A 451,852-nucleotide genomic window follows, 5' to 3' on the forward strand; every position below is an offset into this window, starting at 1 on the left:
TCCAGGATGCCTTGCTTATATATCTTAAGAACAAATAGATAGGTGATTTTTTGGGCGGGGCAGTATGCTCTTCTCCATGCTCGCTCGGCTCTCCGTGCGGCCAATTTCTTCTCCTTGAGGTCAGGAGTGAACCAACGGTTAGCAGCGTGGGCTCGATTGACCGTGATCCGCCTCAAGGGAGCAAAATCGTCGCCCGCTTGGGTCAACCAATTATTAATGGTGGCCAGTTGGACAGGGGCGGCGAGGCCGGAAAGGTCGGGGCTGGAAGACGAGCAGAGAGGTGTTCTTGGGGAGTGGAGGCTTAATGGCTGGGGCTAGGGCAAGGGAAAAAGAAATTAAAGAGTGGTCAGACCAGGAACAAGGGGAAATAAGGGGAGGTGTGATGGGGATGTTCAGGGTCCAGACCTGATCGAGCGAATGGCCTTGTATGTGAGTGGGGCTGTGGATGTGGGGGATAAAATTAAGACTGGTCATAAGATCTGTAAATTCTTTAGAGAGAGAGCTTTCAGCAGGGTCATTAGGCCAAAAGTTTAGGTCGCCTAAAACTAGCACTGACGAGTTGTTTACTACCAGTGTTCGGAGGATGTCTTGGAGGCTGGAAACAAAAGCGGGAGTGGGGTGGGGGGGACGGTAGATAAGAACGGAAGTTAGGGGAGCCAGATGAGAACTAGAGCGGATTATCAGGCAGTCAACTTCAGGAATAGGGGGGGGGGGTGGAGAATCTGGAAGTGAAGATCAGTGCGAGCTATCAAGGCCACTCCGCCGCCTCTTCTGCCCTCCGGTCGGTCCGCTCGGATGGTAGAGTATGAGGGGGGTAGTGCAGCTAGGACGTTGGGCAGGGAGTCGGCCTTGAACCAGGTCTCCGTTAAAAACAGGAGATCTGGTTCGTGAGTATCGATATAGTCGAATAGCTCATACTGATGGCTGACCGCTGATCTAGTGTTTAGGAGCGTGGCCATGGTATTAAAAGCCGGGATGTGGGGGGCAAAAGGAGGGGGGGGATGGACGGGAAAATGATAGGCATGGAGGTCGCTCCTGATATGATAGCGGGGGGAGTGGAAGGTGGATGGGAGAGTAGGCCTAGATGTGACAGGAGTTCGGTGACAGAGGATCTGATGGATCCGGGGGACCAATACAAAAGGAGGAGGGAAGGAGAATATGTGAGCGAGGGGACATATGGAGGTGCCCCTTGCCCCGGCCTGCCGCAGACGGGCTGGACTCTGGCGTGACTACGGCGCGCCTACGGCGCGCCCGCTGCGCTCGTCCGCTGCGCTGACACATGAGGGCCGTTTAAATGGAGGAGCAGCGTGGGGGGAGTGGCGTGGGTGGGGTTGGGCGATCCAGCCCAAGCCAAGATGGCGGCCACAGCCACTGAGAGCCCGCGATGTAGTCAGCTGACAAACAGCCACGCACAGCCCCTAAGAAGCAAGATAAGGATTGATTAATGACCTGTTGATTTTCAGTACAGGTTAGTCAGAATTAAAAAGTCACAATCTAACACAAGTAAAAGGGTGTCACCGCTCGCAATCAGCGTGACAAACGCGCAAGGTTTTAAAATAAGAACGCAGCCCTCAGCTCCTGCTAGCAAGCCCACTGCCACCGGGCTGCTCGCTAGATCTACATCTGATGCAGCTGAAAGTTCATCTTGAAGTTCAGGCCTGGGACATTGAGCCCGAAGGTGTTCTGTTATTGTTCTCTGGTGGTTTCCTTAGCCTCTGGCCAGGAATGACAAAACTGACACCGAAGGAGCCCATTCACCTGACTTTGGGTGTGTTATATCATCAGCATCGACCTGTGGGACCCTAAGGCGTCAATAGGCACTTCCGTAGGAGTAGTATTAGAGTTGCCTGTATCGTGTGGTGTTTGGGGGTCTCGAAGGTCGTCATTATTGAAATTTTCCAAATGGAGTACCCTTGAAGATACTGCATCTGAGTCCGAGGTCTGTTTAAGCAACAGTCTTTCCTACTTGACGTCAGAAAATGTATCTCCCAATAGATACATTTCCTTTGTGTCTTATACAGAATCTCATGTGACTAATGACATACTTCACCCCACTGAGATGTGTTTCCGAGCCTCCCATAGTACAGAATCAGCATTACTGGCAGTCACAGAGGAGCTAAAGGCGATACTAGATGAGGATGGATCTGCCCCTATCCTCCTACTGGATCTCAGCGCAGCATTTGACACCGTAGATCACACTATCTTAAAAGAGAGAGTACGGGAAATAGGAATTCAAGGCAAAACCATGGCCTGGCTTGCCTCTTTCTTGGAGAATAGATCCTTCCAAGTGATGGAAATGGACTGCTTCTCAGATCGCCTCCCAATCACATGTGGTGTCCCACATGGCTCATCCCTTAGCCCTACTTTATTTTATTAATATTATTATTATTTTTTTTATTTTTTTTATTAACACAGGACAAAACAGGTGGCAATCATCACATTCAAGCATTAATTCGGCTACATTTTAAGCGCAAGGAATCTCAGGACATATACTGTAAACACAGTGTGGAGGTATACAGAGGTACATCAAACAGAGTTCACAGTACAAGTGGTTCGTCATTTAGAGCGGTCTGGAGGGGTTCACAAATGTTCCCTCTGTATTCGTTCCAGGTGGACCATATCTGTGTCCACATCCGAGGGCATCCCCGTGCCTCATATACCGTCTTCTCCTGGAGCATGCACCAGTCCATATCGGACCTCCATTGTCCAATCTTAGGAGGTTGAACCGCTCCCCACAACCTTGCAATGTTCCTTTTAGCGACCATAAATCCTAGAGTGGCCCACACTTTCCCACTAAGGGACAGGTCCGTAGGTTCCCAGATGTTCAACAGGCATTTTTTGGCTTCAAGCCTAACCTCCACCTCCCACACCTCCTGCATACAGCGGGTCACTCGGGTCCAGTAGTGTGCAACCGCGGGTAGTCCCAAAGTATGTGGAAGAAGGTCCCCACCTCTCCACACCCTGGTCTACAAAGTCCATCTGCACTTCGGCCCATTCGCTGCAATGTAGTCCCTGAGAGGTAGACACGATGTAGGATTTTTAGTTGAATGAGCCGAAGTCTGGCCGAGATAGCCACCTCCTTAGGGGAGGCTGTGCAATTCTCCATTCCTCCTCATCTATCTCCAGTCCATCACCTTCCCATTTACCCTTGAGGGGGGACAGTAGGTCAGGGGACTGATTAATTATTTTTTTGTACGTGAGTGAGATTGCGTGTTCGGGGAGGTGACCATCAAGGAGCCTGTCCTCCAGCGGTGAGGAGACAGGGGGCTGTGTTCCCGCAGGAATGTTGGATTGGAGTGAATGTCTGACCTGCGTGTATCTGAAATATTCCGAGTGAGCTAGTTCGTATGTTTCCTGGAGTGATGCAAATGGTATCATCCCCTTCGGGTCCCACAGATCTCGGACGTGAGAGATGCCTATGAGGTCCCAGTTACGGAGCCCCTTAGTGCGGCCAAGCCCTCCGAGTCTCTCCGAGACCCACAGGGGGGTGGCCATCGTGAGGGTATCAGCCCAGCCTAGTGTGCGCTGTACAACATGCCACAGCTGTACCGAGTGGTGCGTAGGCCCCGTAAGCAGGTATTGTCCCGGTTTGGAGTAGAGTGCTGCTTCGAAGTTCCCGCCCTGTAGCAGCCATCGGTCCATACCGAAGGGTCGTTCCCATCGCTGTAGGTGCATTGGTTAATGGCAGCGAGATGCGCTGCCCAGTAGTATTTGCGGATGTCAGGAAGTGCTATACCACTGTCGAACCATCCCAGGGTCAATTTCTGTATGGAGATGCGGGGCATTCCAGACCATAACAGTTCCCTCTGTGTGGCCTCAATAGCGGCGAAGTATGCCTTCGGGACCAGGTCCGGGTGGTTTTGTAGGGCATACAAGAACCTAGGCAGTGTCATCATTTTAAAGAGTGCCGCCCGTACGAGGAGGGACATCGGGAGTCGCCGCCAGGAGGCAGTGTCTCTCTTGAACCGCTGGAGTGGCGGAAGGAGGTTCCTCTCATATCTCACCTCCGGATCTTTGGATTTGTATACCCCCAGGTAGCGGAACCCCTCAGTGGCCACCGTGATAGGGCAGTTCCGTGGGAGCACGGGAACCTCTCCCTGTAGTACGTAGAGAACGGATTTGCCCCAGTTGATGCTGTAGCCAGAGTTTTTCCCGAATTTGTTTATGATGTCCATGACCACTATTAGGGACTTGCGGGTTTAGTGAGGTATAGTAGGACGTCATCCGCGTAAAGCGAAATCCTGTCCTCCCAGCCATCAGTCCAGCGTATCCCCTTAAGGGATAGATTTTGCCTGATGCACGCGGCTAGGGGCTCTAGTGAGAGGGCAAAGAGGAGGGGCGAGAGGAGGCAGCCCTGTCTCGTTCCCCGTCCAAGTTCAAAAATCGCGGAAATTTTGTTGTTAACGGAGACTTGAGCTAAGGGCGCTGTGTACAAGAGGCGCACCCACCCTATAAAGCTAGGGCCAAATCCCAATTTGCGGAGGACCGCCATCATGTAGGACCACTCAAGCGTGTCAAACGCCATCGTAGCGTCAAGGGAGAGCAACAGCGCATCTTCTTGGAGAGTGTGGCAACGGCCCAGAACTCCATGCAACCTTCGGAGGTTGAGCGCAGTGTTCCGTGTGGCATAAAGCCAGACTGGTCCGGGTGGACTAGAGCGGGAATGACAGGTTTTGGTCTGTTGGCGAGGACTTTGGCCAATATTTTGGGCTCTGCATTCAGAAGGGATATGGGCCTGTAGGAGGCACAGGAGTCTCTGGGTTTCCCTTCTTTGTGGATGGCCACTATCGTGGCTATGCGCTGATCTCGCGGCAAAATACTTAGTTCCTTGCACTCCTCGAACATCTTTTTTAGGTGTGGGCCGAGGCCAGAGGGGTTTAGCTTATATAGTTCTATTGGTAAGCCATTGGGCCCTAAAGCCTTTCTAGATCGAATGTCTCCGATTGCTCGGGTCAATTCCTCAATGGTGATCGGCGCCTCTAAGTCCTCTCTCTCCAAGTCTGAGAGAGAGGGCATTCGAATATCTGTAAGTAAGGAGACCGAGTCCTCCTCTGGCCTGTCCGACCCTTTACTGTATATCTTTTGGTAATGTGACGCAAATTCCCTAACGATGTCTCGGAGTTCGGTAATTACGTCACTAGACTCCGTACGGAGTTCAGCGACTATTATATGTGCCTGTTGCTTTTTGTCTAGCCAGGCAATGAGCTTGCCCGCCTTGTCCCCTTGGTCGTACAGCCTACCCTCTTTGTCCCTGGCTATGGTCTTGGTCGCATCAGTGACTAGGGCTCTGTATTCCGCTGCCTTGAGTTCCATAAGATGAACTGCCGCGGGCTCACCCTCTGCGTTAGCCTCTGCTTCTCGCTGTAGAAGGTCTCTCTCCATACTTACAATTTGCTCTGCACGCTCCTTGCGGCGACCTGAGATTGCTGATAGGGCCTCTCCTCTAAGCACGGTTTTAAAGGCCTCCCAGAGCACCGCGGACGAGGCCACTGTATCATCGTTTTCTGCGAAGTAACGGTCTATAGAAAGTAGGAGACTTTGTCTGATGGGTTCGCAACGCAGGTATCACGCGTTAATCGGTGCCGTGCAGCCCTCTTGTTTTTCGTCCAGCCCTACTTTATTTAATATCTATGTACGAGAACTGGCCAATTTCATACAGGAATTTAGCTTCTCAGTGGTGTCATATGCTGATGACACCCAGCTGGTAGTGTCTCGAAAACATGGCTCAAACCCAAGTAACCATCAGCTGAGCCACTGTCTCGAGAGAGTGGTAAAATGGATGTCAAACAGTTGTTTAAAGCTAAATAGTGCAAAAACAGAACATATGATATTGGGAAATCTTACCATTCACGCACCCCTGACACAGTGGCCCCACTGCATGGGAAACCCACCTATCCCTAAACCAGCCATAATAAAACTGGGAGTCTGGCTGGAAGACACACTCTCAATGGACTGTCAGTCTAGGAAGGTATCAGGAATATGCTTCTCAAAATGTTAAGGAAAGATTATTGAAGTGATCCCTGTGCATTTAGAAAAAACTGTCATTCAGTCCCTTATAATTTCACGCTTGGACTATTTATTTTTATTTATTTTTATTTTAAAGTTTTATAGAGCGCAAACCAGACCCGTGAGGGCATCCGAGCGCTTTACAGGTTTGAGGGTGGCATACAAAGCATTTGGAAGGGAGGAACTATTGGGTAAGATGGGGGATACATTATGCAAGAAAAAGCATGCAGTCTAAGGTCCCGGCTACAAGAGGGATAAAAAGTTGAAATTAGGTAGATACTTCTAAAAGTAGGCACGCAGTCTCAACTCAAGGAAGGGAGGCCCAAGAGTGCCCAGGAGTGCAGTAATCGATATCCTCCGTAGAGCCGTGGATGATGTCAAAGTGCAGGGTGGAAACGTGTTGCTATGGTGATTGCGATATAATCATAAGGCAAGGTAACTGCCCATTAAGAGGGTTTTGGTTTCCTTTTTAAAGTGTGCCAAGGTCGGAAGTCTTCTGATGGCGGGTGGGAGGGAGTTCCAGATTCTTGGAGCAGCCCCAGAGAAGGCCAGCTCATAGGTTTTTTTCTTCCAGAAGCCGGCTGGTTGCAGCAATAGGTCTTTGGCAAATCTGGAGTTTATGACTCCTCCTGATATCACAAGTTTATGGGCGAGAAAAGCAGGGAAATTGGAGTAGAGAGCTTTGTGAGTAATGCAGGCCAGTTTAAATTGGATTCTAGCCTCTATGGGGAAGCCAGTTCAGAGTTTTGAGGTGGGGAGAAATGTGGTTGAAACTCGCTTTACATGGGCTCGCCTAAATATGTAACAAAGAGCCTCCAGGTGGTGCAGAATGCAGCAGCCAGACTTTTATTAAGAATTCCCAACCGTGTATCTATTAAAGAATCACTAAAACAGCTTCACTGATTGCCTATCGAAGCAAGAATCAAGTTTAAATCCCTCTGTATGACATATAGGGCCATGAACAGAAAAGGCCCACTAAAGCTCAGACAATTGATGTCCAGGTACACCCCGGCCAGACACTTAGGATCTTCCAGCAACAGCTCCTCAAGACAACCAGAGTCAAAAGGGCTAGATGAGGAGGCAGATCATTCGCCCATCTGGCACCAAAGCTATGGAATGCCCTTCCAATGACGTCAGAGTCCCACTAAATGAAACCTCCTTCAGGAAAAACTTAGTAAGTACCTGAAGGAACAGAGCTTTGCAAACAGTACTCTCCAGCGCTGGGAAGCCTTTGGGCAGCCGTGCACACTACAAATTCTAAACATAAACATGTGTCTCTTTGTAGCAAAGGAAGGGAAAGGGAGTATTGAGTTTGTGCATGAGACGCCTCTGCACATATCTTTTTCTTGAAAGGGTCTGTTTATGATGAAAGGATTTTTAAATGAGTCCCTGAGAGGAGTGATGTTCTTCTCTTGGACAAGTTCGTATATAATTTGTTAGCTTGTGGAATGATGCAGCAATGGATTGATTGCATTGAAGCCGTAACTGCGGATTGGATGACCTCTGTGACTCTCACAGCCAACCTACTGCTGTTTGTGCCTCTCTCGGCTGACCTATCCAACAGAGGAATCAAAGTTTTGAATCTCTAAACTCAAAGGAGGGGGAATAGAAAGCCTTTTTAAGAAGCATATTTGTAAAAATGACTTATCATTTGTCTTTGTACTTTTTGAAATCTCAATGTTTTTAATTACACCGTCTTAATTTTCAGAGCTTAATTCTAAGGCATCTGAAACTTGATGCTTTAAACATGATCCCCACTGCTTTTCTGCACTCTTTTACTGACTACATTTCGGTGGTGTTGCTGTTGTGTGTACATTTATAGCGGCCAAATGTCTCCATTCTCCAGTCCTGACCTTTTAACAGACATCCTATTGTATTTTGGGACTTTACATTTTTCTGTTAACATTGGAGCCTTGGGCTCAAACCCCCCTCAATCAGTAAAGTGCAGTTGGGTAAAAAGTCAGGCTTAGCTGAAGGTATCACACATAATAAGGGGACTTCTTACAGCTATGAATTTTATTCATATGTGGAAAATCTTGTCATGTTTTCATCAGTACCCCAAGTGCATGGTGACACCATTATTTTCACAGGGTCTATCACTACACCTTGCACTGACTGTTTAAAACCTGGGGTGTCAGGAAGCTATCAATGCTGAGTTGTTAGGAAAAGTTGCTGATGTATGGAAGAGTTTTCATTCTGTGTCTCTGGGTAAAGGTGATATTTCATCTTGAGCATGATTCTTATGAGCCAGTCATTTCAGCAATCAGTAAAAGAATTAAATATTGCCAAAAGATCAAATCTGACTTTAATATTTCCAGATTCTCTACAATAAATACAATAACTATTTCAGAACTAACACATGCTTCTAAACCCTGCACGTTTAATCCAACCACACAAAACTGAAAGAAACAAAAAGAAAAAAGAAACACTATTTTAGTGACATCCTTCAACAACAAAACTCTAGCAGAATAATTTTTGACTGGTCTTTCTTGCTGCTACCTTGTATAACCAAGTTACATTGCTGGATCCTTCGGCACGAAATAACAATCATTTGCATTGTAATAGGTCTCACATTACTGATGGTTTGAGGTATTGGCGTTGCAAATAACAATGCAACACCACTAGCTCATGCTTTCAGTAATTGGAGACCTAGTGCACTGCAAATGCTTGTGTAGGGAGCCAGGAACTAGCATTGTATGTCTAGGTACAGTACCGCAAGCTGCTCCTAGAGGTCCCTTGCGAGCAAGGCACCAGCACTGCATGTCTAGGTGCAGTACCGCAAGCTGCTCCTAGAGGTCCCTTGCGAGCAAGGCACCAGCACTGCATGTCTAGGGGCAGAATCCCAAGCTGCTCCCGGAGGTCCCTAGTGAGCAAGGCACCAGCACTGCATGTCTCGGTGCAATACCGCTAGCTGCTCCTAGAGGTCCCTAGTGAGCAAGGCATCAGCACTGCATGTCTCGGTGCAGTACCGCTAGCTGCTTCTAGAGGTCCCTAGTGAGCAAGGCATCAGCACTGCATGTCTCGGTGCAGTACCGCTAGCTGCTCCTAGAGGACCCTAGCGAGCAAGGCACCAGCACTGCATCTCTAGGTGCAGTACCACAAGCTGCAACTGAAGGTCCCTAGTGAGCAAGGCACCAGCACTGCATATGTAGGTGCAGTACCACAAGCTGCCCCTAGAGGTCCCTAGTGAGCAAGGCACCAGCACTGCTTGTCTACGTGTAGTACCACAAGCTGCTCCTAGAGGTTCCTAGTGAGCAAGGCACCAGCACTGCATGTCTAGGTGCAGTACCGCAAACTGCTCCCAGATGTCCCTTGAGCAAGGCACCAGCACTGCATGTCTCGGTGCAGTACCGCAAACTGCTCCTAGACGTCCCTAGGGAGCAAGGCACCAGCACTGTATGTCTAGGTGCAGTACCGCAAACTGCTCCCAGAGGTCCCTAGTGAGCAAGGCACCAGCACTGCATGTGTCGGTACAGTACCGCAAGCTGCTCCTAGAGGTCCCTAGTGAGCAAGGCACCAGCACTGCATGTCTCGGTGCAGTACCACAAGCTGCTCCTAGAGGTTCCTAGTGAGCACGGCACCAGCACTGCATGTCTAGGTGCAGTACCGCAAGTTGCTCCTAGAGGTCCCTTGCGAGCAAGGCACCAGCACTGCATGTCTAGGTGCAGTACCGCAAACTGCTCCTAGAGGTCCCTAGTGAGCAAGGCACCAGCACTGCATGTCTAGGTGCAGTACCGCAAGCTGCTCCTAGAAGTCCCTAGTGAGCAAGCCACCAGAACTGCATGTCTCGGTGCAGTACCGCAAACTGCTCCCAGATGTCCCTTGAACAAGGCACCAGCACTGCATGTCTAGGTGCAGAACCACAAGCTGCTCCTAGAGGTCCCTAGTGAGCAAGGCACCAGCACTGCATGTCTCGGTGCAGTACTGCACGCTGCTCCTAGAAGTCCCCAGTGAGTAAGGCACCAGCACTGCATATGTAGATGCAGTACCCCAAGCTGCTCCTAGAGGTCCCTAGTGAGCAAGGCACCAGCACTGCTTCTCTAGTTGCAGTACCGCAAGCTGCTCCTAAAGGTCCCTAGTGAGCAAGGCACCAGCACTGCTTGTCTAGGTGCAGTACCGCAAGCTGCTCCTAAGGTCCCTAGTGAGCAAGGCACCAGCACTGCTTGTCTAGGTGCAGTACCGCAAGCTGCTCCTAGAGGTCCCTAGTGAGCAAGGCACCAGCACTGCTTGTCTAGGTGCAGTACCGCAAGCTGGTCCTAGAGGCCCCTAGTGAGCAAGGCACCAGCACTGCTTGTCTAGGTGCAGTACCTCAAGCTGGTCCTAAGGTCCCTAGTGAGCAAGGCACCAGCACTGCATGTCTAGGTGCAGTACCGCAAGCTGCTCCTAGAGGGCCCTAGTGAGCAAGGCACCAGCACTGCATGTCTAGGTGCAGTACCGCAAGCTGCTCCTAGAGGTCCCTTGCGAGCAAGGCACCAGCACTGCATGTCTAGGTGCAGTACCGCAAGCTGCTCCTAGAGGTCCCTTGCGAGCAAGGCACCAGCACTGCATGTCTAGGTGCAGTACCGCAAGCTGGTCCTAGAGGTCCCTAGTGAGCATCATAAACTTTTGGTCTTATATGTTACTGCAACCTGCGGAAGATCTGGGAAATCCACCCTACCCATAATGCATTGCATGCAGGACAGTACTACTTGTACATTCAAATAGCTATGTCCATATATACAATTAGTAGCTTTGAAATGTGACAAAATAATTATTTTATCAATTCCGGATTAGGTTGTACTCTTTGTGGAGCTGATAAAGAGAAATGTATAGAAGGTCTAATATAAATTTGAAATGTGCTAGCAAGTAACCACTGCAAACCTAGTTTAGGGCCGAGTAAGAGTCCTGTCTGAAGGTCTTTAAGAAAATAGTGCCTTGAGGCTGTAATTAAAACTTAGGGCGTACCAACACATGTAGCAAGGAGTGTCCTCATGGGAGGTTACAAGAAGAGACAAGGCGGTACTAAGGAGGGACTACTAAGCTTAATGACCAATGAAAAGCCACCATTTACAAAGGACAGGGACAGGAGCCTATTAAAAAGATGGGCGGAAAGTAGGCGGAGCTTTATGCCCATATCCTGAATACAGCATGTCTCGAAGTCCCAGCACAAGCGCTGCCTAAGCGAGACCTAAAAATGACTCATTTTCCCTCACTGTTCGGGTGTGGCACCCGGCGCTGCAGCCTTCGGGACCAAGACCACTGGGCTGGCACAAGGACTGCTGGAGGACTCCATCATCCCTAGTGCAAGCATCTTTGAGACCTCCTCTTTGATGCAAGCCCTCACCCTGTCAGTTACCCTGTAAGTTTTATGCTTCACAGGTAAGCTGTCTCCTGTGTCCACATCACAGACGCACCAGTCTGTGACACCAGGAACCAGGGAGAACAGATCAGAAAACTGTCCCAGTAACTGGCGGCAGTCATTCTGTTGCTCATGGGTCAGGGTGGAAGATAGGTTAACACCTTCCACTGACCCATCTTGCTCTGAGGCTGACAGGAGGTCAATAAGAGGCTCAGTCTCCTCCTCCATCCCAGGATCTGTTGCCAAGAGCATGACCACTTCAGACCTCTCTAAGTGGGGCTTAAGGCAGTGGACATGTAGGACCCTCAAGGGGTTCAGAGGAGACTGCATTCTGGTCATACCATCACTCCATCTCCTCCTGGCTAGCTTCCAGATTCGCCTCAGCGAGTTGCCTGAAACGGCTAGTCTGGTTCCTAAAGGCCAGCATGTAGCTAAACACATCCTGGGGAGGTTTCCTGGGAGATTGCTCCCAGCCTTCTTTGACCAGACTCAGAGGTCCTCTGACTGGGTGTCCATAGAGAAGCTCAAAGGGACTGAACACTAGAGATTTCTGTGGCACCTCCCGGTATGCAAAGAGTTGGCAGGGTAGGAGGACATCCCACTTGTGCCTCATAGGTTCCTCAAGACCCATTATCATGCCCTTTATGGTACGGTTGAACCTTTCAACCAACCCGTTTCCTTGGGGGTGGTAAGGAGTGGTAAACTTGTAAGTTACACCACACTCCTGCCACAGGGACTTCATGTACTTGGAAATGAAGTTTGTTCCCCGGTCAGACACTACCTCGCGAAGGAATCCCACTCTGGAGAAAATTCCCATCAGTGCTTGTCCCATCACGGGGGCCGTCACTGTCCTTAGAGGTATGGCTTCCGGGTACCGGGTGGCATGGTCCACCAAGACCAGGATGAACCTGTTGCCCATGGCTGACTTGGGGTTCAGTGGCCCCACAATGTCAATCCCCACCCGCTCAAAGGGGATACTGACCACAGGGAATGGCTGGAGAGGAGCCTTGTGCTTCCTCCCACTCTTTCCACTTGCCTGGCAAGTCTGACAGGTCCTGCCATGAGTGTCTGAACTCTTGCACATTTGGGGTCAATGAAAGTGGGTGACCAGCCTCTCAAAGGTCTTGTTCTGCCCCAAATGTCCTGCCAAAGGCACGTCATGAGCCAGACCCAGTAGGAAGGTCCTGAAGCACTGGGGTACCAACAGCGCACAGGCTGACCCAGGTTCAGCAACCTTAGGCTCACTATACAGGAGACCATTCTCCCAGTAAATCAAGTGTGATCCTGACTGATCACCTGCTGCCTGGCTTGCAGTCTGTTGCTGCAAGCCCTCAAGAGAAGGGCATTCTCTCTGCTCCCTGCAGAATTCTTCCCTGGAGGGGCCTCTTCCTTGCTGCCAATGGGTCAGCTCAGGCAGGTCCCCCAGTTCAGCTACTTGCTCCCCAGTAGGCTCCAGGGCATCCCCCTCAGGGTCTACCTCCTCCTGGGCCGTGGGAACTTCGGGCCGGTTTCCCACTCCCCTCGCCAATTCTCTCTAAGGCAGGTTCCTGGGCCTCCCTCTCAGGCTCCAGGTCCTTTTGAGAACCCCTACTGGCTGACATTGACCGGGTGGTCACGCACCCCCAGCCAGGAAGTCCAACCATCTTCAAATGAGTAGTCTTCTCCACCTTTTCCCAAGGGGAGCTCTCCAAATCGTTTCCCAACAAACAGTCAACAATCATGGCTGGCCACATCTACCTGAAGAGTACCCAGAGACCCCCCTCCCCAAACACTCGAATGGAAACCTGAGCCATTGGACAAAGGCTCTCTGTGTTGTCGGCGGCAACAACTCGACAAAATGCAGGAGGGACAATCTGCTCTTGAGACACCAGGTGACACCTGACAGCTGTCACACTGGCTGCTGTATTTCTAAGAGCCTCAGCATTTTGGCCATTGATGGTCACCCACTGCCCATATTTATTAGTATTCCTGGCAAGCTGAGCTTCTGAGACCATCTCACAGTCTCCTAAAGAGACAAGGGTCATCTGTGCGGGACCCCACCCACCCTGGACATCAATCTCCCCCACCAAGGCTACACTAGTCATCTGCCGGGGCGGAGCACCAGTGGGTGTTGGTTTACCAAACAGGCGCCTTATGACCCAGGTCGCCACACTTGTAACATTTCAGGGCCCCTGGGGAACAGGACTACTTTTCGGGCCCCTTGCTTCTTCTCAGGGGGAGGCTGGGAACCTTTCCCTTGGGGACTACTTTGGGGCCATTTGCGGAACTCCTTGTGTTTACCCTTGTCCCCCCACTCTGATGCTGGGGACCCTGCGAGCCTTTGGCTGAGTCTCCCATGTGACCCTTGTGGGCCCGGGTGCTCACCCAGCGGTCCGCCTCCTCAGCAAGCTTCCTAGGGTTAGTCAGCTTGCTATCTATCAGATGCTGGCGTAGCTCTGGAAAACAATTATCAGACAAGTGCTCCCAAGCAATCAAATCAAAGAGACCTTGAGATTCATTAACCTTGCTGCCCTTCACCCAACCATCCAATTCTCTGCAAAAGAAAGTGACATATTCAACCCAGGTACTGTTTTCTAACTTTTTGCACTTCCTGAAACTCTGTCTATAGAGTTCTGGGGTCAAACCATATCTAGACATCAATGCATCTTTCATGTGGCTGTATGAATTGTGGACTTCAGAAGGCAAGTTTAACAGTGTGTCCCGCCCCTCACTAAGGAACCTTCCCCACATCTCCGCTCCCCAGTCTCTCTCAGTGACCCGGTGGGAAGACATGGCTACCTCATAGGCTCTGAACCACTGACCAATATCATCATTTTTATAAAACTCTTTCAACACACACTCTACTCTCCACAGATACTGAAGGTACGCTGCCACCAGAGGGAGTAACCTCCAAACATTTGGTTTTAAACTCCCACTCCCTCAAAACTTTTTCATGCTCTAACTGTATTTTCTTTTCCTCTATATCCAACCTCCTATTTTCTATTTCCAGTTGCCTATTCACCTTGAACTTGGTAATCTCCATTTCACGCCTTCTTGATCTCTCTCTCTGTCCTCCAACTCTTCTGGAGACAGACTTTTTTTTAGAAGCATTGCTACATGCAGGGGAAGGTACTGTCCTTCCCCCTAGGCCCAATGGCCCTTTCTGCTGTACCACTGCTTGGTCATCCCCCCTCCTCAATTTCAGGGGTTTTCCTAGCTTCTACCCAGGCCCTCAGCACCTTGTAGAAGTCTTACTTCACTCTGAACCCAGAGGTGGAAACTTTGAACTTTTTGCAAAAGTGCTTAAGCTGTGATACTTTGTAATTTTCCAATTTCTCTTCTTCCCATTCAAGATCAGCAGAGGCTATGTATTCTGCTCTCTCCACTACAACTGACTCAGGCATCTTTCAAAAATTGAAAATTCAAAAAGGATTCTTCCAAAATGTATGTGGTTACGTTATGGTCTGCACTCACTAAGTAGTGTTCACCAATCACTGCACGAGTCACAAATGCAAGTCCAGAATCCTCACCGCAGACCACCAATGTTAGATTTGGGGGTCTCTAGTTGGCACAGGTAGGTACTTGTGACAAATAGGGACCCTTGCCTCTAGTCAGTATAAGGGGATTACACTCCTAAATAACTCCTGCTCACCACCTTGGTAGCTTAGCACGAGCAGACAGGCTTATCTCAGAGGCAGTGTGTAAAGCATTTATGACCACATACAGTAACTCAGTGACAACACTACAAATGGACACCACACCAGGTTTTATATAAAAAATAAGTATACTTTATATAGAGTTACCACAAGACCATAAACGACAAAAATACACAATACTATTACTTTAAGATGGTAGATTAAGCTTAGTAAAGTTCAGTTCTTAAGATGCGACACTTTGCGTCAATGTACCTTACGATGCTTTGCTCTTCCACTACAAGCAATGTCGCAGCAAGGGAAATGCGGCAAAGTTCAAGTACAAAGAAATAAAGATGTGAAGATCTTCCAGATGCGGCACGCTTCTCTGGGGATGCGAGAAGTTCTCGGTTCGATGCTTGGACTGCAGCTAAGACAACCTGATTCAGCAATGTGACAGCAACAGCTCCAACTGCGACACTCTTCTCCCACGATGCGTGAACCTTCCGCGTAATGCGACAACTTCAGCGGTGACATCCATGATGTGACGGCAGCAGCTCCGATGGCGGCATGCTTCTCGGGGATGCGAGGTGCTTTTCTTCGATGCGGTGCAGTGCGACAGTTCCAGCGGCGACACCCTCCCTTGGAGTTGCGACGGCAGGCCCAGCGACGGCGACACGATCCAACCTCTTTGCGAGACCTTTCTCTCGATGTGATGCAATGCGACAGCTACAGCGGCGACACCCTCCTTCGGGTTGCGACGGCGACACGCTTCCTCTTCGTTGCGGGCCGCTTCTCTCGATGCGGTGCAGTGCGACAGTTCTAGCGGCGACACTCTCCTTTGGAGTTGCGACAGCAGGCACAGCGACAGCAACACGCTTCTTCCTCGATGAGTCGCGCTTTCAGCTCCTTGCGACAAGCACTCCCTCAGAAGGCCAAAAACAGCAGCAGGCACTTCCAAAGAACTCTGAGGAGCTGGGGGGTGAAGTCTGTTGTCCCTGAGACTCCAGCAGGAGTCAGGCTCTTTTCCAAACCCTTGGAGATCCTTCACAAGTTGAAAGCAAAGTACACAAAGTTCCTTTCTCCTTCCTTTGGCAGTAAGGCAACCACTGCAGGCCAATCCCTCTAGCAGCACTTCAGCTTGGGAATAGTCTCTCCTCAGTTTCTTCAGGTTTGTCTCCTCAGTAAAGGTTTCTTCTTGCAGCCCAAAGTGTTCTAATTTCTTGGAATCAGGGGCCCAATATTTATACCCCAAAATCCTTTGTTCTGTGAGGGGAGAGGGGCCTTTGCCCAGTCCAAACCAGTTCTGAAGCACTCTGTTTACCAGACTTCTCCTTTCCTTTCACAGTGCAGGACAGAAACATCAGATGCCCCACAGGAGGTGGGGCCAGCATTGTGGAAGGCAAGTACAGTCCTGGAGCACTTTGTTTACAGGACTCCTTGTCTTCTTTCAGTGTGCAGGGCAGAGACCTCAGCGGCACCCCAGGAGGTGGAGCCAGAATTGTGGAAGGCAGGCACAGCCCTATTTTTATTTATTTATTTATTTTATTTTTTATTTATTTAAAAAGTTTTATATAGCGCAAACAAGATCTTTACAGATATCAGAGCGCTTTACATAGACGGGTACATGAGGGAGCAAAGTCAAACAGGTAAACAGGCTTTACATAGAAGGGTGCATGGGGGAGCATATTCAAACAAGTAAATCGAAAAATCACAGTATAAATAGTACAACTAAGTGACAAAGCCAATCATGTGAATGATAAAACAACTCTTACAAATAAGTCAAGGGTCAAACATGTAATACAGATCGGTGCAGGGTGTTAACAGGGTTCGAGATAGTAGCTCAAGTGTATTTAGCCATGAGGATAGCTTTTACTTCTTTTTTAAAGAGTGTAGTGGAGGAGATAAGCCTGGTTTCGGGAGGGAGTGAGTTCCAGATCCTAGGCGCCATTCCTGAGAAGGAGCGCTTGCATGTTTTTTCCTTCCGGAATCTTCGAGGTTTCAGCAGGAGATTGTTTGTGCCTCTCGTGTTTCTACTTCCCCCAGAGATTGTCAACTTCTGAGCGAGGTAGCCGGGTGAGTTTAGGTGTACCGCCTTGTGTGTCATGCAGGCGATTTTCAGATGTATTCTGGCTTCAAAAGGCAGCCAGTTCAGGGATTTCAAGTCAGGGGTAATGTGGGAGTACTTTTTTGACCCAGTGATGAGTCTCGCTGCAGCATTTAGAGACGCTTTTAGTGGTGCGGTTGTAGTTAGGGGGAGTCCGCAGAGGGCGGTGCTGCCGTATTCAATTCGTGGGACGACTAGTGCTTGTACTGCAGTTTGGAAGTCTTTGGCTGGGAGGTAGGGTTTAAGTTTCCTCAGAGTATTGATCTGGAAGTTCGCTCCCTTTGTTGCCTTGCTGATATGTTGCTGCATGTTAAGATTAGTGTCGAGTGTTATGCCTAAAGATTTTGCTGATTCCACGATGGTGGGTTGGACATTAAGTGCGGTTAGGAGTTTAAGCCAGTGTTGAGTGGTGGATATCTTCGCTGGAAGTGAGATCAGAAGGAACTCTGTTTTCAGGGCATTGAGTTTGAGGTGATTATCGGCAAGCCAGGATTGGGTGCAACTGATCGTTGAGTTCAGGAGCAGGATGTCATTGGGTGATTGTAGCTTGAGGTAAAGTTGGGTGTCATCAGCGTACATGTGAAAGTGTACATTGGATGCTTGTAGCAAGGTGGTGAGAGGTTCCATGACTAGGTTGAACAAAGTTGGGGATAGAGAAGATCCTTGGGGGACGCCTAGCGTTACAGGTATTGGCGAGGACATCAGGTTGTTGCTCTTAAATTTTTGCGACCTGTTGTGAAGAAAGGAAGTGAACCACTTGAGGACAGTTCCAGATAAGCCCATTCTTGTGTTTAGTAGTTCTAGTAGATTCTCATGTTTAACGGTGTCGAATGCTGAGGAGAGATCAAGAAGGATGAGGAGGCAGGTGTCGTTTTGGTCTAGCATTTGAAGTGCGTCGTCAATTATGTGAGTCATAGCAGTTTCTGTGCTGTGTCCTGCTCGGAAGCCTGACTGGTGAGGGTTGAGGAGATCGAATTGCTCAATGTGTTTAGACAATTGTAGTTGTGCGCATTTTTCCAGCAGTTTGGCGAGAGTGGGGATATTGGTGATGGGACGGTAATTGTTGAGATCCGAGGGGTCGGCTGTAGGTTTCTTTAGCAGAGGTGTGACCTGGCCAACTTTGAGGGAGTCAGGTATGATGCCTTGTTGGAGAGAGCTGTTGATAATTTTAGTCCAGAGAGGGAGAAGAAAAGGGGTAAAGTCTTTTACTGCGGAGGCAGGGAGGGGGTCCGTGAGGTGATTGGATGGTTTCAGGGTGCTGAGCAGTTTGCCAATTTCTTTTTCCGAGTATATGCCGAAGGTTGACCATGTAGCATTGTTTTTTGGTTCAGTGGGCGCTAGGCATTGGGGTTTGGAGTAGAGGCTTGCGTCAATGAGGAGATCGCTTTTTATTTTGTCGGTTTTTTGGATAAAGAAAGCAGCGAAGTCTTCACAGGAGGGTGCCTCACGCCCAGTGTTTAGTGGTTGTGGTTGCTCCTTTGATTGTGACTTGATTAGCTCAAACAGTTTTCTCGGGCGGTTTTTTGCTTGGTCGAGTTGGAGGCTGAAGAAGTCCGATTTTGAGCGCTTTATTTTCCTGAAGTAGGCGTTTCTCTTTTTCTTCAGATCTTTTAGGTGCATTGCGGAGGGGGCTGATCTCCAGGTCCGTTCTGCCATTCGCATGTCTCGTCTGTCCTCGTTGAGACTCCCGTCGTACCATGGTTTGGAGATTTTAGTAGAGACTCTTTTTAGCTGCATAGGTGCGGCCTCATTAATTATCGAGGTCATAGCGTTGATATAGTGGTCAGTCAGAGTTTGGACGTCCGTGGCGCCTGTAGGTGGGAGTAGGAGATTGCAACTGTTAGGGGGCAAAGAGCCTGGTTTGAGTTTTTTCAAGTCTCTTTTCCAGACTTTGGGCTTGGAGAGTTGAGCCGGGATGATTTTGACTTTTTCATTGATAAAGAATGTGATAATATAATGATCTGACCAGTCACAGGGTTGGATGGATTCGAGTTGGATAGACTCCTCTTTGGAGATGATCAGGTCGAGGGTAGAGCCTTTCTTGTGGGTTGGGCTGTTGCATATTTGGGTGAGGTTAAGGGCAACAAGGAAATTTTTAAGACTATTTACCACTGCGTCGTTGCGGTCATTCCAGTGAAGGTTGAAGTCACCAAGGTATATTTGGGTGAGCTGCCGTCCGGAATTGGTTGAGATCATATCCATGATTTGTTGGGAAAAGGTGAGATTGTCCCTGGGTGGGTGGTAAATGCTGTGAAGAGAGCATATCGGTTTGCCCTCACTAATGATGTCGAGGCAGATGTATTCCCAGGATGTTGGGGATGGTAGGGATGTGGAATTGACTTTCTGAACAGAGAGGTTGTTCCTGTAGATGCATGCGATTCCACCACCTATTTGGCCTTTTCTGTCGAGCCTGATGATGTGATAGTTGGGAGGAACCAGAATGTCCATTATGGGTGTTGAAGATTCAGTTAGCCACGTTTCAGTCAGGATGATTAGGTCAAGGTCCTGCGATAAGAGTTGTTCAGCAATGGCGGCGGAATGTTTCGTGGCCGATCTGCAGTTGAGAAGAGTGCATTTGAGACGGGGTGTGTAGAGGGTGTTAGATGGTTCTAGGGAGAGAGGGATTTTTCTAAGGTTATTGGGGATAGAGGATCTGCTGTTTAGTGTGGGTGGTCTAAGGGGATTTGGGTGTATCGTGGGAATGTTGCGGTGTGGTGTGGTTGAGTGAAGTTCGGGGGCTGGGTCATAGGAGCGGAGAAGGGTGAGTGTGTCGAGGTCAGAAGAGGAATTGTGGGTGCGGCGAGGGCGGTTGTTGCGATTAAGAACTGGGATTGAGGTCTGATTGGGGTGGGATAGCTGAGCGCGAGAGTTGGTCGGGGGGTGGGTGTGTCGAGGTCAGAAGAAGAATTGTGGGTGCGGCGAGGGCGGTTGTTGCGATTAAGAACTGGGATTGAGGTCGGATTGGGGTGGGGTAGCTGAGCGCAAGAGTTAGTCGGAGGGGTGGGGGACAAGTTGGGCGGGGATGTGAAGATGTGTGAGGGGTTGCGGGGGCGATGCGGGGGACGAGGGCAGTTGATGTGCCTATGAGCCGGGATTGCCGCCTGGTGTGGGGCGTGATTAGGGTGGGAGTCAGCCGGCGGAGTAGGGGACAAGTTGGGAGGGGAGATGGAGGTGGGTGGGGGGTGTATGGAGTGTGTGGAGAGTAGTTCTTTGATGGCGTGTATCTCTTCTTTGATCTGAGTGAGGGTGGCCGTGATGTATTCCATCGAAGGGCAGGTGATGGGGGTGGGGGTGACCGTCAAGGGTGAATGGCTGACCAGGGAATTCGTGTGCATGTGGGAGAGAGGGCTGGTGTTAGAGCAGGTCTGCGTTGTGTTGGTGTGAGGGATGGAGTTAGGTGGGCAAGAGGTTTTGGGCGGTAGGGGTGTGGATGAGGTAGGGAGGAGGATGGTGTTATGGGTGAGGGCATTGGTGGTAGGCGGGGGGGTTTTTATGCAACTCTTCCCTCCCATCTAGATGCAGATCTCTCTATTCACCACTGGGCTGACTCATCCTGTCTCTTAGAATCCCCCAGCCCTGTCACTCACAAAACCAGACAAATGAATAAACAACCTAGCAGATGCAGGCTTGAAAGGTTAGACAAACACAGAATGTTAAAACCAACTTCAGTAAAATATGTGTTCGAGGCATGTGGGCTGCTGAATTCATATCTGTACATAGATCGCCGCCTAGTGTTGGGTCCGGATGATTGCACATTGTTGTCCTGGAAGAGTCTTCGAAGTATCACGAGATAGGTGACTCCTCCCCTGGACAACAGTGCGCATGGGCATCCCCTCAATCCTCAGATTGTTTTTTTCCGCCATTGGGTTCGGATGTTACTATCTTAGCTCAAGTTAGGAAAACTTTCTACAAAGCCAAAAGGCTTTCGACAGCGTCGGTATCGTTTCGTTCGGTACCGATAACTTTGCTTCGAGAGGACATTGAGGAATCAGACGGTTTTTTTTCCACACTTGACCCGATCTTCGATCTACGATGGAAAGAAGCCCATTCAAGAGGTGTCCACTTTGCAATGCAAAATACCCGCACATCGATGTCCACCCGGTGTGCAACAAGTGCCTGTTCCCGGATCACAACTAAGCCAACTGTATGGCCGATGCCCGGTTCAGGTCGAAGAAAACTCTTCGGATTCGACACGCGGCTCGATTAGAGTCGCAGAGATCAGCGCCTAATCTAGAAAACATCTTCGGGACCGAAGACGAAGAGGTCATTGATCTGGAGGATCGGGAAGAACACTCGGATCCTGTTTCGGAGCATGACTCCGAGTATGACGCCGAAGATGAAGAGATATTGGAAGAAGAAGAAAACGTTGTCGATTAGGTAGGAGACGACGCAGAGGCCCTTGGCGCCGTAGAAGATAGCTCGGGCGAGGAGCTAGGCCCAACCGTCGATACGGGGGCCGACGATGAAGCACTCGATAAGGCTCAGCTCGAGGGATCGCCACAAGGCCTTACCCAAGATCTATCGAATCGTTCTACAGCCCCGCATAAAGGCCCGGCTACGAACATATATAAAGAGCCATCGGTATCAAAAATGCCATCAGTCGATCCAAAGAAATCGATACCATCACTACCAAAAACGAAACCAAAAGTGCAGCTGACTCTAGTTGGTTCCAATGCCTCAAACCCCTCGGAGCCGAAGAAACAGAAGAAGGCCATCGATACCGAGAAGTTCAAAAAGGTCATCGAGCCGAAGGTTGGGGCACCGAAGACCAAGGTCAAGGCTGTTGAACCGACGAAGTCGGCGCCAAAGAGAGTCGACACAGACAACAGGCTCGAACTGAGAGAGGGGGTCGATCCTCGGACTAGGCCTGAGACCAAGACAAATACTGGCTCCAAGGACCCTGTCGAATTGACACAGCCGACCCCGTTCGTATCCAAACAGGTGTCGGAGTCACTCCAACGCATCAAAGAACAGGCTACGACGGTCGGACCGAAGAAGGCCCCAACCCCAAAGTTGGTCGGAAAAATTCAGACCGCATCGACACCAATCAAATTCGGATTGGCACCGATGGTGCGACCGAAGATGTTCGAACCGAAAAAGGGTATCGGAGCCGTTAAAGGAGTGTTGATGGGACTTGGGGCTACAGAGGAGCCTGAAGAACAGGAGTCGAGGCAGTTCATCGACTCGGACACTGGTAGACTATCCATGTATAAGAGGAAATTAATACCAGAAACACCCATGGAGTCATATAAGATTCCATTAAAGAAGAAGAGGGATTCAACCATATCACCAGTTCTTGTCTCAGTCTTTTTCACCCACATACTCAGATGTGGATGCAGGGGATGACGATAATGCCACTTATCATGTGGACACTGATCCCGACGATCAGAACCAACCATGGGCAGACCCAGCTGACCCAGGGGATCCACAGAATGCCCCTTTACAATGTAATAACATCTCCTACTGAGGACACTACTGCCTTTAACGCCCTTATTGAAAGAGCGGCGGGTAACCATGATGTGCAACTACATGCTGACCCTGTTGAGAAAGATTTTCTGGTTGACACCTTTTCCACTTCGGAAAGAACCGTCAAGACTCTGCCCATGCTAAGAGGGGTCCTTAAGCATGCTGATGACATTTTTAAGGAGACCACCAGAGCAAGGGTAATAAACCCTAGAATTGAAAAGAAATATAGACCGGCACCTGTGGACCCTACTTATATAAGAGGACAGTTGCCATTGGACTCATTAGTTGTTTCTAATGCACGTAAGAGAGCAAACTCCCAGACTACAGGTGATGCTCCCCCTCCTGACAAGGAGTCGAAAGTACTAGAAACTTCAGGAAAAAGGGTGGCAGCGCAGGCAGCTAACATCTGGCGCATTGCCAACACTCAGGCACTCTTAGCCAGATATGACAGGGCCCATTATGATACCCTTGAGACACTGTTGCAACACCTACCAGATCAGTACAAGGAGGGAGCGGAGCTGCTAATCCAAGAAGGGAAGCTTATAACCAATGCTTCCATCGAATGCGCGCTAGACGCAGCTGACACTGCAGCCAGAGCCATTAACACTAGCGTCATGTTAAGGCGACATGCCTGGCTAAGAATCTTGGGATTCAAACCAGAGATACAAACTACTATCCTCAATCAGCCAGTTAACCCGGACTACTTATTTGGACCTGAGGTTGACACCACCCTTGAAAAGATTAAAAAAGACACCGACACTGCAAAGTCTATGGGGGCTCTGCAGTCACAGCAGTTTCGGGGTGGCTTTTTTCGTCGCTTCAATAATAGAGGACCTTCAAGAGGCCAAAACACACAGCAGACACAGTATAATAAAGGAGGTACACAAACCACCTACAATAAACACAACAGGGGTGGATATCGTGGAAACAACATCAAGGGCAGAGGAAGAGGAAACAACAATTCCAGATCCTCTGCCAATAACAAACAGTGACGCCCTGTCACTGCCCCCCGACCATATAACACCTGTCGGGGGGAGACTGCAACAGTTCCTGCCGGTCTGGAAATCCATCACCACAGACAGGTGGGTGAGAGACATTGTCCAGTACGGGTACTGTCTAGAGCTGACATCCACTCCACCCAACATACCACCAAGACACCGTCCTATGTCCGCAGAGCACTTACACTTATTGCAGCAGGAGGTCGTCAGCATGCTGCAAAAAGGAGCCATAGAGCTCGTGCCTGTAGAAGACCAAGGCTCAGGGGTGTACTCTCTGTATTTCTTAATACCCAAAAAGGACGGGTCTCTCAGACCCATACTGGACCTAAGGCCTCTAAACGGATACATTCTGTCAGAGCATTTTCATATGCTCACCTTACAGCAGGTTCTACCGTTACTCAGTCAGGGAGACTTCCTCGCAACACTAGATCTGAAAGATGAGTATTTCCATATACCCATACACCCATCACACAGAAAGTATCTCAGGTTCACTATTCAAGATCAACATTATCAGTTCAAATTCCTCCCTTTCGGAGTAACGACGGCAGCCAGGGTGTTCACAAAGTGCCTGGCGACAGTAGCAGCACACCTAAGGAGACAGCACATACATGTCTACCCTTATCTGGACGACTGGCTTATTCAAGCAAAAACGGCCCAGCAGTGTGCCAGCCACATGTCCCACACCATTCATCTTCTTAACAGTCTGGGATTCTCGCTGAATTATCCAAAGTCACATCTTCAGCCCGCCCACGTGCGACAGTACCTGGGCGCGACAATAGACACTGTGGCAGCCAAAGCTCAGCCAAATTCAGTGAGGATCAACAGCATGCAATTGCTGATACAAAAATTCAGACCCCAACACTCGCTTCCAGCAAGAGTGTTCATGCAGTTGATAGGCATGATGGCCTCCTGCATCTTCATAGTTCCGCACGCGAGACTACATATGCGCCCGCTTCAGGAGTGCTTGGCACGTCAGTGGAATCAGGCTCAAGGACAATGGAAAGACCTAGTGTTGGTGAGCGGTCGGGCATACAACTCTCTGCATTGGTAGAACCCACAAAACCTTTGCAAGGGCCGACCGTTCCAAGAGCCTGTACCAGAGATAATGCTGACGACGGACGCATCTCTCCAAGGATGGGGAGCGCATGTACTCCATTACACGGTGCAGGGACTATGGACGACACAGCAGAAGAAGATGCACATCAACCTTCTGGAATTGATGGCAATCTTCATGGCAATGAAAGCTTTCAAAGTACACCTGTGCAACAAGGTCGTGTTGATCTGGACGGACAACATGACTGCTATGTACTACATCCAGAAGCAGGGAGGAACACACTCTCCACAGTTGTCTCATCTGGCTCAGAGCATGTGGAAGTAGGCCATTCAGAGGAACATCTTCCTCATGGCGGAGAACCTCCCGGGCAAGGACAACCAGATGGCGGATCTGCTCAGCAGACACAGCCACCAGATGCACGAGTGGGAGATACATCCATCAGTACTCCAACTGTACTTTCAGCAGTGGGGTCATCCAGAGATAGACCTATTCGCCACAAGGGAAAACGCAAAATGCCAAAGCTTCGCCGCCAGGTTCCCACATCCGCAGTCACAGGGCAATGCGATATGGATGAACTGGTTAGGCAGATTTGCGTACGCTTTTCCCCCAGCACCTCTAATACCGCTGGTGGCACGCAAGCTAAAGCAACACTCGATGACACTCATCCTAGTTGCTCCGACGTGGGCACGCCAGCCATGGTACACCACGCTAGTAGAACTTTCCGTGGTACCGCATCAGAGACTGCGGCTAACACCCAGACTTTTAACGCAGAGCCATGGCGAAATTCAGCACCCAGATCCGCAACAGCTCAACCTGGCGATCTGGCTCCTGAAATCTTAGAATTTGGCTACCTCAACTTGCCGCCAGAATGTATGAATATCATCAAGGAGGCAAGAAGACCCACAACCAGAGCATGTTATGCGGCTAAATGGAAAAGGTTTGTCATATATTGTAACAATAATGACATTCACCCACTGGATGCATCAATTCAAGACATTATCTGTTATGTTTGTTGCACTTATACAGATGTAATCTAGCGTACAGTTCCATTCGTATACATTTATCCGCAATAGCAGCTTATCTTCAGAACAGGCAGTACCTCTCACTATTCAGAGTGCCTGCCATTAAAGCTTTTCTGGAGGGACTCAAAAGAGTGATCCCTCCCAGACACCCACCTTCACCAGTCTGGAATCTGAATGTGATGTGGTCCTCACCAGACTAATGGGATCACCTTTTGAACCTCTACACTCTTGTGAGATTCAATTTCTGACCTGGAAAGTTGCTTTCCTAGTAGCCATTACCTCACTGAGAAGAGTTAGTGAACTCCAGGCACTAACCATTCAATAGCCATTCATACAGGTCCACGCAAATAGAGTTGTACTACGCACCAACCCTACATTCATGGCTAAGGTGATTTTGCAGTTTCACATAAACCAAACCATAGAACTGCCAGTTTTCTTTCCTAATCCGGAAAATGTCGCAGAGAGATCTCTACACACATTAGATGTCAAGAGGGCTCTCATGTACTATATAGACAGACAAAGGATTTCAGGAAAACAAAACAACTGTTTGTTGCGTTTTCTCCACAGCACAAAGGCAACCCCATTTCCAAAGCAGGAATAGCGAGATGGATCGTTAAGTGTATACAGATTTGCTATGCAAAGGCTAAACGCACACTAACCATTCCTCCAAGAGCACACTCCGCATGTAAGTTAGGAGCATCCATGGCTTTCCTGGGGAATATTCTTCTAGAAGAGATATGTAGAGCAGCCACATGGTCCACTATACATACATTTACGAAACACTACTGCGTAGATGTACATTCAAGACAGCAGGCAGCTGTAGGACAGGTTGTTCTCAAAATTCTTTTTCAGACTGCTGCAGCTGGCACGGGCAGCCGACGCTAGCAAGAGGGACTGCTATGTAATCTATGCACAGATATGAATTCAGCAGCCCACATGCCTCGAAACGAATATGCTACTCCCCAGTATGAATCTGTTCTTGGCATGTAGGGCTGCTGACATTCATATCGCCCACCCTCCTCCCCGGCGCCTGTAGCAGCTGTAGCATTCAGAATTACTATGTAGCATGGACATCACTCACTGTATTACACTCCATCTCTGCCACAATGGCGAAAAACAATCTGAGGATGGAGGGGATGCTCATGCGCACTGTAGTCCAGGGGAGGAGTCTCCTATCTCGTGATACTTCGAAGACTCTTCCAGGACAACAATGTGCAATCATCCGGACCCAACACTAGGCGGCGATCTATGCACAGACATGCATGTCAGCAGCCCTACATGCCAAGAACAGATGCATACTGGTAAGTAGCATATTCGATTTTATCATTCTGAGTTCAGGCATACTAAACTCAAATTTCTACCATGTTCTCTGAGTCAGTTAGGATTATAAAATGTCATAATTTTAACAGCCCGTTCTGGCCTATGCAGAACAGGTAGCCTTGCAATAGTGAATAACGAAAATGGCTGTAATTCACTATTAGGACATGCCACACACATCAGGGCATGTCCTAACTTATACTTACAATGCACCCTGCCCTTGGGCCTACTATAGGGGTTACTTATATGAAGAAAAGGGAAGGTTTAGGGACTGGCAAGGGGGTGCACTTGCCCAGTCAGCATGACAGTACCAGACTGCACGCAGGCTCTGCAATGGCAGACCTTAGACACATTTTACAAGGCTGCTTCTGTGGGTGGCACAACCAGTGCTGCAAGCTCACCAGCAGCATTTGGATTTACACGCCCTGGGCACAATCAGTGCACTAGACTAGGGTCTTACAAATAAACCAAATAGCCAAACATGGAACCACTGATTAATGCATCAATTTAGGGAGCACTTGCACTGTGGCACTGGACAGCAGTGGCACAGTGCCCAAAGCATCTATACACCAGCAAAAATACATGAGGCAACAGCAATAATGGAAGGGAGACCCAAGCCAGTGGTGCCAGGTCTAACACACATGCTATACACATTCCTGCCAGCTAGTGTTTGGCTCAGACTTTACAATTTGTTTTTCTCATGGAAGTGTTTGTTGCTTTCGTGATGGCGATACTCTTCTTCTTAAAGTGAATGTGCATGCTTAACGGCTCCATTGTTGGTATGATTTTTTCTGCAATCAGATTCGGACAGATAGCGCTGGAGCTCCATGCAACTTTGGTGCCCTGACGACTTAGGCAGAACGGAATCGAAACCATACAGAGATACTTGGCTCAGGACGTTGACGTTGTATCTGGTGATCTTCTTTGTATGGAGACAGCTGCTTCGAGCATGCTCCTTCCTCCGCACTGCCAAAAATGCTCGGCTCCAAGTAATGGAAGGTAAAAAAGACAGTCTTTCAAAATTGCACTCAGTGCAGGTCAAAGCACGCTTACTCAGACCATCAGAACTTCTCCAACCTTTGCCTGCTGCCGGAACATAACGAACAGGATTGCATGGTCTGTAACCTGTTCAAAAGCAAGAAAACTGTTTGCTCTCGATGTGACCGATGTCTAGCTCTCACCATGGAGATAGAGGCAGAATTGTCCCCAGAGGAAGAACACATTGGTGTAGGTGGTGAGGAAGAAGATAGTACCGAAGGTGGCACCATCTTGTCCAGTCGGCACTGTCGTGTCTGATTACTATCATCAGCGCAAGGAGGAGAAACAGAATGAACCATTGCCGCCACTGATGGAACTCCTAGACAAACCTACGAATATGAGGACTGGGTCCAGGATGAAGACCACTCCAAGAGCCATGAGTACCCAGGGTCACCAGGCCCACACAAAAGCAACACAATTACTACCAACACCGCTGTGATGCCCCACAGCTTCAGGATGTGGTTGATACTGAGAGCTCCCATTGGAGCCGGGACAGGACAATAGCATAGTCGATCCTAATTGGACTCAGGGCCAAAATGGGAGGGAATGCACAGTCCTTGAAGCCAAATCAGCACTCCTTGCCGACAAAGCCATCGACGCCTGCACAGCCCTCGACACCGGTCAAGCCATTGCGCTGCACACCTCCTCAGTGCTGGCAAAATTTAGAATTTTATAAGCGACAAACTGAACAGAGCATCACTGTGACATATTAGACATTTCAGCACATTCATTCAAACTTTCCCCATCTGGCCTAGGAACGGATACAATCTAGAGTCGTCCCCAGCCCTCCCAACCATCGTCTGTGACCGATCAGCTCAACAGGACCAAGTATTTGCCCCATATTCGTCCATGTCTGGCCGGGCAGCCTCGTGCCTCATAAACAGTTTTTTCTTGAATGGCACACTAGTCCACTCCCTTGCGCCATTTTTCTAGCGAGGGAGCTGCCGAGTCTTTCCACGCCGCTGCAATGTCTCTTTTGAGCCTTGAATGTGGCAGTCCCCAGGGGCAACTTGGCAGTACGGTAAATGTCCAACCCATCCATCAACACCAGGAGAAGGGCAAGAGAGTGACGGGGGCCATCCAACCCAGTGTTTCACTCAATTACGCTACAATCGACACCCAATATTTTGAAAGGATGGCGCCGGACCAGACCATATGGTAAAAATCAGCTGGTTCTACCTCACAGCGTGAGCATTTTGAGGATGGGAGGAAGCCCGCTTCATGAAGCCTCACAGAAGTAAGATAAGCGCAATGAAGATAGTAAATTTGAATGAGACAGAGCCTGGCCGATATGGTTAGTACTCCAGGGGCCTTCAATGCATCTCTCCAGTCTTCCACTTCTAAAGGGCCGACCCATTGTTCCCATTGGGTCCTAATGGATTCTAGTGTGGATAGGGTGTTATTTATCAGTGATCAGTAGATTTGTGATATTCCTCCCCTCCTTAGGTTCCCCATGAGGAGCTTAGCTTCCATAGGACCAAACTCCGGGAACTTCCGTGTGATCGAGAATGTGGAGTGCAAGGGCATGTCGCGTAGAATTGGGTGGGTTGCAGGGAATATGTTTGCTGCAGCTCCTATAAGGAGGACAAGCGCTCACCCCTCACCCCTCCACTCCAAGTGAGTGACACCAATTAGGTCCCATTTCTGAAAGCCCGCTAGTGTCGCAACCTCCCGCAGCCAGGAATCTTGAGTGTTGAGTAAACATACTGAGCACACATAATCGACTCCAGCACCCAAAAAAACATCGGCACTGAGGCCAGCAAGTGGACCGGCTGCACTGGAGCATCAGACAAAGAAAACCCCTACAGAATTGCCACATAAGAAAGCCCATGAGGCAGTCAACACTGATCCAGGGGGCAATGTCTGAAAACCTCCATGGACTGATTGTCAGAAAAAGACATCTGGAGTCGGAACATTTATCGTAAAAACCAAGCCATAAACTGACGAGGGAGGGCACTATTTAGTCTCCGCCTCCTCCAAAGAAAAATGGGATTGAACATAAGGCAACTAGCCCTGTGCTACTTCACACATCACCGCAATCATGTCAGCATTGTCCACACACTTAGGTGACATAGACACAGGGAGCCCTACACATCTCACTCACGATGATGACTTTCAGGGAGTGCCCCGAGGTAGTCCAGACCTTTGGGGTGCATATGTTGTTCCCCCAAACCCTGATACTGATATCCCCGCCCCAGTCTAGGCATCACCACCAGATGACACCACTTCATATCATAGTTTTTTCAGCGTGCAGCTAACTATCATAAAGTCCAAATGCGCACCATAGAGGAGGTGACGTGGTAGAAACGCTCTTCAAGACGGAGCCTGCGATAGGATGAATGCGCAGGATCTCTACTGAGATATTTAAAGAACCAGGTATGGGAAGGGTATTAACGACTCGAGTAGAACGCAAATACAAGCCTTCTTCCAGCTCTCCTCTCTACGTTACGGGACACTCTGTGACTGATTCTAGTGTTACAACAGCTAGGAAAAGGACAGTCTCCCAAAGTACAGGTGGCACTCCTGCTGCGGACAAGGAGAGTAAACGTATAGATGCGGCAGGAACATGCGTGGCGTAGGACATGCCAGTCATTGCTGCTGGCTCGTTTTAAAGGGCTACCTGGGATGACATGGAGGAGCTGGTTTAACATCTCCCAATGCAATATAAACAAAGAACTGAAGAGTTCTTTTCTGCGGGTAAACAAATCTTACTACTGGGTGCACCCAGGATACCACTCTTCGAGGAATTAATTCCTCCATTATGCTATGCAGACATGCTTGGCTGCACATCTCTGGATTTAAACACGAGGTTCAGCAACACCTCTTAAACGTAGCTTTTGATGGCGAACATCTCTTTGGCCCAGAGATGGATACTCTGGAAAAAATAGAAAAAAATTACAATTACTGCTAAATCTATGCGGGCACTGCAGTCCACAGCACATGGGCAGCCGTCCTTTTATAGGTTTCAGGGCAGGGATGCAGCCAAAAATTTCAACACTGACACTCACTTTTACCAAAAGCAAGAACAATCATACCACCAGCAGAGTGCTAGCGGCTACTTTAGAGGGAGATACATAGGGGATAGCCAGAAAGGTAGAGGTAATGGTACTCCTGGAAAGGGAACCTCTACCTCTAAACAACGACTCGCCACAAATTCTCCCCGATCACACAACACCCTTCGGGGGAAGCCTGCAGCAGTTCCACCCATGGCTGGAAATAGCATCCGACCAGTGCGTGCTCTCCATCTTTCCGCATGTATGCTGCTACGAACTCACTTCTCACCTCGCAGACCCTCATCATCCTCAGCTTCTTAAGGAGGAGGTAAAAGCCTAGCTGTCAAAGGTGCTGTAGAACCAGCTCCAAATGGAAACCTCTACAGCTGCATGTTCCCTATACTTCTTGATCCCCATAAAGGACAGTGCACGGAGACCAATGCTGGATCTCTGCCTCCTTAATCATTGCATATGTCTGAACGCTTCACCGCGGTAACACTGCAGGATGAGATACTTATGCTTCAAGAAGGTGTATCTGCTTCTTTTCACAGACCGAACAGCGCTGGGACACTCTTGCGTGCGCTCTATAAATCCCTTCACATTCACTTCACTCGAAGGATACTTACGTTCACATCCCCATTCATCCAGCACGCCGCCATTATCTCCAGTGTGTGGTAAGTGGACACCATTACCAGCTCAAGATGTTGTCTTTCAGGGTTACAGTACCTCGGGTCTTCGCCAAATTCCTGGCAGTTGTAGCAACCCACTTGAGACGGCACAACATCCATGTCTTCCCATACTTGGACGGTTGGCTGATAAAGAGTTCAAGCAGTCAGAAATGCCAGCAGGATTCACAGTCACACATCAATATATCACACAAATGGGGCTTCACGATCAGTGCCACCAAGTCCCATTTACAGCTGCTCAAGCTACAGTCATATCTAGGAGACATCCTCAATTTGATTACAGCCAAAGCATATCCCACTGCCCAAAGGGTTCTCAATCTCCAGAACCAACGGCTATAGTGCAAACCAGGCTCCACATGCGCCCCCTGCAGGAGTGTCTGTCATCTCAGTGGTCACAAACGGAGGGCGGTTTAGAGGATCTAGTGTCGGCTCTGCCCACAGTCCATCGATCATTGCTGGGCTGGAGCGCAGATAATATCCTCAAGGGCAAACCATTTTTGAACCCGAACCCGCAAGTGACATTCACCACAGATGCATCACTTATAGGGTGGGTGACGCATATGAAAGGCATGTTGATCCATGTTTCTTAGATTAATCCACAACTAGACACTACACGTAAACGTGCTAGAACTGATAGCGAGTCAGCTAGCTCTAAAAGCCTTCAAGATCAATGTAACTTGGAAAGTTGTCCTCCTAAGAACAAACATGACCGCAGTTTACTAGATACCAAACTGGAGGCACCCATTCGACACAACTGTCTTGCTTAGCTCAGGAGATTTGGCATTGGGCTCTTAGCCATAACTTCCACCTTCTAGCAGAATATCTTCCAGAAGTGGACAATTCTGTGACAAACCTGCTCAGCTGGATGCAGCAACAAGTCCACGAGTGGGAACTCCACCCACGAGTCCTTCAATGCTATTTCTAGAGTTGGGGATGTAGTTTGTGGTCCTGTTTACCACCGCAGAAAACTCAAAATGCCCAAATTTAACCTCTAGGCACTACCACCAACAGTCCCTGGGCAATGCACTGTGGATGAATTGGTCGGGATATTTACCTAAGCTTTGCCACCTCTCCCTCTCATTCCTTATCGTGTCAGGAAACTCAGACCGACATTTCTCAAGATGATCCTAGTTGCTCCCACCTGGGCGCCTCAACCCTGGTACGCCACACTTGTGGAACTATCCCTAGTACCTCACAAGAGGCTTCCCAACACACTAGACCTTCTCACTCACAGCAAGGCCAGGCTCAGGCATCCCAAACCTAAACAACTCCACCTCGCAATGTGTCTCCTAAAGTCATAGAGTTTGGATACTTACAGCTCCCTCCAGGGTGTATGGACATTCTTAAAGAGGCAAGGAGACAACAACTAGAGCTTGTTACGCCGCTAAATGGAAACCGTTTCAGCACATAGACACTTGTGCTCCCACAATACAACAAATAGTACGTTATTTGCTACACATGCAGCAATCAAGCCTAGCATGTACTTCCATGCGAGTGCACCTTGCTGCGACTGCCGCATACCTGCAAAATCGTAAGCACCAATCCCTTTGCCGCACACCGGTCATTAAGGCATAATAGAATAATACCTCCACGACCACCACTGGTCCCCTCGTGGAATTTAAATGTGGGACTCACACGACTAATGTTCACACCTTGTGTACCACTACACTCCTGTCCACTGCAGGACCCGTCGTGGAAGGTTGTTTTCCTAGTGGCTATCGCCTCTTTGAGAAGGGTTAGTGAGGTTCATGCTCATACCATAGAAGAACCTGACTTTAGGATCCAGCTGCGGACAAACCCCAAGTTCCTCCTAAACGTTGTCTCCCTATTTCAGTTACACCAGACACTTGACATCCCTGTGTGCTTTTTTTCCAAACCCAGAGACCGTTGCAGGAAAAGCACTTCCCACGCTGGATGTTAAAAGGGCTCTTTTGTATTACATTGATAGGACTAAACCCTTTAGGAAAACACAACAGTTGTTTGTTGCTTTCTCCAACCCTAGAAAGGGAAATGCAATTTCCAAAGCAGGAATTGCGCAATGGATAATAAAATGCATTCAAATGTGTTACATAAAAGCCGAAAGTGCATTGCCGTCGATTCCACGAGCACATTCTACTAGAAAGAAAGGAGCTTCTATTGCCTTTCTAGCAATTATTCCGGGAGCTGATATTTGCAAAGCAACTGAATGGAACAATCCACATCCCTCTACTAAGCGCTATTGTGCGGATGTCCGAGGGAGACAGCAGGCTCTTGTGGCCAAACACTGTTGGGGACTTTATCCCAGACATTTTCTCCATCTGATGCCTAGGGCCACCTCAAGGGGTCTATGCATAGCATGTGGATCTGCAACCAACACATGCTGCGAATGGAGTATGTTACTTACCCTGTAAGCATGTCTTTGTAGCATGTAGTGATGAAGACTCACATTTGCCCTCCCCCTCCGCGGCAGGCATTCACTGGTGTCAGATTCTCCTGTATATACATTATATATTCAGATATGATAGTGGTAGGACCTGAGTGTTTTACCCTGGTTCTTTAAGTGACCCTTTAATCAATACCCTGCTTCTTCCACTCATTTCAACCCGTTATCTATGCACCAGGACACTCTAGTTTGAGTAGCTGTGCGCTTTATCAAATACTAGATTTCATTTCATGAACATATTTATTTATTGCCGTTACACACATTATGTTTTACCCTTCCAATATCTTCGCTAGCTCCATCCTCACTCGCAATAATGGTAGGAAAAAATAAAGAATCTAAGAATGAGCCGTTGAGCATGCGCATTCACTCAAAGAAAAGGCATATCGAGGTCACGTCAGCAACGGAGAGTTTGTGGAGAAAAGCAAGTTGTAAAATGCGAGCCTAGCAGCAGAGGGCTGGAGTGTGCACAGCACGTGAATCTACAGCACTACACGCTACGAATAGATGCTTCCTGTACAAGTCGTGCACTCCTTCCCTGCTGGAACAGTGGGTTTTTTCAACTCGAGCCTATTAGTTCAGAATAAGAGTGAACCCTCTGTTGCGCCGCCCGGTTCTGGAAGGAAGAGGTGACCTTGTTACTGCCATTTGTACGGCTGTTCCCAGGACCTGGAACCTCTATTAACAGAGTCTATCGCATAACCCTAACATGAGAAAGGTGCTTCTCCTTTCTTCGGCCAGAGACATGCTCTGCAGCAGCAGCACTCGGTTTGCCTTTATTTCCTTATAAAATGCCACTCGGTGGCAGGTCAAGAGACTTCCTTTGGTCAGGAGGCTGCTGGGTTTATTCAGGTATTTTGAGTCTGATTTTTCATCTTGAAAGCAGCCTTTAACATACATAATGCGCTGTTTAACATGTACATGTGACCATCCACTGACGTGTTCACTGTGTAGAACCAAAGACTGAGGCTGGATGTGGGCGCACCTTCTCAGAGCAGCCTTTCTCTTGGCCCTCCTGGAGTACTCATTCAAGATGGCTGCTTCCACTTCCATTCTTGCAGGATGGCTCGATGCACAACACTGCCATATAACTAAAAGTTCATATTCCAAATGGCTTCCACCATCCTCCATTTGTCTCTCCCTTTTACTGACTTATGTGAAACTTCACAGCCAAGAACTGCTCACGACAAAAGCGGACAGGTTCAGCAGTGGACAGTTTGCAAGATGTTGGTGTAGATCACATGTTGTGAAGGGTGAGGTTTGGGGTGCTTCATAGAATCAGATTCCTGTAGCTAGGGTGGAGGGCGGGTTTCAGAAACAGTGAAAGTCATCTGCATTATAAGTTGCCACGATGTACAAAGAGGGAATAGTTTTGTTTACCCCTGCGTTCGCTCTAAGAATCTTCAACCTAAAACCCAGTGTCGTTTGGCATCTAGGGGCCAGGTGTAGGTGGCCAAATAGTGAGCACTAACATTCGCAGAATTTTAGCGTTTGCAATCGCTATTTGGCTGAGAGCAATGTAGGTGAGTTCAAACCTACTAGCAAAATAAGGAATCGCATAATCGCGATTCCCTTTTTTGCGATTGCGTTTAAGGAATCACAAATTGCGATTCCTTAAATGCAATGTAAGAAGCACAAAAGAAAGTGCACCCCCCCCTAATTGGAAAAGGGCCATAATCAGAGCGCTGCTGAAAAAATCCCATCTTGACCCCTTAGATCTTGCCAATTTTAGACCGATCTCACTTCTACCCGGCATCAGCAAGGTGGCTGAAAAGATTGTTAACCAACAACTTTCTACCTTTCTGGAGTCCAATGACGACCTGCGCCTCTCCCAGACAGGGTTTAGACCCGGGCAAGGCACAGATACCGCCCTCATAGCCGTGATCGAAGAAGCCAGAACCATCTTGGATGCAGGGGGATCAGTGGCAGTGATCCTCCTGGACTTGAGCGCTGCATTCGACACGGTGGACCATGCCATCCTCATCCACCAGCTTAACAGAGCGGGAGTCTCTGGCACCGCCCTGGCCTGGCTCAAATCTTTTTTGGAGCATAGAACTCAAAATGGATGAGCGACTCTCACCTTAAACTTAATGGGGAGAAAACAGGGATCTTACTACTTGGCGACCCATGCAAATTCCTTACCACATTCTCATGGCCACCCTGCATGGGAACATCCCCCACCCCCAAAAAAGAAATCAAGAGCCTTGGCATCTGGATTGACCAAGATCTTAACTTTAAACCCCAAGCGAGGAAAACCGCTGGAACATGCTTTGACCTCATGCGGACAGCACGGAAAATCCTCCCCCTAATCCCCCTCCAGTCCAGAAAACTCTTTATTCAGGGCCCAATCATCTCAAGGCTGGACTATGGAAATGGCCTGTACCTAGGGGCCCCAAAATTGGTCACTAATAAACTGCAACACGTCCAGAATGCAGCAGCCAGGCTCCTCACTGGGACAAAGCCCAGAAGCTCCGCTAAACCTGCTCTCTCATCACTACATTGGCTCCCAATTCAAGAAAGAATTATCTTCAAAACTCTCTGTATCTCGCACAAAATCCTTCACGGCAAAGGCCCCCCATTCTGACACCGCTCATCAAACCTCACAAAGCCAATAGACAGCTGAGATCAAGTACCCTCTCCCTGGCCGGCGTCCCGAGAATAAGAAGAGCACGCTCAGGGGGACGCCTCTTCTCATACAACGCCCCAAAGCTATGGAATGCCCTTCCCCTCAATATCCGAAGGGAAACCAACCTATTGGCCTTCCGCAGGTTACTGAAAACCTGGCTCTTCCCCTGAACATCCCTCCTTCCCTGGATCTAGCATGTTGAGCAACAGCGCTGGGACGCCCACGGGTAGCTAAGCGCTTTTCAAATTCATTCAAAGTGCACCTCAGCCTTAAGGAATCGCTAATTACCACCAACTTCAAGTTGGTGGTTATTAGCGATTTCCTTTAAAAAAACTCTTTTTTGCTTTTTTTAATGTGCCATGTGGAACACATTCATGCCCTTAGGGCATGTATGTGGGCCACATGTGCACACATGCACATTTCAGGGGTGCAACAGGGTGTCCTTTTGACACCCTGGCTCCCTTAAAATACCTCCGGCTATTTGCAATTCTTTCATAGCAAATAATAGTGAATATCTTCCCATTCATTCCTATGGGCCTACTAGCCCATATGAATGAATCGGTAGGTATTCCCTATTAGCGAATCTCAATTTGCGATTCATTATTAAGGAATAATAAGTAATCGCTAATATTTTTGCGATGCCTACCTACATTCAATTAGTCCTTAATAGCGAATCGGTAAAATTCGCTATTAAGGACTCGCAAATTTGATTTTACCTACATCTGGCCTTTAGCCTTTTGCCTCTGATCGAGATATGTTGTCTGAGAACCCTGCAGTACACACACCCTGCGCTGTACACATGGTCTGAGCCAGTCTTTTGCATTATGATTATGGGTTACTCAAAATCCCCAAAAAAGGCTGTAGCACTTGCCAGCCCGTTCTCTGCTGTAGCCACGGCGCCCCGACCGCCGCATAGTCTAGCACAGGAAGAAGCAGTGATGGCCCCTTATGCTTCTGCTGCTAGAGATGCCCTTCCTGCCATCTTGCTTACATTTGTGGCCACTGCATGGATGTGTTGCTCTAGATCCAGATGCTGGGCACACTCCTACCATCTAGTGTTGAGCTCTGATGCTTTTCAAGTTGTTTTTCTTCTAAGAAGTCTTTTGAATCAGGAGGCCCTTGGATAGCAGTACGCATGTGACTCCATGTTGGTTTGTTTTTAGATTATTGAACGTGGAGCGACTGGGCTCTGAGTTTAATGACTTATCTTGCTTTTTGTCGGGCCCATATGGTCATTTAAAATTTGATTTCAGTAGAAGAAAGTCTACTCTCCTACGCTCTCTGGACGTAACTTCTCAGACACCAACCAATCATCGGCGCCTAACCTACAGGGCCATACACTCTTCTCAAGGCTGTGCGCCCCTCTTCTCAGGACTTCTCAGTAGAAAATATACCAGGAGTGATTTAAAGAAGTCCTTTTCAGTAATCTGCTCAGGCCCCATCAAACCCCCGCGGAGAGGCCACCACAGGATGTGTAACCTCTCCTTATCCCCTGACCTTGACAACATCTCATGCAAGACCAGCCTTTTTTCAGTTCAAGGAAGACTTTTGATCAGCGGGAGAAAAGGTGGGCAGGTCAGAAGCTGTAGCAGCAGCCTCTGATGAGAGGACGCACCCCATACCCTGGGAGAACGTCACTCGCCCAATGTCCAGGGAGGTGATGGAGCAGATCCCTGGGCATGCCACTCTGGCAGCCGTCCCTAAGACTCAGACCCTGAGGACAAGAAGCTTCACCACCTCCTGTCCTTCCAGACCCCAGACTGAGACTCCGTCCAGAGCTGTGTGTATTGTCTGCACCAAAACCCTCACCGGGTGGATGGAGGTAGAGTACCACTGCGGAGGGGTCCAGTGTCAATCTCCCCAAAAAGCCTCAGCTCTCCAGGCCCAGCACCTTCTGGCTCTGGTGGGCTCCCGCCTAAGAATCCAGAGCCAGTAACGCTCGCACTCACGGGCGCCAACACTTCTCTGCTGACAAACCCAAAGATGCTGCTTAAACCTCGGTCCCTTCGGAGGCTGAGGCCTCTTCGAGGCCAGTTCCTAAACCAGCTCTGGCTCGGAAGCCACCGCCGCTGCTGACCATCCATCGGGTCTGAAAACTGCCATCTGCGCCCATGTCACTCTTGGATGCGAAGATTCAGGGAGCCCCAAAAATGCCCTCCACAGTGGGCTCCAATGACTCGGAGGAGCCTATGCTCCAGAGGCTCCAGGAGGAGTTGCAAGGGAGGGAGAAATGTCTCTTTAACCTGCTCATACTGGGAACATCTCCCCCAAGCTGCTTCCCAGCACCACAGAGACATTGCCTCAGAAAAGGAGACTGACTTTTGAGGAGCAGCTGGCTTTGGAGCCCCCCCCCCCCCCCCCCCACCCCCCCAGCGATCCTGCACAAGAGGCGCAAGAACAGGGTCTCAGCCCTCTCCCATCTTCACTTCCTCCTCCACTGCCACCACCTCCTACCACCCAAGAGACTTCCCCTCCTTTCTCTTATGGAGAGGGAGCCCCCCAGGATGCACCGCTTGATCTGGGGGTTCTCAGTTAGGTTACAGGTAAAGTCTATCCCAGGCCCCCCTAATTCTCAGCTTCCATCAGCTCATATCTCTCTTTCAGCCTCGCTGTCGTCTCACAGTTAGAACTGTCATGCGCCTCCTGGACATTATGGCTTCATGTGCGGCCATTGTGCCACACGCACAATGTGACGTGTCTGCAGCAGCAGTGATCCTGGGCACAGGGGTCAATTGGAGGATCAGTGTTGAAAAGCTAGCATGAACCGCGCTCTGCAGTGGTAGAACAACAATCTGTTGCAGGGCTGGCCTTTTAGGGCACCGTTACCACAGATGCTTGCTTCTCAAGTCCATTTGGGCACGACCACTGTACAGGGAGGGTGGATCTCACCAGCAGGCCACCACAAGCTTTCAGTGAGTCTCCCTGCTCTCAAAGCCTTCCTTACACTCATCTATGGAAAGGTAGTCTTAGTCCGGACTGACAACATGACCGCAATGTTATACCCACAAAATCCGGGCAGCACTTACTTTCCCTCCCTCTCGGTGCAAACCATTTGGCTCCACCACCGCATTCACTTGATGACGTACTACCTCCCGTGCTGGACAACGACCTGGCGGGTCTGCTGTGCACGGGTGGGAACTCCACCCACAAGTCCAGCTAGGGGGGCACTGCACACATAAAGCTCTTGATCACCCTCCAAGAACACAAAGTGACCAAGCTTCGCCTCCAGGAAGCCACAGTCCAAGGGCAGCCCACTATGGATGAACTCTTCAGGGAGGTTTGCTTAAACTTTCCACCTCTCGCGCTCCTTCCCTTTGTGGTGTGAAAGATATGCCAAACCTCTCAAATAGTTATTCTCGTAGCCCCCTCGAGGGCCAGTCAGGCCTTGTCTTCAGCCCTCCTCAGGATGTCAAGTAATTCCACATCAGAAGGTGCCCAACAGACCATAGCATCCCACCCGGAACCAAGGGCAGATCAGAGAACCAGACCCCCAGCAGCTCAATGACGGAGGTCCTAGATTTTGCGTACCGGTGTCTCCCGCAATAGTGAGCAGACATCTCACGAGAATCTCGCAAACCAACCACACAAGCCTGAAAAGTGGAAGTGTTTTGAGCATTACTGCATTCGCAATAAATGCATTTATTAAAACCTGCAGTCTAGGACATCCTCGTCTGCTTGTTACATCTCCAACAGTCAGGTCTAGCAGACACCTCCCTGCAGTCTCACCGTGCAGCCCTTGCAGTTTGCATGGTTATTTTCCTCCTTCTTCCGCATACACTTGGTTAAAGCCTTCATGGAGGATCTCAAAAGGGTCACTCACCCTAATATGTCATCTTAACATAGTCCTCACTAGACTTGTAGTTCCCCTTTTGAGCCACTGGACTGTTGCCCCCTCCAATCCCTCTCCTGGCAGGTGGTCCTAGACGCATCAGTGAGTTGCAAAGCCTCACAATACGAGAATCCTTCCGTCAGATTCACAAGGACATTGTAATGCTGAGGATCAACCCTAAGTTTGGCCCTAAGGTGGTTTACCCTTTCCACCTTAACAAAACAGCAGAGCTCCCAGCCTTCTTCCCTCAACCAGACGAGGCTGCAGAGACCTCTCCGACCAGACGAGGCTGCAGAGACCTCTCCAACCAGACGAGGCTGCAGACACCTCTCCAACCAGACGAGGCTGCAGAGTCCTCTCCAACCAGATGAGGCTGCAGAGTCCTCTCCGACCGGACGAGGCTGCAGAGTCCTCTCCGACAAGACGAGGCTGCAGAGACCTCTCCGACCAAGCGAGGCTGCAGAGACCTCTCCGACCAGACGAGGCTGCAGAGACCTCTCCAACCAGATGAGGCGGCAGAGACCTCTCTCCGACCAGACGAGGCTGCAGAGACCTCTCCGACCAGACGAGGCTGCAGAGACCTCTCCGACCAGACGAGGCTGCAGAGACCTCTCCGACCAGACGAGGCTGCAGACACCTCTCCAACCAGACGAGGCTGCAGAGTCCTCTCCAACCAGATGAGGCTGCAGAGACCTCTCCAACCAGACGAGGCTGCAGAGACTTCTCCGACCAGACGAGGCTGCAGAGACCTCTCCAACCAGACGAGGCTGCAGAGACCTCTCCGACCAGACGAGGCTGCAGAGACCTCTCCGACCAGACGAGGCTGCAGACACCTCTCCAACCAGACGAGGCTGCAGAGTCCTCTCCAACCAGATGAGGCTGCAGAGTCCTCTCCGACCGGACGAGGCTGCAGAGTCCTCTCCGACCGGACGAGGCTGCAGAGTCCTCTCCGACCGGACGAGGCTGCAGAGACCTCTCCAACCAGACGAGGCTGCAGAGACCTCTCCAACCAGACGAGGCTGCAGACACCTCTCCAACCAGACGAGGCTGCAGAGTCCTCTCCAACCAGATGAGGCTGCAGAGTCCTCTCCGACCGGACGAGGCTGCAGAGTCCTCTCCGACAAGACGAGGCTGCAGAGACCTCTCCGACCAAGCGAGGCTGCAGAGACCTCTCCGACCAGACGAGGCTGCAGAGACCTCTCCAACCAGATGAGGCGGCAGAGACCTCTCTCCGACCAGACGAGGCTGCAGAGACCTCTCCGACCAGACGAGGCTGCAGAGACCTCTCCAACCAGATGAGGCGGCAGAGACCTCTCTCCGACCAGACGAGGCTGCAGAGACCTCTCCGACCAGACGAGGCTGCAGACACCTCTCCAACCAGACGAGGCTGCAGAGTCCTCTCCAACCAGATGAGGCTGCAGAGACCTCTCCAACCAGACGAGGCTGCAGAGACTTCTCCGACCAGACGAGGCTGCAGAGACCTCTCCGACCGGACGAGGCTGCAGAGTCCTCTCCGACCAGACGAGGCTGCAGAGTCCTCTCCGACCAGACGAGGCTGCAGAGTCCTCTCCGACCAGACGAGGCTGCAGAGTCCTCTCCGACCAGACGAGGCTGCAGAGTCCTCTCCGACCAGACGAGGCTGCAGAGTCCTCTCCGACCAGACGAGGCTGCAGAGACCTCTCCAACCAGACGAGGCTGCAGAGACCTCTCCAACCAGACGAGGCTGCAGAGTCCTCTCCAACCAGATGAGGCTGCAGAGACCTCTCCAACCAGACGAGGCTGCAGAGACTTCTCCGACCAGACGAGGCTGCAGAGACCTCTCCGACCGGACGAGGCTGCAGAGACCTCTCCGATCAGACAAGGCTGCAGAGACCTCTCCGACCAGACAAGGCTGCATAGACCTCTCCAACCAGACGAGGCTGCAGAGACCTCTCCGACCAGACAAGGCTGCATAGACCTCTCCAACCAGACGAGGCTGCAGAGACCTCTCCGACCAGACGAGGCTGCAGAGACCTCTCCGACCAGACGAGGCTGCAGACACCTCTCCAACCAGACGAGGCTGCAGAGTCCTCTCCAACCAGATGAGGCTGCAGAGTCCTCTCCGACCGGACGAGGCTGCAGAGACCTCTCCGACCAAGCGAGGCTGCAGAGACCTCTCCGACCAGACGAGGCTGCAGAGACCTCTCCAACCAGATGAGGCGGCAGAGACCTCTCTCCGACCAGACGAGGCTGCAGAGACCTCTCCGACCAGACGAGGCTGCAGAGACCTCTCCGACCAGACGAGGCTGCAGAGACCTCTCCGACCAGACGAGGCTGCAGACACCTCTCCAACCAGACGAGGCTGCAGAGTCCTCTCCAACCAGATGAGGCTGCAGAGACCTCTCCAACCAGACGAGGCTGCAGAGACTTCTCCGACCAGACGAGGCTGCAGAGACCTCTCCAACCAGACGAGGCTGCAGAGACCTCTCCGACCAGACGAGGCTGCAGAGACCTCTCCGACCAGACGAGGCTGCAGACACCTCTCCAACCAGACGAGGCTGCAGAGTCCTCTCCGACCAGACGAGGCTGCAGACACCTCTCCAACCAGATGAGGCTGCAGAGTCCTCTCCGACCGGACGAGGCTGCAGAGTCCTCTCCGACCGGACGAGGCTGCAGAGTCCTCTCCGACCGGACGAGGCTGCAGAGACCTCTCCAACCAAGCGAGGCTGCAGAGACCTCTCCGACCAGACGAGGCTGCAGAGACCTCTACAACCAGACGAGGCTGCAGAGACCTCTCCAACCAGACGAGGCTGCAGAGTCCTCTCCGACCAGACGAGGCTGCAGAGTCCTCTCCGACCAGACGAGGCTGCAGAGACCTCTCCAACCAGACGAGGCTGCAGAGACCTCTCCGACCAGACGAGGCTGCAGAGACCTCTCCGACCAGACGAGGCTGCAGAGACCTCTCCAACCAGATGAGGCTGCAGAGACCTCTCCGACCAGACGAGGCTGCAGAGACCTCTCCAACCAGACGAGGCTGCAGAGACCTCTTCAACCAGACGAGGCTGCAGAGACCTCTCCAACTAGACGATGCTGCAGAGACCTCTCCAACCAGACGAGGCTGCAGAGTCCTCTCCAACCAGACGAGGCTGCAGAGACCTCTCCAACCAGACGAGGCTGCAGAGACCTCTCCGACCAGATGAGGCTGCAGAGACCTCTCCGACCAAACGAGGCTGCAAAGACCTCTCCGACCAGACGAGGCTGCAGAGACCTCTCCGACCAGACGAGGCTGCAGAGTCCTCTCCGACCAGACGAGGCTGCAGAGTCCTCTCCAACCAGACGAGGCTGCAGAGACATCTCCGACCAGACGAGGCTGCAGAGACCTCTCCGACCAGACAAGGCTGCAGAGACCTCTCCAACCAGACGAGGCTGCAAAGACCTCTCCAACCAGACGAGGCGGCAGAGTCCTCTCCGACCAGACGAGGCTGCCGAGACCTCTCCGACTAGACAAGGCTGCAGAGACCTCTCCAACCAGACGAGGCTGCAGAGTTCTCTCCGACCAGACGAGGCTGCAGAGACCTCTCCGACCAGACGAGGCTGCAGAGACCTCTCCGACTAGACGAGGCTGCAGAGACCTCTTCGACCAGACAAGGCTGCAGAGACCTCTCCAACCAGACGAGGCTGCAGAGTTCTCTCCGACCAGACGAGGCTGCAGAGACCTCTCCGACCAGACGAGGCTGCAGAGACCTCTCCGACCAAACGAGGCTGCAGAGACCTCTCCGACCAGACGAGGCTGCAGAGACCTCTCCAACCAGACGAGGCTGCAGAGACCTCTCTGACCAGACAAGGCTGCAGAGACCTCTCCAACCAGACGAGGCTGCAGAGACCTCTCCGATCAGACAAGGCTGCAGAGACCTCTCCGACCAGACAAGGCTGCATAGACCTCTCCAACCAGACGAGGCTGCAGAGACCTCTCCGACCAGACGAGGCTGCAGAGACCTCTCCGACCAGACGAGGCTGCAGAGACCTCTCCGACCAGACGAGGCTGCAGAGACCTCTCCGACCAGACGAGGCTGCAGAGACCTCTCCGACCAGACGAGGCTGCAGAGACCTTTCCGACCAGACGAGGCTGCAGAGACCTCCGACCAGACGAGGCTGCAGAGACCTCCGACCAGACGAGGCTGCAGAGACCTCTCCGACCAGACGAGGCTGCAGAGACCTCTCCGACCAGAGGAGGCTGCAGAGACCTCTCCGACCAGACGAGGCTGCAGAGACCTCTCCAACCAGACGAGGCTGCAGAGTTCTCTCCGACCAGACGAGGCTGCAGAGACGTCTCCGGCCAGACGAGGCTGCAGAGACCTCTCCGACCAGACGAGGCTGCAGAAACCTCTCCACACCTTAGATGTTAAATGTGCTCTCATTTATTCCATAGAGAGAACCAAGTCTTTCTGTAAAACAGACCATCAGCTTTCTGTAGCTTTTGGAAAACTGTATGAGGGCCACCCTACGTCTAAAGCGGACATTGCTAGATGGATGGTCAAGACGTGCTATCATTAAGCCAATACAACTCTCCCTGTCACACTCGGGGCGCATTCTACATGGAAGAATTTTCATCTATGTCCTTCTTGGGGAATATTCTCCTAGCTGACATATGTAAAGAAGCTACATGGTCAATCCCACACACATTCACTAAACACTATTGTGTGGGTATTCTAGCTAGACAACAGGCCCTTATGTCAGACATCAGCATCATCCTCACACCAGCCAGTGCTGGCAGGGGAACACTACTTTAGAGTCTGTGCAGAGCATGTGAATCTACAGCAACACAGGCTACCAACGGAAAATGTTACTTACCATGTAAGCATCTGTTTGTACCGTGTAGTGTAGATTCACATGCACCCGTGCTCCTCCCCAGAAGATTATGTCTCAAAGAAAGACAAGATATCTGTACTGAAGCAATGTAACCTGTGCTGAAGCAGTGTAACTTGTGCTGAAGCGGTGTAACATGTGCTGGATTAGTGTAACCTGTGCTAAAGCCGTGTAACCTGTGCTGGAGCAGTGTAACTTGTGCTGAAGCGGTGTAACCTGTGCTGAAGCGGTGTAACCTGTGCTGGAGCAGTGTAACCTGTGCTGAAGCGGTGTAACCTGTGCTGGAGCAGTGTAACCTGTGCTAAAACGGTGTAACCTGTGCTGGAGCAGTGTAACCTGTGCTGGAGCAGTGTAACCTGTGCTGGAGCAGTGTAACCTGTGCTGGAGCAGTGTAACCTGTGCTGAAGCAGTGTAACCTGTGCTGAAGCGGTGTAACCTGTGCTGGATTAGTGTAACCTGTGCTAAAGCCGTGTAACCTGTGCTGGAGCAGTGTAACCTGTGCTGAAGCGGTGTAACCTGTGCTGAAGCGGTGTAACCTGTGCTGAAGCGGTGTAACCTGTGCTGGAGCGCTGTAACCTGTGCTGGAGCAGTGTAACCTGTGCTAAAGCGGTGTAACCTGTGCTGGAGCAGTGTAACCTGTGCTAAAGCGGTGTAACCTGTGCTGGAGCAGTGTAACCTGTGCTGGAGCAGTGTAACCTGTGCTGGAGCAGTGTAACCTGTGCTGAAGCAGTGTAACCTGTGCTGAATCGGTGTAACCTGTGCTGGAGCAGTGTAACCTGTTCTGATGGATATATCTGGCTGTGGATTCCTCACCTCATGAAAATTCCCTGCGCCAGCATTCAATTAAACTCTTTCTTGCAGTACTCATGTGCACCGTAGACATGTCTGCCATTCCGAGTGTGGTGACAGACCATGGCGTCGGCACGCAATAGGATGCTCCTTTCCTAACGTAAATGAGGCCCGCAGCCTCCGCAGGGTGGTAACAGGTGAGGTGCCTAAGCAGCCTGGTCTCCCTGCCCTTGCAGAGGTCAGCCAAGTGGAAATGCAGCCTGAGCCGTGCAAGTCGCTCGAGCCCTGCTCTTGGGCCACGCTAACGCTGCACGTAGAGGCTGGGCCCGTCCCCCATGCTCCTTAACCATCAACCGGTGCTCCGTGCTCACTGATAATCAGCGAGCAGTGACTGACACAGCACAGCCCTGCCAAGTATCGACGTGGTTGGCGTTTGTGGAGAGCGCAGCTGGGGGGCATCGCACCCACCACAAGTGGACCCCTGAGCTAGCAATATGCTGCCACTGTGAGTGAAACTGCAGCATGCGACTAGGGCAGTGACATGAGGATGCATTGATGTTGTAAGTGTCGCTGAGCACAAGGTACATTACACACAATCCCAATAACATTAATTTTTTAAGCTATTTACCCAGTTTTTGGTCTTTCCAAGTTTCAGTTTCTGTCTTTCTGCACCGTGTTTATAATGGTCAGTGCCAATTCACCTATACCTTTATGCCCCATTTGTGTGTCCCTACGTTTTGGTGTGTGTTCCCTGTGTCTGTATTAAGTTGGAGTAGAGTTTCTCTTTCCACGAATGGTTGTAATTTGTAAAGTTTATATAGTTGCCTTGTCTTCAATGCTTCATTTTGCTCGCGAGAAAGTGCCACTCATACTCGTTGAAATGTCACTCATAATAACACTGAAATGATGAAAATGTCACACATGGCAATGTGAAACCATGGCAGCTATGCGCACTCTGACCACTCCAAGCTGCTCGCACCCACTGCAAGAAACAACGAAACAGGTAGTCTGTGCCGATGAGCATTCCTATCTGAGGGAGAAATCTCCCTATATCTTGTGGCTCGAAACACTTATTTGAAGAAAAACAATTATCAAACGTCCAAGTCAAACATTAGATTGCAGGAATTTGCAGATCCTGTGAATCTACAGTGCTACTTGCTAAGAGTAGATACTTACTTGGTAAGTAGTAGTATGCTTTTTATTTTTTACACATCTTACTGATTTGTAGGAGGAGAAGAAAAGGGAGCAGAAAGAGAAAGATAGCTAGGGTGCGAGATAGGAAAAAGTAAGAGAGATGCTGAGACTAAAACGGAGTGGGACGGAGAAGAGAATGAGTCTAAGATAGATAAAATAAACTATAAGACTGAAAATGGGTGAGTAAGAAAGAGTGGGTGAGAGAGCGTGTTGTTTCTACACAGATAATAGGGGACTGCATTATGGTGTCTTTGCGAGACCCTGGGACAGTATTACATATTTGCGCTGGGTCAAACAGATCACTGCATTCCACCATACAGACTCTGCCAGTCTCCATTTTCTTTCCCCCCATCCGCATGCACCAAGACCTGCCACAAGGCAACTGGACAAGGGTAGAACGGAGACCCAGATATAAGGGACATGCTGCACGTCCAGTGTACCGACCCCCGGAGACACCCTTTTTGTACTACAATCGTTTTAATTGTTTGAGTGGACTGGATGGGGTTGATTGACTGTCCCTAAACCTTGACCCCAATCTTGTGACCTCGGACAACGGCCCCAGTGAACTTTCTGATCCAACTGGATTTACCATTGACAATGTTCCTGACGCAGTAATTGGTGTAGCATCTGGCACTGGCTCCCCCAACACTTCCAACCCTGCAACGCCCCCTGCTGCTGCTACTGGGCGCCTGAGGCTAATCTGGTGGAACGTGGCCGGCCTAGCTAATAAGCTGGTCACTCAAGACTGGGTAACTTATATTGAGTCTGGGGATGTTTGCATGTTCCAGGAGACCTGGGCAAGGGAAGAACATAGGCACCAGGGCGACCTGTCATTTTCCATCCCGGCTAGGTGGGAGGGGAAGGGTCGCCCTTCAGGTGGACTCACAACCTGGGTGGCATCCCACCTAGGCTGCCAGGCTTCACGTTTACCGGTGCCATCTGATGATATCCTAGTGGTTCTATTGTCCTGGCCGAATCAAGCGAAACTTGCCCTGATAAACATCTACTCCAGGCCAGTGGGAGCTTCTAGGGAATCTTCCACCATAGATGAGCTTTCAGTTTACTTAGCTGAAATGCCAAGAGATCTACCCTATGTAGTGGGAGGGGATCTAAATTCCCATTTCGAGCCGCTGTCTGGCCTCCTAGAGGGATTCCCCATGGAAGAAGAGGCCAGGTGGTCAGTACCTTCGGTAGTAGCTCCTCCCCCGAAGGCATGGACCCCCGTAGCACTGCAGATCACTGCCCTCACCCTAAAGCATGGAATCAGAGCCTGCAATGGGCGCATCAAGTCTGATGTACCAAGCAAAACCACCTATAACAGAGCAGGAAGAGAATCTCGCTTGGATTCGCCTTGGTACAGATAGTGAATTGGCCATCTATTCTGGACTTTAGGGTCACTGAAAGACTAGATAGTGATCATAACGCCCTTGAACTTGATCTCATCCACCCCGGTCTAGAAGCCTCTATAACAACCGAGGAGGAGAACAAACCTGAACTTCTACTGGGTAACAACAGGAGAAGAATGAGGTGGGAAAAACTAGCCACGAGCCAAGTGAAACTCCCGAGGCTCTACGCAGGGCTAATCCCTATTTTGGAAAGAGTGGGAGACTTAGCTAATGGCGTGGGCAACAAAGATTCCCATGATAAACTATACCAGGCCCACGAGGACCTCATAAAGGGAGCGGCCCCCGAACTCTTTAGTAAGGTACAGAATCCGAGGAGGGGGCAGCAACACAAATCCTCATGGTATAATACAGCCTGCAGGAAGGCAAAGGGAGAACTTCTCAGAAGCATCAAGGAGGGCCAAGTTGGAGAGAAGCTAAGAGAAAGTAGACGGGCATACAAAAAACTAGTTGCCCACGCTAAAACTGAATGGGAGGAGAACCAATGGGAGGAGCTAACTAATTCCCTCGCAATAAGAGACCACTGAATGTTCTGGAGAGTAGTTAACGGGGGTCGGGGAGTCTCCACTCGGCATTAGAGCCTAATATTGCAGCAGGGGTGTGGCAGGCACACTTCCAGTCTCTTTATAGCTCTGAGCTGGGAGAAACCATGAATGACATCGGTAATGGACTGGCTGAGTACGACGGGGATATAATAACAGTGGGGGAGGTCAAGGCAGCAATAGCAGGACTGACACCAAGAAAGGCGCCAGGATTGGATGGCCTACCCGGGGACCTGTTTAAGCAGGAGCCCGACGTCTGGGCCCCCTACCTTGCCGTTCTGTGTAATGGAGTTCTGTGCGGCATGGAAATCCCGAGTACTTGGCTGGGGGCAGAGGTGGTTCCCATATTTAAAAAGGGCTCGCCCCTGCTCCCAGCCAATTACAGACCAATCAGTTTAATTGATGTGTCACAAAAGCTGTTTGGTAGGATACTGTTGAACCGGCTTCAGGACTGGGCAGAAGAGACGGGTGCCCTTAGTCCGTATCAGGCGGGCTTCAGAAAGGGAGTCTCTACAGTGGACCAGGTCTTTCGCTTGAACATTATTTACTGGAGGGCAGCGATATTCAAAGGTGGCAGCTTATACACAATATTTGTGGATCTGAGGGCCGCCTTCGACCTGGTGCCCAGAGGGAAACTTTGGAGTGTTTTGGCCGAGATGGGCGTCCCCCCGGACATCCTGATAATTTTACAGAGACTGCACCATAACAACTATGCCCGGGTCAGGTGCAGGAAATTTGGGGAACTGACGGACAGATTCCCCGTTGACAGGGGGGTTAGACAGGGTTGTGTATTGGCACCGACCCTGTTCTCCCTTTTTGTCAACGGGGTAATCGCTCACCTGAATGGCACTGAATATACTGACGCCCCAAGGTTGAACGGCAGCAGGGTGCCTGCAATCATGTTTGCAGATGACACCCTGCTGCTGTCCAAAACCCCAATGGGGATACAGAGGATCCTTGACTCATTTGTGGCCTTTTGCACAGATAGGGGCTTAGAAATCAATGCGGCTAAAACCAAGTTTATGGTCCTGAACCCAACCCAAAAATTGCGCCCGAATCCCTTATTGGGATCCTCAAGGCTAGAGAGAGTCTCCACCTTTGAATATCTTGGTGTAACTTTAAACGAAACCATGTCCTGGGGATCACACCAGACTAGGGCAAATCTTAAATTAGTACAGACCACTGGGGGCATTGCTCGGATGATGAAAAGCTCCACATACCATCCGTTGGGGCCGCTCATCCAGATCTACAAGGCACAGGCCAGGGGTGCCATTATGTATGGGGCGGAACTGTGGGGTCACACATCTTCCCGCAGACTGTCTATAACCGAGAACAACTTTATCAGACAGATAGTTGCACTTCCGCCTAGCACCCCGCTCCTTCCCCTGAGGATGGATCTGGGACTGAGACCAATAGCTGACGAACTAGGTCTCAGACCCATAGTCTTTTGGCGAAGGCTATGGAGTAGCGAAGAACTCTCTACTTATAGGGCGGAACTGAGGGAGTTTCTAACCCATCCCAAAGCTTTACAGATCCCCTGGATAAAATATATACAAAAATCCTGTGTGAGACTGGGGTTCCCCGACCTCTGGTCCGATCCAGCTAATGCCTCACTAAAGATCCCACGGAGAGCTCTGGTCAATGTTTACCATGAGCAGAAACTAGCCATGGCCTTGGACTGTCAGGGTGAGGGGTCATTAACATCTGTATTTGCGCAAAGCATGGACTCATACAGGCTGGAGAGGGTCCTGGACGCTATGTCCCCTGTGCTGGCCAGGAGATACGGCACACTGCCTCTGCGATCCTATACTAGCTCCTGGTCAACACCACCCTCTACCAAGCAATGCTCGGCATGCACTGGTGCTGAGGAAAGTGAGTTACATGTGGTCTTCTTTTGCCCAACTTACAAGGCAGCTAGGAAATACTGGCTCCTCCCACTTATTAGAAACCTTGGTTGTAGGGAGTATCTCCCGATGTATAGAATTTTAAAAACTGATGTTTCGAGTCCAATTGTGTTTGCACTAGCAAAATTTCTTACCAATGTCTGGCATACTCGCACCCGTATTCTAAAGTCGCAGGCTCCCTCCTAACTTTAAGTTCAACAAATTTTAACCGTACGGTTTTTTATCTGTGCTAACTCTAGTAGTACTTAATTCTTAGAATGGAACGATTTTACATTGTACAATGTGTATTTGTTGTTTACTCTTGATGATTTTATAATGGTTGTAATGTGTTCTTATTGTATATCTTTGATGGTCAAATCGGCCGAAATAAAGATTGATATAAATAAAAAACAGTGCTACTTGCTAAGAGTAGATACTTACTTGGTAAGTAGTAGTATGCTTTTTATTTTTTACACATCTTACTGATTTGTAGGAGGAGAAGAAAAGGGAGTAGAAAGAGAAAGATAGCTAGGGTGCGAGAAAGAAAAAGTAAGAGATGCTGAGACTAAAATGGAGTGGGACGGAGAAGAGAATGAGTCTAAGATAGATAAAGTAAACTATAAGACTGAAAATGGGTGAGTAAGAAAGAGTGGGTGAGAGAGCGTGTTGTTTCTACACAGATAAATGTGTGGGCTGTGAGTAAAAGGCAATCTTGGCGTATCAATAGGGTCTTAGAAAGTATCTTGGAAAACATTCTTCTTTTGTGGGATCGGCTTATGTTCACATGACTCCTGGCTCTGCTCTTGGACGTGGATTCTCAGGCTAGCCCGCCTCCAGGAGCTACGATCGTTGCTCGCAGAGCATTATACTACCAGTGCAATCTAGGACTGCTGCCTCGGCCGCAAATTCAATGTTCAGAACATGGTGGTGCTTGTCGTCCGTGCACTCTTTGCTAATTTTCTTGTTAGATTCCCTCTGCTAACTACTTCCAATTTGTGTTCTCCATTGCAGAAAACAAAAGTCACTTCGAGAAGCACCGCTGGCCCCCGGTCTGGTACTTGAAGGAGGAGGACCGCTACCTGCGCTCCAAGAAGGAGCGTGAGCGGGAGGAGGAGATCCTGCACAAGCAGCACACCAAGAGCAAGTGGTGCTTCTGGCGGCCATCTTCCTCCTCGCCCCACGTGTCGTGAGCGTGGATGTGGTGAAGATTCCCTGAATAAAGAGATGAATCAATGCTCAGCTTTGGCTTGTTCTGCCTTGAGAGTCGCTTGTGCCTTCGCTGACCTGTGGCGGAGATTCATCAGGCTCTACTGGCCAAGTCATGCGGCTGCACTGACAGTCAATGGTGAAGGTTTGGAAGTGATTTCACACCACCTTTTTTCAAAGTGTACTAATGTGACGCAGAGCGGATCCTGACACCCTGAGCGTCCACTCGCTGCTGTGATGTGATGCAAGAGTGGGAAAACGGCTGGATGATGAGAACGTTGCTCAACAATTGGTTGGATATGCCTGCCTTGTTAGCAGGGTGTTACCACAGTACACAGAACCAGGACGTGACCAGCATTTAATCTCCAAAAGGGCTGCTCGGAAGCTTCCAGTTAAAGCATGTCATTATTGAACTGGCTAATGGGGCGGTATGTGCACCGTTTGCCACACGTTAATAGCATTATGGTTCGCATCACTATGTTTAATCCACGGAAAGCACAATGTGAAGATGGGTGGGCAGAATGGCTGTCCTCTCTCACTAGCCCTGCACTTCAAGCTGTGAACACCACATCTAAGCGTTGCCTGCATTGCCCGTTCCAAGATGGCGCTCAAGTTTTACAGGGACAGGGACTCTTGTCCAATATGCTACATTGCCTCTAAAGAAAGGGGATACTTAACAGTGTTGAATGATTCCTTTCTCATGAAGTAAAAGGACTCTGAGGGATGTGAAGGTTGAGTAGGTGCTCCGAGTCTGGTCAACGGGCACCTGCTGAGATGCTTGAGTGCAGAGAACATACCCGGTGCTACGTTTCTAGCTCTACTCTCTGCACATCACACACGTTACTTGTAGCATGAGTGCTCTTTCCATGTTAGCTATCGGAGGGGGCTCTCTTATCAAAATGCCAAAACACAGACACAAACCACTGCAGGGCCCTACAGCAGATGAATGCATTCCTTGTGTGCGTTATGAGTGTGCTGGGGATGCTTGCGGGCTTCATTTGAGCCACTCGCTGCCTGCACCTTTCGCAAGGCAATCCTTAAATACTCCATCTTTGTATCTACCCGAGGTTTACAGTAATGTTCTCCAGTTTCAAGTTTACAAAACTAACCTTGGCTCCTCCGCTTTAACTCCTTGTTGACCTCACGGTGCCTTTTCAGCAGGTGGACAGTAAGCGAGAAGGGTCCTCCCTTATCCATTCCTTCCCTGTTGTTGTTCTTCAACTCACACAGGAGTGTAAGCTCCTCTGCCGTTTGAGTCTAAGGCGTGTGCGGAGTTATTCTGCACAGCGACAGGACCTAGATAAGCTGTGAATGGGTCTTGGCGGATGGGTGCCCGGGGTAAGTGCCCTCGGCCTGTCTCTCATGAGGAGCTATTTCGAGGCGCTCTTCTGTAATATGAGGGAGATAGAGACTGGGCTTGGACCTTCATGTTGAGCCTACGCAGAGGGATGTGAAGACATGTGGCACACAGTGTAGGGTCTGGTCTCAACGTGTATGATCTCTTAGACTATTCTTCCTCCCTTCAAGCTGTAGCAGGGGCTATTTGAACCACTTGCAGCGCCCTCTGTTGCTGATCAGGAGGGGGGTGATGTTGCCTGTACCAAGTAGTGCAGTATGTCCACTGTTTTTATGAATAAGCTGTGAACAGCTTCTGGTTTGGGATTCTGCGTTTCTAAAGATGGCGATGACTGGTTCTGAGCCAACAGACTATAGAGGTGATTGTTAACGTACAGAATCTTATTATTTGGGAATAAGAGAAGGATACATTTGTACAAAGATTAGGTTTAAGAGGCCTTTGGTTTCTGGGTGCATGGGATTATTTCTCTTCGTGTTCTGTTTATTTTGAGTTGTGCTCCTATATTCCTGCTAGATCGCAGTTACGGCTTGCTAAAAAGACCTTGTTCGATTTCATTTCAAAAGACTTTGCCCTTCTGATTCTAGATGCAGAAGACGGGTCACTAGCAGTTCCAGTTTCTGAAGTTGCTTTCTGCCTCTTCCTGTTCCACATTTCAGAGATATGCTGAATTTATTTGTAGGCTCAGACAATTTGTCTCTGTTCTGAGTTCATAAGGCAAGTCTCTGCTTTTCTGGATCTCGCGGAGATGTCTCTTTAGGTTTAGAATGGGGTCTGCTGAGGTTTACTTTGCAGGTTTGATGTTCGGGGGCTCGGATAGCATTAAGGAATCGCATACGGTTTTAGGATGGTTCTACTGGGGATTTAGCTTGCTGCTTCTATGATGAGAGGCTCCGACCTCCAATTGCATTAAGGAACCGCTTAAGATTTTGAGATGGTTCTGCTACGGTTTATCTTGTGTGTTCGATATTAGGAGGTTATGAGTGCACTGAGGGATCCCGTAAAGCTTTGGAAGGATCTGCTGTGGTTTGGGTTGTTGGTTGGACTTTGATTGGCTCAGCTTGTGGTTTTTGTATTTGTATTGTGGATGCAATGAGATACATTTTCCTGTCAGAATTTGCTGAATTGCGTTTTCCCGGATTGCATGCTGTTGAATGAGCTTGGTTTCTGGGTGCTGCTCTTGGAGTGTATTCATGCATCGATAGTTCATGGAGCTTGGTTTCTGGGTTCTGCTCTTTGGAGCGTATTCTTGCATCGATTGTTCATGGAGCTTGGTTTCTGGGTGCTGCTCTTTGGAGTGTATTCTTGCATCGATAGTTCATGGAGCTTGGTTTCTGGGTGCTGCTCTTTGGAGTGTATTCTTGCATCGATAGTTCATGGAGCTTGGTTTCTGGGTTCTGCTCTTTGGAGCGTATTCTTGCATCGATAGTTCATGGAGCTTAGTTTCTGGGTGCTGCTCTTTGGAGCGTATTCTTGCATCGATAGTTCATGGAGCTTGGTTTCTGGGTTCTGCTCTTTGGAGTGTATTCTTGCATCGATAGTTCATGGAGCTTGGTTTCTGGGTGCTGCTCTTTGGAGTGTATTCTTGCATCGATAGTTCATGGAGCTTGGTTTCTGGGTGCTGCTCTTTGGAGTGTTTTCTTGCATCGATAGTTCATGGAGCTTGGTTTCTGGGTTCTGCTCTTTGGAGTGTATTCTTGCATCGATAGTTCATGGAGCTTGGTTTCTGGCTGCTGCTCTTTGGAGTGTATTCTTGCATCGATAGTTCATGGAGGGTCTCTGTTTGGAGCATGGACTGTCTTTCACATTAAGTCATTGTTTCTAATCTACTGGAGTCGTTCGGACTCTGAGGTCACACCGTTGTCTAGTCCTCGTTTCGTAAATCTCTCTGTAGGTTTGACTGTGTCAGGCAATTACAATACCTAAGACTGTCCGGAGAACAGGGTTACCCAGCTGTCTTTCACTTCTCAAAATGTAAGATCATATTTAAACATCTCCTGATTAATCTGAATTTGTTTGCCTCACAATCTTCTTTCCACAGCGCATATTTATTACCATCACGTAGGAAGTGTCACACTGTTGTAGGGAGATGACGGGCTTCTCAGTGCACCAGTTCACCTGTTTTACCAACATTAGCCCTTTTACTCTGCCCACCAGATGTATCTCTTGCTTGGGTGCTCTTTGTATTCACTGCTGCTGGATTTGATGCTACAACCCTTTCAGTACGATCGCCCATAAGAGTTTTAGGCCTGGTGCCTTCTTGTGCACCCTAGTTGGTGAGCACAGAGTAAGGCAAAGCTCCAGTTTCTTTTGCATCCTAGCTGCTTGTACTCTCATCTCCCTTCCCTGAAGAATATTGGTCAACTAACCTACGGCACACTAATCTAGACGAGGGACCCATGGGAGACAATAGCTGTTCTCTGCAAAATTGACCACATCTGTGCAAATTTGGGTCGATATTTATCATTTAGGTGCAGTACCGCAAAGGAAACAGACTGCAATGTGTACAAAATCAGGGATGGGTGCTGTGAGAGATCTCTTTCTACCGTGGTCGTGCATGACATCAAACATTAAACAATTCAAAATATATACCAAAGAATTATCATCAGACAGGAATTCAATCCAATTTTTACTCAAGAACCTAAATTAAAATTTCCAGTTTAGGTGTGATTGCTATACAAAAAGTGCTACCAGTTTGATATATTTTTCCCAAAAAATCCATTTAAAAGCTACAGTAAAATGAGAGATGGAAAATTGGAGAAAGTGTAGTTTTAAAAAGAAACCTTCCTACTGTAAAAAAAACAACAGTAGCACGGTCCCTCTTCCCTGATTGAGGCAATATCACAGGTTGTAGCAAGAAAGGGTTCAAACGTGAGGGTGAGAGGAGTTCTCATAGTGCTAACAGAAGAAAGCACATTTAGGTTTGAGAAAAGGAGATTATGGTTGAAGGTCTTCAGGTCTGTCGTCTAGTCACCTGTCCATCTTTGAGCACATGCTTTCTGTGAAAGACACCCTCACCTTTTCAGATCTATGCTGTGTCAGCTACCTCTCAACCCTATCATATTACATCTTTACACCCTCACCGTTCCAGATCCATGCTGTGTCTGCTACCTCTCTCCGTTCACATTACATCTTTACACCCTCACCTTTCCAGATCCATGCTGTGTCAGCTACCTCTCAACCCTATCATATTACATCTTTACACCCTCACCGTTCCAGATCCATGCTGTGTCTGCTACCTCTCTCCGTTCACATTACATCCTTATACTCTAGCTTTCCAGATCCATGCTGTCTGCTACCTCTCGCCCTCTTCACATTACATCTTTACACCCTCACCTTTCCAGATCCATGCTGTGTCTGCTACCTCTCTCCGTTCACATTACATCTTTACACCCTCACCTTTCCAGATCCATGCTGTGTCTGCTACCTCTCGCCCTCTTCACATTACATCTTTACACCCTCACCTTTCCAGATCCATGCTGTGTCTGCTACCTCTCACCCGATCATATTACATCTTTACACCCTCACCTTTCCAGATCCATGCTGTGTCCGCCACCTCTCCCCGTTCACATTACCTTTCTAGATCCATGCTGTGTCTGCTACCTCTCACCCGATCATATTACATCTTTACACCCTTGCCTTTCCAGATCCATGCCATGTCCGCTACCTCTCTCCCTGTTTACATTACATCCTTACACCCTCACCTTTCCAGATCCATGCTGTGTCCACTACCTCTCTCCTTGTTCACATTACATCCTTATACTCTAGATTTCCAAAACGGATGGCTTCCTCTCTCGTGCCTTGGATGCTGAGCATCTTTTAGAAATGTTGTTTAGGGGTTCAGTGCTAGGTTAGCCGACACTCATCTTTATCTCAGTGTATAAGCCTTGTCGATTAACCCCAGCAGTCCCATGCAGCTCCAGACGTTAAGGGAGACCCTTTATCCTATCCGACTCTTTCAACTTGGATCTGTTTCGGATTCTCCTCCGTGGCAGGAATGTCAGGTTTACAATCTTGGTGAATTCTTCTAAAATATTAAGGCATGTCTGTTTTGAGGACATCTTAAGGGGTCTTGAAACATCTATGTATTTATTCATGATGTTATTGAAGGCACATTAGGCAAAGTGGCTAAAAGTCCCCCTTGTTCTAATGCGTGGGGAGAGGCCCGGCATCACCCCCCTACTGGAGGAGGTGAAGCGGTTGAGGCAGTCCAATGGTTCAGGTGCTTCTTCGTACCTCAGATCTCCTTAGTGCACCACTCCTTGGCGTGCCTCCACTGTCCTTTCTAATGCGGCATGCTCCGTGTGGTGACAGTGGTGTATGTGTGTTTGTGCGTATGTAGGCGTATTTGCAGTGTATATGGGGGGAGGGGAGGGAGCTATGGTAAACTGCACAGTTCTTTTACACTTTTATAGCGTGCTCTGTTGAGGACCTTGCCATGCACAACCTTTACTTACAACAACAGACTAAACCAATTCACTTTATAAACTTAAGGGCTTCTTGCAATCAGGATATGATACCCTGTTTGTATGGAACATTTCAAAACCACTGTGACCTGTAACAAGTCAAATGTATTATGTGTTAAACAATCACCCTTCAGTATTTCACCATCTAACCTTTAATAAACATATTTTGTAATGTGGTTTATGACTCCCTGTGTTTTCTTTGTAAAGTTTTTGAGGACCAGGAGGAGACGTAGAAGAGAAGGCTTTGATAATGGTTTCTTTTGATTCAAGTATTTCTGCTAGAGACTGCTACCTGCAGATTCCTCACCTTTCGACTGGATCCATAAACTTTTCGGAGTGTCTCTTGGTAGGTGGCACCGTTCCGCAAATAATGTGCGGGCCCTTAAGAGACGTCCCTCCCTCCTGCTGATATCAGGTCCTTTCTTTCTCTGCCACCATATATGGATACAGATCTGCCTCTCTTCTCTTTGAGCTCCTTACCTCGATCAAAAAATTGTTTTACGGTGTGAAAGGGACGTCATCTCCCAAAATGACAGGTTTTTATCCCTGTAAGGACTATTGCAAGCAAATGTCTGTGATTGAGCCTGTTCAGACCTGCCTGTGGTCGAGCTACAACTTTAAAGCCTACAGTGACTGCACCAAGCAAACCTGCAAGTCGAAACTATATGTTCGAGGCATATGAGCTGTAGCTCGTATACTTGTGCATTGATCGCCATCTGGTGTTGGGCTCGGATGTTTGCACTTTGTTTTTGTCTTGGAAGAAGTCTTTGTAGTCACGAGATAGGTTAGGGCATCGACTCCATCTTCAGATTGTGTTTTTTTCCGCCATCGGGTTCGGATGTGATTTGTTGCGTTCCGGGTCGGTGTTGTTTTCAAACCCCCTTCAACGCGCAATCCCACACCACTCAACGGTATTGTCTCGATCGCGTTCCCCTTTCGACTCGCATCTTTGGAAAATATCAATTTTCAACGCTGGCCGTTGGGCCTATCCGTGTCGACCACGCCAGCAGTCAACGGAAAGGACTCCTTTAAAAAATGGCCCGGGTGTGGTACTAAGTTACCACACACGGACTTACACGAGGTTTGTAATCTCTGCATAACCTTGGAGCCCGAAGACAAAAACTGCGAGGACTGTGCATCTTTCAGGTCAAAGAAAACCATCCATGACCTTCTGGCTCGACGTCACGCAATGTCTAACGGAAGCAGCTTGAGTCCAGCCATCTTCGGATCTGATCCCAATCTCCAGTCGGAGTAAAAAGCTTATGAAGGAGACCTCTCCGTCTCCGAGGCCGATGACTCTGACGTCGAAGACGAGACAGTCACCGAGGGTCAGCGGTCCTAAGGCCTCTGTAACACCTTTTCGCTCCGGCTCAGGTCGACACCGGCAACACTTTTCAGATGCCCCGCCCTCGGGCCTGGCTATGAAACTAAAAGAAAAGCCTTCCGGCTCGGGCTCGAGCCAACCCTATTCCGGTGCTGAAAACCAAAGAAGTGCCACACTCTTGTTCGCCGGCACTGAAAACAGCCTCGGTGCCGAAGCTTTCGACGTCGAAACAAACAAAGGAGAAGCATTCGGAGGCGAAATTCTTTCCGAGCCGAAATAGGTCTTGGAGCCACAAACTCCTATATCAAACGCGAAGGAGTCTAAGACCCCACAGAAAGCTTCAGAAACGCGGCCTAAAGAACATTCTGACCCTAAGTCTTCCACACCGAAAAAGGATATTGTACCCACGCAACAGCCTGTACCAGATATTTCGGATCCCCCAAAAAACTCTTTATATTGATCCAGAAACTGGCAAAGTTGTCGCCAAGCCTCCTAAAAAGAGAAAACTGGACACTTCAGAAGACTCTGAAATACTCATGAAACGGAAGGAGATAGGCACTAATATTTCTCCACCTCTCTCTCCTCCTCCAGCTGATCCAAATCTGCTAATTTCTCCAGCACACTCCTCACAACATACATTTTCACTTCAACCACAGAATGATGAAGATGACTATAGTGATGTGGGTGGGAATGGAGATCCATTTAAAGATAATGACGCAAATACCATTCCACACAACCCAGATCCTTAGGATGATTACAACACCGATTCAGACCCACACAATGACCCGGACCTCTATCCCTCTAGGCCTTCACCACCAGATGATAATATTGGGTTTGCACAACTTATTATAGGGCTGCTCAATATCACAGGGTACAATTACAATGTGATCCCTTAAAGGAAGACTTTTTACTGGAAACATTTGCACCCACACAAGTCGGCACTCACCCTGCCAATGTTAAAAGGCATGTTAAAATATGCACCAGAAGTTTTTAAGGACCCTGTCGGAGCCAGGATTCTTAACACCAGAACAGACAAAAAATACAAGGCAGCTTCCAATGACCTAGTGTACTTTAAAGGTCAGGTCCCTTTAGATTCTCTGGTGTCTAATGCACGCTAGAGGGCAAATTCACGAAGCGCAGGCGACACCCCGCCTGCTGATAAGGAATCCAGACTCATAGATGCATCTGGAAAACGTATCGCATCACAGGCCGCAAATCATTGGTGAATTGCTAATGCCCAAGCTTTGTTGGCCAGATATGACAGAGCTCACTATGATGAGCTTGAAAAGCCTATGCAACATCTTCCTGACCAATATAAAGACAAAGCTAATGACCTTCTACAGGAGAGAAAAATTAATAACAAATACATCTATCAAATGTGCCCTCGCATCTGATACGGCATCTCGAGCTATTAATGCCAGCGTTTTGCTACGCAGGCACGCTTGGCTCCGAATCCCTGGTTTCAAGCATGAAGTGCAATCCGCTATTCTTAATCAGCCTTTTGACCAAGAGCATCTTTTTGGGCCCACAGTCGATACAACATTAGAGAAGATGAAAAAGGATATCGACACTGCCAAGTCCATGGAGGCCTTGCAATTGCCTTCCCCTAGAGGTTCATTTTGTTGCCCTTTTACAGGGCTGGCTCCAAAACTATTGGCTCAGAACATCCCTCTTCCTCTAACAAGAGCCCCACTCAAACTAATTTCTCCACAGAATACTTTCACAGAGTACAAAGGCAACAGCGGTAAAGGAAGAGGTTGTGGTAATAATTCCCGCAACTCCCCTACCACCAAGCAGTGACTTCCCTTCACTTCCCCCCGATCATCCCACTCCTGTCGGGGGATGTCTCCATAGTTCCTACCTGTCTGGAATTCTATCACAACAGATAAGTGGGTAAGACAAATTATCCAGTATGGTTATTGCCTGGAACTCACCTCCACTCCCCCAAATATCCCTCCCAGACAACGTCCAGTGTAACTCTTCTCAAACAAGAGGTTCTCTCTATTACAAAACACACAATAGAACCAGTTCCCTTACCTCATCAAGGCACAGTTTACTCCCTCTACTTTCTAATCCCAAAAAAGGACGGCTGTCTCAGGCCAATACTGGACCTCAGACCGTTAAACCTCTACATTCAGTCAGACCACTTCCACATGGTCACTCTCCAACAGGTGCTCCCACTGCTTCAACAAGGCGACTTTCTCCCCACTTTAGATCTAAAAGACGCCTACTTCATATTCCCATTCAACCCGCTCACAGGAAATATCTCAGGTTCGTGGTGGACGGTCAACACTACCAATTCAAAGTCCTCCCGTTCGGGGTGAATACAGCACCCAGAGACTTCACCAAGTCCCTCGCAGTAGTGGCGGCCCACTTACGAAGACAACACATTCACATGTTTCCTTATCTGGACAACTGGCTCATAAAAGCCAAGTCACACAGCAGCTGTGTGCAACATACACACAAAACAATCGAGCTGCTTCACGACTTGGGATTCACAGTGAACTTCACCAAATCCCACCTCCAACTGTCCAGCACACAACAATATCTAGGAGCTACGATAAACACTTCAAAAGCTTTAGCATACCCCAACCCTCTCAGGGTAAGTACTATGCAAGCTCTAATATCAAAATTTCAGCCTCAACACTCATTGCCAGCTCGAGTATTCATGCAGCTAATCGGGATGATGGCCTCTTGCATTCTCATCGTCCCTTGTGTAAGACTCCAAATGCGTCCCTTACAGGAGTGTTTGGCACGTCAGTGGAACCAGGCTCAAGGTCAGCTAACAGATCTGGTGTTGGTGGACAGCTGCACACGTCGCTCTCTGCAGTGGTGGAATATGCAAAACCTTTCCAAAGGGGGGCTGTTCCTCGACTCGGTTCCACAGATAGTGCTAACAACAGACGCATCGATCTCCCGCTGGGGATCTCATCTTCAGAACCATACCATTCCGAGCATGTGAAACCCCATCGGCAAAACCACTTCCACATAAATTACCTGGAATTGTTGGCAATTTTTCTAGCGTTAAAATCCTTTCAACTCCATCTGGTAGGCAAAGCTGTCCTGGTCCGTACAGGTAACATGAAAGCAATGTACTACATACAGAAACAGGGAGGCACACACTCTCTGAAGCTTACACACCTAACTCAAAGCATATGGAGATGGGCCATTCCGGAAAAAAACATATATCTCCTTATGGAACACCTAGGAATACACAATTAATTCACAGATCTGCTAGGACGTCAAAGACAGCATATCCACAAATGGGAACTTCACCCTCAAGTTATTCTTCCATTCTTTTACATGTGGGGACATCCAGACAAAGATCTCTTCGTCACACACCAAAACGCAAAAGGCCACGCTTCGCGTCCAGGTATCCACACCCATTGTCCAAAGGCAATGCGCTATGGATGAACTGGTCAGGCAAATTTGCTTGTGCTTTTCCCCCTCTTCCGCTCATTCCGTTAGTGGTTCGGAAACTCAAACAGCACTCCCTCATAATGATCCTGGTTGCTCCAATAATGGCCTTACAACCATGGTTCACAACCCTTTTGGAACTATCAGTTGTTCCTCATCAAAAGCTACGCCTCTCACCTAAAGTCTTAAAGTTTGGCTACCTCAATCTCCCACCAGACTGCATGAACATCATTAAAGAACCTACCACCAGAGCATGCTACGCAGCAAAGTGGAAACGATTTGTGATTTACTGCACAAGTAACAAAATTAATCCACTAGGGGCCCGATGTAGGTAATATTGATTTACCGATTTTTAATTACCGAATTTTACTGATTCGGTAATTGAAAATAGGTAAATCAATGTGGTTGACATGTAGGTATTTCCAGATGTGGAAATACCGATTCTGTAACATTCGGTATTTATCGATTCTGTAAATACAGAATCGGTATTTCCCATTGATTCCTATGGGCATCAAAGCCCATAGGAATCAATGGGAAATACCGATTCTGTATTTACAGAATCGGTAAATACCGAATTTTGCAAGGGTGCAGGGAGTGTCACTTTGACACCCTCTGGCACCCCACAAATAGGCATGTGCGCCATGTGGCACACAGACATGCCCTAAGGGCATGTCTGTCTGTCACATGGCTAGGTGTGCATGCACACATGTGCATGCGCACCTGAAATCGGTATTTTACCACACAATAGGATTGTGTGGTAAAATACCGATTTTGTAGGGCCTTTGGGACTCTGAAGAGTCCCACCTAAATCTGAGATTTACCGAATCGGTAAAAATACCGATTCGGTATTTTACAGAATCGGTAACTTTACCGAATCGGTAAAGTTACTGATTCTGTAAAATTGTGCCCCTACATTTCAAATCATGTATACCGGTCGGTAACGGCCGAAAATACCGATTTTCGGCCGTTACCGACCGACCTACATCTGGCCCCTAGATGCTTCTATTCAGAACATTATCTGTTATCTCTTGCATCTACAACAATGTAACCTAGCATATATATCTATAAGACTACATCTCGCTGCAATAGCAGCTTACCTCCAAAACAGACAGCACTTGTCATTGTTTCGGGTGCCCACTATCAAAGCATTTATGAAGGGGTTTAAGAGAATAATTCCACCGAGTTCCAACCTCTCCGGTGTGGAATCTAAATGTTGTCCTTACCAGACTCATGGGTCCTCCATTTGAACCTCTACACAAATACGAATTACAGTTCCTTATTTGGAAAGTAGCCTTCCTAGTCGCTATCACAACTCTTATAAGAGTAAGTGAGCTCCAGTCATTAACCATACAAGAACCATTTTTGCAAATACATCATAACAAAGTGGTTCTTAAAACTAACCCAAAATTTCGACCTAATGTTGTTTCTGCCTTCCACCTTAACCAGTCTGTTGAACTCCCAGTTCTCATCCAGGGGATACTCATCAATAGTCATCGTCTATGAATAATCCCCGCCCATGTGCAGGATCCAGGAGCATATAGAAAATACATGTATATATGCATATGTGAAAAAATATACATCTAGCCTAAAATGTTTCCAACATGGCAAAAATGCTGAAATTACATAGGTTTGCATTGTAGTACCTCTTCCTTCCCATCCCATAAGGAAAAGAGGAAGCAGTAAACAATTGCCATACAACAATGCTTTATTGCCATAGAGAAAGCTTGTAATTGCAGGCATTTGCCAGTAGACTGCAGTAGAGTACTAAGAAACAAAGAAAAAACTGACACCTTGCCTTTAAGGCATTAGAGTAGGGGTACCGTGCCTTTAAGACCTGCAGGAGACCCCTTGCTCCCATGATGCACCACAGGTGACAGTTAGGTCAGTTCTTTATTCCGTCTCCTTCTATGAGGATCCTGGAACTTGAGCTCTTCAGTTTTTTGACTGAAAGTGATTTAATTGATATTTTTCTCAGAAAACTCAACATTTTCTGACTCCTAATGGCTTATTCTACTGGTTTTTTGGTTTTACCATAAATTGTTCCAGTCAGAATGCCTGCCTTATTCAGGAAATGCCCTTCCTGTTGCAAGAAGATGGCACTGGCAGATCCGCACTCTGTGAGTATTGTGTGTCTTCCATACTCACCCAATCCTGACCAGTGTTACTACTGCCAGAAGTTTTCCAGGCGGACTCTGCGTGACAGGGAACGCATAAAACTACATGCACAGCTGGAGAATGACAGAAGCCATCATGGAGATGACCATTGAGCCTTCAAACCACCTTCTTCAAGCAAACAACACCAAAAACGGCGACATACCACCTCTCCTGAATCCAGAAAGAAGAAGGTAACAGGAGATTCACCGTCGACGTCGAAGTGGCCGTCGAAGAGACACAGACACTCTTCAGCGTCGAGGGACAAATCACCATCTCAACGTTGAGATTCTCCGCCGCATGCAAGTAAGTCGGCGTCAAGGCACAGCACTTCGGGCTCGAAGGCTATGGGTCCTGAGAGACCTGAAAAGTCTCCGTCGACGTTGAGGCTTCCGTCGATGTCGAGACACTCTCCACCACCTTCGGGGTCGGCGTCAAGACGGCGAATATTTTGCCGCAAGTGGGCTTGCCGACGTTGAGACCTTCGTCAAAGTTCCATCACTCGACGTCGAGAAGATCAACGCCAACTCATCGTCATGGGAGATTGACGTCGAGGTCACCATAAAGCCGACGTCGAAGGTCAATGTTGAAGTCTCCACATCGCCGTGGGCGATCGACGTCGAGACCACCGTCGAGAGCGGGACGGCGTTCCCATAACAGATCCCCTTGATCAACGCCGATGGTGACTCAGACTTCGACGTCGAGGCATTCGACGTCGAGGGAAAAAAGTGCAGCGGCCACAGAGGAGACCTGGCGTAAGGTGATGTCCAGGTCCAGATTGTCATCTGGGGACCAGTCATCATCCCCAGGACTACTTATTGTGCAAATTTCACCGGAGAAATCCCCCAAAGCTGAAGGGAAGAGGGCCTACGGTCTGTTGCCTCGCTGGCTGCAAGATGTCGGGACAGGTGACCGCAGAAGTCCGGGCTCAGACTACTCTTGCAAGTACTCGCCTGTTAGGACCTCTCCTCAGAGAAACACTCCTGCTAGACCCTCCAAGTCTCCCCCCCCAGAAGACCAAGATCACCTTTCACGCTCCGATCACGGTCCAGGGGTCCTCAGTCTCCCACCAGAAGACCAAGATCGCCTTCCAGGCACCGATCACGGTCCAGGGGTCGTCGCAATTCTCATCACGACCGGCCCCATAAGAGAAGACGCACAAGATCACCCACATGGTCTTCCTCCACGAGATCCTCGGTCCGGGACTGCTCTCCGACCTTCTCCTCGACTCCTCCATCACGGGTGTCTCCCATAGATGACATCGTGACCTTCTCAGATGTCCTGGGTAGGGGTGCGCAGAAACTAAACATCACTTTGCATACCCCTGTAGTTCCCACATCTATCATCTTCGACAAGCTCCTAGACCGCTGCTTCCTTTGGTGCCAGGATTATTGGAACCAGCTATCGCCACATTCCTCACCCCTGCTACGGTGGGCTCCGTCCCATCCAGGATTGCTAAAAAGTAGGATTGCTAAAAAGTATAAGGCCCCAGCTAAGGATCCCTTATTTCTCAGAGCTGATCCACCAACGGACTCCGTCATTGTGGCAGCGACCATTAGGTTTCATTCGGCGTCTGCGTCATCTTCTGTCCCCCTGGAGAAGGACAGTAAGCAGATGGACTCCTATGGCGGGAAAATGTGCAATACTTTGGCTTCTTCCATGAAGATTGCAAGTGCCTCAGCCCTTCTCGGGCGATGGGCGATATGACAGGTCTCTTTGGGACTCCCTCACAAGGTTCACCAAAAAGCTCCCCAAAGAAGACCAGTAGGGCTTCAGCGAAATTCTGCTAGAAGGTGGGCTAGTAGCCAATCAAGTTATAAGTGCTGCAGGAGACGCTTCAAATCTCGCCGCTTATGGTTACTCCCATGGCGTCTGTTCACGGCGCTCCGCCTGGCTGCACCTCACAGGCCTCAAGCCTGATGCACAGAAAAAGATTCTGAGTCTTCCATTTAATGGCTCCTCCTTGTTCGGGGCTCACGCCGATGAGGAAATGAAGAAGATGAAGACAGAGCTGGATACTTTCAAGGCTGTTGGTCTGGAGAAGCGCAAAGAATTAAGGAAACGCTTTTGTCTGTGCTACTAACGTTCCTTCCGGCAAAGGGTTCAAACCCCTCAATGGTCCTCCCAGAACCAGCAGAGGTCCCAATCCCTTCAGAAGCGCCCTGGAAGAGGAAGAGGGAACAACAAGCAGCCTCCCAAACAGTTAGGCATTGCTTCCGCCGCACCCGTTCGCCATTCCGGTAGGAGGGAGTATCGTTTTTCACCTGGAAGAGTGGGAAACCATAACAAGAGACAAATGGGTGCTGAATATTGTGCAGCATGGTTACTTGCTACGGTTCAAGTCTCCCTCTCCGCAAGTGCCCCCGAAATTGAAGCGCCTTCGTCAAATTCAAAGTCGGCCGTTACAGGTCGAAGTGTCTATCCTCCTCTACAAGAGGGCCATAGAGGAGGTACCACCTCTCCAAAGAAACCAGGGGGTATACTCTTGCTACTTCCTAGTCCAAAAGCGAGGAGTGGCCAAAGAGTACAGACCAATCCTCGACCTGCGCCTGCTGAACAGTTTTATCAGAAAGGAGAAATTGCGAATGCTAGCCCTGCATCAAATCTTTCCGCACCTTCTCCAGGGAGACTGGATGTGTGCCATCGACCTGCAGGACGCCTACTTTTACATTCCTGTCTCAGTGAAACATCGCAAATTTCTCAGGTTTCAGGTCTCTCGTCACCACTACCAGTATCAAGTGCTTCAAATCCGCCCCGCTGACGTTCTCCAAGTGCATGGCGGTAGTGGCTGCCTTCCTCCACAGGCGGAAGATCTTCGTCTATCCATACCTAGACGACTGGCTCCTGAAAAGCTCCACACCTGTGCTACTCCAGAGCCATCTCTCATACTGCCTCAACCTGCTGCATTCCTTGGGGTTGCAAGTCAACTACAAGAAGTCGGTCCTCAACCCCACGCAACGCATACACTATCTGGGTGCCTCCCTGGACTCCGCAGAGGCAAGCGTGTGTCCTTCGGAGGAGAAGTTGTCATCAATGCTTCTCAAGTGCCACACCCTTCTCGACACTGCACGTCCCACAGCCAGGCAAGTGTCTTCACTACTGGGATCGATGGCCTTGTGCATCTACATTGTGCCCAATGCACGCCTTCACATGCAGCCTCTACAGCAGTCACTCAAAGATCAATGGTCTCAGAGGTCAGGTCGCTGGGAAGATCGTGTCTCTCTCCACCAAGCTGCCAGGGACTCCATCAGATGGTGGATGAAACATTCTCACCTGCTGCAAGGGGTCCTTTTTCATCAAACGCCTCCAACACAGACAGTGGTCACAGATGCCTCAATGCAGGCTGGGGAGCTCATATGGGCTAGCTTCAAGGACAAGGTCTCTGGTCCGAGACAGAAAGAAGTTATCATATCAACTTTTTGGAGCTACGGGCGGTCAATCCTGCGCTCAAGTCTCTGTATACGTCTCTTCAATCCAGCCACATTCAGATTCAGACAGACAACACAACAACGATGTTCTGTCTGAACAAGCAAGGAGGCACCAGGTCACGAGTCCTGTCTCTGGAAGCCAATCCATTTGGCAATGGCTGCTGGCGAGAGGTCTCTCAATTGTTGCAGTCCACCTTCCAGGAACCCTAAACATGCAGGCAGACGGCCTCAGCAGAGACTTCGTAGAACCGCACAAATGGGTGCTCATCAAAGACCTCGCTCAGGAGGTCTTTCGGCAATGAGGAGTGCCAGACATCGATCTGTTCGTAGACGCGGCAAACAGGAAATGCCCGTCTTCACGTCCAGATTCCCCCAGCAGGGATCACGGTGGAAAGCCCTTTTGATCAGCTGTTCGCAGACATTGCTGTACGCTTTTTCTCCGCCCCCTCTGATCTTGGCGGTCATACAGAAGTTCTACAGGACCAACACCAGAATTATCCTGATAGCGCCAGAGTGGCCACGCCAGTGGTGGTACCCGGATCTCCTTCAACTGTCGGAGGTTCCACACTGGAGGCTGCTCTGCCGCCCGGACTTACTGACCAAGAACGAGGGGAGAGTGTTTGATCCCAACCTCCCTTCCCTCCGGTTGACTGCATAGGTCCTGAAGTCATCCAGTACAGACATCTAGACCTTTCAGCTGACTGTATGAACATTCTTAGAGAAGCAAAGAGGCCCTCCACCAGAAAGTCTTATGCTTTCAAGTGGAAAGAGATTTTACCTTTGGTGTAAGGACAACGCTCTTGATCCGACTCATGGTCAGGAGCAGGTGATTCTTCCATACTTATTACACTTGGCGAGGTCAGGCCTGAAGTACCCCTCCATCAGGGTCCACCTAGCTGCTATCACAGCTTATAGAATTTCTTCTACCCAGACCTCATACTTCCAAGTGCCTGTGGTCAAAGATTTCCTAGAGGGGCTTAAGAAAGTGTTTCCACCAGTGAGGTCCCCCTTTCTTCACTGGGGAGCTTAACATTGTCCTCACAAAATTGATGGGTGCTCCTTTCGAGCCTATTCATAAGGCATCTTTGCAGCATTTGACCTGGAAGGCAGCTTTCTTAGTGCCCATCACTTCAGCCTGCAGGGTGAGTCCGATTCAGGCCTTGTGCTGCAAGGAGCCTTACCCTGTTTTCCACGCCAATAGAGTGGTGCTGCGGACTCATCCGAGCTTCCTGCCCAAGGTGGTCTTGGATTTCCACATCAATCAGATTATCACACTGCCCACAGGCTTTCCTCAGCCAACCAGTCCCCCAGAGAGATCTTTACAAGCGCCAGGACGCCCCTTGGCTGGGGCAGCCGCGCGCTATATAAGATCCCATAACATTAACATTAACATTAACATTCTCTAGACCTCCGGAGGGTATTGAAGTTTTACTTTGTTAAAACCCTTCCACTTAGGAAGTCTTACCGGCTCTGTGTCAATTATGGTTCAACAAATACCGGGCTGGCTGCTTCCAAAAGATCCATTTCTAGATGGATTGTCTCCTGAATAGCCTTGTCCTACCAACTAGCCAACAAGGTTCTGCAGGGCAGACCACAAGCACACTCTACCAGAGGGAAAGCTCCTACCACAGCTCTCCTTCGCAACATTCCTACATCTGAGATTCGCAAGGCGGCTAACAGGTTTCTGTACAGGCGCATCAGTTACTAATGGTCGCCGATAGACTCCAGCCCTTTCTAACTAAGTTCACAAGAGAGCATGACAGATTTTTGTTGACCCGTTTGAGATTGAACATTTTTCACAGGCTCGTATCTTTTCCCACTCAAAACAACTGGTCGAAGGAGCTATGTAAATGTCCATGTGATGATGTGTCTTCTCAATCGACTATTCATGTTCTATTTTTTTGTAAATTTTATTCTCATAATAGGCATAGGTGGATTTTGCCAATTTAAAAAAAAATAAGGGCCTAAGACAATGTTGTCCTGCTTTTCTGTTTCTACAAACATTAGGAAAAGAACAGTTGTCCTTATCAATTTTAATATTTTTAAAACTAGTTTTAAAATGTAGAAATTCAATCATGATGTAATTCACTTTTCTTAATCTCTTTTGGAACTGATCCGCACTGTTATTTTATGAAGTTATAAGCTCATATTTGCATATATTGTGTCCATAATTGTATTCTGCTTTTATGATTATTTCTTTTAATCGAATAAAGCTGATTGAATTGAATTGATTATGACTATTGATGAGTATCCCCTGGATAAGAAGGATTAGTTACTTACCTGTAATCCTAGTTCTCATCCAGGGGTATATTCATCAAAGTCATAAGCGACCGACCCACCTCCCCGGACGAGCATTCTATTGAAGTTATTGTTTATTGATTGCAGATCTACTCGGTGCATAGGTATCCACTTCAGTTCCCAGAGTTAACCCTACTACATCCTTCTGTTGAGAACCACCACTATTAGCTGTACTAGGGGGAACAGTTGCCTTAGGGCCAATGGTGACTGGAGCTGCCTCCTTCTTGGTGCAATCACTGGTCCAGTGAGTATTACTTTTACAAAAATTACACCATGGTTTCTTTTGACCATCTTTCTTTTTGTATTGCTTAGAACCCCCACCATTAGAAGCGTTTTGGGGTCCTGGTGAAGACTTCTGGTCTTTTGCTTTCTCCCCACCCTTTTGGTCTTGCTTCTTCTGATCACCACCTTGGTTCTGGACCTTCTGCTTCACCCTGGTTTTGACCCATTTGTCTGCCTTCTTTCCCAATTCTTGGGGAGAGGTCAGATCAGAGTCAATCAGGTGTTGATGCAATAACTGGTTCTGACAGTTGCTATGTATTTGTTATCTCATGATCAAATTATACAATCCTGTATAGTCCTTAACTTTACTGCCCCTTAACCAGCCTTAGTGCCACAATCTACAAAGTCAGTCCAGTCCTGAGTCTGTGTCTTTTGGGTGTCTCTGAACAGCATCCTATACTGCTCAGTGGTTAAGCCAAACCCATCTATCCGAGCACTCTTCAGGACAGTGTCGTTGTTAGCATCCTCATCACCAACTGTGAGGAGCTTGTATTTTCCTTTATCTGCAAAGGAGAGCCATAAGATTGCTGCCCACTGACTTTGGGGTACCTGCTGTACTTTGCAGGCCCTCTCCAAAGCAGTTATCCATTTGTGGATGTAATCCCCACTCTTGTAGGGAGGGACAATCTTATCTTATCTTATCTCTAGGAATTATGCTGCCACCAGTGGGTTCTAACCCACTCAACTTTTGCTCTCTTGCAAGAGCCAGTGTCTCGTTGGCAAGGGCAATTTTTTGCCTCTTAATCCTAAGATTTACTTCCTTCATCCTAGCTTCATGCTCTCTTCTCTGAGGGGATTTCATCCTCCTTAGAGCTGAGGCATTGGACCCTATTGAGTCACCAGAGTGGGTGGATTCACTGGATAGTGACCTTCCTCTCCTGTGCTCATGGTTAGGCATACTTGGGGGTCTGGATTGGATCCTTCCCTCTCCAGTCCCATGTAGTCCTAGGTTAACCAGATTCAGTTCCCTGACTTGCACCTGGTTCTCATCCACATCATCCTCAGTGTCCCATTGATGGTCATCAGTGGGATCCTCTGTTGAGGGATGGCCCGCCTCTTCACTACCTGTTTGATCTGGGTTTGATACTTTTTCCACATCATACTCAACTAAAATGTCTACCAGGTGATTAAAGGTTGGACTCTGTCCTTGTCTCAGCCTTCTAGCTGAACACAGACTTCTCAGCTCATGAAAAGTGAATGTGTCATATTTAGAAGGGATCCTGGGAGGATCCTCTTCTTGCAGAGGCACACTAGACCCTGCATTCAAGAACATTTTCTAGTGAGGTGTGGTGTGTGCACCTACCTACACTAAAATGTTTTCCTACTAGAACCTCTCTAGGAGTTGTAGTCAGGGTGTGCTAAGTCCTTTGCTCTACAACCACTAAGTTCAGTAGAACTTAAGTATTATAAGAGCTTGATTTAAATGTACCTTCAGGTACCTTAATGTGATCTTTCAAATGATATCTCAAGATTATATGGTAAAACAACAGCAAGCTCTTATCCCAACCGCTGCACACCAATGTGAGAAGTTAGCCTGGCATATGATGTCCACTATTCTAGTGGGCACCATGCACCAGTCTAAACGATCCTTTTTGATGGTGGTTTTAAAGTCAACCTTATTGGCGCAGCTATCCGAGTGGTAGCATGGACCAGCAGTCTTAGCCTAAAACCTCAGAGAGCATATGAAGCAAGCTGTTTTACCAATTATAATCCCTTGAATATCAAATGAAAGGACACCACACAAGGTATATATCAAATATATATATATTTATTTCTAACACAACCCCTCTGAACTCTTTATGAGGTCAGAGATCGAAATACATCACAAGTTACTCATTAAGCATACTATAAGTTGCACAAATACTGTTCTGCCCTAGGGGGCCTCACAAACCATATACTAAGTAAGTGGTATAAGAACCACTTCAGGAATTGGGAATAGGCCTAGGGAATCACTGGGGCTACACTAGACAACCAAAGGTTAGGAAGTATGAGACCCACGGGAGAAGCGTGCAGTGTCTATACACAGTCGCGAGTTACCATTGACTTACAATGGAGAACGTAGAAGTTACAAAGTTACAGTTTTAAGACTCTTCCGGATGGACTACGGTAAAACCCCCTTAAACTAGGACACTTCGAGAGTAAACACCCATGGGAGCACCAGAGTACTTGAGTTACTTCACCCAGGGAAGCCGGGTGCATAGGTGTCTTTTCGTGTCAGGTTTCGTCGATATTTTCTATGGAGATCTGCAAAGAAGTGCTGCAGGCACCAGAGGAAAAGTGTCCCGGTGGATCAAAGGGTGGATCAGAGACAAGAAAAACCTGAAAGCAGAGGGGACAGAGTCTGGGTCACTAGCCAGTGACCAGGAAGGAACCAGACGATGTCGAGTGATTTCAGGTGAAGATGCGAAGCTTGTCTCTGCAGCCACGAGGACCAGGAGGCGGCGTCGACGATGACCAGGAGCTGGATTCGAGCTGTCCCACGAAGGATCTAGTTGACTGCGGTGTCGGTATCCGGATTCGACCCAACAAACCTTGGTAAACGCAATCCACACAAGAAGTGAAGATTGGCTTCAAGTCAGACCAGCAAGGTCTGGGGAGCTTCTCCTTTGGAGGGATGCTGGAGCAAGCCCGGAGCAACCAGGAAAGCAGTTTAGTTTCAAAGGTTCGTTTTCAGAGGGCTCACTAGCCAACGGGCTAGCAGCCGGGAAGATGCGTCGAGCTGAAATACAGGAGCAGGCCCCACACAGCACTCATGGAGTGTGGAGGGCTGAGCTTCGGTGCAAATGGCGCTCGGGTCTGGGGCTTTTCAAACCCCAATGCACAACTTCGAGGGTGCCTCAGTACTTGCACTGTTAGCAAAGTGCAGGATGTCCAGGGTGTCCGGTCCCACGTCTCTCGTGTCCGCCACGGGTCTCAGCTTTGATGTGGATCGGAGTCGGAGAAGTCTGGAAGTCCAGTTCCTGAGTAGCTGAGTCTTCAGGTTCCTGCAGGAGCGTCAACAAAGCAAACCGGCAAGTTACTGGTGGTGCCTGTTTGCACAGTGTGGTCACTCCTTGACCACAAGTGAGATGTCTTCAGTCTTCTACTCGATATAGAACGTCGAAGGTCCAAGAGTTCGCATCAAAAGTTTCTTCCAGGATTAATCTAAAGTCTCTAGACACAGCTCCTATCTTTATACTGATTTTATGGGCTGGATTACCTGCTAGGTCCCTCCTATGGGTGGACCCTGAGAAGAGGGGGGTTACACCCTTTTCCCTTTGTCCAGTTTCGTGCCAGAGCGGGGCTGGAGTGCCCCAGCAACTGGTTTGAACCGGGTTATGCATGGAGCACCTTGTGTGCCCCAGGCAGTGTCTGGAAAAGCATCTTTCCTTTGAACCCACCCTGCCCCAATACACTATAGGTTGTCTTGGGAGGTGCTAGCACCTCCCCTGACAGGACACCTATTGTCGAGGCCTCCCTTGCCGGAGTTTCGTCCAGCAGCAGGAGGCCACACTCGTGTCTGTGGCAGCTGCATCCATTTTGTGATGCTGAGGCTCTGTTTAACTTTAACCGGGTAAAGCAGTAACTACATGTCTTCTCCCTCTAGAAGGGTGGAATGCTACCCCTGCCGCCAGGACTGGTGGGGGGGGGGGGGGGGGGGGGGGGTAGTATTCCAAAGTGTTTGACACCTTACACGACATGTTTTGATAAAGCCAAACCAAAGTTAGCATTGACCGCGAGGATTATAATGCACTTAAGAGTATATGGTATGGCTATATCATAGAACAGCTATGAGGAGATGGTTCCGAAAGCTGCAGAGGGGCTCAGCTCATGCTAGGGCACCCTCTCACATAAAACCAAGCACTCTGCCTCCAGGATTGTCAAGGCCTGCTATAGGAGTGACTTATAGGTATATATGTGTCTATATACAAGGGTAGATATAGGTATACTATATCTAAGCAAGGGGTGATTACAGCACCTTGCTCAAGCTGAGTGATCAGCCTGTGGTGTCAGTTTGGATGGCCAGTCAGGGGTGGCATAATACATCCTGCAGCCCCTGGTAGGCCTTGGATGCACCTATTCCCTGGGTACCTATAGTACACTATACAGGGGCTCACAAAGGTGACCCAATACCCAATCAGATATGTACCTAAAGTACATGGTATCAAATTAGAGAGAACAGCTGGGCTGTGGGTCTGATTAGCAGACCCACAGCCAGACTAAAGTCGAGAAACCAGTGAAACACAGCAAAAAGTGGGGGTGACCATAGGAAGCAGACCCTACTCTCCTACACGGAGCCCTCCACAGTTTTCAATAGAACTCCCAACATTTCAATGTTCTAATCTGCATTAAGATCTGCTGTGCCTTAACCATTGAAGAATGTGTAGTTACATGCTGTGCACACACTAACAGAGCCATGGCGGCTTCTACGGCCCTGACCAGAAATCCTGTGGCTGATATTTTTCCTGGCAGTCACGCCTTAAATGTATACATTTGCCAAGCGTCATTGCCAGGTGGGTCAGGCACTACTGCTTTGGAGCACATTTGTAGGGTGTGAAATAATGCAGGAAGAAGTATCTATCAGAAGAAACAGTTACCTACCTTCAAGAACTATAATTCTGGTGGATTACCCCTCCCCTCCACCCCCTGATCCCTCACCACACCCCATCCTACTTCTGAGATTGTGGCGTTCATGGTAAGGTTCCTAGGTATCCAACTTTTACTTTGTAGTATCATGGGCTGTCTTCAACCTCTTTCGGTCCCTCTCCGTCCACCACGGTTGAGCATGGAACGCCATGTTTATGCTGGTATTGTCTCTTCCTGAATGCAAGTGGAATCATTTGGCACTAACTGGCAGTGCTGGAGAGCTGTTGCCAGACGAAAAAGCCCCTGGACCTATCTGGGAACAAAAGTAACCTTTCTTTTAATAAAAACAATGTTTTCAATTGTGAATGCGGACAGCTAATTAATTGAGTTTGTTGCCTGAACTTTCGCATATAAGAACTTTCAGTTTTTTTCAGTGCCTGAGGGAATAGGTAAGATGCTGATCACAGCCCTGAATGCAGAAACATGTACGCCTCTCTTTTTAACTTTATGGTGGCAATGTAAATAAAATGCTGTAGAACCCACTCTAACAGAGTTTTAATGGAAATCTGATGGTTTACATTCAATATCTTTTAGATTTTGCAACACAATAAGCCACAGGATGTAATAGTAAAGATACTGCAACATCAGCACTTACAATGGGACCAACAAGAACAGCTAAACGAGCTCAATATCACCAGACTGGAGACAGCACTGCAAGAAGGTACAAGCCAGAGGCAAGCCTTCTCTCTTCATGCTCCCAGCATCTGGAACAGCATCCCTACTGACATCAGCACCATCTCTACAATTCAGAAAAAAAAGATGCAGGCCCACCTCTGACTTGGCAATCGCCCAGAACGTTCCCCCGAGGAGTGTATCTTGGGGGAGTCCATATCCCCCTGTTCAGCGCACCGCAGCGTTCGAGCTCCACAAACACCAATGCATACATACACTCGCGTCATCCATAAAATAGCGCATGTTCTGTCTACTCGTAATATTACCCGAAGACGATACTTCGGAGACAATGGAGGTAACCGACTAGTTCCTCTCTTGCTCCTCCGCTAAGGTGAGGGAGAGTTTCCTGAACAGGAAAGAGTGACCCTGGGGATTACTGAGATCATTCTGTGCTGAAGCTAGAACAGGCAGTAAGACCAGGGCATTGCTTGTACTGTTACCAGTCGTGGTTGCCCTTTTGAGATAGTGGTGATTGACGCTGTTGGAATCCGGCAGCCTCCTACAACCTCTGGCACCAAGAGTATTCAATAAGTATTTACCCCTATGGAAGCTAGGGAACTCATTGGAACATTCAGTTGGATTGTGTCTTGAATAAAGGGGCACAAACTTCCTGTCCTATGTGAAGGCCATGTGGGGTGTAGGGGCATGACATATCGGTTTTCAACTTCTTACCACCCCCGGATCAATGGTTTTATGGAAAACTTCACAAGACCCTGAAGACAATGAGGGCTTCTAAAGAACCCCTCACGAGGGAAGTGCTATGACACAGAGTGGGTTTGGCTCTTTTTGAACTGTGAAGGAAGTTTGGAAGGACAACCCTGGACACCTGCCCAAGAAGAGGCAGGCAATGTGCCCACCTCCATAGAAATATGGGCCACCTTACGGCAAAAGCAGGGATGGCCGTCCTGCCAGCCAGGAGGTGATGGATAAAGAAACAGTATTACCCTGAAGCCAGACTGCTCCTGGGCTCTGGGGGACAAATTGAACGGCACCGACAAAGTTCTAAAGAACATTTCAGACACCAGCGTCTGGCGGACGTGGGTTTCATCACGGATGCACTTAGGGGGTTCCCCTGCGTTTGGTTGAATCCATCAGAGAGGTCAGGGATAGCGGGGAGCCCTTCCCTGACTTGCTGCTCAGTAGAGCAGGTTAAACTCGCTTCAGATCCGACACCAGCCCCACAGCCAAAGCACAAGGAAGAGCGGGCCGCCGTGACCACGGACTCCTATGAACCCATCGTTGAATATGGTCAGTCCATAACCTTGATACTGGTCCCAGAACATCAGAAAATATTCAGATGAGCATACAAATGTGGTAGTTAGACGCTGGGCCCAAATCCTTGGCCTGGCCAGTGGTTCTGATGCCCAAGTAAGGATCGACTGACCTGCCCTTCTGTTGGGAATAACAAGGGCTCAACACCGTCACTAAGACCGATGCTCATCCCAGGTGCCCAGGAACCTTCAGCACCATCTGGGTGAAGGAGCCGGCCCATCGCCGTCCGACACTGAAGAGCTTGCTCTGCCCTCTATTCCCAGCTGCTGCCTGCACTCACCACTACAGCAGTCCTGGAGTCAAAGGAAATCTGGATTTGGTTTGGACTCATCTCAGTGGCTGGGAGAGGGAGGGTAAGCTATTCCCAGAACTGTTGGGGCTGCATTCCAAGCGGGCGCTTTTGTGGAAATGTACAGTTCATAGCTCTGGGTAAGACCCCCCAGACAAGGCCAGTAACCAATGATCCCCTACACCCTCTGGTGGGTTCCTCCAAGTGCCGTCACAGACTCTTGACATCAGTGGTGGAGACAGAGCCCCCACCTCACCTTCTGACCACAAACTAGGCATGTCGAGTGCACTAGCATACTAGGTAGCCGCTGTCCCCAACCCTGAGCCCAGTGTACGGACTGTGCCCCGCAACTGGGCATTAGTGACCAGAAACGGTGTCATCTCCTGGACACCAAAAAACCTTTCTGGACAAGGAACTATCAGGAACAGCAACCAACGCCTTTCTCGGGGTCCTGCACCCTTCTCTATGGCACCCTTGGGGACCCAGACGCAGATCCCCTCTGGCAGAATTCTCTTTCGAATTTCATTCTGGTGTGCATGCAGATGGGGCGGGAAGAAAGGGTAGTGTGCAGCCTGATTAAGCAACTCTGAAAGACCACACTCCAACAGTATATGGAGACCCTGACATATTGTAAAGCATGTGTGGTGAGAGAAAACATCCTGTAGGAGGTGCCTTGGGCCTTCAGTCGTTCCTGGATCAGACGCCGTGCCTTCGCTGTTAGATGAGAAGCCACAGGCTGCTCTTATGGAAACTGAAAGGATACCCCTGGCTTGTTTACAAGTGTCGTGACCCGCAAGGGAGTTTGAGATAAGTGGACGGCATGCAATATCTTCAGAGTGGGTCACTATTTGTTGTCATGCCTCTCACTGAGTGAAAGAGGGCCACAGCTGCCACCAGTTCTACTCCAGGCCACTGAAGAGATAGGATCTCGCGATGGCATCGCAGTTTAGGGCACAGGTGTGGCCTGGTTTCCGTGGAGTAAGACCGTCGGCTTTGCGACTCGTCCAACTTTTCTCATACTACAACCACCCAGTGTGAGCTTTGAGACACGATTTATAACAGCAGGAAGTACCAAACACTTTGAAATCCACTACCTGACAGGACAGTGCAGTTCACACCAGTATCAATAACATAACCAGAACTTGGGTTTTCAGACAACGCTAGGAATGGTCGCTCTTTCCCAGGAACTCTGGTACCGGGTGATGCCAGTACTCAATGCTACGTCAGGAGGATGAGCGCGACCACCAATAGTGGAGCCTGCAGCTCCATCGATAGAGCAGTGGATGATGCAAAGGACAAATGCTGAGTTTAGCTTGGGACAGTGCCAAGTTTCGGATGTGTGCTGCCACACGTCTCCCCATTGGGACCTGAGAAGGACAGCATGGAGGTGGGAGAGGGACACGTGAAGCAGCAGACTGTGGGGGTCATCAATGGAGAAGAACAAGTGGAGATCCACTTCAGATTCTTTGGTTTCACCAACAAATTCCATCTGTCCTGCTGGATCAATGGATTGTTGTGAGATGTACATATCTAGTTAAGCGCAGTGAGTACCGACGAAGGTCGAAGCACTATCTGAGGCAAAGTCCTGACCAGTTGGCATTATATTAGCTTTGGGGGCTGCAGGGAGGGAGGGAGCTGCCCCTCTAACATATTCTAACTTCATAAATATTACTGCTTGTATGACAGGTTAGGGGTTTGACAGAATGGGAGCCACAATTAAAAGTCACCAACTAGGTACCAATTCAAACACCACAAAAAAGCGATTCTGAATGCGATGGTGGGAGCGGGTTACCCAGAAACAAATACATCAGCACGCAGGTAACTGTGAGGAAGGGAAACCATCTGTGGTTGGGCACGCTCAATAAATATCACTCAAGGAAAGCAAGAGAGAAACACAAACAGAAGAACATGGGAAACACTTCACAAGCCACACCATTATGGCTGAGACTCTGACAGCAGCAGCAATGGACCCCGGTGCTCGCTCAAGGCTCCTCGCGGGACGGAACGAGGGGTCCCTCAGTCTCACTGAGCATCAGGAAACAATGCGCCACGCAGTTAGTCTTGGAGTGACCGCCTTTCTTGAGCTTCTAGACTTCGCTGCGGACCATGTGTGGAGGACGAGGACATGTTTCCCACTTTGCCTTGCAGGCTGCGTCCACTCATGGACATTCGTGGTGCCCTAAGAGTCATTCAGACCCTGTTAGTGGTGCCACAGACTTGCTGTTTTGTTGAGGTCGCCCCGCAGCTCTGACGTCCGCCTGCTAGAGATGCACAGTCACAAAGCTCCTTTTCCCTCCTAAAGCTGAACTCAATTGTGTTTCAAAGTCCTTTGTTCTTTGGAGAAAGTCTGCTGGAAGGCCCCTAAACCTGGATGTATCGGATGATTTCACTGAGGTCATATCCGGTCACAGCAAAGGCGTTTCCTTCCGGGTCACAGAAGCGAGAGCCGCTGATCTGAGCATCAGTTACACACTCCGAATGGCAGTGCTCAATCTAGAAAGAGAATGAGGGCAGGAGAGAAGGTTAATAGGCAGGACTGGATTTGGGAAAGCACTTATGTGACGTCAGAACACATACAAACTGCCTTAAGAACGAGACTTACCCCTTAACCCTCGCACTTAAGAACTGACTCCCATGCTGGACAGACCAAGTCCCACCTCTAAAAGAGTAACACAACCACGAGACAATATATATATATTGATCTGCAGCTGGACGTCTTAGCTGACAGCAGCACTCTCTCTGCACTGGCTGCAGCCGGAGCCCTGCGCCCACACAACTAGTGATGCAAGACTCTCTCTGCACTGGCACACTGGGCGCAGCCGGGGCACTGTGCCCACACAACTAGTGATGCAAGACTCTCTCTGCACTGGCTGCAGCCGGAGCCCGGTGCCCACACAACTAGTGACGCAAGACTCCCTGCACTGGCACACTGGGCGCAGCCGGGGCACTGTGCCCACACAACTAGTGAAGCAAGAGTTTCTGCACTGGCACACTGGGCACAGCCGGGGCACTGTGCCCACACAACTAGTGACGCAAGACTCCCTGCACTGGCACACTGGGCGCAGCCGGGGCACTGTGCCCACACAACTAGTGACGCAAGACTCCCTGCACTGGCACACTAGGCGCAGCCGGGGCACTGTGCCCACACAACTAGTGATGCAAGACTCTCCCTGCACTGGCACACTGGGCGCAGCCGGGGCACTGTGCCCACACAACTAGTGATGCAAGACTCTCCCTGCACTGGCACACTGGGCGCAGCCGGGGCACTGTGCCCACACAACTAGTGATGCAAGACTCTCCCTGCACTGGCACACTGGGCGCAGCCGGGGCACTGTGCCCACACAACTAGTGATGCAAGACTCTCCCTGCACTGGCACACTGGGCGCAGCCGGAGTACTGTGCCCACACAACTAGTGACGCAAGACTCCCTGCACTGGCACACTGGGCACAGCCGGGGCACTGTGCCCACACAACTAGTGATGCAAGACTCTCTCTGCACTGGCTGCAGCCGGAGCCCGGTGCCCACACAACTAGTGACGCAAGACTCCCTGCACTGGCACACTGGGCGCAGCCGGGGCACTGTGTCCACACAACTAGTGACGCAAGACTCCCTGCACTGGCACACTGGGCGCAGCCGGGGCACTGTGCCCACACAACTAGTGATGCAAGACTCTCTGCGCTGGCACACTGGGCGCAGCCGGGGCACTGTGCCCACACAACTGGTGATCCAAGACTCCCTGCACTGGCACACTGGGCGCAGCCGGGGCACTGTGCCCACACAACTAGTGATGCAAGACTCCCTGCACTGGCACACTGGGCGCAGCCGGGGCACTGTGCCCACACAACTAGTGATGCAAGACTCCCTGCACTGGCACACTGGGCGCAGCCGGGGCACTGTGCCCACACAACTAGTGATCCAAGACTCTCTCTGCACTGGCTGCAGCCGGAGCCCTGTGCCGACACAACTAGTGAAGCAAGAGTTTCTGCACTGGCACACTGGGCACAGCCAGGGCACTGTGCCCACACAACTAGTGATCCAAGACTCTCTCTACACTGGCTGCAGCCGGAGCCCGGCGCCCACACAACTAGTGAAGCAAGAGTTTCTGCACTGGCACACTGGGCACAGCCGGGGCACTGTGCCCAAACAACTAGTGACGCAAGACTCCCTGCACTGGCACACTGGGCACAGCCGGGGCACTGCCCACACAACTAGTGACGCAAGACTCCCTGCACAGGTACACTGGGCGCAGCCGGGGCACTGTGCCCAAACAACTAGTGACGCAAGACTCCCTGCACTGGCACACTGGGCGCAGCCGGGGCACTGTGCCCACACAACTAGTGACGCAAGACTCCCTGCACACTGGGCGCAGCCGGGGCACTGTGCCCACACAACTAGTGAAGCAAGATTCTCTGCACTGGCACACTGGACGCAGCCGGGGCACTGTGCCCACACAACTAGTGATCCAAGACTCTCTCTGCACTGGCACACTGGACGCAGCCGGGGCACTGTGCCCACACAACTAGTGACGCAAGACTCCCTGCACACTGGGCGCAGCCGGGGCACTGTGCCCACACAACTAGTGAAGCAAGATTCTCTGCACTGGCACAATGGACGCAGCCGGGGCACTGTGCCCACACAACTAGTGACGCAAGACTCCCTGCACTGGCACACTGGGCACAGCCGGGGCACTGCCCACACAACTAGTGACGCAAGACTCCCTGCACAGGTACACTGGGCGCAGCCGGGGCACTGTGCCCACACGAGTGATCCAAGACTCCCTGCACTGGCACACTGGGCGCAGCCGGAGCACTGTGCCCACACAACTAGTGACGCAAGACTCCCTGCACTGGCACACTGGGCGCAGCCGGGGCACTGTGCCCAAACAACTAGTGATGCAAGACTCCCTGCACAGGTACACTGGGCGCAGCCGGGGCACTGTGCCCACACAACTAGTGATGCAAGACTCCCTGCACTGGCACACTGGGCGCAGCCGGGGCACTGTGCCCACACAACTAGTGACGCAAGACTCCCTGCACTGGCACACTGGGCGCAGCCGGGGCACTGTGCCCACACAACTAGTGATGCAAGACTCTCTCTACACTGGCACACTGGGCGCAGCCGGAGCCCGGCGCCCACACAACTAGTGAAGCAAGAGTTTCTGCACTGGCACACTGGGCACAGCCGGGGCACTGTGCCCAAACAACTAGTGACGCAAGACTCCCTGCACAGGTACACTGGGCGCAGCCGGGGCACTGTGCCCACACAACTAGTGATGCAAGACTCCCTGCACTGGCACACTGGGCGCAGCCGGGGCACTGTGCCCACACAACTAGTGACGCAAGACTCCCTGCACTAGCACACTGGGCGCAGCCGGGGCACTGTGCCCACACAAGTAGTGATGCAAGACTCTCTCTACACTGGCTGCAGCCGGAGCCCGGCGCCCACACAACTAGTGAAGCAAGAGTTTCTGCACTGGCACACTGGGCACAGCCGGGGCACTGTGCCCAAACAACTAGTGACGCAAGACTCCCTGCACTGGCACACTGGGCGCAGCCGGGGCACTGTGCCCACACAACTAGTGACGCAAGACTCTCTGCACTGGCACACTGGGTGCAGCCGGGGCACTGTGCCCACACAACTAGTGACGCAAGACTCCCTGCACTGGCACACTGGGCGCAGCCGGGGCACTGTGCCCACACAACTAGTGACGCAAGACTCCCTGCACTGGCACACTGGGCGCAGCCGGGGCACTGTGCCCACACAACTAGTGACGCAAGACTCCCTGCACTGGCACACTGGGCGCAGCCGGGGCACTGTGCCCACACAACTAGTGACGCAAGACTCTCTCTGCACAGGCACACTGGGCGCAGCCGGGGCACTGTGCCCACACAACTAGTGATCCAAGACTCTCTCTGCACTGGCTGCAGCCGGGGCACTGTGCCCACACAACTAGTGACGCAAGACTTCCTGCACTGGCACACTGGGCGCAGCCGGGGCACTCTGCCCACACAACTAGTGACGCAAGACTCCCTGCACTGGCACACTGGGCGCAGCCGGGGCACTGTGCCCACACGAGTGATCCAAGACTCCCTGCACTGGCACACTGGGCGCAGCCGGGGCACTGTGCCCACACAACTAGTGATGCAAGACTCTCTCTGCACTGGCTGCAACCGGAGCCCGGCCCCCACACAACTAGTGACGCAAGACTCCCTGCACTGGCACACTGGGCGCAGCCGGGGCACTGTGCCCACACAACTAGTGATCCAAGACTCTCTCTGCACTGGCTGCAGCCGGAGCCCGGTGCCGACACAACTAGTGACGCAAGACTCCCTGCACACTGGGCGCAGCCGGGGCACTGTGCCCACACAACTAGTGACGCAAGACTCCCTGCACTGGCACACTGGGCGCAGCCGGGGCACTGTGCCCACACAACTAGTGACGCAAGACTCCCTGCACTGGCACACTGGGCGCAGCCGGGGCACTGTGCCCACACAACTAGTGACGCAAGACTCCCTGCACTGGGCGCAGCCGGGGCACTGTGCCCACACAACTAGTGAAGCAAGATTCTCTGCACTGGCACACTGGGCGCAGCCGGGGCACTGTGCCCACACAACTAGTGAAGCAAGATTCTCTGCACTGGCATACTGGACGCAGCCGGGGCACTGTGCCCACACAACTAGTGATCCAAGACTCTCTCTGCACTGGCACACTGGGCGCAGCCGGGGCACTGTGCCCACACAACTAGTGATGCAAGACTCCCTGCACTGGCACACTGGGCGCAGCCGGGGCACTGTGCCCACACAACTAGTGACGCAAGACTCCCTGCACTGGCTGCAACCGGAGCCCGGCGCCGACACAACTAGTGAAGCAAGACTCTCTGCACTGGCACACTGGGCGCAGCCGGGGCACTGTCCCCACACAACTAGTGACGCAAGACTCTCTCTGCACTGGCACACTGGGCACAGCCGGGGCACTGTGCCCAAACAACTAGTGACGCAAGACTCCCTGCACAGGTACACTGGGCGCAGCCGGGGCACTGTGCCCACACAACTAGTGATGCAAGACTCCCTGCACTGGCACACTGGGCGCAGCCGGGGCACTGTGCCCACACAACTAGTGACGCAAGACTCCCTGCACTGGCACACTGGGCGCAGCCGGGGCACTGTGCCCACACAACTAGTGATGCAAGACTCCCTGCCGGGGCACTGTGCCCACACAACTAGTGATGCAAGACTCCCTGCACTGGCACGCTGGGCACAGCCGGGGCACTGTGCCCACACAACTAGTGATGCAAGACTCCCTGCCGGGGCACTGTGCCCACACAACTAGTGATGCAAGACTCCCTGCACTGGCACACTGGGCGCAGCCGGGGCACTGTGCCCACACAACTAGTGACGCAAGACTCCCTGCACTGGCACACTGGGCACAGCCAGGACACTGTGCCCACACAACTAGTGATGCAAGACTCCCTGCACTGGCACACTGGGCGCAGCCGGGGCACTGTGCCCACACAACTAGTGACGCAAGACTCTCTCTGCACTGGCACACTGGGCACAGCCGGGGCACGGTGCCCAAACAACTAGTGACGCAAGACTCCCTGCACAGGTACACTGGGCGCAGCCGGGGCACTGTGCCCACACAACTAGTGACGCAAGACTCCCTGCACACTGGGCGCAGCCGGGGCACTGTGCCCACACAACTAGTGACGCAAGACTCCCTGCACTGGCACACTGGGCGCAGCCGGGGCACTGTGCCCACACAACTAGTGACGCAAGACTCCCTGCACTGGCACACTGGGCACAGCCGGGGCACTGTGCCCACACAACTAGTGATGCAAGACTCCCTGCACTGGCACACTGGGCGCAGCCGGGGCACTGTGCCCACACAACTAGTGACGCAAGACTCCCTGCACTGGCACACTGGGCGCAGCCGGGGCACTGTGCCCACACAACTAGTGACGCAAGACTCCCTGCACTGGCACACTGGGCGCAGCCGGGGCACTGTGCCCACACAACTAGTGACGCAAGACTCTCTCTGCACAGGCACACTGGGCGCAGCCGGGGCACTGTGCCCACACAACTAGTGAAGCAAGAGTTTCTGCACTGGCACACTGGGCACAGCCAGGGCACTGTGCCCACACAACTAGTGATCCAAGACTCTCTCTACACTGGCTGCAGCCGGAGCCCGGCGCCCACACAACTAGTGAAGGAAGAGTTTCTGCACTGGCACACTGGGCACAGCCGGGGCACTGTGCCCAAACAACTAGTGACGCAAGACTCCCTGCACTGGCACACTGGGCGCAGCCGGGGCACTGTGCCCACACAACTAGTGAAGCAAGACTCCCTGCACTGGCACACTGGGCACAGCCGGGGCACTGCCCACACAACTAGTGACGCAAGACTCTCTGCACTGGCACACTGGGCGCAGCCAGGGCACTGTGCCCAAACAACTAGTGACGCAAGACTCCCTGCACTGGCACACTGGGCACAGCCGGGGCACTGTGCCCACACAACTAGTGATGCAAGACTCCCTGCACTAGCACACTGGGCGCATCCGGGGCACTGTGCCCACACAACTAGTGACGTAAGACTCTCTCTGCACTGGCTGCAGCTGGGGCACTGTGCCCACACAACTAGTGATGCAAGACTCTCTCTGCACTGGCACACTGGGCGCAGCCGGAGCCCTGCGCCCACACAACTAGTGATGCAAGACTCCCTGCACTGGCACACTGGGCACAGCCGGGGCACTGCCCACACAACTAGTGACGCAAGACTCCCTGCACAGGTACACTGGGCGCAGCCGGGGCACTGTGCCCACACAACTAGTGATGCAAGACTCCCTGCACTGGCACACTGGGCACAGCCGGGGCACTGTGCCCACACAACTAGTGACGCAAGACTCTCCCTGCACTGGCACACTGGGCGCAGCCGGGGCACTGTGCCCACACAACTAGTGACGCAAGACTCTCTCTGCACTGGCACACTGGGCACAGCCGGGGCACTGTGCCCAAACAACTAGTGACGCAAGACTCTCTGCACTGGCACACTGGGCACAGCCAGGGCACTGTGCCCACACAACTAGTGATGCAAGACTCCCTGCACTGGCACACTGGGCGCAGCCGGGGCACTGTGCCCACACAACTAGTGACGCAAGACTCTCTCTGCACTGGCACACTGGGCACAGCCGGGGCACTGTGCCCAAACAACTAGTGACGCAAGACTCCCTGCACAGGTACACTGGGCGCAGCCGGGGCACTGTGCCCACACAACTAGTGACGCAAGACTCCCTGCACACTGGGCGCAGCCGGGGCACTGTGCCCACACAACTAGTGACGCAAGACTCCCTGCACTGGCACACTGGGCGCAGCCGGGGCACTGTGCCCACACAACTAGTGACGCAAGACTCCCTGCACTGGCACACTGGGCACAGCCGGGGCACTGTGCCCACACAACTAGTGATGCAAGACTCCCTGCACTGGCACACTGGGCACAGCCGGGGCACTGTGCCCACACAACTAGTGACGCAAGACTCCCTGCACTGGCACACTGGGCGCAGCCGGGGCACTGTGCCCACACAACTAGTGACGCAAGACTCCCTGCACTGGCACACTGGGCGCAGCCGGGGCACTGTGCCCACACAACTAGTGACGCAAGACTCCCTGCACTGGCACACTGGGCGCAGCCGGGGCACTGTGCCCACACAACTAGTGGCGCAAGACTCTCTCTGCACAGGCACACTGGGCGCAGCCGGGGCACTGTGCCCACACAACTAGTGAAGCAAGAGTTTCTGCACTGGCACACTGGGCACAGTCAGGGCACTGTGCCCACACAACTAGTGATCCAAGACTCTCTCTACACTGGCTGCAGCCGGAGCCCGGCGCCCACACAACTAGTGAAGGAAGAGTTTCTACACTGGCACACTGGGCACAGCCGGGGCACTGTGCCCAAACAACTAGTGACGCAAGACTCCCTGCACTGGCACACTGGGCGCAGCCGGGGCACTGTGCCCACACAACTAGTGAAGCAAGACTCCCTGCACTGGCACACTGGGCACAGCCGGGGCACTGCCCACACAACTAGTGACGCAAGACTCTCTGCACTGGCACACTGGGCGCAGCCAGGGCACTGTGCCCAAACAACTAGTGACGCAAGACTCCCTGCACTGGCACACTGGGCACAGCCGGGGCACTGTGCCCACACAACTAGTGATGCAAGACTCCCTGCACTAGCACACTGGGCGCAGCCGGGGCACTGTGCCCACACAACTAGTGACGTAAGACTCTCTCTGCACTGGCTGCAGCTGGGGCACTGTGCCCACACAACTAGTGATGCAAGACTCTCTCTGCACTGGCACACTGGGCGCAGCCGGAGCCCTGCGCCCACACAACTAGTGATGCAAGACTCCCTGCACTAGCACACTAGGCGCAGCCGGGGCACTGTGCCCACACAACTAGTGACGCAAGACTCCCTGCACAGGTACACTGGGCGCAGCCGGGGCACTGTGCCCACACAACTAGTGATGCAAGACTCCCTGCACTGGCACACTGGGCACAGCCGGGGCACTGTGCCCACACAACTAGTGACGCAAGACTCTCCCTGCACTGGCACACTGGGCGCAGCCGGGGCACTGTGCCCACACAACTAGTGACGCAAGACTCTCTCTGCACAGGCACACTGGGCGCAGCCGGGGCACTGTGCCCACACAACTAGTGATCCAAGACTCTCTCTGCACTGGCACACTGGGCGCAGCCGGGGCACTGTGCCCACACAACTAGTGATGCAAGACTCTCTCTGCACTGGCACACTGGGCGCAGCCGGGGCACTGTGCCCACACAACTAGTGATGCAAGACTCCCTGCACTGGCACACTGGGCACAGCCGGGGCACTGTGCCCACACAACTAGTGACGCAAGACTCTCTCTGCACTGGCACACTGGGCGCAGCCGGGGCACTGTGCCCACACAACTAGTGATGCAAGACTCCCTGCACTGGCGCACTGGGCACAGCCGGGGCACTGTGCCCACACAACTAGTGACGCAAGACTCTCCCTGCACTGGCACACTGGGCGCAGCCGGGGCACTGTGCCCACACAACTAGTGACGCAAGACTCTCTCTGCACAGGCACACTGGGCGCAGCCGGGGCACTGTGCCCACACAACTAGTGACGCAAGACTCTCTCTGCACAGGCACACTGGGCGCAGCCGGGGCACTGTGCCCACACAACTAGTGAAGCAAGACTCCCTGCACTGGCACACTGGGCGCAGCCGGGGCACTGTGCCCACACAACTAGTGACGCAAGACTCCCTGCACTGGCACACTGGGCGCAGCCGGGGCACTGTGCCCACACAACTAGTGACGCAAGACTCCCTGCACTGGCACACTGGGCACAGCCGGGGCACTGTGCCCAAACAACTAGTGACGCAAGACTCCCTAACCTGGCACACTGGGCGCAGCCGGGGCACTGTGCCCAAACAACTAGTGACGCAAGACTCCCTGCACTGGCACACTGGGCGCAGCCGGGGCACTGTGCCCACACAACTAGTGATGCAAGACTCTCTGCACTGGCACACTGGGCGCAGCCGGGGCACTGTGCCCACACACAACTAGTGACGCAAAAGTCCCTGCACTGGCACACTGGGCGCAGCCGGAGCACTGTGCCCACACAACTAGTGACGCAAGACTCCCTGTACTAGCACACTAGGCGCAGCCGGGGCACTGTGCCCACACAACTAGTGATCCAAGACTCTCTCTGCACTGGCACACTGGGCGCAGCCGGGGCACTGTGCCCACACAACTAGTGAAGCAAGAGTTTCTGCACTGGCACACTGGGCGCAGCCGGGGCACTGTGCCCACACAACTAGTGATGCAAGACTCCCTGCACTGGCACACTGGGCACAGCCGGGGCACTGTGCCCACACAACTAGTGATGCAAGACTCCCTGCACTGGCACACTGGGCGCAGCCGGGGCACTGCGCCCACACAACTAGTGATCCAAGACTCTCTCTACACTGGCTGCAGCCGGAGCCCGGCGCCCACACAACTAGTGAAGCAAGAGTTTCTGCACTGGCACACTGGGCACAGCCGGGGCACTGTGCATAAACAACTAGTGACGCAAGACTCCCTGCACTGGCACACTGGGCACAGCCGGGGCACTGCCCACACAACTAGTGACGCAAGACTCCCTGCACAGGTACACTGGGCGCAGCCGGGGCACTGTGCCCACACAACTAGTGACGCAAGACTCTCTGCACTGGCACACTGGGCGCAGCCGGGGCACTGTGCCCACACAACTAGTGACGCAAGACTCCCTGCACTGGCACACTGGGCGCAGCCGGGGCACTGTGCCCACACAACTAGTGACGCAAGACTCCCGGCACTGGCACACTGGGCGCAGCCGGGGCACTGTGCCCAGACAACTAGTGATGCAAGACTCCCTGCACTGGCACACTGGGCGCAGCCGGAGCACTGTGCCCACACAACTAGTGACGCAAAACTACCTGCACTGGCACACTGGGCGCAGCCGGGGCACTGTGCCCACACAACTAGTGAAGCAAGACTCCCTGCACAGGTACACTGGGCGCAGCCGGAGCCCAGTGCCCACACAACTAGTGACGCAAGACTCTCTGCACTGGCACACTGGGCGCAGCCGGGGCACTGTGCCCACACAACTAGTGATGCAAGACTCTCTCTGCACTGGCACACTGGGCGCAGCCCGGTGCCGACACAACTAGTGAAGCAAGACTCCCTGCACTGGCACACTGGGCACAGCCAGGGCACTGTGCCCACACAACTAGTGATCCAAGACTCTCTCTGCACTGGCTGCAGCCGGAGCCCGGTGCCGACACAACTAGTGAAGCAAGACTCCCTGCACTGGCACACTGGGCGCAGCCGGGGCACTGTGCCCACACAACTAGTGACGCAAGACTCTCTGCACACTGGGCGCAGCCGGGGCACTGTGCCCACACAACTAGTGACGCAAGACTCTCTGCACACTGGGCGCAGCCGGGGCACTGTGCCCACACAACTAGTGACGCAAGACTCTCTGCACACTGGGCGCAGCCGGGGCACTGTGCCCACACAACTAGTGACGCAAGACTCCCTGCACTGGCACACTGGGCGCAGCCGGGGCACTGTGCCCACACAACTAGTGACGTAAGACTCCCTGCACTGGCACACTGGGCGCAGCCGGGGCACTGTGCCCAAACAACTAGTGACGCAAGACTCCCTGCACTGGCACACTGGGCGCAGCCGGGGCACTGTGCCCACACAACTAGTGATGCAAGACTCCCTGCACTGGCACACTGGGCACAGCCAGGGCACTGTGCCCACACAACTAGTGATCCAAGACTCTCTCTGCACTGGCTGCAGCCGGGGCACTTTGCCCACACAACTAGTGACGCAAGACTTCCTGCACTGGCACACTGGGCGCAGCCGGGGAACTGTGCCCACACAACTAGTGACGCAAGACTCCCTGCACTGGCACACTGGGCGCACCCGGGGCACTGTGCCCACACAACTAGTGACGCAAGACTCCCTGCACTGGCACACTGGGCGCAGCCGGGGCACTGCCCACACAACTAGTGACGCAAGACTCCCTGCACAGGTACACTGGGCGCAGCCGGGGCACTGTGCCCACACAACTAGTGATGCAAGACTCTCTCTGCACTGGCTGCAACCGGAGCCCGGTGCCCACACAACTAGTGACGCAAGACTCCCTGCACAGGCACACTGGGCGCAGCCGGGGCACTGTGCCCACACAACTAGTGATCCAAGACTCTCTCTGCACTGGCTGCAGCCAGCGCCCTGTACCACACAACTAGTTAGTGATGCCAGTATGTCGCTTGACTCGATTGTCTGTAATGATGTGGTGGCATGTAAAGGAGGGTGCCACACAGAATGTTTCTTGTTCAATAGAACAGGTGTGGTACTAATAAAACAAGGGCGCCCGACACAATATGAATTGCGTTTTCTGTTTTCAGTGTCTATTTTTGGGAAATAAAGGGTATTGGTGTCTTATCAGTTTTTACGCATTATATTGATAGTTTTTTATGCATTTCAGCCGGTGAATATCTGTCAGAGATGGTGTTTTACCAATGTTTACAAAATGCATTCATATAATGCTTTTACAGATGGTGGTACCTATAGACACATCTGGGTGTCACAGACTGCCGCTCTTATATATTTTACCTGGTTTTCTAGAGAATGTGTTGTGTTACTGTAAAAACAGTCTCCTCCAACTTTGTTGTTCCAAAATATATGGCATAACCGCAAAATATTAAAAAAACTCTGATTAAAGACATTAATCTAAAATACATCATGTAAATATAAATGTAAATTTACAGGAATTTATATAGCGCAAATCACCGAGCGGTTTCTAAGCTCTTGCTTAGGGAACCCGTCGTGGTATTCCCCTGCGAGATATCTTTCCATACTCCAGAGGGAACGGTGCCTCGAATGTGAGTCACGTGGATGAAAAGGCAACAATCCGTTCTGAATCCCAATATAATAAATATTATCTAGCCAGATACTGAAATACCCAGGCCACAAAAAAATAAAATAAGCATTGACAGCACCTAATTTTAGCTTTTGAATAATGACAAGTTTTTTTTAAATATTTTGTTTACACACAAAGACATGCAGAGTGTAGTCTGAGTAGAGGGGAGGGCAGAGGTTGGCTGCAGGACAGCTGGGCAGTGAGGCAATTACACAATAAAATCTGTGTACCTTCATACAAAAGATAGAATTTTAGGCAGAAATGTGTGGCCTTGCAAATTATTTCCAGATGATGTTTTAGTGATACCAGATACTGATTTGGTGGGATCATTTACTGAGGTTACATCGTTTCCTCATTTACAGAGGCCAGCCTGCCTGTTTCCTTCCTGTAGTTTCTCCTGATTCTTCAGCACAACTAGAAGACCTTTGACCCTTGAGGGGTCATCCATGCGCTGCCATGGGGGGTGGAGACTCATCGACAGATGTTTGAAGTCTCACCCGCTGCCCAGGGAGGAATTTTGGTTAATCAACCTTCATGTCATGGCAGACAATCTGCTTGGAAGGGTGTAAAGCAAGGAGGAAGGTAGGAGCACAGAGAGATGCTTTCTGAAAAACATAGGAGGCATGGAGACGTCAGACTGCACAATCGAGGCATCTGAAAATGGGGCTCTTACACAAAATATTTGGGATACACAAACATCTGTGGCTGTGCTACTTTTGATTCAGAAAAGGGGGTGGTGATGAACAGAGTGTCTGAATTAAGCAGAACACTCTTACCCAGTCCAAAGATCAGGGCTTGATCCATCACCGTTTTTTAGCTCACTGCACCATCCCAGCTCAGAACCTGGCTACATGCAAATTAGTCTGTTCCTGTCCCAGTGCATGATGGGAACAGGGCAAACCAAACTACCAAGCCAATTCTTATACTGGGAAGGAAACAAGCTTCCGGGGACCGGTTTCTGGCATTTCAGCCGTCGTTGGCCCGGCTTGCTTGAATCCTGATGGTGCAATGAGCAAGGGACTCACATCTGAGTATACCCTTCCACGCTTATGGTGGACAAAATGATTCAGAAAAGGGAGTGGTGATGAACAGAGTGTCTGAATTAAGCAGACCACTCTTACCCAGTCCAAAGATCAGGGCTTGATCCATCACCGTTTTTTAGCTCACTGCACCATCCCAGCTCAGAACCTGGCTACATGCAAATTAGTCTGTTCCTGTCCCAGTGCATGATGGGAACAGGGCAAACCAAACTACCAAGCCAATTCTTATACTGGGAAGGAAACAAGCTTCCGGGGACCGGTTTCTGGCATTTCAGCCGTCGTCGGCCCGGCTTGCTTGAATCCGGATGGTGCAATGAGCAAGGGACTCACATCTGAGTATACCCTTCCACGCTTATGGTGGACAAAATGATTCAGAAAAGGGGGTGGTGATGAACAGAGTGTCTGAATTAAGCAGACCACTCTTACCCAGTCCAAAGATCAGGGCTTGATCCATCACCGTTTTTTAGCTCACTGCACCATCCCAGCTCAGAACCTGGCTACATGCACATTAGTCTGTTCCTGTCCCAGTGCATGATGGGAACAGGGCAAACCAAACTACCAAGCCAATGATGCACTGGGCCGGGGACAGACTGATTTGCATATAGCCAGGTTCTGAACTGGGATGGTGCAGTGAGATAAATAACGGTGATGGATCAAGCCCTGATCTTTGGACTGGGTAAGAGTGGTATGCTTAATTCAGACACTCTGTTCATCACCACCCCCTTTTCTGAATCGTTTTTGGCCACTATAGGTGTGGCAGGGTATACTCAGACATGAGTCCCTTTCTCACTGCACCATCAGGATTCAAGCAAGCCGGGCCGACGACGGCTGAAATGCCAGAAACCGGTCCCCGGTAGCTTGTCTCTTTTCTGGTGAAGAATTGGCTTGGTAGTTTAGTCTGCCCTGTTCCCATGATGCACTGGGCCAGGGACAGACTGATTTGCATATAGCCAGGTTCTGAACTGGGATGGTGCAGTGAGATAAATAACGGTGATGGATCAAGCCCTGATCTTTGGACTGGGTAAGAGTGGTATGCTTAATTCAGACACTCTGTTCATCACCACCCCCTTTTCTGAATCATTGTTGGCCACTATAGGTGTGGCAGGGTATACTCAGACATGAGTCCCTTTCTCACTGCACCATCAGAATTCAAGCAAGCCGGGCCGAAGAAGGCTGAAATGCCAGAAACCGGTCCCCGGTAGCTTGTCTCCTTTCTGGTGAAGAATTGGCTTGGTAGTTTAGTCTGCCCTGTTCCCATGATGCACTGGGCCAGGGACAGACTGATTTGCATATAGCCATGTTCTGAACTGGGATGGTGCAGTGATATAAATAACGGTGATGGATCAAGCCCTGATCTTTGGACTGGTTAAGAGTGGTCTGCTTAATTCAGACACTCTGTTCATCACCACCCCCTTTTCTGAATCGTTTTTGGCCACTATAGGTGTGGCAGGGTATACTCAGACATGAGTCCCTTTTTCACTGCACCATCAGGATTCAAGCAGGCCGGGCCGACGACGGCTGAAATGCCAGAAACCGGTCCCCGGTAGCTTGTCTCCTTTCTGGTGAAGAATTGGCTTGGTAGTTTAGTCTGCCCTGTTCCCATGATGCACTGGGCCAGGGACAGACTGATTTGCATATAGCCAGGTTCTGAACTGGGATGGTGCAGTGAGATAAATAACGGTGATGGATCAAGCCCTGATCTTTGGACTGGGTAAGAGTGGTCTGCTTAATTCAGACACTCTGTTCATCACCACCCCCTTTTCTGTGCTACTTTTGAAGCTGTTCTTAGAGGAAGCATATTTCTGGAGCGTCAATTCATATATTTCTGCAAAACCCATGGCTTTTTGGTCAACGCCCGTGGAAAATTCAATACTTGGCCTTTAAAAAAAATGTTTTTTAAACAAACCTTTTGATGTGAGAATGCTCCTTGAAGGTTGCTTTGAGAGTTTGAGCTTAGTTGCTCTGTTCTATTCCACACATGTTTGTAGGGTTTGCTGATTGGCTGTGGATGGAGCACTGCAACATGTCACTGGCAGTATAACTGGTATATTTCTTTACATCAACAGTGACGACCTTATGATGGCGGGCCGAGCACACGAGGGGCGCAGCGCCGCTAGCCATGAGCAAGAGACAGCTTCCCTCTTACTTTGAAGAGATCTATCAGTTTTAAACTGAGATCCAACCAATCATTCTAAAGACTGCGCTTCATCGGTTTGGGACGATGCTTGGGGGCCACCCAACCGCCTAGAGAGTGACCAGTCGGACCCTCTGGGACACCGAACAAACTGCAATGAAAGCTACGACCTCATGCTGGGCCAAACTCCTGAAGTGGCCAAGAAAAGTCCATCGATGTTGGAGAAGAGTTGGGGGGTCCGGGGAAGAACCAAGGAGACATCGTCAGGCTGCCTCGTCTGACCATGAAGCCACCCATTGTCCCAATTATAAGAGTTCTGTCCTACTCTGTTTTGTTTCATTTATGTGAATTAAATGACTAAAGGAACAATAAAAAATATTCACGGATCATATTGATATGGGACAGATGAGATATTCCGCGGATGCCCTATGAACCCTCCCTGGCGATGTAGTCCCCACGAGTTTGAAATGATAGGAAGAGGATGGACAAACATTGACATTTCAACCAGCCCCCCCATCCCCCCCCCACCCCCGCAGTGTGTGCGTGAAGCCTCAAGGTACCTCAATCGTGTTCGCCTCCGGGGTCCGGCTGAGCCTCCAGATCTGTACAAATGAGTCCTCGGCTCCAGACAGCAACTGCAGCAAGAAAAACAGAGAGGAACATCTTAATGAGAGGCAAGAGAGAAAAAAAACAACATTAGATATGTCATCGCGGACTGTTTCTCTCTCTCATGTAAATCCAGTATTTGTAAAACGCGAACAGCTACCTGAAGGCATCCCGGCGCTGGGGACCGTCGGGAAGATTAAGCAAGCTATTGCCCAGAGTCACATGGTGCTGAGCTGTCCTGCCACCGGTGCCGGGGATCGAACCATGAGCCACAGATTCCAGCATCAGTCGCCCTGGTCACTGCACCACATCTCTTCCCTCTCATGACATACTCCATAGTGTTACTGCCATCTTTAAAGGCAAAAACAACAATTGATGGACAGAATGCAGAACAAGTTCATATGTTCATCCCAGTACAGAGACCTGGGCCTAAATCCATCGTTTTTTTGCTCACCATGACATTCCAGTTTGAACCCAGCCATATGCAAATCAGCCTTGACGCTGTGCCCCATGGGAACAGCCCAGCCCGAACTGCCCGGCCAGGTCCTCCCTGGACTGGAAACAAGCATGGTGGTGGGGTGGTGGAGTGAGCTACAGAATGATGGATTTAACCCACATCTCTTGACGGGGGTGAATGTATGATTTATTCAGCAATCCGTTACTGCCATCTTTGAAGGGACTGGTCTCGGATGACAGATCCCCTGTTATTGCCATCTTTAAAGGGGCGGGTCTCTGATGACAGATCCCCTGTTACTGCCATCTTTAAAGGGGTGGGTCTCTGATGACAGATCCCCTGTTACTGCCATCTTTAAAGGGACTGGTCTCTGATGACAGATCCCCTGTTACTGCCATCTTTAAAGGGACGGGTCTCTGATGACAGATCCCCTGTTACTGCCATCTTTAAAGGGGCGGGTCTCTGATGACAGATCCCCTGTTACTGCCTGGTCTCTGATGACAGATCCCCTGTTACTGCCATCTTTAAAGGGGCGGGTCTCTGATGACAGATCCCCTGTTACTGCCATCTTTAAAGGGACTGGTCTCTGATGACAGATCCCCTGTTACTGCCATCTTTAAAGGGACGGGTCTCTGATGACAGATCCCCTGTTACTGCCATCTTTAAAGGGACGGGTCTCTGATGACAGATCCCCTGTTACTGCCATCTTTAAAGGGACTTGTCTCTGATGACAGATCCCCTGTTAGTGCCATCTTTAAAGGGACTGGTCTCTGATGACAGATCCCCTGTTACTGCCATCTTTAAAGGGACTGGTCTCGGATGACAGATCCCCTGTTACTGCCATCTTTAAAGGGGCGGGTCTCTGATGACAGATCCCCTGTTACTGCCTGGCCTCTGATGATAGATCCCCTGCTTCTACTGCCATCTTTAAAGGGACGGGTCTCTGATGACAGATCCCCTGTTATTGCCATCTTTAAAGGGACTGGTCTCTGATGACAGATCCCCTGTTAGTGCCATCTTTAAAGGGACTGGTCTCTGATGACAGATCCCCTGTTACTGCCATCTTTAAAGGGACTGGTCTCTGATGACAGATCCCCTGTTACTGCCATCTTTAAAGGGACTGGTCTCTGATGACAGATCCCCTGCTTCTACTGCCATCTTTAAAGGGACGGGTCTCTGATGACAGATTTTATGCTGCTACTGCCATCTTTAAAGGGACGGGTCTCTGATGACCGATCCCCTTTTACTGCCATCTTTAAAGGGACTGGTCTCTGATGACAGATCCCCTGCTTCTACTGCCATCTTTAAAGGGACGGGTCTCTGATGACAGATTTTATGCTGCTACTGCCATCTTTAAAGGGACGGGTCTCTGATGACCGATCCCCTTTTACTGCCATCTTTAAAGGGACTGGTCTCTGATGACAGATCCCCTGTTACTGCCATCTTTAAAGGGACTGGTCTCTGATGACAGATCTCTTTTACTGCCATCTTTAAAGGGGCGGGTCTCTGATGACAGATCCCCTGTTACTGCCATCTTTAAAGGGACTGGTCTCTGATGACAGATCCCCTGCTGTTACTGCCATCTTTAAAGGGACGGGTCTCTGATGACAGATCCCCTGTTGCTGCCATCTTTAAAGGGGCGGGTGTCTGATGACAGATCCCCTGTTGCTGCCATCTTTAAAGGGACGGGTCTCTGATGACAGATCCCCTGCTGTTACTGCCATCTTTAAAGGGGCGGGTCTCTGATGACAGATCCCCTGTTGCTGCCATCTTTAAAGGGGCGGGTGTCTGATGACAGATCCCCTGTTACTGCCATCTTTAAAGGGACTGGTCTCTGATGACAGATCCCCTGCTGTTACTGCCATCTTTAAAGGGACGGGTCTCTGATGACAGATCCCCTGTTGCTGCCATCTTTAAAGGGGCGGGAGTCTGATGACAGATCCCCTGTTACCGCCATCTTTAAAGGGACGGGTCTCTGATGACAGATCCCTGTTGCTGCCATCTTTAAAGGGGCGGGTCTCTGATGACAGATCCCTGTTGCTGCCATCTTTAAAGGGGCGGGTCTCTGATGACAGATCCCCTGTTGCTGCCATCTTTAAAGGGACTTGTCTCTGATGACAGATCCCCTGCTGTTACTGCCATCTTTAAAGGGGCGGGTCTCTGATGACAGATCCCCTGTTGCTGCCATCTTTAAAGGGACTTGTCTCTGATGACAGATCCCCTGCTGTTACTGCCATCTTTAAAGGGGCGGGTCTCTGATGACAGATCCCCTGTTGCTGCCATCTTTAAAGGGGCGGGTTTCTGATGACAGATCCCCTGTTACTGTCATCTTTAAAGGGGCGGGTCTCTGATGACAGATCCCCTGTTACTGCCATCTTTAAAGGGACGGGTCTCTGATGACAGATCCCCTGTTACTGCCATCTTTAAAGGGGCGGGTCTCTGATGACAGATCCCCTGTTACTGCGCTGGTCTCTGATGACAGATCCCCTGTTACTGACATCTTTAAAGGGGCTGGCCTCTGATGACAGATCCCCTGTTACTGCCATCTTTAAAGGGACTGGTCTCGGATGACAGATCCCCTGTTACTGCCATCTTTAAAAGGACTTGCCTCTGATGACAGATCCCCTGTTACTGCCATCTTTAAAAGGACTTGTCTCTGATGTCAGATCCCCTGTTACTGCCTGGTCTCTGATGACAGATCCCCTGCTGTTACTGCCATCTTTAAAGGGGCGGGTGTCTGATGACAGATCCCCTGTTACTGCCATCTTTAAAGGGACTGGTCTCTGATGACAGATCCCCTGCTGTTACTGCCATCTTTAAAGGGGCGGGTCTCTGATGACAGATCCCCTGTTACTGCCATCTTTAAAGGGGCGGGTCTCTGATGACAGATCCCCTGTTACTGCCATCTTTAAAGGGACGGGTCTCTGATGACAGATCCCCTGTTACTGCCATCTTTAAAGGGGCGGGTCTCTGATGACAGATCCCCTGTTACTGCCATCTTTAAAGGGACTGGTCTCTGATGACAGATCCCCCGTTACTGCCATCTTTAAAGGGACTGGTCTCTGATGACAGATTTCATGCTGTTACTGCCATCTTTAAAGGGACGGGTCTCTGATGACAGATCCCCTGTTGCTGCCATCTTTAAAGGGGCGGGTCTCTGATGACAGATCCCCTGTTACTGCCATCTTTAAAGGGACGGGTCTCTGATGACAGATCCCCTGTTACTGCCATCTTTAAAGGGGCGGGTCTCTGATGACAGATCCCCTGTTACTGCCATCTTTAAAGGGACTGGTCTCTGATGACAGATCCCCTGTTACTGCCATCTTTAAAGGGACTGGTCTCTGATGACAGATCCCCTGTTACTGAAATCTTTTAAGGGACGGGTCTCTGATGACAGATCCCCTGTTACTGCGATCTTTGAAGGGACGGGTCTCTGATGACAGATCCCCTGTTACTGCCCTCTTTAAAGGGACTGGTCTCTGATGACAGATCCCCCGTTACTGCCATCTTTAAAGGGACTGGTCTCTGATGACAGATTTCATGCTGTTACTGCCATCTTTAAAGGGACGGGTCTCTGATGACAGATCCCCTGTTGCTGCCATCTTTAAAGGGACTGGTCTCTGATGACAGATCCCCCGTTACTGCCATCTTTAAAGGGACTGGTCTCTGATGACAGATTTCATGCTGTTACTGCCATCTTTAAAGGGACGGGTCTCTGATGACAGATCCCCTGTTACTGCCATCTTTAAAGGGATGGGTCTCTGATGACAGATCCCCTGTTACTGCCATCTTTAAAGGGGCGGGTCTCTGATGACAGAATCCCTGTTACTGCCATCTTTAAAGGGACTGGTCTCTGATGACAGATCCCCTGTTACTGCCATCTTTGAAGGGACGGGTCTCTGATGACAGATCCCCTGTTACTGCCATCTTTAAAGGGACTGGTCTCTGATGACAGATCCCCTGTTACTGCCATCTTTAAAGGGACTGGTCTCTGATGACAGATCCCCTGTTACTGCCATCTTTGAAGGGACGGGTCTCTGATGACAGATCCCCTGTTACTGCCATCTTTGAAGGGACGGGTCTCTGATGACAGATCCCCTGTTACTGCCATCTTTAAAGGGACTGGTCTCTGATGACAGATCCCCTGTTACTGCCAACTTTAAAGGGACTGGTCTCTCATGACAGATCCCCTGTTACTGCCATCTTTAAAGGGACTGGTCTCTGATGACAGATCCCCTGTTACTGCCATCTTTAAAGGGACTGGTCTCTGATGACAGATCCCCTGTTACTGTGCTGGTCTCTGATGACAGATCCCCTGTTACTGCCATCTTTAAAGGGACTGGTCTCTGATGACAGATCCCCTGTTACTGCCATCTTTGAAGGGACGGGTCTCTGATGACAGATCCCCTGTTACTGCCATCTTTAAAGGGACTGGTCTCTGATGACAGATCCCCTGTTACTGTGCTGGTCTCTGATGACAGATCCCCTGTTACTGACATCTTTAAAGGGACTGGTCTCGGATGACAGATCCCCTGCTTTTACTGCCATCTTTAAAGGGACTGGTCTCTGATGACAGATCCCCTGCTTTTACTGCCATCTTTAAAGGGACGGGTCTCTGATGACATATCCCCTGTTACTGCCATCTTTAAAGGGACTGGTCTCTGATGACAGATCCCCTGTTACTGCCATCTTTAAAGGGGCTGGTCTCGGATGACAGATCCCCTGTTACTGCCATCTTTAAAGGGACTGGTCTCTGATGACAGATCCCCTGCTTTTACTGCCGTCTTTAAAGGGACTGGTCTCTGACGACAGATCCCCTGTTACTGCCATCTTTAAAGGGACTGGTCTCGGATGACAGATCCCCTGCTTTTACTGCCATCTTTAAAGGGACTGGTCTCTGATGACAGATCCCCTGCTTTTACTGCCATCTTTAAAGGGACGGGTCTCTGATGACAGATCCCCTGTTACTGCCATCTTTAAAGGGGCGGGTCTCTGATGACAGATCCCCTGTTACTGCCATCTTTAAAGGGGCTGGTCTCTGATGACAGATCCCCTGTTACTGCCATCTTTAAAGGGACTGGTCTCGGATGACAGATCCCCTGTTACTGCCATCTTTAAAGGGGCGGGTCTCGGATGACAGATCCCCTGTTACTGCCATCTTTAAAGGGACTGGTCTGATGACAGATCCCCTGTTACTGCCATCTTTAAAGGGACTGGTCTCGGATGACAGATCCCCTGTTACTGGCATCTTTAAAGGGACTGGTCTCTGATGACAGATCCCCTGCTTTTACTGCCGTCTTTAAAGGGACTGGTCTCTGACGACAGATCCCCTGTTACTGCCATCTTTAAAGGGACTGGTCTCGGATGACAGATCCCCTGTTACTGCCTGGCCTCTGATGATAGATCCCCTGCTTCTACTGCCATCTTTAAAGGGACGGGTCTCTGACGACAGACCCCCTGTTACTGCCATCTTTAAAGGGACTTGTCTCTGATGACAGATCCCCTGTTACTGCCATCTTTAAAGGGACGGGTCTCTGATGACAGATCCCCTGCTTTTACGGCCGTCTTTAAAGGGACTGGTCTCTGACGACAGATCCCCTGTTACTGCCATCTTTAAAGGGGCTTGTCTCTGACGACAGATCCCCTGTTACTGCCATCTTTAAAGGGACGGGTCTCGGATGACAGATCCCCTGTTACTGCCATCTTTAAAGGGGCTTGTCTCTGACGACAGATCCCCTGTTACTGCCATCTTTAAAGGGACTGGTCTCGGATGACAGATCCCCTGTTACTGCCATCTTTAAAAGGACTTGTCTCTGATGACAGATCCCCTGTTACTGCCTGGTCTCTGATGACAGATCCCCTGTTACTGCCTGGTCTCTGATGACAGATCCCCTGTTACTGCCATCTTTAAAGGGACGGGTCTCTGACGACAGATCCCCTGTTACTGCCATCTTTAAAGGGACGGGTCTCTGACGACAGATCCCCTGTTACTGCCATCTTTAAAGGGACTGGTCTAGGATGACAGATCCCCTGTTACTGCCTGGTCTCTGATGACAGATCCCCTGTTACTGCCTGGTCTCTGATGACAGATCCCCTGTTACTGCCTGGTCTCTGAGGACAGATCCCCTGTTACTGCCATCTTTAAAGGGACTGGTCTCTGACGACAGATCCCCTGTTACTGCCATCTTTAAAGGGACTGGTCTCGGATGACAGATCCCCTGTTACTGCCATCTTTAAAAGGACTTGTCTCCGATGACAGATCCCCTGTTACTGCCTGGTCTCTGATGACAGATCCCCTGTTACTGCAATCTTTAAAGGGACTGGTCTCTGATGACAGATCCCCTGTTACTGCCATCTTTAAAGGGACTGGTCTCTGACGACAGATCCCCTGTTACTGCCATCTTTAAAGGGACGGGTCTCTGACGACAGATCCCCTGTTACTGCCTGGCCTCTGATGATAGATCCCCTGCTTCTACTGCCATCTTTAAAGGGACGGGTCTCTGACGACAGACCCCCTGTTACTGCCATCTTTAAAGGGACTTGTCTCTGATGACAGATCCCCTGTTACTGCCATCTTTAAAGGGACGGGTCTCTGATGACAGATCCCCTGTTACTGCCATCTTTAAAGGGACTTGTCTCTGATGACAGATCCCCTGTTACTGCCATCTTTAAAAGGACTGGTCTCTGATGACAGATCCCCTGCTGTTACTGCCATCACTGAAGAAGTCAGTCTGTCATGCCAGACTCCATAATATTTTTACTGCCACCTCTAAGGGTGGTTCTATCTCACATGGGACAAAATACTATTTTCGGGATCCTAGTAAGGGGGCGTCCAGTTTGCTTAAGACTCTCTCATTGTAGCTAGGATGAAGGTGTTTTACGTGTTAGCTTCTACTGCACTGTCCTTTTTCTGGATTTTGGGGAGGCTGTTGGCTTCTAAATATGTCCTTATCGCAGCTGCCGCTCTTCTGGATATTAGGGAGGTTAGTCCCTCAAAAGCATGGGTCTCTCTTACAGATTCTCTTTTTTCTGGATTTTAGGGGAGGCTGGTGCCTCCAAAGCATGGGTTTCTCATACTCTCTCTAGTGTCTCATCGGATTGGGTAGTTTCACCGCCTCGCCTTTCTGGATTTTGAAGAGGGTGGAAACTCCTAGTCATGGGTTTCTCTTGCAGCTGCTCCTTTTCTGGATTGTGGGGGTTGTGAAGCTCCCAACGCATGGCTCTCTCCTGCAGCTGGTCTTTTTCTGGGTTTTAGGGAAGGCTGGTGTCTCACAGAATTGGTTCTTTCTCATAGCTCCCCCTTTTCTGGATTTTGGGGACACCTGTGCCTTTACGACACTGGACTCTGTAAGGAGACTCAATAACACTCCTCACTAAGCATTATTCAGCTCCTGTTTGCTGCAACTGACACTCCTGCTTCAATCAACCTGGTTTCTTGTACGGCTCGACTACTCTTACAGATGGCCCGTTTTCTGGATTTTCGAGATGGTGGAGCCTACTAGACCGTCTTCTATCTTATTACAGCTTCTTTCCTGGATTACACAAAGGGGGTGTCCTAGGCCTGCACCCATCTTATTACAGCTTCTTTCCTGGATTACACAAAAGGGAGTGTCCAAGGCCTGCGCCCATCTTATTACAGCTTCTTTCCTGGATTAAACAAAAGGGGGTGTCCTAGGCCTGCGCCTATCTTATTACAGCTTCTTTCCTGGATTACACAAAAGGGGGTGTCCAAGGCCTGCGCCTATTTTATTACAGCTTCTTTCCTGGATTAAACAAAAGGGGGTGTCCTAGGCCTGCGCCGATCTTATTACAGCTTCTTTCCTGGATTACACAAAAGGGGGTGTCCAAGGCCTGCGCCTATCTTATTACAGCTTCTTTCCTGGATTACACAAAAGGGGGTGTCCTAGGCCTGCTTCTATCTTATTACACCTTCTTTTCTGGATCTCACAAAAGGGGGTGTCCAAGGCCTGCGCCTATCTTATTACAGCTTCTTTCCTGGATTACACAAAAGGGGGTGTCCAAGGCCTGCGCCTATCTTATTACTGCTTCTTTCATGGATTACACAAAAGGGGATGTCCAAGGCCTGCGCCTATCTTATTACAGCATCTTTCCTGGATTGCACAAAAGGGGGGTCCAAGGCCTGCGCCTATCTTATTACAGCTTCTTTCCTGGATTACACAAAAGGGGGTGTCCTAGGCCTGCGCCTATCTTATTACAGCTTCTTTCCTGGATTACACAAAAGGGGGGTCCTAGGCCTGCGCCTATCTTATTACAGCTTCTTTTCTGGATCTCACAAAAGGGGGTGTCATAGGCCTGCGCCCATCTTATTACAGCTTCTTTCCTGGATTACACAAAAGGGAGTGTCCAAGGCCTGCGCCCATCTTATTACAGCTTCTTTCCTGGATTAAACAAAGGGGGTGTCCTAGGCCTGCGCCGATCTTATTACAGCTTCTTTCCTGGATTACACAAAAGGGGGTGTCCAAGGCCTGCGCCTATCTTATTACAGCTTCTTTCCTGGATTACACAAAAGGGGGTGTCCTAGGCCTGCTTCTATCTTATTACACCTTCTTTTCTGGATCTCACAAAAGGGGGTGTCCAAGGCCTGCGCCTATCTTATTACTGCTTCTTTCATGGATTACACAAAAGGGGATGTCCAAGGCCTGCGCCTATCTTATTACAGCATCTTTCCTGGATTGCACAAAAGGGGGGTCCAAGGCCTGCGCCTATCTTATTACAGCTTCTTTCCTGGATTACACAAAAGGGGGTGTCCTAGGCCTGCGCCTATCTTATTACAGCTTCTTTACTGGATTACACAAAAGGGGGTGTCCAAGGCCTGCGCCTATCTTATTACTGCTTCTTTCCTGGATTAAACAAAAGGGGGGTCCTAGGACTGCTCCTATCTTATTACAGCTTCTTTCCTGGATTACACAAAAGGGGGTGTCCTAGGCCTGCGCCTATCTTATTACTGCTTCTTTCCTGGATTACACAAAAGGGAGTGTCCAAGGCCTGCGCCCATTTTATTACAGCTTCTTTCCTGGATTACACAAAAGGGAGTGTCCAAGGCCTGCTCCCATCTTATTACAGCTTCTTTCCTGGATTACACAAAAGGGGGTGTCCTAGGCCTGCGCCTATCTTATTACAGCTTCTTTCCTGGAATACACAAAAGGGGGTGTCCTAGGCCTGCGCCTATCTTATTACAGCTTCTTTCCTGGATTACACAAAAGGGGGTGTCCTAGGCCTGCGCCTATCTTATTACAGCTTCTTTCCTGGATTACACAAAAGGGAGTGTCCAAGGCCTGCTCCCATCTTATTACAGCTTCTTTCCTGGATTACACAAAAGGGAGTGTCCAAGGCCTGCTCCCATCTTATTACAGCTTCTTTCCTGGATTACACAAAAGGGGGTGTCCAAGGCCTGCGCCTATCTTATTACAGCTTCTTTCCTGGATTAAACAAAAGGGGGTGTCCAAGGCCTGCTCCCATCTTATTACAGCTTCTTTCCTGGATTACACAAAAGGGGGTGTCCTAGGCCTGCGCCTATCTTATTACAGTTTCTTTCCTGGATTACACAAAAGGGAGTGTCCAAGGCCTGCGCCCATCTTATTACAGCTTCTTTCCTGGATTACACAAAAGGGAGTGTCCAAGGCCTGCTCCCATCTTATTACAGCTTCTTTCCTGGATTACACAAAAGGGGGTGTCCTAGGCCTGCGCCTATCTTATTACAGCTTCTTTCCTGGAATACACAAAAGGGGGTGTCCTAGGCCTGCGCCTATCTTATTACAGCTTCTTTCCTGGATTACACAAAAGGGGGTGTCCTAGGCCTGCGCCTATCTTATTACAGCTTCTTTCCTGGATTACACAAAAGGGAGTGTCCAAGGCCTGCTCCCATTTTATTACAGCTTCTTTCCTGGATTACACAAAAGGGAGTGTCCAAGGCCTGCGCCTATTTTATTACAGCTTCTTTCCTGGATTGCACAAAAGGGGGGTCCAAGGCCTGCGCCTATCTTATTACAGCTTCTTTCCTGGATTACACAAAAGGGAGTGTCCAAGGCCTGCGCCTATCTTATTACAGCGTCTTTCCTGGATTACACAAAAGGGGGTGTCCAAGGCCTGCGCCTATCTTATTACAGCTTCTTTCCTGGATTACACAAAAGGGGGTGTCCAAGGCCTGCGCCTATCTTATTACCGCCTCTTTCCTGGATTACACAAAAGGGGGTGTCCAAGGCCGGCGCCTATTTTATTACTGCTTCTTTCCTGGATTACACAAAAGGGGGTGTCCAAGGCCTGCGCCTATCTTATTACAGCTTCTTTCCTGGATTACACAAAAGGGGGTGTCCTAGGCCTGCGCCTATCTTATTACAGCTTCTTTCCTGGATTACACAAAAGGGGGTGTCCTAGGCATGCTCCCATCTTATTACAGATTCTTTCCTGGATTACACAAAAGGGGGTGTCCTAGGCCTGCGCCTATCTTATTACAGCTTCTTTTCTGGATCTCACAAAAGGGGGTGTCCAAGGCCTGCGCCTATCTTATTACAGCTTCTTTCCTGGATTACACAAAAGGGGGTGTCCAAGGCCTGCGCCCATCTTATTACAGCTTCTTTTCTGGATTACACAAAGGGGGGAGGTGTCCTAGGCCTGCTCCTATCTTATTACAGCTGCTTTCCTGGATTATACAAAAGGGGGTGTCCAAGGCCTGCGCCTATCTTATTACAGCCTCTTTGCTGGATTACACAAAAGGGGGTGTCCAAGGCCTGCGCCTATCTTATTACAGCTTCTTTCCTGGATTACACAAAAGGGGGTGTCCAAGGCCTGCGCCTATCTTATTACAGCTTCTTTCCTGGATTACACAAAAGGGGGTGTCCTAGGCCTGCGCCTATCTTATTACAGCTTCTTTCCTGGATTACACAAAAGGGGGTGTCCAAGGCCTGCGCCTATCTTATTACAGCTTCTTTCCTGGATTACACAAAAGGGAGTGTCCAAGGCCTGCGCCGATCTTATTACAGCTTCTTTTCTGGATTACACAAAAGGGGGTGTTCAAGGCCTGTGCCTATCTTATTACAGCTTCTTTCCTGGATTACACAAAAAGGGGTGTCCAAGGCCTGCGCCGATCTTATTACAGCTTCTTTTCTGGATTACACAAAAGGGGGTGTCCAAGGCCTGCGCCTATCTTATTACAGCTTTTTTCCTGGATTACACAAAAGGGGGTGTCCTAGGCCTGCGCCTATCTTATTACAGCTTCTTTCCTGGATTACACAAAAGGGGGTGTCCAAGGCCTGCGCCTATCTTATTACAACTGCTTTCCTGGATTAAACAAAAGGGGGTGTCCTAGGCCTGCGCCTATCTTATTACAGCTTCTTTCCTGGATTACACAAAAGGGGGTGTCCAGGGCCTGCGCCTATCTTATTACAGCTTCTTTTCTGGATCTCACAAAAGGGGGTGTCCAAGGCCTGCGCCTATCTTATTACAGCTTCTTTCCTGGATTACACAAAAGGGGGTGTCCAAGGCCTGCGCCTATCTTATTACAGCTTCTTTCCTGGATTACACAAAAGGGGGTGTCCAAGGCCTGCTCCTATCTTATTACAGCTTTTTTCCTGGATTACACAAAAGGGGGTGTCCAAGGCCTGCTCCTATCTTATTACAGCTTCTTTCCTGGATTACACAGAAGGGGGTGTCCAAGGCCTGCGCCTATCTTATTACAGCTGCTTTCCTGGATTACACAAAAGGGGGTGTCCAAGGCCTGCGCCGATCTTATTACAGCTTCTTTTCTGGATTACACAAAAGGGGGTGTCCAAGGCCTGCGCCTATCTTCTTACAGCTTCTTTCCTGGATTACACAAAAGGGGGTGTCCTAGGCATGCTCCCATCTTATTACAGATTCTTTCCTGGATTACACAAAAGGGGGTGTACAAGGCCTGCGCCGATCCTATTACAGCTTCTTTTCTGGATTACACAAAAGGGGGTGTCCAAGGCCTGCGCCTATCTCATTACAGCTTCTTTCCTGGATTACACAAAAGGGGGTGTCCAAGGCCTGCGCATATCTTATTACATCTTCTTTCCTGGATTACACAAAAGGGGGTGTCCAAGGCCTGCGCCTATCTTATTACAGCTTCTTTCCTGGATTACACAAAAGGGGGTGTCCAAGGCCTGCGCCTATCTTATTACAGCTTCTTTCCTGGATTACACAAAAGGGGTGTCCTAGGCCTGCGCCTATCTTATTACAGCTTCTTTCCTGGATTACACAAAAGGGGGTGTCCAAGGCCTGCGCCTATCTTATTACAGCTTCTTTCCTGGATTACACAAAAGGGGGTGTCCAAGGCCTGCGCCGATCTTATTAAAGCTTCTTTTCTGGATTACACAAAAGGGGGTGTCCAAGGCCTGCGCCTATCTTCTTACAGCTTCTTTCCTGGATTACACAAAAGGGGGTGTCCTAGGCATGCTCCCATCTTATTACAGATTCTTTCCTGGATTACACAAAAGGGAGTGTCCAAGGCCTGTGCCTATCTTATTACAGCTTCTTTCCTGGATTACACAAAAAGGGGTGTCCAAGGCCTGCGCCGATCTTATTACAGCTTCTTTTCTGGATTACACAAAAGGGGGTGTCCAAGGCCTGCGCCTATCTTATTACAGCTTTTTTCCTGGATTACACAAAAGGGGGTGTCCTAGGCCTGCGCCTATCTTATTACAGCTTCTTTCCTGGATTACACAAAAGGGGGTGTCCAAGGCCTGCGCCTATCTTATTACAACTGCTTTCCTGGATTAAACAAAAGGGGGTGTCCTAGGCCTGCGCCTATCTTATTACAGCTTCTTTCCTGGATTACACACAAGGGGGTGTCCAGGGCCTGCGCCTATCTTATTACAGCTTCTTTCCTGGATTACACAAAAGGGGGTGTCCAAGGCCTGCGCCTATCTTATTACAGCTTCTTTCCTGGATTACACAAAAGGGGGTGTCCAAGGCCTGCGCCTATCTTATTACAGCTTCTTTCCTGGATTACACAAAAGGGGGTGTCCAAGGCCTGCGCCTATCTTATTACAGCTTCTTTCCTGGATTACACAAAAGGGGGTGTCCAAGGCCTGCGCCTATCTTATTACAGCTTCTTTCCTGGATTACACAAGGGGGAGTTGGGGGGGGGGGGGTCCTAGGCATGTGCCCATCCTATTACAGCTCCTTTCCTGGATTACACAAAAGGGGGTGTCCTAGGCCTGCTCCTATCTTATTACACCTTCTTTTCTGGATCTCACAAAAGGGGGGGTCCAAGGCCTGCGCCTATCTTATTACAGCTTCTTTCCTGGATTACACAAAAGGGGGTGTCCTAGGCCTGCGCCTATCTTATTACAGCTTCTTTCCTGGATTACACAAAAGGGGGTGCCCAAGGCCTGCGCCTATCTTATTACTGCTTCTTTCATGGATTACACAAAAGGGGGTGTCCAAGGCCTGCGCCTATCTTATTACAACTTCTTTCCTGGATTACACAAAAGGGGGTGTCCAAGGCCTGCGCCTATCTTATTACAGCTTCTTTCCTGGATTACACAAAAGGGGGTGTCCAAGGCCTGCGCCTATCTTATTACAGCTTCTTTCCTAGATTACACAAAAGGGGGTGTCCAAGGCCTGCGCCTATCTTATTACAGCTTCTTTCCTGGATTACACAAAAGGGGGTGTCCAAGGCCTGCGCCTATCTTATTACAGCTTCTTTCCTGGATTACACAAAAGTGGGTGTCCTAGGCCTGCGCTTATCTTATTACAGCTTCTTCCTTGGATTAAACAAAAGGGGGTGTCCAAGGCCTGCTCCTATCTTATTACTGCTTCTTTCCTGGATTACACAAAAGGGGATGTCCAAGGCCTGCGCCTATCTTATTACAGCTTCTTTTCTGGATCTCACAAAAGGGGGTGTCCTAGGCCTGCGCCTATCTTATTACAGCTTCTTTCCTGGATTACACAAAAGGGGGTGTCCAAGGCCTGCGCCTATCTTATTACAGCTTCTTTCCTGGATTACACAAAAGGGGGTGTCCAAGGCCTGCGCCTATCTTATTACAGCTTCTTTCCTGGATTACACAAAAGGGGGTGTCCTAGGCCTGCGCCTATCTTATTACAGCTTCTTCCTTGGATTAAACAAAAGGGGGTGTCCAAGGCCTGCACCTATCTTATTACAGCTTCTTTCCTGGATTACACAAAAGGGGGTGTCCAAGGCCTGCGCCTATCTTATTACAGCTTCTTTCCTGGATTACACAAAAGGGGGTGTCCAAGGCCTGCGCCTATCTTATTACTGCTTCTTTCCTGGATTAAACAAAAGGGGGGTCCTAGGACTGCTCCTATCTTATTACAGCTTCTTTCCTGGATTACACAAGGGGGGGGGGGGGTCCTAGGCATGTGCCCATCTTATTACAGCTTCTTTCCTGGATTACACAAAAGGGGGTGTCCAAGGCCTGCGCCTATCTTATTACAGCTTCTTTCCTGGATTACACAAAAGGGGGTGTCCAAGGCCTGCGCCTATCTTATTACAGCTTCTTTCCTGGATTATACAAAAGGGGGTGTCCAAGGCCTGCGCCTATCTTATTACAGCTTCTTTCCTGGATTACACAAAAGGGGGTGTCCAAGGCCTGCGCCTATCTTACTCCAAGGACTTGTTCTGATGTTGGAACCGCGTCATCTCCTAACCGTACTCCCTTCGCGCTGTAGCACTGGGAAGCGTGGAGTCTCCTAGGCTTGGGCTTCTCTTACTGCTGAGCCCTTTCTGACTTGGAGTTTGGAGGTGTCTTCAAGCCCTCCTGCTGTCTCACTGCGGAATAGTGTCTGGATCGGAGAGGGAGACATCTCGTAAGTCTGGCTCGTTGATCTGCTGCCTGTCCCTGCCCTGGGGAGTGAATCTCTCGGGTGCCTGCCACATTGGTCTGCTGCACTGCATCTGGACCTTGGCGTTTTTGCTTTGCTGTGTGTTTGCTTCCATGATGTTGCAGTGATTCTCTTTGCTCCCTGGGAGGTGGGGGTTATCTTTTAGGTTAGCCTACAGTTTCCATCTAGTAATCAGCTCAGCGTGTGTTAAATATATGCCTGGATTCCTCCATGCTGACGCTTAGGCTAGTGTCTGCAGTGGGTACAGAATAGGCCTGGACAATGAACTCTGCTCGGTTCGCAGTGTTTGCAGCACTCCGCGGAGCTCGCTGAGTGGAGAAAACTCAACTCTGAATAGTGCAGCAGAGTTTTTTCCCCACTCAAGCTCGCAAACTGTAAGTTGGAGAGCCCGAGCCGCTGCTCGGGTAGAATTTCTACCCGAGCGACAGGAAGATCAGTGCAAACGGCAGTTTGCACCGCACTCTGCCACTTGCGGAACTCCACTGAGTTGTTTTGTCACTTCGCGGAGTTCAGCGTAGGGAAACTCCGCAAACAACGCCCAGGTCTGGTATAGAAGGCAGGTCAGAACACAGCATGAGCCCTTCATTGAAAGAGAGTATCATCGCCAAACCCATCCTCGCCTCCTACATCCCAACTTAATAAATAAGAACTGGCAAAGTCAATAGGTATTGTCTTTTAGCTTTGCCCAACCTTTAAGCAGGTATTCAACAGCATCAATAGAAATGAAAGATCTGCATCTGTAAAACATAACAATAAGACCCGCTGCATGATGATGCATGTTTGTGCAAGAGTCACAAAACATGCACAATTACATGTCATGATGCTAGAACAGCCCCAGCGTGATAAAGTATGCGCATGCATGTGTCATGACCAGGAGGTCATTTTTTTTGTCTTTTAATTTTCCATTCCAACACGGTGGATGCACATGTTGGAACAGTTCATTGAAAAAATACTTGAATAAAAGGTGTGTGAAAGCGCATTTAGGGCTAGAAGTGGCCTGGTAGCAAATGTTAGCTGTCAGTCCCTCCTAAAAGGTATGTAAAAAAATTAAATAAACGTTCGCGTCCTGAGTATGGAACACCAATGTTTACTGCTTTATGTGCGCGAACTCAGGAGTTCATCATATCTACCGCACTCACAGATTAGATCAGGACCCTGACATTCCCGATATCAGCCAATAATACGTGTGGTTTTTGGCTCGTCCTATAGCAGAGGCAACGTACTTCATGAAGACATTCCTGAGGGGCATGGCCAACGACCGCATAGAATTTCTATTGGAACTTTTGGAGATATTTCACAATAAGAGCCCTTAAGAGGTCATACATGTGACAAAACACATGTTGGCTATACCATATGATGCTGGATGTACCAAAGTGATTTTCTGGGAGGAACTTGACAATAAATAAGCTAAGATCTAACACTTGTTGAATGTGACTTATTAACTAAAATTGCAAAGAACATATAACTTATATGGAGTGCAGCGACAATTTTTGTAGTCCGTACAAAGAATAATGTTCACTGCGCAAATGTAATTTAGGTTATTGCCTGGTAGGTGACGAACCTATCGAACTAGAGTAAACAATTGTGGCCTGACTTGGGTTTCGACATGGTCAAACGGGTGCGGTTTATTATATATACAGAACCACTTCCTTGTTTAGCTCAGAGGAGCACTCAGCCGACTGAGCTCTACACCAAGACGGGCAGCCTGATGACACTTGCCCGCAGGTAATGGGGAAGTTACACCACCCAGCAGGGATTTGGCAGATCACCCGCTCTAGGCCAAACTAGGTTATAGAGTGCTAGGTCAGAGTACACTATTCACAGTATTCATTGATTCACCGCTTTAGCACATTGCTGGAATTGTTAATCTATTCCACTATTCTCATAATGCTAATTATGCTGCTCAATGTCACTCTTTTGATTATTGCAGCGTTTGTATTTTATACAAGAATCACAAGGCTTCAATAAATATTGATACGCAAACAAATGATGTACGGAATGCTGAAGGAATCAAACATTCACCCTCAGTCAAAAGATCTGGGTTAAATCCATTGTTCTTCTGGTCACTACTCTACCCCAGTTCAGACATGGCCACATGCAAATCAGGCTGGCCCTGTGCCTCATGGGAACAGTCCAGCCCGAACCGCCAAACCAGGTCCTCCCTTAACCAGAAACAAGCATCATGGGACCGGTTTCGGGGTAACACCCATCATCAGCCAGGCTACCTTGAATCCAGTGGCAAAGAGAGCAAGGGACCCACGTTTTGGCATACCCATCCCACTTAGGGTGAAAAGTGATACGCAGACAAATGATGGACGGAATGTTGAATAAATCATGCATTCACCTCCAGTCAAAAGATCTGGGTTAAATATTGAAAAGCCTGGCTGAGTACTTCCTGCATACATCTTTGGTTATGTAGAAGAGTGCAAACGAAAGGGTTCTAGATCTGTTACCACGATTTCCTTGGAGATCAGGGTTGTCATGTTCTGGTTTCACACACATTTGTTACCCTGTCAGGGTAGGGGTGCAGATGGTGCACTGTGAATTATCACGGATATAGGCCAACATATCTTGAGGGTGTGCATAGACAGTCTGTCTGGCAAAATCCTGACATTCATGTTGCAGAACAAACACACAGTTTTACCAAGCGGTACAAGCAGTAGAACAACAGGAAGGTGACCGGTCCTTGGCTTGTTGGTCGAAGTGAATGTTATAGGCGGCCTGGATACAATACTTAGAAACTCCTGGAAAGACAAGTTTTGGCAAAATCAAAGAAGGGATGAGAAGCAATGGATGAGCTGGAGGGAGGGAGGGCAACATAGAGAACAGGAAGGGCAGGACAATCAGCAGCACACGGGGGAAGAGGAGACATAAAAAAGCAGACAGTCCTAGAGAGTGCTGAAAGCAAAATAAAATAGTTGTTTCCCGAAACGAAGCAGCGGAAGGACACAATCATCCAATAAACAGGATGGTACAGAAACTATGCTCCAGAGGAGAGAGAATCACAAGAAGGGGAATGAGAGCCATCAAACAAACAGCAAACAAATGAGATTGACAAGAAAGCAAACCATGTTAAGTTATGGGCTGCCCAAACCAAGTTGTTATAAACAATAGGTCTTCGACAACAAAGAGCTAAAAGCTGCTTTTAGACCAGACCTCAAAAGAAAATCACAGCAGAGGAGATCATCACATCCTACCTTTCCAGAATCTGGTGCGATATCCAAAGCGTAAATCCAGCGTGCGTGGGCGTTGACTTCTGCGTGAACTGTCCCGGTGGCAGCATCGTAGACGCGGATCTGGCCACTGCCATACGCCGCCGCAATCACTCCATTCCACATCTTCACTGACGCACAGGTACCCCTAAAAAAGAAAACACATCTGTGAGGAGCCCCCACACCTCTGTAAAGATCACCTTCTGTGCTACTCCGATGCGAGCTGTGTGGGATCCAGTGTGGTGACCGGGGATCCACTCCTGCAGCGGTCACGGATCTACTACCATGAAACATACCAAATCCTCCAACCTCCAGCTCTCCGCGGCGAAGACATGCCCACCACCGTCTAGTACCTACACGAAGCTGAAACACACACAATCCGCTGCAGGAAGGAAAGGGCAGGGACTTGCCGGACATGACCTTCCCAGAGGAAAGTTTGTACCCGGAGGAGAAAGTGACATGGCAGGGAAGAAGGGGTTCAGAGGCGGCTGAAACTGGACAGAAGTTCCAAGTTCTGGCTCACCAGGGATTAGTTCAGTGCTTCCACTGGAATCTCAAGTCACTGGATGTTATGGTGTGAGGGTTCTAATGAAGGTAGTCACTGCTTGCCTGGGCAACTCATTGCCCGCCTATTTCTTTTCCATTAAATTGTCAGTATCCAAGAAAACACTTCTACACATATCTTTCCCCGGCTACGAGAGGCTCTTGGCATACAAGCAACCTTGAAGCCTGTCCATTATTGGCTAACTTTGGGCGGAATGGAGGTGGCTCAGGGGGATTGCTTTTACTCTCACACAGGTGTATCATAGCCATAGTTGGTGGTGGTCTGTGACGTGGAACATGCCGCCTCCTTGTTTGCATATACTGTCCTGCAGATTTTCAATACGCAGTCCTCCGATCCTGGCTGCTCACTTCCACAACACACACATGTAGACCTTGAATCTCTCTTGTCCAGGTGTTTGGTGCAAGCCTCCGGCATCTCAATAGCGCTTCCATGAGCGCCAATGACGGATCTTTAGGGTCTGACACCCCTCACTTGAGCCTTGTGCTGTGCACAGAGTGTAGGTTACTTTCACACTTCATTAATGTACCTACATGGCTCATTCAGACCTGCTGAGGACATTGTTTTTTGCCAGACTGTATTTGAATGAAATGACTCCTTGGGGTCTCTGAGCCAACCAAAATCACGAGTTAGAATACAATGGGCTACCAAGACAGTGTACGATAACTACAAGAGTACACTGCTATACTACATGTATGTGTCCGTCTGTCTGTCCCTCTCTAGCACCAATACCACCCTCCTCCCTACCTATGAGGAACGTTATCAATTCACAGACCACCTATAGTCTGGAATGTGACCGGTGAGAGATGCTAGCTTATCTACAATTGCCCTTCTTACTATTAGCTGTTCTTTCATCTTATAAAAACATAAACTACACGCCTGAATACTTTGACACTACTGTGCCCTCCTTCCATCTGACCTCATGCTTAGGTCATGCTCCAAGATGTTGTCAAGAGTGTGCAATTGGCCAAAGTTCAGCCACGCTATTGAGGCTCCCACCAGATTGGCAACCTAAGCATCTGTTGGCTCGAAAAACTAGAAACGAAACTAAAAGCATCTGACAGACTGGTGCAGAAAGGCCCCCTGCTGGTCTACCACATCCGCAGAGAGGCACACCTAGCACCCCCAGTACAAGACACTGATGCCAAGCGTCAGTCGCCGGCACAGAGATGAGTCAAAGAAATAGCAAAAACAGTGAAAGCTTCCTGGGGTCAACTACTTGATGAAAGACTAAGACGGGGAGTCAAAAGAGAGGCCTTGAGGAAAGGACCCGGCCCTTGGACGAGGAGCCTCACCCGTATGCGGAGATCTTGTTCAGTAATTTGAAATCTTCTCCCGACTTCCAGACGCACAGAACCCCGGAGTCGTCAGCAGTGACCAGGTCCGCTTCGCAATCCTGGAACAAGGATTGTAAGGGGTTAGTGACAGATGTCAGAGAAAAAACCCTCAGCGCCGTGTCTTAGTGACTCACTACATACAATAACTTAGGGTTTCCTGGAGTCATGTGGCCTAGAAAGCAACCTAAACATTCTTTCAACGCTGCATCTATGAAGAGCTTCACTGCTGTACATTTTGTGAAAAGAAACCAGGGTGGCCTCTTAGCTGGAAGGAAGCCATGCAAACTCAGGGGTATTTTGAAAAAGCCACTATCTTATGTCGAGGGAAAGATGTCTTCTTGAAGCACATCTAGAAGATGTTTACTTACTTAAGGGCCCAACATTTAACAATGATGTCTGTCATATAATATGCAGCCGTGGCTAGAAAGGTACCTCTTTCATTTCATTCTGTCAGCCTTGAAGGAGAGAGACCGACATATCTGAGGTAGGAAACATGGGTGGTGCTGGGGAGGGCCACCCTCTCCCACAAATAAGCAACCGTAAGAGGACTAGTCGACCTCTGCAGAAAGCGTTGCGGCTATGCAGCAACCTGATTAGCTATATTTTATGTAACACACGATCCGTCTGAGCTAGACACAACATTTGTGGGGTAAAAGCAGCAGATCCCGAAGACCAACCCACCCAACCATATGCGGAACATTCACCCCCCTTGAACACCCTTAACTACTGGAACCCAATCTCCACTGAGGACACCATCCGCCTGATGAACTCCATCCACTCAGGATCCCCCACAGACCCATGCCCTCACCACATCTTCAACAAAGCAGACTCCATCATAGCACCGCACCTCCGAGACGTCATCAACTGCTCCTTCAACTCCGCCACCTTCCCGGAAAGCTGGAAACACGCTGAACTCACCGCCCTTCTGAAAAAACCCACAGCGGACCCCACCGAACTCAAAAATTACCGTCCAATATCACTCCTTCCTTTCCCGGCCAAAGTCATCGAGAAAGCTGTCAACAACCAGCTTGCCGCTTTCCTCGAAGCCAACAAATCCCTCGACTCCTCACAATCTGGCTTCCGAGCAAAACACAGCACTGAGACCGCCCTCATCGCAGCAACAGACGACATTCGAACTCTACTGGACAATGGAGACACAGTCGCCCTCATCCTCCTCGACCTCTCTGCTGCCTTCGACACAGTCTGCCACAGCACCCTCTTACAACGCCTCAGAAACATCGGAATACAAGGAAAAGCACTTGAATGGATCACCTCGTTCCTCACCGAAAGAACCCAGAGAGTCCGCCTTCCACCATTCAAGCCCGAGGCCACTGAAGTCATCTGTGGCGTACCACAAGGATCCTCACTCAGTCCCACCCTCTTCAACGTATACATGAGCCCCCTCACACGCCAACACAACCTCAACATCATCTCTTACGCGGATGACACTCAACTGATCCTATCTCTCACCAATGACCCCAGCACCGCCAAAACTAACCTACACGAAGGAATGAAAGAAGTTGCCGAATGGATGAAACAGAGCCGTCTGAAACTGAACTCAGATAAAACAGAAGTCCTCATCTTAGGCACATCCCCCTCTGCATGGGACGACTCTTGGTGGCCGGAAGCCCTTGGAAAAGCACCCATCCCGACAGACCACGCACGGAACCTAGGCGTTATCCTGGATTCTTCACTTTCAATGAACAGACAAGTCAGCGCCGTATCCTCATCCTGCTTCAACATTCTTCGCATGCTCAAAAAAACATTTCGCTGGATCCCCACAGAAACCAGAAAAACAGTCACCCATGCTCTGGTCACGAGCCGACTGGACTAGGGAAACACCCTCTACGCAGGTACTACCGCTAAACTCCAGAAGAAACTCCAACGAATCCAAAACGCCTCAGCCAGAATCATATTAGACATCCCGCGTAACGAACACATCTCTGGTCACCTGAAAGACCTCCACTGGCTACCCGTCAACAAGAGGATCACGTTCCGACTGCTAACCCATGCACACAAATCACTCTACGACATCGGACCAGAATGCCTCAACTCACGACTGTCCTTCTACACCCCCTCCCGCCAACTACGTTCTTCCAGCCAAGCCCTCGCCACTGTACCTCGCATCAACAAGACAACCATGGGAGGCAGATCCTTCTCATACCTGGCTGCTAAAATATGGAACTCACTCCCCACTTACCTTCGCCTTACCCAGAACCACCTAGCATTCAGAAAGCAACTTAAAACGTGGATATTTGACAAGTAATCCTCTTCCCCTCCCTAAGCGCCTTGAGACCCTCTGGGTATGTAGTGCGCTATATAAATTCTTTGACTTGACTTGACTTGACTTGATTATGGAGTTAGTAGATTGTATGGGGAGGCCCAATAAGACCCAAAGCCACCCCATGGTATACACCTGCCCTCAAGACCATGAAATTAGCTTGTCGTAAACACGAGAGAGCCTGGAGACAGGACTACTCCCAACTCAGGAAGGCTGAATATAGAGCTGCCATCAAGCTCTACAAACAGGAGATAAAGGTGGCACAAGCTTCTTTTTACAGTGGCAAAATTAATGCAGCCGCTAATGCCCCAAGGGAAATCTTTAAAATTGTCAAATCCCTCGTCACACCCCCGGCCGAGTGTCCCTCTGCTGAAGGCGCCCAAAATCGCTGTAACGATTTGGCTGCTTTCTTTTCACAAAAAATCCAGACCATTTATTCCTCCTTTAGGGACGCTAATAATGACACGGAACCCCTCGTACCTACAACCTCCGACTCTTGTACGCTTGATACAATTCCAGTCTTGGACACTCCTGCCTTGGATAGACTCACCCCTAAAATTACCTCTGGCTCCCCCAATGATCCAGCACCCCCTCAGACCCTCATTAAGGTCATGGACGTGATTCGCCCGGTCATATTGGACGTTCTCAACACATCCATCACCTTCAAATCCGTACCTCCTTCATGGAAGTGCGCGATGGTGAGGGCTCTGTTGAAGAAGCCCAATCTCGACCAGAACAACTTGCCGAATTACCGTCCTATTTCCTTACTCCCTTGGCTGAGCAAACTGCTTGAGAGGCACGTAAATAACACCTTGATGAACTATTTGGAGTCAAATAGCTTTCTGCGTGCCTCTCAGACAGGGTTCCGTCCTCTGCATGGGACTGAAACCGCTCTCTTAGCGGTAACGGAAGAGGCAAGGGCCGTGTTGGACCGGGGTGGAAAAGTCGCCATCATCCTATTAGATCTCAGCGCCGCGTTCGACACGGTTAACCATGTCACGCTATTACAACGACTGGCGGACATGGGCGCGGCCCTGGAATGGCTGACATCCTTCCTGACTGACCGTTTCTTCCAGGTCTTTGAGGGTGAGACGGTGTCTCCCAATCACCCACTCAGGTGTGGGGTCCCTCAGGGCTCCTCCCTGAGCCCCACCCTGTTTAATGCCTACATGGAACCCCTAGACAGGATAGTCCATCCCTTCGGTGTGCGTATCGTCACCTACGCGGACGATACCCAACTGGTGGTCTCCTTAGACCACCCTGAGGGATCGTCCCACACCCTAGGCCCCTGTCTGGAGGCTGTTGCCAGATGGATGCACTCTTCCTGCTTAAAACTTAACGGGGAGAAGACAGATGTCATCCTATTGGGTAATCCTTCTCCCTCTGTCCTTGCATCCATCTGGCCACCATGTCTGGGCTCGCCCCCTGTCCCCAAGTCCCAAATAAAAAGCCTCGGGATCTGGTTTGATAAAGCTTTGGACTTCTCGGTCCAAGCCACAAAGACCGCCGCCACTTGCTTTGGGCTTATGAGGATGTTGCGCAAGGTGCTCCCTCTGCTCCCATTTCAGGCAAGGAGGATCCTGGTCCAGACCCTTATACTCTCCCGCCTGGATTACGGGAATGTCCTCTACATGGGAGCTCCGACCTTTGCCACCCAGAAGCTCCAAGTCACACAAAACAGTGCGGCCCGCCTACTCTATAACCTTCCTCGCTGGCAGTCAGCGAGGAACGCCCTAAGGGAGCTTCATTGGCTCCCTATAGTGGCAAGAGTACAATTTAAGGCTATGTGTATTTTACACAAAGCCTTTCATCGCACAGGTCCCGCAATCCTACATCCCTTGGCTACTCCCTACGTCCCGTCCCGTTCCCTCCGTTCCTGTACCCTCCAGCTGACCACCTCCATCAGAGTCAGGAAAGCCCGCTGGGGAGGCCGCTCTTTTTCCCATAATGCGGCTAAACTCTGGAACACCCTCCCTTTATCCCTGCGAGGAAACAGTAACCATCTGTCCTTCAGGAAAGCCCTGAAAACACACTTGTATACCAAATCCTGCTGATCTGCCCTGAGCCAGCGCAAAGCAAATTCAGTCACAAACGCTACGAGGCCTCCGGGTAGTTAGCGCTATACAAGTACAATTTTCAATTTTCATTTCATTCATATTTATGCAAAAATTGCCACAAAATTGCATAACTCTAGTGGCCCTGGGTATATGTAACAAAATCTAAAAGACTATGTGACAACTTGGTGAGAATTCTGGAGGTAAAAAAAACAGATGTGGTACACGGGAGACAGCTCCTGCTCTCCCTACTAGGCGCTGCTGCACTGCACACAATGATTCCAGTAACGTACACCTATACATGCTACAAAACACCCCTTATGAGGGTTCCAGATATCAACTTTTAGAGGGGGGACAGTGTGACAAAATGACTGTTGTGGGGTAGCGCTGCCCCCGTGGTCGCGTTATTGTCCCTGACCAGAAGACCACGCGAGGGTGAAGTTGCCCTTCCAGACCTGAGACTGTATTACTGGTCAGCTCAGCGGCTGGTGGGGTTTTGCCTCACAGAAGGAACCCACAGCTCCGGCTGACAGCGAGCGATGGAGCCAACGGGGCCCTCAACGGGTCTGAAGGTGGGAATAAACCAGGGTCACAGCCCCCCACCCTGAGAGCAACACTGACCGAAATATGGCAGAAGGCAAGTTAGGGGATGTGCGGGGAGGCTTCAGGAAGGGAAACCTCCTGAGCACCTCCAAGGTACAGGATGTGTGGGGGGGCTTCAGAAAGGGAGACCTCCTGAGCACCCCAAGGTATAGGATGTGTGGGGGGGCTTCAGAAAGGGAGACCTCCTGAGCACCTCCAAGGTATAGGATGTGCGGGGAGGCTTCAGGAAGGGAAACCTCCTGAGCACCTCCAAGGTATAGGATGTGTGGGGAGGCTTCAGGAAGGGAGACCTCCTGAGCACCTCCAAGATATAGGATGTGCGGGGAGGCTTCAGGAAGGGAGACCTCCTGAGCACCTCCAAGGTATAGGATGTGTGGGGAGGCTTCAGGAAGGGAGACCTCCTGAGCACCTCCAAGGTATAGGATGTGTGGGGAGGCTTCAGGAAGTGAGACCTCCTGAGCACCTCCAAGGTATAGGATGTGCGGGGAGGCTTCAGGAAGGGAGACCTCCTGAACACCGCCAAGATATAGGATGTGTGGGGAGGCTTCAGGAAGTGAGACCTCCTGAGCACCTCCAAGGTATAGGATGTGTGGGGAGACTTCAGCGAGGGAGACCTCCTGAGCACCTCCAAGGTATAGGATGTGCGGGGAGGCTTCAGGAAGGGAGACCTCCTGAGCACCTCCGAGGTATAGGATGTGCGGGGAGGCTTCAGGAAGTGAGACCTCCTGAGCACCTCCAAGGTATAGGATGTGTGGGGAGACTTCAGCGAGGGAGACCTCCTGAGCACCTCCAAGGTATAGGATGTGCGGGGAGGCTTCAGGAAGGGAGACCTCCTGAGCACCTCCGAGGTATAGGATGTGCGGGGAGGCTTCAGGAAGTGAGACCTCCTGAGCACCTCCAAGTTATACGATGTGTGGGGAGGCTTCAGGGAGGGAGACCTCCTGAGCACCTCCAAGGTACAGGATGTGTGGGGAGGCTTCACCGAGGGAGACCTCCTGGGCACCTCCAAGGTATAGGAAGTGTGGGGAGGCTTCAGGAAGGGAGACCTCCTGAGCACCTCCAAGGAATAGGATGTGTGGGGAGGCTTCAGGAAGGGAGACCCGCTGAGCACCTCCAAGGTATAGGATGTGTGGGGAGGCTTCAGGAAGGAAGACCTCCTGAGCACCTCCAAGGTATTAGATGTGTGGGGAGGCTTCAGGAAGGGAGACCTCCTGAGCACCTCCAAGGTATAGGATATGTGGGGAGGCTTCAGCGAGGGAGACCTCCGGAGCACCTCCAAGGTATAGGATGTGTGGGGAGGCTTCAGCGAGGGAGACCTCCTGAGCACCTCCAAGGTAGAGGATGTGTAGGGAGGCTTCAGGAAGTGAGACCTCCTGGGCACCTCCAAGGTATAGGATGTGCGGGGAGACTTCAGCGAGGGAGACCTCCTGAGCACCTCCAAGGTATAGGATGTGTAGGGAGGCTTCAGGAAGTGAGACCTCCTGGGCACCTCCAAGGTATAGGATGTGCGGGGAGACTTCAGCGAGGGAGACCTCCTGAGCACCTCCAAGGTATAGGATCTGTGGGGAGGCTTCACGAAGTGAGACCTCCTGAGCACCTCCAAGGTATAGGATGTGTGGGGAGGCTTCAGGAAGGGAGACCTCCTGAGCACCTCCAAGGTATAGGATGTGTGGGGAGGCTTCAGGAAGGGAGACCTCCTGAGCACCTCCAAGGTATAGGATGTGTGGGGAGGCTCCAGGAAGGGAGACCTCCTGAGCACCTCCAAGGTATAGGATGTGCGGGGAGGCTTCAGGAAGGGAGACCTCCTGAGCACCTCCGAGGTATAGGATGTGCGGGGAGGCTTCAGGAAGGGAGACCTCCTGAGCACCTCCAAGGTATAGGATCTGTGGGGAGGCTTCACGAAGTGAGACCTCCTGAGCACCTCCAAGGTATAGGATGTGTGGGGAGGCTTCAGGAAGGGAGACCTCCTGAGCACCTCCAAGGTATAGGATGTGTGGGGAGGCTTCAGGAAGGGAGACCTCCTGAGCACCTCCAAGGTATAGGATGTGTGGGGAGGCTCCAGGAAGGGAGACCTCCTGAGCACCTCCAAGGTATAGGATGTGCGGGGAGGCTTCAGGAAGGGAGACCTCCTGAGCACCTCCGAGGTATAGGATGTGCGGGGAGGCTTCAGGAAGGGAAACCTCCGGAGCACCTCCAAGGTATAGGATGTGTGGGGAGGCTTCAGCGAGGGAGACCTCCTGAGCACCTCCAAGGTATAGGATGTGTAGGGAGGCTTCAGGAAGTGAGACCTCCTGGGCACCTCCAAGGTATAGGATGTGCGGGGAGACTTCAGCGAGGGAGACCTCCTGAGCACCTCCAAGGTATAGGATGTGTAGGGAGGCTTCAGGAAGTGAGACCTCCTGGGCACCTCCAAGGTATAGGATGTGCGGGGAGACTTCAGCGAGGGAGACCTCCTGAGCACCTCCAAGGTATAGGATCTGTGGGGAGGCTTCACGAAGTGAGACCTCCTGAGCACCTCCAAGGTATAGGATGTGTGGGGAGGCTTCAGGAAGGGAGACCTCCTGAGCACCTCCAAGGTATAGGATGTGTGGGGAGGCTTCAGGAAGGGAGACCTCCTGAGCACCTCCAAGGTATAGGATGTGTGGGGAGGCTCCAGGAAGGGAGACCTCCTGAGCACCTCCAAGGTATAGGATGTGCGGGGAGGCTTCAGGAAGGGAGACCTCCTGAGCACCTCCGAGGTATAGGATGTGCGGGGAGGCTTCAGGAAGGGAAACCTCCTGAGCACCTCCAAGGTACAGGATGTGTGGGGGGGCTTCAGGAAGGGAAACCTCCAAGGTATAGGATGTGTGGGGAGGCTTCAGGAAGGGAGACCTCCTGAGCACCTCCAAGGTATTGGATGTGTGGGGAGGCTTCAGGAAGGGAGACCTCCTGAGCACCTCCAAGGTATAGGATGTGTGGGGAGGCTTCAGCGAGGGAGACCTCCTGAGCACCTCCAAGATATAGGATGTGTGGGGAGGCTTCAGGAAGTGAGACCTCCTGAGCACCTCCAAGGTATAGGATGTGTGGGGAGACTTCAGCGAGGGAGACCTCCTGAGCACCTCCAAGGTATAGGATGTGCGGGGAGGCTTCAGGAAGGGAGACCTCCTGAGCACCTCCGAGGTATAGGATGTGCGGGGAGGCTTCAGGAAGTGAGACCTCCTGAGCACCTCCAAGTTATACGATGTGTGGGGAGGCTTCAGGGAGGGAGACCTCCTGAGCACCTCCAAGGTACAGGATGTGTGGGGAGGCTTCACCGAGGGAGACCTCCTGGGCACCTCCAAGGTATAGGAAGTGTGGGGAGGCTTCAGGAAGGGAGACCTCCTGAGCACCTCCAAGGAATAGGATGTGTGGGGAGGCTTCAGGAAGGGAGACCCGCTGAGCACCTCCAAGGTATAGGATGTGTGGGGAGGCTTCAGGAAGGAAGACCTCCTGAGCACCTCCAAGGTATTAGATGTGTGGGGAGGCTTCAGGAAGGGAGACCTCCTGAGCACCTCCAAGGTATAGGATATGTGGGGAGGCTTCAGCGAGGGAGACCTCCGGAGCACCTCCAAGGTATAGGATGTGTGGGGAGGCTTCAGCGAGGGAGACCTCCTGAGCACCTCCAAGGTATAGGATGTGTAGGGAGGCTTCAGGAAGTGAGACCTCCTGGGCACCTCCAAGGTATAGGATGTGCGGGGAGACTTCAGCGAGGGAGACCTCCTGAGCACCTCCAAGGTAGAGGACGTGCGGGGAGGCTTCAGGAAGGGAGACCTCCTGAGCACCTCCAAGGTATAGGATGTGTGGGGAGGCTTCAGGAAGGGAGACCTCCTGGGCACCTCCAAGGTATAGGATGTGTGGGGAGGCTCCAGGAAGGGAGACCTCCTGAGCACCTCCAAGGTATAGGATGTGCGGGGAGGCTTCAGGAAGGGAGACCTCCTGAGCACCTCCGAGGTATAGGATGTGCGGGGAGGCTTCAGGAAGGGAAACCTCCTGAGCACCTCCAAGGTACAGGATGTGTGGGGGGGCTTCAGGAAGGGAAACCTCCAAGGTATAGGATGTGTGGGGAGGCTTCAGGAAGGGAGACCTCCTGAGCACCTCCAAGGTATTGGATGTGTGGGGAGGCTTCAGGAAGGGAGACCTCCTGAGCACCTCCAAGGTACAGGATGTGTGGGGAGGCTTCAGGAAGGGAGACCTCCTGAGCACGTCCAAGGTATAGGATGTGTGGGGAGGCTTCAGCAAGTGAGACCTCCTGAGCACCTCCAAGGTATAGGATGTGTGGGGAGGCTTCAGGGAGGGAGACCTCCTGAGCACCTCCAAGGTACAGGATGTGTGGGGAGGCTTCAGCGAGGGAGACCTCCTGGGCACCTCCAAGATATAGGATGTGTGGGGAGGCTTCAGGAAGGGAGACCTCCTGAGCACCCCCAAGGTATAGGATGTGTGGGGAGACTTCAGGAAGTGAGACCTCCTGAGCACCTCCAAGGTATAGGATGTGTGGGGAGGCTTCAGGAAGGGAGACCTCCTGAGCACCTCCAAGGTATAGGATTTGTGGGGAGGCTTCAGGAAGGGAGACCTCCGGAGCACCTCCAAGGTATAGGATGTGTGGGGAGACTTCAGGAAGTGAGACCTCCTGAGCACCTCCAAGGTATAGGATGTGTGGGGAGGCTTCAGGGAGGGAGACCTCCTGAGCACCTCCAAGGTACAGGATGTGTGGGGAGGCTTCAGCGAGGGAGACCTCCTAGGCACCTCCAAGGTATAGGATGTGTGGGGAGGCTTCAGGAAGGGAGACCTCCTGAGCACCTCCAAGGTATAGGATGTGTGGGGAGGTTTCAGGAAGGGAGACCTCCTGAGCACCTCCAAGGAATAGGATGTGTGGGGAGGCTTCAGGGAGGGAGACCTCCTGAGCACCTCCAAGGTACAGGATGTGTGGGGAGGCTTCAGGGAGGGAGACCTCCTGGGCACCTCCAAGGTATAGGATGTGTGGGGAGGCTTCAGGAAGGGAGACCTCCTGAGCACCTCCAAGGTATAGGATGTGTGGGGAGGCTTCAGGAAGGGAAACCTCCTGAGCACCTCCAAGGTATAGGATGTGTGGGGAGGCTTCAGGGAGGGAGACCTCCTGAGCACCTCCAAGGTACAGGATGTGTGGGGAGGCTTCAGCGAGGGAGACCTCCTAGGCACCTCCAAGGTATAGGATGTGTGGGGAGGCTTCAGGAAGGGAGACCTCCTGAGCACCTCCAAGGTATAGGATGTGTGGGGAGGTTTCAGGAAGGGAGACCTTCTGAGCACCTCCAAGGAATAGGATGTGTGGGGAGGCTTCAGGGAGGGAGACCTCCTGAGCACCTCCAAGGTACAGGATGTGTGGGGAGGCTTCAGGGAGGGAGACCTCCTGGGCACCTCCAAGGTATAGGATGTGTGGGGAGGCTTCAGGAAGGGAGACCTCCTGAGCACCTCCAAGGTACAGGATGTGTGGGGGGGCTTCAGAAAGGGAGACCTCCTGAGCACCCCCAAGGTATAGGATGTGCGGGGAGGCTTCAGGAAGTGAGACCTCCTGAGCACCTCCAAGGTATAGGATGTGTGGGGAGGCTTCAGCGAGGGAGACCTCCTGAGCACCTCCAAGGTATAGGATGTGTGGGAGGCTTCAGGAAGGGAGACCTCCTGAGCACCTCCAAGGTATAGGATGTGTGGGGAGGCTTCAGCGAGGGAGACCTCCTGAGCACTTCCAAGGTATAGGATGTGTGGGGAGGCTTCAGGAAGGGAGACCTCCTGAGCACCTCCAAGGTATAGGATGTGTGGGGAGGCTTCAGCGAGGGAGACCTCCTGAGCACCTCCAAGGTATAGGATGTGCGGGGAGGCTTTATGAAGGGAGACCTCCTGAGCACGTCCAAGGTATAGGATGTGTGGGGAGGCTTCAGCGAGGGAGACCTCCTGAGCACCTCCAAGGTATAGGATGTGCGGGGAGGCTTTATGAAGGGAGACCTCCTGAGCACGTCCAAGGTATAGGATGTGTGGGGAGGCTTCAGCGAGGGAGACCTCCTGAGCACCTCCAAGGTATAGGATGTGTGGGGAGGCTTCAGGAAGGGAGACCTCCTGAGCACCTCCAAGGTATAGGATGTGTGGGGAGGCTTCAGGAAGGGAGACTTCCTGGGCACCTCCAAGGTATAGGATGTGTGGGGAGGCTTCAGGAAGGGAGACCTCCTGAGCACCTCCAAGGTATAGGACATGCGGGGAGGCTTCAGGAAGTGAGACCTCCGGAGCACCTCCAAGGTATAGGATTCGTGGGGAGGCTTCAGGAAGGGAGACCTCCTGAGCACCTCCAAGGTATAGGATGTGTGGGGAGGCTTCAGGAAGGGAGACCTCCTGGGCACCTCCAAAGTATAGGATGTGTGGGGAGGCTTCAGGAAGTGAGACCTCCTGAGCACCTCCAAGGTATAGGATGTGTGGGGAGGCTTCAGGAAGGGAGACCTCCTGGGCACCTCCAAGGTATAGGATGTGTGGGGAGGCTTCAGGAAGTGAGACCTCCTGAGCACCTCCAAGGCATAGGATGTGTGGGGAGGCTTCAGGAAGGGAGACCTCCTGAGCACCTCCAAGGTATAGGATGTGCGGGGAGGCTTCAGGAAGTGAGACCTCCTGAGCACCTCCAAGGTATAGGATGTGTGGGGAGGCTTCAGGAAGGGAGACCTCCTGGGCACCTCCAAGGTATAGGATGTGTGGGGAGGCTTCAGGAAGTGAGACCTCCTGAGCACCTCCAAGGTATAGGATGTGCGGGGAGGCTTCAGGAAGTGAGACCTCCTGAGCACCTCCAAGGTATAGGATGTGTGGGGAGGCTTCAGGAAGGGAGACCTCCTGAGCACCTCCAAGGTATAGGATTTGTGGGGAGGCTTCAGCGAGGGAGACCTCCGGAGCACCTCCAAGGTACAGGATGTGTGGGGAGGCTTCAGCGAGGGAGACCTCCTGAGCACCTCCAAGGTATAGGATGTGTGGGGAGGCTTCAGGAAGTGAGACCTTTTGGGCACCTCCAAGGTATAGGATGTGCGGGGAGACTTCAGCGAAGGAGACCTCCTGAGCACCTCCAAGGTATAGGATGTGTGGGGAGGCTTCAGCGAGGGAGACCTCCTGGGCACCTCCAAGGTATAGGATGTGTGGGGAGGCTTCAGGAAGGGAAACCTCCTGAGCACCTCCAAGGTATAGGATGTGTGGGGAGGCTTCAGGAAGGGAGACCTCCTGGGCACCTCCAAGGTATAGGATGTGTGGGGAGGCTTCAGGAAGGGAGACCTCCTGAGCACCTCCAAGGTATAGGATGTGTGGGGAGGCTTCAGGAAGGGAGACCTCCTGAGCACCTCCAAGGTATAGGATTTGTGGGGAGGCTTCAGCGAGGGAGACCTCGGGAGCACCTCCAAGGTATAGGATGTGTGGGGAGGCTTCAGGAAGGGAGACCTCCTGAGCACCTCCAAGGTATAGGATGTGTGGGGAGGCTTCAGCAAGTGAGACCTCCTCGGCAACTCCAAATTAGGGGAAGTTCGGGGAGGGTTCAGGAAGTGAGACCTCCTGGGCACCTCCAAGTTAGGGGATGTGCGGGGAGGCTTTAGAAAGTGAGACCTCCTCGGCACCTCCAAGTTAGGGGACGTGCTGGGAGGCTTCAGCAAGTGAGACCTCCTCTGCACCTCCAAGATAGGGGACGTGCGGGGAGTCCCGGGACTCTCGGCAACGAAGAGCTACAAAGCCAGTTTGAATTAGCGGACAGTCAGAGACAGAAATACCTTTCGGTTAAACATGTACTAACAGACACACTTCAAGAGGTAACACCAATGGAAAACAGGGTGGTGTAAGCCCCCCTTCATAAGCTAGATATTACGCTCATATGCAGGACACTCATAAATAACTGCCTGGGGCCGCATGACACCCTCAAAATCAAATGGGAGCAAATGATTGGGATATTGGTGGAAGAAGCTGGGGAGATCAATCAATAAAAATGCTTTAAAAAGTGGTCTGAAATGTAGCGTTCCCTCGTCAGGTAAATTAAGAGGTGCGTCCACCTACCTTCATGTCGCAGACCTCAGAGGCGATGTCGGTGATGGGGTCCCGGTGCTCCGCCAGCACCTCGGCCAGGGTGATGTTGGTCCCCTTGTTGGGGATGTCAAAGACGAGCACCAGGCCCGAAGAGGTCCCTGCAAACCAAGGAGATGTAAGCGCTCAGCACCCAGCTTTAACATCCATCAGAGGCTTTCCAGAGGGACCATCCTGGCGGCCCAGGGTTCAACTATCCAGGCTCTTGCAGCCTCATATCTCTGGCAGCATGACATGGCCTCCCTTAGGCTCACTCCAGGGTCCCTCCACAGTCCAATTCCTATATTAACTCATTTACTAATGCACTAGTTTTAAAATATGAATTCCTTTCTAATTGAACTGTTCTTGAAGGTACAGCATTAGTTCAATGGACTTCTCATTTTTGAAACGTATGACGAGACTCCCGATTGATTAGTGACACCTGGAAAAATTAATAATCACCAAATGCTAAAGGTTTGTGTGCATAAAAGAGAATTCGGAAAAGCATCTGAAAATATTAATTGGTGATAAATAGCATTCCAGTACCTGTGGGTAAGGCCCCCGCTTCACACATTACTAGATACTATAACAATAGGATGTTAAATACCTTCCTCATACTGCCCTATAACAAGCCACATCGTCACACCACTGAGGCCCTTTGTACATGCTTCTAGTCAAGGAGAAAGGAGAAAGACAATCAGTTCATAGTGTTATGGAAACGCGCCAGAACGAGAGCTGCAAGCTGGAAGAGGCAAGTCAAGAATGTCGCAGGGAGCGGTCCAAAATCAGCAACATTCAAGGATACGCCCAAAAAACATGAAAAGACCCAGTCATGCACTGCGAGAGATCGCTGGCACTCTGCAGCAAACTAAAAGGCAGAAATGTCACTTCCACCTCTGTGAGGTTTACGTGTCCATCAAGGGAAGAACCCACATATTCCAGGAGTCATCTGATCTTGAGACAGGATCTCAGAGACACAAATGGCCATGTGAATCTACTGTCCCACCTAGTGAAGGAGGCCGGTCTCATTCATAATACTCAATACTATAGTTCTTAGCAAATGCAAGTTGTTTAGCACTTTTATGTGAACCTCTCTCTTCTGAGATACTGCAGAATGCTCTAATCCAAGCACTAGAGACATTAGTTGGCTAATGTCCTACAGTAATCTTCAGGTAAAGCTGATTTTGATTAATGGTATGTGCGGCACGCAGACAGTTATCAGAAGGAATACGCTACTTAACTTGTAATCATCTGTTCGCTGCACATGTGACTGTAGATTCACCTTCTGCATCCTCCTGCCACATAGTGTTGGGCCTGGGCATTCGCAACTGTGTTTTCTTCAAAGAAGTATTTTGAGTCACGAGGTATAATGACTCCTCTTACTTAGCGTTGCCCATGGGCACCGGCCAATGTTAGATTGTTTTTCGCATAGGAGAGAAGTGTGAAGATGTAACATTAGAAAGGAAAGTGTGCTTACCAGGCACAAAGTTATGCATACAGACTTTAAGTTTTTTTTAAAAGTACTTTGCAACAGCCAAAGTCTTCCGGGGAGGCAGGTGGGCATATCTGAATCTACAATACTACATGCTAAGAACAGATGCTTACAGGGTAAGTAACATATTCAGTTCATTGCATGTGTGGCTGTAGATACGCATGCTTAACAGAGGCGGTAAAGCAGCTCTCTCCTAACTGGTGGTTAGCTGGAGGATGTCACAGACGACTGAAGCAGAGTTCTTAGTACAGCTTAGCCACATCTTGTGTGTTGGTGTGCTAAGACATCCTCACAGTAGTGCCAAGTAAACGTGTGGAGAGGACCACGTAGTTGCCTTACAAATGTCAGCTATCAGTATGTTTCAAAGGAAAGCCATAGTGACTCCTTTTCTGTGAGTGGAATGAGTTCTGTTTGGGTCAGGCAAATGTTTTTTAGCTATAATCAAGCAGGTTTGAATAACATTTGGAAATCCATCTGCCTATTCCCAGGCCCCTTGTTTAGTTTGACGAAAGCAAGAAAAAGTTGCTGAGTTTTGCAAAATGGCCTGGTCCTATTGATGTAATATGTGACCGCATGCTTGACATCAGGGGTGTGAAAGGCCCTCGCTGCCAGAGACTCCGGCTGTGGGAAGAAGACCGGGAGCTCAATGGTTTGATTGACAAGGAAGGGAGAAACCACCTTAGGAAGGAACTTGAAAGAAAGACTTACAGGGCGAGGGCTTGCAATTTGCTAACACAATTTAAAGATGTTTGGCGACCAGGAAAACAGCCTTCCTGTAAAGGAATTGTAATGGGCATAAATGTAGGGGTTGAATAGGAGGCCGATGAGACTGGTAACGACGCTGAGGCTCCAGACCGGGACAGAGTTTACTCAGAATAGAAAATTGTTTGAGTCCTTCCATGAAAGCCTTGACTACAGGGATTTTGAATAAAGAAGAGTGTTCCCTCTTCTGCATGTGGCTGCAATAGAGGCTGCGTGGAGGCTTGTGGACTGTAGGCTAGTTTTGATTTCTGTAAGTGCAGAAGGTAGCAGATAATATCCTGAACTTCAAGTTGAAGCGGGTCTATGTGCTTAGGAATGCAGCAAACCTTTCCCACTTGGCAGGGTAGCAGGCCTGCGCAGTGAGCCTGACGGCCTCTTTGAGGATAGACGTACACTCTTGAGGGAGGTAAGATAGCAGAACTCTCGGACCTCAGGAAACAGATCGCTAGATTAGGTTGCCTGGGGTTGGGGAGCCCAGCTGTGTTCTGGTTCTGCATGAGAAGGTGCAGCCTGTTGGGGAGCTCTTCATGGAGATTGACTCCGCAAGGGCATCTCTGAGACTGGGAGGGATTGGGACCCGAAGCTACCCCTTATCCTATTCGCAATACGGACGCATGAGCAGAAATCAACAGGATATTCCCCGTTTGAGTTACTGTTCAGGAGAAAACCTCGAACACTGCTTGACATGGCAGCAGAACAATGGGGGAGGATGAGGAGGGACAACCAATACCCAAATATGCAACCGATTTAAAATCCGCTGTATTCAGGATCTGGGGGTTAGCGCATGAGCACATGGAAAAAGCCCAAGCCACCCAAAAGCTATATTATGATAGAAATAGCCAGTTAAGAGAATTTGGTCCCAGAGAGAAGGTCCTTCTCCTACTCCCAACAACAGAGAATAAACTGTTGTCCAAATGGCAGGGTTCCTATGTCATTGAAAAAATAATAACCCCAGTTACATACAGTGTTCTACAGCCCCTGAGGGCCGGGGGCAAACAGAATTACCATGTTAACCTTCTAAAAAAAATGGGAAGAGCACGCTTTGCACAATAACACAGGACACCCCGCTCTTATAGTGAGTACCGAAAGACCCCTTGAAATATCCACAGCAGGCTTACCAGAAGCCCTAGACGAGCGAGCACCTGTTGGAAACATAATGTCCCCCAACCAGCAGGCCCAATTATCTTCCATGCTAGATAACTTCCCTGGTCTCTTCTCTTCCATCCCTGGGTTGACCTCCCTGGTTCAACATGACATCTCCCTCGATAAAACGATCGTAAAACAGAAGCCATATCGCATTCCAGAAGCAAGGAGGGAGGCAGAGAAAGAGGTGACAGCCATGTTGCAGGCAAACATCATAGAACCCTCCACAAGTAATTGGTGTTCACCCATAGTGATAGTACCGAAACCAGACAGGAGACTGCGTTTCTGTATTGACTTTCGTCAGGTGAATAGTGTCACTAAATTAGACTCCTATCAGATGCCTCGCATCAATGAATTAATCGAGAAACTAGGGAATGCCAGGTATATGACAACCCTCGACCTTACCAAGGGTTATTGGCAACTCCCACTGACCCCTCAAGCCAAAGAGAAAACCGCCTTCTCAACCCCCTCTGGGCTCTATCAATTCCGGGTATTTTTATTTTCATTTATTTATTTTCAAAGTTTTATATAGCGCGAACAAGATCTTTGCAGATATCAGAGCGCTTTACAGAAAGAAGGGGTAAGGGAAACAAGAGGGTGATTGAGCAGACTTTTTGTTACAATAATGGTAATAAGTAGTACGTGAATAACAAAATAAGATCGCAGTCAGATAAAAGCATAATACATGTAGATAATCAAATAAACAGCTAATAGAGAGTCGGTGTAAAGTCTTAGGTAGGTACTCCCTTTTGGCCTCCATGGGGCACCAGCAACGTTTCAGTGCTTAATGGATCACTTGCTGATGCCTCACACGGATTATGCGGCCGCCTACCTAGACAACATAGTCGTTTTTAGCCCAACCTGGACAAACCATTTAAAACACTTAACTGCTGTATTTTCAGCCATCCAGGAGGCTGGTCTGAAAATAAACCCAAAAAAATCCTTGCTGGTCACAGATACCATACAATATCTTGGGTACACGATACAAGGGGTTCTGATAAAATCACAGCTGAACAAAATCAAAGCAATCAAGTCCCTTCTTAACCCCAAAACTAAACGCAACATACGCTCTTTTCTTGGGTTATTCGGATACTATAGGAGATTCATCCCGAACTTCTCTTCCTTGGCCAGTCCCCTGACAGACCTAACTAAAACCTATCCATCATGAATAAAAGCCTGGAGAAAGGAACACGAACACAGCTTTCAAGCACTAAAAGACGTCATATGTACAGCTCCTGTCTTACACTGCCCTGACTTCCATAAACACTTTGTCCTCCAAACCAATGCTTCAGGTCTGGGTCTGGGTGCCGTGCTACATCAGCCCGACTCGAGGGGTGATCTCAAACCTGTTCTATATATCAGTAGAAAGTTATTCCCTAGGGAAAACCATTACTCCACCATCGAGAAAGAGTGCCTGGCAATCAAATGGGCAGTTGAGGCACTTCAATATTACTTACTAGCACGCCACTTCACTATACTCACAGACCAGGCTCCCTTAACCTGGCTCGTGAAATAGAAGGATTCTAATCAACGCATGCTCAGGTGGGTCATGTTTCTGCAACCTTTCTAATTTCAGACCTTGCACATACTCGGTGCCAGACAAGACTGAGCGGAGTACCTGTCCCGAAAACCCTCTACTGAATGGCACGACGTTCATTCCTAGGGGGGGGAGATCTGTAAGGAGGAGGAAAGCGGGGCAGAGCGGAAGTGGATAGTAGCATGCCGTTTCAGTCCAACCCAATAGCAGGCGGCAGTCTATTTGTGGACCCGGCGAGAGGGGAAGATGTAAAGTAAGGAAGACCACGCGGGACGCATAAAGGATCTGCAGAAGACGCTGAGGGTTTGCGGTATTGGGATGAGATCGGTGCACCCTGGAGAGGACGAAAGCGGAGCGGAGGACGGCGGAGCAAGGACGGAGGAGGAAGAGAGCGGAGCGGAGGACGGCGGAACAAGGACGGAGGAGGCGAGGCAGAGCCAGGAGAGCAATATCTTAAAGGCGACCAATCCCGGTGGGCTGAAGGAAGGAGAAGACGGCCCGAGTCCCAACGCCACGGTCCGAGAGACAGGCTGTGGCTTAAGGCAAGTGCCTCCGAGGGGACCGTTTGGATGGGAGTGGTGGGGTGGGGACACAGGGAGACAGGGCACGTAAGTGGTGTTAACACTGCAAAAGCTCTCCAACAAACCCCTCCCGCACTGTATTTTCAGTAGTGGTAGCACAGCCAGAAGCAAACTAGTACCGGTACTGACTAGTACCGGTATTTTGTTTACTTTCCTCCCTTTCCCCACCTCACGAGCACATTTGCCGAAGACCAAGAACACAGAGATAGAAGATTTCTCAAAGTCAAGAAAGACCCAAAGCTGGAAGGATCTGGTTTCTGGCTGATTACTATTTTTTTTGTTTTGTTACTTTGGCCCAGGTCACATTTGAGAGACAAAATCCTGAAAAACAACCACTACACTATCTTGAAAGAAACACAATAAAAATAGTGGTTGTGCACTCCTAAACCTCGCGTTTTTGTGGCACGTTTTTTTTCTTTGACACCCCACATCCTACAAGTTCATTGTGAGTTCAGCAGAGCAGTATTCCCACCTGGGACGCCGCTCCGTCTGGCCTGGCCTCCGACAGGCCAGGTATCCCCGCAGCTGGTATTGTGAGGTGCCAGAACAATGGATGCAATTTTACAGGCCACAAATTCTATACGGTAAAAATTGCTCGAAACTTTAGCTGCAAAAGCAGTCAAGCCTCTGTCCCATTCCCTTCCTGAGCTTTTTTAGGCAAGGTGAGAGCATGTATTGCTCCCCCACAACAGGACACATTTTTACCCTTACCTCCCGTAACCCACCACCTGCCCCGAACTCACATTTACCACCTTCTCTAAAAGTAGGTGTTCATCCTTGAGAATAAAGAAAAATGATCCCACAAGGCACTCCCGCAGGACAAACTGTCCCGATATCACTATTATTTTAAACCCCTTCATGACCACGTGAGAAACACCTCTAAATACCAATTTCTCAAAAATGACTGAACGGATTTAAACCAAATAATAAAAACACATTTCCCGAGTAAAGTTCTTTCTACCTTTTTGCCAAAGTAGGTGTAATTCAGTTCAGCAAATATTTTGTATCACTTACCTTAGTTTCCTATGGGAATTAACTTGGGAAAATTAAGTATTGGGACCACACTTTTTTGTTGGGGCCCGCTTGATGGACCAGCCTGATACTTTCCTGGAAGGAACTGAGATTATATGAACCTTTGTTTTGGGAAGTTTTGAGAAGATTCTTTAAACAGCGATAAAAAGCTATTAGCTACACAAAAAAGCCTCTTTATATGGAAACTTGACCACCACTCTGGAATATATCCATTCCCCAGCAGCCGCCCTGGCACGGAATGCAGAAAAGGCGTTAGATAAAGTCTCATCTATTTTCCTATGCTTAGCACTAAAATATGTGATCTTGGCCAATCCTATCTACAAATGGTAATGGGCTTTAACGAACAACCTGTAGCCACAAGCGCAGTACATAACATCCCATCTAACAGTGTCCCGCTGAGCCAAGGCAGAGGACAAGGCTCTCCCCTCACCATCGTACTACTCTGCGAAGTCCATATGTATCTTAACATCGCGGGCATATCCGCACATCCTTCCACTCTGGTGCCGCCCTTACAACAGCAGCATATGCTGACAATGTTCTGCTTTAAGCTACCAATAAAGTTGTACAGAGTTCCCCAGGGAGAGCTAAAGAATTTTAGCTCAGCCTCTCTTCTCTCTCACTCAATAAAAAAGTGGGGGTTGAGTGCATGGTGTAGACCCTTTTCAGAATGTAAGGATACCTCACACAGGCTAACGGCAGGACCACAACTGTTGTCCCAGCCGATGACCGTCCAGCGTCATCATCGGTATCCTGCTCCTACGACAGGCTGGCGGTGCAATGCCCGTCGGGCAGCAAGAGAAGCTGCACTTTGGCGGAGATCTTCTATTCCGAGCCAACGGGTGTGTGGGTGTGAGGGGCCTATAAAAAATTTTCTGCTTTTTACCAGTGAAGTCCAAACTTCCATTCCAGCTCTAGTGCAGGTCATCGAGCCATACCCCGCAACAACTGGCGACACACTAAACTCTCAATAAGGACAAAACTGAGGTCTTACCTCTAAATAGACTATACCACTCAGCCAAGATTCCAGGGACAGACCCCATGAGCAAGCCTCTTACATAAAATATCTTGGTAACTGGTTCTCATCCAGCTTAAAAAAATAATAATGAAAATATTTCTCTATAGAACATTGAAAACCTGGTAGATGCCGGGTCCTTGAATGTTCTATCATGTTAGGGAAGAGGTGAAACAGTAAAAATGATGAATACTGCCAGAATTTACCTCTTATCAAGCATTTTCTACAATCTTTCCGGAATTCCTTTGGATTGGCAATGCAGAATTTCTCTGAAATAAAAACTAACTGGAGAAACACGAGGGAGGTTTTCAATACCAAAAACGCGTTCTCATCTTCCAGGGATCTCATTGGTTCCCTGGCATTCACTCCAAACCTGGTAATGATTAAAAAAGATTAAATCTCCCTACGCCATAGCCTCTCAACACCGACTAAGCATTGCTTCTAAACTGAACCCTTTAAGGCAATTATAGAAGACACGGTCAAGGTCTCTTAACACTAGATTAACACTTGAGAGCAAACTGATTAAATTCAACCTCATGTCTCTTTGAAAGCATAAAAAACAGAAATTTTAGTGCAAGACACTCTTCTGGAAGGGCTGGGCTTTAAAAACATCCAAAGTAGAGGGCCGAGAACAAAAGGAATCGCCTATGTTTATTTGCTGAAATACAGGCACCATACAAGCTCTTCAACAGTGATTCTACGATTCCTAAAACTAAAAACAGCCATCTACAAACTCGACTACAGCCTCCAGATCTTCCAACTGTAGAAAACATATTGTACAATTCTGGCCACCTTGCCTCTAAAGCATAAGGAGTTTGAGGACCACCACCAGCAGTGCCAGCCAGCGCCCCCTACAGGACAAATGGATCAACGATCTAAGGACACTAGGCAGACTTCCCTAACCCATGCAGCATGGCATGGAATATTTATCTCCCACTGTAAACATGATGCAGGGGCTATCCTGGTGCAGAGAATTGGTCTTCATCAGTCCTCCTGTACTCCGTCCAGCATTCTTCCAGAAACTAGGACTCATTTCAGAGAACGAATTTTGGAAATGTTCAGATTCTACAATAAATCTTCAACACACAGCAATCTGGAGTTCATCACAGCAACCGTGGGAATACCTGCAGCCAAAGTGTCCCCAAATTATCAAAGAATGACCTACTGATCGACCGAATGCAAACACATGCAATAAAGCACATTTTATCTGAACGAATACTAAGGCTCTAACTGCTTTTCCATCCACACTTAGGAGGCCTGGCTTAACTGAATGCGGTGTACTGACATTTTGCTAAGTAGCACAAGCTCTATACGGTATTCCAGCCCACTTGATGTGTACATGCAAAGAAGGTAAACGCTCATGAAATTAAACACCTGCACTCTCAACTCACCTATTTCAACTCTCGATTTACTCATTTCAACTCTCGATTTACTCATTTCAACTCTCGATTTACTCATTTCAACTCTCGATTTACTCATTTCAACTCTCGATTTACTCATTTCAACTTTCGATTTACTCATTTCAACTCTCGATTTACTCATTTCAACTAGCGACTCACTCATCTCACTCTCGACTCACTCATTTCAACTCTAGACTCACTCATTTCAACTCTAGACTCACTCATTTCAACTCTCGACTCACTCATTTCAACTCTCGACTCACTCATTTCAACTCTCGACTCACTCATTTCAACTCTCGACTCACTCATTTCAACTCTCGACTCACTCATTTCAACTCTCGACTCACTCATTTAACTCTCGACTCACTCATTTAACTCTCGACTCACTCATTTAACTCTCGACTCACTCATTTAACTCTAGACTCACTCATTTAACTCTAGACTCACTCATTTCACTCTCATTTAACTCTCGACTCACTCATTTAACTCTAGACTCACTCATTTAACTCTAGACTCACTCATTTCACTCTAGACTCACTCATTTCACTCTAGACTCACTCATTTCACTCTAGACTCACTCATTTCACTCTAGACTCACTCATTTCACTCTAGACTCACTCATTTCACTCTCGACTCACTCATCTCACTCTCGACTCACTCATCTCACTCTCGACTCACTCATCTCACTCTCGACTCACTCATCTCACTCTCGACTCACTCATCTCACTCTCGACTCACTCATCTCACTCTCGACTCACTCATCTCACTCTCGACTCACTCATCTCACTCTCGACTCACTCACTCTCGACTCACTCATCTCACTCTCGACTCACTCATCTCACTCTCGACTCACTCATCTCACTCTCGACTCACTCATCTCACTCTCGACTCACTCATCTCACTCTCGACTCACTCATCTCACTCTCGACTCACTCATCTCACTCTCGACTCACTCATCTCACTCTCGACTCACTCATCTCACTCTCGACTCACTCATCTCACTCTCGACTCACTCATCTCACTCTCGACTCACTCATCCCACTCTCGACTCACTCATCCCACTCTCGACTCACTCATCCCACTCTCGACTCACTCATCCCACTCTCGACTCACTCATCCCACACATGTCACTCGACTTACACATGTCACTCAACGCACTCATGTCACTCAACGCACTCATGTCACTCAACGCACTCATGTCACTCAACGCGCTCATGTCACTCAACGCGCTCATGTCACTCAACGCGCTCATGTCACTCAACGCGCTCATGTCACTCAACGCGCTCATGTCACTCAACGCACTCATGTCACTCAATGCACTCATGTCACTCAATGCGCTCATGTCACTCTCAACGCACTCATGTCACTCTCAACGCACTCAACGCACTCATGTCACTCAACGCACTCATGTCACTCAACGCACTCATGTCACTCAACGCACTCATGTCACTCAACGCACTCATGTCACTCAACGCACTCATGTCACTCAACGTACTCATGTCACTCTCAACGCACTCATGTCACTCTCAACGCACTCATGTCACTCTCAACGCACTCATGTCACTCTCAACGCACTCATGTCACTCTCAACGCACTCATGTCACTCTCAACGCACTCATGTCACTCTCAACGCACTCATGTCACTCTCAACGCACTCATGTCACTCTCAACTCACTCGTCTCACTCGACTCACTCATCTCAACTCTCTACTCACTTATGTCACTCTCGACTCATTCATCTCACTCTCAACTCATTCATCTCACTCTCAGCGTATTCATCTCACTCTCAACACATTGTAAAACAAGGCATATCAAACCCAATTACTCATAAAGTTGGCGCTTCGCTCCTGCTACAATGTTCTTTAACCCGTTTTGTTAACCTCTTTTTATGTTTACAGTTTTCTTTCCTCAGTTTATCTTCTGGTCTCAAATGCCAATTTCTCATTTCCGAATTTGCTGTACATCACTGATGTATGTGATTTAATGGAAAAAACGAAAAATGAGAAACCACATTGAAGGGAACAAAACCATAGAAAACTAATTTTAAGGAAAGAAATGTTAGAAAATACAAATAAATCAAATATTAAAGGAAACATTTTAAAGGTAAGATAATTTTAAGGAAAAATCAAAAATTACATCAAATATGGTTGAGTTTAGGAGGAGTAAGTGTTTTTGTGCTCAGCATTGAATGATGATTATAGGTTAGGAGTGGTTTTTAAGGGTTCAGGGATGGGTGGAGTTAAAGGGTGGTGAAAGTTTTTTAGTGGTCTGGAATAGGGGGAGTTTAAGGGTGGTGAAAGGATTTTAGAGCTGCGGGATTGGTGGAGTTTTGGGGTATTGAGGGGTTTTAGGATTCATGGAGGGGTGGAGTTTAGGTCTGGTGAAGATTTGTAAGGTATACTAATGGGTAACGTTTAGGGGGGCAAAGGGTTTTTAGGGTTCAGGAACTGGTGGAGTGGGGTTTTTAAGGGTGGTGTTTAGGAGTGGGAAGGTTTTTTTTTTAGGATTCCAAGTTCAAGTTCAAGAATTTATATAGCGCACTACTCACCCAGAGGGTCTCAAGGCGCTGGAGGGAGGGAGCATGAATTACTTATCAAAAAGCCAGGTTTTTAGCTGCTTTCTGAAGGAGAGGTGGTTCTGTGTAAGGCGGAGGTGAGTGGGGAGAGAGTTCCAGGTTTTGGCCGCTAAGTAGGAGAAGGATCTTCCTCCCATGGTGGATCTGTGGATGCGCGGAATTGCGGCGAGGGCTTGATTGGATGATCGTAGTTGGCGGGTGGGTGTGTAGAAGGACAGTCTTGTGTTGAGGCATTCGGGTCCTAGGTCGTAGAGGGCCTTGTGTGCGTGGGTGAGGAGACGGAACGTTATTCTCTTGTTGACGGGGAGCCAGTGGAGGTCTTTCAGGTGACCGGAAATGTGAGCTTGACGGGGGATGTCCAGTATGAGTCTGGCTGAGGAGTTTTGGATGCGTTGGAGTTTTTTCTGTAGTTTGGCAGTGGTTCCGGCGTAAAGGGTATTTCCATAATCCAGTCGGCTAGTGACCAGTGCGTAGGTGACTGTCTTTCTTGTTTCAGCGGGGATCCAACTGAAGATTTTTTTTGAGCATGCATAGGATGTTGAAGCATGAAGATGAGATGGCGTTGACTTGTCTGGTCATCGAGAGGGAGGAGTCCAGGATGAATCCCAGGTTACGTGCGTGATCTGTAGGAATGGGTGCTGTACCCAGGGCCGGTGGCCACCATGGGTCGTCCCAGGATGAGGGGGATGATCCTAAGATGAGGACTTCCGTTTTGTCTGAGTTTAGTTTTAAACGGCTGTTCTTCATCCATTCGGCTACTTCTTTCATTCCTTCGTTTAGATTGGTTTTGGCGGTGTTTGGGTCTTTGGTGAGGGAGAGGATCAGCTGGGTGTCGTCTGCGTATGAGATGATGTTGAGGTTGTGTTGTCGAGCGATGGATGTGAGGGGACTCATGTAAACGTTGAAGAGGGTGGGACTGAGTGATGATTCTTGTGGTACGCCGCAGATGACTTCGGTAGCCTCTGATTTGAATGGGGGGAGGCGGATTCTCTGGGTTCTTCCGGCGAGGAACGAGATGATCCAGTCCAAAGCTTTTCCTTGTATTCCGACGTTGTTGAGGCGTTGTATGAGGGTGCTATGACAGACTGTGTCGAAGGCGGCGAAGAGGTCGAGTAGGATGAGGGCGACTGTTTCTCCGTTGTCCAGTAGCGTTCGGATGTCGTCTGTAGCTGCGATGAGGGCGGTTTCTGTGCTGTGTTTGGCTCGGAAGCCAGACTGTGAGGGGTCGAGGGAATTGTTGGATTCAAGGAAGGCGGCGAGCTGACTATTGACGGCTTTCTCAATGACTTTGGCAGGGAATAGGAGGAGTGAGATGGGGCGGTAGTTCTTAAGTTCTGAGGGGTCTGCTGTGGGTTTCTTCAGCAGTGCGCTGAGTTCGGCATGTTTCCAGCTTTCCGAGAAGGTAGCAGAGTTGAGGGAACAGTTGATGACATCGCGGAGATGGGGTGCGATGATGGAGTCTGCTTTGTTGAAAATGTGGTGGGGACATGGGTCGGTTGGTGAACCTGAGTGGATGGAGTTCATCAGGCGGATGGTGTCTTTAGTGGTGATGGGGTTCCAGGCGCAAAGGTTGTGAGAGTGCTGATTTGGTTCTGAGGTGGGTGGAGTGGACTGTTCTTCGGATTGGTTTTCAAAGCTGTTATGTATGTCGGCGATTTTGTTGTGGAAGAAAGAGGATAAAGAGTCGCAGAGGTCTTGAGAGGGAGTGATGTCCTTGGTGCCGGCGGTGGGGTTGGTAAATTCTTTGACGATGTTGAATAGTTCCTTACTGTTGTGGGCGTTGTTGTCGAGTCGATCCTTGAATGCTGATTTCTTGGTGGATCGGATCAATTGGTGGTGTTTGCGGGTGGCGTCCTTGAAGGTGGTCAGGTTGTCAGTGGTTGGGTTTTTTTCTCCAGGTTTTCTCGAGAGTACGACATAACTTTTTGGATTTCTTGAGGTCATCGTTGAACCAGGGGGCCTTTTTGATACCTTGTTTGATCTGGTGGTTTTTCAAAGGTGCTAAGTCGTCAGCGCTGTGGGTGATCCATTGTGTGAGTTTGGTAGCAGCTTGGTTTGGGTTAAGCTATGTGAAGAGTTGGTCGGTGGTGATTTTGTTCCAGTTTCTTCGAGGAATGGGTTGTGGGTCGTGGTCTTTTTGTAGCTGAAGTGAACGCAGCTGTGGTCCGTCCAATGGAGAGCTGTGGTGTGATCGAAGGAGATGTGTTTGCTGGAGGTGAAGATAGGGTCGAGCGTGTGTCCGGCAAGGTGGGTGAGGGTGTCAACAAGTTGTTTGAGTCCGAGATTGTCCAGATTGTCCAGAAGGGTGGTGGTGTTGCTGTTGTTTTTCTTTTCCAGGTGGAAATTGAGGTCTCCCAGTAGAATGTAGTTCTCGGAGGTGAGGGCATGTGGGCTGATGAAGTCAGTGATGTCTTCGTTGAATTGTGTGCGGGTTCCTGGTGGTCTGTAGAGGAGGGTGCCTCTAAGTGTGGTCCTGGGGTCGGTGTGGATCTGGAAGTGAAGGTGTTCGGCGGTCGCGAGGTTATCGTCGGAGCTGGTCGTGATTCGGATGGTGTTCTTATGAACGATGGCGATGCCTCCTCCTGTTTGGTCGGCGCGGTCTTTGCGGATGATCTTGTAAGCGTCCGGGATGGCTATGGCGATGTCGGGGGCTGATGATGCGTTCATCCAGGTTTCTGTAATGAATGTGACGTCCGGCGATGCAGTGTCGAGTAGGTCCCAGAGTTCAGTGGCGTGTCTGTGGATCGAGCGGGTGTTCAGCAGGATGCACTTCAGGTGGTTAGAGTGGGAGCTGTGTTTGGAGTTCATGGATTTAGTGTGGGTCCTGACGAAGGCGAATTTGCAGGAGTGGCAGGCGAAGGGTCCATGGGTGTGTCCTGGGGCAGCTTCGCAGCATTGTGGTTTGCGTCCGGGGTTAAGGGCAAAGAGGGTAGCGGCGTCATACGTAATGCGGGAGGAGTCGGTTTTGCGAGGACCAGGGGGTCTGGCGCTGGGCAGGTCCAGGCGCGGACGGGCGCAGACGGGATAACCTTTGGCGCGCATTGGGCGCGATCGCTGTGCGCAAAAGCATCTGTCATAAGTGGATAGTGGAGGGGGGTGGGGCGTGGGAGGAGCAGCTGGGAGGCGGGAGCGGGGTGGAGAGACGGGCTGTGAGGCAACAACAACAACAAAATGGCAGCAACAAAAAGAAAGCAAAACAGGGCGAGACTGGGGCACAAACTAATCTGACTGTATGGGCAGATGCACAATCGGGCAAAGATTACTTCAAAAATTAATTTAATGCGAGCAGAGCAATGCAAGCGCTACAGTTACAATGCAGGCAATGGCGCACAATCACACTGAGATAGAGCTACAGGTACAGACAATGGCAGCAGAGCGAGCAGTGGTTTAAATTAGCCTGAAACCGCTACGATACCACGGAGCCTCGACAGCAGATTGGAGCGCTACGATGTCACAGTGCCTTGGGAGCAGCTTCAAGCGCTACGGAGCCTTGGGAGCGTGGGGAGCGACTTCTTCTGAGCGGGTCAGGAGAGTCACAACGCGGGGATAGGCGGGCCGGTGAGTAACTATCTGTGGGTGGGAGGAGCAGCTGGGAGGCGGGAGCGGGGTGCAGAGACGGGCTGTGAGGCAACAACAACAACAAAATGGCTGCAACAAAAAGAAAGCGAAACAGGGCGAGACTGGGGCACAAACTAAGGTGACTGTATGGGCAGATGCACAATCGGGCAAAGATTACTTTAAAATATAATTTAATGCGAGCAGAGCAATGCGAGCGCTACAGTTACAATGCAGGCAAAGGCAAACAATCACAATGAGGTAGCGCTACAGGTACAGACAATGGCAGCAGAGCGAGCAGTGGTTTAAATTAGCCTGAAAGCGCTACGAAACCAAAGAGCCTCGGGAGCAGATTGAAGCGCTACGATGCCACAGTGCCTTGGGAGCAGCTTCAAGTGCTACGATGCCACGGAGCCTTGGGAGTGTGGGGAGCGAGCGGGTTAGGAGAGTCACAGGATGGGCGGAGTTGTTGGGTGCTGACGTGTGAAGGCTTTAGGGTTTGCTGGGATTTAGTCGCACAGAGGGGTTTCTATCGTTCAGTAATTGGTGGAGTTTAGGGGTAAATATTTGTTTTACGGATCATGGATGGTTGGAGCTTAGTGCCCGGAAGGACTTTCAGGGTGAAGAGATGGGTGGAATTTAGAGGTAAAGGATGGGTGTAGCTTAGGTGCGCTGAGGGATTTTTATGGGGTTGAAATAGATAGTGTTTTGGGGATCTGAGGGGATCATGGATGGATGGATTTAGAGGTGGTAAGGGGTTAGTGAATTAAAAGCATCCAAAGTAATTGTTTGACAATGTAACGGATGTAAATCCAAAATTAATGATCAGTGAAGTAAAACACTAAAGTAAATACCTCTGACAAAAGATTTTCTGATGTAAAACCTGCACCCACTGTATTTACCATAAGAAATAAGCATGCAAAAGACAATTTCTTAAAAATAAAAAGGTATTCTATGAATTGGTTTCTACGAAATGGTAAATCCCATTCATCCTACAAATTTCCATTAAACAGTTTTGCTGAAATGGTTTCTTAGTAATGGTTTCCATGAAATCGTTTTTCTATGAACTCACGTTCTACCGTACATTACATACAACAAGTCACATATAACACCGCTTAAAGTAAGCCTCTGCTTTTTAACTCGCCTACCAGATATACAGGAAACTGTAGGGCTCCAACAATTGCATTGTATGACACAACTGTTTGTGCTCTGTTGGCACACAAGCTAAATAAAAGGTTTTACATTAAAAAATAAAAGCTACTATGATAAATGTTTAACAAGGTTAAGCCAGATTCTTGCTTATGGTATGTGTGGAAACTTAGTCCACCCACAACCCCACCCACATACACCAAGCTAGCATGGGCTAGGGACGTGTAGCTCGCGCAACAGAGCCTGGCTTATATTCAGTATTGAGGTGGTAACCAAAGTCATTTGAACAGAATGTGGGTGACTTCATGGTGTTTTCGCTCACCACCGCCAAACAATGAGCAAAATTGGAAACAACCTTCAAATGGCCTACGGTGGCTTGCATTAAAATGACAATGGCTTTATCTAGACTTGCAATACTTAGAAACTGTAGGGTGCTTCACAAATCTAGCTTAATATCTGGGTGGTGCCCGTTATTCTTTCTCCACTTACACGACTGTGCTCGGCTAGTGCAGCACATGAGGTTACACCTTCCCACCTGCCGGGGTCTTCATCTTGCTGCATGACATCCGTGCTCTCACTCAGATTTGAGGATCACAGTCCTGATACATGGAGAATGCAGAGGCTGACGAGGTTCATGCCCGCATCCTCGCATCCTCGGGGATCTAAAATTCAAGCTTCTGTTGGCACAGAGTCAACAAAGGGGCTGCTCTCAAGATGGCAGTCACCAGAAAGAGCTCTCCAGGACTGAACCGTCAGGCAAAGTCCATTCACAATGACGTTGCTACTTAAGTCTTCAGAGGCTCTCCGTATTATCAAGGCAACTATCCATTTATAAGTAAAGATTAAAAAGGATTTCCAGCCTTGTTTTATGAGCAGATGGCATTTCTTAAAAAGAATTACTAAAGAGCAAGGTGCAGTTGAAGATTAAAATTAAGATTTTACTGTAACACCATTGTTGGTTGAAGAAGCATTAAAAATGGAAGTAGAGTTATGCAACCAAAGCCCTTCCACCAGCACAGTAACATCTAAATGAATAAGAGGGTGGGAATGAAGCCTTGGCAGGGCCACTCAGTGAGCCAACTGGAAACACCGAAGAGAGATTTTTTTCTGTGGCCTTTACTCAAAATGTTCATGTTGAGGTAATTGAAATTTTTATGGTCAATTGTGTCCCCTAACGTAGACCCCAACGGCTCCATGTACACACTTCAAGTACATGTAATTTCCCTCCACAACCGAATCTGAAGACGCAAATACATTTGCGTCCAACGTTAACATGTCCTCTATCAGATCCACCATGAATGGATCGATAATTCAGTTCCTAAGTATACCGTGCCACCGTCTTTATGTGGTGCACTTTCACGTTTTCCTGGCTCTGCCAAGCTAGGCCCTGATTTCTGTCTTCAAGCCACTTCTGCCTCTGCCTCTGAAAGCTGCAGCATGGAGACGCATCCCTGACCTCTGCCTTACTTCCTGCCAACCGAGCGGTGCCCGGCTCGGCCTGGTCTGCCTGCCAAAAACAGTATTTTGCCTTCAAGTTATCAGTGTAGCCAGCTCAGCTCCTCGAAAACACATTCCTGTCTAGTGAAATACGAAAACATATCCCCGGCTGCGGAGCAAAGAGCAAGTCTCCCTGTCTTCGTGCAAGTAATTTACAGTTCCCATTACCATGGTAGGCCCCTGGCTCCGAGCATCCGCACGTAGACATACAGACACCTATACACGCACTAACATTCAGTATAGAGTAGCCTCTGCCCAAGAGACCTTTTCCTCTAGATTAAACATCCTCCAAATACTAGATATCAGATATGCTTAGGGACAGGTCGATCTGACATGCCAGACTACTGTCTCTTCTACTAGTGTTAAAAGTCAGACTCTTAGCTTCCTCCCGTTGCACGTCAATCACACGTCATATTAGCTGCGCGCGCATCCAGGCCTTAGGTTTCAGCTGACTCTGCAAGAATTCCCTAAGCATCCACCCACTTATGACACTTTTCTGTGACGTTTCTAGTTCACGCCTCTGTGCACACCCATGTTCACGCCTTTTTGCTACGCACATGTGTTCTTATCATATACATTTCACTTGTCACGCCTACTGTATTCAATACTATTGTGTCATTTTACTATATATGTCATGTACTGAGAATAAATCGTTGACATCTTTTCCTGCCATCATTGCATACCCGAACCCTTGTATTGATGGACGAGATCTCCATTGACTCGAGTCATTTAGTCATTTATGATTAAAGCCCTTAAGACTCAGACACCCCGGACTCTGCCTCTCATTTGATTGAGCTATTCTTATGTAAGTTATATGGCATAAAGAGTATACGGTAAAATATTTACCACATAATTTGGCGCCCGAACAGTACCCCTCCCCCACCCCACGCGCCGGTGATGCGTCGCGGACTCTGCCCCCGAGTACGGCTGTGACGGACCCCATGCGCATCTGCAGGATTTCCTGTGTCTCCCTCAGGCCTACGGAGGTGACGGAGACTGCGGTCGACATCCAGACGAGGCGGTGAGGAGTGCGGAGGATCCCGACCAGAGCCCAGCCGAGAGAGCAGTGTCCGAGGTATCGAGAGGCCCACCAGTAGAGTCGAGGCGCATGCGTAGTGCGCGGCAGAAGCAGTGACGTCAGTCCAGTCCAGTCCAGTCGAGTTTCCGAGGCCTTCCGTTCTGTGCTTCCCGGTGAGTACCGTTGCTGGGGACGCATCTAGACGGGTGCCTTAATTTGTGTCCGGTCAAGACGGGTTTGGGTACGCAGACCCGGTCTGCACTGTTTTAGCAGTGTATCTGTACTGTTTAGCAGTGCATCTAGTATTGAATTATCAAGTTATTGTTGTTCGTTTCATAATGTTTCAATGTGTTTTAATGTCGTGGTATGAGTGATTGTTCGCATTTTTCTTACTGTGTTTATTGAGTATAGTGTCTAGATCGAGGTAGCGATGCCTTTATTCTCTAAACTGAGACAGATAGGAACTAGGAAAGGGATACTTGAGGAAGCTGTTCCCATCCCACCCAGGGACACTCCCGGATATTTTATGTACCACAAGCACGGCTTAGATGCCATATTATTTCTCGACTTGTGGGTGGAATACACTAAAGACTTAGCAGAGAATCAGAGATGGCCCGTTACCGGGACATGGGATGCCGAGTGCATCATGAGAGTAGAGGAAGCGTTGTGGAAAAAGAAAGCCAGACAGTCACAGAAAGATGCCATTGAATTATGGCGTAAACAAGCACACAGACGGACAGAGAAAGCACTCAGAAAAGCAGAGAAAAGTAGAGAGGATTCTGAAAAAGCCAAAGAAAAGGAACTACTAGAAGAAGGAGAACGAGTTAGAATGGAACAACACGACAGACAGAGTAATGCTATTTTGACAGGACTGTATCCAGTCCTGGCCGAGGGCCTGCCCAAGGCGACCCCGGAAACACCGAAAAATCTGCCCCCTCCATTGGTTCCGACTAAATTACGTCATAAGACCGCAGCAGACATTTTCCTTTCTTCCTATTTAGACGATGTAGCTCCCGCATATACCAATGTACCTGCCCGTGTACCACCTGCTGACGTTAACCTACCCCAGGATCATCAGCCCCCAGGTCCGCAACAGCAGACCCCTCCCGGTCCGCTTCCTGCACCCTTACCTGTTGTTCCCCCTGGTATTCAACAACTACATCCACTTAATCCTTTTGGGACTGGCACGGTTCAGGTTCCAACCCAGTTACAGCAGATACCGACCCTACAGCCAGGTTATGCTCAAGCCTCCGCCTCAGGAGGTGCTACAGGAGGTTATCAAACCCCACCACCGTTACACCGAGTGACAATGAGAGAATTCGCTATGGCACGGACACCTAGAGGTGCCCCGGCAGAACAGCTTAGAGATCAGCTTACAGATTGCAGATATGACACAGTGCCTGGTACGACAGGACCCATGTTGTTAGCGTCCCTACGTTTAAGACGTGTTACAGATTATTTGCAATTACTACCAGAAATGCCAGACCATCTAGACAAATTGTATCATTTTATTAGAACAGGAGAAAGACCGGAGAGTGTTGGTGAAGCCATGTCACGTCAGAAAGTTGAGAACAAAGGTTTAATCATGCGATTTTTGGTTAATTGTTTGATAAGAGAACAAGATCAGGCAGGTTTTCCACAAAATGAGATGCATAGATTGATCAGATGGAGCCAGAATATTTCAGAGGGTAAACATGATAAAGAGAAATGTGTACATGCTATGGTTAGAAAGATCCGTAAAGAAATAATAGATATACATGCCCGTCGAGAATCTGATGAGCCACTCGAATCAGACGATCCAAACTCCTCGCAGGAGGAGGATGAATCAGAGAATCTAGCAGAAACCTCGCGACTGACAGATAAAAAAATGATAGCATATGTAGGTAGAGAGAAATTCCCTAGACCGTACCCTTCTGATAGGCCCTTCGATAGACCCATTCGTTTAGAAAACAAGAAACGTTACCTTTGCCCGATACCAGAGCGATGTACCCTTGAACATGTATTCCAAATTACTGACAAAGTACTAAAAGAAAGGATAGGTTATCAAGAACTCAATACCTTACGTGATCAGGAACTAGCCCGGTCCGCAGTACAGTGGGCTGGAGATGACAGCATATATAAAGACGATTCAGTAGTGCAAACATTTTTAAGTCTTACTCCAGAAGAACAGCGACTAGCTGGTATATACATGACACAACACCTCACCATACAGTATGAAAACCAAGCACCTGACCCAGGTCCGTTATATAATTTACTGCAAGACTTACTCCTAAGAAGATGGAGAGGTCTAGGTACCGATCTAATTGAAACGATTTTAGAACAACGCCACAAATATAGAACCTTCTTGACTCCACATCGTGTTTCTGTCCCACCCCCAGTCAGGAAACCATTTTATTTTGACTTTGACAAACAGAATCCTTTACGAGAAGTACATCCAGTCAGGAATACTGATGATACCCTTACACGTGTGTATGTATACACGCCTATAATTAAAATGGAATTATTGGAAATGAAGAAAATAGTGCCCAGTCATGATAAAGACCCTGCAGGTTTTCACCGTGAAATAAAAGACATGTTACTCATGGGAGATTACACCTATCCCGACATTATGAAAATATTGAAAGTGTTATTGCCTGCCGGTATTTACGAGAAACTCAAAGAGAAAGAATGGGAGGTGGGAGACCAAAAGATTGATTGGGCTGCATTAGAAACCGAAGAAACTGGTCGAACCCCAGGTTTGGGTCTTGGGGATAAAACTAAAGCATTACCAGGATTGTTAGTACAGGTTTTGCCAAGATTGTTAGCAACTAAAAAGGAGGACTGGGATGCAATCTCAGCCTGCAAACAGAAACCCGACGAAGACACTAGTGATTTTTATTCCCGATTTGAGAAATGTTTTATTATTAATAGTGGCCTGAAAGCAAGTAGCGAGTCATACCCACACCTTTTTGTATCCAAATTAGTCGAGAATTCATTGCCCCAGGTTAAGAACCGTGTACTGAAAGTCGAGAGCACATGGCAAGCTAATTCGCCTTCACAAATGTTACAAATGTTACAGTATCACCAGAACAGAATTAGGGAAGAACATGACCACGAACAGAGACGTATGAAAGACACAAAAATGAAAATGTTCGTTGCTCAGTCAGTTCCAACTGACGGTCATAAAAGGGGTACAACACAATCACAGTCCAATAATTCAGCAGCCCCTGTTAAAGGGACATGCAATTATTGTAAACAGCCAGGTCACTATGTAAACGATTGTGCAGTTTTGAAACATAATATAGCCACAGGTAAAACTAAAGAGAGACCGCGTCCTCCTAGACAGGACCAGGTCCAACAACACGTTCCACAGAATGTCCAGCCTATGCAGGTTCCACAACAGACTGTAGCGGTACCACAGCCACAGCCCATTGCCGCAACACAACATGTCACACAGCAGATGTACCAGTATGCACAATCCGACTACCCCGATTACCAGCAATACACATGAAACAGCCTAGAGAGGGAGGTTGGCTTGCCTCTTATTGAGGTTCCTGTAGATCAAGAGGGTCCTTATGTACATAGTCAGGTATTAGGGAAAGATAGAAAGTTTTTGATTGACACAGGGGCAGGCAGGACAACAATCAGTCACAACGAGGTTCCAGGGGCACCCCTCTCAGGCTCACAGAATGTTTCCCTTGGATTTTCAGGAAAGCCTATTGTTAATGAAGTATCGAAACCGGTTCCCCTTGCAGTTGGTCCATTGTCCCGCACTACAGATTTATTGCTCACGAAATCATGTCCAGAAAACTTACTTGGTATAAAGACCCTGAAAGCTCTAGGAGCTGTAATTTGTTGTTCTCCGGAAGGAGTAAGGTTGTTCCTTCGTGATTTCAAGGGACATTATGTATTGAGAGATTTTGACTCCAGGTTACAGAATGTTCCTGCACATTTATGGGCAAAAGGCCCCACTGATGTAGGTTGTATGCACATTACTCCATATCGTGTCACACTCAAGCCAGGAGTAGAACTACCACGCATTCGACAATACAAGTTACCACCAGATGCAGTAGTAGCTTTACTGGAAATCATTGACGAGCTCATTGCACAAGGAGTGGTTGTAGAAACCGACTCCAAAGTTTGTAATTCCCCTATCATTCCAATTCTTAAACGTACTGATCCAAATGCACCTCCAGTTTATCGATTAGTTATCGATTTACGAGAATTGAATAAATGCATTGTACCACAATATCCCGTGGTCCCAGACATTTCATCCCTATTGACCGCTATTGATTCCGAAGCGACGTTCTTTACTGTAATTGACCTCAAGAACGCCTTCTTTAGTGTTCCTATCGACCCGGAAAGCCAATATCTTTTCGGATTCTGTTTAAATGGCCGAAGCTTCAAATTTGCACGCGCACCTCAAGGATTCACAGAAAGCCCCAGCATCTACAGCCAAGCATTAAAACGACAACTTGACAGTATTCACATGCCTGCCAACACTGCCCTACTCCAGTACGTCGATGATCTATTGATCACCGCCCGTAGTGAACCAGAATGTGAACCAGCATCACTGACAGGGGTTACTTTTCCTGGCGGACAAGGGACACAAGGTGTCTCCTTCGAAGCTACAATTCTGTGCTCAGCAAGTGGTGTACCTTGGGCACTTGCTGACCAAGTGGGGTAGGCAGCTGACACCTGAACGAATTCAGTTAATTGCACATCTTCTGCAACCCAAGACACAGAAAGAAGTACGAGCCTTTATTGGACTCACTTCCTATTGCAGACAATGGATTCCACAATATGCATTTCTAGCTAAACCACTCATACAGTTGACAACACAGGAGGCAGCGTCTTCGTCTGTCCTCCCATGGACTCAGGAACATACACAAGCTTTTGACGAATTAAAGAAAGCCTTATGTCAAGCACCAGTTTTAGCGACACCTTGTTACAGCAAACCTTTTACACTTTTTGTTACAGAACGCGATGGCACAGCGTTGTCGGTTCTCACTCAGTTACAAGCAGACAAACACAGACCGTGTGCTTATTTTTCGAGCACATTGGATCCAGTAGCCCAGGCCTTGCCTGCATGCTTAAAGTCAGTTGCAGCTACAGCTCTAGCAATCAGACAAAGCGACTCCATTGTATTAGGACATCAATTGACGGTACAAGTTCCACATTCTGTAGAGGTTCTTTTAAACAGAACACAGACTCAACACTTGACTGTAGCACGACTGACAGGTTATGAATTGACGTTATTCCAGCCACACATAGAAATCAGACGCTGTAATACACTGAATCCTGCTACACTTTTACCATCGAGCACAGCAGATCCCACTCCACATGACTGCGTGGAGGTAGTTGACACAGTTACGAAACCCAGACAAGACTAGACAGATGTCGCATTACCCGATCCCGACCTGACACTTTATGTGGATGGTTCATGTTTAAGAACAAGTACAGGAGAGTTAGTGGCCGCGTATGCAGTGACCACTGAAACTGATGTCATAGAAACACATCGCATTGACACCCTGTCAGCCCAAGCGGCAGAGCTCATTGCTCTGACCCAAGCCTGTATTCGAGCCAAGAACTTGAAAGTAAACATATACACAGATTCACGTTATGCATTCGGAGTCGTTCACGACTTCGGTGTACTCTGGCAAGAAAGAGGTTTCTTGACCTCTCACGGAACCAAGATTCAGCATGGCCCCCTCATTCAAGCTCTGTTAGAAGCAATACATTTACCTACAGCTATAGCTATCATGAAGTGTAAGGCACATACAAAAGTCACAGACAAGATTTCTCAGGGTAACGACTTTGCAGATCGAATAGCGAAACATACAGCACTGACTCATACTCAAACGACGGACATAACCAAGACAGACGCGACTTCACAGACACATTGCATGACAGTCAGGGACCCCACACAAGATGTCATTGACATACAGACGCATGCCACTCCAGATGAAATAAAGAAATGGGCCGAACAAGGAGGGGTCCAGACAGACCAAGGATGGATGACGAGGGGAAAGACCACATGGTTTCTCCCCGACTCTATGGTTCAAGTTATTATTAACACAGCACATAGTCCAGCACATTTAGGAGAAAAAGCCATGTTAGACAGTGTACAGAACCTTTGGTTCAACAAGCATTTACGAGCAGCAGCGAAACAGAAAGTGCGTACCTGCATGATCTGTTGTCAGTTCAATCCAGGAAAAGGGATTCCCGTAGAGCAAGGTGGATTCCATCCTCCCGACTATCCTTTTGAAGTCCTCCAGATGGATTATATCCAGATGGACAGATGCCGAGGATTTAAGTATGTCCTCGTAGTTGTTTGTGCCCTATCCCGATGGACAGAAGCATATCCCGTCCCAGATTACACTGCCCCGACCACTGCCAGGCAGTTGGTTCGTGAGTTTTTCCCTCGATACGGTTTGCCCCGTGTCGTGTATTCAGATAACGGTCAGCCATTCTCATCTGAACTCATGAAGCAGGTCTCTCTTCTATTGGGATACCAGTGGAAGTTTCACTGTGTCCGGCATCCTGAGGCAGCTGGTCTCGTGGAGCGACACAATCAGACTCTGAAAACTCGCCTTGCAAAAGTGTGTAAAGAGAAGGGAGTGGATTGGATTGTAGCATTACCAGTTGCACTTTTTTATATGAGAATGGTAGCCCATTCTAGGACAGGGCTATCCCCGTATGAGGTGGTCTTCGGTAGACCTCCTAATATGTGGGGGACGCCTCTGCCGCAAAAGATTACTGATGTTGAAAGTACTATGTTGACAGATTACCTTGCTTCCTTGATGTCTGCACTACAATCATGTCGTTCGCAGGTCGCGGCAGCCTTCCCAGACAACACCGAGGTGAAGCCACACAAAATCGTCCCTGGTGATCTCGTATACATCCGCAACTTCGATCGGAAGAGCCCGTTGGAGCCCCGCTGGAAGGAGCCGAAGCTTGTTTTGTTAACTACAAGGACTGCCGTCAAGTTGGAGGGCCGTAAGGGCTGGCTCCACTCAAGTCACGTGAAAAGACATTATGGACTTCCGCCAAACTCTGAATCCCAGAGCTCCCACGTACCAGTGACTGATACCAAACTCCCCCTTCGAGAGAAAACTCCCCAAGAGGAGTACAGGCTAAAGTTGAGGTCTAGTAAGTCAGACAGTTTAATTGTTTAAGTCCCCCTCGGGTGAAGCGGTTAGGCAGTTCTGACAATGTACAAGTTAGACCCAAATAGAGAGAGAGATAGTCAGGAGACCAAGAAACGAAAATATTGTAAAAGTCTCCGGAGCAGATGCGTCTGCACATTACTTATTATGTTTTTTCTGAGTCTTACGATTATTGCTTTAAGTTGGATGCTTTATATGTATTTTCCTCTTGCACACTTTTCTAATAATACTGCAGAACACACGTTTAGTACTCTACCCCCACACGAATTGTCCTACCGACTTGCGCTGCGCAACAATACATTCATTCGTATGTTACATCATTCTCACCAGATCAACAATGCCACTAATTGTTGGATATGTGGCCGACTCCCTCCCTACCAGAATTATAAGGGAGCTCTGCCTCTTTTTCCTTACCCGTTTACACATAATGGTTCCTGTGGTGCCTGGTTTAGTTTAATATCTTCTATAGACACTGACTCTAAGGTTTCCCAAGGCAATTGGATATGGGGAAATCTGAACACAGTCATGAACAAAGCATGTTTCCCGAACGAAGAGGGTCTTCCACAAATGACAGGGACAGATCTAGAAAACGAAGTGTATGGATTAGGCAATTTTACACTTAACCTCATGATTCTAAATGTTCAGTCAGAAACCAGTCCAGACTTGCCATCCATATCAGTTCTACCAGCGAAAGGTGTATTATGTGTCAGAAAGAATGGTTCAGTACATCTAGGTCACAGTGACTGTACTACTGTGGTTGAATTCAGTGACCAAGGCAAGTCTACATTCAAAGCTTCCCGACATTCCTACTTTATTTGTGGTCAGACAGCTTATGTCCGTTTACCTCCAGACTGGGATGGTACCTGTTTCATTGCATTCTTATTACCACCAGTATTTCTAGCCCCATCTGACTATCACAGGAATTCCCGCCTTAATATTGTTAGACACAGAAGAGACCTCCCAATAGTTGATCAGACTGAAACCACATGGGAACAATATACAGATTTCAATAAAGGATTCTTTCCCTATCTAGGAACTGTCTCCAATAGTAAACTGATACGCAAATTAACCAGAATACTAGAAGCAGTAGTGAATGAGACTACTTCAGCTTTGGGCAACTTAACAGAGGAGCAGTCTGCTATGAGACTTGTTGTTCTTCAGAACCGCCTTGTCCTTGACGTCATCCTGGCCGATAGGGGCGGGGCTTGTAGAGTCATCGGATCCAGTTGCTGCGTATTTATTCCAAATAATGCGCCATCAGTCTATAAAGCCATTACCCGACTTCACGAAATTGCTCACCTGATACACCAGAATCCAGGCTCCTGGACTTGATCCGGTTGGCTCTGGAGTGTAGTAACAGCCTGGGGATGGAAGCTACTGTCATTCCTAGGAATCATATTGGCCATAGTATTCAGTTGTTGCTTATGTTTACAATGTGGGCCAGCGATTTGCGGCTTGTGCGCCACAGCTTGTGTTCCCCATTCAAGTGCACGTTCCCATTCCAGAAAAAAGAAAGAAGAGCAAATGATGTTATATGAACAGATTGATGGTCTCATGAAAATCGACATATCATGAAGGGTCCGTAGGGGACAAGGAGGGAATGAGGTAATTGAAATTTTTATGGTCAATTGTGTCCCCTAACGTAGACCCCAACGGCTCCATGTACACACTTCAAGTACATGTAATTTCCCTCCACAACCGAATCTGAAGACGCAAATACATTTGCGTCCAACGTTAATATGTCCTCTATCAGATCCACCATGAATGGATCGATAATTCAGTTCCTAAGTATACCGTGCCACCGTCTTTATGTGGTGCACTTTCACGTTTTCCTGGCTCTGCCGAGCTAGGCCCTGATTTCTGTCTTCAAGCCACTTCTGCCTCTGCCTCTGAAAGCTGCAGCATGGAGACGCATCCCTGACCTCTGCCTTACTTCCTGCCAACCGAGCGGTGCCCGGCTCGGCCTGGTCTGCCTCCCAAAAACAGTATTTTGCCTTCAAGTTATCAGTGTAGCCAGCTCAGCTCCTCGAAAACACATTCCTGTCTAGTGAAATACGAAAACATATCCCCGGCTGCGGAGCAAAGAGCAAGTCTCCCTGTCTTCGTGCAAGTAATTTACAGTTCCCGTTACCATGGTAGGCCCCTGGCTCCGAGCATCCGCACGTAGACACGCAGACACCTATACACGCACTAACATTCAGTATAGAGTAGCCTCTGCCCAAGAGACCTTTTCCTCTAGATTAAACATCCTCCAAATACTAGATATCAGATATGCTTAGTGACAGGTCGATCTGACATGCCAGACTACTGTCTCTTCTACTAGTGTTAAAAGTCAGACTCTTAGCTTCCTCCCGTTGCACGTCAATCACACGTCATATTAGCTGCGCGCGCATCCAGGCCTTAGGTTTCAGCTGACTCTGCAAGAATTCCCTAAGCATCCACCCACTTATGACACTTTTCTGTGACGTTTCTAGTTCACGCCTCTGTGCACACCCATGTTCACGCCTTTTTGCTACGCACATGTGTTCTTATCATATACATTTCACTTGTCACGCCTACTGTATTCAATACTATTGTGTCATTTTACTATATATGTCATGTACTGAGAATAAATCGTTGACATCTTTTCCTGCCATCATTGCATACCCGAACCCTTGTATTGATGGACGAGATCTCCATTGACTCGAGTCATTTAGTCATTTATGATTAAAGCCCTTAAGACTCAGACACCCCGGACTCTGCCTCTCATTTGATTGAGCTATTCTTATGTAAGTTATATGGCAAAAAGAGTATACGGTAAAATATTTACCACAATGTGACTGCTCGAACTAGATGCATAGTTTCTACTCAAAGGCAAGTGTGACGTCTTTGGCATGATTTGTGAATGTGATAAGCAGGACACAGCGGCCACCTGTTACCAATAAACAGTCCGCAAAGAGAGGAGCCCCTTCACGAGGCCTTCTCTCACCAGGGAAATGCACCAGTTGATCATGGGACAGACTGACCGTCAGGTGCACCCCAAACTCTTCGCACCCTGGATCTACGTTAACCCAATGGGAAGCGTTTGCAATGAAGATCTCTCACTGCCGATTGTGGCAAAGACCTCAGCGCCTCTTCCAATTTCATGACTAAGCTCCATGGAGAACTAACACGTGCTACTCACTTCCTGACACATGACAACAAACCAAATGACAAGTACTCACCAACACAGATGTATCGTCCCATGGCGGCAGCAATCCCTCGTGCGAATACTGCCTGGGCTGAAAAACAAGAGGCGGGAGGCTGAAGCAATACTGATGGGCACAGCGCAACACTGGACCTTCATGGACCTTCCACAACCACCTAAGCAGTCATGGGCTCAGCAACTTAGGCAAGATAAATATCACATCACACTAAGCAACCAAGACAACCTCTGTCAACTGAAGAAGGGATGTACAACACCCAACAAAATCCACCCCCCAGCATACACCGTCTGTCATCTACAGAACAGATCAGCACCTCAGCGCAGCACGCACCCCAACAGGCACCAACCGAAAAACAAGCCAAGATACCATCCACCCTCCCACGACCACAACAAAACTATCCAACAGAAGTGTTAAGTTCAGGGCAGAGTGTGAACTGTTCACTGAAGCTTCACATTCTCACACTCTATTCAGGTAACTAGAAATGTCTGTTTTCAATGCACACTTTCTGTGGCCACGAAATCTGGTAAGATCTGCTCCGTCCAAGACGTATTTTAGTTGTACTAACCTCCACTTGAGCCAGGATAAGACAGTCAAATGAACTCCAGCCAACACTGCTTTCTTTCAGGGGATCTCTTCCTTTACTCTAGAGGCAGTGTGCCTCTGCTGAGGGCTCAAAACAAGTAGCAGTAGAAAGACCAGCTTGTGTTGAAAGACAGCTGTCCCCATAAAGCCTTCAGGTTTTCAGCGTTGCTGCTGAACTGAAAACAGGGGGCAGATTGTGCAGGGCTCCATTTTGGACATTTCCTAGAGGATTTTCCAAACTCTATGACGCAAGGTGTTGATGGCAATTGGTATATCGGTGTACAATAGAAGGGTCTTAAGGTTTGTGGGATGGTCTTCCACAAAAGAGTCAGGAGCCGCTCTGGTAGAGGATGGTGCATTCTCTTTGTACTCCTTAGACCCTTGGGTACACGGTCACCTGTAAATGCCTGGTCAGGGTTTCATCCTCTCTCTAACTGGTCTAAGGCTTCCAAGGAGCACAAACACACCAACGTTCTACGACAGTGGGATACACAGGACACTACACAGACGTGCTCCATACTTCACTCATAAATCCACCATCCAACACTTTAGTTTGTATATTACTCCTTTCAGTAAGACGGTAGCTAATTCACACCTACCTGGCGGTGTCTCCAGAGCATCCAGCGCATGCCAGTAGACCATGATCGATCCATCGGACTCGTACATCTATGGAAGTTGAAAAACAAGTGCTTTTCAAGTAAGAACTGTACAAAAAGCAGAGGGGTCTTCAGGAGGGAACAGCTGAAAAGAAAGAGCAAGCAATCGCATTCTGCACCACTCGTACAAGTCGTACGTACGAACGACATTATTTTATTCTGTAACAGACCTACCTCCCTACCATCTAAACACAGTGCCAGGCAGTACTCCGCCCACAGCCTCAAGAAATGTATCAAGCAAAAGCCAAGAATACTGACATAATGTCTAGTCCAAGTACCACACTTGCCCACCGTGAAAAAACTTTAAATAGTAAAACACACTAAGATCAGCACTAAGAGCCCAGTCGGATCTTTCACAGTGTCAAGTTAAGAGTATCAGAGGCGGATAGGGACACAAGCCTTAGAGCATCACTCCAGAGCCTCTCCCCACGTTGGACCCGGTCCAACCAGGAAATGAGCCCCCAACAACACTCTCACTGGTGCCTAGTGTTGGCGGGCCGGACAGCAGAAAAACAAAACACGGATTGCCAGTCTTTGCCCACTCTGGGGCCCCTCCCTGCCGGTACTCCATCAGGAGAGTATCAGGACTCCGGGGCCCCTCTCTGCCGGCAATCAATCAGGAAAGTATCAGGACTCCGGGGCCCCTCTCTGCCGGTACTCCATCAGGAGAGTATCAGGACTCCGGGGCCCTCTCTGCCGGTACTCCATAAGGAGAGTATCAGGACTCCGGGCCCCTCTCTGCTGGCACTCCATCAGGAGAGTATCAGGACCCCGGGGCACTTCTCTGCCGACACTCCATCAGGAGAATATCATCAGGACTCCGGGGCCCCTCTCTGCCGGCACTCCATCAGGAGAGTATCAGGACTCCGGGCCCCTCTCTGCCGGCACTCCATCAGGAGAATATCATCAGGACTCCGGGGCCCCTCTCTGCCGGCACTCCATCAGGAGAGTATCAGGACTCCGGGCCCCTCTCTGCCGGCACTCCATCAGGAGAATATCATCAGGACTCCGGGGCCCCTCTCTGCCGGCACTCCATCAGGAGAGTATCAGGACTCCAGGGCCCCTCTCTGCCGGCACTCCATCATGAGAGTATCAGGACTCCGGACCCCTCTCTGCCGGCACTCCATCAGGAGTGTATCAGGACTTCGGGCCCCTCTCTGCCGGCACTCCATCAGGAGAGTATCAGGACTCCGGGGCCCCTCTCTGCCGGCACTCCATCAGGAGAGTATCAGGACTCCAGGGCCCCTCTCTGCCGGCACTCCATCATGAGAGTATCAGGACTCCGGACCCCTCTCTGCCGGCACTCCATCAGGAGTGTATCAGGACTTCGGGCCCCTCTCTGCCGGCACTCCATCAGGAGAGTATCAGGACTCCGGGGCCCCTCTCTGCCGGCACTCCATCATGAGAGTATCAGGACTTTGGGCCCCTCTCTGCCGGCACTCCATCAGGAGATTATCATCAGGACTCCGGGGCCCCTCTCTGCCGGCACTCCATCATGAGAGTATCAGGACACCGGGGCCCCTCCCTGCCGGCACTCCATTAGGAGAATATCATCAGGACTCCGGGGCCCCTCTCTGCCGGCACTCCATCAGGAGAGTATCAGGACTCCGGGCCCCTCTCTGCCGGCACTCCATCAGGAGAGTATCAGGACTCCGGGGCCCCTCTCTGCCGGCACTCCATCATGAGAGTATCAGGACTCCAGGGCCCCTCCCTGCCGGCACTCCATCAGGAGAATATCATCAGGACTCCGGGGCCCCTCTCTGCCGGCACTCCATCAGGAGAGTATCAGGACTCCGGCCCCTCTCTGCCGGCACTCCATCAGGAGAGTATCAGGACTCCGGGCCCCTCTCTGCCGGCACTCCATCAGGAGAGTATCAGGACTCTGGCCCCTCTCTGCCGGCACTCCATCAGGAGAGTATCAAGACTCCGGGGCCCCTCTCTGCCGGCACTCCATCAGGAGAGTATCAGGACTCCGGGACCCCTCTCTGCCGGTACTCAATCAGGAGAGTATCAGGACTCCGGGGGCCCCTCTGTGCCGGCACTCCATCAGGAGAGTATCAGGACTCCGGGCCCCTCCATGCCGGAACTCCATCAGGAGAGTATCAGGACTCCAGGACCCCTCTCTGCCGGTACTCAATCAGGAGAGTATAAGGACTCTGGGGCCCCTCTCTGCCGGTACTCCATCATTAGAGTATCAGGACTCCGGGCCCCTCTCTGCCGGCACTCCATCAGGAGAGTATCAGGACTCCGGGCCCCTCTCTGCTGGCACTCCATCAGGAGAGTACCAGGACTCTGGGGCCCCTCTCTGCCAGCATTCCATCAGGAGAGTATCAGGACTCCGGGCCCCTCTCTGCCAGCACTCCATCAGGAGAGTATCAGGACTCCGGGCCCCTCCCTGCCGGCACTCCATCAGGAGAGTATCAGGACTCCGGGCCCCTCCCTGCCGGTACATTTTCTCAGCTTCCCATCAGGGAGGAAATGCCTACTTCTACGGCCCCAAAATCATTGCTAACCATCCCTAGTCCGACCAGGGATGAGTTTTTAGCCCTGACAACAAAAGTTAAATCCGGCTCTCCGGATGATCCTTTGCGACCTGCTCAATTCCGGGAACTTGCTGAATGTTGCTATCCTGCCCTTCATGATCTTATCAACATATCTTTCAGCTCCGGCAGTGTTCCCAAGGCCTGGAAACAGGCTATGGTCATTCCGATCCTTAAGAAACCTACCCTCGATCCGACCAAACCAGAACACTACCGGCCCATTTCCCTTCTTCCTTGGCCAGCCAAGCTAGCGGAAGCTCATGCTAACCGCATTTTATCTGCTCACCTGCAAGAAACGAATCTACTGGATATTTCCCAGAATGGATTCCGTGCAGGTCATAGCACCGAAACAGCTCTCTTGGCTGTGGTGGAACACATAAGGAAGATGTTGGATCAGGGTCAGACGGCGGCACTGATCCTTTTAGATCTCAGTGCCGCTTTCGACACGGTGTCCCATCAGATTTTATTACATCGTCTGATGGAGGCTGGAGTCGGAGAGACGGCACTTGAGTGGTTTCGCTCTTTTCTTAAGGATCGAGGTTTTAAAGTGTCCACCCCCCCTTTTGTTTCTGCGTCACGTCCTATTCTTCAGGGTGTTCCCCAAGGTTCGGCTCTTAGTCCCACTTTATTTAATTTGTATGTTCAGCCTTTGGCGGAGGTTGCCCATAGTTTTGGTCTTTCCTTAGTGTCATACGCCGATGACACGCAGCTGGCGGTGGCACTGAATGGAGACTCCAGCATGGACGCCCCCACCTTCCAGTCAGCGTTAAAAGCTGTTGCTGGCTGGATGGCGGACAACCGATTACAACTAAATGCCTCTAAGACCGAGGTCATTATTTTCGGTAAGGAAAGTGGTCTATGGGGAGATCAATGGTGGCCTACTGATCTTGGCCCTGTGCCTACCCCTGTGAGTGAAGTCAGAAACCTTGGGGTGTGGTTTGACGACAAGCTTTCATTTATTTCCCATACCAAACGCGTGGCCGGCGTATGTTTTGGTACTTTGCATGGTCTGAGACCCATTTTTAAATTTTTCGATGCTGAGACAAGACAGATCATGGTCCAGGCTCTGGTTCTTACCAGACTGGACTATGCCAACTCTCTGTTTTTGGGCTTAAACCAGGCCGAACTGTCCCGTCTCCAGAGGGTTCAGAACGCGGCGGCCAGGATGCTTGTCGGCCTCCCGAAATTTGTCTCAGCTCGCCAAACCATCCACAATCTTCATTGGCTTCCGATTGAGCAAAGAGTTAAGTTTAAAGCCCTCTGCTTAACTTTTAAGATCCTCAACCTAGCCTCTCCCCCGATCCTTGCACAGACTATTCTGCACTATGCTCCTACCAGAGCTCTTCGCTCTGCTAGTCTTAACCTTGCCATAGTGCCTCGGTTTAAAAGGGCTAGAGTGGGTGGTCGCTCGTTTTCAGTGCTGGCGGCTGCTCTTTGGAATTCTCTTCCAGCTCCACTCCGCTCAATTTCAGATCTGCTTCTTTTTAGGAAGACCTTGAAGACTTTCCTTTTTTCCACAGTCTAGTTTGTTTCTTGTCCAGCTTTCTTAATCGTGTTGTGTTATTCAGATCTCCTAAGCGCCGGGACGCCTCTTGGCTGCGGCATCCGCGCGCTATATAAAAAATAGTTAACATAACATAACATAACATACTCCATCAGGAGAGTATCAGGACTCCGGTCCCTCTCTGCCGGCACTCCATCAGGAGAGTATCAGGACTCCGGGGACCCTCTCTCCCGGCACTCCATCAGAAGAGTATCAGGACTCCGGGGCCCCTCTCTGCCGGCACTCCATCAGGAGAGTATCAGGACTCCGGGGCCCCTCTCTGCCAGCACTCCATCAGGAGAGTATCAGGACTCCGGGCCCCTCTCTGCCGGCACTCCATCAGGAGAGTATCAGGACTCCGGGCGCCTCCCTGCCGGTACTCCATCAGGAGAGTATCAGGACTCAGGGTCCCTCCATGCCGGCACTCCATCAGGAGAGTATCAGGACTCCGGGCCCCTCTCTGCCGGCACTCCATCATTAGAGTATCAGGACTCCGGGGCCCCTCTCTGCCGGCACTCCATCAGGAGAGTATCAGGACTCCGGGGCCCCTCTCTTCCGGCACTCCATCAGGAGAGTATCAGGACTCCGGGCCCCTCTCGGACGGCACTCCATCAGGAGAGTATCAGGACTCGGGGCCCCTCCATGCCGGCACTCCATCAGGAGAGTATCAGGACTCCGGGCCCCTCTCTGCCAGCACTCCATCAGGAGAGTATGAGGACTCCGGGGCCCCTCTCTGCCGGCACTCCATCAGGAGAGTATCAGGACTCCGGGCCCCTCTCTGCTGGTACTCAATCAGGTTGATGGGGGCCAAAGAATGTAAGTGTTGCACAGATGGATAATAATGGTCTTAAGGCTTAGGTCCCAACCGCAAACTAGAACCGAGCCAAAGTGTGATTGAAGCCGCTGTTGCTGGTTATATACATTAAGGGCAGTTTGGGGCGCTGATGGCAATAAGAAGCTATTTATTTTGTGCGGGTGTCCTACGGATAAATATGTTTTCTAACAGAACAAGCTCTGCATTTGACATTATGAGTGATGTTCTTAAATGTGTGTGATTGCCTTTGTGTCTCTGGGTTATGTATAGAGAAAGATCGAACGCTGGTCAGAGTATCTCTACAGGGTGAATGCATGGACCGAGGGACACTGATAGGGAGCTGTTGCCTCAGGGGTTAAAGTTCAGCATCTGCTGGGTGCATTTCAAAGGAGAAAGAGAAAGGAGCTACATGAAGGAAATGAGCAACACAATCCCAAGGATGGAGTGGAGGAAAACGTTACCCAGTGAACCCCTGGACACAAGCAGAGTAGATACACAGTAACTGGGGATACACAGACGTGAAACTAGGTGGGGAGAGATGCACAGTAACGTATGGATACACAGACGTGAAGCGAGGTGGGGAGAGATGCACAGTAACTGGAGATACACAGACGTGAAACTAGGTGGGGAGAGATGCACAGTAACGTATGGATACACAGACGTGAAGCGAGGTGCGGAGAGATGCACAGTAACTGGGGATACACAGACGTGAAACTAGGTGGGGAGAGATGCACAATAACGTATGGATACACAGACATGAAGCGAGGGGAGGGGGGAAGACATCCACAGTAACGTATGGATACACAGACATGTAACGAGGTGGGGAGAGATGTACAGTAACATATGTATACACAGACGTGAAACGAGGCGGAGAGAGATGCACAGTAACGTATGGATACATAGCCTTAACGCCTGGAACCCAATCTCCACTGAGGAAACCATCCGCCTGATGAATTCCATCCACTCTGGATCCCCCACAGACCCTTGCCCTCACCACATCTTCAACAAAGCAGACTCCGTCATAGCACCGCACCTCCGAGACGTCATCAACTGCTCCTTCAACTCCGCTACCTTCCCAGAAGTCTGGAAACACGCTGAACTCACCGCCCTTCTGAAAAAACCAACAGCGGACCCCACCGAACTCAAAAATTACCGCCCCATCTCGCTTCTTCCATTCCCGGCCAAAGTCATTGAGAAAGCCGTCAACAACCAGCTCGCCGCCTTCCTCGAAGCCAACAAATCCCTCGACCCCTCACAATCTGGCTTCCGAGCAAAACACAGCACTGAGACCGCCCTCATCGCAGCAACAGACGACATTCAAACTCTACTGGACAATGGAGACACAGTCGCCCTCATCCTCCTCGACCTCTCTGCAGCATTCGACACAGTCTGCCACAGCACCCTTCTACAATGCCTCAATAACATCGGAATCCAAGGAAAAGCACTTGAATGGATCACCTCGTTCCTCACCGGAAGAACCCAGAGAGTCCGCCTTCCTCCATTCAAGTCCGAGGCCTCTGAAGTCATCTGCGGCGTACCTCAAGGATCCTCACTCAGTCCCACCCTCTTCAACGTATACATGAGCCCCCTCGCGGCCATCGCCCGCCAACACAACCTCAACATCATCTCTTACGCGGATGACACTCAACTGATCCTTTCTCTCACCAAGGACCCCAGCACCGCCAAAACTAACCTACACGAAGGAATGAAAGAAGTCGCCGAATGGATGAAACAAAGCCGTCTGAAACTGAACTCAGACAAAACAGAAGTCCTCATCTTAGGTACATCCCCCTCTGCTTGGGACGACTCCTGGTGGCCGGAAGCCCTCGGAAAAGCACCCATCCCGACAGACCACGCACGGAACCTTGGCGTCATCCTGGATTCTTCACTCTCAATGAACAGACAAGTCAGCGCCGTATCCTCTTCCTGCTTCAACATTCTTCGCATGCTCAGAAAAACATTTCGCTGGATCCCCTCCGAAACAAGGAAAACAGTCACCCACGCTCTGGTCACGAGCCGACTGGACTACGGAAACACCCTCTACGCAGGTACCACCGCGAAACTCCAGAAGAAACTCCAACGAATCCAAAACGCCTCAGCCAGGCTCATATTAGACATCCCACGCAACGAACACATCTCTGGTCACCTTAAAGACCTCCACTGGCTACCCATCAATAAGAGGATCACTTTCCGACTGCTTACCCACGCACACAAATCACTCTACGACATCGGACCAGACTGCCTCAACTCACGACTGTCCTTCTACACCCCCCCCCCCGCCAACTACGTTCTTCCAGCCAAGCCTTCGCCACTGTACCTCGCATCAACAAGACCACCATGGGAGGCAGGTCCTTTTCATATCTGGCTGCTAAAACATGGAACTCACTCCCCACTTACCTTCGCCTCACCCAGAACCACCTAGCGTTCAGAAAGCAGCTTAAAACGTGGATATTTGACAAATAATCCTCCTCCCCTTCCTAAGCGCCTTGAAACCCTCTGGGTATGTAGTGCGCTATACAAATTTTATGACTTGACTTGACTTGACTTGACATGAAAGAGGTGGGGAGAGATGCACAGTAACGTATGGATACATAGACATGAAAGAGGTGGGGAGAGATGCACAGTAACGTATGGATACACAGACGTGAAGCGAGGTGGAGAAAGATGCTCAGTAACATATGGATACACAGACGTGAAGCGAAGTGGGGAGAGATGCACAGTAGCGTATGGATACACAGATGTGAAACGAGGTGGTGAGAGATGCACAGTAAAGTATGGATACACAGACGTGAAACGAGGTGGAGAGAGATGCACAGTAAAGTATGGATACATAGACATGAAAGAGGTGGGGAGAGATGTACAGTAACGTATGGATACACAGACGTGAAACGAGGTGGGGAGAAATGCACAGTAACGTATGGATACATAGACATGAAAGAGGTGGGGAGAGATGCACAGTAACGTATGGATACATAGACATGAAAGAGGTGGGGAGAGATGCACAGTAACGTATGGATACACAGACATGAAGCGAGGTGGAGAGAGGTGCACAGTAACGTATGGCTATCCAGACGTGAAGCGAGGTAGGGAGAGATGCACAGTAACGTATGGATACACAGACGTGAAGCGAGGTGGAGAGAGATGCACAGGAAAGTATGGGTACACAGACGTGAAGCTAGGTGGGGGAGATGCACAGTAACGTATGGATACACAGACATGAAGCGAGGTGGGGAAAGATTCAAAGTAACATATGGATACGCAGACATGAAACGGGGGGATGGGGGGGGGGAGACATCCACAGTAACATATGGATACACAGACATGAAGCAAGGTGGGGAGAGATACACAGTAACAAATGGATACACAGACGTGAAGCGAAGTGGGGAGAGATGCGCAGTAACGTATGGATACACAGACGTGAAGCGAGGTGGAGAGAGATGCACAGTAACGTATGGATACACAGACATGAAGCGAGGTGGGGAGAGATGCACAGTAATGTATGGATACACAGACATGAAACGAGGTGGGGAGATATGCACAGTAATGTATGGATACACAGACATGAAACGAGGTGGAGAGAGATGCGGAGTAACGTATGGATACACAGACGTGAAGCGAGGTGGGGAGAGATGTACAGTAACGTATGGATACACAGACATGAAACGAGGTGGAGAGAGATGCACAGTAACGTATGGATACACAGACGTGAAGCGAGGTGGGGAGAGATGTACAGTAACGTATGGATACAGAGACATGAAACGAGGTGGAGAGAGATGCACAGTAACGTATGGATACCCAGACATGAAACAAGGCGGAGAGAGATGCACAGTATCGTATGGATACCCAGACGTGAAGCGAGGTGGAGAGAGATGCACAGTAACATTTGGATACCCAGACGTTAAGCGAGGTGGAGAGAGATGCACAGTAACGTATGGATACCCAGACATGAAACAAGGCGGAGAGAGATGCACAGTAACGTATGGATACCCAGACGTGAAGCGAGGTGGAGAGAGATGCACAGTAACATTTGGATACCCAGACGTTAAGCGAGGTGGAGAGAGATGCACAGTAACGTATGGATACACAGACGTAAAACGAGGCGAAGAGGGATGCACAGTAACGTATGGATACCCAGGCGTGAAGCAAGGTGGGGAGAGATGCACAGTAACGTATGGATCCTCAGAGGTGAAACAAGGTGGGGAGAGATGCGGAGTAATGTATGGATACCCAGACGTGAAACGAGGTGGGGAGAGATGCGGAGTAATGTATGGATACCCAGACGTGAAACGAGGTGGGGAGAGATGCGGAGTAACGTATGGATACCCAGGCGTGAAGCGAGGTGGAGAGAGATGCACAGTAACATATGGATACACAGACGTGAAACGAGGTGGAGAGAGATGCACAGTAACGTATGGATACACAGACGTGAAACGAGGTGGGGAGAGATGCGGAGTAACGTATGGATACACAGACGTGAAACGAGGTGGGGGGAGATGTACAGTAACGTATGGATACACAGATGTGAAGCGAGGTGGAGAGAGATGCACAGTAACGTATGGATACTCAGAGGTGAAACGAGGTGGGGAGAGATGCGGAGTAATGTATGGATACCCAGACGTGAAGCGAGGTGGGAGAGATGCACAGTAACGTATGGATACTCAGAGGTGAAACGAGGTGGGGAGAGATGCGGAGTAACGTATGGATACATAGACATGAAACAAGGCGGAGAGAGATGCGGAGTAACGTATGGATACCCAGACGTGAAGCGAGGTGGGAGAGATGCACAGTAACGTATGGATCCTCAGAGGTGAAACAAGGTGGGGAGAGATGCACATTAACGTATGGATCCTCAGAGGTGAAACAAGGTGGGGAGAGATGCGGAGTAATGTATGGATACCCAGACGTGAAGCGAGGTGGGGAGAGATGCGGAGTAACGTATGGATACCCAGGCGTGAAGCGAGGTGGAGAGAGATGCACAGAAACGTATGGATACACAGACATGAAACGAGGCGGAGAGAGATGCACAGTAACGTATGGATACACAGATGTGAAACGAGGTGGGGAGAGATGCGGAGTAACGTATGGATACACAGACGTGAAACGAGGTGGGGAGAGATGCGGAGTAATGTATGGATACCCAGACGTGAAGCGAGGTGGGGAGAGATGCGGAGTAACGTATGGATACCCAGGCGTGAAGCGAGGTGGAGAGAGATGCACAGTAACATATGGATACACAGACGTGAAACGAGGTGGAGAGAGATGCACAGTAACGTATGGATACACAGACGTGAAACGAGGTGGGGAGAGATGCGGAGTAACGTATGGATACACAGACGTGAAACGAGGTGGGGAGAGATGTACAGTAACGTATGGATACACAGACGTGAAGCGAGGTGGAGAGAGATGCACAGTAACGTATGGATACTCAGAGGTGTAACGAGGTGGGGAGAGATGCGGAGTAACGTAAGGATACATAGACATGAAACAAGGCGGAGAGAGATGCGGAGTAACGTATGGATACCCAGACGTGAAGGGAGGTGGGAGAGATGCACAGTAACGTATGGATCCTCAGAGGTGAAACAAGGTGGGGAGAGATGCACATTAACGTATGGATCCTCAGAGGTGAAACAAGGTGGGGAGAGATGCGGAGTAATGTATGGATACCCAGACGTGAAGCGAGGTGGGGAGAGATGCGGAGTAACGTATGGATACCCAGGTGTGAAGCGAGGTGGAGAGAGATGCACAGAAACGTATGGATACACAGACATGAAACGAGGCGGAGAGAGATGCACAGTAACGTATGGATACACAGACGTGAAACGAGGTGGAGAGAGATGCACAGTAACGTATGGATACTCAGAGGTGAAACGAGGTGGGGAGAGATGTGGAGTAACGTATGGATACATAGACATGAAACAAGGCGGAGAGAGATGCGGAGTAACGTATGGATACCCAGACGTGAAACGAGGTGGGGAGAGATGCGGAGTAACGTATGGATACATAGACATGAAACAAGGCGGAGAGAGATGCGGAGTAACGTATGGATACCCAGACGTGAAGCGAGGTGGGAGAGATGCACAGTAACATATGGATACTCAGAGGTGTAACGAGGTGGGGAGAGATGCGGAGTAACGTAAGGATACATAGACATGAAACAAGGCGGAGAGAGATGCGGAGTAACGTATGGATACCCAGACGTGAAGGGAGGTGGGAGAGATGCACAGTAACGTATGGATCCTCAGAGGTGAAACAAGGTGGGGAGAGATGCACATTAACGTATGGATCCTCAGAGGTGAAACAAGGTGGGGAGAGATGCGGAGTAATGTATGGATACCCAGACGTGAAGCGAGGTGGGGAGAGATGCGGAGTAACGTATGGATACCCAGGTGTGAAGCGAGGTGGAGAGAGATGCACAGAAACGTATGGATACACAGACATGAAACGAGGCGGAGAGAGATGCACAGTAACGTATGGATACACAGACGTGAAACGAGGTGGAGAGAGATGCACAGTAACGTATGGATACTCAGAGGTGAAACGAGGTGGGGAGAGATGTGGAGTAACGTATGGATACATAGACATGAAACAAGGCGGAGAGAGATGCGGAGTAACGTATGGATACCCAGACGTGAAACGAGGTGGGGAGAGATGCTCGGTAACGAATATAAACTTAGTGAAACAGTAAATACTGAATGCATTGAACAAATTCACTGTTGAACTATAGACTGGGAAACAGATAATGGTCGACACAGCCGAGAAACAGTACAACCCCCCCACCCCCACGCACCCCATCCAGCTTTTACTCCAACTAGCACTCGTCATTTGGTCTGTTATGCCCAAGATCAAACATGAGAAAGGCAGCTGATAGAGCAGGGTTTGTCGTTCCTCCCTTTTCATCCCATCAAGTCTTTCTTCCACTGCAGAGGGCAGACAGGCAGCAGGCCCTACCTGGATTCCCTTCTGGGAGGTGAGCACCAGCAGGACGCGATAGGGCAGGACGCACCAGGACGCCTGTAAGAGAAGGGAGAGGGTCAGCAGACTGAAGGGGAGACACCCACTCTGCATCAAGAGATAAACACAGTACGGGTGTAAGGCATGGAGATTTCACTCCGCCACGGCATTTAATCGAGGAATAATAAATTAACCCTTTTACAGTCCCATCAGGAGAAATAATATTAAGAATGATCCAATAATTCACCAGCAGCAGAAAGAGAACTGACATTTGGCTGCAGAGTCTTGATGGCATGGAAAGGATCTGCCCAACCCCATCTCCAGCCTCCCTTCTCTCTTTCTGATTAGTGAGTTCTTGGTCTGATGGCGCAAGCTCACAAGGGACCGATTCATATACCATGGACGTACCTACTACCGACAGCAGAGTGCTTTGAGGAGGACATGCCTATGCAGGAGAGAATGAAATGCAGGGCCTGGCTGAGGATATGACAGGGAGGAGGTGGGAACACGCAGCTGGCACTGGACTAGACAGCACAGTGGGTTTTGTACATTCCATCCCATTTAAAGCACATGGATGTGAAGCAATCAGATGCTGGTGCACATTACTTTTACTCAAGTCCTGAGGAGGGGGCTTGAACCCCTCCAGGTGAGCAGATCCGCCACTCGACCACTTCTTATTTCAATGGAAAGCAGGGAGTCCCTGCCTGTGGGACAGAGGGGTACCTGAAGGCCTGAGTCTGCCTGGCCAATGACAATGGAGAGGCGAAACCACCAGCAGCCACAGACCTCTTCTCCAAGCGTCTGTATCCTCCAGGAGACTCCAGTGCACCCACCCCGTGATCCTACCAGCCTCTGGGGCACCTACCCCGTGATTCTACCCGCCTCCAGTGCACTCACCCCGTGATCATACCAGCCTCCAGTGCACCCACCCCGTGATCCTACCAGCCTCCAGTGCACTCACCCCGTGATCCTACCAGCCTCTGGGGGCACCCACCCGGTGATCCTACCAGCCTCTGGGGGCACCCACCCGGTGATCCTACCAGCCTCTGGGGGCACCCACCCCGTGATCCTACCAGCCTCTGGGGGCACCCACCCCGTGATCCTACCAGCCTCTGGGGGCACCCACCCCGTGATCCTACCAGCCTCTGGGGGCACCCACCCTGTGATCCTACCAGCCTTTATGGCACCCACCTCGTGATCCTACCAACCTCTGGGGGCACCCACCCCGAGATCCTACCAGCCTCTGGGGGCACCCACCCCGTGATCCTACCAACCTCTGGGGGCACCCAGCCCGTGATCCTACCAGCCTCTGGGGGCACCCACCCCGTGATCCTACCAACCTCTGGGGGCACCCACCCTGTGATCCTAAAAGCCTTTGGGGCACCCACCTCGTGATCCTACCAACCTCTGGGGGCACCCACCCCGAGATCCTACCAGCCTCTGGGGGCACCCACCCCGTGATCCTACCAACCTCTGGGGGCACCCAGCCCGTGATCCTACCAGCCTCTGGGGGCACCCACCCCGTGATCCTACCAACGTCTGGGGGCACCCACCCCGTGATCCTACCAGCCTCTGGAGGCACCCACCCTGTGATCCTACCAGCCTTTGGGGCACCCACCCCAGCCTTTGGGGCACCCACCCCGTGATCCTACCCGCCTACAGTGCACCCACCCTGTGATCCTACCAGCCTTTGGGGCACCCACCCTGTGATCCTACCCGCCTACAGTGCACCCACCCTGTGATCCTACCAGCCTTTGGGGCACTCACCCCGTGATCGTACCAGCCTCCAGTGCACCCACCCGGTGATCCTACCAGCCTCCAGTGCACTCACCCCGTGATCCTACCAGCCTCTGGGGGCACCCACCCGGTTATCCTACCAGCCTCTGGGGGCACCCACCCCGTGATCCTACCAGCCTCTGGGGGCACCCACCCTGTGATCCTACCAGCCTTTGGGGCACCCACCTCGTGATCCTACCAACCTCTGGGGGCACCCACCCCGAGATCCTACCAGCCTCTGGGGGCACCCACCCCGTGATCCTACCAACCTCTGGGGGCACCCAGCTCGTGATCCTACCAGCCTCTGGGGGCACCCACCCCGTGATCCTACCAACCTCTGGGGGCACCCACCCTGTGATCCTACCGGCCTTTGGGGCACCCACCTCGTGATCCTACAAACCTCTGGGGGCACCCACCCTGAGATCCTACCAGCCTCTGGGGGCACCCACCCCGTGATCCTACCAACCTCTGGGGGCACCCAGCCCGTGATCCTACCAGCCTCTGGGGGCACCCACCCTGTGATCCTACCAACCTCTGGGGCACCCACCCCGTGATCCTACCAGCCTCTGGGGGCACCCACCCCGTGATCCTACCAGCCTTTGGGGCACCCACCCCGTGATCCTACCCGCCTACAGTGCACCCACCCTGTGATCCTACCAGCCTTTGGGGCACCCACCCCGTGATCCTACCCGCCTACAGTGCACCCACCCTGTGATCCTACCAGCCTCTGGAGCACCTACCCCGTGACGACTCTGGGTTACCCACCCCGTGATCCTACCAGCCTCTGGGGCACCCACCCTGTGATCCTACCAGCCTCTGGGGCACCCACCCTGTGATCCTACCAGCCTCTGGGGGCACCCACCCTGTGATCCTACCAGCCTCTGGAGCACCTACCCCGTGACGACTCTGGGTTACCGACCCCGTGATCCTACCAGCCTCTGGGGCACCCATCCCGTGATACTACCAGCCTCCAGTGCACCCACCCTGTGATCTACCAGCCTCCAGTGCAACCACCCCGTGATCCTACCAGCCTTTGGGCACCCACCCCGTGATCCTACCAGCCTCTCGGGCACCCACCCTGTGATCCTACCAGCCTTTGGGGCACCCATCCAGTGATCCTACCAGCCTCTGGGGGCACCCAACCCCGTGATCCTACCAGCCTTTGGGGCACCCACCCTGTGATCCTACCCGCCTCCAGTGCACCCACCCCGTGATCGTACCAGCCTCCAGTGCACCCACCCCGTGATCCTACCAGCCTCCAGTGCACTCACCCCGTGATCCTACCAGCCTCTGGGGCACCGACCCCGTGATCCTACCTGCCTCCAGTGCGCCCACCCTGTGTTCCTACCAGCCTCTGGGGGCACCCACCCTGTGATCCTACCAGCCTCTGGAGTACCCACCCTATGATCTTACCAGACTTTGGGGCACTCCTTGCCCCTGGAGCTGCACACGGCAGCTGCCGGTTTGGTCTTAGCATAGTAATGGGTAGCTTGTACATCTTTCATGTTTATTATGAAACCTCCATCATTTCTCACAGACAGAGGCCTTTCAGAGGCTCTCCCTGTTTGTGTTCATTACCCTGGCTGACATTGCTCCTGTAACATCTGAACTCTTTCCCTGGCACACTGCTTCACCTGTACTGCAAGAGGACCCCGAAACAGAGAGCTGGGACCATAACCCGGAGACGGATGCGACCCAAAGAAGCTGCTCAGTATCTCATGCTTCGTCAGTCGCAGCAAGACACGAGCACCGACTCTCCCAGATTCTACAAAGTTCCATAGCAAACCGGAGCTGGAGGTCTTAACCTGATCTCCTGCTGGAACGAGCCAGCCTTTGAGCCGCAAACCTGAACTGGTGTGCTGAGATCCTTGTCAAGAATCAGCATCCAGTGGTATTAGTGAGAAATGCTACAATCTCAGGACTGAAGGGCAAATGTGAAGCAGAACCCACTGGTGGAATCCCCTCCATGCCATTTTCTCTACGAGTACGGATATTTAGCCCATGGGGTCTCCTGTCAATGCAGTCCTTCCTCCATAAACCGAGGCGCAGACGAGCCTTCAGATAAATGTAGGCTTCACAAATAATGTAAAACAATACCTAGCCACCCATCTCCAAGCCAGGCTGTAGGAAGGTGGCTACCTGACTATGGTTACCCCAGATTTTTTGCCTTGTGTTTAGCTGGTTTTCGACTTAGTTGGCCTGGTTCCCTGCTAATCAGGGCCCCAGGCTATCTGCTCTCTCTGTAAAATGGATTCCATGTACCCTAGGTGCATAACTAGATTGGCTTGGGTCACCTTATCAGCCCCTGTACAGAGCACTATAGGTGCCCAGGGCATAGGTGCATCCAAGGCCTACCAGGGGCTGCAGCATATCTTTTGCCACCCCTGGCTGGCTATCTAAATTGACACAACTGGCTGATCACTCAGCTGGGGCAAGGTGGTGTAATCACCCCTTGCTTAGATATAGTATGCCTATATCTAAACCTATATCTGGACACATATATAGCCTGTAAGCCACTCCTATGGAAGGCCTCATCAATCCTGGAGGCAGAGTGCGTGGTTTCATGTGAGATGGAGCTCTGGCATGAGCTGAGCCTGTCTGCAGCTGTCGGGAACAACTCCCTAAGCTGATCCGGGATAATGCCATACCATATACTCTTAAGCGCCTTATAATCCTCGCGGTTATATAGCAACTTTGGTTTGGCTTTATCAAAACATGTCGTGTAAGGTGTCATACGAATTGGAATACTACCCCCTCGCCAGTTCTGGCGACGGGGGTAGCATTCCACCCTTCTAGAGGGATAAGACATGTTACTTTACTGAAACGCGGTTGATTTAAAATGAGCCTCAGATCCACAAAATGGATGCCCCTGCCACAGACACGGGTCTGGCCTCCTGCTGCTGACCGAAACTCAGCATATGGTGGCCTGGACAAAGGGTTTCCTGTCGCAGGGCGGTGTCAAACCCCCCCAGACAGGAGATAGTGGATTGTAGTAGGGAGGTTTCAAAGAAACCAGACACTGCCTGGGGAGCACAAGGCTGCCCCTTGCATAATCCGGCCAAACCGGTTCTGGGGCCTCCCAGCCCCTGTCCCAGCGCGGCCTGGATCAAAGGAAAGGGGTGTAACCACCCCCTTCCTGGGTCCCACCCATAGGAGGGGACCTAGCAGGATGTCCAGCCCACCAGATTCGAATAAGAGTGGGAGCAGTGCCAATGCAACTCAGATCATCCTGAAGAAACATAAGAAACGAATTCTGGACCCTTCGACTTTCTACTCAACGCAGAAGACTGAAGAATCTCCCTTGTGGTCAAGGAGTGACCACCCTGTGCAAACAGGCAACATCCAGCCCTCGACCCTTGCTTTGTTGCAGTTCCCGCCGGAACTCGAGCGACAGAGATAGACGAGATCAAGCTTGCCTGCCTTCTCCCTGCCCGATCCACAGTCCCTGCAGAGCTGAGACCAGTGGAGGCGACCGGAAGCGTGGGGCACGCCATCTTGAAAAGGCCACGAGACGCTGACCGTGCAGCCCACGAGTGATCCTCGAAGCTGTGCACCGGGGTTTGAGAAGCCCCCACCCCGAGCTACACTTGCACCCAAGCTCACCCCTCCACACTCGACGAGTGCTGCGTGGGGCCCTTCTGCTTGTTTTGGCTCGACGCGTTGGCCCGGTCACTTGCCAGCTGGCTTGTGGCCCCTGTGCCGACGAAACTTGAAATGCGACTTGCTTTTCTGGTTGCTCCAGATCTGCACCAGCTCCTGTGAAAAGGAGCCCCAACTCTGACCGTCCTGGTTCGAGTGATAAGCAATCTCCCGGTTCCGCGTGGATTGCTTTTGCCAAGTGCTGTTTGCTGCAATCTTGAAGCCGACGGTGCTGACGGCGAGAGCCTACGTGGGACAGATCGTGACCTGCTCCTGGACGTCGCAGATGCCCCAGAGCCCACGTGACAGCGGAGAGAAGCCTATCGACAACCACCTGATTGCGCCCGACATTGCCTGGTTCCGTCCTAGTTCCACCCTGGTCACTGCTGAGTGACCCAGACTCTGTCCCCTCTGCTTTCAGGTACTTTTCTACTTCGATCCACCCTTGGATCGCACCGGACACTTCTGCTTCACATCGCCTGCAGCTGCAACAGCTTCAAGCACCAAGAGCCTGCGTGTCAAAACCCGACGCCACTTCGACCCTGTGCACCCACGGCCTGTGGGTGAGGTAACATTGCAACGCCGGTGTACATACACTGGTACACACCTCTAGGGTCTGTGTCTAAAGTTTTGTTCCTCTAGGTTCAGCGGAAGTATCTTTTAATTCACTTTATCCAACTTTTACGCACCATTGACATTGCATTGGTGCGAGCCGCACTTTCCGTGCTGCACCCGTCTCCTGTGGGCTACTCCCGACTTCAGCATTGCTAGTCCTGACTGCTCCCAGCGAATCTCTAGGCCCTAGGCCTAACCACTGTTCGAGAAGTGTTACTTATACCACTTTTTTTAGTATATGGTCTGAGTGGCCACCCGCCCTCATCCATAATTGTGCAACTTTATATGTTTTACTGTGCTTTTGATTTAACGCTTGTGCCCCTTTCCTCATAAAGAGTACTGGGGAGTAATTTAGAAATAAATACATATATTTTTATAATATATACTTGTGTGGTGTCCTTTCATTTGATTACAGTATTGTATGTGGTAAAACAGCTCGCTTAACACGACCTCTTAAGTTAAGCCTTTAAGGCTGCTTAGTCCATGCTACCACTAGGATAGCTTGTCTAACAAGGTTGACTTACAACCTGACATCTTTGGGGTTTGTTTGGACTGATACCAAGTGGTTCCAGAATTGGAAACACTACATATCAGGCCAACTTCTCACATTGGTGTGCAGCGGTGCGGATTTGAGCTTGCTGTTTGTTTTACCATTGCAATCTTTACATCAAATTGAAAGATCACATCAAGTACCTTAGGTACATATAAATCAAAAGCTTAGCATATTAAGTTCTACTGAACTTAGTAGTTGTAGATTAAAGGGATTAGCACACCCTGACTACAACTCACTAGCAAGGTACAGTAGGAAAACACATAGTGTAGGTAAGTGCATCACTTACACCTCACTAGCAGTCATGTCTGATACAGGTAGAGCCTCAGGCTCTGCTCCTGTAATAGTTGATCCTATAGGGACAACATCCAGATATGACAACCTTAGCCACAAAGACCTGAGTGCCTTGTGCACAGCCAGGGGGCTAAAAAAGGGCAGAGGCCCTACCATTCCTTCCCTAGTAGCTCTCCTAGAAAAGGATGACTTAGATAAGGTGAGTCAGGCTCCCTTAGAATCAAGTGAAGGGATACACTCCCCTGAGAATGAGAATCTTCCAGAAGATGAAGAAGAGGAGGAGGAAGAGGAAGAGGAAGGCTCAGATTTAGAAGAGCCTGAAGATCAGGATCAGAGGGGAAACCAGGTATAGGTTGCCAGGCTTAACCAGGCCAACCTGGACCTACATGAGAATGGAGAGGGTCAGCACCACTCCAGATCTCATAACCAAATTCTCCCAGGTAACAGGAGGGTGAGATCTCAATCAAGGGACTCTCATCTTTCTAGTGCCTCAAGAGAATCTCAAAGAGGGATGACTCCCTCCCAGAGGAAAGAGCATAGGGCCAGAATGAGGGCTGTCCAACTCCAGATAGAGAGGTAAGAGGTAGCCTTGGCTCAAGCTAAACTTGCTTTAGCAAGAGAAAGAAAATTGTGTGGCTTAGATGCCACTGGTGGCAGCAAAGTTCCTAAAGAGAAACCCAGGTCCTATGATAGTAGAAACCTGACAAAGATTGTGCCCCCCTATCAGGAAGGAGATGACATCCACAAATGGATGACTGCTCTGGAGAGAGCCTGCATGGTACAGCAGGTTCCTGAGGAACAGTGGGCAGCAATCTTATGGTACTCCTTTTCAGAGAAAGGGAGAGATAGGCTCCTCACTGTCAGACATGAGGATGCCAGCAATTACAAAGTCCTGAAGAATGTCCTAATAGATGGGTTTGGCTTAACCACTGAACAGTACAGGTTAAAGTTCAGAGACACCCAGAAGACACAGACTCAGGACTGGACTGATTTTGTTGATTGTGCAACTAAGGCTCTGGAGGGTTGGCTAAATGGCAGCAAAGTACATGACTTCACAGGATTGTATAATTTGATTATGAGGGAGCAGATCCTAAGTAATTGTCAGAACCAGCTCTTACACCAGCACCTGGTGGACTCAGATTTGACCTCTCCCCAAGAATTGGGAAAGAGGGCAGATAAGTGGGTCAGAACCAGGATTAGGCCTAAGAATCAGGACAATAACCAGAAGAAGGAGTCTACCAAGCCTCAAGATAAGGGTGGGGATAAAAGTAAAGAAAACACTTCCCCAGGGCCCCAAAACTCCAAGAAGGGGGGTGGGTCCCAAGACACTTCATCAACTGAGAAAAAGCCTTATTGTCATGCCTGTAAACAGGTTGGGCATTACAAAACAGACAGCTGTTGTCCCAAGAATGGCAATAAAGAAAACATACCTCCAAAGCCAGCTCCAACACCTCCTGTTACTGTCAGCAGTAATCCCCCAGGAAGTGGGAACACACCCAGGAATCTGGGTGGGTTTACTTTTGGAGCCCAAGGGGACCCTGGCCTATCCAGGTCCCCATCCCCAAATGATCTTGTGTATGAGACTGGCATGGCGTTTGCCAACTTCTCTGTTTGCCCAAATACCTTGAGCAGATATAGACAAGAACCCATCATCAATGGTTTGAAAGTTGAAGCTTTTAGAGACACAGGGGCTAGCATCACCATGGTGGCTGACTGTATAGTCCCCTCTAAGCAACTTTTACCAGGTGCCACATACCAGGTAACAAACATTGATGGTATCCAAACAAATCATCCCATGGCAGTAGTAAGTCTCAGCTGGGGAGGTGTCACTGGCCCAAAGAGAGTGGCAGTGTCACCAAACTTGCCTGTAGACTGTCTACTGGGTAATGATTTGGAAATCTCAGCCTGGGCTGGGGTTGAACAAGAAATCCATTCTAGAATGGTAAATTCCAATGGAAAGGTTAGTGGGGCTGTACTGGCTATAGCCCCAATTCAAGATGTCCTTCCTGAAAAGGTTGGTAGGGCTGAGCAACTCTCTGCCCCATCTTTACCAGAAGCTCTTCCAAAACAGAGTAGCAAAGCTGTTAGGATAACAGCAGAAACCCAAACGGAGTCTCCTCCTGAAAAGGTTGGTGGGGCTGTGATGGCCACAGCCCAAACTCAAACAGATATGTGTGTGGTGAAGCCTGAAATGATGGATCACTCCACCCAAACTGAGAGCATGGAGGAGGAAGAGAAATCTCCCCCTCACCAGACATTAGGACAGGATCAGCCTCCTCAGGGAACTGATCTTACCCCTGATGAAGGAACTGCCCCAGAGGTTGTTAGGCCTGGCCTGACAGAGCCTCTGATGGCAGTGGACCCTTCTCAGGTGGGACCCAGTCTGGAGCAGGTAACCTGCCCCTCTCTACCTTGCCTCAGTCAGCCCAGGGCTGCAGAGGACAAGAAGGACAATGAGACCCAGAGGGCCCCCTGTCAAATAAAGCACCCCCATCAACAGATTAGGGGCACCAAAACTAGTAGGCCTAGTAAGGTGAAAACTTTAAAAACTCCTGAGGGAGCCCCCTTAAAAACAGTTAGGGACCTCCCACAGATGGATTCTGTTGGGCACAGCCAAACCTGGGACCCAAAGGGCCCAAACCTGAACTGTCCCTCCAGCAAGCCAAACAGAGGGACCCAGCCTCCAGCTTTAGGTAGCCAGAGGTTGACCCTGAGAGCTCAGTGCCACTCAGTTGAAGAAAGAAAGTCCCACATGGTGGAAGATAATTGGAGGAAGTTGAGCCCAAAATTAGTGGAGTCTCACTTCAATACTCCATATCCAAACCAGCCGTTAACTTTGCATAAACACACCCAAGGTAGTGATTCCCTATGGTGGAGACCCTCTAATACCCCTAGGGTGAGGGACTGCTTAGTGGACCATGAGACAGGGGGTACCCATGCTAGTGCAGGTACTTCTTTATATGGCCACTCAGGCAATAAAGGCTTACCTGGCCAAGGATAGCCTTATCTCCTTTCGTTTGGGGGGGGGGGTTATGTAGGAAGGTGGCTACCTGACTATGGTTACCCCAGATTTTTTGCCTTGTGTTTAGCTGGTTTTCGACTTAGTTGGCCTGGTTCCCTGCTAATCAGGGCCCCAGGCTATCTGCTCTCTCTGTAAAATGGATTCCATGTACCCTAGGTGCATAACTAGATTGGCTTGGGTCACCTTATCAGCCCCTGTACAGAGCACTATAGGTGCCCAGGGCATAGATGCATCCAAGGCCTACCAGGGGCTGCAGCATATCTTTTGCCACCCCTGGCTGGCTATCTAAATTGACACAACTGGCTGATCACTCAGCTGGGGCAAGGTGGTGTAATCACCCCTTGCTTAGATATAGTATGCCTATATCTAAACCTATATCTGGACACATATATAGCCTGTAAGCCACTCCTATGGAAGGCCTCATCAATCCTGGAGGCAGAGTGCGTGGTTTCATGTGAGATGGAGCTCTGGCATGAGCTGAGCCTGTCTGCAGCTGTCGGGAACAACTCCCTAAGCTGATCCGGGATAATGCCATACCATATACTCTTAAGCGCCTTATAATCCTCGCGGTTATATAGCAACTTTGGTTTGGCTTTATCAAAACATGTCGTGTAAGGTGTCATACGAATTGGAATACTACCCCCTCGCCAGTTCTGGCGACGGGGGTAGCATTCCACCCTTCTAGAGGGATAAGACATGTTACTTTACTGAAACGCGGTTGATTTAAAATGAGCCTCAGATCCACAAAATGGATGCCCCTGCCACAGACACGGGTCTGGCCTCCTGCTGCTGACCGAAACTCAGCATATGGCCGCCTGGACAAAGGGTTTCCTGTCGCAGGGCGGTGTCAAACCCCCCCAGACAGGAGATAGTGGATTGTAGTAGGGAGGTTTCAAAGAAACCAGACACTGCCTGGGGAGCACAAGGCTGCCCCTTGCATAATCCGGCCAAACCGGTTCTGGGGCCTCCCAGCCCCTGTCCCAGCGCGGCCTGGATCAAAGGAAAGGGGTGTAACCACCCCCTTCCTGGGTCCCACCCATAGGAGGGGACCTAGCAGGATGTCCAGCCCACCAGATTCGAATAAGAGTGGGAGCAGTGCCAATGCAACTCAGATCATCCTGAAGAAACATAAGAAACGAATTCTGGACCCTTCGACTTTCTACTCAACGCAGAAGACTGAAGAATCTCCCTTGTGGTCAAGGAGTGACCACCCTGTGCAAACAGGCAACATCCAGCCCTCGACCCTTGCTTTGTTGCAGTTCCCGCCGGAACTCGAGCGACAGAGATAGACGAGATCAAGCTTGCCTGCCTTCTCCCTGCCCGAGCCACAGTCCCTGCAGAGCTGAGACCAGTGGAGGCGACCGGAAGCGTGGGGCACGCCATCTTGAAAAGGCCACGAGACGCTGACCGTGCAGCCCACGAGTGATCCTCGAAGCTGTGCACCGGGGTTTGAGAAGCCCCCACCCCGAGCTACACTTGCACCCAAGCTCACCCCTCCACACTCGACGAGTACTGCGTGGGGCCCTTCTGCTTGTTTTGGCTCGACGCGTTAGCCCGGTCACTTGCCAGCTGGCTTGTGGCCCCTGTGCCGACGAAACTTGAAATGCGACTTGCTTTTCTGGTTGCTCCAGATCTGCACCAGCTCCTGTGAAAAGGAGCCCCCACTCTGACCCTCCTGGTTCGAGTGATAAGCAATCTCCCGGTTCCACGTGGATTGCTTTTGCCAAGTGCTGTTTGCTGCAATCTTGAAGCCGATGGTGCTGACGGCGAGAGCCTACGTGGGACAGATCGTGACCTGCTCCTGGACGTCGCAGATGCCCCAGAGCCCACGTGACAGCGGAGAGAAGCCTATCGACAACCACCTGATTGCGCCCGACATTGCCTGGTTCCGTCCTGGTTCCACCCTGGTCACTGCTGAGTGACCCAGACTCTGTCCCCTCTGCTTTCAGGTACTTTACTACTTCGATCCACCCTTGGATCGCACCGGACACTTCTGCTTCACATCGCCTGCAGCTGCAACAGCTTCAAGCACCAAGAGCCTGCATGTCAAAACCCGACGCCACTTCGACCCTGTGCACCCACGGCCTGTGGGTGAGGTAACATTGCAACGCCGGTGTACATACACTGGTACACACCTCTAGGGTCTGTGTCTAAAGTTTTGTTCCTCTAGGTTCAGCGGAAGTATCTTTTAATTCACTTTATCCAACTTTTACGCACCATTGACATTGCATTGGTGCGAGCCGCACTTTCCGTGCTGCACCCGTCTCCTGTGGGCTACTTCCGACTTCAGCATTGCTAGTCCTGACTGCTCCCAGCGAATCTCTAGGCCCTAGGCCTAACCACTGTTCGAGAAGTGTTACTTATACCACTTTTTTTAGTATATGGTCTGAGTGGCCACCCGCCCTCATCCATAATTGTGCAACTTTATATGTTTTACTGTGCTTTTGATTTAACGCTTGTGCCCCTTTCCTCATAAAGAGTACTGGGGAGTAATTTAGAAATAAATACATATATTTTTATAATATATACTTGTGTGGTGTCCTTTCATTTGATTACAGTATTGTATGTGGTAAAACAGCTCGCTTAACACGACCTCTTAAGTTAAGCCTTTAAGGCTGCTTAGTCCATGCTACCACTAGGATAGCTTGTCTAACAAGGTTGACTTACAACCTGACATCTTTGGGGTTTGTTTGGACTGATACCAAGTGGTTCCAGAATTGGAAACACTACATATCAGGCCAACTTCTCACACAGGCCCCTAGAGTTATTCTTCCACTCTGCACCTGGCAGTACCTGGCGCACCCTCATCAGAGATCTCTGGCCTTGGCAGTACCCGACACACCCTCACCAGGACTCCCTGGCTAAGGCAGTACTTGGCAAACCCTAGTCAGGGCTCCCGGCCATGGAAGTACCTGGCAAACCGTCAGAGGTCCCTGGCCATGGCAGTACCTGGCACACCCTCGCCAAGGCTCCCTGGACGGAGCAGTACCTGGCACACCCTCGCCATGGCAGTACCTGGCAAACAGTCGTCCTGGCTCCCTGGCCATGGTAGTACCTGGCACACCCTCGCCAGGGTTCCCTGGCCGAGCCTCCCCAAGCCCCCCGCCCCACCACCCCTAGCCGAAGCCTCACCTGGGTGATCATGGAGGCGCTGACCGCCACGCTGCCCTCCTTGGACTGCAGCTGGCGGTGAGAAAGGTTGAGGCCGTCCCCGGAGGCGCTCACCATGTTCACGGTGTTCCCGTGGACCACGCTGAAGTAGGTCAGGTTCTTGTCCAGGATGGGCAGCACGCTCAGGTTGTTGTACAGCGCAGAGGCGCTGCTCTTGATCTGGATACTCTTGTCCTTGCGGTACATCTTGGGATCAAACTGCAAGAAACAAACAAGCCATTCACTTCTACCAAGAGCCCCAGGCGCCTGGGCACCCCACCCCCCCACAAAAGAGTCTCACAATCTCAAAGGCCACAGCCACGAAGACCACTGCCACAAAGATCACAGCCGCAAAGATTACAGACACAGCCGCAAAGATCACAGACACAGCCGCAAAGATCACAGACACATCCCCAAAGATCACAGTCACAAAGATCACAGCCACAAAGATCACAGCCACAAAGATCACAGCCACAAAGATCACAGCTACAAAGATCACAGCTACAAAGATCACAACCACAAAGGTCACAGCCACAGCTACAAAGACCACAGCCACAAAGACCACAGCCACAAAGATCACAGCCACACAGCCGCAAAGATCACAGACACAGCCGCAAGGATCACAGCCACACAGCTGCAAAGATCACAGCCACACAGCTGCAAATATCACAGCCACACAGCTGCAAAGATCACAGCCACACAGCTGCAAAGATCACAGCCACACAGCTGCAAAGATCACAGCCACACAGCTGCAAAGATCACAGCCACACAGCTGCAAAGATCACAGCCACGCAGCTGCAAAGATCACAGCCACACAGCTGCAAAGATCACAGCCACACAGCTGCAAAGATCACAGCTACACAGCCGCAAAGATCACAGCCGCAAAGATCACAGCCGCAAAGATCACAGCCGCAAAGATCACAGCCGCAAAGATCACAGCCACAAAGATCACAGCCTCAAAGATCACAGCCTCAAAGATCACAGCCTCAAAGATCACAGCCACGAAGATCACAGCCACGAAGATCACAGCCACGAAGATCACAGCCACAAAGATCACATCCACAAATATCACAGCCACAAATATCACAGCCACAAATATCACAGCCACAAATATCACAGCCACAAATATCACAGCCACAAAGATCACAGCCACACAGCCGCAAAGCTCACAGCCACAAAGATCACAGTCACAAAAACCACAGCCACAAAGATCACAGCCACACAGCTGCAAAGATCACAGCCACACAGCTGCAAAGATCACAGCCACACAGCTGCAAAGATCACAGCCACACAGCTGCAAAGATCACAGCCACACAGCTGCAAAGATCACAGCCACACAGCTGCAAAGATCACAGCCACACAGCTGCAAAGATCACAGCCACACAGCTGCAAAGATCACAGCCACACAGCTGCAAAGATCACAGCCACACAGCTGCAAAGATCACAGCCACACAGCTGCAAAGATCACAGCCACACAGCTGCAAAGATCACAGCCACGCAGCTGCAAAGATCACAGCCACGCAGCTGCAAAGATCACAGCCACGCAGCTGCAAAGATCACAGCCACGCAGCTGCAAAGATCACAGCCACACAGCTGCAGAGATCACAGCCACACAGCTGCAAAGATCACAGCTACACAGCCGCAAAGATCACAGCCACAAAGATCACAGCCGCAAAGATCACAGCCGCAAAGATCACAGCCGCAAAGATCACAGCCGCAAAGATCACAGCCGCAAAGATCACAGCCGCAAAGATCACAGCCACAAAGATCACAGCCACAAAGATCACAGCCACAACACAAAGATCACAGCCACAACACAAAGATCACAGCCACACAGCTGCAAAGATCACAGCCACACTGCCTCAAACATCACAGCCACAAAGATCACAGCCAAAAACACCACAGCCACAAAGACCACAGCTGCAAAGATCACAACCACACAGCCTCAAAGACTACAGCCACGAAGACCACAGCCACAAAGACCACAGCCACAAAGACCACAGCCACAAAGACCACAGCCACAAAGACCACAGCCACAAAGACCACAGCCACAAAGACCACAGCCACAAAGACCACAGCCACAAAGACCACAGCCACAAAGACCACAGCCACAAAGACCACAGCCACAAAGACCACAGCCACAAAGACCACAGCCACAAAGACCACAGCCACAAAGACCATAGCCACAAAGACCACAGCCACAAAGACCACAGCCACAAAGACCACAGCCACAAAGACCACAGCCACAAAGACCACAGCCACAAAGACCACAGCCACAAAGACCACAGCCACAAAGACCACATCCACACAGCCGCAAAGATCACAGCCACATAGCCTCAAAGATCACAGCCTCAAAGATCACAGCCACAAAGACCACAGCCACAAAGACCACAGCCACAAAGACCACAGCCACAAAGACCACAGCCACAAAGACCACAGCCACAAAGACCACAGCCACAAAGACCACATCCACACAGCCGCAAAGATCACAGCCACACAGCCTCAAAGATCACAGCCACAAAGACCACAGCCACAAACACCACAGCCACAAACACCACAGCCACAAACACCACAGCCACAAACACCACAGCCACAAACACCACAGCCACAAACACCACAGCCACAAACACCACAGCCACAAACACCACAGCCACAAACACCACAGCCACAAACACCACAGCCACAAAGACCAAAGCCACAAAGACCACTGCCACAAACACCACTGCCACAAAGACCACAGCCACAAAGACCACAGCCACAAAGACCACATCCACAAAGACCACATCCACACAGCCGCAAAGATCACAGCCACATAGCCTCAAAGATCACGGCCTCAAAGATCACAGCCTCAAAGATCACAGCCTCAAAGATAACAGCCTCAAAGACCACAGCCACAAAGACCACAGCCACAAACACCACAGCCACAAACACCACAGCCACAAAGACCACAGCCACAAACACCACAGCCACAAACACCACAGCCACAAACACCACTGCCACAAACACCACTGCCACACAGATCACAGCCACACAGATCACAGCCACACAGCAGCAAAGACCACAGCCACAAAGACCACAGCCACAAAGACCAAAGCCACAAAGACCACAGCCACGAAGACCACTACCACGAAGACCACATCCACAAAGACCACATCCACACAGCCGCAAAGATCACAGCCACACAGCCTCAAAGATCACAGCCTCAAAGATCACAGCCACAAAGACCACAGCCACAAAGACCACAGCCACAAAGACCACAGCCACAAAGACCACAGCCACAAAGACCACAGCCAAAAAGACCACAGCCAAAAAGACCACAGCCAAAAAGACCACAGCCACAAAGACCACAGCCACAAAGACCACAGCCACAAAGACCACAGCCACAAAGACCACAGCCACAAAGACCACAGCCACAAAGACCACAGCCACAAAGACCACTGCCACGCAGATCACAGCCACACAGCTGCAAAGACCACAGCCACGAAGACCACAGCCACAAAGACCACAGCCACAAAGACCACAGCCACAAAGACCACAGCCACAAAGACCACAGCCACAAAGACCACAGCCACAAAGACCACAGCCACAAAGACCACAGCCACAAAGACCACAGCCACAAAGACCACAGCCACAAAGACCACTGCCACGCAGATCACAGCCACACAGCCACGAAGACCACAGCCACAAAGACCACAGCCACAAAGACCACAGCCACAAAGACCACAGCCACAAAGACCACAGCCACAAAGACCACAGCCACAAAGACCACAGCCACAAAGACCACAGCCACAAAGACCACAGCCACACAGCCGCAAAGATCACAGCCACATAGTCTCAAAGATCACAGCCTCAAAGATCACAGCCACAAAGACCACAGCCACAAAGACCACAGCCACAAAGACCACAGCCACAAAGACCACAGCCACAAAGACCACAGCCACAAAGACCACAGCCACAAAGACCACAGCCACAAAGACCACAGCCACAAAGACCACAGCCACAAAGACCACTGCCACAAACACCACTGCCACAAACACCACTGCCACAAACACCACTGCCACAAACACCACTGCCACAAACACCACTGCCACACAGATCACAGCCACACAGCCGCAAAGACCACAGCCACGAAGACCACAGCCACGAAGACCACAGCCACGAAGACCACAGCCACACAGCCGCAAAGATCACAGCCACACAGTCTCAAAGACCACAGCCACAAAGACCACAGCCACAAAGACCACAGCCACAAAGACCACAGCCACAAAGACCACAGCCACAAAGACCACAGCCACAAAGACCACAGCCACAAAGACCACAGCCACAAAGACCACAGCCAAAAAGACCACAGCCAAAAAGACCACAGCCAAAAAGACCACAGCCACAAAGTCCACAGCCACAAAGTCCACAGCCACAAAGTCCACAGCCACAAAGACCACAGCCACAAAGACCACAGCCACAAAGATCACAGCCACAAAGATCACAGCCGAAAGATCACAGCCACACAGCTGCAAAAATCACAGCCACACAGCCACAAAGACCACAGCCACAAAGACCACAGCCACAAAGACCACAGCCACAAAGACCACAGCCACAAAGACCACAGCCACAAAGACCACATCCGCAAAGATCACAGCCACATAGCCTCAAAGATCACAGCCTCAAAGATCACAGCCTCAAAGATCACAGCCTCAAAGATCACAGCCTCAAAGACCACAGCCACAAACACCACAGCCACAAACACCACAGCCACAAACACCACAGCCACAAAAACCACAGCCACAAACACCACAGCCACAAACACCACAGCCACAAACACCACCGCCACAAACACCACAGCCACTAACACCACTGCCACAAACACCACTGCCACAAACACCACTGCCACAAACACCACTGCCACAAACACCACTGCCACAAACACCACTGCCACAAACACCACTGCCACAAACACCACTGCCACAAACACCACTGCCACAAACACCACTGCCACAAACACCACTGCCACAAACACCACTGCCACACAGATCACAGCCACACAGCCACAAAGACCACAGCCACAAACACCACAGCCACAAACACCACATCCACAAACACCACATCCACACAGCCGCAAAGATCACAGCCTCAAAGATCACAGCCACGAAGACCACAGCCACAAAGACCACAGCCACAAAGACCACAGCCACAAAGACCACAGCCACAAAGACCACAGCCACAAAGACCACAGCCACAAAGACCACAGCCACAAAGACCACAGCCACAAAGACCACAGCCACAAAGACCACAGCCACAAAGACCACAGCCACAAAGACCACAGCCACAAAGACCACAGCCACAAAGACCACATCCACAAAGACCACATCCACACAGCCGCAAAGATCACAGCCACACAGCCTCAAAGATCACAGCCACAAAGACCACATCCACAAAGACCACATCCACACAGCCGCAAAGATCACAGCCACACAGCCTCAAAGATCACAGCCACAAAGACCACAGCCACAAAGACCACAGCCACAAAGACCACAGCCAAAAAGACCACAGCCAAAAAGACCACAGCCAAAAAGACCACAGCCACAAAGACCACAGCCACAAAGACCACAGCCACAAAGACCACAGCCACAAACCACAGCCACAAACCACAGCCACAAACACCACATCCACAAACACCACATCCACAAACACCACATCCACACAGCCGCAAAGATCACAGCCTCAAAGATCACAGCCACAAAGACCACAGCCACAAAGACCACAGCCACAAAGACCACAGCCACAAAGACCACAGCCACAAAGACCACATCCACAAAGACCACATCCACAAAGACCACATCCACAAAGACCACATCCACACAGCCGCAAAGATCACAGCCACACAGCCTCAAAGATCACAGCCACAAAGACCACAGCCACAAAGACCACAGCCACAAAGACCACAGCCACAAAGACCACAGCCACAAAGACCACAGCCACAAAGACCACAGCCACAAAGACCACAGCCACAAAGACCACAGCCACAAATATCACAGCCACAAAGATCACAGCCGAAAGATCACAGCCACACAGCTGCAAAAATCACAGCCACACAGCCGCAAAGACCACAGCCACAAAGACCACAGCCACAAAGACCACAGCCACAAAGACCACAGCCACAAAGACCACAGCCACAAAGACCACAGCCACAAAGACCACAGCCAAAAAGACCACAGCCACAAAGTCCACAGCCACAAAGTCCACAGCCACAAAGTCCACAGCCACAAATATCACAGCCACAAAGATCACAGCCGAAAGATCACAGCCACACAGCTGCAAAAATCACAGCCACACAGCCGCAAAGACCACAGCCGCAAAGACCACAGCCGCAAGGACCACAGCCACAAAGACCACAGCCACAAAGACCAAAGCCACAAAGACCACTGCCACAAACACCACTGCCACAAAGACCACAGCCACAAAGACCACAGCCACAAAGACCACAGCCACAAAGACCACAGCCACAAAGACCACAGCCACAAAGACCACATCCACAAAGACCACATCCACAAAGACCACATCCACACAGCCGCAAAGATCACAGCCACATAGCCTCAAAGATCACGGCCTCAAAGATCACAGCCTCAAAGATCACAGCCTCAAAGACCACAGCCACAAAGACCACAGCCACAAAGACCACAGCCACAAAGACCACAGCCACAAACACCACAGCCACAAACACCACAGCCACAAACACCACTGCCACAAACACCACTGCCACAAACACCACTGCCACAAACACCACTGCCACACAGATCACAGCCACACAGCCGCAAAGACCACAGCCACGAAGACCACTACCACGAAGACCACATCCACAAAGACCACATCCACAAAGACCACAGCCACAAAGACCACAGCCACAAAGACCACAGCCACAAAGACCACAGCCACAAAGACCACAGCCACAAAGACCACAGCCAAAAAGACCACAGCCAAAAAGACCACAGCCACAAAGACCACAGCCACAAAGACCACAGCCACAAAGACCACTGCCACGCAGATCACAGCCACACAGCTGCAAAGACCACAGCCACGAAGACCACAGCCACAAAGACCACAGCCACAAAGACCACAGCCACAAAGACCACAGCCACAAAGACCACAGCCACAAAGACCACAGCCACAAAGACCACAGCCACAAAGACCACTGCCACGCAGATCACAGCCACACAGCTGCAAAGACCACAGCCACGAAGACCACAGCCACAAAGACCACAGCCACAAAGACCACAGCCACAAAGACCACAGCCACAAAGACCACAGCCACAAAGACCACAGCCACACAGCCGCAAAGATCACAGCCACATAGCCTCAAAGATCACAGCCTCAAAGATCACAGCCACAAAGACCACAGCCACAAAGACCACAGCCACAAAGACCACAGCCACAAAGACCACAGCCACAAAGACCACAGCCACAAAGACCACAGCCACAAAGACCACAGCCACAAAGACCACAGCCACAAAGACCACAACCAAAAAGACCACAACCACAAAGACCACAACCACAAAGACCACAGCCACAAAGACCACAGCCACAAAGACCACTGCCACAAAGACCACAGCCACAAAGACCACAGCCACAAAGACCACAGCCACAAAGACCACAGCCCCAAAGACCACAGCCACAAACACCACAGCCACAAAGACCACAGCCACAAAGACCACAGCCACAAAGACCACAGCCACAAAGACCACAGCCACACAGCCGCAAAGATCACAGCCACATAGTCTCAAAGATCACAGCCTCAAAGATCACAGCCACAAAGACCACAGCCACAAAGACCACAGCCACAAAGACCACAGCCACAAAGACCACAGCCACAAAGACCACAACCACAAAGACCACAACCACAAAGACCACAGCCACAAAGACCACAGCCACAAAGACCACAGCCACAAAGACCACAGCCACAAAGACCACAGCCACAAAGACCACAGCCACAAAGACCACAGCCACAAAGACCACTGCCACAAACACCACTGCCACAAACACCACTGCCACAAACACCACTGCCACACAGATCACAGCCACACAGATCACAGCCACACAGCCGCAAAGACCACAGCCACGAAGACCACAGCCACGAAGACCACAGCCACGAAGACCACAGCCACAAAGCCGCAAAGATCACAGCCACACAGTCTCAAAGACCACAGCCACAAAGACCACAGCCACAAAGACCACAGCCACAAAGACCACAGCCACAAAGACCACAGCCACAAAGACCACAGCCACAAAGACCACAGCCACAAAGACCACAGCCACAAAGACCACAGCCACAAAGTCCACAGCCACAAAGTCCACAGCCACAAAGTCCACAACCACAAAGACCACAGCCACAAAGACCACAGCCACAAAGATCACAGCCACAAAGATCACAGCCGAAAGATCACAGCCACACAGCTGCAAAAATCACAGCCACACAGCCACAAAGACCACAGCCACAAAGACCACAGCCACAAAGACCACAGCCACAAAGACCACAGCCACAAAGACCACAGCCACAAAGACCACATCCGCAAAGATCACAGCCACATAGCCTCAAAGATCACAGCCTCAAAGATCACAGCCTCAAAGATCACAGCCTCAAAGACCACAGCCTCAAAGACCACAGCCACAAACACCACAGCCACAAACACCACAGCCACAAACACCACAGCCACAAACACCACAGCCACAAACACCACAGCCACAAACACCACCGCCACAAACACCACAGCCACAAACACCACAGCCACAAACACCACTGCCACAAACACCACTGCCACAAACACCACTGCCACAAACACCACTGCCACAAACACCACTGCCACACAGATCACAGCCACAAAGACCACAGCCACAAAGACCACAGCCACAAAGACCACAGCCACAAAGACCACAGCCACAAAGACCACAGCCACAAAGACCACAGCCACAAAGACCACAGCCACAAAGACCACATCCACAAAGACCACATCCACACAGCCGCAAAGATCACAGCCACACAGCCTCAAAGATCACAGCCACAAAGACCACATCCACAAAGACCACATCCACACAGCCGCAAAGATCACAGCCACACAGCCTCAAAGATCACAGCCACAAAGACCACAGCCACAAAGACCACAGCCACAAAGACCACAGCCAAAAAGACCACAGCCAAAAAGACCACAGCCACAAAGACCACAGCCACAAAGACCACAGCCACAAACCACAGCCACAAACACCACATCCACAAACACCACATCCACAAACACCACATCCACAAACACAACATCCACACAGCCGCAAAGATCACAGCCTCAAAGATCACAGCCACAAAGACCACAGCCACAAAGACCACAGCCACAAAGACCACATCCACAAAGACCACATCCACAAAGACCACATCCACAAAGACCACATCCACACAGCCGCAAAGATCACAGCCACACAGCCTCAAAGATCACAGCCACAAAGACCACAGCCACAAAGACCACAGCCACAAAGACCACAGCCACAAAGACCACAGCCACAAAGACCACAGCCACAAAGACCACAGCCACAAAGACCACAGCCACAAAGACCACAGCCACAAACACCACATCCACAAACACCACATCCACACAGCCGCAAAGATCACAGCCTCAAAGATCACAGCCACAAAGACCACAGCCACAAAGACCACAGCCACAAAGACCACAGCCACAAAGACCACAGCCACAAAGACCACAGCCACAAAGACCACAGCCACAAAGACCACAGCCACAAAGACCACAGCCACAAAGACCACAGCCACAAAGACCACAGCCACAAAGACCACAGCCACACAGCCGCAAAGATCACAGCCTCAAAGATCACAGCCACAAAGACCACAGCCACAAAGACCACAGCCACAAAGACCACAGCCACAAAGACCACAGCCACAAAGACCACAGCCACAAAGACCACAGCCACAAAGACCACTGCCACAAACACCACTGCCACAAACACCACTGCCACGCAGATCACAGCCACACAGCTGCAAAGACCACAGCCACGAAGACCACAGCCACAAAGACCACAGCCACAAAGACCACAGCCACAAAGACCACAGCCACAAAGACCACAGCCACAAAGACCACAGCCACAAAGACCACAGCCACAAAGACCACAGCCACAAAGACCACAGCCACAAAGACCACAGCCAAAAAGACCACAGCCAAAAAGACCACAGCCACAAAGTCCACAGCCACAAAGTCCACAGCCACAAAGACCACAGCCACAAAGACCACAGCCACAAATATCACAGCCACAAAGATCACAGCCGAAAGATCACAGCCACACAGCTGCAAAAATCACAGCCACACAGCCGCAAAGACCACAGCCACAAAGACCACAGCCACAAAGACCACAGCCACAAAGACCACAGCCACAAAGACCACAGCCACAAAGACCACAGCCAAAAAGACCACAGCCAAAAAGACCACAGCCACAAAGTCCACAGCCACAAAGTCCACAGCCACAAATATCACAGCCACAAAGATCACAGCCAAAAGATCACAGCCACACAGCTGCAAAAATCACAGCCACACAGCCGCAAAGACCACAGCCGCAAAGACCACAGCCGCAAAGACCACAGCCACAAAGACCACAGCCACAAAGACCACAGCCACAAAGACCACAGCCACAAAGACCACAGCCACAAAGACCACAGCCACAAAGTCCACAGCCACAAAGTCCACAGCCACAAAGTCCACAGCCACAAATATCACAGCCACAAAGATCACAGCCACAAAGATCACAGCCGAAAGATCACAGCCACACAGCTGCAAAAATCACAGCCACACAGCTGCAAAGATCACAGCCACACAGCTGCAAAGATCACAGCCACACAGCTGCAAAGATCACAGCCACACAGCTGCAAAGATCACAGCCTCAAAGATCACAGCCTCAAAGATCACAGCCTCAAAGATCACAGCCTCAAAGATCACAGCCACAAAGATCACGGCCACAAAGACCACAGCCACTAAGACCACAGCCACTAACACCACAGCCACTAAGACCACAGCCACAAAGACCACAGCCACAAAGACCACAGCCACAAAGACCACAGCCACAAAGACCACAGCCACAAAGACCACATCCACAAAGACCACATCCACACAGTCGCAAAGATCACAGCCACATAGCCTCAAAGATCACAGCCTCAAAGATCACAGCCACAAAGATCACAGCCACAAAGACCACAGCCACAAAGACCACAGCCACAAAGACCACAGCCACAAAGACCACAGCCACAAAGACCACAGCCACAAAGACCACAGCCACAAAGACCACAGCCACAAAGACCACATCCACAAAGACCACATCCACACAGCCGCAAAGATCACATCCACACAGCCGCAAAGATCACAGCCACATAGCCGCAAAGATCACAGCCTCAAAGATCACAGCCACAAAGACCACAGCCACAAAGACCACAGCCACAAAGACCACAGCCACAAAGACCACAGCCACAAAGACCACAGCCACAAAGACCACAGCCACAAAGACCACAGCCACAAAGACCACAGCCACAAAGACCACAGCCACAAAGACCACAGCCACAAAGACCACAGCCACAAAGACCACAGCCACAAAGACCACAGCCACAAAGACCACAGCCACAAAGACCACAGCCACAAAGACCACAGCCACAAAGACCACAGCCACAAACACCACAGCCACAAACACCACTGCCACAAACACCACTGCCACAAACACCACTGCCACAAACACCACTGCCACAAACACCACTGCCACACAGATCACAGCCACACAGCCGCAAAGACCACAGCCACGAAGACCACAGCCACGAAGACCACTACCACGAAGACCACAGCCACACAGCCGCAAAGATCACAGCCACACAGCCTCAAAGATCACAGCCTCAAAGATCACAGCCACAAAGACCTCAGCCACAAAGACCTCAGCCACAAAGACCTCAGCCACAAAGACCTCAGCCACAAAGACCTCAGCCACAAAGACCTCAGCCACAAAGACCTCAGCCACAAAGACCTCAGCCACAAAGACCACAGCCACAAAGACCACAGCCACAAAGACCACAGCCACAAAGACCACAGCCACAAAGACCACAGCCACAAAGACCACAGCCACAAAGACCACTGCCACAAAGACCACTGCCACGCAGATCACAGCCACACAGCTGCAAAGACCACAGCCTCAAAGATCACAGCCACAAAGACCTCAGCCACAAAGACCTCAGCCACAAAGACCTCAGCCACAAAGACCTCAGCCACAAAGACCACAGCCACAAAGACCACAGCCACAAAGACCACAGCCAAAAAGTCCACAGCCAAAAAGTCCACAGCCACAAAGTCCACAGCCACAAATATCACAGCCACAAAGATCACAGCCGAAAGATCACAGCCACACAGCTGCAAAAATCACAGCCACACAGCCACAAAGACCACAGCCGCAAAGACCACAGCCACAAAGACCACAGCCACAAAGACCACGCCACAAAGACCACAGCCACAAAGACCACAGCCACAAAGACCACAGCCACAAAGACCACAGCCAAAAAGACCACAGCCACAAAGACCACAGCCACAAAGACCACATCCACAAAGACCACATCCACAAAGACCACATCCACACAGCCGCAAAGATCACAGCCACACAGCCTCAAAGATCACAGCCACAAAGACCACAGCCACAAAGACCACAGCCAAAAAGACCACAGCCAAAAAGACCACAGCCAAAAAGACCACAGCCACAAAGACCACAGCCACAAAGACCACAGCCACAAACACCACAGCCACAAACACCACAGCCACAAACACCACAGCCACAAACACCACATCCACACAGCCGCAAAGATCACAGCCTCAAAGATCACAGCCACAAAGACCACAGCCACAAAGACCACAGCCACAAAGACCACAGCCACAAAGACCACAGCCACAAAGACCACAGCCACAAAGACCACAGCCACAAAGACCACAGCCAAAAAGACCACATCCACAAAGACCACATCCACACAGCCGCAAAGATCACAGCCACATAGCCTCAAAGATCACAGCCACAAAGACCACAGCCACAAAGACCACAGCCACAAACACCACAGCCACAAACACCACAGCCACAAACACCACAGCCACAAACACCACAGCCACAAACACCACAGCCACAAACACCACAGCCACAAACACCACAGCCGCAAAGATCACAGCCTCAAAGATCACAGCCACAAAGACCACAGCCACAAAGACCACAGCCACAAAGACCACAGCCACAAAGACCACAGCCACAGAGACCACAGCCACAAAGACCACATCCACACAGCCGCAAAGATCACAGCCACATAGCCTCAAAGATCACAGCCTCAAAGATCACAGCCACAAAGACCACAGCCACAAAGACCACAGCCACAAAGACCACAGCCACAAAGACCACAGCCACAAAGACCACAGCCACAAAGACCACAGCCACAAAGACCACAGCCACAAAGACCACAGCCACAAACACCACAGCCACAAACACCACAGCCACAAACACCACTGCCACAAACACCACTGCCACACAGATCACAGCCACACAGCCGCAAAGACCACAGCCACGAAGACCACAGCCACGAAGACCACTACCACGAAGACCACAGCCACAAAGACCACATCCACACAGCCGCAAAGATCACAGCCACACAGCCTCAAAGATCACAGCCTCAAAGATCACAGCCACAAAGACCTCAGCCACAAAGACCTCAGCCACACAGCCGCAAAGATCACAGCCACACAGCCTCAAAGATCACAGCCTCAAAGATCACAGCCACAAAGACCACATCCACACAGCCGCAAAGATCACAGCCACACAGCCTCAAAGATCACAGCCTCAAAGATCACAGCCACAAAGACCTCAGCCACAAAGACCTCAGCCACACAGCCGCAAAGATCACAGCCACACAGCCTCAAAGATCACAGCCTCAAAGATCACAGCCACAAAGACCTCAGCCACAAAGACCACAGCCACAAAGACCACAGCCACAAAGACCACAGCCACAAAGACCACAGCCACAAAGACCACAGCCACAAAGACCACAGCCACAAAGACCACAGCCACAAAGACCACTGCCACGCAGATCACAGCCACACAGCTGCAAAGATCACAGCCACAAAGACCTCAGCCACAAAGACCTCAGCCACAAAGACCTCAGCCACAAAGACCACAGCCACAAAGACCACAGCCACAAAGACCACAGCCACAAAGACCACAGCCAAAAAGACCACAGCCAAAAAGACCACAGCCACAAATATCACAGCCACAAAGATCACAGCCGAAAGATCACAGCCACACAGCTGCAAAAATCACAGCCACACAGCCACAAAGACCACAGCCGCAAAGACCACAGCCACAAAGACCACAGCCACAAAGACCACGCCACAAAGACCACAGCCACAAAGACCACAGCCACAAAGTCCAGCCACAAAGACCACAGCCACAAAGACCACAGCCACAAAGATCACAGCCGAAAGATCACAGCCACACAGCCACAAATATCACAGCCACAAAGATCACAGCCGAAAGATCACAGCCACACAGCTGCAAAAATCACAGCCACACAGCTGCAAAGATCACAGCCACAAAGACCTCAGCCGCGAAGACCACAGCCACGAAGACCACAGCCACGAAGACCACAGCCACGAAGACCACAGCCGCGAAGACCACAGCCGCGAAGACCACAGCCGCGAAGACCACAGCCGCGAAGACCACAGCCGCGAAGACCTCAGCCGCGAAGACCACAGCCGCGAAGACCACAGCCGCGAAGACCACAGCCGCGAAGACCACAGCCGCGAAGACCACAGCCTCGAAGACCACAGCCTCAAAGACCACAGCCTCAAAGACCACAGCCTCAAAGACCACAGCCTCAAAGATCACAGCCACAAAGATCACAGCCACAAAGATCACAGCCACAAAGATCACAGCCACAAAGATCACAGCCACAAAGATCACAGCCACAAAGATCACAGCCACAAAGATCACAGCCACACAGCTGCAAAGATCACAGCCACACAGCTGCAAAGATCACAGCCACACAGCTGCAAAGATCACAGCTGCAAAGATCACAGCCACAAAGACCACAGCCACAAAGACCACAGCCACAAACACCACTGCCACACAGATCACAGCCACACAGATCACAGCCACACAGATCACAGCCACACAGCCGCAAAGATCACAGCCGCAAAGATCACAGCCGCAAAGATCACAGCCGCAAAGATCACAGCCACAAAGATCACAGCCACAAAGATCACAGCCAAAAACACCACAGCCACAAAGACGACAGCTGCAAAGATCACAACCACACAGCCTCAAAGACCACAGCCACAAAGACCACAGCCACAAAGACCACAGCCACAAAGACCACAGCCACAAAGACCACAGCCACAAAGACCACAGCCACAAAGATCACAGCCTCAAAGATCACAGCCTCAAAGATCACAGCCTCAAAGATCACAGCCTCAAAATCACAGCCACAAAGATCACAGCCACAAACACCACTGCCACAAACACCACTGCCACAAACACCACTGCCACACAGATCACAGCCACACAGCCGCAAAGATCACAGCCACAAAGAACACATCCGCAAAGACCACAGCCACAAAGACCACAGCCACAAACACCACTGCCACAAACACCACTGCCACAAACACCACAGCCACAAACACCACAGCCACAAACACCACTGCCACAAACACCACTGCCACAAACACCACTGCCACAAACACCACTGCCACACAGATCACAGCCACACAGCCGCAAAGATCACAGCCGCAAAGATCACAGCCACAAAGATCACAGCCACAAAGCTGCAAAGATCACAGCCACACTGCCTCAAATAGCACAGCCACAAATATCACAGCCAAAAACACCACAGCCACAAAGACCACAGCCACAAAGACCACAGCCTCAAAGACCACAGCCACAAAGACCACAGCCACAAAGACCACAGCCACAAAGACCACAGCCACAAAGACCACAGCCACAAAGACCACAGCCTCGAAGATCATAGCCTCGAAGATCATAGCCTCGAAGATCACAGCCTCGAAGATCACAGCCACAAAGATCACAGCCACAAAGATCACAGCCACAAAGATCACAGCCACAAAGATCACAGCCACAAAGATCACAGCCACACAGCTGCAAAGATCACAGCTGCAAAGATCACAGCTGCAAAGATCACAGCCGCAAAGATCACAGCCGCAAAGATCACGCCGCAAAGATCACAGCCACAAAGATCACAGCCACAAAGATCACAGCCACAAAGATCACAGCCACAAAGATCACAGCCACAAAGATCACAGCCACAAAGATCACAGCTGTTCTTCATCCATTCGGCTACCTCTTTCATCCCTTCGTGGAGGTTGGCCCTGGCGGTGGCAGGGTCGTTGGTGAGGGAGAGGATCAGCTGGGTGTCGTCGGCGTAGGAGATGATGTTGAGGTTGTGCTGGCATGCAATGTCTGCGAGGGGGCTCATGTAGACATTGAAGAGGGTTGGACTGAGCGAGGAGCCTTGAGGAACGCCGCAGATGACTTCGGTGGCTTCAGATCTGAACGGGGGGAGGCGGACTCTCTGTGTCCTTCCGGCGAGGAAGGAGATGATCCACTCCAGTGCCTTCTCCTGGATTCTGACGTTGCTGAGTCGCTGCACTAGTGTACGGTGGCAGACAGTGTTGAAGGCCGCGGAGAGGTCTAGGAGGAGGAGGGCTGCTGTTTCTCCGTTGTCAAGCAGTACTCGGTGGCTGCGATCAGGGCGGTCTCGGTGCTGTGGTTGGCCCGGAAGCCAGACTGCGAGAGGTCCGTTCGTCTCGAGGAAGGCGGCCAGCTGCTTGTTGACAGTCTTCTCGATGACTTTTGCAGGGAACGGGAGCAGCGAGATGGGGCGGTAGTTCTTGAGGTTGGTGGGGTCGGCTGATGGCTTCTTTAGTAGAGCGCTGAGTTCGGCGTGCTTCCAGCTCTCCGGGAAGGTAGCGGTGTCGAAGGAGGTGTTGATGATGTCCTGCAGGTGGGGTGCGATGACAGCGTCGGCCTTGTTGAAGACGTGGTGAGGGCAGGGGTCGGTCGGAGATCCGGAGTGGATGGAGTTCATCGTGCGGACGGTGTCTTCGGTGCTGATCGGGGTCCAGGCGCGGAGGGTGGTGGGGGGGGGCGGTGGTTCGGTCGTGGCGTGCGTCGGTTGAGTGCTGAAGCTGTTGTGTATGTCCGCGATCATGTTGTGGAAGTAGGAGGCGAGGGAGTTGCAGAGGTCTTGCGAAGGGATGATGTCGTTGTTTCCGGCGTTGGGGTTGGAGAGCTCTTTAACGATGTTGAAGAGTTCCTTGCTGTTGTGTGCGTTGATGTCCAGTCGTTCCTTGAATGCAGTTTTCTTGGTGGCGTGGATGAGTTGGTGGTGTTTTCGGGTGGCGAGCTTGAGGGCAGTCATGTTGTCCGGTGTTGGGTCTCTGCGCCAGGTTCTCTCGAGGGCTCGGCAGTTCTTCTTGGAGCTCTTGAGTTCGTCGGTGAACCATGGGGCTTTCTTGCTACCGGGTCTGCTAGGCGGGGTCCTCAGGGAGGTGAGGTCGTCTGCGCAGTCGCTGATCCACTTCGTGAGGTTGGTGGCCGCTTGGCTGGGGTTCGTTGCGCTGGTGGGTGGGTTCTTGCTCAGGGAAGTCGCAAGCTGGTCGGCTGTGATCTTGTTCCAGCTTCTGCGTGCAACCTGTTGCTGGTGGTGGCGAGTCGTGGTCCTTCTGAAGCTGAAGTGGACACAGCTGTGGTCCGTCCAGTTGAGTCCGGCGGCGTGGCTGAAGGTGATGTCCTTGTTGGATGAGAAGACGGGGTCGAGTGTGTGTCCGGAGTAGTGGGTGGGGGTGGTCACCAGCTGCTTGAGTCCCAGGGTTGCGAGGTTATCCAGCAGGGTGGTGGTGTTGCGGTCGTTGTTGTTCTCCAGGTGGAAGTTGAGGTCCCCGAGGAGGATGTAGTCAGTGGAGGGGAGGGCATGCGGGCTGATGAAGTCGGCGATGTCTTCGCTGAATTGTGTGCGTGGTACCGGGGGTCTGTAGATGAGGGTGCCTCTGAGGGTGGTCTTGGGGTTGATGTGGACCTGGAAGTGCAGGTGCTCGGCGGGTGTGAGGGTGTCGTCGGTGTTGGTCGTGATGCGGATGGTGTTCTTGTGGATGATGGCGATGCCTCCTCCGGTCTAGTTGATGCGGTCCCTTCGGATGATCTTGTAGCCGTCTGGGATGGCGATGGCGGGCGCTGAAGAGGCGTTCATCCAGGTTTCCGTGAAAAAGGCGACGTCTGGTAAAGTTGTGTCGAGCAGGTTCCAGAGCTCGGCGGCGTGTCTGTGAACGGAGCGGGTGTTGAGCAGGATGCATTTCAGGTGGCTGCTGCTGTTGCTCGTCTTGGTCTTGGTCGGTGCTGGAGTAGTGCAGGTCCGGATGCAGGTGAACTTGCAGGAGTGGCAGCAGAAGGGTCCGTGGGTGCGTCTCGGGGTGGCTCGGTAGCAGCCCGGGATTCGGACGGCGTTGAGTGCGTAGAGTTCGGTGGGGTTGTAGGTCCGGCGGGTAGGCTGGTTTCTGCGGGGGCCAGGGGTCCTGGCGCTGGGCGCGGTCCAGGCGCGGACGGGCTTACCTTTGGCGCACCTTCGGCGCTCATTCTGTGCGTCCGCTGCGCGGTCGCTCTGGGGCGTCATAAGAAGGGGGACGGGAGGGCGGGTCAGCTGGGCGGCGGGAACGGGTCGGCCAATGGGCCGGTGGTGGGCGGGGCCTGTGGAGAGCAGCGGCGGGAAACTGGCGAGCGGGCGGCTCAGCTGTGGCTGGGCCGCTCGGGGGGGCAGGGGGGCGGCGGAAAAAGGCGGCAAAGGCTGGCTAGGCAGGAGCAGGAGGCGGCAGGAGGAGCAAGGGGGTGACCCGGCCTGGTGAGAGGCGCAGCAGTCACAGCCACAAAGACCACAGCCACACAGCAGCAAAGATCACAGCCACACAGACCACAGCAACACAGACCACAGCCACACAGACCACAGCCACACAGACCACAGCCACACAGACCACAGCAACACAGACCACAGCAACACAGACCACAGCCACACAGACCACAGCCACACAGCCTCAAAGATCACAGCCACAAAGACCACAGCCACAAAGACCACAGCCACAAAGACCACAGCCACAAAGACCACAGCCACAAAGACCACAGCCGCAAAGACCACAGCCGCAAAGACCACAGCCGCAAAGACCACAGCCGCAAAGACCACAGCCGCAAAGACCACAGCCGCAAAGACCACAGCCGCAAAGACCACAGCCGCAAAGACCACAGCCGCAAAGACCACAGAGTACAACCCCATGGTGCGGTGAAGGCCTCATGGCTTGACTAATCTACTACACAGATCATTAGCGCCAAGACACCTCCGGGTATACGTGCGCTTTACAAATTAAAATAACATAACATAACATCATGGGGTCCAACCCTCTCCTGCGGAGAACGACCTATCCCTTCTCTAATTTGATCCTGCCTGTACCCCCATGCCGTGCTCCTGCCTGTACCCCCATGCCGTGCTCCTGCCTGTACCCCCATGCCGTGCTCCTGTCTGCCCCCCCATGCTGTGCTCCTGTCTGCACCAAAATGCTGTGCCTCTGTCTGCAACCCCCATGCTGTGCTCCTGTCTGCAACCCCCATGCTGTGCTCCTGTCTGCACCCCCCTGCTGTGCTCCTGTCTGCACCCCATGCTGTGCTGCTGTCTGCACCCCCATGCTGTGCTGCTGTCTGCACCCCCCCTGCTGTGCTCCTGTCTGCACCCCCCCTGCTGTGCTCCTGTCTGCAACCCCCATGCTGTGCTCCTGTCTGCACCCCCCCTGCCGTGCTCCTGTCTGCACCCCATGCTGTGCTGCTGTCTGCACCCCCATGCTGTGCTCCTGTCTGCAACCCCCATGCTGTGCTCCTGTCTGCACCCCCCCTGCCGTGCTCCTGTCTGCACCCCATGCTGTGCTGCTGTCTGCACCCCCATGCTGTGCTCCTGTCTGCACCCCCCCTGCTGTGCTCCTGTCTGCACCCCCCCTGCTGTGCTCCTGTCTGCACCCCCCATGCAGTGCTACTGTCTGCATCCCCCATGCAGTGCTACTGTCTGCACCCCACCATGCTGTGCTCCTGTCTGCACCCCCATGGAGTGCTCCTGCCTGCACACATCCCCCCAGGCTGTGCCTCTCATACCCCAGTGATGGTGCCCATGGCTCACCTCCACCCTCCCCGTGCTCACCCCCATGCTGTGCACCTGTCTGCACCCCCCATGCTGTGCTCCTGTCTGCACCTCCCCATGCTGTGCTCCTGTCTGCACCCCCCATGCTGTGCTCCTGTCTGCACCTCCCATTCTGTGCTACTGTCTGAAGCCCCCCATCCTGTGCTCCTGTCTGCAGCCCCAATGCTGTGCCCCTGTCTGCACCCCCCCCATGCTGTGCTCCTGTCTGCACCCCAATGCTGTGCACCTGTCTGCACCCCCCCATGCTGTTCTCCTGTCTGCACCCCCCCATGCTGTGCTCCTGTCTGCACCCCCCTGCTGTGCTCCTGTCTGCACCCCCCTGCTGTGCTCCTGTCAGCACCCCCCATGCTGTGCTCCTGTCTGCACCCCCTGCTGTGCTCCTGCCTGCACCCCCATGCTGTGCTCCTGCCTGCACCCCCCATGCTGTGCTCCTGTCTGCACCCCCTGCTGTGCTCCTGTCTGCACCCCCCTGCTGTGCTCCTGTCTGCATCCCCTGCTGTGCTCCTGTCTGTACCCCCCATGATGTGCTCCTGTCTGCACCCCCCATGCTGTGCGCCTGTCTGCACCCCCCCATGCTGTGCGCCTGTCTGCACCCCCCATGCTGTGCGCCTGTCTGCACCCCCCCTGCTGTGCTCCTGTCTGCACCCCTGCTGTGCTCCTGTCTGCACCCCCCATGCTGTGCTCCTGTCTGCACCCCCCTGCTGTGCTCCTGTCTGCACCCCATGCTGTGCTCCTGTCTGCACCCCATGCTGTGCTCCTGTCTGCACCCCCTGCTGTGCTCCTGTCTGCACCCCCCTGCTGTGCTCCTGTCTGCACCCCCCTGCTGTGCTCCTGTCTGCACCCCTGCTGTGCTCCGGTCTGCACCCCATGCTGTGCTCCTGTCTGCACCCCCTGCTGTGCTCCTGCCTGCACCCCCCTGCTGTGCTCCTGCCTGCACCCCCCTGCTGTGCTCCTGCCTGCACCCCCCTGCTGTGCTCCTGTCTGCACCACCTGTGGTGTTGCGCTCAGTCTACGAGCGTGAACGCGATGACGCGTCACGCTATAGACGGGAGCGAGGCACGCGCGCAGGCGCAAGCGAATAAGAAGAAGGGCGCGAAAGCGAGAGAGGTGGGAGTTGGCGACCGGGGAAGCAGCTAGCGAGACGCTCGGCGCTCTATATGCATTTCATGTTGTACTTAAGTTCAATAAAGCTGTTTGAACTGCACCCTGTCTCAGAGCACTGTGTGGGGACACAGATACATCATTACAGTGGCGACGAGGACTGGGATCACCCCACCGTCCACACACAGCCAAACTGGGAGTCGATATCCAGAACAACAAAAGACCACCCCAGGCCAAGAGAACAGCGCACGTGAAGCAGCACCAACGTAGAAACATAGAGCGCGGCAGCAGCGCACCACTACAACTCGGCAGAGGACCAGTCGCAGGCCACATCCCAGGTCAGTGCTGTCCCGGAGGAGCGGGGTCCCTCAGCCAGCACACTGGCAACTAAAGGAACAGTCCAGAATCAAGAGGAGGGTGAGCAAGTCCCCAACCTACCTCGTGGTACAGGGGATAACACCCCAGGCAGCCCCAGAAGCCAAGGAGACACTGCAGGTGGAGCGGAAGCCCCCAGTGCGCCCAATAGCCCCAGGGCCCAATCAGAAGCACTGAAGGACGAACCCAAGATGGCAAACCAGTCCTCCGCATTGATGGCACCCATCCCCTTCTTGCCCAGGCCAGGCGAACCCCAAATGAAGTGGGAAGACTGGAGGGAATATTTCAGGAATTACATAGAAGCACTAGAAGACGAAAATGGAGAACCATACGCCCCAGCTCGGAAGAAGAGGTTGTTGCTCCACAACCTGGGCCCGGAAGGGGTGAGAGTGTTTGCCAACATAGTGCCCAAGGAACGCGACGCAACAGAGGACGACGTGTTCAAGAACGCGCTGGAAGATCTAGATAACCACTTTCGACCAGCTGTGTGTGTATCCATAGACCGTTACAATTTCCAGCAAAGGAAACAGGAAGCAGGGGAATCAATAGATGACTACGTAGCCGCTCTACGGCGTCTGGCCATCACGTGCAAGTATGAGACACTGCAAGATGAGTATATAAAGGACCAGATAGTTATGCATACCACCAATAAATCAGTCCAGGACAAACTATGGGCACAGAGCGAAACATCGCTTAAGGACGTCATAGCCATGGTGAAGAAAGCCGAGATGTCAAAGCGCTGCGCAGATGCAGCCAAACGAGAAAGCACGCAGAAACAAATGGTCAACAAGATCGATGAGGCCTCAACCATGCACAAACAAAAAGGATCATACGGAGACCAGAAGCAGGAACCTAGATGGGCAGGGAAGCAAATGGGACGACCGTCCACAGACAGCAAGTTTTCATGTTACAGGTGCGGGAGCACAGCCCACTCGGCACTGGACAAAAGTTGCCCGGCGTTTCGCGCCAGATGCGCGTTCTGCGGCCTGGTCGGCCATTTTGAGAAAGTATGCCGCAAAAAGGGAAAGGGGTCCACGTAAAGTGCGTTGAGTCAGCACCGTCAGAAGTCGGGACAGAGGATGATCTGGAAGACGGCGACTTGGTACTGTGCATAGAAGGTCAAGTACTCGATGTAACAGGAAAACGCAAGAACAAACCACGCACGGACATGTTCATCGGCGGAGTAAAAGTGCACGTGGCCGTGGACTCTGGATCTCCCTGGACGATAGTGCAACGGTCCATATGGGAAGGAGACTTTGTACCCGTAGTAGGGCCTGAGCTACACCCACCGGACATTCGTGCCATCTCATACACCGAAAACACTATTCCCATGATAGGCTTTCGACCATTGAAGTTCGAATTCAGAGGCAGATCGGCAACCTGCAAGTTGTATGTGGCAGAAAGAGGCCCCTCTGTTCTGGGGTGGAGAGATGCTGGATACTTAGGAATTAAATTGGATCCAGGTGGCAAGGAACAAATCCTCCTAACAGAAGAACAGCCCATCACAAACTGTGAAGAGTGGAAAGTAACCTACCCCAAGGTCTTCGATGGTACAGTAGGAAAATTGGACAAATTCGTCCACAAGATAATACTCAAGGAAGGGGCGACACCGGTGTCCCACAAGGTCAGGAACATCCCCATATCCACAATTGAGGCTGTGCAACTGGAACTCCAGAGGCTGGAGAGACAGGGCATCATAGAGCCCATAGACAGTTCAGAGTGGTTGGCCCCCCTGGTTGTAGCCAAGAAGCCCAACGGCAAAGTCCGTCTATGTGTGGACCTCCGCGAACTCAATAAGTGTCTCATTGTGGAAAAGTTCCCTCTGCCTAGAATTGAGGAAATGTTAGCGAGAACTAAAGGCGTCACCCATTTCTCCACCATTGGTCTCACGTCGGCGTACCACCAAATCGACCTGCACCCCACAAGCAGAAAATACACCTCCTTCATCACGCTCTTTGGGTGCTACCAATTCCGCCGTATGCCTTTTGGCCTGGCATCGGCTGCCGCGGTCTTCCAAAAATTAATGCATCGCTTGTTCAAAGATATACCAGGAGTTCAGTACTTCCAGGATGATATCCTGGTAATGGGATCCAACCGAGAAGATCACGATGGAAAGCTGACCAAGGTGCTCACCGTGCTACAAGACAAAGGCCTCACGGCGGAATGGAGCAAATGCAAAATAGGGATGTCCTCTGTAACCTACTTGGGACACGAGATAGGGAGTCACGGCATATCGCCCAAAGGACAGAACGTGAGAGCCATCAAAGAAGCCAGGGCCCCGAGAACCAAAGAAGAGGTACGGTCGTTTCTCGGAATGGCCGAATACTATAGTAGATTTGTGAGACACTTTGCGACAAAGACGTACAGGATGCGCCTGCTCATCAGAGACAAGTCAAAGTTCGAATGGGATACTGAAGCCCAAAGTGAGTTTGAAACCGTGAAGAAAGACATCAGCGAGGCCATCCCTTTGCAGGGCTACGACCCCTCAGGCAACACCATCCTAACCACGGACGCCAGTGACAAAGGCCTGGGAGCGGTGCTAGCACAGGAGAGGGAGGATGGCTCAGTAGAGACGGTCAGTTTTGCTTCACGAGCTCTGTCCCCCACGGAACAAAGATATAGCGTCATTGAGAAAGAGATGCTGGCGGTCACGTGGGCAATGAGCAAGTTCCGGCAATTCATCTGGGGCACCAGGTTCAAACTTCAAACAGATCACAAGCCTTTGGTCAAGGTCTTGACGTCCTCGGGCCATGACACCGCTACCCCGCGCATTGCAAAAATGACGCTCAAATTACTGGACTATACATATGATGTCGAATATCTACCTGGTACCCAGAACAGGGTGGCAGACTACCTCAGTAGAGCTTCCGCCATGGAGGATGCTCCGGCGACAGCACCGGACATGGACGAGATGGTAGCGAACATGGCAGACAATGAGATGACGATAAGCAGCCAAGAATGGGCAGCGGCTTATGAGCAAGACCTGGAGAAGTCTGAGGTCAAACAACACCTCACATAGGTGAATGGGGACTCCCTGTGATACTTTAAGGTCTAGAGGAGGGAGTGACAGTCTATAACAGACATCGGACAGGCATTTTTTAATTATATATACATATGTTACCATGTCATTGTTTTGTAACTTGGATAAAATGATCACTAGAAAATGAAAAAAATAATTTGTTATGCAAAAGATATAAAATAAATGAAAGAAATCAAATATACATTCCATGTCTTAATGAATTATCTCTTGTTCTTATGCAGCATCATAATTGTAACCTTGTAGAGACTTTAATGCTCAGATGTAAAGAAATATAGGTCAGTATAGAGGTTCCCCTCATTGGCAAACAACACCTCACATCAGGCTGGCCGGACAAAAGGAGGCTCAAAGCGGAGATGAGGAAGTTCTACGAAATTCGAGAGGAACTATCCCTGAGCGACTCGGGAGTCTTCCTGTACAGAGGTGAGAGAGTCATTCCACCCGAGACCCTCATACCGACATTGTTGAAACAACTGCATGAAGGACACCTAGGCATTGTGAAGACCAAAGCCCGGGTGAAGCAAATGTATTGGTGGCCTGGCATGGATACTCAAATAGAAAGGCAGGTGAGAGAATGTGAGCAATGCCAAGGAGCTGACAAAATACTCCGACCGCTCAGACCAGCGCTAGGGAAATTCGAGAACCCCCAGAACCCATGGGAAGACCTAGCCGTTGACCTCCTGGGACCAGTGCTGGACAACAGAGGAATAAATAAATTCTTGTGTGTGGTGATCGACAAATACTCTAAATGGCCGGAAGTGGACGTGCAGGAATCCATGGATACCGAGACAGTTTTGAGATTCTTAACTTCCCTGTTCTTAAGGGAAGGTATACCAAAGACAATACTTAGTGACAACAGACCTCAGTTCATCTCAGAAAAATGGACCAGATTCATGAAGAGGAATGGGATCAAATCGAAGCACACAGCAATCTACCACCCGGCGAGTAACGGCCAAGTGGAGCGGTTTAACCGCGTACTAATGGGCTCAATACAAGCGGCCATCATGCAAGGGAAGGACTGGGAAGCAGAAGTACATAGCATGTTGTGGGCGTACAGGATCATCCCCACTGTAGTAGGATACAGCCCATTCCAAATCCTGAGGGGCCGACTCCCGTTCACCCGGGACAATGTGGTGTGGAGAGAAAACACAGTGACCAGCAAATGGTCCCCAGCAGTGGTGCAGCACAACCTAGAAAAGGCCCAAAGGGTATATGCAGCTCATTACGACAGGCGACGCAACGCAAAAGAAACTGTGCTGGAGGAGGGAGAATGGGTCAGAGTCAAACTTCCCACCCTACAGAAGAAAGGAGAGAGCAAGTATAGCCAACCCTTACAAGTCAAGGAGGTTCGAGGTAGAGCTGCCCTACTCAGCGACAGCAAGGTGTGGTCCCAAGACCGCATGGCGAGAGTCAACAGGAATGTGAGGTGGCCCAAACCAGAGGAAGAGGAGATACGCATAGGAGGAGAAGAGGAAACACCCATAAGTGGGGAAGGCCAGAGAAGAAGGAAGAGAAGCGCAGACAGCAGAAGGAGCAGGTGGCCACTCCATCCCAGCTGCTGATGGGGAGAGAGAGAATCAGAGAGACACTGAGAGTCTTCCTGGAGGAAGCGGTGGTGAGGAGAGCAACCTGGTAAGGCGCACCCGCATGGGCAGCACTGTCACCTTGCCCTCAAGATATAGAGACTTTGACATGAGTGGACATTAGAGATGTGCCCCCAGAATTGCTTAAAATGTCGATGTGTTAAAGGGGGGAGATATGTGGTGTTGCGCTCTAGTCTACGAGCGTGAACGCGATGACGCGTCACGCTATAGACGGGAGCGAGGCGCAGGCGCAAGCGAATAAGAAGAAGGGCGCGAGAGAGGCGGGAGTTGGCGACCGGGGAAGCAGCTAGCGAGACGCTCGGCGCTCTATATGCATTTCATGTTGTACTTATGTTCAATAAAGCTGTTTGAACTGCACCCTGTCTCAGAGCACTGTGTGGGGACACAGATACATCATTACACCCCCCTGCTGTGCTCCTGTCTGCACCCCCTGCTGTGCTCCTGTCTGCAGCCCCCATGTTGTGCCTCTCACCACCCCCCCCCCAAGATGGTGAACGTCGCTCCCCCCTCCCCCTCTCCCTCTCCCTCCCCCTCTCCCTCTCCCTCTCCCCCTCTCTCCCTCTCCCCCTCTCCCCCGTGCTCACCCCGGGCTCCTCCTCTCCGCCGCTGCTGCTCCCGTCGTCGGTTCTTTGCTCAGTGTTCTACGGCGGGGGAGGGGGCGGGGCCGCATATCATAGACAGAGAGGAAGGACAGGGCTGAGGCCGGCGGGTCGCGGCCGCCATCTTAGAGTGAAGGGACGGCCGCTGGGAGCGGCCAGGCCGGGCCGGGGTTAGAGCCATAACAGCGACGCAGCGGGCGCAGATGGTGTCTAATTGTATTAGGAAAGCACCAAATTCCACACAGCATCTGTGCGCTAGCCAGTAGTGTAAACGTACATAAAAATGCAGATGTAACGGCCAGACTGAAAATGCTTCCAGACAGTCGTGTATGTCGAGCAGTGTCGTCGGAGCCGCCCGCTGTCCCTCTACTTTAGACGGGTTCAGCGCTTTCGAAGCTGCCGGGCCCGTGAGCTCCGCCTCAAGATGGCGGCCCCTGCGCGCGGCTCTGCCGCGGGAGGCGCGAGGTGTTGCTTGTCCGCTTTCTATGTCCACGCGCTCGCTTCGGCCGCTCGGCTTCACCTGCAGTCATAGAAACGGGTTGTGTGACGTCATCGCGTGGCGCGGTTGCTAAGGAACGGCGGAAACAGAGAGAGGGCGGGGCTATAGGAGGCGGGGGGAGGGCAGGGACAGGGCAGATCTGCACAGGGACAGGGAGCCCGGAGCACCCCCGCAGCCGCCGGTGAGACCCGAGGGGCTGGGGCAGAGAGCGTGGGACCAGAGGGGGTGGGTGGGACCAGAGGGGGTGGGCAGGACCAGGGGTGGAGTGGAGGCAGGCATGGGACAGGGGCATGGACAGGGGACAGGGGGCATGGATAGGGGACAGGGACAGGGGGCATGGACAGGGCCTTGGACATGGTCATGGACAGGGATAGGGACCGGGGCATGGACAGGGATAGGGACCGGGGCATGGACAGGGATAGGGACATGGACAGGGATAGGGGACATGGATAGGGACAGGGGGCATGGATAGGGACAGGGCCATGGACATGGGGCATGGACATGGGCTGGGGCATGGACAGGGGCAGGGACAGGGGGCAGGGACAGAGGGCAGGGGCATGGATAGGGACAGGGGACAGGGGCATGGACAGGGGACATGGATAGGGACAGAAGGCATGAACAGGGACAGGGGCATGGATAGGGACAGGGGACATGGATAGAGACAGGGGGTATGGATAGGGACAAGGGGCGTGGATAGGGACAGGGGACATAGATATGGACAGGGGGCATGGACAGGGTCATGGACAGGGATAGGGGGCTTGGACAGTGGCATGGACATGGGGAATGGGCAGGGACATGGGGCATGGACAGGGGGCAGGGGCCAGGGACAGAGACATGGTTCGAAACAGGGGGGCATGAATAGGGACAGGGACAACGGGCATGGATAGGGACAGGGGGCATGGATAGGGATAGGGACAGGGGGCATGGATAGGGACAGGGGGCATGGATAGGGACAGGGGGCATGGATAGGGACAGGGGGCATGGATAGGGACAGGGGGCGTGGGTAGAGACAGGGGGCGTGGATAGGGACAGGGGCGTGGATAGGGACAGGGGCTTGGATAGGGACAGGGGGCCTGGATAGGGACAGGGGGCCTGGATAGGGACAGGGGGCATGGATAGAGACATGGGCTGGATAGGGACAGTGGCATAGACATAGATAGGGACAGCAGGCATGGATAGGGACAGGGGATAGGAACAGGGGACATGGATAGGGACAGGGGGCATGGATAGGGACATGGACAGGGGACATTGACAAGGGGTCATGGGACGGGGGCATAGGCAGGGGGCATGGACAGTTGCCATGGGCATGGACAGGGGGCATGGTCAGGGACATGGGCAGAGGGCATGGATAGTTGGCATGGACAGGGACATGGTCATGGGCAGGGATAGGGGGCATGGACAGGGGTCAGGGACAGAGACATGGTTCAAAACGGGGGGCATGGATAGGGACAGCGGGCATGGATAAGGACAGGGGGCATGGGACGGGGGGCATAGATAGGGACAGGGGACATGGAAAGGGGGCATGGACGGGGACAGGAGCAGGGATCGGACAGGGTGCAGAGGGCATGGGGAGCAGGAGCTGAGGGAGTGAAGGGTGGATCAGGCGACAGAAGCACATGACGGGTACAGTGGGGATGGGACAAGAGCAGTGACTGGAGTAAGGGCATTTGATGGGGAGCGTGGCGGGGGGCAGGGGCTGAAGTCAGGGTCAGACAAGGAACACAGTAGGGCAGGGAGCATAGGGCTCATCAGAAGACAGGTGCAGGAGCCATGGCACACGACATGGGCTGGAGTAAGGGGAAAGTGAGGTAGGGACAGAAGCACTATATAGAATTGACAGGGAGTGGGTGGCTGATAGGGCAGTACGAGAGGGCAGGGAGAGAAGGGGCCTGGCAAAGGAGTAAAGGCATAGGACAGAGACTCTGGGGTAGACACCGGGGCAGGGGCTAGGAGAGGGAGTAAAGACAACTATGGGCCAAATAGCTGCAGAGCGGGCAGAGCTGGGGCACATATAGGGGACTTGGGGCAGGGGTAAAGAACACGGGGGGACTAATGACTGGGGCAGAAACAGAGGGGCCGACGGAGCACAAGGACAGGTAGAGTAAGGGAAGACGTATGGGGCTTGGGTAGGTGCCAGAAACACCATCGCTAAAGGTCTGAGGTAGAAATGCGAAGCTCAGGGCAGAAACTGAGCGGCTGACGGTCATCAGGGCAGTGGGGTCTAAGGTGGAAATGGATGGCATGGTACAAAAACATGGTTTGGGACAGGGATAGAAATGCATGGGCTATAGGAATGGGACATGGGCTAAACATGACCAGGAACAGAAATGGAAACGTTTGAGGAAGAAAGGAAAAGGGTCAGATAGAGGCTGCGGCAGGAATGGTTCAGAAAATGCTTAGGACAGTGGCATGAATGCTGAAGCCATAGGAATGGGACGTAAGAGGGCTAGGCATGAATAGAAATACACAGAACAGTTTTAAGATCTGCTGGCTTAAGGGACTAATGTGTGCATTGTAGCTGTCCATTGTAGGGGCCTGTGTTTGACCTCATGGTCACAGGTTCAAATCCAGGTGGGCCAACTCCATAAAATGAGTATCATTTAGTTGAGTTCCAGTAAGCATCTGTTATTCAGCGCAAAGATGCCCCAGTGGGTTAATGCGCATTATGAGGAAGAAAGGCCACAGGGTGGACAAAGGCTGAGGCAGGAATGGTACAGAAATCTTTAGGACAGTGGTAGAAATGCAGGGGGTATCGGAATGGGACATGAGAGCTAGACCTGAACAGAAACAGGGAAAGGTTTGAGGAACAAAGGCAGAGGGGCAGGTAGAGCCTGGAGCAGGGGATGGGTGGAGCCTGGAGCAGGGGATGGGTGGAGCCTGGAGCAGGGATGGGCAGAGCCTGGAGCAGGGGATGGGTAGAGCCTAAAGCAGGGGATGGGTAGAGCCTGGAGCAGGGGACGGGTAGAGCCTGGAGCAGGGGACGGGTAGAGCCTGGAGCAGGGGATGGATGGAGCCTGGAGCAGGGGATGGGTAGAGCCTGGAGCAGGGGATGGGTAGAGCCTGGAGCAGGGGATGGGTGGAGCCTGGAGCAGGGGACGGGTAGAGCCTGGAGCAGGGGATGGGTGGAGCCTGGAGCAGGGGATGGGTAGAGCCTGGAGCAGGGGACGGGTAGAGCCTGGAGCAGGGGATGGATGGAGCCTGGAGCAGGGGACGGGTAGAGCCTGGAGCAGGGGATGGGTAGAGCCTGGAGCAGGGGATGGGTAGAGCCTGGAGCAGGGGATGTGCAGAGCCTGGAGCAGGGGATGGGTGAAGCCTGGAGCAGGGGATGGGTAGAGCCTGGAGCAGGGGATGGGCAGAGCCTGGAGCAGGGGATGGGCAGAGCCTGGAGCAGGGGATGGATAGAGCCTGGAGCAGGGGATGGGTAGAGCCTGAAGCAGGGGATGGGTAGAGCCTGAAGCAGGGGATGGGTAGAGCCTGGAGCAGGGGATGGGTAGAGCCTGGAGCAGGGGATGGGTAGAGCCTGGAGCAGGCGATGGGTAGAGCCTGGAGCAGGGGATGGGTAGAGCCTAAAGCAGGGGATGGGTAGAGCCTGAAGCAGGGGATGGGTAGAGCCTGGAGCAGGGGATGGGTAGAGCCTGGAGCAGGGGATGGGTAGAGCCTGGAGCAGGGGATGGGGGGAGCCTGGAGCAGGGGATGGATAGAGCCTGGAGCAGGGGATGGGTAGAGCCTGAAGCAGGGGATGGGTAGAGCCTGGAGCAGGGGATGGGTAGAGCCTGGAGCAGGGGATGGGTGGAGCCTGGAGCAGGGGATGGGTAGAGCCTGGAGCAGGGATGGGTAGAGCCTGGAGCAGGGGATGGGCAGAGCCTGGAGCAGGGGATGGGCGGAGCCTGGAGCAGGGGATGGGTAGAGCCTGGAGCAGGGATGGGTAGAGCCTGGAGCAGGGGATGGGTAGAGCCCGGAGCAGGGGATGGGTAGACCTTGGAGCAGGGGATGGGTAGACCCTGGAGCAGGGGATGGGTAGAGCCTGGAGCAGGGGATGGGTAGAGCCTGGAGCAGGGGATGGGTAGAGCCTGGAGCAGGAGATGGGTAGAGCCTGGAGCAGGGGATGGGTAGAGCCTGGAGCAGGGGATGGATAGAGCCTGGAGCAGGGGATGGGTAGAGCCTAAAGCAGGGGATGGGTAGAGCCTAAAGCAGGGGATGGGTAGAGCTTGGAGCAGGGGATGGGTAGAGCCTGGAGCAGGGGATGGGTAGAGCCTGGAGCAGGGGATGGGTAGAGCCTGGAGCAGGGGATGGGTAGAGCCTGGAGCAGGGGATGGGTGGAGCCTGGAGCAGGGATGGGTAGAGCCTGGAGCAGGGATGGGTAGAGCCTGGAGCAGGGGATGGGTAGAGCTTGGAGCAGGGGATGGGTAGAGCTTGGAGCAGGGGATGGGTAGAGCCTGGAGCAGGGGATGGGTAGAGCCTGGAGCAGGGGATGGATAGAGCCTGGAGCAGGGGATGGGTGGAGCCTGGAGCAGGGGATGGGTGGAGCCTGGAGCAGGGGATGGGTAGAGCCTAAAGCAGGGGATGGGTAGAGCCTGGAGCAGGGGATGGGTAGAGCCTGGAGCAGGGGATGGGTAGAGCCTGGAGCAGGGGATGGGTAGAGCCTGGAGCAGGGGATGGGTAGAGCCTGGAGCAGGGGATGGGTAGAGCTTGGAGCAGGGGATGGGCAGAGCCTGGAGCAGGGGATGGGTAGAGCCTGGAGCAGGGGATGGGTAGAGCCTGGAGCAGGGGATGGGTAGAGCCTGGAGCAGGGGATGGGTAGAGCCTGGAGCAGGGGATGGGTAGAGCCTAAAGCAGGGGATGGGTAGAGCCTGGAGCAGGGGATGGGCAGAGCCTGGAGCAGGGGATGGGCAGAGCCTGGAGCAGGGGATGGGTAGAGCTTGGAGCAGGGGATGGGCAGAGCCTGGAGCAGGGGATGGGTAGAGCCTGGAGCAGGGGATTGGTAGAGCCTGGAGCAGGGGATGGGTAGAGCCTGGAGCAGGGGATGGGCAGAGCCTGGAGCAGGGGATGGGCAGAGCCTGGAGCAGGGGATGGGCAGAGCCTGGAGCAGGGGATGGGTAGAGCCTGGAGCAGGGGATGGGTAGAGCCCGGAGCAGGGGATGGGTAGAGCCCGGAGCAGGGGATGGGTAGAGCCCGGAGCAGGGGATGGGTAGAGCCTGGAGAAGGGGATGGGTAGAGCCTGGAGCAGGGGATGGGCAGAGCCTGGAGCAGGGGATGGGCAGAGCCTGGAGCAGGGGATGGGTAGAGCCTGGAGCAGGGGATGGGCGGAGCCTGGAGCAGGGGATGGGTGGAGCCCGGAGCAGGGGATGGGTAGAGCCCGGAGCAGGGGATGGGTAGAGCCCGGAGCAGGGGATGGGTAGAGCTTGGAGCAGGGGATGGGTAGACCCTGGAGCAGGGGATGGGTAGAGCCTGGAGCAGGGGATGGGTAGAGCCTGGAGCAGGGGATGGGTAGAGCCTGGAGCAGGGGATGGGTAGAGCTTGGAGCAGGGGATGGGTAGAGCCTGGAGCAGGCGATGGGTAGAGCCTAGAGCAGGGGATGGGTAGAGCCTGGAGCAGGGGATGGGTAGAGCCTGGAGCAGGGGATGGGTAGAGCCTGGAGCAGGGGATGGGTGGAGCCCGGAGCAGGGGATGGGTAGAGCCCGGAGCAGGGGATGGGTAGAGCCTGGAGCAGGGGATGGGTAGAGCCTGGAGCAGGGGATGGGCAGAGCCTGGAGCAGGGGATGGGTAGAGCCTGGAGCAGGGGATGGGTAGAGCCTGGAGCAGGGGATTGGTAGAGCCTGGATCAGGGGATGGGTAGAGCCTGGAGCAGGGGATGGGCAGAGCCTGGAGCAGGGGATGGGCAGAGCCTGGAGCAGGGGATGGGTAGAGCCCGGAGCAGGGGATGGGTAGAGCTTGGAGCAGGGGATGGGTAGAGCCTGGAGCAGGGGATGGGTAGAGCCTGGAGCAGGGGATGGGCAGAGCCTGGAGCAGGGGATGGGTAGAGCCTGGAGCAGGGGATGGGTAGAGCCTGGAGCAGGGGATGGGTAGAGCCTGGAGCAGGGGATGGGCGGAGCCTGGAGCAGGGGATGGGCGGAGCCTGGAGCAGGGGATGGGTGGAGCCTGGAGCAGGGGATGGGTAGAGCCTGGAGCAGGGGATGGGTAGAGCCCGGAGCAGGGGATGGGTAGAGCCCGGAGCAGGGGATGGGTAGAGCTTGGAGCAGGGGATGGGTAGACCCTGGAGTAGGGGATGGGTAGAGCCTGGAGCAGGGGATGGGTAGAGCCTGGAGCAGGGGATGGGTAGAGCTTGGAGCAGGGGATGGGTAGAGCCTGGAGCAGGCGATGGGTAGAGCCTGGAGCAGGGGATGGGTAGAGCCTGGAGCAGGGGATGGGTAGAGCCTGGAGCAGGGGATGGGTAGAGCCTGGAGCAGGGGATGGGTAGAGCCTGAAGCAGGGGATGGGTAGAGCCTGGAGCAGGGGATGGGTGGAGCCTGGAGCAGGGGATGGGCGGAGCCTGGAGCAGGGGATGGGCGGAGCCTGGAGCAGGGGATGGGTGGAGCCCGGAGCAGGGGATGGGTAGAGCTTGGAGCAGGGGATGGGTAGAGCCTGGAGCAGGGGATGGGTAGAGCCTGGAGCAGGGGATGGGCAGAGCCTGGAGCAGGGGATGGGCAGAGCCTGGAGCAGGGGATGGGCGGAGCCTGGAGCAGGGGATGGGCGGAGCCTGGAGCAGGGGATGGGTAGAGCCTGGAGCAGGGGATGGGTAGAGCCTGGAGCAGGGGATGGGTAGAGCCCGGAGCAGGGGATGGGTAGAGCTTGGAGCAGGGGATGGGTAGACCCTGGAGCAGGGGATGGGTAGAGCCTGGAGCAGGGGATGGGTAGAGCCTGGAGCAGGGGATGGGTAGAGCTTGGAGCAGGGGATGGGTAGAGCCTGGAGCAGGGGATGGGCGGAGCCTGGAGCAGGGGATGGGTGGAGCCTGGAGCAGGGGATGGGTAGAGCCTGGAGCAGGGGATGGGTAGAGCCTGGAGCAGGGGATGGGTAGAGCCCGGAGCAGGGGATGGGTAGAGCTTGGAGCAGGGGATGGGTAGACCCTGGAGTAGGGGATGGGTAGAGCCTGGAGCAGGGGATGGGTAGAGCCTGGAGCAGGGGATGGGCGGAGCCTGGAGCAGGGAATGGGTGGAGCCTGGAGCAGGGGATGGGTAGAGCCTGGAGCAGGGGATGGGTAGAGCCTGGAGCAGGGGACGGGTAGAGCCTGGAGCAGGGGACGGGTAGAGCCTGGAGCAGGGGACGGGTAGAGCCTGGAGCAGGGGACGGGTAGAGCCTGGAGCAGGGGATGGGTAGAGCCTGGAGCAGGGGATGGGTAGAGCTTGGAGCAGGGGATGGGTAGAGCCTGGAGCAGGAGATGGGTAGAGCCTGGAGCAGGGGATGGGTAGAGCCTGGAGCAGGGGACGGGTAGAGCCTGGAGCAGGGGACGGGTAGAGCCTGGAGCAGGGGACGGGTAGAGCCTGGAGCAGGGGATGGGTAGAGCCTGGAGCAGGGGATGGGTAGAGCCTGGAGCAGGGGATGGGTAGAGCCTGGAGCAGGGGATGGGTAGAGCCTGGAGCAGGGGACGGGTAGACCCTGGAGCAGGGGACGGGTAGAGCCTGGAGCAGGGGACGGGTAGAGCCTGGAGCAGGGGACGGGTAGAGCCTGGAGCAGGGGATGGGTAGAGCTTGGAGCAGGGGATGGGTAGAGCCTGGAGCAGGGGACGGGTAGAGCCTGGAGCAGGGGACGGGTAGAGCCTGGAGCAGGGGACGGGTAGAGCCTGGAGCAGGGGATGGGTAGAGCTTGGAGCAGGGGATGAGCAGAGCCTGGAGCAGGGGATGAGCAGAGCTTGGAGCAGGGGATGGGTAGAGCCTGGAGCAGGGGATGGGTAGAGCTTGGAGCAGGGGATGGGCAGAGCCTGGAGCAGGGGATGGGTAGAGCCTGGAGCAGGGGATGGGCAGAGCCTGGAGCAGGGGATGGGTAGAGCCTGGAGCAGGGGATCGGTAGAGCCTGGAGCAGTGGATGGGTAGAGCTTGGAGCAGGGGATGGGTAGAGCCTGGAGCAGGGGATGGGCGGAGCCTGGAGCAGGGGATGGGTGGAGCCTGGAGCAGGGGATGGGTAGAGCCTAAAGCAGGGGATGGGTAGAGCCTGGAGCAGGGGATGGGTAGAGCCTGGAGCAGGGGATGGGTAGAGCCTGGAGCAGGGGATGGGTAGAGCCTGGAGCAGGGGACGGATAGTGCCTGGAGCAGGGGACGGGTGGAGCCTGGAGCAGGGGACGGGTAGAGCCTGGAGCAGGGGACGGATAGAGCCTGGAGCAGGGGACGGGTAGAGCCTGGAGCAGGGGACGGATAGAGCCTGGAGCAGGGGATGGGTGGAGCCTGGAGCAGGGGATGGGTGGAGCCTGGAGCAGGGGATGGGTAGAGCCTGGAGCAGGGGATGGGTAGAGCCTGGAGCAGGGGATGGGTGGAGCCTGGAGCAGGGGATGGGTAGAGCCTGGAGCAGGAGATGGGTAGAGCTTGGAGCAGGGGATGGGTGGAGCCTGGAGCAGGGGATGGGTAGAGCCTGGAGCAGGGGATGGGTAGAGCCTGGAGCAGGGGATGGGTAGAGCGTGGAGCAGGAGATGGGTAGAGCGTGGAGCAGGGGATGGGTAGAGCCTGGAGCAGGAGATGGGTAGAGCCTGGAGCAGGGGATGGGTAGAGCCTGGAGCAGGGGATGGGCAGAGCCTGGAGCAGGGGACGGATAGAGCCTGGAGCAGGGGATGGGTAGAGCCTGGAGCAGGAGATGGGTAGAGCGTGGAGCAGGGGATGGGTAGAGCCTGGAGCAGGGGATGGGTAGAGCCTGGAGCAGGGGATGGGCGGAGCCTGGAGCAGGGGACGGATAGAGCCTGGAGCAGGGGATGGGTAGAGCCTGGAGCAGGGGATGGGTAGAGCCTGGAGCAGGGGATGGGCAGAGCCTGGAGCAGGGGATGGGTAGAGCCTGGAGAAGGGGATGGGTGGAGCCTGGAGCAGGGGATGGGTAGAGTCTGGAGCAGGGGATGGGTGGAGCCTGGAGCAGGGGATGGGTGGAGCCTGGAGCAGGGAATGGGTGGAGCCTGGAGCAGGGGATGGGTAGAGCCTGGAGCAGGGGATGGGTAGAGCCTGGAGCAGGGGATGGGTAGAGCCTGGAGCAGGGGACGGGTAGAGCCTGGAGCAGGGGACGGGTAGAGCCTGGAGCAGGGGACGGGTAGAGCCTGGAGCAGGGGATGGGTAGAGCCTGGAGCAGGGGATGGGTAGAGCTTGGAGCAGGGGATGGGTAGAGCCTGGAGCAGGGGATGGGTAGAGCCTGGAGCAGGGGATGGGTAGAGCCTGGAGCAGGGGATGGGTACAGCTTGGAGCAGGGGATGGGTAGAGCCTGGAGCAGGTGATGGGTAGAGCTTGGAGCAGGGGATGGGTAGAGCCTGGAGCAGGGGATGGGTAGAGCCTAAAGCAGGGGATGGGTAGAGCCTGGAGCAGGGGATGGGTAGAGCCTGGAGCAGGGGATGGGTAGAGCCTGGAGCAGGGGATGGGTAGAGCCTGGAGCAGGGGATGGGTAGAGCCTGGAGCAGGGGATGGGTAGAGTCTGGAGCAGGGGATGGGTAGAGCCTGGAGCAGGGGATTGGGTAGAGCCTGGAGCAGGGGATGGGTAGAGCCTAAAGCAGGGGATGGGTAGAGCTTGGAGCAGGGGATGGGTAGAGCCTGGAGCAGGGGATGGGTAGAGCCTGGAGCAGGGGATGGGTAGAGCCTGGAGCAGGGGATGGGTGGAGCCTGGAGCAGGGGACGGGCAGAGCCTGGAGCAGGGGACGGGCAGAGCCTAAAGCAGGGGATGGGTAGAGCTTGGAGCAGGGGATGGGTAGAGCCTGGAGCAGGGGATGGGTAGAGCCTAAAGCAGGGGATGGGTAGAGCTTGGAGCAGGGGATGGGTAGAGCCTGGAGCAGGGGATGGGTAGAGCCTGGAGCAGGGGATGGGTAGAGCCTGGAGCAGGGGATGGGTGGAGCCTGGAGCAGGGGACGGGCAGAGCCTGGAGCAGGGGACGGGCAGAGCCTAAAGCAGGGGATGGGTAGAGCTTGGAGCAGGGGATGGGTAGAGCCTGGAGCAGGGGATGGGTAGAGCCTGGAGCAGGGGATGGGTAGAGCTTGGAGCAGGGGATGGGTAGAGCTTGGAGCAGGGGATGGGTAGAGCCTGGAGCAGGGGATGGGTATGGCCTGGAGCAGGGGATGGGCGGAGCCTGGAGCAGGGGATGGGTGGAGCCTGGAGCAGGGGACGGGTGGAGCCTGGAGCAGGGGATGGGTAGAGCCTGGAGCAGGGGATGGGTAGAGCCTGGAGCAGGGGATGGGTAGAGCCTGGAGCAGGGGATGGGTGGAGCCTGGAGCAGGGGATGGGTAGAGCCTGGAGCAGGAGATGGGTAGAGCTTGGAGCAGGGGATGGGTGGAGCCTGGAGCAGGGGATGGGTGGAGCCTGGAGCAGGGGATGGGTAGAGCCTGGAGCAGGGGATGGGTAGAGCGTGGAGCAGGAGATGGGTGGAGCGTGGAGCAGGGGATGGGTAGAGCCTGGAGCAGGAGATGGGTAGAGCCTGGAGCAGGGGATGGGTAGAGCCTGGAGCAGGGGATGGGCAGAGCCTGGAGCAGGGGACGGGTAGAGCCTGGAGCAGGGGATGGGTAGAGCCTGGAGCAGGAGATGGGTAGAGCGTGGAGCAGGGGATGGGTGGAGCCTGGAGCAGGGGATGGGTAGAGCCTGGAGCAGGGGATGGGCGGAGCCTGGAGCAGGGGACGGATAGAGCCTGGAGCAGGGGATGGGTAGAGCCTGGAGCAGGGGATGGGTAGAGCCTGGAGCAGGGGATGGGCAGAGCCTGGAGCAGGGGATGGGTAGAGCCTGGAGAAGGGGATGGGTGGAGCCTGGAGCAGGGGATGGGTAGAGTCTGGAGCAGGGGATGGGTGGAGCCTGGAGCAGGGGATGGGTGGAGCCTGGAGCAGGGAATGGGTGGAGCCTGGAGCAGGGGATGGGTGGAGCCTGGAGCAGGGGATGGGTAGAGCCTGGAGCAGGGGATGGGTGGAGCCTGGAGCAGGGGACGGGTAGAGCCTGGAGCAGGGGACGGGTAGAGCCTGGAGCAGGGGACGGGTAGAGCCTGGAGCAGGGGATGGGCGGAGCCTGGAGCAGGGGATGGGTAGAGCCTGGAGCAGGGGATGGGTAGAGCCTGGAGCAGGGGATGGGTAGAGCCTGGAGCAGGGGATGGGTAGAGCCTGGAGCAGGGGATGGGTAGAGCCTGGAGCAGGGGATGGGTAGAGCCTGGAGCAGGGGATGGGTAGAGCCTGGAGCAGGGGATGGGTAGAGCCTGGAGCAGGGGATGGGTAGAGCCTGGAGCAGGGATGGGTAGAGCCTGGAGCAGGGGATGGGTAGAGCCTGGAGCAGGGGACGGATAGAGCCTGGAGCAGGGGATGGGTAGAGCCTGGAGCAGGAGATGGGTAGAGCGTGGAGCAGGGGATGGGTAGAGCCTGGAGCAGGGGATGGGTAGAGCCTGGAGCAGGGGATGGGTAGAGCCTGGAGCAGGGGATTGGCGGAGCCTGGAGCAGGGGACGGATAGAGCCTGGAGCAGGGGATGGGTAGAGCCTGGAGCAGGGGATGGGTAGAGCCTGGAGCAGGGGATGGGCAGAGCCTGGAGCAGGGGATGGGTAGAGCCTGGAGAAGGGGATGGGTGGAGCCTGGAGCAGGGGATGGGTAGAGTCTGGAGCAGGGGATGGGTGGAGCCTGGAGCAGGGGATGGGTGGAGCCTGGAGCAGGGAATGGGTGGAGCCTGGAGCAGGGGATGGGTGGAGCCTGGAGCAGGGGATGGGTAGAGCCTGGAGCAGGGGATGGGTAGAGCCTGGAGCAGGGGACGGGTAGAGCCTGGAGCAGGGGATGGGTAGAGCTTGGAGCAGGGGATGGGTAGAGCTTGGAGCAGGGGATGGGTAGAGCTTGGAGCAGGGGATGGGTAGAGCCTGGAGCAGGGGATGGGTAGAGCCTGGAGCAGGGGATGGGTGGAGCCTGGAGCAGGGGACGGGCAGAGCCTGGAGCAGGGATGGGTAGAGCCTGGAGCAGGGGATGGGTAGAGCTTGGAGCAGGGGATGGGTAGAGCCTGGAGCAGGGGATGGGTAGAGCCTGGAGCAGGGGATGGGTAGAGCCTGGAGCAGGGGATGGGTAGAGCCTGGAGCAGGGGATGGGTAGAGCCTGGAGCAGGGGATGGGTAGAGCCTGGAGCAGGGGATGGGTAGAGCCTGGAGCAGGGGATGGGTAGAGCCTGGAGCAGGGGATGGGTAGAGTCTGGAGCAGGGGATGGGTAGAGCCTGGAGCAGGGGATTGGGTAGAGCCTGGAGCAGGGGATGGGTAGAGCCTAAAGCAGGGGATGGGTAGAGCTTGGAGCAGGGGATGGGTAGAGCCTGGAGCAGGGGATGGGTAGAGCCTGGAGCAGGGGACGGGTAGAGCCTGGAGCAGGGGATGGGTGGAGCCTGGAGCAGGGGACGGGCAGAGCCTGGAGCAGGGGACGGGCAGAGCCTAAAGCAGGGGATGGGTAGAGCTTGGAGCAGGGGATGGGTAGAGCCTGGAGCAGGGGATGGGTAGAGCCTGGAGCAGGGGATGGGTAGAGCTTGGAGCAGGGGATGGGTAGAGCTTGGAGCAGGGGATGGGTAGAGCCTGGAGCAGGGGATGGGTAGAGCCTGGAGCAGGGGATGGGCGGAGCCTGGAGCAGGGGATGGGTGGAGTGAACGCCAAGAGGGCTGAGACGATAACTCAAGGTCTGGAGAAGAAGGACACACAGGAGGGAGAAGCCACAGGGATGGGCTGTCCGAGGGTGGGACAGAGACAGGCAGCGGTTGGAATATAGCTTATAGAGGGGGGACGAGCCGTGGACTGGGAGAGGAAGGGAAGGAAGGTAGAGCGTTGTATGGAGGTGGAGGGGGTGAAAGAGAGAGAGAGAGAGACGAGGCTGGACTGGAAACAGAAGGGCAGTCAGAGGATGGAATTGAGAGGAGAGATAGGCTGAGAGAGAGAGAGAGGCGGAATAGAGACAGAAACATGCAGAGGATGGAATGTGCAGAGAGAGAGAGATAGAGAGAGAGGCAGAGGCTGGACTATTGACATAAGACAGGCAGAGGTAGGAATATTTCTCTATAGAGAGGAGACAGACCAAGGCTGGGAGAGAGATGGAGGTTGCTCTAGCCCAACCTCTACAGACAGACAGGTTGGGAGAGAGATGGAGGTTGCTCTAGCCCAACCTCTACAGACAGACAGGCTGGGAGAGAGATGGGGGTTGGGCTAGAGACACAGGAAGGGAGAGGTTGGAAACTATCTCTATTGAGAGGCAGGAGACAGACTGAGGCTGGGAGAGGGAAGGACAGGGAGAGGTTTGTCCAGAGATAGAAGGGGTGAGGGAGAGAGAGCGAGCAATAGAGACGAGGATGTACTAGAGACAGGAGGGAAGACAATCATTGGAAGAGAGAGAGGAAGAGACAGGCTGGGGAAGAGAGAGAGCGGATGGCGATGCAAGAGAGGAAGAGAACCTGCAGTGTTTGGGTTTACCTTTCATTGATGCATTGCTGATAGAATAGCAGCCAATGGGGAGGGCCAGTGGATTATGTCACTTTGGCTGCAGCGTATTCCCTATAATTATGGACTTGCTAAATGGATACAAATACTAGTAGAGAATACTCTCATAATTTATCATTTTGTGCCGCATAAATTGGATAAACTTGCTGCATTGCATTTAGACCTAGTGCCCTGGGACCCCGCAGAGTGGTTTCGGTGGCATCATTGTGATTACAAAACCCATATTTCAGATGGAAAAATGAAATCGCATCTTTCATTGTTTCCAGTGAAATATGTTTTTTATACCACTGCATTTTGTGCAATAAAGGCTCCCAGATGTGTGCCTGAGGCTGGGGGAGAGACACACTTTAGGCATAGCTTTGACGAGAGAGAGACAGAGGCGGGCAGGGAAGAAGAAGGCCACACAAAGGTGGAGAGAGTTATTTATTTTTGTGCTGAGTACTTTACAAGGCTACAGTTGCCAACAATCATCACAAGAATATATATGAGATACAACTCCGGAAAAGAGACATTCAAGAGTGCGTGGAACATCACAGATGTAGCTGACGTGTCTTTCAAAGCGGAGAGTCTTCAGTTCCTTTTCAAAAGTAGTATGGCATGGGGCCGTGTATAGTATCAGAGGAAGGAAGTTGTTGATTCTCGCGCGCTTCCGGGAATGATTTGTTTATGTATCACTCTCATTTGAAAGTGGGCGTTTCTTGAACCCCATTTTACTTCTGAGGTTTTCATTTTTCCAGTTTGATGGGGGAAGAGGAATGCTGCGCCTTGTTTGTGGTGTTGCAGTTTTAAAAGGAAGGAGAGCAGATCAGGAGTGGTGTGGTCAACTTTCTTGTGTCCAAATTAACATGGCTCACAGAAAGTACAGCTGCTCTAAGCGGAGCTTTGTGTGCTTCGGGGATGCCCAATAGGTGCCAGTTTCCATATTTTAGTTTGATGGGAAGGGAAAGGCATGAGGGAAGCCGGCATTTACTGTCTACAACACAGGAACACTGACCTAGCACAACCCTATATCTGGAATTAGGAGCTCACGGCTGAGACTCCCTCTCCCGTTTGGATACTCAAGCCATCGCGCCTTCCCCTTCCTGTCACTGGATGGGTCTCATAATACAGCGCCATTACCTTTGACCCTCTAAGCGGTCTGGTTCCCCTACACCTCTGATTGTATTTTTCTTGGTCTGGCTGTTCCCCATTCATGCCCTCAGTTCCGTATTTGTTACTATCCATGCTGGAGTTGCCAACTTTTATTACAGGCAATTGCACAAAGGCATGCTTATTCTAAATGTCCTGATGATGATCCATTTATTGTATATATGGATCGAAACTCCGTCAACACCCGATACACCTTCTACACTGCTCTAAATTGTTATTTAATGTGTAAAGGTGTTGTCTTGCAATTTATTTGTTACATTGAAAATTGTGTGTTTAACAAACCTACAGCTTTGCCTGACCCTTTTGTGTTCTTCATATTTTGTCCCTCTTGGTTTAGTTGGATGCAGGCTTGTGTCCCACTTACAAATTGTTTTGTCTGTATTGTTCCTATTTGAATTTAAAATATTAAATATCTGACCTCTGTCCGGCTGGACAACTTATACAAATATAGTAATGACTGGGTCTATATTCATGTCCCCCCCTTTTTACTGCTGTTTCTCTAGGCACCACTGTTCTTAAAAATGGAGAGATGGCTAATGTCATCCTAGGATAAAAGCGTCAGGTCGATCTGAGTATTGCCAGCATTCAGGTCGGAGAGGAGCCAGAGTTCCTAAGGGTCTCACAGACCTTATTCAAACCCATCTAGGGTTTGAATAAGGTTGGTGAAAGGATCAAGTGTCAAGGAACCTTTTGTTGCAGGCTGACTTGGTTGTAGACGGAGCTCCCAATTTTCAATAGTTATAAGTGGTACGTCAGAGAGGAATTAACCTAGTCGAAAACTCCCACTTCGATGCCTATTTGACTCCTTAGGTGCTACTCACAGAACATTGATGAACTGTATCACAGGCAGTCTGGAGCTTGAGGAGAACAAGAAGACTTGAGTTTCCAGAGTCAAGGATTCCGAGTGAGCCATCAACGATCTATAGACTTGACATGTCGGTGCCGTACCCTGTCTGAAGCCAGACTGGAGCATCTCGCAGGTTATTTGCTACGCATCTTTCTCCGTACCAAAGAAGCGAAGGGTGGAGACTGGACGGAAGTTGTGTAGCACATCTGTGTCCAGTGATCAACTTTTGAAGAGGAGAGATTAGGCAAACGTTTGGGTAGGTACCTCGCTCAAGGGAAGAATTTACCAGGGTGAACCAATAGGGGAGGATCTTTACTGATAGATGCAGGGATAGCATCAGAAAGGTGGTTTGATGGTTTCACTTTAGTACTGGTCTCCAAATACTCTAAAATGGAGGAGAGAAAAAGACCAAGACCACTGTGTTTTTCAGATTAAATTATCCTCGGCTATATTGTCAAAGGTGGCTGACAGGGAAATGTTCCCTGCCTTTATTGTTTGTCAGAAAACTCTACAAAGTCTCAGAGGACATGGGTGTGGCTATAGAAGAAGGGTTGTTTGCCTGCTTGATCACTTGTTCTTTGCCGATTCCAGAAGAGATCTGTGTAAAGCGCTAAGATACCCGATGTCTCGGGTCTAGTTCGCGCTATACAAAACGCAAAAAAATTAACTGGAATGTGTTGCTTTAGCTCTGAAAATTCCATGCAGTTATTAAATTGGTCTGTGGCGGCGTTGAGAGATGAGATTCGAGTTAGCATTGTACGCAAGGGTCTTAATATTGATGTTCCTTTGTCCTTAAGCCAGCTTTTCTCCTTCTTTGGTTCACCAGAGGTTTTTATGTAAGTAAAGGTCACTGTGATTGGGTTCCTCCTGGCATGGGTTTATCAAAAAAGATTCCTTTCTGTGTATTTTTCTTTTAACTAGTGACCATGAGGTCTACACATTTAAATCAGTGACTTTCGGTCTGTAACTGTGACACACTAGACAAGTATTCGAGCTCCACCCTAAAGTATCATTTTTGTAACTCAAGGTTTATTTTCATAAAAACATTTGTATTCAATGAAATCCTATTTTTAAAAATTGCATTCAATATATACTTTGATTCGGTGCTCTGGTACAGTTTTATATAAACACTATCTAACAATTCCAATTACGGTGTCTATCTCAGAAGCACACACAATATTTAAAATCATGTACTTTCATAATTACAAGTTAACACTGAACAAATACATTTCATAAACATTAAAAGTCCCACTGTCGACGCGTTTCGGTGCGTTGGTTACAATTATGGCACCTTCCTCAGGACGGACGAAGATTAAAAGTTTTTATACTTCTTTCTAGAAAAGAGAATGCACATGATTAATATTTTTTATCCCTATGGAGAGTTACTTGTAGTTGTGGATTATTCTAGTAGTGTTCACTTATTACATAATGACTACCCTTACTTGAAGTATAGGGATTGGTGTCCTTCTCAGAATTTTCAGGACAACTGTATCTCCTTTTAATTTTTGATTTAAACCACTGGCGTCAGGTTTAGTGGAATCGTAGGATTCTACGGAGAAGAGTATGGAATTATTTACCTTACTTCTAAAACTCGCAACCTATTTTTATACTTATCGCAGAGTCACTTACTATTAGAAGTGTGGATGACACATATTCAATGGTGTCTTAAAGCAGGTACGTCTTTCGATGTGCACCGTCTGAAATTAGTTATCTTGCTGTGCCTGTAAAGTACACAGATGATGCTATGTATATTCTGGGTATGGATGTCTTGACTCTAATCTTTATTTTCAAGAATATAGTCTATGTACATACCAATTCGTTTTGCATCTGATGATGGCATTCAGGCTGTTCTTCCCTGCACCTCCTTAAGTGGTGTCTTGATACCTATGTCCAAAATATGGGGTAGTAAAATCATTTCAATATGCATTAGCAACTCTAAACGAGAGGATTTAATATAAATTACACCTAATATGACTTTCCACTGCACAGGTTGGGAGTAGATAGAAGTAAAAAGACCCCAAAACCTGAAACTGTGGCCAACAGCGCTTAAAGAAAAGAAGATAGCGTTTTCCTAATTCCAGGCTGCCAAGGAAAATTGCACCTCATAATCGGAATGTATGTAACCTCTCTATAGAATGCATGGGCAGGCAGATGAGATTTTCTTGATCCGTGCACACCCATACAGTAAAATAGAACGTCATGTTATTTTGGACATAGGTATCAAGACACCACTTAAGGAGGTGCAGGGAAGTACAGCCTGAATGCCATCATCAGATGCAAAACGAATTGGTATGTACATAGACTATATTCTTGAAAATAAAGATTAGAGTCAAGACATCCATACCCAGAATATACATAGCATCATCTGTGTACTTTACAGGCACAGCAAGATAACTAATTTCAGACGGTGCACATCGAAAGACGTACCTGCTTTAAGACACCATTGAATATGTGTCATCCACACTTCTAATAGTAAGTGACTCTGCGATAAGTATAAAAATAGGTTGCGAGTTTTAGAAGTAAGGTAAATAATTCCATACTCTTCCCCGTAGAATCCTACGATTCCACTAAACTTGACGCCAGTGGTTTAAATCAAAAATTAAAAGGAGATACAGTTGTCCTGAAAATTCTGAGAAGGACACCAATCCCTATACTTCAAGTAAGGGTAGTCATTATGTAATAAGTGAACACTACTAGAATAATCCACAACTACAAGTAACTCTCCATAGGGATAAAAAATATTAATCATGTGCATTCTCTTTTCTAGAAAGAAGTATAAAAACTTTTAATCTTCGTCCGTCCTGAGGAAGGTGCCATAATTGTAACCAACGCACCGAAACGCGTCGACAGTGGGACTTTTAATGTTTATGAAATGTATTTGTTCAGTGTTAACTTGTAATTATGAAAGTACATGATTTTAAATATTGTGTGTGCTTCTGAGATAGACACCGTAATTGGAATTGTTAGATAGTGTTTATATAAGACTGTACCAGAGCACCGAATCAAAGTATATATTGAATGCAATTTTTAAAAATAGGATTTCATTGAATACAAATGTTTTTATGAAAATAAACCTTGAGTTACAAAAATGATACTTTAGGGTGGAGCTCGAATACTTGTCTAGTGTGTCACAGTTACAGACCGAAAGTCACTGATTTAAATGTGTAGACCTCATGGTCACTAGTTAAAAGAAAAATACACAGAAAGGAATCTTTTTTGATAAGCAATTGATACCCAGTCCTTTCTGGTCCCTGGGAAACTCTCTTTTTTTTGGAGATCCTCCTGGCATGGGGCCATCAGATGATAGGGGTGGGATCCAGAGTGTAGGCCTTGCAGAATATGGGTGTCTGGCAACGTTGCAGGAGGTCATTGTCGCTGAGAAGGGAGGAGAAGGTGTCCATTAATTTGCTGCTGTTGATAACCAGTGAAGATTGAAGACACCATTGAAGCTGATTTGTAAGAGGTAATTAATTGGGAAGTGATGAACTCCATGCGTCCTTCGGATTAAAAAGTGCTAATCTCGCCACGTGGCGGTAAATAACATTTATTACGAGACTGGAAGAAATTTCTGGAGGACACTTTCACAGACATGCAATGGAAGGAAAGAAACGATTCAAGGGAAGGAGTCTTCAACGTAGTGAGTTTTTGTAAACGGCCACAAAACTCCCACTGGGTCTGTCTTTCCAGTTGCAGCAAAGAAAAGAGGGGAGGCAAAGAAGATTCAGTATATTGTTTGTGGCGTCATTTAGCCGGGTTTCATTGAGAAACATGATGTCCATGGCGAAACTTGTGCTCTTTTCTGAAATCTCAAGGCAGTGCGTAGCTGCTAAGCAGAAGTTATGAAGCCTACATCTGAGAGAAGAGCTGGTCTGTTTGGGCACAGGGTGTCCGGGGTGAGATGGGCACTTGTATGGCGTTTGTGTGGGGGATCTGTGGTACATGGTTAGAAGGGTAGGTAGCCTTGTGCTTCGTTGTGTGGCTTCTTGTTGGTGGATTTCGGATATTCGTGGATTTCAGTGAGAGTGCGTAGGTCTTTCTCATCAAAGGAGGAGGATGCCTGACTGGGTCCAGGGGAGCAGTTGCCGTGGGAACACTCAGTCTCTGTGAGCTGTTATTCCGAAAAGGGTGTTGATGCTGATGTGGGCAACATTTGTGGTTTGCAAGCGAATCACTCGGCAGAGAGAAAGGTTTTGTTAGGATGTTGATTCTTCGTCAGAAGGGATAAAGTGGACAGGAGTTCTGAGATGGGGTTCATTTGGAACTGGGGGGCTTGTGTTGAACTTTCAAGTTCAGTCTTGAGCTAGGCTCGTGCTTTAGATGTTGTGATGGTGGCAGAGAAAAGAGGAAGAGTCAGCATGAGAGGGAGAGAAGGGTGAGGGGGGATGTATCGGTAATGGGTAGCTGCTGATAGGTGGAGGGTCGGTGAGGTAGAGGGAGTACTGAGGCAGGAAGGCTGGCTACTTAATCCCATGGTAGTTTGGGGGAGAGATCACAGTGTGGGTGAAGGGACAGGTTTACTGGATAATATCGGGATGTTGGGGGAGAGATGTCAGAATGCTGGGAAAGAGGGCGGGAGGTGGGTTGAATGGTAGGCGGAGGGAGGTTGGTGAGAGTGGAAGGGATGAGGCTAGCAGTGGCGACTGGCAATAACCCAGCTAATGGGATATGAGGTAAGAGGAAAGTAGTGGGGGTGGGTACTTGAAAGTTAGAAGGGCAAGGAAGAAACTAGAGAAGGGATGGGTGAGGGGAATCTTATGGGGAAGATATGATGATGAGGGTCTATTGGTGGGAAAGTTCTGGTTAAAGGGTTGAGATATATGAGCTTCGAAGGAAGGGGGATGTTGTTAGTGACGGGGAGCCGGGACGGCGTACACAGGGAACTAGGATGTGTGTGAAGAATGTGGAACGTAGCATGGCTCCACAACTATAACCTGAACTGAGAAAAACATTCACAATTGGAAGCATAAATAGTATCCTGCATCAGCATTCATGATTGCTTTTAAGATTGTTTGAACATATATGAATTGCATCCTCAAAACTTAAAATCACTTATCGGAATGGAAAGTGTTAGACGGGACCTGGAGGGTCGGCCGAGGACAAGGGGAGAGGCCTCCGGGGAGAGCCGTCTCCAGCGATCGTACAGACAAGTAACTTCCCCCCCACAGATGGACACCACACAAAGATAAGGTTAACGCTCTTTATATGCAGTTCTTGAAGTAAGGTAATACGGTACAGTGAGATCAGGATACGAGGATCCTCTCAATTCTAGTCTCTGGAAGGGAAAGGGGGTAGCGGGACAGTCTTGTTACCAATCTGGTATTGAGATGGAATGATGGTAGCTCACAATCCTCGAGCTCGGCGTTCTGGAAGGTCGGGCCGCGGCAGCGCCAGCAGGTCCCGAGGAGGTCGTAGGTAGCAACGGGCCGCGGCAGCGCCAGCAGGTCCAGACGAGGTCGTAGGTAGCAACGGGCCGCGGCAGCGCCAGCAGGTCCCGACGAGGATGAAGGTTGCAGAAGGCCGCGGCAGCGCCAGCAGGCAGGACGACAGTTCACAAGGCAGGGCTGCGGCAGCGCCAGCAGTCCGTCAAGGATGAGTTCTTCACAGTGTCTCTCGACTCCAGGATACAACTGCCTTCCTGCTCTGGGGCTGCCTCAGTTATAGGTCTGGCGCCCTTTGATGTCCGGACCCTCGCACTTGGAGGTCGGGAGGTCCGGGATGAGGGAGTCCAGACACCCAGCAGGGGGGTGGAGCCAGCGCCCGGGGAAGCTGGGGGCGATCGGCACCTGGCGGGGGAGAGCCATCGACACTCCTCTCTCCCATTGACCTGCCAAGTGGTCCGTTCACCTCCTGGGTGGATGGTGGTGCCGGGATGTCGGGGCCTGGCCAGGCCCAGGGTTGGGGTCGAGCTGAGGCCACGCGGCCTCGTGGTGCAGTGTCCAAGATGGCGGCTGGGCCCGGGCAATGGTGCTGACGGTGGCCCGGGCCAGTGATACAGAGATGTTCGGGGGCAGGCGTCCCGTAAGGGACGGGTTGCGGGTTGCTTCTGTGGGTAGCACCTGGAGAGCCGGTGTCCGGGCTCTGTCGTGCGGGGAGGGAGCGAGCCCTTCCTGGGGCCTGTCCAACAGAAAGTCTTTTCGTCTTTTCTACAATTTACAAAGCCTTGAAAAAGCCCACAGGGGGCGAAACGCGCGTCGGCTGTGGACGATTAAGTTTGGAAAAATAAAGACTTGAATCCGGTACAACGTCTGGTGTGATGAAACTGACTTTTTGACCAAGGATATGAATTCCAGATGAAACGCTAAATAAGCTAAGGGATCAAAGAGACTTTCTTGGAGGTGCACGGGTGTGTTTTCTCATATGTTTTCTTCCTGCATCTGCTGCTGCATGTCCACCCCGTGAGCAAGGTGCAGAAGGAGCTCCGAAACGCGTTGGGGCTTAAAGAAATATTCAGCGCTGTGTCTCGTTGTGCCTTAATAAAGAACTTAACCGTGGTGGTTGAGTTGGCCTGTCATTGCGTGCACCTCAAACTGTTGCAGCGTAATTGGATATATATATATATTACACAGCGGTAGAGGCCTCTATGAAGTCATGGTTCAGGAAAAGGACTTTTTTTGTTCTGCCTATAATGTTTGACTCCATGGACAGATCTGCACCAAATTTGACGTTCATTTGTTGTAGTCGACTGAAGTCCAGCATGGCAGTTCTGTGTAGAGGAACAGAGTTAAGGGAGTGGATAAAAAGTATTTCCATTTTAGCTTCCATAAGAATTTTTACTTGCGCCTCCAGCAAACACTACTGAATGGATTCACGCCAGACTGGACAGGAGGTGTATAGTAGCGAGAAAGGGAGACACAGACCTAGAAAAAGGCAGAGGGGAAAGAGCCAGGGAGAGAGAGCGCGAGTGAAAGAGGGAGGAAGAAAACGATGCTGCATCCAGAGTTGGGTGCGCGTGGTGGGTTGGGTGTGGCCAAGCCCTGTGGCTACCCCAATGACTTCCGGCATATGGCCTATGGCTGTGCATAGTGGGACTTGGCTGCCGACAGGGGGGTTGGGCGCACTGCCTCGTCACAGGTAAAGACCTGTACCCTACACCTGTCGCGCACGACTGGGGGGCATTCACAGTGGCCGTTGGAAATAAAGGTTATTATGAAAAAGACAAAGCATCAATAAAAACCAAGAAAGACTCAGTCATAGTTCTGACTCAGAGACAAAGCACTCCATTTCACCTGTTCTTGTTTGCATCAGACAGCAGGCCCCATGTACAACCCCCCCACACTCAAGCACGAGTTAAAGGCGGTGGGCGCTGTGAGCTGGTTGTACACTGTGTGTCTTACAAACCACAACTGGAGAAGTCCATTGGTTTTGTTGATTGACCCAGAATCCTGACCCGGTTTTAACGGGGGTTTTCTCAGTGAATTTCATCGTTTTTTATGATGGACTCGTTTTCCAGCCCCTGCGGCCCCTGCTCTTCACAGTGGGGGTTGGCTGCAGGACCTGGGTGCAAGGCCAAGATTATAAAGAAGAAAGGCCAGAATAGAGAGAGCGAGCCGGGGGCACAGATGACAGACAGAGGGTGGGGTGTAGAGACTGTTGCGATAGAGTTTGGCACAGAGAAAGGATAATATTGGGAATGGCTAGAATGGAGAAAGAGCTGAACTAGAAAGGTAGAGACTGAAAGAGACACTCTGACGCTGGGATGGAGCAGTAGAAAGGTTGAAATAGATACAAGAGAGAGGCAGAGACTATGAGAGACAGAGAGGGAGAGGGAGAGAGTGGAGAGAGAGAGAGAAAGAGAGCGAGGCAGAGGCTATGAGAGAGAGCGATAGAGACAGGGGAGGAGATAAAGAGAGATAGAAAGAGAGAGAGAGAGGCAGAAGCTATGGGAGAGAGACATAGGGGAGAAGATAGAGAGAGAGGGGGAGGAGATAGAGAGAGATAGAGAGAGAGGGGGAGGAGATAGAGAGAGATAGAGAGAGAGAGGCAGAGGCTATGAGAGAGAGAGAGGGGGAAGCTATGAGAGAGAGAGCGAGAGAGACAGGTGGAGGAGATGGAGAGAGATAGAAAGAGAGAGTGAGAGGCAGAGGCTATGAGAGAGAGAGCGCGAGAGAGAGACAGGTGGAGGAGATAGAGCGAGATAGAAAGCGAGAGAGAGCGAGAGAGAGAGGCAGAGGCTATGAGAGAGAGAGTGGAGAAAGAGACCGTGAGCGAAAGAGACGGGGGAGATAGAGAGAGAGAGAGAGAGTGGAGAGAGAAAGAGGCAGAGGCTATGAAAGAGAGAGAGAGAGAGAGAGAGAGAGAGAGACAGGGGAGGAGAGAGAGAGACTGAGAGAAGGAGAGAGATAGAAAGATAGAGAGAGAGGCAGAAGCTATGAGAGAGAGAGAGAGAGAGAGAGAGAGAATATTGGGAGAGAGACAGATGCTGGGCTTGAGATCTGTCCAGTTGTTTGTAGAGTGCTTGATGGCAGCAGAGACATTGGCCAGCATGGAGAGAGACGCTCAGACAGGCTGAGGCATGGACCGAGGGACCATCACAGATGCTGGCGCAGACCTACATAAGAATGGGTTTGGGCAGAAAGAATGATAGATTCCGACTGAGTGGCAGGGATGTGGGGATGGGAAATAAGCAGCACAAGAGGGCAATGGAGATAGAAATGGGAAAAAGGCAGCGGGGGAAGGAGGTGGAGGAGGGAAATGGACAGACAGAGAGGGAGAGAGAGCACAGGAAGCTGGAGACGAGAAACAGAAAGTGAGAGAAAGCAGAAGGAAACAGGGAGACCTGGATGGGGTAGTACTTGAGAGAATCTTTACTTATTTAATTGTGCAGTGAGCAAGAACACCATAAGATTAGAGAATGGGAGACTGGAAGAGAGCTGGGAGTTAGGTGGATGCTAACACAGCTGGCAGGAAGAGAGCTGGGAGTTAGGTGGATGCTACCTGAGCTGGCTGGAAGAGAGCTGGGAGTTAGGTGGATGCTAACACAGCTGGCAGGAAGAGAGCTGGGAGTTAGGTGGATACTAGCACAGCTGGCAGGAAGAGAGGTGAGAGCTCTGGGAATGCTACCTGAGCTGGGAGATAGGTGGATGCTACCTGAGCTGCCTGCAAGAGAGTTGGGAGCTGAGTTGACGCTACATGAGCTGGCTGTAAGAGAGCTAGTTGCAAGGTGGATGCTAACAGAGCAGGCTGGAGGTGAGCTAGTGGATAAATGGATGGATGTCACCAGAGCAGACGCGAGATAAGCCGGTGGTTGGATGGACGGATGCTTTCAGACCAGGTACAGAGAGCTAAGGCATGGATGGATGTCACCAGAGCAGACGCGAGGTAAGCCAGTGGTTGGATGGACGGATGCTTTCAGACCAGGTACAGAGAGCTAAGGCATGCATGGATGTCACCAGAGCAGACGCGAGGTAAGCCAGTGGTTGGATGGACGGATGCTTTCAGACCAGGTACAGAGAGCTAAGGCATGGATGGATGTCACCAGAGCAGACGCGAGGTAAGCCAGTGGTTGGATGGACGGATGCTTTCAGACCAGGTACAGAGAGCTAAGGCATGCATGGATGTCACCAGAGCAGACGCGAGGTAAGCCAGTGGTTGGATGGACGGATGCTTTCAGACCAGGTACAGAGAGCTAAGGCATGCATGGATGTCACCAGAGCAGACGCGAGGTAAGCCAGTGGTTGGATGGACGGATGCTTTCAGACCAGGTACAGAGAGCTAAGGCATGCATGGATGTCACCAGAGCAGACGCGAGGTAAGCCAGTGGTTGGATGGACGGATGCTTTCAGACCAGGTACAGAGAGCTAAGGCATGCATGGATGTCACCAGAGCAGACGCGAGGTAAGCCAGTGGTTGGATGGACGGATGCTTTCAGACCAGGTACAGAGAGCTAAGGCATGCATGGATGTCACCAGAGCAGACGCGAGGTAAGCCAGTGGTTGGATGGATGGATGCTTTCAGATCTGGTACAAAGAGAACTACGACATGGGTGGGGCCACACGAGCAGGCTGGAGGTGAGCTAGAGGGTGGATGCTTTCAGACCTGAGAGAAAGAGAACGAAGGCGTGGGTGGCTGACACCAGAGCAGGCTGGAGGTTGAGGCGATGGATGGATGGATGCTTTCAGAAGAGGTGCAAAGAGAATTAGTGGATGTTGGCTGCCAACGGAGCAGGCTGGAGGTGAGCTGGTGGGTGGATGCTTTCAGACCAGCAACAAAATGAGGCAGGGGGTGGTGGATGCTGTCAGACCTGGTGGGGAGAGAGGTAGGGGATGGGTGCATGCTGTCAGAGCTCCTCGTGTGCTTTGCCCCAGGATCAGGAGGCAGCACTTGGTGATGGATTACTTTCTTTGTAACATCTTTCTCTCCCCACCTCTGTTCCCCACATACTTTCCTAGCCATGAATAAGTCACCAGTGTCTAATCGAGCAGCACGGAATGCCCAGGTGAGTCGCTATCTAGCAGTAGAGAGAATTAGAGGCTGAGGATGTGTCAAAGAAAACGCCTGTGTGTCATGGCAGGTGCCAGTATCCATTAATGCTTCGATGACAACATGTCATGACTGGAGTCATCCAGTCTCTGGTAATAACTCAGTGGACCACACACCATGACACCTGCCAGTGTCCAGTGACACCTCAGTGGATCACATGTTTTAGCTGGCACCAGCCGGTGTCCAACAACATCTCAGTGGACCACGTGTTGTGGCTGGCACCAGCCAGTGTCCAACAACATCTCAGTGGACCACACGTCGTGGCTGGCACCAGCCGGTGTCCAGTAACACCTCAGTGGACCACAGGTCATGGCTGGCACCAGCTGGTGTCCGGTAACACCTCTGTAGACCACATGTCATGGCTGGCACCAGCCGGTGTCCAGTAACACCTCAGTGGACCACAGGTCATGGTTGGCACCAGCTGGTGTCCGGTAACACCTCAGTGGACCACAGGTCATGGCTGGCACCAGCTGGTGTCCGGTAACACCTCTGTAGACCACATGTCATGGCTGGCACCAGCCAGTGTCCAACAACATCTCAGTGGACCACACGTTGTGGCTGGCACCAGCTGGTGTCCGGTAACACCTCAGTGGACCACATGTCATGGCTGGCACCAGCCGGTGTCCCGTAACATCTCAGTGCACCACGTGTCGTGGCTGGCACCAGCTGGTGTCCAGTAACATCTCAGTGGACCACAGGTCATGGCTGGCACCAGCTGGTGTCCAGTAACACCTCAGTGGACCACAGGTCATGGCTGGCACCAGCTGGTGTCCGGTAACATCTTGGTGGACCACATGTCATGGCTGGCACCAGCCGGTGTCCTTTAACACCTCAGTGGACCATAGGTCATGGCTGGCACCAGCGGGTGTCTGGTAACATCTCAGTGGACCACAGGTCATGGCTGGCACCAGCCGGTGTCAAGTAACACCTCAGTGGACCTCATGTCATGGCTGGCACCAGCTGGTGTCCGGTAACCTCTCAGTGGACCACAGGTCATGGCTGGCACCAGCCGGTGTCCGGTAACATCTCAGTGGACCACGGGTCATGGCTGGCACCAGCTGGTGTCCAGTAACATCTCAGTGAACCACAGGTCATGGCTGGCACCAGCTGGTGTCCAGTAACACCTCAGTGGACCTCATGTCATGGCTGGCACCAGCTGGTGTCCAGTAACACCTCAGTGGACCACAGGTCATGGCTGGCACCAGCCAATGTCCAGTAACACCTGAGTGGACCACATGCCATGGCTGGCACCAGCCGGTGTCCGGTAACACCTCAGTGGACCACAGGTCATGGCTGGCACCAGCCGATGTCCGGTAACATCTCAGTGGACCACGGGTCATGGCTGGCACCAGCTGGTGTCCAGTAACATCTCAGTGAACCACAGGTCATGGCTGGCACCAGCTGGTGTCCAGTAACACCTCAGTGGACCTCATGTCATGGCTGGCACCAGCTGGTGTCCGGTAACACCTCAGTGGACCACAGGTCTGGCTGGCACCAGACGGTGTCCAGTAACACCTCAGTGGACCACGCATCATGGCTGGCACCAGCCAATGTCCAGTAACACCTCAGTGGACCACGCGTCGTGGCTGGCATCAGCCGGTGTCCAGTAACACCTCTGTAGACCACATGTCATGGCTGGCACCAGCTGGTGTCCGGTAACACCTCTGTAGACCACAGGTCATGGCTGGCACCAGCTGGTGTCCAGTAACACCTCAGTGGACCTCATGTCATGGCTGGCACCAGCTGGTGTCCGGTAACACCTCAGTGGACCACAGGTCTGGCTGGCACCAGACGGTGTCCAGTAACACCTCAGTGGACCACGCATCATGGCTGGCACCAGCCAATGTCCAGTAACACCTCAGTGGACCACGCGTCGTGGCTGGCATCAGCCGGTGTCCAGTAACACCTCTGTAGACCACATGTCATGGCTGGCACCAGCTGGTGTCCGGTAACACCTCTGTAGACCACAGGTCATGGCTGGCACCAGCCGATGTCCGGTAACATCTCAGTGGACCACGGGTCATGGCTGGCACCAGCTGGTGTCCGGTAACATCTTGGTGGACCTCATGTCATGGCTGGCACCAGCTGGTGTCCAGTAACACCTCAGTGGACCACATGTCATGGCTGGCACCAGCTGGTGTCCGGTAACACCTCAGTGGACCACAGGTCTGGCTGGCACCAGACGGTGTCCAGTAACACCTCAGTGGACCACGCATCATGGCTGGCACCAGCCAATGTCCAGTAACACCTCAGTGGACCACGCGTCGTGGCTGGCATCAGCCGGTGTCCAGTAACACCTCTGTAGACCACATGTCATGGCTGGCACCAGCTGGTGTCCGGTAACAACTCAGTGGACCTCATGTCATGGCTGGCACCAGCCGGTGTCCAGTAACACCTCAGTGGACCACACATCGTGGCTGGCATCAGCCGGTGTCCAGTAACACCTCAGTGGACCACATGTCATGACTGGCACCAGCTGGTGTCCAGTAACACCTCAGTGGACCTCATGTCATGGCTGGCACCAGCTGGTGTCCAGTAACACCTCAGTGGACCACATGTCATGGCTGGCACCAGCTGGTGTCCGGTAACACCTCAGTGGACCACAGGTCATGGCTGGCACCAGCTGGTGTCCAGTAACACCTCAGTGGACCACATGTCATGGCTGGCACCAGCCGGTGTCCGGTAACACCTCAGTCAACCACAGGTCATGGCTGGCACCAGCCGGTGTCCGGTAACACCTCTGTAGACCACAGGTCATGGCTGGCACCAGCTGGTGTCCGGTAACACCTCAGTGGACCACATGTCATGGCTTGCACCAGCTGGTGTCCAGTAACACCTCAGTGGACCACGCATCGTGGCTGGCATCAGCCGGTGTCCAGTAACACCTCAGTGGACCACAGGTCATGGCTGGCACCAGCTGGTGTCCGGTAACATCTCGGTGGACCACATGTCATGGCTGGCCTCAGCCGGTGTCTGGTAACACCTCAGTGGACCACAGGTCATGGCTGGCACCAGCCGGTGTCTGGTAACACCTCAGTGGACCACAGGTCATGGCTGTCACTAGCTGGTGTCCAGTAACACCTCAGTGGACCACAGGTCATGGCTGGCACCAGCTGGTGTCCGGTAACATCTCGGTGGACCACATGTCATGGCTGGCACCAGCTGGTGTCCAGTAACACCTCAGTGGACCACATGTCATGGCTGGCACCAGCTGGTGTCCGGTAACACCTCAGTGGACCAATGGTCATGGCTGGCACCAGCTGGTGTCCGGTAACACCTTAGTGGACCTCATGTCATGGCTGGCACCAGCCGGTGTCCGGTAACATCTCGTGGACCACATGTCATGGCTGGCACCAGGCGGTGTCCAGTAACACCTCTGTAGACCACAGGTCATGGCTGGCACCAGCTGGTGTCCGGTAACACCTCAGTGGACCACATGTCATGGCTGGCACCAGCTGGTGTCCAGTAACACCTCAGTGGACCACATGTCATGGCTGGCACCAGCCGGTGTCCGGTAACACCTCAGTGGACCACAGGTCATGGCTGGCACCAGCCGGTGTCCGGTAACACCTCAGTGGACCACAGGTCATGGCTGGCACCAGCCGATGTCCGGTAACACCTCAGTCGACCACAGGTCATGGCTGGCACCAGCCGGTGTGTAACACCTCAGTGGACCACGCGTCGTGGCTGGCATCAGCCGGTGTCCAGTAACACCTCAGTGGACCCCATGTCATGGCTGGCACTAGCTGGTGTCCAGTAACATCTCAGTGGACCCTATGTCATGGCTGGCACCAGCTGGTGTCCGGTAACACCTCAGTGGACCACAGGTCATGGCTGGCACCAGCTGGTGTCCGGTAACATCTCGGTGGACCACATGTCATGGCTGGCATCAGCCGGTGTCTGGTAACACCTCAGTGGACCACAGGTCATGGCTGGCACCAGCCGGTGTCTGGTAACACCTCAGTGGACCACAGGTCATGGCTGGCACCAGCTGGTGTCCGGTAACATCTCGGTGGACCACATGTCATGGCTGGCATCAGCCGGTGTCTGGTAACACCTCAGTGGACCACAGGTCATGGCTGGCACCAGCCGGTGTCTGGTAACACCTCAGTGGACCACAGGTCATGGCTGGCACCAGCTGGTGTCCAGTAACACCTCAGTGGACCACAGGTCATGGCTGGCACCAGCTGGTGTCCGGTAACACCTCAGTGGGCTACAGGTCATGGCTGGCACCAGACGGTGTCTTGTAACACCTCAGTGGACCACAGGTCATGGCTGGCACCAGCCGATGTCTGGTAACATCTCAGTGGACCTCATGTCATGGCTGGCACCAGCCGGTGTCAAGTAACACCTCAGTGGACCTCATGTCATGGCTGGCACCAGCCTGTGAACAGCAACTTCTCAGTGACCATGCCCATGCCTCTCACACGGTCTCTTACTCATGCACATCTCCCCCTGGCTTGGTCATCCAACTGAAGTCTGTTGGAAGGCAGTGTGGGGAGGTGAAGGGTCACAATGCTTTCATTTAGTCTGTATATTTCTTACCATTAGGAGGTAGCTTTTCAGCATCATTCTTTTGCAATAAATCTCCCGGAGCATGGTACTTGTAAAGATATGTGCAGTGTGTCAAGACTGGGCTGCCTAGTGCTGCTGACACCCGGCTGGTGCCCTCCAAAGGTGGAAACCTCTGCTGTTGGTTCCCACTTGACTAAGGTCCGAGAAAAATACATAACGGGATCCCTTTCAAAGCTATGACAGTCTATCACTCTTTAGAGTAGCAACACTCCATAGGCCTGGTACATAAAGAACAAAAGCATTGTCAAAGCCAATAGTTCAAGCTTTTTTTTACAGTGAAAAGCTTTTTTATGCTGTGCTGTATAGTGTTCATTGAGAGGAGGGATGGCAGTGGGGCTGAGACTTGAAAGAATGAGGCGGCACCATGTGCTCAGGCATGGGGTGCTGGTGACTGACAGATGAGCAGACCACCCTGTAACCCCCCCTGGACATCGTGGCACGGTGTGTCAAATGGTCCACTCCAAAAAGAAAAAACGGCATCAAGAAAAATAAACGTTAGTGTCACAAAAATACCATGGCCCAAATGTAGAGCCAGTAGACCAGCATCACAAGCAGGAGGGCGCCGGAAGAGAGAGCATTTGAATTTAAAATCTGCGCACTTTGGGGCATTCTTACATGTCTCTTCCTAGCGTGAAATACATGGTCCTGGAAGAAGCTGCTACTATGGCCTCCTCCTCCCATCTTACCCTAAGACATAGTTGAGTTTCGTTTTTTTGGGAACCAGTGAAATGATGCACACTGTTTATTTTTATTTTTAAAACTCACATTTGCAGAGGTAATTGTGGTGTTGAAAGGAGTTTTGTTCTATAAACAGATGAAAAAAGGTAACATAAGGAATGTTTTATGTATTTGGTTTCACTTGTTTGTTGCATTGAGTCAACCAGTGACCCGTGCATCGTAGGACTTAGGCAACATTACTGACCCTCCTTGTACCAAGACGGTGACGAAATCATGAGAACAATGTTTCCATAGCTCCGGGGTGTGTCAACCCTTACCTGCATGGCTGCCCAGAGACCGATCACGTGAGGTCCACTAATGACCCTTCCATTCCTTCCTTTGTTGTCCAGCTTCCCTCTGGGAAGAGGACCCACTCTGTGCACCTCCATCTAAGCCCAGCCTCGAGGAAGCAGCAGAAACCGTGAAGGGGTTGGAAAGTGGGTTATTGGTAGGGGCAAATGTAGGTCTGCCACTGGCAATAAGGCCACTAACACATGGCAGGACTCAGAATAGGTCTTAGAAAGTTATTCCTATGCTCAACCCTTGGTAACGTGGCTGCGAGCAGGCAGGCCTAACTTTAAATACAGGTATGTAAAGCATTTAAAAATACCATTTCAGTAAATAATTAAGACACAACACAAAATAAAAATCCAACACCAATTTATAAAAATAAGTAATAATTTGATTTTTTGAATGGCACCAAAATGAAAATAATCCACTGTAGGGGACCAGAGATATTAATTTTTAAAGATTAGTCACTTTCTATGGTTAGAAACCAACAGTGCCTCTTTTAGTCATTTTGTTTTCTCTGTCAGGGACACCTTTAGAAATTGTTCTGGAGAATTTCTCACCAATGTGTTGTGCCGCCTTCTCCAGCAGGCAGGATCCAGTGAGAACTCCTTCCTGAAGTTCTGCTTGCGGGTCCCAAAGTATCCAACACACAGTCCAAGGTTCTGGAATCTCCAAGAGGGTCCTTAAAGTGTGAAACTTCAATTCCGCAATCCAGTTGAACAAAACCCTTACAAATCCACTGTACTTCAGCCTTGGAATTCTTTGTGGGGATGTCCAGGTGAGCTCTGTTAACCTGTAGCTTGCAGGGAGTTCCACTCTTGAGTCCTTTTGAAGCAGGTTTCATCCACCGGGCTGTAGTTTTCAATGCTGCAAAAGGCGCAAACTCAGAGTCCTGGCCTTAGGAATTGCACTTCAAAATTGTCAGCGCAGACAGACCCTTCTGATTCTTTTCAGTTTCAAGCAGCAGATCTGGTGGGCTCTTCCCCTCTCAGATACCTATTCCAAGTTCTCTGGGCCATGCAGGAGGTCACTTCTGACCAATGGGAGCAGGGTAACTCCTCAAAGTTATGACCACATCCTGTAGAGTGTGGCATTGTTTTGTCCCAGAGTGCACCAAATCTTCCAAATCCATAATGGCTGATTTTCCAGCAAGGAGGTAAGAGCTGGCTAAACACACCCTGTTAGACCTGGGATCACCAGATCACATAGGGTAGCCTGACTCAGAGGGGGAAGGATTAATCCAAAGACCACAAGTGTTAAGCTTGCGTCACACTCTCACAGAAGTCCAGCGTCCATCCACTCCAAAAATGACACTACACCAGTTTTTCTATAAAAGTAGAAAAGTTTGTCTTTTCCTCTTAAGGTTTATTCTCAAGTGCGTTTTTGCTTTTCATTTTACACTTCACATTCAATTCCTCTTAACTTCTGCGGAAAAACACAGCCTCAAATCATGTGTTACTAATGTTATGTTATGTTATGCAATTTTATTAGGCGCACAGATGCTCCAGCAAAGGAGCGTCCTGGCGCCCGACAAGGTAGCAGCACAACACAACGAAACAACAGACAGGGACATTTAATGAGTCTTAGTTGTCATATCATTGTTCCATGAATGGGTTAAAGAACAGTTTCTATTCCAATTTCTATCTCATTCACATACAATTTTAATTCAAGTTTAGTCTTGAGATTTTTTAGCAATAAGGCACTTTGTGTAATAATCAAGCAGGGCATAAACCATTCAGTAAACTGACACCAAGAGTGTAGATAGGAGCTCATTTTCTTTTACAGAATACACTCTGATTTCAATTATACATTACTTACAACTTGGCAGCCTAATCATTAATTAGAATAAGGGTGGGTCACAGAATCTGTATTCACACAAAAAGTTTACCATATTACCCTCATGAATGAGCTGCTTTAAGTTGGTTATTCCTTAAAAGTTCCTGGGGATAAGTTTAATAAAAGTAGACCTGTAGTGAACCTCTGGCTCGATGACTCTTTGTGCAGACTAATGAAATCTCCACTGTTTGTCCTGCCAATCACAGTCTCTCTGATGAGCCATACATTTTTTTTTAGCCTGGGCAAGAAGTCTCATAAACACCAGACTCAGCCGAAGGAGGGTGTATACCAAAACATATTTTACCACAGTTAAACAGTAAGAATCTTTCGTTGTATACTAAATTACCCTCCCTGTCCCTGTAGTCAGAATCCCTGCTTACTTGTCTTCCCAATCGCTGCTCAATTTAAATCAGCCGAGGCCAGCAGTCTAAATGAACTCGGTGTCAATCCGGTCAAGTTGGGGGATTGATTCGACCCTGGGTCGGAAATTCGGCCACTCCTACGTCAGGAAACTCTGAGGTGCTGGAGCGCTTCAACGATACGGCTTACTTCCCTCTTTCCGCCCCTCGGAGGTTCGACTTCTCCCTTCCTGGTCTCTCCCACTCTTGCCCTCCCCTTTCGGGTCTAATTTTATGGTGCCGGGTCGCCTTTCACGCTAGGATTTCCCCAGGCTTGCAGGCGTCGCACTGATGGCGAGCAGGTCACGCCCACTCCTCCTTTCACCCCGCTCTCAGGTACCTTGGCTTGGCTCTTACTGGGTAGCGCTGCCGTCCACAACTCCTCAGCGCAGCACCCACCTCACAGGAGCCCTGTCGGTTCGGCCGTGATGACTCACTCCGGTGCAGGGAAACGACCTCCGCCGAGAACACAGGCCGGCTCTGGTAGGTTAACTGCCACGATGAGTAAAAGGGAGGGGGGCAGACTCCAGCAGTTCTCGCAGACGCTGAGGGGAATCTCAATGCCCTGCCAGTAGGAATCACCAGGAAGGAGGTTGTTTTCACGGGCGTTCTCTTGTGACTGCCTCAGTTATAAGGTGGCCCTAGCCACACTTAGTTGTTACTGTCACTTAGGTCTCGACTAGCGATCCTCGCTGGGGAAAAGGACCCTCTTCCCAGGTACCTCTTAGTTAACGCGAGGAGACAGCTCCGCTGGGACAGATCTTCGGATGAGGGGGGGAATCAGCCAGTGAAGAGGAAGCAGCCCCCCAGAGGTTATCAGACCTTCTTCTGCGCGCCCACCTCCTCACTTCTCAGCCTGGACTCCAGCTCGCTCCTGACCTAAGTGTCACCTTCCTCAGCTCTTCCCACACGTCACAAAATGGCTGCCCAACATTCCGCCTTTTATAGGCTGTCCCTAGAATGTCCAGAGAAGTCCAGAAGGTTCTGGAAACCCTCATGCTGTCCTATGGCCCTGGATCCTGAGGTGGCCAAGCAGGTGACAGTTGTAAGCCACCATTTTGTATGACTAACCTTTCCCTTAGAAAAGGAGGGATTTCTAGGCCTATGGGGAATTATAAGGTCAAGGAGCACCTAAAAATTCCAGTGGACATAAAAATGAAAGGAATAGACGGGCAAAAAGGGGACAAAAGTGAAATAGATAATAGGAGGGACCACCCAAAGGCTGACAGGTCTAACACACCCCCTAGGATGGCTTATTTCCATAGACTCTCCCCCTACCATCTGCACATACCTTCCCTAATCCTAGGTCTGGTGAGGGTCAAAAGTGTAGAGTGGAAACTGACACTGTGGCCATCTCTCGACCTTTGAAGACCATGGTTTACCACTCCTCCCCCTGGCCTGGCATTCCTATGGAACAGCACATTGCCCTGCCAGCAGAGCTGGTTAACCCCAGGGGCCCTTTTCACCTCTGCAAGGCAGGCTGGCTAATCCACTTAACTCTGACCAATCAGGGCAGACCACTGGAAGGCGGAATTTGTACTTACAAACAAGAAAGTCTTATAACTTCTTGTAGGTACACTTTAGGAGAAATTCAACAAAAAGATATTGTTGGATTTATTACTATCATTCTGGGAAGTCTTTGAATGGTCAGGCTAGTCCTCTCCTATCGATAGTTATTAATCAATAACTTCCTACCATGTTAACCTATGTGTCCAAAACGGAGGTCATGTTGTTTGGAGGGGCCACTCTGCTCTGGTCGCCAAATTGGTGGCCACTTGAGCTTCGACCTGTCCCAGCGCCCAAACTGACCATCAAAAATCTGGGAGTACGCCTAGACCAAGCTCTGATTATGAAAGATCACGTCAATCAGGTTACGGGAACATGTTTCCGTACAATTGGTCTTCTACGGCGTATCTTCCCCTTCCTACCCAACATCTATAGGAAAACGCTGGTACAGGCACTAGTCCTTGGACGAGTGGACTATTGCAATAGTCTACTCATTTCCGCCAACCAGGAACAACTACGCAGACTGCAGGTGGCGCAGAATACTGCGGCAAGACTCATCCTGAATGCCCCCCCCGTACCCCTTCCCGCCCTCTTCTCTCCCACCTCCATTGGCTCCCAGTGCAGCAGCGTATAAACTTCAAAATCTGCTGCATTATGCACAAGTGCATATATGGATCTGGCCCCAAATATCTAAGAGAGATTTTTCTTCCTTATTTTCCTGGACGTGCTCTGCGCTCCAGCAATACCATGCTGCTGCATGTTCCTAAAGTCTCCAGAGCGAGACAGGGGGGGCGTGCACCCTCCTATAAAGGCCCCTTGTTGTGGAATTCTCTTCCACCTCAGCTGAGGCAAATTCCCAACCTCTTTTCCTTTAGAAAAAAATTAAAAACTCACCTGTTCTCACACGAATAACCTGGCCACTCTCTCTGTCTCCCCCCTTACCACTGTCTGCCCATATCATGCAAAGCTACGCGCGGAGATACCCCTTCGGGGCTGATTCAGGCGCGATACAAGACCATAAATAAATAAATAAAAATAAATAAAACATCAGATTTGCTATGGGAAAAATGACTCTGGCCATTTTTCCAGCACCAGGACTTACAAAAACATATTTTATAAGTACCTGCCTTATATCTGCAGGAACCCCACCCCATGTGCAACTAGGGGAGACTTTAGGGGTTCTGAATCTGTAGAAATATTGCAGATTCTCCCTTCACTGTTCTCCTAGCAACAAATTCTAATTTGAGCGGCACTTTACCACAATGTGGGGAGTGAAATGTGAGATTTCACTTTACCCAAGCATATAAAAACTCATGTTATAGGGTGTACCTTATAGATAACTGACCCCCCACCCATGGGATACCTATGCGAGAGCCTCTACCACCAAAGTCGAGTTCGGGCACACTTTACTTTTTAAAAGCATTCCTGGCACCCAGGGCACCTCAGGTTTCAGCAGTGCACACATGCAAGTGCAGCAAAAGCTGCTGGCCTCTAACTTGCCATGCCCCAGGATACTGGGGACTTCTAGGTAGTTTCAATCCCCTGCCCTATTATATACTAGGGCCTTATGGGGTAGGCCATGCCAATTACAGGGGTACTCCACCATAGTGTACCCTAGTGTAAGTAGGTGTTTTAACTGTATTCTAATGTGTCTCTTTCAGCTCAGCACTGGCACTGGGCCTGCTTAGGCAGGGCCCAGTGTCTGTCAAAATTAGTTACCACCAGTATCAGTCAGCAAAAAAAACGTTTGGGGGTGCCCAGGGCACAGGATGACTTTGCAACAGAAGGAAAGAGCAATACCTTGAACAAATGACAGTGAATCAAAGAATGTTCATGGTAAAGCGGAACAAGAGTGAAGTGCAGGCCATGTTGAGTCTGTGTCTCCGATGAAAGGGGTGTGGGCTGAATGAGTGGGACCGGCAGTCTTGGTTGGAGAGCCTGTGGTCCAAGGTTCACATCACCAGCTCTGCTTTCTTTAAGTAACAAGCCTCAGGAGGGCAGTAAAGGGGAGGAAGTGAGAAGGCTAGAAGAAAGTTAATCCATGGGAAAGGTGGAGATGGCTAGAGAGGAGGGACAGTGACTGGGAGAATGAGAAGCAGGGTACTACACAGGAACATGGTCAGTACATGAGAGGGAGAGAGGAGACTTAATAATTGACAAAACGCCAGATGCTAGAGAGGAAGGACAGAAAATGTTGAAAGAGATGGCTAGACAAGAAATACGAATAAAAGGAAGATAATCAGCCAGCCAAGTGGGAGGAAGAGGTGGCCAGAATGTAAGTACAGCCAAAGGATGACAGAGAGGAAGGGTTGCCAAGGAGTGAGAAAAAGAATTAAATGAGGGGCAGTCAATGATGGGGAACAGGGAGATGGACGGGCGGGAAGCAGAGAGATAAAGGGGTGAGAATCGTTTATTATTGGCAGAGATGACTCATGGGGGTGTGGGGGTAAAAGTGAGTAGATGGAAAGAGAGGGGATTTAGTGGTTGATAAAGATTCATTGGGGGGGCTGCAGGGCAGGAGAAGAGGTCAAGGGGCGCTGACAGCCTTTCTCTCCAGATCGACCAGTCTTGTGAGGAGTATGAGGAGTTTGTATAGGGTAGGATTTGTTACGAGATAGTATATTCTACCCATGCTGTGCCCTCGCCGGGTTGTATGCAAGCTGCGAGGCAATCCTTAGCTGGTAACCTACCGCAAAGAGATGATGCAGGGAGGACAACCACCCTCAGAACGGGTGAGGACCACAATAGATCGTGCCCTACCCATAGGTGAAGCTGGAGAGGTGAATCTTGAGTTCGGAGGAGAATCACAACATCGCCGAAGGTCCTGGGAGACAATTGTCCATTGGGTCTAGTAGAATGTATAACGAGGAGCTCTGCTGCAGAACCCAAGCTGCAGGCAGTGGGTAGTTTGTATCTCCTCGGAACTGTGTTCAGTATGATGCTTGGAGTCTTGACCTGCGTCCTCTTCTTCATCAGCAGCTAGTGGTCATATTCAGGGCGTCATTGTGTGAATGTGTCACCGGAGGCCAGCCACGGCCCGTGCAGGTGAGAGCGGTGAGGCTGGGTGGCGGGGGAGATTTCGACAGAATACGACGAGGGAAAATTAAATAATGACTTTTTGCTCGTCACCATCTGTCAAAATTCCCCCCTCCCCTCACCCCCCGCACCTGGCCCCCACCGCTTATGCCTGCATGGGCCGCAGCTGCTGGAGGCCATTCATGAGCCTTCCACATTATTATGGACTCTGACGTGTGGCGGGAGGTTTGTTCCTAATTCTGACATCGCATCTCAGTATTCTGAGCGGGGCTTGCTTCCACAAAGAGGACCCTTGGAGCAGACAGCGATGATAGAATGCATTTCTGGTGAGTGCATTTACTGACTAGAATCAGAAGAGGTTGCCGTCTAAGAGGTGGGACAGATTTCTTCCCAGCACCAGTAACTTGGTGTAAGAGGCTGGCACAGTATATGGTGCTCACCTATGTAAGTGCAGCACCCTGCCCTAATCCAGACACCCCTTATGATGATTTTAGTGGTCTCAGACAACCTTAGAAAGCTCTCTAAGTACTAGCTGTGGAGAGCAGCCTTCAGGCTTAGTCCAGAAGGAGTGCAAAGCAGCTTGTTTTACCAGGACTTAATCTTATGGTATAGGTCAAGTAAAAAAGAACCACACAGTGTAGTTATTAAAATATGTATTTTATTATTTTCAATTCATTAAGTCTTTATTGCGATTGTTCATCATCAAAGACAATTGTATCTAAAATTGATATAAACATTCCAACACTTAAAATACACCATAATAATAGAAAAGATAAACCTTAGTTCTGTACACATCATCATAAATTAATAAATACATATACATACAAGTATATTTTACAAACAGTTCCTTAAAAAGAGACTAAATTAGTGAACCAGCATACAGACTTAATTCAACAACAATTGTTTAACAGGGGACCTGTCATCTTCCAAGCTCAACTCATCCCCCTAAGATCCTATCTTACATTGTGTACTACTACTACCCCCCCCCCCCCTTTTGTTGCGTATGGCCCACGTCCAACTTAAAAACGTTGACACTCCAGTCACAACTAGATTGGTGGTGTCTGATTTAAGAATTCTCCTGGCAACCATTGCCGATCTTGTGTTCATGAGCAGGCACACTGGTTTAAGCCAGGTTATCCTAGGCAGGTGGTAAGATGGGCATTCAAATAGGAAGTGATCTATGTTCTCACTATGGTCTTGACAGAAAAGGCACTTGTCGCTACCAACGGGATTCCATTTGCTTGTAAAACAGCGTAGCAGCAGAGTGCCTATTCTGAACTGGTGGTAGAGCTTACGATCACGCGGCTTAGTGATAAGATCTCAATATTCGTCCATATTGGCTTCATACTTAATGTCGAGGAAAACCCTTGTCAGAGACTGGTTTGTATAGGAAGAAAACCTCTTAATTGTAACCAGCTCCCAAAATGCTGCCCTATAGGTCTTCTTAGGCGGAAAATCCACAAACTCAGTATGTTCCCATAAATTACTCATCCCCATTTCAATCAGCAGGGACCTTATTGCAGTTAACCATGGGATCTTATGTGATCGGCTCAACCTCCTCACTTCCAACAAGGCCTTGGCATACATGGAGAGTCCGGAGTAATCCAGAGTCTCCTCCAGAATGTCAATGGTCTATAACGTGCTACATCTTCGATAGCATAACACCCCAAGTCGAGGACCAGGGGTAATAGGGGGATGATTGCCGTAGACTAACTATAGATCTCATAAACTTGTTTTGTGCCTTGAAAGAGGAGCTAGGTTGCTAAAACCCAATATTTCTGCACCATACACAATGACTGGACTAACTTTAGTTGTATATAATTTTAATATGGGGGCAATTGGTTTAGTTTGGGACAACCTATGTTCCTTGATCAGGGCGCCAGACAACTGAGCATGTTTTAGCTCCATCATTTCAATTTGGGGCTTCCAGCTTAGTTTTTCATTAAATGTAACGCCTAAGTAGGTAAACATATCTGTTTGCTCTAGTAAGGTGCCATCCATGTATACTCTAGCTTTGAGGGCCTTGGTCCCATGAAGCACCATAAACTTTGTCTTCCCTACATTGACCACTAACTCATGTTTGTGGCAGAACACCTGAAAGCGAGACAGAGCCGCCTGCAGCCCCTGTCTCGTTTTGGATATAATCAAGGTGTCGTCCGCGAACATGAGCAGTGGTACTTTCATGCCGGCTAGCATTGGCGTGTTAGTTGGGTGATTTAGAAAGTACCTGGCCACCACGTTTCTATATAAAAAGAACAAGGTTGGGGCCAGCACACACCCCTATCGGACCCCTTTCAAAACCTTAAACTTTTCAGTGGTATCACCCGGTTTTCCCCAGCGAACCTGCGCATAGGTTTCCCTCATGAAGTTTAACCAGGATAGCAACCAGGTTTGGGGGCATCCCCATTTCCTGTAATGCCCTCCACAATTTCATCCGTGCAACGAGATCAAAATCGGATTTCAAATCCACAAATGCCGCAAAAAGCATACCCCCTCCTAAAACCACCTCCTTCCAATAGATTAAGACAAACCTAAAGGCCTGGTCTAGAGTACTTGTGTGCGCCCGGAACCCAGCCTGAAGAGGGGTAAGGATATTGGTTTCGGTCATCCAGCCTTGAATCCTCCCGAGAACTAGTTTGGCTACAATCGTCTGAACAGCGTCGATAAGACTGATGGGTCTATAGTTCGCTGGTTCAGAACGATCCCCCTTCTTATAGATTGGTAAGATCTCTGCACCAGACCAGGATTCCGGGAGCGGAGCGCCACTTACTATAGCGTTTGCTAGGATCTATATGTACGGGACCCATAGATCTTTATCTTGTCTAAATAAATCTGCGGGGATGCAGTCTGGCCCCGGAGCCCTACCACTCGGGGCTATTTTTATCGCAGACTCAACCTTGCTACAAGTACATTTCAAAGGTTCGTGGTGCGAGATGGGCTGGATAAACTCCTCACTACTAGGTGATGATTTAAACTGTGTTTCAAAATATTTCACTCACCATTCAGGCACAACATGATTACTCGGAGCCTGTGACTGTAGGTTATTTCCCCATTTGACTAGGTGCCAGAATTGAGTCATGTTTCTCCCATTACATGCCTGTAACAGGTTCTGCCACCTTTCTTCGTCCCACTCTCTCTTAGCTAATCTATGAGCGGTTTGTAATTAGCTCTGGTCTGCTTGATGTTAGCCTGTGACCTAGTTCTAATAGCTACAACAAGGGCTTTATAAGCCTTCCTACACGTGTTGTTGTACCATGAGCTTGGTTTCAGGGATCTAGCCTTTTTACCAGTATTTACTTTAACATAAAATGTTTTCAGACTCTTAAAAAGATTATTGTGAACACCCGGTAGGATGGCATTTAGCACCTCCTGGGGCGGACAATCGGAGAGTTTCACCAGTGTCCCCCAGACCATGTCTCCCATCCGAGTAACATCACTATCATTAGTAGCTATCCTTGCCACCGAACCCTTCTTAGGTCGTTAGTGACTGCAACCGTTCCAATGATTTGTTCCTCCTCCCTCTCTGTGGTACTACAAAAACTTCTGTCATTGATTTTTAAAACCTGGGGATTATGATCACTTTCCGGCCTCTTTTCGACCTCCATGTCTAGCACTTTGGGTCAAAATTCCACATTAACAAGAATGTAGTCTATACGACTGCTGGTTCTACCATTATCAAAGGTCTTAGCACCCTGCCTATCTGATTTCGTTCTACCGTTTGCTGCCCTCAAGCCCCTCTCCAAACAGAGCCCCCTCAATTGTAGGGCAGCCTCAGACCATTTCCTAATTGGTTGGAGGTCTAATTAGGGGATGCCCCATAACGCATCCACAGCTTCACCTAGCCTACCGTCTTCAACATCCAGGGGCTCGAAGCTACAGTTAACGTCACCTGTGATGATCCTGTTACTGGTAACCACGTCATGAACCAGGTGACCCTTCAAAGCTTTGATTACATTAGAGCCCCTGCCTCCCGGTAGCCCCCGTGAGTAAACATTAAAGATAGTTATGTCTAAGTCATTTGGTGAACTAACCCGTATGGCCAAGATATCTGGACATTCAATGGATAACTCAACCACCCTCATCCCCTCGAGTTGTCTCACTCAACAAGTCAGCCCACCAACTGGTCTCCCCCTTAAACACCTTGTTGCAGGCTTGAAAAAATTTAAATAGCCCGGATGATAAGCTCCCTCTATGGACCACGTCTCCTGAAATAACCACACATCAATTGTCTCTATATAGGTTGACCATTCAGTGTTTTTTATTTTGGAAGCAATTCCTGCTATATTCCAGGAAGATAGTGTCATATGGCATTTGGGGGGACTGGTTCTAACATTCTCATCACTAATGGGCACCACCTCAGTATTAAATGTGTCTATTGGGTGTGTACCCGCACTGGGGGTACTAAAGATGGGTGTGGCATAGTCATCAGGTCTCGATAAAATAGCAGGCACTGTACCAACATCAGAGTTGATGACCTTTATACTCAAATTAGTTCCCATACAAGCAGGCCTTATACCACTAATCGGTGTAGCACCTAAGGTAGCAACCCCACAACCCGTCATTATACTCGGACTAACTTCCAAATTATCTTCAGCCATCATTTTGGCTCTACACCCTTCATACCACAGTGGATGATCACTCCATCTCAGTCAATCGATTTCTTCGAGGGATGAAAGTAACTCGAAGCGATTGCTGGTTTGGACTGAGTGGAAAGACTGGTTATAAACCCTGTTAGGGACCCGAACTTCCTTGTGTCTCAGCGGGTACCATGGATTGTAAAAGAACCCTAGGGGAAGTATTTTAATAGCCTCAACCACTGTGGGGTAAGAACCAACCGTTTCCAGGATATGATGTACCAAGGGAGGAGACCCAAAACTTAACACCACGCAGTCACCGGCCATAGATTTGTGTGAGTGACCGACCCAGCTGATTCTGCGCACCCTTTTAAAGTCGTCAAATGACTGGTCTCTTATACCTGTCTTTTTACTCAGTAGATGGAGAGACTTATTTTTAAGCGTTGACCAGTGCTCACGCGTGCCCGAAGGCAGCGGTGGCACATTGGCCAGGACTACCGTATAGGGCGTAGCTTCTGGCGGGAGATGTAGACTAGATGGCAGATTATTATCGCTTTCTGAACCCGCCACTGCTTGCCTCCCTCTGCCCTCACGGGACTATGGATATGCCATTATTTACACTTGGCATTGGGGGGTGATCAGTACCCGTCAATAAGGGGACCGGCATAATGCTTGGACAGTCGCCATCCAAATTACTCTGTGGCATTTTACATGCAGCCCCTGTGTTGTCCCTTGGCATGAGCGTTGGATTGAACAAGACTCCTTTGGTTGCTACCGGAAAGACATGGTTGTATCTTGTTTAGCCGTTCGTCGACTGAGTCTAACCTTTTAATTATGGGTTCGATAAGAGCTGCCAATTGAACTTTTAGTATGGAGCATAAATCCTCCGGATTGATCTGTGTGCTAGAGCAGGTTGCCCCGGAGTTACCTGCAGCCTGTTCGGTAATTGCAGCTGTTGCATTTGATAAAGGGTTGGCAGCGGGATTAGCAACCAAAGATGTAGAACCTGGTTTCCCAAAGATATACGCCCTACTAGGTTCTTTAATGGCAGCCGCTGGGGTTTGTTTAACCTTGCTACAGCCTTTCCTTTTTTTAGTGGGAGGCTCAGCCCAAGATCCTCCATGGTTTTCTTCCCATAGTACTTACCACGACTGGGCTTTGAGGGCTGCATTGCTCTTGGGAAGTTCCTAGGGTGGGGGACATAGGCTCAATAAGTGCCAGGTTGGGAGATGAGCTGAGGTTCAACCTCTCTTCCCATCAGAGCTTCGGTTGGCTGGACTCTAGGCAAAGTGCAGCCTCGTGATGATGCAGGTTCCAGCGAGAGCCTTCGCTCTGTTGTCTGGATTTCGTGCAGCAAAACAGATTCTGCTCTGTTAAGAAAAGGCGTCCAACGTGCCCACCACCCCATCCCCAACCTTTCTTTTACTCATGTTTTAAATAACCTCAATGCCAAGCTAGTAACAAGACACACACTGGCCAAAATAGGATAGAGCTGTGCGGGAATAATGCTTACAGTTCGATGAGACAATGTCAATCTCGTGGCCCAGCCCGGCCTGTTCTGGGCTCTGACGGGCGCGGATGGGCCCACCCTTAGCCCGGCTTCGCCCGCGCACATCCCGCACTGTGGGAGCCCTCCGGTGTATTTAAGCACCTTCCGGCGCTGGGCTATGACCCCTTTCGCTGCGCCTGCAGGAGGATGCTGGGGATGTAGTTCCCGTCCTCAGCAGGCATGATGGAGACAATCGGAGAGTTATTAACACTCAGTAACACACTGCAATATCTCCTACCCTGAAATATAAACACAATACATACAAATACTTAGGAAATAGCACATGTAAGTAGCACAAATACACAGTAGTCTCAAGGGGGAGACCAAACCATAAACTAAAATAGTGGAATGCAAATCACGACCTAAGTCGAGGCTGGACCCAGGAGACATAGAAGTGTTGGGGACCCAAGGACCCCCCAAGGTAATTACCCAGGAACCCCACGAAGTCTGTGTGCGGAGCGTGTACACGCCCGCGTGATCAACACAAGTCAATAGGTAAGTCATGGTTGCAGTTTTAAAGAAGTAGTACCCTTTCCAGCCGACCCTGAAGAAACCCTCTGGAAGACAGAAGATGGAAGAGTCACCCCGCCCGTGTATACCCCAGGAACCAGGATACCTACACCAGGGTAGACGGTGCATAGGTGTGAAGTAACGTCGGAAACCATCATAGACCACAATGGAAGACCTCAGAAAAGATGCCGCTGGAGAAGAAGACGAAGGAGTCCGGTGGAACCAAAAGGTGGGTTCAAGATTAGAAGAACCTGCAAGCAGAGGGTACAGAGTCTATGCCACTCAGGAGTGACCAGGAGGCATGGAAGACGAATCCCCACCAATGTCGATAGATGCAAGAGAGTTGACGGTGCCCTTGAAGTTGCAGCTGTGCGGCGCAGGCGACGCTGTGGTAGACAAGGAGCTGTTTATGAGCTGGCCCACGTCGGGTGTCGAGAGCCAGGGGGTCAGTGTACGGCAGGGGCACCAACAAGCCTTGGCAACGACAGCCAACAAGCCTTGGCAGTGGCAGCCAACGAAGTAGTCAAAAAAGGTGCAGTGTCGGGACCAGCGAGGTCCAAGTGACTCACCACAAGCAGGTAAGTCAGAGCAGGCTATGAGCAAGCAGGAGAGCCCATTAGAGCCAAAGAAGACCATCAAGAGGACCACAGGCCGGGGACACAGTAGTAGCAAGAGGACCTTGAGCGGCTCAAGGTGCAAAGGATGCATTGCACGTGAAGATCTTGGCTATAGGAGATGCTTGAGGCGGGAGCTTCTTGGAGCCCGAAGATCTCTGGAAGAGAGAGTCAATAAGCCTTGGCAACGGCAAGTCGACGCGGTGCCCAGGGGTTCTGTTCAGCGGTTCTGAACAGGGGTACTGCCTCACACTTGGTATGAAGACAGTGCAGGCCTCGAGGCAGTTGCAGAACCACCTCCTGTGTTGCTGAGCCTTTCAGAGTCCGTGGGAGCCTAGGATCAGCAAACCGGTCAGCTGCATTGCAGTGCCTGTCGATGCAGGGTAGTGACTCCTTCACTCCAAGTGAGAGTCCTTCAGGTGTCTTGGATGTCCACAGGCCCTGTGAAGAACCTGTTGCAGACCAGGAGCAGCAGGAGTCTTCCCAGTTGCAGTCACGGTTCCCAAAGCGAAGTCTAGAGTGCCCAGACGGTTGAAGTTGAAGTGGTAGTTGATCTGAATCCAACGACAAATCTAGGGACTCAAACACAGGTAAGTCCTTAAGTACCCTAAGGAAAGGGTTGAGACTATTCAGGCGTCCCTCCCAGAGGAGGGGTCGGACAGTGGGGAGGATACTCTCATGTCCTTTGTTCAATTTCATGCCAGAGCAGGGGCCAATGCTCCCTGACCTGGTTTGAACTGGAGTATGCACAGGGACACCAAATGTGCCCTTCAAGCAATCTCAGTGGTGCTGGCAAGAGCCCCACCCTGTCCCAATACACGAAATCTTGTCTGGCAGGTGGTCACACCTCCCTGTGAAAGGATACCTATTGTCCTGCCTTCCTCTGCTCGAGCTTGGCTCCGCAGCAGGAGGGCAGACTCGTGTCTCTGGTCGGCAGCAGCCCTAGAGTGCTGTCTGGGTCTGGAAGACCGGTCCTGAGAGCCCTGAGGGCCTCCCGGAGGAGCTTTACAGTGCATGGATTCATGGGGGTATGATTCCAACATGTTTGATACCAAACATGACAGGGTCCGTTACAGCCAGTTTAGAGATGGTCATTTCGTAATGAGGCATGACCACTCTATGTACCTTAATGGCTCATGCACTTATAACCCGGGAGAATGGACTCGAGGGTTGTAGGGGTGTTCTGCTCATGCAGGGGCACCCTCACACTTAGAACCAAGCACCCTGCCTTCAGGACTGAAAGGCCTACCTTAGGGGTGACAGGTTTTAAGTGAAGTGACCCCAGATATAAGGAAAATTATATATTTCGTAAGTGTTGCTAGCACCAGTCTACACAGGCAGCAATGGCAGGCTTGTAGTCACAATTTGAGTGGTCTCTCACGAGTGGCATAATACATGCTTCCCCCCATGGGAGACCTCTGTTGTACCTATACCCTGGGTACCTTAGTACCATATAATAGGGACTTATAAGGGTACACCAGTAGCTAATCTGGAGTGTACCTAATACTTACCCTGTCCAATTTAGGAAATAAGCTGGAGGCTGCATCCCAGTCAGACTGGTCAGTAAAACATAATGGCACCAGCAAAAAAGTGGGGGTGACCATGAAAGCAGGTCCTACTTTCCTACACTTGGCCTTATCTCTGTTAAATTTGTGTGAATTCACTCCGCGATCATGCATATGAAAATAAGTTAAGGCTACAACTTTCCACCAAATCAGCCACATAGATGTTAAATCGTGACGAACTTAGGGAAGATCCTTGGAGAAACTCCTGAAGTCGGGTCATGCCGCTCAGAGGAGGCAGTGGCTGAGAACACTTGAAGAGAGACTGGTCCTTTTAAAAAGATGTCATCCAAGAAAGATCTGTTAGCTGAATCCCAAATCAACCAGTCTCTCTCAGAGAGCAATTTGGGACACAATGCTGAAGGCTGTGCTGAGATCGAGTGGAATCAGCGCGACAATCTCACCACCATCCAAGAGCGTCAGCAGTCGTACTGAGTATTACCCATACACTGTGTCTGTCCCAGGCCTTGGATTTTGTACCATCATTAGTCACACCCTGTGTCTGTCTGGGGCCTTTGTGAGACCAGATGACCCTCTTGTTCCTTTGTGATGACTCTGCTGCATAAACAAGCACAGTTAAGGGAACAATCAGCCTTAGCCGCAGATCACTAGGGATGCTGTTAGCTGTGCACATCAGAGGGTCGGTAGTGGTTTAATACGTGTCCAGCTGTACCAATATCCCCCGAGCGGTAACCAATGGCACTTGAGAAGATACAGGGCAGCTTAACTGGTGAGCTCTGCCAGCACCTTACTAGTCCTGGACCTTCCATGTTGTCCTCAGAGTGATTCTAGCACGTGGAAATCCTTTCCATCTCTGTCTAATCCAACACAACTGGGAGAGAATGCTGTGTGTACCAGGGGGATTCACAGGATCATATCCTAATGTGAATGGCGTCTGTGGTAATGGAGCCATCCAAGAGGCACCTCACTCACAGAACTAACCTCAGTCCTGTGGCACAGTCTTATGTACTCCACAAGATACCCCATCCAAGAAGGACTTCACTCACAGAAGTAGCCTCAGTCCTGCGGCACAGTCTTATGTACTCCACAAGATACCCCATCCAAGAAGGACTTCACTCACAGAAGTAGCCTCAGTCCTGCGGCACAGTCAGAAGGACCAGCTTAGGAGACCAATCCATGCTTGAATATAGTGGTTGGTCACCTGCCGAACATTTATCCAGGTGACCCTGCAGACCCAGTGTTTGTTCGCCATTATTCCTTCCACTTTGAATGTGGACTTTTCACGCGACCAGGGCTAGGCGTCTTTCTAGCGCTCAGAGCTGGTCATGCAGTGAAACACTAGATTTGCCACAAAGCCATTTGATAAATAAATGAATCAGTGAGTCTGTGAGGAGCTTGGAGGCAGTCCTGCGAGAAATCCAGCTGGAGTGTAGGACTAGAGAGCCTCAGTGACTACAGACCGGAAGCTCTTGAAAAGAGGTACCAGGGTAAAGCGAGGGTGTCGTGGGCCGGTCCCTCCTTCTGGTTTTAGGGCCCCTGTGCACCCACAGGCTATGGTGCTACTGCGCCTGATGCACTATTGACATCTACAGCCCTGAGAAGTAATATGCAAGTCGCTTCATGTTAATATTATGATTATTATTAGTAGTAGTACAGCTGGCTTCTGAGGGCTGCAATGGTTCTTAAAGGCCATGAACCTAAGTTGCAGGCCCAAGCAGCAGATGAGGGCCTATAACCTGAGGCAGAAGCACTGTAAGGCTATTAGAACATTCCACTCCCTGAAGGTGTAATGCTCTAAATCAAAAAGGGTGAAACAGAGAGACACCCCTGGGAATGTTGGAGCAGGAGATTTGTGCCGGTCATTGTTGGCCCGGAGTCACCTGATTGTCCTCAATGGAGCGCTCAACATTCCACTGTTCTAATGATTGTTATTGCATGCTGCGGCGGCCAATCATGCCTCTAAGCTGCCTACAGATCCCAATGGCTGCTAAGACTGTGACTCTCTCATGATTGCCGTTAGGACCCTTGTTTCAACTGACACCCTGGGCACCCATGGCCTGTAATCAGTCCGTCCATGCCAACCCACACTGCCATCCTACCCAGAAGCTCACCCCCCACTTTAAACTTGCCCAAAAAACAGTGGTGTAACAATAGCCCCCACAGCTCCCGTGGTGCGGGGGTGACCCGAGCTCCGGGGGCCCTATCTGGCCTGAGAGCTCCTGACTGGGTCCGGAACGTGAGGGGCCCCCTCCATGTACTTTGCAGTGGGCCTCCCTCAAGTTTCGCCACTGCCTTAAACAAACGATCAGAAGCTCGGACACGGTCTCCACTTTTTTAGGATGCATGGAGAGCGCCATGCTTTCCACATGCTCCAACCTCCCCCCACACCTCGTGAGCACAGACGGTCACTTCCAGCTGCACCGCTCCCTCGCCAGAAGTAGGTGCAGTCCCTCAGAAGGAATAAAGAGGCACTGACAGGGGGCAAGACAGATGCACACTCAAGGGAGGTTGGGAACAAATAACAGGAGTTATTGTACTCACTGCTGGCATTCTGATTGGCAGATGAGATCTTAATATTTGACTCTGAGCACTAATGAATTTATTTATTTATTTATTTTACTGATTTGTAGAGCGCATGGCTGCCCGTGAGCGTCCCAGCGCTAAGTGACAAGAAACCAGCTGCAGGAGGATCTCACGGGAAGAACCATGTTTTAAGTGCTCTGCGGAATGAGAGAAGGTTGGGTTGGGCTCTGATGTTTGGGGGTAGAGTGTTCCATAGTTTGGATGCATTGTATGAGAACAATCGACCGCCAGAGCGGGCTTTCTTAATTCTAGGTATAGAGGCTAGATTGCAGTTGGAGGATTAATGAATAATTAAGAAACCTAAGAAAGATACTTACTACTGAGGCCCTGGACTTCAGTGAGCGCTTTCTGGAGTGAGAGCCCTGCTGCCAGACTTGTGGTTCGCACGCTTCATTTAAAGTCAGCGGAAGTGCTATGTTTACACCGGCAGAGCCTCCCGTGTAAGCCGTTCACGCCCAGACCTCCAGGTTAAGGTGATGGTCGCCCCACCTTGTTCATGCCTGCCATTTGTGGCAAGGCAATCTGTAGGAAAACGCACAACTATCCCAATATACATGTCACCCTCCATGTCAGGACCACTTTGTTTTTCTCCTCACTTTGGGTGTTTGTTTCTTGAAAACAAAAAATGTACTGAGCGGATGCAACAAACGTGGAGTCCGCTGAGCCACAGTGGCAACTCCACTGAAAAAACTGAGATCGCCGGCTTCCTGGCAGGGGTCTCACTAGCTCCCTTGAGGGGTTCACACCGGCTCCCTGGTGGGGGTCTCACCTGTTCCCTAGGGAGGGTCTCACCTGCTCCTTGGTGGGGGTCTCACCGGGTTTCTGGCAGGGGTCTCATCAGCTCCATGGCGGGGGTCTCATCAGCTCCCTGGCGGGGTTCTCATCTATTCCCTGGGTAGGGTCTCAACTGCTCCTTGGCGGGGGTCTCACTGGCTCCCTAGCAAGGGTCTCACCAGCTAACTGGAGGGGTCTCATCGACTCCCTGGCGGGGGTCTCACCTGTTCCCTAGCGAGGGTCTCACCTGCTTCTTGGCGGGGGTCTCACCGGCTCCCTGGCAGGGGTCTCATCGGCTCCATGGTGGGGGTCTCACCGGCTCCCATGCGGGGTCTCACCGGCTCCCATGCGGGGTCTCACCTGCTCCTTGGCGGGGGTCTCACCAGCTCCCTGGAGCGGATCTCATCGGCTCCCTGGCGGGGATCCCACCAGCTCCCTGGCGGGTGGGGTGAGGTCTCAACGTCTCCCTGGCGGGGGTCTCACTCGCTCCCTGGCGGGAGTCTCAATCAATCAATCAATCATGGTATTTATAAAGCGCGCTACATACTCGTGAGGATCTCAAGGCGCTGGAAGAGCAGGTCTTGAGAAGTCTCCTGAAGGTTAGGAGGTCTTCGGTCTGCTGCAGCCGGATGGGGAGGGTGCACCATGTCTTGGTGGCGAAGTGGGAGAATGATCTGCCGCTGGCGGTCACTCTTTGGATGCGGGGGACGGTGGTGAGGGCGCGGTCTGCGGAGCGGAGCTGGTGGTTGGGGATGTAGAGGTTGAGTCGGCTGTTGAGGTACACTGGTCCGGTGTTGTGGAGTGCCTTGTGTGCATGGGTGAGGAGCTTGAAGGTTATCCTCTTGTTAATGGGGAGCCAGTGGAGGTCTCTCAGGTGGGGTGGGATGTGGTTGCGGCGAGGGATGTCGAGGATCAGGCGGGCCGAGGCGTTCTGGATGCGTTGGAGCCGTTTCAGGAGTTTGGCCGGGGCTCCTGCGTAGAGTGCGTTGCTGTATTCCAGTCTACTGCTGACGAGGGCCTGGGTGACCTTCTTTCTTGTTTCAGTGGGGATTCACTTGAAAATCCTGCAAAGCATGTGGAGGGTGTGGAAGCCGGAGGAGGAGACGGAGTTGACCTGCTTCGTCATTTAGAGGGTGGAGTCGAGGATGACCCCTAGGTTGCGTGCGTGGTCGGTGGGTGTAGCAGTTGCTCCTAGTGCAGTCGGCCACCACGAGTCGTCCCAGGCCGAGGGGTGGGTCCGAGGATGAGGAGCTCCATCTTGTCCAAGTTCAGCTTCAGTCGGCTGTTCCTCATCCATTCAGCGACGGCCTTCATTCCTTTGTGGAGGTTGGTTTTGGCTTTGGTGGGGGCCTTGGTGAGGGAGAGGATCAGCTGGGTGTCGTCGGCATAGGAGATGATGTTGAGGTCGTGTCGTCATGCTACGTGGGCGAGCGGTGCCATGTAGATGTTAAACAGCGTTGGGCTGAGGGATGAGCCTTGGGGTCTTCGGAACGGAAGGGGGGGAGGCGGACGCTTTGAGTTCTGCCGGAGAGGAAGGAGGTGGTCCAGTCCATGGCCTTCTCTTGGATTCCGGCGTCGTGGAGGCGTGTTCTTAGTGTGCGGTGGCATATCGTGTCGAAGGCAGCTGATAGGTCTAGGAGGATGAGGACCGTGGTTTCTCCGTTGTCAAGCAGGGTCCTGATGTTGTCGGTGGCGACGATAAGGGCAGTTTCGGTGCTGTGGTTGCTGCGGAACCTGGACTGGGACGGGTCCAGGATGTTGTTTTCCTCGAGGAAGCTGGTCAGTTGTTTTTTGGCGGCCTTTCCAATGAAATTCACCGGGAACGGGAGCAGAGAGATAGGTCGGAAGTTCTTGAGGTTCTCACCTGTTCCCTGGTGGGGGTCTCATCAGCTCCCTGGAGGGGGTCTCACCGGCTCCCTGGCGGGGGTATCACCTGTTCCCTGGTAAGGGTCTCACCTGCTCCTTGGTGGTGGTCTTATCGGCTCCCTGGCAGGGCTCTCACCAACTCCCGTGCGAGGGTCTCACCAGCTCCCTGGCAGAGTCTCACCGGCTCCCTGGCGGGGGTCTCACCAGCTCCATGGTGAGTGTCTCTAAACATGGCCGGTGGTCCTCTGGCAGGAAAGTGAAGACCATATCCTGTGCTCGCCTTGATGGCCAGTGAAACTCCCACATACCAGGGGTTAAAGGACATCCATTGTCCTTTCCATGGCTGTTCTAACTCCCCTGGTGCAGTAGATGCTGGTGCTTTACCATGGGCAATGTAGACCTGCAGAAATGACATACATGGTTGGCCGGCACGTGCGTGGAGGGTGTCCCTTATAGAATGCGTTAGATGTTGTGTACAGGACACAAATAGTTGCTCCGATCATGCTGCAGGACACATGATTTCCTGCCAGACATGCTGGAGTCACAAAAAGGTGTAACAGTATTGTTGTTTGGGTCTGGTGTTAGCCAAGACCTTTTGATTTTACTAAAATATGTATGAGGTGCTTACATATAGGGCCTTTCAGCCACCTCTCTTCCTCCAGTCCTCTGTGGTGGTGTGATTCACTAGCATGCAGCGTGGGGCAGTGCGTCAGACTACTTATGCCACTGGTTACCTTCACTTTCAGTGACTGCCCTTTGCCCTTTCTCAAAGAGCGCATCAACACACAAGGTAGTTCCCTTCAGTGCCATGGTTTTTGTTTTTACTTAATTACTTTAGTGTTGCCTTTGTGTTTGAGTCTGATGGGACAGAAGGATGCTTCGGATGCACGTTCCATCTTTATCAGATACCATCGCCTGCCAATGCTGGTGTAAATTCCCTTTTGAGTTTTTTGCTTTTCTGATGGCTGATATTTGACAACATTCAAGATTGTGTCCAATTAGAACTGTTCCGCATTAAGTTATCCTTTGTCTACTTTTTTCTTTCTCTCCTCCTTTCTTTCCTTTGTCTTTAGTAATTTCTTTTTCTCTTGCCTTCTTTCATTCTTTTTCTCTTTCATTCGTGTTTCAGTTACCTTCTTTATGTCTGTCATTTCTTGCCCTCTTTTTCTTTTTCTTTCTTTTTTCTTTCTCTTATATTTTTCTCATTCTTTATTTCTTTCTTTCTCTTGCCTTCTCTCTTTCCTTCACTTTCTTTCATTCCTTCTCCCCTTCTCTTTTGCCCTTTTTCTTTTCTCTGTTACTTCTCTCTTGCTTTTCTACTTTCTTTCCTTCTCTTTTGTTTCTTCTTTCCTTCTTTCATTCCTTCTTTCCTCCTCACTTGCCTTCTTTTGTCCCGTCTCTCTTTCTTTCCTTCTCTTTCCTACATTATTTCCTTCTGTTTTCTTCTTTCCCCCTTTCTCAGAGACAAAGGCCAACAGCCAATGCCATACTGATCGACGTTTTTAGGTCTGTTTTAGCCAACATCTTTTGATTTTACTACAATTATATGTCTTAGATAGTACCTGAAGGGGCGTGGAGGTGGGGTGGCATTGATAGTAGATAAAAGTGTCACCTGTACTATCATTCCCTCTGAGGTGATTAAGGATTGCGAATCCCTTGCCTTTTCTATGGTTCTATCACCACACCAATCTGTGAAAGGCCTCCTCGTTTACCGACCTCCTGGGCCCACAGGTTCTTTCTTTGAAGAGTTCCAGTCGGTTACCTCATCTCTGTTACTTACGTCAGAGCACTGTATAGTCGCCGGGGACTTTAATGTCCATATGGACGTTGAAATGGACGCCGACGCGATTAAAATGTTGGACGTCACAGCCCCTCTGGGCCTGGTACCCTATCACGTTGGGCCGACCCATGAGAAGGGACACACCCTGGACTTGACTTTTTCTACAACCCCTATAGAAATGCATGCTCCTATTCAGGTGCTTTGGTCTGATCACAGGCTGATTAAATTCTTTCTTTCGGAAATCAGGAAGTCTTCCGGTGCCCCCCGGCAAGCTTTCCAGGGATTTAGGGCATTCCACCGGGTTACTCCGGAACTGTTGGCACAGTCTTGTGCGGATCATCCTTGCGCTTTGACTGGGGATCTGGATGAGGATGTTGAGCGGCTGCAGGCCTGGCTCCTAGAGAGGTTAAATGATCTTGCTCCTGTGAGGCCTCCGCGCAAACCTGACAAAGGTGCATCCGCCCCTTGGTTTACGGAAGCGTTGGCGGCTTCTCGCCGACAATGCAAGATAGCAGAAAGAGCATGGCGCGTGAAATACGACCCGACAGCGAAACTTGCTTATAGATCCTTGGCGAAAGTTTACCATCGTGATATCCTTTCTGAGAAGAAGGCTTATTTCGCGAGAAAAATCGAAGCTGCCTCTAATTCCTGCAAGGAGCTCTTTGCCATTGTGCGGGAGTTTACGACCTCACGCGCTGCGTCGACTCAGACTCCCCCTCCTGAGCCTTGGGTCAGGGCGATCGCGGACTTTTTTACCTCTAAGATCCAATTGATCCAGGACTCTTTCCCTGTGCAGCAGCCTGAGGCGCCCTGTCGGGTGGAGAATGCCGCTGTGACCTTGCCCAGTGCAGGTGTGGCCTTGGCAGTCTTCCCGCCTCTCTCTATGACCGCTTCATTCGATCTGATGGCGTGTCTTAAATCAGGTTCTCCCCGGGATGCCTGCCCCGCCAAGTTTTTGGCAAAAATGGCAGCCATCATTAATCCATACGTGAACCCCCTGCTGAACTGTTCTCTTGCACAGGGTGTGGTTCCCCAGTCTTGGAAGCAGGCGATGATTATCCCCCTGCTCAAAAAGCCTGGTTTGGATGCAGAGGTGTTGGCGAATTATAGGCCTATCTCGCTCCTGCCTGCTTTCGCGAAGATCATTGAAAAGCATGTGCACAAGGTGCTTGCCGATTACCTGGAGTCCCATGACCTACTGCACCCCACTCAATCGGGTTTCCGCACCAATCTTAGCACCGAAACAGCTCTCCTGGAAGTCTCGGAGGCGATTAAGGAGGTGCTGGATTCGGGAGGCAGGGCGATGCTGGTGATGTTAGATCTGTCGGCGGCCTTCGACACCGTCCCCCATGAGGGTCTTCTTGCAAGACTCTCAGAGATTGGTCTCAGGGGGACGGTGCTCCAGTGGTTTCGTTCTTTCCTGGAAGGCCGTCGACAAACGGTCTGGGCTTCTGCTTGCTCTGCTGAGATGTCGCCATTGGGTGTCGGAGTTCCCCAGGGCTCAGTATTGAGCCCAACTCTCTTTAACATCTTCATGACCCCTCTGGCGGCTCTGGCGGAGTCTTTCGGGCCCAGATCGTTTCCTACGCCGATGACACCCAGCTCCTCTTCACCTGTGAGAGGGGTGCGGATTTCGATGGAGGTAGGATCCAGGGTTGCCTTGAGGCTGTATTTCAGTGGTTCCAACATAACAGCCTCAAGTGCAACTCGGACAAATCCGAGGTCCTCTTTTTCGGGTGCAGTTCGGATCCGGACTGGAAAGTGTGGTGGCCTGAGAACATGTTTCCACCAGCAAGTTCGTCCCAGGTGGCAAAAAACCTTGGGATTAAGATCGACAACGGCCTCTCACTGCGCTCACAGATAATCGGCCTCACGGGCACATGCTTTGGCTTGCTCCGGATGCTGCGTAAGTTCCTCCCTTTGTTATCGAAGGAACACAGGAAGATCACAGTGCAGGCGATAATTGGCTCGAGAATTGACTACTCCAACGTTCTCTATCTCGGCCTGCCAGAATATCTGCTTCAACGATTACAGGTGGTCCAGAATTCGGCAGCACGGGCCATCTTTGGACTATCTCGCCGTGCTAGAGCCTCTGGCCTCTTGGAGGCACTGCACTGGCTTCCTGTCCGGAAGCGGATAATGTTTAAGACCTTGACTCTGGCACATAAAGCCCTGCACGCCTCCGGAGCGAAATACCTCCAAAAAAGGCTGACCTTTTACCATCCAGCCAGGTCGCTGAGGTCAGAAGCCTTGTTTCTCGCCGTAGTGCCCCGTGTTAAGAGGGCACGCATTGGAGGCCGCTCCTTTAGACTGTTGGCGCCCCAGTTGTGGAATAAGCTACCAGTGACCCTGCGCAGCACTTCTAACTTGTTGGCTTTTAGGAAGGGGCTCAAAACCTGGCTTTTTACTTCTTAGTTTCCCGGGCTCTGGTGGTTCCTTTTCTGTCTTTTTCTGTTTTTTCTTGTTATGTTATAAGATTGGTGTGCAAATCAAAGCGTCGGGACACTCTCTGAGTAGCCGTACGCTATACAAAATATAGTATAACATAACATAACATACCTTATAGTGGTTTCAGCCAGACTTCATCCATTAGTCTGTGGTTGGTGTCATTCACATTTTTCTTCCACCCACTCCAGAGTGCATTAAGGGGCAATGCATCCACTCACCTCAGTCATTGGCGGACTCCACTATGAGGTATAGTCTGCTTTCCTTCCTCAAGGAACACATCCACGCCCAAAGTAGTTGCCTTCACTGCCAGCGAGTAATATGGTAATGTGTGTTATTTTTGTCACCCACATTTTTTTTGTTGGCTGTAGCAAATTATTTTTTAGAGGGTAATGAGGGCCCGGCGTATACCCAACCTATATGTTGTGCAAAACCCATGACAAAACAAAAATTACCCTTAGTCGGTCAGGGAACGCCAGACGTATTGGCTTTGACAATGCTTGTTTAGCTTATACGATGCACACCATGGTTCTTCTAGCTCTTCCAGTGGGCCTCTTCTAATGTGTATTAACTTTGAACTAAACACATACCGGATCAAATTAACTTTAGACTGTTGGGTACCTTTGAATCTGGACCTATTAATAGATACTGCGTCCCAGATGTTTCTGCCAATCAAAGAGATGTCCTTGCACCCATTTCTGCTCCCGGCACTGCTGACGCAACCCTCAAAGTGCTCCCCCCATAGGCCCCGATTACAAGTGTTACTATTTTTGGTGTGGGGGTACCAGAAGACCGGAATTCCTGACTCTGGTCAGTATCCTGTCACCAAACGCCAGATATTCTGAGTTTCCTCCCCATAATGAGAATAACTGCATGGACCGAGAAATACCAGGTCCTTTATTGTGCATTTTCCCATGCACAAGAAATGAGCACTGACATTTACCATCTGGTGTGGGGATCAGGGGTGCAGGGCTGGCTGCTCTCGGTGGAGGATTGTCTGCACCCCCCGAGCTGGTGGAAAGAGAGGTTCCATTAATTAGGCACTGGGAATTGTGACCCAGAGTAATTGCTCCTGTGAAATGTCTCAACTGATCATCAAACCCTTATTTACCTCTTAATCCATTCATTGGGAGTCTCATGATGCTCGCCACTGTCCTGCCCACTCAAGCCGTAGGCGTCCCCCATCATTCAATCCGAGACCCTCCCTTCTCCTCCCTTCTCCTGCCTCTACAACCCCCCACGTGAATGTCCTGCCATGGTCCTCGCTGTGGTGAAAGCTCCTTTTTCTTCCATGTTCCAAACCATTGTGGCAGCGCTTATATTTTCTGAGGGTACAACTGTGGTCCCTGTTGTAATGACAGCTGTGTTCCATACTGTGCTGTAGTTAGAGCTGTGATGGAATATGTCATCACTGCTGTGGTCCCTGTTGCAATGACAGCTGTGGTCCATAATGTGTTGCAGGTACCGCTGTGGTGGAATATGCCATCACTGCTGTGGTCCCTGTTGTAATGACAGCTGTGGTCCATACTGTGCTGCAGTTACAGCTGTGGTGGAAGGTGTCATCGCTGCTGTGGTCCCTGTTGTAATGACAGCTGGGGTCCATACTGTGCTGTAGTTACAGCTGTGGTGGAAGATGTCATCACTGCTGTGGTCCCTGTTGTAATGACAGCTGTGTTCCATACTGTGCTGTAGTTAGAGCTGTGATGGAATATGTCGTCACTGCTGTGGTCCCTGTTGTAATGGCAGCTGTGGTCCATACTGTGCTGCAGGTACAGCTGTGGTGGAATATGCCATCACTGCTGTGGTCCCTGTTGTAATGGCAGCTGTGGTCCATACTGTGCTGCAGGTACAGCTGTGGTGGAATATGCCATCACTGCTGTGGTCCCTGTTGTAATGACAGCTGTGGTCCATACTGTGCTGCAGTTACAGCTGTGGTGGAAGGTGTCATCGCTGCTGTGGTCCCTGTTGTAATGACAGCTGGGGTCCATACTGTGCTGTAGTTACAGCTGTGGTGGAAGATGTCATCACTGCTGTGGTCCCTGTTGTAATGACAGCTGTGTTCCATACTGTGCTGTAGTTAGAGCTGTGATGGAATATGTCATCACTGCTGTGGTCCCTGTTGCAATGACAGCTGTGGTCCATACTGTGCTGCAGGTACCGCTGTGGTGGAATATGCCATCACTGCTGCGGTCCCTGTTGTAATGACAGCTATGGTCCATACTTTGCTGTAGTTACAGCTGTGGTGGAAGATGTCATCACTGCTGTGGTCCCTGTTGTAATGGCAGCTGGGGTCCATACTGTGCTGTAGTTACAGCTGTGGTGGAAAATGGCATCGCTGCTGTGGTCCCTGTTGTAATGACTGCTGTGGTCCATACTGTGCTGCAGTTACAGCTGTGGTGGAAGATGTCATTTCTGTTGTGGTTCCGGTTGTAATGAAAGCTGTGGTCCATACTGTGCTGCAGGTGCAACTGTGGTGGAAGATGTAATTTCTGCTGTGGTGCCTGTTGTAAGGACAGCTGTGGTCCATACTGTGCTGCAGTTACAGCTGGGATGGAAGATGTCATCTCTGCTGTGGTCCCTGTTATAAGGACAGCTGTGGTCCATACTGTGCTGCAGGTACAGCTGTGGTGGAATATGCCATCACTGCTGTGGTCCCTGTTAAAAACAGACTGGTGGTCCATACTGTGCTGCAGGTACAGCTGTGGTGGAATATGTCATTGCTGCTGTGGTTCCTGTTATAAAGAGAACCGTGGTTCATACTGTGCTGCAGTTACAGCTGTGGTGGAATATGTCATTTCGCTGTGGTCCCTGTTGTAATGAGAACTGTGGTCCATACTGTGCTGTAGTTACAGTTTTGGTGAAATATGTCATCGCTGCTGTGGTCCCTTTATATTGAGAGCTGTGGTCCATACTCTGCTGCAGGTACAGCTGTGATGTAAGATGTCATCTCTGCTGTGGTATCTGTTGTAATGACAGCTGTGGTCCATAATGTGCTGCAGTTACAGCTGTGATGGAAGAAGTCATCTCTGCTGTGGTATCTGTTGTAAGGACAGCTGTGGTCCATACCGTGCTGCAGTTACAGCTGTGGTGGAAGATGTCATCCCTGCTGTGGTCCCTGTTGTGATGACAGCTGTGGTCCATACTGTGCTGTAGTTAGAGCTGTGATGGAATATGTCATCACTGCTGTGGTCCCTGTTGCAATGACAGCTGTGGTCCATACCGTGCTGCAGTTACAGCTGTGGTGGAAGATGTCATCCCTGCTGTGGTCCCTGTTGTGATGACAGCTGTGGTCCATACTGCGCTGTAGTTACAGCTGTGGTAGAATATGTAATTGTTGCTGTGGTCCCTGTTAAAAAGAGACTGGTGGTCCATACTGTGCTGCAGGTACAGCTGTGGGGAAGATGTCATCAATGATGTGGTCCCTTTATAGTGAGAGCTGTGACCATACTGTGCTGCAGTTACAGCTGTGATTGAAGATGTCATCACTATTGTGGTCCCTGTTGTAATGATAGCTGTGGTCCATACTGTGCTGCAGTTTAAGCTGTGGTGGAAGATGTCATCACTGCTGTGGTCGCTGTTGTAAGGACAGATGTGGTCCATACTGTGCTGCAGGTACAGCTGTTGTGGACGATATCATCACTGCTGTGGTCTCTGTTATAACAATAATTGTGGTCCATATTGTGCTGTAGTAACAGCTGTGTTGGAAATGTCATCACTGCTGTGCTATCTGTTATTATGCCAGTTATTGTCCATACTGTGCTACAGGTACAGCTGTTGTGGACGATATCCTCACTGCTGTGGTCTCTGTTATAACAAGAATTGTGGTCCATACTGTGCTGTAGTTACAGTTGTGGTGGAAGATGTCATCGCTGCTGTGGTCCCTGTTGTAATGGCAGCTGTGGTCCATACTGTGCTGTAGTTACAGTTGTGGTGGAAGATGTCATCGCTGCTGTGGTCCCTGTTGTAATGACTGCTGTGGTCCATACTGTGCTGCAGTTACAGCTGTGGTGGAAGATGTCATCGCTGCTGTGGTCCCTGTTGTAATGACTGCTGTGGTCCATACTGTGCTGCAGTTACAGCTGTGGTGGAAGATGTCATCACTGCTGTGGTCCCTGCAACTATTGCTACAGCTGTTATTGCTAATGTGGTGGTCGCGAATGTTGTCATTGTTTTGGTCTCTGCAGTGGTAAAAGGTACAGTTGCTTCTGTTGTTGCATCTGTGGTGATAGCTCTGATTCATTTTTTGGCCCCTGCTGTTCTTGCAGCTGCTGTTGCTGTGGTAGTGGCTATTGTGGCAGCTGTTGTCCCTGCTGTGGTGACAGCTGTTGTTACTGTTGTCCCAGCTGTGGCCCAACTCTGGCCATTGCTGTAGTCCCTGCCTTGATGGAAACTGTTGTTGCCGCTGTTGTCCCTGCATTTTCAAGGCTGTGAGCCCTGCTGTAACACTGCCATAGCCAGTCCCATGCCCGGCAGCCAAAGGAGTAGGATTATGAACGGGGGCTAGCTACCCCACCATGTAAAAGAATAGTAGCTACAGAAATGTCAACCAAAAGACATCCCGGCCTTGGGGAGAGAGGAATCTCCTTCACAGATTGCTGTGACACCTGGTGGTGGGTGCCACAAAGCCGTTCCACCTGCTTTCGACCAGGACCATCACCCTCGAGACATGGAGCATGAGGACCATGTATGTGACAGGCAAGACAGCCCAAGTGGCAGCGGACATGAAAACCTACAATCTTGCCCTGCTTGGCATCAACAAGACCAGATGGACAGTCTGGACAGCAAAGACTGGCTCCAATTGGAAAGCTGCTGTATTCTGAACACGAGGAAGAGAACACCCCACACACTCAGGGAGTAGCGCTGATTCAAACGCCAGCAGCCAACTGAGCTCTGATTGGATCGGAAGCCCACGATCCCAGAATCATCACGGCGACCTTCCGCAGAAAGAAAAAGAATATCAACGTGCATGTTATCCAGTGCTATGTACCTACAAATGACCACAAAGAAGAGGAACAAGAACAGTTTTGCAACACACTCCAGTCCATCCTGGAGAAATGCCTTGAGAGAGACATCACCACATACTGATGGGGGAACTCAATGCCAAGATTGAAAGGGACAACACCATGTACAAAGAACTCATGGGCAAGCATGGCCTCGGCGCCATGAACAAGAATGGTGAAAGACTTCCAGATCTCAGCGCCAAGAACTGTCTGCTAGGGTGCGCCAGAATTCATAAGAATCATCAGGAACTCTTACAAGGGAATAACCTGCAAGGTAGACCATGGAGGACAACTCACAGTAGCCTTCCAAGTGAGGACTGGAGTCTGCCAGTGTTGTTAACTCTTGCATTTTTATTTCTGCTGGCCATGGTCTGTGTTAGAAATGGGGATTTCCGGTTGGCCAAGGCTTGCGCCAAAGCCAGGCAGAAACCACCATTCTACGTCAGGGCAAGGAAGTCACCCGCCAAGATAACTCCTGCTCACCCTCTAGGTAACGTAGCACGAGCAGTCAGGCTTATCTCAGAGGCGATGTGTAAAGCGTTTGCGCGCGCACCCAGCATCAACACCCAAGGCCCACCACAAAGGAAACTCCACACAAGGTTATATATAAAAATAGCCTTTGTATTATACCAAACACATTAGATAATAAACACACAGTTTACAATGTGCCATAGGCATGGCCGGAATTTACAGGGGATTATGTACATAAGACAGGGCCACATGGACCACTGTCCGGAATAAGCACTTGGTAGAACTAGCACTTAGAACATAGAACAATTGTAGCACCAAATAGCAAATGTAGCACACAACCAGTAACCACTGGTAAAAGGTAAGTACCTCCTACGCAATCCTAACCACCTTAGGCATATTTCACGCAGGGAACCATGAACTCACTAGTATAACCCATACTAGATAAAACAACCTCCAATGCATAAGCCATGTCTAAAGCTATCAGAACACAGGGTGCCCAAAACATACTACACACAGTACATTTCCCAACACCCTAAAAGCAATAGCACATGAATCATAACAGCACAGAAATCACATTAGGGTCCAGGTTGCGCCACTGCGTCAAAACCTAGGGCCTAAAAGCTGCAGCTGGCACTAAGTGCTGCGCAGCTGTTGGAGGCCAAAGTAGGGATGAAAGAGTGCGAATCACTCCTGAGTCCAAAGACAAGTCCCTGGAAAGAAAGACCTAAACGGTGCAGCTGCCCACTACTTGCTGGGCAGCTGTGAAACAGAACTGCGACAGGGCTGTCAATAGCTCTCTGGACAAAGACTGCGCCAACTGCTGGAGCCATCTGGCTCTAGGAATGCATTTTGTGCATTTTGGAGCCCCCTAGGCTCTGAAACAATACATGTGCCCTCTGGAGCCCTCTGGCTCCTCGAAGAAAGAAATGCCCCCAACGGTGGAGCCCTCTGGCTCAAAAGCTACTGGGGCCTCGGAGCCACGGGGCTCTGTAACAAATGCGGCAAACTGGGTGGAGCGGCCCGCTGCCAGCCGGGGCCGCTCTACCTCTCGTAATGCCCCGAGACGTTGGAGCCCGCAGGCTCAAACTAACAATGCCCCCAAGAGCCTTCTAGGTTCTAAATCACAATGCCCCCTAAATGCTGGAGCGGCTCTGTGAAGGGGCGGGGTCACTCCGCTTGGGCCAGCCGCACCACGGAGCAAATGGAGCCCCCCACCAGTAGCACAACACAGCCCCACTCACCGGGACCTGAGGCGGGGGCTCCTTTTCCAGCGCTGCTTCCTGGGGCGGCTCTTCTTTTGGGCTGCGAGCGGGGTTTGGGAGAGCCTCCCGAACTCCGTGGGGGCTCTCCGGTCTCTCCGCGTCCGGGGCTGCGGGCAAAAGGTGGGACTCTCTCTTCCACAGGAGAGCCCCGCTGACCTCAGGAACACTTCTCCCGGGGCTCCTTCCATCGCATGGGAGCCCCGCACCACTCGCGCTGCTTCCTGCGGCGGACGGGCAGCATCTCCGGTCTCCCTCTCCACACGGGAGACCGGAAAGGCGGGACAAAAGCTTCCCCCAAGCAGGGGGAAGCGGAAAGGGACGCAATCCATGCCCCGCCCACAGTCAGGCAGGCGAGGGCCTTGCTTCCGGTTTTGCTGCGGCGGCGGCGCCAGCATACTTCGGGGGCAAATAACGAGGGGTGGGCACCCTCGAAAACAAAAAGAAATGTGGGCGTGGGTTGGGCACCCGCTTTGGACGCCAATAAGCGGGGTGGGCACCCGCGGCGATTATGGGGCCAAAAACAAAGATGCAGGGTGGGCACCTGCGCACCGAAGGCCTCAATGGGGCGATCCCTCACGCTGGGATTCCCTCTAGCACCGCGCTGCACGGGCCCACGCACTCCTGCTCAGCTGGGCAAGGGAAAGGTAGCGCTTCTAGGCGCTAGAGGTAGCCACAATCCTGAGGCATGGGCAAAGGCACAGCAAAAAGGTCCTGGAGGTCAAGGAGGCAACGTAGGGTCCAGGGGCCAGCACACAGGGCACTCCAGCAAGGAGACAGCCCCCATGGCGGTCCCTCCTGGGCCCCACCATCAGCAAGTAGAGGGGTCCCAAAAGTAGAAGGGTCCCAAAGAAATCCTCCATCATCCAGGGGCTGAGCAGGGCCCAGGGAGGCAAGCCTTTCCCTGGGCCCCAACAGCAGCACGCCCTGGTAGATTCAAGTTAGGAAACCAGAACATTTAACATGAGGTCACAGCCTCTTTTTATACACAAAATCCCTTTGTCTCTAGGGTGCAGGGTGGGGGAAAAACAAGACACAGCTGGTTCTGGAGCACTCTGTTGCTCAGCCCCTCTCCCCATTCACTGGCCAGGCTAGGGTCATCAGTCGCACCACAGGGCGTGGAGCCAGCGTTGTGTAGGGAAGCCCAGCCCTATTCAGGTCCCAGGTGTACTCCTCCCTCACATCAATCATGCAGATCTCGCCACTCACCACCGGGGCAGACCCATCCTGACTCCTGGAGCCAGGCTCACCAGCCAGTTCCAGCCAATCACAAGCCAGACAGCCAATTCACATAAATTACACAGACATGCCAACTTCTAGAAGCGGCACTTCCACACTAGGTACATTTATGCCGCACACATCATCGCGCAGCATTTAATCACACGATTCCGCACATACCAAACTCGCACCTGCACTCCCCATGCATCAGGAACTACCAGGGACACATACATTCCCCATGCATTCCTATAGGAGGGCAGGCCAACCTTACCACGAGCACGCACTTTACCCTGGGACACAGTGGTAAAGGGCGCAGAAGCCAAAAATAACTAACACTAGATCACAACTAAATGCAAAAAGCTCAGAGGTGAACCTGCCAGAAGGGCCAAGTCCAACACAACCCCATTCCAGCCAAAACGCATGGTAGACCAATCACCACCGTGATGGGCTTCTCTGCTTAGGGCGATAGAACATGGACGCAGGCCTGCACTTCAGGGACATCCGCCGGTTCAACGCCATGTTGATCCATAAACAAGCACACTTAAAAAAAAAAATTCCGGCCCAACTAGGCTACCCCACTGGTACTCCTTAGTTGTCCACGGCTAGGACCAGGCCCTGGGCCACTCAGATACCACTGGTCCTTGCCCATCCACAGAGTGGGGGTAGTAACCCCTGGCATACAATAGCCATTCTCCACCCTCCTTATCAGTGTAGTTCCAAACTACCACTGATCCTTCAACCTAGGGTTCGCACCCTCAGGCTGACCAGAGGTCACCGGCAAGAATGCCCCACCCTACCTCTACTTCTGGAGTTGCGCACTCACCTAGGAGAAGCACCCTCCAGAACACAACTCTCCCACCAGTTTAGGACCTCTTTCCCTCCACTGGTCTACCACCTGGGATCTAAATTCACAAGATGCACAGGGGTCAGGCTCCCTCTGACCCCCTTCCAGAGTTCTGCACCCTCCCAACTAGAGTGGTACCCCTAGAAGACAAACCGGCCAGGACACTGGCTACAGTCGCACTGCCGTCCAGGACAGGCAAACACCTGAACCTGGCTCCCCAACCTAGAGACACTACCCTTTGGTTAGATGCCTGGCGCACCAGGATTTCTACAAGTTGAATATAAAGTCTAAGACTTTCTCTTCTCCTTCAGCAGCAAGGTACCCACTGCAGGCTAATCCCCCAGGTCAGGGAAAGTACTCCTCCATACCGCTTAACCGGTTCCTTCTCTTCAGGCATAAGTTTCTTCTTGTAACTTCAGGACACTACTTACATTTGCCCTTACGTCCACATCCGAAACCACCGGCTACTGACTCCCCAACCGAGGGAAGTACCCTTTGGTCAGATGCCTGGTGGACCAGGACTTCCTTGAGGGTGACACATAACTAATGTGTCGTGTAGCAAGCCTGCCTGTCACTCAGTACAGAAATGGCATCACCACGGTCACTCCCCGGCGACACAGCCCTTCCGGTTGGCCCCTGACCCACTGGTTCTTCCACTGGGGGGGTCTCCCCTTCGCACCCCTCCATCTGGACTTCTTCACCCTCCCAACTGGAGCGGTACTGCCAGACACCAGAACTACTGGAACCATGCTTACAGATGTTCCACGTTCTCCAGACACAGCAAGCTTCCTATCTCAGAGAACTCACACCCAAGTATTTAGCAAGCTCCTTATTTCAGAAAACTCACACCCACGTCCAGTGCAGCACACGTTCATCCACACACACCCCGCCAGACTGGTAGGACAGTTTCTACCGACCCTGATTTCTCAACCTGACCACCACGTGACACAGGTACCATTACTCCGGGAACGGGACGGGGAACACATGCACTGGACACACTTTCGCTGCCACCACTGGATCCCACCCTTACTGGTGAACCCAGAAAACTCACACTGCACTTAGGGGATGATCTTCCTCCTGAGCTAGGGACACCTAACTCACAGTGCACAAGAAACACATTTGCAAAGAAATGACATTTAGAACAAACTTAGAAACAATAATCCCTTTCCAAGTGACTATCTAAAATGCAGAGTTTTGTAGTGAAGCCAGTTGTCGCTGTGGTACTACGCAAACACAAGTCCTCCCTTGCATCACTCATACAGCTCTCCCCATTCACCACAGGGGCAGACCCATCATGACTCATGGAGCCAGGCTCACCAGCCAATCACAAGCCAGACAGCCAATTCACATGAATTACACAGACATGCCAACTTCTAGAAGTATTTACAACTAGAAGTGGCACTTGCACACTAGGTACATTTATGCCGCACACATCATCGCGCAGCATTTAATCACACGAGTCAGCACATACCAAACTCACACCTGCACTCCGCACGCATCAGGAACTACCAGGGACACATACATTCCCCATGCATTCCTATGGGAGGGCAGGCCAACCTCACCTCACCACACGCACACACTTTACACTGGGACACAGTGGTAAAGCGCGCAGAAACCAAAAATCACTATCACTAGATCACAAGCAAACTAAAAGCAAAAAGTTCAGGGGTGAACCTGCCAGAAGGGCCAAGTCCAATAGTCTGGAACATGAAGACATCCCCAGCAAGGAGAAGAAATGGGATCCAAATGAGACCTTGGATGTAGCTCGACGACCTGGACTTTGCAGACTACCTGACACTACTCTCTCATAACCATCTGCAGACGCAAAAGAAGACCAACAAAGTGGCAGCCACATCAGCATAACTTTACCTCAACATCCCCATGGGAAACACCACGATCCTGAAGGCTAACACAGCCAGCACAACTGCAGGCACTCTGGCAGGTGATGCACTGGAAGAGGTTGAGGCCTTGACCTACCTGCGCAGTGTTATAGACAAGCATGGTGGCACGGACCGATGTCACAGAAAGCATCAGCAAAGCAAGATCTGCCTTCGTTCAGCTGAAGAAGAGCTGTAGCTCCAAGGAACTAGTGCCGTGAAACAAAATCAGGATTTTTATCACCAACGCAAGACCAGTCCTGTTTGGACCAGAAATTTGGAGAACAGCGTTGACCACCACCAAAAAAGTCCAGACGTTCATCAACATCTCCCTGATTAAAATCCTCCAAATCCTCTGGCCAAACGCCAACAGCAACAACGACCGATGGCAGCAGACTTTTCAACACAAGAAAAGACTCTGAGGCTGGATAGCTCACAGTCTTTGCAAGCCCTCCTCAAACACTTCCAGACCTGCAACCCTCAAGGCAAAGGGAAAAGAGGACGGCCAAGAAACATCTGGCATCGAGCCCTCGATGCTGACTGCAAGGAGATGATTTATACCAAGAAAAGCCCAGGACAGAGATGGCGGGAGAGTCCTGGTTGATGTCCACACCCCAGGCAGGGTAGTGAGCAATAGAAAATAAGTAAGGTCCCTTGTGTCCTGGCAGCTATTGTTGTCCCTTCATGATGCCAGCTGTGATCGCTGCTGTCATTATAGCTGTTTGCTGCTGTAGTCCATGCTGTGGTTGCAGTTGTTGCCTGCTGAGCTGCAGTCCTTGCTCTGGCTGCTGCTGCAGTCCCTGTCATGAGGGCAGCTGTAGTTTCTATTGTGCTGCCTGCTGTGATTCACCTCTAGTGGCAGCAGGCATCACTGCTGGCTCCCTGCTGTGCTTGCAGCTGTGGTTGCAGTTGTTGCCTGCTGTGATTCACCCCTAGTGGCAGCAGGCATCCCTGCTGTGCTTGCAGCTGTGGTTGCAGTTGTTGCCTGCTGCGATTCACCCCTAGTGGCAGCAGGCATCCCTGCTGTGCTTGCAGTTGTGGTTGCAGTTGTTGCCTGCTGTGATTCACCCCTAGTGGCAGCAGGCATCCCTGCTGTGCTTGCAGCTGTGGTTGCAGTTGCTGTTGCAGTAGTGCCCGTGGTCACAGCTGTTGTGGCTCCTCGTGTGGTTCTTGTTGAGGTTATTGTGGCTGTTGCTGGTGTTTTGGTGGCAGCTGCTGTGGTCACAGCTGTGCTTTCTGTTCTGGTTGGTGCCTGCTCACAGTCGTTGCTGCTGCTGTGATGGTGGCTGTTGTTGCATTTGATGCTGTGATCCCTGCTATGGTAGCCATTGTTGTTGGTGTTGTGCTCTCTAAGGTGGTTCCATATGTCATCACTACTCTAGTTTCTGCCCTGATGACTGTTTTTGTTGCCCTGTTGTCCCTGCCACAGCGTTACCTAGGCTTAAAAAAGGTATTCAAACAGATTCTATTATAGACCACAATCAGTGCTATACGTTCACTTCCAATGTCCAGCCGGACATGGAATATTTATTTGATCAATGTAGACGAAAATTTTTGAAATTAGAACACACACACAAATAAAGAGGGGACAGTCCTGTATCCAGTGTGAGGGAAAGAAAAAATGAAGGGAAAGGTAGAAAACAACTTTTTGGAGCAGAACGTGGCTTGCATCTTAATACATAGTACTGCAAGCTCAAAAACGCCAGAGACGGCAATATATTAACACAATGGTACAATTGCGACACTGTATGTGAAAGTCGACGTTTCGATCCCATGTCCCTATGCTAGCAGAATCATCATCAGGACTAATTATAATTGCCTGGTTGTGTGAATAATAACAACGCCTGTTAAGATAAAGGGAGAAAAGGGAAAAGAATGATTCAGGTGAGTCAATTGTTATACAGGTAACAACTTGACATGCAACATATGGTGAGCAACCTGATATTTACATCCAACAAGTTTGTCCACAGAGCGACGACATTACTGATCATGACTGGGAAAGACCGGCTCTTCAGTCTCTGCTAGGTTAGAAAAACCACACAGAGAGAGACGGTGGAATTCAGGGCGGTCAAGGAACAGAGGTGCCAGTGAGTACAGTTATGAATAAGTGCTCGATAACAGTCCAAAACAATGCAATGGGCATTTTCATTACTATGTACAATGGTCGTAATTGACCTTGATAATTACTCGGGGTACGAGGTAACATACCGGCGCTTCCGTCTCTACTATGATTAATAACTCAATGAGAGACGATGGAAGTCATGGCGGTCTGCACCGGTAGTGAGTGTTGTAATGTTTAAAGACTGCAAGTATGCAGTCTAGTTCTTACGCACGTAGCCGTGCGCTAGCGCGGCCGTGATACGTCACGGCCAGTATAAATAAAGGAGGCGTGGTCACGGAGCTAGTCCAGACCACGCGGGGACTAATAAGCGTGTCCTGAGTTCCTACTTTATGCGCAGCGTTAACGGCGCTGCGCACATCAAGTTGGGGCTTGACAATGGCGACGAGGGCCTGACGAGCCCGTGCAGTGCCCCTGGGGCACTCTATGCCCCGCTCCGCCGCCGATCCCCGGATTCCCCGGCCCGGACGGGCCCCGCTGGCAGAACCACGTGGCATGCCGAGCATCACACTGTGGGAGTGGCTGTGCACGCCGAGGAGCCCCACATGCAGATGCACAGAGGCGAGCTATGCCCAGTGAAGAGCCCTGAGGAGCCCAGGCTACAGGAGAAGGTACCGGGGTTGCCCCTTGCGCAGCAGAGCCACCTACCACCTGCACCACCAGTAACACAGAGCATAGGGGAGGGTGCACGCCCAGGAGGCCTCTCATTTCTGGCCCCTGCTCACGACGGCCAGCTAAAGCGCGCCCCGCAGGCGTGATTCGCCGATCCAGGGCAGGGAAGAGCACCAAGTCTGCAGTTGTCCACCCCGGAGTAAACCAGGCAGTAGGGGGCGGTGTCTCCCTCCACCATGGCGACCATTCCGCCCATAGAACCTTTCACCGTCGATGGTGCACCGACGTCCCTGGCCCCGAGATGGAAGGACTGGGTTGAGAGGCTACAGTTTTACTTTGAAGGAGCAGGTACGGTGAGAGAAAGGCGTAGGGCACTTCTCCCATCTTGGTGGGAAGGACATTTATCGGATCTATAAGACCCTGGTGGAAGCAACCCCCATACCTATGTTACGCTTCTCAATGCGCTCAATGCCCATTTCGAGCCGATGCAAAGTAAAGACTACGAGCGTTTCATCTTCATACAGGCGCGACAGGAAGCGGAAGAATCCCTCGACGCATTCCATGGTCGTCTGAAGGAGCTAGCGAGCACGTGCAGATTCCGAGATGAGCAAGAAGAGATTCGCGGCCAGATTATTCAAGGCTGCTACTCCTCCGACCTGAGGGTGAAGATCCTCCAAGAAGATGGCAAACCGTTGGCGGACATTCTAAAGCTCGGACGCTCGAAGGAGTTATCCCAAGCGAGGGCGTCTCATATGGAAGCAGCACTCCACAGACCGGTCAAGACAGAGCAGGTCCACGTAGCGGAGCACGTCAATGTGGTACGGCCAAAGCAGCGCCCTGCCGGAAGAGGAAGACCGCCAGAACGCCGGAAGGAATGCGGGTACTGTGGGGGTACGCCGCATAGGGCACAAGACTGCCCAGCACGTGGGAGAAAATGCGGGTCATGCGGGCGCATGAACCATTTCGCATCAGTGTGCAGGTCATCCAAGCCCAGGCCGGAAGCCGCTCATGCCATAAGGGAGGACCCAGAAAGTGAGGACATGGACGACGACGCTCACAGCTATCCGGTACACTACGTGTTTGCCATAGACCAGCCGCTGAGGAAAAAACGGCGACTCCCGAAGTGCAGGATAAAGATACAGAACCAAGAGGTGAAAGCAACCATCGACACAGGGGCCTCGATCGAACTTATGGCGGCAAATGTCTACAATCAACTGAGAGACAAGCCGACTCTGAAAACAGCTAAGATCAGAGTTTTTGCCTATGGACAAAAAACACCAATACCGTTAATAGGGTGCTTCCAAACAGAGATACAGCACCAGGAAAAGAGGACACCGTCAACCATCTACGTTACCAAAGAAGGTAGTGGAATGCTACTGAGCGGGCAAACAGCGGAAGAACTTCACCTGATATCCTTCGCTATGGCAGTACTGGAGGAGGAGCTGGACACAATCCTGGAAGAATTTGAAGACGCCTTCAAGGGTATTGGATGTCTCCGCGGAAAGGAAGTATCTCTACATATCGACAGATCTATCCAGCCGGTGGCCCTTTGTCATCGACGAATAGCATTTCACCTAAGAAAGAAAGTGGAGCAAGAATTGGAGACCCTTGAAAAACAGGGGATAATCGAGAAGGTCAGTGGGCCCACCCCATGGGTGTCGCCGATCGTGGTGGCGTGGAAACCCAAACAGCCAGGGCCGGTCCGCATCTGCGTCGACATGCGCCTGCCCAATGCAGCCGTGAAGAGGGAAAGACACCTGACACCCACAATAGACGACATCCTGGGAGAATTAAATGGAGCGAAATGGTTCTCCAAAATGGACCTAAGGTCAGGATATCATCAACTACCCCTGCACCCGGACTCCAGGTATATCACCACCTTCTCCACCCACGTAGGACTCCGGTGCTATAGAAGACTCAACTTTGGGATATCGAGTGCCGCCAAAGTTTTCCAAAATACGATCCGAGAAGTACTGAGCGGGATCACAGGAGTCCTGAATGTCAGCGACGATCTGCTGATATACGCTGACACGGTGGAAGAACATCACAGGAGGCTCAGAAGCGTACTACAAAGAATTAAAGACTCAGGCCTTACTCTCCATCGGGAAAAGTGTCAATTCCTACAGAACACAATCAGCTTCTTTGGGTACACATTCTCCGACAAGGGAGTGGCCCCTGACCCTGAAAAAGTGAGAGACGTGCAAGCAGCCCCAGCGCCGAACAACACGTCAGAAGTTCGGAGTTTCCTCGGGATGGTGAATTTCTGCGGGCGATTCATCCCAGACCTCTCCAATCTCACCAGACCACTAAGGGAGCTCACAAACTCTACTACCCCATGGCAGTGGGGAGAAGAGCAGGAGCTGGCATTTCAGAACACCAAGGCGGCCTTGTCAGCTAACACGACCTTATCATATTTCGACCCCACCAAAGCAACTAACATAGCTGTAGACGCCAGCCCATATGGACTCGGAGCGGTACTGACACAGAGCCAAGGTGGTGATGACTGGGCGCCCATAGCCTACGCAAGCCGGTCACTTACGGAAACAGAACAACGCTACTCACAAATTGAGAGGGAGGCCATCGCAATCCACTGGGCCTGCAGGCACCTCCATGTGTACGTCTACGGACATCCGTTCACTGTCTCCACCGATCATAAGCCTCTGCTTCCTTTGTTCCGAGGTTCTGTCTCCAAGCCTCCCCCCAGAATCGAAAAGTGGATTCTACAACTCCAAGAATATGATTACAAGCTGGAGTTTAAGCCCGGCGCAACTAACCCTGCCGACTACCTCTCCCGGCATCCCCGAGCGGCAACCACCCAGGAAAAGGAATATGCCGAAGAGACGGAGGAATACGTGAAGATCATCCTGGAGCGATCACGACCACTGCCCAGGAGCATCAGCATGATTGTGGACTCGACCCGAAGTTCTACAGCTAGTGATAACCGCCATGAGACAAAATGACTGGAAAACACTCCAGGCGTCACTCAGTCAGAGAACTCCCGAAGCCAAGCGTGCTCTGGTAACCATCCTCAAGGTAAAGGACGAACTGTCGGTAGACAGTCAAGGATGCGTCCTCCGAGGACCAAGGATCGTGATGCCAGCAAGCCTGACACAACAGGCCACCGAATTAGCGCATTGTGGCCACCAGGGAGTGGTGAAAACGAAAAGCAGACTCCGGGCCAAAGTTTGGTTCCCGGAAATGGACATAAGAGTCAAGCAAATGGTCAAGGAGTGCCGCTGGTGCCAAGCGGCAGGTCCACCCGAACCACCACCGCCAGTAGTCACCGAAGAGAGCCCGGAGAGACCCTGGGAGCGAGTGAGCGCTGACTTCGGACATCTCCCGGATGGGCGCTACATGCTCGTTGTCATTGACGACCTGACCAAGTATCCAGAGGTAGAGATAATAACATCCCTTACCGCCAAGGAGGTGACTGTAAAATTCGAGAAAATGATCGCCACCCATGGCATTTTCGAACTGGTCAAGACCGACAACGGACTGCCGTTCCAAAGTCAAGAGTTTGCCGACTATCTCCAGGAGTGGGGGATGCAGCACAAGAAAATCACCCCCAGATGGCCTCAAGCCAATGGAGAGGCAGAAAGATTTATGAGGACCCTCAACAAGGTAATTCGGATTGCCCATGCTGAAGAAGCACCACTGGAGAAAGCCATTTACACGTTCTTGAGAGAATACCGGCTCACGCCCCATCGCACTGCCACAGCCGCCCCGGGGCCGTCAGCAATGGGTAGAATAGTCCGAGACACCATTCCTCATCATCACACCTGGACCCCAACGGAAGCAAACCCCCGGCAAACCCTGCTCAACAGAAAGCGCTCAAATGAGTACGCCAGTTTCAGACGTCGAGCCGAGGAATCATCCATCTGGGAAAGAGATAGAGTCTATGTGAGAGACCGATACCCGGGGAGCAAGTTCAGGCTCCCGTTCAAACCACGACCCTGGACAGTCACACGCCGGTCAGGTACTATGGTGACGGCGCAACGAGACGGAGAAACCGTCACACGAAATGTGTCCTTCTTCAAGCGGGCCTCTGTCCCTCCCGGAGATCAGCCTAGTCAGGAACCGAGCAGATCGACGCCAAGTACTACAACACCCAGCACTGGTTTCCCGGTGAGTGGGCATGAAGACACGGAGGAACAGTCCATGGGGAGCTCACCGAATCTGTAGAGGCCCAGTAATGAACAGTATCATCCTTCCGAGGGTGGGCCGTCACCCACTCGAACCAGACAAGACACCCCACAAAGAATTCTGTTCCGAGGAGAGGCTGCCGGCTATGGACTGAGGGGAAATCCAGCCCCCTCCTCGCAGTTGGCAGACTTTGCTGTGGGGTGAGACTGCAGTACCTGATCATCAAGCTGGTAACAGGCCTACCGGCCATTTTGTTTGTTCACATGTCCCCATGAAGCAAGTGACTCTCTAACAGACTGTGGATGATATTTTTTCTTTTGCTTTAATAAAGGTTGGAAGGAGTGTAATGTTTAAAGACTGCAAGTATGCAGTCTAGTTCTTACGAACGTAGCCGTGCGCTAGCGCGGCCGTGATACGTCACGGTCGCGTGAAGTATAAATAAAGGAGGCGTGGTCACGGGGCTAGTCCGAACCACGCGGAGACTAATAAGCGTGTCCTGAGTCCCTACTTTACGCGCAGCGTTAACGGCGCTGCGCACATCAAGTTGGGGCTTGACAAGTGTGACCAACGAATATCAGCGGCAAAAGAATACCATAGCAAATTAATATTCAATTCTGCACACATTGTGAAGTGGTCGAGAAGTGTCCGATGGTGCTTTGGTGTGAGCAGGCATAGGGCAGTGTGGGGTGGTGGTTAGGCGACATTACTGTAGTGATGTAAATTGTTAAAAACGGCGCAGTTTTACATCAAAAGTGGGTGCCGTGACATAAACAACCAGACGGCTTGTGCGAAATAACGCGGGCAAAGGACGTGGTGGGGGCTCATAACAAACCTTAGAGTGGCGCAGATTCAATTGCCACGTTCCCAAGGTCTCGAGGTAGGGTGCTGTTAACAGTGCCTGAGGAATAAAAAATGACAGGATGGATGGGCAGAATAAAGCTAACGGCCGTTGTACGTGCCTATGGAGAGAAGGATAGTTACCTGCTTGCAGGAATGAGAGCAGGTGCATTTTAGGGGGCGCTTGTCCGGGGTAAAGAGTAGCCCAATTTCGGCGAATTAGCGCTGAGAACCACGATAGGGTTCCATGCGGAGCTAAGGGGGAAAAAATTGCACGGGGACGGTTAAGTGATGCCAAACTCCAGAACATTGCTGTTGTGAGAGTGAGGAATTAGGTTTAACTCCGAGGAGTCTCTTTAGGCAGTGGACGCGATGGTCAAAAATCAAGGTCGTGCTTTATAGCAGGGATAGGAGGGAGCGCAGGGGCTGTGGTTAAATCCTCGTGGGTGTGGCTCGCCATCTTGGATAATTGGCAGCGACAATGAGGAGGGGACTAGACAGCCTGTGCCGGCTCGCAGGGTGGCGGCCATTTTGGAATGGGAAGTGAAGTATTTACGAATCATATAAACAGTGGTAATTCACTAGATAAAATGTGATTCAGTGCCAAGGGAGTGCAGAATCAGGGATTAAAAACATTGTAGTGTGTGAACCCTTGGCGGAACCGCAAAGTGAGAATTGTGACAATAATTAGATTAAAATATTTACATTTGAATTACGATTGAACATATTCAATTTAAGATTACATTTGAATATTGTTGTTAGTGCCAGCAGGCACGGTGTTCTCTGTAATTAGAATTATATAGACAATGTCTAATGGCCTAGCTACACTTGGTTGAACAGTTGGATGGTCATTTGGTGAGTGCAAAGTTCATACAGTCTGTATTCAAAGCAAGGATGTCCAATCTTCAGTTTTGTTCAATCCTTGCCTCATAGAATCAACAGAATTATTGATTTAAGTTCAGCCCTGTTCAATAGTTGTGCCATGTTACCGCCTCTTGGCGGTAATTTCAGTGTTTGCCAGACTGTCCATCTGATGTCGTCCTCGCTGTGATTGGCCTCCATGAAGTGATCGACTAGTGGGGCGTTAGGTGTCCTGCACCTGATGCGGCTTCTATGCTGACAGATTCTCGTTTTCACCTTTTGGGTTGTCTGGCCCACATACACTTTAGAACAAGGGCATTGTATTAAATAAATCACGTTACTCGTGTTACAGTTTGAATAGCTGTGGCATTTAACTGTGACATTGTTGAACGTGAAACTCTTCCCTTCAATCGTGAAAGTACAGACATTACACCCCCCACATTTAGAGTGACCCACGATGGGGGACAGACCCCAAGCAGATTCAAGAGTGGCGGAATGCGCAGCGATAGGTAAGGCAGCCTTGACCAGATGGTCTTTGAGGTTCCTACTGTTTTTGGAAGCAAACAGGGCCTTTCAATGTTCACACTACCCGCATTCATGATTGGCCAGCGGTGCAATATTATTTTACGGAGTTTGTTTGATACAGGAGAGAAGGTAGTCACACAAGCTATTCTCTCTAGTTCTTTTTTGGGTTTGGGAGTTAGTAGGGTGTCCCTTGGACAATACCAGGCTCGTTTTAGTGCATTTTTCACAATTCTTTTGAGGTTCCCTCGATCTTTCAGTTTCGAGGATAGGAAAGTTTCCTCCTTATAATAATCTTCTTTACAGGAAAAATTCCTTCTGATTCTCAAAAATTGAGAATAAGGGAGGGAGTCCCTATGGGCCCTTGGGTGGTTGCTGGTATAGTTTAACCCCTCCCCTGCTGATGACGGAACCGCTCCGTCATCAGCTGCGGTGGCGCTGTGCTGATGACGGAGCGGTTCCGTCATGGCCCGACCGACGCTCCTGCGCGGCGCGAATTCCGCGCCTGCGCTGAGCGTTCTATTGAGCGGGCGGGGCCATGACGGAACCGTTCCGTCATAAGCACAGCGCAACCGACGCTGGTGACGGAGTGGTTCCGTCACCATCATGCGCCCGCTGCATTTCCGCCCCGCCCCCTTAGCACTGCGGCGGAATAGCCGCCGCAGTGAAGGGGTTAAGAGGGTATTTCTCTCTGTTGGTTTCCTATATAGTCGTGTCAGCAATACTCCCTCGCAGTGAAAGATGGTGAGACCCAAGAAAGAGATAGAGGATTTGTCGGTTGTTATGGTAAATGACAACCCGGCACAATTATTGTTCATCCAGTGAAGGAATTGGCGCAGATCATTGACATCCTGTTTCCATATGATAAAAATGTCGTCAAAGTATCGGCGCCAGAAGCCGATACCGGCGAAAAATGGATTGGTAGGTGTCCAGATGACGTTATTTTCTTATTTGTTATTTAGCTTACACAAAATAGAAGCATGGAACCTATTTCTTTGCCATGTACTTGTGCTGAGGCATTGTGTATTGTAGGGTATGGAAGTGTGAAATCATGAAACATGTAATTAAACATGGAATCATTTCTTTGTGTGCAGCAAACAATGTCTCGAGCCGCCTTCTCCAAGTCTCGGCTGGATAAGTCTCGGCCTCCCCCCGTCACGATGCCGGCCCCCCCGGTCTCCGTGGATATTGTGCCCGGGCGCCTGACCGAGTCCGACTGGAGCTCACTGGTCGAGCGGGAGGATGGGGACGAGCATGTCTGTGACATCATCGAGGACCTGCTGAACCGCATCATGGACCAGTGCTTCGCGGCATACCTGGAGAAACAGGTGAGTGGGGACTGGGCCCCGGCAGCCTCTCCAGTGACATGCATGGAAGGGACATGCGGCCACGGGTGCTGTCCACCTGGCGTCTGTACTGGGGGAATAGTCAAACAGCATTCCCTCACCACTGAATTGTTTTAAAAAAAATATTGTGCATTTTCGCCCTTTTAAACCTTTTAAAAAAAAGAATTAAAAAAAAACCTGAACACCCCCCCCCGGTCTGGGTAGAACCGTACAAATTCATTGTAACACATCAATTCGAAAGAGAGCAGAGTGAAATCAGCTGTAACAAAGCACAATTGTCAACTACAAACCATTAAATAAAGTGCAGCGTGCGGAATAAATATAATGACGGGACTGACATAAATAATAATTGACCGTAAGTAGTACGGCACAAGAAGATGTAAACAACAGACCATTCTTCAAAGTGCAAGTGTGCAAAAATAAATGGAATTGCAAGGCTACCAGTAATAAATAAAAAGAGTACTCCCCACTTTGCGCGTGTCCTTACCCTAGCCTTCCTTCACAATAATGCGGTTCAAACGCTCTATACCTTGAGGCCAGCGAAAAAATGACCTACGTCTCTTATATAAAGTGCAAGGTGCAGCTAAAGAAGGGGGAGCCAGGGCAATCCCTCCTACTATTTCAAACCCCCTCAAATTTCTAATGTAGATAAGGGCGCCCATATTTTGGTCCTTTTTCTTTGTTTTAACACCCTTCTGGCTTAGATTGCTTTCTCTAGACTGGAAATAGCGAATACTGGAAACTGTGGGGGTTGTGGGTCTAGCCAGGCTGTAGCTAATACCAATCTAAAAATTGTCATAGAGACCACAATAAAATAATCTATCTCCGGGGTCAGTTTTTCATCTGCAAATCCGAGCTAGATTACCTTTGGAATCAGTAAGTAACTTTTTTATTAACTGTGCGATTACTTAAAATCTTTACAGTATAAAACACATAAACAGCACCCCCCTCCCAAGTACCCGTCCCCAGTAAAAACCCAATGTTCAGCTTTAAAATAGCACCGTGGCTACGCAGGCTCTATTTACTACTTTGTGTCCATTTAAAACTTCAATGAAAAGATATATATTTTTTTAAGTTACAATGTTGGGTTAGCAACGTTTCGCATCTTTGCCCCTCTAAGGATCAATAGTTATATAAAGAGTCTAACAGGGTCGTTCTCTGAATTTGAATTTAAATTTAAAACATTTGTAAAGCGCAGCGTTCACCCTACGGTTTCTTGGCGCTATTGAGACAGGTCCAGCAAATCAGGGCCGTGGAAGCCTGGCGCAGAGAAGTAACAGGGACAAATTACAAGGAAAAGGCCTGTTTAAACAAAAAGGTTTTAAGGTCTTTGCGGAAGGAGGAATAATGTGAAGCAGATCGTAAGTGGTCGGGGAGGGAGTTCCAAAAGGTAGGAGCCAGAGTTGAAAAGTTGGCCCCTCCCCACTTTTTACGTTTGAAGCGTGGGATTTGCAGAAGGGATTTGGACGATGAACGAAGCTCTCTGGCAGGAACATATTCGTTAATCAGGGAAGAAATGAAAGCGGGGGCAGAGCCCTGGCGAGCCTGAAAAACCATGCAGCCGGTTTTGAAAAGGGAACGTTCCATGATAGGAAGCCAATGAAGCTCCTTAAGGAGGGGTGTTGAATGATGAAAGCACGGGAGACCGTACACCAATCGTGCCGATTGGTTCTGAACCATCTGGAGCTTCCGCAGGCTATACGCTGGGATGCCGTTGTACAGGGCATTGGCGTAATCCAGCCACGAAATCACCAGAGCGGACATGATCAGTTTGAGTGCCAGGGGGGAAAAAAACGGGAAACAGTGCGAATGGTACGGAGAGTGAGGAAGCAGGAAGAAACAACAGAACTGATTTGTGAGTGTAAAGTGAGTTGGTTGTTCATTTTGACGCCCAGGGTTTTAACTGTGGAGGAAGGAGTGGGGGAAGGACCAAAAGAAGAGGGCCAGAAAAGAGAGTTCCAGGGACTGGAAGAACCACCTGTGAGAACCAACTCGGTTTTGTCCGGGTTCAACTTGAGATGGTTGTGGTTCATCCAGTCCCTGATGAAAATCATAGTAGACTGTAAATTAGAGACAGAGAGGGGAGAGGAGGAGAGGCTGAAGATGAGCTGGAGGTCGTCCGTATAATTATATACGGTGACCTCCAGCTGCTGAAGTGCAAAGATTAAAGGAAAGATGTAAAGATTAAACAATAAGGGAGAAAGTGAGGAACCCTGGGGAACACCACAAGTGACTTGAAGTGGGGTAGTCGTGAAATCCCCCAACCGGACCGCCTGGGTGCTGTCCCTCAGGAAGGACGATAGCCAGACCAGGGCTGAGCCCTCGATTCCCGCCGCTCTGACACGTGAAAGCAAGATGGTATGGTCCACCGTGTCAAAAGCGGCGGAGAGGTCGAGGAGCACCAGAGCCTGATGTTTGTTGTGGTCCATGCCCTCCCTGAAGTTGTCCAGGACCGACACCACGACGGATTCGGTAGAGTGCCTGGGGCGGAAGCCGGCCTGACGGGATGCCAAGCCACCATTTGCTTCTACGTGGGCGCTGAGTACCGAGGTGACATGGCGCTCAAGCACCTTGCCCAAGTAGGGCAGTAGGGAAATGGGGCGATAGTTGGCTGGGGCGGACGGGTCAGCGCCAGACTTCTTAAAAATGGGCACTATTGTGGCTGATTTAAGTGCGGGGATCACAAATCCCTGGGTAAGAGAACTATTAAGGAAAGTAATTGGGGGCTGGGGGCAAGCAGAGTAAATCTGTTGTAGGATTCGTGCCAGACAGATGTCTGCCGGAGAGCCGGATTTGACCTTAGAAAGTATCTCTAAGAATACTTCCTCAGTAAGGGGGGCGATTGAGGTAAGATGGCACTGGTCAGTAGGGGGGGAAGGATCAACAAAGGTAGAAGAGGGGGGGGGATATTAGCCTTGATAGTTGCAATCTTATCCAGAAAGTAAGAGTTTAATTGGTCACACAGGGGCTGGGTAGGAGGGAGTTGGGGTGAAGCTCTGTCAGAATAGGCTAGATCATTGACTATACCGAAAATCTCCATAGATTTATTTTCTGCTGTCAGAATTTTAGTGGAAAAATAGATGGTTTTGGCAGCTAGAATGGCTTTTTTGTACTCAGTTAATAATACTAATTGTCATTAAGATGAATTCTTAACGAGCCCCCTGTCTGGCCCCAGGTTTGATTTCTGATTCCAGTGGCGACCACTGACAGGGTTAGGGCTCCAGGTCATTTTCATTGCAGAATGACAAGACCCCTGAGTTCTGTGGCCTTTTGATGGGAATCAAGTGCAATTCTAATTTGATGGATAAACGTGCCAACCCTGGCAAGTGAGCAAGTTGTGGTTTCTGAGAAGCACGAGTCCGAGGCCTCTCTGCAGGTTCTGAGGCTCAAGTCCCTTAGGGCCGGGCGCCGCAAACGACGACGATCGCTGGCCAGCTTTGAGCCGCAGCATAAAATGTGTCGCCAGGATTCTCTGTGGTAGTTGCATAACCAGCAGGAGATGGTGCTGTCAGTACGTGCCCATTTTGGATTAAAATCCAAAATCTTGAGGGCCAGGAGGCACAAGTACAGAATTTTCTTTCTTGCTTGAGCTGAACGTGAATCTTGCAAATATGGTTGAAGTTTGCCAGGAGTATATGACTTGTCCAGGGCCAATGTGAGGGAGTTATAACGGAGTGATGAGCGATCCAGTTCAATCGAGATGGTCTGGACTTGGCGCTCTACAGCTCGGACCCAGACAGAATAAGGACTTTCCTGAAGGGGCAAGCTCTTTCCCTCGATTTTCAACAGGTCTATTGCTTGTTCCAGCTTGGAGTGCCATGGGGAGCCCGCTACGCTGAAAATTAATTTTAGAAAATATTTGAGATTGTTTTCGGAGGCTTTCAGTACTCTGATGTAATATTTTATTAGGTCCCCCTGTAGTACCAACTCCGGGCCATTGGAATCCATGCAACCTTAATATCTAGCTTGGTGCGAAAAAAAGCTCTTGATTTCATTCTTTGAATGGTTCAAAGAACAACATGTTGCAAAAACATGCACAATGTCGGCACTAAACGTGGAACAACGCTGGGCACTTAGTACCCTGCCCCGAGCTCCACTTCACAATTCTTGCAGGCGTATATTAAGCATAAAGCAAGTTTTAAAAAACTGCACTTGCAGATTGGCCAACATCAACCCTGTTTGGGATAAGCTGTGGGCTTTTGCAAATTCTTTTTGCAGTCACCGACAGCTTATCCTGCCATTTCATACACTGTTTGTCGAGATCATCTTTCATTTCACCATTCAACATCTGATAGATTGACCCGATACGGATAGGCTCCTTGCTTATTAGCCGACCCACCAGGGCATTCTTATCAAAGCTGCTTAGGCACCCCGCTTTCCACTGAAGATAATCCTTTTCTTGCAGGTACTAAAAATACTCTTTGTGATTTATACTGAATATTGTTTTTAACTAGTCAAACGAGCCAAGGCCCGCTGGGGAGAAAAAGATACCTAGTTTATCTATACTTTCCCCAAACCATACATGCATATAGCCTTCATTGAAGATTCCAGGTAGGTTTGGATTATTTAAAATAGGGGTATAAAAATACAGTCTCCCCAGCCCAGACTCTTCCGTATTGCAACCCAGGCCTTTGCCGTGCCCAAAAGGCACTTAAACAGAACTTTTTTATAGTAGCTTTATTCAACTTGCCTTATCAAACACCCCCAAGCCTCTTCCCCAAGCAATAAATCCTATATGGGAAGCATTGTAATGGGCACTGCCCCTTGTGTTGGTTCCCTTGGTAGGATCGGGCTCTATGGCAATAGTGAAGCCCAGTAGGACAATCAAAGGTTTGGGAGAGCCCACCCCCCTTTCTCTAGGAAGTGAAAGATACCTCAGCGCTCTCCTAGGCTGAGAATAAGCCCATAAAAATCTAGTAAAGACAGCATCAAAGATTTTAAACCATTCACTAGGCAATTCTAATGGGATTGCTGTGAAAAAGTACAAGATTTTCGGGAAATAAATTATCTTTATCAGATTGCAGCAGCCTATCAATAAGGTGCAAATTATTTAATCTTGCCAAACCTTTCTTAGTTCTATCTGCCAAGGAATATAGATTATAATTAATGAAAGATTCAACTTTAGAGGAGATATAAACACCCAGATATAGTGCTTTCTCCACCACTCTGTTATCCGCTAATACAATCTTTTAGTTAATAATAATCTGTGTCTTTTCTTTGTTTAGCGAGAAACCGGACATACCCCAAATATAGTGGCTTCTGCCTCCATTGCCTTAATAGCAACCTCCGGGATAGGCGTTAGAGCTGCCACGTCATCGGCATAAGCCAGGATCTTGGTCTCAAGGCCATGCATAATTATTGGTGGAATGACAGTACTTTGCCCAATTTTCCTTAAAAAAAGTTCAGTATACAATGCAAACAGGAGTGGGGATCAAGGGCATCCCTGTCGGGTTCCCCGAGTAATCGTCACTGCCCCTGTCATGCTAACCGAAATACAAACCCTAGCCGTTGGGTTGATATAAGGCCTTAATTCCATGCACAAAACCGGGACCAAAGTCCCTTGCATACATCGCCTGCCAGAGGAACTGCCAGGAGACCCTATCGAATGATTTTTACGCATCTAACAAAATCAGAGCCATAAAGTCTGCTGTCACTTCCGCAGCGACAAAGAGTGATATCACTTGACGAATATAGTTGGTGGTGTCCCTGCCAGTGATAAAACCATGTTATTGCTGAACGACCTGGGCTAATTGAGCTGCCAGCACCTTGGAGTAAACCTTTGAATCACCGTTTATTAACGTGATTGGCCTATAAGAGCCAAGCTCGGCAGAAAGTTTATCCTTCTTCAAAAAAGACAGCTATTTTTGCCACCGACCATGAATCAGGAGGTATAGATCCATCGAATATATATGATTAAAAAGTGGCACTATCTGATCTTTCAGCTGGGGGGCAAAGGTTTTGTACAACTCTGAGGGGATTGGGTCCACACCAGCCGCTTTGCCGTGGGGGAGGCTAGTGATAGCTAGCAATATCTCATCCCATGTTAGCTCTTCTTCTAGGGTTTCACGTTCTTCTAGGGCTAGTTTGCTTAAGGGTACTGCTTCCAGAAACCCCTTAATTTGTTCAGGACATACCCGATTTCCCTCTGTGTACAAGATTTGATAAAACACTTGAAATGCCTCTCTGATTTTATTAGTATCGGTAACCATCCCAAAAGTAGGATCGCGTATTTCTCTAATCTCACTATCGAAACACCTGTGTCTTACTCTTACTGCCAGATGGTGCCCTTCCTGATCACTGCACTCATAAGATCTTTCCTTCCAGGCAATATACTCAGCTGCTGCCCTGTCTGCAAAAATTGCCTCCAGGTCTGTCCTTGCGAGTACTACCTTAGTTTGCGCTTCGCTTATATTGCCTGCTTGTTGTATGGTCCTCGTTAAGTCCTCCTCAGCTACTGCTAAGATATCTTGTTTAACTTGAATCATTAGCCTATCTTGCTTTCCCTTAGTCAATGAGAATTTATTTTTTTTTTTTAAATTTTTGAAAACCTTTATTGTGCATCGAATCAGAACAAGTACGGGCCTACAACCTACCGGCCGGCCACGAAAACAGTTAAGCACCAATGCAGCGTTACGGCGACACAGTATTATCCTACATTTTGAGCAGCATTAAAAAGTTACACTTTAATTACCATATTACCATGTCCCAGAATCAGTGAAGGTTAATTTTAAAAGGTTTTGTTAAAGCAATTATTGAAACAAATCGTACTGTCCCAAGTCTTATAAAAGAGAAGCAAAAGAAGGATCCATGCGGGAGGAGCATGACCGTAGTTGCAAGCATGTACACAGGATATCAACGGCAACCAGCAAGTTCCCCCCAGGCAGTAAGGCAGCTATTCTCAGAGTCAGGTAGAAGACCCCCCTCACGCGCCACCCGGTCCCCGCCGCCACCTAACCCCTAGTAAACTAGACATGGACCCAGACCAAAAGTGAAAATAAAAAATAGGAATAAAAGAAGGCACCATAGAAATAATGACTAAATTCTAACTACTAACCCCCCACCCTACACTCATGCGGAGGCTACGGCCTGCCCCCCCCCCCTCAGCAGTGTGTCTGTCGCCCAATAAACCCGAAATATAGCGAGAAAGAAAGAAAGAGAAGGAAAAGAAAAAGGCATACCATGTGATATAGAGAGGGAGAGAAGGACACCCTAATCTTCGACTCTCAAAGACAAAAAAGAAAACAGGAGGAGGATCAATTCCAGGCAACCCGGTCCCCACCAGTCACTAATGCACCTTCCACCCCAAGTTCAGGATAAGCAGCAAGCATTAAGGCAAATACAGGAGTGAAGCATTAATCAACAGCGGTCAAGTAATCTGGACGCAAGAGACAATCCCAGACCCAGGTCCACCAGCCCAGCAGCCAACAACAGGAGAAGCAGCCTAGCCCTGACCCGAACGTGGATACACCCTCAGATGCGTTTCCCAAGAGAGGCCCGCCCACCGCAGAACAAAGGAGCAAAATGGTGAGAGGAAAGACGACAACAATATGGGAGCACAAAATGGCCACGATGAGTCACCAGGGAGTCCGTCGAGTGTAGCAGAATGTTCCATAATAACACTAGGAGTACACGATGTTGTAGGCAGTATGGGCAAGAGGCACAGCGCAGGAGGAGAAGGCAGCCGCAGCGCCACAGACAGTTCCCGAGGCACACACGATAAAGTGTCCGGCCACAATGTTGCACTCTTCACTGGGAGGGGAAACAAAGTATCCCGGGTGGTGTCGTCAGGCTGGTGATCTTGGGCGTCAGCAAAATAGACAGCGAGCTCAGATGTACAACGGGCAGGAGAAAGCGCTGTTGCCCCATACATTGCAGGTGGTGGCAGGCGGCAGCTTTGCAAAACCGGATCATTAGTGTCCCACCTCAGCGTAGACGCCATGTCGTCCAGCTTGTCCCCCAATTCTCGGTAGCAGTGGTGCACGTCTGCACGGAGGTTGCACAGGGCTGACAGGACAGTGCCAAGGGAAATCTCAGGCTGTAGCCCCTGGACCTCATGTCCCCGGGGAATCTCTCGAGTCTCGGGCTCTCCTGTAGACAGGGCAGCACTGGTCACTGGCGTGGACGGGCGCATCACCTCACAAATCATGGCAGCGCACAGAGCCATTGTGACCAAACTCCACGACGTTCACCGGGTTAAGGAGAGCACCAGCGCACTCCCTTTTAGCTGCTGGCGGAGTATCATGCGCCGTGCCCAAGAGACATTCCGTGCAGGTTAGGCGCCCCTCGGCAATCCCGGGTAGCGAGGCATGGGGTCAATAAGCTATATGCGACCCAAAATGGCCGGACAGTCCTCTCCCCGTACCTTCCGCCTCAAACAAAGGCTCCGTTCCGATGGGGATCTGCAGCTCCGTGAGCACTGCCCTCTCTCCGTCCGCCTCGCGTCTTCACAGGTGGCTGGGCTCGGGCAGCGCCTTGCAAGGGTCACGTCGGTGTCTCAGCAGCCAGCGCCGACGGAGCACTCCGGCCGGCAGCAGGTCTCAGAGGCACGGCAGGAGGAGCCCACGTAAGCGGGGTCCAGGGCCGTGGGCTAGGAGGCGAATATCTTCGGCTGCCGGGCAGGTCGAGGGTCCGGGAAAGCACCGCCGGGATCAGCGCCGCTTCGCACACAATCTACCTTCGATTGCGCCAGGATTAAAATCACGATGTCAGTGCGGCAAAAAAGGACTGGCGGAGCCGGGAGCCTACAGGTCCGCTCCGGTCGCCATCTTGGCTCCTCCCGTCAATGAGAATTTTAAGGTCTCCCCCTTAGGCAGGCCTTAAAAGTATCCCACACCACACAAACAGAGGCACTGCCATTATTCTCGAAGAAAGTTGTGATCCACCTACTGATATACTCACAATACTCCTAGTTGGTTAAAAGGGCACGTTCGAAGCTCCATGAGGTAACCTGCCTCCCGCCTATTCCCTGCAGCCCTAAGACAAGAGGATTGTGGTCCGAGAGAAACCGTGAGTATCTTTCGATCTCGCAGTCCGTGACCAACTTGTTAGACACAAAAAATAATCAAGACGGGCATGTGTGCCGTGTGGAGCGGAAAATAATGTATACCCGTGTCTACAATCGGATTCTTTTATTGCCATACATCGACCAGTCAATGATCCTTGCATACCCCTTTGAGGGTTTGCCACACCTTAGGCTTCCTCCCAGTGTATTGTAAGTGTCCACCTATATCAAAACTCCCTTGGAGGTTGAGAATAAAATCCCCGCACAAAACCACAGGTAGGGGGCGGCCCGTTCACTCTCTAGAAACCTGCATTAGTGTGGAGGGATCATCAAGCACGCTGCCATAAACTGAACATAGCATGAACTTGCCTCCACAGGGTGAATGACAAACTACGACTACCCATCTCCCCCTATGATCATGCCCTACTTGTGAGAATTTCAGCAGGCTTCCTTAGGATAAAACTGCCACATCAGCAGTACGCACGCCATGGGAGGTGCAAGCTACCAGTCTATAGCCCAAGGAGTTAGGAATATCTCTCTGTGAAACTTCAATATGTGGCTCCTGGAGGCAGACAACGTCCGCACTCAGAAGTTTTAAACCCAGAGAAGTCCTGGGTCTTTTCTTAGGGTCGTTTAGGCCGCATAGGTTGTTAGATGGGATGCAGATCATTGCCTGATCATTTAGTAAATAATGTTTCTCCACCACACCCTAAGCACCAACCCTTAAAAATTACAATGTCCTCCAAACTACCTCCATGGGTCACCACCCCTCCTCTATACCTCTTTCCACACATGCTTCGTTCATACTGACTTGTTTTGCCTTCTTTCCTCAACCAAACCCTCCCCCCCCCCCACCCTCACCACTCCCCTGAGCAACCAGGTCTGGCCTGTATGATGCTGTCTAGCATCACGCAAACCCCACTCCCTGGGCCCCTTCCACCGACCCCGTGGCAAACCATCATATATATATATTTCTTTTTTTATTCCACCTCTTATTTTATTTTTTCTCTCTTCCCCCACGCTTTTTTTCCAGGATTCAGAAATATATTTCAGAGTGTTTCCCCCTGAATCAGTCCCCACTAGTTGATCCGTGAGAAATTCCTGTACCTGAACCTCCGAAAAAAAGGTACAGGTACGACCCTTCCATAATACCTTCAATTTTGCCAGATATTGTAGGAACACTTCGGCACCTATTTTCTGGGGGGGGGGGGAGGGGGGGGGGGCAAACATCTGCCTTAATCACCATCTGCGCTCTACGGTAGCATAAGCGAAGTCTGGCCATGCAAAGAAGGCAACACCCTCAAAATCCCTCTTAGCACTGGGGCAGGTCAAATCAAAAATACTTTGTCTCAAAATAAAATTTCCATGATAAACAAATGTTGCCCTACAATATGCATTACTATCCACCCATTGTTTTTTGGGCTTTAGGGGGAATCGATGTGCCGTCTGAATTTCTCATGTCCAATCCTGTTAGACCTGGCACCTTGGCGTGAGTTTCCCTTCCACTTTTTGCTGGTGTGCCTCAGATGTTTTGCTGGTGTTAGCTGCTCAGAGCACTGTGCCACTGCCAATCAGTGCCACAGTGCAAGTGCTCCCTATGAAAACTGCATATGTGATTGGATTACATGATTGGCTTATTTGACTTACTGTCAGACCCCAGTGAAGTGCACTAGGAGTGCCAGGGCTTGTAACTCCAAATGCTGCAAGTGGGCTTACAGCACTGGTTGTGCCACCCACAGAAGCAGTCTTGTAAAATGTGTCTAGATCTGCCATTGCAGACCCTGTGTGCAGTGTGGTACTATCATGCTGGCTGGGCAAGTGCACCCACTTGCCAGCCCTAAACCTTCCCTTTATTTCATGTGAGTCACCCCTATGGTAGGCACAAGGGCAGGGTGCATTGCAAGCATAAGGTAGGACATGCCCTGATGTGTGTGGCATGTCCTAATAGTGAATTACAGCCATTTTCGTTTTTCACTATTGTAGGGCTACCTGTTCTCATAGGCCAGAATGGGCTGCTGGAATTATTACACTCGATAATCCCAGCAGGCTCAGGGAACATGGTAGAAATTCGAGTTTGGTGTGCCTGAACTCAAAATAATAAAATACATTTTTTAGCAAAGTTTATTTTAATGTTCTCTGTTTGCAAATACCACTTTTTAGAAAGTTGGTATTTGCTTGCCTCACCATTTCAGCCCGCCTCTGCTCTTATGTGTATCTGCTGTCTGATTTATTTGAGTGACAGGGCTGGGGAATTACAGGAGACAGGCTGGGGTTGCCAGATGGTGAATAGAGAGATTACACCAGGATGGGTGGGAGGAGTGCCCCTTGACTCTGAATAGGGCTGTGCTCTGCCACCACAATGCTGGCTCCACCCCCTGGGGAGTGTCTGATGTCTGTGCCCTGCGCACTGATAGAAGAAGCCAGAGTCACCACAACAAAGTGCTCGAGAGCTGGACTGAACAAGGCACAGGCCCCCTGGCATGAAAGAACAAAATATTTGCTGTATAAATGTAGCAGCCCTGCTCCTAAGAAATAAGATCCTGTTTAAGCCAAGAAGAACCTCTGCCCGACGAGAAGGACCTGGAAAAGCTGCATGGAGGACTACTGTCTCTGACCTGGGAGACTGGCCGGTGGTGGGTGCCTTGCTGCAAGAAGGAGAGGAGAAAGACTGAAGTGACTTTTTATCAACTTGTGCATTCTTTTAAACAATCTCCAAGGGCTTGCGTGTGAGCCTGCCCCCTGAACTGAGCCCCAGGACCATTGGGCTCTAACCCCCTGGAAGAGAAGCTGCCAAGCGCGCTGCATTTCCCTGCAGTACTGACGAAGTAAACTGAGTGCCCCTCGTGGAAATCCAGCACGCACTCTGAAGAGCTGTGTGCACTTGTCCAGCCGAGCAACGTGTCTTCTGCCTGGCCGAACCGTAGCTCGCATCGTAAGGACCAGCCCCGCTCTGTCCGAGCACCGTGACTCCTCCCTATCTGAGCCGTAGCTCGCAACGCAAGAAAGGACCCGTCTGGTACAAGCACCGCTCCTATCTCACAACACAAAGAACGGACGTCGCCTTGTGCCCGCTTTCCCCCTTCGCATCGTCCTGATTAAAGCGCCCCGCCGCTGTTCATGAACAGCTGTGGCGGGTAGCGCGGTAGGTACGTCTCGTACCTCTTTGAATCGTACCGCTGCCCAGTAACTGAGGTCAGGCACCGGTCCCCTCTCCAGGACCGGCCCATACGCTGCAACGAAGAGCCTGCCCAATCACAACGCATCGCCGCCCTCAAAGTAAAGTGACTATTGAGCTCTTCGAGCCGTAGCTCGCACCACACGAGGAAGGCACCGCTGCGTGAGACGTCTGGTTTTTGCACCGTCCGTATCGAACTCCGTCAAGCAAAAGGAACTGTGTACACTTCACACTGTGTGCAGTGCCTCGGACTGAAGTGTCCGCGAGGCGCGTGAGACTCTGTAAAGCATTTCTTTTGACCCCCGCACGGGTCGCACAGGAGTACTACGACTCGCACAACCTTTTTAACCAAGCATCTTTGAAGACTGATTGATGCTAGATAGTATTGTGGAACCTTTTTAAATGTTATTGAGACTTGTGGTAAACCTGATATAAAGAATACTATATTTTTACATAAAGCTAGACTTGTGTCCATTTGTAGTGTGTCATCTGATTACTGTATATTGTTACAAATGCTTAATCCAGAACGCTCTGGGGATTAGCCTTGTCTGCTCGCGCCACGCCGCCTATAGGGTGAGCAGGGGTTATTTTCAAGAGTAGGTCCCTTGCCCTGACTAGAGGAGAGGGTCCCTGCTTGTCACAAGTACCTACCTGTGCCAATCGGAGACCCCCATTTCTAACAAATCCCATCCCGTAAGTTCTGGGAATGCACGCTTTAGAAGTTTAACAACATAGTCTCTGGGGTCCCCTCCCTCTCTCCCTACTGGAATACCCAGTAACCTTAAATTGTTCCTTCTCTGCCTGTTTTCATAATCCTCCATCTTCTGCATCATCTCCATGAGCTTAGGGTCCTGGAAAGAGCCTCGACTTCCTGTTCGAGAGTATCAGTCCGAGCCTCTATACTGGTTATCCTGTGGGAAATTTCAGTACAGGTTTTTCAAATTTTCCTGACCATGCCTTGTATTTTTTTCGAAGCCTGCCAGGCCCTTCGGTTATCTGTCCACACTTTAGCTTGCATTCTCTTAATCGTAGCCAAAATTAGGGAGTGTTGAGGTTCCTGTTCTGTTGGAGATCCTGCGGTAGCACCCTCCATGCCCTGGGCGGGCTTGTCCAAAAGTTGAACAGCTGAATAATCCCTCCTAAGCCTGGGGGACCATATCTTTGAATGCTCCTACCGGTCCTTAACAGCCTTATTGTTACTCAACTGCTTCTTCTTTTTTCAGCTGTGGGACTTTTTTTGCCTCTTGATTGTCCTGATCTCTTTTTCCGATCAGCAGAGATAACTTATCTATCCGTGCAACTGCTGCTCAAAGATGTAGACTGTGATGATGTTGACAAACCTAAATCAGGCATTGAGGAGTCCGAGTCCTCGGCTAGGGAAAAAAAAATCTCCCACCCCCAGTCCGGTCGGGTGAAACAAGTGGACCAGGGACCCCCAGACAGTCGGAGTCAAAGGAGATAGGATCAGCTTCCATTGGTTGTAAGGAGGGGGGATCCGAGGCTCCTCATGAACACCAGAATCACTCTCAGGGCATTCCTCCCCAAAAAGATTCTGCTTGTCCTGCTGATTCCCCCTACCTCATCCACGGGGAGACTAATACTTCTCTTTTGCTGGATGAGTTTCAAGCAGTTGGTTTTCATTGTTTTCTACCAAGGTCATGCAGTTGTCATGCATGTAGGAGAGTAGGGTCTGCAATCCTATGATCACCCAGATTTTTTGCTTTTGTTTCACTGGTTTACGACTTTCTCTGGCTGTGGGCCTGCTAATCAGACCCACAGCCTGGCTGTTCTCTTTCTAAATTACGAAATGTACCCTAGGTGCATTTACCAATTGGTACTGGGCCACCTTATCAGACCCCGTAACGCAGGGCATAGGTGTACCCAGGGCCGCCAGGGGCTGAAGCATGTATTATGCCACCCCTGGCTGGCCTCCTAAATTTGACACAACTGGCTGCGCGACAGCTGGGGCGAAGACGTGTAACCACCCTTCGCTTTAGGTATAGTAGCTCTATATCTAACCATACAATGGACACCCGAGTTCCTATCAGTCACTCCTATGGCAGGCCTTAACGATCCTTGTTAGACGGACCGGGAGGGTCGGCCGAGATTACGGGGAGAGGTCTCCAGGGAGAGCCGTCTCCAACGACTGTACAGATAAGTAACTTCCCCCCCCACAGACGGACACCACACAAGATTGAAGGTTAACGAGACTTTATAGGCAATTCTTAGGTTACGTTGATATGATACAAGGAGGTCTGGACTCAGGGGTCCCCTCGGTTCTGATCTCTGGTTGAGGAAAAAGGGGTAGCGGGACAGTCTTAGTTGCCAATGAGTTAAATAGCTCTCAATCCTCGAGCTCGGTGTGTTTGCTGATCGGGCCGTGGAGGAGCCAAGCCGGTCCCGAGATGGACGAAGGATGATCGACGGGCCGTGGAGAAGCCAAGCAGGTCCCGGGATGGATGACGGATGGTCGACGGGCCGTGGAGAAGCCAAGCAGGTCCCGATGCAGATGACGGTTACAACGGTCCGCGGCCTCGCCAGCAGATCCGGACGACGATGAAGGATGAAGGTTACGACGGCTGTGGCAGCGCCAACAGGCAGGACGATGGTGCACAGGACAGAGCTACGGCAGCGCCAGTAGTCCGTCCAGGGTGAGTTCCTCTTTACGTCTCTCGACTCCAAGATACAACTGCCTTCCTGCTCTGGAGCTGCCCCAGTTATAGGGCTGGCGGGCTTTGATGTCCGGACCCTCGCACTTGGAGGTCGGGAGGTCCGGGATGAGGGAGTCCAGACACCCAGCGGGGGGGTGGAGCCAGCGCCCGGGGAGGCGATGGGCGAGCGGCACTGGCCGGGGGAGAGCCATCGACACCTCTTTCTCCCATTGACCTGCCAAGTAGCTCGCTCACCTCCTGGGTGGAGGGTGGTGCCGGAATGTCTGAGGCCGGGCTAGGCCCAGGGTTGAGGTCGATCGGGGGCCAGGCGGCCTCGTGATGAAGTGTCCAAGATGGCGGCCCAGGCTGAGCGCATGGGTCGGCAGTGGATCGGGCCCATGAGGTGATCATGTTCGAGGGCAGGTGTCCCTGAGGGGACGTAGGACGTACAATGGTGGTGTGTGGTGCTTGTATGACTGGGCTCGGGCCTGGTCGAGCCGGGGGAGAGCGGCCCGTCATGTGGCCTGTCCAACATGCGTCCCCCCCAGCTGAAGGCGGGGAGAGTTACCCATCCTCTTGGGGACTCTCTTCGTCGAGGCGGAAAAACCGGGACAGGCCATCCGCGTTGGCGTGGTCGGACCCAGGCCGGTGTTCAACCGTGAAGTCCATACCTTGCAAGGAGATGGACCAGCGTAGCAGTTTTGGGTTTTCCCCCCGCATATGCATCAACCACTGCAGGGGTCGGTGGTCAGTCTGTACCCGAAAGTGGGTGCCAAAAAGGTAGGGCCGGAGCTTCTTGAGGGCCCATACCACAGCGAAGGCTTCCCTTTCTATGGTGCTCCAGCGTTGTTCCCGGGGTAGGAGTCTCCGGCTGATGAAGGCCACCGGTTGATCAAGGCCTTCGGTGTTCACTTGGGACAGGACTGCCCCAATGCCCTGGTCGGAGGCGTCCGTCTGGACGATGAACTCCCGGCTGTAGTCTGGGGCCTGGAGCACAGGAGCGGAACACATGGCGGCCTTTAACTGTTCGAATGCCGCTTGACACTCTGGGGTCCAATTCACTTTCTTGGGCTGATTTTTTGATGTGAGTTCGGTGAGAGGCCCCACGATGGTACCATAGTCTTTCACGAACCTTCGGTAGTAGCCCGTGAGGCCCAGGAAGGCTCGCACCTCAGTTTGAGTGATAGGGGGTTGCCAGTTCTGGATGGCGGCAATCTTCAGCTGTAGAGGGGCCACTAGGCCGCTTCCCACCTGGTGTCCGAGGTAGGTCACCGACCCTTGTTCAATTTGACATTTGCTGGCCTTGATCGTGAGGCCAGCTCGCTGAAGGGCTTGTAGTACTGCTTGGAGGTGGTGGAGGTGCTCGGTCCAATGGTGGCTGTACACAGCGATGTCGTCCAGGTAGGCGGCGCTGAACTCTTCGAGCCCCGCCAGGACCTGGTTGACGAGCCGTTGGAAAGTCGCTGGGGCATTTTTCATGCCGAAGGGCATGACCTTAAAATGATAGTGGCCATCGGGGGTGGAGAAGGCAGAACGTTCTTGTGCTCGGGATGTGAGGCCGATCTGCCAATAACCTGCCGTCAGGTCGAAGATGCTGAGGTAGCGGGCAGCGCCCATTCGGTCGACCAGTTCATCTGCCCGGGGGATGGGGTGTGCGTCCGTTCTGGTGACGTCATTCAGGCCCCGGTAGTCGACACAGAACCGGAGTTCTGGTGTGGTTCCGGGGGCGGCCGCTTTGGGGACCAGTACGACCGGGCTGGCCCATGGACTGTCTGAGGGCTCGATGACCCCGAGCGTGAGCATCTTAGCTACTTCCGCCTGGATGCAGGCCCGTACCCGATCAGGTACGCGGTAGGCCCGGTGGCGGATAGGAGGGTTGTCTCCGGTGTCCACATCGTGCACACACCAGGAAGTGACACCTGGGGTGAGGGAGAACAGACTGGCAAATCGTGATAGGAGGGCTTGGCACTCGTGGCGTTGTTCTCTGGTGAGGGACTCCGAGAGTCGGACCCCATCCACGGAGCCGTCTTGCTCCTGGGTCCGCAAGAGGTCAGGGAGAGGTTCGGAGTCGTCTTCAACCCCATTGTCTGTGGCCATCAAGAGACTGAGTTCTGTTCGCGCAAAGTGGGGTTTCAGTCTGTTGGTGTGGAGGACTCGGAGCGGATTCCGGGCGGACTCCATATCGATCAGATAGGTGGCAGGACCCTTGCGCTCGATTACCTTGAAGGGTCCCGTCCATTTGTCTTGGAGAGCGCACGGTTCTGTGGGGGACATTACCCAGACCTGTTGCCCCGGCTCGAATTCAATAGATGAGGCGTTCTGGTCATACCATTTCTTCATGTCCTCTTGACTTGTCTCTAGGTTGGCTTTTGCTAGGTCTCTGAACCTTCGGGACTGGTTGCGGAGGGTGAGGAGGTACCGGAAGACATCGGGCGGACTCTTGGCCGGAGGCATCTCCCAGCCTTCTTTGATCAGGCTGAGTGGCCCCCGTACTGGGTGCCCATAGAGCAGCTCGAATGGGCTGAAGCCTAGGGACTTCTGTGGGACCTCCCGGTAGGCGAAGAGGAGGCACGGCAGCAGCACATCCCACTGGCGACGGAGGGGCTCTTCCAATCCCCCGATCATCCCTTTTAGCGTGCGATTGAACCGCTCAACAAGTCCGTTTCCTTGGGGGTGATAGGGGGTCGTGAAGCGGTAGGTGACCCCACACTGTTGCCAGAGGGACTTCATATATTTGGAAATAAAGTTTGTGCCTCTGTCACTGACGACTTCTCGGGGGAACCCCACACGGGAGAAGATCCCCATCAGGGCCCGGCCGACCACTGGGGCTGTCACGGTCCGGAGAGGAATAGCCTCAGGGTAGCGGGTGGCGTGGTCCACTAGTACCAGGATGAAGCGATGGCCTTGTCTTGTACGCGGGTCTAGGGGTCCCACAATGTCTATTCCGACCCTCTCAAATGGGGTCGTGACTACTGGAAAGGGTTGCAGGGGGGCCTTTAATTTGCGGCCGCTCTTCCCACTGGCTTGGCACGTGGGGCAAGATCGGCAATGCTGGTGCACATCGTTTCTCATTTTTGGCCAGAAGAAGTGGGTCACTAGGCGGCTGTAGGTTTTATCTTGTCCCAGGTGCCCTGCCAGGGGGACATCGTGGGCCAGATTTAGCAGGAAGTCTCTAAAGCGGAGGGGCACCACTAGTACTCGGTTGGCCCCTAGCTCGGCGATTCGTTGCTCGCTGTACAATAGGTCATTGTCCCAGTAGACCCAATGAGTTCCGGAGGTATCCCCTGCGCTTTGGGCGAGCGCTTGTTGTCGGAGTCCCTCAAGGGAGGGACAAGTCTCCTGCTCCTGACGAAATTGTTCTTGTGTGGGTCCCCCTTCTTGAGCCCACTGGTCAAGATTAGCAAGGTCGGAAGGTTGGGCAAGTTCGAGGGGGATACCATGGTCGGGGGTCTCGGCGGGGGCGACCGGGGGCGGTGGCGCCGGCCATTCTGGTTCTTCGGGGTGAGGGTTGGCACGGGCGGCCATGGACCGGGTGGTGACGCACGCCCAGTCTGGGACGCCCAACATCCCCAAGTGTTCTTTTCGCTCCACGGCTGCCCACGGGGAGCTTTCCAGGTCATTTCCGAGGAGGCAGTCCACGGGGGCGTCGTCTCGGACCGTTACCTTCAGCATGCCGGAGACCCCTCCCCACTCAAAGGGGACGCAGGCCATCCGACACAGACTCTCTGAGTTGTCGGCGGATCGTACAGGGCAGAGAATGTTCGGTAGATATTGTTCTGGGGTCACCAGATGACAGCGGACGGCTGTCACACTGGCCCCGGTGTCTCGAAGGGCTTCGGCCCGTTGTCCATTGATGCTCACCCATTGGCTGTACTTCTGGGTGTTAGCGGGTAGGGGGACCCGCGGGACCATGTCTCTTCCCCCTAAGCACGCGAGAGTCATGGCTGCTGGCTCCCACTCTTGATACTCTTGCTCGTCTGTTTCTTGTTCCTCGGAGATCTGTTCTTCCCCTAGTGCCGCGGCGGCCACCTGGCGGGGTCTTGGACTCTGATACTGCGGGCAGCTTGGGTCGTTTGCATAGTGGCCGACTCGTTGGCATCGGTGACATGTAACATTGGCTCTGTATCCCGGTCGCGCCGGGGTGCTGCCCCGGTTGGCCGGGGGGGTGGTGCTGGTAGTGGGGGCGGCCGGAGTGTTGTCTCTTCCTCGTCCTTGGCCCCCTCCTCCTCCTCTGGGTCGGGGGTGACCATTGTTGTTCCTGTTCTGCTCGTAGGACCCATTCCGGCCCACTCTGGTGATCTCCCACCGGTCAGCTTCGGCTGCGAGCTGCCGGGGATCGGTTAACTTGCTGTCGAGGAGGTGTTGGCGTAGTTCAATGAAGCAATTGTTGGACAGATGCTCCCATACCATCAGATTGAACAGCTGCTCGTAGGTCGTGACGTTGTTCCCTCTGATCCAGCCTTCGAAGGCTCTGCTAAAGTACGTTACATAGTCCACCCAAGTTGTACCTGGAATGCGTGTGCAGTCTCGGAACCGCTGACGGTACATCTCGGGCGTGAGGCCATAGCGGGTGAGGAGGGCCGCTTTCATATGGTCGTAGGAGGTCATCTGGTGGTCTGGGAGCTGTAACAGAGTATCGCGGCCCTCATTAAGGAATTTGCCCCATAGGCCGGCTCCCCAGTCGGCTCTATCGATCCGGTGCGCAGTCATCGCGATTTCATAGGCCTTAAACCATTGCTGGATGTCGTCTTCTCGAAAATATTCTCGGACCACATCCTTGGGGATGTGCACTTTTTTCTCCGTGGTCCCTGGGGTGGACGGTCGGTCAGGCACCCCTAACTCTTTATTCTGTTTGCGCAGGTTGATCTCGGCTAGGTTCCGCTCGTGCTCGTACGTTAGTCTTTTTTCCTCGAGCTCCCTTTGCCTCTGTTTCTCCTCTCTTTCTTCTCGGAGGCGAAGGTGCTCTAAGTTTATTTTTTGCTCGGCCAATTTGAGTTCTATGTCCATCTTGAGTCGGGCCATTTCGAGTTCGTGTAGTCGGGCTTTTTCTCTTTCTTGGATCTCGTCTTGCGAGAGACTGGTTCTTTGCCCCTCAGGGCCCGTGCTGGTATTTTTCGCGGTGCTTTGCTCAGGGGCTTCGACATCCCCGGTCTCTGCCCAAGATTCTAGGGCATGCTTGAAATCGTCCTTGGTACTTAGTCCGGTGGTAGCGATACCTAGTTCGATGCAGAACTGCTTTAGTTCACGATGGCTGTATTCCTCGAGTTTTTCCATTTGGAACTTCTCAGTTGATCCGCTCTCTTTAGTTGACATTGTTGTTCGTTGTGGGGTGAGCTACTCTCTGTACGTTATGCGGTGATTCGGATCGCGCCGCTGGCCACCAATGTTAGACGGACCGGGAGGGTCGGCCGAGATTACGGGGAGAGGTCTCCAGGGAGAGCCGTCTCCAACGACTGTACAGATAAGTAACTTCCCCCCCCCACAGACGGACACCACACAAGATTGAAGGTTAACGAGACTTTATAGGCAATTCTTAGGTTACGTTGATATGATACAAGGAGGTCTGGACTCAGGGGTCCCCTCGGTTCTGATCTCTGGTTGAGGAAAAAGGGGTAGCGGGACAGTCTTAGTTGCCAATGAGTTAAATAGCTCTCAATCCTCGAGCTCGGTGTGTTTGCTGATCGGGCCGTGGAGGAGCCAAGCCGGTCCCGAGATGGACGAAGGATGATCGACGGGCCGTGGAGAAGCCAAGCAGGTCCCGGGATGGATGACGGATGGTCGACGGGCCGTGGAGAAGCCAAGCAGGTCCCGATGCAGATGACGGTTACAACGGTCCGCGGCCTCGCCAGCAGATCCGGACGACGATGAAGGATGAAGGTTACGACGGCTGTGGCAGCGCCAACAGGCAGGACGATGGTGCACAGGACAGAGCTACGGCAGCGCCAGTAGTCCGTCCAGGGTGAGTTCCTCTTTACGTCTCTCGACTCCAAGATACAACTGCCTTCCTGCTCTGGAGCTGCCCCAGTTATAGGGCTGGCGGGCTTTGATGTCCGGACCCTCGCACTTGGAGGTCGGGAGGTCCGGGATGAGGGAGTCCAGACACCCAGCGGGGGGGTGGAGCCAGCGCCCGGGGAGGCGATGGGCGAGCGGCACTGGCCGGGGGAGAGCCATCGACACCTCTTTCTCCCATTGACCTGCCAAGTAGCTCGCTCACCTCCTGGGTGGAGGGTGGTGCCGGAATGTCTGAGGCCGGGCTAGGCCCAGGGTTGAGGTCGATCGGGGGCCAGGCGGCCTCGTGATGAAGTGTCCAAGATGGCGGCCCAGGCTGAGCGCATGGGTCGGCAGTGGATCGGGCCCATGAGGTGATCATGTTCGAGGGCAGGTGTCCCTGAGGGGACGTAGGACGTACAATGGTGGTGTGTGGTGCTTGTATGACTGGGCTCGGGCCTGGTCGAGCCGGGGGAGAGCGGCCCGTCATGTGGCCTGTCCAACAATCCTGAAGGCAGAGTGCGTGGGCTCGTGTGAGCTAGGTTCAGGCCCGAGCCGAGCCCGGTTGCAGCTTGCGGAATCAAGACCCAATAGCTGTTCCATGATAACGCGTACCATATCGGTAACTCCGGTGCCGCGTTATCAAGGCATGTCGAGTAAGGTGTCATACGAATCGGGGTGCTGCCCTCTCACCAATGCTGGCGACGAGGTTAGCATTCCACCCTTCTAGAGGGACACGACATGTACGTAACTGTGAACCCCGGTTAAAGTTAACTGAAGCCTCAGCTCCACAAAATGGATGCTGCCACCACAGACACGAGTCTGACCTCCTGCTGCTGGGAGTCCTTCCAGCGAGGAGCACTTGGACAAAGGGTTTCCTGTCGAGGGCGGTGTTCGCACCGTCCCAGACAGGGTTTGTGTATTCTGGGTAGGTAGGGCTTTGGCGAGAAGGTGACTGCGGAGTGGCACCCCGGTGCTCACTACGCATCTGCCGGTTAGAACCAGTTCCAGGGGCGACAGCCCTGGCCTGGGGAAAGTCCGGCAGGGGAGAGGGGTGTAACTACCCCCCTTCCTGGTCCCACCCTTAGGGCAGGACCTAGTCATGTACCCACCCCTTTCTTTAGAATAAAGACCGGAGCGGGGACCCTTCCAAATTAGATCATCTTTGATTCAAGAACTACTTTCTACGAAAGGACATTCAAGACTCTTCTCAAGATTTCTCCCTTGTGACTAAGGAGTAGTCACCCTGCATCAGCGGGCACCAACTAAGAACTCTGCGGTTTGCTGTAAGTCCTTCCTCAAGGAATCCGACGGCCCAGCTCGACGAGAACCGGCTTCCCTGGCACCTCTGACCTCTACCCACGTCATCAGCTCAGCTGTGATCTGTGGGTGCGACGAGACCTCGAGGGACCGGCCATCATCAGAACCTGCACGCTCTTAAAACCAGCACGACCATCGAGGTAACTCTCTGGTGAGTGCTCTGGGGTCCGAGAAGCCCCGACCCTGAGCCGCTCCAGCACCGAAGTGCAGTCTCCCAGCATCTCCACGATCTGCGTGGGGCCCTTCTGCTCGCTGCTCAGCACGTTGTCTGGTCACTAGCCGCTGGCTTGTGCCCTTCTGTGACGACATCCGAGAATCATCACTGCTGGTCTGGTTGCTCCAGACTGGCCCTTGCTTCCATCTTTGCGAGAAGCACCCCGGACCCTCCTGGTCCACTCAAGACGCCATCTTAGGCCCACCACATGGCCCTGAGATCTGCCAAGGCTTGTTGCCCCATCCTGGGCCCAGCGACGCCGACAGCATCATCCTACGTGGGACAGCTCGCACCTCCACCGTGGTCGCCGACAACGCCTCCTGGTCCGTGAGACTGCAGAGCCTAGCGTCTCCCACTCACCTGGTCGAGGTGACGGCCAACCGGTGCCTTCCTGGTACCCTCTGACTACTGGCTCGTAGTACGAACTTGGTCCCCTCTGCTTTCAGGTTTCATCAATCTCCGATCCAGGCTTGGATCTCTACGAACTATTCAGCACTGGTCGCCGGCCAGCAACTCCTTTTCTTCCGGCTCCTGGCTCGTCAGCGAAGACCCCGACGCCTGTAAGACTTGTGCAGCCGCAGCCCTCGTGGCTAGGTAACTCGGCATTTCGGTGCCTGCATAGCCTCCTTACTCTAGGGTCCTGAGTCCCTCGCTTCCGACTTGCCTTATCGGGTCCGCCCGAGACCTTACTCTTTCCGTGTCCTCGGACACTTGTTTTAACTGTGCACTTGAAGTATTTGCTAAAGAGATTTGGTTTGTGCTTAGTACCCTGTCCTCATAAAGAGTACAGGGCTGTTGTGATTCTTAATAAATATACTGTTTATTTTCATAACACTTGTGTGGTGTCCTTTCACTGGGTGTTCAAGGGGTACATGTGTGGTAAACAGCTGGCTTAACGCGCCCTCTCGAGTCTTTAGCCTTAGACTGCTCGTATCCACGCTACTAGGATAGCTGGTCTATAGGTTGACTTACAACCAAACACCATAAGGGTCGTTGGAACGATACATAGCGGTCGCTAGAATAGCGAACGTTGCATATCGGGCCAACTTCTCACAATGCAGTTGATAAAGTTGGCTCTGCTGGTGGGTGTCTTGTCTGTCAGGAAGGTTATGAGTTGGGTGTCATCTGCATAGGAGATGAAGGTGACGCCTTGGAATCTGATGATGGTGGGGGAGCGGTGTGATGTACACGTTGAACAGGGTCGGCTGAGGGATGATCCCTGGGGGACTCTGCATAGTTAGCTCTCGGCCTTCTTGAGCGGGGAGATAGAGGCAGACGCCATAGCAGTTAACTCTTGGCTACTGAATATGGCCAATACATTAGCCTAGGTAAAAAAGCAGAGGTCTGGCACCCCTTCCAGACGTCTTTCGTTTGCTTCTTGGTTCAGCGTTGAGCTACGGGATATGCGCAAACAGTGCAATAAAATGGAGAGGTTTTGTAGAAGGTTCTATCGTACTGAGGGCGTGTCTCCACCGAGTGAGGGTGGAGGCAATTACCACTTTACTGCATTTAAAAATTACCTTGCATTCCCACGACCTCCGCGGTACTTGGACAATTCCTCTGCCTCCCCCCAGAGCAACCGGCCAATTCAGGGCGGGTTTGCCTGGGACACGGCCGGAATACGGCGGCGGCCATTTTGGGGAGGGCTAGGAAGTATAAAAATAGACGGCCATGACTCCGCGTAGCGGACGCGCTAAGCGGGCGCGCCGTTTTCGCGCCGGAGTCGAGCCAGAGTCCAGCCCGTCTGCGCCCGTCCGCGCTAAGGACGGGCTGGACACTGGACGTTCACCTACACAAACTTTGGGAATGCATTTGTACTCCCTGCCTGAGCTATTAGCCTTAAAGCCCCCTTGTTTACCTTGTATCCATAGATTTTCCCCTGAAGGCATTTTGCACTCCTCCCGCTGTCACACGTGCAAATCTGTTATACTACCGCCCACACCTTCTAAAGTGGCTAGGAATACACTGATAAAAAAGGGCTTTTTAATCAATGCTAGATCCCTTATTAAAAACAATATTGCATTCCATGATTTTGTGGTAGACAGGCAACCCGATTGGATGCTTGTCACAGAAACATGGGCTTCGGAGTCTTCTGGACATGACCTAGTGATGGCCATCATTCAATTATGTATCCTGTGAACACAAGATGCATTTCCTCCATGCACTCCTTTCCAAACTTTCATAAATGTTCGTACAAAAAGTTTTTGCTTGTTAGATGATTTATTTTTCTCATTTCATACAAGGTGTACTATTAAGTTCATAATTATTCAACATATTCCATGTCTCAGAAAAGTTTGTCACAATGTAATTGCCCAATGCATTTCAAGCGTAACGCCCTTCCTCAGGGGACTTCGTATACTCTAGAAACAATAATCATAAGTCACAATCAGTGTAGTAGTAATGGTCCCTCAATGAAAACAAATTCTCATATTAACATTGCATGTTAACATTGCACATCGGTGATGCCCCCCGTGCTGTGGTAAAAAGCTTATGATCAGTGTTCATAATACTTCTATAAATGTCCAAATGACAGAAAAGACGGGTAAAATATAATAAAGACCCAGTCACTGGGTACTGACCTTAATGCATGGAATAATTCGTGCCTTGCAATTAACTGTAATAAGGAAAATAAAATCCAGGTGTAAGTATATAGCGTGACACATGTGTCTGGTTTCTGTATGAAAAAATACATGTTTGTAGTCTCTTACCGAGGTGTTGTAAACGTGGAGTCTTCCTCGCTAGTATTGGCGTGCAGCGCTCTGTACGTGGATACTCTATGATTTTAACGGCCAAGCGTTCTACGTAGTCAGGGTTACCGTGACGTGTGCTGTACTCTATGGTGGTAACTTGCGCTAGGTGACAGCGCTCTGTACACGAGTACTCTATGGTTCTAAGTTGTCAGGGTTACCGTCCATGGGCGAGTGGCGTATGCTAGACTCTCTAGCTTGCGCTAGGTAACGGCGCATGCTGTAAATAGTAAACATAAGAAAAGGACTGTGCCGCTAGTAATGTGATGTGAGGTTGCTAGGGTAAATTAAAAATAGTAAATAAAGAAGCAGTCTAAGCCGCTATGTAAAAACTCGGTGGAGTCGATTGAGTGACGATGTGTACTGGGGGGATGCATGAATTAAAGAGGGGTATATACATGATGGGTGTGCATATGTAACTAGATGTGTTATAAGTACATAACCAAGCGTAACGCAAAAACTCAATTTTCATATTTTCCAATGACAAAATTAAAATGGTAAAGTGAGCTGAACTACGAAATATCAAAGTTGACCACATATTGAACAAAGAAGAATGGACCAACAATCTAATCCTTTACAAAAGATACATCGACGATATCTTTGTTCTATGGAAAGGGAGTAAAGAAAAATTGATCAAAGAACTTAACTCACTCAATCAAGTGGATGGGAGAATTCAATTCACCTTCACCATAGACAAAGAGTCTTTATCATTCCTGGATGTGCAATTAACCAACAGAAATGGCAACATTATCACATCAATATTTACCAAAAAAACAGACAGAAACAATTTACTGCACTTCAAAAGCTTCCACCAAACTCCGCTCAAACAGCATTTACCTTTTTCACAACTTCTAAGGATAAAAAGAATAACATCTACAAAAGATTTGTACCAAACACACAAAGAAAACATGCTGGAAAAATTCAGAAAAAGAGGATACCCCCAAGCCATCTTGGATTCAGCCTCCCAGAGAGCTGAAACATTACAAAGAGAACACCTACTAAAACCTAAAGAGAAGTCTGATGAACACAGATCTGTATTTGTATCAAAATATTCTACAAACAGTTCCATGATCAAAAAATCAATCAAAACACACTGGCCCATGTTAGCACTGGAAGATGATTTCAAAAACATATTCAGACACCTACCAATCTTTGCGTATGAAAGAACCAAGAACCTAAAAGAATTGGTAAAGGAATCAAAAATAACAGAACATGGCACTTACAAAGGAACTCTACCATGCCACAACTGTGGCAATTGTACTGCCATCATAAAAGGAAACACCATAAACCATCCTACAAAGGGTTCAGCCATAAAATTGAAGGTATCTGGAACATGCGACACCTCCAACGTAATCTACTTACTAAGATGCCCTTGTGGTCTCTCATACGTAGGTAAAACACAAAGGAAAATCAAGACCAGAATAGTGGAACATAAAAGTAACATCCGGTTGAAAAACGATAAATCCACTATAGCGGTACACTTCAATGAAGTAAAACACAATGCTAGCCAATTAAAATTCTGCATACTTGAAAAAGTGGCAACCCTACCAGGTCGAGACAACAATAGCCACTTACTTCGCAGAGAAATTTTCTGGATAGACTTCCTGTGCACCCTCCAGCCGAAAGGGCTTAATGAAAGATTGGACTTTCACTGTTATCTATGAACTATAACTTTGATATTTCGTAGTTCAGCTCACTTTACCATTTTAATTTTGTCATTGGAAAATATGAAAATTGAGTTTTTGCGTTACGCTTGGTTATGTACTTATAACACATCTAGTTACATATGCACACCCATCATGTATATACCCCTCTTTAATTCATGCATCCCCCCAGTACACATCGTCACTCAATCGACTCCACCGAGTTTTTACATAGCGGCTTAGACTGCTTCTTTATTTACTATTTTTAATTTACCCTAGCAACCTCACATCACATTACTAGCGGCACAGTCCTTTTCTTATGTTTACTATTTACAGCATGCGCCGTTACCTAGCGCAAGCTAGAGAGTCTAGCATACGCCACTCGCCCATGGACGGTAACCCTGACAACTTAGAACCATAGAGTACTCGTGTACAGAGCGCTGTCACCTAGCGCAAGTTACCACCATAGAGTACAGCACACGTCACGGTAACCCTGACTACGTAGAACGCTTGGCCGTTAAAATCATAGAGTATCCACGTACAGAGCGCTGCACGCCAATACTAGCGAGGAAGACTCCACGTTTACAACACCTCGGTAAGAGACTACAAACATGTATTTTTTCATACAGAAACCAGACACATGTGTCACGCTATATACTTACACCTGGATTTTATTTTCCTTATTACAGTTAATTGCAAGGCACGAATTATTCCATGCATTAAGGTCAGTACCCAGTGACTGGGTCTTTATTATATTTTACCCGTCTTTTCTGTCATTTGGACATTTATAGAAGTATTATGAACACTGATCATAAGCTTTTTACCACAGCACGGGGGGCATCACCGATGTGCAATGTTAACATGCAATGTTAATATGAGAATTTGTTTTCATTGAGGGACCATTACTACTACACTGATTGTGACTTATGATTATTGTTTCTAGAGTATACGAAGTCCCCTGAGGAAGGGCGTTACGCTTGAAATGCATTGGGCAATTACATTGTGACAAACTTTTCTGAGACATGGAATATGTTGAATAATTATGAACTTAATAGTACACCTTGTATGAAATGAGAAAAATAAATCATCTAACAAGCAAAAACTTTTTGTACGAACATTTATGAAAGTTTGGAAAGGAGTGCATGGAGGAAATGCATCTTGTGTTCACAGGATACATAATTGAATGATATATATCTCGATCTTGGGAGCCCAGCAAGATCACCATCCATTGCACCAACGAAAGTATTACACTCATCGAACAATTTTCAAAACAATTACTCAAAGGGAGTGCGGGACCCTCAACCAATAATTTTCTAGTGATGGCCATCCCAGAGGGATATAAATTACTGCAACAAGACCGACCTATACGCAGAGGGGGTGGACTTGCTATTGTCTGCAAGGCCACTTTGCCCTGCACGATTAAAGCCCTGTCTGTAGTATCGGACTCTTTTGAGGCTTTGCATTTCTCCATCCTGTTTGCTCCCTCGGTCTCCTTCTCAGGAATCCTTATGTATAGACCCCCTGGCTCCAGAGCTACGTTCACTGATGACCTTCTCAGAATCCTGGAACCTTACTTTGGCAATTCCCATCTGTCCATTCTTGGGGACTTTAACTTTCATTTGGACAACACAAGGGACCCGGATACCATCAGGTTAGTGGACGCACTAGCAGCCTGTGAATGCATACAGCTGGTCAACAGCCCTACTCATCTGGCGGGCCACACTCTTGATGGAGTTTTTACTAACGACGACAGATTGTCTGTTGACACCCCGGTGCCTCTGGTCTGGTCGGACCATTCGGCGATCCCTCTCCTGATGGCCCTTCCTTTGAAAGGAACATCCGACTTGTTCCCCACTACCAGAGGTCCAAAAAGGAGCTTTAAGAACATCACCAATGATACTCTTGAACCATACATAAAGAAGTTCACCTACTCTTCCTTGGGAGATGTGGAGGATGCAGCGGTATTGCTCTCTGACTCTATCACCAGGGCGGTTGATGAGCTGGCTCCCCCGTCTTTTAAATACTCGGCTCGCCGTAAGCCCACTGCTCCGTGGTACACGGATTCACTAAGACTCCTTCGACAGGGCTGTAGAAGACAGGAAAGAAAATGGAGGAAAGCATGGGATCCTATTGAAAGGGAATTACATAAGGGTCTACTTGCTGATTACAAATCTAGTGTTATTAGGGAAAAGCAGCAGTACTTCTCTAATCTTACTACCTCCCTCACTTCCTCCAGGGAGCTTTTCAAGATTGTAGACTCCCTCTGCTCCCTACAGGTCCCGGATCCAGTTGTGGGCTCGCAGGAGCTCTGCAACAACATATCCGAGTTCTTCCACAAGAAAATTGAGGACATTTATCTTGCGCTGGAAACTCAGAGAAAGTCCCTGACCGACTCTTCACTCCAAACCCTGAACAAATTAGAAGCCTGGACTAGAGACCACCCTGATAGTCTAACGGTCTTTCCACCACTTACTCGAGAAGAACTTGAGCTTCTACTCGATAGGATCAAATCATCATCACCCCTAGACCCTTGCCCTTTGAGGATATTGAAGGAATGCAGAGCGATACTGCTCCCGCCACTCCTGGAAGTTATGAATGGTGCTATAACCCAAGGTACCTTCCCCTTAATATGGAAGAAGGCGATAGTAAAGCCTCTACTCAAGAAGCCCACGCTAGACCCGGAACAGCTGAAAAATTTCAGACCTATCTCACTGTTACCCGCTCCTGCTATGATTCTTGAGACACACCTCAACGGCCATCTTACCGCCTTCATGGACTCATCTGGGTATCTTGACAGCTCCCAGCATGGGTTCCGAAAGGCGCATAGTACTGAGACAGCTCTGACTATGGTGGCAAATAACATCCGTAGGAAGGTGGATGCTGGCCAAACTACTGTGTTGGTGCTACTGGACCTCACAGCGGCGTTTGACACCCTGTCTCCATCAACGCTTACATCTCGGTTGAGGGAGGCAGGGATCTCCGGCATGGCTCTGAACCTCCTGCACTCCTTTTTACAGCACAGGGAGCAAAGAGTCAAGCTTGGTGAGTTCCTTTCCCCTGCTATGTCCTTGCAGTGTGGGGTGCCACAAGGGTCGGCTCTCAGTCCGACCCTATTTAACATTTATGTCGCCCCCCTTGCAAGGCTAGTAAAATCTCAGGGGATGGAATTGGTGTCATACGCCGATGACACCCAGATTATGGTGTCACTGGCCCACTCAGTTTCATCATCTGCCACCAACTTCAGGATCTGAAGTTGAATGGCGATAAAACTGAGATCCTGGTCTTTGGTAAGGACCAGGATATCTGGTCGGATGAGTGGTGGCCGGCCTCGCTGGGAACCTGTCCATCTCCCTCCCAGTCTGCAAGAAATCTTGGGGTAATCTTTGACACCTCCTTATCCATGACTCTGCAGGTCAACCGTACGGTGGCCACCTGCTGGGGGGTGTTAAAGATCCTCAGGAGGATCCTTCACTATCTCTCTCCCTCAGCACGTAAACAGGTGGCAGTGGCATTGATAGGTTCAAGGTTGGACTACTGTAATGCGCTTTATGTAGACTCCAACAAGGGGCTCATTCAGCGATTACAGGTGGTTCAAAATGCGGCTGCTCGCTTTGTCTTAGCACTTCCCAAAGCATCATCTGCTACGATGGCCAGAAAGAGCCTTCATTGGCTGCCCATTCATCTCAGGATCTCGTTTAAGATCCTTTGTCTTGTCTATCGAGCTTTGGCAGAGGGTTCTTCTGATCCCCTTGGTGCCCTGCTGACCCGTTACCAGCCCGGCAGATCTTTAAGATCTTCAGAGATGAATTTGTTGGTTGTCCCACGTGCCAAAAGTGTTCGCTGGGGAAACAGAGCTTTTTCCATTGCTGCCCCCAAACTATGGAACTTGTTACCTCTTGAGATTAAGATGCAACCCTCTCTGCCTTCCTTTAAAAAGGCGCTCAAGACCTGGTGTTTTGTCAGGGCATATCCGTAATTAGGATTTTTCTCTGTTACCTGGTATTATTTGGTCAGGCGCCTTGACGCCCACCTGAGCTTAGTTGCGCGTTAAAAATCGTTTTTCATTTCATTTTCATTTCAGGGCAAAGAACTTTATAAAAAGGCCCTGAATAAATCCATGGAATAATCAAGGAAACTCTATTGATTTATATTGCTGATCAAATTACCTACTCTAACAACATCGCTAGATACATTTTAAAAATATTAAAATATTTCCTTCACCTGGACGCTCTTTCTCAGTCTCAAGAAGTTTCTGCCATGCTATCTGAGAAGCTGTCGGACTCTTTTGAGGATAAGATTACGAGAATTGTTGAGATTGTAAGAATCGTGCCCCTGATAATAACTCCGAGAAGTTACTAGTGGCTTCTGCTAAGCTCTGACAAACCAGCTTTGCAAGTTTCCCACTATTTCTATGGAAGAATTGGAACAAGCCATCCAAGAGTGTAAATCGACCTCGCCAGATGACCCATGACCCCCTTGAATTTTGATCGCCAGCTTTTGTTCTTAGAAGAAATTTTAGAAACCTCACGGATGAGGCCCTTGCCTCTCTTGTTCCTTCCCCTGAGGCTCTTTTCCCAAAAGATGTGGATGAGGCAGCCCAAGATCTGAAGGATTCCATCACCAATGCAGTAGAAAATCTTGCCCCAGCATCCCTGCGATATGTAGCCCGACGTAAACCATCAGCACCATGGTTTTCGGACCATCTTAGATTACTAAAACAGGGCTGCAGAAGCAGTGAGAGGAGGTGGAGGAAATCTTGGGATCCTATGGACCGGGAAGCTCATAAGTCTGCTCTACGGGAGTATAAGCAAAAAGTGATTATGGAGAAGCAGGAATACTTTTCCAACCTTACAAGCTCACTCACTTTCTCTAGGGAGCTTTTCAAAATTGCGGACTCGCTATGCTCCCTTCAACTCCCAGACCCCGTAGTCAGTTCTCAACGTCTCTGCGATGACATTGCAGACTTTTTTCATAAAAAAATCTTTGATATCCACACTTCACTAGAAGTACAATGTCTCACTCTGGATGAGAATATTCCTCCTGGCATAAGCTCTCTTGAGTCACTGGATAGAGCCCCTTCTAGTCTTCTTTCGGATTTTCCATCTCTGTCTCTGGAAGGATTGAATCTTCTACTCGACAGGACGAAATCCTCCTCTCCGTTGGACCCACTACCTCTTAAAAAGCTGAAAGAGTGTAGGAGCAGTCTTCTTCCCTCCTTGCTGGAGGTGATGAATAAGGCGATTGCACAAGGCTCTTTTCCATCGGTATGGAAGAAGGCTATCGTGAAGCCGCTTCTCAAGAAACCTTCACTTGACCCCGGCCTCATTAAAAATTTTAGGCCCATTTCCCTGCTCCCTGCACCTGCGAAAATTCTAGAAGCACATCTGAATCGCCATTTATCTTCCTTTCTTGAGGCCTCTGAGTATCTTGACATCACCCAACATGGATTTCGAAAACATCATAGCACAGAATCTGCTCTCACCTTTGTAGTCGACAACATCCGACGCAAAGTTGATGCTGGACAAACTACTGTTCTAGTGCTATTGGACCTCACGGCCGCATTCGACACCTTGTCTCCTGCCATCTTAACATCTCAGCTTAGGGAGGCAGGTGCCACTGGGTCGGCCCTGAGCCTCCTCAACTCCTTTCTCCTTGATAGGGATGCTCGGAAACCACCTCTCCCCAGCTAAGTCTCTGCAATGTGGGGTGCCACAGGGGTCGGCATTAAGTCCGACCCTGTTTAACATCTACGTGGCCCCCCTCGCCAGGCTTGTAAGATCGCAGGGGATGGAGGTGGTATCATACGCCGATGACACCCAGATCATGGTGTCATTCACCCATTCCTCTGTCATAACATCTGCCTCTAGCTTTAGGTCCTGTATGCAACCTGTTGCAGACTGGATGGTTATCAACTCCCTGAAGCTTAATGGCGACAAGACTGAGGTGCTGGTCTTTGGGAAGGACCAAGATGTCTGGTCGAGTGAGTGGTGGCCTCCCTCTCTTGGTGCTTGCCCCACCCCCTCTCAATCTGCCAGAAATCTGGGTGTGGTGTTTGATACGTCACTCTCGATGTCCCTTCAGGTGAATCGGACGGTTGCAACCTGTTGGGGAGTAATCAGAACACTCAATAGAATTCGCAGCTATCTGTCCCTTCAAGCACGTGAGCAGATTGCAGTCGCCCTTGTTGGTTCCAGGTTAGATTACTGCAACTCTCTCTACATGGAGTCCAACAAGGGCCTTATACATCGGCTGCAAATCGTGCAGAATGCTGCTGCACGTTTCGTCCTAGATCTTCCTAGGGCATCTTCTGCTACTACTACGAGGAGAGACCTCCACTGGCTGCCTATTCAGCACAGAATTTACTTTAAAATTCTGTGCCTGACCTATAGAGCCCTCGAGGATGGACCTAAAGGCGCCATCAGCTCCCTGCTTACTCGCTACCATCCCACAAGGTGTCTCCGATCTTCGGGACTCTTCCAGCTTGTTGTCCCTCGTTTCAAGCTCACCAGATGGGGAGCCAGGGCCTTCTCTGTCGCTGCCCCCCAGCTTTGGAACATCGTGCCTGTGGAGATCAAAACTCTACCCTCCCTGGATCTGTTCAAAAAGGCCTTAAAAACGTGGTGCTTTTCAAGAGCCTACATAGGTTGAACTGCAGGGCTTTTGTTATGAGCTGGTTCTTGAATTAGGCGCCTTGACGCCCATTGGGCTAAGTTTGCGCACAGCAAGATTCCTTTATTATTATTATTATTATTATTATTAATGTGATCAATCAGTTTTTGTACCATTTATTCAATTGCTCAATACTATCTGCCACCGTGCCAAATTGCTGTACATAGGCTAGATCAACAGCACTATTAAAAAAACTTTCAGGGAATAGAACATTGCTGAATGCTTTTAGTCCAATTTCACTCTTACTAGCTCTGTTGAAGATGTTGGAGAAACGTATTAATGGGCAGCTCTCCAAATGTTTTCAACAAGGTCAGTTGTTGCATCAGTCTCAGTCAGGCATTAGTGGAAGTGACAGACTCTATCAAGATGGCTGTGGATCAAGGGGAACAGGACACGTTGATATTACTTGGGACCCTCACTGGTATGTAGTGCGCTTTAGAAATGCAGTGATTGATTGATTGATTACTCAATCTATCCGCAGCCTTTGATACAGTTTCCCACTCTATCCTTCTCAATCGTTTGGGAAATATCGGAGTCAGTGGCTTCCGCTGGCTTCGACACTTCCTTTCTTGCTGACAGAGGGTAATCTGTTTGGCTAGGTAGATTTGCATCTAACCGAAAAGAGATCAAGTTTGGAGACTCACTGGGCTCTGCCTTGAGCCAGACTCTATTTAATATCTACATGACTCCTCTGCCTTCTTAGTGGAGTCCTTTAGGGTCCAGATTGTGCCATATGCGGACGATAAGCAGCTTCTCCTTACTAAGGACAACAACTGTCCTGGTGCCTCTAGGATGTTCAAGAACTGTCTGATGGCCATCTTTCCTTGGATGTGGGCCAGCATGCTATTAAACATACCTATGCAGTGTTATATTTGTCCTCATTTAAAGAAACGACATTTGCTCCCTGTTAAGGAGAGAATTCAGTTAAAAATCTTAACTGGCCCTCAGAGCTTGTTGTCGGACGGGCCCTGGCTTCTCTCCGCCAGGATCATCCATCACCATCCAACTTGAGCCCTCCGCTCTTCCGATGCTGGGTTGGTCCTGGTACCAAGAATTAGGAGGAAAAATTGGGGTGGTGCATCCTTCTGTTACTTTGCTGTGCGGGCTTGGAATGCCCTTCATCCAGACCTGCGCGACTTGAGAGAGGAAAACTGCTTCAAGCGCACCCTTAAAACCTGGCTCTTGGGGGGTGTGGCCAAGATGGCGGCAGAGTAGGATGTGCTTCCCTGTGCCTCGGGCGCCGTCTGAACATTCGCTTTGAATATCGCCCTGCCTGGTGCCCATCCACACCAGGTGCGGAGCTCTACCGCACTTGTGAGCGGTCCTGAAGCCGGCGGTGCCTCTATTTTTGTGCTGTGAGGTGGCTGGTGGCTGATTCGAGCAGTTCGGCCCGACACTGCTTACTCCCGTTGGGCGTGGTGGTGAAGAGAGATGGGGTCCGACTTCTGCGGTGAGGCGTCCTGCCTGCACGTTGTGGCTGCTGGAATAACGTCAGGGCGGTGAGTCGTTGGCCTGCCCGGAGCCGTGTGCCTCGCAGTGGAATTGGCTGGCAGCCGTCACTAAGACCGGCGGTGCGCCGGACATTGCCTCGTGCTTCGGCCTACCCACGTGTGCCGGGCCTGTGGTGAAGCGAGGTCCAGTGAGGTGTGGAGCAGCTTGGGTGCCTGCCTTGGTGAGGCGGCAGCGGTTTAGACTCCCACTGAGTGGGTGTGCGTTCCCGCACCGCAGCTCGGAGGAACGACGGTGTCTGGGCCCCGCTGGTGGCAAAAGTGCTAGGTGAAGAGCGGAGGGGAGGCTGACCTGGAACCGAGAGCTCGGTCCGCGAGATGGCGGACTGTGAGGGGCCCCCGCGGGTGGTGTAGGTGGTGGGCCTTGCTGCCGGGACTGTGCGTGGAGTGCTTTGCGGCCCTCCTGCTCTCTCTTGCTTGCTGCCCGAAGGTGTGATGGTCCTGCTGGGGGCGTGGGGGTCCCTCAGGCGGAGGCCCCCTCGGACTATGGTGGCGGTGGGCCTTGCTGACTGACTGAGGCCCGGTGCTCCTGGAACATTGCGGGGTCCTACATCAGCCCGTACATCGGTGGGCGGTGCCTCATTAGCCAGCTTCTACCCTGCTGTGCTGGAAGCTCCCCGAGGCCTGGGCTTGTGAAAATGCCCCGCCGAAGCCATGTATACTGCCGAAGAGGTGGCGAGTGGATGGGTTGAGGTCTGCAGCGTGGCAGCCATTTTCTCGCACTGCGGCCTACCCATGTGTGCCTGGCCTGTGAGTACACACGGCCTGGTGTAGCGGGAAGAAGCTTGGGAGCTTGCCTTGGCGGGACAGCGGTGGTTGAGGCCCCCGCTGGGGGCTCGGTCCGCCGGTCGGCGGACAGCGGGAGGCCTGAGAGAGGAGAGGGAGTTGGGCCTCGATACCTGTGGCGGGCCTGCTGTGAGAGTGCGGAGGGGCTATCAGTGTGGCCCGAGAGGAGGACTGTGTTTGCGGTGGAGGTGAGCCTGTGTCCTCCCCCGCCGTGGTGATTGTATTTACCCTGCTGCGCCGGGACCTCTGCAGAGTGCGTGGAACTTGGGGTCGGCCTGAGACCCGGAGTGTAGGGCTCCTCTACTTTCTTTGGATGGGTGCTACAGTGAGGAACTCTTTGGTGCCTTGGATGGGGTGATAGTACAACAACGGAGTTTGGTCCTGAACAGGGGGGCAGCTGGACCCAATTTACAAGTGGAAAAAAGAAATATTGCTGGCCCACCTCATTATTTGGTCTCACTATGAGTTTAAGAGACAACAAACAAATAACAGCGTCTCTTTGTTTGTATGGGGAATTTTATTTAACCCTTTTGTTCATTATTTTTGGAATGATTTAACAAATCAGTAGGCGAGAAGAACACTCCATACACCTATGTACAAATACAACACATTAAGACATATTTCACAAATACTAACAAATATCACATAAAAAATAGATCAAACATTCATCAACAAACTTCTCGTATGAGAAATCAATCACAATTCTATGTGCGCAAATAATTATTCTTTGCGAGATCATCAACAACCGCTATTGAACCCAAAAGGTTGTAAAAGATTAGACAGACATCAGAAATTGATCCATAATTAGTCTTGACCATCAGAGCTGCACCCATAAAGTGCAATTATTTAAAACTCTCTATCTGTCGTTTGCCTTGCCAACGCGTTTCGAATCTGTCAAGGATTACAGATTCTCCTCAGGGCTCTCTCAATGTTTTCAATCTAAACAAAAAATAAAACGAAGTTTGTTTCAGTATTTACACCTTATTTACAAAAGAACGTTTTTACAAAGACCCCCTAGGGCTGGCTTGACTTTGCTGAACTAATTACCTCTATGGAGAATGCGGGGGACTCTCGTGGTGGTATTTGTTCACGAGGGATTGCCGCAGAAATCAATGATAATGGGAGGTATTCTGAAAAAATAGTAGTGAAGACTTAAAAAGCCATCTGGGGCAGTGCCAAGCGACTACAACAGACCTAATGCAACACGTTCATACCTTCTTCAAATGCTGCATTGAATGCGGTATTGAATTCTCCGTGTGCTCCTTTTATACTTTCTTTGCGACCTGTAAAGTATAAAGGTCGCGCTCAGTAATGGCATAAATTGTGTTTACATAACGTTCGTTAAGTATTGCGGGAAGGGTTAAAGCCACCTACCCAATTCTGTAGTAGTAGACACGGGGCGTCGACGACCGCCATTCCGTGTATTTGTTGTCTAAAACTTGCTAAGTTGGTCGCGAAGTCGTGTTCCTCACCGTTCTATCAAGAAACTTCTCTCTCGCGCTGAAAGACAAAACCGGGGCCTTATAGTCACTAACCCAGTGTAATGTGAGGGCGCCGCAGTCTCACGCATAGGGAGTATCGCGGACGCTCACCTTCCTTCAGCCGGAGCGAACCAGGAAATGAAAACGCAGGAGCAGCCGGGAGGCTGCTCAGGGCTCCTACATCATTGCAAGCGCACAGCCAGGCATTGTGGATATTGTAGTTTCTGACCTAGTGGGTGCATGGATGCATTACAGTCTCGAAATTTCAGAGAGTGAGTTCAACCCAGTTTGGGTACTGTTGAACTTCAGTATTAAATAAGCCTCTTTTTTCAAAAGGATGTGATCTATATTAATCCCCGTTTTTGGTTGATTAATACTGAAAAGTACTGTCCAAGTGAAGTCATTTTCCCCGTGTTGTTTTTCGGAGAAATGTTGGACAAGGGGCGCAGTTAACACTTTCTTTTTAATGCGTGACCTGTGTTGTGTCATGCGTACATTGACCTGCTGATTGGTCTTGCCAATATAAATTTTTTGGCAGGAACAGATTATGGCGTAAACGACATTTTTTGTTTTGCAGTTGGTAAAACTGGTATGGGTCCAGGACATGTTAGAATGTTGAAAAATCGTGCCCTCAATGGTTGAATCGCAAGCGATGCAATTTCCACATCTATGGTGTCCCTCAATGGGTTTGAGACCCCATGTTGATAACAGGTCACTTTTAGGTTTGGCCAATCTTACGTCCGCACGGACTAATTGTTGGCCAATGTTCTGGTTTCTTTTAAAAGCGAATATGGGACGGGGAATCGGTGTCTCTAATTGTTTCAGTAGATGCCAATGTTTCAAGACCATTTGGCGTATGTTGTGGGTTTCTGGGCAGAATGTCGTCACGCAGACCAGATTCTGAAGGTCACGTTTAACTTTTATTTCAAGAAGGGTCTCCCTCGGTGTACAACGTGCTCTTTTAAAAGAATGCTTTAGAAGCTTTTTAGGGTACCCATGTTGCGTAAGTTCTTCACAAAATCTTGATCCATGTTGTTCAAATTGTGTTAGCTCTGAACAATTTCTCCTTATTCGCAGGAGTTGTCCATATGGCAAATTCGCTCTCAAATTTCTGGGATGTGAACTCCCATAATGGAGTATGGTATTCCTGTCCGTTTCTTTCTTAAAAAGTGAAGACTTCAAGGACCCGTCAATACCTCTCATTTCTACGTCAAGGAATGTCATTTTGACGTTACTTGAGTCGATAGAGAATTTTATGTCCCTGTGTCTATTATTGAGCCACTGGTGGAAGTCACCCAACTCGGTGCGGCTCCCCTCCCACAGGAGCCACACGTCGTCGATGTATCGGTACCAGTGCACAATATGATGTGCAAAAGGGTTGTCTGACTCAACATATTTTTTCTCATATTCTGCCATATATAATACGGCCATTTCTGGGGCATAAGGGCACCCCATAGCGGTGCCCTTGACCTGCATGTAGTACTTTATTTCGGCCAATCGCACAATGAAGGAAGTTGGGACTCTATGTGGTCTTTCCCTTGAATCAATGCAATTGTGATGTGTCATTGAAAGGTGGAAGGGACCCCATTCAATGACACATCACAATTGATGGTAACCATGGATGTTGCCTCCCTTTATACCCAGATACCACAGGATGAAGCATTGGAGGTGTTGGAACTCTATCTTGATTCAAGGGAAAGACCACATAGAGTCCCAACTTCCTTCATTGTGTGATTGGCCGAAATAACCCTCAGAAGAAATTACTTTCGCTTCAATGAAGAGTACTACATGCAGGTCAAGGGCACCGCTATGGGGTGCCCTTATGCCCCAGAAATGGCCGTATTATATATGGCAGAATATGAGAAAAAATATGTTGAGTCAGACAACCCTTTTGCACATCATATTGTGCACTGGTACCGATACATCGGCGACGTGTGGCTCCTGTGGGAGGGGAGCCGCACCGAGTTGGGTGACTTCCACCAGTGGCTCAATAATAGACACAGGGACATAAAATTCTCTATCGACTCAAGTAACGTCAAAATGACATTCCTTGACGTAGAAATGAGAGGTATTGACGGGTCCTTGAAGTCTTCACTTTTTAAGAAAGAAACGGACAGGAATACCATACTCCATTATGGGAGTTCACATCCCAGAAATTTGAGAGCGAATTTGCCATATGGACAACTCCTGCGAATAAGGAGAAATTGTTCAGAGCTAACACAATTTGAACAACATGGATCAAGATTTTGTGAAGAACTTACGCAACGCGGGTACCCTAAAAAGCTTCTAAAGCATTCTTTTAAAAGAGCACGTTGTACACCGAGGGAGACCCTTCTTGAAATAAAAGTTAAACGTGACCTTCAGAATCTGGTCTGCGTGACGACATTCTGCCCAGAAACCCACAACATACGCCAAATGGTCTTGAAACATTGGCATCTACTGGAACAATTAGAGACACCGATTCCCCGTCCCATATTCGCTTTTAAAAGAAACCAGAACATTGGCCAACAATTAGTCCGTGCGGACGTAAGATTGGCCAAACCTAAAAGTGACCTGTTATCAACATGGGGTCTCAAACCCATTGAGGGACACCATAGATGTGGAAATTGCATCGCTTGCGATTCAACCATTGAGGGCACGATTTTTCAACATTCTAACATGTCCTGGACCCATACCAGTTTTACCAACTGCAAAACAAAAAATGTCGTTTACGCCATAATCTGTTCCTGCCAAAAAATTTATATTGGCAAGACCAATCAGCAGGTCAATGTACGCATGACACAACACAGGTCACGCATTAAAAAGAAAGTGTTAACTGCGCCCCTTGTCCAACATTTCTCCGAAAAACAACACGGGGAAAATGACTTTACTTGGACAGTACTTTTCAGTATTAATCAACCAAAAACGGGGATTAATATAGATCACATCCTTTTGAAGAAAGAGGCTTATTTAATACTGAAGTTCAACAGTACCCAAACTGGGTTGAACTCACTCTCTGAAATTTCGAGACTGTAATGCATCCATGCACCCACTAGGTCAGAAACTACAATATCCACAATGCCTGGCTGTGCTCTTGCAATGATGTAGGAGCCCTGAGCAGCCTCCCGGCTGCTCCTGCGTTTTCATTTCCTGGTTCGCTCCCGCTGAAGGAAGGTGAGCGTCCGCGATACTCCCTATGCGTGAGACTGCGGCGCCCTCACATTACACTGGGTTAGTGACTATAAGGCCCCGGTTTTGTCTTTCAGCGCGAGAGAGAAGTTTCTTGATAGAACGGTGAGGAACACGACTTCGCGACCAACTTAGCAAGTTTTAGACAACAAATACACGGAATGGCGGTCGTCGACGCCCCGTGTCTACTACTACAGAATTGGGTAGGTGGCTTTAACCCTTCCCGCAATACTTAACAAACGTTATGTAAACACAATTTATGCCATTACTGAGCGCGACCTTTATACTTTACAGGTCGCAAAGAAAGTATAAAAGGAGCACACAGAGAATTCAATACCGCATTCAATGCAGCATTTGAAGAAGGTATGAACGTGTTGCATTAGGTCTGTTGTAGTCGCTTGGCACTGCCCCAGATGGCTTTTTAAGTCTTCACTACTATTTTTTCAGAATACCTCCCATTATCATTGATTTCTGCGGCAATCCCTCGTGAACAAATACCACCACGAGAGTCCCCCGCATTCTCCATAGAGGTAATTAGTTCAGCAAAGTCAAGCCAGCCCTAGGGGGTCTTTGTAAAAACGTTCTTTTGTAAATAAGGTGTAAATACTGAAACAAACTTCGTTTTATTTTTTGTTTAGATTGAAAACATTGAGAGAGCCCTGAGGAGAATCTGTAATCCTTGACAGATTCGAAACGCGTTGGCAAGGCAAACGACAGATAGAGAGTTTTAAATAATTGCACTTTATGGGTGCAGCTCTGATGGTCAAGACTAATTATGGATCAATTTCTGATGTCTGTCTAATCTTTTACAACCTTTTGGGTTCAATAGCGGTTGTTGATGATCTCGCAAAGAATAATTATTTGCGCACATAGAATTGTGATTGATTTCTCATACGAGAAGTTTGTTGATGAATGTTTGATCTATTTTTTATGTGATATTTGTTAGTATTTGTGAAATATGTCTTAATGTGTTGTATTTGTACATAGGTGTATGGAGTGTTCTTCTCGCCTACTGATTTGTTAAATCATTCCAAAAATAATGAACAAAAGGGTTAAATAAAATTCCCCATACAAACAAAGAGACGCTGTTATTTGTTTGTTGTCTCTTAAACTCATAGTGAGACCAAATAATGAGGTGGGCCAGCAATATTTCTTTTTTCCACTTGGATGGGGTGATGGCTCAAATGAGTGGGAATTGGGGTCACGGGCAGCGTATAGAATGAGACTGCCCTTGCAATGGGGCGGCCTTAGGCGGTCAGTGGACCTGGTTGCCGCCTGCGGTTCTGCTGAGCTGAGGGGACCCGGGGAAAGTGTGCGGCTCACCATCGGCCAGTGCGTCGGCGGGCGGTGTCTCCCTGCTGTGTCTTGGGCTCTGGCTGCAGAGTGAAGTGGTGGGCGCTGTTGCGGCCTATTTGCGTCCTACTGGGCCCCTGACTGTATCGTGATGTCGGCCTCCAGGAACAAAAGGGACAAGCCCTCGAAGGACCTGCTACAAAAAGTGGTGCGTCGGGCTGCCTCGCAGTCGGATGCCCAGTCCTCACAAACTGAGGATAAGGACTCGCCGGCGACTAAAGCATTCATGCTAGAGTTATTTGCAGCCATCAAAGAGGATATATCGGAACTCCGCTCTCAGCTCTCCTCCGACGTGCGTGAGATGCGGCGGGATGTTGACGCCATTGGGGAGCGAGTGGCGACCTTGGAAGAACATGACCTGGGCACAGCCGGCGACATTCAACAGCTTCAGCAGGATGTCCTCCGTCTTATGGAACAAAACCTAGATCTGCAGGCCCACGCTGAAGATTTAGATAATCGGTTGCAGAGGAACAATATCAGAATCAAAGCTGTCCCGTGGAAAGGGGAGGGGGACAATCTGCGTGAGTATGTCAGTGCGCTGCTCCGACAGATTCTCGACGAAGGGGAAGAGCAGGACATTCCTTTGGATCGTGTCCATCGCGTTGGCCTGCCAGGGGCCCCAGAGCTCCACCACCGGACATTCTGGTGTGTGTGCATGATTTTCAGCTTCAAGAAAGGATCCTTGGCTGGGTTCTCCTGCGGCGCCGGAGGCGGGATGTTTGGGGGAGAGAGTGTCTCTTTTGTTCTTTCTGTCCTTGTGAATTGGATGTGCCCTGTATTTGTATTTGTATTTGTATATTGGATTTGTATAGCGCCTTATCACATAGGGTCTCTAAGCGCTTAGCAGAGGATGAGCACAGTACTAATAGGGGAGAGAGTTAGACATTACCCCAAGCCTCCTGAAACAGCACCGTTTTTAGCTTTTTCCTAAAAGGTAGTAGATTTGTTTCTTTGCGCAGGCTCTCTGGCAGTTTATTCCATGCACTGGGAATTGTATGGGAGAAAGTGCGCCCTCCTAAAGAGGATAGTTTAAATCGCGGACAGACCAACAGTGCAGCGTCTGCTGATCGTAAATTCCTGCTGGGAGCGTACGGGACTAAACGTTCCTTGATGTATTTTGGAGCGTGTCCATACAGGGCTTTATGCGTAATGCATAGGCCCTTGAATTTGGCCCGCTGTTTCACCCAATGTATCAGGGGTGGGTAAGGTTCTAGGATGGCGCCATGTTCCCCCAACAGTTGGTTTTGTCAGACGGACTATGGTCCTTACATAAGACTCTTGGTATGTTCATTTTTATGTGAGGTTCGGCACTTTCAAGTGGGGTTTGGGGTTTTGTTTATGGTTTGTGGTTGTTTTTGGGGCTCCGCATCAGTTCTCCAGGTAGGTGGGCGCGGGTTAGGTCCGCATGCTGCACACTGTGGTCCCTTTAGCGCTGCTGTCCTGGGGTAGCGCACTGGTTCTTACCTTATTTCCGAGGGTTATGGGTAGGGACCTAAAGATTGGAAGCCTGAACATTAGGGGCTTGAATAGTTCTGTCAAGCGTGCGGCCATCCTTTCCCTATTGGAGAATGCGGAGGGTGACGTGTGCTTGTTGTGAGAAGTTGGCCTGGTATATAATGCTCACTAATTTTAGTGATCACTTTGTACCATGCCAAGCAACCCTTATGATGATTGGTTGTAATTCAACCTTGTAGACCAGTTATCCTAGTGGTAACGTGGACAAAGCAGTCTTAGGCTAAACTCTGAAAGGCATGTGAAGCCAGCTGTATTACCATGCACAACCCCCTTGAATACCAAATGAAAGGGACACCACACAGATATATATTGAAAATATATATTGATTTATTAACTATAAAATCCCCTGGACTCTTTATGAGCACAGAAGCACAAGCGTTAAATCACAAGATAGTTTAAAATTCACAAAAGTTGCACAATATGGATGAGCCCTAGGGGACACCTGAACCATATACTAAGAAAGTGGTATAAGAGATACCAATCAGAAAGGGAACAGGCCTAGGGCCTTTGGAATCGCTGGAGCTATTCGAGACTAGCAGTGACTAAGTCGGGAAAGGCCCGCGGGACTCGGGTGCAGTGTTCAAAGTGCACGCACTTTCCAATGTAAAGTCTATGGTGCGTAAAAAGTACAAAGTTAAATAGTTAGGAACCTTCCGAGTGACCTAGAACGCTGAAACTTAAGACACAGGCCCTTGAGAGGTGTACCAGTGTAGGAACACCAGCGGAGCTGAGTTACCTCACCCACAGGAAGCGGGTGCACAGGGTCGAAGTAGTGTCGGGTTTCGTCACGCTGGTCGATGGTGCTTGGAGCTGAAGATGCTGCAGGCGGCTCGAGGTGAAGAGTTCCGGTGGATCCAAGGGTGGATATGAAGTGGTGAAGACCTGAAAGCAGAGGGGACAATGTTCAAAGTCACTAGCCAGTGACTACAGATTGGAACCAGGCGATGTCGGGTGCAAACAGGCGTTGTCGGGTAGCTTCTCTCTGCAGCCACGTGGACACCGGGGGTCGAGGACGTCCAGGAGTCGGTCACGAGCTGTCCCACGCAGGCTTCTCGCTGTTGGCGGTGTCGGCGACCTGATCGGAGCAAACAGGCCTTGGCTAATGCAAGCCACGCAGGAATCGAAAGATGCTTAACACTCGGACCAGCAAGGTCAGAGCGAGTGCTCCTTTTCACAGGAGCTTGGGCAAGTCTGGAGCAACCAGACCCGCGGTGTAGTTCGTCGGTTTCGTCGCCAAGATGGCCGCTGACCACGTGGCTAGTGGCCGGGATGGCGCGTTGAGTGGCACAATGCAAAAGGGCCCCACGCAGATCGTGGAGATGCTGGGGGGCTGATCTTCGGTGCAAGGGCTGCTCGATGGTGGGGGTTCACAGTCCCCAAAGCACAACATCGAGGATGCCTCAGATGCTGCGCAGTCAGCTTTTCGAGTGTCTTCCAAGATGTCCGGTCCCACGTCACTCGGTGCCTCCAAGGGTCCCTTCTTTGCAGGGACTGTGGATCGGGCTGTGAGAGGTCTGGGAGTCTGGGTCTTGTCAGGCTCTGGGCTCGGGCTCCGGCGGGAGGTGGCGGCAAAGCAGACGTCGAGTTGCTGGTTGGTGCCTGTGTTCACAGGGTGGCCACTCCTAGGCCACAAGGGAGATTCTCTTCAGTCTTCTGAGCAGCAGAATGTCGAAGTCCAGTCTTCTTCTTTATTTCAAGTTGATTCAGGATGATCTGCTGTGCAATGGCACTGCTCCCACTCTTATTCCCAATCTGAGGGGTGGATCACCTACTAGGTCCCTCCTCTGGGAGGAACCAGGAAGGGGGGCAGTTACACCCCCTTTCCTTTGTCCAGCTCCTCGCCAGGCCTGGGTCTGGAAAGTCCCAGGACCGGTTTGGACTGGCCTATGCACGGGGACACCTTGTGTGCCCCGGGCATGTCTGATTCTATTCAGCCCTGTCCTACCCAATACACAAAACCCTGTCTGGGGTGGTGCTCGCACCTCCCAAGGCAGGAAACCCTTTGTCCAGGCCACCATCTGCCGAGTTTCGGTCAGCAGCAGGTGGCCAGACTCGTGTCTGTGGTGACAGCATCCATTTTGTGATGCTGAGGCTCTGGTTAACTTTAACTGGGGTTAAGGCTACACACATGTCGTGTCCCTCTAGAAGGGTGGAATGCTATCCCCGTTGACAGAACTGTCGAGGGGATAGTATTCCAATTCGTATGACACCTTACTCGACATGTTTTGATAAAGCCAAACCAAAGATAGCATTTAACCGCGAGGATTATAATGCACTTAAGAGTATATGGTATGGCAATATCCCGGAACAGCTTAGGGAGTGGTTCCCGACAGCTGCAGACAGGCTCAGCTCATGCTAGAGCACCATCTCACATATTTCCAAGCATTCTGCCTCCAGGATTGATGAGGCCTGCCATAGGAGTGGCTGATAGGAACATATGTGTCCAGTTTAGGGTTAGATATAGGGATACTATATCTAAGTAAGAGGTGATTACACCAACTTACCCCAGCTGAGTGATCAGCCAGTTGTGTCAAATATGGAGGCCAGGCCAGGGGTGGCACAATACATGCTGCAGCCCCTGGTAGGCCTTGGATGCACCTATGCCCTGGGTACCTAGGGTACACTGTTACAGGGGCCTATAAGGTGAACCAATTCCAATTGTGTTATGCACCTAAGGTACATGGAGTCCATTTTATGGAGAGAGCAATCAGCCTGGGGCCCTGAATAGCAGGATCCCAGGCCAACTAAGTCAAAAACCAGCTAAACACAAGGCAAAAAGTTTGGGGGTAACCATAGTCAGATATCCACCTTCCTACACTTGTTACAGGAGACCCACCTCCTCCCTAGAGATACTAAACGGATGAAGGACAGGCGATTTCCTGTACAACTGTGGTGCTCTGGTCCAGCGAAGAAACATGGGGTGGCGATCCTTTTTAGTGCTCGTGCGCATTGTAAAATTCTTTCCCAGGTGGTTGATATCAGGGGGCGATTCCGTGTACAGTGAGGAGACACGCAGCTAACGGTGGGGTCATTGTATGCTCCGAAGGAACGACAAGAGCCCTTCCTGCGGGCGGCCCTCTCTGAAGTGTTGGTGTCCCCAGACTCATTTGTGCTAGTGGGTGGGCAATGGTTGCTAGAGGGTGGGCTGTTTGATGTGTGGCGCATCCAGCATCCTCTTGAGCGTGATTACACTTATTATTCCTCCGCACACAAAACTTATGCGCGATTAGACCATTTCTTAGCTACATCCTCTCTCCTGCCTCATTTGTCCGCAGCAACTATCACCCCGCGCTCCCTCTCAGACCATGCTCTTATTTCAGTCTTGCTTACCTGCCATGGCAAATGGCCGCCGCCTTCTGGTTGGCGTCTCCGGGACTCCCTACTTCACTCAGAGTCAGCAGTCACACGAATAAGGGACACTTCGCCAACAATGATCAAGATGGCATGTCCCTGGTGTCGATATGGGAGGCCTTGAAATTTGTAGTACTGGGGGAGTGTATTGCGCTGGCTGCGTCATATGTGCGGGTGCGCATAGAGAAGCGTGCAGAGTTTGAAAAGGAGGTGGGTGCCTTGGAAGCGATACATAAGAGGATGGGGCCCCAAGAGTGTGGAGGGAGTTAGAGACAAAGCGGCGCATGCTGAAGCACCTAGATTTAGATAGGGCGGAGCACGCCCTTCTGCGCTTGTGACACAAATTCTACCTCAGTGGTGACAAAGGGGGAAGGATGTTAGCGCATAGGTAGAGAGCGCGAGCGCAGTTGACGGCCATTCAGTCCATTAGGGATTCTCAGGCAGTGGAACATACCACTGATACACTTATTGTGGACTCTTTTCGGCAGTTCTATCAGGGCCTGTACAAGGGGGAGGCATTGGACTCTGAGGGAATAGCGGCTTACTTGGCGTCCTGTAACATTACGCCTCTCCTTAAGACTTCGGCTGACGCTCTGGATGGCGCGCACCGTTTAGAGGAGGTATTATCCGCGATTGCTCGACTAAAGGTGGCCAAGTCCCTGGGGACGGATGGCTTCTCTGCCATTTTTATAAAACCTATTGTGTGGAGCTGGCTCCTTTTTTAACCCGCCTCTTCAACTCCTTTCTGGATACGGGAGAGGTGACTCCCTCCATGTCGGAAGCAGCCATTACAGTTATTCTCAAGCCCGGGAAGGATGCTAAAGAGTGTGGATCGTATCGACCGATCTCGCTCCTTAACATTGACGCCAAGCTATTTGCGAGTATCCTCGCGGCGAGACTCAGCCCGTTGATGGATGGAATCATAGACCCTGACCAGGCAGGCTTTATTCCAACGCGACAGGGGGGAGATAATACTAAGCGGCTTCTTCACCTCGTGGACATGGTTCACCGTTCTCGGGCACAGGCCTTTTTTCTGTCCATTGATGCAGAGAAGGCCTTCGATCGTGTAGACTGGGAATACCTGTTTGCGGCATTGAAGGCCTTCGGACTGGGCGTCAGCTTTGTGCGATGGGTGCTCTGCCTCTATGCGGCACCTAAGGCGGCGGTGCGGGTGAACGGGTGCAGGTCATCCCTCTTTCCCATCACCAGAGGGACACGCCAGGGGTGTCCCTTATCCCAGTTGCTTTTTGGGCTCTATATGGAGCCTTTTGCCCAGCGTATACGGTCAAATGTGGGTATTTCGGGGATTCGGTTCGGCGCTGATACGCACAAAATTAGCTTATATGCTGATGACGTGATCCTATCGGGAGAACTCCTCAAATTTGGTAAGGTTGCAGGGTTTAAAGTAAATTTCTCCAAATCGCAAATACTCAACATCTCCATTCCTGATGCAGAGGTGCAGGATTTGCGGCAGGACTTTGCCTTCCAGTGGATACATTCTGATATTCAATACCTGACAGTTCGCCTAACTTCCTCTATAGCTAAAACGGCCTCTCTTAACTACAAACTGTTGGTGGATCAGACTGCCAAATCGCTTTCGGATTGGGCCCGTCTTAACTTGGCTTGGTACTCGAGGTTAGCAGCAGTCAAAATGACGGTGCTCCTGCGTATCCTGTACCTTTTTCAGATGCTACCATTGAATCCCCCGCCGGGTACTCTCCGGAAACTATGGGGGCTCTGTAATAAATTTTTGTGGGGCAATAAACGTCCAAGACTTTCTTTATCTCTTGCTACTGCTCCTAAGTCTGTAGGAGGGATGGGTTTTCCCTTGCTGAAGGCCTACTTTCAGGCGACGTGTCTGCGTTATACCATTGAGTGGAATAGGCGCTGGTCCAGCAAACATTGGAACTTTATGGATCAGACGGTAGCGGGGTGTAATATTTGGCGCAAGCTGTGGCTGCCTCGTAAGCGTAGATCCTGGGGCCTCTACTCTTCCCCGGTGACATCACCGACTCTGAAAGCTTGGGATCAATTGGCGCAGTGCTGGGGTTGGACTACTTTCCCTTCCCCTATGACTCCCATGGTTGATAATCCAGATTTCCCTCCGGGTTGTGCGTCTCCGGTCTTCCACCGCCGGCTGGAGGAGGGCTGTAAAAGGATGGGCTCCCTCTTTGACCTTGACGACCGGATTCCATTTCCCCAGCTCTGTAAAGACTATTTTTCTCTACCAGAGTCTGATGCTTTTCCTTACTCGCAGGTGGTGCATTGGGTGACTCAGCCATCTAACGTCTCTTCTATGTCCCGCCCTTTGACGGCCTTTGAAAAATGGGTAGTTTGCAAGAAAGATGACCGTAAGCTTATATCTGACCTATATGCAATGATTATGACACACCCCAAATCGTAGCGTACGAAGGCGCAGGTTAGCTGGGAGACGGAGCTGGGGTGCCCGCTGACACGTAAGGAGTGGGAACACGTTTTCTATCGTGTTCATCACACCACCTCTAACGTAGTGGGTACCGAGTCCGCCTATAAGGCGGCCGCTTATTGGTATTATACACCAGCCTGTATCAAAACTTGGGATGCAGCGAAATCAGGCGGTTGTTGGAGGGGATGTGGTTCCTCAGGTACTTTGGCACACCTGCTGTGGCATTGTCCGAAGTTAGAGCAGTATTGGACAGCGATTCTCGATGACTTAGACGATGCCTTCCAGATTACATTCCCCCGAGCACCTGAACATACGCTATTGGGGCTTCCTCACACCAAATCATTCCCTTTGTGCTCGCTGAGGGGTAGACCGATTACATTAGCTTTACTGGCAGTGCGGCTAGTCATGGCGCAATGGGGTTCCCCGGCCTCACCTGATCTGCGGGATTGGATTCGAAGGCTTTGGCACATTTTGGCTATGGAACGCCTTTCGTTGAGCATGGATGGGAAGGGTGCTGAATACGCAGAACTGTGGGCCCCATTCCTACGTCTCCTGTCTAAGGACCTGAGAGAGTTCACATGCCCGAAGTACCTACAGATCCTTCAACTTATCCCTTTAGAGCCTTGGGATACTACTAAGGTTGTCTGAGTGGTGGTGGGTGAGCCTAGGGGCAGTAGGGAGTACGAGGAGGAATCCGAGACTGATGCGGAGGTGGGTAGGGGGTGGCAGTATGGAGGTTTGGGGGGGTGGGGGATTGGGTGTTTCTCTTGTTTATGTCTGTTTTCTCTGTTTTAAAAGTGGTAGCTACGCATCTGCACTGGCTGCTTGTTACGGCCCGACGCTTCCATCGCGGGGTCGCCCTCCCGGGGGTAGGCCCGAACGCCGTGTCTGCTGTTCATAGAGAATGCTCTGCCGGCCGGTGGATGTAGGCAGTCTAGCTGTGTTCCGAGATATTTTACCACTCAAAAAAAATGATTGATTCTAAAACCTGGCTCTTTAAGACCGTTTTTCAGCGATTGTATAGCCGTGCGCTTTATAAATCCCTGATCGATTAATTGAGATGTGACTCGTTGGGTTCTTCCCCTGAGGAAGGAGCGGATCCAGATGAGAACCGGTCCCTTGATGCCAATCTTGTGGAGTCTTTTGATGAGTGTGCTGTGGGAGACTGTGTCGAATGCTACAGGGAGGTCGGGCAGGATGAAAGCCGCTGTTTCTCTTCGGTTTGGATGGTCCTGATGTTGTCTGTGGCTGTGATAAGTGCAGTTTCTGTGCTGTGGTTCTTTCTGAAGCCTGGGTGTGTTTTGTGCAGTAGATGGTGGAGCTCGAGGTGGTGCGTGAGTTGTTTCTTAATGGTCTTTTTAATCACTTTTGCCGGACAAGGAACAGAGAAATAGGATGAAAGTTGGCCACTTGGCAAGGGTCGGCTGGTTGTTTCTTGAGGAAGGCATTCACTGCTGCATGCTTCTAAGATTACTCAAAGATGGTTGAGGAGATGGATGGGCTCTGGATGTGGGTGAGTGCTGTGCTGATTGGTAATGCCTGAGGTTATAGATGTGGTGAGGGCATGGGTCAGTTGAGGACCTAGAGTGGATGTTCTGCATAAATGTGGCTATTTCTTCACTGGTGAGATTCTTCCATGCAGTCTGGTGGTTGTCTTGATTCATGATGTGCAGATTGGCGATGACTTTGCTGGGGTCTATTTGGTGTGCAAAGCTGCTGTTGAAGTTTGTGATTTTGCTGTTGAAAAAATTAGGCAGGACATTGCACAGTTCCTGAAAAAGGTGTGATGCTATTGACGGAGGAAGTTGGTGTGGTAAACTCTGTGATGATCAAGAGGATTTTCTTGCTGCGTTTGGAGCTCCCTCCGATGCATTCAGCTAGCGCTCTCTTCTTGGTTTATCTTAGTTGCTGTTGGTGTCTTCCGATTGCAGCTTTGAAGGTGGTTCTTTCAGAGGTTTCGCAGCTAGTTCTCCACTTTCTCTCTAGCTGTTTGCAGCCTTTCTTCATATCCCACAGGTCCTCTCTGTAGCATCTGGATTGATTGAGTTTGATTAGTGCAAGGGAGTCTGTGCAGTTCTTGGTCCAGCTGTTGAAGTTGTCAATATCCTCATTGAAGCTGTCTGTAGGGTTGGGTTTGCCCGTGCGGAGGGCATTCAGCCAGTGTGATTCTGAGATTTTGCTCCAGTTGCAGCTGGGTCGGCTGGCATTGGTCGGAGTGTTGGCTTGCAGTGTGTTGACTTGTATGTGAATTATTGAGTAGTCAGTCCATGTGAGGTTGAGTTGAACTTCATACCGTTGGAGGTGGTCAAGATGGGGTCTAGGGTGTATCCGGCAATCTGTGTATGTTTTGTGACGAGCTGGGTTAGTACAATGTTGTTTATGCTTTCTAGAAGTGCTTTGGAGCAGGGGATCCGTTCCGTCAAGATGGAAGTTGAGATCCCTGAGAATCGCACAGGCTTTGGAGTCGATGGTGAGGGGGGCGATGAAGACCGTGATGAGGTTGGTGAAGGTCGCTCATGGTCCAGGCAGTCGAAAGATGAGGGTTCCGCTTAGGGTGAAGTTCTTGGCGATTTCCAGCTTGCAGTGTAGATCTTCCATGAACTGAGTTACATTTTACACATTCTCTGTGGTCGTTGAGCATTTGAAGGTGTCTTTATAGGCGATTGCAAGTCCCCCTTCTGGCGGCAGTCCTGTTGTGCAATCGTGTAGCCTGTCGGGCTTGCTGTGGTGATGTTGGGTATCGTGTAGGGCTTTGCCAGGTTTCCCTGATGAAGAGAAGGTCCAGCGGGTCCCAGATTTTGGTTGCATGTTTGAGGAGTGAGCGGGTGTTGAGTAGCATGCACGTGAGTGAGTCTTGGGGTGCTGATTTTATGATGCGTGCAGTGCTGTTTGCCTGTGTTGTTCAGGTGGCTGGTGCTTGTGTGGGAGGTGTGGGTAGGTTACTGCAGGTGAAACAGAAATGAGTGCCGTTGAAGGCTCCTTCTGTGGTGTGGTGGGACAGCAGTGGAGGGAGAGGCGCCCCGGATCTAGCGAACACAGGTGCGCCTCGGAGTATCGCTGTGGGGGGCCGGTGGGGTGCCGGACCCGGGTTCATGGTGTTGGGTACAGTCCAGGCACGGACAGGCACAGACAGTCTTGACTTGGTGCATCCGCCATTAAGTAGGTCCTGGGTGGAGTGCAGAGGTCAGTGAGTGGGGCTACTCAGAAGAGGGAAAAAATAGGCAACGGAGAGCCCCAAAGGTAGAGCGCTAAGACTGAAAAGCAAAAGAACAAAAAACGGCTGAAAAGAGAGAGAGAGCTACTGCAAAAGAGGAAAACGGGCTGAACCAGAAAGAGCTCAAAATGGCTGGAAAAAAAGGGGTGAAAGATCAAAAGGGAAATGGCTGACAAGGAAATGAGAGAAAACTGCGACAGAGCAACAGGGGAGACGGAGAGAGATGTGGAGTGAGAGAGAGCGCTAAAGGGTCGAGGGAGGCGCTTTGAGGCAGCTGCCGGGTCCGAAAGGACCATGGATAGGTTGAAGGACTGGTGACAGGTAAGTGCTACCATACGCCACGGTTCATCCTGAATCATATCCAGGCTGCGCTTCGACATAAACTAGACCAAAGCAGCTACAGGTCAGCACCAGAATTACAAAGCCGCAAAAATCTGAATCCTCTGTGTAGTCAGGCACCTATGTCCAGTTCTGCGCCTCAGAATGAGCCATCTGCTCAGGGCATAGGGGAAGCGCACTGTGGGGTGAGAACTGATGCAGCGACGAGATATCCTGAACTTCAAGTCATGGAACAGAATGTCCGGCCTAGGCGAGATAGAACAATGTCATTATGTCCAACTGAGACACTGGGTAATGAACTGAATAAATAAAGAGGAAGCTACCCAAGACTTTACCCCCCAATGAGAAGTTTATGGAATGACTGGACCCCCATAAGGGCTGCTAACCTGTGGGGTGTCTTGAATTTCAATCTCTTAGTGAAATCATCAAAATGCAAATGTAAATGCCAGTATTTGTAAGCGCACAGCTACCTCCGGAGAGGTGTACAGGCGCTGGGGGCCGTCGGGAAGATTAAGCAAGCTATTGCCCAGAGTCACATGGTGCTGGGCTAACCTGCCGCCGGAGCCGGGTATCGAACCCTGAACCCTGTGGTCCGGAGTCAGGCACCCTGGCCGCTGGTGAAACGGACCTTAGATTGTTGACGTGAAGTGTAAGAAAGGAGCTAACATCAGAAATACATTGCAAACAGAGTGAACCCCATGCGACTCCACAAAGACGACAGAAGGGATGGTGTCCAAAGCTTGAGGGGTACATCAACAAATTTGATTCAGCTTACATGTTGAATCAATCAGCAAAATTGACAAAAAATATAGTAGGTATTTACATATTTAAATGTTCATGTAGTCTAAGTATATTTATAAACAAAAAGAATATTCAAAACAAGATGACATACAGCAAGCAAAATATGACCCAAGCAGGAACCTTAGAGGAACTTTCCTACTGTAAATAAAGTGATAAGATCCTATGAAGAAGGCGTCCAGATGTAAGGTTAATGGAGAGTCTTCTTGATTATCTGTGATGCACGGTTTCTCCTTATACACCTGTTTTGTATTTTTACCGTAGAACGGTGCAAGGAAGAGGGAATGTTAAGGGCCTTATTTACTAAATGTTTACGCACTGCAGTGCCGCCAGCCTTCCTGCTGCGCTGCCGAGCATCACAATAAAAGGGCAGGAATACGCCATATCTACAAGATGCAGCACATTCCTGTCCATTTCCGCTGTCCTGCAGGCGTGGGCCCACGCAGACACCCTTGCGCCATGATGCAAGCGTACTTGTGTTGCAGTGCTTGTTGATGTTCAGGAAGGGACACCCTCCTGCACAAAAACAATCATTAATGGCGTTTTGCTCCTTCTATGTGAGCTGCAGATGCAGCCACATGGAGCAAAAAACAAAGAGAAATAAAAGGTTTCTCCGTGTTGCGCCGACCCTGCACCTCCCCTCGAGAGGCGTCGGATTCGGATGCTTTTCTCAGGTTTACTTGCAAAAAACACAGTTGATGGACAGAATGTAGAACAATGTCATACATTCACCCCAGTACAAGGATCTGGGCCTAAATCCATCGTTTTTTTGCACTCCACACCACCCTGGGTCTGGTCTGGGACAGGTCTGGGAAAGACATGGCTTGGTAGTTCGGACTGGACTGTTCCCATGAGGCACAGGGTCAGAGCTGATTTGCATATATCCAGTGTCTAACCCAGGGTGGAATGGAGTGCAAAAAACCATGGATTTAGGCCCAGATCCTTGTACTGCGGTGAATGTATGACATTGTTCTACATTCTGTCCATCAACTGTGTTTTTTGCAATTTTCACCCCGAGTGTGCTGGGAATGCTCAGACGTGAATCCCAGGCTCTCCACACCACTGGAGTCAAGCTATCCAGGCTGATGAAGGCTGATAGCCAGAAACCGGTCCTTGGATGCTTGATTCCGGTCTGGGAAAGACATGGCTTGGTAGTTCGGACTGGACTGTTCCCATGAGGCACAGGGTCAGAGCTGATTTGCATATAGCCAGTGTCTAACCCAGGGTGGTGTGGAGTGCAAAAAAACGATGGATTTAGGCCCAGATCCTTGTACTGGGGTGAATGTATGACATTGTTCTACATTCTGTCCATCAACTGTGATTTTTGCAATTTTCACCCCGAGTGTGCTGGGGATGCTCAGACGTGAATCCCAGGCTCTCCACACCACTGGAGTCAAGCTATCCAGGCTGATGAAGGCTGATAGCCAGAAACCGGTCCTTGGATGCTTGATTCCGGTCTGGGAAAGACATGGCTTGGTAGTTCGGACTGGACTGTTCCCATGAGGCACAGGGTCAGAGCTGATTTGCATATAGCCAGTGTCTAACCCAGGGTGGTGTGGAGTGCAAAAAAACGATGGATTTAGGCCCAGATCCTTGTACTGGGGTGAATGTATGACATTGTTCTACATTCTGTCCATCAACTGTGTTTTTTGCAATTTTCACCCCGAGTGTGCTGGGTATACTCAGACGTGAGTCCCAGGCTCTCCACACCACTGGAGTCAAGCTATCCAGGCTGATGAAGGCTGATAGCCAGAAACCGGTCCTTGGATGCTTGATTCCGGTCTGGGAAAGACATGGCTTGGTAGTTCGGACTGGACTGTTCCCATGAGGCACAGAGCAGAGCTGATTTGCATATAGCCAGTGTCTAACCCAGGGTGGTGTGGAGTGCTAAAAAACGATGGATTTAGGCCCAGATCCTTGTACTGGGGTGAATGCAAGACATTGTTCTACATTCTGTCCATCAACTGTGTTTTTTGCAATTTCTCAGGTTTACAACACTTTGCAAATCTGGGAATGTGTCTGGTTCTGTGGATGTTGTGTGGGAGCACCCACAGCAACGTCAATGGAAAGCCCCTTTCACGCAGAGTAATGCGTCAAAGGAGCCCATATGAACAAGGCCATGAAAAGCCACACAGGGGGACTTTACGTGGCTTTGTAAATATGGGCAGGCACCCTGCCCCGCCAGTGCAGCACAAGAAATGATGAACCGGCGGCGCCAGGGGCTTGTAAATAAGCCCGTAGTATCCTAAGTGCCTTTAGTCTTTCTTTATGAGCACGTGTTTGGTGGCGGATGGAAACGCACCGGTAGAGTGGCACATTTTCAATGAAGGGAGCCTGTTTGAAAACACTGGTGCAATGGGCTGAGAGACTGACCTGAACCATCAACTAAAGGGTGTCCTCTGCCTGAGTAAGGGCCATTTCTTTACAAATAATTAACCTGTTAGATATCTGTTAGACCTGGTGGTTAACCTGACCAGTGAGCATCTAACAGAAGATGCAAACGAGGTGCTCAATGAGGGCTTGGGTTTCGTCCCCACCGCACATACGGATGAATTCAAACTTCGGTGCGAATTGGCCGAATTCTTTAGAAAAATCTGTTAGGGCTTTTTCAGAATGAATCAACATCAGATGTGGAAAGTAGCTCAATGGAGCTACATAAGAAGTCCTTTTTCAATCCCTTGATTTCCTCTACACACCAGAGTTTTCACCTTTGAAGATGTGGAGAATCTGGATAATAAGAGGACGGGATATTGGAGCCTATCTGGGAGAGAAAGACATGCTCTAGAGTCCCTACGCAGCAAGGCCCCTTTAGTCATTAAATTGGCTGACAAAGGGGGGGAGGGGGGAGTGGCTGGCGACCGAAGAAAATGGCCGCAGCCGAGAGGAGCTCCAGAACACGACCGCACTGCTCCAGAAATCCTGGCACTACTCCTGCAGCCTGCGCTATATAGTGCGTGGGAATCGCCGCCGCATTACCTCCGGTGTCCGTTGATATGCTCGGTGAAGGGCAGCGAGCCGCCGGAGTCGTCCTGTGCCGGGGGGGGCAGAGTCGCAGCCTACCCCCGAGAGTGAAGCCAGGAGCCACAGTAGACGTCGGGGCCGCACGCAAGACCACGCAACGCGGCCCGAAATCGTGAGAGCAGCCGGTCTCCCGATCTGCAGACAGTTATCTATTGAGGAAGACGCCGCTGCACGAAACGCTTCACAAAAGTAAGGACCTCATAGCCAACTTGAAGGATCAGACCTGCGGTGCATGGTAATGGTGGGAGGAAAGTGCCGGGCCCCATGGTCCCTAGTGCCCTTGACAGCATGAGCACCGGAGGGACCACGAGGTAACAGCTGCAGAGCAGAGCGAGATGCAACTGTGCAGGGAGCAGGGACACGAAGAGTGACGCCCGGGCGGATAACCACAGGTGCTGGTGTTCGGTGAAGACCCCGTGCACAGAGGGGGCAAGTGTGCCAGTGGTGCGACACGGAAGGAGGGCTTTGAACAGGAGCCTCAGACCAGGCAGAGGGAGTAGCTCTCGTTGGAGACTGCAAACTTAGCTGCACCTGGGGGCGGTGAGATACAGCACTGTGTAGCGCAACTACAGATCACAGACTACAGCTTCAGGCACCCAGCGGACAAGAGACAGTCACACAGATCTTGACCCGTAATTACTGGTCAGGACCTATTCGTGGGGGCCGAACGCGACTGCCTTGGTGCCAAGCGCACCTCCCTACAGAGACATGAGCACCAGAGGCTCCAAACCGGTACAAAGCAACCGCATTGAAAAACATGCTGTCACAAAGGACCAACAAGCTGGACTGCACGCAGCAGATAACGCCGCGAGAGGCCAGAGACCAGAACTCCCAAAAGAAGTCACACTCCAGGATGTAATGGCCAGCCTGCTGCAGATGCAAACTTAATTGGCACAATTTCTAGTGAAGTGACGCTGCTAAGGGCGGATTTCTCCAAGATGGGCTCCAGGGGGACTGAGTTGGAGACCACTACCAAAGCCCTCTCAACTGATACCGTAACCCTGCAACGGCAGGTGAGTCAGCTGGAACTTGCGCACAAACAACTGGCTGCGAAACTGGATGACCAAGAAGGGCGCTCTAGGCGCAACTATGTGCGCTTAGTTGGTGTTCCGGAAAGTGTCAAAGGGCCAGCATTGGATTTATTTGTGGAACAATTGGTACAAATACAACTATGCCCCCGTGGCCTCTTCAAATTCTTCTCGGTTGAAAGAGCGCACAGGGTCCCGGGTGGGCGGCCAAGGCCAGAAGCCCCCCCTCGGCCTATCCTGGCAGGACTCTTCAACTTCCGCAATAGAGATGTGATCCTGCAGGCGGCTCGGATGGGCCCACCCCTTTGAATAGAGAATAGCATAATGACCCTCTACCCGGATTACACAGCTGCAGTTACGGCCCAACGACGCAATTTTACAGAGGTCAAGCGAGAGCTCCGCAGTAGAGAACTGAAATACGCAATGATCTATCCAGCCAAGCTGAGAGTTGAGGCAGAAGGGAAAACCGGGGGGCATATTACCAAGCAATAGCGATTGCTTGGTTAGAGACAAAACTTTACCGCAGCGCTGCGGCGATTTTTACCGCAAATAAACCTTGGTATTACCAAGGTTTAACGCAAATGCGGTAAAAATCGCCGCAAAGCATGAATATCGCTGAAAAGTCAGCGATATTCATGCATTAGCGAGCTAATGCTCTTAGCCATGTTATCCACCTCCCATTGGATAACATGACTAAGAACTGCTCAGGGCAGGTGTTAGCTTTTGGAGATATTCCCGCTTAGCGCGAATATCTCCAAAAGTTGGTAATAGGAGATAGCGATGTTAGCGACTGTTTTCAGTCTCTAACATCTTGGCACGCCCATTAGTGATAAATATCACTGATATGCAAAGTGGGGCCCAAGATGGTCGCTATCTCCTACTAGCTGTCGCTAACTGGTGTTAGCGGCAGCTAGGTAATAGGGAGATAATTTTATCTCCGCTTTCTTGGCTTTTAAAGCCAAAAAAGCGGAGATAAACCCCCTTGATAATATGCCCCCTGGTTCTTCGAATCACCAGTGAGGCGCAAGAATGGCTGGAGGGTTGGAGACCGGCAAACAAGAACCACAGGCAGGGGAGACAACGAAGGAGACAATCCTCACAAGCAGCCGCAGATGGAAAGGAGGGAACAACGCAAAATCTGAACGGAGAGTCAAGAAATGACAGTGAAGTGGAATGATTTTGTCAATTGGATTGTGAGGAGACTTGGGATTAAAACTGGAGGAATGTTGACCCATAAGACCCACCCCTATGTTGAAATGGGCCTGAGATGGTCCTCAGTTGCGAGACTGAAGAACCGACAGGGATGTACCTGAGCCGAATAGTCAGGTGATGATAGTGATTGACGAGACAGGAGGTGGAGGGCTGCAACAGCGAAGAGGGGTTCGATGTGGACCACGCACAGCACTCTCACCGGCTGAAGAGGACGCAGTTCACGGGGCCAGTGGCAGGGCACGTCGAAAGGCTCTTCTCCCCCCAATTCCCCCCCCCCCCCCCCCCCACACCCCCCCTGTTACGCAAGAACACAGTTATGGGACTAAAGCACTCTGCTGAGTTGTGGTGGCGGGTAGTTTTAAATCCGCTGGGCAGAAGAGCAGGGAGGGGGTGGGGGGATGGCATCAGTTTGTTGGGGGCTGTTTAGTTGGGGATATACCTCCCTTTATGGTATTTTTTCCCAAATTAATGTGGAGCATGACGTGGCAGATCGTATCGAGGTAGTCTAGGGAAGCTTGTCCGCCTTTGGTTGCTATGCTAGCCATGAGCCAGGGGGATAGAGACGTGATCTCAGGTACACAAGGCGCCCAGGGACCGGCGTCTCAGCTGACAGTGCTCTCCTGGAACGTAAATGTATTGGGGGACAAAATGAAACATGGGCTGGTGCTGCAGTAATTGAAAGAGGAAAGATCCGGCGGTGGCTCTGATTCAGGAGTCGCATCTGCAGGGGAATGACTGTTAAGGCCCTAAATAGATGGGGATTCACTCTGAGTTCACCTCTGGGTCTAGAGGGGTCGGGGTCCTTCTAAATAAGCGCTTCCCTATGATAGCGACTAAGACATACCTCAAGGACCAGGGACGCTTCTCAGCAATCTCAGGCCAATGGGATAGTAGATCATACAATGTAGTGTTGGTATATATCCCACCGATGCTGAACCAGGCTGCTTTCACGGACCTGGGGAACTTCTTGCTTACACTGCCTTGCGGAGAATTGATTATAGGGGGAGAATTTAATGCGGTGATGGACTCAGGGTTAGATCGACAGCTCCCGAGAGACGCCGGTAGGGCGACCCACAGACTGCAGGACTTCGTGGAGGTGATTGGGTTATTAGATGTGTGGCGGACTAGGCACCCGACTGACAGACAGTATACATTTCACTCCGGGGCTCACAATAGCCTCTCTAGACTAGACTACATCTTTACTTTAGCCACAGGGATGCTTGGTATGACAGACTTTAGACATTTGACTAGGGGCATATCAGACCTCTCCCAAGTCATTATTACAAATACATCATTCACCCCACAGAATCGGAGGCTTTTCCCCATCAGACCGGGATATCTCCAGGATCGTAGGTTACGGGGTCCGCCTTCAGGTCACTAAGTCTTACTTTGAGGAGAATCAACACTCAGTCCCCTCATCGAAGATTTTATGGGAGGCTTATAAGACTGTACTCCGTGGCCACGCTATCTCATTGATCACGGGCAAAAAGAGGGAACATCAGAAACACATTGAAGACCTAGAGACGGATATGGCGAGGGCAGAGAGGGCGCATGCAATTAGCAACTCAGAGGAGACGACGCACACATTACACCTGGCACAGCAGGCATACAGGGCGTACACGCGAGAGGAGGTCACCATCAGATTAACCAATACTCAACACACAATATACGGCCAGGGGGACAAAACAGTTCGACTACTGGCCTGGTTAGGTAAAAAAAGAAAGGGCGAGCAATTGGATAACGCAGATAGGAACCAAAGACGGGGACATGGTAACTGCCCCGCAGCAGATTTCCGAAGCACTAGCGCAGCACTACGAAATGATATATACACCAGTAGCCACTGCAACAGTGGAAGATAACCGTGCCTTTCTACACAATATACAGACACCCGCTCTCAAGGAGGACGTTGTAACTTCTTTAGATGAGGACATCACACAGGAAGAGATTTCGCAGGTGATCAGGGCACTGCACACCGGGCGGGAAGGTGCTGGGGCCCAACGGGATTCCAATGGAGTTCTATAACAAGGAGCTGCACACTTAGTACCACATCTGTTAGCCATGTACACTGAGAGCTTAGAGATTGGTGCTCTGCCTAGAGACCAACGCCTTGCTACCATAGTTGCTATACATAAGCCCGGACAGCCGGCGCAGGAATGCACTTCATATAGGCCGATATCTCTTCTCAATGCGGAGGCAAAGATACTCGCTAAACTCTGGCCACTAGGCTACAGCCGCATTTGTCAGAAGTTATTCACCCGGATCAGTCAGGCTTTATGCCGCACCGTAACACGGCGCTCAATCTGAGGCGGCTGTTTGGTGTAATAGAGCGCAAGTCGACCATAGCAGAGGACGCTGACATACTTTCCCTGGACGCGCGCATAGCGTTTGACCTGGTGGATTGGCCCTTCCTTTTCGCGGTCCTCCAACGCATGGGCTTTGGACTCAAATTCTGTGGGTGGATCCGCCTGTTATCACGCGGCCAATGGCACATGTGGTAGTTAACGGCTACCTCTCAAAAGAATTCCCACTGGGAAGAGGGACAAGACAGGGGTGTCCACTGTCACCCCTGCTTTTTGCAATATTGCTAGAGCCGCTGGGACTATGAGCATTGCATAGAAAACTGTATAACTAATACTGTGATCCATTTACACGTCATGCAAATTATGTTGTCATGGAAATGCTCTACTAATTACATCAATAAAAATTGTTTAAAAAAAAACTGGCTGACAAAGGCGGCGCAATAGTCATTTAAACGAAAGAAGACTACCTGGTCTGCCTGTGTCTGCAGAGAGATGAGAGGAATTACAAGGTACTTGAGTCAGATCCTACCTCGAACACAAATGCCCCCTCCCCTAAATCCACCACCTACTTGATAATACCCCCACAGTCTCCAATCACTACTGGGGCTGTACCCTTGCTTGTGCTGAAAGTTCTTAGCATTCCTATAAGATCACCCGTCTTCACCCACTAGGCTAGTTGGACAGCTATCTAAAGATGATTTACGCGACCACTAAAACTCCTATCACGATTCCCCTGCTGTTCCCTCCCGTTGTGCTCCCAATGTGGAGTTTTCCATCTCTTGTCCCCCCGCCTCCAAAGTTGAGACTATCATCTCCCACTTCCCCACGTCATCCCATCCAGATACAAAGTCTATAAATGAATCGAACCTCACCCCAGATCCCGAGTCTCGCACACCCACTAATATGGCTCCCTCTAACTCACCCCTGAAATGTGCACTACTAAACTGCCACTCAGCGGTGAAACTTGCGGCTGATATAGCTGATCTTATCGTCAACCAGGACCTTGACATACTCATGCTCACGGAATCCTGGTTAATCGAGCCCTCCAACCACTCCCTGGACATCTTGGTCCCTCCTAGTTATGACATCATCAGATTAGGTTGCCTCAGACGCACTGGGGGCGGCCTAGTGTGTATTTACAGACCTTTGCTCTCAGTGACACACTCTCCCACCTCTTCTCTGACCTCATGTGAGTACCTTAAGAAAGATGTCTTCACCACCTGCAATTCCAAAGGCTCCCTCCACACATTCTATCATCCCCCTGGGGGTAATTGCTCTTTCATCAAACAGATCATGGAGGTTGTCCCCTCCAACAATGACTATCACACCAACCAGATCTTCCTTGGTGACTTCACCATCCATTGGAAGCAAGATGGCCGCTCGCTGAGAGGGCTCTGCCGGCTGAGACAATATCCGTACATAATCCTGCGCTACTGAGGGCCAACGACATTGAGCAATATCACTAATTGTATGCCCTATGAACCCAGCATCTGCTGAGCCCTCGCTGCTGAGCACCACACCACGGGGAGCCGCTGGCTGTGACTTGGGCTTGGCGTACATCGTCGTCGGAGAAAAGCACAGATGTGAAAAGCCAAGTGCGACGATTCCAGATGCCACGAGGTAAGCTGCTGTGAAGAGACGGAGGTACACATGGCCCAGCGAGAGGTGCCTCCCGCTAGACGGCGTGATACGCTGCTCTTGCGGTGTGCTACTGGTATCCCCGGAACTTGGATCTGTGCCCCAGCTTGGGCGGCGTGTCATCGGCCAAAGGTGTGCGCCTTGTCAACGCACCACCTAACACACTATCAATAGCCGGTTCCAATCCTCCCCTGCCGGGCACGGAGTCCAGGACCCAGCCCAGACGAGAGAGTGGTCGGATGCTGCTGAGCCTTGGCGGGCTGACGTGGGCCGTGCAGCTTGAGCTCTGGAGCTCGCCTGCGGGGACCCGAGTGGAGGGCCCGTGGCCCCATGGAGGCGAGCGGAGTGCTAAGAGGCCAGACTGGCTTCCTTGCGGGATCCTAAACTATTGTCCAGAAAACTGCAGATCATTTACAGGTATTCCCCGTGCACACGCCGGACCTCTCTGCTCTGCGATACATGTTCTGGGACAAAAAGGCCACAAAGCACAACCAAAATCCCTCCAGCTGTAGAGCGCTCCCCGGGACACGTAACAAGCTGCGGAACTGGTCAGTCTACACCACCTCATGGGGACACCTGTAGCGGGAGCTGGGAGGAGTACAAGCCAAGACTTGGCCTGTTGGGAACTGGGGAGTGAGAGCATATAACCTACCTGATGAGTACCTGCCGGGAGCGGGAGCCATCTCGGGCATAGTCCGAGACCTGTGAGATCATTAGCCTGCCATCTGGGGATTTGCTAGAATACTACTATTTTCAACATACCATACCAGGTCGTAAACGCAGCAGCTAACGATGTGGAGACTTCAGAGTGGGTGCAGCGAGAGGTTCCCTCGACCAGTACCAATCTGGCTACTGATCGGGTCACAGCACTGAAACGGACATGGTCCATATTGCTGACGATGCCCTAAGCTCGCTTGACTGGATTGAATCTGGACTCTTGTCCTACTAGATCTGTTGCAACCTTTGACACCATCGACCACGCTACCCTGCTCAACCTCCTAGAACACAGGATGGGCCTCTCCGGCACGGGGCTGAACTGCTTCCCCTGCTTTCTAAACAGGTTGCATCCCTCCCTGATGAATCACACCTCACCCGAGTTGGCCCTTTTCAAAGCTACCTCAGGACTTCCAACCTTCATATATCCCACTGTCCTCTGGACTCTTCTTCTAGTCAATTATTGTTGTTTGTGTTTATCAGTGCTTTATGTAGCTCTGGTATATTCTGCTATCTTGTTCCTTTTTCCCAGCATTCCCTGTTTGTATTTTTACCCCTAATATATATATCTTTATGTACCACATGTTATTATTGTTGTATTTATTTTCTACCTCATGGTATTTATTACCATTGTGCATATTTTTATACCATTATTATATTTATCTTGTATTTCTACCACTACACTATATATATATATGTTATTATCGTTTTGCTTCTCTTTTACCATCCCTCTGCATATTTCTGTGCACCCACTAGCTACCTTATGGTATTATTGATGTGATCACTCTGTAAAGGGCTCTGATACCTTCAAGTCAAGTTCCCACTATATAAAACTTGCAAATAAATACATAAATAAATAAATAGGGTTCAGGATGAGACCCGATGACGAAGCATGGCAAACACAAGGAGATAATGGACAGAGCACTGAAACTGTTCAGACACTCACCCCCAGTCACAGATCTGGGTTGAATCCAACATCTTTCTTTAACTCACTTCGCCACCCCAGTTCAGACACAGATATATGCAAATCAGTCTTGACCCTGTGCCTCATGGGAACAGTCCAGCCTGAACTGCCAAGTCATGTCTTCCCTGGACCGGAAACAAGCATCATGGGACCAGTTTTGGGGTAACACCCCTCATCAGCCAGGGTAGCTTGATTCATGCCACCACTAGAGTGTGCCGGGGTCTAACAAAACAAAAGACAGGGCACTTATTCATAAAGGAAAGACCCTTATTCCGGCAGTAGATTCCCTTTTTGTTCTTAGTTCTGATGAAAGCGGGGAGAGGGTATCCCAGGTCTCCCCTCCGTTTCTAGGAGTAGGGTCCCAGCGTCGTCCCTGCTTCATGTTTATTGGTTTAGGATCAGAGATGTGTGCAGTCACTCAACCCATGATGTATCAGCTCCATTTTCACACAACTTACTAGCCCTGTGATGCTTGTAGACTGGATTTGGAAGGAACCATTTGTGGGGCCATCAGGGCATGAGCAACCGTATCCAACCGCGGTACGCCCGCCAACCGTTTCGGTTAGGACGGAGGAAGGACATCTCCTAGGAGTGCAGAAGTTACTACAGTGAGTAACATGTCACCATTTAAGGAAGACGCTGCTTGGTGTTCTTTTGTTCATGCTGTCGCCGCGTGTTTTTCAGAGAATTCCATTCACGATCAGCCAAGCCAAGGAGGCCATGATCAAAATTGCGGAATGGCGGTTCTTGGTGCGCGATGAAGGGGAAACTGGTCTTACCCCGGACTGCTTGTGTGACTGGAAGGAAGACGAGGAGCCCCAACAATGCATCACCGATTCTTGGGCACAAGGATCCGTGCCTGTAATCCACACCGGCTTGACTCCTCGGCTCGATGACACTCAGGTAAAATGTTTAATTGCAAATTAAATAATGTATTCTAATTAATTAACTTTTTACATGAACAAAATATATATTTAAAGGTTGGAGTCTATGCTGAAAACTTTATTAAAAAGTGCAGGAAAACTGCAAAATCAAAGATTGCTCCTCCAGTTTGCCTACCTTAGGGCCATGATCTCTATTTCAGAGCCTCTTTGGTTTCTCTTTTCCTGTCTCTTTATTTTAAGTCAAATCAGTGTTTTAGGGCAGATGTGTGTGCATTACAACTTGCAGCCTCACGCCTTTTGGATACAACATTGCTCTAGCTGCAGAGCTGTGGAGTGAGCACTGGTGGCCTGCCACAATGGGGTCAGCACCTGTTCTAACACAGGTTGTAAAAAACCTAGGGTTCTGGATAGACTCCGCCCTCTGCTTTCGAACGTAAACCAAGAAGGTGGCAGGGCCTTGTTTTGGGCTATTGCGAGGGCTTAAGCCCCCGTTGGGCTTTTTTGATCCCCCTATCAGGCAGATTATCATCCAGGCCTTGACTCTGTCAAGACTGGACTATGCCAGTTCCCTCTATTTGGGGGTCAACCAGTCTGAGATTGTCAGCCTACAAAGGGTTCAGAATGCAGCGGCTCGAGCTCTCCTTGGTCTGCCAAAGAGGGTCCTACCTCTAATGCCATCCGCCGCCTTCATTGGCTGCCCGTGGCCAAGCGTTCAGAATTCAAGGCCCTCTGCATTACCTTTAAAATTCTTAAATTTTCATCTCCTCATATCCTGACTAATCTTCATAGCCTCCTTATGCCCTCTCGCAAACTTTGTTCCATGGGACAGAATCTTGTGGCCGTTCCCGGGGTCAGGAGGGCTGGTGCTGGTGGGCGCTCCTTTCGTGTGTTGGCCTTGAAGCTCTGGAATGCGCTCCCTATCTCCATTCACAGTATAAAGTCCTACCTGCCTTTTCGGAAAGCTGTGAAAACATACCTTTTCCCTCCTTTATAAGCTGTCTCGTTCTGTGACTTGCTTTGCAGTTTTCTGCTCTCTGCGCCAGGACGCCCCTTTGCTGGGGCAGCCAAACGCTCTATAAAAATCTATAACATAACATATCACATAACGTTTCTGAAAGGTCTCTTTGCACAGCAGTGGATGGAAATTGATAAGATTGTTTTCCCTTTCTCCACTGGCAGCCAAGGGAGTTCTTCAGAGCGAGTTCGCTTTGATAAGTTGACCTGTGAGTAGGGACGTGTTGGCACCTTGATTGTGTATTCTTGGGAGTCTCTCACTTAGATTCCTGGGCAGGCCTGTGCAGATCCTGGTCAATACATCCCAAAAAGAATGATCTTTTCAGTTCAGTTTGAAGAGGTTTTTGCTAGGGGGGCCAGGGGGTCTGCAGAGCAAGGAGATTTACGTTTCACCACCTTGACCTTGGCAGCTAATTGTGGAGTAAATGAGAGATTGGAGTCGAAGATGAGCTCTAGAGGTTTTGTTTTCTGAACTGTTGGAGCTGTGAGGTCGTCCTCTTGTCCTCTGGGTGGGAGGCCGTCCTCTTGTCCTCTGGGTGGGTGGGAGGCAGTCCTATGGGTGGGAGGCCGTCCTCTTGTCCTCTGGGTGGGTGGGAGGCAGTCCCCTGCCTTGGAAGGCAGTCTTATGGCCTGGGAGGCAGTTCTCTGGGTGGGAGGCAGTCCTATGGGTGGGAGGCCGTCCTCTTGTCCTCTGGGTAGGTGGGAGGCAGTCCTATGGCCTGGGAGGCAGTTCTCTGGGTGGGAGGCAGTCCTCTGGGTGGGTGGGAGGCCGTCCTCTTGTCCTCTGGGTGGGTGGGAGGCCGTGCTCTTGTCCTCTGGGTAGGTGGGAGGCAGTCCTATGGCCTGGGAGGCAGTTCTCTGGGTGGGAGGCAGTCCTCTGGGTGGGTGGGAGGCCGTCCTCTTGTCCTCTGGGTGGGTGGGAGGCCGTGCTCTTGTCCTCTGGGTGGGTGGGAGGCAGTCGTCTGCCCTGGAAGGCAGTCCTATGGCCTGGGAGGCAGTTCTCTGGGTGGGAGGCAGTCCTATGGGTGGGAGGCCGTCCTCCTGTCCTCTGGGTGGGTGGGAGGCAGTCCCCTGCCTTGGAAGGCAGTCCTATGGCCTGGGAGGCAGTTCTCTGGGTGGGAGGCAGTCCTCTGGGTGGGTGGGAGGCCGTGCTCTTGTCCTCTGGGTGGGTGGGAGGCAGTCCTCTGCCCTGGAAGGCAGTCCTATGGCCTGGGAGGCAGTTCTCTGGGTGGGAGGGAGGCCAATGAAATGGTAGAGAGGAAATGTTTTATCCTCCAAGGATAAGGATTTCCTTGTCGGCATTGCCTAAGGCAAGGAAGTTATGTCTGATTCATTGTTGACCTAGGTCTTCGCAATAACTGATGTTGTTGTTGTCCTCAGAATTGTCCTCCAGGCGGGCATAGGTGAGTGTTGAAGAGTGTCGTCAGCACTCCTCTGAAATATATCTTGTACTGATGAAGTCCCTGCGATGGGGCCACATGTACCAGTTGAACTGGAGTGGTAAAAGATCCGTGCCCAGATAACAAGGCATATCATCTGAAATTGAATCCAACTGTACAGGAGTGAGATGCTCCATTTTGTGCAGTGCTGGAAAGCCCAAACCATTCGCTCAGTCGGAACAAAAGAATATGTTGATTGATGGTGTCCTAGGCTGCCAACAGGTCAACGAGAGTCGTGGATTCGTGCTCGCCTTCATCGGGTGTCTTCGAGCTCTTCTCGTGTGTTGGCCAGAGCTGATCCCATTCCACCAGCAGATCAGAACCTGGTTGAAGATCTTGAATCAACTGGTTCTGTTTCATATAAACCTGCAGTTCACTCATTACAACTCTCTCCAGAGCCTCGCTGGAATCACGTACTTTGGCCAGGGCTTGAGGATGTGCAGTAGATTACTTTTGAAGTGGACAGACTGTTTATGTATCAAATGCTTTGGGGCAGGGTCTCTTGAAAGTTAGTCAAGGAGTAATGTCGGACAACAGGAATCAGAATCTTGTTTTAAGTACAATGTGGGATAACAATCAAGAAACATTAATTAAATAAAGGCAGCTAGCAAACAGAATCACAGAGCCAACACCAATCAGGCGGTGTCTAATGACCCCCACCACCGCTGCGATGAACCCTACAGAGACAGCCCTAACAACAGCGGAGTCTCACACAGGTTGGCCTAAAGTGGCAAAGATTCCTCCTCCCTTTGGGATGCAACTGAAGGTGAAAGCCAGCATCTACGTCGAATCCACTTTGTATCTTGTGCTTGGTCTGTCCATCTCAATGGGTAGACGCATGGGTGTAGACCCACAAACACACAAAACGAAGGGGCAAGTCATTTGCAGACACGCACTATGTAAAAACCACGGTATCTGGGAAAAAGATGCTGTGCCTCTGAGGAACACCACAATTGACTTGATTTAGTCTGATGCTGAATTATCCCAATGGATGAAAACAAAGTAAATGTATGACTAGCCTAAACACAAACCGCTCCAATCAACTCCTCCATCGGTGTCAACAAGAGAGGAGCCACCGGTTTAAAAAGGTCTAGCGCATCAACATTGTGGCTGGGCATTCCACAATCTCAGCCACCAGGGTCTTCTACAATCCCAGCCTTCAGGGTCTACAACATACACCCCTATGTTTTCTTCCACTATCCCAGCCTCCACAGTCACCCACAATCCCAGCCTCCATGGTCTACCTCAATCCCAGCCTCCACGGTCTTCTACAATCCCAGCCTTCAGGGTCTACAACATACACCCCTATGTTTTCTTCCACTATCCCAGCCTCCACAGTCACCCACAATCCCAGCCTCCATGGTCTTCCACAATCCCAGCCTCCATGGTCTTCCACAATCCCAGCCTTCATGGTCTTGAAATGAAATGAAATGAAAAGAAATGAAATGAAAAATTGCATTTGTATAGCGCATAACCGCCCTGGGGCCTTGCAGCGCTTGAAGATAAAATGGTGTTAGCGCAGGCTCGGGGCAGATCAGAGAGATTTAGCAAACAAATGCGTTTTTAGGGCCTTTCTGAACGAGAGGAGGTTGCTGTTACCCCGGATGGCAAAGGGGAGGGCATTCCAGAGTCTGGTCGCCGAATGAGAAAAAGAGCGGCCACCCCAACGGGCTTTGTTAATTTTAGAGGAGGTGGCCAGCTGCAGGGTACCAGACCGAAGGGGACGTGTTGGAACATAAGGCATAACCAGCGGGTGCAGAATCGCTGGGCCTATACGGTGGAAGGATTTGTGCATAATGCACAGAGCTTTGAACTGCACTCTGGCAGCCATTGGGAGCCAATGAAGGTCCTTCAGGGCCTTCCTCGCCGACTGCCGACGGGACAGATTGAACAATAGGCGGGCCGCACTGTTTTGTGTGACCTGGAGCCTCTGAAGGACCGAAGCCGATGCTCCCAGGTAGAGAGCGTTCTCGTAATCCAGGCGAGAGAGAATGAGGGCCTGGACCATGATCCTCCTCGCCTGGAAAGGGAGCAAAGGGAGCCCCCGCCGGAGCATCCTCATTAGTCCGAAGCAAGTGGCAGCAGTCTTAGTAGCCTGGACAGAGAAATCAAGGGCAGTGTCAAGCCAGATCCCGAGGCTCTTTATCTGGGACTTGGGCGCAGGAGGAGCGCCAAGACATGGTGGCCAGACGGGTGCAAGAGCAGACGGGGAGGGATTTCCAAGGAGAATGATGTCTGTCTTCTCCCCGTTAAGCTTGAGACAGGAAGCTTGCATCCAACTGGCAACAGCCTCTAGACAGGGGCCTAGGGTGTTGGATGATCCATCTGCGTGGTCTAACGAGACCACCAGCTGCGTATCATCCGCGTAGGTGACTATACGCACACCAAAGGGGTGGACTATCCTGTCCAGAGGTTCCATGTAGGCGTTAAAGAGGGTCGGGCTCAGGGAGGAGCCCTGAGGGACCCCACACCTGAGAGGATGTTTAGGAGAGACTGTCTCACACTCAAAGACCCGGAAAAAGCGCTCACTCAAAAAGGAGGTGAGCCAGTCCAGAGCTGCGCCCGACACGCCCATGCCCGCCAGTCAGTATACTAGCGTGGCATGGTTCACCGTGTCGAACGTGGCACTAAGGTCTAACAGGATAATGGCCACCTTTCCTCCCCGATCCAAAGTCGTTCTTGCTTCCTCTGTGACCGCCAACATGGCAGTTTCTGTGCCATGTTGAGGGCGAAAACCTGTCTGGGAGGCACGCAACAGACAGTTGGACACCAGATAGTCTGTTAAGATATTGTTGGTGTGCCTCTCCAGCAGTTTACTCAACCAGGGAAGCAACGAAATGGGGCGATAGTTGGACAGGTTGTTCTGGTCCAGGGAGGGTTTCTTGAGAAGCGCCCTCACCATGGCACACTTCCAAGCGAGTGGGACCGACCTGGACACAATGGAGGTGTTTAAAGCTTCCAGGATCACAGGACGAATAACGTCCAGTGCCTTGACAAGGATCCGGGGGGGTGCCGGGTCATTGGGGGAGCCAGAAGAAACTTTGGAGATTAATCTATCCAGGCTGGCGGCATCAAGAAGCGGAATTGTGTCCAGTTTGCACAATCCACAAGTCCACAATCCCAGCCTCCATGATCTTCTACAAACACAGCCTCCTTCCTCATCCACAATCCCAGCATCCACAGTCACCCACACTCCCAGCCTCCATGGTCTACCTCAATCCCAGCCTCCACGGTCTTCCACAATCCCAGCCTTCAGGGTCTACAACATACACCCCTATGTTGTCTTCCACTATCCCAGCCTCCACAGTCACCCACAATCCCAGCCTCAATGGTCTTCCACAATCACAGCCTTCACGGTCTTCCACTGTAGATCACTCAGCAAGCAACCAGATTTGGGATCTCCTTCTGGACGAACAAATGGACTTTCTCTTCCTAACAGAGACTTGGCTAGGGGAGAACTCAGACCCGGATATTATTGAAGCTATCCCGCCAAGCTACACCATAACCAGACTAGATAGGCACGGGGGAGGGGTGGGGGGATTGCCATAGTAACTAAAGCTCCGCTTGAATGTACTTTAGAGCCCCTAAAAATGGATAGCTGTGAGGCAGGACTTTTTAACTTGAAATTTGGCTACCAGAATTCGGTTACGGGGATCCTTATATATAGACCCCCAGGAGGGCTTGGAGATTTTAGAGCAAGCCTGATGGAGGGTATATCCCACTTAGCTATTAGGAGGAGCAGGCTTCTGGTCCTAGGAGACCTTAATATACATCTTGAGGAAGAACGGCTTAAGGAGGCCACTGATTTAAGGCAAGAACTTCAGACATTACAATTAGAATTGAAAAATACCACCCCCACCCATAAACATGGCCATCTATTGGATTCGGTGTTTGCAAGTTGGGATGGAGTCGTGACGGACACCCCCCTTCCTGTACCTTGGTCGGACCACTATTTAGTGCCTTTTAACCCCTACCATGCTGGTGACGAACCCCAGCCGTCACGCTCTGCGGCGCTCGTGTGCTGATGACGGCTGGGGTTCGTCACGGCCCCGCCCTGTTCTTTTGTTTACCGCACAGCGGCGGAAACGGCCCAGCATGGAAGGAGTTAATATAAACATCTCAGCGGTAAATACACAAAGAGGGGAATATAAGAGTTACCCCCGTCGCAAATGGAAACATTTCTCACAAATCACCTTCAGCAAACTATTGCAATTAGGGGGCCCGCCGAGGGGCGCTGATAGTGGTGTGGTGTGGATAGTTCTTGTGGTGTCCCCCAGGGTTCTGCTTTATCCCCGCTTCTGTTTAACCTCTACATGCAGCCCCTTCTTGTCTCCCTTCGTCAGTTTTCACTTACTGCTTTTAACTATGCTGATGATCTGCAGCTTATTTTCCCTCTCAATCCCTCTCCCTCTTCTTGTTCTAATTTTCAAAATGCCATGCTCTTCATCTATGAGTGGATGAACCTTAGTCAACTTAAGCTCAACCCTAGTAAAACGGAGCTGGTGGTGACCGGTGGTCCTCTTACTCCCTGGTCTCCCAACTTCTGGCCTGCAGCTTTGGGTTCCCCTCCTTGTCCAGTGAACTCAGTGAAGAGTCTGGGGGTGACTATTTCTAGTGACCTCTCAATGCGGCCTCACATTAACACCGTCACGTCAGCCTGTTTTTTCCACCTCCGCCGTATTGGGAAGATTCGCAGGTTTCTATCTCAAGAGGCCCTTATTCTTGTCATCCTGGCCCTCATCACCTCACGTCTAGACTATGCCAACTGTTTATACGTGGGGGTCCCTGCCTGCCATCTTTCCCGACTTCAACTGGTCCAGAATCAGGCAGCCAGACTTATTTTTCGGCAGCCTAAATATCAGCATGTTACCCCTTTGCTGAAAACCTTACACTGGCTCCCTGTTGCACAGCGGTGTGTTTTCAAAATGGCCTGCATCATTTTCAAATCCCTGTTCTCATGCTCTCCTGCCTTCATCTCTTCTTGTTTACTTGCCTATGTCCCTTCCCGTCACCTCAGATCCTCAGCTCACAACCTCCTGATTACCCCTAGATTTAACCGCAAGAAACATGGAGGAGCTTGCTTCTCCTTTCTTGCTCCGGCCAACTGGAATTCCCTCCCTCTTGCCATTCGTCTGTCTACCGACTATTGTTGCTTTCGCAACTCTTTAAAAACTTATCTGTTTCGTTTGGCGCATGCCTAGCTGCCCGGCCCCTGAATGTTCTCCATCTACCCGGTCTTGAGCGCCAAGAAACCAATTGGTGTATGTGCGCGGTACCAAATCCTTTTTAATAATAATAATAATAATAATAATAATAATAATAGTGAATGTGCAAATAAAAACTTAGAGGAACGCATTGTGAGCGCCCTCAACGAAGTGGCCCCGATGTGCTTAGCTAAGGCCTGCAGCAGAGCCAAAAAGTCAGCTCCGTGGTTTACGCCCGATCTGCAGACTGCAAAATCTGAATAGAAGAGTATTGAGCGTAGATGGCGAGTTGATTTTTGCTCTCTTATGAAAAGAAATTACAGGGAGGCACAGAAGACGTACTATTCCATGGTACGAAGAGCTAAAGCCACCCACTATAAAAATTGCATTGGGGAAGCAGAGAGCTCCTCGAAGTACTTTTTAAGATTTTTAAAGAAATCTCTCTAGCGGTAAGCTCTACTGTCCCAGATAACGATTCGGTGGAGGAGTGCAACAGAGTAGCAAAATACTTTGCAGGAAAGGTTAGGGATATTTACGCTTCCTTTTCTAGGCAACCCGAAAGCGGGTTATGTTTTGAGGAAGTGGCTGGGGCAAGTAAGACGGAATGCTACCTGGATCACTTTATGGTCCTGCCTCCGGAGGAACTACGTAACATCTGTCTAGGTGTTAAGTCTGGCTCCCCTCGGGACTCGGCACTCCCCAGGGTGCTGGGTGAGAGTCTGCTAGCTCTGGAACCTTACATTAGGCATTTACTTCAGACTTCGTTTGCCTCTCAAACGCTTCCGGGAGACTGGAAGAAAGCAATAGCCCTCCCTATAAAGAAGAAATCTAATGTAAGTCATGAAGTACTTGAGAACCTTACGCCAATTTCTCTGCTGCCATACTTAGCCAAGGTGGCTGAGAAAGTGGTAAACTCTCAGCTAATGGAACATCTAGAGAAGGCGAATATTTTTCACCCCTCTCAATCGGGTTTCCGGTCAGGATTCTCGACGGAGACGGCCCTTTTGAGAGCCACTGAGACCCTAAGATGAGGGGCGGATGCCAAACACGCCATGGCCCTGTTTATGTTAGACCTCAGTTCGGCGTTTGACACTGTAGCTCATTCTATCTTGCTGCAGTGTCTAAACAGAGGTGGTGTCACAGGTTCCGCACTGGGGTGGCTGAAATCCTTCCTCACGGGCCGAAGCTTTCAAGTCCAACGAGGATCCGTTCGATCTACAGAGGTGTCGTTGGAACAAGGGGTGCCCCAGGGCTCTGCCCTAAGTCCAACTTTATTTAATCTATACATGACCCCAGTGGCCGAAGTGGTACAAGCATATGGAGTGGAATTAGTATCCTACGCTGAAGACACGCAATTAGTGATATCCCTGTCTCAAGCACCTCCAACTGCGCCTTCCAACTTTAAGGCCTGTATGCAGGCCTTGGCCTCATGGATAAACTCACATTGTCTGAAGCTAAACGGCGCCAAGACCGAGGTGCTGGTAGTTGGTGGTACTAATCTCAGCTGGACAGCGGACTGGTGGCCATCATGCTTAGGCCCTACCCCTACTCCCTGTAAGGAGGCAAAAAGTCTGGGTATATGGATTGATCCCACTTTATCCTACGAGGGCCATATCCATCGCCTAGTGGGAAAATGTTTTGGGGTACTAAAAACATTGAATCTCACCTTAGATCTACTCCCCCTAGAAGCCAGACAAGTCAGGCACTTGTGACATCCCGTATGGACTATGGAAATGTTTTGTTTTTGGGTGCTACTAACAACAGCCTGGGACGTCTGCCAATTCTTCAAAATGCGGCCGCCCGATTAGCTTTGAGACTCCCTAAAAGAGCAAACTCTAAAATTGCCCTTGCAGCCTTGCATTGGTTACCAGTCAAAAAGAGGATTTTGTATAAATCTCTTCTAATATGCCATCGGATCTTATGGCATAATGCCCCTTCCTATCTCCATGACCTGATACAGAGGTACGAGCCGAGTAGAGCCTTACGCTCTGAAGGCACGGGTCAGCTGATGATTCCCCGCGTAAAAAGAGCTAAAATGGGAGGTCGATCTTTTGGAGTCGCAGCGGCGACAAGCTGGAACAAACTCCTGATGTGCCTCAGACTAGAAAGATCGGAGGCCATGTTCAGAAGGCATCTTGAAACCCATCTGTATAACCTATAAAGTAAAGCATGGGCGGTTCCTGAGGTGCTTAATTCCTTTCTGCTTTCTTTCTCTCCATGGCGCGGGGACACGCCGAGATGGCGTCACCAGGCGCTTTATAAACCACTTTATTATTATGGTCTTTCACAATCCCAGCCTCCATGGTCTTTCACAATCCCAGCCTCCTCATTTATCCACACTCCCAGCCTCTATGGTCTACCACAATCCAAGCCTCCATGGTCTTTCACAATCGCAGCCTTCCCGGTCTTCCACAATCCCAGCCTCCATGATCTTCCACAATCCCAGCCTCCACGGTCTTCCATATTCCCAGCCTCCATAGTCTTCCACAATCCCAGCCTCCACGGTCTTCCATATTCCCAGCCTCCATGGTCTTCCACAATCCCAGCCTCCACGGTCTTCCATATTACCAGCCTCCATGGTCTTCCATATTCCCAGCCTCCGTGGTCTTCCACATTCCCAGGCTCCATGGTCTTCCACACATCCAGCCTCCAGGGTCCCTGGATTCCCAAACACCAGGTTCTCCCACACTCAAACCTCAAGTGCTTTCCTGCTAGTGTGCATGTTTGTGTCCATGTGTGAGCTAAGCGTGTGTTGGCCAGCGCACTCTTTTATGGTGCTGAAAAGACATTTGTTTTACCAAAGGTTGATCTCTCCAGTGGTCTTGATTTGCTGAGTTGATGAGGGTTGTGTGGGTTTGAAATCGACTTGTTTGAACCCTTTGCCAACATGGGGGAGGCTGGTACCAGACCCGGGCCCTGGAAAGAGAGCGGGCTGTTAGTAAGAATGCGCAAACACACATATTTTGCACTTTCTGCTTTGGTTAGTCGAGTGTTTGTCGAGTGTTTGTGGGATCAGACGCATGCTGAGAAGGAAGGTGATGGATTATTAATATAATTCAACATTTGTTAAGGGCGTAGCTACCCTAAGGCATCCCAGCAGATACAGTCGTGGCATCGTCAAGACTCTCCCGATGGAGGTGGGTGGAGATCCTGTGTTGCATTACTCTGCAGACACTCGCGTCACCATATCTAAATCCGGTTGTTGTGCAGAAGTGAGCGAGTTGTTGTGTGTGTCCTTGGGGTGAACCGGGTCTGTTTGTACGTTGCAGACATGGAGTGGAAATTGAATATTGTTTGTACACATGCTGTAAGAAGAGAAGCAGCCCAGACCTCATTTATACATGCAGACTTCCCATAAGGGACACATGCACTAAACCCACAGGGCTATCTCTATGGCAATCCAAGAGCAGGTGTGCTGGAAGCCCTCGGTGAATCCCTCACACCGCCCATAACAGAGGTTTCACAACAAACCCAAGCTAATCACTGGAGAATCTCGGTGTGTCCTTAGCTGGCCCTGCATCCGTACTGCTTTGGCGAGTAGCCTGCTTGGCATCACCTCCATCAATAAACAATATTTGAATTGATCGATCTCGCCCTTTGGTCGATGCTTTGTGGCAGTCTCTGGTGAATTATGTAAATTCTAACTACAATAAATATTTATGGTCGACGCTGCAAAAAAACCAATACAATGGATTTATGGGACTTAATTCTGTCACACCCAACCTGTCGTCAGACGATCAACAAAGAAGCTAACATTCATTCCCTCGTTGATGACAAGAATCCATTCTCAGCTCGGCCACGTGCCTGGGTGGTAATAGACGCACAGGTCGCCGCACCCGGCTGCACGTCTGTCCGTGTTCACAGGAGAGGCTCTTGGCCCTTCGCTCCGGAGTCCCGCCGTCCTTCGCAGAGACACCGGCCGGGGATACAAAGGATCGACGTCACGCAGGGGACGAGGCGCCTTCGAGGCACATCTTACACTCGATCTGCAGGTGCCCCGCCCCGAAGGGCGCCCGGGCTGCAATGAGCGGGGGTCCGAAGCTGCCCACAGATGGGCCCAGACCCCACCGACCCTCAGAGGAGCCGAGGGGGCCCGGGCTGCAATGAGGGGGGGTCCGAAGCTGCCCACAGATGGGCCCAGACCCCCCCCCCCCCCCCCCCCGACCCTCAGAGGAGCCGAAGGGCGCCCGGGCTGCAATGGGGGGGGTCCGAAGCTGCCCACAGATGGGCCCAGACCCCCCCCCCCCCCCCCCCCCGACCCTCAGAGGAGCCGAAGGGCGCCCGGGCTGCAATGGGGGGGGTCCGAAGCTGCCCACAGATGGGCCCAGACCCCACCGACCCTCAGAGGAGCCGAGGGGGGCCCCCGCTGCAATGAGGGGGGGTCCGAAGCTGCCCACAGATGGGCCCAGACCCCACCGACCCTCAGAGGAGCCGAGGGGGCCCGGGCTGCAATGAGGGGGGGTCCGAAGCTGCCCACAGATGGGCCCAGACCCCCCCCCCCCCCCCGACCCTCAGAGGAGCCGAAGGGCGCCCGGGCTGCAATGGGGGGGGGTCCGAAGCTGCCCACAGATGGGCCCAGACCCCACCGACCCTCAGAGGGGCCGAGGGGGCCCGGGCTGCAATGAGGGGGGGTCCGAAGCTGCCCACAGATGGGCCCAGACCCCACCGACCCTATGGACGCACCGCGCTTGCGTGGACACATCCTGTTCATGTACAGTTCTCCCTCGGTGTCTGCTGCGGGGGGAGGGGCGGATTGCGGGTGCGGGGGCTACGTCCCCACGGACGCACAGCGCCTGCCATGGACACATCCTGTTCATGTGTAGTTCGAACCTTGGGATGTCTCTACTGGTTCAAGGATTTGGCTGTGAGGGTGTTGATCTGATGCACTCCCTCCCACGTTTGGTCTAAAACTGTCTCCCATTAAGACTCTTTTGTGGAGAAGTGTGGCTCAACGGTTAGAGCGGCAGACCCTGATGCAGAGGTCTAGCCCGGGACCAGGGTTCAATTCCAGCCTCGGCAGCTCAGCTCCTGGACTCAAATTCCACGGACCTGATAATTCTCGCCTCGGTGTCACTCTAATCATGGGTCCGACTCTGCAACTCTGGGCATTAAGCTTGCTTAATCTCCACAACGGCCCTAGCAGCGCCAGGGATGCCTGGCTTCACCTTAAGGGTGCCCAGGAGTGGACGCCTCACAGGGAAAGCCAGGACGGGTTCCCCAGCGGTATACAGCGCCAGGACGCCACGTAACGAGGTAACAGTGCGCTGTACAAGTATACATACATTACATTACATTTTACTCTTGGGGCATCTCTCGGACCATGGCTCACTCAGGCGTATTCTGTGCATTCATTCTTGGATAGGTTTCAGCCTCGGTGTTCTCAGATTTCTGTCGAGAGCCAAGAGATCTTTCACTCTCTGTGGGCTGCCAACGCGTGAGAGGACCATAGTCTGACCCAATATAACCGAGGTTTAAGAACCGCTGATAAATGGATAGGGTTGAGGGCCAGGTCTAGGCACTCTGGTGTAGCAGGGGAGCTTGAGGGGAGTTTTAAAAGTGTTTTAATAAAGCTGTTTTCTACTTTTGTTAATCCATCAGCATCGGCGTATCCCCAGATCTCGGCTCCATATATTGATGATGCTACGGCTGAAGCTTTGTAAATGGTAATAACCGGAGAGATAGCTCCTCCAGATGCTGCCTTGTAGCGCCTCACTATGGCACAGGCTTTCTGGTGGACAATAGTTTTGCTTTTTTCAATCTGGGGGCCCATGCTTGGGCGTCACTTAGCCTCACCCCAAGATAATCGAAATGATGGGCTACCTCTAGGGGAAGCCCCTCTAAAGTCACAATATCTCTGCACCACTTGTGGGGATTAATCATCATAACTTTGGATTTGGGCGAGTTTAGTTCTAGTCCCCTTTCCCCACAAAAATTGACAACGTGACAACGGCGTTCAGTTCGGTTGGAGACTCATAGGGGTTCGGGAGATCAGCAGGGTGTCGTCTGCAAACATTAATAGTGGGGTTGGTATTGCCGCCACTCTAGGGGCATCATGTTTGCATTCCTTCACTCTCTTCACTGCGCCGTTGATGAATAGGCTGAACAATGTTCCCAGGACCACCTCTCCTTCAGGAAACACACCCCTGTCTAACCTCTTTCAGAATCCTTATCTTTTCTGTCATGCCCCCAGTGATGTTCCATCTCACCCTTGCATATGTCTTTTCATGAAGGAGACGGAGTGTTCTTAACAGATCTAGGGGGATACCAGACCCAGCTAACACCTCCCAGAGTGTGTTTCTTGGGACCAGGCCGAGCGCCGCTCTTAGGTCAATAAAAGCGACCTATAGGTGGTCACGCATCAAGGTGATATATTTCCAGGGTATCACCTTGAAGCCAAGGACCTGGTCCAGTGTACTGACCTTCGACCTGAAGCCTGCTTGGGACTCTTCCAGGACGTTGTTTTGTTGTATCCACTCATTTACTTTGTACAGAACCTGACTACAAAAGATTTTTTTGCGAGTTGTGGAGTAACCTTATAGGCCTAAAAATTTGAGGGGAAAGTTCTCTCACCTTTTTTAGGGCGAGCCCTCGTGATGCACTGCGTAGCAGTGCTCGTGTAGGCGAGTCGTTTTGTAGGGTTTTTCAAAATGGACCTGGAAATTCCACACAGCTCGTGCATGTTATTTCCTAGGTCCATTTTGATTGAGCTTTGAGTGCGTGTTGTTTTTAAACAGAACATGCAATAGGCCGTAAGCGGTCGCGTAGCTCCGCCTGTGGCCTATTGGTGTCTGTTATGCGCACCAAAGCCCACGTGTCTTCAATTATCGTGCCGACAAGGGTGCGATAATTGAAGACATATGCTTCAAAGTGGCGCGCTCGTGCGCACCACTCGCTGGCTTTTTTTTTTTGGGATCCATTTCAATGCGAAGCAGCTCTGAGCAGTGTCTCAAGATGCACCCCTGCATTCAGGTGGCCAGACCCCCCCAGCCTCATTGAAAACACTATTTTCTCTGTCTAGGCCTGCTTATGCGTGTCGTATATGTAATACTTTGAGACCTTCTCACTCCTAGCAGTGATGCCTTGTTGCAGAATGTATGCCTTATTTTACCCAATGTGTTTGCAACTGCTGCCATTTTCCTGACGTCCTAGGCTTTAGCGCTATCTAGTGACGGGTGACATCATCTAGTGACACAAGTAGATGGGTATTTTTATGTCTCCGGAGTGCAGGCTGTCCGGCCTCCCTCGGGCTGCAGAGCGAGGCAGGTGTCTGAGACCCCTGGGTTCTGAGGTGAGGTAGGGCCCACCTCACTTCAGACAGGTGCCGGTCGCGGGATGCTGCAGTCTGGCCGCGCCTCCCCTCCTCCCAGCCTCTAGTACAGACCGCGAGGGGCGGAGCATCCTCCGACCGCAGGTCTCCGTCCCAAGACGGCCGGTTACATAAAGATGTCCCGGCTCTTAGGTTACGACTGGACACCCGAGTTTGAGAACCACCAGACGCCCCTGTTTAGGAACGCGAGGCCAGGCTCCTCCAGCCACCGGAGCCCGCTGAGGGTATCTTTTGAGGATTGTGCACGGACGATAAGAACGCAAATCTGAGGAGGAAGAAAGTTCATATTGTTAACATGGCTTTTAAGAAAGCCCAATGATTTCTCCAAAAAGTGAGTGGCCTACAAAGTTTACTCGGAATCCTCTCTGAGACACGTGGCCTTTGTAATTAAAGGTTTGGTTTGAAACACGCACCCACGCACACAAGGCTCTCCACGACTTGGGCCCCAAGTACCTCAACAACCGCCTGACCTTCTACACGCCCACCCGCCAGCTGCGGTCGACCAGCCTCGCCCTCGCTGCCGTCCCACGCATCCGCAGAGCCACCGCCGGGAGAAGATCCTTCTCCTACCTGGCAGCCAAGACATGGAACACCCTCCCCATCCACCTTCTGCGAACCCAGGACCACCTCTCCTTCAGGAAGCAACTCAAGACCTGGCTTTTTGAGCAGTAACATACCCCTCTCCCCCAGCGCCTTGAGACACCTCCGGGTGAGTAGCGCGCTATACAAATGTCATGATTGATTGATTGATTGAAACAGGTACATTAAAATCCTGTACATCCCGGAGTGTGCCTCACTGTCACTGAGATTTCTGCTATTGCATCCAACAATATAACCAGGGCCGCTGGAATTATGTGATTGTACAATAAAACCATTACCTGCATGTTCACAGTGCTTTCAGTCACATGCTGGGGCCTCGTAGCACTATGGATACACGTTACTATTCCCCACTATTGCACCAATGATTAGTTTCTGGGACTGGTTACACACAGACATCTACAGTGATCACAATTTTTCAAAACGTAACAGAAAGGGCGAGGATGTGGCTTAAGGGTTAGGGTGGACGCCCTGGAAGCTGGGTTCAATTCTCAGCAGGGACGCTCAACATCCTGCAATGTTGGGTAAATCACTTAATCTCCCCGGGCCGTGGCTGTCAAAAAAACAAAATGAATGTGACCATCTGTAACGTAACTGTTGCTCACGTATAGCGCTCTGACAACTTCAGGTCTAGTTTGTGCTATATATACTACCCCCTCCCTCCCCCCCCACCCCAAAACACTGTATTTCCGAAATATTACTTTAACTTGCATTTATTGTTCATTTAAGGTGTGTGATATGTATTTACATGAAGGAGCAAATGCAGACAATAATAACATAATACGTTGCTCTTTTTAGCCACTCGTTGTCCCTGCCCCAAACACACACGCCCCTCCCCCATCCATTCCCAAACTCAGTGGCATAGCAAGGTCAGGTGGTACCCGGGGCGAACATTTCTTGTCACCTCTGGCTTGACAAAATGGCAAAAAGATGTGTTTAAAACACACCCCCTCAATGATGACACCGAGGGCGGCCCGCACCCCCCTTCCTACGCCACTGCCCAAACTTTTTGATTCATTTCAACGGCATTGCTCATTTTTCCTATTAAATAACCAGCGATAAGCACTGCACGTGATTGATATAAGTACTTCTATACTTACATTAGGCGCCGTGTGCTCACTGCTCCACGCTTGAAATCGTCGTCGCTTTCCATCTCAGTGTCCTGCACAAACACATCGCCCGGCGGCGGCCGTAGGTTTATAAAGACGAGCTGTGCCCCCTGCGCCCCCAGAGGGTGGTGGGGGGGGGGGCGTTCTCCTTGGAGGGCAGCTGCACACAATAGCCACGGCTGTGCGTGACTCGTCAGGCAGGTCGCGGGTGGGGGGGTGGGGGGGAGAGGGGGTGCCCACAGGAATCATGCTCACATTTTACGTAACTGCGCTGCTCGCGTGTTTCTATGAAGTGGGCCCTATAACCACTGTGCGTGCAGTTAATATGAGGAGGTGAGGAGGGTTGGGAGGGAGGGGTGGGGGAGGATGAGTGTAGGAGAGTAGGGTCTGCAATCCTATGATCACCCGGACTTTTTGCTTTTGTTTCACTGGTTTACGACTTTCTCGGGCTGTGGGCCTGCCAATCAGACCCTCAGCCTAGCTGTTCTCTCGCTAAATTGATATGTGTACCTCAGGTGCATTACCCAATTGGAACTGGGCCACCCTGTCAGACCCTGTAACTCAGGGCATCGGTGTACCCAGGGCCTACCAGGAGCTGAAGCATGTATTATGCCACCCCTGGATGGCCATCTAAATCTGACACAACTGGCTGCACGACAGCTGGGGCAACGTGGCGTACTCGCCCGTTGCTATAGGTGTAGTCTCCCTATACCTAACCTTAAAATGGACACCCGAGTTCCTATCAGTCACTCCTATGGCAGGCCTTAACAATCCTGAAGGCAGAGTGCATGGAATCGTGTGAATTGGGCTCTGGCACGAGCCGAGCCCGGTTGCAGCTTGCGGAACCAAGACCCAATGGCTGTTCCATGATAACGCGTATCATATCGGTAACTTCGGTATCGCGTTATCAAGACATGTCGAGTAAGGTGTCATACGAATCGGGGTGCTGCCCTCTCACCATTCCTGGCGATGAGGTTAGCATTCCGCCCTTCTAGAGGGACACGACATGTATGTAACTGTGAACCCCGGTTAAAATTAACTGAAGCCTCAGCTCCACAAAATGGACGCTGCCACCACAGACACAAGTCTGACCTCCTGCTGCTGGGAGTCCTTCCAGCGAGGAGAGCTTGGACAAAGGGTTTCCTGTCAAGGGCGGTGTTCGCACCGTCCCAGACAGGGTTTGTGTATTCTGGGTAGGTAGGGCTTTGCAAGAAGGTGACTGCGGAGTGGCACCCCGGTGCTCACTACGCATCTGCCGGCTAGAACCACTTCCAGGGGCGCGCAGCCCCTGACCTGGGGAAAGTCCAGCAGGGGGAGAGGGGTGTAACTACCCCCCTTCCTGGTCCCACCCTTAGGGCAGGACCTAGTCATGTACCCGCCCCTTTCTTTAGGATAAAGGCCGGAGCAGGGACCCTTCCAAATTAGATCATCTTTGAATCAAGAATACTTTCTACGAAAGGACTTCGAGACTCTTCTCAAGATTTCTCCCTTGTGACTAAGGAGTAGTCACCCTGCATCCGCAGGCACCATCTAAGAACTCTGCGGTTTGCTGCAAGTCCTTCCTCAAGGATCCGACGGACCAGCTCGACGAGAACCGGCTTCCCTGGCACCTCTGACCTCTACCCACGTCGTCAGCTCAGCTGAGATCTGTGGGTGCAACGAGACCTCGAGGGACCGGCCATCATCAAAACCTGCACGCTTTCTTAACCAGCACGACCATCGAAGCAATTCTCTGGTGAGTGCTCTGGGGTCCGAGAAGCCCCGACCCTGAGTAGCTCCAGCACCGAAGTGCAGTCTCCCAGCATCTCCACGATCTGCATGGGGCCCTTCTGCTCGCTGCTCAGCACGTTGTCTGGTCACTAGCCGCTGGCTTGTGCCCTTCCTTGACGACATCCGACAACCAACACTGCTGGTCTGGTTGCTCCAGATCGGCCCTTGCTCCCTTTTTCGAGAGGAGCACCCCGGACCCTCCTGGTCCACTCAAGACGCCATCTTAGGCCCACCACGTGGCCCTGAGATCTGCCAAGGCTTGTTGCCCCAATCCTGGGCCCAGCGACGCCGACAGCATCAACCTTCGTGGGGCAGCTCGCACCTCCATCCTGGTCGCCGACAACGCCTCCTGGTCCGTGAGACTGCAGAGCCTAGCGTCGCCCACTCACCTAGTCGAGGTGACGCCCATCCGGTGCCTTCCTGGTACCCTCTGACTACTGGCTAGTAGTCTCGAACTTGGTCCCCTCTGCTTTCAGGTATCAACGATCACTGATCCAGGCTTGGATCTCTACGAACTATTCATCACTGGTCGCCGGCCAGCAACTCCTTTTCTTCCGGCTCCTGGCTCGTCAGCGAAGACCCCCGACGCCTGTAAGACTTGTGCAGCCGCAGCCCTCGTGGCTAGGTAACTTCGGCATTCCGGTGCCTGCATAGCCTCCTTACTCTAGGGTCCCGAGTCCCTCGCTTCCGACTTGCCTTATCGGGTCCGCCCGATACCACTAAACTTTCCGTGCCCTCGGGCACTTGTTTTTAATTGTGCACTTGAAGTATTTTCCTAAGAGCTTTTGTTCTGTGCTTAGTACCCTGTCCTCATAAAGAGTACAGGGCTGTTGTGATTCTAATAAATATACTGTTTATTTTCATAACACTTGTGTGGTGTCCTTTCACTTGGTGTTCAAGGGGTATGTGATGGTATTACAGCTGGCTTAACACGCCCTCTAGAGTTTAGCCCGAAGACTGCTCGTATCCACGCTACTAGGATAGCTGGTCTAAGGTTGACTTACAACCAATCACCATAAGGGTCGTTGGAACGATACATAGTGGTCGCTAGAATAGCGAACGCTGCATATCGGGCCACCTTCTCACCTTGGTGAGCAGCGGTTGGGATTTGAGCTTGCTGTTGTTTTACCACGCGTATCCTAAGAATATCTTGTGAAAGATCACATAAGTACTCCAGGTACATATAACTTAGCTTAGAATACTCTGAGTTCTACTGAACCAGCTGTTGTAGCTCCTCAAGGCTTAGCACACCTTGGCTACAACTCCTAGCAAGGGATCAGTAGGTAAACCCATAGTGTAGGTAGGTGCATCACTTACACCACACTAGAAGCAGCATGTCGGACAAAGGAGGAAACTCTGAGTCTCCCCTTGTGTCAGTCGACCTTCCACAGGTCACCTCCAGATATGCTGCACTTAGCTTCCACGAGATGCGACAGATCTGTACATCTCGGAAGTTAAAACAGGGTGCAAACCCTACCATTCCGTTTCTGATTGGTCTCTTGGAGACTTATGATGCTAGGAGGGCGGGTAACACCGACCCTTCTCATCCGGAAATGGAGATGCCTCCCCTCAAGGGAACCCGAGGTGACCCTGACCTTATCCATCTCTCCGCCGAGGGTGAAGAGGAGGACGAGGAGCCAGAGACATCTGGGGACGAGGCAGACCAAGGTCCAGTCGTAGTTAGTCAGCTAACTCAGGACAACTTAAGCCGGCACGAGATTGGTACTAGGGGACCCCTGGGCCCTCTCTCGGGCCAGCTTAACATTGGGAATGGACGAGTTAGGTCTCTGTCGAGAGGCTCTAACAGATCCGCTCGAACCAATGGCTCTCGAGGTTCTGCTCGAAGAGGGATGACATCACCTCAGAGGAGAATGTATGAAGCAAAGGAGAGGGAAGTCAATCTGCGGATCGAGAGGGAAGAACTTGCCCTAGCCAAAGAGAGACTCGCCTTTGCTCGAGAGCAAGAGTTGAGTGGGACAATTCCCACTGGTGGCAGCATTCCCCCACGGGAACCCAGGAGTTTAGACATAAGCACCTGAATAAGATAGTGCCCCCCTTTAAGCAAGGGGACGACATCCACAAATGGATTACTGCTTTGGAGCGGGCCTGCACTGTACAGTGCATCCCCCAGAGTCAGTGGGCAGCTATCTTGTGGCTCTCCTTTGACGGTAAAGGCAGAGATAAGCTCCTCACTACTAGAGTCGAGGACGCTAACAATGACCAGGTCCTGAAGAACACACTGATTGATGGGTTCGGCCTAACCACTGAGCAGTACAGGTTGCTGTTCAGGGATACCCAGAAAACTCAGTCTCAGGACTGGTCTGATTTCGTTGATTGTGCCACTAAGGCTTTGGAGGGCTGGTTGCTGGGCAGTAAGGTTACTGATTACACAGGATTGTATAATTTGATCATGCGAGAACAGATTTTAAACAATTGTCAGAACCAGTTGTTGCATCAGCACCTTGTCGACTCGGATCTGACCTCTCCCCAAGAATTGGGAAAGAAGGCAGACAGATGGGTCAGAACAAGGGTTAAGCAAAACCAGGGCCAGAACCAGGGTGGTCAGAAGAAAGCAGACCAGAAGGGTAAATATTCGAAAGGGGAACAAACTGACCAGAAGTCTTCGACAGGTCCCCAACAACCCAAAGAGGGGGGGGGGGGTCAGGCTTCCCAGAAAAAGAAGAATCAAGAAGGCCAATCGAAAAGGTGGTGCCAATACTGTAAAAGTAAAACTCACTGGTTTAGTGAGTGCACCAAGAAAGGAGGAGGGCAGACTCCTGCTACTGCAGCCCCTAAGGCACCTGTGCCCCCTAGTACAGCCAGCAGTAGTAGTGCGCCTCCCAATGGACTAGTTGGGTTAACATTGGGTTCTGAGGGGTGTGACAGCTTAGCTGGTACGCTCACTCAGGCTGTCCTTGTCTGTACGGGGGATGTGGATATATCCCCTGATGTCAGTCCCAATACTTTGGGCAAATACCGACAGACGCCTTTGATAAATGGAAGAATGGCTCAGGCCTATAGGAACACTTGTGCCAGCGTCACCATGGTGACGCCTAACTTTGTGGACCCTGGACAGATCATGCCAGGTACAGATTTCCTGGTGACCAATGCCAGCAACGTCACTACCAGTCATAGTATGGCGATTGTTGCTTTCTCCTGGGGAGGGGTAAATGGCCAGAAAAAGGTTGTTGTTAGTTCAGACCTCCCAGTGGATTGTTTGTTGGGCAATGATTTGGAGTCATCACAATGGTCAGAAGTGGAGCAACGGACTCACATGGAGATGTTAGGCTTGCCAGCACACGTGTTTGCTGTGACCAGGTCACAGGTCAGACGATGCCCCACTGAACAGGTGCTGGATCCTGGAACAACGGACCAGACACCTCCCAAGAAGAAGAGCAGTCGGGTTAAGGCTTCGCCTTCCCCCTTGCCCCAGGTCGAGGATCAAGTCTCAGAGGAGGCTGACCTCCAAGAATTGCGGGAAACTGAACCTAAAGAACTCGAACTTGATCAAGTTGAGTTTCTGGGCTCAGGGGGACCCACACGAGAGGACCTGGGGAAGGACCAGTTAGTCTGCCCTTCCCTTGAACCCCTCAGACAGCAGGCTGCTGCTGAGGCTGCTGGGAACGCCACAGGTACCCACAAGGTATACTGGGAAGATGGACTCCTGTACACTGAGGCAAGAGACCCCAAGCCTGGCATGACCAGGAGGCTGGTCGTCCCCTTGTCTCAGAGTGGTTTCCTCCTTACCTTGGCCCACGAGATTCCCTTAGCAGGACACTTAGGCCAGACGAAGACGTGGGACAGGCTTGTCTCGCACTTTCACTGGCCTCACATGAACGAAGATACCAAGGAGTTTTGCCGCTCCTGTGTCACTTGCCAAGCCAGTGGTAAGTCAGGTGGCACGACAAAGGCCCCCCTTATACCAATGCCTGTGGTGGGGGTGCCCTTTGAACGGGTGGGGATTGACATCGTCGGTCCCATGGAACCACCAACAGCATCAGGGCGCAAGTTTATACTGGTGGTAGTGGATCATGCCACCAGGTATCCTGAAGCTATTCCCCTTAGGACCACTACAGCGCCTGTGGTGGCAAGAGCCCTAGTTGGAGTATTCTCCAGAGTGGGCTTCCCTAAGGAGGTCGTCTCCGACAGAGGTGCAAACGTTATGTCGAGCTACTTAACTGCTATGTGGAAGGAATGTGGTGTCAACTACAAGTTCACTACACCCTATCATCCACAATGCAATGGGCTTGTTGAGAGATTCAACAGGACCCTAAAAGGGATGATTCATGGACTACCTGAAAAGCTTCGGCGTAGATGGGATGTCCTGATCCCCTGCCTTTTATTCGCTTACAGAGAAGTCCCACAGAAGGGGGTTGGCTACAGCCCTTTTGAACTTTTGTACGGGCATCCTGTAAGAGGACCCCTGTGTTTGGTGAAGGAAGGATGGGAGAGACCTCTCAAAAAGCCTGCAACCAACATAGTGGACTATGTGCTTGGCCTCCGCTCGCGGATGGCTGAATACATGGAGAAGGCATCCGAAAACCTTAAGGCCAGCCAAGAACTCCAAAAAACTTGGCATGACCAAAAGGCTGTCTTGACTGTTTACCAGCCCGGACAGAAGGTGTGGGTGTTGGAGCCAGTGGCCCCAGCAGCACTCAAGGACAAATGGTCCGGGCCCTACACCATCCTGGAGAAAAAGGGAGAGGTCACCTACCTGGTAGACCTGGGAACTCCCCGGAGCCCCCACAGGGTGCTTCATGTCAACAGGCTCAAAGCATATGTCGACAGGAAGGACATGAGTTTGCTCATGGCCATAGATGAGGGACAGGAAGAGGAGAGTGACCCTCTCCCCGACCTGCTCACTCAGAAACCTGACGATGGATCGGTAGATGGTGTTGTCTTTTGTGGCAGCCTCTCCGAACATCAACAGGAGGATTGTAAACAGGTTCTTCAATCCTTCCGGCATATGTTCTCTCTAACACCCAGTCAGACCAATTGGTGCACCCATGAGGTTGACACTGGTAACAGCTTGCCCGTCAAGAGTAAAATCTACCGGCAGCCTGATCACGTTAGAGACTGCATCAAGAGTGAAGTGCAGAAAATGTTGGAGCTGGGAGTCATTGAACCCTCGGACAGCCCTTGGGCTAGTCCCGTAGTTCTAGTGCCGAAACCTCACACCCCGGGCGGTAAGAAAGAGATGAGGTTCTGCGTAGACTACAGGGGTCTCAATGCAGTCACTAAGACTGACGCCCACCCAATACCAAGGGCAGACGAGCTTATCGATAGATTGGCTTCGGCCAACTACTTAAGTACGTTTGACCTGACAGCTGGGTATTGGCAAATCAGGTTAGCTGAGGACGCCAAGCCTAAGACCGCATTTTCTACCCCTGGTGGGCATTATCAGTTCGTGGCGATGCCCTTTGGTTTGAAAAATGCACCTGCCACCTTACAACGGTTGGTGAATCACGTTCTCACCGGGCTGGATGACTTCTGTGCGGCGTATCTTGACGATATTGCTGTCTTTAGCTCCACCTGGGAGGATCACCTGGTCCACCTGCGGAAAGTGTTAGAGGCTCTGCAAGCAGCAGGTCTCACTATCAAGGCTACCAAGTGCCAGATAGGGCAGACACAGGTTGTATACTTGGGCCACCTTGTCGGTGGAGGCCAAGTTCAACCACTGGAGAGCAAGATACAGTCAATCAGGGACTGGGCTCCTCCAACCACCCAGACTCAGGTTCGAGCTTTCTTGGGCCTGACTGGTTACTACCGGAAGTTCGTCAGAAATTACGGATCGATTGTGACTCCGCTCAATGAACTGACGAGTAAGAAAATGCCAAAAAAGGTTCAGTGGACAGCGAGCTGTCAAAAAGCATTCGATGACCTAAAACAGGCCATGTGCACGGCACCTATCCTCAAGAGTCCAGACTACTCCAAACCATTCATTGTCCAAACAGATGCTTCTGAGTTGGGTGTGGGAGCTGTTCTATCTCAACTGAATTTTGATGGTAATGACCAGCCCATTGCTTTTATAAGCAGACGGCTGACCCCCAGAGAGAAAAATTGGTCAGCTATAGAGAGGGAGGCCTTCGCTGTGGTGTGGGCCCTGAAGAAACTGAGGCCATACTTGTTTGGCACTCATTTCAAGATTCAGACCGACCATAAGCCCCTCCTATGGCTAAATCAGATGAAGGGTGAAAACCCCAAACTGCTTAGGTGGTCCATTTCCCTACAGGGGATGGACTTCACAGTGGAACATAGACCTGGTACTGATCATGGCAATGCCGATGGGCTCTCCAGATATTTCCACTTAGAACAAGAAGACTCACCTGGTCAAGGTTAGCTTATTGTCCCAAAGTTTGGGGGGGGGTCATGTAGGAGAGTAGGGTCTGCAATCCTATGATCACCCAGATTTTTTGCTTTTGTTTCACTGGTTTACGACTTTCTCTGGCTGTGGGCCTGCCAATCAGACCCACAGCCTGGCTGTTTTCTTTCTAAATTAAGGGTTAGGCAACCCAACACAAAGACCCTGAGCAATTTCAAGACTTGCATGTCCCTAGCAGATTGTCTGTTGATTACTTGTACCACAGCCATATTATCAATTCTGAAAAGAACTTTCTTGTGAGCCAAATCCTGGCCCCACAAAGTAACCGCCACAACAACTGGGAACAATTCCAAAAATGCAATGCTCCTGCCTCCGTTCTTCCAACTCTCCGGCCACTGTTGCGCACACCACTTTCCTTGCCAGTAGAAGCCAAAACCATCGCTCCCAGCCACATCAGAAAAAATCTGAACATCCCACAACCAATCAACCTCCCTGCATAAAGGAACACCATTGAAAGAATGCAAAAAAGTGACCCACATACGCAAATCCTCCTTGACCCCCGCTGACAATCGAACTCGGTGATGTGGCAAGTAATGGCCAGACAGAGCCTTGCCCAGACGCCCACAGAAGGTTCTACCCGCCCTGACCACCCTACATGCAAAATTAAGGTGACCCAGCAAGACTTGAACCTCCCTCACCATAACTTTCTCTTTAGATAACATCATTTCCACTAATTCCAACATTTTCAGTTTCTTGTCAAGTGGTAAACGAGCCTGCATGGACTGTGAGTCAATTTCTATTCCCAAAAAAGACATGGTCGCGCAAGGACCCATGGTCTTCTCAGGAGCCAATGGCACACCCAAATGATCCATAAGTTTTTGAAACGTAAACAGAGCATTCTGGCAGTCCGAAGAATCTGCAGCACCCACAAAAAAGAAATCATCCAAGTAGTGCGTGACCAACGTATGTCCACATTGTTGTGTGAAAAACCATTGTAAAAACGTACTGAAAGTTTCAAACAATGCACACGACATGGAGCAGCCCATTGGCAATGCCTTGTCCACATACCACTTCCCAAGGAAATGGATACCCAGAAGATTCCAATCCTCAGGATGGACTGGAAGCAGTCGAAATGCAGATTTAATATCGCATTTTGCCATTAGAGCAGAAGGGCCCGCTGCTACTACCAATGCCATGGCCACATCAACAGAAGAATAGGACACAGAAGCAGCTTCATCGTCAATAAAATCATTTACCGACCCACCCTCTGGCCATGACAAATGTTGGATGAGCCTGAACTGCCCTGGTTCTTTTTTGGGGACCACACCAATGGGTGAAATTATTAAATTCTCCAAAGGCCAATCATCAAAAGGACCTGCCATTCTGCCCTCACACACCTCTTTATTTAACTTCTCCTGGACCACAGCCTTATGCTCACTTGCTGATTTTAGATTCTTAGACCAACGCCTCAAACGAGGCCCATCATAACCCAGATGAAAACCTTCTTGAAAACCTGACAATAAAAACTCCAGCAACTCAGCAGACCCATAACCATGCAAAGCGTCAGCCAAATGAAGGACATTAACCGGTGTATGAGCCTTTGGGCCCAACCCCTGTCGAAGATTTCCCTCCCCTGGGAGCTGGAGGAGGCTGAGGTGTGGCGTGAGGTCCCAAACCCTGCTGTGACCACTGTTGCCCACCTGAAGGCCTAGGCCCCCAGCATCTCGACAAGGGGTGATTTTTCCTCCCACATTGGGAACATTCATGTCGGAACTTACAAAACTCTCTATTGCAAGCCCCTTTATTGAAATCCCAGCAGGCTCCGGAACTAGACTGCGCTGATGGAATGGCCCCCACCCCTCCCCGGGTGGGTCGCGCCTGAAAGGGGCGATAAACCAAAGGAAAACCACTAGCTGTAAAAATTGTTTTTCCACCAGCTGAGGAACCCATAGTGTGTTGCCAGAGGTCCGTGTCTAGTTCCCCCCATTTTGCCTCCGGGTCCCAAGCCACGCGCGCCCTAAACTCCTCATCATATTGCGCCCATGCAAAACCATTCCTTGTGATTTGCGCTTTTCTAATCACATCCATGTACTTAAACAGTGAGACGCAGCGCTCAGGGAACTTCTCACAATACACGCTGGCATAAATCAAAAAGGCTGCGGTCCAGTTTTCAATGTTCAATGGGACCTTGGGGCGCTTAGCTAGTTCGTACTCCTCCTCTTTAGATCCCTCTTTAGCACGGACCTCCCTATGTAATAACTTTAAAAGCTCAACGTACTCACCGTTCAATATCCTCTCTTTAGTGCTCAACATTAAATAAGCCCCCAAAGGCTTAGTTACGCCCATATAGGGCAACTTTTTAATTTTTAACTCCTTACTATGTAAGGGATTTTTTGCCGCGTCCAACCCAACTGTAGAAGAGCCACTGTCCACCCTAGAACCTACACCTTTATCATCTTCTGTAGTACCTACACTCTGGTCCTTCACAATGCGGCCCTTATATAACTTACCATCAGTCCCCCCAGATACTAAATCCTCCCCAATCCCAACAGATACCATTTTAGGCTTCACCTGAGGACCCACATTCTCACCTGGACGCAACAAAGGAGGCTGACTTGGCTCCGCTCTCCATGCCACATGTGAAACGTCATCCGCCCGCCGAGGAACCCTCACTGAGGGGCCGAGCTCTCGTGGTCTTGACTACGCCGCTCGAGTGTGCACCACCGGTGCCTGTAAAGAGCTATGAGAGACATGAAAATGCCCCCCCCCCAGACACCATATCACGCACTTCACCCTCCTATGGGCTGTCTTCATCATAATCAAGAATTACCGACTCATCCAATTGGGGAGGGGCAGGCAACACCACATCCTTTTGGACCTTTTCAAAGGTATGAGAACGATCCCGGGCCTTACCAACCCTTAACTGTGAGCGTGGCGGAGAGCCGACTGAACTCGTCGGTACACACCCCCACTTTTACCACTCACAAAACCTTTCTCCACTGGCAAAACCACTTGTTGAAATTGAAGAGCCTGCGGAACAAGAGAGGTCGCGCCTAACCTGCCCTTAAAAACTGCGCTGTAATCCCTCGATGGGGCCAGCAAGGTCGCACTTGACCCACTTACGCTGATTGTGTTGACTTCCCTCGTGGGGGCCACCGAGGTCGCACTGAACCTGCTTTTGTTGGCCACGACGGGATCCCTCAATGGTACGGGACGTGCCGCGCAAGGCTCCACCCTCCCTTCACCTTGGCGCAAATGGGCTGCCTTCCGCCCTACCAAGTCCGCTGTTCCAGACCGCTCCCTATCCTGAAAAGAAAAAGGCCGGACTGATGTGCCAGGTCCCTTACTACATAAAAAACCAGAAACCGAAGACACTTCAACTGCTGCCCTACCAACACTCTGACCCCCCTCCTGAAAATCCACTGAACGAACAGGATCCTTCCCCTTAAAAACAGCACTCAACTGAGGGGGAGAGGGGGAAGGCCCACACACCTCCTCATCACTACTCCAGTCCAACATAGCTTGAACCATCGCGGACGCCGGACCCTGCACCTGTGAACCCTGACCCAAGTACTCCTCCAAAGCACCTGAAACCTTATTTCTCCCACCAACCTGTAAACCCGGAAAATTCACCGCACCAGACATTGCAACCGTACCCCCATGACCCTCACTCTTTTGTAAGTTGGAGGCGTCCCTCAGCCCTTCCGCCCAAGATGGAAAAATATCTAGGCCCCCCCAAGATCGAACCCTTACCCCCGAGTGAGATCCACTCAAATGTCCCACCAAAGGAGGAGACCCCTCCACACCCTTGTCCCCTGCCCCAGAAAAAGAAGGAACCTGAGAAAATACCAAAGCCTCCTCCCTGAGACCTGAATGTAAAGGAGAAGATCCCTCATGACCCCCCATCTGTGCCCACTCACCCTCCCCCACAGAACAACTGCACACAGACACCACTTCACCCCTAACAGACACCGGTGGAGAAAACAATAATGGGCTAACAGGAACCATGGCTGCACCAGTTTCCCCAACCCCCCTAGACAAAAAAGCATCCTCCTGACCTCCAGAAAAAGAAACTCTATGTGTGCGCGAAGGAGTAACTAATAACTCTCCCTGTACCTCCCCAGGCGCTGGAAAAGCAGCCTGCATATGCCCGCCCTGAAGAGAAAACAACATGTCAGACACAGGATCAACCTGCCCCCCTTGAACTGGCATAAAAACCAATGCCTCACACTCTAGCAAGGCCTCCGCCCCTCCCCCGCCAGTGACGTCACTAACCGTCATCGCGGAGGCCGAGGCAGAGCGTCGATTACCCCCACGCTGTTTGGAGGCACGACCTCTCAGAAGGGGAGCCGAAGCGGCTCTTTCGTGCAAAGCCGGCACCATTAGATCAGCCGGCGCAGCCTGTAATCCCCCAACACTCGCCGGCCCGCCCACAGCAAACTCCCTCACACAAACGGGCTCAGAGAGCCCTGAACCACTCCCCCGCCGAGCCTTCACACCCGGGGCCGCTCTCCTAGTTCTAGAGCGGCCTCGTTCACTTACCGCCTCCTGACGACGGCGTTTTGGTGAGACACACGCCGCCACCACCCCCGACACTCCCGCAGACGCCAAACGATGAGGACGCTGCGGCCCAGCCTGCTCCCGGTCACCAATCACTAAATCCAAACGGCCCGCTTCACTCAGCAGGCGTATCGCTTCAAGAACGCGATAATCTTCCTCAGCCATAATAAACGCTAAGAAACTATGGAAAACCTACCACAAATTGACAACAAAAATACTGGACAAAAACTAACTACCAATACCACCCGGCCACCAGGTCACCTAAGCCTAAAATGGTGGCCGGGAGGAGGAGCCCAACCCACTTATAGGTTGGGCTCCATATACAACCAAAAGACGCCCAAAACAGCCCAAAACGCCAGGCTGCTCCAAGATGGACCCACCCACCCCTCCCAAACAGCCCGGGGGGGGGGGACCTCCCAGGGGTCGGCTGCCCCCCCAAGCCCCCCTTCCTGAATGGGGCTCTGGCCGCACATTGTCCTCACACTTACAATGAGTCTAAAAGCTCCGGCTTAGCAGCGATTTTGCATATTTACATAAACAACACATTTCCCACCAAATATAGAGGCAACAGCACAAAGGGTGCAAATTGTCATTTCTTGGAATGTGCACCTCCATTTCTTTGACCTGGCCCCAAAGGGAAGCATACGGACAATGCTCGGCCAAAGAAAGATGCAATATTACACGCAGCTTTCAGGTGGAAACCACAGACCTATTAACTGTGTTTCTTTAAATTTATTTTTTTTATACTCTACATTTGTAGCGCGCACTGCTGGCACTATTGCATTCTCGACTCGCTCAATCAGGTTTCGTTTTACACACTGGAGCAACCTTGCACGGTTGAAAGTGTGCGTGGTTGCAATGTGGCTAGGCAGCATGGGAAGGTGACGTGGCCTCTAGAACATTCTACGTGCTACGTCACAGCGTGTAGATGATGGTGCTCTTAAGCGTCATGGCCTACTCAAGGCTTTATCAGTTCTGCAATATGAACGCTATGGGCTCCATTACAGCAGGCGGCTTACACATTGAATGTGTACATTGTGCACCCACTCGTTAGCATTATTTGTAAAGCACGAGATCATCTAATACCCCATTCCTTAGAATACAGAATAATATGCTATAGCCATTCCCATGTCTGCAAAAGCTCATGTTTACTCTTCTCTCCTGTCATTAGGGCTCGTCCTAATAATCCCGCAAGGGATAATAGGAAGAGAGTATAGTAGCCAAAATAAGCCGTCAAACCATCGGGCGGATTTCCAAGGGTGCATGTGCTCATGCACGAGCTTGCCATTTGCTTCCCAGCCGCCTTGCATCAGGCAGCTCGGCCTCAGGCATTCACCCCAGCGCACGCTAATTACATCTAAATAATCCCTGCTGTTTCACACTTCTTTCACGGCCGCGAGGCCGTGCTTCAAAGGGATCCGCTCCCCCGCCCCTAAAAGCTTCGTAAACTAACAATGGACTGGAATGTGGCCCAGAGTAATTGCCAATGTTGAGATTAATACAGGCATTCCATCCATCAAGTTTTTGTGTGCTTTATCGCAACACCCTAAGTAAGACGGATATACCTAGACATGGGTCGCATGCACAACTGCTACCAGAGAACCAAACCATAACGGACTGATGAGGCGTGATAACCATGAAACCGGTCTTGTACACCTGTGTATGTATTGGACAACAAAGGACCTGCGATGGGCATGCCCTTTGGATTGTATATCTTGGAGACCGAATAGTTAAAACAAGACTGTAAAATAAAATGTCTGTGAAAAATTATGATGAGTATCGAACCTTTGCAGAGCTGTAATTCACGCTTTATTATGTTATTTATTTGACACTGTAAATAAAGACGTTATAAAAATGGCTGTATTTCGCTACCTAAACAAAGCGCATGGGGCCCGTTTCCTTCCTGATGTTAGGCACATGGCACTAACGCCGCTGTACCATATGTTTTCATATTTTTATGATATGTATCAATCAATCAAGAAAGGTATATAGCGCGCTACTCACCCGGAGGGTCTCAAGGCGCTTGGGGGAGGAGGGTCTGCTACTGCTCGAACAGCCAGGTCTTAAGTTTCTTCCTGAAGGAGAGGTGGTCTTGGGTCTGACGGAGGTGGATGGGGAGGAAGTTCCATGTCTTGGCTGCCAGGTAGGAGAAGGATCTTCCTCCCATGGTGGCTCTTCAGGTGCGTGGAACGGTGGCAAGGGCGTGGCTGGTCGAACGAAGTTGGCGGGTGGGAGTGTCGAAGGTCAGGCGGTTGTTGAGGTACCTGGTGCCCAGGTCGTGGAGGGTCTTGTGTGCGTGGGTGAGGAGTCAGAACATGATTCTCTTGTTGACGGGGCGCCAGTGCAGGTCTCTCAGGTGTCCGGAGATGTGGCTGTGACGGGGGATGTCCAGGATGAGTCGTGCGGAGGCGTTCTGGATGCGTTGGAGTCTCTTCTGTAGTTTGGCTGTGGTTCCGGTGTAGAGGGTGTTTCCGTAGTCCAGTCGGCTGGTGACGAGTGCCTGTGTGACCGTCTTCCTGGTTTCGGTGGGGATCCATCGGAAGATCTGCCGGAGCATGCGTAGGATGTTGAAGCACGAGGACGAGACGGCGTTGACTTGTCTGGTCATCGAGAGGGAGGAGTCCAGGATGAAGCCCAGGTTGCGTGCGTGGTCCGTTGGTCTGGGTGCGCTGCCCAGGGCAGGGGGCCACCAGGAGTCGTCCCAGGCGGAGGAAGATGGTCCCAGGATGAGGACTTCCGTCTTGTCTGAGTTGAGTTTCAAACGGCTGTTCTTCATCCACTCGGCTACCTCTTTCATCCCTTCATGAAGGTTGGTTCTGGTGGTGGCTGGGTCGTTGGTGAGGGAGAGGATCAGCTGAGTGTCGTCGGCGTAGGAGATGATGTTGAGGTTGTGTTGGCGTGCGATGGCCGCGAGGGGGCTCATGTAGATGTTGAAGAGGGTGGGGCTGAGTGATGATCCTTGTGGTACACCGCAGATGACTTCGGTGGCCTCGGATCTTAACGCGGGCAGACGGACTCTCTGGGTTCTTCCGGCAAGGAACGAGATGATCCACTCCAGTGCCTTCTCTTGGATTCCGATGTTGCTGAGGCGTTGTACTAGGGTGCGGTGGCAGACAGTGTTGAACGCTGCGGAGAGGTCCAGGAGGATGAGGACCGCTGTTTCCCCGTTGTCGAGCAGGGCTCGGATGTCGTCAGTGGCTGCGATGAGGGCGGTCTCGGTGCTGTGGTTGGCTCGGAAGCCGGACTGCGAGGGGTCGAGGGATCCGTTCGTCTCGAGGAAGGCAGCAAGGTGTCGGTTGACGGTCTTCTCGATGACTTTAGCAGGAAACGAGAGGAGCGAGATGGGGCGGTAGTTCTTGAGGTCGGTGGGGTCTGCTGATGGTTTCTTCGGGAGGGCGCTGAGTTTGGCATGCTTTCAGCTCTCCGGGAAGGTGGCAGTGTTGAAGGAGCAGTTGATGACGTCTCGGAGTTGGGGTGCGATGACGGAGGCGGCCTTGTTGAAGACGTGGTGGGGGCATGGGTCTGTTGGTGATCCGGCGTGGGTGGTGCTCATTGTGTGGATGGTGTCTTCGGTGCTGACCGGGGTCCAGGCGCGGAGGGTGGTGGTGGGGGGCGTCAGTTCGGTGGTTGGGTGCGCGGGCTGTGTGCCGAAGCTGTTGTGCATGTCGGAGATCTTGCTGTGGAAGAACGAGGCGAGTGAGTCGCAGAGTTCTTGCGAGTGGGTGATGTTGTTGGTTCCGGCGCTAGGGTTCGAGAGCTCTTTGACGATGCTGAAGAGTTCTTTGCTGTTGTGAGCGTTGTAGTCTAGTCGTTCCTTAAATGCTTTCTTCTTGGTGGCGTGGATCAGCTGGTGGTGTTTGCGGGTGGCGTGCTTGAGGGCAGTCATGTTGTCTGTAGTCGGGTCTTTGCGCCAGGCTTTCTCGAGGGTGCTGCAGTTCTTCTTGGAGTTCATGAGATCGTCGTTGAACCAGGAGGCCTTCTTAATGCCGGGTCTGCTGGGATGGTTTTTCAGAGGTGCGAGGTCGTCAGCGCAGTTGGTGATGCACTGTGTGAGGTTGTTGGCTGGCTGGTTGGGGTCCGTTGAGCTGGCGGGAGGATTCAGGTTCAGGGATGTGGAGAGCTGGTCGGAGGTGATCTTGTTCCAGCTCCTGCGGGGAACCTGTTGCGGGTGGTGGTGGGTCGTGGTCCTTCTGAAGCTGAAGTGGACGCAGCTGTGGTCTGTTCAGTGGAGTGGCTGAAGGAGACGTCCTTGCTGGAGGAGAAGACGGGGTCAAGCGTGTGTCCGGCATAGTGGGTGGGGGTGTTCACCAGTTGCTTGAGTACGAGGTTGGCGAGGTTGTCCAGCAGGGTGGTGGTGTTGCTGTCCTTGTTGTTCTCTAGGTGGAAGTTGATGTCCCCGAGGAGGATGTAGTCAGCGGAGGAGAGGGCTTGCGGGCTGATGAAGTCTGCGATGTCTTCGCTGAATTGTGTGCGAGGTCCTGGGGGTCTGTAGATGAGGGTGCCTCTGAATGTGGTCTTGGGGTCGGTGTGTATCTGGAAGTGGAGATGTTCGGTGGCTGTGAGGGTGTCGTCGGAGTTGGTCGTGATGCGGATGGTGTTCTTGTGGACGATGGCGATGCCTCCTCCTGTCTGGTTGACACGGTCCCTCCGGGTGATCTTGTATCCGTCCGGGATGGGGATGGCGATGTCGGGCGCTGAGGAGGCATTCATCCATGTTTCCGTGAGGAAGGCGACGTCTGGAGATGTGGTGTCGAGCAGGTTCCAGAGTTCCACGGTGTGTCTGTGGACGGAGCGGGTGTTGAGCAGGATGCACTTCAGGTGGTTGCTGCTGGTGCTCGGCTTGGCGGGTGCGGTGCAGGTCCGGATGCAGGAAAAGTTGCAGGATCGGCAGCGGAAGGGTCCGTGGGTGCGTCGCGGGGTGACTCGGTAGCATCTGGGGATCCGGCCGGTGTTGAGTGCGTTGAGTGTGGCGGCGTCGTATGTCTGGCGGGTGGGCTGGCATCTGCGGGGACCAGGGGTTCTGGCGCTGGGCGCGGGCCAGGCGCGGACGGGCGCTAACGGGCTTGCCTTTGGCACATCTTCGGCGCACAATCGGCGCGCCCGCTGCACGTGAACGCTGCGCATGCGTGGGGGCAACATAAGAAGGTAGCCGGGAGGGAGGGTCAGCTGGGTGGCGGGAGCGGGGCGGCCAATGGGCTGGCGGGGGGGCGGGGCCGCAGGGAGTCAGCGGCGGGAAAGTCTGGTGCGGGCGGCTCAGCGGCGGCTGGGTCGCCCTAGGCAAACAATCAGGCAAGAATCAGGCAGGCAGCAGGAGGAGCATGGGGGCGACCAGGCCTGTGCAAGGCTCAGCGGTATAAAGACAGAAAGCAAATTTGTAACTGCAGAGCCATGTGTTTTGCCCTGCAAGTACACTAATCTGCCTGCACGAGAGGGGAGCAGCTGGAACACACAGCGCTGGCGGCGTCCATCTGTCGGCAGCGCCTTCTGATGCCACCACACACGGTGCTGCTTGAGCCGGTCGGTATTCAAGCTGCAAGGCGGCGGATCAGGGGCACGTCAACGTGGGACACTGCTGAACGAGACACTTAACCGATCTCTGCTGATCCCGAAGCAGCAAACAGCCATGCACATCCGAAGGATGGGAATCAAAGAACTGTAAAAAAACAAGGGCAACCGGATTGAGAAAACGCGACTGTCCATAACAATGCTAGACGGGGCTGCACACATGCTGATAACGTAACATTCATTCACAGGTTGTGCAAGTAAACATGCATTGTGCCCTGGAAACCATCCCACAGAAGGTTGTGGAAAAGCCCCATATGAAACATTTTGAATTTCAAATAACTCAGCGAGCTATTAGTCATATTTCATATTCAGACCTCTGTGGCATTTGCTAAGGCGTGCATCGCATAGTTCTGTTGTCTTATTTCTACACAGTAGACACATCTGCATACAAAAACAGTCGCCTCCAAATGGGGAAAGCGTTGGGTTCTCCACTTAATATCGCACAACGCGAACTGGAGAAGCCTCATTAAATTCAACCGGCTTCCAAGCAAAGCAAAGAAATCAAGGTTCGCAGAAAAAGTCAGCCTGCGGCGCCGCACGATATGGTGGTTTTAAGAAGGCAAAGCATATCCATTAAGAAATACCCCGCAACAACTAAACTAGTCTAGAGACAAATGCAGTCACTATTCTAAAGTTTAGTGTCGACAGAGCCAGTACCGTTCAGCAGCGCAAAAACTCTGCAAGTGATAACGGAAGTAAAAAATAAATGAATAAAAGCCGCCATTAAAGGACTTGGAATTAGGCTTAAACACCAATGATGACCTGGAAACAGGGCTCTACCCGGATAGTAACATCTAATTTTGTTAACATTTTCTAGTAGGCACTTACCTGTGGGTATCATCTTAGAGCAAACTGTCTATTGATGTGTCACCCTATTTTAGGTAACATTTTTTTTAAACACATCAATTACTTGTGAACGTGTGTGTGTATTCACCTCTAAACACTCCATCCATCCCCCCCACTCCATCCATCCATCCCCCCACCATCCATCCATCCATCCCACTCCATCCATCCATCCATCCCACTCCATCCATCTATCCCCCCTCTACATCCATCCATCCATCCCCCACTCCATCCATCCATCCATCCATCCCCACTCCATCCATCCATCCATCCATCCCCCACTCCATCCATCCATCCCCATCCATCCATCCCCCCACTCTATCCATCCATCCCCCCCACTCTATCCATCCATCCATCCATCCATCCCCCCACTCCATCCATCCCACTCCATCCATCCATCCCACTTCATCCATCCATCCCCCCACTCCATCCATCCATCCATCCATCCCCCCACTCCATCCATCCATCCATCCATCCATCCATCCATCCATCCCACTCATCCATCCATCCCACTACATCCATCAATCCCCCCACTCCATCCATCCATCCATCCATCCCACTCCATCCATCCATCCCACTCCATCCAACCATCCCCTCCATCCATCCATCCCCCCACTCCATCCATCCATCCATCCCACTCATCCATCCATCCATCCATTCATCCCCCCACTCCATCCATCCATCCATCCCACTCCATCCATCCCCCCACTCCATCCATCCATCCATCCATCCCCCCACTCCATCCATCCATCCATCCATCCATCCATCCATCCATCCCCCCACTCCATCCATCCATCCATCCCCCCACTCCATCCATCCATCCATCCATCCATCCCACTCATCCATCCATCCCACTCCATCCATCAATCCCCCCACTCCATCCATCCATCCATCCATCCATCCATCCCACTCCATCCATCCATCCCACTCCATCCAACCATCCCCTCCATCCATCCATCCCCCCACTCCATCCATCCATCCCCCCGCTCCATCCATCCATGCATCCATCCCACTCCATCCATCCCCCACTCCATCCATCCATCCATCCATCCATCCCCCCACTCCATCCATCCATCCATCCATCCACCCCCCCATCCCCCCACTCCATCCATCCATCCACTCCATCCATCCATCCCACTCCATCCATCCATCCATCCCCCACTCCATCCATCCATCCACCCCCACTCCATCCATCCATCCATCCATCCATCTCCCACTCCATCCATCCATCCATCCATCCCCCCACTCCATCCATCCATCCATCCCCCCACTCCATCCATCCACCCCACTCCATCCATCCATCCACCCCCCCACTCCATCCATCCACCCCCCCACTCCATCCATCCATCCACCCATTCCACTCCATCCATCCATCCCACTCCATCCATCCATCCCCCACTCCATCCATCTATCCCCCCACTCCATCCATCCATCCATCCCACCCCATCCATCCATCTGTCCCACTCCATCTATCCATCCCCCCACTCCATCCATCCATCCACCCCACTCCATCCATCCATCCATTCATCCATCCATCACACTCCATCCATCCATCCCCCCACTACATCCATCCATCCATTCCCCCACTCCATCCATCCCACTCCATCCATCCATCCATCCCCCCACTCCATCCATCGATCACCCCCACTCCATCCATCCCCCACTCCATCCATCCATCCCCCCACTCCATCCATCCATCCCGCACTCCATCCATCCATTCACCCGACTCCATCCATCCCTCCCCGCCCCACACTCCATCCCTCCCCCGCCCCACACTTCTTCCCTCCCCCGCCCCACACTACATCCCTCCCCACACTACATCCCTCCCCGCCCCACACTCCATCCCTCCCCCGCCCCACACTCCATCCCTCCCCCGCCCCACACTCCATCCCTCCCCCCCGCCCCACACTCCATCCCTCCCCCCCGCCCCACACTCCATCCCTCCCCCGCCCCACATTCCATCCCTCCCCCGCCCCACACTCCATCCCTCCCCCGGTCCACACTCCATCCCTCCCCCGGCCAATGCTCCATCCCTCCCCCGCCCCACACTCCATCCCTCCCCCGCCCCACATTCCATCCCTCCCGGCCCCACACTCCATCCCTCCCCTGGTCCACACTCCATCCCTCGCCCACACTCCATCCCATGCCCACACTCCATCCCTCGCCCTCTTGCCCTGCCTCTATCTCTCACCCTGCCTCTATCTCTCGCCCTCCCTCTATCTATCTTTCGCCCTCCTTCTATCTATCTATCGCCCTCACTATCCATCGCATCACCACAGCATCACTCAGGGGCACCACAACATCACTATGCGCTACCAGAGCATCACTAAACGCCACAGCATCACTCGTCACCTCCACAACATCATTCAGAGCCACCACAGCATCATTCTGTGCAACCATTCAACAACAACTGATTCAAATGTGTTCTCTAAATGTTTCAAACTTTATTACAAATGTCACAAAAAAATGTTAACATTTCACTTCTGTTCTTGTATTTTCATCACAATAAAATACACTAAACATAATCTTCCAAAAGGTTATATGCAAAAGTTTAAGCTATTCCTATTATAAAGTACAATAACTTTTATTTAAGTATTAAATATTGAAAAAAATACAACCCATTGTTATTTTTAATATTAATACATCTAAGTCATTTAAATACAACACATATTGCATTACAAATGCTTTAGGAGTCACATTTGCAAAAGTTAACACTATTGGCATTGTAAATGACAAAGTTATTAATTTCGCTATTTTTAAAACAAAAACATAAATAAAAAATGTGTCATTTACAATACTAATAACTCTAACTTTACTAATGCGAGCCCTATTGCATTGCAAATGCTTGTTTATAAGGTTGACGTGTTGTTAGTTAAGAGAGCAAATTTGCACCCGAATTGTAATCCTTTTTGAGGGCATACAGAAGTAGTGCCCAGAAAAGGTTTGCCAGGGGTGTCTAAAAGGCGTGCACACCACATAATTACACTGCACTCAATGCAACATACACTCCAAATACCACTCAGTGCCACATAGTTACACTCCACATAATTAAACTGCACTCAATGCAACATACACTGCAAATACCACTCAGTGCCACATAGTTACACTCCACATAATTACACTGCACTCAATGCAACATACACTCCAAATACCACTCAGTGCCACATAGTTACACGCCACATAATTACACTGCACTCAATACAACATACACTCCAAATACCACTCAGTGCCTCGTAGTTACACGCCACATAATTACACTGCACTCAATACAACATACACTCCAAATACCACTCAGTGCCACATAGTTACACTCCACATAATTAAACTGCACTCAATGCAACATACACTGCAAATACCACTCAGTGCCACATAGTTACACGCCACATAATTACACTGCACTCAATACAACATACACTCCAAATACCACTCAGTGCCACATAGTTACACGCCACATAATTACACTGCACTCAATACAACATACACTCCAAATACCACTCAGTGCCACATAGTTACACGCCACATAATTACACTGCACTCAATACAACATACACTCCAAATACCACTCAGTGCCACATAGTTACACGCCACATAATTACACTGCACTCAATGCAACATACACTGCAAATACCACTCAGTGCCACATAGTTACACCCCACATAATTACACTGCACTCAATACAACATACACTCCAAATACCACTAAGTGCCACATAGTTACACGCCACATAATTACACTGCACTCAATACAACATACACTCCAAATACCACTCAGTGCCACATAGTTACACGCCACATAATTACACTGCACTCAATGCAACATACACTCCAAATACCACTCAGTGCCATATAATTACACGCCACATAATTACTCTATCTATATATCTATCTATCTATCTATCTATCTATCTATCTATTTATCTATCTATCTATCTATCGCCCGCACTCTATCTGTCGCCCTCACTCTATCTATTGCCCTCTCTCTATCGCCCTCACTCTATCTATTGCCCTCACTCTCTATCTATCTATCACCCTCACTATCTATCGCTATCACTCTATCTATCGCCCTCACTCTATCTATCTATCGCCCTCACTATTTATCGCCCTCACTCTATCTATCTATCGCCCTCACTCTATCTTTCGCCCTCACTCTATCTATCGCCCTCACTCTATCTTTCGCCCTCACTCTTTCTATCGCCCTCACTCTATCTATCGCCCTCACTCTATCTGTCTGTCGCCCTCACTATCTATCGCCCTCACTCTATCTATCTATCTGTCTATCTATCTATCGCCCTCACTCTATCTATCTGTCGCCCTCACTATCTATCGCCCTCACTCTATCTATCTGTCGCCATCACTATCTATCGCCCTCACTCTATCTATCTGTCGCCCTCACTATATATCGCCCTCACTCTATCTGTCTATCTATCGCACTCACTCACTCTCTCTATCTATCTATCGCCATCACTCTATCTATCTATTGCCCTCACTCTATCTGTCTATCGCACTCACTCTATCTATCGCATCACCACAGCATCACTATGCGCTACCACAGCATCACTGAACACCACTGCGTCACTCGTCGCCACCACAGCATCAATCTGTGCAACCATTCAACAACAACTGGTTCAAATTTGTTTTCTCAATGTTTCAAGCTTTATTACAAATGTCACAAATAGATGTTAATATTTCACTTCTGTTCTTGGATTTTCGTCACAATAAAATACACTGAACATAATCTTCACAAAATGTATTTACAAAAGTTTAAGCTATTGCCATTATAAATTACAATAACTTTTATTTAAGAATCAATTATCAAAAACAATTAAAAGCCATTGTTATTTGTAATAGCAATACATCTAAGTCACGTAAATACAACACATATTGCATTACAAATGCTATAGGTGTCACATTTGCGAAAGTTATAACTATTGGCATTGTAAATGACAAAGCTATTCATTCTGCTATTTTCAAAACCAACACATAAATACAAAATTTGTCATTTACAAGACCAATAGCTCAAACTTTCCTAATGCGAGACCTATTGCATTGCAAATGCTTGTTATAGATGGGTATGATGGCGGCACATTGCCAGACGTGGGATCGTATTGCCTTTTATTATACTATTCGATAGTGCGTTCAGATTGCGGGCCCAGATATCTGGTTCAGAGAGGATGAGGTCTCCCGGTATGCCATCTATTCCCGAGGCCTTGCCCGTTTCTGTTTGTTTTATTGCTTTATATGTTTGGGATAAAGTAAGCTTAAGAGTGGAGTGTGCAGCTGGAATAGAGGATGGAATAGTCACATTTGATATTTGGAGACCACTGACCTCTTCTAGGGGGGGCTCTCTACGACATTATTTCGCTGCGGGCAGTCATATAGACCTCTGAAATGGGGGACCCGGGTGTCGGGCGCAATCACTGGATACGAGTTAGAGTTAGCGGCGTTCACTGCTATTAGTTTCCAGAAGCTTGTTTGGGCACCCTTCTCTAGGGCCTCAGCAATCGTTAGACCCTCCTCCCATTCCCTTTGGCTTTGACTAAGAGGGTTTTATCATCGCGCCTGGCCTTCATGATTTCTGACCTCGGCCCTTTTTGATTGCACTCAGCAGGTGGATTTTTCCTAACCGCCAGGCCTTGTTGTACCAGGATTTTTTTTTTTTTAAGAACAAGGGTACCCCATAAAGTGAACCTGGGGTGAATATATACTTTTTAAAGAAACAATGGTTCAAAAGTGGCCTAATTAGGTCCTGAAGGAAGTAAAGCGATTTAGTTAATTAACGCTAGGGAGCTGGAAAGGTAGGTTCTTATAGAATCTTTTTATTTACTTTCTTTTTCTATTTTATTTACAATTATTATAGTACTTTTCAGGTACTCAAGTGAGTGACAAGGTGCAGAACGTGACATAAGTGAACAAAGTGAAAAACGAAAATATCACACAACAACAAGGCTTTATAGTACTTTTCAGGTACTCAAGTGAGTGACAAGGTGCAGAACGTGACATAAGTGAACAAAGTGAAAAACGAAAATATCACACAACAACAAGGCTTAAAACCACAGAGATATATACAATGAAGTGGGTATATTTCCTTGAGTAGGTCGACGACGTTTCGATCTATGTTAGTTTAGATCATCATCAGGACTGATGAGCCTCCTGAAACTCAGTGTCGTAGTATCCGACAGGAAATAATTTCGAAAACTGGTTAACTGGTATTTCATAAATTTGCCAGAGAGAAGGATTTCGTTCTATTAATTAATAATAGTTTTTCAAGGGGTCCAGATTATGCATGATTAAAAACAGCTTCCAAAGGTCCTATTTTTGCTGTGGGTGTTTTTTATCCACACGGAACAAGGTTTTCCCAGTAGCGCTCAGTTTTATTGAGGGTCCTACCGGAACTTCAGTTTTTTAATTAGTCCCAGCCATGGCGTTTCTTAAGGGTCCGAGTAGCGCTATTGTCGTTACGGGGACAGGAGATGCGAGAGTTGCTACACAGCGAAGCACTCGGGCTCCCCTGAAGAGCCGTGGTGACGCCGGGATTAACTCCAGGCGTATGCTAATAAATCTCCTGTCGAAATTATTTCCTGTCGCCTTGTTGCCTTGTTGTTGTGTGATATTTTCGTTTTTCACTTTGTTCACTTATGTCACGTTCTGCACCTTGTCACTCACTTGAGCACCTTGTTGTACCAGGATGGCGTCTTCTTTTTAAGTCCTCCTCTCCTCTGTTCCCTCATGAAACACAGACTCAGCCTGTCCATGAGTTCGCAGTGTAAAGGGATGAAATTGATGTTATAAATATTAGTTGGGTCGACCTGAGTAAGTTTAGACACACACAGATTGTAAATGAATGTCAGTTTGTTCTCATCTGCCACCAATTCTGCCCACTTAACATTTCTCATATTGTTTGAGGTTGTAATTAACGCAGTGGGTACGACCATCTCCAGTTCTGTATCTCTGAAACTGGTCATAAGAAGAGATGAGCTCAATGCCTGGCGGTCCCTGTCCGATCTGGGAATATCTTGCATATCATACAAGGTTCTGGCAGTTCGGGCTGGACAATTCCCATGGGGCACAGGGTCAAGGCTGATTTGCATATGACTGGGTTCCAACTGGAATGGCATGGTGAGCAAAAGAGCGATGGATTTATGACATTGTTCTGCATTCTGTCCATCAATTGTTCTTTTTGCATTTGTCACCCCGAGTGGGCTGGGTATGCTCAGACGTGAGTCCCATGCTCTCCACACCACTGGAGTCAAGCTATCCTGGCTGATGACAGCTGAAAGCCCGAAACCGGTCCTAGGATGCTTGTTTCCTGTCCAGGGAGGACCTGGCTTGGCAGTTCGGGCTGAACTGTTCCCATGGGGCACAGGGTCAAGACTGATTTGCATATGGCTGGGTTCAAACTGGAATGGCATGGTGAGCAAAAAATTGATGGATTTAGGCCCAGATCTCTGTACTGGGGTGAATGTATGACATTGCTCTGCATTCTTTCCATCAATTGTTCTTTTTGCATTTGTCACCCCGAGTGGGCTGGGTATGCTCAGAAGTGAGTCCCGTGCTCTCCATGCCACTGAAGTCAAGCTATCCTGGCTGATGAGGGCTGAAGCCCAAAACCGGTCCTAGGATGCTTGTTTACAGTCCAGGGAGGACCTGGCTTGGCAGTTCGGGCTGAACTGTTCCCATGGGGCACAGGGTCAAGACTGATTTACATATGGCTGGGTTCAAACTGGAATGGATCCCAAGAACTCAAAAACTACCGCCCCATGTCGCTTCTTCCTTTTCCTGACAAAGTCATCGAGAAGACCGTCAACAGACAGCTGGCCGCCTTCCTCGAAACGAACCGAGACCGCTCTTATCGCAGCTACCGACAATATCCGAGCCCTGCTCGACAACGGGGAAACAGCGGCCCTCATCCTCCTGGACCTCTCCGCAGCGTTCGACACGGTCTGCCACCGCACCCTAGTGCAGCGCCTCAGCAACATCGGAATCCAAGAGAAGGCTCTGGAGTGGACCATCTCCTTCCTCGCCCGAAGAACACAGAGAGTCTGCCTCCCCCCGTTCAGTTCAGAGGCCACTGAAGTCATCTGCGGCGTACCACAAGGATCATCGCTCAGCCCCACGCTGTTCAACATCTACATGAGCCCCCTTGCGGCCATCGCACGCCAACACAACCTCAACATCATCTCCTACGCCGACGACACCCAGCTGATCCTCTCCCTCACCAAAGACCCCGCCACCGCCAGAACCAACCTATACGAAGGGATGAAAGACGTAGCCGAGTGGATGAAGAACAGCCGCCTGAAACTGAACTCAGATAAGATGGAAGTCCTCATCCTGGGATCATCACCCTCCGCCTGGGACGACTCCAGGTGGCCACCTGCCCTGGGCAGCGCACCCAAAACGACGGACCACAAACGCAACCTGGGCTTCATCCTGGACTCCTCCCTCTCGATGACCAGACAAGTCAACGCCGTCTCCTCGTCATGCTTCAAATCCTACGCATGCTACGGAAGATCTTCCGGTGGATCCCCCCCGAAACCAGGAAGACGGTCACCCAGGCGCTTGTCACCAGCCGACTGGACTACGGTAACACCCTCTACGCCGGAACCACAGCTAAACTTCAGAAAAGGCTCCAGCGCATTCAGAACGCTTCAGCACGACGACTCCTGGACATCCCCCGAAACAGCCACATCTCCGGACACCTGAGAGACTTGCACTGGCTCCCGGTCAACAAGAGAATCACCTTCCGTCTCCTCACCCACGCACACAAAGCTCTCCACAACCAAGGCCCCAGATACCTCAACGACCGACTTACCTTCTACACTCCCACACGCCAGCTGCGATCGACCAGCCACGCCCTCGCCGCCATTCCACGCATCTGAAGAGCCACCACAGAAGGAAGATCCTTCTCCTACCTGGCCGCCAAGACCTGGAACTCCCTCCCGACCGACCTGCGCCTGACCCAGGACCACCTCGCCTTCAGGAAGCAACTCAAGACCTGGCTGTTCGAGCAGTAGCGGACCCCCCTCCCCAAGCGCCTGGAGACCCACTGGGTAAGTAGCGCGCTATACAAATGCTTGATTGATTGCTGACTGATTGATTGATTGAATGGCATGGTGAGCAGAAAAACTATGGATTTAGGCCCAGATCTCTGTACTGGCGTGAATGTATGACATTGTTCTGCATTCTGTCCATCAACTGTTCATTTTGTAAATATGATGTGGACACAGTGGGAGTCCCGGAGTGGACAGTTTTCATGATTGAAGAGGGGTCTGCCTCGGTACGTGTTCTCCAGTTAGTTTGGTGTGTGTCCAAGTGGGGGGTGGACAGGGTGCTGGGGCGCAATAATAACACTCAATACATGATTACCCAGCCGGTGCTTTCTCTTTCGAAAAGAGAAAGTACATTTATCAAACACACACTACTCGACACCAGGCAGTGATGTACAAATAGACTTACGGCTGGTGGGAATACCTTTCACAACATGACCTTTGGCCCCTAAAGGGTCCTGACCCCAAAACTCTCAGTCCCCCCACCACCCCATGTCCAATCCAGCTCATACCATATGGAGGCCGTCCGCTTACACCGGGTCATGTTACCACACGTCAAGACCAGAGTCATCCCACCACTGACGTCATTAACTATAACCCCTCTGCACTTAGTATGAATAATCAACCTCTGTGAAGTGCTGGCACTGACATTAATAAAGCATTGCAATCTTTCAGGGGTACGCATTACTGTCAGCATCAGAAACACATGGATATAAAACATGGTAAATAACCTCTTTAAATAAAGCATTATTCAAACCATTGTGAAAACAGTTTTAAAATAAAGAACTTTAACTCACACAAGTCTGTCTTTTTAACAACATTCAGGCCACATAAATCCAGCCATAGACTCAGCCCCTCACTCTTTTTCTTTTGTCGGGGGTGGCCCCTCCGTCCTAGAGCCCCCTCAAGGGGTGGAAAGAGCATTGCTAGCTCCAAGCCCGCAGTGCATTATGGGGGCTCAGGGTGGAAAGAGCATTGCTAGCTCCAAGCCCCGCAGTGCATTATGGGGGCTCAGGGTGGAAAGAGCATTGCTAGCTCCAAGCCCCGCAGTGCCTTATAGGGGCTCACCGGTGGAAAGAGCATTGCTAGCTCCAAGCCCCGCAGTGCATTATGGGGGCTCAGGGTGGAAAGAGCATTGCTAGCTCCAAGCCCCGCAGTGCCTTATAGGGGCTCACCGGTGGAAAGAGCATTGCTAGCTCCAAGCCCCGCAGTGCATTATGGGGGCTCAGGGTGGAAAGAGCATTGCTAGCTCCAAGCCCGCAGTGCATTATGGGGGCTCAGGGTGGAAAGAGCATTGCTAGCTCCAAGCCCCGCAGTGCCTTATAGGGGCTCACCGGTGGAAAGAGCATTGCTAGCTCCAAGCCCCGCAGTGCATTATTGGAGCTCACCGGTGGAAAGAGCATTGCTAGCTCCAAGCCCTGTAGTCCATTATAGGGGCTCACCGGTGGAAAGAGCATTGCTAGCTCCAAGCCCCGCAGTGCATTATGGGGGCTCACCGGTGGGAAGAGCATTGCTAGCTCCAAGCCCTGTAGTCCATTATGGGGGCTCACCGGTGGGAAAAGCATTGCTAGCTCCAAGCCCCGCAGTGCATTATGGGGGCTCACCGGTGGGAAGAGCATTGCTAGCTCCAAGCCCCGCAGTGCATTATGGGGGCTCACCGGTGGAAAGAGCATTGCTAGCTCCAAGCCTCGCAGTCCATTATGGGGGCTCACCGGTGGGAAGAGCATTGCTAGCTCCAAGCCCCGCAGTGCATTATGGGGGCTCACCGGTGGAAAGAGCATTGCTAGCTCCAAGCCCCGCAGTGCATTATGGGGGCTCACCGGTGGAAAGAGCATTGCTAGCTCCAAGCCTCGCAGTCCATTATGGGGGCTCACCAGTGGGAAGAGCATTGCTAGCTCCAAGCCCCGCAGTGCATTATGGGGGCTCAGGGTGGAAAGAGCATTGCTAGCTCCAAGCCCCGCAGTGCCTTATAGGGGCTCACCGGTGGAAAGAGCATTGCTAGCTCCAAGCCCCGCAGTGCATTATGGGGGCTCAGGGTGGAAAGAGCATTGCTAGCTCCAAGCCCGCAGTGCATTATGGGGGCTCAGGGTGGAAAGAGCATTGCTAGCTCCAAGCCCCGCAGTGCCTTATAGGGGCTCACCGGTGGAAAGAGCATTGCTAGCTCCAAGCCCCGCAGTGCATTATTGGAGCTCACCGGTGGAAAGAGCATTGCTAGCTCCAAGCCCTGTAGTCCATTATAGGGGCTCACCGGTGGAAAGAGCATTGCTAGCTCCAAGCCCCGCAGTGCATTATGGGGGCTCACCGGTGGGAAGAGCATTGCTAGCTCCAAGCCCTGTAGTCCATTATGGGGGCTCACCGGTGGGAAAAGCATTGCTAGCTCCAAGCCCCGCAGTGCATTATGGGGGCTCACCGGTGGGAAGAGCATTGCTAGCTCCAAGCCCCGCAGTGCATTATGGGGGCTCACCGGTGGAAAGAGCATTGCTAGCTCCAAGCCTCGCAGTCCATTATGGGGGCTCACCGGTGGGAAGAGCATTGCTAGCTCCAAGCCCCGCAGTGCATTATGGGGGCTCACCGGTGGAAAGAGCATTGCTAGCTCCAAGCCCCGCAGTGCATTATGGGGGCTCACCGGTGGAAAGAGCATTGCTAGCTCCAAGCCTCGCAGTCCATTATGGGGGCTCACCAGTGGGAAGAGCATTGCTAGCTCCAAGCCCCGCAGTGCATTATGGGGGCTCACCGGTGGGAAGAGCATTGCTAGCTCCAAGCCCCGCAGTGCATTATGGGGGCTCACCGGTGGGAAGAGCATTGCTAGCTCCAAGCCCCGCAGTGCATTATGGGGGCTCACCGGTGGAAAGAGCATTGCTAGCTCCAAGCCCTGCAGTGCATTATGGGGGCTCACCGGTGGAAAGAGCATTGCTAGCTTTAAGCCCTGTAGTCCATTATGGGGGTTCACCGGTGGAAAGAGCATTGCTAGCTCCAAGCCCTGCAGTGCATTATGGGGGCTCACCGGTGGGAAGAGCATTGCTAGCTCAAAGCCCTGTAGTCCATTATGGGGGCTCACCAGTGGAAAGAGCATTGCTAGCTCCAAGCCCTGTAGTACATTATGGGGGCTCACCGGTGGGAAGAGCATTGCTAGCTCCAAGCCCCGCAGTGCATTATGGGGGCTCACCGGTGGAAAGAGCATTGCTAGCTCCAAGCCCTGCAGTGCATTATGGGGGCTCACCGGTGGAAAGAGCATTGCTAGCTTCAAGCCCTGCAGTGCATTATGGGGGAAAGGTTGGATTTTTGATGAGGTCCTCTGGACAATTCTCCTGGTTGTGCCGCGAGCCTAGACAACACTTCCCCTTCCACAGTAATGTTGGGGTCCCAGAGCTGGGATCCTGGGCCCCTCTCTTTGTTTCTTGTGAAGAAGGGGGTGCAAGGGAGCTCCCCCATCTTCCTTGGTCGGCAGGCCTGGAGTTGGGATTCCGGGCCCTGGTACAAAGAGGGGCCCGGACCTCATGCTCTGGGGAGGGGGTCCCTTGCACCCCCCTCCCTGGGCCCAGGCCAATCCCGAGGGTTTGTTTAACATCAGCAGCACAGCCCCACATGCTCTGTGCCCTCCTTTCTCCTTCAATATCCTGGGTCACTCCTTCATGCTCCGCAGCTAAATGAAGCAGTGTATATTGCTTCCTTTCTTCTGGGAGGCCCGTGCTCCTGCTGCTGGACAGCAATGTAATGAACTTGGCCCAGGAGGGTGACAAGGGCCCGGGCTGTGATTCTGGGCTGAGCCAGAGAAATATGACAGTTTTGGAGGACTCTTAACATCTTGGAACCCTCAGGTGTGATCTTGGCGCACATGCTTCGTCCCATTTTGATATGTGCATGGACTTTGTAGGCTAAAGGGATGTGTATAATAAAGTGTCACTTCTGAAAAAACAGTAACCCACACTGTCTTTCCCTCTGAGTGTACACTAACAGTATAAGGACTGCTCCAGGTCAATATTTGATCCCGCAGAGTCCCCTCTGCGCCAGGCTACCTGTGCACAGTTACTCGATCAATCCATCAAGGGTTTGTAAAGCACACTACTCAATCATGAGGGTCTCAAGACGCTGGGTCGCAGCTTCGGGTCAGTCGAAAAGCCAGGTTTTGCGGTCCTTCCTGAACATTTGCAGGGTTGGGGAGCATCTAATGTTCATGGGAAGCTCGTTCGAGGTCTGGGCTGCGATGTAGGAGAAGGCTCTCCCGCCTGTTCTGGTTCTGCAGGGGACCTCCGGCAGGGCAAGGTTGGCGGAGCGGAGGTTCCTTTCTGGCGCGTGGAAGGAAACTCTCTAATTGAGGTATTTGGGTCCGATGTTGTTGAAGGATTTGTAGGCGTGGATGAGGAGTTTGAACGTAACCCTCTTCTCGACGGGGAGCCAGTGGAGGTCTCGCAGGAGTTGGGTCATGTGTTTGTGGTGGGGAGTTCCATGGATGAGTCTGGAGTCTGTGTAGTAGAGCTCTGTTGATTCCGTTATATAATGCGTTGCCTTAGTCCAATCTGCTTGTTCTGAGCGTGTGGTGACTGTCTTTCTGCAGTCAGGGGAGATCCATTTGAGGGTCTTGCGGAGGATGCACAGGCGGTTGAAACTGGTGGAAGCGACGGCGTTGATCTGGCGATTCATTGAGAGGGAGGAGTCGAGGATGATACTGAGGTTTTGTGCATGGTCTGTGGGGGAGGGTGGATTCCCGAGGGCGAAGGGCCCCCAGGTGTTGTCCCAGGCGGACGTGCAGGGTCCGAGGATCAGGACCTCGGTCTTCTCGGAGTTGATCTTCAGACAGCTGTCTTTCATCCATGCTGCCACATTCTTCATTCCTTCTTGGAAGCAGAGTCTGGTGTCTTCGAGTTTCTTCGTGAGTGAGACGATGAGCTGGTTGTCATCGGCATAGGATACAATGCTGAGCCCATGCTGTCTCACGATGGCGGCGAGGGGGGCCATGTAAATGTTGAAGAGCACGGGGCTGAGTGAAGAGCCCTGGGGTACTCCACAGTCGATGTCGGTGAGTTTGGAGACGAAGGGAGGGAGTCTGATCCTGTGGGTTCTGCCGGCGAGAAAGGATTGGATCCAGTCGAGGACGGCTCCTTGATTCCCTGCTTCGTGAAGTCTGGCTGCGAGTGTGCAGTGGGAGACGTTGTTGAAGGCTGCGGAGAGGTCTAGAAGGATGATGGCCGTGGTGTGACCCTTGTCGAGTAGCATGCGGATGTCATCAGTAGCGGCAAGGAGGGCGGTCTCGGTGTTGTGGTTGCTGCGGAATCCAGACTGGGAGGCGTCAAGGATGGAGTGCTCTCTGATGAAGGTGGTCAGCTGGGCGTTTACAAGTCTCTCGGTGACTTTGGCCACGAAGCGGAGGAGAGAGATGGGCTGGTAGTTTTTCAGGTCAGTTAGGTCGGCAGTGGATTTTTTGAAGAGTGATTTCACCTCTGCCCGCTTCCAGTCCTCTGGGAAGATGCTGGATGTGAAGGATGCATTGATGGTCAGTCCCCAGTTCGGGTGCGATGGCGGCCCTGTGGAATACATGCGTTGGGCAGGAGTCTCTAGGGGTTCCTGAGTGGGTTTTCTTCATGGTAGCGGTGATGTGTTCGATGGTGGCGGGATTCCAGGTCATGATGGTAGGCTTATCAGCGGTCTATGGTAGGGGGGTGGTGTCCTGCATCCGTTCGCTGAAGTTGTCGTAGAGGACCTCGATCTTCAGATGGAAGTATGAGCAGAGTTTCTCGCAGAGTTCTTCGGAGGGTGTGATGTCTGTGGCTTCGCTGGGGGGTTTAGTGAACTGCTGAATGATGTTGAACAGTTCCTTGGTGTTGGTAGCATTGGTCTGAACTTTGTCTCTAATGAAGGTCTGTTTGGTGTATCTTATGCACTGGTGGTATTCCTTCAGGGCACTCCTGTAGTTGTTCTGAGCTTCCGTAGTTTTCAGGTTTCGCCAGGTTTTCTCCAAGTGTCTGCAGGAGCGTCCGGCTTCATGTAGTTCAGTGGTGAACCAGGTGGCCTTCAGAGGGCGTTGTTTGGCAGGGTGTTGAAGTGGTGCGAGTTTATCGGCGCAGCAGGAGATCCAGCAGTGAAGTTCTGTGGCTGCGGAGTTGGTTTTGGTTGTGGCGCTGGGAGTGGTCTTGGAGGAGGGTGGCGATGAGCAGTTCCTCTGTGACCTTACTCCAGCTCCTTTGTGGTGGTCGTGGTGCGGGCTTGGGTGCGATGGTGGCGTTGAAGGTGAAGAGGACGCAGTGGTGGTCCGTCCAGATGGGTCGGAAGATGTTTGTTCCTCCAGCGAAAAGAGGGTTGAGGGTGTGTCAATCTCTGTGTGTGGGCGTGTTTACCAGCTGCTTCAGTAGAAGGTTGGCGAGGTAGCATGATGGAGTCGTGGTCGTTGCTGGGGTTGGGGAGGGTACTGATGTAGGCGCACTCTTGTGCAGCACTGGTAGCAGATCTGTAAGTAGTGGAAGGTACTGATGTAGGCGCACTCCTGTGCAGCACTGGTAGCAGATCTGTAAGTAGTGGAAAGTACTAATGTAGGCGCACTCCTGTGCAGCACTGGTAGCAGCTCTGTAAGTAGTGGAAGGTAATGATGTAGGCGCACTCCTGCTCAGGACTGGTAGCAGCTGTGTAAGTAGTGGAAGGTACTGATGGAGGCGCACTGCAGGACAGCACTGGTAGCAGCTCTGTAGGTAGTGGAAAGTACTGAGGTAGGCGCACTCCTGTGCAGCACAGGCAGCAGCTCTGTAAGTAGTGGAAGGTAATGATGTAGGCGCACTCCTGTGCAGCACTGGTAGCAGCTCTGTAAGTAGTGGAAGGTACTGATGTAAGCGCACTCCTGTGCAGCACTGGTTGCAGCTCTGTAAGTAGTGGAAGGTAATGATGTAGGCGCACTCCAGTGCAGCACTGGTAGCAGCTCTGTAAGTAGTGGAAGGTACTGATGTAGGCGCACTCCTGCTCAGGACTGGTAGCAGCTCTGTAAGTAGTGGAAGGTACTGATGTAGGCGCACACCTGTGCAGCACTTGTAGCAGCTCTGTAAGTAGTGGAAAGTACTGATGTAGGCGCACTCCTGTGCAGCACTGGTAGCAGCTCTGTAAGTAGTGGAAGGTACTGATGTAGGCGCACTCCTGTGCAGCACTGGTGGCAGCTCTGTAAGTAGTGGAAGGTACTGATGTAGGCGCACGCCTGTGCAGCACTTGTAGCCGCTCTGTAAGTAGTGGAAAGTACTGATGTAGGCGCACTCCTGTGCAGCACTGGTAGCAGCTCTGTAAGTAGTGGAAGGTACTGATGTAGGCACACTCCTGTGCAGCACTGGTGGCAGCTCTGTAAGTAGTGGAAGGTACGGATGTAGACGCAGTCTTGTGCAGCACTGGTTGCAGCTGTGTAGGTAGTGGACGGTACTGATGTAGGCGCACTCCTGTGCAGCACTTGTAGCTGCTCTGTACGTGGGAGGGTCCTGATGTAGGCGCACTCCTGTGCAGCACTGGTAGCAGCTCTGTAAGTAGTGGAAGGTAATGATGTAGGCGCACTCCTGCGCAGGACTGGTAGCAGCTCTGTAAGTAGTGGAAGGTAATGATGTAGGCGCACTCCTGCTCAGGACTGGTAGCAGCTCTGTAAGTAGTGGAAGGTAATGATGTAGGCGCACTCCTGTGCAGCACTGGTAGCAGCTCTGTAAGTAGTGGAAGGCACTGATGTAGGTGCACTCCTGTGCAGCACTGGTAGCAGCTCTGTAAGTAGTGGAAGGTACTGATGTAGGCGCACTCCTGTGCAGCACTGGTAGCAGATCTGTAAGTAGTGGAAGGTACTGATGTAGGTGCACTCCTGTGCAGCACTGGTAGCAGCTCTGTAAGTAGTGGAAGGTACTGATGTAGGCGCACTCCTGTGCAGCACTGGTAGCAGATCTGTAAGTAGTGGAAGGTACTGATGTAGGCGCACACCAGTGCAGCACTGGTAGCAGCTCTGTAAGTAGTAGAAGGCGCGGATGTAGGCGCACTCCAGTGCAGCACTGGTAGCAGCTCTGTAAGTAGTAGAAGGCACGGATGTAGGCGCACTCCAGTGCAGCACTGGTAGCAGATCTATAAGTAGTGGAAGGGGCTGATGTAGGCGCACTCCAGTGCAGCACTGGTAGCAGCTGTGTAAGTAGCGGAAGGGGCTGATGTAGGCGCACTCCTGTGCAGCACTGGTAGCAGCTCTGTAAGTAGTGGAAGGTACTGATGTAGGCGCACTGCTGTGAAGCACTGGTTGCAGCTGTGTAGGTAGGCCTATTGCTTTCATATGCCAACAGGGCTGACACAGCAATCACACGGCCAGGCAGCTGATGGGGTATGTAAATGTAAATGTAAATGTACAGGAATTTATTTAGCGCAAATCACCGAGCGGTTTCTAAGCGCTTGCTTTGGGAACCCGTCCTGGTATTCCCATGTGAGATAACCCAGGCAGGGTATCCGCAAGGTGAAAGCCAGGCATCCCGTCGCGAGGGGCTGTTGTGGGGATTAAGCAAGCTATTGCCCAGAGTCGCAGAGTGTGAACCCGTGAATCGAGTAGGCACCGGAGCGAGAATTGTCGAGTCCATGGACATTTTAGGACTCAAGACCCCGCCGAGCCGGGAATTGAACCCTGGTCCCGTGCTGACCTCTGCTTCCAGGTCTGCCTCCTCTAACCAGTGAGCCACACTTCTCCATGTGTGGCTCACTGGTATGTGGATTGGCGTTTGGCTGGCATTGTGTGTCTAGTGACAAAGTAGCAGGTCACTGCACACACCCCACCAGCCACATGCCAGCTCTCACACTCCACCAGCTGGAGGCCAAACACACACACCACCAGCGCACCCACCACCAGCCAGATGCCAGTTCAGACACAATAATCACACTGCCTGGAAGCTGGTGGAATGTGTGCACTGGCATTTCTGTGGTGGTGTGTGTATGTAGTTGTTTGCTGCTGGTCAGAACAAACACACGCGTGCAGCCAAACGCCAGTCCACACACACCACCAGCCAAGCCCCTGTTCACACACACACACACCTCCAGCCAAGCAACAGTACACACCAGTTCACACATTCCACATGCCAAGTGCAAGTCCACTCACCTCCAGCTAAGCGCCAGTCTACACACACCGCCAGCCCAGCCCCAGTCCACACACACCACCAGTCCACACACACCACCAGCCAAGCGCCGGTCCACAAACTCCACCAGCCCAGCCCCAGTCCACAGGCACCACCAGCCAAGCGCCGGTCCACACGCACAGCCAGCCAAGCCCCAGTCCACACGCACAGCCAGCCAAGCCCCAGTCCACACACACCACCAGCCAAGCGCCAGTCCACACACACCACCAGCCCAGCGCCGGTCCACACACACCACCATCCAAGCGCCGGTCTATACACACCACCAGTCCACACGCACCACCAGCCCAGCCCCAGTCCACACACACCAACAGCCAAGCGCCAGTCTACACACACAGCCAGCCAAGCCCCAGTCCACACGCACCACCAGCCAAGCGCCGGTCCACACACTCCACCAGCCCAGCCCCAGTCCACAGGCACCACCAGCCAAGCGCCAGTCTATACACACCACCAGCCCAGCCCCAGTCCACACACACCACCAGTCCACGCGCACACCGCCAGCCAAGCGCCAGTCTACACACACAGCCAGCCAAGCCCCAGTCCACACGCACCACCAGCCAAGCGCCAGTCCACACACACCACCAGCCCAGCGCCGGTCCACACACTCCACCAGCCCAGCCCCAGTCCACAGGCACCACCAGCCAAGCGCCAGTCTATACACACCACCAGCCCAGCCCCAGTCCACACACACCGCTCCACACACACCACCAGTCCACACGCACCACCAGCCCAGCCCCAGTCCACACACACCACCAGTCCACACACACCAACAGCCAAGCGCCAGTCTACACACACAGCCAGCCAAGCCCCAGTCCACACACACCACCAGCCAAGCGCCAGTCCACACGCACCACCAGCCAAGCGCCAGTCCACACACACAGCCAGCCAAGCGCCAGTCTACACACACAGCCAGCCAAGCCCCAGTCCACACGCACCACCAGCCAAGCGCCAGTCCACACACACAGCCAGCCAAGCCCCAGTCCACACGCACCACCAGCCAAGCGCCAGTCCACACACACAGCCAGCCAAGCTCCAGTCCACACGCACCACCAGCCAAGCGCCAGTCCACACACACCACCAGTCCACATGCACCACCAGCCCAGCCCCAGTCCACACACACCACCAGTCCACACACACCAACAGCCAAGCGCCAGTCTACACACACAGCCAGCCAAGCCCCAGCCCACACGCACCACCAGCCAAGCGCCAGTCCACACACACCACCAGTCCACATGCACCAACAGCCAAGCGCCAGTCCACACACACCACCAGCCAAGCCCCAGTCCACACGCACCACCAGCCAAGCGCCAGTCCACACACACAGCCAGCCAAGCGCCAGTCTACACACACAGCCAGCCAAGCCCCAGTCCACACGCACCACCAGCCAAGCGCCAGTCCACACACACTGCCAGCCAAGCCCCAGTCCACACGCACCACCAGCCAAGCGCCAGTCCACACACACAGCCAGCCAAGCGCCAGTCCACACACACCACCAGTCCACATGCACCACCAGCCCAGCCCCAGTCCACACACACCAACAGCCAAGCGCCAGTCTACACACACAGCCAGCCAAGCCCCAGTCCACACGCACCAACAGCCAAGCGCCAGTCCACACACACCACCAGCCAAGCGCCAGTCTATACACACCGCCATCACTTTTATTTTTTAACAAACCAATTTGAAAGAGATTAAAAACTAACCATGACTACAAACACAGGAAGCCTAACTCAAAATATCAAACAACCACCAACTGTGAAACTGAACAAAAAATATAAAACCATATAGACCAGTCAGTTTATTTTTATTCTCACGGTTGCTCCCACAACTTGAGTTGCGTGTGGTGTGATTTAAAACATGCAGGCACACATAGCTTAGGTTTAGAAGGAAACATGGGGCAGTACATACAACTCTGTCTCTTCAGACACAGACTCTACATCTTCTACAGGGACGTGGGAGGAAAGTGGCGATCTTTCAATGTCAAGTCAAGTCAAGTCATGAAATTTGTATAGTGCACTACATACCCAGAGGGTTTCAAGGCGCTTAGGAAGGGGAGGAGGATTATTTGTCAAATATCCATGTTTTAAGCTGCTTTCTGAATGCTAGGTGGTTCTGGGTGAGGCGAAGGTAAGCGGGGAGTGAGTTCCATGTTTTAGCAGCCAGGTATGAAAAGGATCTGCCTCCCATGGTGGTCTTGTTGATGCGAGGTACAGTGGCGAAGGCTTGGCTGGAAGAACGTAGTTGGCGGGGGGGAGTGTAGAAGGACAGTCGAGAGTTGAGGCAATCTGGTCCGATGTTGTAGAGTGATTTGTGTGCGTGGGTAAGCAGTCGGAAAGTGATCCTTTTATTGACGGGTAGCCAGTGGAGGTCTTTAAGGTGACCAGAGATGTGTTCGTTGCGTGGGATGTCTAATATGAGCCTGGCTGAGGCGTTTTGGATTCGTTGGAGTTTCTTCTGGAGTTTAGCGGTGGTACCTGCGTAGAGGGTGTTTCCGTAGTCCAGTCGGCTCGTGACCAGAGCGTGGGTGACTGTTTTCCTTGTTTCGGAGGGGATCCAGCGAAATGTTTTCCTGAGCATGCGGAGAATGTTGAAGCAGGAAGAGGATACGGCGCTGACTTGTCTGTTCATTGAGAGTGAAGAATCCAGGATGACGCCAAGGTTCCGTGCGTGGTCTGTCGGGATGGGTGCTTTTCCGAGGGCTTCCGGCCACCAGGAGTCGTCCCAAGCAGAGGGGGATGTACCTAAGATGAGGACTTCTGTTTTGTCTGAGTTCAGTTTCAAACGGCTTTGTTTCATCCATTCGGCAACTTCTTTCATTCCTTCGTGTAGGTTAGTTTTGGCGGTGCTGGGGTCATTGGTGAGAGAAAGGATCAGTTGAGTGTCGTCCGCGTAAGAGATGATGTTGAGGTTGTGTTGGCGTGCGATGGCCGTGAGGGGGCTCATGTATACGTTGAAAAGGGTGGGGCTGAGTGAGGATCCTTGAGGTACGCCGCAGATGACTTCAGAGGCCTCGGACTTGAATGGAGGAAGGCGGACTTTCTGGGTTCTTCCGGTGAGGAACAAGGTGATCCATTCAAGTGCTTTTCCTTGGATTCCGATGTTATTGAGGCGTTGTAGAAGGGTGCTGTGGCAGACTGTATCGAATGCTGCAGAGAGGTCAAGGAGGATGAGGGCGACTGTGTCTCCATTGTCCAGTAGAGTTCGAATGTCGTCTGTTGCTGCGATGAGGGCGGTCTCAGTGCTGTGTTTTGCTCGGAAGCCAGATTGTGAGGGGTCGAGGGATTTGTTGGCTTCGAGGAAGGCGGCGAGCTGGTTGTTGACGGCTTTCTCGATGACTTTGGCCGGGAATGTAAGAAGCGAGATGGGGCGGTAGTTTTTGAGTTCGGTGGGGTCGGCTGTTGGTTTTTTCAGAAGGGCGGTGAGTTCAGCGTGTTTCCAGTCTTCTGGGAAGGTAGCGGAGTTGAAGGAGCAGTTGATGACGTCTCGGAGGTGCGGTGCTATGACGGAGTCTGCTTTGTTGAAGATGTGGTGAGGGAATGGGTCTGTGGGGGATCCTGAGTGGATGGAGTTCATCAGGTGGATGGTGTCCTCAGTGGAGATTGGGTTCCCTAGGATCACTTGCCTGTTCCAATCCAACACGGCTGCTTATCAGAGCATGCTGGAACTGATCAAAAGTTATCTTTGAATCTGGGTACAACAAAAGCATTGACGGTGCCAAATGAAACAGACGGACAGCCCACTTCTGATACCAAACGTAAGCCGTACGAAGAGCAGTGTACGGTTCCACCCTCTGATCCACTCCATCAACACCACCCATGTGCTTACTGTGGTCTAAAATGCACACATGATGAGTGCTTGTGTGGCCGCTTGTCTGGTGTTCTGTGGCAGGCATTTGAAGATTGTTGTGCAGCATATGTGGGATGTGGAAGCAGGCGGTGCACAGTGTTGACTTGTGCCTTCATGTTGAGCTTGTTGCCCAGGAGGATCCCCAGATTGCTTGTGTGGTCGTTGGGTCTAATACTTCTGTCTTGTCCACATTGAGCTTCAGTCTGCTATCATGGTCATGCAGCTGGTGAAGTTTGTTCTGGTGCTGTTTGTCTTGTCCGTCAGGGAGAAGATGAGTTGGGTGACATCAGCATAGGAGATGATGGTGATGTCGTATGATCGTATGATGTTGGCGAGCAGTGTCATGAATATGTTGAAAAGGGTACGGCTGAGGGACGATCCTGGTGGAACACTGAATATCACTTTCTTGGTCTCTGGTGTGAAGAGTGGCAGCCGGACCCCTTGGGTTCTTCCCTTGAGGAAGGAACAGATCCCTTTGAGAGCGGATCCTTGTTTGATAATATCAGGAAGTCTTCTGAGGAGGGTGTTGTGGGAGACAGTGCTGAATGCCTTGGAGAGGTTGAGCAGGATGAGGGCAGCTGTTTTTCCTCATCCAGGATGTTTTGAATTTCAATGGTGGCCACGTTGAGTGCTGTTTCGGTGCCGTGGTTCTTTCTGAATCCTGATGGAGTGTTGTCTAAAAGATGGTGAGGTTTGAGGTGGGTTATGAGTTGCTTGTTGCTTTGGCAGCTCGCAGAGCAGAGTTAGGAGCCTGCCCCAAGGGACATCCTTAAGGCTGCCGTAGATGTAGAGGAAATTATATCTTTCAACTTGGGCCCTCAAGGGCATTTAAGGTGCCCGCTGATTACATTGTGGGGTGGCGGTACAATTGCTGACAGGAAGCTCCGATGCCACAGTCCTATCTGGAACCAACGACCTCTTGATGAAATCCGGAAAGAATACTCTGATCACTTTAGTAGTTCTGATCTTAGTGCATCCTGAATATGAGCACCCCCCCCCCCCCCACTGCACTCAAACACTGAAGTCTAGAGCATCAGTGTCTGTCACTGGACCCCCTCATCTGGAGAGGACAGTGAACACAAAGGGTTCCATAGCTGGCTTGGAGAAGAGACAACATCCAGGACCCTTCGCTGTTAATCTGAAACAGAAGAGGATGAACAGCGTCCATGGCATGAACCCGTTTACTGTGCCAATGGGTGGCAGGTGGCAGATCACAGGACAGGTAATCTGTTACCCGGTGCTCTCAAGATATGAGAAGGGGTGGAACGACCGAACATCTTCATCGCTCTCCGTTGGGACAGTAAAAACGATCCGTAAGGTATAAAATGTACACACAGGAGGACCTGGAATGAGGGTTGGACCTCACTGACCTGTGGATTGTGTCAGTTTGTAGGAGAATAGAAGCAAGAATCTCATTAGGCATAGGATTAACCCTCCTCTCTTCTACACTCCTAGTCTACCTAATAATCAAATGTCTTTTATGTACGAGTTGTTGTTTTAGTCAAAACACTGACATGTTCGATTGCCATTCCTTGGCCCTTCACGTCAGATTTAGCAGCAGAGTGGTATGATCGCTGAACAGCTTGAATATAAAATAATACTTTGCCGTGATGGATGAGGCTCACAGGCTTTCCTGACACAAGCTACTAAGAATAAGGTTCTCACTCATGGCTCACGACAAAAGCATCAGAAATAATTAGATAAGGGCTTGATGACAGGAACCCCACCAGTTGGCAATTCCACCACACTTCACGTAGCAGTCACAGCCCACCCTCTATGGTTTTCTGAATGTATTATCAACTTATGACTAACAGTTCTCAGTTTTGTATCTGAACATGTTGTCTTTTCTGTCTAAGCAGGTGCTTCTCCCTGAGCCAAGTGGACCTCTGCTTCCAGAAGGGAGTGTCACTAGTGTGGTCCGATCAGAGGAAGAACTCGCAACAGAACCAGAAGGTCCTTCACCGGAGCTGGAGTCCGAGCCAGAGAGTCCGCCGCAGCCAGAACCGCCTGAAGTGAGAAGGTCGAAATCTCTCTGTAAGGCACAAAAAACAATTCTTCAGCCAGCTCCTCCTCCCAAGCAAGAAAAGCCCAAGAGAGAATTCCGTCCTTACCGAGGTCCCCTCCGCTCGGCTGGTCTAAAGAACATCACCAAATCCCTGGAGGACACGGAGAAGGAGATGCTGCTCCAGCAGCTGTCGCAGTCTTTGCTGAAGGGAGCTGCAGAAGAAGACTTTAACAACATCAACCTGCTTCCAACATCCTTCCACAACATCTTGAGGATACAGCTGAACAGGCCCACTCAGAGCAAGGACGTGGTTTATGATGAATCGGGCAGGATCATCTCTGTGCCCAAGCTGGACCCCGCACGCCTCCCGAGGCACTCGGTCAAGCCTCAAGTCGAAGTCGTTGACCCGCACATAGAAGCAGAGCGACAACTTAAAGTAATGTCCAAATTGAGAGGCCCCGCCACTCTTCTGCCGAGCAAGACCAGCAAGGCCTCCAACGCAAGCAGAGGATTTCAACGCAAGAAGATCAGCTTTGAAATTGACACCACTCCAGATGGCTCGTCAAAACTCAAGCACGTCTTCCACCCACTGGACCAGGGCATCCAAGACCAGGCGAAACATCAGCCATCTTTGTACAGCTCCCTGGACACCAGCAGGCCAATCTCAATCAAAGCGGGTGTCCTGTTAGAGTCCATGAAGCTAGCGCCTGGCGTGATCATCAGGGGGAGGGATGGCACAGACCGCAACTCCTGGCGTGCCACACACCAGCAGGGGTGTGAGGAATGGGAGTCCGAGGCCAAGTTAAGACCCATGCGCACCACCGTGCCTTGCCCAAGCATTACAGTGGACCAGCTCCTCAAGAATCACTTGCCTCAAGTGCGTGCCGTGGCCTCCAACCCAGCCTGTCTACCTCCTCTGAGAGGGCCTTCATAAACATGCCCCAGACTGTGTGCCCTCCCTTGGGGGGCTTCACAGGTGCTTCTCCAGCCTCAGTACCTCTCTTAAGGGCTCCTCATAGGTCCGGTCCCTCTTCCATTGGTAGTTCAGCGAATGACGACCTAGGGTGGTCTCCAGCAGAATGAGCATGTCTTACTAGCAGCCATCAGAGACCTGCTTTTAATTAAACATGTTTCTAGCGCTGATGGACCACAGCTCCGGTTGCCTTGTAGACCATGCCAAGTGCGTCCGGTGCAGAATTCATACATATATAGCTCTGCTTCTCTAGGGTCGACCTGTGAAGCAGGTTACTTTACTTCTGCAGCAAGATACCAAATGTTATGTGTATATCTGTAAATCAATAAATAGATCATATTTAGGAATTGGGTGTGATCTGCATTCTTGCTGCACAGTCATCCTCCTCTAGTGAGTGACTGCTCGCCCACTGCACTCTGGGCATAGGGCCAAATGTATCAAAAAGTCATTTTGAGATTCTCAAATAGAGATTTTTGGCAAATCGCTATTTGAGAATCGCAAAATGCTATGTATGCACGATTTGCAATACATTTTGCGAATCCTACATATTCCTTAATTGCGAATCTCAAATTGCAATTCGCAATTAAGGAATACCTCCCCAATCATTCCTATGGGCCTAGAGGCCCATAGGAATGAATGGGAAGACATTTAACTGACTGACTGAATGGGAAGACATTCTTAATTTGCGATTAGCAATTAGCGAATCGCAAATTGAGTATGCAATTTCAAGGGTGCAGGGGTGTCAAAAGGACACCCTGTTACACCCCTGAAATAATCATGGGTGCACATGTGGTGCACATACATGCCCTAAGGCACAGCTTTCCAAACTTTTCATGTTGGGGACACACTTTTTGGGGATGCATCATTTTGGGACACAGTAAGGCAGTGTAGTGAGCGTAGCGAGCCCGAAACACCTAAGGGGAGTTTGGGGGGTTGTCACCCACTCTGTCTGTCTCCCTCTCTCGCGCTGTCTCCCTCTCTTTCTCTCTCTCTCTAACTGTCTCTCTCTCTCTCTAACTGTCCCCCTCTCTCTCCCTCCCTCTGTCTCCCTCTGTCTGTCTCGCTCCCTCTGTCTCCCTGTCTGTCTCCCTCCCTCTGTCTGTCGCCCTCTGTCTCCCGCTCTCTGTCTCTCTCTCTCTGTCTCCCTCTGTTTCCGTCCCTCTGTCTCCCTCCCTCTGTTTCTGTTCCTCTGTCTCCCTTCCTCTGTCTGCCTCTGTCTGTCTCGCTCTGTCTGTCTCCCTTCCTCTGTCTCCCTCTCTGTCTCCCTCTCTCTCTCTCTCTCTCTCTCTGTCTCCCTCCCTCTGTCTGTCTCTCTCTCCTTCCCTGTCTCCCCTTGACTGTCCCCTTCTGCCTCCATCCCTATCTGTCTCCCTCTGTCTCCCTCCCTCTGTCACCCTCTGTCTCCCTCTGTCTGTCTCAGTCTCTGCTTGTCCCTGTCCCTGCCTCCATCTACCTGTCTGTGGCTGTCTCTGTCTGTCCCTGTCTCCCTCCCTCTGTCTCCTTCTTCATCTCTGTCTGTCTCTGCCTCTGTCTGTCTGTCTGTCTGCCCTGTCTCTGCCTCTATTTGTCTCTGTCTGTCCCTGTCTCTGTCTATCTCTGTCTGTCTCTGTCTTCCTCCCTCTCTCTGTTTCCCTCCCTCTCTCACTGTCTCCCTCCCTCTCTCTATCTCTCTCAATCTCTCTCCCTCTCCCTCCCTCCCTCTGCCTCACTCACTCTGTCTGTCTACTATCTCTCTCTCTGTTTACCTCTGTCTCCCTTCCTCTCTCTCTCTCTCTGTCTCCCTCCCTCTCTATCCCTCTGTCTGTCTCCCTCTTGTCCGTCTCCCTCCCTCTGTATGCCTCTATCTGTCTCCCTCCCTCTGTCTCCATCCCTCTGTCACCCTTCTCCCTCTGTCGCCCACCTCCCTCTGTCTGTCTCCCTTCCTCTGTCTGTCTCTCCCTGTCTGTCGCCCTCTATCTTGTTCTGTCTGTCTCCCTCTCTCTGTGTCCCTCTCTGTCTCCGTCCCTCTGTCTTCCTCCCTCTGTCTCCCCCTCTCTCTTTCTCTCTCTTTCCCTCTGTCTCCCTCCCTCCCTCTGTCTCCTTCCCTCTGTCTCCTTCTATCTGTCTCCCTCTCCCTCCCCCTGTCTACCCCTGTCTACCCCAGACTCCCACCCTCTGTCTCCCTCTCTCTCTCTGTCTCCCTCCCTCCCTGTCTCCCTCCCTCCCTGTCTCCCTCCCTCCCTCTGTCTGTCTCCCTCCCTCTATCTGTCTCCCTCTATCTGTCTCCCTCTATCTCTCTCCCTCTTTCTGTCTCCCTCTCTCTGTCTCCCTCTCTCTCTGTCTTCCTCCCTCTATCTCCCTCCCTCTGCCTGTCACCCTCTGTCACCTAACCCCAGCTTACAGGGCACAGACACACACAGCGGCCCGAGTACTTCGCAGGTCTTTAAAAGACCATTTACTTGTTAATGGGGCTTTGTTGTGAATCACCGGCCCCCAAAGAGCAGAGTGTCTCGGAGTCCGCACTGCTGCGGCAGACTCCGAGACACTCTTTCAAAGGAATGCCTCTTAATTCGCAGCAGTTATGTGCTAAGTGCCCTTAATACCGGTGGTGTCATCCTGCGACACTCCCACCACTTGCAGGCGACACACTACTGTTTCGGGACACACAGTTTGGAAAGCTCTGCCCTAAGGGAATGCATGTGCTTCACATATCACTTTCAAAAATGCAAAAAAGTGCATATTTTAAAGAAATCGCAAATTACCACCAACTTAAAGTTGGTGGTAATTTGCGATTCCTTAAGGCCAAATTGCACTTTCTTGGTGCTTCTTAGATTGCATTTAAGGAATCGCAAAATTAGTTATTCCTTAAATGCAATCGCAAAATTAGGAATCGCTAATTTTGTGATTCCTTACTTTGCACGCAGATTTGCCTCATACCTAACATTTGGCAAAATTGCGATCGCAAATGCTGAAATTCTGCGAATTTCGGCATTTGCGAATGCAATTCTGCTTGATACATATGGACCTTAGTACTCTACTTTACATGCTTCTGCCCTATAGTTCTGTCCTATAGTTTCATATATTCATTAACAAAAGTCATAAGTGTGTGTTCTCTTGGTGTGGACACTGGGACAGTGTGAGTAGGGTAACCAGCTCTTTGCTGTGATCACAGGTGCCCACATGACCTCGATCTCTCCAGCGCCTCCATCAGTGTCTTCCCGGCTCTGTGTCTAGTTGGACTCTGTGTACGGAGCATGGCCAGTGATAGCAATGATACGCCTTGTCTGAACCCTACAGGCCCCATTATGACCTCTATGACCGGCTCAGGCAAAGTCTAGGATTATTAAGGACACCACACAAGTTGGCTTTGGCGAGTCGAAGCCTTCTGATGGTCAACAGAAACCAGAGTAGTGTCTATGAGGTCAACAAGGAGCGGCCTAGGACCAGCTGATGATAAAGATACCACTGTAGTGTCTATGGGGTCAACGAGGAGCGGCCTAGCACCCGCTGATGATAAAGATACCACAGTAGTGTCTATGGGGTGAATGAGGAGCGGCCTAGGACCCGCTGATGATAAAGATACCACAGTAGTGTCTATGGGGTGAATGAGGAGCGGCCTAGGACCCGCTGATGATAAAGATACCACAGTAGTGTCTATGCGGTGAATGAGGAGCGGCCTAGGACCCGCTGATGATATAGATACCACAGTAGTGTCTATGGGGTCACCCAGGAGCGGCCTAGGACCCGCTGATGATAAAGATACCACAGTAGTGTCTATGGGGTCAACCAGGAGCGACCGAGGACCCGCTGATGATAAACAGATACCACAGTAGTGTCGATGGGGTCACCCCGGAGCGGCCTAGGACCCGCTGATGATAAACAGATACCACAGAAGTGTCTATGGGGTCAACGAGGAGCGGCCTAGGACCCGCTGATGATAAACAGGTACCACAGTAGTGTCGATGGGGTCAACGAGGAGCGGCCTAGGACCCACTGATGATAAAAAGATACCACAGTAGTGTCGATGGGGTCACCCAGGAGCGGCCTAGGACCCGCTGATGATAAACAGATACCACTGTAGTGTCGATGGGGTCACCCAGGAGCGGCCTAGGACCCGCCGATGATAAAGATACCACACACACTGTGATTAGACAGATGTCCAATCCGGACCTACGAGGGCTCCCACCTCACTCTCACACTGCAGGCTCTCTCCCTGCACCTGTGCTCCTACCCGCTCATGGCTCTCCCCCTGCACCTGGATGTCTCGCTACACCTGGCTCTCTCCTATCACCGAGCTCTCTCCCTGCACCCAGCTCTCTCCCAGCTCCCGGCTCTCTCCCAACACCCGGTTCTCTCCCTGCACCTCTGCTCCTCCCCGCTCATGGCTCTCTCCCTACACCTGGCTCTCTCCCTGCACCGAGCTCTCTCTCTGCTCCCGGCTCTCTCCCTGCACCGGCTCTCTCGCTGCTCCCGGCTCTCTCCCTGCACCTGGCTCTCTCTCTGCTCCCGGCTCTCACCCTGCACTGGCCTCTCTCCCTCCCCTGGCCTCTCTCCCTGCACCGAGCTCTCTCCCTGCACCCAGCTCTCTCCCTGCTCCCGGCTCTCTCCCAACACCCGGTTCTCTCCCTGCATCCGGCTCTCTCACTGCTCCTGGCTTTCCCCCTGCACCTAGCTCTCTCCCTGCACCCGACTTTGTCCCTGCTCCTGGCTCTCCCCCTCCACCTGGCTTTCTCCCTGCACCCGACTTTCTCCCTGCTCATGGCTCTCTCCCTACACCTAGCTCTCTCCCTGCACCTCTGCTCCTCCCCGCTCATGGCTCTCTCCCTACACCTGGCTCTCTCCCTGCACCGAGCTCTCTCCCTGCTTCTGGCACTCTCCCTGCACCCGGCTCTCTCACTGCTCCAGGCTCTCTCCCTGCACCTGGCTCTCTCTCTGCTCCCGGTTCTCTCTCTGCTCCCGGCTCTCTCCCTGCACCGGCTCTCTCGCTGCTCCCGGCTCTCTCCCTGCACCTGGCTCTCTCTCTGCTCCCGGCTCTCTCCCTACCCTGGCCTCTCTCCCTGCACCGAGCTCTCTCCCTGCACCCAGCTCTCTCCCTGCTCCCGGCTCTCTCCCAACACCCGGTTCTCTCCCTGCACCTCTGCTCCTCCCTGCTCATGGCTCTCTCCCTACACCTGGCTCTCTCCCTGCATCCGGCTCTCTCCCTGCATCCGGCTCTCTCACTGCTCCTGGCTTTCCCCCTGCACCTAGCTCTCTCCCTGCACCCGACTTTGTCCCTGCTCCTGGCTCTCCCCCTCCACCTGGCTTTCTCCCTGCACCCGACTTTCTGCCTGCTCATGGCTCTCTCCTTACACCTGGCTCTCTCCCTGCATCCGGCTCTCTCACTGCTCCTGGCTTTCTCCCTGCTCCTGGCTCTCCCCCTCCACCTGGCTTTCTCCCTGCACCCGAGTTTCTCCCTGCTCATGGCTCTCTCCCTACACCTGGCTCTCTCCCTGCATCCGGCTCTCTCACTGCTCCTGGCTTTCTCCCTGCTCCTAGCTCTCTCCCTGCACCCGACTTTCTCCCTGCTCCTGGCTCTCCCCCTCCACCTGGCTTTCTCCCTGCACCCGAGTTTCTCCCTGCTCATGGCTCTCTCCCTACACCTGGCTCTCTCCCTGCATCCGGCTCTCTCCCTGCACCCGACTTTCTCCCTGCACCAGGCTCTTTTCCTGCACCTGGCTCTCCCCTTCCATCTGTCTCTCTTTCTGCACCTGGCTTTCTCCCTACTCCAGTCTCTCTCCCTGCACCCGGCTCTCTGCCTGATCCTGGCTCTCTCCCTGCACTGGCCTCTCTCCCTCCCCTGGCCTCTCTCCCTCCCCTGGCCTCTCTCCCTGTTCCCAGCTCTCTCCCGGCACCTGTGCCCCTCCCTGCACCTGGCTCTCTCCCTGCACCCAGCTCTCTCCCTGCACCTGGCTCTCTCCCTGCACCTGGCTCTCTCCCAACACCCGGCTCTCTCCTGCACCTCTGCTCCTCCCTGCTCCAGGCTCTCCCCCTGCACCTGGTTTTCTCCCTGCACCCAGCTCTCTCCCTGCTCCCGGCTCTCTCCCTGCTCCTGGCTCTCTCCCTGATCCCGGCTCTCTCCATGCTCCTGGCTCTCCCCCTCCACCTGGCTCTCTCCCTGCACCCAGCTCTCCCCCTCCACCTGGCTCTCTCCCTCCACCTGGCGCTCCCCCTCCACCTGGCTCTCCCCCTGCACCTGGCTCTTCCCCTCCAACTGGCTCTCTCCCTGCACCTGGCTCTCTCCCAACACCCGGCTCTCTCCTGCACCTCTGCTCCTCCCTGCTCCAGGCTCTCCCCCTGCACCCGGTTTTCTCCCTGCCCCAGCTCTCTCCCTGCTCCTGACTCTCTCCCTGCTCCTGGCTCTCTCCCTGCTCCTGGCTCTCTCCCTGCTCCTGGCTCTCCCCCTGCACCCGCTCTCTCCTTTTACACGGCTCTCCCCCTGCACCCGGCTCTCCCCCTGCACCCGCTCTCTCCTTATACCCGGCTCTCTCCCTGCACCCGGCTCTCTCTACCAACTCCCAGCTCTCTCCCTGCTCCTTGCTCTCTCCTTGCTCCTTGCTCTCTCCTTGCACCCGGCTTTCTCCCTGCACATGGCTCTCTTCTTGCTCTTCTGCTCTCTCACTGCACCCGATCTCTACCTGCTCCTATGCTCCTTCCCTGTACCTCTCTCTCTTCCTGCTCTTGTGCTCCTGCCCTGCACCCATCTGTCCCCCTGTACCCGGCTCTCTCCCTGCACATGGCTCTCTCATTGCTCCTGGCTCTCTCCCTGCACCCGGCTCTCTCCCTGCTCCTGCCTCTCTCCCTACTCCAGTCTCTCTCCCTGCACCCGGCTTTGTCCCTGCTCCTGGCTCTCCCCCTCCACCTGGCTTTCTCCCTGCACCCGACTTTCTCCCTGCTCATGGCTCTCTCCCTACACCTAGCTCTCTCCCTGCACCTCTGCTCCTCCCCGCTCATGGCTCTCTCCCTACACCTGGCTCTCTCCCTGCACCGAGCTCTCTCCCTGCTTCTGGCACTCTCCCTGCACCCGGCTCTCTCACTGCTCCAGGCTCTCTCCCTGCACCTGGCTCTCTCTCTGCTCCCGGTTCTCTCTCTGCTCCCGGCTCTCTCCCTGCACCGGCTCTCTCGCTGCTCCCGGCTCTCTCCCTGCACCTGGCTCTCTCTCTGCTCCCGGCTCTCTCCCTACCCTGGCCTCTCTCCCTGCACCGAGCTCTCTCCCTGCACCCAGCTCTCTCCCTGCTCCCGGCTCTCTCCCAACACCCGGTTCTCTCCCTGCACCTCTGCTCCTCCCTGCTCATGGCTCTCTCCCTACACCTGGCTCTCTCCCTGCATCCGGCTCTCTCCCTGCATCCGGCTCTCTCACTGCTCCTGGCTTTCCCCCTGCACCTAGCTCTCTCCCTGCACTCTACTTTGTCCCTGCTCCTGGCTCTCCCCCTCCACCTGGCTTTCTCCCTGCACCCGACTTTCTGCCTGCTCATGGCTCTCTCCCTACACCTGGCTCTCTCCCTGCATCCGGCTCTCTCACTGCTCCTGGCTTTCTCCCTGCTCCTGGCTCTCCCCCTCCACCTGGCTTTCTCCCTGCACCCGAGTTTCTCCCTGCTCATGGCTCTCTCCCTACACCTGGCTCTCTCCCTGCATCCGGCTCTCTCACTGCTCCTGGCTTTCTCCCTGCTCCAGTCTCTCTCCCTGCACCCGGCTTTGTCCCTGCTCCTGGCTCTCCCCCTCCACCTGGCTTTCTCCCTGCACCCGACTTTCTCCCTGCTCATGGCTCTCTCCCTACACCTAGCTCTCTCCCTGCACCTCTGCTCCTCCCCGCTCATGGCTCTCTCCCTACACCTGGCTCTCTCCCTGCACCGAGCTCTCTCCCTGCTTCTGGCACTCTCCCTGCACCCGGCTCTCTCACTGCTCCAGGCTCTCTCCCTGCACCTGGCTCTCTCTCTGCTCCCGGTTCTCTCTCTGCTCCCGGCTCTCTCCCTGCACCGGCTCTCTCGCTGCTCCCGGCTCTCTCCCTGCACCTGGCTCTCTCTCTGCTCCCGGCTCTCTCCCTACCCTGGCCTCTCTCCCTGCACCGAGCTCTCTCCCTGCACCCAGCTCTCTCCCTGCTCCCGGCTCTCTCCCAACACCCGGTTCTCTCCCTGCACCTCTGCTCCTCCCTGCTCATGGCTCTCTCCCTACACCTGGCTCTCTCCCTGCATCCGGCTCTCTCCCTGCATCCGGCTCTCTCACTGCTCCTGGCTTTCCCCCTGCACCTAGCTCTCTCCCTGCACTCTACTTTGTCCCTGCTCCTGGCTCTCCCCCTCCACCTGGCTTTCTCCCTGCACCCGACTTTCTGCCTGCTCATGGCTCTCTCCCTACACCTGGCTCTCTCCCTGCATCCGGCTCTCTCACTGCTCCTGGCTTTCTCCCTGCTCCTGGCTCTCCCCCTCCACCTGGCTTTCTCCCTGCACCCGAGTTTCTCCCTGCTCATGGCTCTCTCCCTACACCTGGCTCTCTCCCTGCATCCGGCTCTCTCACTGCTCCTGGCTTTCTCCCTGCTCCTAGCTCTCTCCCTGCACCCGACTTTCTCCCTGCTCCTGGCTCTCCCCCTCCACCTGGCTTTCTCCCTGCACCCGAGTTTCTCCCTGCTCATGGCTCTCTCCCTACACCTGGCTCTCTCCCTGCATCCGGCTCTCTCCCTGCACCCGACTTTCTCCCTGCACCTGGCTCTTTTCCTGCACCTGGCTCTCCCCTTCCACCTGTCTCTCTTTCTGCACCTGGCTTTCTCCCTACTCCAGTCTCTCTCCCTGCACCCGGCTCTCTGCCTGATCCTGGCTCTCTCCCTGCACTGGCCTCTCTCCCTCCCCTGGCCTCTCTCCCTGTTCCCAGCTCTCTCCCGGCACCTGTGCCCCTCCCTGCACCTGGCTCTCTCCCTGCACCCAGCTCTCTCCCTGCACCTGGCTCTCTCCCTGCACCTGGCTCTCTCCCAACACCCGGCTCTCTCCTGCACCTCTGCTCCTCCCTGCTCCAGGCTCTCCCCCTGCACCTGGTTTTCTCCCTGCACCCAGCTCTCTCCCTGCTCCCGGCTCTCTCCCTGCTCCTGGCTCTCTCCCTGATCCCGGCTCTCTCCATGCTCCTGGCTCTCCCCCTCCACCTGGCTCTCTCCCTGCACCCGGCTCTCCCCCTCCACCTGGCTCTCTCCCTCCACCTGGCGCTCCCCCTCCACCTGGCTCTCCCCCTGCACCTGGCTCTTCCCCTCCAACTGGCTCTCTCCCTGCACCTGGCTCTCTCCCAACACCCGGCTCTCTCCTGCACCTCTGCTCCTCCCTGCTCCAGGCTCTCCCCCTGCACCTGGTTTTCTCCCTGCCCCAGCTCTCTCCCTGCTCCTGACTCTCTCCCTGCTCCTGGCTCTCTCCCTGCTCCTGGCTCTCTCCCTGCTCCTGGCTCTCCCCCTGCACCCGCTCTCTCCTTTTACCCGGCTCTCCCCCTGCACCCGGCTCTCCCCCTGCACCCGCTCTCTCCTTGTACCCGGCTCTCTCCCTGCTCCTTGCTCTCTCCTTGCTCCTTGCTCTCTCCTTGCACCCGGCTTTCTCCCTGCACATGGCTCTCTTCTTGCTCTTCTGCTCTCTCACTGCACCCGATCTCTACCTGCTCCTATGCTCCTTCCCTGTACCTCTCTCTCTTCCTGCTCTTGTGCTCCTGCCCTGCACCCATCTGTCCCCCTGTACCCGGCTCTCTCCCTGCACATGGCTCTCTCATTGCTCCTGGCTCTCTCCCTGCACATGGCTCTCTCACTGCTCCTGGCTCTCTCACACAGGTGCTGGCTCACTTCCTGCACATGCCTGTCCCCCTGCACCCAGCTCTCTCCATGCACCAGCTCTCTCCATGCACTTGGCCCTCTCCCTGCACCTGGCTCTCTCCCTGCACCCGGGTCTCTCCCTGCACCCGGGTCTCTCCGTGCACCCGGCTCTCTCCGTGCACCCGGCTCTCTCCCTGCACCGGCTCTCTCCATGCACCGGCTCTCTCCATGCACCAGCTCTCTCCATGCACTTGGCCCTCTCCCTGCACCTGGCTCTCTCCCTGCACCCGGGTCTCTCCATGCACCCGGGTCTGTCCATGCACCTGGCTCTCTCCCTACTCCGGCTCTCTCCCTGCACCTGGCTCTCTCCCTGCACCCGGGTCTCTCCATGCACCCGGGTCTCTCCGTGCACCCGGCTCTCTCCGTGCACCCGGGTCTCTCCCTTCACCTGTGCTCCTCCCCTCTCATTCCTCTCCCCCTGCACCTGGCTTTCTCCCTGCACCCAGCTCTCTCCCTGCTCTCTCCCTGCACCTGACTCTCTCCCTGCTCCTAGCTCTCTCCCTACTCCAGTCTCTCTCCCTGCACCGGGCTCACTCCCTGCACCTGTGCTCCTCCCTGCTCATGGCTCTCCCCCTGCACCCTCCTCTTTCCCTACTCCAGTCTCTCTCCCTACTCCAGTCCCTCTCCCTGCACCCGGCTCTCTCCTTGCACCCGGGTCTCTCCCTGCACCAAGCTCTCTCTTCCTGAACCCGGCTCTCTCCCTGCACCAAGCTCTCTCCCTGAACCCTGCTCTCTCCCTGCTTCCGGCTCTCTCCCTGCACCTGGCTCTCTCACTGCTCCTGGCTCTCTCCCTGGTGCTGGCTCATTCCCTGCACATGCCTGTCCCCCTGCACCCAGCTCTCTCCATGCACCCGGCTCTCTCCATGCACCCGGCTCGCTCCATGCACCTGGCTCTCTCTCTGCTCCCGGCTCTCTATCTGCTCCCGGCTCTCTCCCTGCTCCAGGCTCTCTCCCTGCTCCCGGCTCTCTCTCTGCTCCCGGTTCTCTCTCTGCTCCCGGCTCTCTCCCTGCACCGGCTCTCTCGCTGCTCCCGGCTCTCTCCCTGCACCTGTCTCTCTCACTGCTCCAGGCTCTCTCCCTGCACCTGGCTCTCTCTCTGCTCCCGGTTCTCTCTCTGCTCCCGGCTCTCTCCCTGCACCGGTTCTCTCGCTGCTCCCGGCTCTCTCCCTGCACCTGTCTCACTCTCTGCTCCCGGCTCTCTCCCTGCACTGGCCTCTCTCCCTCCCCTGGCCTCTCTCCCTGCACCGAGCTCTCTCCCTGCACCCAGCTCTCTCCCTGCTCCCGGCTCTCTCCCAACACCCGGTTCTCTCCCTGCACCTCTGCTCCTCCCCGCTCATGGCTCTCTCCCTACACCTGGCTCTCTCCCTGCATCCGGCTCTCTCACTGCTCCTGGCTTTCTCCCTGCACCTGGCTCTTTCCCTGCACCTGGCTCTCCCCTTCCACCTGTCTCTCTTTCTACACCTGGCTTTCTCCCTACTCCAATCTCTCTCCCTGCACCTGGCTCTCTCCCTGCACCCAGCTCTCTCCCTGCTCCCGGCTCTCTCCCAACACCCGGCTCTCTCCCTGCACCGAGCTCTCTCCCTGCTTCTGGCACTCTCCCTGCACCCGGCTCTCTCACTGCTCCTGGCTTTCCCCCTGCACCTAACTCTCTCCCTGTTCCCTCCCTGCTCCTGGCTCTACCCCTCCATTTGGCTTTCTCCCTGCACCCGGCTCTCTCCCTGCTCCTGGTTCTCTCCCGGCACCTGTGCCCCTCCCTGCACCCGGCTCTCTGCCTGCACATGGCTCTCCCCCTGCACCCGGCTCTCTGCCTGCACATGGCTCTCCCCCTGCACCCGGCTCTCTCCCTGCTCCGGCTCTCTCCCTGCTCCTGGCTCTCTCCCTGCACCCGGCTCTCTCCCTGCTCCTGGCTCTCTCCCTGCACCCAGCTCTCTCCCTGCTCCTGGCTCTCTCCCTGCACCCGGCTCTCTCCCTGCACCCGGCTCTCTCCCTGCACCCGGCTCTCTCCCTGCACCCAGCTCTCTCCCTGCACAGGCCTCTCTCCCTCCCCTCGCCTCTCTCCCTGTTCCCAGCTATCTCCCTGCACCTGGCTCTCTCCCTGCTCTTCTGCTCTCTTCCTGCACCCGGCTCTCTCCTTCCACCCGGGTCTCTCCCTGCACCTGTGCTCACCTGCTCTCTCCTTGCGCCCGGGCCTGCTCCCGGCTGTCTCCCTGCACCAGGCTCTCTCCCTGCTCTTCTGCTCTCTTCCTGCACCCGGCTCTCTCCCTGCACCCGGCTCTCTCTACCAGCTCCCAGCTCTCTCCCTGCTCCTTGCTCTCTCTTTGCTCTCTCCTTGCACCCGGCTTTCTCCCTGCACCTGGCTCTCTCCCTGCTCTTCTGCTCTCTCACTGCACCAGATCTCTACCTGCTCCTATGCTCCTCCCCTGCACCCCTCTCTCTTTCTGCTCTTGTGCTCCTGCCCTGCACCCATCTCTCCCCCTGTACCCGGCTCTCTCCCTGCACATGGCTCTCTCACACAGGTGCTGGCTCACTTCCTGCACATGCCTGTCCCCCTGCACCCGGCTCTCTCCATGCACCGGCTCTCTCCATGCACCGGCTCTCTCCATGCACCGGCTCTCTCCATGCACCAGCTCTCTCCATGCACTTGGCCCTCTCCCTGCACCTGGCTCTCTCCCTGCACCTGGCTCTCTCCCTGCACCAGGGTCTCTCCATGCACCCGGGTCTCTCCATGCACCTGGCTCTCTCCCTGCACCCGGGTCTCTCCATACACCCGGGTCTCTCCATGCACCCGGGTCTCTCCGTGCACCCGGCTCTCTCCGTGCACCCGGCTCTCTCCGTGCACCCGGCTCTCTCCCTGCACCCGGCTCTCTCCCACCTCCAGTCTCTCTCCCTGCACCTGTGCTCCTCCCTGCTCATGGCTCTCTCCTGCACCTGCCTCTTTCCCGACTCCAGTCTCTCTCCCTACTCCAGTCCCTCTCCCTGCACCCGGCTCTCTCCTTGCACCCGGGTCTCTCCCTGCACCAAGCTCTCGCCCTGAACCCGGCTCTCTCCCTGCTCCCGGCTCTCTCCTTGCACCCGGCTCTCTCCCTGCACCAAGCTCTCTCCCTGAACCCGGCTCTCTCCCTGCTCCCGGCTCTCTCCCTGCTCCCGGCTGTCTCCCTGCACCCGGCTCTCTCCCTGCTCCTGCCTCTGTCCCTACTCCAGTCTCTCTACCTGCACCCAGCTCTCTACCTGCACCCAGCTCTCTCCTTCCACCCCGGTCCCTCCCTGCACCTGTGGTCACCTGCTCTCTCCTTGCACCCGGGTCTCTCACCGGCACCCGGCTCTCTCCCTGCTCCCGGCAGTCTCCCTGCACCTGGCTCTCTCCCTGCTCTTCTGCTCTCTTCCTGCACCCGGCTCTCTCTACCAGCTCCCAGCTCTCTCCCTGCTCCTTGCGCTCACCTTGCACCCGGCTTTCTCCCTGCACCTGGCTCTCTCCCTGCTCTTCTGCTCTCTCACTGCACCTGATCTCTACCTGCTCCTATGCTCCTCCCCTGCACCCCTCTCTCTCCCTGCACATGGCTCTCACTGCTCCTGGCTCTCTCCCTGGTGCTGACTCACTCCCTGCACATGCCTGTCCCCCTGCACCCAGCTCTCTCCATGCACCGGCTCTCTCCATGCACCCGGCTCTCTCCATGCACTTGGCTCTCTCTCTGCTCCCGGCTCTCTCTCTGCTCCCGGCTCTCTCTCTGCTCCCGTCTCTCTCTCTGCTCCCGGCTCTCTATCTGCTCCCGTCTCTCTCCCTGCACCCGGCTCTCTCCCTACACCCGGCTCTCTCCCTGCTCCTGCCTCTCTCCCTACTCCAGTCTCTCTCCCTGCACCCGGCTCTCTCCTTCCACCCGGGTCTCTCCCTGCACCTGTGCTCACCTGCTCTCTCCTTGTACCCGGGTCTCTCACCGGCACCTGGCTCTCTCCCTGCTCCCGGCTGTCTCCCTGCACCTGGCTCTCTCCCTGCTCTTCTGCTCTCTTCCTGCACCCGGCTCTCTCTACCAGCTCCCAGCTCTCTCCCTGCTCCTTGCTCTCTCCTTGCTCTCTCCTTGCACCCGGCTTTCTCCCTGCACCTGGCTCTCTCCCTGCTCTTCTGCTCTCTCACTGCACCCGATCTCTACCTGCTCCTATGCTCCTCCCCTGCACCCATCTCTCCCCCTGTACCCGGCTCTCTCCCTGCACATGGCTCTCTCACTGCTCCTGGCTCTCTCACACAGGTGCTGGCTCACTTCCTGCACATGCCTGTCCCCCTGCACCCGGCTCTCTCCATGCACTTGGCCCTCTCCCTGCACCTGGCTCTCTCCCTGCACCTGGCCCTCTTCCTGCACCTGGCTCTCTCCCTGCACCTGGCTCTCTCCCTGCACCCGGGTCTCTCCATTCACCTGTGCTCCTCCCCGCTCATTCCTCTCCCCCTGCACCTGGCTTTCTCCCTGCACCCAGCTCTCTCCCTGCTCTCTCCCTGCACCTGACTCTCTCCCTGCTCCTGACTCTCTCCCTGCTCCTAGCTCTCTCCCTACTCCAGTCTCTCCCCCTGCAGCCGCTCTCTCCCTGCACCTGGCTCTCTCCCTGCTCTTCTGCTCTCTTCCTGCACCCGGCTCTCTCTACCAGCTCCCAGCTCTCTCCCTGCTCCTTGCTCTCACCTTGCACCCGGCTTTCTCCCTGCACCTGGCTCTCTCCCTGCTCTTCTGGTCTCTCACTGCACCCGATCTCTACCTGCTCCTATGCTCCTCCCCTGCACCCCTCTCTCTCCCTGCACCTGGCTCTCTCACTGCTCCTGGGTCTCTCCCTGGCGCTGGCTCACTCCCTGCACATGCCTGTCCCCCTGCACCCAGCTCTCTCCATGCACCCGGCTTTCTCCATGCACCCGGCTTTCTCCATGCACCCGGCTTTCTCCATGCACCTGGCTCTCTCCCTTCTCTTCTGCTCTCTCCCTGCTACTGGATCTCTCCCTGCTCCTGGATCTCTCCCTGCACCCTGCTCTCTCCCTGCACCCTGCTCTCTCCCTGCACCTGGCTCTCTCCCTGCTTCTGGCTCTCTCCCTGCACCTGGCTCTCTCCCTGCACTCAGCTCTCTCCCTGCACCCTGCTCTCTCCCTGCACCTGGCTCTCTCCCTGCACCGAGCTCTCTCCCTGCACCCAGCTCTCTCTCTGCACCCGGCTCTCTCCCTGCTCCCGGCTCTCTCCCTGCTCCTGGCTCTCTCCCTGCTCCAGGCTCTCTCCCTGCTCCTGGCTCTCTCCCTGCACCTGGCTCTCTCTCTGCTCCCGGCTCTTTCCCTGCACCCTGCACCCTGCACCCTGCTCTCTCCCTGCACTGGCCTCTCTCCCTGTACCTGGCTCTCTCCCTGCTCCAGGCTCTCTCCCTGTACCTGGCTCTCTCCCTTCTCTTCTGCTCTCTCCCTGCTACTGGATCTCTCCCTGCTCCTGGATCTCTCCCTGCACCCTGCTCTCTCCCTGCACCTGGCTCTCTCCCTGCACCTGGCTCTCTCCCTGCTCCTGGCTCTCTCCCTGCACCTGGCTCTCTCCCTGCACTCAGCTCTCTCCCTGCACCCTGCTCTCTCCCTGCACCTGGCTCTCTCCCTGCTCCTGGCTCTCGACCCTGCACCGGGCTCATTCCCTGCACTCAGCTCTCTCCCTGCACCTGGCTCTCTCCCTGCTCCTGGCTCTCTCTTGCACCTGGCTCTCTCTCTGCTCCCGGCTCTTTCCCTGCACCTAGCTCTCTCCATACACCCGGATCTCTCCCTGCTCCGGTGCAACTCCTCTGCACCCCACTCTCTTCCTGCTCCTGTGCTCCTCCCCTGCACCCGTCTCTCCTCCTGTACCCGTCTCTCTCACTGCACCTGTACTTCTCCCCTGCACTTACTCTCTCCCCGCACCTGTGCCTCTCCATGTACCCAGCTCTCTCCCTGCACCTGTCTCTCTTCCCACACCTAGCTTTCTTCCCGCTCCTGGCTCTCTCCCTGCTCCTAGCTCTCTCCCTGCAACTGCCTCTCCATGTACCCAGCTCTCTCCCTGCACCTGTCTCTCTTCCCACACCTAGCTTTCTTCCCGTTCCTGGCTCTCTCCCTGCATCCGGCTCTACGCAAGTACGCCTCGTAGAAGTTGTGCAGTGAAATCTATGAGATTTTCCTGCGCCACTTCTAGGATGCAAATGCGCCAATATCTTGCCTCACAGCAGGCGTAAGACTGACACAGGCCCTTTCACATGGGGCTTGCCCCATGTGAAAGGACACATTGCTAGAGTTGCATCACTTTTGTGACACACTCCAGCAATGCGTCATATTTGTGCCTACAGATAGGTCAGAAATACTGACGTATCTGTAACTCCTTGGAACATGATGCGTCGTACTGTAAATATGACGCATACATCATGTCGCAAGGTGGGCGCAATGAAAAGTGACTAATTGCTGTTTTCATGCAGCAATGCATCACTTTTCATAAATGAGACCCCTATTCAGTAATGTTTGTAAATCGAAAGCTTCCTGCTGTTTTCTGGAGAGAACACCGCTGTTTTTCTACACAAGAACGCTTGGAATGTGTGATGGATTCTCACCCTTAGTAAATGGGGGTGCATTTAATGCTAGTAGAAATATAATGCAGTAAGGCATATAAGAAGTAGCTATGATATGTTTGAGCTATTGGTATTTTGAATGACAATGCCTTTTATTTATGCATTTTGAAAACTGCAAGTGGTGCGTAAAGACGCACTTTGTACTTATAGTCCTTGCTTACGAAAAGTAAGGCTACAAGTAACTGCATCTCTTTTGCTTCCTGCATTGCTTCTCATAAGCAAGGACTTGAAGCACAAAGTGCGTGTTTACACACTGCTTGCAGGATTTCGAAACACATAAATAAAAGGCATTGTCATTTACAATGCCACTAGCTCAAACTGCCTCAAATGCGAGACCAATTGCATTGCAAATGCTTGTTTATGCATGGTTTGTGTTTCCGTGAGTTTTGCCTGTTCGATGCACTCTTTACCACTCACAGAAACAAACATAATATAGTTAAATTCCCGAATCACTGAAAACTTCAGTATCTTTCCTGGTGCCAGGTTCTAACATCCCATCTATCACTTTCCATCAAGACATTCAAGTTTAGCTTCTTTGCTCGATCATCACATCACTTGTGGCTAAATCAGACACCTCCTAAAAGGCTCAGCGCTCGACTGCCACCAGTCTGTCTTTAGCGCACTGAAGATCAACCCTCCAGAAGTGCACAGTGACCGTATCAGTCACCGCCAATGATGCTCCTGGAACCTCCATCTTCCCTGGTTAGACTGTTCCTTGTACAAGGTGACCATATCTGTCACCATCAAAGATGCTCCTAGAACCTCCACTTTACCTTGTTACACCACCCCTTCCACACAGTGACCGTATCAGTCGCCACGAATGATGCTTCTATAACTGCCATCTTTCCTGGTTACACCACTCCTTGCACACAGGGGCCCCTTGATGGATATTGCTCATTCCCTAATCCATCATTTCTGGTTTGGTGACATTTCTTAACTCTAATGCCTTTGTTACTTGCTCCACTAGACTCTTGTGCTCCTGGTGCACATCTATGCATGCATTTGGCTGCAGTGTGTCCAGGTCACCACACAGGAACATCTCTTCAAGTTTATCTTTAAAAGAAGTATTTTTTCTCCATTGCTATTTCTGGGATAAAACACTATGGCAGATCATTACATCACATAGATATCTCACAGCTCAGATTCCTCTACAGAACCACCCGTGAATGCAATAAATAAAGACAGTTAATCCTCTAATTAGGACCACTCTCTTTAGCCCATCAGTCAGCTTGGTTTACCTTCTGTGTTTCCATCCTATAGATGTTTCTCTGTGATTCAAAGTGATGAATAAACAAGCATTGCAGATGTCCAGGTGTACCACTTTAATTGCTGTACCTGAACCTCTGATCGAACTATCAAGGGCATGCATCAGACATATCTGGCATGGCTTTTCATGAAGAACTATGAACCAAGAAACTGAATTTTGGTAATTGACTTCTTTCAGAAGGAGAGGAATCAAATGAACTCCAACGCATCCAGTTGAGCTGATGTTCTTTCCACCTGTTAATGGGATAGAAGTCAAACCAATCAGGTCATAACATCATCAGCATGAAAAATGACAACCAGTTTCACAATAATTCCTGTTACCTAGTTCAGGTGATGTGGAAGAGTTGCCGAGTGTAATAACAGTCATGGACCACAAAGTCCATATGCCTCACCAATAGTGTTAGCCAAAAAGCACAATGTTAATGTGAGAGTTTGAATCAACTTCCATAACGGAATATAAGAAACTCATCAGATCAGCAAACTATCACCAGGGTGGTCAGCCTCTGGACAGTATTGTTTGACCACAATCGTACTTGATATTTGTAGCGAATATTAGCAGATTCCAATGAGTTCGTAAGACACTGAGAAACCCACCTTCATACACCCACTTTGATTAAATGATTCTTATTGGATAGACCAGGGAATATCACGAATACCTGGAACATTCCAATATCTAATAATAGAAAAAGCAGCCAGACACATGAATCTATTATATGTGCTAATTTACTTAAATAGTATAAATTATTCAAGTCAAGTCAATAAAGCTTTATTTCGGCAGTTTTTCCACCATAAAAGCAGGGTACAAAACACAATAAAAAAATCTAAAATTTTAAACTGTTGATCCAGAGGATTATATAAAGCTTTACATAAGACCAGATTAAAAATATGAGTAAAATCAAGATACAAATATAATATATTACAAAGTGTTAAAATTAGAATTAAAAAATAGGGAGGGCGGTGAACACCAAATGACAAGATTATTTAATAGTAAGAGATGCTTATCATTCCTTAGATTTCACCTAGCTTGGGAGACTTTCTGTAGCCTTAATCCTAGCTCTGTGAGTGCACCACATTGAGATCAAAAACCTTGAGGTGGCAAACGCTATCAATGGAGTGGAGTCATATTTCAATATCCTATAAACTACTAGGTAGTTCCTGAAACCCAAAATAATACCTTATTGCCGAATCCACCTTACTCTGGCTTTTTTATAAAGGGGGCAGAATACCACAACATGGAGGTCCGACTCTTCCTTTTCAGTGCAGCCTGGACAACCCAGAGGATTGGTAGAGATACCTCTCCATTTATTTGTTAGAGCCCTTAATGGAAGTGTTACATGCCTGAATTGCAGGTAAAGTTTCTTTGCAAAGAGGGGCTGAATGTTGTCCAGAGCCTGTTCAAATTTATAAGTGTGTTTGACCTCCAGAAAACTATTAGTTAGGGCACCCAGTCGACTGTTCTTTATTAGACACGCCAAATTGTGTTCCTTTAGTGCCAGGGAAAGTGATTTCTTGGAAATGAGAGGACATGAATCCTCCGGAGAGTTCCAAAGATTAGGTCTCCCGATTTTAATGCAAAGCTGTCTAATTTGTTGGAGCCATGGTAACTTGCCCGCACCTGAGATGGACAGGACGTTCTTTAGTTCCTCCCTGTAGGTAGCCAGTTCGGGGGTGCTCCAGAGTTGTCGCCAAAAGAGGAGAGGACGATTGGCAATAAAATCCTTTATGGGATCAACTCCCAGATCTAACCTCAGGGGTATAAGTGGTGTGCCCTTCGGGAGCCCCAAAAGACATCTAAAAAAGTTGTTCCCGGTCAGAACCAGTGAATTCTATATGCGGTGGCCCTACAGTTCGACCCCGTAAAGGGCTCCCCCCCTGGCTTGAGTCTTGTAAATTTCCACGGGGGGCCCACCATTTTCAAACTGCACTTGTTATAGACCTTAACAATACCACCGGAATATTGTATCAATGAGGTTTGCTTTTGTTATTTGTGGCCCCCAATCCATTTGATCATTGATACTGACCCCCAGGTATTCAAAAGTGGACGTTCTCTCCAAAGCTATCCCTATAAATTATTTAGTTGACTTTTGAAGGACAGTGATGAGCAACTGATGACAGTCTTGGACAGATTAAAAAACACAAAGGTATCAATGTAGCTCCATCTGAAGTGGAGACTGTAGCCACCGAGCAAGGTCAAACACTCTGAAGGACTTACATAGAGGTAAATTTACACATGAATAAATCTAATGTGTTTTCATTTACTTTACACTTTGTTGTACAATTACTACTTTTGGCTATTCACCAAGTGTGGAATAACAACAAGAGAGAGAGAGAGAGAAAAATTGAGCCACTCTTGGTCCCCCTAAACAATAACAAAACAACGAAAGCGTGAGGCCAACCAGAAAAAGAGAGAACCAGCAAGAGGAGTCACTCTTGTTTAAAAGAATGCTCACTCACCAACTTAGTTGGTGACACGCTTCATCATTGGGTTCCCACCAGAGAGGCCGAATGCCTCTCTGGTGTGCTACGATGCCTGACTACAGAGGAGCAGGTTTTTTTCGTGTGTGGCGTGAGTGCAATGGTGAAAAAATGTGAAGTAAAAGATACCTTGGTTTAATCCCCCAAAAATGCTAATGGTGGAAAACCAGATCCTGAAAAACAAGTGCGTTGGATGTTTAATATCTGGCTAGATTGACCAGATACATCCTATTATCAAAAGTGAAAAACTTGGTCAACATGTTTCTGCTTCAAAATGCTATTGGCAAAGCATTCATCAGGACCAGCCCACCACTGCGGTATGCGCATGCTAAGGCGCACCCTAACCTGTGGGGGAAATTAACCGAACCAACTCACAGTTATCTGTTCGTGCCTACAGGATTTCCGATAGCCGATAACTTCTGTGGGAGTAAACAGACATATAGACAACAACACAACAAGTCACAAGGCATTAAGGGGCAGATTTATGTCGGACTTGCGCCACGTTTACGCCGCCGTTGCGTCCCGCAACGGCGCGGAAACGTGGCGCATCCCTGCGACCTATTTACAACGTGACGCATCTAGGCCGATGCGTCACGTTGTAAAGCCCTGCGCCACATGAAACCTGCGTCAGGTTTCATGTGGGCGTTCTGTCGCAGGGTGGGCGTTCCCTCATAGGAAAGCCCCGTAAAACTGACTCAGTGAAATCTACAAGATTTCACTGAGTCAGTTTTACGACGCTGCTGGGTCAAATCCTTACGCCTGCTTATGTCACGTTATGTATGGGTGGCCTCTGTACATTGCACTTGCGACGCTACTCCAGCAATGCGTCGCCCGTACACCACAAGATGAGTCACGCATCTGCCCTTCCTTGCACCATGGTGCGCCGCATTGTAAATGCAGCGCATCTGTGGTGCCGCAAGGAGGGAATTACGTGACGCATCAGTTCTGGCGCATCCCTGCTGATTTTCAGAGATGCGCCAGTACTCATAAATCTGCCCCTAAGTGTGTCATAGCTCATGTGTTTGTAAATAATCTGGAGTGTTTAAGCTCATGCTGCTGTTCAGTGCTCTCTGTAGTGTAGCTATATTGATGACAACCTCTTGTGAGGCATCTGTGTCCGTGACAAGTGAGTTAACACTAACACATGGTGCTATACAGGGCCTAAATCCATCGTTTATTTGCACTCCACACCACCCAAGTTCATACATGGCCATATGCAAATCAGTCTGACCCTGTGCCTCATGGGCACAGTCCAGCCTGAACTGCCAAGCCATGTCTTCACTGGACCGGAAACAAGCATCCTGGGACCGGTTTCAGATTCATAATCCTCTTCAGCCGGGCTATCTTAAATCCAGTGGTAGAGTGAGCAAGGGACCCACGTCCGGGCATTTCCTGCCAACTCAGGGCGAACAAAGCGATACCAAAGGGGATGATGGACGGAGCGTTTGAAAAAACCAAACACTCACCCCCAGTCAACTGATCTGGGTTTAATCCATCACCATTCTTTAGCTCACTCCACCACCCAAGTTCAGACATGTGCAAATCAGTTTGTCCCTGTGCCTCATGGGAACAGTCTGTGAGAAGTTGGCCTGGTACATGATGCTCACTAGTTCTAGTGTTCACTTTGTACCATGCCAAGCAACCCTTATGATGATTGGTTGTAAGTCAACCTTATAGACCAGCTATCCTAGTAGCGTGGACAAAGCAGTCTTAGGCTAAACTCTGTAAAGGCATGTGAAGCAAGCTGTTTTACCATACACAATCCCCTTGAATACCAAATGAAAGGACACCACACAGATATATATTGAAAATATATATATATTTATTACTACAAGTATTCCCTATACTCTTTATGAGCACAGAAGCAAATGCGATAAAACAAAACACAGTTTAAATACACAAAAGTTGCACAAAATGGATGAGCCCTAGGGGCCGCTTAAACTATATACTAAAATAGTGGTATAAGAGTCACTATCAGGAAAGGAAATAGGCCTAGGGCCTGGGGAATCGCTGGAGCTGTTCGGGACTAACAGTGAAGAAGTCGGGAAAGGCCAGCGGGACTCGGGTGCAGCTCTTAAAGCACACGCATGCACCAATGCAATTTCAATGGTGCGTAAAAGTTACAAAGTTAGTGTTTTAGGAACCCCCCTCGGACCAGCAAGGTCAGAGGGGCTGCTCCTTTTTAGTGGAGCAAGGTCCAGTCTGGAGCAACCAGACAAGCGGTGTAGATCGTAGATTTCATCGCCAAGATGGCCACCAGCTGCGTGGCAAGTGACCGGGATGGCGCGTCGAGTGGCAAAGTGCAAAAGGTTCCCACGCAGATCGTGGAGATGCTGGGGGGCTGATCTTTGGTGCAAATGCTGCTCGGTGGTGGGGCTTCTCAAACCCCAAAGCACATCGTCGAGGGTGCCTCGGGTGCTGCGCAGTCAGCTTCTCAGGGGTCTTTCAAGAGGTCCGGTCTCAAGTCTCTCGGTGCCTCCACGGGTCTCTTCTTTTCAGGGACTGTGGATCGGGCTCGGAGATGTCTGGGAATCCAGGTCTTGTCGGGCTCTGGGCTTGGGCTCGGGCTCCGGCGGGAGGCGGCGGCAAAGCAGACGTCGAGTTGCTGGTTGGTGCCTGTATTCACAGGGTGGTCACTCCTTGGCCACAAGGGAGATTCTCTTCAGTCTTCTGTGCAGCAGAATGTCGAAGTCCAGTTTTCTTCTTAGTTTCAAGTCGAGTTCAGGATGATCTGAAGTCTTAGGACACAGCTCCTACTCTTATTCCAAATCTGGGGGTCGGATCACCTGCTAGGTCCCTCCTCTGGGTGGGACCAGGAAGGGGGGCGGTTACACCCCCTTTCCTTTGTCCAGCTCCGCGCCAGGACTGGGGCTGGAAAGCCCCAGCACCGATTTGGACTGGCTTATGCACAGGGACACCTTGTGTGCCCCAGGCATGTCTCAATCTATTCAGCCCTGTCCTACCCAATACATAAAATCCTGTCTGGGGTGGTGATCGCACCTCCCAAGGCAGGAAACCCTTTGTCCAAGCCTCCCTCGCTGGAAGGACTCCCAGCAGCAGGAGGTCAGACTTGTGTCTGTGGTGGCAGCATCCATTTTGTGATGCTGAGACTCTGGTTAACTTTAACCGGGGTTCAGGTTAGGTACATGTCGTGTCCCTCTAGAAGGGTGGAATGCTATCCCCGTCGACAGAACTGTCGAGGGTATAGTATTCCAAATCGTATGACACCTTACTCGACATGTTTTGATAAAGCCAAACCAAAGTTAGCAAATAACCGCGAGGACTATAACGCACTTAAGAGTATATGGTAAGGCAATATCCTGGAACAGCTAAGGGAGTTGTTCCCGACAGCTGCAGATGGGCTCAGCTCGTGCCAGAGCACCATCTCACATGAAACCAAGCACTTTGCCTCCAGGATTGTAGAAGCCTTCCATAGGAGTGGCTCATAGGTTAACATGTGTCCAGTTAGGTTAGATATAGGCATACTATATCTAAAGCAAGAGGTGATTACACCAACTTACCCCAGGTGATTGATCAGCCAGTTGTGTCAAATATGGAGGCCAGGCCAGGGGTGGCACAATACATGCTGCAGCCCCTGGTAGGCCTTTGATACACCTATGCCCTGGGTACCAGGAGTACACTGTAACAGGGGCCTATGAGGTGAACCAGTTCCAATTCGTAATGCACCTAGAGTGCATTGGGATTAATTTAGAGAGAGAACAGCAGGCTGTGGGTCTGATTAGCAGGCCCACAGCCACATTAAGTCATAAACCAGTGAAGCAAAAAGCAAAAATTTGGGGTGACCATAGGATAGCAGACCCTACTCTCCTACACAACCCCCCCACCCCCCAAACGCAGGGAAATTAGACTAACCTTGACCAGTTGTGTCTCCATGTTCTAAGTGGAAGTACCTGGAGAGAACATCTGCATTACCATGGTCAGTCCCTGGGCGGTGCTCCACTGTAAAGTCCATCCCCTGTAGGGAAATGGACCACCTGAGCAGTTTGGGGTGTTCACCCTTCATCTGATTAAGCCATAAGAGGGGCTTATGGTCGGTCTGAATCTTGAAGTGAGTGCCAAACAAGTATGGTCTCAACTTCTTCAGGACCCACACCACAGCAAAGGCCTCCCTCTCAATAGCTGACCAACGTTTCTCTCTGGGGGTCAGCCTTCTGCTAATAAAAGCAATGAGCTGGTCTTGACCATCTACATTAAGTTGTGAAAGCACAGCTCCCACTCCCAACTCAGAAGCATCTGTTTGGACAATGAACTCTCTTGAGTAGTCAGGACTCTTCAGGATAGGTGCAGAGCACATGGCCTTCTTCAGGTCATCAAATGCCTTTTGACAGTTTACTGTCCACTGAACCTTTTTGGGCATCTTCTTGGATGTCAGATCATTAAGAGGAGTCACAATGGTCCCATAGTTCTTAACAAACTTCCTGTAGTACCCAGTCAGGCCCAAGAAAGCTCTGACCTGAGTCTGGGTAGTTGGAGAGGACCAGTCCTTTATCGTCTGGATCTTACTCTCCAGTGGTTGAACTTGGCCCCCACCTACAAGGTGGCCCAAGTACACAACTTTACTCTGCCCTATCTGGCACTTGGTTGCCTTGATAGTGAGGCCTGCCTTTTGCAGAGCCTCTAGCACTTCCTTCAGGTGGACCAGGTGATCCTCCCAGGTGGAGCTGAAGACAGCAATATCATCCAGCTATGCTGCGCAAAAGTCATCCAACCCAGTAAGGACTTGATTCACCAACCTTTGGAAGGTGGCAGGTGCATTTTTCAAACCAAAGGGCATCACCACAAATTGGTAATGCCCACCTGGGGTAGAAAATGCAGTTTTGGCTTTAGACTTCTCAGCTAACCTGATTTGCAAATAGCCAGCTGTCAAGTCAAATGTGCTCAAATATTTGGCAGAAGCCAACTTGTCAATGAGCTCATCTGCCCTTGGAATAGGATGTGCATCTGTCCTGGTGACAGCATTGAGTCCTCTGTAATCCACACAGAACCTCATCTCTCTCTTGCCATATTTGGTGTGAGGTTTGGGGACCAGAACACTGGGCTAGCCCAGGGGCTCTCTGAAGGCTCAATAACACCTAATTCCAGCATCTTTTGCACCTCAGTCTTTATACAGTCCCTGACATGGTCAGGTTGCCTGTAAATCTTGTTTTTCACAGGAAGACTGTCACCAGTGTCCACCACATGGGTACACCAGTTAGTCTGACTGGGTGTCAATGAGAACATATGTCTGAATGACTGCAAAACTTGCCTACAGTCATTTTGCTGATGTTCAGCGAGGCTGCCATCTAAGGCCACACCATCAACTGAGCCATCCTCAGGGTTCTGAGTGAGCAGGTCTGGGAGAGGGTCACTCTCTTCCTCCTGCCCCTCATCTGTAGCCATGAGCAAGCCTATGTCTGCCCTGTCAACATATGCCTTCAGTCTGTTAACATGGAGCACCCTGTGGGGGCTCCTGGGAGTTCCTAGGTCCACCAAGTAGGTAACCTCTCCCTTCTTTTCAATGATAGTATGGGGTCCAGACCATTTGTCTTGGAGTGCTGCTGGGGCCACTGGCTCCAACACCCAACTCTCTGTCCAGGCTGGTACTCAGTCAAGACAGCCTTTTGGTCATGCCAAGCTTTCTGTAATTCTTGGCTAGCCTCAAGGTTTTTGGATGCCTTTCCATATACTCAGCCATCCTGGAGCGGAGACCAAGTACATAGTTCACTATGTCTTGTTTAGGCTTTTTGAGAGGTAACTCCCATCCTTCCTTCACCAGACATAGGGGTCCTCTTACAGGGTGACCAAACAACAATTCAAAGGGGCTGAAGCCAACCCCCTTTTGTGGGACCTCTCTGTAAGCAAACAGAAGGCAGGGTAGAAGGATATCCCATCTTCGCCTGAGCTTTTCAGGTAATCCATTAATCATACCCTTTAGGGTCTTGTTAAATCTTTCAACAAGCCCATTGCACTGTGGATGATAGGGAGTGGTGAACTTGTAGTTGACACCACATTCCTTCCACATAGCTGTTAAGTATCCTGACATGAAGTTGGCACCTCTATCAGATACTACCTCCTTAGGAACCCCCACTCTGGAGAAAACTCCAAGTAGAGCCCTGGCCACAACAGGAGCTGTAGTGGTCCTAAGGGGAATTGCCTCTGGGTACCTGGTGGCATGGTCCACCACCACCAGTATGAATCTGTGCCCAGATGCTGTAGGGGGATCCATTGGACCTACAATATCAATCCCCACTCTTTCAAAGGGCACCCCTACCACAGGTAGTGGTATCAGGGGGGGGCCTTTGTGGTACCACCTGCTTTGCCACTGGCTTGGCAGGTTACACAGGAGCGACAAAACTCTTTGGTATCTTCAGACATGTGAGGCCAGTGAAAGTGAGGGACAAGCCTGCCCCAAGTCTTGTTCTGGCCTAGGTGTCCTACTAAAGGAATATCATGGGCCAAGGTTAGAAGGAAGCCCCTAAATTGCAGAGGTATAACCAACCTCCTGGTTGTACCAGGCTTGGGGTCTCTACCCTCTGAATAGAGGAGCCCATCATCCCAATATACTTTATGGGTACCTTGAGCATTCCCAGCAGCCTCAGCAGCAGCCTGCTGTCTGAGGGGTTCACAAGAAGGACAGGTTAACTGCCACGCAGGAAGTGAAGAAAGCTTATTTCTCAGACCTGCCCCAAGTCTGCCCTAGAAGGTCCCCCTGTCCCGAGAAACTCAACCTGATCAGGTTCAAGTTCTTCAGAGACAGTTCCTTCAGGGGACTCAAGATCATCTTCCTGTGAAGGCTGATCCTCACTTGTAGGCAGTTGGGAAGGCACAGCCTTTACCCTCCTGTTCTTCTTGGAAGGTGCTTGGTCCATTGTTCCAGGATCCAAGACCTGAGGTTCAGAGAGGCACTTTTTGGCCTGTGACCTGGTCACAGCAAGGACATGTGATGATATCCCTAACATCTCTGCATGAGTCCTGTACTCAACTTCTGACCATAGAGAGTTCTCCAGGTCATTGCCCAACAAACATTCAACTGGGTGATCAGCACTAACCACAACTCTTTTTAGGCCAGTTACCCCTCCCCAGGAAAAGTTAACAATTGCCACACTATGTGTAGTAGTGACATTTCTGGCATTGGTCACCAGGTAATTATCACCTGGCAGGTATTGTCCAGGGTCCACAAAGCTAGGTGTCACCATAGTGACACTGGGACATGTGTCCCTGTATGGTTGAGCCACTTTTTCATCAATCAAAGGCGTCTGTCTGTACTTGCCCAGGTTACTGGGGCTGACAGTAGGGGTCTAATCTAGTTCCCCATCACAAATCAGAACAGCCTGTGTAGGGGTTCTGACTAGGCCAGAATCTCCCTCAGTTCCCAAGGTGATACCCACTACCCCCTTAGTTTGTGGACCAACACTGCTAGCTGTACTAGTGGGTGCAGGTGCCTTAGGGGCTGCAGTGTTGGGGGCTCCACTTTTTTTACACTCACTTGTCCAGTGAGAGGTGTTTTTTACATGTACTACAGTAGGGTTTTCTTTGACCTTCTTTCTTCTTCTTCTTGGAAGTTTGGGACCCACCCTCAGTATTAGTTTGTGGCCCTGTTGAAGACTTCTGGTCTTTATCTTTCTGCTCCCCACCCTTCTGGTCTGTTTTCTTCTGGTCACCACCCTGGTTCTGGTTCTTTTGCTTAACTCTGGTTCTAACCCAATTGTCTGCCCTCTTTCCTAATTCTTGGGGAGAGGTCAGATCTGAGTCAACCAAATGTTGATACAACTGCTGGTTCTGACAATTATTTAAAATTTGTTCTCTCATAAGCAAATTGTACAATCCTTCATAGTCTGTAACCTTACTTCCCAGCAACCATCCCTCCAGAGCCTTAGTGGCACATTCAACAAATTCAGACCAGTCCTGAGTCTGTGTCTTCTGGGTATCTCTGAACATTAACCGGTACTGTTCAGTGGTTAAGCCTAACCCATCAATCAGAACACTCTTCAGGACCAGGTAGTTTCTAGAATCCCATCACTAACTGTGAGGAGTCTGTCTCGGCCTCTACCTTCAAAGGAGAGCCACAAGATTGCTGCCCGCTGCTCCTGAGGGATCTGCTGTACTTTGCAGGCTCTCTCAAGTGCAATCATCCATTTGTGGATATCATCCCCAGCTTTGTAGGGGGGCACACTCTTACTCAGGTTTCTGTTATCAAAAGACCTGTCTTTATCCTTGGGGATATTGCTGCCACCAGTGGATCCTAATGCACTCTCTCTAGGCTGTCTTGCTCTAGCACGTTTCTCTCGGGCCAGGGCAACTTCTAATTCTTGCTTCTGGATCCTAAGCTCAGCCTCTCTCATTTTGGCCTCATGTTCCCTTCTCTGAGTGCTAGTCATCCCCCTTCTGGAGTGACCATGAGAACCTCTAGAAGCTTGGGAAGTATTGGATTCACCTGAGTGATTCCCCCTCCTCCTGGGCTCCTGGTTTAAGTCCACTTGGGGGTCTGGGTAAGGTCATCCTTAGCTCAGTCCCTTAGCTGGCACCTGACTAAGTCTACCATCATCAGAATCACTGCTCCCCCCTTCTGTCTCCTCTTCTTCCTTCTCCTCCTCAGGATGAGTATCTCCAGTGACTTGGTCATCCTCATCTATCTGGACGACAGGGGTATCAGTATTATCATCTTCAGTGGGAGAGCCTCCATCAGCATTCCCTGTAGGGTCTGCTTTAGAGGTGTTTAGAGCTTCAGACTGGTCTAAAAGCTCTCTAAGGTGGTCTGTAGTAGGGGATGGACCCGTCTTGAGACCTCTTGAGGCACAAAGCTGCCTCAATTCCTTAAAATTAAGCATAGCAAATTTGGATGGTGCCCTTGGAGGGTCACTCTCAACAGGAGTAAGTCCAGTGGACCCTTCTGCTCCAGACATTGCTCTAGTGTAGGTGGATATGTTGCAATCTACCTACACTGGTGTTTACCTACTAAACCTATCTAGTAGTTGTAGTCAGGGTGTGCTACTCCCTATCCTCTACAACAACTAAGTTCAGTAGAACTTAAGTATACTAATCTTGTTTTATATGTACCTAGCAGGTACCTGTATGATCTTTCAAATGATACTCTCATAGATTGTAATGGTAAAACAACAGCAAGCTCAGATCCCAATCCGCTGCTCACCAATGTGAGAAGTTGGTCTGGTATATGATGCTCACTAGTTCTAGTGTTCACCTTGTACCATGCCAAGCAGCCCTTATGATGATTGGTTGTAAGTCAACCTTATAGACCAGCTATCCTAGTAGCGTGAACAAAGCAGTCTTAGGCTAAACTCTGTAAAGGCATGTGAAGCAAGCTGTTTTACCATACACAATCCCCTTGAATACCAAATTAAAGGACACCACACAGATATATATTGAAAATATATATATATTTATTATACAAGTATCCCCTATACTCTTTATGAGCACAGAAGCAAATGCGATAAAACAAAACACAGTTTAAATACACAAAAGTTGCACAATATGGATGAGCCCTAGGGGCCACTTAAACCATATGCTAAAATAGTGGTATAAGAGTCACTATCAGGAAAGGAAATAGGCCTAGGGCCTAGGGAATCGCTGGAGCTGTTCGGGACTAACAGTGAAGAAATCGGGAAAGGCCCGCTGGACTCGGGTGCAGCGCTTAAAGCACACGCATGCACCAATGCAATGTCAATGGTGCGTAAAAGTTACACAGTTAGTGTTTTAGTAACCTTCCGATTGACCAACAAGGACAACATTTTAGACCTAGGCACTAGAGGTGTGTACCAGTGTAGGAACACCGGCGTTGCTGAGTTACCTCACCCACAGGAAGCGGGTGCACAGGTGCGAAGTAGTGCCGGGTTTCGTCACGCAGGTCGATGGTGCCTGGAGATGAAGATGCTGCAGGCGGGTCGTCGAGGAGAGTTCAGGTGGATCCAAGGGTGGATCTGAAGAGGAGAAGACCTGAAAACAGAGGGGACAATGTTCAAAGTCACTAGCCAGTGACTACCGTGGAACCAGGATGGAACCAGGCGATGTCGGGTGCAAACAGGCAATGAGGTGCAGCTTGTCTCCGCAGCCACGGGGACACGAAGAGGTCGAGGACGTCCAAGAGTCGATCACGAGCTGTCCCACGAAGGCTCCAGCTGATGGCGGTGTCGGCAACTTGATTGGAGCAAACAGGCCTTGGCTAATGCAAGCCACGCAGGAAGTGAAGAAAGCTTATTTCTCGGACCAGCAAGGTCAGAGGGGCTGATCCTTTTTAGGCGAGCAAGGGCAACCAGACCAGCGGTGTAGATCGTAGATTTTGTCGCCAAGATGGCCACCAGCCGTGTGGCAAGTGACCGGGATGGCGCGTCGAGTGGCAAAGTGCAAAAGGGCCCCACGCAGATGTTGGGGGGCTGATCTTTGGTGCAAATGCTGCTCAGTGGTGGGGCTTCTCAAACCCCAAAGCACAGCGTCGAGGGTACCTCGGGTGCTGCGCAGTCAGCTTCTTGGGGGTCTTTCAAGAGGTCCAGTCTCAAGTCTCTCGTGCCTCCACGGGTCTCTTCTTTTCAAGGACTGTGGATCGGGCTCGCAGATGTCTGAGAATCCAGGTCTTGTCGGGCTCTGGGCTCGGGCTCCGGCGGGAGGCGGCGGCAAAGCAGACGTCGAGTTGCTGGTTGGTGCCTGTATTCACAGGGTGGTCACTCCTTGGCCACAAGGGAGATTCTCTTCAGTCTTCTGTGCAGCAGAATGTCGAAGTCCAGTTTTCTTCTTAGTTTCAAGTCGAGTTCAGGATGATCTGAAGTCTTAGGACACAGCTCCTACTCTTATTCCAAATCTGGGGGCCGGATCACCTGCTAGGTCCCTCCTCTGGGTGGGACCAGGAAGGGGGGCGGTTACACCCTCTTTCCTTTGTCCAGCTCCGCGCCAGGACTGGGGCTGGAAAGCCCCAGCACCGGTTTGGACTGGCTTATGCACAGGGACACCTTGTGTGCCCCAGGCATGTCTCAATCTATTCAGCCCTGTCCTACCCAATACACAAAATCCTGTCTGGGGTGGTGCTCGCACATCCCAAGGCAGGAAACCCTTTGTCCAAGCCTCCCTCATTGGAAGGACTCCCAGCAGCAGGAGGTCAGACTTGTGTCTGTGGTGGCAGCATCCATTTTGTGATGCTGAGGCTCTGGTTAACTTTTACCGGGGTTCAGGTTAGGTACATGTCGTGTCCCTCTAGAAGGGTGGAATGCTATCCCCGTCGACAGACCTGTCGAGGGGATAGTATTCCAAATCGTATGACACCTTACTCGACATGTTTTGATAAAGCCAAACCAAAGTTAGCAAATAACCGCGAGGATTATAATGCACTTAAGAGTATATGGTATGGCAATATCCCGGAACAGCTAAGGGAGTTGTTCCCGACAGCTGCAGACGGGCTCAGCTTGTGCCAGAGCACCATCTCACATGAAACCAATCACTCTGCCTCCAGCATTGTAGAGGCCTTCTATAGGAGTGGCTCATAGGTTAACATGTGTCCAGTTAGGTTAGATATAGGCATACTTTATCTAAAGAGGTGATTACACCAACTTACCCCAGCTGATTGATCAGCCAGTTGTGTCAAATATGGAGGCCAGGCCAGGGGTGGCACAATACATGCTGCAGCATGAGCCTATAAGGTGAACCAGTTCCAATTCGTAATGCACCTAGTGACATTAAGTCATAAACCAGTGAAGCAAAAAAGCAAACATTTGGGGTGACCATAGGATAGCAGACCCTACAGTCCAGCCCAAACTGCCAAGCCATGTCTTCACTGGACCGGAAACAAGCATCCTGGCACCGGTTTCGGATTCATAATCCTCTTCAGCCAGGCTATCTTAAATCCAGTGGTAGAGTGAGCAAGGGACCCACGTCTGGGCATTTCCTGCCAACTCAGGGCGAACAAAGCGATACCAAAGGGGATGATGGACGGAGCATTTGAACAAATCAAACACTCACCCCCAGTCAACTGATCTGGGTTTAATCCATCACCATTCTGGAGTCAAGCTATCCTGGCTGAAGTCGGCTGGTAGCCAGAAACCGGTCCTAGGATGCTTGATTCCGGGCCAGGAAAGACATGGCTTGGCAGTTCGGGCTGGACTGTTCCCATGAGGCACAGGGTCAAGGCTGATTTGCATATGCCCATGTCTGAACTGGGGTGGTGTGGAGTGCAAAAAAACGATGGATTTCGACCCAGATCTCTGTACTGGGGAGAAGGTATGACATTGTTCTACATTCTGTCCATCAACTGTTATTTTTGCATTTGTCACGCCGAGTGGGATGGGTATGCACAGACGTGAGTCCCATGCTCTCCACACCACTGGAGTCAAGCTATCCAGGCTGAAGACAGCTGATAGCCAGAAACCGGTCCTAGGATGCTTGATTCCGGTCCAGGAAAGACATGGCTTGGCAGTTCGGGCTGGACTGTTCCCATGAGGCACAGGGTCAAGGCTGATTTGCATGTAAATGTAAATGTAAATGTATTGGCATTTATATAGCGCACTACTTACCCGTAGGGTCCCAAGGCGCTTCGACCGCTGCGAAACCCTTCCTGGCTTCCCTGAGAGATGGTCCCTTAATGGGTATCTCCAGGGTGAGACCAGGCATCCCCGGCGGTCTGGTGGGGCCGTTAGTGAAGATGAGGCAAGCTAATGCCCAGAGTTGCCGAGTGTGATCGCTGACCAGAGTGGGCACCGAGGCGAGAGAATTATCGAGTCCGCTGACCCTGGTCCAGAAACCTGCCGCGCCGGGAATCGAACCCTGGTCCCGGGCCGTCCTCTGCTCTCGGGTCTGCCGCCTCTAACCAGTGAGCCACACTACTTCACTCAGTCAAGCTATCCTGGCTGAAGACGGCTGATAGCCAGAAACCGGTCCTAGGATGCTTGATTCCGGTCCAGGAAAGACATGGCTTGGCAGTTCGGGCTGGACTGTTCCCATGAGGCACAGGGTCAAAGCTGATTTGCATATGGCCATGTCTGAACTGGGGTGGTGTGGAGTGCAAAAAAGCGATGGATTTAGGCCCAGATCTCTGTACTGGGGAGAATGTATGACATTGTTCTGCATTCTGTCCATCAACTGTTATTTTTGCATTGTAAATGTGGCGCATCTGTGGTGGCGCAAGGGTAAACTTGCGTGACGCATCTTACTAGTCGCATCCCTGCTGATAGGCAGGGATGCGCCAGTCCTTGTAAATCTGCCCCTCAGTGCGGCGACAGTCACGGTCAAGAGGTTTTCAAACTTCAATTATTTTCCTTAACTCTTTTGAGTCCCACTTCTCCGATGAAGGGTCAGCTCGGAAGAGGACTCCCTCCCTCACAGGTGTACAGACATCAAACAATGACGTCATGACATCCGTCAGCACATTGACGCCTTTAAATGCATAAGTAGTAGACAGGGTGCGTGCTGGACCCAATATCCGCGGCTATAACTGCAAACCCTGCCTCTCCCTCCCCTGAGCCCCCCTCCTCAAAGAATTTGACTGGGCCTCAAAATAAAGGTGGAAATCTCGAATCAGGACAAAACGCTTGTATTCTAATGGGGACTGAACGTCCGCACAATTTGCTGCAAACTGAGGTCTGTGTACAGTGGCCCCTCCCAGTTGTACCATTTGATTGAGTGAAATCTGAAGCATTTAGGGGCAGATTTACAAGCCCCTTGCGCCACTTTTCTGTCATTTTTAACAAGGGGAAAGTGACGCAAAAGTGGCGCAAGGGGCTTGTAAATCTGCCCCTTAGATTTCACGGTCCCCCGTGGGGAGCCGCTCACTCTCGCACACTCATGAGCCTCTCTATAAAAATCATACCAGCCGCCGCCTTCTCCTACCACGATCACATGTGACCCCTCTGAAGCCAGACGTCACAGCCAGGGTCGTATCAGTCCCAGAATGACTGCCCGCCGTCTCTCACGCATGGAGGACGTCGCAAACCTCCACACATTTGGGATGTGAAAGGGATTTACAAGAAAGCCTTCTGCACGCGAGACCTCCCTACGAATCTCCCTCGGTACATTCTTTCTTTCATGTTCGCCTCATGTCTCAGTTCTGTTCCTATTGTGAAGCGCTCTGACGCCTTCGGGTAAAGTCCGCGCTATATAAAAACGCACACAGAAATAAATAAATAAATCCCGAGGGCCAAGGCCAGACTGTCCCTCCATGGGTCAGCAACATTCCTGGGTCCTCCCACTGGCATCTCGAACTCAGGCTGGAACTGGCTCAGGGCAACGCCCCAAATACCTTCTCTGGAAGGTATATATGTAATATAAATATAATATACTATAAACGTTTTATTACTCTAGGAGTTTGAAAATACAATTCTTTTTTATGGACTTCTAATGATTGTGTATAATTATAATAATGACAAAGTTAGCAGAATAAATCGTGGCTTAGACATTGTTAACCTTGAGGGCCAATAGATGGCGCTGTGGTGTTAAAATACTTCCACTCCATGGAAATGTTGCTCTTTTTAGTTGAAGTCAGCCTGTCTGGTTTGCTAAAGTCATCTTAGGGACGTTCTGAAATCTGACCTAGGAATCCGTTCCGCCTGGTGCTGACCATTGTCTTGCTGAGTTGTAATTTATGTTCTAGTTTTCTATTTACTGGCTTTATTTGCTTTAGGCTGCCCGGCTTGAATTTGTCCATCCTGTTTACTGTATTCTTCACAAACTTACCTTATGTAAACAGGCTTTTAAATCTTTTTTAGGTTTCGCCTACTATTATTCGCTTGCGAATGTAATAAGCGAGAATTCAAGTGCTCCATCGACTCGTCAAACCACTGCGGTTTTTTCACAGTGCATGTGAGTAACGTGACCACAAAAGCAAGTCACGTGACCACACAAGCACGCGCATCTCCTTAATCCGCCTGCCACACTTCTCCTCCCCTCGCTCGCATTCCCACCCCCCCACCATCAGGCTCTCCCGCCCCCATCCGGCTTCCCTCCACGCATCTCCCGAATCCGTCTGCCACACTTCTCCTCCCCTCGCTCGCATTCCCGCCCCCCCACCAGGCTCTCCCGCCCCCATCCGGCTTCCCTCCGGTCATTTCCATGTCTGAAGGAAATTAGCCGGGCTTCCCAAAGCGATGTCTGCTCTCCTTAATGTGCATTTAAATCTACAGTCATGTATTGGTTTTATTCGACATTAGGATGTTTTTTTCAAATATATAGTGTTCTTTTAAGTAGACTATGCTTGTGTTGTGTGCACATACAAACTAATGTTTTAACTTGTGAAGATTGTACCCAGACTTGAGCAACAAAATAGAGGATGTTCACTCGTGATACGTATGCCACTTCCTGACACATTGCTTTCTGTAACAATGTTATGCTTTGTCTTTGCTTTTTAGTCAATCCCGTATTTTCAGAAGACTTGGCTCGCACAGCCCTAGAACCTACCACATCCTTCCCGAAAATCTTTTGTAAAATGATGATGCGGGGTTGTTGAGAATTAAGTGACAACATAGTTGAGGGAGAAACTTGCTTAGTTACAGCGAGTCGAAACGCAGAAGTCAGGTATGAAGTACGGGCGAAAAATACAAGTTATTGCCATCTCCCTTCTGGCGCTGTTCAACATCTGGGCTGACCAGTTACAACCCACACTAAATGACACGTTATCGACGGCCTCCATGCACGCGGGCGGACAGAGCGGTAAACATCTCACATTGCTTCCCATTGATGTGGCAGCAGATTCAACCCAGAGGGTGCCTGGCACCCTGAGGCGGGTTT

General features: G+C 51.3%; 3 protein-coding genes and 1 long non-coding RNA gene across 7 annotated transcripts in view; 2 read left to right on the forward strand and 2 right to left on the reverse strand.

The window, feature by feature from the left end:
- Positions 1 to 58,369, forward strand: part of LOC147725702 (rho-related BTB domain-containing protein 2-like) — a 595,476-nt gene extending 537,107 nt beyond the window's left edge. The window contains exon 10 of one of the 2 annotated variants that reach the window (XR_015309799.1): positions 52,178 to 52,198. Coding sequence is in view for 1 of the 2 variants with exons in the window: in XM_086964380.1 (XP_086820506.1) it covers positions 52,178 to 52,356 (179 nt within the window). In the remaining variant the exon portion in view is untranslated. Of the gene's footprint in view, positions 1 to 52,177 lie in introns of both variants that reach the window. The other variant, XM_086964380.1, reaches the window with a different exon arrangement.
- Positions 58,370 to 76,196: 17,827 nt separating this feature from the next.
- WDR54 (WD repeat domain 54) lies at positions 76,197 to 211,894 on the reverse strand. Of its 2 annotated transcripts, XM_086964381.1 has the most exons (10): positions 211,826 to 211,894; positions 184,829 to 185,065; positions 171,798 to 171,860; positions 159,896 to 159,962; positions 158,733 to 158,789; positions 129,624 to 129,751; positions 116,592 to 116,692; positions 114,720 to 114,882; positions 96,179 to 96,253; positions 76,197 to 80,444 (listed from the first exon to the last, which is right to left on the reverse strand). In XM_086964381.1, the coding sequence occupies exons 2-10, from the start codon at positions 185,051 to 185,053 to the stop codon at positions 80,313 to 80,315; spliced, it is 1,011 nt and encodes a 336-aa protein (XP_086820507.1). In that variant the 5' UTR covers positions 185,054 to 185,065; positions 211,826 to 211,894; the 3' UTR covers positions 76,197 to 80,312. The 2 variants fall into 2 exon arrangements, with proteins under 2 accessions (XP_086820507.1, XP_086820508.1); XM_086964382.1 differs by lacking the exon at positions 171,798 to 171,860 and having other exon boundaries at positions 80,174 to 80,444; positions 211,826 to 211,878.
- A 559-nt stretch (positions 211,895 to 212,453) lies between these two features.
- Positions 212,454 to 416,303, forward strand: C3_2H2orf81 (chromosome 3_2 C2orf81 homolog). 2 transcript variants are annotated; one of them, XM_086964384.1, is made up of 5 exons: positions 212,454 to 212,520; positions 244,611 to 244,803; positions 289,877 to 290,110; positions 355,036 to 355,254; positions 414,838 to 416,303. In XM_086964384.1, exons 3-5 carry the CDS (start codon positions 289,883 to 289,885, stop codon positions 415,915 to 415,917), a joined length of 1,527 nt encoding a protein of 508 aa, XP_086820510.1. In that variant the 5' UTR covers positions 212,454 to 212,520; positions 244,611 to 244,803; positions 289,877 to 289,882; the 3' UTR covers positions 415,918 to 416,303. The 2 variants fall into 2 exon arrangements, with proteins under 2 accessions (XP_086820510.1, XP_086820509.1); XM_086964383.1 differs by lacking the exon at positions 244,611 to 244,803 and adding an exon at positions 238,352 to 238,398 and having other exon boundaries at positions 212,461 to 212,520.
- LOC147725706 (uncharacterized) lies at positions 229,427 to 229,851 on the reverse strand. The gene is made up of 3 exons (XR_015309842.1): positions 229,776 to 229,851; positions 229,593 to 229,684; positions 229,427 to 229,512 (listed from the first exon to the last, which is right to left on the reverse strand). It is a non-coding gene; the product is annotated as an uncharacterized LOC147725706 (long non-coding RNA).
- Positions 416,304 to 451,852: the final 35,549 nt, after the last annotated feature.

The sequence above is a fragment of the Lissotriton vulgaris genome, chromosome 3_2 (assembly GCF_964263255.1).
Source record: "Lissotriton vulgaris chromosome 3_2, aLisVul1.2, whole genome shotgun sequence".
NCBI lineage: Eukaryota > Metazoa > Chordata > Amphibia > Caudata > Salamandridae > Lissotriton > Lissotriton vulgaris.

Excerpts from the sequence above, each read along its gene's own strand:
- WDR54 (XM_086964381.1), bottom strand. The coding sequence starts at position 185,053 with ATGTACCGCAAGGACAAGAGTATCCAGATCAAGAGCAGCGCCTCTGCG. Across the intron at positions 171,861-184,828 it reads GCGCCTCCATGATCACCCAG|GCGTCCTGGTGCGTCCTGCC; the intron begins GTGAGGCTTCGG and ends CTTCTCTTACAG. Across the intron at positions 116,693-129,623 it reads CTGAGGTCTGCGACATGAAG|GATTGCGAAGCGGACCTGGT; the intron begins GTAGGTGGACGC and ends TCCTTGTTCCAG.
- C3_2H2orf81 (XM_086964383.1), top strand. The coding sequence starts at position 238,354 with ATGAATAAGTCACCAGTGTCTAATCGAGCAGCACGGAATGCCCAG. Across the intron at positions 290,111-355,035 it reads CGGCATACCTGGAGAAACAG|AGAATTCCATTCACGATCAG; the intron begins GTGAGTGGGGAC and ends CGTGTTTTTCAG. Across the intron at positions 355,255-414,837 it reads CTCGGCTCGATGACACTCAG|GTGCTTCTCCCTGAGCCAAG; the intron begins GTAAAATGTTTA and ends CTGTCTAAGCAG.